At 47.5% G+C, this 576,716-nt stretch overlaps 1 protein-coding gene across 1 annotated transcript; it reads left to right on the top strand.

Annotated features, from left to right (window-relative positions):
* The first annotated feature begins 121,282 nt into the window (after positions 1-121,282).
* Positions 121,283-498,479, top strand: C3_1H5orf34 (chromosome 3_1 C5orf34 homolog). The gene is made up of 13 exons (XM_086962940.1): positions 121,283-121,381; positions 121,850-122,067; positions 178,382-178,471; positions 180,344-180,981; positions 244,243-244,344; positions 318,547-318,670; positions 324,274-324,365; positions 400,897-400,966; positions 453,554-453,724; positions 454,678-454,802; positions 488,296-488,382; positions 492,076-492,116; positions 497,854-498,479. Exons 2-13 carry the CDS (start codon positions 121,873-121,875, stop codon positions 498,045-498,047), a joined length of 1,929 nt encoding a protein of 642 aa, XP_086819066.1. The 5' UTR covers positions 121,283-121,381; positions 121,850-121,872; the 3' UTR covers positions 498,048-498,479.
* Positions 498,480-576,716: the final 78,237 nt, after the last annotated feature.

Genomic DNA, 576,716 nt, shown 5'->3' with positions numbered 1-576,716 from the left:
TCGGCATACCCCGCTAGTGGGCAATAAAATCTCGCCGTGTATCGGCCTTACCAAATATCTGGGGCTTTCCCAGGTACTGAGACATAAGATGTTATCATATAATTATAGTAACACACCTCTGTATGTTATCTCTATAAAGCATCAAATTAGAAAAATGGAGCATTAAGCAAAAAGAATCATAACACTCAAATACATAGCATCATTGCAACATAACAATTCCAGTCTAACTGATACAGAAAGAAAGTAATTTGTCAACATTATCCCAGGTGTACTGTCAATTCCTCACTGCTGTTAAGCCCGTTCGGTGTCTTTGTTTGCACATTAACCCCTTCGATGCTGGTGACAAAGCCAGCTCGTCCTGGGCGTTACCTGCGCTGCGCGCATGACGAGCTGGCTTTGTCACGTAACGCAGGTTTTTTGAAATTTCAGCGCACAGCGGGAAAACCCGCTAGCGCGCATGCGGTTAATGATATAGCGAGATTCTAATCTCCTTAAACTTTGTACCCTATTCCCACCTCTAGGATTTATAGGTACGTGGTCAATTCCATAGTACTGGAGAAAATCTCTGTTGCTCTGGTGCTTCAAGGCAAAATGCAGGGTAACAGTGTGATTCACATCCTTGTTTACTATGGCTCGTTGATATTTCAAGATCCTAACCTTCACTTTATGAATGGTGCTCCCTATGTATTTAAGTCTACAGGGACACACCACACAATAAACGACGAATGGAGTAAGGCAGGAGATGAACTTGCTAATCATTTTGGGCTTTCTACAACTGGGGATAGTGTAATTCAGTGTTCTCTTAAAAGTGGCGCAGGCCTTACATTTCCCACACGGGAAAAAGCCCCTCATGTCCTTTAAAGTTCCTGTTTTCTGCGATAGAGATGGTAAATGACTCTGTATTAGGATGTCCTTTAATGACTTTGATTTCCGAAAAGTCATCAGAGGTGATCCCGGAATATCCTTTCCTATCACAGAGTCAGATTGTAGAATATGCCAATTACGCTTGAAGATGCCTCTAAGACGAACCGCATCCTCTGAGTAGTTGGTAATCATGCAAAATTGGGCCTGGTGTTCCTTCTTCTGATTGCTTCCTCCTGTCACAATAATCAATCAATCAATTAATCATAGCATTTATATAGCGCGCTACTCACCCGGGCGGGTCTCAAGGCGCTGGGGGAGGGGGGTCCATTTATTGCTCGAAAAGCCAGGTCTTGAGCAGCTTCCTGAAGGCGAGGTGGTCCTGGGTTTGCTGAAGGTGGGTGATGAGGGAGTTCCATGACTTGGCTGCCAGGTAGGCGAAGGATCTTCCTCCGGCGGTGGCTCTGCAGATGCGTGGAACGGTGGCGAGGGCGATGTTGGTTGATCGCAGCTGGTGGTTGGGCGTGTAGAAGGTCAGTCGGTTGTTGAGGTACTTGGGGCCCAGGTTGTGGAGGGCTTTGTGTGCGTGGGTGAGGAGTCTGAACGTGATCCTCTTGCTGGCGGGGAGCCAGTGTAGGTCTTTCAGGTGGCCGGAGATGCGGCTGTGTTGGGGGATGTCCAGGACGAGTTGTGCGGAGGTGTTCTGGATGCGCTGGAGTCTTTTCTGGAGTGTGGCTGTGGTACCAGCGTAGAGGGCGTTCCCGTAGTCCAGACGGCTGGTGACGAGTGCCTGGGTGACCGTCTTCCTGGTTTCAGTGGGGATCCATTGGAAGGTCTTGCGGAGCATGCGCAGGGTGTTGAAGCATAATGAGGACACGGCGTTGACTTGTCTGGTCATCAAGCGGGAGGAGTCCAGGATGAAGCCCAGGTTGCGTGTGTGATCCGTTGGCTTGGGAGTGGTGCCCAGGGCAGGGGGCCACCAGGAGTCATCCCAGGCGGAGGGCGATGATCCTAGGATGAGGACTTCCGTCTTGTCTGAATTCAGTTTCAGGCGGCTGTTCTTCATCCATTCGGCAACATCTTTCATCCCTTCGTGTAGGTTGGTTCTGGCGGTGGCCGGGTCGTTGGTGAGGGAGAGGATCAGCTGGGTGTCGTCGGCGTAGGAGATGATGTTGAGGTTGTGTTGGCGTGCGATGGCTGCGAGGGTGCTCATGTAGATATTGAAGAGGGTGGGGCTGAGTGATGATCCTTGTGGTACACCGCAGATGACTTCGGTGGCCTCTGATCTAAACGGGGGGAGGCGGACTCTCTGGGTTCTTCCGGTGAGGAACGAGATGATCCATTCCAGTGCCTTCCCTTGGATTCCGATGTTGCGTAGGCGCTGCACAAGGGGGCGGTGGCAGACATTGTCGAATGCTGCGGAGAGGTCCAGGAGGATGAGGGCCGCTGTTTCCCCGTTGTCGAGCAGGGATCTGATGTCATCTGTGGCTGCGATGAGGGAGGTCTCGGTGCTGTGGTTGGCTCGGAAACCGGACTGTGAGTGGTTGAGGGATTCATTCGTCTCGAGGAAGGCGGCGAGCTGTCTGTTGACAGTCTTCTCGATGACCTTGGCCGGGAACGGGAGGAGCGAGATGGGGCGGAAGTTCTTGAGGTCGGTGGGGTCAGCTGTTGGTTTCTTCAGGAGGGCGCTGATTTCGGCGTGCTTCCAGCTCTCCGGGAAGGTGGCGGTGCCGAGGGAGGTGTTGATGATGTCCTTGAGTTTGGGTGCGATGGTGGAGTCGGCCTTGTTAAAAACGTGGTGGGGGCAGGGGTCGGTCGGGGATCCGGAGTTGATGGTGTTCATCGTGCTGATGGTGTCTTCGGTGCTGACCGGGATCCAGGCGCGGAGGGTGATGGTGGGGGGGCGTTGGTTCGGTAGTGGGGTGCGTGGTTGGTGCGCCAAAGCTGTTGTGTATTTTGGCGATCTTGCGGTGGAAGAATGAGGCGAGTGAGTCGCAGAGGTCTTGTTACCTCTTTGTTCTTTAATAGATCTGCTCGTGGTTTGGCCTGCACTTTTATATAGGCAGATGTTAACAGCCCTTGCTCATAGCCCCTGACCCTAAATCTAGCTAGGCAGTCAGCCGCTGCTTTCTCAAAATCTGAATCATATGTACAATTCCGTTTGACGCGGAGAAGTTCTCCGTACGGAATACTTTTTATCAGATTAGGGGGGTGACTGCTCTTTGCATTAAGGGTCGAATTCCCGGCGGTGGGTTTTCTGTACAGTTCCGTTGCCAGAGCTCCTTCTCTCACACATACTCCTAGATCTAGATAATGAACCGAAGTGGTGCTCAGCTCATATGTAAATCTCAAATTAAGGACATTGTCATTCAATTCATTTATGAAATCCTCTGCCTGGCTGGAAGAGCCCTTCCATACCACGAAAAGGTCGTCATCGTACGGCATGCACGTAGAGATATGTTCTGCAGAATTCCTGATTGTAGGATTTCACGGCTGCCTTCCTTGAGAGGATGATAGTATTTTTACGGGCAGTTTTCACTCCGACTATGTGGACAAATGCCGATACACGGCTAGATTATTTTACTGTCTGAGACAGGTTCCTAATGTATCTGATAGATGAATTGAATGTAATTATGTTTTACGATAATGTTTTCTCATCGAATTAGTCCTAGAGCATGCATCTGTATATTTGTATATATTTACCACGCCAAGATGGCGAATGCTTTCCTTTGGCCGCAATGCTGACTCAGTAGGAAGGTTGTCACTGTTGCCACCTGGGTGACACAGGTGGGTTTTAAAAATGGCGCTTTTATTACAACAAGTTGTAACACTGATGAAGGATTGAATCCGAAACGCGTTTGTTTACCGTACTATCTGCTGAATAAACAATGTTGACGGTAGCCTCCGGTGTGCCCGAATTTCTGTTTTGCACGATAGGGAATTGGTAGTATGTATATATGCTACTTTGTCTCGAAAAAAGGTGAAATGAGCATTGCAGCCCCCTTCCGAGGGAGAACTGTGAGCTGAGACAACGGTCCATCAAAGACAGAGATTTGACAATAGCGAAAATTTCTTCCGAAGAATTCTGGGCGGCTTTGGTTTTATTAGTGTAGAATTCACGCCTAACTTGTCTAATGCGATTATGATAGGTTTTTAATGTAGAGCGATAATTGGCCTTGCTAGCCTCATCAAAATTCTTACGCCATGTACGCTCACAGCTCTTGAATTGCTTTTTTGAGAAGAGCTAGTTCCTCATTGAACCAGTTGTCTGTGGGCTTTGTTCTGCGAGCTGCCCTATCGACCATTGGTGCGGGAAGGTCCGAAGCCCCATATATTTAATCATTTGCCTGTTTGTTCACTGTGGTAATGAAGTTATCAAGTGTATGGCGGCTAATAGTCGGGGCTTTAGTGAAGCTATAGGAGGTACCCTTAGCCCGTTTTCTTGACCCGATCCGAAGTCCAGAGACAGATTTAGAAGGATTGCACACATGAACCTGAAAAGTTACCACAGTATTCAGACCATAGAAGAGGTAATGAAGGATCCACAATTATAATACACAGAGTGGAAAAAACAAGATCAAGCATACGGCTAACACAGGACACTCAATGTCTTCAAAGTGGAGATTCAAATCTCCCACAACAGTGAAGTTGGCATACTGCAGACCAAAGGGGGGTAGAGCTTCCGCAAGAGATTGAATAAAACTGGAGCCAGGGCCCGGTGTGCGATAGATAAGAATCCTAAATAAGGTAAATATACTAGAGCAGACAACGGAGAAAAATACTGCTTCACAACCAGTTATGGAAAGGTCAGTAAATGAGCAAGAAAGAGACTGTTTAAAACAATGGCAAGCCCCACACTGCGTTGGGCTTGCCTATCCAGTCTTGTTATCGCACAACCCGGTAGAATGGCTAGAAGGATGTCTGGCTCAGAGTTCTCTGCGAGCCATGTTTTTGTTACAAAGATCATGCTCTGGGTGTAATCTGAGATTAAATCAAACATTTCAAAATTATGCTTAGCCAAAAAGTGTCAGTTCAGGGAGTGGAACAGGGCCATAGATGGGACCTGCAAAGTACCACCTGGAGAGTAAAGACTGAATTCGTCAAAGGCATGTACCCACAGGCATTACATGCTAAGGTAGCATCAGACAGATCCAGCGTGTGAGAAGGTGGCCTGATATGCAGTGCTCACTACTCTAGTGAACACTATGTATCAGTCCAGCAACCCTTATTGATGATTGGTTGTAAGTCAACCTTATAGACCAGCTATCCTAGTAGCGTGGATACGAGCAGTCTAAGGCTAAAGACTCGAGAGGGCGTGTTAAGCCAGCTGTTTACCACACATATACCCCTTGAATACCAAGTGAAAGGACACCACACAAGTGTTATGAAAATAAACAGATATTTATTAAGAATCACAACAGCCCTGTACTCTTTATGAGGACAGGGTACTAAGCACAAACCAAAACTCTTACATAAATACTTAAGTTAGCACAGTATATACAAATGCCCGAGGGGCACGGAAAACCATATACTCTGAAAGTGGAATACGAAATTACTAGCAGGTAAGTACAGTACTAATAGGCTTTGGAATCGCTAGGACTTGACTATAGAATCGTTAGATTACTTCTAGGAGACCCAGGGGACTCGGGTGCAGTGTGTGCACTCTCACGCGAGATGCGGGACAAAGTCTATGGTAGCTAGAAATTGCAAAGTTAGTGTTCTCGGGCGAACCCGACCTGGTAGGGAGAAAACGAAAGTGGATCCTGACCCTTGGATAGTGAGGCTATGCTGGGGCACCGAAATGCCGAAGTTACCTAGCCCAGGGGCTGCAGCTGCATAGGACTCAAAAGACGTCGGGAATCCTCGTTGCCGGACCAGGAGCCTGGAAGAAAGAAGTTGCTGGCAGGTGACCAGTGAAGAAAGTTCGGTGGATCCAAGCCTGGATCGATGGAAGATGACACCTGAAAGCAGAGGGGACCAAGTTCGAGACTACTAGCCAGTAGTCAGTGGGCACCAGGAGGGCACCGGATGGTAGCCACCTCGACTAGGTGCGTGGGTGACGCTGTGCTCGAAGATCTCACGGACCAGGAGGCGTTGTCGGCGACCAGGAAGGAGGAACGAGCTGTCCCACGAAGATTGAAGCTGTCGGCGTCGCTGGACCCAGGATTGGGCAACAAAGCCTTGGCAAATTCAAGCCCACGCGGTGGACCTAAAATGGCGTCTGGGGTGGACCAGGAGGGTCCGGGGTGCCTCTCTTGAAGAAGGAAGCAAGGGCCAGTCTGGAGCAACCAGACCAGCAGCAGTGATGTCGTCGGGCGTCGTGAAGAAGGCCACAAGCCAGCCGGCTAGTAGCCACACAGCGCGGTGAGCACGCAAAAGCAGAAGGGCCCCACGCAGATCGTGGAGATGCTGGAGGGCTGATCTTCGGTGCTGGAGCTGCTCAGGGTTGGGGCTTCTCGGACCCCAAAGCACTCACCAGTGGAAGACTCGGTGGGCTTGTTACAAAGAAGTCGTGCAGTCTTGGCGATCGTCGGTCCCTCGAGGTCTCGTCGCACTCACGGTTCTCAGCTTTGCTGTAGAGGTGAGTAGAGGTCAGAGGTGCCAGGGAAGCCGGGTCTCGTCGAGCTGGGTCGTCGGGTTCGTGAAGAAGGACTTGCAGCAGACCGCAGTGTTCTTAGGATGGTGCCTGCGGATGCAGGGTGACTACTCCTTAGCCACAAGGGAGAATCTTGAAGAAGAAATCTTGATGTCCTTTCGTAGAAAGTCGTGTCTTGATTCCAAAGATGATCTAATTTGAACAGGGGGCCCGCTCCTATCTTTATACTAAAAAAGGGGGCTGACCCGGTGACTAGGTCCTGCCTATGGGTGGGACTAGGAGGGGGGTGGTTACACCCCTCTGCCATGCCGGACTTTCCCCAGGCCAGGGGCTGGTGTGCCCCTGGAACTGGTTCTGACCGGCCTATGCGTAGTGAGCACCGGGGTGCCACTCAGCAGTCACCTTCCTGAAAAGCCCTGCCTACCCAGGATACACAAAACCATGTCTGGGACGGTGCTAGCACCGCCCCTGACAGGAAACCCTTTGTCCAGGCCTCCCTCGCTGGAAGGACTCCCAGCAGCAGGAGGTCAGACTCGTGTCTGTGGTGGCAGCATCCATTTTGTGGAGCTGAGGCTTTAGTTAACTTTAACCGGGGTTCACAGTTACATACATGTCGTGTCCCTCTAGAAGGGTGGAATGCTAACCCCGTCGCCAGAATTGGCAAGGGGTTAGTATTCCAATTCGTATGACACCTTACTCGACATGTTTTGATAAAGCAATACCAAAGTTAGTATTTAACCGCGAGGATTATAATGCACTTAAGAGTATATGGTATGCGATATCATGGAACAGCTATTAGGACTTGATTCCGCAAGCTGCAGACAGGCTCAGCTCATGCCAGAGCACCATCTCACACGATTCCAAGCACTCTGCCTTCAGGATTGTCAAGGCCTGCCATAGGAGTGACTGATAGGAATCTGTGTGTCCATTTTAGGGTTAGGTATAGGTATACTACACCTACAGCAAAGGGTGATTACACGACTTTGCCCCAGCTGTCATGCAGCCAGTTGTGTCAAATTTAGGAGGCCAGCCAGGGGTGGCATAATACATGCTGCAGCCCCTGGCAGCCCTGGGTACACCTATGCCCTGAGTTACAGGGTCTGATAAGTTGGCCCAGTACCAATTGGTAAATGCACCTAGGGTACATGTGGTAATTTAGAAAGAGAACAGCCAGGCTGTGGGTCTGATTGGCAGGCCCACAGCCAGAGAAAGTCGTAAAACAGTGAAACAAAAGCAAAAAATCTGGGTGATCATAGGATTGCAGACCCTACTCTCCTACATGACCCCCCCCCCCCAAACTTTGGGACAATAAGCTAACCTTGACCAGGTGAGTCTTCTTGTTCTAAGTGGAAATATCTGGAGAGCCCATCGGCATTGCCATGATCAGTACCAGGTCTATGTTCCACTGTAAAGTCCATCCCCTGTAGGGAAATGGACCACCTAAGCAGTTTGGGGTTTTCACCCTTCATCTGATTTAGCCACAAGAGGGGCTTATGGTCGGTCTGAATCTTGAAGTGAGTGCCAAACAAGTATGGCCTCAGCTTCTTCAGGGCCCAAACCACAGCAAAGGCCTCCCTCTCAATAGCTGACCAATTCTTCTCTCTGGGGGTCAGCCTCCTGCTTATAAAAGCAATGGGCTGGTCTTGACCATCAAAATTCAGTTGAGAAAGAACAGCTCCCACACCCAACTCAGAAGCATCTGTTTGGACAATGAATGGTTTGGAGTAGTCTGGACTCTTAAGGATAGGTGCTGTGCACATGGCCTGCTTTAGGTCATCGAATGCTTTTTGACAGCCTGCTGTCCACTGAACCTTTTTTGGCATTTTCTTACTTGTCAGTTCATTTAATGGTGTCACAATGGAACCATAGTTCATGACAAACTGTCTGTAGTATCCAGTCAGGCCCAAGAAAGCTCGAACCTGAGTCTGGGTGGTTGGAGGAGCCCAGTCCCTGATTGACTGTATCTTGCTCTCCAGTGGCTGAACCTGGCCTCCACCTACAAGGTGGCCCAGGTATACAACCTGTGTCTGCCCTATCTGGCACTTGGTGGCCTTGATAGTGAGGCCTGCTGCTTGCAGAGCCTCTAACACTTTCCTCAGGTGGACCAGGTGATCCTCCCAGGTGGAGCTAAAGACAGCAATATCATCTAGATATGCTGCACAGAAGTCATCCAGCCCAGTAAGGACTTGATTCACCAACCTTTGGAAGGTGGCAGGTGCATTTTTCAGACCAAAGGGCATTACCACAAATTGATAATGCCCACCAGGGGTTGAAAATGCTGTCTTGGGCTTGGCATCCTCAGCTAACCTGATTTGCCAATACCCAGCTGTTAAGTCAAATGTGCTTAAGTAGTTGGCAGAAGCCAATCTATCTATCAGCTCATCTGCCCTTGGTATTGGGTGGGCATCAGTCTTAGTGACTGCATTGAGACCCCTGTAGTCTACACAAAACCTCATCTCTCTCTTACCATCCTGGGTGTGAGGCTTTGGCACTAGAACTACTGGACTAGCTCAAGGGCTATCTGAGGGTTCAATGACTCCCAACTCCAACATTTTCTGCACTTCAGTTTTTATGCAGTCTCTAACATGATCAGGCTGCCTGTAGATTTTACTCTTAACTGGCAGACTGTCACCAGTGTCAACCTCATGGGTACACCAATTGGTCTGACTGGGTGTCAGAGAAAACATATGTCTGAAAGACTGAAGAACCTGTTTACAGTCTTTCTGTTGATGCTCAGAGAGGCTGCCACAAAAGACAACACCATCTACTGACCCATCATCAGGATTCTGAGTGAGCAGGTCTGGGAGAGGGTCACTCTCTTCCTCCTGTCCCTCATCTATGGCCATGAGCAAGCTCATGTCCTTCCTGTCGACATATGCTTTGAGCCTGTTGACATGGAGTACCCTGTGGGGACTCCTGGGAGTTCCAAGGTCCACCAGGTAGGTGACCTCTCCCTTTTGCTCAAGAATTGTGTGGGGCCCAGACCATTTGTCTTTGAGTGCTGCTGGGGCCACTGGCTCCACCACCCACACCTTCTGTCCAGGCTGATACACAGTCAGGACAGCCTTTTGGTCATGCCAAGCTTTTTGAAGTTCTTGACTGGCCTTAAGGTTTTCAGATGCCTTCTCCATATACTCAGCCATCCTGGAGCGGAGACCAAGTACATAGTCCACTATGCTGGTTGCAGGCTTTTTGAGAGGTCTCTCCCATCCTTCCTTCACCAAACACAGGGGGCCTCTCACAGGATGCCCATACAAAAGTTCAAAAGGGCTGTAGCCAACCCCCTTTTGTGGGACCTCTCTGTAAGCAAACAGAAGGCAGGGAATCAGGACATCCCATCTACGCCTGAGCTTTTCAGGTAGTCCATGAATCATCTCTTTTAGGGTCCTGTTGAACCTTTCAACAAGCCCATTGCATTGTGGATGATAGGGTGTAGTGAATTTGTAATTGACACCAAATTCCTTCCACATAGCAGTTAAATAGCTTGACATGAAGTTTGCACCTCTGTCAGAGACAACCTCCTTAGGGAAGCCCACTCTGGAGAACACTCCAACTAGGGCCCTTGCCACCACAGGGGCTGTGGTGGTCCTAAGTGGAATAGATTCAGGATACCTGGTGGCATGATCCACTACCACCAGTATAAACTTGTGCCCTGATGCTGTCTGGGGTTCCATTGGACCAACAATGTCAATCCCCACTCTTTCAAAGGGCACCCCCACCACAGGCATTGGTATAAGGGGGGCCTTTGTTGTGCCACCTGACTTACCACTGGCTTGGCAAGTGACACAGGAGCGACAAAACTCCTTGGTATCCTCATTCATGTGAGGCCAGTGAAAGTGTGAGACAAGCCTGTCCCAAGTCTTTGTCTGGCCTAAGTGACCTGCTAAGGGAATCTCATGGGCCAAGGTAAGTAGGAAACCTCTCTGAGACAAGGGTACAACCAGCCTCCTGGTCATGCCAGGCTTGGGGTCTCTTGACTCAGTGTACAGGAGTCCATCTTCCCAGTATACCTTGTGGGTACCTGTGGCGTTCCCAGCAGCCTCAGCAGCAGCCTGCTGTCTGAGGGGTTCAAGAGAAGGGCAGCTTAACTGGTCCTTCCCCAGGTCTTCCCTTGAGGGTCCCCCTGAACCCAATAATTCAACTTGATCAAGTTCAAACTCTCTGGGCTCAGTTTCCCTCAATTCCTGTAGGTCAGCCTCCTCTGAGACTTGATCCTCAACCTGGGGCAAGGGGGAAGGCACAGCCTTAACCCTGCTGCTCTTTTTCTTGGAAGGTGTCTGGTCCATTGTTCCAGGATCCAGCACCTGTTCAGTGGGGCATTTCCTGACCTGTGACCTGGTCACAGCAAACACATGTGCTGGCAAGCCTAACATTTCCATGTGAGTCCTCTGCTCCACTTCTGACCATTGTGATGACTCCAAATCATTGCCCAACAAACAATCCACTGGGAGGTCTGAACTAACTACAACCTTCTTTTGGCCAGTTACCCCTCCCCAGGAGAAAGCTACAATTGCCATACTGTGATTGGTAGTGACATTGCTTGCATTGGTCACCAGGAATTCTGTACCTGGCATGATCTGTCCAGGGTCCACAAAGTTAGGTGTCACCATTGTGACACTGGCACAAGTGTCCCTATAGGCCTGAGCCATTTTTCCATTAATGAAAGGTGTCTGTCTGTATTTGCCCAAAGTATTGGGACTTATATCAGGGGACATATCCACATCCCCTGTACAAACAAGGACAGCCTGAGTGAGTGTACCAACTAAGTTGTCACACCCCTCAGAACCCAGGGTTAACCCTACTAAACCCTTGGGAGGGGCACTACCACTGCTGACTGTACTAGGGGGCATAGGTGCCTTAGGGGCTGCAGTGGCAGGAGTCTGCCCTCCTCCTTTCTTGGTGCACTCACTAAACCAGTGAGTTTTACTTTTGCAGTATTGGCACCACCTTTTAGATTGGCCTTCTTGGTTTTTCTTCTTCTGGGGAGCCTGACCCCCACCCTCTTTGGGTTGTTGGGGACCTGTCGAAGACTTCTGGTCATTTTGTTCCCCCTTAGAATCTTTACCCTTCTGGTCTGCTTTCTTCTGACCACCTTGATTCTGGCCCTGGTTCTGTTTAACTCTTGTTCTAACCCATCTGTCTGCCTTCTTTCCCAATTCTTGGGGAGAGGTCAGATCTGAGTCAACAAGATGCTGATGCAACAACTGGTTCTGACAATTGTTTAAAATTTGTTCTCTCATCATCAAATTATACAATCCTTTATAATCAGTAACCTTACTGCCCAGCAACCAGCCCTCAAAAGCCTTAGTGGCACAATCTACAAAGTCAGACCAATCTTGAGACTGAGTTTTCTGGGTATCCCTGAACAGTACTCTGTACTGCTCAGTGGTTAGGCCAAACCCTTCAACCAGTGTGCTTTTCAAGACTTGGTAATTGTTAGCATCCTCCACCCTTGTAGTGAGGAGCTTATCTCTACCTTTGCCTTCAAAGGAGAGCCACAAGATAGCTGCCCACTGACTCTGGGGAACACCCTGCACAGTGCAGGCCCTCTCCAGAGCAGTAATCCATTTGTGGATGTCATCCCCTTGTTTAAAGGGGGGCACTATCTTACCTAGGTGTTTTGTATCAAAACTCCTTTCCCTATTGCTAGGTACAATGCTGCCACCAGTGGGGACTACCCCACTTAACTGTTGCTCTCTAGCAAAGGCAAGCCTCTCTTTGGCCAGGGCAAGTTCTTCCCTTTCAATCCTCAGATTGGCTGCCCTTTCCTTAGCTTCATACACTCTCCTCTGAGGGGAAGTCATCCCTCTTTGAGAAGAGTTGTGAGAGCCATTGGTTTGAAGGGATCTGCCAGAGCCTCTTGACAGAGATCTGGCTCGTCCATTCCCAATGTTAAGCTGACCTGATAGTGGCCCCAGGGGTCCCCCAGTACCACTGTCATGTTTGCTTAAGTTGGACCTGGTTAGTCTGCTGACTTCTACCTGTCCCTTGTCTGCCTCATCCCCAGAGGGATCCTCATCCTCATCCTCCTCCCCATTTTCATTCTCAATGGAGAGGTGGATTAGGTCAGGGTCTCCTCTGGTTCCCTCAAGGGGAGGCATGCCTCCTTCTGGATTAGAAGGGCTAAGAAGTCTCTCAGCCTTTCTGGCATCATAAGTCTCCAGGAGACCAATCAGAAAGGAGGTGGTGGGGTTAGCCCCTTGCTTAATCTTCCTAGAGGTACACACTTGTCGTAACTCATGGAAGCTAAGCACAGTATATCTGGAAGGAATGACCTGTGGAGGGTCAACTGACACAAGGGGAGACTCAGAGTTTCCACCTTTGTCCGACATACTGTTTCTAGTGTGGTGTAAGTGATGCACCTACATACACTATGTGTTTACCTACTGATCCCTTGCTAAGAGTTGCAGCCAAGGTGTGCTAAGCCTTGAGGAGCTGCAACAGCTGGTTCAGTAGAACTCAGAGTATTCTAAGCTTAGTTATATGTACCTAACAGTACTTATGTGATCTTTCAACAAGATATTCTTAGGATACGTGTGGTAAAACAACAGCAAGCTCAAATCCCAACCGCTGCTCACCAATGTGAGAAGGTGGCCTGATATGCAGTGCTCACTATTCTAGTGAACACTATGTATCAGTCCAGCAACCCTTATTGATGATTGGTTGTAAGTCAACCTTATAGACCAGCTATCCTAGTAGCGTGGATACGAGCAGTCTAAGGCTAAAGACTCGAGAGGGCGTGTTAAGCCAGCTGTTTACCACACATATACCCCTTGAATACCAAGTGAAAGGACACCACACAAGTGTTATGAAAATAAACAGATATTTATTAAGAATCACAACAGCCCTGTACTCTTTATGAGGACAGGGTACTAAGCACAAACCAAAACTCTTACAAAAATACTTAAGTTAGCACAGTATATACAAATGCCCGAGGGGCACGGAAAACCATATACTCTGAAAGTGGAATGCGAAATTACTAGCAGGTAAGTACAGTACTAATAGGCTTTGGAATCGCTAGGACTGGACTATAGAATCGTTAGATTACTTCTAGGAGACCCAGGGGACTCGGGTGCAGTGTGTGCACTCTCACGCGAGATGCGGGACAAAGTCTATGGTAGCTAGAAATTGCAAAGTTAGTGTTCTCGGGCGAACCCGACCTGGTAGGGAGAAAACGAAAGTTGATCCTGACCCTTGGATAGTGAGGCTATGCTGGGGCACCGAAATGCCGAAGTTACCTAGCCCAGGGGCTGCAGCTGCATAGGACTCAAAAGACGTCGGGAATCCTCGTTGCCGGACCAGGAGCCTGGAAGAAAGAAGTTGCTGGCAGGCGACCAGTGAAGAAAGTTCGGTGGATCCAAGCCTGGATCGATGGAAGATGACACCTGAAAGCAGAGGGGACCAAGTTCGAGACTACTAGCCAGTAGTCAGTGGGCACCAGGAGGGCACCGGATGGTAGCCACCTCGACTAGGTGCGTGGGTGACGCTGTGCTCGAAGATCTCACGGACCAGGAGGCGTTGTCGGCGACCAGGAAGGAGGAACGAGCTGTCCCACGAAGATTGAAGCTGTCGGCGTCGCTGGACCCAGGATTGGGCAACAAAGCCTTGGCAAATTCAAGCCCACGCGGTGGACCTAAAATGGCGTCTGGGGTGGACCAGGAGGGTCCGGGGTGCCTCTCTTGAAGAAGGAAGCAAGGGCCAGTCTGGAGCAACCAGACCAGCAGCAGTGATGTCGTCGGGCGTCGTGAAGAAGGCCACAAGCCAGCCGGCTAGTAGCCACACAGCGCGGTGAGCACGCAAAAGCAGAAGGGCCCCACGCAGATCGTGGAGATGCTGGAGGGCTGATCTTCGGTGCTGGAGCTGCTCAGGGTTGGGGCTTCTCGGACCCCAAAGCACTCACCAGTGGAAGACTCGGTGGGCTTGTTACAAAGAAGTCGTGCAGTCTTGGCGATCGTCGGTCCCTCGAGGTCTCGTCGCACTCACGGTTCTCAGCTTTGCTGTAGAGGTGAGTAGAGGTCAGAGGTGCCAGGGAAGCCGGGTCTCGTCGAGCTGGGTCGTCGGGTTCGTGAAGAAGGACTTGCAGCAGACCGCAGTGTTCTTAGGATGGTGCCTGCGGATGCAGGGTGACTACTCCTTAGCCACAAGGGAGAATCTTGAAGAAGAAATCTTGATGTCCTTTCGTAGAAAGTCGTGTCTTGATTCCAAAGATGATCTAATTTGAACAGGGGGCCCGCTCCTATCATTATACTAAAAAAGGGGGCTGACCCGGTGACTAGGTCCTGCCTATTGGTGGGACTAGGAGGGGGTGGTTACACCCCTCTGCCATGCCGGACTTTCCCCAGGCCAGGGGCTGGTGTGCCCCTGGAACTGGTTCTGACCGGCCTATGCGTAGTGAGCACCGGGGTGCCACTCAGCAGTCACCTTCCTGAAAAGCCCTGCCTACCCAGGATACACAAAACCATGTCTGGGACGGTGCTAGCACCGCCCCTGACAGGAAACCCTTTGTCCAGGCCTCCCTCGCTGGAAGGACTCCCAGCAGCAGGAGGTCAGACTCGTGTCTGTGGTGGCAGCATCCATTTTGTGGAGCTGAGGCTTCGTTTAACTTTAACCGGGGTTCACAGTTACATACATGTCGTGTCCCTCTAGAAGGGTGGAATGCTAACCCCGTCGCCAGAATTGGCGAGGGGTTAGTATTCCAATTCGTATGACACCTTACTCGACATGTTTTGATAAAGCAATACCAAAGTTAGCATTTAACCGCGAGGATTATAATGCACTTAAGAGTATATGGTATGCGATATCATGGAACAGCTATTAGGACTTGATTCCGCAAGCTGCAGACAGGCTCAGCTCATGCCAGAGCACCATCTCACACGATTCCAAGCACTCTGCCTTCAGGATTGTCAAGGCCTGCCATAGGAGTGACTGATAGGAATCTGTGTGTCCATTTTAGGGTTAGGTATAGGTATACTACACCTACAGCAAAGGGTGATTACACGACTTTGCCCCAGCTGTCATGCAGCCAGTTGTGTCAAATTTAGGAGGCCAGCCAGGGGTGGCATAATACATGCTGCAGCCCCTGGCAGCCCTGGGTACACCTATGCCCTGAGTTACAGGGTCTGATAAGGTGGCCCAGTACCAATTGGTAAATGCACCTAGGGTACATGTGGTAATTTAGAAAGAGAACAGCCAGGCTGTGGGTCTGATTGGCAGGCCCACAGCCAGAGAAAGTCGTAAACCAGTGAAACAAAAGCAAAAAATCTGGGTGATCATAGGATTGCAGACCCTACTCTCCTACACAGCGTTTGATAGCAAGTGTGGGGAAGCGTAATAGCTAGCTTCCTACATTGAAGTGAGGAATATTTCCTGGGAGCCAGCATGGCAGAACCTGGGTTCTTGGCCCCTGGCGCTGTCCGGGCGCAGACAGGCTTGTCTTAGGCGTGCCAGTGGTTTGCTCGCTGCGTGGACGCGCAGCTTGCAGCTCTAAGTAGGCCTCCTCTAAAGGGGGTGTGGCTATGGCATGACAACACTGAAGGAAACAGGGTGGGCAAAACCCACACAAACTGAAGCCCAGCAGCTCCCTTCCCACCTGGAAGACTTTCCCACCTGGGAGGAGTACTGGCAAAAGTCAAAGAAACGAAATGGGTGAGAAATCAAAACAAAAATTATTAAAAGCAGGGCATACAGTGGGTAGCCTGACCCAAAGATGGCTCCCAAATGTGACTGGAGCCAAGCAACTCTTGCTATAAGGAAAATATAAAAGTCACTGCCTTAGCAGATGATGAGCAGAAAGCAAAGCGTCAGACTCATCAAGGGCTCCACTCAGCAGCTGAGACCAGGTGCGGAAACGCAGCTTGCATCTCTAAGTAGGCCTCCTCTAAAAGGGGGGGTGGCTATGGCTTGATGACGCCGAAGAAAACAGGGAGGGCAAAACCAACAAAAAATGTAGCCCAGTGACTCCCCTCTCACATGGAAGGCTTCCCCACCAGGGAGGAGTACTGGCAAAAGTCAAATTAACTGAATTAAACAGGTGAGAAATCAAAACACAAAATTATTAAAAGCAGTGCAATACAGTGGGTAGCCTGACCCAAAGACGGCTCCCAAATAACCTAGAATGGTTCTGTCGGCTAAGAAAAAAGTGATTTGGAAATGCTATTAATGCAAACAGAGAAGTACGCTCTCCAACCATCACAGCTCTGAGGCCTAGCACTTAATGAATAGGTCATGAGTTCAAATGATTGTACTGTGTATTTATATCAGAATTACTTCATTCAATGATACATACATTACATGGGTAGACTGTCGGAATCAATGTTGTAGTACAATTGAGTGACATTTGTGCATGGTGCTCAGGTGGTGAAAAATATAGACAGTGAACACAATTCAATACATACACATATATACAGGTGTTTCGAAGGGCAGGATAATGATTTAAATCCAAAGATTTCTATTATTCCTATTGGAATCCTGGTGGTACTGGCCTTATAACAAGCTTCGACGTTTCGACCCTAAGGTGCCCCAACAGGTGGTCATGGCGGGTCTTCCTCAAGACAGAAGTGTGGGTATGTTGATTGGGTTGCGAGACAGTCTGAAATTACTGTGCGTCAGAGAGACTGTGGGGTGCTGGAATTGCACCTGGATAGTTGGGTGGCATAGATACTCCCCCTGATTTGATGGCTGGAAACCTCAGCCTGAACCAGCAGGGCACAATGGCCAAAGTATCTGTGGGAGAGGAGTGACTAAATCAGAACCTCGTCTAATAGTTGCAGACATAGGAATTTGTGCATTAGGTGTGTAAGGCTGCATGCATGCAATGGGAGGGGAGCAGGCGAGACCCTCGAGTTTACTTAGTGCAGTTGCTCATGTTTGAATTGTGGTTAAACACACAGCGATGTGTGGCACAATCAAGTGTACTTGAAGCAAATGCTCATGCTTTATTGTGGTAAAAACAGGACCCCGCGCTGGGTGGTTCGTAGATGTACATTAATACATGTTTGACTAAGACATGTGTGCGATGCCGTCAGGGGTGAATCTGAAAACACTAAGCTCTAAATCGTTTGACACTTAAGAGCGTGAAACTGAATGCGTTAAGCGCTAGCTGCATATGGCACATATTAACGTGTGAGCCCAATGTTTCCAAAATATATGCGTGTCACTGCCGTTAGGTGTTACAGGGCGGCAGCCGTTGGGCGATTTTGTAGGTGGGAACAGGGTGACGATAAACCTACATAGTGCATGCCTCCTGGTGTAGGTTAAGACTGAAGGTGCCCGCCATGGTCCTGGGATAATGTGCGGAACAGTGGTAGCACCAGTGCAGTTAATTGCTAGCGCAAATAAAGTGATGTAGTCACAATGGTCAATAACATTGCGCTTACCCGTACACTGGATCAATCAGGTGGAGGATCTGGATGATGGCGCGGAGTTCCATCGGTCAGCTGCATGGAATCAAATGAAATATCATACACTGTACATGGAATAATGTGAATGTTGCTGAAAGGATTAAAGCATGGGAAAGTAAAATTAAGAGCGGGAACTTCGAAAAATTAAACCAAAGAAGATGACTTCATATTAGTATGGTGTGATGACCTCTCCCGGTCCCACTGACCAAACGAATGAAGGGAATACACAAATTTTGAAACATTGGGGGGTGGTACATACACTGAGAATAGTATAACTAAGGTAGGCTTAGTCAGTTAGATTGTCCGACTTGTCACAGACCTGTCACTGACCTAAAGTTACGGAAAAAGGTGCGGATGCCACAGAGGTCAGAGGGTTGGTCGAGCACCCTGAAAGAAGAATTGGGAGATTTCTGATGAAGAAGAATCGATCCATCTAGAAGGGGAAAGAGAGTAGCACCAGAGAGGGGTGTAATGCTGGCGTTGCACTTAGAAGAGATAACCTGTCCTGTCCTGCACCTGTCCTGAACTGCTGGCTTCTGATTAGTCGGAAGCCCTTTCTTTCTAGCCCTTGGCCAGGGGTTGGTCCTTGCACCATTCTAGGTAAATATACATTTGTGTGGTATGTCCTTATACGGTTTTCCATTCTCACCCTTCCCAGGTACCAATGTCTAGAGATTTTACTAAGTCATTATTTCCCTTCTTGAAAAGATGGTGATTGACATGTATTGGTATTCGACTCACAAAATATTGCATAGATAAAGGTTTTAAAACTCTCCCGAGTCTGTGGTCATTCAATGAAATAAGGTAAATGTTATTTTATGCCTATTATGCTAACAACTTGATCTATCGACCACAGGAAATTAAGTACTAAGGTATTAAGGTTTGGTAAGAAAAAAGGTGTGCAGGTAAATTATAATTTAAGTCAGATAAAATAACTGATCAATCAGCGCAGGATTAAAGCTTATTGTATGAATGTTTATGGGCCCAGGTGAGTATGGTGTTTTAGAAATAATCTAAGCTGGTAAACTCGCGCCATCACACTTCCACCTTACTAGGGGAAGTTTGGGCTGTTTTAAATGAGTGGGATGTGCTACGAAAAATACTGTTGTTGGATCTAGGGCTATTTTTAAGCTGTTTATTGCTATTTTGATGTTACCAGGGATTCCCAACTTGACTACTGGGAATAATTCAAGCATGTAAATTTATGAAACGCTGTAGAATTGGAGTTACAGGTAAGTGAATAATTTTTTCTAACTAGTGTAGAGCTCCCCTCTGTGTGTTAAGGAAATTAGTGGTCCATTGAATTAGGCATTGTCCCTGTTACTTATTTAGTCAAAATCTTGGGTACGTCTTTGACAGTCAGCTATCCTTAGCTCTACAAATGAAGTTTCATACTCCTGTTTTTATTATCACCAGATAGTCTGCATTACCGTCGTTATATTGCCAAAAGCACTTGCCAATCTACTTACTGGCAAGTTGATTGTTGCACAGTTTCATACTTTCCCCCCGCGTACCAATTAAGGTTCACTCGCATTGAGACGTTGTCTATTTGCAACCTTTTGGATATCGATGCAGCAATAACCTCAATTAACATGTCCCATGTGTAGGAGAGTAGGGTCTGCAATCCTATGATCACCCAGATTTTTTGCTTTTGTTTCACTGGTTTACGACTTTCTCTGGCTGTGGGCCTGCCAATCAGACCCACAGCCTGGCTGTTCTCTTTCTAAATTACAACATGTACCCTAGGTGCATCTACCAATTGGTACTGGGCTACCTTATCAGACCCTGTAACTCAGGGCATAGGTGTACCCAGGGCCTACCAGGGGCTGAAGCATGTATTGTGCCACCCCTGGCTGGCCTCCTAAATTTGACACAACTGGCTGCATGACAGCTGGGGCAAAGTCGTGTAATCACCCTTTGCTGTAGGTGTAGTATACCTATACCTAACCCTAAAATGGACACACAGATTCCTATCAGTCACTCCTATGGCAGGCCTTGACAATCCTGAAGGCAGAGTGCTTGGAATCGTGTGAGATGGTGCTCTGGCATGAGCTGAGCCTGTCTGCAGCTTGCGGAATCAAGTCCTAATAGCTGTTCCATGATATCGCATACCATATACTCTTAAGTGCATTATAATCCTCGCGGTTAAATGCTATCTTTGGTATTGCTTTATCAAAACATGTCGAGTAAGGTGTCATACGAATTGGAATACTAACCCCTCGCCAATTCTGGCGACGGGGTTAGCATTCCACCCTTCTAGAGGGACACGACATGTATGTAACTGTGAACCCCGGTTAAAGTTAAACGAAGCCTCAGCTCCACAAAATGGATGCTGCCACCACAGACACGAGTCTGACCCCCTGCAGCTGGGAGTCCTTCCAGCGAGGGGAGCCTGGACAAAGGGTTTCCTGTCAGGGGCGGTGCTAGCACCGTCCCAGACATGGTTTTGTGTATCCTGGGTAGGCAGGGCTTTTCAGGAAGGTGACTGCTGAGTGGCACCCCGGTGCTCACTACGCATAGGCCGGTCAGAACCAGTTCCAGGGGCACACCAGCCCCTGGCCTGGGGGAAGTCCGGCATGGCAGAGGGGTGTAACCACCCCCCTCCTAGTCCCACCCATAGGCAGGACCTAGTCACCGGGTCAGCCCCCTTTTTTAGTATAAAGATAGGAGCGGGCCCCCTGTTCAAATTAGATCATCTTTGGAATCAAGACACGACTTTCTACGAAAGGACATCAAGATTTCTTCTTCAAGATTCTCCCTTGTGGCTAAGGAGTAGTCACCCTGCATCCGCAGGCACCATCCTAAGAACACTGCGGTCTGCTGCAAGTCCTTCTTCACGAATCCGACGACCCAGCTCGACGAGACCCGGCTTCCCTGGCACCTCTGACCTCTACTCACCTCTACAGCAAAGCTGAGAACCGTGAGTGCGACGAGACCTCGAGGGACCGACGATCGCCAAGACTGCACGACTTCTTCGTAACAAGCCCACCGAGTCTTCCACTGGTGAGTGCTTTGGGGTCCGAGAAGCCCCAACCCTGCGCAGCTCCAGCATCCAAGATCAGCCTCCCTGCATCTCCACGATCTGCGTGGGGCCCTTCTGCTGTTTGCTGTGCACCGCGTTGTTTGGCTACTAGCCGGCTGGCTTGTGGCCTTCTGAACGACGCCCGACGACATCACTGCTGCTGGTCTGGTTGCTCCCGACTGGCCCTTGCTTCCTTCTTTAAGAGAGGCACCCCGGACCCTCCTGGTCCACTCCAGACGCCATTTTAGGTCCACCGCGTGGGCTTGAATTTGCCAAGGCTTTGTTGCCCAATCCTGGGTCCAGCGACGCCGACAGCTTCTATCTTCGTGGGACAGCTCGATCCTCCTTCCTGGTCGCCGACAACGCCTCCTGGTCCGTGAGATCACCGAGCACAGCGTCACCCACTCACCTAGTCGAGGTGGCTACCATCCGGTGCCCTCCTGGTGCCCACTGACTACTGGCTAGTAGTCTCGAACTTGGTCCCCTCTGCTTTCAGGTGTCATCTTCCTTCGATCCAGGCTTGGATCCATCGAACTCTCTTCACTGGTCGCCTGCCAGCAACTTCTTTCTTCCAGGCTCCTGGTCCGGCAACGAGGATTCCCGACGTCTTTTGAGTCCTATGCAGCTGCAGCCCCTGGGCTAGGTAACTTCGGCATTTCGGTGCCCCAGCATAGCCTCACTATCCAAGGGTCAGGATCCACTGTCGTTTTCTCCCTACCAGGTCGGGTTCGCCCGAGAACACTAACTTTGCAATTTCTAGCTACCATAGACTTTGTCCCGCATCTCGCGTGAGAGTGCACACACTGCACCCGAGTCCCCTGGGTCTCCTAGAAGTAATCTAACGATTCTATAGTCAAGTCCTAGCGATTCCAAAGCCTATTAGTACTGTACTTACCTGCTAGTAATTTCGCATTCCACTTTTCAAGTATATGGTTTTCCGTGCCCCTCGGGCATTTGTATATACTGTGCTAACTTAAGTATTTTTGTAAGAGTTTTGGTTTGTGCTTAGTACCCTGTCCTCATAAAGAGTACAGGGCTGTTGTGATTCTTAATAAATAACTGTTTATTTTCATAACACTTGTGTGGTGTCCTTTCACTTGGTGTTCAAGGGGTATATGTGGTATAACAGCTGGCTTAACATGCCCTCTCGAGTCTTTAGCCTTAGACTGCTCGTATCCACGCTACTAGGATAGCTGGTCTATAAGGTTGACTTACAACCAATCATCAATAAGGGTTGCTGGACTGATACATAGTGTTCACTAGAATAGTGACCACTGCATATCAGGCCACCTTCTCACATTGGTGAGCAGCGGTTGGGATTTGAGCTTGCTGTTGTTTTACCACACGTATCCTAAGAATAGCTTGTTGAAAGATCACATAAGTACTGTTAGTACATATAACTAAGCTTAGAATACTCTGAGTTCTACTGAACCAGCTGTTGCAGCTCCTCAAGGCCTAGCACACCTTGGCTGCAACTCTTAGCAAAGGTAAACACATAGTGTAGGTAGGTGCATCACTTACACCACACTAGAAACAGTATGTCAGACAAAGGAGGAAACACTGAGTCTCCCCTTGTGTCAGTTGACCCTCCACAGGTCATCCCTTCAAGATATACTGTGCTTAACTTCCATGAGTTACGACAAGTATGTACCTCTAGGAAGATTAAGCAAGGGGCTAACCCCACCACCTCCTTTCTGATTGGTCTCCTAGAGACTTATGATGCCAGAAAAGCTGAGAGACTTCTTAGCACTTCTCATCCAGAAGGAGGCATGCCTCCCCTTGAGGGAACCAGAGGAGACCCTGACCTCATCCACCTCTCCATTGAGAATGAAAATGGGGAGGAGGATGAGGATGAGGATCCCTCTGGGGATGAGGCAGACAAGGGACAGGTAGAAGTCGTTAGACTAACCAGGTCCAACTTAAGCAAACATGACAGTGGTACTGTGGGACCCCTGGGGCCACTATCAGGTCAGCTTAACATTGGGAATGGACGAGCCAGATCTCTATCAAGAGGCTCTGGCAGATCCCTTCAAACCAATGGCTCTCACAACTCTTCTCAAAGAGGGATGACTTCCCCTCAGAGGAGAGTGTATGAAGCTAAGGAAAGGGCAGCCAATCTGAGGATTGAAAGGGAAGAACTTGCCCTGGCCAAAGAGAGGCTTGCCTTTGCTAGAGAGCAACAGTTAAGTGGGGTAGTCCCCACTGGTGGCAGCATTGTACCTAGCAATAGGGAAAGGAGTTTTGATACAAAACACCTGGGTAAGATAGTGCCCCCCTTTAAACAAGGGGATGACATCCACAAATGGATTACTGCTTTCGAGAGGGCCTGCACTGTGCAAGGTGTTCCCCAGAGTCAGTGGGCAGCTATCTTGTGGCTCTCCTTTGAAGGTAAAGGAAGAGACAAGCTCCTCACTACTAGAGTGGAGGATGCTAACAATTACCAAATCTTGAAAAACACACTGATTGATGGGTTTGGCCTAACCACTGAGCAGTACAGGTTGCTGTTCAGGGATACCCAGAAAACTCAGTCTCAAGATTGGTCTGACTTTGTAGATTGTGCCACTAAGGCTTTGGAGGGCTGGTTGCTGGGCAGTAAGGTTACTGATTATACAGGATTGTACAATTTGATCATGAGAGAACAAATTTTAAACAATTGTCAGAACCAGTTGTTGCATCAGCATCTTGTTGACTCAGATCTGACCTCTCCCCAAGAATTGGGAAAGAAGGCATACAGATGGGTTAGAACAAGAGTTAAACAGAACCAGGGCCAGAATCAAGGTGGTCAGAAGAAAGCAGACCAGAAGGGTAAAGATTCTAAGGGGGAACAAAATGACCAGAAGTCTTCGACAGGTCCCCAACAACCCAAAGAGGGTGGGGGTCAGGCTCCCCAGAAGAAGAAAAACCAAGAAGGCCAATCTAAAAGGTGGTGCCAATACTGCAAAAGTAAAACTCGCTGGTTTAGTGAGTGCACCAAGAAAGGAGGAGGGCAGACTCCTGCCACTGCAGCCCCTAAGGCACCTGTGCCCCCTAGTACAGTCAGCAGTGGTAGTGCACCTCCCAAGGGTTTAGTAGGGTTAACCCTGGGTTCTGAGGGGTGTGACAACTTAGTTGGTACACTCACTCAGGCTGTCCTTGTCAGTACAGGGGATATGGACATGTCCCCTGACATAAGCCCCAATACTTTGGGCAAATACAGACAAACACCTTTCATTAATGGAAAAATGGCTCAGGCCTATAGGGACACTTGTGCCAGTGTCACAATGGTAGGTATTGGTATACAAGGGAACCCAAAAGAATTGGCCAAGGACCATGGGTTGGATTACTTATTTTAATTTAACAAAGGTCCTAGGTTTGGAATAATATTCAGAAAAATAATTTACACAGGCTCGAAATAAAGACTGTGTTTTTCCTTTTTCAGTGTCCAGCCGGACCTAGAAGCGTTTATTTTGGAAAATATTTTAAGTATAAGCAGAGTATGGCGAGGCAAGTCGCACATCAATAACTGATTTACAAAAGGGGGTGGTGATGAACAGAGTGTCTGAGTTAAACAGACCACTCTTACCCAGTCCAAAGATCAGGGCTTGATCCATCACCGTTATTTATCTCACTGCCCCATCCCAGCTCAGAACCTGGCTATATGCAAATCAGTCTGTCCTTGGCCCAGTGCATCATGGGAACAGGGCAGACTAAACTACCAAGCCAATTCTTCACCAGAAAGGAGACAAGCTACCGGGGACCGGTTTCTGGCATTTCAGCCTTCTTCGGCCCGGCTTGCTCGAATCCTGATGGAGCAGTGAGAAAGGGACTCATGTCTGAGTATACCCTGCCACACCTATAGTGGCCAAAAACGATTTACAAAAGGGGGTGGTGATGAACAGAGTGTCTGAGTTAAACAGACCACTCTTACCCAGTCCAAAGATCAGGGCTTGCTCCATCACCGTTATTTATCTCACTGCCCCATCCCAGCTCAGAACCTGGCTATATGCAAATCAGTCTGTCCCTGGCCCAGTGCATCATGGGAACAGGGCAGACTAAACTACCAAGCCAATTCTTCACCAGAAAGGAGACAAGCTACCGGGGACCGGTTTCTGGCATTTCAGCCTTCTTCGGCCCGGCTTGCTTGAATCCTGATGGAGCAGTGAGAAAGGGACTCATGTCTGAGTATACCCTGCCACACCTATAGTGGCCAAAAACGATTTACAAAAGGGGGTGGTGATGAACAGAGTGTCTGAGTTAAACAGACCACTCTTACCCAGTCCAAAGATCAGGGCTTGATCCATCACCGTTATTTATCTCACTGCCCCATCCCAGCTCAGAACCTGGCTATATGCAAATCAGTCTGTCCCTGGCCCAGTGCATCATGGGAACAGGGCAGACTAAACTACCAAGCCAATTCTTCACCAGAAAGGAGACAAGCTACCGGGGACCGGTTTCTGGCATTTCAGCCTTCTTCGGCCCGGCTTGCTTGAATCCTGATGGAGCAGTGAGAAAGGGACTCATGTCTGAGTATACCCTGCCACACCTATAGTGGCCAAAAACGATTTACAAAAGGGGGTGGTGATGAACAGAGTGTCTGAGTTAAACAGACCACTCTTACCCAGTCCAAAGATCAGGGCTTGATCCATCACCGTTATTTATCTCACTGCCCCATCCCAGCTCAGAACCTGGCTATATGCAAATCAGTCTGTCCCTGGCCCAGTGCATCATGGGAACAGGGCAGACTAAACTACCAAGCCAATTCTTCACCAGAAAGGAGACAAGCTACCGGGGACCGGTTTCTGGCATTTCAGCTTTCTTCGGCCCGGCTTGCTTGAATCCTGATGGAGCAGTGAGAAAGGGACTCATGTCTGAGTATACCCTGCCACACCTATAGTGGCCAAAAACGATTTACAAAAGGGGTGGTGATGAACAGAGTGTCTGAGTTAAACAGACCACTCTTACCCAGTCCAAAGATCAGGGCTTGATCCATCACCGTTATTTATCTCACTGCCCCATCCCAGCTCAGAACCTGGCTATATGCAAATCAGTCTGTCCCTGGCCCAGTGCATCATGGGAACAGGGCAGACTAAACTACCAAGCCAATTCTTCACCAGAAAGGAGACAAGCTACCGGGGACCGGTTTCTGGCATTTCAGCCTTCTTCGGCCCGGCTTGCTTGAATCCTGATGGAGCAGTGAGAAAGGGACTCATGTCTGAGTATACCCTGCCACACCTATAGTGGCCAAAAACGATTTACAAAAGGGGGTGGTGATGAACAGAGTGTCTGAGTTAAACAGACCACTCTTACCCAGTCCAAAGATCAGGGCTTGATCCATCACTGTTATTTATCTCACTGCCCCATCCCAGCTCAGAACCTGGCTATATGCAAATCAGTCTGTCCCTGGCCCAGTGCATCATGGGAACAGGGCAGACTAAACTACCAAGCCAATTCTTCACCAGAAAGGAGACAAGCTACCGGGGACCGGTTTCTGGCATTTCAGCCTTCTTCGGCCCGGCTTGCTTGAATCCTGATGGAGCAGTGAGAAAGGGACTCATGTCTGAGTATACCCTGCCACACCTATAGTGGCCAAAAACGATTTACAAAAGGGGGTGGTGATGAACAGAGTGTCTGAGTTAAACAGACCACTCTTACCCAGTCCAAAGATCAGGGCTTGATCCATCACCGTTATTTATCTCACTGCCCCATCCCAGCTCAGAACCTGGCTATATGCAAATCAGTCTGTCCCTGGCCCAGTGCATCATGGGAACAGGGCAGACTAAACTACCAAGCCAATTCTTCACCAGAAAGGAGACAAGCTACCGGGGACCGGTTTCTGGCATTTCAGCCTTCTTCGGCCCGGCTTGCTTGAATCCTGATGGAGCAGTGAGAAAGGGACTCATGTCTGAGTATACCCTGCCACACCTATAGTGACCTCCACCAGGCCACCGAGCCTCCGAACGGGAACCCATTGCGGCCCCACTACGAGCGGATCACGGCTCGCACGGAGAAGGCCCACGCCATTGAGCGCCCCACGTGGAATTCATACCAACGATTACGGAATAAAAACCTTCAATTGAAGTTCTACGTCAAGCCTATGCTAGTTGCTAGGCTCTAACGGTCTTAATCTACCTGACCATATTGGGCCGATACTTATTCTCCTTCTACGACACCGCTATATTGCGACCCGGCATCTACTACATCGCAACCTGATTACCCCGGGAAGTGTCTCCACCCACGGCCGGCCCACCCAGCCTCGCTCGTGGCTTACTCGACAAATCAGGCAAAGTCAATTGTAGTCCTGAAGATGATCCCACTATATTATTGGAGATAGGGATCGAAACGTTCGTCGACTGTTTGTGCAGTACTGTTCGTTTTATGATTTGTATTTTTCACGGCAGTTACTGTGGGTTTGTGCTTATTCAAATATTATTTGCATTGTATTATAAGCCACCCTGCTCTCCTTGTTTGCCTGTAAACTCTTTGTCCTTTCCCTTGTATTGTCTTTCTCTGACTAGGTACAGGCTTGTGCCCAGTTATTGATGTGCGACTTGCCTCACCATACTCTGCTTATACTTAAAATATTTTCCAAAATAAACGCTTCTAGGTCCGGCTGGACACTGAAAAAGGAAAAACACAGTCTTTATTTCGAGCCTGTGTAAATTATTTTTCTGAATATTATTCCAAACCTAGGACCTTTGTTAAATTAAAATAAGTGTCACAATGGTGACACCTAACTTTGTGGACCCTGGACAGATCATGCCAGGTACAGAATTCCTGGTGACCAATGCAAGCAATGTCACTACCAATCACAGTATGGCAATTGTAGCTTTCTCCTGGGGAGGGGTAACTGGCCAAAAGAAGGTTGTAGTTAGTTCAGACCTCCCAGTGGATTGTTTGTTGGGCAATGATTTGGAGTCATCACAATGGTCAGAAGTGGAGCAGAGGACTCACATGGAAATGTTAGGCTTGCCAGCACATGTGTTTGCTGTGACCAGGTCACAGGTCAGGAAATGCCCCACTGAACAGGTGCTGGATCCTGGAACAATGGACCAGACACCTCCCAAGAAAAAGAGCAGCAGGGTTAAGGCCGTGCCTTCCCCCTTGCCCCAGGTTGAGGATCAAGTCTCAGAGGAGGCTGACCTACAGGAATTGAGGGAAACTGAGCCCAGAGAGTTTGAACTTGATCAAGTTGAATTCTTGGGTTCAGGGGGACCCTCAAGGGAAGACCTGGGGAAGGACCAGTTAGGCTGCCCTTCTCTTGAACCCCTCAGACAGCAGGCTGCTGCTGAGGCTGCTGGGAACGCCACAGGTACCCACAAGGTATACTGGGAAGATGGACTCCTGTACACTGAGTCAAGAGACCCCAAGCCTGGCATGACCAGGAGGCTGGTTGTACCCTTGTCTCAGAGAGGTTTCCTACTTACCTTGACTCATGAGATTCCCTTAGCAGGTCACTTAGGCCAGACAAAGACTTGGGACAGGCTTGTCTCACACTTTCACTGGCCTCACATGAATGAGGATACCAAGGAGTTTTGTCGCTCCTGTGTCACTTGCCAAGCCAGTGGTAAGTCAGGTGGCACAACAAAGGCCCCCCTTATACCAATGCCTGTGGTGGGGGTGCCCTTTGAAAGAGTGGGGATTGACATTGTTGGTCCAATGGAACCCCAGACAGCATCAGGGCACAAGTTTATACTGGTGGTAGTGGATCATGCCACCAGGTATCCTGAAGCTATTCCACTTAGGACCACTACAGCACCTGTAGTGGCAAGGGCCCTAGTTGGAGTGTTCTCCAGAGTGGGCTTCCCTAAGGAGGTTGTCTCTGACAGAGGTGCAAACTTCATGTCAAGCTACTTAACTGCTATGTGGAAGGAATGTGGTGCCAATTACAAATTCACTACACCCTATCATCCACAATGCAATGGGCTTGTTGAAAGGTTCAACAGGACCCTAAAAGGGATGATTCATGGACTACCTGAAAAGCTCAGGCGTAGATGGGATGTCCTGATTCCCTGCCTTCTGTTTGCTTACAGAGAGGTCCCACAAAAGGGGGTTGGCTACAGCCCTTTTGAACTTTTGTATGGGCATCCTGTGAGAGGCCCCCTCTGTTTGGTGAAGGAAGGATGGGAGAGACCTCTCAAAAAGCCTGCAACCAGCATAGTGGACTATGTACTTGGTCTCCGCTCCAGGATGGCTGAGTATATGGAGAAGGCATCTGAAAACCTTAAGGCCAGTCAAGAACTCCAAAAAGCTTGGCATGACCAAAAGGCTGTCCTGACTGTTTACCAGCCTGGACAGAAGGTGTGGGTGTTGGAGCCAGTGGCCCCAGCAGCACTCAAAGACAAATGGTCTGGGCCCCACACAATTCTTGAGCAAAAGGGAGAGGTCACCTACCTGGTGGACCTTGGAACTCCCAGGAGCCCCCACAGGGTACTCCATGTCAACAGGCTCAAAGCATATGTCGGCAGGAAGGACATGAGCTTGCTCATGGCCATAGATGAGGGACAGGAGGAAGAGAGTGACCCTCTCCCAGACCTGCTCACTCAGAATCCTGATGATGGATCAGTAGATGGTGTTGTCTTTTGTGGCAGCCTCTCTGAACATCAACAGAAAGACTGTAAACAGGTTCTTCAGTCTTTCAGACATATGTTTTCTCTGACACCCAGTCAGACCAATTGGTGTACCCATGAGGTTGACACTGGTGACAGCCTGCCAGTCAAGAGTAAAATCTACAGGCAGCCTGATCATGTTAGAGACTGCATAAAAACGGAAGTGCAGAAAATGTTGGAGTTGGGAGTCATTGAACCCTCAGATAGCCCTTGAGCTAGTCCAGTAGTTCTAGTGCCAAAGCCTCACACCCAGGATGGTAAGAGAGAGATGAGGTTTTGCGTAGACTACAGGGGTCTCAATGCAGTCACTAAGACTGATGCCCACCCAATGCCAAGGGCAGATGAGCTGATAGATAGATTGGCTTCTGCCAACTACTTAAGCACATTTGACTTAACAGCTGGGTATTGGCAAATCAGGTTAGCTGAGGATGCCAAGCCCAAGACAGCATTTTCAACCCCTGGTGGGCATTATCAATTTGTGGTAATGCCCTTTGGTCTGAAAAATGCACCTGCCACCTTCCAAAGGTTGGTGAATCAAGTCCTTACTGGGCTGGATGACTTCTGTGCAGCATATCTAGATGATATTGCTGTCTTTAGCTCCACCTGGGAGGATCACCTGGTCCACCTGAGGAAAGTGTTAGAGGCTCTGCAAGCAGCAGGCCTCACTATCAAGGCCACCAAGTGCCAGATAGGGCAGACACAGGTTGTATACCTGGGCCACCTTGTAGGTGGAGGCCAGGTTCAGCCACTGGAGAGCAAGATACAGTCAATCAGGGACTGGGCTCCTCCAACCACCCAGACTCAGGTTCGAGCTTTCTTGGGCCTGACTGGATACTACAGAAAGTTTGTCAGGAACTATGGTTCCATTGTGACACCATTAAATGAACTGACAAGTAAGAAAATGCCAAAAAAGGTTCAGTGGACAGCAGGCTGTCAAAAAGCATTCGATGACCTAAAGCAGGCCATGTGCACAGCACCTATCCTTAAGAGTCCAGACTATTCCAAACCATTCATTGTCCAAACAGATGCTTCTGAGTTGGGTGTGGGAGCTGTTCTTTCTCAACTGAATTTTGATGGTCAAGACCAGCCCATTGCTTTTATAAGCAGGAGGCTGACCCCCAGAGAGAAGAATTGGTCAGCTATTGAGAGGGAGGCATTTGCTGTGGTTTGGGCCCTGAAGAAGCTGAGGCCATACTTGTTTGGCACTCACTTCAAGATTCAGACCGACCATAAGCCCCTCTTGTGGCTAAATCAGATGAAGGGTGAAAACCCCAAACTGCTTAGGTGGTCCATTTCCCTACAGGGGATGGACTTTACAGTGGAACATAGACCTGGTACTGATCATGGCAATGCCGATGGGCTCTCCAGATATTTCCACTTAGAACAAGAAGACTCACCTGGTCAAGGTTAGCTTATTGTCCCAAAGTTTGGGGGGGGGGGTCATGTAGGAGAGTAGGGTCTGCAATCCTATGATCACCCAGATTTTTTGCTTTTGTTTCACTGGTTTACGACTTTCTCTGGCTGTGGGCCTGCCAATCAGACCCACAGCCTGGCTGTTCTCTTTCTAAATTACAACATGTACCCTAGGTGCATCTACCAATTGGTACTGGGCCACCTTATCAGACCCTGTAACTCAGGGCATAGGTGTACCCAGGGCCTACCAGGGGCTGAAGCATGTATTGTGCCACCCCTGGCTGGCCTCCTAAATTTGACACAACTGGCTGCATGACAGCTGGGGCAAAGTCGTGTAATCACCCTTTGCTGTAGGTGTAGTATACCTATACCTAACCCTAAAATGGACACACAGATTCCTATCAGTCACTCCTATGGCAGGCCTTGACAATCCTGAAGGCAGAGTGCTTGGAATCGTGTGAGATGGTGCTCTGGCATGAGCTGAGCCTGTCTGCAGCTTGCGGAATCAAGTCCTAATAGCTGTTCCATGATATCGCATACCATATACTCTTAAGTGCATTATAATCCTCGCGGTTAAATGCTATCTTTGGTATTGCTTTATCAAAACATGTCGAGTAAGGTGTCATACGAATTGGAATACTAACCCCTCGCCAATTCTGGCGACGGGGTTAGCATTCCACCCTTCTAGAGGGACACGACATGTATGTAACTGTGAACCCTGGTTAAAGTTAAACGAAGCCTCAGCTCCACAAAATGGATGCTGCCACCACAGACACGAGTCTGACCCCCTGCAGCTGGGAGTCCTTCCAGCGAGGGGAGCCTGGACAAAGGGTTTCCTGTCAGGGGCAGTGCTAGCACCGTCCCAGACATGGTTTTGTGTATCCTGGGTAGGCAGGGCTTTTCAGGAAGGTGACTGCTGAGTGGCACCCCGGTGCTCACTACGCATAGGCCGGTCAGAACCAGTTCCAGGGGCACACCAGCCCCTGGCCTGGGGGAAGTCCGGCATGGCAGAGGGGTGTAACCACCCCCCTCATAGTCCCACCCATAGGCAGGACCTAGTCACCGGGTCAGCCCCCTTTTTTAGTATAAAGATAGGAGCGGGCCCCCTGTTCAAATTAGATCATCTTTGGAATCAAGACACGACTTTCTACGAAAGGACATCAAGATTTCTTCTTCAAGATTCTCCCTTGTGGCTAAGGAGTAGTCACCCTGCATCCGCAGGCACCATCCTAAGAACACTGCGGTCTGCTGCAAGTCCTTCTTCACGAATCCGACGACCCAGCTCGACGAGACCCGGCTTCCCTGGCACCTCTGACCTCTACTCACCTCTACAGCAAAGCTGAGAACCGTGAGTGCGACGAGACCTCGAGGGACCGACGATCGCCAAGACTGCACGACTTCTTCGTAACAAGCCCACCGAGTCTTCCACTGGTGAGTGCTTTGGGGTCCGAGAAGCCCCAACCCTGCGCAGCTCCAGCATCCAAGATCAGCCTCCCTGCATCTCCACGATCTGCGTGGGGCCCTTCTGCTGTTTGCTGTGCACCGCGTTGTTTGACTACTAGCCGGCTGGCTTGTGGCCTTCTGAACGACGCCCAACGACATACATGCTGCTGGTCTGGTTGCTCCCGACTGGCCCTTGCTTCCTTCTTTAAGAGAGGCACCCGGGACCCTCCTGGTCCACTCCAGACGCCATTTTAGGTCCACCGCGTGGGCTTGAATTTGCCAAGGCTTTGTTGCCCAATCCTGGGTCCAGCGACGCCGACAGCTTCTATCTTCGTGGGACAGCTCGATCCTCCTTCCTGGTCGCCGACAACGCCTCCTGGTCCGTGAGATCACCGAGCACAGCGTCACCCACTCACCTAGTCGAGGTGGCTACCATCCGGTGCCCTCCTGGTGCCCACTGACTACTGGCTAGTAGTCTCGAACTTGGTCCCCTCTGCTTTCAGGTGTCATCTTCATTCGATCCAGGCTTGGATCCATCGAACTCTCTTCACTGGTCGCCTGCCAGCAACTTCTTTCTTCCAGGCTCCTGGTCCGGCAACGAGGATTCCCGACGTCTTGTGAGTCCTATGCAGCTGCAGCCCCTGGGCTAGGTAACTTCGGCATTTCGGTGCCCCAGCATAGCCTCACTATCCAAGGGTCAGGATCCACTGTCGTTTTCTCCCTACCAGGTCGGGTTCGCCCGAGAACACTAACTTTGCAATTTCTAGCTACCATAGACTTTGTCCCGCATCTCGCGTGAGAGTGCACACACTGCACCCGAGTCCCCTGGGTCTCCTAGAAGTAATCTAACGATTCTATAGTCAAGTCCTAGCGATTCCAAAGCCTATTAGTACTGTACTTACCTGCTAGTAATTTCGCATTCCACTTTTCAAGTATATGGTTTTCCGTGCCCCTCGGGCATTTGTATATACTGTGCTAACTTAAGTATTTTTGTAAGAGTTTTGGTTTGTGCTTAGTACCCTGTCCTCATAAAGAGTACAGGGCTGTTGTGATTCTTAATAAATAACTGTTTATTTTCATAACACTTGTGTGGTGTCCTTTCACTTGGTGTTCAAGGGGTATATGTGGTATAACAGCTGGCTTAACACGCTCTCTCGAGTCTTTAGCCTTAGACTGCTCGTATCCACGCTACTAGGATAGCTGGTCTATAAGGTTGACTTACAACCAATCATCAATAAGGGTTGCTGGACTGATACATAGTGTTCACTAGAATAGTGACCACTGCATATCAGGCCACCTTCTCACACCATGGTTGGCTTGCTTGAGATGATATCCATTGTGTTATGCATGCCGATTATTCTAGTGGGTGATAACCATGTCTACAACTCATCAACAGTGATAAAATGACGTAGGCACATGGTTTGGGAAGAAACTCATGTTTATTAGCACCCACAAGGAGGCACAGCCGGCAGCCACCACAGCACTTCTCCGTCTCCCCGTTGCTAGGTCACTCATCAAGTTCTCATAATGCACCTAACATTCCTATGGATGCACCATACTTAAAGGGACAAGTTACAATATTCTTCTGTTTCTACTAGATTTCAGGAAAACAGTGGTTCAAATCATTCTGCAAACACTTTTACCAACCCGCCAGACACCTACGCTCTGCCTCACTCTCACTCATACACACTCCTGCACCCTGGAGGTTGCTCATTCTCCTACATTGCACGAAGAAGACACGGAACGACCTCCTACAACACATCAGAGCCTCCACCTCACTTCTTGAGTTCCACAAGAAGCTGAAGACCTTGCTCTTCATACCAGCACCTCAAGGACCCGCACACCTTCCCAAGCATCTGGATATCCTCTCAGGTGATTAGTGAGCTGTACAAATCAACATAACAAAGCCAGACCATAACAAGTATTGGTAAAGCCAATAGGTCTCACCTGTGCAAGAGTTATTGGCTAGTGGCATGGAGTGTCATAGAGTGGAATGGCGAAGAGTGGAGTAGAGTGCTGTAGAGTGGAGTGGCATAGAGTGGAATCGCGTAGAGTGGCATACACTAGAGAGGCATGCAGTAAAGTGGACTGGTGTAGAGTGCATTGGCATAAAGTGTTGCACAGTGCAGTGGCATTGAATTCAGTGACATACAATGCAGCGTTGTAGAATGCAGTGGCGTTGATTAGAGTGGTGCTTCGTAGAGTGGAGTGGGGATAGGCAACAGGAGTATAACCCGTAGACCAGATTGAGATCTGGGTGTACATATGTAAAAAAGAACAATATCTCACTTGAGCAACAGACATATTTGCATGTACAGGACATTACAAGAAGATATGGATATAGAAGAAAGAGAGACTCTGAATTTAAGTAGGTTTAGAAGTGCATTTAGCATCATATATTTAAAGACATATTTAAGCAAAAACAATCACCAGAACAGTTTACGATATCAGCACTGGAGGCATATAATGGGTTCAGCAACCCAAGGGGTCTTAGTGTGCTACATGACAGCGAGACAAACGGTGACGGCATGAGTGACATATGGGTGAGAACAGCGAAAGACGCAAATTGACAAAAATAAAAAACACAATATTTATAAAGTTGTTGCTTCCTCTTTAGTGAATGGGTATTGGCAATTAGTTTGAGAACCAAAGAAGGGAATGCGCCATGAGTCGCGCTGTATTGTGGGTCAACGGCGTTTCAATCCTATTGATTTAGGATCTTCATCAGGACCGGGTTGCTGATTGATGACGGTGCTGTAAGTAATAGAAGGGATAGGTAAAGGGTCGGGAGGAATGCGGGGTATGCTTTGCGAGGGTGAGTAAAGCGAGGGAAGGTGGGATGTGGCGAAGGTAGAAGGGGGGCCGCCATTGGGAGGGTGGGGGCCCTCTGTGTGGTGTCTAAAGTGGGGCCAGAGACCGGTGTGGGTATGCAAGAAAAACTCCGTCGGCTAGGGTTATGCGGTGCCTCAATGAACAGTGGATGGGGTAAAGGGAGGAAGGAAGGAAAAGAGGAAAGGAGGGATGGCGTGAGGGAAAAAAAAAGAAAGAAGGGGGAGCAAGGCATTACTAGCTCAGATTCGCTGATCCGGAGATGGGTACCCGGGGCAAAGGAGAAATTGAGGGGGGGGGAGGGAGAAAAAGGGAGAAACTCACTAGAAAAGACTGATGCAGAGACGGGTCCCCGTTCTGGTGTGGAATATTGGAAGTAAGGTCTGATTGTGAAAACGGTGTCCGGAAGCTTTATCCGATGGAAGGTGGCTGAATAAAGGAGAGAGGGAATTAATGCGAAGTCAAGGAGAGGAGGGAGATGGTAGGGAGAAGCAGCGGAGAGAGACACTTACATGGTAGTGAAAGCACAATAACGGAGCCCCATTATGGTTGTGGATGAGAAGTTCAAACGTGGGTTCCGGTTCCTGGGACCAGAAATTACCTGGAGAGGGGGAGAGGCAATGGGTAAACAGTGGTTGGCGCATGGAGAGGAGGGACCGCTAGGAAAGGGAGAGGCGCAGTGGGACACTCACGTGTTGGGTCACAGGAACGGAGCCCCGTTCTGGCCATGAAGGTCAATGTTTGAAATTGAAATGATGAGGCAGGGTCCAGGTATCCGCTGCTTAACTCACGGTGTAGGAACCTGGAGAGCGGGAGTAAGAAAGGTCAGTTGGAGGACCGAGTTGGGTGCTGTGTAACCGAGCATAAAGGAAGAACGGGCGGGCCCCGGGGGAGTGGCGGGCTTACCGTGGGGGAGATGACTGAAAACCATCCGTTTGTGCTGCAATACAAGGGGGCCACGGGAAATCAGTGTAAATGTTTCCGGGTGGGCCGGCCCTGGTGATGTGTACAGCGGAGTCATGGAAGGGGCGAGAACCAAGATGGTCAAGGACTGAGATGTGCAAGTAAAAAGACGGGATGGAGTACGTCTCTATGTCGGGCATGATTGTACAAGACGTGTGAGAACCGTGCATCATGATAATGACCCAGTGCATTAAAATAGCGATCTGTTTGGCATTCCAATAGAAGTAATTCTTTGAAATCCAAACACAGCTCCTCCAATTCTTTCGAGGAATAAGGCTTAGACAATTTTTCAAGGACCAACCAGACTCTGACTACAAGCCAAGATCCAGGTTTCACCCGCCATCCACCTTCAACCCCCCGTCTTCAGCCATGCCCCCGAGATACTCTCATTCGAAAGACTTGTTCTCCATGAGATAGCAGATCTAAAAAAAAACTTTGAATATGTTCCCAACAACCTACCCCTGGTGGAAAAGCAAGCCCTTCTGGGTCTCAAAAAACTAACAGATTTGATTGCTGACAAGGGCGGTGGAATTGTCATCATGGACCACGTCCAATATGATGCTGAAGTTAGGAGACAACTCACAAATCCACTACACTACCAGAAACTACCCAGAGACCCCTTATCAGAACTAAAAACCAACAGCCTGTTTCATCAAAGACCCGTTTTGCGAGTCTATAATAGCGATTCATAAGGAATCGCTATTACAGACTCGCAAAACGGGATTCATGTAGGAATCGCAAAAAGAATTGTGATTCCTACACATTCCTTATTTGCGATTAGCAAATTGCTAATCGCAAATAAGGAATAACTCCCCATTCATTCCTATGGGCCAAAAGGCCCATAGGAATGAATGGGGAGTATTCCTTATTTGCGATTAGCAATTAGCTAATCGCAAATAAGATAGCGATTTAAAGGGTGCCAGGGGTGTCCAAAGGACACCCTGTAGCACCCCTTAAATGCAAATTGAAACAGGTGTTACGCACACACATGTCCAAAGGACATGTGTGTGTGCAACATGCAACTTAGAAAAATGCTTTTAAAAGCATTTTTCTAAGTTTTCGCTATTTACCACGAGGTTTGACCTCGCTGTAAATAGCGGGCCGCAATTGCGAATTCGCAATTTTTAAATGGATGATGAATTGCATTTAAGGAATCTCAAATAGAGATTCCTTAAATGTAATTCCTCGCAAAATAGCGAAATCGCTATTACCGATTTTTGCATTTGGGATGATGAATCCCAAATGCAAAAATAGCGCTCGCAAAGGGCCAGATTCTCAGAATCTGGCCCTTTGCAAGCCGATTTCGGCTTGATGAATCAAGCTGCAAGATACAACTAGTAACTAACCAGGCTAAATTGGATGGTATCATTACACAGAAAGAATACCTATTTCTGAACAATCAACACCCCAGGACACCTGTAATCTGCATCCTCCCAAAGATCCACAAGGACAGTACAAATACCCCTGGACGACCCATCGTGTCCGGCTGTGGTTCTATACTGGAACCGTTAGGAAAATATATTGACGCTGTCATCAAAGAGTTCGTCCACCAAACTGAGACAAGCCCATAGAGACTCCTTTGATTTGAAGGTAGTAGGTTTTGTGGTAAAGAAAATAATTATTTTCCGAAGCAATGCGTAGGAGGCTCATGATGAAGGATGTAGGGACAAGGGTAGGTTGTGGTCTTGTTTCGAGTAGGGTTTGAATCACTGAAAGTCCCTCTTCGTGAGGGATATTGGTATAAAGTGACTCGGTATCAAGTCCCACCATTAGCTCAGTTTCAAGGTTGAAGGGACGGCCCCCTATAGTCTTGATAAAGTCCATGCTGTCTCTAATGTATGTCTCGGTTTTCAATGGAAATGACGATTACATTTGCACACACAGTTTTACTAATAAAACTATACCGTGCACAGACATAAATATGTGGAAATTGCATCACATAGTGTTATTATTCGTCTTGATCATATTTAAGTATTTGTCTGCAGCACACTTCAGAAATAACAAAAAATGTGCTTCATTTGTAATCCTATTTCTGATATAATCTGTAATAGTGACACAGTTCACTTAAATGTTGTTGTGTTCTAGCAAAAAACTCTTTCCTACCCCAAGTATCCAGCAAGATTGTCACATAAATCCTCTCACTTTGAAGTCAAGGAAAGAAGAGTGAACAAGCACCCTCAGAAGACAGCACCTGACATTTGACCTCGGTGTTTGAATGCACAGCAAATGTGACGAGATAAGATCAAGATTTACAAGCCTGTTTGTAGAAAGGGAGTACTCAGAAGGATACTACATTTTAGGCTAGGGAAGGTACAGACTCAAGCTGGACAGCCTAAACCAAATAAAGCCACAGCCCTGCCAAGTACCACTCATCAGGTGTTAGACTAACGCATTTTAATGCTAGTGTCAACATCACTGCACTAGATGCTTTAGACACGCATAGTAGTGCCCCAGGGAATTCCTGCACTTTGCGATCAACAATGCGATTACATATTATCACATGTGTGCAAATTGTAACTACGATTTTATATAGTGGTATGGGAAGGCGGCAGAAAGGCGGGTAAAATATTGAGAGCTACAAAGGAAAAGAAAATGTTCTCACCAGAGAGGAAAGAGTGTATCGTGTGTCTTAGCGAGAACAGGGTGAAGGAGGGTTGGCGCCACACAGGGAGATACTTGCAAAAAGACGGAGTATAAAGACAGTGATAGACATGCGACGTATGCAGATGGACATTTTCAGAAAATGAGCAGAGAGATCATGATGGAAAGTGCCTTAAAGAGTGCGAAATGGTAGAGGACAGTCTGAGTAATAGAACATGACAGATTGAAGGACGAACGGCCACTTCCCTCTGACTGACATTAGTAATGTTTGAATCACAGGTGTGGTGTTGTAATCTAGTAAGTGATTAATGCATCCTCTCTGGTGTAGCTCTTTGCCTTGCTGCTCATTCTATGTGATATCATCAGAATGTTGAGAGTGTTTGAGTGGAAGAAGGAATCAGTTGGTGTGGAACCGCTGAGCGGCTGAGAGGCTGCTCCTGGTGGGGCACAGTATGAGGCATAACTTGGATCCTAGCTGAAGAATAAAACTGTGATCCTAATATACATCACTGGACTACGTAGCATTCTTTCAATTGTAACACTGGTGTCGATTTTAAAGAATCTGCCTGCTACTTCTATGGAGAATGGACTTTTACAATTAAAGGAACTTCAAATAAGTGAAATTACAACCCGTGGATTTGAAGAAACCTGGCACCCCTAATGCACCACCAGTGACCCTGTCATTGGTCGACCACAACTTAAGTGTGCCAGTTTCTGTTGCCTGCCTGCCTGCCTTTAAGACTTCTGCTACATTTTCCCTATATTGGCATGATGCAATCTACTATAAACTGCATTGTGTGCCTGTACTAGAGTGTACTGTACATTTGAACTTATGTTAGTTCCTGCTGCCCATTGAATTTTGGGAATGTATTACCTGTGAACAAAAGTGCCAATTCCTGCTGGATTAGAGGCGTCATTGAACTGTTGCTTTCCGTTATCTGTCTGCTTTACACGTAACTGTGTCTCCCTGCCCATGCGCATCCCGCAGAAATTCGTGAATTGGACTTGGGTGAAAATCGTTAGTGGAGGGGAAGTGCCGGTGCCTTATGCCTGTCACTGTCATGTGAGAGATCCTTCTCTCCCTGTCTGGTCCATTGAGGTGATGTCACTGAGAGTTTTATTAGGCCGTGCGCCACCCGGGCACGGCGTGTCAGAATGTGCTGCCATTTTGAGTTTGGCTGTGTTTCTCCTCAGTTCCTTTCGCCAACCACGTTCCACGCACTTGCACCAATGTGAGTTTGGTAGCGCAGGAGAGCGTTTCGGAACCAGCTTAAGTGTCTGAGTGACAAGGTGTTCTGCCTCCCGGATGTATTCGCAAGAACACCATTGTCTTTGAGCAGAACTTGTTGGGGAATTATCAGTGGCATTCTTTATCAGCGGCGATATTGGAGGAACTGTTTCCAGGGCTCTATCAGTGTAGTGCTGATCTTCTGTCACCTGCATATTTCATGGACATTCTTCTGCTGATTAAGGTATAGTGCACACTAAATTTAGAGCGCTGCATCACGCATGGAAGAATCTATGTCAAGCAAAACTGCAGGTCTCAAGTTATTTGCGACAGTCGTCTCAAGTGAGATTTCGCTCACTGGTGGTAAAATGGGATGTTTGATTATTCTTGCAGCACGTTCTCAATATTTTATATGTTCTTGTTTTTGTGTCACATATTTGCTCCATTGCTCTGTTTTTCTACCATGCCTTTTCATACAAGAGGGGGGTGTGAGAGTGTTGTGTCTTTGTTGTGAATCTGTATGGAATAGAGGGAGTGTTCCTGGTCTTGTTAGTGTACGCCTTTGAGTTTAAGTTGTGCTTGGACTGTGCGTTACGGGTACGCACATGTGAAGACTCCTTCTTATGAGGCTTCTCTGACTTACCTGTTTTGATGATACCCTCTGTTTGGTTGTAACCTTGAGTGAGGTGTTGGACTGTGCGTTACGGGTGTGCACATGAGAGGTCTACCTTTTGTGTAGCTTCTCTGGATTTACCCTTGTTTTGGTAAGATGAGAATGCTCTTTAGCTTCTCTGGATTTACCCTTGTTTTTGATTGAGGTATTTGTATCACCTTGTGTTTAGAGGGTTGCAAAATTACCCTTAGAGTGTTACGTCTTGAAGCTTTGTGTTATTCTTGAAGCTCGTTAATTTTTTGTATGTGTGTATGTCCAACTCCGCACATTGTATTTATAGCTAGTCATATTGCATGTATGTACAATGATCTTGCATGCTTGTATTTTTACAATTTTGATGAGGGGTGATGTGTTGTAATCTAGTAAGTGATTAATGCATCCTCTCTGTTGTTGCCTTTTGCCTTGCTGCTCAGTCTATGTGATGTCATCAGAAAGTTGAGAGTGTTTGAGTGGAAAAGGAATCAGTTGGGGTGGAAGGGCTGAGCGGCAGGGAGGCTGCTCCTGGTGGGGCATAGTATGAGGCATAACTTGGATCCTATCTGAAGAATAAAGCTATGATCCTAATGTACATCCCTGAACTACGTATCATTCTTTGAATTGTAACATGTGGCTTGTATTAGAGGTATATTGTCTATTGTATTATATGTCTGGATACAATAATAGAACACTTACAGGCATGCAGATACTAGACATTGCTCTGATTTACTAACGAGGAAGTGTTACTCTTTCAGCAGTACAATGTCACTCATTCACACACTAAAACCATCGAAATGTCACATGTTAGGAATCCACAAACTGTGCTGCGGTGGGATGGAAACGCTCCAAGTCGGCGAGTCAGCTGAATGTACAGACTCTGAGTAATTATGATAGTTTATTAGCAGACAGTTGAGATCATCCAGGCTGGGGACCTCTCGCATCCTGTTTGGTACAGTCGGGTACTACAGAAAATATTTAAAAAATAACACACATAGTGTTGTGACAGAAGAAAGTCGCTTTTATTATAATAGATGTACAACAGTCACGAACAAGAAAGTTGTCAAAAAGCTTCATTGACAAAAATGTAAGCAAGGGCGAAATTTGAGAATTCGCGATCCGCGAATTCGCGTGAAAGCAAACTCGCAATTCGCGAATGTGTGCGAATTTGCTGTTTTTGCCAGTTCGCGAGGGTTTTGTACAAGTTCGGGAACTCAAACTTACTTGTGTGGTCGCAACGTTCGCAACCATGTTGTTTCTACGTGTCCAGCCTGTTTGCGACCATGTGGTTCATCGCGGCCACCCTCTGGTTCATAACTGCCACCCTCTCGTTCATCACTGCTATCCTCTGGTTCATCACCTTGTGGGTCACCACTTCCACCCTCTGGTTCATCACTGCCACCCTCTGGTTCATTACTCCCACCCTCTGGTTTGCCACTGCCACCCTCTGGTTCATCACTGCCACCCTCTGGTTTGCCACTGCCACCCTCTGGATCATCACTGCCACCCTCTGGTTCATCACTGCCACCCTCTGGTTCCTCACTGCCACCCTCTGGTTGATCACTGCCATCCTCTGGTTCATCACTGCCACCCTCTGGTTTGCCACTGCCACCCTCTGGATCATCACTGTCCCCCTCTGGTTTATCACAGCACCCTCTGGTTCATCACTGCCACCCTCTGGTTGATCACTGCCACCCTCTGGTTCAAGGCTGTGGATTGGGGCAGGGAGGGCTGAATGAAACTAGACACTGCCTGGGGCACACAAGGTGTCCCATGCAAAGTCCAGTTCAAACCGGTGCTGGGGCTCTCCAGCCCCAGCTCTGGTGCGAAACTGGACAAAGGGAAAGGGGTGTAACCATGCCCTTCCTGGGTCCCACCCATAGGAGGGACCTAGCAGGAGATCCAGCCCCTAGATTTGGAATAAAGGTAGGAGCTGTGTAGTGGAGTGGTGTGGTTCACTGGTTAGAGGCGGCAGACCCGGGAGCAGAGGAAGGCCCGGGACAAGGGTTCAATTCCCGACGCAGCAGGGTCGTGAACCAGGGTCAGCGGACTCGATAATTCTCACCTCGGTGCCTATTCTAACCAGGGATCACACTCCGCAACTCTGGGCATTAGCTTGCCTCATCTCCACAACGACCCCCCACATACGCCGGGGATGCCTGGTTTACCTTGGAGATACCCAGTAGGGACCATCTCACAGGGAAAGCCAGGACGGGTTCCCCAGCCGTCTATGGCGCAGCGATACTCCTTCGGGAGTCAATTCTAGCGCGTTAGAAACCCGCAATTAATGCAAACCAGATCATCCTGACTGAAACTTTGAAATGAAACTCTGGACCCTTCGACAACCCACTCGACGTGGAAGACTGAAGAATCTCCTTTGTGGTCCAGGAGTGGCCACCCTGTGCAAGCAGGCACCATCAGCGCATCAAGACTTTCTTTGCTGTTGCTCCTGCCGGAGCTCGAACGACAGAGATCAACAAGACCCAGACTCCCAGACATCCAACAGCCCGATCCACAGTCCTGGCAAAGCTGAGACCCGTGGAGGCGACGAGAGACGTGGGACCGGCCATCTTGAAGAGTCAACGAAGTGCTTCCTGTGCAGCTCCGAGGCACCCTCGACGTTGTGCTTTGGGGTTTGAGAAGCCCCAGTCCCGAGCAGCCTGTGCTCCAAAGATCACCCCTCGCCACTCACCGAGTGCTGCGTGGGGCCCTTTTGCACTTTTACTGCTTGCCGCTTGCCCGTTGGCTAGTGGCCTCTGAGACAACGATCCATCAAAACTACACTGCTGGTCTGGTTGCTCCAGACTGGCCCTAGCTCCCCTGAAAAGGAGCCATCGATCTGACCTTCCCGGTCCGATCCAGAAGACATCTTCGAGTCCTGCTTGGGTTGCATTTGCCATGGTTTGGTGACTCCAATTCAAGAACCGACACCGCGGACAGCAAGAGCCTTTGTGGGACAGCTCGTGTCCACCAGCTGGTCATCTTCGATCCTTCCTGGTCCACGTGGCAGCGGAGACAAACTACTCGACAGCACCTGATTGCAACCCGACACTGCCTGGTTCCGTCTTGGTTCCATCCTGGTCACTGGCTAGTGACCTAGACTCTGTCCCCTCTGCTTTCAGGTACTCTACATCTTCGATCCACCCTTGGATCCAACCGGACTCTTCTCTCCTGGCCGCCTGCAGCATCTTTACCTCCAGGCTCCATAGAACTCCACGAAGAAACCCGACTCACTTTGGCACCTATGCACCCGCTTCCTGTGGGTGAGATAACGAGATTACACCGGTGCTCCTATAGTGGTTTACACCTCTAGTGTCCTAGTTTTTAGTGGCTAAGTTCTAGTCCAGTCGGAAGACTCCTAAACCTATAACTTTCAGATTTGTACGCACCATTGACTTATATGGTAAACGCGGTTGCCTATAGACATTGCACCCGCATCCTGTGGGCCTCCTATGTCCTAACCTTCATTAGTCCAGTGTAGGCCCAGCGATTCCCTAGGCCCTAGGCCTGTTCATTGTTCGTGACGTAGTACTTATACCACTTTCTTAATATATGGTTTGAGTGGCCACCCGGCCTATCCATAATTGTGCAGCTTATTGTATGTTATACTGTGTTCTTTGTTTAACGCTTGTGCTCCTGTGCTCATAAAGAGACAAGGGGATTATTCTAGAAATAAATACATATATTTTATAATATATAACTTGTGTGGTCTCCTTTCATTTGGTATTTAAAGGATTGCATATGGTAAAACAGCTGGCTTCACATGCCCTCTTGAGTTTAGCCTAAGACTGCTTTTGTCCATGCTACCACTAGGATAGCTGGTCTATAAGGTTGACTTACAACCAATCACCATAAGGGTCGTTTGGACTGGTGCAAGGTGCTCACTAGAATAGTGATCATCATATACCAGGCCAACTTCTCACTCACAGCACCCTCTGGTTCGCCACTGCCACCCTCTGGATCATCACTGCCACCCTCTGTTTCATCACAGCCACCCTCTGGTTTGCCACTGCCACCCTCTGGTTCATCACTGCCACCCTCTGGTTTGTCACTGCCACCCTCTGGATCATCACTGTCCCCCTCTGTTTCATCACTGCCACCCTCTGGTTTGCCACTGCCACCCTCTGGTTTGCCACTGCCACCCTCTGGTTTGCCACTGCCACCCTCTGGATCATCACTGTCCCCCTCTGTTTCATCACTGCCACCCTCTGGTTTGCCACTGCCACCCTCTGGTTTGCCACTGCCACCCTCTGGTTCATCACTGCCACCCTCTGGTTTGCCACTGCCACCCTCTGGATCATCACTGCCCCCCTCTGGATCATCACTGCCCCCCTCTGTTTCATCACTGCCACCCTCTGGTTTGCCACTGCCACCCTCTGGATCATCACTGCCACCCTCTGGTTCACCGCTGCCACCCTCTGGTTCACCCCTGTCACCCTCAGGTTCAGCACTCACCACTGCCACCCTCTGTTTTATCCCTGCCACCCTCTGGTTTGCCACTGCCACCCTCTGGTTCATCACTGCCACCCTCTGGTTTGCCACTGCCACCCTCTGGTTTGCCACTGCCACCCTCTGGATCATCACTGTCCCCCTCTGTTTCATCACTGCCACCCTCTGGTTTGCCACTGCCACCCTCTGGTTCATCACTGCCACCCTCTGATTTGCCACTGCCACCCTCTGTATCATCACTGTCCCCCTCTGGTTCATCACTGCCACCCTCCGGTTTGACACTGCCACCCTCTGGTTCACCACTGCCACCCTCTGGTTCACCACTGCCACCCTCTGGTTCATCACTGTCACCCTCTGGTTCATCACTGTCACCCTCTGGTTCATCACTGCCACCCTCTGGTTCAAGGCATCCACCCTCTGGCTGATCACTGCCACCCTCTGGTTCATCCCTGCCACCCTCTGGTTCATCACAGCACCCTCTGGTTCACCAGTGCCCCCCTCTGGATCATCACTGTCCCCCTCTGGTTCATCACTGCCACCCTCTAGTTCATCACTGTCACCCTCTGGTTCATCACAGCCACCCTCTGGTTTGCCACTGCCACCCTCTGGTTCATCACTGCCACCCTCTGGTTTGCCACTGCCACCCTCTGGATCATCACTGTCCCCCTCTGTTTCATCACTGCCACCCTCTGGTTTGCCACTGCCACCCTCTGGTTTGCCACTGCCACCCTCTGGTTTGCCACTGCCACCCTCTGGATCATCACTGTCCCCCTCTGTTTCATCACTGCCACCCTCTGGTTTGCCACTGCCACCCTCTGGTTTGCCACTGCCACCCTCTGGTTCATCACTGCCACCCTCTGGTTTGCCACTGCCACCCTCTGGATCATCACTGCCCCCCTCTGTTTCATCACTGCCACCCTCTGGTTTGCCACTGCCACCCTCTGGATCATCACTGCCACCCTCTGGTTCACCGCTGCCACCCTCTGGTTCACCCCTGTCACCCTCAGGTTCAGCACTCACCACTGCCACCCTCTGTTTTATCCCTGCCACCCTCTGGTTTGCCACTGCCACCCTCTGGTTCATCACTGCCACCCTCTGGTTTGCCACTGCCACCCTCTGGTTTGCCACTGCCACCCTCTGGATCATCACTGTCCCCCTCTGTTTCATCACTGCCACCCTCTGGTTTGCCACTGCCACCCTCTGGTTCATCACTGCCACCCTCTGATTTGCCACTGCCACCCTCTGTATCATCACTGTCCCCCTCTGGTTCATCACTGCCACCCTCCGGTTTGACACTGCCACCCTCTGGATCATCACTGCCACCCTCTGGTTCACCACTGCCACCCTCTGGTTCATCACTGTCACCCTCTGGTTCATCACTGTCACCCTCTGGTTCATCACTGCCACCCTCTGGTTCAAGGCATCCACCCTCTGGCTGATCACTGCCACCCTCTGGTTCATCCCTGCCACCCTCTGGTTCATCACAGCACCCTCTGGTTCACCAGTGCCCCCCTCTGGATCATCACTGTCCCCCTCTGGTTCATCACTGCCACCCTCTAGTTCATCACTGTCACCCTCTGGTTCATCACTGCCACCCTCTGGTTCAAGGCATCCACCCTCTGGTTGATCACTGCCACCCTCTGGTTCATCCCTGCCACCCTCTGGTTCATCACAGCACCCTCTGGTTCACCAGTGCCCCCCTCTGGATCATCACTGTCCCCCTCTGGTTCATCACTGCCACCCTCTGGTTCATCACAGCACCCTCTGGTTCACCAGCGCCACCCTCTGGTTCATCACTGCCACCCTCTGGTTCACCACTGCCACCCTCTGGTTCACCCGTGTCACCCTCAGGTTCAGCACTCACCACTGCCACCCTCTGGTTCATCACGGCACCCTCTGGTTCACCCCTGCTGCCACCCTCTGGTTCAGCACTCACCACGGCCACCCTCTGGTTCTTCCCTGCCACCCTCTGGTTCATCCCTGTCACCCTCTGGTTCAGCACTGCCAACCCTCTGGTTCATCACAGCACCCTCTGGTTCACCACTGTAGATTATGGGGGGAAAGCACACCTGCTCAGCCTCAACTGAGATAAAATAATTTGGGGCTGGTTAATGTGTCACTGAATTTGAGCTTCAAGTCTGGCGCCTGCTTCCTTAGCTGTAAGTGCTTCCTGTTGCAGTTTAATTTTTTTTACAGGAGCATTGTGCCATACTTGTAACTATTCTCTAACCCTGCTTTGAGGGTCAGAGCAGGGTCAGAGAATAGTTGCAAGTAGGCAACTGAACTCTGGAGGGGCCCCTCAGGAAGCACTACAGGGAATGGTTACAAATTAGCTTGAACTTTTGCACCTGCTAAGTGCTTTCAGTTTTCCAAATTTGTTTTTCTGCCATTTTGCGAGATTCGCAGGGCGCAAATTCGTGCGAAATCGAACTTGCAATCCGAGAATTCGTGCGAATTTGCGGATTTCTTTTTTTTGCGTGTTTGCGTGTTTTTTTGCTTATTCGCGGACCACTTGAGGCGCACCGACCCAGAGGTTGCCCATGCGGTCGTGTATGGGCGCGGCCATCTTGTTTGCGTGACGGGTTTCCATTTCCGGCCGCTAGTTGCATGCTTGCGTCGTATGCGGCGCACGATTATGTATTCGCGGGCATTTTCGCGCGCTCGCAAGGGAAATATTGCGCGAACTTACCCACGCGGTCCTCAATGGGCGCGGCCATCTTGTTTTTCATTCATTGCTATGGTTCTGTGCATGCTTTCTAATCCTCCTTTCATCTGTGCAATCCTTTGTTTCTTTGGACTTTTTTTCATCTTTTCTACTCTATATCTATCCCTTCTTTTTCTAGATCTATATTTAGTGTTTTTCTCAACTTTTCGTTACTTTTAAAAAAAAAATCTTTACTTTACTTTTTCCCTATTCTTTCCTATTTTTTTCTTCCTGCTGTACAGGACCATGGCAAAGGGAGCCGGGAAGGGTCCCGCACCCAGTACTCGGCTCCCATGCGGGCGATTGCGGGGGGAGAACGTCACAGTCCGGGAGATCTTTTGCGCGGAGGAGGTGGCCACACTGGTTTTTTATGTCCAGCGCCGCCTCCCCAAGACCATCGTGGCAGGTGGCAGGATCGCTGGCGGGTTCGGGCTCCAGGAGCGTTAGAAGCGGTGGGAGAAGGTGTGCTGGGCCATGTATCAACACTCTCGGGTCTGGCGCACCTACAACCAGGCCACGCACCGGTGGTCCGACATCCTGGACCGTAAACGCGACCTTCTCGACCAGCTAGGCGTCGAGTTCCCCGGGCTTGGTGAGTAGTAGTAGCTATTTAATCACTACTCTGTTTTCTCCTGCTCTATGTGTTATCATATTGCAAATTTATTTTTGTTTCCGAAGAGCAATAATGCTGCCGATTACATTGTAGGTAAATTATGTTTCAAAATGTTCTGTGATTGCATTTCAGGTGCACTGCTCTTCTGCTCCGTGGCGGTGCTACTATGCTTATTTGTTTTTGATTTTTTGTGTTCATTTCATTGGCCTGAGTAATTATGTAGGAGTGTACTTTACAGAACTGCGTAATGCTCGACACCAAGGGGCAGATTTTCAATTACTGGCGCATCCCTGCAAATTAGCAGGGATGTGCCAGTAATTGTGCGCCACGCCTCCACCACCCATGGTACGCCGCATTTACAATGCGGCGCACCATGGGGCAAAAACGACACAGAAGCGTCACGCATCTGTGCCCTAAAGTCAGCGCATTGCTGGAGTTGCGTCGCAACCACGATGCAGCTCCAGCAATGCTCTTGGGTGCCCTATCTCCCCAATGCTGCGTCAAGCCGTACGTCTGCTTCAAGCAGCCGCAGGGTTTAGAGTGACGCAGCATTGGCCTAAAAGTGACTGAGTGAAATCTTGTAGATTTCACTCAGCCACTTTTAGGATGCGTTCCTGCGCAGGAACGCCCTCCCTTACGCCGGAACGCCCCCTGATGGCGCAGGGCTTTACAACGTGATGCCTCTCCCAGATGCGTCACGTTGTTAATATACCCCGCACCATGGCGCTTCTTTTGCGCTGCCGCTGCATCATAAAAGTCACGCAACGACGGAGCAAAAGAGCCGCAAGGGACTTGTAAATCTGCCCCTAGAGACTCAAGTTCAGTCCTTCTTTTGTACACCTGCCACTAATAAGAGTGGTGGTGGATTGATAGTTTGAGTATTTTAATGACTGGTTATGTAGTAGGAAACTTACTTTTTATTGTTCTCACTGGTCTGCAATCACGATGGACTTTGTCTGTCACTTCGCGTGCTGCGGAGTGCTGCCTGCCAGTCCTAGTCGAACCTTTTTGTAGTTGGTTTAGTGAGTTACATAACTTTCCAAGTCGACCGTTCCCGAATCCAGTAATACTAATATCCTAGTAGACCACACCAGATAGGTCAATAAATGTAGTGCAATTGTTGTCTATTTGCTATTTCGCCGAAATAATTTGTTATTGTTCTTTTGAAATGTTTGATTTGGTTATTGTTCTTTTGAAATGTTTGATTTGGTTGACAACAATCATCCATGTTTGGGTCTTTCTTTCATGTTGTACATCAGCTCCCCCCAGGGGCAAGAAGACAGAGGAGGAGGAGGTAGCGGCGCCAGCTTCGGCGGACGAGGACCAAGAAGGCCAGGATCGGTCCGGCGAGTACTCCTCTGCTGGCCCCAGTAAGTTTTCATGTTAATATTAATAATTATACTTCCCTACCTTTTAGAGTACCTATTTTTTACTAACGTTCCTCATTCGACTTTTCCTACATCGACTTTTATCTTCTTGTAGACTGTTTCTAAATTCTTATCCTGCCTCTACTATGACTCCCTGCGGTACTACTAGATTATTATTATTAGTCTGTCTGTGTAGCTAACTAAGCTTGCACAGTTGGCAAAAGGTGTTAAACGAAACTCCCATTCTATTCATCAACAGCTCTATGCACTGAGTGCAGTCCTCTGGGTTGTCCATAATGTCTTTTGAAGTCTTCTAAATGTTTATGCTTTGACAATTCCCAACAAGAAACTGTCAATGACCACCAAGAAAGAATAAAATACTAGTTTACATTTTGATTGGATAGGAGGACAATCCATACTACTATTGTTGCAGGGACAATTCTGCACAAACAGAACTATGGACACTAAATAGTGCATTGTTTATCAATTTATAATAGGCGCAGTTAGACTTTCCACATACCTCAGTCATAACAGAATTTGAAACCCCCATCACCTCACTGACTAGCTAGCGTGACAGAGTCATTTAGCTCCCTAGTTCATCGATGATTTATCCCCAATGATGATTATCCAACCCAGGATATAAGACTACGAAGTCAGAGTCCAGAACTGTCAGAGCCACGGACTCATGCTTGCAAATTGCAAACCCTTTCGCTCACTCACTCATGACTAAAAACCACAGAGTCTAAGTTTTAAATCTTTATTAAAAGTAAAAACATTTATTAAAATCAAGTTCATCATACAACATAAACGGTGGATTGAAAATGGAAAAAGTGCTTTGTGATTTCACACATTAATTGTGGGCGAGCCCTCACCTGGTTGGAACTTCAAATCTTCTTTGTGGTGCTGAATCGTTGCTGACTCCGTCCTAGTGATGATGATCTGATGTTGCTCTTGTTCTTAGAAGGGAAGCTTCTGTTTGTTATGAGAAAAACGATGCATGTTAAAAAGCAAGCATTCATCAGTTGTGCCAAAAACTGTAGCAAGACAAGCAACACCCTTCCCTGAAAAAAGTGCAATTTTTAGTTTTGGCTAGACAGTCACAAATTATTACATTTCTTTGTGTAGTCGTAGTGACATTTTTTCATTCCTAGACAAAATACTAGGGAGTGGTGTATATGGCATCTAAGAATCTGAAATGTATTTTCTAGGCGGAACATTGGCAGAACCATCCACCGGTGCTGGGGCCAGTGCGGAGGTGGGCACTCCTGGGGTGGAGGCGGTGCAACAGCCAGCGGAAGCTGCTGTGGGGGATGCCACGGTAGTGGCTGACAGTGGTAAGCTATTATATTCCTTACTTATTGAGATGGCAGACTGCAGATTGTGCTCTCTGCACGGGTGTATATTGTACAGTACAAGTATACTATACTGTTAAGAAGACTTACAAATTTAGAACTAAGTTTTTATTAACCAGGTAGTAGCCTACTCTAAATTGACTTCAACTCAGCTGTGAAAGTTTTTTCGAGAATCCAAGTCAGATCAGAGATGAACTTAATGGATGGGATGAACGAAAAGGGAAAGAAGGGTGTAAGTAAGTGTGGAAGGATGAGCGAGTTAAAAAGTAATGATGACTGGCAAAGAATGATACGTGTTTTTGAATGCTGCCCGAGGTGGCTGGGAATATGATGCATGGACGGTTGAAGGATGAAGCAAGGATGGGTGGAAGGAGAAAGGAAAGAGGACTGCCTGGGTGGGGGAAACAGAAACTGTATGTGTACGCAATATATCCTTTGGATGATATTCAAATGCAAGTCAAGCACGGATGCATGGCTTGCGGTTTCCAAAATAAAATGAAAAAGTTGTTTTCCCGTGAGAAAAAGTAAGGTTTGTCCACTTGAGACATTAAGAAGAATGATTGACATTTACTTTGAATGGATGGATGCCTGGATCATGGTACTATCTCTGACTCATAGATAGCATATGTGTATGTAGAGAGAGTAAATGGTTACTGGATGAACTAAGTGTTACTTTGAAGAGCATGTAACACCGCACCCGCACGTCCGTTCCAGTGTAAGAAAGGCAAGAAAAAGTTGTCATTTTTCCGAATACTTCCATGAATAGGAGCAGTACTTTGTATTGTTAGCACAGCATATATCCGGCGATTAGAAGGGCCACTCACTACCTCTGTTAATAATTTTAGTACAACTCTGTCATTCATGTGTGGCCTATCAGTGTTCACTCAATAAAAAAGAAATCACCTAAAGTCATCCCGTATGTAATCAAATACATATCCTGTGAAGGGATAGATAATCATAATATTTATCTTCTTCATTTTCCTTTTCTAGTAGTCATTGGCACTGTAGGGTGAAAGTTAAATTAATTAAGCAGTAGCCCTTGTAACAGAGTATTCTCAGTGCCACCCGTAATAGAAAAGTAAGAGCTTCACCACCTGCATGTACTGGACTGGTACAGTAGCGCAAGCCTGTGTCATCATGGCGTGCATCTGTTTTTCTCGGGTGCAAGTTGACTACGCTGGCATTATGCCGGCTTCCAGAAGTTTACGTACCAATTTCGCTAAACAAGAGAGAAGAAGAAGAACAAGACTGGTGTACTGTCATAGTCGACTCTAATGTAGTGAGTCCATAGTGCTCATAGAATTGATTCCTGAAACTCCCACTAATGTTAGAGCAAGGCTGAAGAAGTGGGAGGTTAGATAGATACAGGCCACAAATGTTATGTACTGTGCTTGCAAGTTGCTAGTTCTACCGTGACACAACTTTCTGCAGAATTATTTTGTGTTAATCTTAAAGAGTATCGGTTACAGACTATGTTTTTCTTTCTTCATGTAGATGCTCCTTCCAAACTGTCACGGAAGGAGCTGGCTAGACGGGCCCGGCAAAGGAAACTGGAGGCGACTGTCTCAGAGAATCGGCAGCTGGTGGCCCAGGAGGAGAAGGGAAACGCAGTCGCAGACCACCACAACATCTACAGGGACAGCTGCATCCTCCTCCGTGCCCCCTGGGTCTGCCAGTCAGTGCAGGCCTCCAGCGGTACGGAGCCGTGGTACCGCAGCCACCCGCCACCGCCAAGCAGCCAAAAAATCAGCTGCCCCCCACAGCAGGTGCAAGGCACGTGTGCACCGCCTACCACTCAGGGTGTCCTACCTTAAGCAGGAGCATAAGAAGCTGAGAATCCTGCACAAGAACCTCCGCAAGGAGCATGACCACCTGGCCCAGAAAGTACGCCGGCGGCGGCATTAGAGAAGGAGAGACTGTCCCTTGCCCCTTTTTTAAAGACTTTTGGGGGGTGGGAATTGGGAGTTGGGTTTTTTGGACTTTGGGGACTTTTTATTTCACTGACATTCTTTGGGCTTAGGGAGTGGGGGAGGGTCGGGTCTTGCGTGATAGTTTATTTTTGTTAGGGATATAAATAATTATTACTTTCAACTTAAACATAGCATACGTGTTTTTACTGCAGTTGAGGCTGGAGGGGGAGGTTAACTGTAAGTTTGTTTTCCGGAAACTTAAGTGGATTCAAATTGTGTAAGTAATTGCCCAAATGTTTACCAAAGTAAGTGCCTCTCACAGAGTTAGTGAATTCAGTTGTCCTAGGACTTTACTAGTACTACTGCCAGTCTCTCGTCTCTCATACTACTCCATTATTCTTGCTCCCCCCCAAACGCTTATCTTACCTGTAATTTGTGTTTGAAATTAGGGCTATGCACAGGACTGGCTGCATGGCAAATGGCGATTAAGGTTGGCAATCCTTGGCGGTTAAAATGGCATCATTGCGGTGGTACTAGTGGTGGTACACAGTGGCAGTTGCAGCATATGAAAAAAAGAAATTGAAACCCTGATTGGCCTTAGCGGAGCATTAGAACGGTACGATAGATACTATAGCACGTGACAGTACACTAGAACAGTGCCAAAATGTAGCCTTACAAATGCCAGTATTGAAAGTATAACAACTACCTGCGTGGAATTTGCCATTGGCTACTACTACAAGAAATAGTACTGAAGGTGAAGGACACAGCAGTGTAATCATTTGCCACATGTAGGAAGAGGATGTTCTTCATGATCAATCCATTTCATGGCGCCCATGAAAATCTGCTTTGATTTGCCAATAGTCATGGGTCTGTGTCAAGCTGACTAAGATTATATCCTTCGATTCCTTCACCAGCCTTGAAATGTAATTCATTTTCAGTTGCTATGACCTTATCCTCCCCAGCAAGTGTGTGGAATTATTGCTGTCATTTACTCACACATCAATGAAAACCACACAGCCCGGGGGAAAAGGGTTAGGGTTTGGAAATTGGATGGGAATGGGATTTTTTGGGAAAGTTTTGTTGTGAGAGAGGAAAAAAAAACACAGCATGTACAAACAACAAATGAAGATAAACAAATCTTTGGATACGAAGATATCCATGCAGGGGCATAAAGGAAGTGCTTGCACTTCTGCAGGCATGAAGTTGATTGCTACATGGATGGTTAGGTTACTTTAACTAAGTAGAACTTTCTAATGAATGAAAGAATGCGACAGTACAGGGCTGCAGTAATTATGCGTTTTCACTTGCCTATCTCTGCACTCGGAGAAACACTTTGTTCATTAAATTAGTTTGAAAAATAGCAAAGTAAAAGTATACAATGCCTGGAGGGATGAATTTAGAAGCAGAGAGCAAAGAAATGCCGAGTCACACTCAAAGAAGTTCACAGCAATAACATTACTTAAAAGATAAGTAGAAATGAATGGATACTGTTACTGTATGTTGTTGTACTTGTCCTGTTGAATTTGGGAAGTTGCATGATCAGGCCATTCCTCTTATTTGCGGTACTCCTCCATTCCATCTGATGCTTCGTCGATCAATGTCGGTGACCAGAAGACACCCTGTCCACTGCCTGCTTAGCGGATGCTAAATTGCGGGTCGCTAATGTGAAGCCTGACTTCATCCTTTGTTCCATTGCACAGGGTGAAAGCCGCCCTGTAAATGTTGATGGAAAAACAGGAAGTGATATTAAAACACCACCGAGAAAAAAATATAAGGTACGTACGCTGTGTAGTGCAAAAAGTCACACTTTCAGGGCATACTCCGAGTCTCCTTTTGAAGGATAAATAAGTATGGGCGAATTTTGCGGAGCTTTCCCCTCAAGCTAGGTGCAGTGTAAACTAGGATTTTAGAACAAAATTAGACCTTCTCAGCAGTGCTCCCAGTCTCTTAAACACAGACGCTAAAATGTAGAATACCTCCAATCAGACCCCAAAAACGTGCGATACTGCTACCTATCTGAGGCCTAGTGAAAATGGTGACAAAACGTACTTTGAAAGTAAAGTAGGCCCAAATCAGAAATCCCCCCTTTCCCACCATGGATGTTCTTCAAACCACTTGCAACCAAAATTAGACATTTCTCGACAAGTGCTCCACCAAGAGTAGACCCCAGAACCCAGTTGGCAAAATCTCGAACACCCCCAAACACATGCAATACTGCTAACCCTAACTAGCCCTAAGTTAAAAATAGTGTCAAATGCTTTCTTCAACTAGGCCCTAACTCCCCTTTGCCACCATGGATGTTCTTCAAACCACTTGCAACTAAAATTAGGCATTTCTTGACAAGTGCTCCACCAAGAGTAGACCACAGAACCCAGTTGGCAAAATCTCGAACACCCTCAAACACATGCAATACTGCTAACCCTAACTAGCCCTAAGATAAAAAATAGTGTCAAACGCTTTCTTCAACTAGGCCCTAACTCCCCTTTGCCACCATGGATTTGCTTCAAACCTCTTGCAATCAAAAGTATCCATACCCAGCGTTGCTCCAAGACCCCAAAATCCACCCCCAAACACCAGGAACCCCCCAAACAGCACCCCAAAGACAAGCAAGTGAGCAAGAACGCAAAAACGTTTTCACCTCCGATTTTCTCCAAAACACTTTTATACGGTACTAGACATTTCCAGCAATGGCCCCAGACCCGTCAACCCAGGCGGAAACAAGTAGAAGACCTCCAAAAGCCCAAAAGCAAAAATACAAAAATGGGGACTTGGAACTTTTTAGGCAAATTTCCCAAATCACTCCACGCGCGCTCTGCACCTAGGCCCTAACTTATCTTTGCCAACATGAATTTGCTTCAAACCTCTTGCAATCAAAGGTATCCATACCCAGCGTTGCTCCCAGACCCCAAAACCCACCCCCAAACAGCACCCCAAAGACAAGCAAGTGAGCAAAACCGCAAAAACTTTTTCACCTCCGATTTTCTCCAAAACACTTTTATTCAGTATTAGACATTCCCAGCAATGGCCCCAGACCCGTCAACCCAGGCGGAAACAAGTAGAAGACCCCCAAACAGCCAAAAAGCAAAAATACAAAAATGGGGACTTAGAACTTTTTAGGCAAATTTCCCAAATCACTCCACGCGCGCTCTGCAGCTAGGCCCTAACTCCCCTTTGCCACCATGGATATGCTTCAAACCTCTTGCAATCAAAAGTATCCATACCCAGCGTTGCTCCCAGACCCCAAAACACCCCCCCAAACACCAGGAACCCCCCAAACAGCACCCCAAAGACAAGTAAGTGAGCAAAAACGCAAACACTTTTTCACCTCCGATTTTCTCCAAAACACTTTTATCCGGTATTAGACATTCCCAGCAATGGCCCCAGACCCGTCAACCCAGGCGGAAACAAGTAGAAGACCCCCAAACAGCCAAAAAGCAAAAATACAAAAATGGGGACAGAAATTTTTAGGCAAATTTCCAAAATCACTCCGCGTGCGCTCTGCAGCTAGGCCCTAACTCCCCTTTGCCACCATGGATTTGCTTCAAACCTCTTGCAATCAAAAGTATCCATACCCAGCATTGCTCCAAGACCCCAAAACCCACCCCCAAACACCAGGAACCCCCCCAAACAGGCCCCCAAAAACACGAAAGTGAGCGAAAACTCTAAAATGTGAAAAACCTTTTCGCCATGTATTTTATCCAAAACACTTTTATCCAGTATTAGACCTTCCTAGCAATGCCCCCAGACCCGTCAACCCAGTCGAAAAAAAGTAGAAGACCCCCAAACAGGCAAAAAGCAAAACCGGAAAAACTCACACTTTGAAATATTTAGGCCTCATTCCAAAATCACTCCAACCGCGCTGTGCAGCTAGGCCATAACTCCCCTTTTCCACCATGGATTTCCTGAAAAACAAATGCAATCAACATTAGACTGTGCCAGCAGTGCTCCCAGACCCTAAAACCCACCCACAAAAACCTGGAAGTCCCCCAAACAGCACCCCAAACATAGGCAAGTGAGCAAAATTGCAAACAAAATTTCACCATGGATTTGGTCCAAAACACTTGATTCCGGTATTAGACCTTCCGAGCTATACCCCCAGATCGCTGCAGCCACCCGCAAAAAAGCAGAACACCCCTAAACAGGCAAAAAGCAAAAATGCAATAACTCATACTTAGAACGTTTTCAGCCAACCAGTCAACATCGGTCCAAAGGCGCTCTGCAGCTAGGCCCTAACTCCTCTTTCCCACCATGGATTTGGTTCAAACCTCTTGCAATCAAAAGTATCCATACCCAGCGTTGCTCCAAGACCCTAAAACCCACCCACAAACACCAGGAAACCCCCCAAGCAGGCCCCCGAAAACGCTAAAGTGAGAGAAATGCCTGAAAATGGAAAAACTTTTTCACCACGTATTTTATCCAAAACACTTTTATCCGGTATTAGACCTACCTAGCAATACCCCTAGACCCGTCAACCCAGGCGGAAACAAGTAGAAGACCCACAAACAGCCAAAAGGCAAAACCTTAAAAAAGTGAGACTTAGCAAATTTCGGGCCAACCTGGAATTCAGTCAAAATGCGCTGTGCAGCTAGGTCCTAACTCCCCTTTTCCACCATGGATTTCCTGAGAAAACAAATGCAATCAACATTAAAACATTTGAATTTAAAACATTTGTAGAGCGCAGCGTTCACCGTACGGTTTCTTGGCGCTAGAGTGGAGGATCCAACAACTGAGGGCGGAATGAACCTGTCGCAGCGCATGGAGGGACCGAGTTACACGGGGAAAGCCTGTTTGAATAGGAACGTTTGAAGGTCTTTGCCGAAAGAGGAATATTGAGTGGCAGAACAAAGGTGGTCGGAGAGAGAGTTCCAGAATGTGGGAGCCAGGGTTGAGAAATTGGCTCCACCCCACTTTTTACGTCTAAAACGTGGGATTTGCAGGAGAGACTTAGAAGAGGAGCGGAGCTCTCTGATCGGGACATATTCATTGATCAGAGAGGAAATGAAGGTGGGGGCAGTGCCTTGGCGGGCCTGGAAAACCATACAGCCGGTTTTAAAAAGGGAGCGCTCCTTAACAGGAAGCCAGTGGAGTTCCTTTAGGAGGGGTGTGGAATGGTGAAAACGTGGGAGACCATAGACCAACCGAGCCGCCTGGTTCTGGAGCTTCCGCAGGCTGTATGCCGGGATGCCGTTGTAAAGGGCATTGGCATAGTCCATCCGCGAGATCACCAGGGCGGACATGATCAACTTAAGTGCCAGGGGGGAGAAGAAGCGGGAGACAGTGCGGATGGTTCGAAGAGTGAGGAAACATGAAGAGACTACAGAGCTAATTTGTGAATGAAGGGTGAGTTGGTTATTCATTTTAACACCCAGTGTTTTAACTGTGGAGGAAGGGCCAAGAGAGGGGGGCCAGAAGAGAGAGTTCCAGGGACTGGAAGAACCACCGGTGAGAACCAGCTCGGTTTTATCCGGGTTCAACTTGAGATGGTTGTAGTTCATCCAGTCCCTGATGAAAATCATAGTAGACTGGAAGTTTGAGGCAGAAAGGGGAGAATAGGAAAGGTCAAAGATAAGCTGGAGGTCATCCGCATAATTGTACACGGTGACCTCCAGCTGTTGAAGTGCGAAGATTAGAGGGAAGATGTAGAGGTTGAACAGTAAGGGGGAAAGAGAGGAACCCTGGGGAACACCACAGGTGACTTGAAGTGGGGTGGTCGTGAAGTCTCCCAGTCGAACCGCCTGGGTGCCGTCCCTCAGGAAGGAGGATAGCCAGACCAGGGCTGATCCCTCAATTCCAGCCGCCTTGACACGGGACAGTAAGATGGTGTGGTCCACCGTGTCAAAGGCGGCGGAAAGGTCGAGGAGTACCAGCGCCTGGTGCTTGTTGTGATCCATACCCTTCCTGAGGTTGTCTAGGACCGACACCACAACTGATTCGGTAGAGTGCCTGGGGCGGAAGCCGGCCTGGCGGGAAGCCAGGCCCCCATTTGCTTCTACATGGGTGCCGAGAACATTAGACTGTGCCAGCAGTGGTCCCAGACCCCCGGCCCAGCACCGCAAATCTAGAACACCCCCAAAGAAACCCCCAAAAACCTGCAATACTGGTATATTCAAAACATGGCAAATTGCGCTGTTCACAAAAAACAAACAGCAATTGGTTTCAACAGAGACAGACAGCCATTGCTGTCCACTGCATGCCATCTTCTCATTATTCATTACCTGTTCTACTTTTTGTCCGCATCTTCTCCAGAAAGTGAGGGCCCACAGGGCAGCCTCTCCTTTAAATTTCAGAAGTAGGTCTGTCAACAATCAGCAAGCATGTAGTCAGTCAGTTATTTCAGTCCCACTTGAGGGGACTCGTCTACGAAGACAAAGTTTGTTTTTTCTCCATAATCCATCCATCTGCCTTGAGGGAAATGGATAGGGGGAGTCTGGAGGAGGAGGATAGAGGAGCATGATCGAGTTGTGAACATCTGAATGCAGACTGCGGCACCTTCAAATCAATAAGGGAAATAAGATGAAGACAGTGCTGATGATGGAATTATTGTGATTAGGTGATTAGAGTTTTTTTGTGGTAAAAGTAGCAAAACAAAAAAAGACACACAGGAATAAAAGTGAATAAGTACGGGAAAAAAGGAAGTAATTTTCAGGCCTCGGTGTCAGGGAAGCAGAGCTTGTCCTCCAAGTCTACGAATTGAGACGGGAGTAGGTCTGGTGACCGAGAAGAACTTTTGTCGGCGTCACCTAAGTCAGTGTCCTCTTCTTCCTGCGTGCATTCACGTATTTTGTAATCGGGTGGTATGAAGTGCTGATTCATCTTGATTATTGTTAACCTCTCCACATTTTTGGGCATAAGGCGGGTCCTTTTTGAAGTAACAATGGCACCAGCAGCACTGAAAACACGTTCAGAAGACACGCTTGCGAGTGGGCAAGACAAATAATTTAGATCCAGGTTGGTGATCAGTCGCCATACAGAGCTTTTCGTATACCAATATCCCAATGGGTTCTCATTATGACAGACCTCTGTTGGGTCATCCAGATAGCCTGCACCACCGACTGAAGGTTCTCCAGGGTTGATCCACTTTGCGTACCATCTGCGACCTTTTCATCAGTGGACCGAGCTAACCCTTGCTGAGTTAGCCAATCCCCTTCTGACAATATTTGTTTGCGGCCTGGTGCAGGTGAGGATGATGAAATGGTTGCTGATGTCGTTAACGGCTGTGAGGGAAAGTGACTCCCTTCGGCCACGGATTGAGAAGTGGATCTTGATGCCGGATAGTCTGCTGATTCAGTTGTACTTGTGCTGCCTCCTTGAAGGTTCTGCCTCTCTCTTTCGAACCAAGTGTAAGTAAGTAAGTAAGTAATTTTATTTGCACAGTTAATTAAAACCAATGCAATGCAATACAAAACATAAAAGTTGAAGCACAATGTAAAATCACATATGTTTAAAACCATCATTGTATGAACATTTATGTTCTTTTCTTAGTAATTTTAAAATCATATCAGCCATTCAGTTATCTCTCAGTATTTGATATTAAGTATGATTTGTGTTACAAGACAAGTTGGAACCAAGTCAATTCAATATTCTGGACCTGGCATTTTGTCCCCCACAGCCTTCAAAAATGTTACCAGGCTGCAGCTCAATTGAGGGTCCTGAGGTGAAAAGCATGTTAGTACTGCGCTCCTTCGTGTACGTATCCCAAGCCGAATAAAGTGTTGTTTTAAAAGGGATTTCCTCTCATCCAGCAATTTCTCGCAAGAGCATAGTAAGTGAATCATGTCTTCTTCTCTATGACCGCATAGCTGGCATGACAAACCTGCTTTCTTTTTTAACCAGTGCGGAAAATGCTGGATGCAGGGCAGCAGCCCAAATCTGTATTTTAAGAAGCACATTTTTGTCTTTTTTGCATAGCCCAAGCCCAAATAGTTCTGAGGAGCTTTTGCCGAGTAAGAATTCAAAATCATCCAAGCATGCGTTCTTTTTGCAAAAACTGTTTTGTCTTGTACCCACGACTGGTGTTTGATAGATTTCTTAACCAGTTTGTTGAAGGTTTTATGGTCTAAGGAGGATGCCTAGAGCTGTTCCAGCCCGGTGTTTACAAGACTTTTTGCAAGATATTTGGCTGCAGGCGAGGTCGAAGTCTGCTCTATTTCCCTCCATAGATGATCGTTCAAGGTTCCCTGTGCAGATTTCCTCACTTTGTCCCATACACAGATGTAGGCCCCCTGGCGTCCCAGGAGCTGTTGTTGAATGCCAAACTCCAGCCTAATCTGTGATGGGGAGGTCCACTTAGGAAGACTAAAGATGATTCTATATGCGGCTGTGATTGTATTGTCAAGTATTATTGCATCTCTGCCTCGTAAAACCTCACTTCCATAAGTGATTGTTGGCAGAAGTTTTGCTCGGATAGCTTGTACCAGTGGTGTTAATGATGGACCAGATAGCTTGTTATTCAAGGTTTTTAAAGCAATTGCCAGAGCTATCCCTTTGCCTTTGATGCAAGACCTTTGTGCAATGAATCGGCCGCCGTTGTCAATTTTCACGCCTAGATATTTATATATTGACGTATCTTTAATGCGAGATTTGTTCCAGAGCCACGTGAAGGTTTTTCTTTTTCTTTTACTGATGGTCATAGATTGAGTTTTCCCAAGGTTAACTATTAGATCATTTGCCTCAGAATAGCTCTGAGTGATGTTCAGGAGTCTCTGAAGCCCTACTTTAGTATGGCTTATGAGAACAATGTCGTCCACATATAAGAGGCATGGTATACTAAGCCCTCCTAGTTTGGGGGCGTGTGAGTTGCAGTCAATCAGATTTGGCGCCAGGTCACCCAAGAACAGGTTGAACAATGTTGGGGCCAGGACGCAACCCTGCTTGAGGCCATTGTTTGTCGGTATGCGCCTGGACAGCAATGAGCCGTCCCCCACCTTTATTTGTATCCAGGTCTCCGTGTGCAGGTTTATTAACAGGTCCAGCAGCGGTTTTGAGATCCCCCAATTCTTTAGTTTAGACCACAGGAGATTCCGATTGACGTTATCGAAAGCCGCTTTGTAATCTATGTAGCAGAGATGTAGTGGCTGTTTTTTCGTCTCTGCCTTGTCTATTAGTAGGCCCATGGTTAGGATATTAGTCATCGTGCCCACTGTTTTGACAAAACCTGTCTGATAAACTGGTATCAGCGATTTCTTTGCAGCCCATTCCTGTAGTTCCTCCAGCAGTAATCCTGCGAAGTACTTCGCCTCATTGTCTATTAGGGCCACTAGTCGGTAATTTTGAGGAAGAGCCCTATCCCCTGCTTTGTATATTGGGGTTATAATAGAGCCCTTCCAGGAATCTGGCAGGATGTTCGAGCACCTGATTTCCAGAAAAAGGGGTTCGAGAGCTGCTGCCCAGTAGCCCACATCTTGCTTGAAGAGGATTGGGGGGATTCCGTTAGGTCCCGGAGCTCCTTCCCTTCTACCTTTTTTAATTTGACATTCGATGCTGTTTTGGAGCTTTGAGATGTTGTTAGGTTCGTATATGGCTTTGGTTTCGGCACGCAATTGGGTTTGTTGTGCAATGTTGGCATTGTCGACTATTCTGTTATCTAATGTACATAGGACCTTGTTTTTAGGAGGTTCTTGATTAAAGTGCGTGTCAAGATAGGATGCCCATATTTCCTCTGTGATGTTTGATGCGACCCCCAGGTGTGCTGGACGTATCAGCGAGTTAATGGTTTTCCAAAATCTCGCCCCATCATTCTGTTTAATGTCTGAGTGTAATTTTGCCCACAAGTCCTCCTCTGTTGATTTGGTTGCTTCCCATTTCAACTTTTTTAGATTGGATTTCAGTGTCCGAAGGTGGTTTTGCTTTGCTATTTCTTTTGGGTCTAGTTGTATTTCCCTCATTAAGCGGTATATCATGTTTTTTGCTTCCTTGATTTTTTCTCTGTACTCTCGTGACAGGGTGTCAATTTTGCCGATCTTTGCAGCTGCTTTGGGCTGTGTTGCGTAGTTCGACATCGTGATTGTAAATTGTTCCCATTTTGTAACCTCGTTTAATCCAGTCCGCTCCAAAAAGTGTTGTTGTGCACTTCCTATTAACATCTCGCCCATTACTGCTGAGTACTTGATTTTTTTTAAATTGACAGTATGGATGGACTCTTTTGGAGCGTTGGATCGCTCAAGTGTAGGTTTCACTATATTCAAAGCCATTTCCTGAGGGCAATGGTCACTATCAATTTTTTTCCCTATCTGGAACGAGGTTATGTAGTAAAAAAGGGGTAGTGAAACAAAGGTATAATCTAAAATGCTGTTTGATCTTGTAGAATGATAAGTTGGAGCTGGCGGACTGTCTCCCGCGAATCTACCATTTAGGGCTCTGATGTTAAAATGTTCCAATTCTTCTAGTGTCTTCGCTCCTAATTGTGTTTGCTTGGTTATTTGAAATTTTTCTTGTAGTGGTAGTTCCCAAGATATGTTTTGAACTAGGATTTCCTCTTCTTGTGGCATACCCATCAGGTTAAGATTGAAATCCCCTGTAAGCACAATGTTAGTTGTTGACCTTTCCGCAAGACATTCCTCCAAGAAATTGTATAATTCCTTGACTGCTTTTTTTTTTCCTTTAGGATGGATATAGGCGTTGATGAACAAGCAGTCACAATTGACTTTCTCCTCATCTTGGGGTGCTAGGACTAGCTTAATTGCAAGATTGGCTTCCGAAGAGGAGCCTATTTCTTCTATCCTGACAAAACTAGTAACTGCTACGTAAATCGCTAATCCACCTTTGAGGTGCCCGTACTTGGCTGACCTTTTGGCTTCTGTAAAAAATCGTAAGTATCCTTGGAGATGTGGAGGTTCGGCTAGCCATGTCTCCTGCAGGGCCACTATGTCGAAAGATCTTATGTAAGCTAAAGATTCTAAGTCCAGCATTTTAGTTGATAGCCCATTGATGTTCCAGGAGCATATGCGCAGTTGGTTAGGCGTGTGCTCCCGGGAGTTTTGGTCGGGTTGTCAGTTGCTGTTTTTTATAGTTCTCACAATCCGTCTTAGATCTTTCAACTCAGTTAGAACTGCCCTGTCTACTCCTAACCAGCAGATGCTTTCAGTGTTCTCATTACTACCTGTTCTACATAGCCCTGCCGCGCCACTAAGGACCGAGATTCTATTACTGGAAGCGTTGTCCCTGGGCTCCCGCTTTGCTTCTGGGAACAGAATATCTGGGTATCTTGGTTTTGTATTTGGTTTTATCGTGATTCCCCAGTTCTTAAATACCTCTGCTTCGGATAGAATTCTCTGCGTTGTTTTTCCAGAGGCCCAAGTCGCCTTTGTCGCTTCCCTTCCTGTGCCTTCTAAGTCTTCAAATTCAATGGATAACAGGTCTGTGCTTGATACGTTTGCCAGTGGGGGGATGTGAGATAATAGTCGTAATATATTTGTTCTGTTTAGGATATCATGTCGTCCTTTGGAGATGTATTCTGGGATAAGCCATATGGCCTCTGGGGTATTCCCTTGTTCATTTATGCGCCCCACTCTATTATAGCTGACTGTGGGTGTTTCCAGATCTACATAATCTGTCGATCTTGTTTTTACCATGTAAGTGTCAGTATTAGTTGTTCCGCTTAAGGCTCGGTCAGTTGCGCTTTGGTGGGGCACAAGAATTTCGGGATCTGTGTGACTCCCCCTTCCGCCCAGTAAGTGCACGTTGCTTGTCCAATTTACTGGTGCCGATTCTATTGTTATGTGGTCACCCCGTGTATGTAATGTCGCAGTTGCTTGATTGATATCGTATATTTGGCTTTCCGTCGGTCCTATGCTTGTTCCTTGACTTTCTACTCTTTTGTCAATTCTAACCATGGTGAGACCTTGTTCTGTATTTTGCAGGAGGTTGTAGCTGATCTTTGTGTTGTTTATCAGCTCATTTGACGAGCCGATGTCAGCAGACTTTGGGGGGTTCCTTGTTGGTTGCTCAGGTGCTGGTTTGCCATTTTGAAGGTGTTTGTTTTGTTCGTCTAATCCGAAGTTAGCTGGATTCTCCAGAATTTCAGATGTTTGGCCTGTTGCAATGGATTTTTGGCTTGACGTTTTCTCTTCCCCAGATTGTGATTTGTTTTGCTCCATTGTAATAGATCGACCAAAGAGTTGCCTAAATCCTTCACGTTTTGAGCAGAGCTTATGTTTTCTGCCTTTACGTTTTTTTGCTCGTCTCTGTTTCGCGTTCGATTTTGTGTCACTGACGTCTTCATCTATGGTGTCCGTTGGTGAAGGGCACTTTGGGCCCAAATCTTTATCCACTGGGCAGTTACTTGGTTCGTTTTTTCTAGGTTGTGCCTGAGAGCCTGTGCTAGTCTGTTCGGTCTTTCTAACGACTTCTATATCTTCACCAGATTTTTCTTTAGCGACCACTTCTGTTTGTGTGTGGATAGCAATTTTGATGTCTTTTTTTGATGGGTGATCCCGTATCTCGTTGCGTGGCGTATTGTTTTCCTGGGGAGGTCTTTTGAGTTGTGAGCACAGGTCTGTTAGTAATGTTGGGAGGGTGGATAGCTTGTCAATGATTGGGCCGCATTTGCACCCACCGCTGGTGCTCCTCTTTGTATCTTGTAGATGACCCAATTTGCTCTGGAGAAGCGTATTTAATGCACCCATTTTCCCATCTATGGCAACCACAAACACAGCTAAAGTGTCTAACAGCGTTAGTTGGGCATCCATTTTCTCCGATTGGTAGTGTAATGCGTTCACCAAGAGTTGTACTGTGTTTAGGAGACTGGGCCAGGCGCTTTCCTGCCCGTGATGTTTTGGGATTTTTTCTTGACGTCCAGGTTGTCCCTTAAAATTTACTGCTCCTTCTGGGAAGCTTGATTCCTCTTGTTTTTCCTGTGCACCTTCAATTCTCATGGCCCGTGTATGTGTATTCTTTCCGCTGCTGTTCTGGTCTTGGGGGTATGCAGCTACAAGTTCTTCCCACTCTTCCTTCCCCAAGTAAGAGGATATTTCTATTACCTCTGACCCTGAGTTTGTTTGTCTTTCTTCTTTGCTGGAAGTCCTGTCCGTCATTTTATCACCAAGCTCTTGTTGTTTGTGAGAAGTTTCCAGGACTATCATGGACAAGTCCTTCTCTTCACCGCGTTCAATTCCGCTTCCAGCTTCATTCTTGTTTATAGTTTCCTCCAAGAGGCTTATAACCTCTGACCTTATGTTGTTCCTCATGTTTCCATCCTTAGCGTTGTCGCTGATGTTGAGTATGCTATTGTCAGGTGTTCTTAGTGGCCTGTCCGTTGCGTTATTAGGCCAATGTACTTGAACTAAGTTGGAATCTATAGTTAGTTTTTTTCCGGTACTGGGTCCCACAGACCCGATCTTTCGCTGGGGTGTTGATGTTGTTTGAGGTAAGGAAATAGACATTATGCTGTTTTTTCCTTTGCTCTTGTCCGTGTCCTTATCCTGTTGTAGCTGTGTGCCCCCAAACTGGAAAAGCGGGGGTCTCTGTGATGGCTCCAGGGGCGATTGTAATTCTAATTCCTCGTTGATCTTTGAGAATAAGGTGTCCCCTGCGTTTTTTAGGAAACAGAATTTTGTATAGATTTTGGGTTGGTATGAAGATTGGTTTGTTTTTTTGCTCCTTTTTGCATTAGCCGTAGGGTCGCTTCTTAAGTTGTTAGAAGTTGATTTGTCTGACGTTATGTCTATTAACGAGCTTTGTTTGGCTGGCAGAGACCCTTTAGTTTCCTCGGGTGTCTTGTCCGTTTGCTTGCGTTTTTTTCCTTTGCTTGTTGGGCCTCCTCGTATCCTTCCTGATCTCATTTTAATGGGCACTGCCCCTTGATTGCGAGTTGAGCTGTTTTTTTTTTTTTTTTTTTCTGGTTGCCCCAACTTAACCCCTGTCAACACAACAGGCGCAGGCCAGCCCACCTGGCGCGCCCCGCCAGTAAACTTAGACTAGAGTAGTTGGTGTTGGTGTTGGTAGTCACTGAACCAGAGACTGGTTGATGGAGATGGTTCAATTACAAAACAGGCACTAGAGGCTCACCTCTGGTGTAGTAATAGATGCCCTGACAACCGAGTGGTGCGGGCGGCAAGTCCACTCCTCCTCTCCTCCTCGTTATCAACTGCAGCTTCTGTTGCGGTATTGTACTTTGAAGCCAAGGTTGAGGCGGGGGCCGGAGCTCTCACGCGCTCCGCTGCCTGCAGCTCCCCCCGTCTCTGTCTCCGATTTACCTCTGATTTACCTCCGAATTGCCTGCTTTACCTGCTTCACCTACTTTACTGCTTTACATGCTCAGTAGTAACAGGTATCAGGTATCAGGTAATGAGTCGGGGTCTCAGCAGGGTCTCAGCAGTGTCTCAACAGTGACCCAGCAATGCCCCAACAGTAAAGGACAGTAAGGACCTGCGGCGTGTCAGCAAGCTGGCCTATGCTGACCAACAGCTCCCCACAACAGAGCAGCAGAGCAAAAACACGAGCAGCTGTCTTGACAGAAGTTCAGCCCCCTGATCCAACCTCCTGATCACAGCCTGGCCTCGGCTTTCTCCAACGCCGGCAGCCCCCCCCCCCTCACCTGCTCCAGCAGCTGACAGCCGCAGTCAATGTTTCCTCTGCTCTACTCTGCTCTATGGCTGCCACAGCTCCGCGATGACTCCTCCCGGCGGCGTCCTGCACAGCACAGCTAGTCCCGCTAGTCCCAGCTAGTCCCAGTGCCACAGTTAGTCCGAACGTCCACAATCTGCTCACTCAATCTGCTCTCTCCCAACAAGGGACCAGGTGGGGAAGACATGCGAGGACGTTCGGCAGGCTCCCGTGCAGGCTTCCGTGGGGTTATCGCCGGGGCAGGGCCGGGGGCCGAGGGTACAAGGCGGCTGGAAACGCTGTTCCAGGGCTAGTTCTTTGTTGTTTAGTTGCCTGCTCCCGCTCCGCTCCACGACCTGCACGCTGCCTGATTCTGGCGTTTCTGGCGTTTCCTCAGCGCTTTGCAGCTCTCTAGCTCCCTCCAGTGGGCAATAGCTCACGCTTCTTGCTGCCGGACACAGCTCGCTCACAGCTCACAAGGAGAAAGAAACATTCCACACACAACCAAGTGGCTGACACAGCTAGCCAATGTTTGAAACATCTGCTTCATCAAATGGAATGAATGCTTTGCTAGCCACTGCCTTTTTGTATCGTGGATCAAGAATAGTGGCACAAATGTAATGTTGTTCTGTATGTATCTTTTTAAGCCTTTCATTGTCAAGTAGGCGCCTTAATAACTACTCCGCCAAATCATATGCTTCTGGCTTTTCACCATCATCTCGGAACGTTGAACACACCTCCTTCAGTTGGTGCTCTAGCATGCGCAACAATGGGATAGCTTTGCTCAAAGAACAGTACTCCCTGCTGACTTCACGCGTGAAGAGCTCAAAAGGACGAAGCATGTCTGTCAGGCTTGCAATTAGCTTCCATTCCTCCAACTCTAGCCTCATGTCTTTATGAGTAGTACCCAGTTTAAAGACATACTCATGTATTACCTCCCACTGCTCAGACAGACGCTCAAGCATGTAAAAGGTTGAGTTCCAACATGTTGCCACCTCCTGGATTAGTCCTTTGACTGGCAGTTTACATTCATATTGAGGCTCCTCAGCTGCTTCCCGGCCTTAAAAGAATGGCTGAAATGTGTGCAGATTCTTCGGCAGATGGTCAGTAATTTGATAACTGGCGCTTCTGTTTTCAAGAAGGTTTGCACCACGATGTTAATACTCTGCGCCAAACACGGCTCTCTGAAATAGCCACCGTGCTCCATGGCCTTAACTATATTACTGCCATTATCCGTGGAAACATAACCAACTGTGCGATTTCTTGGATGCAACCATTCATTGACCTTCCTGTTAAACTCCTCCAAAAGGTTAGGTGCAGTGTGAGATTTCTCCATGGCAAACATGCCTACTGTTGCATGTTTGCGAGTAGCTTGAAAAACTTCCTCCATGTTAACATCTTTGTGTTTAAACTGTTTTTCGACTCCTGCAAAAGAGACCCAGTGTGCAGTGATGCACATGTAATCAAGGGCTTGGCAACTGGTCCACATGTCTGTTGTCATGTGGATAGTGTGAACAGCAATCTTCAGAATAGCTGCGCCAATCACCTCCAGCACATCTTGATGTAGTGCTGGAACAGCAGCCCTTGCAAAATAGGACCGGCTAGGAACCTTCCATTTAGGGTAGACTGTTGCCACCAATTCACGAAAACCCACTCCTTCCACGAAAGAGAAAGGGAGAAGGTCCAGTGCTAGCATTTTAGCCAGCTTGGGGTTATACAGACGCACCATTGGGTGGTTGCGTTCAAATGGCGGTTCCGACCAAAACATGCTGGTAATGGTGGGCTGGACCATTTTACGTGATGATGATGATGATGATGATGCAGACTTCAAACCAGTTAGGCTCAGTGATTTAGTTTTTGGCATTGGTGTCTGTCCCAGACTCTTAGTGTGCCTCATACATGTTGAGGGGAAGAGGGCGTGGGCGCTACCACTGCAGTGCTACTGCCAGGGGTACTGGGTGAACCAGAAAAAATGGCTGTCGCTTCTTCACTTCCCCCCTGCATGATCAGCCTCTCATCATCATCAGATGCAATATCAAGGGATACATTTGGATTTGTTTTGGCTTCCTCAATGTCACTTAGGTGCTTATACCACTGGATAGGGTGGTGTTGTTTGAGATGACCTCTCTGGCCTCCGGTACCATAGTTGGTACCAAGCTTACCCCGACTAACTGATACTTTACAAATCGAACAAACGACAATGTTTTCCGCCTTTTTGCTAACAGTAAAGAAGTCCCAAACTGGGTACTGGAGATGTCTGCTGGTGGTGGAGGAGCTACTTTGACTTTCAATGCCAGATGAAGTGGAGGATGGGCGTGGCTGAATTGGTTTCTGTAGTTGACTTACACTACTTGAGGTAATGGAGGTCGAGCTGGATGGAGGTCCCTGCCGGCCCTTTTGACGAGAAAATATGGAAGCTTTAGGTCGTTTTGGTGTTGTAGTTAACTGCGTTGGTGGTGGTACTAGTGCCACGCCGCCCACATGATCATCCCGCTCAGCAGCCATTCGGGATAGGGTGAACATGTTAGTCTGCTGCATGCCCGCTGGGGCTGGAGTGACGTCTGTGATGACTGGGTCATCATCAGACTGTTCATCAGCAGCACAAGACGCCACTTCTTGTTCGTCGTCATCACCCATAAGTCGAAACCTTGCGGGAACCTTCCTTTTAGGCTTAGATACCTTTGTCGGCTCATGGCGTGCCTCACTCTCAGACTGCATTTGTGGGTTCCAATCAGGATCAAGGTCATCAGAATGAAGGGGGCTTGAAGAAAAACTTGTAGTAGTAGTAGTAGCCCTCCTTGACCTTTTTCTTGCTGGGGATCTGGTAGACAATGGTGGATCATCATCAGGAGGAGTGCCTTCCTCGGATGATACCTCTGCTTCAATATCAATTTCCTGATGTGCCCCTACTTCTGGAGAAACAAGCGTTGTAGGCAGTTGTGCCGCTCCATGAACCTCTACTTGCACCTCTCCATGCACCTCTACTTGCGCCTCTCCTTGTGCATGTACTTGCGCCTCTCCTTGCCCATGTACTTGCGCCTCTCCTTGCCCATGTACTTACGCCTCTCCTTGCCCATGTACTTGCCCCTCTCCTTGCCCATGTACTTGCGCCTCTCCTTACCCATGTACTTGCGCCTCTCCTTGCCCATGTACTTGCACCTCTCCTTACCCATGTACTTGCGCCTCTCCTTGCCCATGTACTTGCGCTTGTACTAGTTGAACTTGTGGTTGTCGTTGCGGCTGTGGTTGTTGAACACTTGCCAGCTGAGTTACACCGGGCGTTGATTGGATGGTACTTTCTTGTGATGAGCCAACATCACTGGTCGATGGTGATTGAACAACCAAAGTGGCTGCCTTTGCGGCACTCACGGACTTGGGCCTAACTTTGCATGATGGCACTGAGCCCAATGAAGCGGAGGTGCTGCTTCCAGCTTGGTCCCCGGCGGACACCGCTGCTGCTGCAGGCGTAGTTTTTTTTCTCCCAAAAAAGGTGTCGGTGGGCACACCAGTCTCCTTGGTAGGTGGTGCCACTTGCTCCTTCTGCTCCTTTTTACTGGCAGTGGCACTGGCAACTTTCTTCGCTGAGGAGCTACTGCCACCTTTCTTTGGGCCCATCTTCTTCAGATGTCAGAACAGCAAGCCGCAGTTGCACGAGTTGCAGAGTTGTCTTGTCTGTGGCCACACGTGAAGTCGCGTTACGTTGTGCTGCACTCACCGCTGCAAGACTTCTTCCTAGCACTGGTGGTTCTCTTGTGCACCTAAAAGCAATGGAAGACAGAGGAACATCAGTTATACACCCCAAAAAGTCAAAAAACACATAGAAATCACCACAATCCCATGCCATCAATGCCCTCAATGATGTTTAAATTCAAGACACCCCACAGAAAGACTAGGCCCATGCACCACTGAGTACCCCTGGGCATAATGGATGAAAGCTAGGCAAACTGGGTGCAGGCCTGAGCACACTGCCTGCCTTCAAAATGGCCCCTTGACCCCAGCACATGGCCAGGCCCTGCCTGTACCAGCCCTCAAAATGGTCCCCACCCACATAGCCAGTCCCCAACAACACCCCAAAAAATCGAAAAACACATACAAATCACCACAATCCCATGCCATCCATGCCCTCAATGATGTTTAAATTCAAGACACCCCACAGAAAGACTAGGCCCATGCACCACTGAGTACCCCTGGGCATAATCAGACCCCCCAGGATATAGCGGCATGGATTCGCAAATTTAGCGGCACAAAAATGGAAATTTAGCGGCACAAATATGGAAATTTAGCGGCACTTTTGCTGCATTTTATTTGGCCATTTTTCCTACAACAAACACAGATATCTTAGCTTTTTTAGTTATTTAACAACATGAAGCTATATCGCTATATTGAGGTGTTAAACTGGCACTAATGAGGAGCATCCAATGCCCATAGAGTATTACCAAGTTGAAAAGTACTGAAATAATGACATAATCCAATGACAAATTTGCTACATTATACCGCATAATTTGCCTTTTATCGTCAACAAAATTACTCAACCCTACTGCATAATTTAGCCTTCTACTGCCACATTATTCCAGTAACCCTGATTATAAACTTCCTTTTAAAAGCTTGGTTAGCCTGAAACGTATTGTGATTCTTTCTCTAAGATAAACATGGACCATTCTAAGATGGCAGTCAAATTGACTTCTTGGAAGAAGCAAATTCTGACATCCTACGACCTGGATTGTGGCTTCTAGCTGTCGAGTGTCAATATCCTAATTCATTCATCGAAATGACAGCATCATGTGGCAGCACAAAGGCATCCATTATTACAGTAAATGTACTTTCACCTCCCTTATGCAGTAAGCACATGAATAATTAAAACATTGATAATTCTAGTTTTACAGTGATAGCTCAAATAAAGGAAATATTAAACTATCTTCACTTTTGTTTAGGAGTTTTAATTTAATTTCTGGTGTGACCTACATACTGATGACATTGCAGCTGAGGCCGCCAATGTGTTGTCCTGCCTTGTTGCCTCCAGTACTGAGGGAGTACCACAGGACACATAACCAATTCAAAAATAATAATTTAGGGCTCCCAATAGCTAGATGCTCAGGGTATCTCTACCTTTCCCCAGTACATAATTTTTGTAGAATATTTTTCAGGACATGGAACCGAGTACAGAATATCTCTAGTCACGCTGCAGCCAGCAAATCAGAGCACTCGCTCCCAAAAAATCTTCAGCCAATCAGAAGGCTTGATTTTATATCAATGTTAGCCTCAACAACAAATACATTCAGTCACGTGCAAGGGAGACCCTATGCCTTTTCTAAGTATATACAATTTAGTATAAACAATAGGTGTTCAATAGACAGATACTGCTATCCAGTGCAAGATCTAAAAACTGTTCTTAATTGATCTCATATGTTAGCGTCTTGTTAAAAAATTATGTTACAGACAGTCTATAATTATTTCTAAGTACCCATCACAGGTTCCCGTAGCGTGCTTCCGTTTCCAGTTCTCACGGATTGTTGTTTATTTTATATTAGTGCTAGTGACACAATTTTCTCATGACACTTTTTTTCTTTTCAGATCTTGGCCTACTATATGATTTTGTTCAGGAAGCATGTTTCTCTTTTTCACAGAGAGTAGCTTCATGGCTGACAGGGACGACTACACTGCACATGCCCGGGGGCTCGGGCTGCCCCTTGCAAAAATATATCAAATTGCAAGATACAAAGTGTTGCTTCCACAGGAGCCAGCATGGGCTGCAGCGTGACACACAGATCAAAGGCACAGCCGAGGCCAGAGCTCCGAGCAGGATTAAAAGCCGAGCAGCGCTGGGCCCGCACCTGCATGCTTCCCACCTCCGAGGATCTGGGGGACATCTTCCGAGCCCACTTTTTCAGACCCCCCAGGATATAGTGGCATGCTTTTGTAAAAATACCGCGATTTCTACAAAAGTGCCGATTTCGCGGGCACTTTTGTAAAAATAGTGGCATTTTTACAAAAGTGCCGATTTCGCGGCAAACCACGAAATCGCGATATCCTGGAGGGTCTGCATAATGGTTGAAAGCAAGGCTAACTGGGTGCAGGCCTGAGTACACTGCCTGCCTTCAAAATGGCCCCTGACCCCCAGCACATGGCCAGGCCCTGCCTGTACCAGCCCTCAAAATGGCCCCCACCCACATGGCCAGTCCCCAACAACACCCCAAAAAATGGAAAAACACATAAAAATCACCACAATCCCATGCATCCATTTTTTTTTTTTTTAAACAATTTTTATTGCAGAGTCAATTACAGTGTACTTTGCTGGACATAGGATCTCTGTATGCAGAGTCGTTCTCCTATCTCATCCCAGATGTCACGTACACAGCCAATCAGCCCACATCCCGGAGGTCGGGCGGCGCTACTCATTTACATTTTACACTCGTGACTGGGTCGTCTGCTGCATTCGTCATATGGGGCCCTCCGCCCTCTGCTTTTATTCCCCCCCCCGTTACCACTATCACTGGTCAAAATTCGTACATGTTCCGCTACAGGGTCCCGGGATGCTTCCCCCCCCCTCCCTCCCCGGTGTCTTCGCCTGTGCCTGGCGTTAGGATATGTGCCTATACTGTGGGCCTTCGGAGCTTTGTATTTTTACTATGTGTGTGTGTCCGGTGTAGGTACCGGGGTCGTTACCATCTCTACTGGAGCCACCTGTCCCTCCGCCCCCTCTTCTCCCTCCTCGTCCACTGTACAGCTCCTGTACTAACATTTCCCATGCCATTGCTGCGTCCTGTGCTTTCTCGTCTGAGCTACGGCGGGCCACTTGGTATCTGATCGTACTCTCCGCCGTTGCCCACTTCAAAAATTCATTCAGCCACCTCCGGTGTTGGCCCTACCTTCGACTTCCACCCCTTGGTCAGTTCTCTCTTCGCAATAAGTAGACCCATGTCGATAAATTTGCTAGACAATTTGTTCTTACGTGTGTGTGGGAACCAGTGTAGGATAGTGACCGCGCTGTCGTACTGCAGTTCCCTGTCCGCTACTTCATTCAGGGTGTCACCTATTTCCCTCCAATACTCTTGTAAACGGGGGCAGCCCCTCAGCATGTGTACTAGGTTTGCTCCGAAATGGTTACATCTGGGGCATGCTGCATCCTCTGCACCAAAGTACGCTGCTATTTTATTCGGGTGAGGTAGGCCCTGTGGAGGATATAGAGGTGTATTAGTTGGAAACGCGCATTTCTGGTGCTCTTCCTAGCCCTCCGCACTAGTTGGAACCACGCCGTGTCTGGGATTTCTAACTGTAGGTCTGCTTCCCATTTATTCTTCAGCGGTGTGAATGGTTGTAGGGTGTCTGTGTGCATTCTGGTATAGAGGCATGTAACTGCCTTAAACGTTCCTGTCGCCATCATTGTGTATTGGCAAGCCAGTGTCGTCGTGGGCTCCAGCAGTCCCTCCCCCCAGTGCGCCTGTATGGCTCTCACCACTGCCGCATGCATTAAGTAGTCTCCCCTCGGAAGGTCGTATCTTTCCTGTAATGTCTGGTACGGGGCCAATACTCCGTCATCATAAAGATCCCCCACCCCCTGTAACCCTGCCTCCTCCCACAGTCGCAGTCTCGACCAGTCTCAGCCATCTGGGAGAGCTGTCACCATGCCCAGTGGGATCTCAGGCGCATATGGGTGCCTGGGTCCAGTTCGCTTTTGTGATCGATTCCAACACAATCGGAGCGTCCGTTCTTCTTGAGTCAGCCCTCCGAGCCTCAAGTTTTGCTGCATGGTAATGTATGCCAGTATGTGGCGGGGGGTGCCGTTCTCCCTCTCCTGCTCTGGGCTGCGGTAGACCCTCGCAACCTCCTGTGTAAAGAACTGTAATTGGGCCACCAAGTAGTCGAGCTCGAAATCTGGGGCCGCTAGGCCACCCTCATCCTTCAGGTGGGTCAGCGTCGCCAATGCAATTCTACGTCTGCCCGTTCCCCATAAAAAGGACACAATCATCGATCTCAACCGTCTGAAGATCGCTCCAGGTATCCACACGGGGAGGGTCCAGAAGAAATATAATAATCGCGGTAGGGCTATCATTTTTAGGAGTGAAACCCGGCCCGCCATTGAAAGGGGCGGGTGGCCCAGAAGGTCATACTGCCCTGCAATGCACGATACAGCGACCCACATTACCGTCTAGAAGGTCCGCGGGCTCGTGATATATGTACACTCCCAGGTAGCTCAGGCAGCTAGGCTCCCATCTAAGCTCTGGGTGGGTTAGGGGGCGCTCCTCCTCCTTCAGCGGGAAGAGGCAGGTTTTTTTCCAGTTAACCCGCAGTCCTGATATGTCGCCGAAGCGCGCTAACAGTCTCTTTGCGCCGTCCACAGCTCCCTCAGCATCTTCTAAGAAGAGGAGAAGGTTGTCTGCATATAGGGAGATGAAGTGGTGTGCCCCTCCGACTTCTAACCCGTTGTAATATACCCCCCGCCTAGCCATTGCTGCTAGTGGCTCCACCGCAAGCGCAAACAGCAGGGGAGAAAGCGCACATCCCTGTCTGGTTCCCCGATGCACCTCATATTGGTCCGATACTAAGGGCCCGACTCTCACCCTAGCTTTCGCTGAGGAGTAAAGCACCTTCCTCCACCTTATATATCCCTCACCCAGGCCAAAACCCTGCATTACCCTATATAGGTATTCCCATTCCAGGGTGTCAAAGGCCTTTTCTATGTCAACCGCCAATACCAGGGGTGCTCTTGCTCCCGGCGGTGGGTCATCTACTAGCCTGTGCATCCTACGGATGTTGTGTGTCGTGTTTCTTGTGGGTATAAAACCTGATTGATCCTTATGGATCAGTTCTTGCATATGGGGTAGCAGCCTGGCGGCCAGCACTGTGCTCAAAATTTTGTAGTCTGTTGTTAACATAGACAATGGCCGGTAGGATGCAGGGTCTGTGCTTTCCCTTCGTGGTTTTAATAAAGGGATCATAATGGCTTCGCGCATTGATTGGGGAAGTCTGCCCTTTTCCCTGGCTTCATTATATATCACTTGTAGTCTCGGGGTCAGTTGATCTAGGTATTTCCCGTAAAATTCAATGGGTAACCCATCTATCCCTGGTGTTTTGTTACACGCCATTTGCTTTATTGCCCCTCTTATTTCTGCCAAGTCTATTGGGCCGCCTAGGGAATCAGCCTGTTCTTGCTCCAGCTGTGGCATCTGCAGGTCGATCAGGAAAGCCTCCAATGCCTCACTCTGGTTCCCCAACTCGCTACTATATAATCTTTCATAATATGATCGAAAGCAATCCAGAATTTCTGGCTGTGTTTGAAGTGTGTCGCCTCCACTTCCCTTCAGGGTCAGGATCGGTTGAGTACTCCTATTGGTGTTCGCTAGCCAGGCCAAGAGTGTTCCAGTTTTGTCCCCCTCAGCAAGAGTCTTGGTCAAGTATCTTTTGTAATCGAAGCTACGAGGGCGCTCCACCTCCACGGCCACTGCCTCCCGCGCCTCACTTACTCTCCCCTGTAACTCAGGGCGGTCAGGGCGTTCCTGTTCCGCCTCCCTCAATGTACGCTCAGCCTTATCCAAGTCCTCCACCAACGTCCTGCGTACCCCTGCAACTTTCCCTATGCAGTGCCCCCTTACTACTATTTTAAATGCGTCCCACTCCATGGCTCTGGATGAAGCGGTACCCTCGTTCTCTGTGAAGTAGCTAGTGATCCTATTCTCTAGCTCTTCGCGGAAGGGTGGGTCATCCAGCGTGTCCGGTCATAGCCGCCACGTCGGAATCTTTGAGATGGTATTCATCCAATCTAGCGTCAGGAGTATAGGGTTGTGGTCAGATATTGTGCGTGCTAGGTATTCAGTCCGGGCCACCGCTGGGAGTATTGCTTGAGAACAGAGGAAGGTATCAAGGCGGACATGGAGGTCATGTATGCTAGAGTAGAACAAGTAGTCTCGCTCTGTCGGATGTTGTGTGCGCCAGCTGTCTATCAGATCCCATTTCCCCTGCCATTCCGTTCTGCACCTCGCCAACCTATGTACTGGGGATGTGTGTAGTGGAGGGTGTGATCTGTCTAGTGTTGTATCTTCTATTGAGTTGAAGTCCCCCCCCATCAGCATAGGACCTGTGAAGTAGGTGGCCAGTACCCTGGAGAGCCTCGCAAAATAGGCTGCCTGATCTACATTTGGCGCGTAGATGCTACTAAGTACAATGTGTCGGCCTCTAAGTAGCCCTTCAACCGTTACAAATCTCCCATCCGGGTCTTCCGTATGTCTAGTTACTTGGAAAGGAACTCCCGCTCTCACCCAAATTAACACTCCCCTAGCAAAAGCAGAGTATGTGGTGTAAAACAGGTGGCCCCTCCATCTACGCTGTAGCGCTACTCCCTCTTTCTTCGTTAAATGGGTCTCTTGTAGGAACGCTATATGCACTCCTCTACGGACAAGGTAAGAATGGATTTTATGTCTCCTCTCCATTGTATTTAGTCCCCGCACATTCCAGGACACACATTTTATCGAACCCACATTAGCCATTGTCCCATCTTGTTCAGTTTAAGTCAGCAACATGTTGCATCCAGACTTCAGACACGACACCGTCCCCGCCCATCACCAAATTCCCCCCCCCCCCCCGAACCACACCTCGAGTTACCCCAACTTCTCCAGGTCCCCCCTCCCCAGAACAGGACCCAACTGCAGAAGAGTCGCTCCCATCCAAACTGTTGAGCAAACGTGCTCTCAAATTACCCTAGTCCGTAGTCAATACTACGGAGGCCTTATGGGCCCTGGGGCGCGTGAGCTAGCCTCTGAAACTTTCAAGTGCTGTCCCCATGCCCCCGCCCCACAATACGCATTATGACTCACGATATTCCAGTCTTACAGTGGCCTGCTCAATAGTCCGTAGAGGCTGCACCATTTGTTGTCATCCTCGTCAGTTACTGTGGTCAGGATTCAGCTTTCAATGATTTCTCCTGATGTCTGTGGCGTGACCTTCGGGCCCCTGGCGCCGCCTAGCTCCGATAACTCAGTGTCCGAGCCCGTTCCTTGGCCCTCCGAGCCCGATTCTCTCGCCGATTGGACCAGTGCCGATCCCGACACTTCCTTTACTGCCTGCAGCGCTGCTCTTCGTTCATCTTCCGTTTGGGAGGTCGTCGGTTTTCTGGACCCTTGTCTGCACCCGCGGAGCCTCCGTGACTGCCTGACTGTGTGTTTCTGGCGCTCCTCCTTGGCCCTGTATCGAGCTCCATCCATCCGTGCCCGCTTTGTAGGTGTCCCACCAGGCCCATGCCTCCGCCGATGTTGTGAAGAACAGTGCCTTTTCGTCAACCACCACTCGGAGTTTGGCCGGGAACAGCAGCGAGTACTGTAAGCCCTCTGTGCGCAGTTCCTTTTTGATAGAGAGGAATGAGGCACGCAGTTTTTGGATCTCGAACGTGTAGTCCGGGAATAGTGTAACCTTGCTGTTGTCCACCTGAAAGGGACCTGTGTCCCTTGCCCGCTGCAAGAGCCAATCCCTGTCCTTGTAGTGAAGCAATTTGATGACCACTGGACGAGGTGGTAGGCCCGGTTTCGGGGGCCGGGATGGTACTCGGTGCGCCCGCTCTAGAGTGAAGAAGGGAGAAAGACCCTCCGGGGCCACCACAGTTTTTAGCCAGTCATGCAAGTAGCCCACCATGTCCGTGCCCTCTTTTTTTTCGGGAAGGCCCACCAGGCGCACGTTGTTCCGCCAGCTGCGGTTTTCCGCGTCCTCTGCCCGCCTCTCCAGGGCTTGTATCCGCTCCATCGATTCCGCGAGCTTCCCATCCATCGACTTATGCGCTGGCACAATGTCTTTTAAGGTGTCTTCCCCTTCCTTGACCCTATCTGTTAACTTTGCGTGGTCTGCCCGCAGGAGCCCCAGCCCCGTCGACACCTGCACAATGTCCTGGTGTAAGGCATCCTTCGTGGCAGCGATAGCTTCTAGGATCTGGTCCTGCATCTGTTGCAGTTCCGTTGGAGACTGTGAAGTATCTTCCGGCGTCTCCGTGGCAGGGCTCCTGTCTCCTTTAACTCCTCTGGGCTTTCCCATCCTGCTCCTTCGACGTAGACCTGGGTTCCCAGGGATGTCCAGGTGTTGTCGATGTTCCCCGCAGCAAGCAATCCGTTGATCACAAATCAGGAGGAGTTTAGGTCAGGTTCTCCTTCTGGACACTCCCCTCCAGGGGGTCAGTCAACCCTCCCCATCTCCATAGGCCCCGGCATCAATTAAGCTGGCCACGCGGCGCTGTTGTCCCGTTCTGGTCCCCCAACGGTACTCCGGCTCCACGGTGAGGTGATGGGGGGACCGAGGAGTGCGCTGGGTGTGGGATCTCTGATGGCCCAGCCGGGGGGTCGCGTCAGTTGATATGCTCACTGGGGGTCCGCCGCCCGAGGAGACCGCTGCTCACCACTCGGTTCTCTCCACCTTTTCCTCCGGCGGCTCCCGCCTAAGGAATGCTGTCTGCATTCGGCGCCCGACCCCCGGTGCAAAGCCCGTGCAGTGCTACTTGCTCACTTATCTGGATCCTATATCCTCCTGGACTCAGGGGGTTCGATCAGGGCCCCCCGCTGGAAGTGGACAATGGGTGGGCAGACTGAATTCTCCCCCTAAGCGGGCCTCCTTCTGGGCTGCGAGTCCCAGGGCGCTCGCCCTGCCCGCCCGGTAAGGTCGGTCTCCGGGTATTCACGTGGAGGTTGCCGGTCTTCCTCAGACGCTCTTCTCCCTCAGGCCCCAGTTCCAGCCACCTACTGGTCGCCCCTCGTAGCGGGGCTGGGCCCTCAGGGCTCCGGGATTGCACGAGACCCTTCCACCTCCACAGGGGCCGGTCACCGCCGTTTCTCACCTTCTGGGGCCGTCAGGTGAATTCTCCAATTGCCCCTCGACGCGAGCAGGGATGATGGGCTCCCAAGCCGGGGTGTCAATAATCAGCTCTCTCCCTCCCCGGGTTCGTCTGTGCGCTGGGCCCCCTCGCCGGCCGCTCCGGGCTCGGGGGTTAGTGTCTCACAAGTCGGTCCCCGTCCCCTACTGGGCTCCTCTCCGTCCCACTTCCTCCGTGCAGCTATGTGATTGGGCCGGAGCTGCACCTACCGAGATAACAGGCCCCGGAGCCGGGGCATAAATTTACCGTCCATTGGGTGAGGCGGGGTCTCCCCGCCGTCGCCTGTGCACAGCCTCCCGCACCAGCCTCTCAAGGGTCCAGGCCGGTGGTACGGCAGTCGGGCTCAGAATACCCCCAGGCCCCTCTCTGATCGACCTCCTTCGCCCAACCGGGCCTCGGGGCCAGAGTTGCGCCCACAGGGACAGCAGGCCTCAGAGCCGGGGCGTAAATTATCTTCTTCCCGGGTGGGGCGGAGCCTCGCCGGGACCGCTCCCGTGCCCGAACTCCTCGCCGATCGCTCCGAGGTCGGGCCCGTTGGTGCGGCCAGGCGGTCTCAGCCTCGCCCTCGGCCACTGAATACCTCGCTTCCTCTGCTCCGCCGGGCGTCGGGGATGGATCCGCTGCTACTCTTCGGGAGCCTCCTCCCAGGATGCCGCCATCTTGTGCTCCGGTGTCCCGGGCTCTTCGCGTCAAGGTGTGCCCGCTGCAGCGGACTCCCTGGCTCGCCACACGAACCGAAGCAGGCCCGGGTGTTGCTCCCGGGATCGACCCGATTTTCGCGGGGATCCCGGGTCATTAACAGGATTCTCGGCGGATCTTTGGGCGGAGGGTCGGGAGCCTCGCTAGGCTGCAACCGTCCTCATCGGCTGCTAGCCACGCCACCCCATCCCATCCCATGCCATCCATGCCCTTAATGATGTTTAAATTCAAGACACCCCACAGAAAGACTAGGCCCATGCACCACGGAGTACCCCTGGGCATAATGGATGAAAGCTAGACAACCTGGGTGCAGGCCTGAGCACACTGCCTGCCTTAAAAATGGCCCCTTGCCTTGACCCCCAGCACATGGCCAGGCCCTGCCTGTACCAGTCCTCAAAATGGCCCCCACCCACATGGCCAGTCCCCAACAACACCCCAAAAAATCAAAAAACACATAAAAATCACCACAATCCCAATGCCATCCATGCCCTCAATGATGTTTAAATTCAAGACACCCCACAGAAAGACTAGGCCCATGCACAACTGAGTACCCCTGGGCATAATGGATGAAAGCTAGGCAAACTGGGTGCAGGCCTGAGGACACTGCCTGCCTTCAAAATGGCCCCTTGCCTTGACCCCCAGCACATGACCAGGCCCTGCCTGTACCAGCCCTCAAAATGGCCCCCATCCACATGGACAGTCCCCAACAACACCCCAAAAAATAGAAAAACACATAAAAATCACCACAATCCCATGCCATCCATGCCCTCAATGATGTTTAAATTCAAGACACCCCACAGAAAGACTAGGCCCATGCACCACTGAGTACCCCTGGGCATAATGGTTGAAAGCAAGGAAAACTGGGTGCAGGCCTGAGCACACTGCCTGCCTTCAAAATGGCCCCTTGACCCCCAGCCCATGCCCAGGCCCTGCCTGTACCAACCCTCAAAATGGCCCCCACCCAAATGGCCAGTCCCCAACAACACCCCAAAAAATCGAAAAACACATAAAAATCACCACAATCCCATGCCATCCATGCCCTCAATGATGTTTACATTCAAGACACCCCACAGAAAGACTAGGCCCATGCACCACTGAGTACCCCTGGGCATAATGGTTGAAAGCAAGGAAAACTGGGTGCAGGCCTGAGCACACTGCCTGCCTTCAAAATGGCCCCTTGACCCCCAGCCCATGCCCAGGCCCTGCCTGTACCAACCCTCAAAATGGCCCCCACCCAAATGGCCAGTCCCCAACAACACCCCAAAAAATCGAAAAACACATAAAAATCACCACAATCCCATGCCATCCATGCCCTCAATGATGTTTAAATTCAAGACACCCCACAGAAAGACTAGGCCCATGCACCACTGAGTACCCTGTTGTAAATAAGATGGTGATAGATGACAGGATACTTCTAGTTGATTACATGTAGATTTATTGCAGGACACAGCTGAGTACAAAAACCTCGCCACCTGACCAGACCATCAACTGACACTGGTAGAACACTCTGGTACAGATTAGAACACTCACAGGTATTCTGGGAAGCTAAGGAGGTAAGAACAGTAAGGAAGGGCTAAAGACTACTGTCAGCCATATTACAAGAAGAATCAATATACAACACATCTTCCTTCTTTACAAAAAGAAATGAAACAAACAGAAAATAAAGCCTAAAGTATGGGAGACAGCAACAATAAAATTAAAGACAGAAAGAAGGTCTAATACGACTTGAACAAATTTAAAATCATGAAGGCAAAAGAGCATTTTGGGGCAAAGAGTGTAAAAGTGAAGTGTGAGGTGAAACACAACACTCAAAACATCTAATAGGCATCACCACTACCTACTCCCCTTAGATAGACCAAACAAGAAAGGTAGTCCACTCTCTCCAACCCGCCCTTGACCAGCAAGACAGTAAGAGACAGTCAACTCCCACAAATCTGTTTCCGTCCATCAACACTATACGCTCTGAGTTGAAGATTGACAGTTCAACATATGCCTTTGTGCTTTGTAGATACCACATTCTTAGATAAGCTTTGAAGATTCCCAACATAGGTACTCCTGAAGATTACTGAGTGCAGTATAACAAGCGAAGTTAAAAGATTCATTTTTCTTGATGGATACATAGTCCTAGATGTGACTAACTTAGACGCAATCTGGACCACTGTGCATCCTCGGTGTTGATCATGGAACCTTTGTCCCAATTACAGGCTTTCCAACTTAGCCTCCGTTGTGGACATACTGTCCAAACACTGACCTGGAACCTTTGTCCCCACTGCGGACTTTCTGTCCAGTCTCTCACCTGGGACCTTTGTCCCCATTGTGGACATACTGTCTAGAGTCTCACCTGGGACCTTTGTTCCTGTTGTGGACTTACTGTCCAGACTTTCACCTGGGACCTTTGTCCCCATTGTGGACATACTGTCTAGAGTCTCACCTGGGACCTTTGTCCCCGTTGTGGACTTACTGTCCATGCGCTCAATCTTTGTACTGAGACATTCCGCTCCTTGTTCCGGGACAACCTTGTCTCCTCCAGTATAGTGATAGTCCATTCTAACTTTTCCTTTTACTTTGTCCCCTCTTGAACCAAGCTTGTTCCTGGGACCTTTGTCATCTTCTGTTTCTCTTTGTGATCTTTGAACTGTATTACTTCTAGATAGTGTCCAAGGGCTTTGTCCCCCAAACCCACCCTGAAACCAAAGACATCTTTCTGCTTGTTAGTCACGGTTCAGGCCCTTTGACCAGCTTTAAATTGTGGGACTATTTTCTGTTCTAGGTCCTATGACCCGCCTCTGCTCCTTAAATGATTTGTGCTTCTCTTCTGTACCATTTAATTCAAATCAAGGGACAAGGCTAGATCTGGCATTTTCTGTACTCTGGTAATTTTCTGCACATTGATGTTGGACTAATATTGATTTCCAGTTAATAGTAAACAGCATAGGCATAGGGATCAAAATAATAGTGGCTTCACGAAACACAGCACATTTTCTTATGCTTGCTCACTGACACGTTTCTTGTTTTCTGCCAGAATATTAATAAATACGGAAAATATCCACTAGATAGCACACTTGTCAGGAATAAATATACACTGTGACTAGTATTTTATCACTCGTGAAGATCTACGCTGCATAAACGATAATCCTTAAATACCAGTCACGTCATGCTTACAAATACATGTTTCTTCCTCTGCAGACAGCATGAAACTAACAATGCTGGATATTGTCCAAAGGAAAACTTACGGTACTTCCACACGAAAATGATTACCGGAACAAATCCATGCCAACAAACAACACGGAAATCAAAAGCACACCTTCCATTTCACTCACCAAGCTGAAATATCAGTCTGCGTGTAGCTGTTCTTTTCCGTTGGCGTCACGTTGACACTGATAACCCTATCGCTTGTTGTGAGTCGAAACGGCACAACTCGGCAGGCTCAGAGTCAACGCCGCGCGCCCGAGATTGTATTTTTCAAGCGCGACCAAGCAAAATAATTCGTAGCTTGCGAATTTGCAAATTATTGGGTAAATTCGCGCGATTCGCGGATCGCGAAATCATCGCAAATTCGCTCGCGAAACGGATTTTACACCCACGCTTACAAAAATGCCCGTGAGCAGACAACAGACAAGCGTGGCTCCACAGGCAAAATAAATGGCTCAGAATGATCTCAAAATACTATGACATCATATATGTACACAGTGAAGATTCCAACATGACATAACAATAAGACAGCATGTTAGGAAGTGTTTGAGGGTGTATTCTAACTTCAGGCTAAACTAAGTACTGATGGAGCGAGATGTTGAATGAAATTTCGTTCAAACTCGCAAAGTTAAACTTCCATAATAAATGTAACAGTACTATTAGCATGTGTTGGAATAATTAACCAACTTAGTTTAAAATTGCAGACATTACATAAGGGACTAATGTGCTTCTATTTTGCATTTGCAAGTGCGTGGAAAAATAATAAACTAACCTTGTCTATTGTCTTTGTCAAGTATTAAATGTGGCTGTTTAATTAATACAAGGTATGAGGATGACCGCAGCACTCCGATGTGGTTATGGTGTTCAATAGGTGGAACCAAAGTCTGTATCTTATAGGTACACCGGGTGTTCCCCTCCTGGATCCTGAGGTGCTAGTAACCAATTGATTGCGAAAATCTTACAGAGAGTAAGAATAACCCGGGGCACTCTATATTGGATATATCGCTTGCTGGCTACACAGCCAAAAGGTTTAAATGAAAGACTAGAATTTAGTTGTCACTTGTGAATTTCTGACAATTGTACACTTTATCCAGTTCGTGTTTTTTGATCTCTCTTACTGCTGTGACCAATATGGTTTTTGACTATCTAGTTTTGCCTTTTCTCCTTATTACCTCAGATTGTTCTCACCCCTTTTTTTATCTAATGATAATTTTGTATATTGCCACTTATGTACGTAACGTTCCACCTTTTTCCTATTTTTTGTTATACTCTAGACCTTTGATTTGATCACTTTATGGTCTATGTATTATGTATCTTCTCACTTCTCACTTATTTCCTCATTTTCCATTTTTTTCACTTTTTCTACTTTTTATCTCACACCCACGCAATTACATATTCCAACTTTCTGGTTATATCTTTATCTACAATTTTTGGGGGCATCACATGCTGTTTACTTCTGCAATGCACATAACGGTTCACATACGGAAAGTCTTTTTTCCATGCTCATTTTCCTTTGGGAATATACCTATGCACCACGCATGCGCTGCGTCTTCCGGGTTCACGGACAGCCGGGACCTGGCTTTCTCCGCTACACGGTTTTACCGATACTTCTTCTTCCCACAGTTAACGGGTGAGAATTTGTTCAGTTTGCGTTAAACGCACTCGCTTTGCACTTTTGCCGGCTGGGCACCGAGTTTGGCTAATTCACTGGGACTTTTTGTTTGTATTTTGGCTATTGTCTATATTACGGCTATTGGTTTCTTCGTTATGACCACCTTTTTTCCCTATGAGTATCATTCAACTATGCATCACCCTTCTACTATCACTACCCTTTAGGCTTGCACGCTCTCATTAATCTCGCACTTTATTCATTCTTTACATGTGTACCCGCTCTTTAATCGGCACTAGTATCTTTAGACACTGTTCCATTACTCACTCTTTTCGTGTTATTGGCACTTATGATTCCTGTCCTCATTCTTATCTTGAACCTGCACTTCTGCACTAGTTACGTTCCGACTCTAGGTACGACTATTACTTTCATCTCATTTATTTCTTTGTATTTCTGGCTCCTGTGATCTAGTATCGTTACAAATATGTACCTTTTACCTTTCTAGACCCCCTGAAGAAGCGCTTTTCAGCGCGAAATGCATCGGGGATTTGACAATTTGTGGAATAGTGATTTATATATCTACAATGGACAACTAATGATGGATAAGCTTCTATAATTTCACCATATGATGTTAATATGATGGAATATTGGACAATTATGAAAAAACTTGCTACATGCATTGAGTAAACTATATACTCTACCTTGGATTACTCGTATTTACTTATACACTGCACACATTGTGCCTAAGAGTGCCCCGGGTTATTCTTACTCTCTGTAAGATTTTCGCAATCAGCTGTTTAATTAATGGCATGTGCTATATTATTTGTGTGCAATATGTTTTGTCGTGTCTTTTTTTGTGACAAAAGCTCGTTGAGGATCCTTATGGCCTAAAAGAAGAAGGTTAATATAAATGCTGCTATTTGTGCTTTGGCTAGGTAACATAATTAACCTGGTTAATAATTAGAAGGGGGGCGGGTAACAGTATAAATCACAATTCTTTAATTAATTGATGTCATGTGTTTGTTTAAATACTAGTTTCCGTGAGAGGCTTTAAGGCCTACAAAAGATGGCGTTTTTGAAACCTGTCCAGAGAAGAGCCTTGCACACACGAGAAGTGGAAAGTTTTACCACTTTGACAATTTTGTCAGAAATTACTGTTGAATAAAGTCGTGCATAATGTGCTCATGAAGTTTGTCCAAGGACAGGAAGCGGCAGGATTGCCAAGGCAAGGAAGTCGTGAACTGTAGCTCAAGAGAAATTATACATTCTCTAGGAAGCAAAATGACACGAAAGTAAAAGGACAATGGAGCTAAAGAATTAGCTCGGACATGGTTTGGAAATGGTGATGACGGAAAATGAACTGACATAAGTCAGCCAATGGGAACTCTGATGGCAACGAAAAAGAACATTTTTGAGAATTTTAGCTAGTTAGAAAGGTATAAAAATTGCCCCTACAGGCAGGAGGGGGCTCTTGCTTCCCGATTCCTGAATGACATGCTGATGGACTTTTGGCGCATATAAGGACAGCAGTCTTTATTAAATTCTTTTAGGTGAAGAGAGTTTTAGACAGGGAAATAGAATTTAGGGATGGAAACTTTTATTTTGCTTTAATACATGCAGATTGGTTTACCTTTTAAAATGTCAGACTAATGTGCCTTTCCTTGAATGATGCTTACACTTTGCTAATAAAATAATGATTTTTGAATAAAAATGCTCTTTCTTTGAATAAAATAAAGCTAAATAAATTAGATTTTGAAATGACAAGCTGGTCTTGTTTGTTCATGGTCTAGTTATCATTAGTTGATCCATTCACCTTAGTGACTTAATTAAATGTCATATGATCAAAAACCATGGTAGGAAATGATAAATGATAAACTGCAGTTGTATATAAATTTGTAAATAGTTTTGTGAATAGTACTGATTAATTAGGTCACATGATTCAGTCGCTCAAAAATTGTCTCGTTAGTTTATGGGCCTTGGTAGTGATTCATGATTAATGGTGAGTATTGTGGAGATGGGTAGTGTTTGGGAGACAGTTTTCCATTAGGAGTGCTGGATCAGTACAAACATAGATTTATGATAATTGTAATATACAACACATAGCAATCTGAAACCTTGGCAGCTACGCCTCAATAGAAGTCAATGGGATAAATCCATTCTCCCAAATATTTTTTAGGTGGAGCCTAGCGGCAGGACGCATGCGCTATTCACTCTGTGAGGCATGCTGTAATAGAGTATGCTGTAGAAGTGCTGTTTAAGCCCCGCACACTCTCCTCCCATATTTGTAATTGGCTTGAGTCATTGTCCTTGGTAAACGCTGGCTTCCTATTTATTATGAGCTTTTCTAGTCCCGCTTTGGTATCGCCCTGTCTCCATTTCTTACTGCCCTATCTCCATTTGTTACCACCCATAAGGACTGAACCTTTTACTTCGCTCGTTCCACGGTATTCTTCATCTAGTGGGTGAGCACTATTTAGTTTATTGACAAAGGCGGTTGTATTTTCTTTCTATGTGCATGCTTAACTGGCATCTGTGATTTTACACAGGAACATGTTTTTTAAAATGCTGTGCTTTTCTATTTCGTTTTCCACACAGGGATAAAGATTAAAAAAAGATTTGAACAAAGTATAATTTGTTCGAAATCAAAGGATTTATTTTAACAGCTCGGGTATCAATTTTGACAGGTCATCACACAACTTTTTTATATATGTAGCTGAATCACTGCAAATACAAACAATATCACTCCAATCTTTGTTGAACTTGGAAATAACCTTTTTTGTAGAGCATTGCAAGTGACAATGCGTTCCATGTTTTCCAAAAGTCTGGTGTCATGTTTTCACCACTATCCCAGATGCTTGGTGATATATATACTCCGGTCCGGGACTTCAATTCCCGGCAGCCTACGCGGCGGCGCGCTTCACAGTGACGCGAGGGCGCCAGGAGGCGCACAAAAGCGGCGCTGACACCCGCTTCGCGGGACGCGAGCGGGACGCCCGGACGAAGCCCGGACAAAGGGCGGGCCGTCTGAGGCCGTCCGAGGTTGGCCACGGTTGGGTTGGGCCAGGGACTTTGCTCTATTCACTCCATCCATTAGCGCACAAGGCTGTCCAGGCTCACGAAGCTCCAGGTAATTAGTAACCTTACTATTTATAGTACTTGTTTTAGTCCCAAGTGGAACTTCTGTTGCCAAATGCCTGCAAAAAAGCAACCCACACCTTCTAACACAATGGAGAACTATCTCGTACAGGTTGTGACAAAAATCAACACTGATAGAAGGGCCTCACTGGGTCTGGATTCACCACTACAATCACCACTAGTAGATATAGAGAACGAGGACTCATTTGCCTTGTTAAACAATAGCCTCCTCGGTGGGGCACATGCCTCCCTCCAGGATTCAAATTGTATTCAGCCTAGCGGCATTGTTGCTAATAGAGAAGAAAATAGTGACATAGATGCACCAACTGTGCTTTCCGTAAATAGCGAGTCTGCTATTTCTACCGCTCCCCCCATCCCCGCACCTAGGGTTTCAGGGGGTAAAAGGAAAGCCATACAAAAGAGAGGAGGCTTAAGGTCATCTAAAAACAAAGTTGCGTCGCCACCAAGGAAATCTACCGATGATGAGGAGGAGGACTTGACTGGGGAAACTTATGTGACTCTTTCCGACGATTTATTGCAAAAACTTTGTTGTCTGATGGATACAAAAATTAAAGGGATGGTAAAACCCCTAATCAGTAAAATCGACAAATTAACTGCTGAGGTTAACAAACTGGAAGGTCTATTGGGTAAAACCTTGGGAGAGGTGAGAAAACTACCAGAAGCCATTTCAACATGTGTCCAGCCTCTGTTGTCAGAAATTAAATCTACCCACTCTGATGGTGCGTCTTCTGTTGTTACACAAAATCCCCCGTTGCCCTTATTGACAAACTTATCTGACAGGCCTCCTGGAGATGTTTCATCTGCTTTACCCTATGGGGAATTAAATACCACGAATGGAGCATCAGAGCTCGTCGTTGAAGCCTCACCATTAGTTCTCGTTCTTGCTAATGTACCCAAATTAGCCCCCGGCGACGTTGAGTCGACTGCGTCATTACTCAACAAATCATTGTCATGGCTAACTAATAACATGGCCATAACACCCTGGGGTAAGGAGCAACTTGCGGAAGAACTGGTGAATGCACGAAGGGTCGAGTGGATTGGGAACAGGGCAAAAAAATTCAAGGGGGATTGCGTTGTACTTAACTTTACTGACCCCGAGGTCCTGCCTAACATTTTACCAAACCTCCACCCGCCCCAGAAAAGATTTACCCCTATTGTTCCTCTGACTTTAGATTTCTTTTATCCTAGAAAAGGCAGAGGTCCTAATTGCAGCACTCTTAGAACAAAATGGAACGTTGTAACTAAGAGGGGCAGCAAGAACTCTGATCTTGCTGAGTGGGGTCTAGGTGTGGAAAATAGATTTGCTGCACTCTCCAACCTAGACGCTTGTGATTGACTACCATGCACCCCTACCACCGTGCTGCAAGTTCCTATGGCTGCTAACTATACAGTGGTTTCGAGTTGTCCACAATCTGTACAGGATGTGATAGACACGACTGTATCTAGAGCTGGTGTAGTTATTGTAAATCCTAATGAAACTAGCAATGTTGATCTGTTGTCATCAGGGTTGGATTATCGCACTTGTTCTATAACAGTAAACACATCTGGGAATTTATTGTCTTGGAATATTGCGGGCCTATGTTCCAAAATGGATTGTGGTGAATGGTCTGGTTTTGTCAGCCAATATGATGTCTGCATTTTCCAAGAAACTTGGGCTGTAGATCCTGTATTTGCACTTGGTTATCTGAATTTCTACATCCCAGCTACGAAGGGTCCTAAAGGGCGACCGATGGGGGGACTTACGATATGGGTGCGCCAGGCTCTCATGGTTGATGTGAGAAACATTGAGCTTCATCTAAAAGACATTCAGCTCATTCGATTAAAGGGTAGCTCATCTACTTCCATGGATATCTACAATGTATATGCCAGGGGGGGAAATGCAAGAAAATCTGAGGTCCTTTTGTCTCTGTACAATCTATTAGAAACTCATTCATCAGGGAATAACATATTAATAGCCGGCGACCTAAATCGCACTTTTGAGCCTTTAGACACTGGCGATGTACAATTGGGATTGGAAGAAGACACCCTATGGGATATCCCCGCTCTCAATGCAGTCCCAATAACTCGTTGGACTGAGGACATTCTTGGCCTAAACGCCATGTGTTTTGAACATGGGTTAAGGGCCTTGAATGGCCGAACAAAGTCTGACAGAACACCAGCCATGACCTTTAACAATGGAAGAAACAAGAGCCGTATTGACTACGTAATATGTAGTATGTCCCTATGGCCAAAGGTCATTGATATGGCTGTGTTGGAAAGGTTAGAGAGCGATCACGACCCTTTATGTGTCCTTCATAATTGGTGGAAGCCCGATGCCGTTTTAAATACCTGTGCTGAACCCCTCCCGCCTTCGATTATACCCACTAATGATATGCGCAGGCTGAGGTGGATCAGTGTTAAATCTGACCTGCTGGCTTTGGGAAAAATAAATATGGCAACTGATAGGGCCATTGCGGCCCTTGAGGGTGTGGTCGGGTTACCTTTTACCCAGAACATAGTTACTCAGGTCCACAATGACCTTTTCAAAGAAATACAATGCCATTTTTTAAAACCGACTAATAACAAAAAGCCAGGGAAACTTAGGCCAGCCAAATGGTATAACCAAGACTGCAAGGGGGCCAGGGCCCATTTATGGGCCGCGATTAAAGATAAAAACAAGGAGGCCATTAGGATGGCTAGGGTACAATATAAATCTTCAATAATTAAGGCTAAAAAAGTTTGGGATGAAGCTCATTGGAATATGTTACAGAGTGCCAGCGACCAAAATAACTCTAGGTTATTTTGGCATATAGTTAAAAGGGGCCATGACAGGATTGAAGATGCCTCCACAAATAATGTCCCACAGGATGCTTGGGTAAAATTTTTTAGTGAACAATACGCATCGAGCAACCTGGCTACGGATAGCGTTTGTGTACCCCATGAAACGATGGAAGCTGACACCTTTACGCAGCATGAAATAATGATGGCACTTAAATCTGTCCATCAAGGTCGTGCTCCTGGCATCGACGGTGTACCTGCAGACGTTTTTTTAAACGACACTGCAAGGTGGTCTAAATACATCCATCTGCTAATCAACCACATCGCCAGAGGTGCAGATATCCCTGTGACATGGAGGGGTGCCGTCATCATCCCAATATACAAGAAAGGGGATCGTGCTCTGCCTAGTAATTACCGTCCGATCAGTCTGATCGATACTGTCCAAAAGATAGTCGGTCGAGTAATTGTAAATAGGCTGCTTGATTGGGCTGAGGATAACAACATCTTATCCCCCTTCCAGGCTGGCTTTCGCAGGGCAACCAGCACTGTCGACCAAGTCTTCCGCCTCCAGCTGATTCAGTGGAGGACCGTGGTGCTAGGCGGAGGCAGCCTGTACGCAGCATTTGTTGATCTGCGGGCTGCCTTCGACCTGGTACCAAGGTCAAAACTGTGGGAAGTTCTTGTGACACTTGGGGTCCCCGGGGAATTGTTGTCCCTAATCATGCGGCTGCATGAGGGCAATTATGCCAAAATTCGCTGGGGTGGGTATGGTAATGACACCGTCGAATTTCCAGTTGAGCGTGGGGTTAGGCAGGGTTGTTCAATGGCGCCTACCCTGTTCACTCTTTTTATTAACGGTGTGGTTTCCTCCATGCAGTCCCAGGCAGTTGATGCTCCTTCCCTTGCAGGTCAAAAAGTTCCAATTTTAATGTTCGCCGACGATACTTTAATTTTATCAAAAACACCAGCAGGGTTGCAAAAAGCACTAGCAATATTTGATGATTTCTGTGTAGCTCATGGACTGGAGGTAAATGGGTCCAAGACAAAACTAATGGCCTTCAACCCTCACAGAAATTTTAAATCTAATATTTTGTTGAGTGGTCGTACCCTGGAGGTTGTTAAATCCTTTACCTACCTAGGGATACATATTTCCAACGATAACAGGTGGCAGTCTCACCTTAATATTTCTATATTAAGACACAAGCAAATAGCTGGCACAATCATTAAAGAGCAAAGGAAATCGTTTACTAAGCCCATCAAACCACCTCTGATAATCTATGAGGCAAAAGTAATAGGGTCTGCCCTGTATGGTGCGGAACTATGGGGGTATGAAAACCTTCAGGAGCTCCAAACCTCAGAAAATAAATTTTACAGGAATCTGATAGGCGTCCCCCAGAGCAGCCCGCAATTGCCTCTAAGATATGAATTAGGCAGGAGAGCAATTTCTGACAAGGCCAAACTACGCCCGATTTTATATTGGCGTAGGCTTTGGACCACGCCAGAGCTCTCTCACTATGCAAATGGGTTTAAAGATGTTGTCACTAGAGATTGCTACAACAAAATTAAATGGTTTAAATCATTGAAGACTGCCTTGTTCGATATAGGACTTAATGCTCTTTGGGTTGACCCAGCCGGGGCCCTATTCCCTTCTAAGTCTACTATAAAAAGTATCTACTGGGAACATGTTGTTAATAAAAGTATGCTTAGTTTAAACAGTGGGTCCATGACCACTAGCTACTTAGAGACCAAGCTGTACCCAAATTATGAAATGTATTGGGATTACATATTAAAGCCCATGGACAGGAAACTGCTTTTTCAATTGAGGGTTGGTTCCTTGCCTTTATCCAACTTAACATCTAAATGGAAAGCAGGGGGCGTGACAACCTGTCCTGCCTGTGGGGTAGGCAATGAGACCCTTGGTCACTTTCTGTTCTCATGTTCAAGGTACTCTATTCCTAGGAGAGTTTGGTTGGCCCCAATGTGTAGGAACCTAGGAACAAGAAATAGCATGGTAGCACTGCGGATTTTAAGAACTACATCTGCTAATTGGATTATTACTGCCATTGCGAAGTACCTGGGGTGGGCTTGGGTTTTAAGACAGAGAACGATTAGAGGGCAATAACTCAATCTGTTGTTTACAAGATTATTAGTACACGTCTATTCTCTGTAACAAGTTATGATATACTCAGAGACTGCTAGGCTTTATTCTATTCTCTGGAAAAAATGATTATTTGGTCAGAGACTGCTAGACTTGTATTCATCTTTTACCCTTTATAACATATTCAATTTTAATGTATCGTCGGTTAGAAATTTTATGATATATTGTCTTTTTTAAAAATTGCTTATTTATGATCACTATTTTTGGCACTTTTTCATATTTATCCTGCTTATGATATTCTTTCATGTATTATGTCTTTTTAAATATCAAGTGTGTGCTCAAGTCTAATATGACGTTGTAAATTTAATTGTTTTTTATTATATGTATGTTTGTCTGCTTTTATGAGTAATACTCGAAATAAAGCACTTTGAAATGAAATGAAATGAAATATATACTTGTCACTATACCTTGCATTTAATATTTAAAGCCTGAGGTGTTGGCAATTCACCTACTATCAACACTAACCCGCTAGAAACTATGGTCAGATGTGTTAAGGGTTTTTACCCATTCTCTTTGGGTAAATGTGATGACACATATTAGGAAAGATTTTTAGGAAACCAGCCATTTTACCTATCAGGGAAAGAACCAAATGTAGCCAAAATATCAAATATGAGTTTGATATTTCCTGATTCTCTATAGTTTATAAAATGATTAAACTAGACCTACAACATGAAACTAAACTCTGCATCTTTAGACCAAAGGCCACAAAAACGAAAAAAGTAAAAGGAAGAAGAAACAATATTTTAGTGGCATCCCTAAAGAACAAAGCTCATGCAGAATAATGTTAGCCAGTCTTTCTTACTGCTAGCTTGTATAACAAAGTTACATTGTATTGACCCCTTCAGGAAGAAAAAAATGACACTTTCACTCTTTTTTTTCTTTCTTTGAATGGCTTTTAGTTTGTGGTTGTCCAGGTGTTTTTCAGTGTTTATATGTTTTCACCGGTGAGGGCTATTTTTCTTTCAGCGGGGTTTTATCAGTTATTATAGGTTTAAACCTAAAACCCCACAGCCTATATATAGTGTTCAAAAGTATAGGTCTAGGACCATTGTCTTTTGTACCACATTGAACCCAGGTCAACGACCAGTATTGGGTAACCCCATTTTTGTAATGGATAACTGGTGTCTGATCAGTTGACCTTTATGCACTCAAATTGATGCCTTTCGTAGTTGCTGAAAGTGAAAAAGCAGAACAAGGAATCGGCCTGAACACCGCTGTTCAGTATTGTTAGGTGGTGTCGCCTGGGCTCTGTCAGGGCAGGATTAACACCGCCTGACCCCCAAGGGCGACGGTATAAGCCTCCTATCAGTTTACTGCATCTCCTCCTTCCAACTCCTATAGTTTTATTTACTGCGGGTGCATTCTGGGACATGTAGTCTTGGTTTTCTTCACCAGACTCTTCTCATGGACTATCGCTTCAGAAAAACATGTTCTTTAAAAAGAAAGTTCAGGACAGGAAAGTCGCGCCTTCAGCTGTTAATGCCATATAGCAAATACCTTTTCTCAGGGCACAGGTCATCCAAAAAATTAGTAAAGGGACTAATCAAGTTAAGCAGTAATCAAGTGACATCCTGGCTCAATATCATGGTGCGTGATGTCACAGCACATAACATCACGGTGGGCGCACAAAACTGCATGTGGCATCACTAAGTGACATTACAGGAAGTGGCATCTTAACCCATGATCCCGCAGGAAGTGGCATCACAAGAAGTGATATCAGATCTTAAGACCTCACGCATATGTTTACCAGGTATAACATGAGTATATTTGAGTGCATTACGAGATTTAACAAATTAGATTTTGCGTTGGGGTTGTGCCAAAAATGTGATGGAACTCCGAAGCAACTCATGGCCTCAACTTATACATTTATGTTTGAATAATTCTGCCACAGCAAATTGGTCAACAAGGAGAAACCTGGCAGTAAATATGTTGTGCATAATTGGTTGCAAAGTCTGCATTTTATATAGGGTTAAGGCATCTGCTGCGCAGATTTTTCTGGGACCAATAAATCGCAGGGATGACTAATAATAGCGAGATAACTCTGGTGGTTAACACATTTGCTGGAAAGATTTGTGTTTTGTCTAGTCTCAGTTTTGGATTAAAGTAGCATACAGGATTAATGTGGATACTGAAAAGCATGGCATCTAACATGCAGATTACAGATTTGTAATTTATGTAGATAGGTAAGTGAATTAATGTTTTTAGCACAGATATCCTTTTGTTACTTGCAGTCCATAAATTGCAATCCTTATAATATTACACAGTGAGCTATGCAGGAGATGTGACTCTGACATCTTGTGGCCCTGTCTCTTGCAGGTCCATTGGAATTGTGTGATTCTGTGGCCACTGCATTTTTCAGATAAGGAGGTATTTGCCACATAATCCATCATCTACTGCATAATTTACAGATATTAACAAAAACAATTCTGTTTGTAGCTCAAACGGATCAAAAGGTACTAAACATGTAGTGACACTAGTTGCTGTGCAGCAGAAGTCACTTTGCAAAGGTTGACGGTTGCTTTCAGTTACATATTGCTGTTTTTGGGTCTTAAATTAATACTAATAAAATGAAATTATGCTGCATAATTTGCATTTTCCTGCCACGTAATTTAGTAAACCCTGCTGAATAATTTAATTCTGCATTGCTACCCAATTCCAGTCGCCCTGATCTTCTGGTAATGTCAGATACTATACACCTCATCTGGTAATGTCTGATACTGCACTCCTCCACTGGTAATGTCGGATACTGCACACCTCGTCTGGTAATGTCTGATACTGCACACCTCCTCTGGCAATGTCCAAACTGCATACATCCTCTGGTGATGTCAGATATTGCACACCTCCTCTGGTAATGTCAAATACTGCGCACCTCGTCTGGTAATGCGGGGTACTGCACACCTCCTCTGGCAATGTCCAAAACTGCACACCTCCTTTGGTAATGCCAGATATTACACACCTCCTATGGTAATTCCAGATACTGCAAACCTTGGATGTAAATGCCCTATACTCTATACCTCATTTGGTAATTCCAGATGCTCAACACCTATTCTGGAAATTCTGGATCCTGAAAACTCCTTGTGTGGTAATGCCAAAAACCAAACACCTCCGCTGGTAATGCCAGATACTGCAAGTCTCGTTTAGTAGAGAACCTCCTTTTAGAACATCTCGCCTGGTAATACCAGGCACTACACAACTCTTCTCATAATGCAACATTTTGAACATATTATATGGTAATGCTTGGTCTGCACACCTTCTCTGCACCACGTCAGGGTTAGTAAGCGCTATATAAATAAAATTACAATTACATCTTCAATGGTAATTTCAGATTCTGCACCTCTTCTATGGTGATACCAGATTCTGCACATCTTATATTTTAAAGCCAAATTCTGCCCATCTTCTGCAGTAATAACCAGTTCTGCACATCATCTATGGTAATGCCAGATTCTGCACATCTGCTGTAATAATGCCACATTCTGCACCTCTTCCACAGTAATGCCACATTCGGCATGCCGTCTGTGGTAATGCCAGATCCTGCACATCTTCTGTGGTGATGCCACATTTTGCACATCTATGGTAATGCCAGACTGCACATCTGTAGTAATGCTAGATTCTACACATCTTAACTGGTAATGTCGCACTCTGCACAACTAGTTGTTGATAAACCAAGTGTGGAGTCGCTGGATGATTTTCCTTTTCTTGAACACCTAGCTCGCTTCAGCTTCCTTCTTGGTCCACTTGTGTGCACAGTGTTTTTCTCTGTGTGCACCTGTGGGAGAAGTTGTGTATCAGGTTAGTTTCCAACGCTAGCTGATGCACATGTACATTAAGTGGTGGGGGTGTAGGTTTCGTTATTTCTTTTTATTACATTGCTTTTTACAGTCGGAGATGTACTGGCGCTTTGCACTATGGGAATATACAGACTGGGTTTCCAGGGCAGGAGGAAAGAGGTGCAGGGAAATCCCAACATCTGGGCAGGGCGGCACTGGGACAGGGGCTGAAGAAGAGGTCTTGCCGGTGCAAGAAGTCACCGAGGCAGGAGACGGGGATAGAGCTGAGGAGAAGTACCGGGGCCACACAAAAGGTAATGGGAGGAGGAGTGCAATAAGTCTAACCACTGGAAGTCACTCGGGCCAAACTCCAACCCTTCAGTTCTTTTGTGCACCATGCCACATCAGATTAGACCCCTTCATATGCAAATCAGTCTTGACCCGGCTCCTCATGGGAACAGTCCATCCCAAACTGCCAGTCTAGGTCATCCCTGAACCAGAACACAAGTGACCCAGGACTGGTTTCACCTTTATTGGGGCTTTTCAGTTGGGTCTAGCATGGTTCCAATGGTTCTGTTTTAAGGTCGAGCCTGGGCAGCGCATGCGCTGTTCTGCGAGTATTAGAGTATGCACTTGAAGCTCCCTCCACTCTCTGCCCATATTTTTCGTTGACTTGTGTCTTTGTCCTTTGTAAATGTTCCCCTTTCCCCTTTTAAAAAAGATAGGAGCCAACCCGTCAGACCCACTCAACTATAGGCCCATTTCTCTGTTGCCTTACTGCGCCAAACTTTTGGAATCCCATGTCTGTGACAGTATCTCCACTTTCTTGGAGAAATCTGAGTACCTTGCACCTAACCAGGCCGGCTTCCGCCCTTGCCACTCAACCGAAGCAGTTATTCTTTCGGTGCAGAACTCTTTGAGGCGGAATGCGGACGAGGGGATCCACCAGGCTTTGGTGTTATTAGACCTTTCCGCTGCGTTCGACACGGTCGACTACACCATCTTGGTCGACCGTGTCGAGCAGGCTGGCCTCAGGGGCCCGGCTCTGAGTTGGATCCGCTCGTTCATTTCTGGCCGAACCCAATCGGTTAGATTGGGCACCTTTACGGCCCCCACCATATCCACCAACTGCGGAGTGCCTCAAGGTTCTTCGCTGTCCCCCCTACTTTTTAATCTATACCTGCGTCCTCTTCTGTTCTCCCTCAGAAACGCCAAGGTAACCATTTTCAACTATGCCGATGATTTGCAGCTCATCTTCCCCCTTAACACCAAGGACTCAGTGGTAGAATTTCAAAACACCATGTCCCACATTCTGAGTTGGATGAGCTGCAATCATTTAAAACTTAACCCAGGAAAGACCGAATTGGTCTTGCCTGGACAGAGTGTACATAGTTGGAATCCCAGCTTCTGGCCCTCCTGTATGGGTGCCCCTCCGTCTAAGTCATCTTCGGTTAAAAGTTTGGGCATCCACATCAGTGAAGACCTTTCCTTGAAGAAACAGGTGGGAGCAGTCGTTTCCTCCAGCTTTTTTCAGCTGAAAATTTTTTTAAAAATTGCACGCTTTTTTTCTTTCTCCGCCCTCACTCAGATCGTCATCTCTTTGGTTTTATCCAGACTGGATTTTTCCAATAGTCTCTATCTTGGGCTCCCAAAAGGAGAGCTTAAACGCCTCCAGCTGGTTCAGAATCAAGCAGCCAGACTTCTTCTGAATATCCCTAGAAGGCAATCAGTTAGATCTGGCCTGAAACAATTACACTGGTTGCCGGTGGAACAACGTGTGGCCTTCAAGGCGGGCTGCATTTTATTCAAATCCCTACACGATACTGGCCCCCAATTCATCAGGGACCTATTCCATAAATACAGCCCTTCCCGACATCTCCGGTCCACCCATAAATCTCTGTTGATTGTGCCGCCGTACAAGAGGAAACGTCTCGGAGGCAGCTGCTTTGACCATCTCGCAGCTGCCTTCTGGAACTCCCTCCCCCCTCATCTAAAACTAAGCGACAATCTCCTCAGTTTTAGACATCTTCTGAAGACCTGGCTCTTTTCTCAGGCACACCATTGAGCTGCCTCCTTTTATCAAATGACTGACGCGCCCTGTTCCTTCCTACAGCACCATGAAGCCTCCGGGCGTACGAGCGCTCAATAAATACCAGTTAACATTAACAAATGCTGGCTCCTGATTCGGTAACCGCCTTGTCTTTATTTGTGACCTCCCATGAGGGCTTGCCCTTTTATTCCGGTTGTTACACAGTCAGTGTTATTTACTCTGTAAGCAAATTAGTTTAGATATCTTTACCCGACGTCTGGAATATGTGCCCCCTTTTTGTCCTTATACTTCTCCTCACCACCGCTATCCTAGTGACACCCTTCTCATATCCCCCCCACCCTCCTCCTCCTCTTTCTTCCAACATGGCCACCACTCGAGTTAAGGCTGGAATTAATTGCTACAAAATCGTCTATCCTCCCGGCCAGACTAAAGCCTCAGTAAAACGATTGAAGCATAACACTATTGAATGTTTTCCTGATTCCTTTTTGTTGATCAATTTTACAATGGTCGTTTTGGGAGGCTCAAAAACGATTTAATTTTCTTCACTCACGACACTCCCTCATGGTCTACCAGCTTGTATAATTCCCTTAACGTCAACTCCTCCTCCTATATCCCGCATGGGAAACAACTAAAAATGTCCCCCTCCGCATGTTTCAACTGCTCCCTCACTATCTCACTCTATAATAACGGTACTGTCATGATCCAAGGCAAAGACACCTGTCTCTCTCTCTTTGACCACCTCTTCCCCCCCTACTCCCTTCCTCTGCAACCAGGTTTTCCCCTGACTCTTCACCCAGCTCCCCCCACTACTCCCTTTCTCCTCCCCTGACTCCCCTACACTCCAATAGGCTGCACCCTCGAGAAGCACAGATCTGCCCTCTTCCCTCCCCCCCACATGCCCTCCTCTCCCATTCCTCCCCCTCACAGTATGCCCCCCCTTCATCACGTCAGCCTTACCTATAGCTGATATGCTCCTCGTCCAATCTGCACCGTCCCGGTACTCCAATCTCATCTCCTCCCCCATTTTCCTACCTACCTGCAACCCCCCTTTTTAGTCCACCTCTCCTCCAACCCTCTCCCCCAGTTAACTTTCCCGTGCTCCCCTCATTCTTCCCTCTCCCCCTCTTCTCTACCCCCTTCTGCCCTCACTATTTACCCCGACTTTTCCACAAACCCATTGCACCTCTCTGCTTCCCCCTACTCCTCCAGCATTGCTGTGCTACCCCTTTTCCCCCCTTGGTAACCCTTTCCATTTCCCTCTCTCGGGCCCAGCAGAACCATTTCCTTTCTTCAACTTCCCTTTCTCCCAACCCCTCTCGCTCTGCCAGGTGCCTGTTCCCTCACAGCCACCTATCCAAGCTGACAGGACCTCTCCAATCACCTCCCCTCTTGTCCTCCCAAACCTCCTTCATTCCTATGACTCCACGCAGTCCTCCTCTCTAAGCATGGGCGAATTTTGCGAATCTGGCGTTCGCAAATTTTGCGAATTTGCGAACTCGCAATCCGCAAAATCCGCGAATTCTCGCGAATTTGCAGATTTTTTTTGTGTTCGCAAGGATTTCTGCCAGTTCGCAAGGATTTGTGACAGTTCGCGAGGGTTTTGTAACAGTTCGCAATCGCGAACTTACATGTCGGCTCGCAACGGTCACGATTATGTTGTTTCTACGTCTGGTTCATCATCATAGGTTCCCAGCACCCTCTGTTTCACCCCTGCCACCCTCTGTTTTACCCATGCCACCCTCTGGTACATCAATGCCTTATGCCACCCTCTGGTTCATCATCACTGTAGATTATGGGGGGAAAAAGCAAGCACACCTGCCTGCTTCAACTGACATGAATTAATTTGGGGTTGATTTATTAATGTGTCACTGTTTTAAAATTCCAGTCTGGCACCTGCATCCTTATCTGTAATTTGCTTTCTGTTGCAGTGCAATTTTTTTTTCCAGGACCTTTGTGGCCTACTTGTAGCTATTCTATGAGCCTGCTGTGAGGGTCAGAGCAGGGTCATACAATTGTTGCAACTAGCAACTGAACTCTGGAGGGGCCCTTGTCAGGAAGCACTACAGGGAATGGTTACTAATGATGAGTTTGAACTTTTGAACCTGCTGAATTCTTTTTTTGTGTTTGCAAGGAATTCTGCCAGTTCGCAAGGATTTCTGCCAGTTCGCGAGGGTTTTGTACCAGTTCGCAATTGCGAACTTACATGTCGGCTCGCAACGGTCACGATTATGTTGTTTCTACGTCTGGTTCATCATCACAGGTTCCCAGCACCCTCTGTTTCACCCCTGCCACCCTCTGTTTTACCCATGCCACCCTCTGGTACATCAATGCCTTATGCCACCCTCTGGTTCATCATCACTGTAGATTATGGGGAGAAAAAGCAAGCACACCTGCCTGCTTCAACTGACATGAATTAATTTGGGGTTGATTTATTAATGTGTCACTGTTTTAAAATTCCAGTCTGGCACCTGCATCCTTATCTGTAATTTGCTTTCTGTTGCAGTACAATTTTTTTTTCCAGGACCTTTGTGGCCTACTTGCAGCTATTCTATGAGCCTGCTGTGAGGGTCAGAGCAGGGTCATACAATTGTTGCAACTAGCAACTGAGCTCTGGAGGGGCACTTGTCAGGAAGCACTACAGGGAACGGTTACTAATGATGAGTTTGAACTTTTGAACCTGCTTTCACATTTGCAAAACTCGTTTTTCTGCAGAGCAGCATTACAGCAACTTTAATGCCCCACCAAGCTTATGTGAGAAAGTTGATTTCTAATCCAAAAGTTATCCAAAGAAAATCAAAAGGCCTCAAATCTAAAAAAGTGCAGGCAAATGTCAACCTGAGGAGTTATTCTGATAAAAATAATCATTTTCAGAAGGTCTATGCTGCTTGCTAGTAGATTTCTTGTGCGGAATTGCAATTTTTGTAATTTCGCGAGTGCGAGATTGTTGCTGCCCGCCGCACCTACATGTTCGCAATTGCGAACTTACACCGCAAAGAAAAAAAATCCGCTGCGTGCGAATTTGCGGATTTTGCGGGAAATTCGCGAATCTCGCGGATTGCGAATTTACCGAAAATCCGCTAAATCCGCGAGCGTAACGGATTTTCCGCCCATGCTTACTCCTCTCTCCTTCTGCATCACCGCCTCGATCCGCACCCATCTCCCCCTAATTATGTCCTTAATTCCTTTCCTTCTTCCAACGCCAACAAAGACAACTCCCCCCTCACCTCTGATACACCAACTCCCGCTCTCAACCTCCACCTTTCCCCACCTATGAACCCTATACCAGTGGCGGCTGGTGACATTTGAAAGTGGTGGGGCAAAAACTCGTCAGCATACTGCACCGTAGCGAGCGAGCGTAGCGAGCGAGGCCGAACCCCCTAAGGAGGGTTTGGGGGGATTTCCCCCCGAGAACATTTTGAAAAAATAGTGGAAAAATGGTGCATTTTCAATAAAATTTGAGGAAGCAGGAAGGTTAATAAAGCAATTGTGAAAGTGCAGGTATTACATTATTAAAGAGCTGTCATATAACATAGGTAGCTGCTTATTCAGTATAACCACAGAGCTTTATAACAGACTTCAAGATACAATGCTGAGAACCTCACAGATTGTTTTTATTTAAACTGCAAACAAAAGAACCAACTAAACAGGTCACAAACTATCACCATTCAACATATTTACTTTTTGTATCTAAATTCAGCACGTCTGTCTTTAAGCGCAGCAAATTTTTCAATTACTTGAATGTTAAAGTCAGCAATATTTTGAACAAGCTCGCTCTCTATAGAGAGCATTGCCAATCTACCGGCCTCCAGTGAATACTCCCATCATATGAAATATACCAAAGATTAGAAAGTATTGCATAAATAATGTACACTTAACATACCAGGAGTAATTGAATCAACACAATAAATGGAGGGCAGCCACTGGTAACAGCTAGAGATCTGATATTGGTGGGTTGGTTGTATATGGCATGGCACTCCACTCACAACACACCTACTAATAGAGCATAAAATAATTGTTACAGAAGTTAGGATGGCCTTTTTTTGCCGTTTTACACAGAGCGAACTCTACCAGTAGGTATCATACTCAGAGAACTTTACATGAGCACCAGTTGCATTACAGACGGACAGGTTCATATTTTTTTGTTAGGTAGGGGGGGAGATTAAGTGATTTGCCCAGAATCACAGAAATTGTTTCAGCCAGTTGACAGACTCGAAGATAGTTCGCCAGCTGCCAAGTCGGTCGCTCTAGCCCTTAAACCACATGATTGCAAGTTGATGCAACTAATGTTGTAACCTGGTAGGACGGTCAAGTAGAGCTGTGAGCCTAGCTCTCTGGAACACTCGTTGAATGTGGAAATGAAATTGGAAGCAACCCAGGAGAAGCAGTTGGAGCTTTTCACGGGCAAGGCCAGGGCAGATATTATGCATGTATTGGTCCACTTTCTCCCAGAGGGTGTGCACTGTGTTACAAGTATTTCTAGACAAATATCAGTATACCTATGGCACTTAAGAGCATCTCACTGTAGTAAGCAAAAGGTTATCTGTGGAATGCTTGCATCAATCTCTGCTGACAATTACTATCACCCATATTACAGTCTGCCTTTGCTGCTGACTACCACTACAGACAGGGAATAAACACATACAAATCAGCTTTAGACCTGGTCCATTGGGCACACTCAAAACTGGTGCTAGTAATCACTCTGGGCCACATTCAAGGCCTCAGCTTTTTTTCACTGTGCAATTATAGTCAGGGTGTTAAGCAGAGCTTAATCAACGTTAGCACTGCTTAATTGAAAAAAGCCCAACCCAGATAGCTACGCCACATCCACTCTCAACAGGAAGAAAAGGAACCCCAGACCACTTTCAGACTTGTTAGGCTACATCAGTGAGGAACATCTTGAGTTCTACGGAGCAGTGAAATTGCTTTCTGCCTTGATAGACCTCATTATTAAGATGCTCCTCGAGTCTTATAGTGCAGAGAGGTACAGGGACCAGGATTGGACATACTAAATCACACTTACACCACCTCACTGAGAAAAAAGTAATGGATGGAATACTTAAATGAATCTCAGTCATTGGTAATTTCTTTGGGCAAATTACTCTGCCCCTTTTTCAGTCCATAATTTTTTTGTTCAACGTGCCACTACCGACAGGATCAGATCTTATGCATTTCAGGTTTGGTCTTGCTCCAACAGAAACAGTCTAGCCCAAATTGTTAGGCCAGACCCCCTAAAAAGTCAACACTCACAGCCTTCAGCATTGTTGGGCCTCATCAGTGGCGTGAAGCTTAAGACTTATAGCACAGTGAGCTATCCACAGACCCACAAAGGATGTCTCACTGAGAAAAAAAAGTTATGGAAAGGAAATGCTTCAGTTAATCTAAACCTCTGTGTCACTACAGATATGGATTAGACATATACAACTCAGCTTTGGTCCATCTCCAGCCAGAACGACTGTGCCTTGTCCCATATTAACTGAAACACAAGCAACCCCAGACACTTACAGCATTCTTAGGCTTCATCAGGGAAGAGAAGCTCAATTCTTATGATGCAGTGAGTTAAAAGACCTACTTCTGGACATACCTGTCAAATACATTTTGAGCATCTCGCTGAGAAAAAATGTGCTGGATGGAATTCTAGTATTAATCTCAACCAATGTCAATAATCTGTCCCACATTTCAGCCCAAAATTAATTTTGTTCGCTCTGCCACTACAAACAGGAACCAACCATGCACAAATTAGCGTTGGTCCTGTTCCATTAGGAACTGTCTAGACCAAACTACCAGGCAACATCCTCTCTGATCAAGAACTCAAGCAAACCAAGACTGATTTTAACCTTGTTGGGTCTCATCAGTGAGGCACAGCTCGAGTCCTATAGCACTATTAATTACTCTTGGTCAGATTTCCAACGTTCCTACAATTATTTGTATGCCTAACTTGCCGGTTAATAGCACAAGCAAAAATATTGATGAAACTATGGGGAAATGCACCAAAAAGCTGAAAGAAAAGGAAGCAAGGAAACCACCCTTCAGCTGGGGTTACCAGTAGACAGGTTTAATAGTTCTTCTTAATATTGGTCTTTGAAAGAAACAAAGAAACCAATGCTAATAACACTACAATGAAGAAGATATGGCACAGTTGTGGGGTGTGGGTCGAAGGATGGCAAAGAATATAAAGATAGTTAAAGAAAGAGAAAGGAGCCAAAGAGCACAGAAAAAATAACCAAGAGCCATATGGATTTCCAATGCGGAAAAAGGATTGAAAGAATGCAAAGAATGAAATAAACATGGAAAGAAGCAAAGGGAAGAAAGGACGAATTGGTAGAACAAATGCACTGGATCATTCTTAAAAGGGTCGGGATTGCATATGTCGCTCATTTATGTGGTGCGATTTGGTTCCAAGTGGGGGGCATTTCATTTTAGTTGCTTCTCCCTTGCATACATTTGCAGGCAATATACTGCGCATCTTCACTCATGCACAGTGCAGCAATATTTATAGATACCTCGAACACAAGTGCACTGTGTACTTCAGGTATAGGGTTAGAAGCATACAGCTCCAACCAGCAGGCACAAAGCACAACACCAGAGCACACAGCTCTACTGTAGAGTCAAAAGACAGGCAGTGCCCAGCTCAACCTTTGTATAAAGACACGGGGCCAGCCCTGCATACGTGTAGCCACTTGTACACACTGACAACATATAAGCAGGATTATGCCACATGCAGAGAACTTCAAAACACCTGAGCCAGGAAGCATACCACACTCATACATTCATTCTCCATCCAAACATCACCGTAGAAGCCCAGGCACCGTACCTACTGCGCCGACAAGCCAAGGTGCAGCACTCGAAAGCTGATAACTGGTGCAGCACTCGAAAGCTGATAACTTTAGAAGTCTGGTCCTCAGAACATCACAACACTAGCCACAGGGACCACAACAGACACACACACACACTCGGACGTCAGCTCATGGAGCAGCAGGCCAGTATGAAACAAGAGAGTAATGCGGCGGCTCCCTCGAGGAATACTCTGCCTCAACCAGATGCCGAGGGCCCGGCTGCCTTCTCCCTCCGCTTCAGAGTTACCCTGCTCAGAGCCTTATCCTGAACTGCTCAGGGATTTAGAGGCAACGTAGCAGCAGCTGCAGAGCCCAATGTGGGTCAACTTCACCAGAACAGAAGTACCCACTGAAACTACCTTCTCCGCGCCCTTTGTAAAATGTGAACTTTCCTTTGAATGGGCTTTGAAAGTTTTACATTGCATTGTAGGTATGTTACTACAGCCATGGACTGAACCCGTTTTTATCCATGCCTCCCGATTCACCACATTGCGAACATTCCCAAATATGCATGATTAATTACAAATACACACCTATCCTGTTACTACTGTTCTTTGTAAAAGAAAAATCAAGGAAGCCAACAAACATAAAACAAAGCAGCGTGACCTCACCATGGCAAACTTGCTATTCCACGGACCACGGCCCAAGGCAACGTTATGTTACCCAAACACTCCACTGCCCTAGTGTCGGATTATTATAGCCCACGTCATGTGGCACCACATTAGGTGTTTAAAATATTAAGCAGTTAAATCCATGAACCCTGTCCGGGAGATTAGGAGAATCATCTAGAATGGAAGAGGCTGTGACCGTGGATCCTTGTAAAATGATTTGGACTGTGCCGCCCTGGGCCTGGCATGCGCGCTTGATGCCTTTAAAGCGGAATTTCCATGTTTTATTATGCCAAGTATGATGTAATCAGTGGTTGAACGAGGCGGCGTCTGACAAGGTCGCTGTGGTGGAAATTGTGTCTAAGGTACCTTTTACTCTAAGGCTAGAAGTTGCTGGTAATGATGGCAAAGATTTTTGCACCGAAGAAGTCACTTGAAATGCTGCTGAATTCTGGCCTGACAAAGATATTTTGCTTGAACACCAAAGATATTGATAGCAATCGCCAAAGAGGAAATGAGCATTTGAGTAAATAGTGGGCAGCACAGCTTCAGTTCAGGCAAATGGTATGAGGAGAAATGGGCCTGCACTGCAGTGCGACAGGTCGGACAGGAGGGTGTAAAAAAGAATAAACTCAAAACTGCATTAACATTAACAACAGACTCGTTACTTACATTTACCATACGATATCGACGACGAGTCAGGAGGAGTCAGTCACACGCTTGGATCGACTACTGGACTCTCAGTACTGGTCTGGTCTGGAAATCAGTTCTAGAACCTTCGACTTCACGCGCGGTCACGTCACTGTCTGCAGCTTTCAGAAATGGCCAATCACCTCAACATGGCTTGATATAGCCATATGTGATTGGCCATACTAAAGAGCAGCAAACACCCACGCGCTGCACCATGATCCTGCTGTCTCAGCCAATCCTGGCGCAGGCTTAACAGCGCCACTGCGCCAGGATTGGGCTACGAGCAGGAGAAAATCTGCCCATATTGAGACCGGGGCCCCGGGTCCCTGCCATTGTCTCTCAGTGCTACAGGGGGGGGGCGAGGTCTAATAGGTACTACACATGCGCAGGCCAGTCTCAATTATGAGTAATCCTGGCTGTTGCATGCGTAGTCACCCCGACCCCGCTGCAGCTGCTTACGCTCTCTGGCTGCCTGGCCTGCCTGTGCGCTGTCACTCACAGTGACTCGCTCTCTGCCGCAGCCCCGCCCCCCCGGCCCACTTCCATAGGCAATGCCCGATTCTGTCGGGCTCGCCCCGGCCCTGTAGCGCTGAGTCAGTGCGCTCGGATTTATAAAATGTGTTTGACTTTGAACTTTGTTTTATGCATGTTGGCACCAGCGGCGGTCGTCCATGGCTAGTGGGGCAACGCCCCCAATGGACGCACCGCCACTTCCCTATACCCCAACTCTCCTCCTGTCCCCCCACCTCACCCTGCCTTCCACCACCAATTTCACCCCTCCTGTTTCCATCGAGCCACCCAACCATCCGTGCTCTGCCCTACTCTTGCTGAAAAAGAAGCTAGGCTCTTTTATCACCTCCATCTCCCAGCTTGTAGCTACCATTTCACTGTTAAGCTCCAAGATTTCCACTTTTCACGTCAACTCCTTTGGAAAACTCTCACCTTCCCACAAGATGCAACTCGCACCCCATAATAACCAAGCATAACTTGTCGTCTACATAGCTTGACAACTCACACAAGCCCTTGAACGCCACCCCTCTCCAACCTGCATCTCCTAGTAACCCTACTATCTACACTATTCCAACCACCTCCTCTGTCAGAACCAAGCATCCACCTAAACCCCCCCGAGCACCCCCGTATAAGAACAATATCCCTATCACCCTTCAGAGCCCAAGTACCCCCGTCACCAAACAGTCTTGTCAGAGCTGCGCTGTCTGCTCCACAACTGCAGATCTGTAATCAAACACAAACTTGAAATCTTAGACACCATCACCCTTCACAACATAGACATGCTCTTCCTCACAGAGACCTGGTTCAACGATACCTCTCACTCTATGTTTGATCTCCTACTACCCACAGGCTATTCTTTACATAGGAATGACAGAATTGAAAAAGTTGAGGGAGGTGTTGCAGTCATCTTTAGAAACGCCCTTCAACTTAAGGCTTTTCCTATCAGCTCCTTCTGCACTCTTGAATGCCTATCTCTTGAGCTTCAATTACACCACCGCTCACCCCTCAGATTCCATGCCATTTACCGCCTGCCGTGCAGTGGCCCTTTGTTTATGGAGGAACTTACTGACTTCATTAGCGACCAATACTCGCAAAGTGACAATCAGATCTTCGTGGGGGACTTCAATCTCCACTGGGGCTCGTCTCAAGACTCTTCTGCAAATTTGCTAGCCACCTTCCTCTCTACTAACGATCTTATCCAACACTGCACAGAATCAACACACTCTAAGGGATCAATCCTGGACCTTGTGATTTCTAAAGCAGGCATGCTTCCTATCGCTACCCCTATTCATGTAGACTGGTCTGACCACCTCCTCATCCCATTCTCTATTCACATATCACATTCTATAACTCTTGGACAACCTAAGAGGGCTACCTCCTGGTTTTGTGACACTAGAAATATTGACATTGGTTTCTTCTGTGAATCAGCTTTGCTAACACTTCCAAGGCTAGACCCGAACCTAGATGTTGACGAACTCACCTCTCAATGCCTCACAGTCCTTGCATTCAAAATCAATAACGTCGCTCTTCTCCAAAGCAAAAAGAAAATGCCCACTCCCTCAGCACCTTGGTTCAACAAATCCCTCTATGAAGAAAGGAAGCACCTTAGATTCCTGGAGAAACAATGGAGGCATGCGCCCTCCATTGATAACTTGGCCAGGCTTCGCTCAGTAAGATCCAAGTACCTCAAGCACATCTTCCTGGGAAAGCGTCGCACTTCAAAACTCTCCTTGACTCAGCCAAAAATAGACCCAAAAAGCTATTTGATCTCATCAAGAATCCCAACTGCTCTCCCCCAACCTCCAAGCTGGAGGATTCTACAAAGAAAGCAGCGGATTTGGCTATATTCTTTGACGAAAAAGTGAAATAATTGGTGGACCAGGTCACTCATCCTACCCCTCCAGAGGATCGCAAATCCTTAGCCATTTGGCAGAACATTTGACCCCATCTCTGAAGATGCCCTACTCAACTGCATTCGCGAAACAAAGCCCTCCAACCATTCCCTGGACCCCATCCCTAGTGCCATTGCCTTTGACTTCTAAACCCATTCTCTTTCTTATTGGACCACTCTGGTCAACCTCTCCCTCTGTCAAGGCTCCCTTCCTGTCTCGTTCAAAACTGGGCAGGTCACCCCTTTGCTTAAAAAACCCACTGCAGATGTGAATAACCTCAACAACTACCGCCCCACCATCACTAACCTACCCTTTCTTGTGAAGATCACAGAAAGATGTGTAGCGGAACAACTCTCTCATCATATCAAGGACAATGATCTTCTTGATAATTTTCAGTCTGGCTTCATCCAAAACTGCAGCACTGAAACAGCCCTGCTGCAAGTGATTGATGACGCGCTGCGCATACTCGACTCGGGGGGGTCTTGTCTTCTAATTCTCCTTGACCTTTCTGCAGCCTTTGACACGGTCAATCACAACACCCTCCTCAACACTCTCCAGCAGAGAATGGGCATGGAGGGCACTGTGCTTAAATGGTTTGCTTCCTTCCTCTCCGATAGATCCCAAATGATCAAAATAGCGAACAGTCTTTCATCTCCTTTGGCAGTAGGTCAAGGTGTTCCTCAAGGCTCTATACTTGCACCCATGTTGTTCAATCTCTATTTAGAACCACTGAGAAATCTCCTTAGTAAATACGGGGTCCACTATCATCTCTATCCAGATGACACTCAAATCTACCTCAAGGTTGCCTCCACGCACGATCTCTCCATCCTAAGCTCTACTCTTGACTCCATTCAAAACTGGATGTCAACTCATCAACTGATTCTAAATCCCTTCAAAACTGAATTCCTCCTCTCCTCCTCGCTTTCTCCTCCCCTGGCTCAATCATGGCTGGATCAGATGAATCTACTTAACAGTAAACCCATCATTGTCGACAGCGCAAAATCCCTTGGTGTCATACTCGACAAAAAACTCAATCTAATCTCCCACATCAATTCCATTGCAAAGTCTCCTCGATACCAGCTGCGCCTTCTTTGGGGAATTCGTCGCTTCTTCTCGGAGCAAGACCTTAAAACACTGGTCCAATCGCTGGTCCTCTCCAGACTTGACTACTGCAACTCTCTTCTAACTGGCCTCCCCAAATCTCATCTCTCCCCTGTTAAATCTGCTCTCCATTCAGCAGCTCGTTTCATTTTTGGAGCCAAAAGAAGCGACCACATCACACCCATGTTATCCACCCTCCACTGGCTTCCCATTGAGGCAACATCTATCTATAAGAGTGCCTGTATCACCCACAAAGCCTTGCATTCCTCCTCTCCTCGCTACCTGGCGATTAAACTGAAACTCTCTGGAGGCTCTAGACCAGTGGTCTTCAAACTTTTGATGCCGAGACCCCCCTATCAAAATGTTTTAGGCATAAGGACCCCCTCCCGACAAAAATTTCTAGAACCTGGTTGCACCTCATAAGTACCAGTTTAACACCCAAATATTGCAATTAGCAACAAAAAGGTGACCAGTACAGCTTCACAAAAAGCCTACAGAGCGTCAACACCTGTTGCTCCTTTTAGTAACATTTGAATCTTTTGAGTAAATATATATATATTTTTTTAGGTTTAAATCTTTTTATTATTATTATTGAGAAACAGTACAATGCAGTACAAAAAGCATTTTGGTTACACCAGGTACGAGTAGTAATACTCAACGGAGGCATGATGTTCAATGCAATACTGGTAATAACAGCAGCGTCCGACTTGTCTGGGATGAAATTGCACTGTACCAATAAAACAATAGAACTAGGAAAAACCCGTAAAAACTTCCCCTCTCCCTCTCCCTCTCCCTTAACCCAACCTTCCCTTCCAAACCCCCCCTTATTTCCCCTCCCTCCTCCCAGTCCAGAGCTCCCATCCAACTCCTTACGGCGCAACTGTGTAAGTCTTGAGCGCCTCATGTTGCAAATATCTAGGGGTCAACCGCTACTGGCGCCGTCAAGCGCAACAACCTGAGATATTTAGGGCAAGTTATCTCTGTGAATTCAGTTAGCAGTAGTGCTCTAAATGGCTGCCAGAGCTCCTCAAACAGGTCCCCCTTCCCTGCTGCGGTGAGTGACAGCTTCTCCATACCTAACACATACCACATCCGGTGAAGCCAGCCTGTGGTGTTGGGGACATTGGCGGTACGCCAGTTTGCCAGGATGTTCTGCAGGGCAGACCTGATGGCTATAGCTATGTGACGGCCCCTGCGAGAGCGCAGTGGGTAAGTCAGTGCATTAGGGAGGCCTAGAAGGATATAAGCGGGAAAGCGGGGTATCTCTGTCTGGAAGTGTGTGTCTACTTCATCTAAGATGTGTGTCCAGTATGAGTGGATGAGCGGGCAGTCCCACAAGATGTGCGTCAAAGTCCCAGTGTGTCCACATCCCCTCCAGCAGAGCTTATCTTTGGAAGAATCCATTTCGAACAGCCTCTCAGGGGTGTAGTACCAGTACAGGGATTTTTTTGTGAGTGTCTCGGTGAGACCCATGTGGTATGCTGAGTGCCTAGCCCTATATGCAATGCTCCCCCACTCCTTATGACTCAGGGATCTACCCAGTTCTTTTTACCACCGTACTCTTCCCGGGTTGTAGATGTGCGTATTTGGTGTTTGAATTAGTTTATAAAGGTCTGAAATGAGTTTGGACTTGGGATGAAATTGCACTGTACCAAGAAAACAATAGAACTAAGAAAACCCAGGAAAAACTTCCCCCCTCCCTTAAACCCAACCTTCCCTTCCAAACCCCCTCTTATTCCCCCTCCCTCCTCCCAGTCCAGAGCTCCCATCCAACTCCTTACGACGCAACTGTGTAAGTCTTGAGCGCCTCATGTTGCAAATACCTAGGGGTCAACCGCTACTGGCGCCGTCAAGCGCAACAACCTGAGATATTTAGGGCAGTTATCTCTGTGAATTCAGTTAGAAGTAGTGCTCTAAATGGCTGCCAGAGCTCCTCAAACTGGTCCCCCTTCCCTGCTGCGGTGAGTGACAACTTCTCCATACCTAACACATACCACATCCGGTGAAGCCAGCCTGTGGTGTTGGGGACATTGCGGTACGCCAGTTTGCCAGGATGTTCTGCAGGGCAGACCTGATAGCTATAGCTATGTGACGGCCCCTACGAGAGCGCAGTGGGTAAGTCAGTGCATTGGGGAGGCCTAGCAGGATATAAGCGGGAAAGCGGGGTATCTGTGTCTGGAAGTGTGTGTCTACTTCATCTAAGATGTGTGTCCAGTATGAGTGGATGAGCGGGCAGTCCCACAAGATGTGCGTCAAAGTCCCAGTGTGTCCACATCCCCTCCAGCAGAGCTTATCTTTGGAAGAATCCATTTCGAACAGCCTCTCAGGGGTGTGGTACCAGTACAGGGATTTTTTCGTGAGTGTCTCGGTGAGACCCATGTGGTATGCTGAGTGCCTAGCCCTACATGCAATGCTCCTTATGACTCAGGGATCTACCCAGTTCTTTTTACCACCGTACTCTGCCCGGGTTGTAGATGTGCGCATTTGGTGTTTGAATTAGTTTATAAAGGTCTGAGATGAGTTTGGAGTTGGAAGTGCGTGAGAGTAGCCAACACTCATATGGGGTGAATTTCCTGTCGGCCGATGTTCGGATTTGTGGCTGCAACGCCCAGTGACGCACCTGCAAGTATCTCATGCAGTCGGTTTTGCGGAGGTTATACTCTTGCTTAAAGAGCTGGAAAGGAAGCACCCCCTCCGAGCTGTATATGTGATACAAGAAGCGGCAACCTGCCGGTCTCCAGTGTGCGAAGACCCCTTTAGCCATTCCAGGGGCAAAGTCAGGGTTGTCTACCAGGGGAGTGAGTGGAGAGGGGAATGTAATCAGGCAGTGGAGCGTGTTAGTAGTGTCCCAAACTTCCAGGGGAACCCGGGTGACTGAGGACGCGTAGAGGTTGGGCGGCCTAAAGGCTCAAGGTAGAAACGGTATTTCTTGCAGCGGACGCCCTGCCACCACCTGATCCTGAAAGAGTCAGTGTTTGTCGGACTCCCACTTGCTCCACTCCACCAAATAGCGCAATTGGGTCGCTTGGTAGTATTTTTACAGGTTAGGAATGCCCAAGCCACCCTCTTCAGGAGCCAGAGTGGCGAGCGTTCTCTGCAGCCGGGGTTTCCGACACTGCCAAATAAATTTGGCTAGGTCCGATTGGGTTTGTCGAATCCAGCCCACTGGGGGCCGAAGTGGCAGGGCACGAAAGAGATATAGTATTTGTGGCAGGATGGTCATCTTAACTGCCGCAATGTGACCCAGCGAGGATAGGGGAAGATGTCGCCACCGATCCAACTCTCCTCGGATGCGGGCGCGCAAAGTGTTGTAGTTGGTCGTAACCATTCTATCTAGGGTCGGGGCGAGCTGAATTCCCAAGTATGGAACTGTATCTGTAGCCCATTGAACGGGTAGAAAAGTCTGCAGATAAGCTCGTGTCGAGGCTGTAAGGGACAGGTCCAGTGCTATAGATTTGTCCGTGTTCATCTTGAATCCGGACACCTTGGCGAACTCCTCAAGTTCAGCAACGCACGCCGGCAGCTCCGTCCGCGGACGATCCAGGGTAAGTAGTATGTTGTCTGCATAGAGGCTGATGGCATGAAGATCGGCGCCAAATTTGATGCCAAGAGCTTCCTGACGCTGCCGTATTCGATAAGCGAGGGGTTCCATGAATAGGGCAAAGAGGAGTGGCGACAGTGGGCACCCCTGTCTCGTCCCCCTTTCGATGGAGAATGCGGTCGACGTGTAGCCATTGACTCTCACTACTGCGGAGGGCGCTCTGTAGCAGTTGAAGATTAGGGCTCGAAACTTCTCTCCTATCCCAAACTTGACTAGTACCATTTCTAAGTAGGGCCAATGAACCCGGTGAAACGCCTTCTCAGCGTCGACTGCCAGTATCATGTATTCCCCAGGTATTCGGGAAGCCTTTTCGATCAGGTGGGTTACTCTCTTAGTATTATCAACTGTCTGCCTGTCAGGGACAAAGCCCGCCTGGTCGGGGTCCACTAAGCCTGGCAGATGGGCGGCCAGACGCGTGGCGAGAATGCCAGTATATAGTTTGAGGTCTACGTTAAGGAGGGAAATTGGTCGATACGCCCCACATTTAGCTCTGTCCTTCCCTGGTTTTGGAATGACCGAGATAGAGGCGCGCAGGAGATCCGGCGGGATGGCTTCTGGGTCTGCGAATGAGTTAAATAGGCGAGTGAGCAACGGCGCTAGGGTGGCACAGAGGTTTTGTAAAAGGAGGAGGAGTATCCATCCGGTCCAGGCGCCTTCCCCACTTTGAGCCGCGCTATTGCAGCGACCACCTCTTCAATGCGGATTTCCCTCTCTAACCATTCCGACTGTTCTGGTGCCAGAGATGGGAGTTTGACTGAGTCTAGATATCTAGTTGCGGCAGCGGCATTCGGAGGCGTGCCCTCGTAAAGGTTGGCGTAAAAGTCTCGGAACGTCTCTGCTATTTGTGCATCTTCTGATACAGTGGTCCCGTGCTTTCGCGTGATTCCCTTCACTTTTTGATGTTGCTGTGCCACTCTGAGCCGATTGGCCAGTAGTCGCCCACACCGGTCTCCCCCGGTGTAAGAGGCGTGTTTCAGCCTCAGTGCCGCATATTCTGCCCGGTCAATGTCGAGAGCCGCAATGTGTAACCGCGCCACCTTGAGCTGTTTCCAGACTCTTGGGGCCCCTGTCCGCTGGTGCATGCGCTCGAGTTCCTGCACCTTTAGAGTGAGTTCCTCCCTTTTTTCCCTTCGCATTCGGTTGTCGGCCGAGGAGATTGCAATAAACACTCCCCGCAGGACAGTTTTCAATGAGGCCCACTGGGTTGCTAGCGTGGTGTCAGGGTTCGCGTTGTGTTTCAGGAAGTCTTGTATGGATTCCTGAACCTGTTTCACCATGTCACGTCTGTGCAAGAGCGTGTCTCGGAGTCGCCACACCCTGTGAGACGGTTGAGATGGCGGGATGGTAACTGTCATGGAGACCGGGGCGTGATCCGACAAAGATATGACTCCCATATCGACCGATGAGGTGAGCGTACTCACCGGGCTCGTCACTATAAGATGATCTATGCGTGCGTACGATTTGTGCGCCGCGGAGTAGTGGGAGTATTCTCGTTCCCCAGGGTGCCGCTGCCGCCACAGATTGTGAAGATCAAGGTCCCGTAGCCTGTCTGTGCAAGCGGCTGAAAGGCTTCTAGCGTGGAAGGTGCGTGGGGAAGACCGGTCTAAGGTTGCGTCAAACACAACATTCAAGTCCCCACCTATTATGATATGTCTATCCGGAGTCACAGCTATCTCTGTGAGAGCAGTGTGTAGGAATTTCTCCTGACCTTCATTGGGGCTGTACAAAGAGCCTATTGTGTAAGTCACTCCCCCCAGGACCACTCGGTATACTAGGAGTCTGCCCTTTATCTCTGCTATTTTGTGGAGGACTTCTCCCTGGAAATGTCTCACTATTAGAAGTGCTACTCCGGCAGTTTCAGTGGTCCCGCAGGAGAAGAATTGTCCCGGGAACGCTCGTGAGCGAAGCCTGTGACAATCTCGTGCTAGCAGGTGCGTCTCCTGGAGGAGGCAGATATCTGCCTGTGTGCTTTCCAAAGAGGAGAGGATCACTCGCCTTTTAACCGGGTTGTTGAGACCCCTCACATTAAGCGTCAATACTTTAAAGGTGTGTGGCATCATGACGTGTGAAGTGGTGGGATGAGGCTATGGCATCCGGCAAGCGACCTATAGTGATGAATGAAGTGGTGTCCCCCCGAATGGCCAATTCCGAGTAATGTTGAGATGCAACCAATGTGTGTATACAAGAATTGAGCTCTGGACTCTGCCCCCCCCCCAACCCCTCCCCAACTCTCTCTTGGCTCCTTCCCTAACCCCAACTGGTAAACCCCAAGGAAACAACATTGTCCTGGACCGGTCACAAGTCCGTGAAGGCCCATAGGTCAGGTCAGTATTGGGAAGCGTGGCGCCAACGACCCCACTGCTCCCAGTCTCAGGTCCGTGTTCCAGACCCGTGGAAGTTCAACGTGGAGGAGCGTGGCAATAAATCGCAGATTATGCAGCAGACGATAGAATATGTGGCAAATGCGGCAAATCTATAATTATGCAAAAATTACTGCGGCCGCACAATCACATAATTCCAGTGGCCTTGGTATAACAGCTGTAATGCATGGGCTGATACTTTATTGCATGACATTAGAGGAAAACCATACAATATTTCATGGGATGCTGACAGCTTGGCATTTACAGCTGCATGTAACTGGAGGTAGTTAAACATCATTTCTCATAATTAAAACGTACATATATTTTTTAGGTCTTTCACCGTGAGGTAGCTACATATAAAATAACGCGCAGCTTCAATGAATAATAAATACATTTTAAGAAGTAGTAACTCAGTAGGAAATGCACTATAATAAATTATGAAAACTCTATTAGTTAATGCACAGCAAAAGTCTGTGTGAAACCAGAGAGCCACAGAATTAAATCGTAGTTGGTGGAGTGGAGAATAGTAATCTGTGTTTTTTTAGTGCATTGAGGTCACAACCCGTGACAGAAAGCACTGTGAATATGTAAATCTTTATTTTGTACTTGCATTACACACAGTACGAGATAGACCACTACAAAAAGCGCAAAATGTTTTACTATAAAATGGTGCTTCCAAAATATATGGACAACTTCTAGAATATAGCTTCAGGTGCGTCATTTTTTATGACGCTCTGGTTGCGCAGAGTGCAGACCCATATCTTTTCATGGCCTCCTGGATATGGTGTAAGGCAACGCAGCTCAAGTCGATGCGTTGCCTTACACTGCATCAGGGCACTGCGGTGGATTTTCCCTTGGATTTTGAAAAGTTCCCAGATTTACAAAGATCTGTAAACCTAAGGATGTGTCAAAACTGTAAGCTGCCCCTGGGGATGCATAACGAGGAGAAATATCTTTATTTCGCCTCAATTGTTTCCTCTTTTTATGTGTAGGACACAAAGAAAGAGGAAAAAGCCTCCATGGGTTGTTTTTGCGCTAGAAGACAATCCTGCCAACAATGCAGACGCTCTTGCACCATGGTGCAAAGGTGCCTGCGTTTGCGCGAGGCACCAAATTGTGTGCCGGCAGAAAGGACAGGAGTGCACCTTTTCTTATAAATATAGTCCATTGCTGCTCTTTTGAATTGGCGTGGGGCAGCGCAATCAAAAATATTTGCAGGGCTGCCTTACACCATTTCATTGCAAATAACACCCATAGCTTTTAGTAACATCCAGACCCTATGTAATGCAATTTGTTTTACATATGTGTCCTTTCATCACATTCTCAGGGATAGAAAGCACTATGTAAATGCAAAGACAAACACAAGCACTTCACAGCTCTACCACTCAAAAAGCTTCAAGTGAGTTGATCAATTAACTGCGACAGCACTTTCCTGTCCTAAGAAATCAAGCCAGGCAAACAGCTAAACACACCTTTCTGCCAGTGTGCTGCTGGCCTGAAAGAAATGCAAATGTGCACAACGAGTTAATCTGAAGATTCTTTACAATTGCAGATGAACTCGTTGTGCACATTTGCATTTCTTTCAGGCCAGCAACACAGTGTTAGAAATGCATGATTAGCGGTGTGCCTAGCCACGATTTCCCTGCACAGGAAAGCATTTTAACTAATCGTCTGGGGCGTTTTATTTTTGCAAAAGAAGTGCGCGACCCCCTTTCCATGCCTCCACGGCCCCCTGGGGGTCGTGCCCCACAGATTGAAGACCTTTGCTCTAGACCATCACGTAATGCAGAAAATGTACTGCTCGAACCTCCCACTTTCAAGAAGGAAAGATCGATGGCCCAATCCTTTTCGGGCAACGCGGTAAGAATCTGGAACTCACTTCCGCCTCAGCTCCGGACCACCACCTCCTCCCAGGCCTTCAAAACTGACCTCAAGGTTCTCCTCCTTCAAAGACACTTCCAAATTTAATTTACCCCCTCTCTATTACCTGAAGGAAGACCTTCCATTACAGAAAATGTTATTCTCCATGACTATGGAAGTGCCTTCCCAGGGTGTTCTTTTGGTCTGTCTGCCAAGTATTGCAGCATTATCCTTCTACCTGTATTTGATACTCTTTTGTAACATGCACATGTCACTTATCTCTTGTAACAAACTGTTTGCTACCTCTTACATTTTGTTTGCTTTAGATACTTGCACAAGTGCCACCATTGCCTACGTAAAGTTTGTTCTTGTGTTTGAGTGTCTGCCATTTATTGCAGTATTATCCTTCAACCTGTGTTTGGTACTCTTTTGTAACATGCACACGTCACTTATCTCTTGTAACACACTGTTTGCTACCTCTTACATTTTGTTTGCTTTAGATACCTGCACAAGTGCCACCATTGCCTACGTAACGATTGTTCTTGTTTTTGAGTGTCCCCATTTATTGCAGTATTATACCACTACTTGTACTTTGTATACCTTTGTAACCTGCACACGTCACTTTTTCCTCCTATAATGTACCGTTTGCTACCTCTTGTATGTTGTTTGCTCACATTTGTCACTTTTGCCTCATGTAACCTAATGTTTGCTTTTGTAATTTGTTCACTTGTAAGTTTCTCCTCATGTACCATTACTGTTCCTTTTGTGAAGCGCTCTGACACCTTCGGGTAAAGTCTGCGCTATATAAAAACGCATCAATAAATAAATAAATACATAAATAAATAAATAAATATTCAGTGCGCCATGCGCGCTTTCATTTTACAAGCAGCCAGGACAATTGCGGTCGCTTGTTTGCAATCGCTTGTTTGCAATGCCAATAGGTTAAACTCTCACAATTGCAACACCTATTGCTTTACAATTTATTTTTATTGGTTGTTTCCAAGCGCCGCATGCCACGTTTGCACTTAAAAGAAGCCACGCCCCTTTCTTAAGACGGCTTTGGGGCGCTTTGAAACAAACAATATTTGCAATTTAATAAGTCTCACATTTGCGAGAATTTCAGCTATTGACATTTACAGTGCCAATAGCTCAAAGTCTCGTAAATACGAGACCTATCGCAGTGCAAACATACAATGTTATATTTTATGAAATGTTCATACTTCACTTCCCTTTTTGTTTTGTTTCATTTTCCCCATTTGTTTTCCTTTTCCATGACTTAGATATAGGTGTTTATTGATTCCGTTTTATTATGCCTTCTCAATTTTATTTTTGTATCTCATATACCTTTCCTTGATTGAGTGTATTACATTCTGTATTCTATGCTATGTTTTGGTTTCAATAAACTTGAACTTAAAAAAAAAATAAAAAAAAATCCCGTTTTCCTCTTGTAAAATGTTGGCATGTATGCTTTAGAAAACACGCTCCTTCTACTAAAATGAATTTAGCAGAAGGAGCGAAAGCCCTAGCAGTGAAGAGGTTAAAGTAGTTTTGCTATGGCAACCAGTACGCTAACACACTGAGAGCAGAGAAGACGCTCTAGTTTTTTTATGTCCTCCCTAAATTAAAACGAATCTGACATACTGCATTCAAAGATGGCCCCTTAGGTGTTCAGGTTACAGAGAAGAAAGGGACGCGGCGAAGAGTTCATGTCTTATTCAGTAGTGAATAGAATAAATGAAGCAGTTATGTATGATTTTCTGTTTTTCGAGCAAAAAGTTACGAAAGCTCAATACAATTGTTTTTTTTATTACACCAAAATTGTTGTGCATTGAAATAAGCCTTACAACGTTCTCAGCGTATTGGTTTTGAAACAAAAGATTTTAAAAATCAAGATGGAAAATTTTAAACGTACGAATTGAGTATCTCTTTTAATAATTTTTAGTACAACTTATAGACCCTTACCTCTGTAAGATGGCCGCTTCCGTGCAAGACAGACAGTCTACAGTTTATCGTCTGTCTTTCTGGTTTCTTCCGAGGGCGGGAGGCTTGAACGGCTACTCTGCATTTGGCATCTGCGGGCGCCTGTGGAGCTGTACAATAGGAGGTAAGAAAGGATACCAAGTGACAGGAACCCGAGGTGGCGCATCCTACAAGGAGGCACAGGACAGCTGGCAGGTAATGCTCACCCATGGCATCTTCAGTGATATATGTTTTGGCAGTAACTTGTTTCCATGTTATCAGGTAGCGCCCCTCCCATCACGCTTAATGCTCTGATGAGAAGTGAAGAGGACAGCTCATAAAGTCTGAAGTTGCGTAAATCAGAACAATTAATTATAGCCTTATTGCCTAACCTAGTTACTGCCACACAGTTTACCCTAGCAACATTGCAGCACATATTTATTGTAACACTGATGCGTTGATGTACTGCATATCTCCATTAGGTTGAATACCACAGGGAAACGTATTTTTCAAATGTATTTATTTTGGTATCCAGGTGCAACTTATGAAAATAAAATGTTTGTAAAAAATGGGCTAACCCGAGAAGAAACATTGAGTTCAATGACATATGAACAACTGTAAAAGGGGCCGTAATTGCATTCTTAATAAGGGTTCTTGTGTATTTCTGCTTTGTTCCTTTCTCAGACTGCCGATCTGAATGTTCTGTGATGTATCCTGAAAGTCTGTTTGTCCTCTATGAGGATGATTCGGTAGAAGTGCAGTATTCGGATGGTTCTCACTTGCAGCTGTCGCCGTGTGGTTGTGAATTTTTGTTTGAAAAATCTCTTCCTGCTTCAGCACATCCCTTACAGCAGCCTGAAAGAATTCGTCAAAGGACACAGTTTGCCGTTAGCAGTTACAGGGTATGTGGAAAAAGTAGATTCTAAAGTAATGTGTAGAGTGTGAATAGAGCAAAGTTTCTTCCTGTTTGCGTGTGCGGTAGATCTACATTTTTAGAGCGCATTGCTACTTTTTTTGCACACTGAATGAAGTATGGAAAAATGTGATGAATGGAAAGCTTGAACAAATCTCAGCTACTGGTAATTACTCGGGGCTGCATCCTAGGCCATTGTTATGTCGTATGGTTCATACTTTCTGAGTAAAACTGTTCATTTTTGGAGAACATAAACAAAAAAACTGTGCAAGACTGAGTCCACGCATGCTAGTGCTTAATTTGTAAAATATTAAGTGCAGGTGCTTGCATTTTTTTTTGGGAGGCCACACCCACGTCCTGGCTCCGCCACTTCCTCCAGTGGCTCCACCCACTTCCTTTATTGGCTTTACCCACATCCTCATGCCTCCACACATCAGAGCCACCTCCTCACTTCTTGAGTTCCGCAAGAAGCTGAAGATCTGGCTCTTCACATAAGCACCTCTGGGACCTCACACTAACACACCTGCCTAAGCACCTGGATACCCTCTCAGGTGATTAGTGCGCTATAGAAATCAATATAACAAAACATAATATAACATAAGGGAAGCCTATGACAACAACTTAAAAGTGAACTCGAGTTAGAAAATGTGTGTAAATCTCAAAATGTAGCTGTAGGAAAGGTCATTTGAGGACTTGAGGCAGCTTTGCAAAGTAAAGAGAATGTGCTTGTACTGTGCTGTTTTAAAAGAAAGGGTTGAAGGAAATAATACATTAAATTAGACCGCAACAAATGCAGGAAAGGGAGTATTGTAGTGTGGAAATAAATGAGTAATGGATGAAAGGAGGAAATAAGACAAAAGAAGGGATAGAGGGAGAAAGGAAGTGACCATTGTGTGATGGATGAATCGAAAGAAGAAAGGACAGGAGAAAGAAAGTGAGACGGAAGGTTTGAGGATAAGCAAGGAAGAAATTAAAGAAAGGTGAAAGCAGGAAAAAAGAAAGTAAGGAATGAAAGGAGGAAGAAAGAAGAAACGTACCAAGGGAGGAAGGATGGGGAGTGAATGAGGGTGTAAGGAAGCAGGTATGGAAAAAGGAAAGGTGGCATGGTTGGAGGTGCTGAGTAAAAGAACAAGCATTTGCAATGCAATAGGTCTCGCGTTTACGCGAGTTTGAGCTATTGACATTGCAAATAACAATGCTTTTTATTTTTGTTTTTAAAACATAAACAAAAGGCGTTGTCATTTACAATGCCAATAGCTTAAACTCGCGTAAATGCGAGACCGATTGCATTGCAAATGCTTGTTCTTTTTCCTCTCCTGCTAACTTTGCTTCTAAAAGAAAGGAGGGATGTAGAGGGCCACATGGCCAGTAACCTACACTGTAGCATTTGCACCACCCTTCGTGACCAGGCTTGGTCCGAAGGACTAAATAAACGGGCCCCAGGTCGCACGTGACCTTCGGCCGAGACTGTACTCTGTGCCTGGTGTGTGTCCCTGCTGCGCCTCGTGGGTGTCCCTGATGCAACTCTACACGTAAGGAGCATAATAATAGAATAAAAAAACAATAAAACGCAATATTCTTTAACAAAAATTAATCCATGAATCAAATCTGTCATAGATAAAAACATCTTTAAAATAGATAAAAATTACTCATAAATGGGACGTTGCATACATTCTTAACTACACAGCTCATATTAGCCCTTGTTGCACTTTGGTGAGGTGAAATGTGTCACTTAAATGGTGCCGCCTGTGCACACTGGGAAACGTAGTTCTCCACTGCGATCTCTACGAAGGGCTGTGCTCTTTTCTTGTGGGCTTTGATAAAAAGATTGCCCCTTGATTGACTATGTCCTGGCATCTGACATGCAATGTACAGTGCAATAGGGAAAAACGCAATAATCTTTAATTAAAAAAAAATGACCCCAAGAATGAATTCTGCTGTTGATAAATTATATTTCAGATAGAAAAAGCATCATTCCCAGCTCGAGTAAAAGAAACAAGACCTGATCCCCATTCTTGAAATGATTATCTTGAAATAGTTGTGGTAATACCGCGCCCAATAACCACCCTGTGGCATGTTACCACCACCACAATTCCACTGAGGCCAATAACACTGGTTAATGCCGCGCCCGAATGAACAGTCACGCAATCTGAGGGCCTAAGTGTATTATTACTGCAAAGCATGCAGGTTTCTCCTAAGGAAAACTATGAGAATACTGCTCGAAAAACAGTCACCTGGGCATATAGTAAAGTTCTCATTTTGTCCGGGTCTCAAGTACGCTGCTGAATTGAGTTTTCTTTAGTTGAACAGCAAAGGAATCTTTCCGGAGTGGAACGGCTTTGAGTCCCCCATTGGCTCGGTCTTCACAGACACCGTTAGTAGAGTCTCTGAAGTGACAGTTGGCTCTGCTCTTTTTCCTTCAGCACAGGGTTCGGTCGAAGGTCGCCACGCACATATTTTTCTCATTGTGCAGCTGGTGGTTGATTCAAGGCCGTGGAAAACAAGTCCACGAGAGGTGAGCATGCGCGCCAGAGCGAGACATCTGGTTTCAATTATCGCGCCCGTGTCTGGGCACGATAATTAAAACCACATGGTGGCCGTGCGGGTAACCGCCACCAGTAGGCCATGGGCAGAGCAATGCGCCCGCCTTTGGCCAATTGCGTGCTGTCTTTGTTAAAAAGATGATCGCAAAAGCCAATAGCGTGGGCCAAAACAAAAAGCACACGCACGAGCGTGTGCAATTCTTAGGTTAATTTTCGAAAGCCCTTACATGAAGTCTTCGCCAGAAAAGCGCATGCGTGCTGTTACAGGCTCAACTTAAAAAGGAAAGGCAAACTATTAATACGAGTATGAAAGGTACTTGGTCAAGAAGGGACCACGGGAATAATGACAGTGTAAAATTGCAAAAAATTCGAAAATAAAAGATTAAAATACATTTCTGTGCCCTTAACACACCATGTTTTTTTGTGAAGCACATATTCACCAGTGGGCCCTTGACACTGAATTTAAATGTTGTTATCCAGCTTAATGGCACTCATTTTATCGACCTCAGAAAGATGAAAGACCGAGTGGTCACACCAAGATTTAAAATTATGACCCTGAGATCAAACACAGATTCATGGAGTGGATATAATGATATGCACAAGAAGGGAAAACATAAAAGGGAAAGTGAGGAAAGAGGAGAGGTCTGAAGGAAAAGATAGATACTGAAGACAAAGAATGTGAAGAGAAGTCAGGGAAAGCAGAGATTGGGAGTGCAAGATTGAGTGGAACATGATGAGAATGAAAAGTGGAAAGAGGGGAAAGGGAAGAAAAGCAGACAGTGAGGAGCACAACAGGAGAGTGGAAGGGAAAGATGGGAATGTGAAAAATTAAATGCAGTTAATGAGGGGAGGCAGCAATTAACAGGAAACGTGGACGTAGGGCAGAAAGTGAAGGATGAATGGAGAGAAGGCAAGGAGTGAGGTGCAAAGGGGAGGAAGTAAAGCAGATACAACTGGAGGGCAAGAAAAGAATACACTTCTGCTTTATCAAATATACAGTAATTAATTATGTAAAGTTGAGGGGTTCCTGGGCTGTATCATCAATGCCTGTGCCATCCGAGACCCACAATAGCGATTTATTTTTTTTCTTCTTTTTTTGACTCTGTTAAGGTTTTATGCCATCAAAAGATTTTTTGTGGCATCACAATGGGTAATCCTGATTTTTTTTTTTTTGTCAAATCTGTTTATTGGCATTTATGTTATTTAGACATTACAACAAGTGTGGCGTTGCAAACATTACATCTCTTCGGCTATGTCAAGCTTTCAGCACATGAGCAGAATAACATACCCGTGAGGCGCTGCAACGTTACACATAGACAATACAAAAATCAGGGTAGGCGCCTTGGCACATCCATAACATAGGGGAGCCTGTGCACCCCAGCCCTGTGTACAGAAGTGATTTTTTATAGAGCAACTGCAGAAATTCTTTTGTAACAACTCGGAACCAACAAACTGCGGCATAGTCACAAATATATATTACAGTCCAACCCCTTCCCGGCTCCCCCGTTGACCCCCCCCCCGATCCCTCCTCCCGAGCGCGCATGCCTCCAACCTCCACTGCCCTTGCGCTGCAGCATTGTGTTGTGTACCAACCTAGGTGTCAGGTGTACTGCCTGCTTGGCACCCCCCTGTCACCCAGTATGCCCGTCTAGTCCCCTGCCATCCCCTCGCCTATAGTGTTTCCCATTGTTTGTAGGGCGTTAAGCATGCGTTCACAATGTTCTGCCATAGGCTCCCTGCGAAGCCCTACTGTTTCCTCCCGTCATATGGCAGTCCATTCCGCCCGAGCCCATGCCTGAAGGGACAGAATCCATGCCTGCACGCTAGGCGGGTCGCTTGCCTTCTACCTCCTAGTGAGGAGGCGCGTTGCCACTATCATCCCCAGGTCCAGGAAGCGGGACGATTCCTTGTCTTTGGGTGAGCGCTTAAAATGATGCAAGAGGTATTCAGGCCAGTTACAGGGGATAGTGCGGTCGTTGCACTGCGCAAGTAGCTCGCTAATGTCCCTCCAGTAAGCGCCCAACCCTGGACAATGCCACAGAAGATGGAGAAGATCTGCATTCACCGCACCGCATCTGGGACAGAACGCGTTGGTCCTGTGAAAATATTTATTTATCAAGTCAGGAGTGAGATAGGCCCTGTGTACTATGTAGACTTGAATTTGGCGGAAGTGCATATTTCTGGGGATACGCACCGGACTTTTAAGGATTTTCTCCCACTCCTTATTGGCAAGTGCTCGCCCTAAGTCCCTCTCCCATTTGCCATGCAGTGGGGCCAAGTCCAGCTCCGTGTGCGCCCTCAGGGATGCAGCGAACCATTTAATTAGATGCCTACCCTTACCCATGACATGGAGATATTGCACAATCAGATGTTGTTGAGGCTCCGCTTTAATATCTCCCCACCTAGCCGTCATGCGTGCCATGAGGGAGCGATGCATCAGGAACCCCCAGGGGGAAGTCCATCTTCGGTGACTAGCGTCTCGTACTGTAGCAGTGTTCCATCTCTGTATAAGTCGCCCAATGTCTGGACGTCCGCTTCGTGCCATTGCTCCAACATGTGGCGTGTGAGAACCCCCTCACCTCCTGGTGAGCCTTCCAGCGGCACCGCAGGCGCGTAAGGGAGCACTGTTCTCGTGAGTAACAGTGCCCTGCGGAAGCATTTGAATGTCACAGCCAACAGTAACGGGGTGGGACGCGCCGGTGTGGCCAGTGGATGGAAGAGCGCTCTGACCCGCTCCAAGGAGTGGAGCGGCTCGCACATGGCAGTGTCCTCTCTCCCCCTATCCGCTAACCAGCGGGCGATCCATTTGAGCTGCGCCGCCAGATAGTAATGCTCAAAGCAGGGAACGGCCAATCCACTTCTGTCTGCGGGTAGGAACAGTTTCCCAAGCGCCAGCCGGTGCCGGGACCTGCCCCAAATGAAGTCTCGCAGGATCTTGTTAAGAATGGAAAAAAAGGAGGCAGGTATAAATATGGGCAGATTAGTAAAATGGTACAGAAGGCGGGGGAGCATGACCATTTTGGCAAGGGCCACTCTGCCTGTGGGCGTCAAGGGGAGCGTGGACTAGAAGCCGATCTGGGACTTGAGCGCTGCCACCGCTCGTCCCAAGTTCTCGTCAAAGAGGTCTGCCGGCTGACGGTGATTTGGACCCACAAGTTCTTAAACGTGTCTGCTTTCCGTTGGACTCTCACGCCATGGAGGTGGTATTCTGGATCGTCTACCTCGCTGTTGAATGCATAGAGGCAGGACTTGCCTGCGTTTAGGGAAGAGGTGTGGCGCCGCGGCTAGGGCGACTGACTCCGGAATCTGGGGATTACGGTTCGATCCCTTGCACCGGCAGCAGATTAGCCCAGCTCCATGTGACTCTGGGCAATAGCTTGCTTAATCTTCCTGACGGCCCCCAGCGCCTAGAGACCCTTATGGGTGATTGTGCGCTTCACAAATGTGGATTATTGTTATTGCGTTTACCCGGAACCCTGATAGACCAGCGAAGCGGCTCAATAGTTGGGCCAGCAGCTCCGGTATGCGGCTCACATGCCTGATGAATACCAACAGGTCGTCAGCATATAGCGACACCTGGTGAGTGCCGTCGCCCAGGGGGATGCCATCATCCAGGGTCCGTCTTATGGCCTCTGCCAGGGCTCCATGGCCAGCGCGAAGAGTAATGGGGACAGAGGGCACCCCTGTCAGGTGCCCCTGCCCACCGCCACAGCCTCCGAGACGTATGGCCACAGTCGCACACGAACCACAGGATTCCCGATATAGGAGGTCCACCATCTGCAGGAAGTTTACGTCCAGCCCGTATCTCTCTAGCACCGATAACAGGTAGCCCCACTCTAGACAGTCAAATGCCTTTTCCAGGTCTAACACCAGGCACCCTGCTCTAGGCCAGTCCCTCGTCGCCTCCGCCGCTACCCTGAAATATCTCCTGAGTTTCTGGGATGTGGACCGCATTGGCACAAACCCATTTTGATCCGGGAGAACTAAGTGGGAGACCGTCGGCGCCAGGCGCTCTGCAAGGATTTTGGCAAAGATTTTGTAGTTGGTATAAAGCATTGCCAGCGGGCGGTAGGAGCCCAAGGCCGTGGGGTCTCTGTCAGGCTTGGGTAGGGACACTAGAAATGCCTCCCGCAAAGACGGTGGGAATAGTCCTGCATCTATCCCTGCATTATATAGCTGAAGGAGCCGGGGCGCTAGTATTTCCCTATTTGCCTTGTAGTATTCGGCTGGCAGGCCGTCAGGCCCCGGGGATTTCCCGGTCGCTAGTGCCTGAATCGCATCTCCCACTTCCTCTAGAGTAAGCGGGGCATTGAGCACGGCTTTCTGGTCTTCAGTGGCTGTGGGTAGTTCAACTGAATCCAGGAACTCTGTTAGTATATGTCTAGGGCCAGTATCTCGGGCCTTATAAAGTTCCCGGTAGTGGTCAGTCGGCGCCCGATGTATTTCACGCTGTGTATAAACCACCGCCCCTCCTCCTGTGCGAATGGCACAGATCGGGGCGCCGCGGCCAGTCTTTTGCGCCAGGCCAATAGGCGCCCAGCTCTATCCGCCGTGGCGTGTGTCCTGCCCGTATGCGCTGCGTAATTGTGGCATCTCAGTTTTTCAATAAAAACTGCATGTTCACCGCGAAGGTCATTGAGCCTGGTCGAGTGCCTACCAGTCCCCTCACCTTCCCTCTCGTAGCGTAGGAGCTCTGACTCTAAACGAGTCAGGGAAGCTGTCACTGTAGCACGGATGTTCCACGTGGAATCTATACAATGCCCGCCAATAGTCGCTTTGTGCGCATCCCATTCCACCATGGTGTCTCTTGCCGTCTCCGCATTAACTTCAAAATTGGCTGGGATGGCCATGCCCAGTGAGGACCGGAACTCGGCGTCTTCCAACCCGGCTGGCTGTAGCCGCCATGTGGGCACCGGGGCCCGGTCCGCTTCCAAGTTGGAACCATAAGGGGTTGTGATCTGAGGGTGTCCTACCTAGGTTTTCTGACCTAGCCTGGAGCGGGAGCAGGGACTGGGAGCCTATTATGCGGTCCAAGCGGACATGCAGGACATGGACTGGTGAGTAGTATGAGTACATTTTGTCTGTAGGGTGCTGTACGCGCCATAAATCGTGCATTCTCCAATGTGATAGCCAGTCCAGCAGAGCCTGTGCCATCTATGTTGCTGCCGTAGCACGAAGGGGTGGGAAGGAGCGGTCTAAGTGTGTGTCAAGAACCATGTTAAAGTCCCCGCCGAGCAACCAAGGGAGGCCCATATACGGATGAAGAATCTGATTTAAATTTGCTAGGAAGGAGGGCTGATCCGTATTAGGAGCATATAAAGATCCCAAACTGACCGCCTGTCCGTTTAGCCTCCCTGCGCGAGGGAGTATCTCCCTTCCGGGTCCACCTGAGTGTCTTCGCATATAAAAGGGACCCCAGCCCTCACCCAAATCAACGTGCCGCGTGCATGCGCTGAGTATGTTGTACCATAGATCTGTCTTCTCCAGCGCCTAGGGAGTCTATCCAGTTCTATCTGGGATATGTGTGGCTCCTGCAGGAGCACGATCCCCACCTTGTGGCGCTGCAGATAGGAGAAGACAGAGTAGCGGCGTGAGGGGGTGTGCATGCAGCGGATGTTCCACGTCATGATGTTAGTGCATGCCATATGTGTGGTCGTATGGTAGCCGCCCGGGGACCAGGAGGGGGTTCCATGTGGGGCCAAGGGGTGGCCTCTGAGGGGTGGGGGGAACTGAGTGCCGCTTCCGGAACGCATAAACCAGAACTAACAGTGCAACAGGGTGGGCGAGTTCCCAACTGGGCATACGTCCAAACCAGAAAATGGATCTACCTCTTAATGATACGTTTTCTCAACGCAAAGTGTATGCAGTGAAGCGCGCAGCCAACAGTCCAACCAAGGCGCTCCCTTACCTAGGGCCATTGGACTTCTGAGAAGTGCTTGGGAAGGAGTAATCTGGGTATTGCGCAGAGCCAGTGTGAGCCACCCATAGAGGCCACCGTGTGTGCCCAACACTGAATGTCACCTCATCCTAAGCTGGGAAGCGCGCCTGCATTGTGTGAGCTATGCATAATCTCAAGACTGCGCCGGCTAGGGGAGCCAGTAACATATTCTGGCAGCGCATTGCAGTAGGTACGTAAAGAATACAGCAATCAGGATATTGAACACAGAGTCCTCAGTCTGACCATCATATTTCTGTATCCAGTCACATAAGGAGGTCACCACGGGCATGCCAATGTCTTCCGACATCTCGGTAGATGATGAGGATGAGCCGCTCACGTCCAGTTTGCTTTGCTGCCAGTAGTCTGAACAGCTGGCAGTATTCACCGCCCCCAGTGTCGCAACCGCTTCCAGCGCTTCTTGCCGCTCCTGCCTCATCTTCTCTGGGCTGGGTGTGACCTGGCCCAGGCCTGCTCCTCGCCGGGTCCCCCTCTTCCTCCTCCGTCTCCTGGAGCGCTGCTCTTGCCATCCGCCCTCTTCCGGGCCCGTGGGCCTCGTCCCCGACCATTGCCCGGTCTCTTCCAGCCAGTGCCAGACTTCTGATGGGGCCTCGAAGAAGCGTGTGCCCTCATTAGTGACCACCCGCAGTCGGGAGGGGAACAGCAGGGAATAAGGCAACTCCAGTTCTCCCAACTGCTTCTTTACTGCCAGGTACGAGCCTCTTCTCCTCTGCACTGTTGCTGTGTAGTCCGGGAAGAACATCACGCAGCTGTTACCCACTTTGAGGTCATTCATCTTCCTGGTTTCACGGAGTACCGCATCCCGGTCACGGTAGTTGAGGAGTTTGAAGAGAAACGGACGAGGCAGAGCCCGGGCCGCTGAGCCTGCGCCGGCACTCGATGTGCTCTCTCCACTACAAAGTGCAGGGACAGCGTCCCAGGCGGCACAAGTGTCTGCAGCCATGTCTCCGTGTACTGCTCAGGGTTCGTCCCTTCTTCTCCCTCCGGCAGGCTGACTACCCGGACGTTAATGCGCCGGGAGCGCCCTTCCGAGTCCTCCGCTCGGTCTTCCAGTGCGTAAACCCTGTCGATTAAGTCTTGCAATGCTGAAGTGTGGCTTTGCACTACAGGTTGGAGTTCTTGGACCGACGCTGTGTGGCAACTGAATTTACGATGGTCTGTGTGCAGTAGCGTGAAGCCGGATGTGACTTTGTCTATCCGGGCTTCCAGGGAGGTCTTAGTTTGTGCCAGGGTTGCTCCAATGCGCTCCACCGCTGCCAAAACGGTGTCCATCTTTGCCGCCAGGTTGGCCACGGGCTCCATGTCTTCCCGCCTGCGCTCCTGCGTGAGGCCTGGGTCGCTCATCGCCTGCTGCTTTGTTTGAGACTTGTCCCGAAGCCGGCCCATCACGATCTGCTGCGCTGTGGGCATCCAGGGGTACCCCCACCAATTTAGGTACCTGAGCGCGCAGTGCAGGATGGAACTAACCGGACCGGGTTGTCACCGTCAGGGGTTGTTGCCTAGAAGCTCCAGGGCAGGCCGTCGCCCAGTCCGAACCTAAGGCGCTTGTACATGCGCCCCCCGGAGGGTGTGCAGTCTCCAGCAGTGACCCGTGCTGAGGGACGTATCGGCTCCAGTAGCACAGAAGATCAGGCCCAACTTCACCGGCGCAGCCCCAAATCCCACCAGCAACAGCAGTGGGGCACAGTGTCCCAGATATCCCAGGGGCAGAGACCGCCCGATGCAGAAGTATCCAAAATGGCGCCTGCGTCAACATGGCGCCCAGGCCCAGCTGCACCCAGCCTCCATCTAGTCGTGCGTAGGGACTATGCGCTCCGCCGTGCCTCGTTGCCTCCGCCGCCCAGCCAAATTCAGCTGCCTACGCCGCCTTCTCGTGTCCCCTCCTGCCGGTGTTGGGGTCTTTGGTGAGGGAGAGGATTAGCATGGTGTCGTCGGCGTAAGAGATGATGTTGATGTTGTGTTGACGCGCGATGGAGGCGAGAGGACTCATGTAGACGTTGAAGAGGGTGGGACTGAGTGAGGATCCTTGAGGTACGCCGCAGATGACTTCGGTGGCCTCTGAGTAGAATGGGGGAAGTCTGACTCTTTGAGTTCTCCCGGTGAGGAATGAGATGATCCAGTCCAAGGCTTTTCCTTGTATGCCGATGTTGCTGAGGCGTTGTATAAGGGTGCTGTGGCAGACTGTGTCGAAAGCGGCGGAGAGGTCGAGTAGAATGAGGGCCACTGTTTCTCCGTTGTCAAGTAGTGTTCGGATGTCGTCGGTCGCTGCAATGAGGGCGGTTTCGGTGCTGTGTTTGGCTCGAAATCCAGATTGAGATGGATCAAGGGAGTTGTTAGATTCAAGGAAGGTGGCGAGCTGGCTGTTGACGGCTTTCTCGATGACTTTGGCAGAGAAAGGGAGGAGGGATATGGGACGGTAGTTTTTCAGTTCTGAGGGGTCTGCTGTGGGTTTCTTCAGGAGGGCGCTGAGTTCGGCGTGTTTCCAGCTTTCTGGAAAGGTAGCAGAGTTGAACGAGCAATTGATGACATCGCGGAGTTTGGGTGCGATGATGGAGTCAGCTTTGTTGAAGATGTGGTGGGGCAGGGGTCAGAAGGGGAGCCAGAGTGGATTGAGTTCATGAGGCGAATGGTGTCTTCAGTGGAGATTGTGTTTCAGGCGCTAAGGTTGTTAGTTGGAGGAGTAGGATCTGAAGGGGGTGGGGCGTGTTGATCGCTGGGGGAATTCTCGAAGCTGTTGTGGATGTCGGCAATTTTGTTGTAGAAGAAGGAGGATAGTGCATTGCAGAGGTCTTGGGAGCGAGTGATGTCGTTGGATGCTGCGGTGGGGTTGGTGAATTCTTTGACGATATTGAAGAGTTCCTTGCTGTTGTGAGTGTTGTTGTCGAGACGATCCTTGAAAGCGGATTTCTTGGCGGATCGAATCATTTGGTGATGTTTGCGGGTGGCTGTCTTGAGGGAGGTCATGTTGTCTGAGGTTGGGTTTTTTCTCCAATTCTTCTCCATGGTGCGGCATAGCTTCTTGGATTTTTTGAGTTCATCATTGAACCAGGGAGCCTTTTTGCTGGTTGATTTCATCTGGTGCTTTTTCAGGGGTGCTAATTCGTCTGCGCTGTGTGTAATCCATTGCCTGAGGTTGGTGGCCGCTTGGTTTGGGTCCAAAGAGAGGGTGGGAGGGTTTTGGTTGAGTGATGTGAGGAGTTGGTCGGTTGTGATTTTGTTCCAGTTTCTTCGATGAATAGGTTGTGGGCGGATGTGAGTCAGGGTGGTCTTGTAGCTGAAGTAAACACAGCTGTGGTCCGTCCAATGGAGAGCTGTAGTGCGATCGAAGGAGATGTGCTTGCTGGAGGTGAAAATAGGGTCGAGAGTGTGTCCGGCTGAGTAAGTGGGGGTGTCAACAAGTTGTTTGAGTCCGAGATTGGCCATGTTGTCCAGGAGGGTGATGGTGTTGCTGTTGTGGTTGTTTTCAAGGTGGTAGTTGAGGTCTCCTAGAAGAATGTAGTTATCGGAGGCGAGGGCGTGTGGGCTGACAAAGTCCGTGATGTCATCGCTAAATTGAGTGCGGGTGCCTGGAGGCCTGTAAATGAGGGTGCCTCTAAGTGTGGTCCTGGGGTCAGTGTGGATCTGGTAGTGGAGATGTTCGGCGGTTGCGAGATTGTAGTCGGAGCTGGTAGTGATTTTGATGGTGTTTCTGTGGACGATGGCGAGGCCTCCTCCTGTTTGATTGGTGCGGTCTTTTCGGATAATCTTGTAAGCGTCCGGTATGGCTATGGCGATGTCTGGAGCGGATGATGTGTTCATCCATGTTTCAGTGAGGAAGGCGATGTCAGGTGATGCAGTGTCGATTAGGTCCCAGAGTTCTGTTGCGTGTCTGTGGACCGAGAGGGTGTTGAGCAGGATGCACTTTAGGTGGTTTGAGTCGGAGTTGTGTTTGGAGGATGTGGATTTGGTGAGTGTTCTGAAGCAGTGGAACTTGCAGGGGAGGCAGGCGAAAGGGCCATGAGTGCGTCCTGGAGTAGCTTCGCAGCATTGTGGTGAGCGTCCGGGGTTGAGGGCGAGGAGAGAAGCGGCATCATATGTGATTCTAGAGGGTTGAGAGCGGCGGGGACCAGGGGGTTTGGCGCTGGGCGCGGTCCAGGCGCGGACGGGCGTAGACGGGCTTACCTTTGGCGCACCTTCGGCGCGGCCGCAGCGCGTTGGCTCATCTGCATTAAATGGAGAGTGGAGGGGGGCGGAGCGTGGGAGGGTCAGCTGGGAGGCGGGATCTAGGTGCAGGGAGGGTCTGCAAGGGGTCCCAACAAAATGGCTGCACAATAAACAAATAAACAAATGCTCCGACAACAATCTCGAGGCGCACCACAATGAAAGCGCTAGCAATGACAAATGCGAGGCAAGTAGCGTTATCGAGCGCTGCACAGAATAAGTATTTAGAAGCAGTTGGAGTAGCACTAAGGCATCCAGGGGTACCCCCACCAATTTAGGTACCTGCGCGCGCAGTGCAGGATGGAACTAACCGGACCGGGTTGTCACCATCAGAGGTTGTTGCCTAGAAGCTCCAGGGCAGGCCGTCGCCCAGTCCGAACCTAAGGCGCTTGTACGTGCGCCCCCCGGAGGGTGTGCAGTCTCCAGCAGTGACCCGTGCTGAGGGACGTATCGGCTCCAGTAGCACAGAAGATCAGGCCCAACTTGACCGGCGCAGCCCCAAATCCCACCAGCAACAGCAGTGGGGCACAGTGTCCCAGATATCCCAGGGGCAGAGACCGCCCGATGCAGAAGTATCCAAAATGGCGCCTGCGTCAACATGGCGCCCAGGCCCAGCCGCACCCAGCCTCCGTCTAGTCGTGCGCAGGGACAATGCGCTCTGCCGTGCCTCGTTGCCTCCGCCGCCCAGCCAAATTCAGCTGCCTCCGCCGCCTTCTCGTGTCCCCTCCTGGCGCACCCAACTTGGTGCGGCGACCCACCACTTCAGTGGCCAGTGTCCTTTCAGGTTTGATGCGGCCCTAGTGTAGGACGACCCCCAGCCTTGTCCCCGCGGTCCTCCTTCAGGGGTCTAGTAGCGCCTGCAGCGTCACCCGGCAGCTCCCCATGCCGAAAGTAAAGTGCCCGATGTCTGGCGCCTGAGCTGCCTCCCGCCTGGTCTACTCCGGGAGCAAGGCACCTCCTCCCAACTTGCAGCCTCTGTGGCGGGCCTCCCGCCGTGCCCCGTGGGCCTTCAGCGAGTCTCCCGGTCGCGCACCAGTATTGGCGTGTGGGCGCCGCTGGCTAGGCCCCAACCCCACTCACTGCTGTCCTTGTTAGCGCCGGCAGATGTCTAGGTCCCTGCCCCGCCGCCTCCCTTGCGGGGCAGCAGTCCAATGTGCGCACGGGGCCGCAGCCCTACCGCAGCTCAAAGGGGCACACGCAGAGCCGCTGGGGGGTCTCAGCAGTCCTCCGCCCTCAGCCTTCGGCACTCCAGGGTCCGTCGCCTCAGTTTCCGCCGTACCCTTGATCGCAGGGGTGGGGCACTGTCCAACCCCTCCGGGCGCCGCCTTCCACTTGCTGGTGTCCTCCGGGCCCGCCTCGGCCCACCGCACGCCACCTCAGAGGCCCGGAGCCCAAGGCAGGGTCTGTCGTTCCTGGACTTGCCTTTCGCTATGCCTTGGGGGGGTTCCTGAGGGCGCCGAGACTACGGGCGAGTTTCGCGCGCTTACCGGCCGCTTAGCACCGCCGCGGCCTGGTCAATATGCCGCCACTGCTTCCGCAGCAATCCGAGCTTTGCCAAGTCCCGGCGGCTCCCTGGCATGTCCTCATACAGGCTCTGCTTAGTGTGAGCAGAAAGAAGCACTTCAGCAGGATAAATAAAGGAAATTAGGGGCCCTGTGGACGGAGCTCTAGCAAGTTGTGTCCGCCATGTTTGGCTGGCTGGCCACGCCCCCACAATGGGTAATCCTGATAAAAGATAATAAAGTGTCAGTTATACCATTGGGATTATTGTTTTTCTTTTTTTTTTTATAGGTTTTATATAGCACTAGCTAGACCCGGGGGTATCGGAGCGCTTTACATACATAGGTGCATTATATAGCATGACATAGAGATGTATAAAGATATAAGCTAAACATTATAATTAGCCATACATTACATAGCAGGACATAAGGGTGCATGGGGATATAAGCAACACCTCTTGCTTGTGTAGCTCCTTTGAATGCCTCTCAGTCAACATCAAAAAAATGCGCTAACAGGCCATTACTCTGTCATCTCCTATACCACCCTCCAGGCAACTCCAACGAATTCGGGGAACACCTTTCCGACCTGATTGCCCACTGCGCACTCAGCAACTCTAACAACATAATTCTTGGCAACCTCAAACTTAGATGGAATGAAACTCAAAACCCGCTCACTCAATCTTTAAATAGCCTCCTGCTGGAAAATAATCTGACCCAACATTGCTCAGAAGAAACGCACTGTAGAGGAGCAATCCTGGACGCAATCATTACCGAAAACAACGCAATCTCCATTGACCACATCATTCCCGTAGACTGGTCAGACCACCACATCATTCTCTTCCACATCAACCAAAAGGTCTAAACGCAACCCCCCAAGCAGGACCCCCCCCCGCAAATGGGTCAGGAACACAGCTTAGATCCCTCGGTCTGACCTAGAAGAAAGAATAAGCTCGCTCCTCCCCAGCGCGACTGATCACCTCTCAACTACTGAACGTCAATCTGACGCTCTCCCTGGACCACCTTGCTCCCCTGAAAAAAACAAAAAAACAAGATCATCCCTTCCAGATCATGGTTCTCCACTGACATCAATGAAGAAAGAAGGCAGCTCAGAGCCTCAGAAAGAATCTGGAGGAACAATCCCTTCACCCTCCATCGTGATCAACGTACTAAAGCCCGCAGGAACTACAAAAAGCACATTAAGAATAAAAAGACAGCTTTCTTCTGTTCTGCTCTAAACACCTCAACAAACTGTCCCAAAGAACTCTTCAATATTATCAGAAATCAAACATCCAAGCCTACGACTTCTTCAATATTAGCATCCAAAGAACAATGCGACAACTTCGCCGTCCTTTTTTAACGACAAAATCGCCGTCTTTTTCAACGACAAAATCGCCAAGATCGACCTCTCACTTGGCTCATATCTCTCCCCCGCCGCCGAGATCAAGCCGTACGAAACTAAGGGTGGTGCCTCCGTAAACCCCCCAAAACACTGGCACTCCTTCATCCCTATTCAGGAAGCAGAGATAGTTAATCTAATCTCCACTGCTAATCCCTCATCCCATGCTCAAGACCAGATGCCCCCGCGTTTGGCCAAGGACCTGAAGCTCACCCTAGCCCCGATATGGTGCAAGATGATTAACAGCTCTCTGAGCTCCGGAATTGTACCAGACTGCCTCAAAGTAGGCCAAGTCACGCCACTACTGAAAAAACCAGGACTGGACACAGAGGATATGAACAACTTTAGACCTGTATCGAACTTACCCCTTCTGTCCAAAATCCTGGAAAGATGTGTACTCCCTCAGCGGACTCAACACATGGATAGTTCAAGTTCGGGCATTTGTATAGCGCACTACTCACCCAGAGGGTCTCAAGGCGCTAGGGGAAGGGGTGTATTATTTGTCGAATAGCCAGGTTTTCAGTTCTTTTCTGAAGGAGATATGGTTCTGAGTAAGGCGGAGGTGGGTGGGGAGTGAGTTCCAGGTCTTGGCAGCCAGGAAGGAGAGGGATTTGCCACCCAAGGTGGATTTCCGGATGCGCGGGACTGCGGCGAGGGCTTGATTGGACGATCTTAGTTGGCGGGTGGGTTTGTAGAAGGACAGTCGAGTGTTGAGGCATTCGGGTCCTAGATTGTAGAGGGCCTTGTGAGCGTGGGTGAGAAGGCAGAAAGTAATTCTTTTGTTGACGGGAAGCCAGTGGAGGTCTTTCAGATGTCCGGTGATGTGGTCTTGGCGCGGGATGTCTAATATGAGTCTCGCTGATGCGTTTTGGATGCGCTGGAGTTTTTTCTGTAGTTTTGTTGTGATTCCGGCGTAAAGTGTGTTACCATAGTCCAGTCGACTCGTGACCAGTGCGTGGGTAATGGTTTTTCTTGTCTTGAGGGGGATCCAGCGGAAGATCTTTTTGAGAATGCGAAGTACGTTGAAGCAGGAGGACGAGACGGCGTTGACTTGTCTGGACATCGAGAGAGAGGAGTCTAGGATGAAGCCGAGGTTACGAGCATGGTCTGTGGGTGTGGGTGCTGTGCCCAGAGCGGAAGGCCACCAAGAGTCGTCCCAGGTTGAGGGGGAAGATCCTAGGATGAGCACATCCGTTTTGTCTGAGTTGAGTTTTAGACGGCTTAGTTTCATCCATTCGGCAACTTCTTTCATGCCTTCGTGAAGGTTAGTTTTGGCGGTGTTGGGGTCTTTGGTGAGGGAGAGGATTAGCTGGGTGTCGTCGGCGTAAGAGATGATGTTGATGTTGTGTTGACGCGCGATGGAGGCGAGAGGACTCATGTAGACGTTGAAGAGGGTGGGACTGAGTGAGGATCCTTGAGGTACGCCGCAGATGACTTCGGTGGCCTCTGAGTAGAATGGGGGAAGTCTGACGCTTTGAGTTCTCCCGGTGAGGAATGAGATGATCCAGTCCAAGGCTTTTCCTTGTATGCCGATGTTGCTGAGGCGTTGTATAAGGGTGCTGTGGCAGACTGTGTCGAAAGCGGCGGAGAGATCGAGTAGAATGAGGGCCACTGTTTCTCCGTTGTCAAGTAGTGTTCGGATGTCGTCGGTCGCTGCAATGAGGGCGGTTTCGGTGCTGTTTTTGGCTCGAAATCCAGATTGAGATGGATCAAGGGAGTTGTTAGATTCAAGGAAGGTGGCGAGCTGGCTGTTGATGGCTTTCTCGATGACTTTGGCAGAGAAAGGGAGGAGGGATATGGGACGGTAGTTTTTCAGTTCTGAGGGGTCTGCTGTGGGTTTCTTCAGGAGGGCGCCGAGTTCGGCGTGTTTCCAGCTTTCTGGAAAGGTAGCAGAGTTGAACGAGCAATTGATGACATCGCGGAGTTTGGGTGCGATGATGGGTCAGCTTTGTTGAAGATGTGGTGGGGCAGGGGTCAGAAGGTGAGCCAGAGGGGATTGAGTTCATGAGGCGAATGGTGTCTTCAGTGGAGATTGGGTTTCAGGCGCTAAGGTTGTTAGTTGGAGGAGTAGGATCTGAAGGGGGTGGGGCGAGTTGATCGCTGGGGGAATTCTCGAAGCTGTTGTGGATGTCGGCAATTTTGTTGTAGAAGAAGGAGGATAGTGCATTGCAGAGGTCTTGGGAGCGAGTGATGTCGTTGGATGCTGCGGTGGGGTTGGTGAATTCTTTGACGATATTGAAGAGTTCCTTGCTGTTGTGAGTGTTGTTGTCGAGACGATCCTTGAAAGCGGATTTCTTGGCGGATCGAATCATTTGGTGATGTTTGCGGGTGGCTGTCTTGAGGGAGGTCATGTTGTCTGAGGTTGGGTTTTTTCTCCAATTCTTCTCCATGGTGCGGCATAGCTTCTTGGCTTTTTTGAGTTCATCATTGAACCAGGAAGCCTTTTTGCTGGTTGATTTCATCTGGTGCTTTTTCAGGGGTGCTAATTCGTCTGCGCTGTGTGTAATCCATTGCCTGAGGTTGGTGGCCGCTTGGTTTGGGTCCAAAGAGAGGGTGGGAGGGTTTTGGTGGAGTGATGTGAGGAGTTGGTCGGTGGTGATTTTGTTCCAGTTTCTTCGATGAATAGGTTGTGGGCGGATGTGAGTCAGGGTGGTCTTGTAGCTGAAGTAAACACAGCTGTGGTCCGTCCAATGGAGAGCTGTAGTGCGATCGAAGGAGATGTGCTTGCTGGAGGTGAAAATAGGGTCGAGAGTGTGTCCGGCTGAGTAAGTGGGGGTGTCAACAAGTTGTTTGAGTCCGAGATTGGCCATGTTGTCCAGGAGGGTGATGGTGTTGCTGTTGTGGTTGTTTTCAAGGTGGTAGTTGACGTCTCCTAGAAGAATGTAGTTATCGGAGGCGAGGGCGTGTGGGCTGACAAAGTCTGTGATGTCATCGCTAAATTGAGTGCGGGTGCCTGGAGGCCTGTAAATGAGGGTGCCTCTAAGTGTGGTCCTGGGGTCGGTGTGGATCTGGTAGTGGAGATGTTCGGCGGTTGCGAGATTGTCGTCGGAGCTGGTAGTGATTTTGATGGTGTTTCTGTGGACGATGGCGAGGCCTCCTCCTGTTTGATTGGTGCGGTCTTTTCGGATAATCTTGTAAGCGTCCGGTATGGCTATGGCGATGTCTGGAGCGGATGATGTGTTCATCCATGTTTCAGTGAGGAAGGCGATGTCAGGTGATGCAGTGTCGATTAGGTCCCAGAGTTCTGTTGCGTGTCTGTGGACCGAGAGGGTGTTGAGCAGGATGCACTTTAGGTGGTTTGAGTCGGAGTTGTGTTTGGAGGATGTGGATTTGGTGAGTGTTCTGAAGCAGTGGAACTTGCAGGGGAGGCAGGCGAAAGGGCCATGAGTGCGTCCTGGAGTAGCTTCGCAGCATTGTGGTGAGCGTCCGGGGTTGAGGGCGAGGAGAGAAGTGGCATCATATGTGATTCTAGAGGGTTGAGAGCGGCGGGGACCAGGGGGTTTGGCGCTGGGCGCGGTCCAGGCGCGGACGGGCGTAGACGGGCTTACCTTTGGCGCACCTTCGGCGCGGCCGCAGCGCGTTGGCTCATCTGCATTAAATGGAGAGTGGAGGGGGGCGGAGCGTGGGAGGGTCAGCTGGGAGGCGGGATCTAGGTGCAGGGAGGGTCTGCAAGGGGTCCCAACAAAATGGCTGCACAATAAACAAATAAGCAAATGCTCCGACAACAATCTCGAGGCGCACCACAATGAAAGCGCTAGCAATGACAAATGCGAGGCAAGTAGCGTTATCGAGCGCTGCACAGAATAAGTATTTAGAAGCAGTTGCAGTAGCACTAAAGCGAACAGGTCACGAGCGCTGCACAGAATCAATGTCAATTATAGTGCCAATAGTACAAATGAGCACCGTTCTCGAGCGCTGCACAGATAGCTTTAAATGAGAATACCAGACACGCATACGATACCACCAAGAGGGGGAGGTGAGGGGAGCGACCGCTTCTGCGTGGAGCAGGACGGTCACAGCTCTCCACGAGGGCAAGCACAGGCTCTACCTCTGTGGGTGGGAGGGTCAGCTGGGAGGCGGGATCTAGGTGCAGGGAGGGTCTGCAAGGGGTCCCAACAAAATGGCTGCACAATAAACAAATAAACAAATGCTCCGACAACAATCTCGAGGCGCACCACAATGAAAGCGCTAGCAATGGATAACATCAATCTCCTAGATCCCCATCAATCGAGCTTCAGAAAAGGCTGCAGCACCGAAACTGCAATCATCAATGTCCTAGACGATCTTCACAAGTCGCTGTATCCGGATCAATGCTGCCTTCTCATCCTCCTAGAATTATCGGCTGAGTTCGATACAGTCGATCACTCTCTGCTCCTCAAGGTCCTCCAAGAAAGAGCTGGTCTTGAAGAGACATTCCTTCTCTGGTTCTCCTCTTTTCTTCACAACCGCTCCCAAAGAATAAAAATCAAAAACTTTGAGTCCGATCTCCAACCAGTCAATAGAGGTGTCCCCCAAGGGTCAGTGCTCTCCATTCAGCTTTTCAACATCTACAGGGGAACCCCTTACCACACTGCTCAGGAACTCTAACATCCCTTTCCACCTATATGCGGCCGATACGCAGCTTTATCTGGCATGCACTTCCATCGACGACATTCGGAGATTAAATGCCACGCTCAAAGAGGTTTAACTCTGGCTCACAATCAACCACCTGAAACTCAATCAAGAGAAAACTGAATTACTCATCATCTCCAACAGAGACAAAAATCCCCAAGTTGAAGAAAGACTGAAAGCCATTGACGCCCTCAATGGTACCCTCACCCCAGCAGACTCAGTAAAATCTCTAGGTTTTACCCTAGACCCGAAACTGAACTTGAAAAAACATATTACTAGATCCGCCAAAAGTGCTTTTCTCAACATGAAATTACTATATAAAATAAAACCCTTCCTTCCCCCTAAAGATCTCCAACAAGCCACGCAAGCACTGGTGCTCTCCAGAATCGACTATGGGTTCGCAGCCCTCACCGGAACAGCAAAATCTCACCAGCACCCCTTAAAACAACCTTCAATGCTGCAGCGAGAATGGTCACAGGAACTATGAAACTCAACCACATCTCTCCTGCACTCAGGGAACTTAAATGGCTCCCAATTTAACTTCGAGCTAGGTTTAGAACAGCTTGCCTCACGCATAAAGCCCTACAAACAATCAAACCGGAATACTTAGCCGCCAAACTCAAAAGAGCCGGTCAGTCCAGGAACCTCAGGAGCTCCAACACTCTATTGCTCATCCCGCAGAAAACTCGCAAGCAAAATACCGCAGCTAAATCTTTCGTTGGAAACGCCCCAAAAATCTGGAACTCCATCCCCCCACATCAGAACGATCCCCTCATTCCCTAAATTCAAGAACCTGCTCAAAGTCCTCTTCCTAGACCGTTCTCGAGCGAAACGATAAGATCCAAGGAAGCTCCTTCCACGGTTCTCCATCTTTCTGTATTCTATTGACTGTGGATTTGGACATGGACCCAGAAAACCTCTTGGTCCTGGTTAAACATAGAATCCGATTAGACGCTCATTCTGAAGGATCGACACACTACCCGCTCCATGCTCGCTCGCTCCCGTATCTGAGCTATGCTCTGAGCCATACTCTGCTCGATCCTCTATGGTCTATCATAATATCTGTATTGTATATCTGCACATAACTGTACATGTTGTAAAGCACTCTGATACCCTCGGGTCCAGCTAGCGCTATATAAAACTCCTAAAATGAAAATAAATAAATTATAATTAGGCATACAGTGAAGGTTAGGTGGGGAGCTCCTGAGGTTAAAGCAGTCGAAACTCCACTTAGCCCAGATTAACAAATGAGCAGGGAGACAACTAGGTTATTGGAGTCGTGATTAGTTGACTTGAACCGTGAGGTATTTCTTGAGGAGAAGGAGTTTCAGGTCCCTTTTGAAGCACGGGAAGGAGGGGTTGCATCCGAGGTCAATCGGGAGTGAGTTCCATATCATGGGTACCTTACCAGAAAAGGATTGGACTGAGTGGTTGACTTTTTTGAATTCTGGATACATCTGCCTTCAATGGGTAGCCAGTTGAGGGAGTGGAGGGATGGTGTGATGTGATCAAACTTTCTAACCCCCGTTATGAGTCAAGCAGCCATGTTAAGGGCTGACTTAATGGGGCTAGGTGAGCTTTTGGCGTCCCTGTAAGGATAGCATTCCCGTAGTCCAGTTTGGATAGGACTAGGGATTGAACAACAATCTTGAAATCATCTTGGGGAATGAAAGGTCTCATTTTCTTCAGGTGTTTTAGTGAATACAGCACACTATTTGCAGAGTTTTTGATGTGGTCCTTCATCGATAAGTACTTGTCCAAGGTAATGCCTAGTGACTTAACCGAGTCGGTTAAGGCACTAGGCAGTTTAGGGCATCCAGGTTCTTGAGCCAGTCACGGATAGGAAGGTGATTACTTTTTGTAGCTAACAGTATTAATTCCGTTTTGTCCGGGTTCAACTTTAACTGGTTTGTGTTAAACCAGGATTGGATCTTGGTTAGTGTGACATGGAGGTGTTGGATGTCGCTAGGTGATTTGATTTTGTAGTAGAGTTGAGTGTCTGCATATAGATGATATTTAACTCCTGCTTCTTTCAGAATGATTGTCAGGGGTTCCATGAAGACATTCAAGAGAGCAGGAGAGAGGATCAAGCCTTGAGGGACCCCAAGTGTGACTCGTGTTGGCTTAGAGAGACAGGAGTTGGTTTTAATTTGTTGCGACTGATGCTGGAGGTAGGAAGCAAACCATTTTAGTACCATGCCATCAATGCCAGAACGGCCCTTCAGAGTTTCAAGTAAAGCTCAGTGATTAATTGTGTCGAAAGCCGTAGATAGGTCAATGAGGATGAGAAGACAGGCTTCACCTTCATCTAAGGCTCTGTAGATATTGTCTCAAATATTGAGCATGGCTGTTTCAGTGCTACACCCTTTCCTGAATCCCGATTGAAAGGTGTCAAGGAGGCTGAAATCCTCAATATGTTTGTTCAGTTTTTGGAGTATGCACTTTTCCAAGGTTTTGGCTAGGAACAGGAGGTTGAAGATAGGTCTGAGATTGTTGAAATCATTAGGGTCGGTTCCTGGTTTTTTGAGTATGGGTGTGATTTGTCATAATTGAAGGGAGTCTGGGACACAGCCCGATGTGAGAGAGGAGTTGATGATTTTAGTTCAGAAAGGGGTAATGATGTGTTTGAGTTTTTGTACAATAGTGGCTGGGAGAGGGTCCATAGTGTGGGAGGTAGGCTTTAAGGTTGCGATTATATTGAAGACCTCATTTTCTAATACAAGTTTGAAGTCCGACCAATTTGCATAATTTTTCAGTATGCAGCAGACCTGATTGTCCTTGGTAGGATTGAGATCTGCTTGGTCTAGGGCGAGTATTGGGGGGCAGGTTGGGATTGAAGGTGTTATGGAGGTTTGGATGAAGGATTGGTCAATTTTTGTGACCTTGTCTGTGAAGAAGCTGCCAATTTCTTCGCATCGATCCTTGGTCGCTTTAATTTCATGGGGGGATTCGCGGTTCGTTTGCCTATTGACAATATTGAAGAGTTCTCTAGGTCTATTCTTTGCCTGGTCTAGTTGGCGGTGGAAGAATGAGGCCTTTTCTCTAAAGATGTGCTTTTTATATTCTGACCGAACTTACCTAAGTAGCGCTAGGTGCCTTGTTGATGAGTTTTGTCTCCAAGTCCTTTCAGCAAGTCTGAGTTGTCGTCTTTCGGTATTGAGATCCACATTGAACCATGATTTAGAGTTGATAGATCTCAATTGTTTAAGTTTGAATGGCGCTACTTGATCTAGCACCTCCGTCATTGCTGAGTTAAAGGGAGCTGTAAGGTCATCGGCCAACATAGTGGCAGGCTGGGACTGTAGATGGGCATATATCTTGGATTCAAGTTCAGGGATAGGGGCTTTATTGATGTTCCTGATCCAGTGTTTGGGTTTGTCAGATTGTATTGGTTGGTGTCTGACAGATGAGTTGATATTAAACAAAATGAGTTGGTGGTCAGACCAGTCAATGGGCAAGATTAATCTCCGAGCGACGACTAGTTAATTTCTGGTGATGATCGCGTCCAGAGTTGCTCCTTTGATGTGTGTTGTTTCATTGCACAGTTGTTTTAGGTTGGTTATTTCAAGCAGGTTGGAGAGATTCTGGGCAATGGTGTCTTCTGTGTTGCTCCAGTGGATATTGAAGTCACCCAGGAACACGTATTTCATGTCTGTTAGGGAGAAGTGTGTTATTATGTCGGTTAGTTCTTCAGCGAAGAGGGAGTGCTTCTCAGGGGGATGGTAGTTGGTGTGAAATTTGATGGGCGTGGTGCCTTTGCCTGCAAGTTCGACACAAAGGTACTCCAGGGTCCGGTATTCCGCAGGTTTTAAAGTGGGGATCTGAATACCTTCTTTGTGGACGATTGCTAGTTCTCCACCTGTTTTGAGCGGTCTGTCCTGTCTAATGACGTTGTAACCTGGAGGGGAGAGTAGGTCAAGAATGGGGTTAGAGTGGTCGTTGAGCCAGGTTTCTGTGAGAAATGCTGCAGTTGAGGAGTATGCAATCTAAAGGGCAGGACGTTATACTGTTGGGGTGTGCTGTAAGGATAGAAGTGTATTGCACCAGGGGTCTGGCCGAGTGGACTGGTCTAGGCGTTCTGTTTGTGCCAAGAATGACTGGGATTGCGACAGGAGCTGTATTCTGGTTTGTTGCGAGGTGAGAGTTGTTATTTCCTCTGTATCCATTATTGAAAGAGTCCAGAGAGCTTGATTAGGTCGATGAGCCTGCCTCCCCAATGGAATGGAGGGCCATTGGAGGGTCAGGTGGGGCCATGGAAATGGCTGTGTGGGGAGAAGGTGTGCAACTACCCCAAGAGCATGAAGAAGGTGGCTTACACCGGTTGGGCCGATCTAGTTGTAGATGTAGGATGTCGGCCGCCAATCTTTTGTTCCAGTCTGGTCAGTTGTTGGGAAAGGGCGTTAAAAGAGTTACTAGTTTTCGGAGGGGGCAGTGTATGACTAGAGTCTGTAGAAGGAGAGAGTAATTGGATCTGGGACAGAACGGTATCATTGGGGTGGGCGGAGGGATAGGGTGAGCGTGTTGAGTTGGGTCATTGATGTTTCCAGTCTTGAGGTAAGGTGGAGGTGTTGTGGGACTAGGCTCGAAGGGAGGGTGAGCAATGGTCTGGAGGGTGCCAGAGTCCAGGGGATTGGCAATGGTGTTGGGGGTGGGTTGGGCATGTGGTCTTGGGTCAGAGGAAGGAGAGTGAGCAATGCTTTGAGGCAGGCCAGTGTCCGAGGGATTGTCAGTGACGTTGGGCCTAGGGATGTATATGGCAGATGGAATAGGGCCAGTGTTGGAGATAGGTCGTTAGGATAGAGTCTGGTCTACTGAGGTTAAGAGGGGTGTGGCTATAGTGAGTACCATAGTGGGGAGACTGCAGTTTGTGTCCCATCTGTCTGGTTCGAGATCAGCCTTTCGGTGTTTGTTAGCTGTGCTAGTCCTGGTGGGATTAGTGGATGTCATGATAGTGGGTGTTTGTCGGCGGAGTGTGATAATGGGGGTAGTGAGGTTGTAATGAGAGAAGAAGGATGTCCATGAGTCATAGAATGAGTCAGTAGGACAGGGCGATTGGCTGTGTTCTGGGGCATTTGTCAGGATGGAGGTTAGTGCGTTGTAGAGTGGATTGGCAGGGCAGGATGGCTGGCATTGTTCTGGGACGTTTGTCAGGGTGGAGGGTGATAGGGGAGGATGGGTTTGATGGTTCTGTTGAGTAAAAGAGGAGAGTAGTGTCGGGAAGTGAGGATCAAAGGTGGTGAGGTGCGGGTCCGTGGCCTGTATGAGAATGTTTCCTGTTCTGAAGATGGAAATGGTGAGTTCCCCTTTAAAGGTAGGGGAGATGATTGTGGGGATTTTTTCACCATAGGGAATATTGACAGACTTGGTGACTAGGAGGTGAAGATGGAAGGTGTTTTTCCACTTTGTCTGACGTTTGGTGTAGAAGACAAAGTCAGTTTTCGTGTTGCCGTTAGTCGTGGTGTGGTAGTTGTCTACTATGAGTATTTCTGGCTGCTGTTTTAAGGTTCTGTGTTTGAAGTTCTTCTTTTGCATAGCTGGACAGATTTTGTGGGTAGGCTATGGACCAAGAGTTGGGTCCGTAACACCTGAGTGTCGAGTTAAGGAGGAGCGGGGGTTAGTGAGGTGGAGGTTTGACAGGCACATGGTTAGCGGTTGCGAGGTCCAGTTCTATGTGACTCCGAGATAGGAGTTGATCTTGATCTGGCCAATAACGAGAGTGTTTAGTTAAAACAAGATACATACTCCCTATCACATTTGACTTCATGTAGCTTCTTTGAGAATATTGTTTATGGCAGATGTGTGAGTAGGAGGCAAGAAGGTGTCTTTATCCCATTTAACTTTGTGTAACTTAGTTAAGAATTATTTATCTGGCAGATGAATAAAAAGGAGGCAAGAAGGTGGCTTTATTCCATTTAACGTTGTGTAACTTAGTTGAGATTTATTTATCTGGCAGATGTATAAAAAAGGGCCAGGAGATTGCGCTAAAACCTTATTTCAATTTTTTATGGATAAACTACGCACAATTCAGGCTACCTTCATCTCCGGCTCAGGACCCCTGCCTGTCGCTGCGCCTATTGCCATCTCGCCTGTTGCCCCTAGGCTCTCCCTGCTGGCCTTTTCATCTGTTGATTTGTCTACCTCTCTTAAAATCCTGAAGGGCTTGAAATCTGGCTTGCCCACGGATCCCTGTACGACGAGACTACTCGCCACAGTCGCAGAGATCATCAACCCCGAAGTCAATTTGATTATAAACGCCTCCCTCCGTGAGGCACGGGTACCGGAGGCCAGGAAACAGGCTGAAACCATTCCCCTCTTGTAGAAGCCTACTCTTGATCCATCATCCCTGGGATTTATCGCCCTATCTCCCTCCTTCCCAGTTTAGCAAACGTCTGTGAGAAGGTGGTGACCAAACAACTTACAGAATTTGTTGAGGGGTCTGATGTTCTGCATCCAGCACAGTCCGGGTTCTGCTCCTCTTACAGCACAGAGTCAGCGCTGGTGGAAATACCCGAAGCCATCCGCGAGTACTTAGGCGCCGGGGGGAGAGCAGCACTGGTGATGTATGACCTATCGGCGGCATTAGACACAGTACCACACTCCCTGCTGCTCACCCGTCTCTCTGAGATAGGTGTCTCAGGCACTGCCTGTGACTGGCTGAGGTCCTTTCTTGAGGGGTGGGCCCAGCAGGTCTGGTTGCCACCGGCCGCCTCAACACCGATGCCGGTCACCACTGGGGTCCCACAGGGGTCTTCCATTAGCCCCCTTCTTTTTAACATCTACATCACTCCTCTGGTCTATCTAGCTGAGGGGTTGGGGGCTAAAGTGATCGCCTATGCCAATGAAACCCAGCTTCTCTTTACCTGGGGAATAGATGAGGACTCTGTATCCTTTGTTCAGCATTGCTTGTCTTCGGTCTTCGAGTGGCTTGCGTCGGCCCAACTCAAATGTAATGAAGACAAGTCAGAGATTCTTCTCTACGGCAAATTCCCCCTGGCTTCAGAGACTCGATCTGGCCTCTTGGGTTTGCCCTACCTACCTCTAAGGGCATATCCACGAAAAACCTAGGAGTGTGGTTTGAGGATAACCTCTCCTTTTCCGTTCAGGTAAAAAAGCTGTCAGGCAGCTGCTTAGGCCTTCTTAAAACATTATGGAGCTTTTTATCTCTCCTCCCTAGGCCGGCCAAAGAGACGGTCATCCGCGTCTTGATCCTCTCCCGATTGGACTAGGCTAACGCGTTGTACCTAGGCATCTCTGGATATTCTTTGAATAGACTCCAGCACATTCAGAATGCGGACGCCAGGCTTCTCTTTGGAATCGCTAAGATGTGCAGTGTGAGGGAACATCTCCGCGCTCTCCACTGGCTTCCCGTGGCAGACCGGATTACATTCAAATCCCTGGTTATTGCGCATCAGCCCTCTATGGTCTCAGGGCGGCCTACTTACAGAAGCAGTTCTCATTCTATGTCCCGCTGAGACAATCGCGCTCTTCAGCCCAGGGTGCCCCGCTTTATCCGGCATAAGATTGGGCAGTTGCTCCATGGCTGTTAAGGCTGCCCAGGCTTGGAATGCCCTACCGTTCTCTCTGCGCAATACACATGATCCGTTAGCCTTCAAGAAACTTTTAAAAACCGATCTGTTTTCGTAATTGAGGGCTGTGTAGTTCAGGGACTCCTCTTGGATTCGTCCTGGGACACTCCTTGGAGTAGCTGTTGCGCGTTATAAGAGCACTTAACATAACATAACATTTGTCTTCTATTCTGGCCTTCCTGTTTTGACAGTGTGCACCGTTTTTAGAGCAATGGGAGCTTGAGCTTATTTGATTTTCGGATTAACAAATGAAATTACCACGGATGACACTCACAATTGGCAGACCAGTTGATTTAGAAATTGCTTGGCGTATTAGTTTCTTTGAAGCACGTTAGACAATTCATGTTACACTGTGCAGCTTTCACGTAATGTATCCATTTGATAAGGTGTGCCACTATTAATTTTTATAGAGTTGCCTTGACATGGTCCAGGAGCTCGAAATGATGGCAGCGCTAGTAGTTAAGGTTGTGGTGCGGGGCTGGTCAGACGTCCTCACGTATTTAATCTAAGATGGCGGGCTCCCGTAGATAATTGAGTGAGTAGAGGGGTAAAATGCTGGTGGTACTGACTGCCCTGCTATCAGCCTCCAGGAAGCGGAACTCGGAGACAGACCCCAATCTCGATCAAGAAGCAGGTGGCGGAGTGTGGGGGGGAACAAAGTGGGAGCCCTCTGTCGCACTCAAAGCCCGGGGCGCGCTGCGGGGGAATCAGACTCACCCAGCTGCTGCAGGGTCGGGATTCCAAGGATGCAGCACAAATTAGAGGGGATCCTCAAGGGAGCGATTTCGCCAAGGGTCAGTTGTCAGTGGTCCGGGTTGATGCAGCGGGTCGAACACAAAACCCTCTATCTATATCACCAATCCAGGAGCAGCCTCTTTATTTTTACTCATTGGTGGGGCCCATAGCACCGCGAGTCACACACACACACACACACACCCTGAATCATTGACAAGTAGATGAGCTGCAAGACATGCGGGGTACCTTATTAACCTATACAGTAACTTTATACATTATGATTTTAAATGCTGAACAGTCATTAAAACATCATCAAGGTACTCGGCTACTTGTTCGATGGACCAACTAGTAGGAATCAGTTGATGTCAATTAAGTCCAGCTCAATCACAATATTCTTATAACTTTTAACATCCAATTGTCATGACTTTTTCCTTTGATAAACACAGACTCTAGTTTATATTGTATAGAATTTGATCAAGATTCATTAAGAGAGAATTTTATATTGCGAAGAATTTATTAAACAAGCACGTTCTAGACACTGTTCAATACATTTCAAGCAAAGAAAATGAAAAGTAATCATTACCCCTTGGACATAGGGCGATGATAGAAACCGCAGAACATAGAATAGGTTCCCAAGCTGACTGTCTTTCTTACGTCCTCAAAGTCTTCCTCCCGACATAGAATCTCAGCGACCAATCTCGTTTCTTTTCCCCATCAAAGTTCAAAGTCCAAAAAATGTCAGTCTCTTGCACCATAGAAAAATTGTCCCAACCGACAGCATGTCGTGGTGCGAAAATAACGGCCACACCGAGATCATTTACACAAGCTATTTTATACCCTTTCTCTAACTATCTAAACCCAAAATTTAAACTTTTAGGGGCTACACTCCTTTCTCATTGGTCCATTGGAGGGGTGGCGATGATCACCTCAAGTCCTCCTTGCTCAAACCAGTTCGTAAAAGTGCAAATTCATACCACAGTTTCTCATTACTTCATCAAACGTTCACATTCGTACTTGTCTAGCATCTTGTTACAGTTCCTCGCATTCAGGTTTCAATGTCCAGTCTTTCCCAGGGTTTTAATGCAGGTAACTTTGGCATAACTCCCGTTTGCAGGCCAGGCTGGCTTTGACATCTCTTGCTCCGGGCATAGGCCATACTCTCGTAACTGAAGATCCTCTCTTTCTACGCATGCGTGGGGGGCATCTTTTTTTTAATTGATTTTCAGAATATCTTCTACATCATACAATGACAAAACAGAATAGTCAAAGAAAACAAAATGTACAGAGTATCAAAAGTACATCTTCATACATTACATCCTCTTCTAGATAGTCTATAATCAGATAAAACTGTCTAACCAAAATTGCACGTGACTACTTCTGAAATATACATAAGGGAAAAAAGAATAAGCTTACATAAATTGGCATTACTACACACAGCATGTGACATATTTGTTTATTTAGTAACCGCCTCAGGTGAGTTGGGTTGATCTACAGTGCGCAAATACAATAATAGGGGCTCCCAAATATCGCTAGCCCTGGACGTTGAAGGTAGCTCCTCCGCGTACAGTACTAAATTTTCTCTACAGAGGGACAGATCTTGTAGACACTGTTCCACCTTGGGGATTAGTTTGCTGTCACACACCATCGCCACTCCTTACTTGGCTACTAGCGATGCTACTCTTACTAGCCTCCCCACTGCACCTTTCAGAAATGGAACGAAACCCAATAAGCATATCTGTGGAGAGCACTGCAATGGAGTCCCAGTAATCTGTGTTAGAGTATTAATCACAGCTGCCCAATATGACAACACTTGTCCACACGTCCAAGCCAAGTGCCAGAAATCTCCTACAGGCATCTGTGTTTCGAAGCCCATATTTAAAATGTTTATTTGGAGTATAATACACTTGGTGCAGATATTTAAAATGCATAATTAGTAAGTTCCCATTAGATGTTGGGTTGCTAGTGAGTTGGCAGCAGATCTCCCATTCACGCTGTGTAAGTGGTGGGTCAAGGTATTCATTCCAGGCACCAAGGCTCTTGTCACTTGTGAGAGGTCTGTCTTCCTGCGCAGCGCGATATAGCTTGGTAATTAGCTTGTGACGAGTGGGGGCTAAAGTAAGTGTGCGCAGCACCAATGTGAGTTTTCCAGCTCACCTGCGCTTGTTGGCCATCCTATATTAGGCAAAGCAGCAGAGTGCATAGAGTTTTAAAAAATTGTTGTGTAAGTTAAACAGGTATGTTACTGAAGTAATATAACATTTTTGGCATTACCACCATTTTTATTAATGCAATGCGATCTACGAGTGAGAGCTGAAGTTTTACCCAAATATCTACCTGTTGTTCCAACTTCACTATGGCAGTGCCGAAGTTCATGCGAACCACAACCTCAGTGTTACGGTGGATCCATATCCCTAAATATTTTACCAAGTCCGTGGCCCATATGAGTGGAAATTCAAGTTTGTGCGGGATAGTGCTCTCCGTCAGTGACATAACCACAGACTTAGATCAATTAATATGTAGACCCGAGAAACAGGCGAAACTGATATTTTCCAGTAGGACTGGGGCTAAATAAGTGTGAGGCTCCTGTATCAACAGCAGCCTATCATCTGCGTAAAGAGAGATGATGACAGGCCTGTGAAAAAAATTGAGAGCTGCGCGCTTGTGAGATTGTCTAATTAGACAGGCTAGAGGCTCAATTGTCAGAGCAAACAACAGCGGTGACAGCTGGCACCCCTGTCGCGTCCCCCTGGTGATTGGTATCGGATCTGATGTGTAACCTTCCACCCATACCTGCGCCATTGGCCCAGTGTATAATAGGCGTGTCCAGTTAATAAAGAGTGGGGCAAATCCAATCCGCTGTAGCACATAAAACAAATATCCCCATTCTATCGAATCAAATGCCTTTGCAGCATCGAGCATGAACGCCGCCGCCAGTAATTCTGGGTTAAGAGTGTGAAGTGTGGCAAATAGCGTCCATAGATTGTGGGATGTAGAGCGCTCCGGAATGAAGCCAGACTGGTCAGGTAAGACCAGATTTTGCATGAGCCGCTGAAGTCGATTAGTCAAAATCTTTGCCAACATTTTTACATCTATATTGATAAGGGACAGAAGCCTGTAAGAGTCACAGCTAGTGGGGGATTTATCTTTCTTAAGTATTGTGATAATGAGTGCTTCGCGGGGTGATGGCGGTAGCTTACCTTTGTCATACGCTTCAGCAAATACTTCTAATAAATAAGGGGCAATGTCCTCCGCATAAGCCTTGTAAAATTCACAAGAGACGCCGTCAGGGCCCGGTGCCTTTCTATTAGGTAATGTTTTAATTGCCATGAGAATGTCTTCTTCCGTAATTGGTTGATTTAGGTAGTCCCTATACCCATTAGATAGCCATGCAATGGCAATCTGCGAAAGGTACTCAAGGTCCGTAACTTCAGTCTCCCACTGCTAGGTGTACAAACTCATAGAAGTGCATAATTTGATTTACTATATCTGGAATACTATAATAGTCTTGGCCCGCCTCATCTGTAATTTTAGTACTAATCTCCCTCTCCAGAAGGTGTTTGATTTTATTTGCTAAATGATGTCCCGGCCTGCCGCCCTTGCCGTATATGCGTGCTCTATGCTGCTTAGATATATATCTCATTTCTTCCTCTGCTAGGGTCGCATGTTCAAGGACAGCCTCCTAAATCAAAGCTAAGGTCGGCTCGCAAGGTACCGTTTCGTAATCAGTTTCGAGTTTTTTTAGGGTAGATGAAGGTAGCCTGAATTGTGCGTAGTTTATCCATAAAAAAATTGAAATAAGGTTTTAGCGCAATCTCCTGGCCCTTTTTTATACATCTGCCAGATAAATAAATCTCAACTAAGTTACACAACGTTAAATGGGATAAAGCCACCTTCTTGCCTCCTTTTTATCTTTTTATTCATCTGCCAGATAAATAATTCTCAACTAAGTTACACAAAGTTAAATGGGATAAAGACACCTTCTTGCCTCCTACTCGTACATCTGCCATAAAAAATATTCTCAAAGAAGCTACATGAAGTCAAATGTGATAGGGAGTATGTATCTTGTTTTAACTATACACTCTCGTTATTGGCCAGATCAAGATCAACTCCTATCTCTGAGTCACATAGAACTGGACCTCGCAATCGCTAACCATGTGCCTGTCAAACCTCCACCTCACTAACCCCCGCTCCCCCTTAACTCAACACTCAGGTGTTACGGACCCAACTCTTGGTCCATAACCTACCCAGAAAATCTGTCCAGCTATGCAAAAGAAGAACTTCAAACACAGAACCTTAAAACAGCAGCCAGAAATACTCATAGTAGACAACTACCACACCACGACTAACGGCAACACGAAAACTGACTTTGTCTTCTACACCAAACGTCAGACAAAGTGGAAAACCACCTTCCATCTTCACCTCCTAGTCACCAAGTCTGTCAATATTCCCTATGGTGAAAAAATCCCCACAATCATCTGCCCTACCTTTAAAGGGGAACTCACCATTTACATCTTCAGAACAGGAAACATTCTCATACAGGCCACGGACCCGCACCTCACCACCTTTGATCCTCACTTCCCGACACTACTCTCCTCTTTTACTCAACAGAACCATCAAACCCATCCTCCCCTATCACCCTCCACCCTGACAAACGTCCCAGAACAGTGCCAGCCATCCGGCCTGCCAATCCACTCTACAACGCACTAACCTCCATCCTGACAAATGCCCCAGAACACAGCCAGTCAATAATTTCCCAACAGCAGTTAGCAGAGACTTTTCCATTCAGCAACGATAGACCCATGATAACAATACATTTCAATTAGTAACCCACTAACATTAAAGGCTTGTGTGGACATTGTACTTCAACCCTCGTCTGTCAATTCACTAACCTCTCCATTATCAGGCCCGCTCCAATCGTTGGGGAGCGACTACGTCGGGTACGGTTCTTAACATAAGTCATTACTGATTTTGGGCAGGTGAAAATGTTGTGCTTCCCATTTTCTTCTATTCGCAACCGTGCAGGAAAAAGCATGGTATACTGTATTTTTGCTGCAATGAGAAGCTTTTTTACAGGCTGATAGTCTCTCCGAGCCTCTTAAACCGCTACTGTGAAGTCAGGGTAGAATGCCAGATTGTTCCCTTGATGAATGATAGAGCCCTTCTCGCGCACAGTGTTGTGGTCTCTATAGTTCAGAAGGCGGGCGATGATTGGGCGGGGGGGACACTCGGAGGCGGGCGGGCAGCCAGCGATCGATGAGCTTGCTCTACTATCAGCACCTGCGACAGTTGCTGCACACCAAAGATCTCACCAAAAGATTTTCTACGTACGTTTCTAACCGCCTGTATTCGTGGACTCCGGCAGGCCCGTAATGCGCACATTATTGCAACATGATCTGGCTTCCAAGTCCTCATTACGGGCCTGTATGACTGCCATCACCTTCTCCATAGACGCCGCTTTGGTGGTAACTGGGTGCAGTCCATCCTCCTCGTCCGATATGCGGGTCTCTGCCTCTCACAGACGCTGCACATGTTTATCCAGTTTCGTGGACATGTGGTCCATTCGCAAATTAAGATGCTCTATCTTATCATCAATGGACTGGAGACAAGCCTGGACCGCCAAGAGAGTTTTATTAATATTCGTGAGATGATCAGCAGGAGCGTTCGCCTCCGAGTCAGAGGTCGCATGCTGAGAGGCCCGGCTGTTTTTTCATGGCTCAAAGGTTAGTCTCGGCTGGCTGCGCTCAGATTTGCTAATGATGTTGGCTCAGTGTAAAGAAATGGTCGGAGCAAGGCCCGGACAAAAAATACCAAAGGTGAGGCTCTCTACATCAGGCAGTGTGATACAAATGTCCAATGTAATGCTGATAGGGTATGGTTGCCAATCTTACAACACCAGAGCGTGCATGCCAAAGGGTCTCCAGTGCACCCTCAATATCCCTTTCCCAAGCCACTTCCAATTTAAGGTGTCGGCTCAGTAGAGCTCGCCACAACAAAACCAGCGAAACTTAAAACCTTGTAATTCCTGTGTTAGATTCAGAAGTCTCAGCTGCACAACGTTGGAGAGACTGCAGCAATCAACCAGGCGGCGTCAAACAAGCATGTCTGCCTTTCGTGCGGCAGTGTCAACAGTGGGAGACAGCAGATGAGCACACCAGATCACAATGAAGACCGCACTTTCCAGTACCTCCAGTCTCAGTGTTTAGATGGAGAGAAGAGGAGCAATGGAACCCCGCAGCGGTGCGCCTCACAAGCCCCCACCTCAAAGATATTTTGCAGATGACCCTCAGCAGTTCAAAAGCACCAGCGCTCTGCAGCACATGACATCCGTAATATTAGCAGGTAGAGTAGTTGAAGTCAGCACAGCAGACAGCCTGATCTCCTCAGCAAATGGTGCCGCCTCCCGTACACAGACACCGCTAGGTAGTCTCCCCAGGCAGCGATTCCAGGCTCTCCGTGAGATTCAGGGCCGCAGCACACCTACCGGACAGCAGTCAGCTCGCCCCTCATCAAGAATCATCAACAGCCTCGCAGGGACCCGAGCCCCGCCCACAAGCGGTGAGAAGTCACACAGCTCCCAGCACTCCTGCGTGATCAGAGGGCCGGGCCGGACTACTCCCGCAGGGCAGTGTTACACTGCACCGGGAGCCTACCCGCCTACAGCTCACGCTCCGCACCCTCCGGGGCACAGTATCAGCAGCGCCGTGTCCCTCGCACCCCTCCCAGCACCAAGCCGGTGTCCCCGCGATCTATCCTGCTACTCACCACACAGGTCGGACGCGGTTTACCAGGCTGCTGCCGCAGGCCCGAATCTTCTAGGCCACAGGATCGACCCTGCCGTCTGTAATTCCTTGAAGTCTGTGCTGCCGCTATTCCTGTTGTGATGCCGTCGAGGGAATTGTGGTATGAGGCGGATGATTCAGGAAAATTGCAGGATTGTGGGCTTGGCCGGCGGAGCTGCTCTACAGAGCGGCCAGCTTGCCTTGCGCCCTCTAGCGCCCCCCATGCGTGGGGGCCATCTTAAATTTCATTTCCACCATCGCGTATAAACAGTCACTTTTCAGACTAGGCCGATCAGGCCATAATGGGAACTAATATGAAAACAAACAGAAATTAGATATAGTAAATAAGCCCTTCTGTTTACCTCCTGCCATTCTAATTACCCATGTTAGGTGTTACCTAGCAAAGCAACATGTACGCAATTTTACTTACCATCTGTATTTTTTTGCCACAATACAATTTTATTTAATTTAAGCACAAATACATGCGTTCACTCTTTTATATCCTTGTTATCACAGTTCTATATTCGTTTGACCCTTTGTCAAGATATTACATTTTGCAAATAGCAGTTAGTTTTCCCATGTGTTATGTCTAAATAAAGGTGCATTTTGTTCATTAGTTTACATGCTTCACACAATTAATTCTATTAAAGTTATGAGGGAACAATATTGTAGGGGGTACACATTTTTTTTGGGGGGGGGGTTTCTCCCCTGCTCCATCAGGGTGCAATCAGTCTCGGGAGCCAAGGCTGCCTCAATGCACCTGCTGGACTCATGGGTATCAGCGATCATCCTGGTCTTTTTCGATCATCCCGATCCGTTGCAGCACACACGTCTATAAGCTTGGAAGGAGAATCAGGCTGACCTGTTTCAAACAGTTCTATTACATGATCAGGCTTTAAGTCTCAATCCCACTGCCACTTATTTCAAAATTAAATCACACATTCAACTCCATTCAAAGAAGCTTCCACACGCACGTGTGAACTAATAAAGCACAAAATTGAGTCTACCCGCTCTGCTATATTAGGATTGCAATTTATGAACAGCGATTAACAAAATGATCTCGGATATAAACAGAAGTCCACTGGTGAGTCAACTGTATCTAATTAGATAGCCGTTTCTTGGCATTAGACAGAGCAAGATAATTGGCTGATGAATGGTGAATCCGCATATTTAATGACAAGAAAGCTAGGCATGGGCGGATTTTGCGGATTGGCAATCCGTGAATTTGCGGATTGCGAAAATCCGCAAAATCCGCGAATTCTCGCAGATTGTTTTTTTTTGTGTTCGCACAGGTTTCTGCAAGTTCGCGAGGGTTTTGTACAATTTCGCAAATTGCCGGCTGTGTGTGCGCCCTGGAAAGCCCACGGGTGGGGGGTGCACAGCACTTGCATCACCCTCTCTCTGCCTGCCATTGCGCGCATTGAAGCCCGTACATGCCAGTAACCCGATTCAAGGCCCCATTCTCCCGATTTTTTTTTTTTTTTTTTTTTTTTTTTTTTTTTTTTTTAAATCTCCCACTTTGCTCTTCTGAAATGTTGGCATGTATGATGTAACTATTTTACAATGGCGCCAGCAAGCTGCCAGCGCAGTTGTAAAATAGTTACAAAGTTAGCTTGCACAGGAAGCACTTAGATAAAATAAAGCAGCACCTGCTTCGTTTTATCTAGTGGTTCCTGTGCAAGCTAACTTTGTAACTATTTTACAACGGCCCTGGCAGCTTGCTGGCGCCATTGTAAAATAGTTACATGAGTGGGGGTTCAACTTTTGAACCCGTTACGTTTGCAGATTTTTTTTTGGCGGATTTTGCGGGAAATCCGCAAAATTCGCGGGCGTAACGGATTTCCCGCTCATGCCTAAAGAAAGCTCGGGGAAAGAAAGCCTAACAACCGTAGGGCTAACAGTGAGAGATGAAACTAGAAGAAAAACAAGAATACAAAGATTTTTTAAGGCACCTAAGATGTTTATATTTTCTAAAATGGTAAAATACAAACACAGGCATTCAGTGCCAAAGTCATTTTAACCGAAATGTTGTGACTGATAATGCCCAATGCACATTAATCTCTTGTGTAATGATTGAATAAAAGAATAAAAGATCTCAGTTTTCCTAGAGACAAGTTGTACTATCGAGATATATATATATATATATATATATATATATAATGATTTGTATAACCCCATGCCATGGCCAGTGAGCCTGCGTTGCTAGAACAGGTGCCTCTCGCAGGGACATGCTAAAAGCGAGAATATTCGCAAGTACCTCAAGTCTGGCGATCCTGTGCAAGACACAGGTATGTTAAATGTTAAATGTCGTATACTTGTAAAGCGCACAGCTGCCCCAGCAAAGGGATGTCCCAGCGCTGTATACCGCTGGGAAACCCATCCTGGCTTTCCCTGTGAGATGGTCCCTCCTGGGCATCTCCAAGGTGAAGACGAGCATCCCCAGCGCTGATGGGGCCGTTAGTAGAGATTAAGCAGGCTATTGCCCAGAGTTGCTGAGTGGGACCCATTGTTGGAGAAGGTACCGAGGCGAGAATTATCGAGTCCGCTGACCATGGCCCAAGACCCTGCCACGTCCGGAATCGAACCCTGGTCCCGGGCCGACCTCTCACCAGTGAGCCACACCACTCCACCTATGTTCTTATGTTACATTAATAATATCCATCCCAAGAACATTCCAGTGACAGGAATGTCTGTCCATTCCTTCGGAGTGCCCCGCAAACTTCCATTCACAACACCAGCCTGTTCCTCCCAAGAGGACTTGTTTCTTTCATTAAACATGCTCTTTCAGGCACAGTCCTCTCCTCGCCCTATTTTGAGGATAAATTACATTCATTCAGAGCAGATTCTCGCATAATAGTGTCCATGACCATGCTAGCTACCCAATGGCTGACTCACTGTATAAAAACAACAGCAAACTGCTACTGCTACTACTACCAGCAATTATTAAGATGCTTGCACTGCCTACACTACCTCAAATTTCAAGCTACAACACCAGTAATATCAGTGGGTTAGTGCCCAGCAGCAAAGATTTGAATACGACATGAGGCTTCTTATCTTCCACGTTTTAAGTTTGAAGACAATAAAATGAGCACCACTGAGTTAGCTTGTTAAAGTACTATGAAGTCCTACGAATAAGTCACTAATGACTATACTAAAAAAATAGGGTGTTCCTTGTTGCAGAAAGCATTACTGCCCCTGGTGCGCATCTTACCGTCATGGCCAGGGCCGGCTTGGGAACCAAAACCGGCCCTGGCAAAGTGCTCGCCACCCCCCACGCCCCGCCAGGGTTGTGGGTGCCGCCGAGCTCTTTGCCAGGGCTGGTTTTCGGCCGTTTTTGTTACAGGGCCGATTTTGCAGCTATGCTGCAAAAACAGCCCTGTAACAAAAACGGTCATCAGGGGCCCCAAACCAGCCCCCCACCCATGCGGTGCACCGGGGGATTGCCCGGTGCCCACTACGGCCAGTCCGGCCCTGATCATGGCTTCTGCCTGCCTGCCTGCATTAGGGAGCGGGCTGCCCCATATTAGCAGACTGAACCGAATAAACTAGTGAGATGAGTCACCAGAACACATTACTGGGTGCTGGCTTTTAGTTTTAAATCTGTGGCCTGTTGGTAAAACGCTACTTATTTATTCTGCCATTGGCTTCTTAGATCTGAGGCTGCGCAGTATGCTGGAGCAGTCTATGCGGGCGAAAACACTGATGAAGTCGGGACACACACTTGAGGATTAGCCAAGGAAGGACGGAGCCAGGCTAATAATATATTTTGCAAGCGGTCATTGGTAGCGCACTGGGGCTACTATGATTGATTGGAGTGACCTGTACCCTGAGGCAGGGACCCAGGCAGTTACTGGTGGTGTGTGTCACATAGGGCAGGCGTCCAATTTGAAATATTTTACACACACAGTGGTGTGTGATATCAGCTCTTCACCGGGTATACTCATGTGAACTCCATGAGCTGGCAGCAGCCAATATCACTTGTAGACCCGGCCCTGACTAATAAGTGCCAGTGCTAAGCACCGGAAACCACTGGCACAAATTAAGCATTGACGCGCATCATCAGGATATGTTAGCCTTTAGTCCTAGCTACCTCACAGTGCACCATCTATACCCCTAACCTAGCAATGTAACAGGAGGTATGTTGAACCTCAGAACATGACAACCCTGACTCCCCAAGAAAATCATAGAAACAGATCTAAAGCCCTTTCTGTTAGAAATGTGGTTTTTAGTTGGCTAGGGTATGCACCTAAGTCAGGCAGAACCCACCACTCTAGTGAGGGCAAGTAAATAACATACCGAAGATTACCTGTGCTCACCCTCTGGTAGTTTAGCGCAGAGCAGGCAGGCTTATCATCAGAGGCAATGTGTAAAGTGTTTGCGCAACACACATTAGTAGCACAAGGAACACACCTCAAAAGAGACTCCACACAGGATTATATAGTGTATTGTACACAGAACATAGACCAAAATGACATGAATCACAAATATTGTGGTCTTTATGCAATTGGTGAAATAGTACTCTTTACCCTGCTATTGCAAGAATAAATACAGCATACATACCATCAGCACATGAAATGTAATAGTTTGGTTAGAGGAAAAAGTACACAGGTCACCCAACATCACCAATGGTACAGAAATCACAAGAAGTGCTAAGGCTGTGAGTTGCACAGCTCCGTATCCAGGGGCTGCCCGGAGCCGGTCCAGCAAAGTAGCAGCGTGTGTCTATACTTTACTGCAAGGAGTGCAGCACCGCAACTCAGGCCGCCCAGGGTTTAGCCTTCCTCAATGCGGGTGCCGTCTTTGCGTTAGACTGCGGTGCCTCCCTCCACCCCCCGCTCCACGGAGTAAGTGGGGCCCAGCGTTAGACTAATCAATACCTTGATGGGCTTCCCTGCTTAGGGCTATAGAACATGGACCCTGGCCTGCTACTGCAGGGAAAGTTCCAGTTCTAAGACTCTCTGAACCCAGCTGGATCCCTCTGTCCTCTCGGTGCCTACTATGCTAACCCATGGGTAATCCTTCTCCTCACCTGCGGACCACATCAGGGAAGCACCTAACTTTAAGTTGTTCACTGATGCATTCCAGTAGGCAGACCCTACCACCATGGCTAACAAAGTGATGTGACCCATTCCACACCTTGGGTCTGACTTCTGTCCCCAACCGAAGAAAAACTCTGTCCATAAGGACAACAACCAGCAGAGGCCACTGACAGCTGTAACCTTCCAGAGCCAGGCCCCATGCCTCTCTGTGGTTTCTCAGGGTGGGGGATGGTAGCCTCAGATGGATAGATCCTTTCTCCACTTCACCTCCCACCAGTTCAGAGGTGGTCTCCTAATACTTGTCCTCTAACCCAGGGTATGCACCCTTAGGCTGGATAGGAGGCAGGGAGAGTCCTTCCTTCCCCTGCCCCTCCTTCTGGGGTTCCGTACCCTCCTTTTGGGAGTGGTACCGCCAGAATCCAGAACTGTCAGGGAGCTTGTGGCATCTGCCCTGCACAATTCTCCCACCAGTTTGCATCTGCTATCCTGCAACTAGCTTTTCAACCTAGGGTCTGTACCCTAGGGTAGAAGCGGGCTCAAGAGTAAGTCCTTCCTACCCCTCTGACCTTCCTTCTGTAGTTCTGCACCCTCCTCCCAGGTATCCCCAGAAGAAAAAAACTGTAGGGATGTTTGTTGTAGCCGCCCCTTCCCCCAGATCTGGGGTAATCCACTGAACCGGACTCTCCAACCCAGAGTCTGTACCCTTGGGCTGAACAGGAGTTAGCGGAAGAGTCCTTCCTCTCCCTCAAACCACTCTATGTGTGCTTCTGCACCTTCCTCTGTGGAATGGCACTGCCAGACACCAGAACTGGTTGGATGTTTGTGTCAGCCGCTCCCTAAGTTCTCCTGACACAATGAGGTTTCCCTCAGTGGATGGTGTACCAGTGCAGACTAATCTCCCTTCCTGGGGCCCTCTCAGAGTACTCTCTAGGATCTGGGGCTGGGCATAGGGCACTCTGGGACTTCGTCCACCGCACCTCGCCTACTGGAACCTTTACCCATCTCACTACAATAGAAACTGGGCTACTATAACCTCCACCGCCCTCGGTTGGGGTGAACGAGACACTGCCTTTAGGATCACTCCCAAATGCCTTTCCAGACCCTCTGGTACTCATCCAGAGGTCTGCCTCGTTTGCAAGTTCCTTGGGGGTCAGAGAACTTACACTCCAACAGGTGTTGGCGTAGCCCTGGAAAACAAGAACGGAACATGTGCTCTCTGACCATCAGATTGTACAGCCCTTCAAAATTATTTACTGTGCTAGCCTTCACCAGCCATCCAGTTCTTTGCAAAAATCCTCCAGAAATTCCTCCCTTAAGACTGGCGAGAAAGCTTTCTGCTGCCCCTGAACCTCAACCTTTACTCTTCAGGGGTGAAGCCATACCTTATCAGGATTTCCTTCATGGGGGTGCACTTTTGTCTGTCACTCCCTTGTAGGGACGGTGGGGTAGCCCTCCCATGCTCATGAATATACCTCCCAGGCCAGTTCACCAATCCTCCTCCGGGATCCTGCGCACTAACAGAGCTCTTATACTCCTGCAACCACTGACGTATGTCATCCCCCCTCCTTGAAGCTAGGTACCAAGTCTGTGGGTATGAGAGTGGATTTTTTCACACTGAACTCAATATTGCTGCCACCACTGGACTCTACTTGCAGCGCTGGTGAGTCTACATCTCAAACTACGCTCATAGACAAACTCCTCCAAGAGCTAGTTTCTCCTGGCGATGGTCCTTTCAGTTTCCGCCATCCTCTCCTCCACTAAGGCTCTTTCAATCTCAGCCCTTCTCTCTTCTACAGCCAGCTGCACCCTCAGATCCCTCTCAGCCTACCTCTGAGCTCCTCAGGGGACAGGGTGTGGGAATTGACACTGCTCCTGGCACTAGACCCAGTAAGGGACTCCTTATCTATGGGGTACTCTCTCTCTCTCTCTACTGACGTCCCGGCTCAGTATTTGTCTACCTCCTCCTCAAACTATTCAGGGTCACCGCCCCCTAGGGGTACAGATTGGAAACCCTCCCTCACTAAATCACGGGGTCCTCCTCAAAACCACCACACTCTTGGTTCTCTGTTGACACTTTATTTGGTCTGTTTCAAAATAGTACAGGGTTTTGTGAAGCTCCCCACTCAGATAGTTCCTTCTCGCTGCAGAATCCATTCAACTCATTCGCACTGCACAACAACAGGTAGTCTGGATCAAAGGCTAACCCCAGTTTGACAAGGTACAAAAACACAAGTGTAACATCAAGCTTCCCAGGCTTAAGAGCTGAACCAGAAATAAACCGAAATATGACCAATGAGAGAACAGGAGAAAAACACGTAATGGTCTACGTGCAGAGTTGTAGTGCGGCAATTAGTCACTGTGGTATCACCCAAATGCAAGTCCTTTACTCACCGCTGATCACCAATGATAGAAATGGGGGTTCTGGGTGGTTAGGGTATGCACGTAAGCCAGAGAGAACCCACCACTCTAGTCAGGGCAAGTACATTACATACCAAAGGTTACCTATGCTCATCCTCTGGTAGCTTGGCGCAGAGCAGGCAGGTTTATCATCAGAGACAATGTGTAAAGTGTTTGCGTAACACACTCGCACCAGTAGCACAATGAGTACAGCAGAAAAGAGACTCCACACAGGATTATATAAAAATATATTGTGTATCGTACACAAAACATAGACTAAAACGACATGAATCACAAATACTGTGCACATCATGCAATTGTTGAGATACTACTCTTTACCTTGACAGTGCAACAATCAACATGACCTACATAATATCAGTATTTAGAAATCAACAAGGGCACCCTTACGAGTCAGCAAAGGGCCTCTGGGAACATATTTTCGAAAACAACAGTGGTCCCATGCATTATTAAAATACAAACAGTAATCAATATAGACACAATGGATACTATGTTGGTTTTGGACATGTCCAGCCGGACAGAGGTCTCAATCTTTTTACTTATTCACAAAAAATACACAGGAATTTCCTTCAACAATTCTTCGTAGCGGGGCACAAGCCTGTACCCTACCACATACAAATTGGCATGGTGAAGAGTGTCACAAACAGAAAACACAAGGCTTTTAGGCAAAAGAACTTCAGGTTCCTGTGGATGAAAATGCAACAGAAATTCCAGTCACACCATTACACACATATAACACATGGTGTACATTATAGGTTTATGGTGTACATAGAGGTCGACGGCGTTTCGATCCCACTGTCTAATCATGGGGATCATCATCAGGACATTGATAATGCCTAAACAATATATACCTTTGTAGCCAATAACATCCACCCTAAGGATGTCGGGCAGGACAATAACGGATAATGAAAGAGTCGAATAGACTCGGCAACCAAGAATCGGACAGTCTGATAAAACCGCGTCAGCAGTGTGCTCGATCGCGTTTATGGGAGGATAGTCCGGATCAGTCGGACCGTGTATCATACACCGTCCGACTGATCTGGACTTTCCTCCCATCTAGTGTATCATACACCGTCCGACTGATCCGGACTATCCTCCCATAAACGCGATCGAGCACACTGCAGACTAGACAGTAGAGGGGGACAACAGTTCATCTCCTTGTACGCAGACGACCTATTGTTATTCCTAGAGGACGCGACAGAAGCGTTGAAGGGTGCGGAGAGACTGCTCACGCAGTTTGGAGAGCTTTCGGGCTTGGTTGTTAAAAGAAAGAAGGGGTGTGTGTTAATGAAACTGAAAACGGCACAGTAAGGAAAAAAAGGATAATTTGCATAAAGATTTTTAAAGAGATTGTTTTAAATAAAGGAAAGAATTAAGTTTAAATTTATGCAATGTCTTTTTAAAAAAACAGAGATGGCTTAAATATATTTTTTGCTTTTTGTGTGTTAGGTACAAGCTAAATATAAGCCATTTTCGATTGCTACCAGATGCACGTCCCTGTCATGGGAAAGGGAAAACAAACCCCGACGATAAGTTCTCGCCTTTGATTAAGTTAAAGCCATTTGCTTTGCTATACAATACCATACAAAGATGGGGATCAAAGCATTATTGCCTGCACCAGTCCTAACATCCCAAAAAGTGATATTCAACGGAAAAAAAGGTGCAAAGGGCTTGGGACACAATTCCGTATGTCCCAAAAAGAGAAACAAGAAAACAAGTCCCTTGATAACTCAAGAACAATATAAACAGAATAGCCCTGCACTTTTCAAGAAGGTTCAAGTGTAAACATTTAAAGCTCATTTAGCCATATCCATATTACAAATGGTCTGAAGTAAACAGTTGTTGTCCTAAATGAAAGAAGTCGATCAGATCTTTTGATGTTCAGAATTATTCTTTATTCATGTTCTTTGAAATTGAAACAGCCAACGCGTTTTGTCCTCTATCGGACTTCTTCAGGGTTGAGAGTTGTATGTATTCAAACGGCTGTATAATATCAGCTTTATAACTCAGGAGTCAAGGAAAGTATGTCCGCGAATATTCACGCCCGTCTTCATGTGGTCATATTTAAATGTGTTTAGTATTCAACAACGAACTGTAGAGCTAATGGCAAAATACCTCACACATGTGGTACTTTCTAGTGCCTCATTATTATTTTTACACAAAGCTTGTGAAAAAGTTTGTTCATACTGACAATATCTTAATGTCTTTAGTATTCAACAGCTAAACGTAGAGCTAATGACACTATATTTCGAACACGTGGCACCTTGCAGGGCCTCATTAGCTGTTTTAATTTCTTTTTGGTATACCAGATGGCATGCAACCACTGCACCACTATTAGCAGATCAACACATGTCCACAGAGCACAGAATACCTGAACACTATGCACTTACCACCAACCATCAGGTTGGCACCATTGATCGACTCACGCCTGTGCCACATCACCATAGTCACAAAAGAGATAAAGAAGGTGGCATAATAATACTATTAATAAGATTGCATTTTATGTAACTTGTTTTTTTCTTCCGCTTCTTTTTTCTCTTACAGGTTTTTCCAGTGGGTCCGTAAGTACACAGACACCACAAAATTCACAACACACCTTGGCGTGTGTGTTGATAAAATTAAACACGTGGTTTGTTTTTGCCACCCCCTCACTTAATTCACCTGGTCCTGAATACAGCTTCTTAATTTATATGAGGCTGAAACATGTAGACCAACCATAGTGACAACTAAGATCAATGTATCTCAGTTGTCCTCCTATTTTTTAACTGTCCTGGGCCGCTGGGAATAAAGCTCTATTCAGTAAGGATTCCCAGAGAAAATTTTAATTTGCACCACCTTTTCATCACACTACCACACAAATCCAGCTAGGCTGTAATCAGGTGTTGTAGCACAACTGGGTGGCATTCTGCTACCCAGTTGGGAGCCCGATGATGAAGCATGCCACCAACTAGGTTGGTGGGTGAGGGGTATTTTAATAAACCTAATGGGTTTCTGGCACTCATAAAAATATCAATGAGTCGCATTTGCTAGTGGGTACGTCCACTGTGTTTGTTGTACATTATCTTTGGGAATAGGGACGTACCCCATTACTATCCTCGCTGTCTCCATTTGTTTACAAATAAGTCGTTTTAAATTCAAGTCAATGTGGCAATAAACTGCGTACACAGGCACTGCAGTGGCAGGCCTGAGAGGCTACGCCAGTGAGTGGCATAAGCAGTGCTGCAGGCACACTTGTAGCATTTAATTTACAGACCCTGGGGAAATCGGATATCACTTTACAAGGGACTTGCAAGTAACTTAAATTGGCAAAATAGGTGTAAAATAGTCCCACCATGTTTTAGAGGGGACAGCACATGTGTGTTAGCACTGATTAGCAGTGGTAAAGGGCCCAGAGTCCTAAAACCAACAAAAAAAGGGTCATAGAAAAAGGAGGAAGAAGGCAAAAAGTGTGGAGATAACCCTGCAAAAAGAGCCAGGTCCATCACTTTTGTTTGGTAACTCATGTATGCCCAACTAGAGACACAAGAATTACTTGAATTAACATTTCAAACATTTTTTGAAGCAATACGATTCTTGTGTGAAATGTTCCTTGCAATTATTAATAGAAGGAAACAAAAGCATAAAAACAAAAGACAGATGAATCCGCATCACAAGAATGGTAAAAAAAAAAATAGCTCAACCATTGTGCTGATACACAGAATATATGTTTAGATATGAGAATAGTTGTAGTTCTGCTCCTACCTAGCACCCCCTATCCTAGTGTGCATAGGGTGAGTGAACCTGCCAGAATCCCTGAGAGTGATCTAACTCCCCAGTTACCTGTGGGTATATTTAATCTAGGAACTCGTCTTGGTGTAGTGTAGAGCTGGGCACCATCCTTCTCAGAAGGTAAGTAGGATTCAGTTGAGCTGGAATTCCAGCATGGGTTGGCCTCAACAGTGTCAGCAAAATGCTCCTCTCACTAGAAAAGGGAGTGATGTTGTTTATATAACAAACTTCACTCATGTTGCCATGCCGAAGTCCCAGTCAAACCGCCATTATTGATTCTATCCTTACAGAGCTGTCGCAGAGCGGACAATAACAAACAACAATATTTTGTGCAGTGAACTTTAGCTCTCGTACAGAATGTTCAAGGTTTTGATAAATAATATGCCTAGGAAAAAGTGGAAATGTAAACAATGTAATTTCAGAGAATATTATCTCATACAGGCAACCAAGCAAATTAATGCCAAGTGTCAACGTTCAAGAAAGATGTTAACTTCAAATGTGAGCATGTAAAATGGTGATGTTCATTCCCGGGCCAAATGTGACCAAATAATACCCACTCCTTGGACGTAAGGTGACTAAAAGCTTCCTAAAAATAATGCGAAAAAGATATATGTAATAAGACCTAAAATCTTAAAGCATAAAACTCTTACATAATAAAAGCATAAGGAAAGCCAAATTGTATTAAAAATCCATATAAAAAGTGAATAAAATGTCTGCATCTAAAAGCAATTGAGCACGTAAAAATATGGCAAAATAAAAAAGAATTCCCTGCTTGAAACTGCCAGATTGTTTCAATGTTACGATGAGTAGACAAAACATTGCCCGTTTCCAGCCACCACAGACGATGTTTCTGTTAGTACCATTCTCACCAGTTCCAATGAACAAACATGTTAAATCCATCCCCCCTCAGCAGCCGCTGAAGGTATGACAACCAGTAATGCATCCGCAGAGGATGAGCCAGGATTCAAAACACAAGGAGCTAAGGCATCCCTGGAAGGCTTACAATATGCCTTTGCAGCAACAGCAACTGCACAGGGCATCTGTGCAAGTGAGTTTTTAAGGGGCCACCCAGCAGTTCTTTGTCCATAAGATGGACCTTTGCATTCCCAAGCATATATTGAGAGTGGATTTTTTTAGCCCTGACTCCTGAGTGTTATCTGTCTGTAAAGTGGGTCTGACCTACTTATCGCAAACCCTTTTGTGTTGTAGAGAAAACGTTTCGACATCCGTTAGTGTCTAACAGCCACACTAACTATCACTCTGAACTAGAACTTGAAGAATTGTGTCCCATTTCTAAGCATGATGTTGAATGTGCCCTAAGTGTAATTTGTGAATTGCTGGCAATTCTCAAAATGTGCAAAAGTGGGAATTTTTGGTGTACATAGATCCTTTATCTTGGACAGACTGAGACAGGACATCTGCTGCACAGTTTTATTGAGGAAAATTAGTTGTTTTGGTATGAGACATTCTCTAAATAAAGCCTAGTTTCCCTGACCTGCCAATCTCTAGTTCCCCATATAGATTTAAAAACGATATTCTGTCTCCAAAAGTCTTACCATACCCTTGTGTTGACAACTGGGAAATGAAAGATGCAAACTCGGTGTCAGTGAGCTTTTTTTGTTTTTACTTGGGAAGGTGTAAGTTTATAATAATAGGACTCTGGGTTGTCTAGATTGAGACCAGAAAAATATGCAAACTTCTGTTCAAATGTCTTCAAGCTAACCTGTAGTGGTGTAGGCCAGTGTTCCCATTAGGTGTAATTAAATACTGCACTTGGAGCACTTGCTTTATGTAAATAATGATGATCATAATGGTCATAATAATTAGATGTACCATCAGACAATGTTTTACTATTAAATACAGTGTAATGCTCTAAGGACCAGATGTACAACCAGTGTAAATTGTGACTTGCAATTTGTGCTCGATGCGACTCACAATTTACAATGTATAACAGTGTCGGAGACACTGATTGCGATTCCCAAAGGGGTCTCAAAATGCAAGGCTCATGAATATTAATGAGGCACTCGCAATTTGTGACCCCATTGAGAATGGCATGCCCTCCCAGTTATGGTGGCCTGCTGGGCTCAGCAGACCTCCATGTCAGGGACTGCATTTAAATAAAGCAGTTTTTTTTTTAAAATGCAGCCAATTTTCCGTAAAGGATAACTGGATGCATTTTTTTTTTAAAAATGAAATGTTTTGGTTTAATTTTTTAAGGGCAGATAGTGGTCCCTGGGCCCATTGCCTGCCCCTAAAAAATATTTTCTCCTGCATTTGCAAAGGGTACCCCTTCCCATTTGCGACTGCATTACCACCCTCTTGAAGAGGGTAGTAAACTGCGAGTGTTTTGCGACCGCAATTGCAGTTGCAAAACATTCTTACATGGCTTGTGGGCTTGCTATTAGGAAGCGAATGCCCCTTCCTAATAGCAAGTCGCAAAACACTATTTTGCGAGTCGCAAATTATTTGCGAGTCCCAAAATAGTGTTAGTACATGGCCAAGAGGAATTCTGCATGTGTAAATCGCAAATCTGTTTGCGCATGCAAAATTCTGTCGTATATCTGGCCCAAGATCATCAAGCATTTCATGTACTGTGTAAATGTCCCAATCATCAGAGATAGTACCAGAAGTCATGACGTCATGTAAGGAAATACAGAAAGCATGTGGGACGTCTCTGTAGGTTCAAATATATTGTAAGGTATCTTATCCCAACAATGAACAAGAATGGGATTTTAAAACCTTGTTTAGGAGTTCATCAGCATAGCGTTCTGGGAGATAGTGTCCATTCAGAAGCAGGAAAAAGACAGTCACAAAACCAATCCAAATTAAGAGGAAAAGTAGCAAAATTGTAATCCAAATGTATATCCATTGTCGGACAAAGTATGTCTTCTTGAGCCAAATGAAAATTTCATGTGTCCCCTCTGTGGAGGTTGGTCTGGCAAATCTGAAGAGAAGTCATCAATGTTGACACAATAGCCAGTGGCTGTTTGTACAAACGTGGGAGGCTCGTGGAGCTGTATAAACCTGGCAGATGACTCTAATGGTGGGATTTCGTAAACACCATCATTGCCTGCTTGTAGAGGTGAACTCTGTGTAGTCATACATGACTATTGTATGGTGTTTGCAGACGTAACTGGAGGTAGTGACACTTGTTAGGTGTCCCCAGCCAGGGAGAAGAAACCTCATTGTGGGTTAAGGCTTGTAACAGGATTTACTGGAGGGTAGTGAGATAATCTGATAGTGAGGTAGTCTGATAAGATACCTATGAAGAAGTGTAAATGTAAGCAAAGTAATTTCAGAGAATATTATCCCATACAGGCATGCAGCAAATGTTTGTCTAGTGTCAACGTTTAAGAAAGATATCAACTTTAAACGTGAGCATTTAAAATGGTAGTGTTCCAGCCCCGTCTTTATGTGACCACATAATAATTATTTTGCACTCTTTCTCACCTCAGTTAGGACCCAGCCACATTCAAATCAGTCTTAACCTTCTCTAAATGGAACTGCCAGACCATGTCCTTCCTGAACCAGAACACAAGCAACCTGTTAAATACAACTTCCACATCAAATATATTAATTTCAACTTTATTTGTAGAATAAAACTCCAGCCATTAGAAAGAGTCCTCCACACTGTCTTCTAGTCTTCGAGCAAAATGACAGTTTGCCTTCAACATTGTTTAACAATGCCATAACATTCCATAACCACTTTCTACTGACCTTGTCTGCACTAGAGCATAGGTAACTACACAAATGAAGGTTAACCTTTGCTATCATGATCTCTTCAACCTGAGAGATCAGATGCAGGGTCCTTGCATACCTCAAAATAGTGAAAGATCCACACCCAGGTAAATGAGTGCGATCCTGGCATTTCTTGGATTTTTAGTGGGATCCTCACCCACAGGTAACACCTGTGGCATGCTTCATCATCGGATCCTCACCCACTACACCTAGCGTGAGTAGGTGGGTGGACTTGTCCCAGTTTGTAAGTGGAGCACTTTTGCTATGAATGAGGGATTATAAATGTATTAGAATTGCCTTCCAGATCCGGACTCCGGTATAATGACCCAAAACATCAGTGGGTCAACATGCTCCAGACTTTTGTATGCCATTAGGGGTCAGCAGGCTGTCATCAGGACCAAATACTATGTTGCATCCCTACGATTCATGGTTGGTATTTCCAACTCTCGACTGGTTAAATCAGGCAAACAACATGAAGCATGCAACATACTGACCATAATGGACCTTTTCCTCTTTATTGTCTCGGGATTGGAAACAGAAAATACGTTTTTGTTTCTGTTAGAGGGCTGCCTTTTGCCACCTTAAAGTATATTGTCTCATGCTGTGGCACAACATGCTTAACATGTGCAGCAAGACATGTAAGCATATGAGGTCACGCTAACAGGGTTCACTGTACATGGATATACATTTAAAAGCACACATAGTAAGGCAAATAAAATGACAAGAAGTGTTCGGCATGCACGCACAAGTGTAGATAAAAAGGTCTCTCCTATGACCTACATGTCCTATATTTTAGTTAGGCCTCATAAGGTCCTATATTTTAGTTAGGCCTCATAAGGAAGTGGGGTAGGTCGATCCCTATAGTCGCTCACTGAGGAGATAAAGAGATAGTTGGCTATTGATCCCCCTTTTTTTCGGTGTGCGGTTTGTCTCCGGTTACCAGATATTCTAGAAAAAAAACTGCACTTCTTCAGGGGACATTATCCTCACTTTACACCTACTCCCTGCACGCCTTGGATGTTGGCCACCCTCGCGCGTGACCGCTTTTAAATGGAGTGCGGATACTGTCATCGGGCATCTTATGACTCTCGTGTCTCATGACAGAGGGTAGCTGGGAAATGTAGTCTCGCCTCCCACAATCGTCAGTCAGTGTGCCTTGGGTTTGAGGTGCTCTGAAGGGTGCTGCCTCTCTGTGTTTGGCTGTCATAGCGTCACATGTGGTGGCGAGGTTGGGAAATGTAGTTCTGTCTCCCGCGAGAAATGTTCATGAATGCCTACAATATTCCAGACACTCAAATGGCAACAAATTAGCGCTTAGAATGTGTTATTACAGGCACCTATCTGTGCCTAATGGGTAACAAGAGCTCTGAAGTGTGGGGTGTCATCTCCACTAGTAATGGTGCATATTGTGTCATGTGGGGCGGACAGTGTCGATAAATGTAGTCCTGCCTCCCGCTGTTATGATTTACTGCTTCTTGTGAGCGCTCTATGTCTACAAATGGTGCTCAAATGATAGAATACATGAGTTGGCACTCGATGTCCAGTGTCTGGTGGCACAGACATTACGAGGGGTATTATAAAACTTTGTTAAACTCGAGTCATTGCCAGATGACCAATGTTGTGTGCCATGTATAGTGCATGGCTAATAAAACCATAGGGGTCAAGTGGCATTATGACGCAGTGAAGATATTCTGAAAGAGTGTATTAGGTCCCCCTACGATGCAGTCCGTAATGTCAAAAAGTGTGATAAGTACTAGTCAGTCTCAGTAATTTACAAAATATTCTACCATGGGGTGTCATCGTTCAGTACTTTGTGCGACGACAATTTATAAATCCATTATTGCTCTTTCTCAAATAGAATTTTCTCCCAGATGTCTGCTTTCCGGGATAACCTCTTCTAGGATGACCCATTTGAGACCTTTTATGGAGTGCCTAGTCAGTGTCATTATGTTAGTCCAAACTGCAGCCAATCAGGCTCAAGCACCCTCTAGAACCTTCTCCTCAGAAGCTCAAGCCCTCAGATTTTCTACCGCACGTCGTGTGAAGGGAGTCTCCCTGAGCTCTGCTCAGTTTTCTTCATCTTGTCTTCTACTTCTGTAGTCCTAAGGATGTCAAGTAAGAAGTCTTTGTTTAGGCCTTGCTCTTCCTGTGGGAAACTGCATCTGTTTGAGAAGGACCCCCACCAAAAATGTATTTACTGCCTTTATCCTGAACATAAGGTGGCTGACTGCAAGTTCTGTAGAACTTTTCCTGCTAAGACTCTCAGGGACAGGGAAGGTCGTCTTCTGTTATGGTTGAAGCGCCTTCAGGACAAGGAAGGAGTCTTGTCTGATGCAGAGAGTTTCCAGTCAGGTCCTTCAACTGCCCCTTCAAAGCGTGGCAGTGTTCAGGAGTTACCATCTCCTTTCCTGAAGAGGAAAAAGCTGGCTTTAACAGTAGCCCCAGTGAAACCTACTGCTACTGTCACCTCTGTGACTACGCCCACGAGACCTGGCTCTCAGGCGTCTTTTCCAGCATCTACAAGTGTTTTTACACTTCAGGCAGCGCGGTCGTCGACGGGCTCGTCGACGACCATTCCATCTACGAGATTGGCTGCTGTTGCTTCGTCGACGACTACTTTGACGACGACAACGTCGACGTCGGCTTCGTCGACGAGGGTTTCGTCGACGGCTTTCACGACTACGAAAGCCTCTACCTCCTCAGTCTCGTCGACGATTCCGATTATATCATTGACGAAAAAGCTTCCGTCGACGAAGAAGTCATCGTCGACGATGCATGTCCTGTCGACGTCCAAGATCCCGTCGACGGTGAAGATCCCGTCGACCAGCTCGTCAACGACTTTTATCCTATCGGCGAAGGCTTCGTCGACGGCGAAGATAGCATCCAAGGATTCGACGACGAAGTTCCCGTCGACGAAGACTCCGTCGACGGCTGTGTCAAAGCTCTCGTCGTCGATGAATACATCCAAGACATCACCGTCTACGACAGCTGTCTCTAAATCATCGTCGTCGATGGCTGTTCCGGTTCAAACATCTACGTTCATTTTCTCTACTCTCCTGCTTCAGATTCGAACTAGAATCAATTCCTAAATGGTTTGTGAAACTGTTGTCCAAATTAAAATTACTCATCAAATTTGTAGACTCACTATTTCTCCTATGAATTAGTGACCCGAGACAGCTTTGGCGTAGGCAGGCTAGGAAGTGGTGCATTAATTTAGAGGATAAGGAGAGGGACAAGGATAAAACCATACTTGCCACTTATAAGGCGGCGATTTCAAGGATAAATCCACTTACTATACATCACAAATTTGATTAGCCAAGAACTCTAGGAAAACGCTTTTTAAAGTGGTCAAACACTTCTCCAATCCCTCAAATAAACATCAGAACCAATGCTTCTTAAGCATTTTGTGACAACTTGGCAAAGTTTTTTTTGACATTTACTCTGAGTTCTATTCTGTTGAGACATACGAGGATGAATATCTTGTTCAAGATATCTACGTTGGTGCACCGCGGGTGTTGTCTTTTCCACCTTGTCTGCATCTCAGGTGAAAGAGATACTGCTGAGTATTAGGTCTGGTTCTCCCACGGACTTGTGCGCTCCTAAAATCTTACAGATGGTCTCGGATGTTGTGGCTGAATTCCTGGAAAACATTTGAGATCTGGTGTCTTTCCAGAGTGCTGGAAAGAAGCTATTTTCTTCCCAATTCCTAACAAGCCAAATGTAGATCCAGATGAGTTGAAAAATTACCAGCCGATCTCTCTTCTTCCCACTCCTGTGAAAATACTTGAAAAACATCTCAACAACGAGTTAAGTTAATTACTGACCATTATCTTCTGGACCCTTCTCAAAATGGTTTCAGACAGGGTCATAGTACGGAGTCGGCTCTCGTAACTGTCACTGACATGATGGGAATGCAGGCTGGTCGACCAGGGAGGGACAGCCATCCTTGTCCTATTGGACTTGTTGGCAGCATTTGACACTGTTTCTCCCTCAAACATGGTCAAAAGCCTTCACCAAGTAGGGGTGGGTGCCAAGGCGCCGGCATTGCTTCATTCCTTTCTGGTTTTTGAGACGTCCGATTGTATGCTGCGGTCAGTTCAGCGCCAAGGCTTCTAGTCTCCTATGCGGAGGGCCACAGGGCTCCACGCTTATTCACACACTTTTTAATTTGTTCATTCTGCCTTTGGCAACCTTGGTGAGATGTTTTGGTTTCTAGGTGTTGTCATATTCCGACGATACACAAATTATTGTGTATTTCACTGATACTCTACCTGAAACGGTAGAGAGATGTAAACTATGCATGAGTGATGTGAGCCGCTGGATGACTAGTAATTTCCTTAAGTTAAACGCTGACAAGACAGAAGTTATGATCTCTGGAGCCAAGCAGTCAGTCTGGTCAGAGCTATGGTGGCTGGAATCATGGGGGCCCTCCCTACCCCTGTGGAATCAATATGAATCTTGGAGTACTAATGGACATCTCTCTTAATTGTAATCTGCAAGTAAATCGCACAACAAGCAGTTGTTTTTTTATCATCAGCACCCTCAAGAAGATTTTCCCTTTTATTCCTGAGGAAGTTCACAAATTAGTGGTAATTGTGTTGGCGACCTTGTGTTTAGATTACTGTAATCGTATGTACCTTAATATCTACAGTTACTCTCTGAACAAGAACCAGATGGTGCAAAGTGCTCCTGCATGCCTTATTCTTAACACCCCAAAATATCTTCGGTGAAAGAAGGACTTCGAAGCTTGCAACTGCTGGCAATTCGGAAGCGTATGATCTTTACGGCGCTTAGTGTAGTGTATACCTAGCTCTTCATGGCGAAGGATCAGTGGCTATCAGGTCTGCCTTTCATTTCTATAGGCTGACCAGGCTACTTCTCTGTGGCAGCTGCCAAGTTATTGAATAATACCCTGCCAAGTTATATTGCGGACACTGAGTCTTTCGTTTCTATTCGACAATATTTAAAAACTTGCCTCTTTATGTCCTAGGTTTTATTCTCCTGAGTCTCATTGTCTATTTGTACTCTTTCATTCTTTTTAGTTTTTGCAGGTTCTGTATCATCTTTCCTTTTCTCACTGGGGTAAGCTCTCTTCGATAGAGCTCTGGAATTCTTTAATGCAGCGCCTTGATACCCTCTGGTTAAGAGTGCTTTATAAATCTCTTTCATTTCATCTCATTTAATTTCAGTCACTATTTCTCAAGCCTGTACTAACATTCCCAAACTCATTCAAACCATTATTAGTTGCATTCTCGCTGACCTTTACAGCATTCCTCTTATCCACCAGGTTCCATTCTCAACCTGTACATACCCTTTGCTTAAATTCATGACATGAGTGTCATTGAAAAATTAGAGAGAGATTATCCTACCAACACTGGTTTCTGGATTCTAGCCAAATCACCAATATGAAAATTCTGAGCTTTAACACAATATGTGCATAACGAAGCTTACTTTTCTCCTAATATCTCTTTACTTTGTTATACACATCCTCAGTCCTGACACTATTCTCCTCGTTTATCATGGCTATACACAGGACAGAACTTTGATATAAAATCCTTTAGTTGAAGAAGCTTATATGGACTAAATTCAGGAGTGGAATGTGGCTTTCTGTTGAAATTCCAAAATCGGTCCCTCAACGCAATTCTGAAATCGATTTTATCACTGACCGCTTATTGTGTGGTATTCTTACCAATTCTGTTAACTCTCTCCAACAATACATTACTTTGTGGACTACATAAAGCCACAGTGATCTGTTGAATACCTGTAACTGCAAGATACTCTTTTATTTCTCTTGAAACAAACAGCACCCCATTATCTGATACCAAAAACTTGGGATATCCTTGAATTACAAACACACTTTCAAGAAAGTCTGTAACAGATTTATTGTTAGACGTCCTGATCCATGAATGATGTTCTAATTTTGAATGATAATCCACCAAAATAATGATGCCCACGTTTATGGGGGAAAACTGCCACTATGTAGTAAATGTTTATCAGATGGCTTCGAGTGATCTCATAATGATTTTCTATTGTTTCAGGACCAAGTTCTTCAAGCTTTAGAATTTCGGAACCGATTTTCTCTGTATCCATATCTACCCTTAAGTACTATACCTCCAGACAAAATCACAGTAAGTAAAAATCTTACCAGCATGTGATTTTATTTTTTGAAATTTATTTTTTGAAATATAATTTTAGGAAGCAATAGAGCAGGCTATGAAGTTCAGTTGTTTTCTTGCTGTTGAGGATTGTTTTCCTTTTATGGTGGAATCAGTTGGAATGTGTTAATAGAAACAGACTTTAGAAAACTGGATAACCGTGAAGTGACCCAATAGAGCCATTTAAACAATCAATCAATTAATCAGTTAGTTGTTAAGCACGACTACTCACCCGTAAGGGTCTCAAGGCGCTGGGGGTCTCAGGTTCCAGTCCATCAAGGAGGGGTCTGTTTAAGAGCCAGGTTTTGAGGTATCTTGCAAAGATGGGGAGCGGTGTTATCTGTCTGAGGTGGAGCAGAAGGTCGTTCCAGGCTCTGGCTGCGCGGAAGGTGGAGGAGCGGCCTCCTGATCTGGTCTTTCTGGTGCGGGGGACTGTGGCGTAGGAGAGCTGGGCTGATGGTAGGGTTCTTTGGGGTGCGTTGAATTTGAGTCGGCTTTTCAGGTATGCTGGTCCGTTGTCGTGGAAGGCCTTGTGAGCGTTGTACGACATATGGAAACAGATCAAACTTGGTAATAATGTGTTCTTATTTAGGAAAATGCACACGAATAGGAGTTTGAAAACGGGTACATCCTCACTTATATGTTTGCAAGATTGGCAAGGCTCTGTCCAACTGGAGGGCCTGCCACCAAAACAGGAATCTGTGTAAGATCAGAAAATGATTTGTGAAGGGAGACTAAGTTAAAACCATATCTAATAAGTGTTTGGAGGTGTGGTTTCATGAAGGAGTAAGCTGGTTAGTACATTTAGCTACACTGAAACGTATGGCAAGCGTTTGAGTATTTGATGTGACACTCCTTGGAAGGAAATTTAACCTGGCGAGTTGGAAAGCCGCTTTTGGATGTTATCAGAGGCAATGTATGCCCTCAATGTACGGGTAGTATGGTTCGCCCTGCTAATAAAAAGGTGGTTGGACCTAGCCCCATGCATTTTGTTTAGGTGACTGTTTGATCTTCCTTTCTGTTCATCCAAGGCTCAGATCCACCTGGACTATTTTCTAATTAAGGAGGCAGTAGTGCAGTCTTCTTGCATACTAAACGGCTGCCATTGTTTAAACAAGCATTTGCAATGCAATCGGTCTCTTATTTGTGAAATTTAGAGCTATTTGCATTGTAAAAGATATTGTTTTTTACAAATGTTTTTTGTTTGTAGTGGATGTATGCTGGTAGTTATGGAATTATGTGGTTTTAATTGGAATTGTTAGTCGTGGAATTAATGGTGTATTTTGTAGTGTATTTGTGATTTGGAAATATGTGGCATAGTGTTTAGGTAGGGATGAGAGTTGTGAAAGAAATATAGAAAGTAAACTTGGGAGTGATAGGAAGTTTGTGTAAGTAGTGGTAAATGAACTCTAGATCTAGTAGCAGAAAGAGTGTGAGAAAGAGATAATGAAGGGAAGAGAAGGTTATAGACACATAAGTTGTTTACGCAGAAAACTCCGAAAGAAGAGGTGAAGTGTGTTTTTGCAATTTGTATTTGTTTGAAATTTTCTGGTAAAGAAACTGTGTCTAAAGACCTGAAGTGAACTAATATGAGAAATGCTGGATCAGTCTCTGCTTGTGCATTGAAATGATGTGGATAGTAACTCCTGCAGCATGGAAGGCTAATTGGGCCTGCGAGGCAACCCCATTTATTTACTTCCTCACATGTATAGTATCAAAGCAGGCTATGAGCTATATTATGGGAAGACCACTTTCCTTCTCTGTATTTGATGAGGAATAGAATGCCTTTTTAATGATATTGACTCGCATTATATAATTTTCTTTCATTGTTTTTGCTTTTTACAGAACGTTATCCCGAACATCTCAGAAGCTAAATGGCCTAACAGTGTTGATGAACACGTGGAACCTCAGCATGAAGGGATTGTAAAGGTTTCCTCCTTAGATGGCCTTGCTTGTCTTTATCTTACAAAACTTCAGCAATCATTTACAGTTGAATTTTTGTGTAGAGTCAGTCAAAAATCCAAGTCACCTACTTTGAAACTGGACAACCATAGCAGGAGTTCAAACCGCAAGAGTAATGAAGTTTGCAATGGGCACAGTAGCATTATGGAAACAATCTCAAAAGAATTTACTCCTAAGGATAATGAACCTGAGATTACCCACAGTACAGTTGGAACCAAAAAAGACAGTGCATATTTTGCTGAAGTTGAGGATATGTCTTCAAAACCATTCACAAAAGATGCGTTACAGTGTACCCGGGTTGTACAGCAATTCTCAGTGTCTTCCTACCCAGAAGAATGGAAATATCCACTATCTTTGGCATTCAATTATTACAATACGCATATTGTCAATAAAACTGAATTAAGCTATAATAATGACAGAAACATCGAATCTGCTAGTTTGAAAGAATATGGACAAGAAAGGACAATTTCTGTTCTGCCAAAAGCATTACCCATCGTTTGTGATGCTCTACACCTTCACAGGTAAAATATAAATTGATATTATAGTTGCAGTGATTATTGTCATTCATATGATTTTTCTGTTAGGTAAAATATATTTTTCTTCTAATCACTTATATTTTCTGCTTTTATAGAGAACACAAAATATGTATTTATTCTAGTCCTGCATATGGGGCACATTAATGGGTACAGCTAAATGAAGTAAGATTGTAGTGCTAACCTTAGTAATAGGTTGCCACCTTAGATTGTTTCAAGCAGAATGTTTAGAGATCAGAGGCAGCAAGGTGAGGTTTAGAATGTCGTGAGGAGAGCAGCAAATAGGAGAGATTTGGTACAAAATGGGAGTTAATTCAATATAACTTTATTCGGTCTAAATACAAATGGACCATAAAAGTACATAGAAATATTGCACATGCATATATTCACATAGATTTTAAAATAAACACATTAAAAACAGGTAAACAAGATATGAGTGCATAAACAACTTTAACATTCCTCAATTCATCAAATGACCATGTTTAAGATAAGCAAAGGGGTGGCAGATGTAATCAAATTTCAGAGCTTCATTACACTCATATAGGGAGGGGCTGAGGTTTAACAGGCGAGAAAAGGGAATGAAAGAGAACAAAAAACCTAAAATAGGGTCCTCTATGCGCTCCTACCAATATGCGCTCCTACCATCCCCAGAATTGGGCCAGAACATCTCGTCCAAACTCCATATACCAAGCCACATTGGATATAAAATACTAACGAGCCAACCCATCATGGTTTATCTGGCCCTTATAACCACATCCAAGAAGGCACAGCACTGAAAACAATTTCAGGTGAACTTGGAGAATCGTTGGTGGATGAGAGATGGTCTACAACATCGGAGACCTATCCTCTGTAACAAGGGTATCAGAAATAGCTTTCGTGCTAGATTATGCAATTTTTCAAAAAAGATAAAGTGCAATATTGACTGCGCAGATTGATTATCACTGGGGCAGGAGGAAACTATGTTCCCCTTTAGGTCTAAAAAGTGTTTAAAAAAAGGGGACCAGTAAATTGACCCTGTTCTGAAATGGAGAAGAAGTGACCGCTCCCATCTTGAAAAATCCATAGATCGATCCAAGGGGGAATCATCTATGTATAAAACACTACAATAATGCAAAACTGAGTGTTTGGATAACTTGTTTTTCAGCCTGGTGTTTGAGCAGTAGTCCTTGAATAGTGTTTTCACCTCCTTCTTGGCATTTTTGGAAATAAGGCTGGGGTCGCTAAACCAAGAGGATATATGCCAAGGGATTCAAAAGTGTCCTGTATATAACTCAACCAAAGTATAAAACAGGCCTTGTCCAATGTCAGACAGTCAGATATAATGTCCTTACAAAGCTTTGCAGCTGGGTTCGACCAAGTGCTGATCCATAATAAAAGTGGTGCCAGATGAATCTTATCTTATATGGATTCCTTACTTAACTCGATGTAGGTAATGAAACTAGAGGTGGACGGCGGTGAACTCCGCAACCATCACAAAAAGCTTTTTTCCTCAGCCTGTAAGGAACAGCAGTTACTAAAACCCCAAACTCCTGCACCATAGATGGCTACAGTAATGCATTATGAATTATATATCTTCAATGGTGGGAACATAGTCCTGATATCCGGTCTAATGAGGTCACAGACTGTACCGGTGGATTTATTTAATTTTGCGCCAGCCTGGGCACCGTGGGGGTTCCACAAACCTGATGAGCTAAAAGTTAGCCCTAGATAACAGAAGTTATCAACAGTCATCAAGACATGGCTGTTAGAACTGATTTTATTTAGCCTTAGTTTGCCCGGGCCACAGGAGATGATGTGAGACTTAGTTTTTAAGTTCAGGTTGCACATAAGAGGCAAAACAGTCCACCTGATGTCTCGATGCATTTGGAGTGAGGGCCAGCAATATCGCACCATCAGTGTACAGTTAAAGCAGGAATTGGGGAGCCTGTGATTCGGGGTATGTCTGGGTGGGTGATAGATAAGTGGGCTGTTAAACCATTAATACATAAAATAAATAATAAAGGTGTCAATATGCACTCCTGCCTCACGTCACTCTTCAAAGGAATGTGGAAGCAGATTATTTAAAACCCACTGGTGCAGGGTCACCCTTCGTCCACGGGTTCTTTAACAAGTAAGGAGGAATCGACACTGGAGGGAAGTACAAACCAAAGGTCATGTACTTGCATTCATGAATGGGGCCTCATCCGGTATGCACCATAGAGATACTCAAGGAGGAAGCGCACTGAATGATGGTTACATAGGTTTTTATAGCAAAAGATCACAAACAAGTGACGCCCAGAGGTAAATAGGTCTTTGGGAAAAACACACACATGAGGTAACAGTAAGAATCAACAGCCTTGGTGCCTTGTGCAATCGTCGCATCCTAAGGCTGCACAACAAGATATGCTAAATGGGTAAACTTTACTTGAGGATTTACCATTGTCTGAAAAACCCCGAGCAGACACCAGCTGTTCTTTTGCGCTGACTCCGCATGTATACATAGCCTGCAATACCCTAATCTAGATTTTTTACCAATGTTTATGCAGGTGCGGTGTCCAGGATAAAGCCGGGGCTGAAAGTAGGGCAGGGGTGAAAATGGATGATCCATAGCTCAATCAAAAAACAAGAGAATCAGATTTTAAATTTCAACAAGGAAATCAGAAGAAAACTCCCCATAAGAGTTCAAATGGACCCGAGCTGAGAGGTCTGAGTGTATGTGGACAAGAAAGTCCCCGGGGTGCGGGCATTCCTTGATCCAGCAACATTAGCCATGGTGGATAAACATGGTGGTGGATAAATCTATGAAAGCTAGGTAAATGGGGGATCACCTGGCCTTAGTATATTTCAAAATAGTCAGAGCCAGGTTCGAACATTGTTCGATTAACATGTTGCTCGCTCCTAGAATTTCGAGTAGGTCAACCAGGCCCTGAGCAGTAAGATACTTAAGACGCTCTGCCCCCTTGTCTCTTGCATAATGCAGTTCCCCATCATAGAAGTGTCTTGTATCGGCGTGACTTGCAGGGAAAACATGGCGGATGCGCTTTAACTTCGCTCCGCCATGCACTCACCATAATCTGGTAAATGTATCCGCTACGCAACCTTTTCCCTGCAACAGAATCCCAACCGCGGGATTGTAGAAGCCCCAGGGGACAGAGAAAACATTAAATGAGCTGGGTTGTTGCTTTAACGATGCGGTGGCCGAGTGATGCATTGAGACCCTAATGGCGCTGCCTGCTTCGGACCTGCGCCACACATACTCCAGGGGGGAGGAGGAGGCGAGTGCCGGGGACAGGGATTGGTGAGCCCGAGCAGCTGCGGAGGCAGACTGCATTGGGTGGGGTGTAATCAGCAGGGGCCCCAGCGGCTGCAGTATGCGTCCGTAGGAGCACCAGTCGAGAAGCAAGCAGCATACGCGAGCGAGCACAGGTGGCAGGATTTGCAAGGCCCTTACTGCTTGGAGAGTGATCTCGTGGGCAACCAGAGGTGATGCCAGACAAGATGGAGGGAGTCTGGATGCGGCCCAATAGGTAGTTCAGTTCAGTGCACTACCCTGAGAGGAAGGTAAGAGCGTGTGCACCAGAGGCCTGACGGTGATTGTCAGTGGCTATTCCTGGAGTTGGTTGGCACTGGTAGCAGCGAGATCAGTCAGTAGGTGTGGTGGTTGACTGCTGTGCGGCCCTGGTCAATAAGGGAGGACCTTCGGCCTACGGCAATGGCGCAGGCAGCCTACTGGGCTTCACAGGAGAAGAAATCCAGCTAAGGAGCAGACCAGAGGCATTGTATTGAGGCAGTATTTATAGCAGTGGACCCACGCAGATAGCTTCTCAGGTGGTCGGGAGGCTGCATTGTGGCTCGGGATCAGGCCCTCTTGCTGTCCTCGCGGAGTTGAGGCCGCTGCCTGACTGTGCGGAGAGTGTGTCTGTCAGGCTGTGCTTCACAGAATCCAGTTGTCGCAAATAATGGTCCACCTCCCAATGTCACCAACACTCTGAATGTAATACACAGAGTGTTCGAGTCATTTGGCGAGGGAAAGGAAAGGGAAGGGACAGCAAGGAAGGGAGCCTGAAATGACAAAAGACATAAATATAAACAGTGCATATAACACCAAACTACTCTCAAACAGAAATATAATATCCACTTGATGTACTCAAGGTATTTCACCTGCAGCATAGCTAACCTGGAAAACATAGAACATAATCAGAAATTAGATAACCCCCATCTTCTATATCATATGTCGGATTACCACCACAGGCATACCAAGAATCAAGCAGGCTCAATCCGAGAAATGGGTTTCTATTGGTCTAGTCCATGAAAAAAAACCTCTTCTCTCTGATCTCCAAAGTAGTAAAGAAAAAACAATGATAAAAATCCCTTCTTCGGGATGAGCTACGACGGCAACCAATATGGCTGCTTAGGTTCCCGGCTCCGCCGACCTCCGTATCCCGTCACGAGATCCTGTATGATATCCTGATTCTACACCCAGCCTCTACCTGGATGAAGTGTTCCTCGCTCCGGTGGTGAAATCCCCAAGCTTTTATCATTTGATTTTACGGACTTACACCGAGTTAAAGATCGTGGCCTGTTCCAGCGGTGAAGCCGGGGCCTCGAGTAACTGTAAGGCCGGGTTGCAGTTCAACAACATCGGCTGAGAGACCCTGGCAGGGTCCGGTCTACCGCCATGGAGACTGTCTACGCCCAAATTTGGTGGCTATTGTTTTCCGTGCCCAGCGTTGAGAGAAGTGACCTGCTGCTGCTGATTGAGTGTGGGGATCCCTGTACCGCGGACCCGGTATAGATTCCAGCCGGGGTTCGGCAGGTTGGGACCCCGGACTGCGGTGCTGCGCCAGGCTCTCCCGGCTGTGGATAACTACGGGTTGCTGTCCACGCTTGCCCCCTCAGTATCCTGCTCGTTCCCCCGAAAATGGCTGATTTACCCAGGGAGTCGATTGCGCCTGCCACTGAACGTGGTATAGTGGATCGACCGGCGTCTGGGCCAACGCTGGAAACAATATTAGCAGAACTTTGGGCGTTTCACTCGCAAGTGACTGTGCTAATGGCTAAAATGGATGTCAGTCTGACTGGGATCCTGTTCAAGGTACCGGACCCTGCCCTACGGTCGGACCAGCAAACAACAACCCCTCAAGCCGCGGCCATTTTGACTTCGGGCGAGGACCCCGTGCGAGATCGAGTGTGGAGGTTAATATCGGATTCAACGGATGGCGCCCAGGAAGACGCTGTCCTCGGGACCACAAGTGTATCACAGTGCCTTTCATTATCATTGACTTCGGAGGTCTCGAAGGGCGTTCCCCCCCCGGATAACTGTGCTGTAAACTCTTCCCCCATCTTGTGGTTGTATCCCCCTTTTCTGGATGTTCTAGGATTCCGGGGCAAGAACTATCGGGACAGTCCAACTTGGAGAGAGGAATTTTCCGTGCGTGAAGACCTCTTGGAGTCACTAGCCACCGGGGGTAATGGATTGACTTTCGATGCTTTCCCTCTCCTCTATGACTTGTTTGTGTCCTCTGGGGTTTCGCTGGGGAGGGTTCGTGTGATGATTCGAAAGGGTCAAGGTTGAATAAACTAGCCTGGGCTGGCTTGGAACACTGGTAATGGAAGTTCGAATTGGAAATGTTTAATAATGGAAGCTGGGCGGTGTATCACGATGCCCCCTCTTGATTTTTGTACCAGTTGCTTCACATCCGTCTTTGGCTGTAGGGGGTGTCTGTGTTTTGGCGGGGGAGCCAAGGGGTCGGGAACACCGTATGATTAGGCCCTCCTCCATTCTTCTTCTTTCACCTTCTTTTAGGGTTTAGGTTAGTAGGGCGACCGGCATGCTGCTAGTGGGTCAGGCTATAGCCATCGGCAGGGGTGCAGGGTGGGGGGTTGGAGGGGGGGGGGTTATTTTTCCTTTTTTGTTTCTATGGTCTTTTTCTCCCTTCCCATATTTCCTTAGGATCGGTATGCTCTGTGTTTTATTCTGATTTCATTGTGTTCTGAAATTAGTGTCCAAGTTCTTCTGTTACTCGTATCACTGGGCGGGCGGCCCCTGAGGACTGGCGGTCACAAAAATGTATACTGTTTTATTGTTTACAATGATATATAGGTATTAACGCCAGAGACCCACAAATGGCTGTTTCCACACACATATCCTGTTTCCCTGGCCTGCCCCCCGTATCCTGTTGTTAGAAAGTATGGCACCTGATCCGATCATTTCAATATTATAAAAAGAAGACCTTTATTATATCCTGTGCTTTATCAATGCGTCCTGATACAATATCCATCCTGAATCGCTGCCGGACCTCAGGGTTGTCGGCTGAAGAGCTGTTTTGTGTTATGAAACGTCGAGGTTTACTACTGTTTAGCGGCCGGCCCTGGAGGTTGTAGGTTGTATTTCATGAATGCTGCAATAAAGGTTTAAAAAAAAAGAAAAAAAAAAAGAATCCCTTCTTCTTAGTAAAGGTATTTAACCCCTATCACAATATCACCGAAGCAATCCACAGACACGGTGGTGCGTGGGAGGCAATAACCACAACACTCCGCCCTGCTATGTGGCATGTGATGCAAATGTAGAATAAAGATAGTGGCCCAGCGTAGCAGAAAACACCTGCACAATAATTCTGAATACAGTTTACAACAATCAACACCTTGGAACACGGAAACGTGTGGTTAACCCCACCACTGTGCTCCGCTTCCAATGAATACGTTTTTATGACAGTTGGTAATCAGGAACACGGTAACGCGTGGTTGCGTCCACCACAGCGATCCGCGTCAGTAATGAAGAAAATCAAGAATAAGGCGGCGCGTGGACTCCATTGCCATAGCACTCCTATTTTTGTCAGGAAGACTTTAATCCAATAACATAGAAAACGGCAACTCGTGGTCCTTAACCACCACGCTCCGCTTTAACAAGAAAACCTGTTGAGCAAAATGAAAATGAGAAAACGGCAGCACGTGCTTCCAGTAACCACCGCGCTCCGCTTCTGGAAAGTTAGTAGTCCTTAAAAACAAAGAAAACACAGTAGCGTGGAGTATTCACCACAGCACTCCGCGAGGCAGCTCACTTCAAGAATCCTACCTTAGAATGCCCCTCTCAGGCTCTGATACGGGGAAACCCTGGTGGGAACCGGGATCCCTCACAGCGCGCAGCAACACTCCAGCTCAGGACGAAACGCCAAACAGGAAACCGACAGAATTACGCGCAACAGTGGGCAGGCCTCGTTGGCTAAAATACCTCCTCCCCTCCTCCCACCCCAGAGGATCCTGGGGGATGTACTTTTTTAACACGCAATGCAGGCGCAGCTCCGTGAAAACCAGACAGTGTCCCTCGGCCTTTGGTTTTTCAGAGACTGGAGCACCGCCCGGCCCTGGCGAACGCACCAAGACTTTTTGGTGGGTGGGTTTGGCTAAGCTGATGGGGCGCACCAAGTGAAGCGGTTCGAGGGCCTGCAGGAAGGATTCTTGCATCAAAGCCATAAGTATCACAAAATGGAGACACACCCCCACACGCTGTGCCAGGCGTTGTTATATGCCACATCCGCCATCCACAACAGAGATACCCATGACTCCTGGGCTTCCTTAGCGTAGCAACGGAGATACTTTTTCAAGGTTTGATTTAGTCTTTCCGTTTGACCATCAGTCTGAGGGTGGTAGCTCGTGCAAAGCTTGGCTTGAATTGGATGTGGAGTGCCTGACACCATATCTTCCAGAATCTGGCAACGAACTGCGGCCCTCTGTCCGACACAATGACTTCTGGCACTCCATGTAATCGAATGACATTATTCAACAACAACTTTGCAGGTTGTCCTGCAGTGGGAAGGTTTACACAGTGGATAAAATGCCCCAATTTTGTGAGGCTATTGATAACCACAAATATGGCTGTTTATCCCTGATCTGATGGCAATCCGGTAACAAAGTCTAAGCTGATGTTCTGCCAAGGTCTTTTAGGAGTGGGCATGGGCATAAGCTTGCCTTTTTAGGTTTTGCCTCGCGAAAAGATGCGCTCTGCGCATCTTTTTTGCGCAGGCAAAAACCTAATGAGAACTGTAGTGTGGGTTTGGGTCGGCCCTCGTCATTCATTGGCTGGCTCCATAAATGGAGCCTAGCCATTGGACGAGGGGCCTGTCCGTCCATGCCGGAGGAGACACGGGGGCGTTCCCGAGATTCTTTGGCTTTTGGCTACGTCAGCCGAAAGCCTCTTCTCGGGAACGCCCCCGAATCTGGTCCGGGATTGAGGGCACCCGCCGGGAAAGGGCATGAAGGTCAAACCAAGCTGCAGGGAGGTATCGCCGGCAGCCCGTCATCCGAGGAGATGGTTGGCTGCAGGGAAAGTAGGAGGCATGAAGATTATACCGTGCTTACTTTGAGCAGCTGAGCTGGTTGCAGGGGTCCACCAGCGCTCGTATTTGAAAACCCGCACTTATTATTGTTTTAACACCAGCCTCCATCCAAAATAAGAGAGAGAAACGGGGTGAAGACTGATAAAGAAAATGACGGTAAAACGCTGACAAAGGGAGAAAGCAGGGATTAAAAAAACCCATGCATGAGTGAAATAAATGGGCAGGACATGTATGGTGGTTCATGAAAGAGATATGAGGTGGAATCCAGGTTAGACAGCCTTGGTGTTTTACCTGTCGCCCACCCAAAATTGCGTGTGCAGAGTGCAGAGTGGAGCTTCAGAGTGGAGCTTCAGAGTGGAGCTTCAGAGTGGAGCTTCTGAGTGGAGCTTCCGAGTGGAGCTTCCGAGTGGAGCTTCCGAGTGGAGCTTCAGAGTGGAGCTTCAGAGTGGAGCTTCAGAGTGGAGCTTCAGAGTGCAGAGTGGAGCTTCAGAGTGGAGCTTCAGAGTGCAGAGTGGAGCTTCAGAGTGGAGCTTCAGAGTGCAGAGTGGAGCTTCAGAGTGGAGCTTCAGAGTGCAGAGTGGAGCTTCAGAGTGGAGCTTCAGAGTGCAGAGTGGAGCTTCAGAGTGGAGCTTCAGAGTGCAGAGTGGAGCTTCAGAGTGGAGCTTCAGAGTGCAGAGTGGAGCTTCAGAGTGGAGCTTCAGAGTGCAGAGTGGAGCTTCAGAGTGGAGCTTCAGAGTGCAGAGTGGAGCTTCAGAGTGGAGCTTCAGAGTGGAGCTTCAGAGTGCAGAGTGGAGCTTCAGAGTGGAGCTTCAGAGTGGAGCTTCAGAGTGGAGCTTCAGAGTGGAGCTTCAGAGTGGAGCTTCAGAGTGGAGCTTCAGAGTGGAGCTTCAGAGTGGAGCTTCAGAGTGCAGAGTGGAGCTTCAGAGTGGAGCTTCAGAGTGGAGCTTCAGAGTGGAGCTTCCGAGTGGAGCTTCAGAGTGGAGCTTCAGAGTGGAGCTTCAGAGTGGAGATTCAGAGTGGAGCTTCAGAGTGCAGAGTGGAGCTTCAGAGTGGAGCTTCAGAGTGGAGCTTCAGAGTGGAGCTTCAGAGTGGAGCTTCAGAGTGGAGCTTCAGAGTGGAGCTTCAGAGTGGAGCTTCAGAGTGCAGAGTGGAGCTTCAGAGTGGAGCTTCAGAGTGGAGCTTCAGAGTGCAGAGTGGAGCTTCAGAGTGGAGCTTCAGAGTGGAGCTTCAGAGTGCAGAGTGGAGCTTCAGAGTGGAGCTTCAGAGTGGAGCTTCAGAGTGCAGAGTGGAGCTTCAGAGTGCAGATTCAGAGTGGAGCTTCAGAGTGGAGCTTCAGAGTGCAGAGTGGAGCTTCAGAGTGGAGCTTCAGAGTGCAGAGTGGAGCTTCAGAGTGGAGCTTCAGAGTGGAGCTTCAAAGTGGAGCTTCAGAGTGGAGCTTCAGAGTGGAGCTTCAGAGTGGAGCTTCAGAGTGGAGAGTAGAGCTTCAGAGTGGAGCTTCAGAGTGGAGCTTCAGAGTGGAGCTTCAGAGTGGAGAGTGGAGCTTCAGAGTGGAGCTTCAGAGTGGAGCTTCAGAGTGGAGCTTCAGAGTGGAGCTTCAGAGTGGAGCTTCGGAGTGCAGAGTGGAGCTTCAGAGTGCAGAGTGGAGCTTCAGAGTGCAGAGTGGAGCTTCAGAGTGCAGAGTGGAGCTTCAGAGTGCAGAGTGGAGCTTCAGAGTGCAGAGTGGAGCTTCAGAGTGCAGAGTGGAGCTTCAGAGTGGAGCTTCAGAGTGGAGCTTCAGAGTTGAGCTTCAGAGTGGAGCTTCAGAGTGGAGCTTCAGAGTGGAGCTTCAGAGTGGAGCTTCAGAGTGGAGCTTCAGAGTGGAGCTTCAGAGTGGAGCTTCAGAGTGCAGAGCGGAGCTTCAGAGTGCAGAGCGGAGCTTCAGAGCGGAGCTTCAGAGTGGAGCTTCAGAGTGGAGCTTCAGAGTGGAGCTTCAGAGTGCAGAGTGGAGCTTCAGAGTGCAGAGTGGAGCTTCAGAGTGGAGCTTCAAAGTGGAGCTTCAGAGTGGAGCTTCAGAGTGGAGCTTCAGAGTGCAGAGTGGAGCTTCAGAGTGGAGCTTCAGAGTGGAGCTTCAGAGTGGAGCTTCAGAGTGCAGAGTGGAGCTTCAGAGTGGAGCTTCAGAGTGGAGCTTCAGAGTGGAGCTTCAGAGTGGAGCTTCAGAGTGGAGCTTCAGAGTGGAGCTTCAGAGTGGAGCTTCAGAGTGGAGCTTCAGAGTGCAGAGTGGAGCTTCAGAGTGGAGCTTCAAAGTGGAGCTTCAGAGTGGAGCTTCAGAGTGCAGAGTGGAGCTTCAGAGTGGAGCTTCAGAGTGCAGAGTGGAGCTTCAGAGTGGAGCTTCAGAGTGCAGAGTGGAGCTTCAGAGTGGAGCTTCAGAGTGCAGAGTGGAGCTTCAGAGTGCAGAGTGGAGCTTCAGAGTGCAGATTCAGAGTGGAGCTTCCGAGTGGAGCTTCCGAGTGGAGCTTCCGAGTGGAGCTTCCGAGTGGAGCTTCCGAGTGGAGCTTCAGAGTGGAGCTTCAGAGTGGAGCTTCCGAGTGGAGCTTCCGAGTGGAGCTTCAGAGTGGAGCTTCAGAGTGGAGCTTCAGAGTGGAGCTTCCGAGTGGAGCTTCCGAGTGGAGCTTCCGAGTGGAGCTTCCGAGTGGAGCTTCAGAGTGCAGAGTGGAGCTTCAGAGTGCAGATTCAGAGTGGAGCTTCAGAGTGGAGCTTCAGAGTGCAGAGTGGAGCTTCAGAGTGGAGCTTCAGAGTGGAGCTTCAGAGTGGAGCTTCAGAGTGGAGCTTCAGAGTGGAGCTTCAGAGTGGAGCTTCAGAGTGGAGCTTCAGAGTGGAGAGTAGAGCTTCAGAGTGGAGCTTCAGAGTGGAGCTTCAGAGTGGAGCTTCAGAGTGGAGCTTCAGAGTGGAGCTTCAGAGTGGAGCTTCAGAGTGGAGCTTCAGAGTGGAGCTTCAGAGTAGAGCTTCAGAGTGGAGCTTCAGAGTAGAGCTTCAGAGTGGAGCTTCAGAGTGGAGCTTCAGAGTGGAGCTTCAGAGTGGAGCTTCAGAGTGCAGAGTGGAGCTTCAGAGTAGAGCTTCAGAGTGGAGCTTCAGAGTGGAGCTTCAGAGTGGAGCTTCAGAGTGGAGCTTCAGAGTGGAGCTTCAGAGTGGAGAGTAGAGCTTCAGAGTGGAGCTTCAGAGTGGAGCTTCAGAGTGGAGCTTCAGAGTGGAGCTTCAGAGTGGAGCTTCAGAGTGGAGCTTCAGAGTGGAGCTTCAGAGTGCAGAGTGGAGCTTCCGAGTGGAGCTTCCGAGTGGAGCTTCCGAGTGGAGCTTCCGAGTGGAGCTTCCGAGTGGAGCTTCCGAGTGGAGCTTCCGAGTGGAGCTTCAGAGTGCAGAGTGGAGCTTCAGAGTGCAGATTCAGAGTGGAGCTTCAGAGTGGAGCTTCAGAGTGCAGAGTGGAGCTTCAGAGTGGAGCTTCAGAGTGGAGCTTCAGAGTGGAGCTTCAGAGTGGAGCTTCAGAGTGGAGCTTCAGAGTGGAGAGTAGAGCTTCAGAGTGGAGCTTCAGAGTGGAGCTTCAGAGTGGAGCTTCAGAGTGGAGCTTCAGAGTGGAGCTTCAGAGTGCAGAGTGGAGCTTCAGAGTGGAGCTTTAGAGTGCAGAGTGGAGCTTCAGAGTGGAGCTTTAGAGTGGAGCTTCAGAGTGGAGCTTCAGAGTGCAGAGTGGAGCTTCAGAGTGGAGCTTCAGAGTGGAGCTTCAGAGTGGAGCTTCAGAGTGGAGCTTCAGAGTGGAGCTTCAGAGTGGAGCTTCAGAGTGGAGCTTCAGAGTGGAGCTTCAGAGTGGAGCTTCAGAGTGGAGCTTCAGAGTGGAATTCAGAGCTTCAGAGTGGAGCTTCAGAGTGGAGCTTCAGAGTGGAGCTTCAGAGTGGAGCTTCAGAGTGGAGCTTCAGAGTGGAGCTTCAGAGTGGAGCTTCAGAGTGGAGCTTCAGAGTGGAATTCAGAGCTTCAGAGTGGAGCTTCAGAGTGGAGCTTCAGAGTGGAGCTTCAGAGTGGAGCTTCAGAGTGGAGCTTCAGAGTGGAGCTTCAGAGTGGAGCTTCAGAGTAGAGCTTCAGAGTGGAGCTTCAGAGTGCAGAGTGGAGCTTCAGAGTGGAGCTTCAGAGTGGAGCTTCAGAGTGGAGCTTCAGAGTGGAGCTTCAGAGTGGAGCTTCAGAGTGGAGCTTCAGAGTGGAGCTTCCGAGTGGAGCTTCCGAGTGGAGCTTCCGAGTGGAGCTTCAGAGTGGAGCTTCAGAGTGCAGAGTGGAGCTTCAGAGTGGAGCTTCAGAGTGGAGCTTCAGAGTGGAGCTTCAGAGTGCAGAGTGGAGCTTCCGAGTGGAGCTTCCGAGTGGAGCTTCAGAGTGGAGCTTCAGAGTGCAGAGTGGAGCTTCAGAGTGGAGCTTCAGAGTGGAGCTTCAGAGTGCAGAGTGGAGCTTCAGAGTGGAGCTTCAGAGTGGAGCTTCAGAGTGGAGCTTCAGAGTGGAGCTTCAGAGTGGAGCTTCGGAGTGGAGCTTCAGAGTGGAGCTTCAGAGTGCAGAGTGGAGCTTCAGAGTGGAGCTTCAGAGTGGAGCTTCAGAGTGGAGCTTCAGAGTGGAGCTTCAGAGTGGAGCTTCAGAGTGCAGAGTGGAGCTTCAGAGTGGAGCTTCAGAGTGGAGCTTCAGAGTGGAGCTTCAGAGTGGAGCTTCAGAGTGGAGCTTCAGAGTGGAGCTTCAGAGTGGAGCTTCAGAGTGGAGCTTCAGAGTGGAATTCAGAGCTTCAGAGTGGAGCTTCAGAGTGGAGCTTCAGAGTGGAGCTTCAGAGTGGAGCTTCAGAGTGGAGCTTCAGAGCTTCAGAGTGGAGCTTCAGAGTGGAGCTTCAGAGTGGAGCTTCAGAGTAGAGCTTCAGAGTGGAGCTTCAGAGTGCAGAGTGGAGCTTCAGAGTGGAGCTTCAGAGTGGAGCTTCAGAGTGGAGCTTCCGAGTGGAGCTTCAGAGTGGAGCTTCCGAGTGGAGCTTCCGAGTGGAGCTTCCGAGTGGAGCTTCAGAGTGGAGCTTCAGAGTGCAGAGTGGAGCTTCAGAGTGGAGCTTCAGAGTGGAGCTTCAGAGTGCAGAGTGGAGCTTCAGAGTGGAGCTTCAGAGTGGAGCTTCAGAGTGGAGCTTCAGAGTGGAGCTTCAGAGTGGAGCTTCAGAGTGGAGCTTCAGAGTGGAGCTTCGGAGTGGAGCTTCGGAGTGGAGCTTCAGAGTGGAGCTTCAGAGTGCAGAGTGGAGCTTCAGAGTGGAGCTTCAGAGTGCAGAGTGGAGCTTCAGAGTGGAGCTTCAGAGTGGAGCTTCAGAGTGCAGAGTGGAGCTTCAGAGTGGAGCTTCAGAGTGGAGCTTCAGAGTGGAGCTTCAGAGTGGAGCTTCCGAGTGGAGCTTCAGAGTGGAGCTTCCGAGTGGAGCTTCCGAGTGGAGCTTCCGAGTGGAGCTTCCGAGTGGAGCTTCAGAGTGCAGAGTGGAGCTTCAGAGTGGAGCTTCAGAGTGGAGCTTCAGAGTGGAGCTTCAGAGTGCAGAGTAGAGCTTCAGAGTGGAGCTTCAGAGTGGAGCTTCAGAGTGGAGCTTCAGAGTGGAGCTTCAGAGTGGAGCTTCAGAGTGGAGCTTCGGAGTGGAGCTTCGGAGTGGAGCTTCAGAGTGGAGCTTCAGAGTGCAGAGTGGAGCTTCAGAGTGGAGCTTCAGAGTGGAGCTTCAGAGTGGAGCTTCAGAGTGGAGCTTCAGAGTGGAGCTTCAGAGTGGAGCTTCAGAGTGGAGCTTCAGAGTGGAGCTTCCGAGTGGAGCTTCCGAGTGGAGCTTCCGAGTGGAGCTTCAGAGTGGAGCTTCAGAGTGCAGAGTGGAGCTTCAGAGTGGAGCTTCAGAGTGGAGCTTCAGAGTGGAGCTTCAGAGTGGAGCTTCAGAGTGCAGAGTGGAGCTTCAGAGTGGAGCTTCAGAGTGGAGCTTCAGAGTGGAGCTTCAGAGTGGAGCTTCAGAGTGGAGCTTCAGAGTGCAGAGTGGAGCTTCAGAGTGGAGCTTCAGAGTGGAGCTTCAGAGTGGAGCTTCAGAGTGGAGCTTCAGAGTGGAGCTTCAGAGTGGAGCTTCCGAGTGGAGCTTCCGAGTGGAGCTTCCGAGTGGAGCTTCAGAGTGCAGAGTGGAGCTTCAGAGTGGAGCTTCAGAGTGGAGCTTCAGAGTGGAGCTTCAGAGTGGAGCTTCCGAGTGGAGCTTCCGAGTGGAGCTTCCGAGTGGAGCTTCCGAGTGGAGCTTCAGAGTGGAGCTTCAGAGTGCAGAGTGGAGCTTCAGAGTGGAGCTTCAGAGTGGAGCTTTAGAGTGGAGCTTCAGAGTGGAGCTTCAGAGTGCAGAGTGGAGCTTCAGAGTGGAGCTTCAGAGTGGACCTTCAGAGTGGACCTTCAGAGTGGAGCTTCAGAGTGGAGCTTCAAAGTGGAGCTTCAAAGTGGAGCTTCAGAGTGGAGCTTCAGAGTGGAGCTTCAGAGTGGAGCTTCAGAGTGGAGCTTCAGAGTGGAGCTTCAGAGTGCAGAGTAGAGCTTCAGAGTGGAGCTTCAGAGTGCAGAGTGGAGCTTCAGAGCGGAGCTTCAGAGCGGAGCTTCAGAGCGGAGCTTCAGAGTGGAGCTTCAGAGCGGAGCTTCAGAGTGGAGCTTCAGAGTGGAGCTTCAGAGTGCAGAGTGGAGCTTCAGAGTGCAGAGTGGAGCTTCAGAGTGGAGCTTCAAAGTGGAGCTTCAGAGTGGAGCTTCAGAGTGCAGAGTGGAGCTTCAGAGTGGAGCTTCAGAGTGCAGAGTGGAGCTTCAGAGTGGAGCTTCAGAGTGCAGAGTGGAGCTTCAGAGTGCAGAGTGGAGCTTCAGAGTGGAGCTTCAGAGTGGAGCTTCAGAGTGGAGCTTCAGAGTGGAGCTTCAGAGTGGAGCTTCAGAGTGGAGCTTCAGAGTGGAGCTTCAGAGTGGAGCTTCAGAGTGGAGCTTCAGAGCTTCAGAGTGGAGCTTCAGAGTGGAGCTTCAGAGTGGAGCTTCAGAGTGGAGCTTCAGAGTGGAGCTTCAGAGTGGAGCTTCAGAGTGGAGCTTCAGAGTGGAGCTTCAGAGTGGAGCTTCAGAGTGGAGCTTCAGAGTGGAGCTTCAGAGTGCAGAGTGGAGCTTCAGAGTGGAGCTTCAGAGTGGAGCTTCAGAGTGGAGCTTCAGAGTGGAGCTTCAGAGTGGAGCTTCAGAGTGGAGCTTCAGAGTGGAGCTTCAGAGTGCAGAGTGGAGCTTCCGAGTGGAGCTTCCGAGTGGAGCTTCCGAGTGGAGCTTCCGAGTGGAGCTTCAGAGTGGAGCTTCAGAGTGCAGAGTGGAGCTTCAGAGTGGAGCTTCAGAGTGGAGCTTTAGAGTGGAGCTTTAGAGTGGAGCTTTAGAGTGGAGCTTTAGAGTGGAGCTTTAGAGTGGAGCTTCAGAGTGGAGCTTCAGAGTGCAGAGTGGAGCTTCAGAGTGGAGCTTCAGAGTGGAGCTTCAGAGTGGAGCTTCAGAGTGGAGCTTCAGAGTGGAGCTTCAGAGTGCAGAGTGGAGCTTCAGAGTGGAGCTTCAGAGTGGAGCTTCAGAGTGCAGAGTGGAGCTTCAGAGTGGAGCTTCAGAGTGGAGCTTCAGAGTGGAGCTTCAGAGTGGAGCTTCAGAGTGGAGCTTCAGAGTGGAGCTTCAGAGTGGAGCTTCAGAGTGGAGCTTCGGAGTGGAGCTTCGGAGTGGAGCTTCAGAGTGGAGCTTCAGAGTGCAGAGTGGAGCTTCAGAGTGGAGCTTCAGAGTGGAGCTTCAGAGTGGAGCTTCAGAGTGGAGCTTCAGAGTGGAGCTTCAGAGTGGAGCTTCAGAGTGGAGCTTCAGAGCTTCAGAGTGGAGCTTCAGAGTGGAGCTTCAGAGTGGAGCTTCAGAGTGGAGCTTCAGAGTGGAGCTTCAGAGTGGAGCTTCAGAGTGGAGCTTCAGAGTGGAGCTTCCGAGTGGAGCTTCAGAGTGGAGCTTCAGAGTGCAGAGTGGAGCTTCAGAGTGGAGCTTCAGAGTGGAGCTTCAGAGTGGAGCTTCAGAGTGGAGCTTCAGAGTGGAGCTTCAGAGTGGAGCTTCGGAGTGGAGCTTCGGAGTGGAGCTTCGGAGTGGAGCTTCAGAGTGGAGCTTCAGAGTGCAGAGTGGAGCTTCAGAGTGGAGCTTCAGAGTGGAGCTTCAGAGTGGAGCTTCAGAGTGGAGCTTCAGAGTGGAGCTTCAGAGTGGAGCTTCAGAGTGGAGCTTCAGAGCTTCAGAGTGGAGCTTCAGAGTGGAGCTTCAGAGTGGAGCTTCAGAGTGGAGCTTCAGAGTGGACCTTCAGAGTGGAGCTTCAGAGTGGAGCTTCAGAGTGGAGCTTCAGAGTGGAGCTTCAGAGTGGAGCTTCGGAGTGGAGCTTCAGAGTGGAGCTTCAGAGTGCAGAGTGGAGCTTCAGAGTGGAGCTTCAGAGTGGAGCTTCAGAGTGGAGCTTCAGAGTGGAGCTTCAGAGTGGAGCTTCAGAGTGGAGCTTCAGAGTGGAGCTTCAGAGTGGAATTCAGAGCTTCAGAGTGGAGCTTCAGAGTGGAGCTTCAGAGTGGAGCTTCAGAGTGGAGCTTCAGAGTGGAGCTTCAGAGTGGAGCTTCAGAGTGGAGCTTCAGAGTGGAGCTTCAGAGTGGAGCTTCAGAGTGGAGCTTCAGAGTGGAGCTTCAGAGTGGAGCTTCAGAGTGCAGCTTCAGAGTGGAGCTTCAGAGTGGAGCTTCAGAGTGGAGCTTCAGAGTGGAGCTTCAGAGTGGAGCTTCAGAGTGGAGCTTCCGAGTGGAGCTTCCGAGTGGAGCTTCAGAGTGCAGAGTGGAGCTTCAGAGTGCAGATTCAGAGTGGAGCTTCAGAGTGGAGCTTCCGAGTGGAGCTTCCGAGTGGAGCTTCAGAGTGGAGCTTCAAAGTGGAGCTTCAAAGTGGAGCTTCAGAGTGGAGCTTCAGAGTGGAGCTTCAGAGTGGAGCTTCAGAGTGGAGCTTCAGAGTGGAGCTTCAGAGTGCAGAGTAGAGCTTCAGAGTGGAGCTTCAGAGTGCAGAGTGGAGCTTCAGAGCGGAGCTTCAGAGCGGAGCTTCAGAGCGGAGCTTCAGAGTGGAGCTTCAGAGCGGAGCTTCAGAGTGGAGCTTCAGAGTGGAGCTTCAGAGTGCAGAGTGGAGCTTCAGAGTGCAGAGTGGAGCTTCAGAGTGGAGCTTCAAAGTGGAGCTTCAGAGTGGAGCTTCAGAGTGCAGAGTGGAGCTTCAGAGTGGAGCTTCAGAGTGCAGAGTGGAGCTTCAGAGTGGAGCTTCAGAGTGCAGAGTGGAGCTTCAGAGTGCAGAGTGGAGCTTCAGAGTGGAGCTTCAGAGTGGAGCTTCAGAGTGGAGCTTCAGAGTGGAGCTTCAGAGTGGAGCTTCAGAGTGGAGCTTCCGAGTGGAGCTTCAGAGTGGAGCTTCAGAGTGCAGAGTGGAGCTTCCGAGTGGAGCTTCCGAGTGGAGCTTCCGAGTGGAGCTTCAGAGTGGAGCTTCAGAGTGGAGCTTCAGAGTGGAGCTTCCGAGTGGAGCTTCCGAGTGGAGCTTCAGAGTGGAGCTTCCGAGTGGAGCTTCCGAGTGGAGCTTCAGAGTGCAGAGTGGAGCTTCAGAGTGCAGCTTCAGAGTGGAGCTTCAGAGTGGAGCTTCAGAGTGGAGCTTCAGAGTGGAGCTTCAGAGTGGAGCTTCAGAGTGGAGCTTCAGAGTGCAGAGTGGAGCTTCAGAGTGGAGCTTCAGAGGGGAGCTTCAGAGTGGAGCTTCAGAGTGGAGCTTCAGAGTGGAGCTTCAGAGTGGAGCTTCAAAGTGGAGCTTCAAAGTGGAGCTTCAGAGTGGAGCTTCAGAGTGGAGCTTCAGAGTGGAGCTTCAAAGTGGAGCTTCAGAGTGGAGCTTCAGAGTGGAGCTTCAGAGTGGAGCTTCAGAGTGGAGCTTCAGAGTGGAGCTTCAGAGTGGAGCTTCAGAGTGGAGCTTCAAAGTGGAGCTTCAAAGTGGAGCTTCAGAGTGGAGCTTCAGAGTGGAGCTTCAGAGTGGAGCTTCAGAGTGGAGCTTCAGAGTGGAGCTTCAGAGTGGAGCTTCAGAGTGGAGCTTCAGAGTGGAGCTTCAGAGTGCAGAGTGGAGCTTCAGAGTGGAGCTTCAGAGTGGAGCTTCAGAGTGGAGCTTCAGAGTGGAGCTTCCGAGTGGAGCTTCCGAGTGGAGCTTCCGAGTGGAGCTTCCGAGTGGAGCTTCCGAGTGCAGAGTGGAGCTTCAGAGTGGAGCTTCAGAGTGCAGAGTGGAGCTTCAGAGTGCAGATTCAGAGTGGAGCTTCAGAGTGGAGCTTCAGAGTGCAGAGTGGAGCTTCAGAGTGGAGCTTCAGAGAGGAGCTTCAAAGTGGAGCTTCAGAGTGGAGCTTCAGAGTGGGGCTTCAGAGTGGAGCTTCAGAGTGGAGCTTCAGAGTGGAGAGTAGAGCTTCAGAGTAGAGCTTCAGAGTGGAGAGTAGAGCTTCAGAGTAGAGCTTCAGAGTGGAGCTTCAGAGTGGAGCTTCAGAGTGGAGCTTCAGAGTGGAGCTTCAGAGTGGAGCTTCAGAGTGGAGCTTCAGAGTGGAGCTTCAGAGTGGAGCTTCAAAGTGGAGCTTCAGAGTGGAGCTTCAGAGTGCAGAGTGGAGCTTCAGAGTGCAGAGTGGAGCTTCAGAGTGGAGCTTCAGAGTGGAGCTTCAGAGTGGAGCTTCAGAGTGGAGCTTCAGAGTGCAGAGTGGAGCTTCAGAGTGCAGAGTGGAGCTTCCGAGTGGAGCTTCCGAGTGGAGCTTCCGAGTGGAGCTTCAGAGTGCAGAGTGGAGCTTCAGAGTGCAGATTCAGAGTGGAGCTTCAGAGTGGAGCTTCAGAGTGCAGAGTGGAGCTTCAGAGTGGAGCTTCAGAGTGGACCTTCAGAGTGGACCTTCAGAGTGGAGCTTCAGAGTGGAGCTTCAGAGTGGACCTTCAGAGTGGACCTTCAGAGTGGAGCTTCAGAGTGGAGCTGGAGCTTCAGAGTGGAGCTTCAGAGTGGACCTTCAGAGTGGACCTTCAGAGTGGAGCTTCAGAGTGGAGCTTCAGAGTGGAGCTTCAGAGTGGAGCTTCAGAGTGGAGCTTCAGAGTGGAGCTTCAGAGTGGAGCTTTAGAGTGGAGCTTCAGAGTGGAGCTTCAGAGTGGAGAGTAGAGCTTCAGAGTAGAGCTTCAGAGTAGAGCTTCAGAGTGGAGCTTCAGAGTGGAGCTTCAGAGTGCAGAGTGGAGCTTCAGAGTGGAGCTTCAGAGTGGAGCTTCAGAGTGGAGCTTCAGAGTGGAGCTTCAGAGTGGAGCTTCAGAGTGGAGCTTCAGAGTGGAGCTTCAGAGTGGAGCTTCAGAGTGCAGAGTAGAGCTTCAGAGTGGAGCTTCAGAGTGGAGCTTCAGAGTGGAGCTTCAGAGTGGAGCTTCAGAGTGGAGCTTCAGAGTGGAGCTTCAGAGTGGAGCTTCCGAGTGGAGCTTCCGAGTGGAGCTTCCGAGTGGAGCTTCAGAGTGGAGCTTCAGAGTGCAGCTTCAGAGTGGAGCTTCAGAGTGGAGCTTCAGAGTGGAGCTTCAGAGTGGAGCTTCAGAGTGGAGCTTCAGAGTGGAGCTTCAGAGTGGAGCTTCAGAGTGGAGCTTCAGAGTGGAGCTTCAGAGTGGAGCTTCAGAGTGGAGCTTCCGAGTGGAGCTTCAGAGTGGAGCTTCAGAGTGCAGAGTGGAGCTTCAGAGTGGAGCTTCAGAGTGCAGAGTGGAGCTTCAGAGTGGAGCTTCAGAGTGGAGCTTCAGAGTGCAGAGTAGAGCTTCAGAGTAGAGCTTCAGAGTGGAGCTTCAGAGTGGAGCTTCAGAGTGGAGCTTCAGAGTGGAGCTTCAGAGTGGAGCTTCAGAGTGGAGCTTCAGAGTGCAGAGTGGAGCTTCAGAGTGGAGCTTCAGAGTGGAGCTTCAGAGTGGAGCTTCAGAGTGGAGCTTCAGAGTGCAGAGTAGAGCTTCAGAGTAGAGCTTCAGAGTGGAGCTTCAGAGTGGAGCTTCAGAGTGGAGCTTCAGAGTGGAGCTTCAGAGTGGAGCTTCAGAGTGCAGAGTGGAGCTTCAGAGTGGAGCTTCAGAGTGCAGAGTGGAGCTTCAGAGTGGAGCTTCAGAGTGCAGAGTGGAGCTTCAGAGTGGAGCTTCAGAGTGCAGAGTGGAGCTTCAGAGTGGAGCTTCAGAGTGGAGCTTCAGAGTGGAGCTTCAGAGTGGAGCTTCAGAGTGCAGAGTGGAGCTTCCGAGTGCAGAGTGGAGCTTCCGAGTGGAGCTTCCGAGTGGAGCTTCCGAGTGGAGCTTCCGAGTGGAGCTTCCGAGTGGAGCTTCAGAGTGCAGAGTGGAGCTTCCGAGTGGAGCTTCAGAGTGCAGAGTGGAGCTTCAGAGTGGAGCTTCAGAGTGGAGCTTCAGAGTGGAGCTTCAGAGTGGAGCTTCAGAGTGGAGCTTCCGAGTGGAGCTTCCGAGTGGAGCTTCCGAGTGGAGCTTCAGAGTGGAGCTTCAGAGTGCAGAGTGGAGCTTCCGAGTGGAGCTTCCGAGTGGAGCTTCAGAGTGCAGAGTGGAGCTTCAGAGTGCAGAGTGGAGCTTCAGAGTGGAGCTTCAGAGTGGAGCTTCAGAGTGCAGAGTGGAGCTTCCGAGTGGAGCTTCCGAGTGGAGCTTCAGAGTGGAGCTTCAGAGTGCAGAGTGGAGCTTCAGAGTGCAGAGTGGAGCTTCAGAGTGGAGCTTCAGAGTGGAGCTTCAGAGTGGAGCTTCAGAGTGGAGCTTCAGAGTGGAGCTTCAGAGTGGAGCTTCAGAGTGGAGCTTCAGAGTGGAGCTTCAGAGTGGAGCTTCAGAGTGGAGCTTCAGAGTGGAGCTTCAGAGTGGAGCTTCCGAGTGCAGAGTGGAGCTTCAGAGTGGAGCTTCAGAGTGGAGCTTCAGAGTGGAGCTTCAGAGTGGAGCTTCAGAGTGCAGAGTGGAGCTTCAGAGTGCAGAGTGGAGCTTCAGAGTGGAGCTTCAGAGTGGAGCTTCAGAGTGGAGCTTCAGAGTGGAGCTTCAGAGTGGAGCTTCAGAGTGGAGCTTCAAAGTGGAGCTTCAGAGTGGAGCTTCAGAGTGGAGCTTCAGAGTGGAGCTTCAGAGTGCAGAGTGGAGCTTCAGAGTGGAGCTTCAGAGTGGAGCTTCAGAGTGGAGCTTCAGAGTGGAGCTTCAGAGTGGAGCTTCAGAGTGGAGCTTCAGAGTGGAGCTTCAGAGTGCAGAGTAGAGCTTCAGAGTAGAGCTTCAGAGTGGAGCTTCAGAGTGGAGCTTCAGAGTGGAGCTTCAGAGTGGAGCTTCAGAGTGGAGCTTCAGAGTGGAGCTTCAGAGTGGAGCTTCAGAGTAGAGCTTCAGAGTGGAGCTTCAGAGTGGAGCTTCAGAGTGGAGCTTCAGAGTGGAGCTTCAGAGTGCAGAGTGGAGCTTCAGAGTGGAGCTTCAGAGTGGAGCTTCAGAGTGGAGCTTCAGAGTGGAGCTTCAGAGTGGAGCTTCAGAGTGGAGCTTCAGAGTGGAGCTTCAGAGTGGAGCTTCAGAGTGGAGCTTCAGAGTGCAGAGTGGAGCTTCAGAGTGGAGCTTCAGAGTGCAGAGTGGAGCTTCAGAGTGGAGCTTCAGAGTGGAGCTTCAGAGTGGAGCTTCAGAGTGGAGCTTCAGAGTGGAGCTTCAGAGTGGAGCTTCAGAGTGGAGCTTCAGAGTGGAGCTTCAGAGTGGAGCTTCAGAGTGCAGAGTGGAGCTTCAGAGTGCAGAGTGGAGCTTCAGAGTGCAGAGTGGAGCTTCAGAGTGCAGAGTGGAGCTTCAGAGTGCAGAGTGGAGCTTCAGAGTGCAGAGTGGAGCTTCAGAGTGCAGAGTGGAGCTTCAGAGTGCAGAGTGGAGCTTCAGAGTGGAGCTTCAGAGTGCAGATTCAGAGTGGAGCTTCAGAGTGGAGCTTCAGAGTGCAGATTCAGAGTGGAGCTTCAGAGTGGAGCTTCAGAGTGGAGCTTCAGAGTGGAGCTTCAGAGTGGAGCTTCAGAGTGCAGAGTGGAGCTTCAGAGTGGAGCTTCAGAGTGCAGAGTGGAGCTTCAGAGTGGAGCTTCAGAGTGGAGCTTCAGAGTGGAGCTTCAGAGTGGAGCTTCAGAGTGGAGCTTCAGAGTGGAGCTTCAGAGTGGAGCTTCAGAGTGGAGCTTCAGAGTGGATCTTCAGAGCGGAGCTTCAGAGTGCAGAGTGGAGCTTCAGAGTGGAGCTTCAGAGTGCAGAGTGGAGCTTCAGAGTGCAGAGTGGAGCTTCAGAGTGGAGCTTCAGAGTGCAGAGTGGAGCTTCAGAGTGCAGAGTGGAGCTTCAGACTGCAGATTCAGAGTGGAGCTTCAGAGTGCAGAGTGGAGCTTCAGAGTGCAGAGTGGAGCTTCAGAGTGGAGCTTCAGAGTGCAGAGTGGAGCTTCAGAGTGGAGCTTCAGAGTGCAGAGTGGAGCTTCAGAGTGGAGCTTCAGAGTGCAGAGTGGAGCTTGAGTGGAGCTTCAGAGTGCAGAGCGGAGCTTCAGAGCGGAGCTTCAGAGTGCAGAGCGGAGCTTCAGAGTGGAGCTTCAGAGTGGAGCTTCAGAGCGGAGCTTCAGAGTGGAGCTTCAGAGCGGAGCTTCAGAGCGGAGCTTCAGAGCGGAGCTTCAGAGCGGAGCTTCAGAGTGGAGCTTCAGAGTGGAGCTTCAGAGTGGAGCTTCAGAGTGGAGCTTCAGAGTGGAGCTTCAGAGTGCAGAGTGGAGCTTCAGAGTGGAGCTTCAGAGTGGAGCTTCAGAGTGGAGCTTCAGAGTGGAGCTTCAGAGTGGAGCTTCAGAGTGGAGATTCAGAGTGGAGAGTGGAGCTTCAGAGTTGAGATTCAGAGTGCAGAGTGGAGCTTCAGAGTGGAGCTTCAGAGTGCAGAGTGGAGCTTCAGAGTGGAGCTTCAGAGTGCAGAGTGGAGCTTCAGAGTAGAGCTTCAGAGTGGAGCTTCAGAGTGCAGAGTGGAGCTTCAGAGTGGAGCTTCAGAGTGGAGCTTCAGAGTGGAGCTTCAGAGTGGAGCTTCAGAGTGGAGCTTCAGAGTGGAGCTTCAGAGTGGAGCTTCAGAGCGGAGCTTCAGAGTGCAGAGTGGAGCTTCAGAGTGGAGCTTCAGAGTGCAGAGTGGAGCTTCAGAGTGCAGAGTGGAGCTTCAGAGTGCAGAGTGGAGCTTCAGAGTGGAGCTTCAGAGTGGAGCTTCAGAGTGCAGAGTGGAGCTTCAGAGTGGAGCTTCAGAGTGCAGAGTGGAGCTTCAGAGTGCAGAGTGGAGATTCAGAGTGCAGAGTGGAGATTCAGGGTGCAGAGTGGAGATTCAGGGTGCAGAGTGGAGATTCAGAGTGGAGCTTCAGAGTGCAGATTCAGAGTGCAGGGTGGAGCTTCAGAGTGCAGAGTGGAGCTTCAGAGTGCAGAGTGGAGATTCAGAGTGCAGAGTGCAGATTCAGAGTGCAGAGTGCAGATTCAGAGTGTAGCTTCAGAGTGGAGCTTCAGAGTGCAGAGTGGAGCTTCAGAGTGCAGAGTGGAGCTTCAGAGTGGAGCTTCAGAGTGGAGCTTCAGAGTGGAGCTTCAGAGTGGAGCTTCAGAGTGGAGCTTCAGAGTGCAGAGTGGAGCTTCAGAGTGGAGCTTCAGAGTGGAGCTTCAGAGTGGAGCTTCAGAGTGGAGCTTCAGAGTGGAGCTTCAGAGTGGAGCTTCAGAGTGGAGCTTCAGAGTGGAGCTTCAGAGTGCAGAGTGGAGCTTCAGAGTGGAGCTTCAGAGTGGAGCTTCAGAGTGGAGCTTCAGAGTGGAGCTTCAGAGTGGAGCTTCAGAGTGGAGCTTCAGAGTGGAGCTTCAGAGTGGAGCTTCAGAGTGGAGCTTCAGAGTGGAGCTTCAGAAGGGAGCTTCAGAGTGCAGAGTGGAGCTTCAGAGTGGAGCTTCAGAGTGCAGAGTGGAGCTTCAGAGTGGAGCTTCAGAGTGCAGAGTGGAGCTTCAGAGTGGAGCTTCAGAGTGCAGATTCAGAGTGGAGCTTCAGAGTGCAGAGTGGAGCTTCAGAGTGCAGAGTGGAGCTTCAGAGTGCAGAGTGGAGCTTCAGAGTGCAGAGTGGAGCTTCAGAGTGCAGAGTGGAGCTTCAGAGTGCAGAGTGGAGCTTCAGAGTGGAGCTTCAGAGTGGAGCTTCAGAGTGGAGCTTCAGAGTGGAGCTTCAGAGTGGAGCTTCAGAGTGGAGCTTCAGAGTGCAGAGTGGAGCTTCAGAGTGGAGCTTCAGAGTGCAGAGTGGAGCTTCAGAGTGCAGATTCAGAGTGGAGCTTCAGAGTGCAGATTCAGAGTGGAGCTTCAGAGTGCAGAGTGGAGCTTCAGAGTGCAGAGTGGAGCTTCAGAGTGCAGAGTGGAGCTTCAGAGTGGAGCTTCAGAGTGCAGAGTGGAGCTTCAGAGTGGAGCTTCAGAGTGCAGAGTGGAGCTTCAGAGTGGAGCTTCAGAGTGCAGAGTGGAGCTTCAGAGTGGAGCTTCAGAGTGCAGAGTGGAGCTTCAGAGTGGAGCTTCAGAGTGCAGAGTGGAGCTTCAGAGTGGAGCTTCAGAGTGGAGCTTCAGAGTGGAGCTTCAGAGCGGAGCTTCAGAGCGGAGCTTCAGAGTGCAGAGTGGAGCTTCAGAGTGCAGAGTGGAGCTTCAGAGTGCAGAGTGGAGCTTCAGAGTGCAGAGTGGAGCTTCAGAGTGGAGCTTCAGAGTGCAGAGTGGAGCTTCAGAGTGCAGAGTGGAGCTTCAGAGTGCAGAGTGGAGCTTCAGAGTGGAGCTTCAGAGTGGAGCTTCAGAGTGCAGAGTGGAGCTTCAGAGTGGAGCTTCAGAGTGCAGAGTGGAGCTTCAGAGTGGAGCTTCAGAGTGCAGAGTGGAGCTTCAGAGTGCAGATTCAGAGTGGAGCTTCAGAGTGCAGAGTGGAGCTTCAGAGTGGAGCTTCAGAGTGCAGAGTGGAGCTTCAGAGTGGAGCTTCAGAGTGGAGCTTCAGAGTGGAGCTTCAGAGTGGAGCTTCAGAGTGGAGCTTCAGAGTGCAGAGTGGAGCTTCAGAGTGGAGCTTCAGAGTGCAGAGTGGAGCTTCAGAGTGCAGAGCGGAGCTTCAGAGCGGAGCTTCAGAGCGGAGCTTCAGAGCGGAGCTTCAGAGTGGAGCTTCAGAGTGGAGCTTCAGAGTGGAGCTTCAGAGTGGAGCTTCAGAGCGGAGCTTCAGAGTGGAGCTTCAGAGTGCAGAGTGGAGCTTCAGAGTGGAGCTTCAGAGTGGAGCTTCAGAGTGGAGCTTCAGAGTGGAGCTTCAGAGTGGAGCTTCAGAGTGGAGAGTGGAGCTTCAGAGTGGAGATTCAGAGTGGAGAGTGGAGCTTCAGAGTTGAGATTCAGAGTGCAGAGTGGAGCTTCAGAGTGCAGAGTGGAGCTTCAGAGTGGAGCTTCAGAGTGCAGAGTGGAGCTTCAGAGTGCAGAGTGGAGATTCAGAGTGCAGAGTGGAGATTCAGAGTGGAGCTTCAGAGTGGAGCTTCAGAGTGCAGAGTGGAGCTTCAGAGTGCAGAGTGGAGATTCAGAGTGCAGAGTGGAGATTCAGAGTGCAGATTCAGAGTGCAGAGTGCAGATTCAGAGTGCAGATTCAGAGTGCAGAGTGCAGATTCAGAGTGGAGCTTCAGAGTTCAGATTCAGAGTGGAGCTTCAGAGTGCAGAGTGGAGCTTCAGAGTGCAGATTCAGAGTGGAGCTTCAGAGTGCAGAGTGGAGCTTCAGAGTGCAGATTCAGAGTGGAGCTTCAGAGTGCAGATTCAGAGTGGAGCAGTGCAGAGTGGAGCAGTGCAGAGTGGAGCAGTGCAGAGTGGAGCAGTGCAGAGTGGAGCTTCAGAGTGGAGCTTCAGAGTGGAGCTTCAGAGTGGAGCTTCAGAGTGGAGCTTCAGAGTGCAGAGTGGAGCTTCAGAGTGCAGAGTGGAGCTTCAGAGTGCAGAGTGGAGCTTCAGCGTGTCAAGAGCAATGCCAATAGCTCTAACTTTAACAAAGGCAAAACCATTGCATTGTAAATGCTTGTTTCTTATATGTCTCATTCTTGGCTCGAACACAATCTTCACACTGACCCACCCAAGTGGAAACAACTTGTTTCTCAGTTTTCCACCAGAAACGACGTTGCATCAGCTGGAAGGTTTTAAGCACTCCCTGATGACCGGCTATTGGGGAATTATGACACCAATCAAATGCTCTCTTCTGCAGAGCGGTAGTGGGCAAATACAATTTGTTGTTCACGAATGGCAGACCCTGTTTCAAAGTGCGTCCACCTTCCTTTGTAACCCAGGACACCCAGTCATCCTGACTTTTTTGACGGTCTGATTTTTTTTTTCACAACTGCGTTTGACTGATTAGGCATAGCATAGATACAGTTCTCCACAATCAGGAGGACACTGTCAAATGGCAAACATATATCTAGGTGTATACAAAACCTAATCGCTCAACACGCCCCCCACCCGCTCCCCCTCACCCCTCCTACCACCCAGCGCCCGACCACCCACCCCTTATCCCACCCTAACCCAATTCACGTGATCACCTTCAACCGCAACACACAAATAGAGTACAGCAATTATCGAGTGCCCTCCTAGGCCCGGAGGTCCCCATTCGCAGGCAGTCCATCATCCAAGTCAATTGGGGGCTCCAAGGTTAACCCCCTATAGTCTGCCCACTGCTTCCAGATCTTGAAATGTTTCCGGGGGCATCCACTGGCTTCAAACACTGGTAACTCTAACCCCATGAGATAATCCAGGCCCGCTTTCCAGGCGCTCAGTGGAGGAGCACGTTCACTCTTCCACGCCCTCGCCAGATCCCGTTTGGCCACTACCAGACCCAACAACAGGAGATGACGCTTGTAGATGTTCCCACCCACATACTACAGGATATGCAGCAGACCCAGCCTGGGCGTACGGGGAAGGTCCCACCCCAGCACTTCCGACAGACAATTCCACACACCATTCCAGAATCGGGTCAGACCCACACAGGACCACACTGTATGTAATAGTGTACCTTTCTCAGTCCCACAGCGCAGACACTCCGGAGTCGCAATAAGGCCAGCCTTCCACAGTCTCTCCCTGGTGTAATAGGCCCTATGTAGGTATTTGAATTGTATGAACCGGAGTCATACGGCTATGGCAGCCCCACGGGGGGGATTCCAGGGCCTCCCTCCAGTCATCCTCGTCCAATGGACCAATGTCTGTTTCCCAGGAGTCTTTCAGCGGTAGTAGGGAAGAGGAGCAGTGGGTGACTAGTGTTTGGTATATTTTGGATACTTTTTTATCCCCCAGATCTCCCATAAAGAGCTTGGCTTCCACTGGGCTAACTTCGGGAAGCTGATCCAATCCAAGCAGACTAGGTGCAAGCGCTTGACGGAATTGTAGATATTTAAAGAATTGGGTCTTGGGCATACTAAATTCAGTGCTAAGGTCTTGGAAGGACTTGAGTGTAACCCCGGTAAGAACCTGACCGAGTGATGAAATTCTGATAGTCCCAGCCACCAAACCCCGTCAGCGAAGCCAGTGCGGGGAGCTGTCCATTATTCCATAGTGGGGTTTCCGCCGTCAGTCTACCCCACCAGCCCATACGGCGCAGTACTTGTCTCCAAATCATGAAGACCAACTGTGTGACCTGCGGCAGTCTCCTCCGTTGCCCAGCCGAGTACAACAGCGTATGTAACGTGGCGTCTCCCATCAACACGCGTTCTAGTGCGTATGCAGGGTCACTTCTATCGCCGTACCACCACTCATTCAGAACCAATAGGTGGGAGGCCTGATAGTAGGACAGGAGGTCTGATGTGGCCAGACCTCCACAATACGTGGATAAGAAGCAAGTCTGCAGCGCCACCCTGGAGGCACCCCCCGCCCACAGAAAGCGGCCCAGTACCGAATTCACCCGACGGAACCACTGTGGTTCGATCTTATGTGGATGGTTCTGCAGTTGATACAAGAGGTGCGGGAGGGCGACCATCTTGAAAATCGCAGACCTACCATAGATATTGAGAGGCATGCGAGACCATGTTTTGATGTCCGATTGGACTCTACCCCACACAGGCAGCACGTTGCGCTCCCATGCGATAACGGCGGACTCTGACAGGAAGACTCCTAGGTATTTCAGACCCCCGACCGCCACCCACAAGGCCGATGCCCAGGGGTATACACCTGTCCCCGCCCAGCACCCATAGGGTCGACTTGCGCGGGTTGAGAAAGAGTCCTGATACCTCTCCGAATATGCGCATTATTTCCAGTATTCGAGGGCCAGATCGGTTAAGATCAGTCAAAAAGAACAGGACATCGTCCGCATACAGCGCGATTCTATCCGAGAGTCCTGCCCCCCACACAAAGCCACGAAGTTGTGCGTCAATGCGCACCCAAGCGGCTAATGGTTCCATGGCCAGCGCAAAGAGGTAGGGGGACAGGGGGCATCCCTGTCGGGTCCCCCTAGCAACCGAGAATTTCTCTGAAATCGCCCCAGACACACGTACCAATGCGGTGATGTCCGTGTACAACAGCTTGATATAGGAAATAAACACTGGGCCCAAGTTGAGGCGCGGCAAAAGGGCGAACAGGTACGTCCAGCTGACCGAGTCGAATGCCCTGTCGATGTCTGCTAGTAGTAATGCCGCCCATTCCCCGGTGGCCCCCATAGCGTCTACCGCCGCCTGTGCACGTCTGATGTTATGTCGTGTCGCCCTATGCGGCATGAAGCCCGCCTGATCCAGATGGACCAAGTCTGCGACATATGGGAGAAGGCGGTTTGCCAACGCTTTGGCCAGTAGCTTAGCTTCAAAGTTGAGCAGTGATATGGGGCGATAAGACTCATGTCGATCAGGAGGCCTACCCGGCTTCTGAAAAACTACAATTTCAGCATGGCGCCAGTCCGCCGGCAAGCTACCCTGTTCCCGCGCCGCCTCCAATGCCCGCCTGTAGTGCGGTCCCAACTGCAGGTGGAACTTCTTATAAAATTCACAGGGGAATCCACTCGGCCCGGGCGCCTTACCCGTGTTGAGTTGCCCTAGCGCATCCCCCAGCTCCTCCGCCGTCAAGGGGAGGTCCAGGGATTTCCTGGCATCGTCTGAGACTGCACGGGGGGGCAGGACAGCAATGAACTTGTCTATCGCGTCCGGCGGGAGACTGTCTCGGTGAGCATATTGCTCCGCATAGTAGTGGGCGAAGCTCGCCGCCAGCGTTGCCGGGTCCGTTATGGCAATTCCATCACCGTCGTTGAGGCCCGGCAGTGTGATTGGCTGTAAAGTGTGTTGACATAGCCTATGCAGCATGGTGCAGGACTTATCGCCCCACTGGTATACCCTGCTCCGCGTGGCTACCAACACCTGCCTTGCCTCGTCCATTAAGACCGAGGCGTAGGATTGCTGTGCTTGCAGGAGCAGTCGTACCGTCACTTCGTCCCCCCCCTGACACCGTCGTTCTAGCACCTCCACCTCCACCTGCGCCGCAGCCGCGACGATGGCCTCTCGACGGCGGCGACGGGCAGCAGTACACCATGCTATGTCTACGCCTCTCAATGTGGGCTTCATGGCTTCCCAGACCGTCACCCCGTCCGCCCCTTCGATCAGATTCTCCTGCCAGTAGTGGGCAACTGCGCTGCGCATATATTGTGTATAGTCCACCTGTTGGAGATGCCACGAGGACATCCGCCACCGGAATGGCTGACGTTTCTTGTGCAATTCAATCCGCACCACAACAGGGGAGTGGTCGGACAGTCCCCTAGGCGGAATCGTGGCCTGTCTTACCCTATCAAGGAAAGCTCCCGGTACGAACACGCAGTCCAGCCGTGAGAAGGAACCATGCACAGCCGACACATACGTATATTCACGCGCCGTGGCATGCAAGTGTCTCCAGGCATCCACCCAGCCCAATCCGTCCACCATCGCTCTCAGCCGTGTAGGGGAGGCAGCTGCTACAGTCCCCTGTAGCCTCCTACGGTCTAGGCTCACATCTACAACATCATTCCAGTCACCACCTATCACGGCCAAGGATTCCGGGATCTCAGCCCACAGTTCAAACAGTCTTTCCGCCAGGGACCATTGTAGAGGGGGGGGGGGGGCATACACACTCCCAAACACCACCGGTTCAGTACCAATTATGCCCTTAACAAACACATAATGACCCTGCGGGTCAATCCAGTGACGCTCGTGAGTGTAGGACAACCTCCGATGAATCAGAACAGCCACTCCCCTCGAACCCCTGGAGAACCCAGCATGAAATACTTGTTGGTAACCAAATCTCTGCAGGCTAAGCACCTTTGTCCCCATCATGTGCGTCTCTTGCAATAGCATCACATCAGCTGAGTCCCTTTTACCCCATCGCAGGACTGCCCCACGCTTAATTTTGTCCAACATCCCCCTGACATTCCAGCTTAAGACACGCATAGAGTCCCCAGCGAGTTCCTGCCTTGACAAATCAGCAATAGTCCCGAGGGAAAAACCTTCGAGGACCCCAGCACCCAGCCCAGGCACTCAACACTATAGACGTCAATGCAGTAGAGATCACGTGCACCCCCCCCTCAAAGCACCCCCGTCACTCCCTTCCAACACTGCCCCCCCAACTCCCCAACACCCGTCCCCCCCCTCCCCTATACCTCATGGAACACTGAAGTACCTGTCGCGGCATGGGGAGCTCCGGGCCCAAAACAGAGCGCCCAAAGCCAACCATGCCAATGGATCCCAACTATACCCACCATCCAAAAAGACCCTCCCTCAGGGCCACCACCTTCCGTGGGGGGACTAGGCAGCCCTACAAGTCAGTACCCCGAACCGCATTTCACCACCGCTTTCTGAGCTCAAGTAGAGTGAGGCAGCCAGACACCACCAATACTGTTCCCCATGATCCAAGCCAAGTTCCATGTCGCACAGCACCAGATTCTTGCTGTTCGGTTGATGAAGCAGTCACGTAGGGCCCTCTAAGGAATCCATCAATGGACGAGCGCTAATTGAGGAGAGCTGGACTCCTACAGGGCTCAGTTCTCTTTCCCCGATTGATCGGTGTCGAGCTGCGTCTCATCTGGAAGGCCACCGTGGGAAAGGGAGCGTTTCCGTGACCGAGATTTCCTGTGTCGTTTACCCCTGGCAGCGGAGTCACCCTTCTCCTGCGACGATCCACGCGACGGTCCAGAGCCCAGGCCCGGTTGGGCGTTCGGCCGGAGTCTGACCGTCTCATCCGTCCACCTGAACACAGCCTCCGGGGTATCAAAGAAGTGGGTTTTCGACTGAAAATTTACTCGAAGGCGGGCTGGATACAGCAATGAATATTAAATCTTCAGTCCATGCAGTTTGGCCTTCGCCACCAGGAAGGAATGACGTTGCTGCTGTACCTGTTTGGTATAGTCTGGGAAAATCATATTCTTGTGATTATCAAACAGCAGAGTCTCCTTGGCCCTCGCCTCCCGCAGTATTGCGTCTCTGTCGTGGAAGTTCAGTATTTTGGCTATGAGCGGCCGAGGCCGTTCTCCCACGTGAGGCTTCTGCGTCAGGGCCCTGTGCGCTCGCTCCACCACAAAGCAACGCGACAGAGCGTCTCGGGGAAGCCAGCTCTCCAGCCACCGTGTCAAGAATCTATCCATGGGCCCCTTCTCACAATCCTCCGGAAAACCCACGAAGCGGAGGTTATTTCTGCGCGCTCGCCCTTCGGCATCCTCAACTCGGAGCGCCAGCCCCTTCTGAATCCTGTCCATCTCAGCCATTTTCTGTTTCAATGTGCTCACATCACCCTCCACCCCCGTGATCCTGGTCTCGGCCTCCGTGATGCGAGCAACTGCGTTGCGGAGATCCTGCCGCAGCAATGACACATCAGCCCCCATCGCACCTATTTTGGCGTCTAACATGTCTCTTGATTGGGTGATGGCCGCCATCAAAGCCGCGTTGTCAGGCCCCGTGCCCTGGCCACCTCCGGAGGCACCGGGTCCCCCACTGGGTCCAGTAAATTTGTCGATGGGCCCCTGCTTGGCGGAGCCACTTCCACCCCCGTCTCTGGTCATGTCTGGGATGTTTAGGTGGGCTGCTCCGTGCCAGTGGCAGACCCTCAGCTCACCACAGTCCAAATCCGATGCCCACTAGAATGGTCTTGGCCTACTGAATCGAGGCCGGGGGGACCCACAGGGCGCGCCGCCGCGCCACGACCGCCACCACAAAGCTCCTCCAGGATCCAGGCACCCAACCAGCAGAGGCCACAGTCTTCACCCGGGCCGGGACCACGGCAAGGCGCCCGAGACAAGTCCCGAGGCCGCAGGAAGGTCGCCCTAGCCCCTACGAGGACAGTAGCTCTAGATCCGGTCCCCCGCCCCCGGGGATCGAGAAACTCCTGGCCCCGGTTACCAGGCCCCACACCAGTCACCACCGTCCTCACTGCCCCGGCCGCCTGCACACAGATCTGGAGTTCGCAGGGGGCACAGCAGAGCATCCAAATGTTATGCGCCCAGTTGACACTATTTCACTGGGCAACTCCGGGGGACAGCCCCAGGGACGTCCGCTCCGGCTTCACAGAAATTTAGGTCCCGGCTCAGTATGGCCGGAGCAGGCCCCGGGGTCCGCCAGTCGTCCCACCAGCACAGCCAACACCGGAGCACCACTCGGTGGGTCGGAGGCACCGCTCCTCGCCTCAGGACTCAGATCGCCTTTCGCTGGGGGCTGCACTGCAGGGGGGCCACTCACCCAGGCGATCGGGAAGATCACGTCTCACCCAAGGCAGTATGTGTGCCAATGGTCACACCGGTAGGGCTCTCACCTCCGTCCGCCCAGCCGCCGTCCGCTCCCAGCCTCGATGTGTCTATTCTCCTGGCAACATGGGGGATCCCACTTGAATCCCCAGCCGGCAGGGCCCGCTGCTGGCCCCCGACTCACCGCAGTTCCCTCCGGCGCCGGCACTCTCACTGCCGCCGCGAGGCTCCGCCACTCTCCCTCCGGCCACGCTGCCTGCCACACAGCTACCGGAGCACAGGCCCCAACGGCGAGCCAGCCGGCTGATGTTCGGAGCTTCCGGCCGGGGTCTGCCAAAATCGAGGCCCCGCTCACCACGTTGCATGGAAGCCCGGAGGCGCCGCCGCCGTCAACCCCACCAGCCCGGGACCAGGGAGCCAGATTTTAACTCCGGAGGGTGCACCCAGTCGTCCGTACCGCAGCTGTCGTTGTGTGGCGAATTTCAGGTCCCGGGGTCAGGATAAATGTGCGGATGAATGTCGGGCCGGCGGGAGCTCTAGTAAGCCACGTCCGCCATTGTCGCCCTCGTAGCCACGCCCCCGCGCTATCTTGACGGTCTGATTTTTATCCAGGAAATTCTCTGCATGGATCACACAAATCAATTTTGTAGGATCCAAAATAGCCTCCAAACCATGTTTATTGCTAGATACATCTGACACATCCTGTCTGGACAAAGAGTCAGCCTTTCGATTGTCCACCCCAGGTCTAAAGGTGATCACAAAATCATACTCTGCAAAAAAGAGCATCTACCTAATTTGCCGCTGAGTGAGATGTCGGGCTGTCTTCTTATATTGGAGCTTTCTATGGTCTGAATACACTGTGATCAGAAAGCAGCCCCCCACCAGTACTGTCTCCATTCCTGAAAAGCCTTTTTGATCGCTAACAACTCCTTCTCAGCGATAGTGTAATTCCTTTCTGCTAAACTCTTTGAAAGATAGTCCACAGGATGGAGTTGGCCGGTGTTCTGGTCTCTCTGAGACAGAATAGCCCTGATTGCTTCATCTGAAGCATCAGCTTCAACCACAAAAGGAAACTCAGGTTTTGGGTGAGCAAGCACTGGAGCAGAAGTAAAAGCACGTTTGAGAAACTCGAAGGCTTCTGCAGCCTCACTGGACCAATAAGAGGTAACTCCCTTCCTGAGCAAACGTGTTGGAGGAACAGCCACCTGGGAAAAATGGAGAATGAATCTACGGTAGTAATTTGCAAATCCCAGGAAGCATTGGACCTCCTTCACGCTTTTGGGAGTAGGGCTAGACTGCACAGCCTTTCTGACATATGTAGACCTTCTGGACAAAGCATGACACCCAAAAATTCCACTTCAGACACACCGAGTTTGCATTTACTCAGTTTACAAAAAAGCCTGGGATCCCTCAATTTCTGTAATACCTTGAGAACGTGCAGTGTGTGGACCTCTTTTTCCTCAGAATAAATAAGAATTTCATCGATGTAGACCACTTAACACGTATCAACAAACTCCTTCAAGACATCGTTCAGGAAATACTGAAATGCCGCCGGGGCGTTACAAAGGCCGAACGGCATCACTGTATATTCGTATAACCCGTAACGTGTCTTGAAGGCAGTCTTCCATTCATCCCCCTCGTGAACTCGTACCAAATGGTACGTCCCCCTCAGATCCAGCCCCTCAGATCCATCCAGCTTGGCATCTCTCACCTGATCCAGCAACACTGATATAAGGGGCAAAGGGTATCTATTGCGTACTGTGTGTTTATTCGGCATTCGATAGTCCACACACGCTCTCAAATCTCCATTAGCTTTGGCTATAAAAAACAAAGGAGATGCCGCAGGGGATCGAAAAGGCCTAATGAACCCTATTTCCAAATAATGCTCCAAATATTCTTTCAGATGCTTTGTCTCTGGTACAGATAGGACATACACTCGACAGGAAGGAATGGTAGCACTATCCACCAGATCTATTCGGCAGTCATACACTCTGTGTGGTGGTAACTGTTCTGCCTTGGCTTCACTAAAAACATCTCTGTAAGAAATATATTTTCTGGGTATCATTACCTCTTTTTCAACTGCAGTGGCTACTACTAACTGAAACAACGTGGCTGCCTTTGTGCATTTGTGAGGAACCACATGCTTTTGACATTCTTCCGACAAAAACTGAACTGTCTTTGTTTTCCAATTTATCGAAGGGTTATGATGTCTTAACCTTGGCATCCCTAAGATGACTTCGTACTCAGGGGCTTCTATGATATTCAAGGACAATTCCTCTCTATGTCTACCTTCGTTGACCGGAACAGTCAACACCACAATCTCCGTTTGTTCGGTTATAAGACCAGATTTCAAGGGTTTCCCATCAACTGTCAATACTTGATTAATTTTAATACTTGTATAGCGCATGCTGTCACCCTACGGGTATCCTGCCGCTTCAGACTAGGGAGAATTGACCAGAGTGGAGTAAGTCAAGCCGGACAAATAGGAGACAAGAGGTTAAACCTTAGGAAAGAGCCAGGTTTTTAGACTCCTACGAAACACTATCAGGGAGTCAGTTTGTCTGAGTTTCAAGGGTAATTCGTTCCAAAGGCGGGCACCAACCACATTAAATGCCCTCCCTCCCGACCTGGAACGTTTGAACCTAGAGACCATAAGTAGACTAGCACTAGAGGAGTGAAGTTGTCTCTTAGGCTGGTACCACGTAAACTTTTCCTGCAATGGGACTGGACCCAGCTCATGCACTGCTCTGAATACCAGGCAGAGAGACTTGAAGTGGACCCTTCCCTTAATAGGCAGCCAGTGTAGATCTCTCAAAGCCAAGGTGGTAGATGAGCGCCACTGCCTATTAAGTGCTAGTATTGCTGCTGCAGACTGGACTCTCTGCAATCCCTGAGTAATATATTGTGGGGCCCCCAAATACAGAGAATTTCAGTAGTCCAGTCTGCTTATCACTGTGCTTCGTACCACCAACGAGCGTGACTCTTTTGGTAGTAGCGGGAGTATTTTTTGTAACATACGCATTAAGGAGAAGCATACATTGGTCGTCTTGTTTGCCTGTGACTCCATCTGAAGGTTGTCATCAATCATAACCCCCAGATTGCGTACCTTACTGACCGGCACTAGTGGTTCCTCCTCAGGAGTAAGTTTGAACTCAAATGGTAGGGGGTTGGGCATCCTGGCAGAGGAGCAGTACACCACCTCAGTCTTCCCGCTGTTAAATTGTAGGGAATTTCTTCTGAGCCAGTCAGCCGTCCGACGCATACACTGCTGGAATATGTCCTGGGAGATTGCATGTTCACCTTCTAGAGAAAAAGCCAGCTGTTTGTCGTTGGCATAATTAACTAGACTAACTCCAAAGGACTTGATAATGATATGTTAAAAAGAATAGGACTAATCACAGAGCCCTGTGGCACCCCATGTACTACTGAAGATTTACTAGAGGAAAATGGAGCTAGGGTCACTACCTGCTGCCTTCCTTCAAGATAGGACTGAAGCTATTGCAGTGCCCGTCCCTTCACTCCTAACTTCTTAAGTCTCTCCACTAAGATGGAATGGTTCACTGCGTCGAATGCCGCCGACATATCGAAAAGCACCAGAACAGTAGCATTCCCGTTGTCGGCTCGCATGCGCAGATTATCCAACATGGTGACAAGAGCCGTTTCAGTCCCATGGCCTGGGCAAAACCCAAATTGGTCTCTATCAAGCAGGTGGTTATCCTCAAGAAAGCACAAGAGTGTCCTACTGACTGCTTTCTCCAGGATTTTGACTGGATATGGCAGGAGAGAGATGGGCCTGAAGCTTGCCTAAATTGACTGGTCTAGGGAGGGCTTTTTTTTTAATCAATGGAGTCACCACCGCCTGCTTCCAGCATTCCGGGACAATACCTCCTTCTAGAGATTGGTTACAGATCTGCCTCAACCAGGGGAAGGTTTCTCGGCCAAATGACTTCCAAATTTTATGAAGTAGATGGTCAAGAGCAGAGCCCGAGGTCACATTGTGCGCCAGACCATTAAAAGCAGCATCAGTAAGGGTCAGAAAGTTATTCAAGATCGCTGACTGAGAAGGATATTCATCCATCAGTTGTTCTAAATCGTCTTGACCATCATTATTATTGAGATGGAGAGTACCAACAATTTTGGCAATCTTGTCCTGAAAATAAAAAGCTATTTCATCACATAGTTTTTGTGATGCTGCTACCTTATTATTCAGACAAGTAGGCGAGGAAAGAGCCTTAACTATTTTAAAGAGAGCTTTTGACCCATTCTTCGCTTAATAATAGAGGTGGCGTAGAAGTCTGCCTTAGCCTTAAGAATGAGCTCTTTATATTTCAGTTGTACTAATCTCAGATCTTTTTATCTTCCTCGATATAGCCCTTTCTACACTTCCTTTCCGCCTTCTTGCAGAGCATGCGCAACTGTTTCAGATCTTCATTATACCAGGGAGCCAGAATTTTGTTCCTATTTTTTAACTTCTTTATTGGGATTGCCTGGTCCTGAATGTCGGTTATATAGCTGGTGTAGATTTTATAGTTTTCCTCAACCGTCACCGCGGGTATGAAGTAGTTGTCCTCTGGGACGGACATATGGGTTCCAATCCTATCTAGTTTTGCCCATTCCCTGCCTCTCCTATAGATATTTAGCTGACTGTCTCCATCCTTTGAGCATGGCAGCCTACCATCGAAATGGATTAAATAATGGTCAGTCCAGTTCTGGGGTATTATATTTAATATATAAACAACGAGATTCTGTCCTTGATCTGTTTTTTAGAGTTTTTATTAAATATACATATTTGTGCTTGTGATGTGTTGTTTTGGCTAACCACCATCACTGAATGTGGGGAAAGCACTGTGTGTTTTTAAAATACCACTCACACACTATGAATCCCATAGTGTCATGCTTCATCATAGGGGTCTTCCCGTCCCTCTACAGGGCAGGGCGTGCTTCAACCTAAGACTATGCGGGAGCGCTTGAATTTGTCAGGAAGACTTTAATCCAATAACATAGAAACGGCAACGCGTGGTCCTTCACCACCATGCTCCGCTTTAACAAGGAAATCCGTTGAGCCAAATGAAAATGAGAAAACTGCAGCGCGTGGTTCCAGTAACCACTGCGCTCCGCTTCTGGAAAGTTAGTAGTCCTTAAAACAAAGAAAACACGGTTGCACGAAGTATCCACCTCAGCGCTCCGCGAGGCAGATCACTTCAAGAATCCTACCTTCCCGAATGCCCCTCTCGCAGAGGACTCTGATACGGGGAAACACTGGCGGGAACCAGGATCCTTCACAGCGTGCAGCAACACTCCAGCTCGGGATGAAACGACAAACAGGAAACAGACAGAATTACGCGCAACAGTGGCCGCGCCTCGTTGGCTGAAATACCTCCTCCCCTCCTCCCCAGAGGATCATGGGGGATGTACTTTTTTAACACGCAAAGCAGGCGCAGCTCCGTGAAAACCTGACTGTGTCCCTCGGCCTTTGGTTTTTCAGAGACTGGAGCACCGCCCGGCCTTGGCGAACGCACCAAGACTTTTGCAACAAATTGGTGGGTGGGTTTGGCTAAGCTGATGGGGCGCACCAAGTGAAGCGGTTCGAGGGCCTCCTCCAGGCTGCCGACCTGAGCGAGTTGGATCAAATGCAACCATTGGAGGCGCTGAGACCATCTGATGATAGACTTGAAGCTATTTTGAATGCAATTGAGAGATCTAGATAGTCGATGGAAGCAAAAATGGAAAAAGTTGCATTGGATCTCACGCTGCTGCATGCCGATCACGGGAAGTTGAGGGATCGGGTTACAGCGGTGGAGCAAGATATATCAGAATTGAAACCTGCTACATAATTTCAAGAGAAGCAACAAAACGTACACGAAGCCTGAATTAGATACCTTGACGAGTGAGTGGAGGACGCGTAGGACTTCTCCAGAAGGAACAACATACGTTTGATTGGGCTGCCGAAGGGAGCAGAAGGCCAGGACGCAGTCGCCTTCATGGAACAATGGCTCAAGACCATCCTACCATCTACCGTGTTCTCCCCGTTTTTCACTATTGAAAGGGTGCATCGCGTCCCGGGCAGGAAATCTGCTCCACGTGCCTGAGTACGACCTCTCATCTTTAAACTGCTTCATTTTCAAGACCGGGATGTGATCCTGAAGCAAACAAGGAAACTAGACTAGGTTAAATTTGAGAGTACAAGAATCCTGTTTTGATGAAGATCCAGAAGCAAAGAGGATCCTTCTTGCCAACTGAACATATCGTACTCGTTGTTATACCGCGCAAGACTTTGTGTAGTGTTCGATGGAAAGTCTAGGTTCTATGATACACCCCAAGATGCCTGGGATGGCTGGAGACCTCGGGTGCCAGGAATGGGGCCGCTAAAGGAGGGGAAAGATCTTGTCGACGACCTAGGAAGCGACTCCTTGGCTCATCGGTGCACCTAGTCCAGATCAGATTCGCTAGGAGCGTCTGGATGCGGTTCGCATCGCTGAGCAGTTGCAGAAAAAGCTGACATGAATGATCAAGCTGACGCCTCACTACACTCCTCGAATGATGGGAGGCCGTCCGTTGCGGAATTATCATACTCGATCTCACTAAGAATGCCGGACATCACGCCACAGACCGCGGATGGTTTTGTATGACATAGACTGTAAACGGTGATGTTATCATGTCGCTGGAATTATAGTCATTTTGTGATACCTGCTCATATGGCTGCACTCTGTGAAATGTACTCTGTCCCTATGGTTTATTCTGTTTGACATATATTTCTTACACTTAATTAGTGGTCACTAGGGGAGTCACAATGGCAAACCCTGTGTGGTTTCACATCCCCCCGCTCTTCCTGACTATTGGGACCCAGTAGGACACGTAGCCTGTTTTTGCTGTTTGTTAAGTTTGGGCAGCTTCCTATGGTTAAGGGAGTTGCTGTTATAATGTTATTCTTTTACCCTGTTGTTTTCTTTCCTTACCTGTCAAGCTCAGGGATTACCTTGGGGAGTACAGGAGGTGATGCTACTCCTATCCAATCCATACCCTTTGGTATGGACACTGGCCAAGGCACCTCTCATTTTCTACACAACACCTTGCTATGATGGATCACAAGATTATCACATGGAATGTGATAGGTCTACACACGCCATCCAGTAGGTATCCTGTAAATTCATGCCTTAAGACACAATGTGCATATAGCATTATTACAGGAGACACATTTAAATGCGGTGGAAAAAGCTACATTACAACGTAAATGGATGGCTAAATTATTTGCTGCAGATTATTTTTTGTATGCACGGGATCCTCCTCTGGATCTACCCAGGTACGCCCTTTGCTATAAAGGAGGTTCTTACAGGCAAAGACGGCAGATATGTGCTCCTGAAGGGTTCCTTGATCTACTTGAAGTTTTCCTTGCCCCCCCCCCTGTAGGAGTACGAGGTTTCAGCGCTGGGATACTCGAGGGTGACTACGCGCTCTATAAAAACCTAAAATAAATAAATAAATAAAAATGTCACATTCTGATAGGAAACGTGTATGCACCTAATACAGACCTGGGCCCGTTTTTTAGCCTGTTGTCCTGGTAATTGAAGAAAGGGTGTGGGGTTCCATTGGATACGACTTCAATAGTGTGCTTGATAAGGGCATGGACAGATCCTTCCCACCACTCAGAAGCACGGCTGCCACAGCCAACTCCACGGTCTTAAATGGGTGGGCGAATGGGTGAGACTTGGTTAATATCTGGAGGCATCGCAATCCTGGCATGAGGGTATACTCCTGTTTCTCAGTTCCTCACAAACTACATGTATGTTTAGACCGGTTCTTTGGCTCCCCATCTCTACTTCCCTATGTAACAGACACTGAGTATTGGGGATGCACACACTCCGATCTCAATCCGCACTCCATCACACTGGCCTGGGACCACGGGATCCCTGGAGTTCCAACGTGGAGGCTACAACAGATGATGCTTGAAGATCAAGTCTTCCGGGAATCGATAGTGGAAGCTATAGACTAGTACTTTAAGCTTAACTCTGGGACTGCTTCGTCTTCCATGATGGAGTGGGCGGCCATGAAGGTCGTTGCGGGGGAAATGTCTGGGGCTGGGATGTGGACTGCGGGGACAGATAAAATCCGACCTGCTCGCTGTAGAAAGAGAGCTGCAGACATTAGAATCTTTAGGGGTTACAAACGAAATAGACTCTGCCCCCTTGTCAGAAGCACGCAAGAAGGATGCTGAATTATTAGAGCGGCAGCGATGCCTCCATTTTGTGGCACACTCCACGTCTGTACAAGCTAAGGCGAATCGATCAGGACCTATCCTTGCTTAGTTGATCAAACAAGAACACACGTCGGGTCCCATCACCGCTCTTCGTTCTCGGGGAGGGGGGTCTAAATATACTCAGCATGAAATACATAGGGAGATGACTGCACATTTTATGCAACTATACAAGTCTGGCCTGAATGTCCCCGTGGCCGCGATACTGGGGTTTATGGATGGCCTTTCCCTTCCAGCTCTTACACAGGAGCTGTTCCTTGAAGTGGATGCCCCGCTCACTTTAAAAGAGATTAGAGGTACAATGCGGGCAATGCCGTCTGGCAAGGTTCCGGGTCCAGGCTTTTTCCCTCACGAATTTCTATAAACTTATGCTGATCTTCTAAGCCTGCAAATATTTAAGGTATATTTGGAAGGGTTGGATGGCCTTTCCTTCCCAGCCTCTATTACTGATGCATCCCTGATCATGCTCCCTAAGCCTGATAGAGATTCTATAAGCACAAGTGCTCACCGGCCCCTGACTTTACTGAACGGGGGCTATAAAATATTATCTGGAGTTCTAGCGAGCAGAATGGCGACCGTCATCTCTCTTTTGGTGCATCAAGACCAGAACAGTATTGTGCCAGCTCGCAGCACATCTCTAAACATTTGCAGGCTATTTTGGGTGATGCGCTGCGTCGCAGTAAGCTGGCCAACAGCTGGTTGTGTTGTCCTAAATTTAGAGAAAGCTTTCGACACAGTTGAGTGGCCATATATGTTTGAGGTCCTTCAGCGCTTTGGTTTTGGGCTATACATGATAAGCTTAATTAAGCTATTATATGGAACACCCGCAGTTAGGCTATCTATGGGTATGTTGTTTTCAAAACCCAATCCAAGACACTTACGCAGCACGCTCTGAAAAGCGCAGTTGTCCTCCCGCGGCGCAGGAAGTAGATTGAAGACACTGTTGTCTCTTTGAGCTGCTTTTGGGGCCATTCTGTGGAGAGACTCGTTGTTCCAGAAGGCAGAGCAGAGCGAGGAGGCGAATCCTCCCGCACCGGGAGCTTAAAAGCGCAGTTGTCATCCCATGGCACGGGAAGTAGAGTGAAGACACTGTTGCCCTGATCTTTGTGCTGCTGTTGGGGCCATTGTGTGGAAGGACTCGTTTGCCATCTTTACTGCATAGACTCCAGTTCTTAACAACCAGTGAATGAATCAGTTGTCATTTATGCAGAGGTTTTGAAGGGTACATAGTTCATTTGGTTTGTTTATCCTCAGATGTTATGCAGGACAGAAGAGAACTTATGTGGGCGGCATTCATTGAACGTGGAATTCATTCATGAAGTCAAGCAATCATTGCATGTTTTAATCCAACTAATTCAATGTTAAACTGTTGTTTTACAAAATATGTATTACCCTTTGACTGCAAAATTAATACTTTTTAACTGTATACTTTCATGTACTGTTTGCTTGCTTAGTCCTTAGTTTGTGTGTAATTTTAATTAATCGTGCATAACAAGAAAACTTAAACTGAGGTTGGGGGGCGTCATTGATTGTGTTTTGTTTTTTACAAATAGGCAGAGGCGACTTCCTGCTGGGGGCTTCAGGGTAATTACCCGGGAGAGGGGTGAAAAGTGTGCACTCCTGCTTGCTGCAGCATGTTAGCTCACCTTGTTTACTGGAGAGCAGAATCTCCTACCGAAGGTGGACTTTCTTATAAACATCTAAAGCAGCAGACCTCGGAGAGTTGCTGCGTTTACAAGTAGATGGAAAAAGTTGGGCCCAGAGTTGCTGCTGCCGGAATGGGCTTAAGCAGCAGGTCTCATAGCTGTTTTACTTTATAATGAGCTCTGTTTACAATTAAGTGTGGTAAGGAAAGTGAAAAGGCTATGGATATGATAGCCTATGGTAAGGAAAAGCAGCACTGACATCTGCTGTTTCTATTCCATCCATGGAATTATTCCGGTTGGGTGCTACATCTTCACCCTCCAAACAAAGGACGTTTCACATTGCCTTTAGCGGGCTCACATACCGTGGAAAGCTTCTTGTCACCTCCAAAAAGAGGAATATTCCCATTGATTTCAGTAGAATCACCATATAGACCCGCTTTGGAAACTCAAACTTTTGAGAGGTGTTCATTGTGCCTCAGCTTTGAAATGCTGTATTTTTTTGTACCAGCACTGCCCGATTTGCTTTTATAAACATTTTAGCGATAGCTAGACAGCACGTAAATACAAGAAGATATCACTTCAGAGGTATCAAGTGTTTTGAGGTTTTATTTCAAAAGATAAAAATTATGGGTTTTCCGAAAGTGTGCGCCTTTTTCACTAGCCATAACACAATTTAATAAGCCCCGTTCTCTCCTTCCCCACTTATCCATCAGTAAAGTTTGGAAGGGGGTAGGGCTTGAAAATATTTCTCTCATGGAACTCAGCACTAAAAATTTAAGACCTTTTTCATTAGGTCTCGCTGGTGTTAGCAGCGCGAAGCGCCGCGTCCAGCGAAAGGCCTATTTGTTGTTGGCTTGCCGGGAATGTAGGACAGGGGATGTGCGCGCGCAAGCCCTCGGCGATTTCACCTCGTGGGCGCGCACGCCCAGCCTTGCACCGTGCACATCTCCTATCCCACATTCTCAGCAAGTGAATAACACATACACAACACAGCCACACTTATGCATGCACACACACACACGCACGCAACAGCCACACTCACACACACGCACACAAACACGCGCAGGCAAACACGCACCCACACGCTCCTCACCTGCGGTGTGCTGCGGGAACTGCGGCTGTGGTGCACGGGCGGGGCAGGACGGCAGCTGCGCAGGATTCGTAGCCCTTGCCCTTCGGCCGCCTCCGGGACTCCGCCCTGCTAGCGCGCCATTGGCTGAGTGCCCCTCAGCGCTGGCTCGTTTGTGAATGTATGAGCCCCCGTTGTCGCCTGCCTGGCGCAGCCTGTTCTCCCCCCCCCCCCCCCCCCCTCCCCTCACGGTGCGTACAAGGGGCAGTATATTCAGGGGGTATTAAACGCAGGTTCGCCTTCCCTGATAGCTTGTTTTTTACTGTAGTCTGTGGCCATGTAAATAGAACGCGGACATTAACCTCGTTCACCTACATAATCCTTTCATTCCAGATCTGAGTGGAACTGGAGCTTGCAGTGATGTAGACACCCACATGTGGTTTAAGACAGAAAAAGACCTTTAAAGAAATGCACCGCAATATAGGTTTTAGGTTACCATTATTTTCTGTAGAATAGTTATGCCGCAGACCATGGACTCCATAGCTTGTGAAATCTCTGTTGAGCTGTGATAGTTCTACAGTGACGGATGTCTCCGGGAATGTACGTGTACGGAGGGAATTTAGTGGGAGCAAAAGAGTCTGCATTATGTGGCACATTCTGGTAGTGCATACAGCGAGGGTTTGAACGCTCAAATTAATCAGCCACTGGTACTTACTATGAGCTGCATTGCATCCATTCTTCTTAAATTTTGCCTACGGACAGCTTTTAGCTGCCTGTTGACGTAGAACTATTGTGGTTAGGCCATTGCTTACCATTGCTTGTCTCTCTTGTTCTCACTATCTCTTTCTCCATGCTTCTCGTTCTATCTCCCTTTCTCATACTCGTACCCATTTCTCTCTTTCTCTTTTCCTCTCACTCACTCTCTTTCTTTCACTCTCTTCCGCGCTATTTTTCTCTTTACTTCTCGCTTTATCTCTCTCTTTCACCCTTCTTCCCTCTCTTTCTCATTCTATCTTTTTCCACATTTCTGGCACATTCCAATGGTCGCGGACTATGGAAAGGGATATCCTGCTGCACCGGCCTCTTCCTTCACAATATTAATCTTTTTTTTAAACTTCCGACACGAAGTCACTCCGGGCCGCGTCCACAGCGGCGCTTCCTGTTCTCACACTCGCGCAGAGCAGAGGCACTTGAACTCCTCAAAACCGTGGCCTTCTATTGGCTGTCGTCTCGGGGTGTCTGACTTCCGCAGCTCCAGGTTGTCCTAGTCTCTCAGGGTGTCTGACTCTTCCGTAGCTCCAGACTGTCCTCGTCTCTCAGGGTGTCTGACTTCCGTAGCTCCAGGCTGTCCTCGTCTTTTTCGGTGTCTGACTGTTCCGTAGCTCCAGACTGTCCTCGTCCCTCGGGGTGTCTGACCTCCAAAGCTCATGGCTGTCCTTGTCCCTCGGGGTGTCTGACCTCCAAAGCTCATGGCTGTCCTTGTCCCTCGGGGTGTCTAACTTCCGTGGCTCCAGGCTGTCCTCGTCCCTCGAGGTGTCTGACTTCTGAAGCTCTAGACTGTCCTCGTCCCTCGGGGTGTGTGACTGCTGTAGCTTTAGGCTGTGTTCATCTCTCAGGGTGTCTGACTTCCGTAACTCCAGGCTGTCCTTGGTTCTCAGGGTGTCTGACTTCCGTAGCTCCAAGCTGTCCTCATCCCTCAGGGTGTCTGGCTTCTGTAGATCCTGGCTGTTTTTATCTCTAGGGGTGTTTGACGCTTCCGTAGCTCCAGGCTGTTCTCGTCTCTCGGGGTGTGTGACTTCCGTAGCAGGCTGTCCTTGTCTCTGGGGGTGTCTGACTTCCGTAGCTCTTCTCCCATTAAAAGTATTGTACAAATACTGAGAAGTGCTGGTTCTCTCCCATTAAACGTATTCCACTAGTATTGAAAAACTCGGGTACTTGCATTGTGCCAGTACTTTGAAGTGCTGCCACTCTCCCATTAAAAGTGTTATTCCAGTACTGGGAACCGCTAGTACACATATTGCACTGGTACTGAGAAGTGCTGATACATGTATTGCACCAGTAACTGGAAGGTTTAGAACCATCCCATTAAAAGTATAGCACTCATGCTGTTGTACTCTCCCATTAAAAGCGTTGCACCCCTGCTAGGAAGCGCTGGTACTCTCCCATTAAAAATGTTGCACCACTGCTGAGAAGCGCTGGTACTCTCCCATTAAAAGTATTACACCCCTGCTGAGAAGCACAGGTACACTCCCATTAAAAGTATTACACCCATGCTGAGAAGCGCTGGTACTCTCCCATTAAAAGTATTGCACCCCTGCTGAGAAGCACAGGTACACTCCCATTAAAAGTATTACACCCATGCTGAGAAGCGCTGGTTCTCTTCCATTAAAATTTAAGTATTAATTATTAAAAAAAAATAAAAGCCATTGTTATTTGTAATATCAATATATCTAATTCGAGTAAATACAACACATATTGCATTAAAAATGTTATAGGTGTCACATTTCCGAAAGTTAGAACTATTGGCATTGTAAATGACAAAGCTATTAATTTTGCTATTTTCAAAACCAACACATAAATAAAAAAATTGTCATTTACAATACCAATAGCTCAAACTTTCCTAATGCGAGACCTATTGCATTGCAAATGCTTGTTACAAGATGACTGCCACATATGGCCACACACAAGCTGCTCTACTTGCGTCATGTGTACCAGTCTAGTGTTTCATTTCCAAGCAACCCTCTTGTTAAGGATCACCATCCCAAGCCATACACAAGGTCATGTTTTGCTGGCCCCTTTCGGCAGGCCCTTGTACCACGGGATGTCCCTTTTGTTTGCCTTTATTAGTCATGGCCATCTCAAAGCGTCTGCTTCCAACGCTATAGCTGACCCACTTGCCTCACAGGGGCCTCAAATTCCTCTTCACATGATTGTGTGCCTCGCCTCCTCTCTCAGGTCTCCCATATTGCTTTTAGCCGTGCTTCACCTAACAATGATGTGTACCTACATCGGTTTTCTAGAGTGAACAACACTTTCTCACCCAAAGGTACCTTATTGGTGAGCGCTGCACCTCAGACCAAAGCTGCAGAATGTAGAGCCAAGCCTTCTTGTTCTTCGCCTCTACATCAGATCTGGTTTCCACTGGCACCATTTATACTCCCAGATCTATTACCTTATAATGTTGGGGAATCTTGTTGTTTGATATGGGCATGATGAAGAATGGTTATGGAGCATGTGGGAGCTTTTGTAGTCTACATTCACCATTATAGTAAGTACATTTGTTAATTGTCTAAGAAAAATCATTACAATGTACTTAAGGCATAAAATATTCTATGAAGTTCAATTGGAGTTTAATATCCCGGGGCAATACCGAACATTGTGCATAAATAGATGTAAAAATTACTAAGTCATTTCAAGTCAATCAAAATTCATAAAAGCATTGATATCTGAGAGCGTGGCCTGGTGTCAACCAAGATGGCCGCACTTTGGAAGAGCCCCGGGATGCTAGCTGAATTACACCCGTCCATCCGTACCATTATTGCCCACATCTGCAACTGAATGGCACTCCTTGACTCTCCCGCGCTCCAGCCACCACTGGGGACATTTTAGAATTGAATTTCGCTCGGAGAAATAAGATTTGGGCGATCCGTGAGTCGGCTGCCCACACCCGGCCAGGCTGCAGAAATCCAGGTTGCTTGTTCAAGGGAGAGCTCTACGATACAGTGGCAATGTGAGGGGCTGGTGATGTGCGAAACGGCCATAGTGGGACCCCCTTGAGGTCGTAGCCTGCAGTATTGATCCTGCCTGGGCTGAAGCATTCCACTGCTTGAAAGGAGCCCGTAACCCGGGCCGAGAATTTGGCTGACCTGGGCCTGGTGGCGACTGACGGATTGCGCCTGAGGCGCTCTGTGGGAGAGCAGCTAAATGGTGTCGAGAATCGCCGATCGAGAGCAGACCTCCGGAGTGGCAGAGTAGGAGAGGCGGCGGTGGGGAACATCAACCCTGTTGTTGGCGATCAATCTGGCGACGGTTGCATCTGGCCCCCGGGTGAGGAGACTGTGATGAGGACAGGGCGCCGGGGGAACAAGTTCGACATCTTACAGAACAGCAGGAGATTAAGGCGGCTACACGTGAGGGTCAGGAGAGCAGGGTCCGACACAACATCATCAGGGTGGCCGCTCTAATGGGGATTTCAGATATGGGAATGCCACAGTGCAGTTCTTCCCGGACCTTACCCTGCAGGTGCAGCACCAGAACTGTATCTTTGATGAAGTAAAGAGAGCACTCCACGCTCAATAACTCAAGTACATGATGCTTTTTGCTGCCAAGCTGCATGTGGTGGCAGGGGGTTAATCCTAGTATTTTGTCATGTCAGTCAAAGACTGGGATTGGCTGGAGGGTTGGTGCACCCTGGGACAGTGGGGCTGCAGTGAGGAGATGAGGAGACACCCCCGACTCCACCCCTCCTCCCCCCAACCCCCCGGCTCGACAGGGAGATGACTTGGCAGACCATCAAGATAGAGAATCTTTACAGGGTGCACAGGTGGAGGTTTTCTAATTAACACAGCTGGCTGAAGGATAAGTACACTTTTCTTAGCGCTGCTGGCCCCTCTGGGTTAGAGCTAGACCTTAGGTCGTAGAGGATGTAAATATGAGGACTTTTCGGGAGCCAATGACACTGTTTGGACCATTGTACTGTACCCTTGGATGGCTCTTGGGAGAGAGTGGTGGCACTAATGTAGCTTGTTTTTGGGGACTCTGCAGTGTGGGGAAAAGTTATGGTTGTCACACGGCTACACACCTTGGTGGCTCTTTGGAATTCAGGAGGGAGACGCCACAACATGTTCTATGAGCCAACAGTGCGGGGGACAAGTTATAGTAGTTACAAAGGGTTTACCAATGGCTTACGAGCAGCCCTTGGCATCTTGGTTAGACCGGCTAACCCTTGACATGTTATTTGTTAGGTTTAGGGCGACAGGCGCTCTCTGAAAATTGGCGTGGTGGGTGTTACAAAGCCTACAGTGCAGGGTAACAGGGAGGGGTGGGGAGTTTCAAGGGGACTCATAGTTATGTTCTGTTTTCAAAGTTCTGCACAGTATGATATGTATTTACTTAGTCACATGGTAAGGCAAGGGGACAGGCTCAGATCAAGCAGGGGGAGTATGGCAGATCAAAGGCACGGTTCCGCGATGGGCCGGGAAACCTTGCATCCTGACACAACATGGGTTCCCAAGACCGCTCAGATGTGAAGGTAATTAAACAAACCCTAGTATTGCAATATATCTGCAGACCCAACCCGGACCTCGTCCTATCACTGGAAGCCCACTTGAAAGGTAATTGTTATAAAGCCCTGGATCGCTGTCGTTACTCCCCGGTGGCACACAGGTTTCACCTTCAGCTCCAGATGCACAGGTCTCCTTAAATCATCTGCACTGTAAACACCAGGCCAGACCTGTATGGATTTGTCCTGCAGACAGGAACTTGGGAGGAAGATGCCCTCAATCTTTGTTCGGTTTCCCTAGATTGCAGGTGGAAACTCTCTGTTGGAAATCTCGATGGGTGCCCTGTTATTCGGGGGCTGGGGGGCCGGACATAAGTGACGTATTGAATCCGGCAAAGGACAGGCTGACCAGTAGGGAGAGAGACATATACAATAGCCCGCTTAAATGCTTCACAGTGGCCATGGGTTGCTTGACTTCTGGCATGAGCACAATCAAACCATAAACCAGTTCACATGGCCGGTTCTCCCACCTGGATTATATAATTATCCATCTCCTTAGCGCGAGACACTATCATGATATAGGCCACCTAGTGCAAGGCATTTCTAACCACTCCAAGGTAGTGGTGTCGTTTTGGGGCCCTATTAGAGATTCTTGGCTGACCTACAGGATAGGCCCCTGGCATTTGAAAGACAGAAAATTCCAAGATAAAACACTAGAACATACGGAATACTATTTCCAAGAGAATGTGGCATGGTTGGCTGATTTTCCTGTATCCTCTATGAATGCCCAGTAATCCAACGATACTGGGAGGGGGTGGTACAAGTCATGACCAAAGTTACAGGTCTTGCGGTCCCGCTAGAGGCCTGCCAGATGGCAGCTGCTGTGTATATTGTGGGCAGACAATTGGCCCAGGTTCTCGAAAATGTGGTTACAGTTGGCAGGAGGGGTGGCAAAAAGAAATACTGCGAAGGCGTGGGTAGTGAGTAGATTTCGAAGTGTCCAGGACTGGGAAGATGACTTAGACTGGTGCTGATCTGCATAACAGGTGATTTGTCACAGTCGGGGCTGCCCTAGGAAATTTGATGAAGGACAAATGGAGCCTGTGGAGGGACAGATAAAAGTCCGATTAGGGCAAGCTAGGAAGGGGGTTCTCGGTTCACCGGGTAGTTGATTACGATAATACCTGCATGTAATCACAATTCTACATCTGTAATCTGTATCATGCCTATCAATATTTGTAATGATAATGACTTTATGCCTCACTGTCTTAGTCCATTTCATGTAAACGATTGTACCATTTGATGTGCACTGAGCAACTGTTTAATAAAAAGATTCTTAAAAAAAAAACATTGATATTTAGCATTTTTGAAACAGTATGAAATATCGCTAAAGTGCATCAATGGTAACATCCCTATTTAAATCTGTCATTGGGCCAGTAGTATAAAATATCAGTAAAGTACATCAATAATCGTATCGCTATTAAAACAAACATTCATGGTCTATAAAAGCATAGATAGTGTTCAAAATGTACGAAGTATTGCAAAAGTGCATCAGAACTGTCATTTGACCAGTCGTATATACTGTCACTAAACAAAAGACCCAGTACACGGGCGTCCAAGCATATCAGTGACTAAATCAAGAACAGTCAATATGTACTGATACCTATTACTGTCCTCTACAATTTATAAGGGGACACTGCACTGTACTCCGCCCAAATTAACATAAAAAGGAAAGCCTATTCTCCTTGACAGCGACACAGAACAGCTAGTACTATGACCTATATAGGTCAATGACAGGTGTCCACACCACCAGTGTTGGACTGAATTCTGCTTAGAAAAAATGTGTGAGAAACAAATGACACCTCACGGAAACACCACCAACGGGGTAACTGGTATGTAATTTCCAGACAAGCCCCTGTCTCATCATCGGTAGTCACTTGATTCTCAAAGAAAGTAGAAAGAAAGAAAAGAAGTGTCCAAAACAAACAACCAAAGATATGTGACAAACAGTGGAAAGCAGAAGCATCTCCTAGTGACAAACATATAACATAAACAAGTGCTTAAAACACAGCATAAAGTTCCCTTAACCAACTTTATTTATAGGGAAGTGATTATATGCTGCAGTGTTAAAAAGGCTGGTAGCTATTCATGCATATCATTACCTATTACCAGTGCCGACATGTTTCACTGCCATAACACTTTAAGCAGTTTCATCAGGGCTGCACTCATATGCCGCCACTCCACTTTTGGACACTCGTTCTGTGTGAACCAGAGTCAGCCTAGTTGTTCATACCAGCCGCCCCGGGGTTGAGAAGGATACAGGGGTACTCCAAATGTGAGTTCTCGCCTTCACTTAACATTAAGCTTTCTGTGTGCTACCGCCGTATAGACGCTTCTACTCCTCCACCAAGCGTCTATACGGCTGTTCTGTGACGCTGTCAAGGAGAATAGGCTTTCCTTTTTATGTTAATTTGGGCGGAGTACAGTGCAGTGTCCCCTTATAAATTGTAGAGGACAGTAAAGGGTATCAGTACATATTGACTGTTCTTGATTTAGTCACTGATATGCTTTGACGCCCGTGGACTGGGTCTTTTGTTGCATTACTAAGTTTGAGTGGAGGGCGACCCTTTCCTTTTTCCCTCTGAGCTCCCATTGAGAATTTGATACAGAGAGATGTCTGCAGTGGGTGAAATGGCGACTAATCAACTCTACTGACTTGAAGGAATCTCTCTTATGTCCGTGCTCATACCATTCTACATCGGCGCACCCAATTTATACATGCAAACAATGTTGAATGCCTTGAAAAATAATTTTATATAGAACAGTAATGAAAATGAAAAGAATCCCTGTTTTTTCTTCCAGTGATCTCCCCCACCTCCAAAAACAATATCACAAAAATGGTATCCGTAATATTTGTAACTGTTTCGCCAAAAACAGACATGTCCCAACAAGATTCATCAACCACGGACATTGTGTAGCTGGGGCTCATCAATGTGATGTTAAAAAGTATTAAGATTTAAGACTCATGGTGTCGAAGGTTGAGTGAAATGCAACCATGTCACTGAAATGGGAAAAAAAAGAATCTATGACTTGACCGAACCTGGTGCTCTTTTTTTAGTTCTCACCTAGCGAAATCAGCGTATGCGCGCTCTCGCTATTGCGAGTACCTTTTGGAATCTATTCTGCAAAGGGCTTGGGTGCATGTGTCTGCATGGACAAACATGGCTGCTCTTGCCATTTGCCCATAGCAGACAGCATGCCGGTGTCCGTCGGACTGTCCACAGTCTGACTCCATCTTGCGAAGCTTGCGTTTCATTTTCATAGCAACGAAAATGCCGCTTCTGCAGCGCAGCATATTCACCCAAAGTTACCCCATTCAAAGTTGATCAAAGTAGCACCGTTTTATTCAGGCTGCGCTGGTACTGACCAACCCCGCCATGCCATCCTTTGTCGCTTTGGTGCATAAAATATGTGCAGATCTGCAACTTTAAACTTCGAAGCAGAATTGTGATGATATGGGAAAGGGTTTTTGCAGAAATCTGACGCAGATCGCAGACTAGGAGCTGAAGCGTCATCAGACTGAAAAGCAAGCAGCACAGTTAAAGGTTTTCGACCTTTCATAACAAATCACTATTCCGGCACAATTCATACTCCTGAATGCGAAAGACATCCCAGAAGCAGAGCAAATGACGGACTGGGATGTGAGAGTGAGGCGTGCAAGCAACGAGCAGCCACATTGTGTAAAGGAAACACATGGTGGTGCAATGCCGAAGCAGATAAAGCAGGGGATGGAGAGAACTCTGAGGGACTGGCTTGCAAATCAAAGGCTGCAGACCTGACCTAGGGCTGATTAGAGTCTCTGCCACTGCTTTGGCTGAGGAAGCCCTAATTAGACCCTCCAGAGGTTAGTTTGCCAAGGAAATGCAGAACAACAGCGATTTCCGCGCAGGTCTGCTGTGCCTCCGTGTAAAAGGTGAGAGACATGCCACTAGCTTTTCTTCTGAAAACAAAACAGAATGTGGTAACTTAAAGTCCAGTCAATATAGCCAGAACACGTCATTTTTAATGGATAAATGTAACAGAAAGAGGCTAAACTCTAGAGTTAAGTAGAAAGTTGATTTTAGTATTAAATCTTTTTATTGAGAGAAAAAGCATCACAAAGAGTGCAGCGGCTCGTACTAGAAGTGGCACAGGCCCACCAATGGTAATACAGGCATGTAGGTAGGTCTGCAATGAGCTCCGTTCATTTTGCGTGATACACAGCAAGTCCCCTACAACCCAACTGGGCCGGCCACGTTGTAAAGGTTCAGGAGCCACTTTTGAATGCATTATGCCATATAGTAAAGAACAACAACCCCAACAATTCCCCCCTCCAATCCCACCCATCCCACCCTCCTCCTTGTCCATCGAGTAAGATAACAGGAGACTGACATTGCTTTAAAGGGTTTCTCGCCTCCGGACTTTCGGCCTACGTGGTTGTGTTTTAGGATCTGCGAGTGGGGTATCTGCAAAGCGCAGCAGTTGCAGGTAGCGAGGGCAGCTCAGCTCCCTGTATTCCCCGGTGAGTAGGGTCAGGCACGGACGCCATAGTTCCGCAAAGTCCTCTCCCTTCCCGGCTTTCGCCAACGACAACTTCTCCATACCTAGTACCATCCAAAGCCTATGTAACCACCCAAGTTGCTGAGGAGGTTGAACGTCTCTCCAGTGTGCCACAATGTTCTGTACCGCTGCCCCCAGTGCAATCGCTATGAGTCTCCCCTCAAGGACTTCAGGGGGTACATCAAGGAGTTAGGGAGGCCAAGCAGCACATAGGCGGGGAATCTGGGAAGTTGTGTCTCTTGGTGCGTGTCTATTAAATCGAGGATTGCGGTCCAGTAAGGTTGTAAACGTTCACAGCTCCATAGTTAGTGTTCTAGTGTGCCGAGCTCCTCGCATCCCCTCCAACAGCGATCGCTAACTCTGGAGTCCCAGCGGTGTAGACGTTCAGGTGTATGATACCAATAAGTGACCACTTTGGTCAGGGTTTCAGTAAGGCCCATGTGGTAGGCAGAATGTCGGGCCCTATGGTATATGCCTTCCCACTCCTTGTGTGTGAGTTCTCTCCCCAAGTCTCTCTCCCATCTGACCCTCTCCGCATTGTATGAGTGGATGTTGGTGAGAAGTAAGTGTTGATACAAGTCAGAAAGCAGCTTTTTGTCGGAGGTACGTGTCAACAGCCATTTTTCATACGGCGTGAGATGTCGCCGTGCGCCGGGTTTAATTGACGGGTGTAGGACCCAGTGACAAACCTGTAGGTAGGGCAGGTGGTCAGTTTCCGGAACTCCATAATCCTCCTTCACCTTCTGAAAGGGAAGAATTCCGTTAAGGTCAAACATGTGTCCCACATCTCTGCAGTGTGTCGTCCTCCAAATCACATATGCCTGCGGGTCGAGGCCAGGCGAAAAGTCCGGGTTACCGAAAATCGGTGTCACCAGGGAGGGGAATGAAGTGAGACCCCGCCGCACTGCCACATTATCCCAAGTGCTCAGGACCGTGCTCGTGATTTGCGACGCGTAAAGATTGGGCGGCCTATGGCGGCGCGGTAAAAACGAGACACCCTGTAGCGGCCGGCCTGTCACTGCCTGGTCTTGGAAGAACCAGTGTTTACTGGATTCCAGTTAGTGCCATTCTACAAGTGTGCGTAGCTGGGCGGCCTGAAAGTATAGAGTGAGGTCGGGTATGCCTACTCCGCCCTGTGCTGGAGGGAGTGTAGCAATCGAATGTTTAAAGCGCGGGCGATGGCCATTCCAGATGTAACGCGCCAGATCTGATTGCGTTTTGTGGAGCCATCCCGCCGGAGGGCGCAGGGGTAGCGTTTGAAAGACATAAAGAATCCGTGCAGCAAGGTATTTTAGTAGCCGCAATGCGACCCAGCCAGGAGAGTGTGAGGTGTTTCCATCGCCTGAGTTCTCCATTCAGGCGCGAGCTAAGCCTCGCGTAATTGGCGTCCGCCGTTTCTCGCACAGTCGGTGCCAACAGGACCCCCAGATAGGAAATGGGAGAGGTAGACCACTGTAAGTCGAACTCGGCCTTTGCCAACACGTCTGGTGACCAGGAGATGTTTAGGGCCCCCGACTTCCCCACGTTGACCTTGAAGCCCGAGGCTAGAGCAAAGGTGTGAAACTCCACAAAGAGCGCCCGAAGGGATTGCATCGGTTTCATCAGAGAGAGCAGAACGTCGTCCGCATACAGACTGACTTTGTGTGTCGCCACCGAACGGAATTCCCTCAATGAGGCTGTGTTGTCGTATGCGTTGTACTAACGGCTCCATAAATAGCGCGAACAGTAGGGGGGAGAGCGGGCAGCCCTGTCTGGTCCCCTGACTAATTGGGAACCGTGGAGATGTATGGCCATTGACTCTGACCGTCGCAGTCGGCTGTCGGCAACAGTTAAAAATACGGTTGCGGAGGGTCTCACCCATACCGAACCTTTGGAGTACCAGGTCTAGGTACGGCCAGTGCACTCGATCGAATGCCTTCTCGGCATCAATGGTAAGGAGCATGCAGCCCAGTCTTGTTCAAGACCCCGCTTCTATCAAGTGAAGGACACGTCTAGTGTTGTCACTGGTTTGCCGCTGCGGGATGAACCCGGCCTGGTCGGGTTCCACCAGTTGCTGCTTATACGGGGCGAGCCTGCTCGCTATGATCCCTGTGTATAGCTTGAGATCTATATTTAACAAGGATATCGGCCGGTATGATCCGCACTGGGTGGGATCCTGGCCTGCTTTGAGTATTACTGATATCGCGGCTTCTAGCAGATCCGGAGGCACGGCGCCGGGTTGATCGAAGGTGTTAAATAGATCGTGCAATAGAGGGGCTATTTGTGGGCAGAACGTCTTATAAAAGGCCGCCGAATAGCTGTCCGGTCCCAGCGATTTACCCAGTTTGAGGCGTGATATCGCCGATATCACTTCCTCTATTCCTATGGGGCGATCGAGGAATTCCGCCTGTGCCTCAGTTAAGGAAGGGAGGGTTGCACCCTGAAGATAGTCCCGGCTCGCCTGCAGCTCTAAGTGGTCCGCTTCATAGAGCTCCGCATAGAAGTCCCCAAAGGCAGCGGCAATCTCCCCATCCTCCACTATCGGGGCCCCACCTCCAACCTGAATGGTCCGGATGTGTTGCTTCTGCTGCTGCTCCCGCAGCCTGCTGGCCAGTAGTCTCCCACAGTGGTCCCCCCGTGTAGTACGCATGTCGTAGCCGCAGTGCGGCGTATTCAGCTACGTCCTGATCTAGGGCTGCAAGCATCTTTCTTTCCGTGCATAATTGGCGCCATGCCCGGGCCGCTCCTGTATGCTGGTGCATTTGTTCCAGCTCAGCCACGCGTTGGGTGATCTCGGCCCTCTTTTGCACGCGTTCCCTGTTATTGGCCGTGGCCAGGGAGATGAATTCGCCCCGGAGGATCGCCTTGAGCGTTGCCCATTGGGTGGCTTTAGAGGTGTCCTCGTTTGCGTTGTGAACCAGGAATTGGCTGAAGGCAGTCTTGATGCGCTCAACCACGACCGGGTTTTGTAGTAAGCTATCGCGCAAGCGCCAGTGCCACTGGGGTCCCGGTGTGGTTGGCATCAGGCAAAGACGCCACCACCGGAGAGTGGTCTGACAGGGAGGCCGGTTGAATCTCGACATCTCGTGCGCAGGACGCCAATTGGGAGGAGCACAGAAGGTAATCGAGCCTTGCGTACGTTTTGTGGGCCGCTGAGTAGTGAGTGTATGCTGTGGCTCGTGGATGTACCTGCCTCCACAAGTCAATTAGGCCGAGATCTGCGAGACGAGCCTGACCCGTCGCCGATAGCGCCCCTACCTGACCCGAGCGTTGACCCGACCTGTCTCCGGTGTTGTGAAACACCAAGTTGAGGTCACCTCCCAGCAGCAAGTGTGAGTGTGTGTTGGCTGTGACCGTCTCTAAGGCCCTGTGTAAGAATGCCTCCTGCCCATCATTGGGTGCGTAAATGGAGCCTATCAGTAGTGTCTACCCTGCTATGAGGAAGCGGTGTGCCAGTAACCTGCCTTTGATCTCTGCCTCCTTGTGTAGGACCCGTCCCCCAAATGATTTGGCCACTAGTATCGCTACCCCAGCTACTTTCTTGTTCGCAGAGGAAAAACATTGCCATGGAAAGGAGCGTGATTTAAGTCTATGTTGATCTTTAGGGAGCAGGTGTGTCTCCTGTAGGAGGCAGATGTCCGCCCCTGAGTGCTCCAGGAGAGAGAGAATCGCCTTGCGTTTGATTGGGTTATTAAGCCCTCTCACATTGAGTGAGAATAGTCAATGGGCGTGTCATGTCAAGCCTGCAGGTGGAGAAGCTGTGTGGTGCGCTTGATTCGCGAAGGTGAACAGGGAAAAAAGGCCTTGCTCAGTACTCGTGGACAAGGAGGACCCCCCACCCACATCCCTTTCCCCCTCCCTCTTCCCCCCTCCCCCCACCAACACCCACCAACACCCCTCCCGACCCCACCTGGATCCCCCCCAAACCCCAACAAGAGGAACCATCCCAAAAACAAAAACCCCAAACCACTTGACAGAACCCCCCTGTATAACAGACAAGAGGAGGGAACAATAGTCCGTCACTAAAGTCCAAAGGGCTGGGGGCAGGAACTTAACCCCACCAGCCACCCAAGTCCTGATACAGGACAGTATTCTTGGCGAACGTGGCACTACGTTACCCATCAAAGTCCATACTTCAGGTTCCTCCGACGCCAGCGATCATCCTGCAGAGGTCAAGCGTTCCAGGACAGCGATCAGGAACCCTCCGGAGTCTCCGTCACCCTAGCTACAGAGGCCACTGCCGCCCCTCTCTCCTTCAGGCTAATGGACAAATCCGGACCCGAGGATTTCGCTGGCTTGTCCTCTGTTTGCCACTCCGTGGAACGACGACGCCTCGATGGGGAGGACGAGGCCTCCGCCTGGACCTCCGCTCCCTCCAGTCCCAACAATTCACGAGCTACCTCCAAGGATCGCACCTGGATCAACTTGCCCTTCCACTTGAAGATCAGTCTGAAGGGATGCCCCCAGGAGTAGGGGACCCCCTGTTCACGGAGGAAGGTGGTGATCGGTCGAAAGTCTCTCCGCTTGGCCAGGGTGGAGGCCGCCAGGTCCTGGTATAGTACTGGGCGATGGTCACGAAACATGAGGGGAGCCTGCTCGCGCGCCTTCTACAGAATCCGCTCTTTGAGCTGAAAATCGTGGCCACATACCAGGATATCAGGGGGAGGTGCATTGGATCCATGTGAGAGGCCGACCCTGTGGACTCTGTCCATCTGAATCTCACGGAGGTCTTCCTCTTGCATGACGTGGCGAAAGAGGCTGTCGACATATTCCCGTAGGTCTGTTCCTTCTCCTTTCCACGGGACTGCTCTAATCCTAACGTTGTTGTGCAGAGATCTATTCTCTAGATCCTCTGTATGCGCCTGAAGGTCTAGGTTCTGCTCCGTAAGGCGCAAGACGTCCTGCTGGAGCTGATGTATGTCCCTGGCCGTCCCCAGGTCATGCTCCTCCAGAGTTGCGACTCTGTCACCAATGGCGTCAACGTCCCTCCTCACCTCCTTTAAATCTGAGGCTGTTGGGTCCGCAGTTCCTGAATAGCCGTGGCCGTGAAGAGCTCTCGCATAAAGGCTTTGGTGGCAGGGGCCTCACTGTCATCTGGACTGTGGGGTTTATCGGCCACTGGCGCAGGCCTTATCGGCGAGCTTTACTGAACCCCATCCTTTGGGAGTTTTTCCTTTTTGGGCCTGGTCGACGTCCTGTTTCCTCACCTCCGGAGTCTCTAATCAGTGGTCGGTGTGCAGTCACCTCCTCCTTTTTAGCGCGCCAAGGCCGCGGTTTCGTCGCGGCCCCGGGAGCTGCTCCGCGCGGCGGTCCGCACGGCTCGAACACCTCGGCCACAGGACCAAACTCGGCTGGGGTCTCTCTCCAACGGCTCCGGCCCGTTCCCTCGGGCCCGCCTCTTCCTTGTCCTTGCCGCTAGGCCGAGGCGTGTCGGTGCCAGTCCGGGCCGGAGGGGCACGAATGCAGACCCAAGGTCTTTTGCGCAACAAGGGCCCGAGGCAGCACGCTGTTCAGAAGTCCACTAAGTTTATGGCGCACTGTGGCCGCAGAAGTTGCTCACCGCGGGGCCGCTCACCAAGGCTGCCCCGCCGGCACCCCCTGGCGCCCAGCGCTCTCTCCTCGCAGGTCTCCGGGGCAGGCCCCTCCGGCGTGGGTGAGACTTCTTGTAAGGCTCAGCCCTGACCCCTAAAATCACGGGGCTGCGGGTGTGTGACGCAGGGCCCCCGGTGCTCGTCACTGCTCTCCACGTGGCGATCTGCTTACCGGGCCTCTCGGGGTCCGCTTGTCGTCCTCAGGTGGTAGGCCGGGCAGCGCCGCCTAGCCGCACCACCCGCGAGCCGCGAGGACGTGAATGCACCGTCTGAAGCCCTGGTAGCGGCCCGCTAGCTTTCGGTGCGGTGCCGCGATGCCTGCCAGTTCTCGTCGCGGGCCTCTTCGGTCCTGGCCCTCCGCGCCGGGGACTCCAGTAGTCGCACGCCGGAAGCGGGCTCCGGCAGCACAGGGCGCAACTCCCGGTCGCGCGCCGGCGGAAGGCCGCGCCCAGTAATTCGGTCCCGCTGCCTCCGAACAGCCGCTCGCTCCGCGGAGACCCTCCAGGCGGTGTCCGGATGTCCGGCTGCAGCCGCGGACTTCGGACTGGGACCTCTGCAGGGCTTAAACAGTGCTATAAATCAAGCGGCGACGGAGGGACTGAGTAAGACGTCTTACTCCGCCGCCATCTTGGCCACCAGAAAGTTGATTTTAGCACACAACATGGGTGCATGCCCAACAATTTAGTAATAGAAACCTGACTGCTGAGAACTCAAACAAACCCTTCTTTATTTGGAACCTGTAGAATTATAGATGAATAACTGAATTTCGGGGATATTTTTCACCGAGGTTATCTGAGTGACTTCAAACAGATAGCAAGTGCTAACTTCAAGCTATGATGTCACTCTGAACCTATAGCTGAAAAACATCCCTGTAATATCACTTTTTACCCATCTATACTTGTATGTTATGTATGCCTCTCCAAAAATTATCTGCCCCTACTTTCACATTCTACACAAGTCAAAGGAGTAATGGGTGTGCCATGCATAACATGGCCTCTACTTCCTGTCTAAAATGTAACTAGCATTTGCAATGCAGTAGCTCTCGTATTACTGAGTGTTCGAGCTACTGGCGTTGTATTATTATTTGCAACGCCAATAGGTCAAACTTAGTCATGCGAAATCTATTTCATTGCAGGTTTTTGTTTAATCTTATGCTACCCCGGGATCCAATGAAGTTCTTCAGCAGGCCAGAGGCCTGTAGAATAGGGCCTAAATGTTCCACCTCCAAATAACGACATGGATGGACGCTGCATTTGTGTGTCACGGGAGGAGGGAGGGAGTGCGAGTGAGGAGTCAAGAGTTGGCCAGAGGTGACCAACCAAAACCATCATTAAAAATGCAATAGGTCTCGCCTTTGATTAAGTTAAAGCTATTTGTTTTGCTAGTGGTATTGTATAGCAAAGCAAATGGCTTTAACTTAATAAAAGGCGAGACCTATTGCATTTTTAATGCTTGTTTATTGCTGGCGGGAACGAACGTCCCTAGGCGGGACAAGAACAATCTTTAAAATGGGGCAACACGGAGGAGGGAGAAGTACATGAAGGGTGGCAGCTGAAGAACATGCATTCTTGTAGAATTCCTTAACTCAAAGAAAAAAATAGCATCTAAGAGGAAGGAAACTTCAAAGCAGCAAATGAGAGCGATAAGGAAGTCAACAAATGATAAGCAGTGGGCTGCTTCTAAGTCCCCTGTTAGAAAGCAAAGGATCTTGCATAAGACAGTGCATGTGCTTTCTCAGGCAAGATCTAAACAAGAACACAAGCACAGGGGAGCGTTGTGAATACAGAGGAAGGGGAGGAAAAAGAGTGAGAGGTAGCAAAGAAAAGTAAGAGAGAGGGTAAGTTGATTAAGACGATATAGAAACAAAAGAGATGAGATTAAATAAAGTGTGTGTGAAAGGGGCGAATATTAAGATGTGCCTGAAAAACAAGGACGGAGATGAGGAGAGGAAAATGACGAAGTAAATGTGAAAGAGAAAGTTATTACATGTATAAAGAGAACGGAGATTTAAGGGAGATTGAGAATTGTAGGATGTAGAAAAGAGAGGGCAGGTTGAGGGAGAAGTAGGGGTGAGAGGAATGGGGGAAGAAAGCATCGGTGGTAAATGGGGACGAGTAGAAAAAAATGCAGAAGGAGATAAGGAATGTTATGTTATGTTATGTTATGTTAAACAAATTTATAAGGCGCAACTAACACCATTAGGTTTCTTGGCGCCATAATGAAGAGAACAGATGAAGAAGCAACAGAGGACGTTTATTGGTAGGATTCAGTAAAAAGAAAAGTTTTAAGAGAGGATCTGAATTTGGGGTACGGAGTGGACAGTCTGAGAGGCAGAGGGAGGGAGTTCCAAAAAGTGGGGGCCAGGAAGGAGAACTTAAGCCCGCCGTGTTTCTTCCTCTTGTATCTGGGAGTGGATAACAGGGCCAGTTGGGAAGACCGGAGAGTGCGAGGGGGAACATAGGGTTGAAGGAGGGAAGAAATGAAGAGGGGGCCCTGACCGGCAAGGGATTTGAAAATGATGCAGCCCAGCTTGAACTTGCAACGGGCGGCTACCGGGAGCCAATGAAGGCTTTTTAGGAGGGGGCGGACGTGTTGATCTCTTGGGAGAGAGTGAATCAGGCGGGCAGCCTGATTCTGGATCAGCTGAAGCCGCCTGAGTTGGTAGGCTGGGATGCCAACATAGAGCGCGTTGGCGTAGTCGAGCCTCGATATTACTAGCGCAAGCAAGGCCAGGGTAAGGGCCTCGGAAGTAAGTAGCCGGGAGATTTTCCTAATTTTCCTTAATTGAAAATGGCTGGAGGAGACTACCGCGCTAATCTGGGGCGTCATAGAGAGGTCACTGCTGATGACGACTCTCAGACTTTTGGCACAGTTGGCAGGGCGGGGTGGACTGCCGAGGCTGACCGGCCAGAAGGAGGAGTCCCATGGGTTGGAAGAGCCCCCGACAAGAACCAGCTCGGTCTTGTCGGGGTTGAGCTTCAGATGGTTTGAGCTCATCCAATTGCTGATAAAGCAGAGGGTGTTTTGGAAAGAAGAGATGGAATCAGCAGAGGAATCAATGTTGAAAATTAGTTGTATGTCATCAGCGTAGTTGAACGCTGTGACATTGAACTGTCGGAGGGCACGGATAAGTGGGGAAAGATACAAGTTAAAGAGGAGGGGGGATAGGGAAGAACCCTGTGGGACACCACAGGTAAGTTTGACCTGGGAAGCAGAGAACTGGGATAGTCTGACAGCTTGATGGCGTTGGGTCAGAAAGGAGCGGACCCAGGCCAGGGCGGTACCCTGGATGCCGGCCTCCCCGACACGGTCTACCAGAATATCATGGTCGACCGTGTCAAAGGCGGCCGACAGGTCCAGGAGGACCAAAGCCTGGCAGATGTTAGCGTCCGCTCCCCTGCGCAATTCCTCCATGACAGAAAGAATGACGGCTTCTGTTGAATGCGCGGGTCTAAATCCAGCCTGCTGGGGGTCCAGTACACTAGAGTCTTCCACAAAAGAACTGAAAATCTGAGTGACGTGCGACTCTAAAACTTTGCTGAGAAAAGGGAGAAGGGAAAGGAAAGTGAGAAAGGTGAGAAAGAGAGAGATAGTTGAAGCGTATAGAGAAACAAAAGAGGAAGTAAATTATAGTAGATAGGAATGGCCGTAAAGAGGAGACATAAGAAACATGGCTAGAGTTTGGATCTCGGAGACCCCTAAAAAAAGTGGAATAGATATTATAAATGCAGCTGGTGTAGTGCCTACAAGGGACCAATTGCACCACAATGATGACTTGCTCTTAATGTTGCCCCGAGGTCAAAGAGGCCCCCATTTTTCTTGTTCATATTAGGGCCCAAGACACCTTCTGTAAACATCGTTGTGCCTAACTATTTTATAGACCAAGATTACTCTCTATGAATTTCTCTTGCATAGGTGGAGTTTCTTTGATTTAATTTCACAAAGAGCACACGGTGTTGAACAATATACCAGAACTGGACTGATAAAGGTTGTCTTGTGTGCGGGAATACTGTATAGGTAAGAAACTATGTAATATTTTTTACCCTTTCAAGATGTTTGGCCAAAACATATATTGTCTGTTATATTGATATGTGTATTTCACACTGCCTGACACTGAGCAAAATTACCTCCAGTAACTAACATTTTTTTTATGGGCACTGGTCAGGTTTACTGAATTATGTAAAATATATTTAATGCCTTTTCTGACATTAATATATTGAAGTAATGAAAAGTTAAAAATAGCTTTCATTTATGTTTATTCTCTACCCGTAAGCCTTAGCCATGAATTCCCGACCTTTGACCAATTGAATCTCTTTATTCCCATTATCAACACAAATGTGTGGTTGATTGTAGGGGGATTTCAATTGTCAATTTGAGACTCTTGCCGAGCCCAGTGATACAACCTCCAGCGAGGAGGATTTGCAATGGCTAATCCTAGACCTACAAATCCAACCGATTAAGGCATGGATCCCACTGGCACTCAAGATCAACTCAGTCACATTGACTCACTCCCTGAGAGCGTGCAATGGGCGCACTAAATCGGATATACTGGGGAAGTTAACATTTAATAGAATAGGCCAATCCTCCCTTTTGGATTATATCCTAGTGGAAACTAGAACATGCCAACAGCGTATTGTATGGCCTGAGGCCTGCTTTACGTGCATGTTATGTTAGCATGGCTTATTAGAAGTTTAAACGTCATTTTACCTTTTTCTGCTTTTGCACACAACACTGCTTAGCTGTTTTTGTAAGTTAGCATTCACGAAGGTCTACACATGAGAAAAGGTTTGTATTCGACATCTCTAGACTTACATCGTGCCACTAGTCTGCACAGTGAGTTCTGCAGCCGTCAAGGTTATCAAAATAAGTTAGCTGTTTTTCGACATGGTCGGTTAACTCTTTCTAGACACAACAGTTTGGCAGCTGTGAGCCAAGTAAGATTCTGGCGTCCTTATTATCACACACTTGCCATGATTTCCCACACTTGGAAGATTTCCGTTTCCAGGGATGCAGAGAGCCTATGCTGATCCAGATGTAATTTACTCTTACTGAGCGGAAAGGTAATGTGTGCCCCCACACAAGCCTAAGAGACCTTCTATAGTTTATAATACATAGTTCCTATTTAGGTAGGGTGTTAAAACTAGGCACTATAGGACCTGTTTTCACCATCATTGTAATATGATTTCTCCTTTTGTATTTTATGGAATTGTAACCATGCTGACCATAATATTTTTTTATCATATGTCTGCTTATGTTGGCTAAGATACTGCACATGAGATCACGTCGTTAAAATAAATATTTTAACATTACTGTGTCTCTTTATTACTCCTGTTGTGGACTGGTATGAGAGTATAATAAAAGAGTGTTCTCACTTCCCACCAATCATGAGATGGTCCTAAGTTGCATGTTCTAGGTTGTCTAATCATTGATTACTTTGCTATAGGACGAAGAGCTAATGTGACACTGATGCTAGCTGGTTGGTGTTTTTCTAGGTACGGAGGTGAGTTTCTGGTACACCACAATTCACTGACGTCATAGGTCTCTGTGTACAGTTCTGTGTATGAGCAGGATCCTTACAACATGGCGCCGCCAACGAGTGTGTTCTTATTGTGAGACACTTGAGTTGTGCTTATATCAGTCTACGACCCCCTCACTATTGTTTCCGGTTGACAGTAGTGACGGATAAAACCTACCTATAGTTGCATATGTCTTTTCAAGTTTGATATTTTAAAAACGGTTTTCTGTTTGAATTACTACCCAGTTGTGCCTTTTTCTATTACAGTGTACTTTTTTATCACTGTGTACTTATGGCTGCGGTTGAAATCACGGTACACAGCCGCTTGGCTGTGCGGAATCATTTGCAGGATTTCCTAGTCTCTACGGAAGGACAGGCAGTGTTTTTTGTTGTATCTGCTGACGCTGCTTATCCGTTTGAGCTGTTTTACTCATGGGTCACTATTCCTTCGGTTGATGCTGGTACTGTAGTTTTTCACTCTTACATTCCGTCTGCCGTGCCTCCGCCTGCAGTTTACGCCCCATATAGGACACAGGAAGTTTCGATTTCTGCTTGGCAGCATGCCGTCTGGTTTAATGGCGCCCTCCCACATGTAATAACGCCGGTCAGAGAAGGAACGTTGTTGATTGCAGGAGCTTCCTGGCCTGTTTAAGCTGCTTATACCCCGCTTTCTAATGTGCCACGGTTGACAGCTCCTGAATTAAGACCCCTTTATGCCTCTGCAGTGTCAGTAATAAGGGGTCTGGTTCATTACATTTCCCGCAACCTCCCGGAGTGTGATTTTTGCGGAAGTCTATACTAGGTGCTTCGGCACCCCGTCAATGGCTGTCCTGCCCCCCGTCATTAAGCGTGTTCAGGATGAACACTGGCCGGAGGCGGCTGTGGAGTTGGGAATACGACTCATGAGAGCCTTTGACATGGTCTGCGATCTCGTCCTTGCAAATGTTAAGGGGCATGCGGTGAGTTTCCAAGTTTCTAATGCTTTGCGCGAAGTCCCCGACGCCGACAAACCCCATCAGTTACCGAGAATTATTAAAGAGGCTTATCAGACCGTTGGCCGTAATAGTTTGGGTGTTAAGCCTTTTGCTAAAAAACAAACACAGCAGCAAAGCTTCCTATCGCACTAGGTAGATGACAGGAGGTTTATGAGGTGCCGTACTCTGCAACTTTAAAGAATACTACGTGAATAGCAAAGGATATTTGATCTAGACCTATAATCTGGAATAACGCGACACAACTTGGAACCCCAATGTGGGTTGGAAATATCACCACATTTCAAATCTCAACACTTTGAAAGATATAGCCTTGATGAAGTCCCGGGATCATGTCCAATTGCGACGAAACACGTGTTGACTGTGGCTGAAACCAAGAGAATAAAAGCCTGAAAAGAAAGGACCGAAAGAAATTGTTTATATTTTGTTATTTAAAAATGAATGTGTCTTTACTTTAACGGGAAAACCATTTACAACACGTAACGTGTGCTAGGGAGTGAAGTAGATTTTGTATAGAGCTTAGGCTTTGTGTTTGTGCAGTTTAGTGGTGCTCCACACCTTTGAGCACCGTTAATATACTTTTTCCAACGTCACACTTGGTGCAATTCCACCAAGAGGCGCCAAAATTCCTATACTAAATACCACGCATCTTAGGATTTACTGATAATGATGAGCTCCCAAAAGTTCAGAAACAAAAATGGAGTAAGAACAAAAAACAGGGGAAATAGCAACAGAAACAGGGGTCCCGTCCTGTTTCACCTATACGTGCCTCTACTGAGCGTATATATGAGTTGCACGACTGCACTACTATTAAGTCTCCTGATAGATTTCAAGCTCCTAAACAACGTTCTCCTCGCTCTTTGCAGGAAATATCGCTCTCACCCACCGGTGGAGGAGGCGGCGGCAGAGGTCGAGGTGCCCAACAGAGCTGTGAGCAGCCTCGAAAGGCTGACGGAAAAGGCAAGCAAAACGAGTCACAGCGACAAAGACCTCGGTTTCAAAAGAAGAAAGTTGCTGCAGTAACAGCGAGATATGCCACAGACAGTGAGAACGCAGCTTCGGAATCTGACATGGGTGCTGACACAGTTGGACAGCGTGGCAGAGATTACCATAGTGCGAAAGGCCCTGCGTCCACTACTGAAGGTGACAGCGACTGACACCTCTGTTGTAGTTGAGACAGCTGACACTAGAGTGGCTCCCCCTGACAGGCTTTATGAAATTGTTCTTGTAATTGAAGGTGACATAGAACGTACCATAAAAGAGGTATTTTGGGAAAATCTATCTACTACCTATGATATATTGATGGCGGAGGTCGACTGGCCCCCTCCTTTTGTCTTAGCTGCTCCCCAAGGGGAGGAGGTAATCCTTCTTAGTTTTGCGCACACAGTGCCGAAAGAGCAGGCGCTGCATTTTGCAGAAAATTGGGCAAAGGCGCTTGTGTCGGCTTTGTATCCTTCTCACTGTGGATGGGACACATTTTCCCCTCAACATGAGATTCCTTTGCGGTCAATGCCACAGCCTCAACCCCAATACCCCATGCGGCATGAAGCAAAGGCTTCCGTTGCAGAAATCCTTTAACAGTTGGAATATCAAGGTGAAATTGAAAGTTCTGTGTCTCCGATGAATAACCCCCTTTTTACTGGGACCAAACCAGATGGTTCGTACCATTTGGTGTTAGATTACCGCCACTTAAACTCACATTGTCGTACGTGCGCGGTGCAGAATACTTACAGTTCTGCCCTTGTGGATAGTCTCGTGCGTAAACGGTTCAAAATCACACTTGATATATCCAATGGGTTTTTTGCCCACAATCTGTCCCCACTTAGTAGTCATTGGACAGCTTTTACCAGTGGTGGCAAACAGAGCCAATTTCGCCGTTTGGCTATGGGCTATAAGAATAGTCCTGGCGTCTTTGCCGCTCCCGTTGTCTCTCTCTTGGAGGGTATCGACACAGATGCATGTTCGTTTGTGGAGGACATTTATCTCACAGACGACGAATTATGGCCGCATCTGTGCCGAGTGGACTGCATAATTTGCAATTTTGCGGATTTTGGCTACAAATTTAACTTTACTAAATCTCATATTGCAGAGTATACAGTGTTGTTCCTGGGCTACAAGCTCAACAGTGAAGGTAGAGGTTTAGCTCCTCACTTCCTGGAGAAATGCACACTTTTGTGCGCTCCCACAACACTGAAGAAACTACAATCTTAACCGTTTTTTTTTTAAATTTTGGGCGTACCTGCATTACTGAATACGCCCAGCGTATCAAGCCTCTTTATGCTTTGATACAACCTTCTTTTTCCAAATCGTGCTGGCTGCCTGAACATTCAGCCATCTTGCAATCCTTGCAGGCTGATCTACTTGAATCTAAATTCTTGTTGACCCGGGATAACCACACCAACCTGGTGATTAGAATCGTGCCAGGGGCGGTGGGTTTCAAGCATCTCACTTTTAATGAGGGTGACACAGTCCCTATCGCTTACAAGTCACACTTGTACACTTCGGCTGAGTTACGTTTTTCCACTATGGAAAAAGTTTTGACAGCAGTGCAAATGGTTCTTCTTAAGGAGCGTGCACTGTCGCAGGGAAAACACATTTTGGTTGTTTCTCCGTATCCTGCCTTAGAGGCAGTGACGAATGCCAGTGTACCAAATTCCAAAGCTTTGCACCCTCGGTGGATACAATGGGCCACGTCCTTGACATCTGCGGATGTCACGTTCATTTTTGATTCTTCACTGCAGACTCAGGAGTTCTTGCAGTATGAATTTGTTCATTCTGCTCCTTTGACTATGTGCCCAGTAGAGGATTTCCGTTGTATCATTTACACTGACTAAAGCGCGCAAGCAGCTACAGGTTCAAAGCACGCATATTGTTTGGCCTGCGCAGTTATGGTTGGTACTATGGTGGATGGTGAATTAAAGTCCAATCTCGTACATACTCAGACATTAGGGGACTGTACCGCCCAGTTGGCAGAGCTCCGTGCTCTGATGCTTGCATTAGAGTACACGGACCCCAGTTTGACTACTCTTTTTGTAAGTGACTCTTACTACTCTGTTCAATCATACAATGACAATCTACCCTTTTGGACTCAAAATTATTATCGTAACTCCAAGGGACGCACAATAAACATAAAATGATCTGGGTTCGAGTGGCTGAGCTTGAAGAGAGGCTGCCACTTGTCTTTGTAATTCGTACTCTGGGTCACCAGCGTGTTGGAGTTCACGCTGTTGGCAACTGTCTCGCGGACGAAGCTGCGAAGACAGCATTGCAACATATGCAGTAGCAGCGGTTACACGTTCCAAAAGTGATATTGATGATGACATCTTGGCAGCCATTGCCGCTACAGAGAAGGGAGGTAATTATCCTAGAGGTTTCCCTTCTAAATACTCTTATCATTTAAGCCCTGATAGTTCCTTATGTGAGAATTAACGACGTTGGTGACAGGTTGATACCCAACGCGGACCGCAGACAGACTTTAATTACAGCAGCCCATGCTAGGATGGTTTCATCGCATGCCGGCATGTCAGCTACTGTTTCTCTTCTCCAACAACGATATTGGTGGCGGGGTTTATACAAACAAACGCGTAATTATGTACTTCAATGTGGCATTTGTCAGCAAATTAAACCTTCTACTGCTGCATGCCCGCCCCAAACTCAGTTGTACATATCTAATAAACCACTTGCTTGTGTTTATTTAGATCACTGCGGTCCTTTCTCATCAGATACTGCGTATAAGTACATCTTAGAAGCAGTTGACTCTTGCACGCGCTTTGTGTGGCTATGGTCTCAAAGGAGTGCTGATTCCAGAACTGTCGTAAGGGATTTGCTTGTCTTTGTGGGAATTTTTGCGTGTGGTACCTTCCACTCGGACCAGGTTCCAGCGTTCGCCTCTAAGGCGTACACGGATGCCATGGCTTCATTGGGGGTCCAGGTCAAATTTTCATCTCCATACCTGCCTGAGGGTAATTGTGTTGTGGGGCGGATGAACCGTGACTTAAAGCAATCCTTGACAGCTAAGGTATTAGGTACTGGCTGAACCACCTCAATAGCGTATAGCGTGCACTAAATAATCTCCCTAGAAGATCTCTGGTTGGGCGGACCCCATACGAAATGCTCTTTGGCATCCAAATGTTTGTCCTCGACCTTGATGGTCTAGACATGGCGGCGGCAGCCGCATCCTTTGCCATAGATGAACATTTTAATGTTTTACAGAACCTACAAAAGACCATAGACAGTCTTGCAAAGGAACACTTGCCCTCCACATCTGATGCTGCGTTGCAGATTCCGGTAGTCGGCTGGCGACCCCAAGTTGGAGAACTGGTCCGAGAGAAGATCGACAACAAGAAAGAATTCGGTCCTTCCTATCGAGCTCCAGTTGCCGTGCTTGGTGTGCAGGGTACAAGAACAGTAATTTTACCTCCTCTTCCTGGACGAAAGGGGAACAGGTACATCTCCATTGACAATGTCAAACTACACAGGGTGGCCAATTCTTCATAGTATGACGCCTGCGGTTTCGTGTCCAGCAATGATGCGAAACTCTGTTTTAGCTCCGGATCCTGCCATCAGGCCTTATGTTGCCATTGAGATGAATACAGTTACGAATCCTTTATTGAATCCACCTGCTGGTGATTCTCTTAATGATACTGAATATACTTACCTAACTGACTTGTCTATGCCTGATTTGGAGATCTGTGTGGCTAATCAATCCCATTTTTTCGTTTGACTCTGGCTCGTCCACATCTAGGTCCCCTTCAAAAGTTTAGATTTTTGCTACCTGGTTTGAAAAACATTTTTTGATTCCCCCTTGGAGTTACATTTGACTGGTACTATTTGCATTTTTTTGATTCATGTCCATTGGATTTGTGGTGTATTTTTTTTGTTTTATAAATGGACACTACGTACAAGAAAGAACTTAAATTAGACTCATTGATGGAACTTTGGCTCCCCACTCCTCTTCTCACATCAGGAAGAGGGACCAGACTTTTGTGAATATAACTGCTTGACCCGTTTTAGATGGGAATGTATGGGATGCTGTTAAGTTCCAGATTCATGGGCCCACAGAGGTTTTAAATGTTCTCAATGTACTCCGTGCTTCTATGGGGATGTGGTTAAACAAAATATTCACTCTGATGATTGGGACGTCCAAGCCGTAGAGGCTTTGTTTTCTGATTTGAAATATTATGCAGCTTTTGATGCTGAAGATTTATATTTATAGTTTGCAAACTATGGTGATTTGCACTGTTACCAGCATTTTGGCAATCACTTTCTGCAAAAGACAAATTCATTTAGGAATGTGGTTAACTACACACAGTGGGAACACTGTCCTGCAGCAGTGGAAGGCAGCTCAAAAACACTTTTGAAAAAGTTTTCTTATTTTACTGTTTTTTATCAATCAAACCCTAGCATTTTATTTTAAGATGACTGAGAAGTTCTGGTTAGACTTACCCACACAGAATTACTGTATTCATAGTCCTTTATTGACCAGTTGGCTGTTGGGGGCTATGAACTGTGGAAAGATACCATTGATCTTAAATCTGTTTGGGGTTCTAAAAGTTGACAAGTGCACGGCACTGAGGCTTTGCATCGTGCATGTCTCATCCCGAACCATATGTTGTTTCTGAATGCTACTATTTCACAAACCACTAGCTTTGGATTGGCTACTTCTAAAAAAACTAAACGCTCCTTCATTCCCTGATTTGGGTGAATTTCCCCATTGGAATAATTACACCAGTACTTCCCTAATTGAATTACAAGCCCCGTTGAAAAATTCCTCTTTTAATGTCTCCAGCATTAATCCAAAAGGCTGGTTGCTTTGACAAAAAGGTGCAGATTCCTGCCAGCACCGTTTTTTGTGTCTGACCCCTGGCTATACAGAGGTTAGAGTAGATCCCCGTTTTCAGACTCAGTCACCACCTATTCTGTAGGCATGAGGTGCCGGGTTTTTAGAGACCCGGTGGTGCCAGGGGATCACACCCGAAGACCTCTGAGTTCTCCCTGTTCTGGACTTACAGAAACACAGAGTCTTCTAGTTGAAGTCAGTGATCGAGTTTTATTGGCTGCAACCAAGTAACATGCGTCCTAGAAGTACGACAACACGGGCCGTAAGTTCTCAGGAGACTGTTCGTTTTTACAGAACCAGCCTTCACCTTATATACAGAAATAATAGCTGTAGGCAAGAATTCTTGAGTTTATGATATGGCTATACAAATATTTCCACAATAATACAAAGAGCGAAGTCATGCTGGTCAGCACATATTTTAGATGTCCAGTTGGTGATGGATTACCCCGCCAGATCCAGAACTCCCATCGGATATCGATGAAACACCAATAAAGTCGGGCACCCTCCCATCATAAAACGGGTTGTAAACAAGAATCATGGACAGGTGTATGTGTATGGGAAACAGGGTCTGTATGTAGTGGATGGTTTATGACATGTTGTGCCTTGATGATATCTTGCTCGGCCACTGGGCGAGGAGCTGCCCAAACAGGCTTGGCTGGAGGCAGTGGAGGCAGCTTCGGCCAGGTCATGGGGAAGTCAGCTACAAAGGACGTGTCCTTTTAGATCAAGCTCGGCTTTAATCAATTGACTTATATGAGGGCAAGCCATAAGATGGATGCCGTTTACAAAATGGAGTCCGAGGGTTCGGGACGGAAACTACGATTTGAGGGTGTTAGCATCACTCAATCGTGACGCAAATACATGGGGATAATGTCCTGATCATTATCGGTTCGTAGATACCAAATTTGTCATGGTACGACGATATTTTATGACACGAGTGTTGGACCTCGATATCTGCAAAACAGCGGGGTCCGGATTTGCAATACCACAGTCCCTCCTTTTGCCCTCATATTAGGCAATAACTCACACTAATCTGAGTCCAAATCGGTATTGATGAATTCACGGAGATGCTGCTGTAGCATCATTCTGTCGCTCAATTCGTCCCTTGACACAGGCTTCCTCACACATGAAGTGGCGCAGAGGCCACATATTGCAGGAGCGCACTGCACAAACAGACAGAACATAAACAGAACGGCTAAGATCATCCCGATGAAGATCAGAGTTTTCCATCCCCAGGCAGAGATCAGTTCCCAGAACCACCCTAGCAGAGACCAGTCTCTTTTCTCCATGTGAAGGGAGTCGGAGATTTTGTGTAATTTGGAGATGGCCTGGTATACCGTCGGAGCATTATCGGGGATGAAAATGCAGCAACTAGATTGGATCACTCTACATACACCACCACGGTCTGCAAGTATGACATCTAGGGCAACCCGGTTCTGAAGGGTCATAAGTCGATCCGACTGAAGCTCAGCTGTCAGGTTGCTAAGGGCACCGGCCGTTTCAGTCACGGCGGATTCAACTATTCTCGTCAGTTGTCGAATGTTCCTGCTGTTCACCATGGGTCCCCAAAATGGCAGAAAACCCTTTGCGAAGTCTCCAAACTCCTGACCCGCGGTGTCGTCTTGACTCACGACACCCCTAACTATCCTTGTCCGATGGTAATCTGCCCCGGCCGTGTAGGTGGGTGGCAGCAGAAACGAGATGAAACATGTGCCCGAGAAGTCAGGGGGCAACCATGTGTAGGCTTTGTCATGGCAGACGAAATAGGTGCCATTAGCCGCCAAGAATGGAGGGGAAGTTCGGGAGGCAAACACATACGTCTCCGTACATATGCTCTTCCCCAACTGCGCTTTGGGATCCCTGCCAATACTTTGCAGACATAAGTGACCTCGGTGGAGTACTATCCAGACTGGGGAGGATTTCTTTGATTACTGGCTCTCACTTAGGGAAATCCCATACTTGGTGATGTTCCACCTGCTGTATGGGGTAAACTCATCTTTGGGAGTTGCTCTAACCGTGTCAATATCTCTACTCATATTTCGGATCCCTGCCCCTAGTGCCTTATTGTTTGAGTTCTCCCCTCGAACGTAGGGTTCAAGGGAATACAGGAACATAGTCTGGAAAGCCCACAGGGAACCGAAATAACTGAATGGCAGGACAAAGTAAGGGATGCCCTTATCTGCAGTGTGTGGCATGAGTCCGCATATCCAACAATTCGATGTGTTCATAATAGACTGGTGCTGGTGTAGGAGCTGGACGAAGGAGTTATTTTCGAATTCCAGTCTTCTGGCAGACTCGTGTTCAGGTAGAGGGTGAAAGGAGTGTGTGGGATCAGTGGGAGAAGGTGTGAGTTGTGTGTTGTGTATGAATGGAACTCGAAAAATGGACAGAGCAAAGCCAATCAAAAACATTATTATACTACACAACATTAAGATGCTTAACACTAGAGTTCGTCTTCTTGCCATTATAGTACATATTTTCTTTTCAAAGGTCATGTGTCTAGCAGGTCTCTCAACCCCTGGAAACTCCATCCTCTGGTTGCTGCCCGCGGTGGGAGGTTGCTTCTGCCAAGATGTGCGCTCTGTCCAGTCCGGGGGGATTCCCTCAGACTGACCAGAACCGTTGACCTAGGCGTCCCCGGCTGCACTCCTCAGACTTCAACCACGGCCTTAGCAGCAGAACCGGATGGCGGTTCGAAAATCAAAAATGAGCTAGTTCCCTGGGTGAGAGAGCTGTGGAATCAAAAATAGTGCATGGGAAGAGGGGGGAAAATCGCACAAATTCGGTTAAGTCAGTTCCTCGGTTTTGGCCTCAGATTATATCGTTCCTTTCCAGGCACGGCGTGATCTTCAAACAATGTCTCAGGTTCTGTAGTGTCCAACTGCATCGACGGGGGCACAGCGCCAAGACACCCCAGGGTATATGCTGCGCTTTAAAAATGCCAATAAATAAATAAAGATCCTTGTAAAATACAATCACTCTCTTTGTCGGTACCAGTTCCTTTTAATCGTGCATCGCTGAAGGGGACAAAACGTGGCATAAACTCAGTCTCGGAGTCAGCGACTCCTTGCTGGACCCATCGGTCGTATGGAAGGGGCAACGGGACCCTTTTGCAATGGGCGCCGTGCACCCAATGTTTCTTTCCGTGGACACGTACTGCAGAGCGGGTGGACAGTAAAACCTGGAAAGGTCCGGTCCAGCGAGGCTCCTCGTTCTTGGTACGTCTGAAATTCCGAATCAGGATCCAGGAGCCGGGCTCGATGGCGTGGCCTGGATCGTCAGACGCCGGTGGAGAGGAGCTGTGGACCTGTTGATGTAAAGCATGCAGTTTAGTTGTCAATTCGTGCAAATAGTCAAACAGTGCAGGGTACTCGATCTCACTGAGCCTTCTTGGCCTCGGTACTCCCCATATATTCGCTGGGCGCCCAAACACGATCTCGTGTGGGCTAAGTCCCAGTCTAGAATGGACAATCATCCTGGTAGACAGGAGTGCTAAAGGCAGGGCATCTGGCCACTTGAGGCCTGTGCTGGCTTGGATCTTGGCCAATTTCAATTTTAACGTGCCATTATAGCACTCTACTAATCCTGCCGATTGGGGATGATTTGCAGCATGGAACTTTTGGCGGATGCCTAGACACTCACACACTCTCTTCATCACTCGTCCCACAAATTCACTTCCGTTATCACTCCAGACAATCCTAGGCATGCCGAATCTAGGGAAGAATTCCTTGACAAGGGCTTTGGCAGTTGACAATGCAGTGTTGTTCTTAAGGGGGTACGCTTCCACCCACCTGGAGAAGGCGCAAACGACAACAAGGACATATTTCAGGTTATTGCACCTCTCCATGTGAATGAAATCGAGTTGCAAGACCTCGAACGGGTATGTTGGAGGGGCAAAATGACCAGCTGGGGTTGGGGTTCCCCTACCGGGATTGTGTTTCAAACACACCATACAGTTTCTGACCAGATTCTCTGCACATTTTGGGATACCACTATTCTGCCATTCTGGGGCCAACAGCTTACATATTCCTTTCACACTGATGTGTGCCATTCCATGGGCCATCGTTACCACTGCGAGTACATAGGCGTTAGGTAACAACCATCGCTGATGTTCTGACAGTTCAACCCAACAACCATTCGCGTCTAACCTACCCTTGCTTTCTCTCCATTCATTCACTTCTTTCTCGGTAGCATCGGCTTGTATAGACTTTACACTTTCAATGGTGTCCTCACACATACCCACATCAGGGGTCCATCTAGCAGGACCTACTACATACATCCGACTCATTGTGTTCCTTGCAGTCTCTTTCGCGACCTCATCGGCAAATGCATTCCCTCGACCAACATCATCTCGGATTTTCTTATGCACGCTACATTTCACAATCGCAACCTGTAGGGGCAAGGTCAGTGACTCGAGAAGATCGTGTACTAGCTGGCCATGTTGTATTCTTGCACCATGTGACGTCAGGAACCCACGTTCACGCCACAATCTTCCGAAACTGTGGGCGACGCCAAAGGCGTACTGACTATCAGTGTACACATTCACTCGTTTGCCTTTCGCCAACACGCACGCTCTTGTGATTGTGACTAGTTCTGCTGCTTGTGCAGAATTCTGGGGGATGCGAGCTGTCTCTACAAACGTGTGTAATGTTGTCACGGCATATGCTGCAGTCGTATCACCATTTGGCAACTTGAAACATGAACCATCAACCCATAAATTATCATTACATTCAGGGAAGGGAGTGTCCTGCAAGTCTACTCTCCCTTTGGTCTCTTCCTCTGTCCTAAAGCAGCAATCATGTTTGTCGACCTTATCCGTCTCTGCTGGTGGAATGGGTAGTAACGTAGCGGGGTTGAGTGTATCACACCTCTTTATGTGAATGTGGCTTGCTAACAGGGTCAATTCATAGCTGGACAGTCGAGCACTAGTTAGGTGCCGTGTTTTCGTCCTGTTCAGTAGGATATCTACTGCATGTGGGACCATAACGGTCAGAGTATTATTCATGACTAACCCAGCCGACTGTCGAATACAGACAGCCGCTGCGGCAGTGGCCCTCAAGTAACTCGGTAATGCCTTTGCTACGGGATCTAGAGTCGCGGAGAAGTATGCACATGGGCGTTGTTTGTCCCCAAAGTGCTGTGTCAAGACCGATAATGCGCACCCTTCCTTCTCATGGACGTATAATGTAAACGGCTTGCTGTAGTTGGGATTGCCTAACACAGGAGCCGAACATAATGCTCCACGCAACTCATGGAAACTCGCCTGACAATCTTCAGACCAAGGCAAAGGATTGGGTGTGTCTTTACGCATTAATGCCAGCAAGGGCTTGGCCAACAGTGAGAAATTCGGTATCCATTGTCTACAGTATGATGTAATGCCCAAGAAGGCACGCACTTCTCTTTGTGTCCTTGGGACACTTAGTTCTGCAATTGCCTGTATTCTTTCTGGGGTCAGTCTCCTACCCTCCTTCGATAAGATGTGACCTAAGTAGGTTACTTCTTGTCGGCAAAATTGTAATTTGGAAAGCGAGACCTTGTGCTTCATGTCACATAAATGACGCAACAAGGACAACGTGGCTTGCTTGCAAATCTCTTCGGTATCTGCAGCGATCAGTAAATCGTATACATACTGAATCAGAGTCGCGCCACCAGGTAGAACAATCGTATCTAGTTGCGTTTTCAGAGCCTGACTGAATATTGATGGACTCTCGCAGTAGCCCCGAGGAGCGCGTCTGAAGCGGAAGCTTCGACCTCCTAAATTGAAGCCGAAGATGTCTCTGCTCTCTTCGGCAATCGGTATGCTGAAGAAGGCATTCTTCAGGTCGATCACTGAAAACCAATTGGCTGAGGCTGGAACCATTGTTAATAAGGCAGTAATGTCGGGACAACTGGAAACTGTGGTACAACGATCCTATTCACTTCCCTTAGGTCTATCACAAATCGGTACACAGGAGGCTGTGAAGGATCGGTACGCTTTAAGACAGGCAAAACAGGACTGTTACAGATGTTGCCTGTAGTCTCTTCAATGACATCTTTCGCAATTAGATTGTGGTCTATTTCTAGCAAAGCCTTTTCACATTCTTTTGACATTCTGTATTGGGGAATACGTGGCAACCTGACATTAGTTTTCAATGTTATGACATACGGTGCTATCTCCAAACGACCTACATCATTTGAACCATTCGCCCAAAGTACATCTGGAAGAGATGACAACTCAGTCGGAATGCTTTCCTTTGCCAAATACATCGGGGAAATCACTTTCTTACCAAGGGTGGGTTGTACTCCCGAAGGAGAACAGTATAAAGTCGCATATAATCTCTTCAGCAAATCCAAACCTAACAAATTTTCGCCACAACCGGTTGTAAGAATGAGGGGTGCTTCTAATTCGCATGGGCCAACAGAAAGGGGCATGGGATTGGAGATCGGGTTTCTAACAGGGGCGCCAGAAAAACCTACTGAAACATTCATTTCGCCGGACAAAGGTGCGCCAGGAAGTTTTGAGTGCATAATAGAACTTTTTGTAGCACCAGTATCCAGCAGAAATGGCTCCGACACTCCGGATGGAATCACCTCGACATAAGGTCCATTCTGATCTACTGGAACTGAAACAACTCCCTCTCTTTGTCCATGGCTGTCCTAGCAACTATTACCCTCATTCTCGTTTTCTGCGTAATAGTCATCTGCATAGTACTGAGCTGACCTGGAGGACGCATTATTCTGTTGGTCAAAGCTATTCATAGAATTCTGAGGCGGAAAAGAATTGGTGTTCTGGGGGAAATTTCCACGGCCCCTACCTCTAGGACCCTGTTAAACACCTCTACCTCTTGCGCCGGAGGCACCGTTTAAACGTCGTGCAAGAGCTTGGCAATTACTTTTGAAATGACCCTCTTCTTTGCAATATGCACATTGATTCGGGCCATATGGAGAACGCTGGTGGGAAAACTCGTTCCCTTGCGCGTTTCTCGAATACTGCTGCGGTTGCTGATAATTGGGCTGACTAGGAGTGCGAGGCGGATATGCTTGCTGGAGAAGAACTTTAGTCTTTAGTTCTTTAGTCTTCTTGTCTGACTTATCTAGCTCGTCTTTGCGTCTATTTTCATAGTACTGGGCTGTGGCTAAAATCTGTGCTGACGTGGAGACAGCCCAAGCACTCTCCGAATCTTTCAATTTATTGCACAATTCAGGAAGCAGATTATGTACAAATTTGTCTACGAACAATCTTTGGCCACCCTCGGTAGCCATGTCCTGACCACTGTGATCAGTGAAAGTCTCCTCAAACCGCGTGAAAAAGTCAGACACATTCTCATCTTTCTTTTGCTTGCACGCAGATAGCTTGTCCCAATTTACGCGTAATTCAGGCATCAACGTTTTCATGTACGCAATAATCCTACCGGGAAGATCTGCTATTAAAGGCTCGGGTTTAGAACCACCAACTTGTCTGGCATCAGTAGCAGTAATATTAGCCCATGAGTCACCTAGTTCTTGATCGTGACCCGCATGACAAATTTTACTCCATAAAGGATGCGGAACAACATTCCCAAACAACATGTCTATATCTGCTAAATTCATTATACATGAGCTGGCAGTCTGTGACAACTCCTTGTAATATCCTGCTGGGTTTTTACGGGGATCGTGTAGTGTCTGTTTGAGTGCTAAAACTTCGGATCTTTTCCAGGGGACATGTACCCATACACGCTGGAAATGCGGTGGAACAGGCGGTTGCGCGTTCGCATCGCCTTCCCTCCATACCGGGGGAACCTCTCTCATGGGGTACTGTCGTGCCCTTTTCCTACCAGACACATCATCCTCATCAAACGATCTAGAGCTGTTTCCCGTGCTCCTATAAGATAACAACAAATCCATTGCTTTCTCAACATCTGCGCCTATAATCATGCCTTCATAAAATTTGAATCGCATGCGGGCTAGTTCCTGCATTCTGTGTTTTGGGTCATTGTCTCGTAAATCTTCCCAGAGGTACACACACATTTCCTCAAATACGTATCTTTGAGTGGATGGATCCCACTGACGGAAAACTTCCATAACAGACTGAAGATCATACCTTACAGTATCAGCAACCCATTTGCGTGCTAACTCATTCAGTACTTCTCTTTCCTCGTAGTCGGGTAGTTGACTACGCAACTGTCTACGTTCTGGTTTAGGGGTCGTTTTAGGCGACCCAAAGAAGGGCGAGAATAGACCAGTGACAGTACTTGCCACTCTCTGTCTGACAGAAGGAGAAGCTTGCGGCGAAGCAGATGCGCCAGAAAAGACAGGCTGATGTAAAGAGGAAGTCGAGGCAACAGCAGAGGAAGTATCGTAGTGAATAGTTGGAGCAGTAGGCAAAGTTGTAGAAGTAGAAGGAGTATGTAGCAAAGGCGGCGGCCCTTGAGAAGGCTGCGCCGGAGAAGTCGGAACCAGCGGAAGAGGAGCTGGTGCTTGTGCAAGAGCTGCTTTTCGTGCGCTAGGGCGCGGTATAACAATACGTCTCGGGGGTCCAACAATACTCGATGTATATGGGGGTGGTGAGTTCAATAAATGGGACATTAATGGATCTTTCTCAGGTGTTCCCTTTGAGTCTTGTCCCCCATGTGGTAACATCGGGTAGCATTTATCTATTGCTAGTTTCTTGCTTCTGAGCATTTGCTCACTTTCCTGCTCTTCCTCATTATGCCTGTAAATGATGGCAGCTTGTACCATCGACATACCTCTTTTGTTTTTCTTTGCTAATTTCATTTCTTTCTGTTTGGCTTCTTTGCGCCATAAGCGAAAAGAGTCAAACATCGCCGGCCGGGCTTTCTTCTTGAACAATTTGACCTCGAGGTTGTCTAATATTTCTGAGTCAAAACTACCATGTTGGGGCCATTTTAAAACACCATCCTTGCGGGTGTATTTCATCCATACCTCGTTATACGTGATAGGACCTACTCCATACTTTATATATAACTCATATGTTGGAGTTCCAATCGGAGGAACCGGACACGAATCCTCTAATCGGGAGTCCTTACTACAACCAAGGCAAAACAAGTTTCCAAGTCTGCTGAGACCAGGCATCTTCGCTCACTAGTCTAGCTTCAAACTTCAAGGGATTATCTAATTATGATATTGTCGTGAATACACAAACCCCTCGGTTTTGGTGCTTGCAAGTACCAATACAAACCGTATCTCTGGGATACCAAAACTAAGAACCAAACTAAGAACTGGGAGACGCTCCACTTATACTTAACTGAATATTGAAGATCGGTGACGTCACTAGAAGACTCGTCTATCGTTTCGCTCTACCAAGGATCACTGGGTCCAAAACAGGGCGATAGTCAGGGCAGCAGTCCTTCGTAGCCGTCGGGACGCGGGGAACCTCGCAGCAAAGACCTTCGGAACCACGTCGACATGCAGGGGTCGCTGAAGTGGCTGGCCGTCCTCCGGAATTTTCACACGAAGCTCCTCACGAACATCTGGCTTGGACCGTCACTGCTTGATATCGCCTCGAGTTGGGCGCCAACTGAGGTGCCGGGTTTTTAGAGACCCGGTGGTGCCAGGGGATCACACCCGAAGACCTCTGAGTTCTCCCTGTTCTGGACTTACAGAAACACAGAGTCTTCTAGTTGAAGTCAGTGATCGAGTTTTATTGGCTGCAACCAAGTAACATGCGTCCTAGAAGTACGACAACACGGGCCGTAAGTTCTCAGGAGACTGTTCGTTTTTACAGAACCAGCCTTCACCTTATATACAGAAATAATAGCTGTAGGCAAGAATTATTGAGTTTATGATATGGCTATACAAATATTTCCACAATAATACAAAGAGCGAAGTCATGCTGGTCAGCACATATTTTAGATGTCCAGTTGGTGATGGATTACCCCGCCAGATCCAGAACTCCCATCAGATATCGATGAAACACCAATAAAGTCGGGCACCCTCCCATCATAAAACGGGTTGTAAACAAGAATCATGGACAGGTGTATGTGTATGGGAAACAGGGTCTGTATGTAGTGGATGGTTTATGACATGTTGTGCCTTGATGATATCTTGCTCGGCCACTGGGCGAGGAGCTGCCCAAACAGGCTTGGCTGGAGGCAGTGGAGGCAGCTTCGGCCAGGTCATGGGGAAGTCAGCTACAAAGGACGTGTCCTTTTAGATCAAGCTCGGCTTTAATCAATTGACTTATATGAGGGCAAGCCATAAGATGGATGCCGTTTACAAAATGGAGTCCGAGGGTTCGGGACGGAAACTACGATTTAAGGGTGTTAGCATCACTCAATCGTGACGCAAATACATGGGGATAATGTCCTGATCATTACCGGTTCGTAGATACCAAATTCGTCATGGTACGACGATATTTTTTGACACGAGTGTTGGACCTCGATATCTGCAAAACAGCGGGGTCCTGATTTGCAGTACCACAGGCAAATTATGCCAGAGTTGGCTCAGACATTCCACTTTGGCGTCAGTTAAGTTAAACTTGTCCAAACTCACTAACTCCGTTGACCTAAATGATTTCGTTAAAGATCCTGCAGCAGGCAGATCGAAAAGATGGATATATGCTGCTTACAATGAGGTTTGGAAACTGTCCCAAATGGAAGCTGCTTCTAGGCTCAGAGCTATAGATCAGGCCAATTTAGAAAAAGTGCTTGCCGTTGTAGATAATAGCATTAACACCCTTTCTTCCCGCATTTACACATTAGACAATATTGTTTCATCTGTGGTTGATATCGTGCAAGAAGACCTTGCAGTACTGTACCATGGGCAAAATCAACTGCGTTCTGTTATGCAGTTTGCTTGGACTCTTCAAACATTGAAAAATGGAAAGGTGCCTTGGGATTACATGAACACGAGTTTGTTATTTTTGCCTTTTAATTTAACTGTTAAACAGCAATTTATGTCAATATAGGATGCCACGTTTTCACTGTTGCATATTGAAAAACTGAAACCGTTACCATTTTCAGTGGTCGAGTCGAACTCTGCAGTTAGGCTCATACATGGGTTGATAACTCTACCGTTCCCCCTGTTTAAATTTGAGTCCTACATGAAACACTATGCAATAGGTAGATTTGAACCTTTAGGTAGTGCTTATCTTCATGAAGTTTGGATTTTCCCATTCACATTTAGGTGCTTGAGGGAAGGGAAGGAAGTTTATTTGAAAGGTGAAGATTGCACTTCCACACCAGATCATTAATTAGTCTGTAGAAATTAGCAATTGCACAGTTCTTGCAATGTATAGGCACCAAATCTTGCGTATGTTTTGAAAGGCACCCCACCCCGGCTTTTACACCAACTTTCACATTGCTTGCAAACGGTAGTTATTTGTTATTAAATATTGAAGATTACTGTGGTAAGCTTGCTGGTATTCCTTATATCGTTACAGTTTCCCAGCGTGTAGTTTGCTGTAAGAATGTCTTGTTTCGGCCTCCACATGGGAGACTCGATGTTTCCATCTGGCCTTCTATTCCGACCTTGAAAGCAGAGTTCAACAAGATGAGTGGAATAAGAGCTCTTTTGTCCCAGAAGGAAGTCCCCCTTACATCTACGAGTGAGACATTCGTCCTTCACGTTGCAAATACTCGTACTGAGGTGAATGCCTTATTAAATACAGACCTACCCCTGCATTTCGGGGATTTGATTCACACAATCTTTAATGCCTCATCGACCACTGGCCTGGCACACTTTTTTAAAGTAGCATGTTCTGGCCTTGTGACCTCATTTCAAACTATATTTGGTGTGATCCCTGCCTTTTTTCATTCGATTTTGTTCGAGTGTCTATGGCGTTTTACCCTTAATTCTCGCTTTGAGAGCGGGCATACTGCTGTTAATTTGTTTACTCCAGAATGGATGCACAATCTGTGCCACACGACGATCTGCCCCGGCTTCTCCAGCTTCGTAACCGGATGCTAGAATACTATGGATCGCTGCCTCTGGTGACTGAGTGTGGTGTATGGTTTATCTTTCCGGTTCTCGTTTTTCACTTTCGTGCAGCCTGTTTTCCATTGCCTGGATTGTGGATTTGAATGGGCCTTGGATTTGTGGCTCTGCAACACGGTGTCTCCTGACCTGGATTTTAATTTACTAATGAGTCCCTTAGTTGCTCATGGAATAGATTGTTCTAGTTTTGGGATTATGGACTGCGCAGCGGCTCATGGGGTTCTAGGAGATTGGAACATTTGGACTGTGGCCAATGACTCTGGTGCACAGTTATCTTGAAGTAAGCCAGAGTTGTCCTCTGTTGGTACTGGAGGCTCCGGCAAGTGAGGAACATGTATGTTCATTTCCATTAATTAATTGGATGGCTGAAATGTTCATGGATGATGACAACGACTTCCTAATGGAGGCAGTTGCAACGTACGGTGCATATACGCTGTTGGATTGAAGTGTGACCTTTTTGCTTTATAGACACGTATTGGACTGGTGAAAATATTTTTTTTATAATGTCTTAATGTTTTTCTGAAATTTTTAAAGACTTTTTCACACCATGGTCACCCGTGATTGTTTTCACTGACTTGGTTTCCTTTTTAATTCGGATTTTTACTCCCAATTATCAAGTTTGGCAAAATTCCTGAACTTGGTTCTGCCTCATTCGAACTTGAACTCTTTGTTCTATGAATCTTGCCCCCTTTATTGTGCCTTACCCGATCAAGGGAGGGTGTAGTATGGCCTGAGGCCTGCTTAACGTGCATGTTATTTTAGCATGGCTTATTAGAAGTTTAAACGCCATTTTACCTTTTGCTGCTTTTGCACACGACACTGCATAGCTGTTTTTGTAAGTTATCCTTCACAAAGGTCTATACAGGAGAAGGTTTGTTTTCGACATCTCTAGACTTACATCGTGCCACTAGTCTGCACAGTGAGTTCTGCAGCCCTCAAGGTTAACAAAACATGTTAGCTGTTTTTCAACATGTTCGGTTAACGCTTTCTAGACACAACGGTTTGGCAACTGTGAGCCAAGTAAGATTCTGGCGTCCTTATTATAACACACTTGCCATGATTTCCCACACTTGGAAGATTTCCGTTTTCAGGGATGCAGGGAGCCTATGCTGATCGAGATGTAATTTACTGTTACTGAGCGGAAAGGTAATGTGGTCCCCATAACAAACCTAAGAGACCTTCTATAGTTTATAATACATAGTTCCTTCTTAGGTAGGGTGTTAAATCTAGGCGCTATAGGACCTGTTTTCACCATTATTGTAATATGATTTCTCCTTTTGTATTTTATGGAATTGTAACCGTGCTGAGCATATTATTTTAAATCATATGTCTGCTTATGTTGGCTAAGATACTGCACATGAGATCACGTTGTTAAAATAAATATTTTAACATTACTGTGTCTCTTTATTACTCCTGTTGTGGACTGGTATTAGAGTATAACAAAAGAGTGTTCTCACTTCCCACCATTCCTGAGATGGTCCTAAGTTGCATGTTCTAGGTTGTCTAATCATCGGTTATTTTGCTATAGGACGAAGAGCTAATGTGACACTGATGCTAGCTGGTTGGGGTTTTTCTAGGTACGGAGGTGAGTTTCTGGTACACCACAATTCACTGACGTCCTAGGTCTCTGTGCACAGTTCTGTGTATGAGCAAAACACTCTAACCTTTGAACTGGAGATGCAGGATTTGGGAAATGCCACATTTAGCGGTACCTCCCTAGATACTAGATTAATACTCTCTAACAACAGAAGAAGAATAAGGTGGGGGGTGGTAATCCAGCAGTCACCTGATAAGATGGCCTCACTATATTTATCAATCATTCCGATCTTACTAGAAATTGGCGAGACTACTACTACAGAAGGCATTTTACTAACCACCAACAGAGTTGCAGAATTGCATGTAGAATTGACATCTAAACTAGTAGATATATTTTATCCAAAGGTATCTTCTAGGGTGAAAAAAAGGGGTAAACAATCTTGGTTTAATGACAACTGATGAGAGGATAAGGGGCTCTGTTAAATGCCACCGAAGCAAAGGATAGGTCCCTAACTAAACAAATGCGGGTGCTGTGTAGAGATAGCATCCAACACGCAAAGAAGACCTGGGAACTGGACAGATGGGATGCTTTAAAATCTGCCCTATCCAATAAATAAATGAAGGCATTTTGGACAATAGTCAGAATTGGCTGCAGTAAAGAGAAGTCAGCCATAGAGCCTAACATACCAGCAGATGTATGGAAGACACATTTTCAGGACCTATATTCTACAAAGGAAGCAGTTGGCCCAAGTGATAAAACATCCATAATCTCCTTCGGGATTATTCATTAAGAGGCCCCTTGGATCACTTGGACTGAAGTACTAAATACAATAAGCAAGCTTCCCGTCGGCAAAGCACCGGCATTGGATAAGTCACCGGTGGATCTCTTTCGGGCAGAACCAAAAATATGGGAACTCTACCTATGGGCATTATTTAACGCTATCATGAAAGGTATGGGGATCCCTGAAACCTGGGTTGGGGAGAAAATTGTCCCAGTTTTTAAAAAGGGTTCACCCCCTTTTGCCTACAAATTATATTCCGATCAGTGTGATCGATGTCACCCAGAAACTGTTTGCAGGGGTACTCCTTGATTGCCTTCAGGTGTGGATGAAAGAGTGATCAAGCCGGATTCAGAAAAAAACATTTCCACCGTCGACCAAAAGTTTAGACTCCAACTTTTATTTTGTAAAACTGTAACGATAGAGGGTGGCAACCTAGATCTAATATTTGTAGACCTGAAGACAGCCTTTGATATGGTGCCCAGAGTTAAATTATGGGGTGTACTTGGAGATCTGGGGATCCCCCACTACCTTCTGAGCATGCTTATGAGATTGCATGAAGACAACTTTTCCCAAGTGAGGTATGGGAAATGTGGCGAACTAACCTCCTGACTCCCAGTTAATAGAGGAGTAAGGCAGGGATGCTTGCTTGCACCTACCCTGTTTTACCTATTTATTAATGCATTGGTCACCCAACTCATTGAGGTAAAGGATAACGATACCCCGGAGATAGCACGTAGAAAGGTACCAGCAATGATGTTTACGGACTACTCTCTTTAACTATCAAACTCACCTACGGGTATCCAGAGGTTTCTCGATAGCTTTGTTACCTTCTGCTAAAACAGGGGGCTGGAGATTAATATGCAAAAGACTAAATATATGGACTTCAACCTAGCTAACACTTCCCGTTCCAACCCTTGTTTAAATGGCACTATGTTTGAGAGGGTGTCTGTATTTGATTACCTAGGTGTCACCTTGACAGAAAATCTGGAGTAAGTCTTAAGCTAGCCCAGACTGTGGGGGAATTGCAAAATTGTATCGAAACTCCTCCTACAAACCAGCTGGGCCAATAGTTGAGATTTATTAAGTGCAAGCAAGGGGCACTACAATGTACGGGGCTGAATTATGGGGTCATTGCTCATCTTGTAGTTTGAGCAAAATAGAGAATAGTTTTATGAGGCAGATATTAGGTCTCCCCCTTAGTACTCCCCTCATCCCCCTATGTCTGGATCTAGGAATCAGACCAATTGGGGATAAGATTGGACTTAGACCTGGACTTAGACCCCCTAACTTTTTGGCGCAGATTGTGGGTGACCCCGGTACTGGCTGTTTACCGGTCAGAGCTAAAGGAGCTACTGAGATTCCCGGGTGTAGGTAAATACCAGTGTTTGTACATGTAAAGGAAGTATGTTGTAGGCTGGGTAAATCACCTTATGGAGTAACCCTGAGGAAATGTGCCCTGTAATTTCACGCTCAGAACTGGTAAGATCTTATAGGATGTACAAACTCGCAAGTATCCAGGAGATTTCGGCCTTAGGATACTTGACAGCCGAATTCTTGAGAACCAAAGACGAGTCTAAAATAGAGTCCTTCCTGGATGACATCCAGCCAACTTTGGCAAGGAAATTATATGTGCAGTTTAGATTTGGGACCTTGCCGCTCCGTGCTTTCTCTAACAAATGGTCTAAAATTACACCTCAGAGTGCCCTGCCTGTGACTGTGAGGAAGAGTCAGTGCTCTATGTTTTTTTCTTCTGCCCTGGCTACAAATAACCTAGACAGAGCTGGCGTATCCAACTGTGCAGGAACTTAGGGTTTGTGCATTGTAAGGAGGCATTTAGAGTCCTAAAGTATGACACTAACATGCACATTGTGTTTGCTGTATCTCGATTCCTAGGCCTTGATGCCGTGTACTCGCTGGATGTTTCTAAACCCGCCTCCACGGCCTTAAAAGTCTGTATTGTTTGCAATTATTACATTTTTTTACTCACATTTCTTCTCCTTTTAATTGTTTTAACATCAAGTCCGCCGATGAAATATGTTTTAACTATTGATAAAAGTACAGCTGCTTATGTTCCATGTGGCCCCAACATAGGGGGAATACACATGGTAGCTGGATTAGGACAGATTATAGAAATCAGCAGCGCGAGGATTTAGCTACTTTATTTGTGTAGAAAGTTGATATCATTTACAAATCCTTTCCACAAATGACCACTCCTTTTACTACTCCATCTTCTAGAATTGGGTCACCGCCGACTCTGGCAGCAATTCCCTGTATTTCACAGGATGAGCTCACTCGGCTGAGTGGGAAAAATAAAAATAAATCTGCCTCTCCATCTGACCCTTTGAAGCCGATGCAGTTCAGGGAGTCACTCTCCCTATGTCTGGCCCCGCTATACCAAATAGTTAACGCCTCCTTTTCTACAGCAATTGTTCCAACGCTGTGGAAACAGGCATGGGTTTCCCGATTCTCAAGAAACCATCTCTTGACCTGGCCAAGCCTGAAAATTTCTGTCCTATATCTCTTCTCCCCTGGGTGGCCAAGATAGCAGAGGTGCATGTTAACAACGCACTAACACTGTTCTTGAACTCCAACAACATCTTGGATCCATTGTAGAACGGTTTCGGCCTGGGCCATAGTACTGAGACGGCTCTCTTGGCTACGACTGAATATCTGCGGACCATTCTCGATTCTGGTCAGATGGCAGCACTGATCCTGTTGGAACTTAGTGCCGCCTTTGACACGGTGTCGCATGGCATCCTGCTACAGCGGCTGGAGGAGGCGGGGTGACTAGTTTGGCGCTGGAATGGTTCAGATCTTTTCTGACCGGAAGATCTTTCAGAGTGTCCGCCCCCCTGTTTCTTTCTCGGGCCCATTCTATCGACCAGGGAGTGCCTCAGGGCTCGGCGCTGAGTCCTTAATTTATATGTTCAGCCTCTGGCAGCGGTCGCCAGGCAGTGGGACTTTACTATGGTCTCGTATGCGGACGACAGGCAGATTGTGGTGACCTTGGCTGAAGGCCCTCTCTGAATGCCTCCAGGTTTAGAGATGGACTGGTGGCCATAGCTAAATGGATGGTTACCAACTGCTTGCAATTGAATGCCAACAAAACCGAGGTTTTGCTGGTCGGGAAGAACGCAGGCGTGTGGAGTGAACACTGGTGGCCAAGCGCACTGGGTAAGACTCCTAATTCAAAGGAAGCGATAAAATATCTGGGGGTATGGATGGATTCCTCCCTCAGTTTTCAGGCTCATACCAGAAAAGTTGCTGGTACGTGCTTCTTCATTCTACTGGGGTTGAAGCCCCTTTTGAAGTTCTTTGAACCTCCGATACGCCATTTGATTGTTCAGTCGACTATTCTATCTCGTCTGGACTATGCCAGTTCCCTCCTGTTGGGGGCAAATAGAGCAGAGATAGTCCGGCTGCTGTGTGTGCAAAATGCTGCTGCTAGAACCTTGGTGGGGCTCCCGCGGTTCTGCCCTGTTGCTGGCGTGATTCGGAGACTTCACTGGCAGTGAAAAAGCGCATCCAATTTAAGACGCTGTGTCTTTCTTTTAACCCCTTCTGTGCTCATGACGAGCTCAGCTCGTCATGAGGCACAGTGCTTGTGTGCTCATGACGAGCTGAGCTCGTCATGACCACACCCATTTTCATTATGGTCCAGCACTGCAGAAGAATTTCCCAAGCAGCCAAGGTGTTAAGATTCTGAAGCTCGCTAGGCCTAGCCTGTTGGGTAATTTGCTGACTCCCTATGTTCCCCCTCGCCAGTTGCGCTCCAAGGGACAGCACTTGGTCAGTGTTCTTCAGATGAAGCGCTGTTGCGCCGGGGGGGGGGGGGGGGGGTCGTTCCTTTCGCTGCTTGGCGGCTAAGTTATGGAACTCATTGCCTGTGCAGATACCCAGTATGGAGTGTCTGCTTGTTTTTAGGAAAGCTATTAAAACCTTTCTCTTTCCTTTAATTTACCCGTGTTGGCCTTCTTCCGGGGTTGTTCTGTTGTGGTGTTTGGCCCGCCTTCTGATGCTTAAAATCGCCGGGACGCCCCTTTGCTGGAGCAGCTGTGCGCTATACAAGAACTGGTAACATAACATAACATAGAAATTAATTGCCCAGATCTACCACCTTGTGAACCCTGTGATGCACTTTAAAGCTGTTAAACTATTAATTTGCATAGCTATTAAAGGGGACTGTTATATAGCACATGTTTTTAGGTGTGTACATTTTATGTGTCTGCACTTTTATGGTCCACGATGACCGAAATAAAGTATTTTGGAATGGAATGCATATTGAAGTATAAGCGACATGGTACCACCGTTTTGGTGCACATACCGCTAACCTTCTGTCCCATCTGCCTATGAACCAAACTGGTGTGGGAGAGGAGGGAAAAATGCAGATCACAGCACATGACTGGGCACATTAAGTATTAAATTTAGTCTTGTTATGGCGAGGGTTTTGTGAAGAAACCTATAAAACAACAAAGCAGATTTCGAAATATTGAAGGTGCTGAAGCCCACCACCACTAGTCAATGTTAAGAAGTGATTAAAAGTAACATTCTGACTAGGGGCGATGCATAGAAAAGGTTCCTGGGACAACATCAGCAGTTTGAGCATGCCTGAATCATGACGAAACCACCACCAGAATCTTAGAATACTGAATTCTGCTCATTATGGACCTAGGGAGCCAGTCATGAAAAAGTGGAATGTAATGCATGCTGAGATTCTAGCAAGAACATGTAGTGTCCAAAAACTCCAAGAGTCGCATAGATCTTTACCACAGTTTAATGTTGCATGAAGAGATCATCAACTGAAGCCCCTTTCAGTAACAAACCCATACATACCAATAATTAATTTTACATTATCCAATGTGCTGATGATGTGAGAAAGCATCATCAGTTCTGGGTAAGAAACGGAAAGTAAAGATGCCACAGAGCACTTTGTGTTTTTCACCATTTCACTTTGGCCGAGTGGGCCCAATGAAACCTATCCCTCTCCCGACATTTCAAAATTCTGGTGAAAGTTCAGGATCAATAGTGGCTGAAAACAGGGAACGAACACTAGAATCAGATGCAGTAACACCATTTCCCTTGGTAAGCACCAGTGTCTGCAATTACAGATTTGTGTGGTGTGTGATGACTGAGTCAGGAAATTATACTTAAGTATTCCTGGTCCACTCAGGATTGCCTCTAACCTCTACAACTAGCACAGGATCCCTGAAGTTGGAAGCCCCTATTCAAAGCAATAAGGAAACCCTGATACAAACCTAATCCCCTACACAAACTATTGACTTGACTTTCCTTTTATGACTTTTCTCAATTCCTGCACACTGCCCTTGACAGTTTTTCGCTAAAGCGTTTTACCAACTTGCTCACTGAAGTAACATCACTCTCTCGGTCTAAAAGCTTTACTACCCAAGATGGATTCATGAACTCAACAGAGACACCACCTTTCTTTCCCTCATTACTTCCAAAAGAATCTTCCCAGTCACAGAATGCGTATTGGTTTGGTAGGGCCAAATTAAATGTCTTATAGCATTTTCACAATTCACACCTGATCTTAATGCACTTTATATACTGACCTCTAAACTTTGCTATTGACTTGAGAGTGGTACAACGGTGTGCATAAATACTTATCCTAAAAACTCTTCATAGCAAGAGAGGTGAATGGGCCACTGTTATCAATCAAAGGTTCACATGGAGTACCTTCTCTTTTAAAACAGTCTCAAAAAAACTGCTCATTGTAGCAGTGTCAGTCACACACTTGACCTCTGGCCATCTAGATAGTCACCTAACACTATCAAATATCTCATTTTGTTAAGTAATGCATGAAATTGGCCCCAAAAATAAACACTCGATCTCTGTCAAACATTTCCAGGACATTACACCGGTTGTGCCACAAGTGCAGACGTAACTGGGTTTTTATTCACCCACACATCTACGCACCACATCCTCAACTTCTCTATCTGCACCAGGCCACAAAAATATATTTCTTACCCTGCACTTACTGGCACTCATGCCTGAATGTTCTGCCTGAGATGCTTCTAGAATTTTCCATATTCACTAATAAGGAGGGATCACGTTATATCCTCTCACCAAAATACCACTTTACACATGAGTTTCATTAGATACTTTGCAATATAGTTGAAGATCTCAGATCAAAGTCTTTTATTTGGCCAACGCGAAGAAACAGAATTTAACACATCCTTTAATGTCAGATCAGATTTTATCCTGATGATCCAATCACTCATGTCACCACAAATGGTCCCATCATGCACTGGGACAGGAACAGACTAATTTGCATGTAGCCAGGTTCTGAGCTGGGATGGTGCAGTGAGCTAAAAAACGGTGATGGATCAAACCCTGATCTCTTGACTGGGTAAGAGTATTCTGCGTCATTCAGAAACTCTGTCCATCACCACCCCCTTTTCCAAAATCGATTTTGTCCACACTAAGGGGGTCATTACGATGGAGGATTTTCCGCATCCTCCGGGCCGGCGGAAGCCACCGCCGGCCCGGAGGATGTGGAAAATCCTCTGCGGACCCACCAGGACCCACCGCCACATTAGGATGGCTGGTGGGTCATGGTTTAGGTCCGCAGCTTTTCCGCCGCGGCTGGCTTACAACCGCGGCGGAAAAGCACTAAAATGGTGACGGTGTCTCTCAGACACCGTCAGCCAGATTAGGATGTGCTTGGGAACATGTTTTTCCACAGCGGCTTTTCCGCCGTGGATAAGCATGTGTAACTGCACTGCGGGCCCCGTTGCGGGCCCCCTAGATGTAGTGGGGGGTGGGGGGTGCACATGGGGGGTACCATAGGTACCCCCTGCATTTGCGTGCACAATGCAGCAGGCACCGCGCGGTGCCTGCCGCTTTGTGCACGCAAATGCTGTGCATGCTATTTTAACATTGCTGCGGGTGCAGCTTGAAGCTGCAACCGCCGCAATGTTAAAATAGAGGATGTGACCGCCACCCTTGCGGTCACATCCTAATCTGCACAGAGGGAACGCCGCAGCCCCTGCGGACGTTCCCTCATGCTCTGGGGTTGCGGACGGACTCAAGTCCGTCCGCGATCGTAATGACCTCCTAAGTGTGGGAGGGTATACTCAGACGTGAGTCCCTTGCTCATTGCACCATCAGGATTCAAGCAAGCCGGGCTGACGACGGCTGAAATGCCAGAAACCGGTCCCCGGAAGCTTGTTTCCTTCCCAGTATAAGAATTGGCTTGGTAGTTTGGTTTGCCCTGTTCCCATCATGCACTGGGACAGGAACAGACTAATTTGCATGTAGCCAGGTTCTGAGCTGGGATGGTGCAGTGAGCTAAAAAACGGTGATGGATCAAACCCTGATCTCTTGACTGGGTAAGAGTATTCTGCATCATTCAGAAACTCTGTCCATCACCACCCCCTTTTCCAAAATCGATTTTGTCCACACTAAGTGTGGGAGGGTATACTCAGACGTGAGTCCCTTGCTCATTGCACCATCAGGATTCAAGCAAGCCGGGCCGACGACGGCTGAAATGCCAGAAACTGGTCCCCGAAGCTTGTTTCCTTCCCAGTATAAGAATTGGCTTGGTAGTTTGGTTTGCCCTGTTCCCATCATGCACTGGGACAGGAACAGACTAATTTGCATGTAGCCAGGTTCTGAGCTGGGATGGTGCAGTGAGCTAAAAAACGGTGATGGATCAAACCCTGATCTCTGTCCATCACCACCCCCTTTTCCAAAACCACAAATGGTTTTGCCATCCGGCATAGAAATAATGCATTCTTCAGTGTCATTCTCAACCGGATCCTGTTGAGTTTCATCAATTACCTGTAGACTTAATAAGAAATCTGCCTTTAACTTCTTACCGCCTTCATTGTAATGTATCCTCTTCAATACTTTAAGTTCTCTCGACAATGTCAAACAGTTTAATCAAGGGTGAGTTTTGCACATTAGTAATCTCATTAGAACCTTTTTAGAATGACATCTAGAAACCAACTGATCCATTTGAGAAGTGAAGATTTCATGATCACAACATGTTGCCAATACTTTCAAAGTGGTTGTGTGTGAATCAGTTGATTCATTTAGAGTTTATAATCTTGTGAAAAACGTATGTTGATGCATGCAATTAGCCTTACCTTCAGAATGACTCTCAAGTTGTTTCACTGCAACCTGATACTCATCCACTTCCTTATCTTGTGCCATAGTATATTCTGGTAAGTGATCAATAACATTTTGGCCAACTACACTAATAAAGTAATACATTTTGTTTTTCTGACTGGGTTGAATTTCTGACTATCATTGGGCCAGAAATAAGCATTAAAAGAACAAAACGAGAAGCACTATTTTAGAAGAGGTTCACCTTCTTGAAAGAATGGGGCAGGAGGGATTACTGATTTAATAATGTCAGGAAAATAAAATGAGCAGTGAACATATATGTAAAGGAAGAGGGTAAGCAGATAATTTAGAATATTACACTGGTTAGGATATTGGCACCTAAAAAATACCCAAAAAACTGTTCAAGCACCAAATCAATAAATCTTTGTGTTGCTGTTAGCATAGACATGTGTTGCTCGAATATGAATTGAGCTTGAAAAACAAAAGACAAAGGTCGTTTGGCAAAAAAGGAACAGCTGGTTTAATTAAACAGTTCGACTAGGAGCACACTTACAGAGGTGGGTCTGAGGGCTGTCTCAAAATACAATCGATCTGAACAAGGTTTTACACATTTCTTTGGATATCATAAAGTGCTTCAGTCGATCCTTTTTTTGTAACAGAATATAGGCTTTGTCTTTTGAGTTATAAATAAGGCCCCTGATAACAAATGCAGGTGGGCCTCGACCATACATGGACACAATGGGGGCCAGTGAGTAACCTGTCCAGATGCCTGACATGAGCGGTGTGTGATCACTGCGTGTACTGTGTGTGCTGTGTCCTGATTGGCTGTGTGTTCCTAACTTCATGTGGCATCTGACTTTATGGTGTTTTTGGGAAAGCGCGCTCCCCTTTGGGCATATTTGCTTTATTGGGGCTAATCTCCCTAGACCATTGTCGTGTCGTTGCTCTTATCTGATGGATTGAACTGAGTTTCATGTTTACACGTTTTCCGGCTACGTGCCACCCCACTTGTGCCCTGTCAGTCAGTAACCTCAGGCCTAGGACTCAGCCCCTGCCGTACCACATATTTCTGAGTCAGAGTTGATGGAAAGTTCACGACGGGTAAATTCAAATAATAGAGATGCTGTTTCATTCTTACGTAGAATGTATCATTATAATCATTTTATTGATATTAATATTCCCCCCTCTAGTTGAATCTTCAACTATGTTATCTAACCCATACTTTATGACAGTCACATTATTGGAGACTTGTTGTTCTTCAGTTTTGACTATTACTGTTTTCCTAGTTACTTGCATTCTACCCAATTTGAGGACTGGGTTTTTTACAGCAGGCAGCCCCCAATTGCAGCAAACCACAAGAAAACAGGCAGCAGTGACGTGCACAGTCCAGACAGCCACTGGGGTTTCCAGGAAAGCCAACTCAAATATCATTACTGCTCAGGGGCACCTCCCTCCTCAAGCATGTCTCTGTAGCAGTGCAGTGCTTGGATGGTAAGAGTCAGAGTCCCTTTGTTCATGCCTTTCCCTGGAATAAACATGCAGCAGGACGCACCGATCTTTGCACACACCCCTCCCTCCATTGCAGTCATTGAGTCCAACACATATCGATGTTGCATCATCATGAGGCGGATGGCTCAGTTCATCCTTGATCGAATTAAGGTCGAGTTCAGTGCTGTTTATTATCTTGAGCATTTTCCACCTGGTTATCCGCAACCAGTGGGCATTTGTTTTTGTTTGTAAGGTGGAGGAGAATATGGACCCTCCCACGGATACTTGTGTATCAGAGAATTCTTCTGGAATATCCTTGTATTGAGCCCAGCAGAATAATTGTATAAACAACAATGGTCTCAAAGGGGATATCTTATTCTCTACTACCCAATGATTGACAACCACACAAAAATGCAAAACAGATATTTCATTTATAGCTTCACTTAAACAATTAATGCATTAATTTCATCTTCAGTGTGGTTGCTCAGATGGTAAATGAAAAGAAAGTGATTGGAAGAAGTGCTCGTGAAAAGGGTCAAAGAAAAGACAAAGATTTAAGTGTTACTAACATCGAACATCATACACAAAAGTCTATATTATGAGAAAAAGTTTAACGAGGATATTATATCCGGTACATGTAAGTATGTATGTTGACATTTCGACCCCAAATGGACAACAGGCCACTTATTCCTTAAACAGGGTCTTCAGAAGGACAGTGAAAAGAGCAACCAAAATGTCCACCGGTAGAGTGGAGGGCCTCTCATGCAGGGCCCGAAGGGCTCCTGGCAGCCGGTTAATCCTATAATGTGTAACCATGTCCAAAATTGTCCAACCGGATCGACACAAAAGATGTGCTAGATGTACTTCATACAACACACCTGGCGTACACTGTAGTGGCTGATACGTTCCGCATAAAACTGAAAGAAGGAATCAGTCCCAAAATGATCCCAACCAAAGGTATGCCTCTTAAATTTACTAGATTCCAAAGATTAATCTTTTTCATATGTAAATTCCAGAGAATAAGATATTCCCTTTGGGACCATTGTTGTTTATACTATTATATACCCAGGTCCTCCGGTCATTTGGGTTAACCCACTGTTTAGTAATGGTTCAGCTAAAATAATCAGCAGTTCTTTTTTCACGTGCCTGATGCAACAGAGAAGTCTTCTTCCTTAGCAGGAGGTGGTACAAATGCTACAGTTTTTCTTCAGGAATGACCAGGGTCGGGGTGTGTATGGTGGCGAAGGTGCAAATGCCACGCCATCCATGGATGAGCTGAGTGTAGGCAAACTCCCCGCACTACCAAAAGGTATCTATCAGATTGAGGTGCCTAATTGCATGTCCGAAATGTGCAGGACTGTGCCACAGTTCATTTGTAAATAATAATAATAAATATTAAGGAAGTTTATATAGCTCTGGTTACGCCTTCCCGGAGTGTCCCCGCGCTGTGGAGAAGAGGCCAGTCCAATAGAAAAGGAAAAAGCCACAGGCCCAAGGCTAATCTCAGAACTAGTTAGCGAACAGGTGAGTTTTAAGAAGACTCCTAAACCTGGTCTCTGATTGTTCCATCCTCAGACATAACAGGAGTTTATTCCAGTTTTGCGCAGCTAAGAGGCGAAATGAGCGGCCGCCCATTCTTGCTTTCTTAATCCTAGGGATTTCAAGCTGCCCTGTCCCGCCTGACCTCAACGTTCTGCCTAGTGATCAGGTTTCCCAGGTACATTGGAGCCTTATGCCAGGGGATGCGATGACAAATGAGAAGGGATTTAAACAGCACCCTTTTCTTGACTGGAAGCCAATGAAGAGCTTCAAGGGCTGATTTAGACGCTGCCCTTCTGGGTAGTCTCAAAATCAGTCGTGCTGCCGCATTCTGCAGGACTTGTAGCCGTCTGAGATTCTTTTCTGGAGCACCCAGATATAGAACATTCCCGTAATCCAGGCGGGAAGTAATAAGAGGGTGCGTCATGGTCTGCCTGGCCTCTAGCGGGAGCAGATCAAGTGTTTTGTTAAGGGTTTTTAAAACACCAAAACATTTCCCTACTAGCCGGCGGATGTGGCCTTCATAAGAGAGGGCCGAATCCACCCAGACTCCTAGATTCTTAGCCTCTAGACAGGGTATAGGGGTGGGGCCTAAACATTGTGGCCACCAATCTGCGGTCCAGCAAGATTTGTCTCTACCAACCACTATCACCTCAGTTTTGCCTCCATTCAACTTTAAGCAGTTTTTATTCATCCAGGAGGCAAGCTTCTGCATGCATGCCTTAAAGTTGGAAGCCTCTGCCGAAGGTGCCTGGGATAGGGAGATCAGCAGCTGAGTGTCATCAGCATACAATACTAATTCCACTCCAAACGCCTGCACCACCTCAGCCAGGGGGGACAAGTACAAGTTGAACAGAGTGGGGCTCAGGACAGAGCCCTGAGGGACCCCCTGCTCAAGTACAACCTCTTTGGACTGGAAAGACCCACGTTGGATCTGGAAACTGCGCCCTGTCAGAAAGGATTTCAGCCAGCCCAGCGCAGGACCCGAAACTCCCTCTCTGTTCAGACACTGCAGCAAGGTGAAGTGTGCCACAGTGTCGAACGCCACACTGAGGTCTAGCATTATCAGTGCCATGGTGTGTCCTGCGTCTACTCCTTGCCTGATGGTTTCCGTGGCTCTTAACAGAGCGGTTTCAGTAGAGTGTCCTGCCCGGAACCCTGATTGTGAGGGGTGCTGAAGATTAGCCCCCTCCATGTGTGCTATTAGCTGGATGTTGACCACTTTCTCCGCTACCTTCGCTACATAAGGCAGCAAGGAGATGGGTCTTAGATTTTCAAGAATATCATGGCTGAGAGTGGATTTTTTCCAAATAGGTAGGATCATCGCTCTTTCCCAGGATACTGGCAACGTGTGAGATACAAAAGAGATCTCCAGGATGTGCCTAATATACGGCTCAAGAGTCTCCAGACTCTCTCCTAGCACCTTGGGAGGGGCTGGGTCACTGGGGGATCCAGACTTAATGCTGAGACAGATGCTTCTTAAGGTCTCTGTAGGGGAGACTGTGAAACGTTCCAGTTTCTGTCCCACTACACTGTCTCCAGGCACTTCCTCAAAAGCCAGTCCGCTCCCAGGATTGCTAGTGTAAGAAGCATAGATATTCCTAACCTTCAGAGAGAAGTAGTCCGCTACTCTGTTGTATTCCTCTACTGAGTCGTTGCCAGGGGCATTCGAGCCAGCCACCGTGGAAATCTCCCTATAAATTCTAAAGAGTTCCTTAGGGGAGTTCTCAGCCTCTCCTATTCTGGTTTTATAATGGGCGGCCTTAGCCCCTCTGAGTAGGACTTTATATTTCCTCTGTCCTTCTCTATAGAGCCTCCGCTCCTGCGCTCTAAAATCCCTTCTCCAGCTCCTCTGCAGTCTCTTGCATTCTGCCTTGGCCTTCTGCAAGGCGGGAGTAAACCAGGGAACAGATCTTCTAGCTCTCCGGTCAGATTTCTTCAGGAATAGAGGTGCCACTTTGTTAAGGGCCTGTAGAATGCGCACATTCAAGTTTTCACTGACACTTTCACTGTCCGACCCTCCCGGGGGACCTCCTTCCCTAAGCATCTTATTGAAGGTGTCTTGCGAGAAGTTTTTCCACTTTCTACAGGGAAAGTTATTAGTCCCTCCCTTCAGTGGGTCTTCCATAGTTATGTCAATGCTAAAAGGCACCAGGAAATGGTCAGACCAGGGGACTGGAAGTGGCGTCCCTACCTCCACACCCTCCCACCTGGCAAACACTGGATCTAGCAAGTGACCTAGTTGGTGGGTGGGGACAACGAATTTAAGATCCAGCTGCATGGTCTGCAAGTCCTGACGTAGCCTCCTTATGCAGAGAGTCTTCAAAATGCACGTTCAGATCACACAGCACATGAACTTTGTTCCGCCTGATCGCCAAGTGAGCAATGCCATCTAGAAGTCTGAGCTTAAAGTTCCCAAGTGTTCCGGGAGGTCTATAGAAGAGGATCCCAGTAACAGAGGACTTGGGGCCTAGTTTTAATACAAAGCGTCGGCCTCAATGCTATCCACCAGTAAGGGTTCCAGGGTGTACTCATAGGGTGCCTTTATGATGACTGCGATTCCACCTCCCCTGTCCTCTGTTCTATTAACTCTGGCTATAGTATATCCATGGGGTAGGGCCTCTACTATATCCGGGTCCGAATTAGATCCTAGCCAGGTTTCAGTCAGAAACAACACGTCGAGATTTACATCCGTGAGAAGCTCCGAAATTTCGACGCAATGCTTACTGAGGGATCTACAATTTAGTAATCCACCCATAAGCAATTTCAGGCATGTCTGCCTGCCCTGCTCCCCTCTTCCCGTGTAAGAGCAATGTTAGCACTTTCTAAGTCGCATTGCAGCCATATAGTGTCGGCAAGCCGTCACCATGGGAGAGCAAAGCTATACAAGTTCCTCTCTCCCATACTGAATAGGCAGGCACTCTATTTGGGCATGGGTACTGGCCCCGGTCGCCGTCCGGCCGCCACGGCGTGCCCGCTGCATGGCCGCTGTCCTACCCGCATTGAGTAGGGCGAGGGGCGGGGGAACTAGAGCGCTGACCTGGTTGCTGTGTGCCCGGAAGTGCTGGGCTCCTCCTCACCCTCCGCAACAAACGCCCACAAGGACGCGGCGGACCGGGGCGGGAGTGCAAACACAGGTTAGTCACCAATCAGCCCTTTACTGTTTCCCACCACCGATTCCCCACAGATTGTGCCGCAAACTTTAAAAGATTAAAAAGTATTTATCAGAACATTAGCAATTTATCGCCCACGCTCTTACTCAGCGCAAGCGAGTGCAAATAGTTGTGGTCAAAGCGGATGGAGCTTGCCTCTGCCACCAACAAGCTCTTCTCCACAAAGTGGCCGTTATCTCCCCTGCATTAAGTAGGGATCGTGTCAGCGAAACTAGAGTGCTGACCTGGTTGCTGTGTGCCCGGAAGTGCTGGGCTCCTCCTCACCCTCCGCAACAAACGCCCACAAGGACTCGGCGGTCCGGGCGGGAGTGCAAACACAGGTTAGTCACCAATCAGCCCTTTACTGTTTCCCACTACCGATTCCCCACAGATTGTGCCGCAAACTTTAAAAGATTAAAAAGTATTTATCAGAACATTAGCAATTCATCGCCCACGCTCTTACTCAGCGCAAGCGAGTGCCAATAGCTGTGGTCAAAGCGGATGGAGCCTGACTCTGCCACCGACAAGTTCTTCTCCAAGTGTAATTGTTACTTTTCCCCTGAAACATAAGGAAATACAGAGTAAGTTTCCGTTCAATTAAGGGTTGTCCCTTTCCAGATGTATATCCACCCACCTCAGTATCCCAGATTTCCGGACATGCGGTATCTAAGCTCTGTTACGAGACTCATTTTCCTTCGTGTCATTGAGATGGATGGCCCTACACTGGAATTCCATGTCTAGGGTCCATTTGTTATTAAAGAAGACTGCCCCAGATATGCTAAGGGCCACCCTGTGACTGCAGATGGAAGCAGAGGTAACGGTGTCCGTGCACTGATTTGGTAGTTTTGCTACCTCTCAGAAACTTTTCTCTTGTAAGTCTAGTGCCAAACAGTATCCTTCCATATGGTACCCCTTCTGTGCATCCTATCTAGCTCAATTTGAATGTTAGGCTCGGTGAAAAGATAGTGTTGTTGGATTAGTCTTGTATTGGTTCAGATTTACTACTTCTCTGTGGGGTTCTACCTTGTTGGGTTGTATTCTGGCCCTCATGCTACATAGGTATAGGTGGGGATGATATTTTGCTTTATCAGGGCCGTCTCTTGGGACACATAAGGAATGGCTGTGCCTACTTCACTATTGGGTAGTAGTGAGCAGTAGTGAGTAATAGTGAGTAGTAGTGAGTGAGTAGTAGTGAGTAATAGTGAGTAGTAGAGATTGAGAAGTAGTGAGTAGTGGAGAGTAATAGAGAGTGAGTAGTATTGAGTAGTAGGGAGTGAGAAGTAGTGAGTAGTAGTGAGTGAGTAGTGGATAGTAGAGAGTGAGTAGTAGTGAGTGAGTAGTGGAAAGTAGTAGTGAGTCGTGGAGAGCAGTAGAGAGTGAGTAGTAGAGAGTAGTAGGGAGTGAGAAGTAGTGAGTTGTACTGAGTAGTAGTGAGTAGTGGAGAGTGGTAGAGTGAGTAGTAGAGAGTAATAGGGAGTGAGAAGTAGTGAGTAGTAGTGTGAGTAGTGGAGAGTAGTAGAGAATGAGTAGTAGTGAGTAGTAGTGAGTACTAGTGAGTGAGTAGTGGATTGTAGTAGAGAATGAGTAGTAGTGAGTGAGTAGTGGAGAGAGTAGTAGGGAGTGATAAGTAGTGAGTTGTACTGAGTAGTAGTGAGTGAGTAGTGGAGTAGTAGAGAGTGAGTAGTAGAGAGTAGTAGGGAGCGAGAAGTAGTTGGTAGTAGTGAGTAGTAGTGAAGAGTAGTAGAGAGTGAGTAGTAGATAGTAGAGTGAGGAGTGAGTAGTAGAGAGTGAGTAGTAGTCTGTAGTAGAGAAGTAGTGAGTAGTAGTGAGTGAGTAGTGGAGCATAGTAGAGAGTGAGCAGTAGTGAGTAGTAGTGGGCAGTAGTGAGTAGTAGTGAGTAGTAGAGAGTGAGAAGTAGTGAGTACCGCCTCTGGGCAAAACTAGCAGAACGGGGCCTTCCAGGAAATTGTTAAATGCAACTATGGCACTTTAGGGCAATACATGGGCTCAGGTCAAATTTGGAAATGGCAGCAGAGTAACGTCTAAAATGTATACAAATAATTGCTTGCAAAAGGTGTGTCTGAGCCTGTAGTCTATTCAGTCTCTACCTGGCAGACTTATAGACAGTTATCTGACACAAGTGGAAAGTTTCCCACCATGGTTGGCAAAAGAGAAAATCGTGTACTTGCACTACGCTGTCGACATTGTCATCCTGAGGCAAACACCCATTGGCCTTTAAAGGTAAATCAATGCATTAGTGGGAAACAGAGCAACACGGCTTAGAGCTGAGCTTCAGTAAAACAAAAGTGGACTGCTATGTTGACTCAAAGAACAAGTTATTTACTTGGTCCTGGAATGGCAAGCAAGTCAGATGACCCTTAAACCTCACTACAGGCGAAAGCACTACATTAACTTACGCATTTAAACTGTTGCAAAAGAAACTCGATTTCCCTTCGTAGGAACACTGTTAACAATAATGGCAGCCCACCTTGTCCCTTCAGTAGCATACGAGCAGGAGACCTGGGACTGCTTGCTGCAAAGCCATCTGGAACACTGGACCCTGTGCCTGCAAAGCGATGGGGAGGGCAAGGCTGGGGTGCAGAGCCTCTGTAATAAAAACTAAAAGTGCTGCACAGAAACACCAAAATGATGTTTGCTGCCTCATACACTGAGCCTCGAAAATGTAATTAGCTGCAAAACAAACGTACACCATACAATCACGTGCCTATTCGGAGGGAAAGGTCGCGTACGCTGGGATTCCAAAAGCTAGCAAGTGTACAATTTCAAAGCACTATGCATCTGAATGCCACGTCCTGGAGGAGAGAAAAACGAAATAAGTTTATGGACAACAACTGCAACAAGCGCGCTTGACCTGCAGCAATTGCTTCATTCAACTTACTGGAAATGCCGGGGGTCTGTACGCAGGGACGTTGGACTCACGTCTGCCCAGCTGGGCAATACACTCCAAAATGGCTGTAGGCAGGGTGTGCGACTCCTATTTTACCCCCCCCCCCCCCCCCCCCTGCCCTCCACCCCCCGCCAATACTTGTTGAAAATATGGCAAGGTAAGCATTTAAAAAATACAGGCATTTCTATTAATAAATGTACAGAATAAATTTACACACACAAAAAACATTACACGCAATAAACATAGAAGAATTAACATGTCCACCCGCCAGCTACGGTCCACTAGCCTCGCCCTCGCCGCAGTACCACGCATCCGAAAAGCCACCGCCGGAGGCAGATCCTTCTCCTACCTGGCGGCCAAGACATGGAACTCCCTCTCCATCCACCTTCGGCTGACCCAGGACCACCTCGCCTTCAGGAGACAACTCAAGACCTGGCTGTTCGAGCAGTAGTGGCTCCCTTCCCCCAAGCGCCTTGAGACCCTTCCGGGTGAGTAGCACGCTATACAAGTGTTATGATTGATTGATTGATTGAACATCGGGGGACGGGGGTGGCAGTGGGGGCCAAGGGTGAGAGGCGGGTTCACGCTACTGATCATAGAAAACGCATTGTTATGGCATGCGAGGTCATGTACTGCGAAGTTAGGTCGGGCCCAATAGAAAGCAACACATTCACGTTGCAACAGCTATCGATGTAACTACGCAATGTAAGGCTCGGTGCGAAGTAAAAGACGCGCGGTAAAGGCACGTGATTAAAAGGTGCGCGATGTATCGTTATACATCCCACTTCATCAATGTGCCACCGCCACACGATGACCCAACTATTCACTGAGGACTGCATTTAGATCTTGGTTGTCTGCCTGTCATTATCTGTGTCATATTGTTTACTGTGGTTCTATGTAAATCCATTCTGTTCTAAATACATGTACTTACCAATCATCATTGTTCCTCAAAGCCAACTGAATGGCTGCTTTCAAAACCCTGGTAAATCTCTGGATCATACCATTTCCACTTGGATTATATATGGATGTGGGATGATGTTTTACAACAGTACTACTAAATTAAACCTTGGCCTTGCCAGATACAAATTGTACCCTATTGTCAGTAATGGCTTAAATAGGTACTTCTATAGTATGATACACCTTGTTCAATCAATCAATCAGTCAGGGGTTTATAAAGGGCGCTACTCACCCCTGAGTCAACATCAGTATCCACCACTTTGACTGGCCATCTAAACAATGCATCAATCAAAGCAATCACACATTTATGTTGCATGCCAATGGGAACCATAATGCCTACTGCTACTGTTTTTTCATGTTTTGTTTGGGAACTAAAGGGTCACACATTTTAAGCCTCACATTTTTGTCAGCGTTGGCACAACTTGCAACCATTCATTCAACTAGTCATTTCTTAACTGTAACAACCCATAGGTTTAATAATCGCAGTGAGTTACTGACTATCATAACACAAGGAAATCTGATGATCTGCATCCGATAAATCTATTGTAGAAAACCACTTTGCATTCTTGGTTAAAGCTAACATTTCTGAGATTTTGGACAACAGAAACGTATAAGTATATTGTTATTTAAGTGACGCAAGACTACATTCTAATCTTGCCATATTTACATTTTGTAACTACAATGGGAGAGATCTATTTAGATGATTCCACTGTTTCTATGATTGTTGATTCTGTCAATTTCTACCATTTTTTCTCTACATTGTGGGAATATTTCTTACTTTATGTATTTTTAGACATGCATCCTATTTAAGTTCAATCTGATGTTCAAAATCCTTCAAGTTACCAATCTTTCCGCTGAATACATTGTGAAACTTGTCTAACATACGCTTCCCCACACGTTCTCTCTCATCAATTATCATAACCGGTTCTGGACTGTTAGCTTTCAAGTTCATATGCCAATTTACTTGGTCATAGCACCCCAATACTTTCTTTGTCACATATAATTTTCAGCAGTCTTGTGGTTTTTGAAGCTAAATACTGATGTTTTAAATTCCAGTAAGTCATTTTTTTACCTCAGTATCCTTATGGTTTAATATCAGGTGTGTCTAACTTGGCACCTAATTTGCTCACAAGTTTTTTGTTTTCCAAGTATCTTAATTTAGAATGGTATAAGAAGACCATGAATTCGCTTAACTTTGCAAACTCACAATTCCCAGTCATAGTAAAAATCAGTTCTCTCCATAATGTTTGGTCATCAATATTTAACACTAACAACCCAAACCCTCACTCACAATGTTGATTTGCCCATGTTAACTATTGTAGGCTCCTCCTCACCTAAATTGTTATTATCGACACACTTGACTTTCAAATTTCTCTTTTTCTTACAAACTTTTGAAAAATTACCCACAATACTACATGTTGAGCATTGCTGCCGTAACGCAGGACACATTTTACTATAAGCTAAATGAGAAATTCTACCACAGAGAACACCTCAATCCATCTCTATTCTTCCCAATAGGCTTCAAACTTTCTCCCTGGTCATTGGTACTCTTTGAAATCGCTTTACTTTTTACTCTGCCAACCATTTCTCCACGTTTGTCAATATATATATATTTTTTTGGGAAAACCTTGATTGAAAAATCAAGGCACACAGCTATTTAGCCTTACATCCCGGAGGCTAGGCAGCATTCTTGAAAGAAGGATATGTAGTGTACACAGTACATGTTTTAAAATCGTATCAGGTTTAGTTTTATGTTATGATAACGATAAACCTATGAGGTAACGAGTCTAAAGAAACACCAAGACCAGTGTGAAAAGGCAAGGAAAAAGTACATAAATGCGACAATACCCAATGCAGGAGAGGGCAGGGCCGTACGCCCACAAGGTATAACTAAGCAGTACAAGTTGAACGACAATGGGGGGGAAAGAAAACCAGGATGGCCATAAAATCACTAGTAGGTTGGAGATAAGGGCTAGGAGGAAAGTCGTATGTCCAATGGGGCAGTGTCGGGAGGTAGACAGATATCACCCCTATATTCATTCCAGGCCCCCCAGATCATACTCCACTTCTTGGGCTTGCCCCTGGCCACGTACACCGTTTTCTCACGAACCATACACTAATCAATGTTGGTCTTCCACAGTTCCACAGAGGGGGGCGACGGGGCGCCCCACTTCTGAGCGATGTCACGCTTCGCCACCATATTACCCAGGGTGACCCATTGGGTTTGTGCGTTATTGTAATCCGTGGGGCCCCACACATTCAGCAGACAACGCCGGGCCTCTGCCGGCAAATCCACACCAGTCACTTCCCTCATCACCGCATGGACACGCCTCCAGTAAGAGGCTATGGCGTGGCATTCCCAGAGAATGTGCATGAATGTGGCCAGTCCTCCACATCCGCGCCTACAAAGACCATCCACTGAGAGTCCCATATGAATCAACCGAGGGCCAGTTACATACACTCTATGAAGAATTTTCAATTGGACCAGGCGTAATCTAGCTGGGATTGCCACTTCCTTGGGAGAAGACACCGCACACTGCCAATCCTCATCATCCAATTTGACTCCTTTCCGCACCCACTGGTCCCTCACACTCAGCAGAAGATCCGTTCGGACATTGATCAATTTTTTGTAGACCAATGAAATGGCACTGTCCGGCATGTGACCATCCAAGACCCTGTCTTCCAACGGGGACGACACAGGGACTTTCTCACCTTCCGGCAACACCGCCATAAGGGCGTGTCGTAGTTGGGCATATCTAAAGAATTCCGTCGCTCCCAGCTGAAACTCCACTTGTAAAGCGGCGAAAGACTTTATCTCGCCCTTAGCCATCATGTCATCCACTCTAGAAATACCGATAAGGTCCCACCGATCAAACCCCTTTGTGTGCCACAGTTTGCCCAGTAGGTCTGAGTCGTAAAGCGGGGTGGCCAACGTAAGCCTCCCCTGCCACCCCTGTGCCTTTGTGATAGCCCTCCATATATTCACAGCTGTCTTAGTGGGACCTGTCATTCCTCCATCCAGAGATCTCGAATATAGCGCTCTGTAGTATTTCCCACCGTCGAGGAGCCACCGATCCATGGCGTACCCCGGACTATCAGCCGGTCCATAGAAACCATGGTTAAGGGCGGCCAAATGGGAGGCCCAGTAGTACCGTCGGATGTCCGGCAGAGCGATGCCGCCATCGTACCACGGGAGCGTCAATTTGGTTATAGCAATCCGTGGCCTACCTTCACAGAGGAGGGTCCGCTGCAAACCTTCGACCTCTCTAAAATACCCAGAGGGGCCTGGATCCTGAGTGTTCTGGAGCGCGTACAAGAATCTGGGCAGAGACATCATTTTGAACAATGCCGCACGTCCGAGCAGGGAAAGAGGTAGCTTGCGCCACCCCTCCACGTCGCGCCGAAGGCGTGCAAGAGGGGGAGGCAAGTTATTTGCATATCGTGTCCGGGCATCGGTTGAAATATAAATGCCCAGGTATTTAAACCCCTGCCTTGCGATCTGTATGGCGCAGCCCCTGGGAAGACGCGGAGTCTCACCATTTAATACATAAAGGTGGGATTTGGACCAGTTAATACCCAGGCCCGAGTATCTGCCGAAGGTATGCAGCACGTCACAAGCCACAATCAGGGATTTACAAGGAGAGGTGAGGTAGAGCAAAATGTCGTCCGCGTATAAAGACACGCGGTCTTCAAAGCCAGACGACCACCTTATCCCATTAATATCAGGGTGGGTCCGTAACCAAGCGGCAAGGGGTTCAAGCGCCAATGCAAATAACAGAGGCGACAGGGGGCAACCCTGCCTGGTGCCTCTTCGAAGGGCAAAAGATGCGGACACTCGGCCATTGACCGTGACGTTGGCCAATGGGTTGGCGTACAGGAGCCTGACCATCTGATAAATTCAGGGCCAAACCCAAACTTTGTCAGTAACGCCCACAGGTAATTCCATTCAAGGGAATCAAAAGCCATCGTCGTGTCCAGAGAAGCCAAGATGGACGGCTCCCGGAGCGTACTGACCGTTGCCATGACCGCATGGAGTCTCCTAAGGTTGAGGGCCGTGTTGCGATGAGGAATAAAGCCCGATTGGTCCGGGTGGACCAAATCGCTAATCACACCCACCAGCCGATTGGCCAATAATTTAGCCAGGATCTTAGGCTCGGCGTTCAACAAGGAGATCGGGCGATACGACCGGCAGAGGTCTCTGGGTTTCCCGTCCTTGTGGATGACCACTATGGTGGCCAATCTTTGGTCCGGGGGGAGCTCACCCATCTTGCCCGCCTCAAGGTACATGTTCCGCAGAGGCAAAGCGATGGTGTCAGCCTTTATTTTATAAAGCTCCACCGGGAGGCCATTAGGACCGGGAGTCTTGCCGGACCTTAAAGAGCGTATCGCAAGCGCGACCTCGTCCGCCGTTATACCTCTATCCATGTCGTCGTGTTCGGTGTCCGACAGACACGGAAGTTCAATCTCTTCATGTCAGAAGCCGAGGTATATACGGACTCAAAATAATCGGCGAAGACCGTGACGATAGCGCTGGGGTCGGTGACCGCCAGTCCGTCCTCCCCCAGTACCTCGGGAACCACCCAGGAGGCCATTTCCTTCTTGTCAAGCCACGCAATGAGCTTGCCTGCCTTGTCCCCGACATCGTAGATCCTCCCTTGATGTTCTCTGCCCATTGCCTTGGCAGCGTCAGTAGCAGTGGCCCGGTACTCCGACTGCTTAAGTGAGAGAGCGTGGAGCAGGGCAGGCGTCGGACCAGTCTCCAATTGAGAATCAAGGTCCCCAATCTCTGATTCCAGCTGCACCACTTCCTCGTCTCTACGTCTGCGCACCTCGGCTATTAAGAAGAAGGCTTCTCCTCTCAGGACAGTTTTAAAGGCCTCCCATAGGGACATGGCCGACGCTACCGAGCCCGTATTTTCGGAAAAATAAAGCTCAATGGCCTTAGCCAGGAGGTCACGAGTCTTAGGATTACGGAAGTACCACGGATTGACTGGCGCTACTCTCGAGGCCACTACTATGTCAAAGTCAAAAGACACCCAGACCGGGGAATGGTCCGAGATGCCTCTGGCCATCAAACGGGCCTCAGAAACGGCCGACGCGTGGGCAGCCAATGTCAGAACATAGTCAATCCAAGAGAAGCTACCGTGCGCTCCCGAATGGAAGGAGTACGGTCGCTGAACGGGGTGAAGTAGTCTCCAGCAATCAATAAGCCCCATGGTATCCAGGAAATCAGGAAGCCATGACTGCGCATTTCGAAGATCTCTGGATGGACAACGGTCTAAAGTCCCAGATCCAACTGCATTAAAGTCCCCACCAACTATAAGCAAACCTGCGGGCAAGCCCAAAATGGCGCCCCCAAGATCTTGGAAAGTAGTCGTTTGCAAACCAGGGGGGACGTAAACAGAAACCAAGACCAGGGTACGCCCCTCCCACCTACCCGTGACAGCGACGTAACGTCCCCTCTCATCGATCACGCTAGATTCCACCTCAAAAAGGAGAGACATGCGCACCATGATCCCCGCCCCACGGGACCCCGAAGAGAACCCCGAGTGTGCCACCATTTTGAAGCCTTTTCTGTTGAGTGCGTGGCACGTATTCCCAATCAGATGTGTTTCTTGTAACAGGATGACATCAGGCATGCCTCTTTTAAACATTTGCAGCACCACCCCTCGCTTAATGCGATCACCCAGCCCATTAACATTCCAACTCAATACATTTAACTTCCTACCCCCAATCATCAATGTAGAGGCCCATGCCGCCCCTGCAGGGAGGAGTCGCTACAACATAATCAACAGCAGAATAGCCACCTTGCCATGAAATAGGTAAAGGAAAGAGAGAGAGAACACACAAAAAACAAACAACCCAACCACCCCCCACCCTGCACCCCTGCATTAGACTATAGAGCCCCCCCAACTAGCAGTGTGCCTGTCGCCCCAAAAACTACTCTACGAAAAGCCCCTAGAGGAGAAGGGAGGCAACCTATTCCCCCCCCCCCCGTTTCCCCGGTTCATAGAGAAAGGATAGCAGCAAAAGTACAATAGTCTGTGACTGACTGCCTGAGCAGACTCATCATCCGAAAATGGCTCAATCAATCAATCAGTGACACTTATAAAGCGCGCTACATACCCGTAGGGTCTCAAGGCGCTGGGGGGGGGGGGGGGACCGCTACTGCTCGAACAGCCAGGTCTTCAGCTTCTTCCTGAAGGAGAGGTGGTCTTGGGTCAGGCGCAGGTCGGTCGGGAGGGAGTTCCAGGTCTTGGCGGCCAGGTAGGAGAAGGACCTTCCTCCTGTAGTCGCTCTTCGGATGCGGGGGACGGCGGCGAGGGCGTGGTTGGCTGATCGGAGGTGGCGTTTGGGAGCGTAGAAGTTGACTCGGCTGTTGAGGTAGCTCGGGCCTTGGTCGTGTAGGGCTTTGTGTGCGTGGGTGAGGAGGCGGAAGGTGATTCTTTTGTTGACGGGGAGCCAGTGAAGGTCTCTCAGATGTCCGGAGATGTGGCTGGTTCGTGGGATGTCGAGGATGAGTCTGGCTGAGGCGTTCTGGATCCGCTGGAGTCTCTTCTGGAGCTTGGCGGTGGTACCGGCGTAGAGGGCGTTGCCGTAGTCCAGTCGGCTGGTGACGAGGGCCTGGGTGACGGTCTTCCTGGTCTCGGTGGGGATCCACCAGAAGATCTTCCGTAGCATGCGTAGGATGTTGAAGCATGCCGAGGAGACGTTGTTGACTTGCCTGGTCATGGAGAGGGAGGAGTCCAGGATGAAGCCCAGGTTGCGTGCATGGTCTGTCGGTTTGGGCGCGGTGCCCAGGGCGGGAGGCCACCAGGAGTCGTCCCAGGCGGAGGGAGAGGAGCCCAGGATGAGGACCTCCGTCTTGTCCGAGTTCAGTTTCAGGCGGCTGGTCGTCATCCACTCGGCTACCTCTTTCATCCCTTCGTGCAGGTTGGCTCTGGCGGCGGCGGGGTCATTGGTCAGGGAGAGGATCAGCTGGGTGTCATCGGCGTAGGAGATTATGCTGAGGTTGTGTTTGCGTACGATGGCCGCGAGGGGGCTCATGTAGACGTTGAAGAGGGTGGGGCTCAGAGATGATCCTTGAGGGACGCCGCAGATGACTTCGGTGGCCTCTGACTTGTACGGTGGTAGGCGGACTCTCTGTGTTCTCCCGTCGAGGAAGGAGATGATCCATTCCAGCGCCTTGTCCTGGATTCCGACGTTGCTGAGGCGCCGTACTAGGGTGCGGTGGCAGACCGTGTCGAATGCCGCGGAGAGGTCTAGGAGGATGAGGGCCGCTGTTTCTCCGTTGTCCATCAGGGCTCGGATGTCATCGGTGGCGGCGATGAGGGCGGTCTCGGTGCTGTGGTTGGCTCGGAAGCCGGACTGTGAGGGGTCGAGGGATCCGTTCGTCTCGAGGAAAGCGGCCATCTGCTTGTTGACGGTCTTATCGATGACTTTGGCTGGAAACGGGAGGAGCGAGATGGGGCGGTAATTCTTGAGGTCGGTGGGGTCCGCTGTTGGTTTCTTGAGTAGAGCGCTGAGTTCGGCGGGGTCAAAGGGTCCTTTTACTCCTGAAGATCGGGGCCACCAGCCGCCCCCTCCGACTGTTCCTCGGGTGCGCCCGGGCGCTGGGGCAAAGTGTCCAGCCAGTCTCCGGCCGCTTCTGGCATGTCGAAAAACAATGCACGGCCATCATGTTCGATGCGTAATTTCGCCGGGAACAGCATGGAGTACTTCATCCCCAGCTCCCGCAGTCTACGTTTCACGCCTGTGAAACTTTGCCTTCGCTTCTGCACCGCTTGAGTGAAGTCCGGGAAGAAGTTAATGTCAGCATTTTGGAACTTCAGTGGCCCACCTCTCCTCGATGCCTGCAGGATAGCTTCCCTATCCCTGAAGTTGAACACCCTGGCGATGATAGGGCGCGGAGCGGCCCCCAGCTTCGGGCGGCCTACGGGCAGTCTATGAGCTCGCTCCACCGTGAAGGACTGGGTTCTTTAAGACCCAGCGGTGCCAGGGCACAACACCTGAAACCTTCGTGGGTAACCTGCTCCGGCGTACGAATCACAGAGACACGGGACACTTCCTTCGACGTCAAAGATTCAAGGTTTTATTTGCTGCAGGGAACACAGAGATCACGACAAGTACACCACGTGCAACTTGGGGAGACTGCTTCAAATTGGTTCTGTGGATCGCTCCTTTTATACAGTTTTTACCCATAGGATAACATTGAACACAAAAGTTTACAACCCGGTTCCCATCATTATCCCCCAGAGGGGTCGCTTTGGTCACTTTGAAACACATGAGTTCCGGAACATAAGTGCGGAAACATTTGGCGGTTCCCAACTGTAAAAACCATCTTCCCACTATTAGTGAATTCCAATCAGCAGTAAAACAGATCGAAATAGGAACAAAGACAGGTGCAGAGGAAGACGGAGACAGTGGGGAGATCGGAAAGGGTGTAAAAGGGGAGGTATCGGGAAACACGAGATACAGGCATCAAAGGGACGTGCCTAATGAGATGCACGGCTGAGACAATAAGTCCGTGCGGCAAGATGAGCCTCGAGCGGCGCCATCTGCCTTACAGTAGCAACCCCCTCGTAATAAAGACACTCACAAAGAACATGTGTCTTCCGCAAATATCTTGGGAGTCCCAGGGTCGTGAAGCGGACATCGTCCGTTCGCTGGCTACTTGAGGGCAAGAGACAAAATGGATGCCGTATCTAAGATGGAACCAGTGGGTACAGATGAAAAACTCACATAACAAACGAACGGTTTAAGCTAGCACAGCGAAACTGCGCACACTTACTAAACTAGTCATTTGCGGTTCATAGATACCCGACTCGACCATATTCGTGCGAGTCGAAAACACCACTTACAATTGTCACGGAACCTCAGACGCTCCTTTTGCCCTCATGTAGGCAAGCACTAGTCTGAATCATATTCGATATTCATCAGACCATCCAGATGTTGCTGTAGCATAGCTCTGTCCAACCGAGTCCCCTTGGTAACAGATGGTTGTCTCATACACGTTGTAGCACAGAGGCCACATAAGGCAGGACCACACTGCACACAAAGGCAACACGTGAACAGGAACACTACAACGACTCCGATGATCATCAGAATCTTCCAACCCCAAGTCGACATCAGGCCCCAAAACCATCCAAGTAGCGTCCAATCCCCTACATCCACGTGTATGGATTCGGAGATCTTATGCAACCTCGAGATGGCTTGATAGACAGTAGGAGCATTATCTGGAATGAAAATGCAGCAGCTCGAATGGATCACCTTACATACCCCACCTCGATCTGCTAAGATGACATCTAAAACCATACGGTTTTGTAACGTCATAAGTCTCTCCGCCTGAAGTTCAGTGGTGATATTACCAAGGGCACTGGCAGTAATGTTAGCTGTCGATTCTACCACTCGAGACAACTGTCTCAGGTTCCTACTATTGACCATAGGTCCCCAAAACGGGAGGAAACCCTTGAAAAAGTCTCCTGCCTCTTGACCGGCAGTATCCTCTCCGCTAATTACGCCTCGTACAACTCTAGTCTTGTGATAATCGGCATCTACAGTGAACGTCGGAGGCAACAGATTTGCAATGAAACATGAGCCCATGAAGTCAGCGGGCAACCATGTGTATGCACGATCATAACAGATAAAGTATGTACCCTTGGCAGCCAGAAACACAGGGGACGAGAACATCGGCAGAATGTAATTCTCAGTGCAAGCACTTGCTCCAAGTCGGGCTTGCGATCTTCGGCCACGACCCATAAGACAAAAATTACCAGTGTGGGGTACGACCCATATCGGAGGCGAGCTTTTAAGCTGCTTTTCGCTAGTGAACGCACTATATTCACCTCTACTTAGGACCCTATAGGCTTGTATCTCTTCTTCAGGGATAAGTGAAGGATCATAGATGTCACTATCTAAATCCTCTATTGCTAGCGACAAAGGTTTTTGATACGAAGTAGGACCAGAGTAGGGGGAACGTGGTTCTCGAATGGGGTGGAAACCCAGTGCGCTTCGAAACATTGTTTGAAATGCTCGAGCTGACCCTTGGGAACTATACGGTAACACCAGATATGGAATTCCCTTATCCGTAGTATGTGGCATCAACCCACACACCCAACAATTAGTAGTGTTAACCACTAACTGATGCTGATGGAGGAGCTGAATAAAGGAATTGTTGCGGAATTCTACACGTCTAGCCTGTTCGTGTTCCGGTAACATGTGAAAGGAATGGGGAGAAACCGTAGAGGTAAGATTAGGGTAAGAAGTAGGAATAGGTGAAGCAGGTAAGAAGTAAGACATCGTGTAATACACCCCACCCGCCAATAATGCAGAAGCAGTCAAGAACAATACAAACAGTTGGAATATAAAACATTTGGTACGACTGAGTTGCTGCAGCTTGAATCTGTGGACTTGAGCTCCCTCCAAATCATTCAGCTTCGAGAATGTCATTCCCTACGAGCGTCCGCAACGTTTCTTGACGCACTTCGTTCTGTGCAGCAATAGTCAATCCCTGGGAGTTCCCAGGAACCGACGGCCTTTAACCTAGCGTCAAGACCTACTGTCCAGAAGGAAGTACGCGCGCGGCCCTACGGCCTTCAATGCACAATATGTATATGCAAAAACAAAGTCTCTCAGCTGTAAAGGCAAAAATACAAGGAATGAAGCTCAATATATATACAAAATAATTACAGTAACATGAGGGTTCAAAACTGATCACGGAAAACGGGGTAATGCAGTTGTCAATACAACAAGGCAAGATCTTTTTATTTGTCCTTAGTGCGAGATCGCAAAAAGTATCGAGTTTTCCCAGGACGTGTCTGCTCGTCAAACAAAGGATCCGTTGAAGAGACAGCGTCCTGCTGATCGGTTGAGTGTTCTGGTCTTGAGTCTTTTGATGCTAATTGTTCAACAATGTCTTTCTGCTGCGCTGAGGGTTCTTCAACAAGCTGTGCGTCGCTAAAAGGCACAAACGCCGACAATGTTTCTGTTTCAGATGACGCAATGCCTCTCCTTACCCACGGGTCTGCTGGCAAAGGGATGGGGACTCTTTTGGTGTGCGTGGCATGCACCCAATTCTTACGTCCCTCAAGACGAACGGCAGTCCTCGTGGCCAGGAGTACTTGGTAGGGTCCGGTGAACCTCGGGTCCAGATTATTTTTGCGTGAAAAGTTCCTTGTCACCACCCAGTCTCCGGGCTGGAGCTGGTGGCCTGGACCCTCCGTCTGCGTCGGCAGTGCGTCGTAAACCTGTTGGTGAATTAACCTCAGTTTAGCAGTCAAGTCATGTAGATAATCGATCAACATTGGGTACTCAAGATCAGAAAACATTCCTGGCCTAGGAACCCCCCACACATTCGCAGGACGGCCGAACACTATTTCATAGGGACTAAGCCCTACTCGGGAGTGTACAGTCGCCCTAGTTGACAGTAATGCTAGAGGTAAAGCGTCAGGCCACGAAAGACCAGTCGTAGCCTGAATCTTTGCTAACTTTAGTTTAAGGGTGCCGTTGTACCCTTCAACCAATCCAGCTGACTGGGGATGATTGGCGCTGTGGAATTTCTGATTAATTCCAAGGCCCTTACACACACTCTTCATCACACTACCCACAAACTCACTTCCGTTATCTGACCACACGACTCTAGGCATTCCATACCGAGGAAAATATTCCTTCAGTAGGATTTTCGCAGTAGACAAAGCAGTATTGTCTTTGAGGGGATAGGCCTCGATCCATCGGGAGAATGCGCAAACCACAACTAAAACGTATTTCAGGTTGTTGCATCTCTCCATATGGATGAAGTCCAATTGAATCACCTCAAAGGGCTACGAAGGAGGAGCAAAACTGCCAGGAGGAGTTGGGGTTCCCTTGCCAGGATTGTACATCATACATACCATACAATTCTTCACCAGACGTTCAGCACATTTCGTAATACCATCATTCTTCCACACAGGAGATAGCAACTTGCAAATACCTTTCGCGCTAATATGTGCTAACCCATGCGCCATTGTCACAACGGCCAGCACATACGCATCCGGCAACATCCATCTTTTCTGATCCGACAAATCAATCCAACAACCATTCGCATCCAACTTTCCCGTACTTTCTTTCGTCTTTTCAGTCTCGGTGGCCTCATTCTGAATTGCTTTCACACTCTCGATAGTGTCTTCACACATACTCGATTCTGTAGGCCACCTAACCGAACTCGTCACATACATTTGAGTGCTAAGGTTCCGGGCAGTCTCCTTAGCAATATCATCAGCAAACGCGTTACCACGACCAACATCATCCGTCACCTTACGATGCGCACTACACTTAACAATCGCAACTTGCGTAGGCAAGGTCAACGCATCCAAAAGATCATTCACAAGCTGGCCATGCTGTATCTTCGTACCGTGCGACGTCAAGAAACCTCTCTCTCTCCACAATCGTCCAAAACTATGTGCAACACCGAACGCATATTGACTATCAGTAAACACATTCACACGTTTCCCTTTTGCTAACACACACGCTCTAGTAAGAGCAATCAGCTCTGCAGCTTGGGCAGAATTCTGATTCAACCTTGCAGTCTCAACAACAGTATTCAATGTTACAACAGCATAAGCAGTAGTCACATCGCCATTCGGCAATTTAAAACATGACCCATCCACATACAAAGTACCATCCGGATCCTCCAATGGGGTGTTTTTAAGGTCCACTTGACCTTTCGTTTCCTCTTCAGTCCTCAAGTAGCAGTCATGTTCTGCTACTTCATCTGACTCTGTGCTAATTGGTAACAAAGTTGCCGGGTTCAGAACGTTACAACGTTTTATCTGAATGTGGCTTGCCAAGAGCGTCAATTCGTACCCAGACAACCTCGCACTCGTCAAGTGCTGAGTTTTCGTTCGATTCAAAAGAGTATCGACTGCATGCGGAACCATCACCGTAAGCATATTATCCATGACCAATCCTGCTGATTGTCGGATGGAGACCGCAGCTGCCGCTGTTGCTCGTAAACAACTCGGCAATGCTCTAGCTACCGGGTCCAAGGTCGAGGAAAAATATGCACATGGACGTTGCTTACCACCAAAAGGTTGCGTTAAGACACTCAAAGCACAACCTTCCCTTTCGTGAACATATAATGTAAACGGCTTACTGTAGTCAGGAGTACCTAACACAGGAGCCGAACACAATGAATCACGCAGTTCAGAAAAACTTTTCTGACATTCTTCCGTCCATGGTAAAGGAGTTGAAACATCCTTGCACGTAAGAGCCACCAATGGTTTCGCTAGCAATGAAAAATTAGGAATCCATTGCCTGCAGTACGACGTGATACCTAGAAAGGCACGCACATCTCTTTGGGTTTTTGGCACAGCCATTCGCGCAATCGCTGCAATTCTCTCTGGGGTCAATCTCCTTCCCTCCTTTGACAATAAGTGACCTAGATAGGTAACTTCTTGACAACAATATTGGAGTTTAGAAGGTGACACCTTGTGATTTAACTCACAGAGATGTTGCAGCAACGACACCGTAGCAATTTTGCAAATGTCCTGAGTATCGGCAGCCACCAATAAGTCGTCGACGTATTGGATTAAGGCCGCACCGACCGGCAACCTAAATGCATCCAATTGACCCTTCAAGGCTTGGCTGTAAATAGATGGACTTTCACAGTAGCCCTGAGGAGCGCGTTTGAACCGGAAGCTGCGTCCACCGAGAGAGAAACCGAAAAGGTCCCTGCTCTCTTCGGCAATCGGGATGCTGAAAAACGCATTTTTCAAGTCAATCACCGAAAACCATGAAGCAGAAGCTGGAATCAGAGTCAGTAGCGCCGTGATGTCAGGCACAACAGGAAATTGAGGAACCACAATTTTATTCACCTCCCGTAAATCGATAACAAAACGATAAACAGGCGGCTTTGAAGGATCTGTACGTTTAAGAATGGGCAGCACAGGGCTGTTGCACACGTTTCCCCGAGTCTCTTCAATAACATCTTTCTCGATCAAATCATAGATGATCGCTAACAGTGCTCGTTCACCATCAAGGGAGATACGATATTGGGGAATACGTGGCAATCGCACATTAGATTTCAGCTGTACGACATAAGGGGAGATATCAAGTAGGCCCACGTCATTTGGACCAGTTGCCCACAAAGACGCAGGAAGAGAACTCAATTCCGGTGGGAGCTTATTGAGGGACAAGTACATAGGAGAGACAACCCTCTCTCCTAACGTAAGCTTTACACCCGCAGGAGAACAATACAAAGTTGCGTACAAACGTTTAAGCAAATCCAGACCCAAAAGATTTTCACCACAACCCGTAGTCAAAATCAACGGAGCTTCTAGCTCTCGTGGCCCAATTTTAAGGGGCAAAGGGCGCGAAACTGGATTGCTAACGGGGGCGCCAGAGAATCCAACGGAAACATTTGTTAAGCCAGACAAAGGTGCGCCAGGGAGTTTCGAATGCATGATAGAACTTTTCGCTGCACCAGTGTCCAACAGAAAAGGCTCAACGACGCCCGATGTAGCAACTGCGACGTAAGGCCCTCTCTGATCAACCGGAACTGATACCACTCCCTCTCCTTGTCTATGGCTGTCCTAGTAATTACTGTCGTCAGTTCCCTGATCGACGTAATAATCGTCTACATTGTACTGCGCAGATCGTCCTTGCGATGATCCACGTTGATCGAAACAATTATTAGAATTAGATGAGTTATCTGGGCGATCAGTCTGAGAACCACGACCTCTACCACGTGATGCCTGCTGCGAACCACCACGACCTCCTCTAGATGAGTTACCACTATTACGTTCATTTAGAACAGGGCAATTGAATTTAATGTGTCCCTCCTGTCTACAATAAGCACATTGATTGTACCCTAACGAAGATCTTTGGGAGGAGGAATCATTACGAGTTTGGGATCTGTTCGATTGTGGCTGTGACCTATTCTGTTGTGAATTATTCTGATTTGACCGCGGAGGATACGCTTGTTGCAACAACACTTTAGTTTTGAGCTCTTTCGTCTTTTTATCAGCACGGTCATTCTCTTCTTTCTCCCTATTCTCATAATATTGTGCCGTAGCCAATATCTGAGCCGAAGTAGAAACGGCCCATGCACTTTCCGAATTCCTCAATTTATTGCTCAAATCGGGCAATAAATTCGAAACAAATTTGTCCACAAACAATCTCTGACCACCCTCAGTGCCCATATCCTGACCACTATGGTCGATGAATGCCTCCTCAAACCTCGTAAAGAAGTCGGAAGCACTCTCATCTTTCTTTTGCTTACAAGCTGACAATTTGTCCCAGTTCACCTTCATAGCTGGCATAAGAGTTTTCATTAGCGTAATAATCCTTTGAGGAAGGTCAAGAATCAACTGGTCGGGTTTAGTAGCAGCTACTTGTCCGGCGTCTGCCGCTACAATGGCAGCCCAAGCACCACCTAATTCAGCCGGATGATTTTCCTGTCGAATCTTTGCCCATACCGGTTGCGGCACGACATTGCCGAACAACATGTCGATATCGGCAAGATTCATTACCGTAGCATCTACAAGCTGTGATAGTTCTTTGTAATACCCTGTAGGATTCTTGCGTGGATCAGGCAAAGATTGCTTCACCTGTAACACTTCCGAGCGTTTCCATGGGAGATGTATCCATACTTTCTGGAAGTGCGCCAATGTCGGAGGTTGAGCATTAGGATTAGCTGGTATCCAGACCGGCGGAACTTCACGCATAGGATATTGGCCAGACTCGTCTGGTTGTTTTTCAATATCCTCAACAAACAATGCATGAGGGATTGGAGCGGGACGAAGAGATAGCAATCGTTCAACAGCACGTCGAACGTTAGTATCCACTATCAGTCCATTTGCGAACTGAAGCTGGAGATCAGACAGAGCGGTGAGCACCTCGTCAGGTGCATCAACCGCTATTTGATCATAAAGGTACTTACACATTTCGTTAAACACATATCTCTGGGTTGGTACATTGAATTGACAAAATGTTTCGAGAACAACACGGGGTGGACATCTAACAGGATTTACCATCCAACCCATCGCCATATTATATAGCACAACGCGTTCTCTGTTTCCAGGGAGCTGACTACGTCTTTGAGGACCATCAGAACCAGCGGACCCATGAACAGGTCCGAGCGAATGAAAGAAACTAGCCGCAAGAGGAGAATTGCGACTACGAGTAGAGGGAGAAGTATAAGACACAGGGCTAACAAGAGAAGGAGTAGAAACAGTAGCAACAACAGGAGTTAACAAAACAGGAGCAGTAGCAGTAGCGGGAGCAGGGGTATGTGGAAGCGGAGGAGCAGTAGGTATAGAAACAGACAAAGGAGCAGGAACAGTCGGAAGAACGGGTGCAGGTTGAGGAACAGGCAAAGGAGGAATAGGCGGAAGAATAGGTACGGCAGGGACCACAGGAGCTGCGGTACCCTGTACGTACGGAGGTGGCGACTTCATAAGATAAGACATTAAGGGATCCTCAACTGGCTCTTCCTTCTTTTCCGACTCCGTAGGCAAAGCGGGGTAACATTTATCTACAGTCATACGCTGTAATCGGTCAAACACTTCCTTATCCTTAACCTCCTTATCTCGCTGAAATTGCTCTGCTTTCTTCACTATGGTAGCAACATTATCTCGCTGAGTACGTTTAGTCTGTCTGATTTCTTTCTGTCGGGCTTCTTTGCGCCACAACCGAAAGGCATCAAACATGGCCGGCCTTGACTTTCTTTCGAACAATTTAATCTCTAGGTTATCTAAGATCGGAGCTTCGAGGCTACCATGAGGTGGCCAACGAAGGTCGCCGTCCTTTTTTGTGTATTTAATCCAGTAATCGTTAAAGGTAATTGGGCCTAGCCCATGCTTACTATAGAGCTCATACGTGGGAGTTCCAACCGGAGGTATCGGACACGAGTCCTCCAATCGGGAATCCGTACCACAAGGTCTGAAACAACTAAACAAAGTACTACGACCAGGCATCTTGCACACTAGCCGAGTTTCACAAACTTCAAGGGTTACGGGATTTACCAAGTCCCAGCAAAGAACAAAACCCTCGGTTTTTGGCGGCTGCAGTCGTCAAACAACACAACAAAGTACGCTAGCAAAGTGTCACCGACAAAAACACTCACACAGCGCTAACAACAAGAACACTCGCTAAAGTGTCAACAACCAAGAACTATGGGAGCGACCCACAAATACTTAACTCAAAAATCGATGGCGTCACCAGGAAGGCCCGTCAATCGTCTCGCTATACCAAGGTCTACGCCAGGCGCCAAAACAGGTCTACAGTCAGGGCAGCAGTCCGTCGCAGCCGTCCGGAGGCGGGAATCTTCGCGGGAAAAGTCTTCGGGCCACTTATTTCGACAACAGGATCGATGAAGCGGAGTGCACCTTCCCTCGGAGATTTCACACGAAGTTCCTCACGATCGTCAGGCTTGGACCGGTACCACTGATGCAGCCCCACGTTGGGCGCCAACTGAAGGACTGGGTTCGTTAAGACCCAGCGGTGCCAGGGCACAACACCTGAAACCTTCGTGGGTAACCTGCTCCGGCGTACGAATCACAGAGACACGGGACACTTCCTTCGACGTCAAAGATTCAAGGTTTTATTTGCTGCAGGGAACACAGAGATCACGACAAGTACACCACGTGCAACTTGGGGAGACTGCTTCAAATTGGTTCTGTGGATCGCTCCTTTTATACAGTTTTTACCCATAGGATAACATTGAACACAAAAGTTTACAACCCGGTTCCCATCATTATCCCCCAGAGGGGTCGCTTTGGTCACTTTGAAACACATGAGTTCCGGAACATAAGTGCGGAAACATTTGGCGGTTCCCAACTGTAAAAACCATCTTCCCACTATTAGTGAATTCCAATCAGCAGTAAAACAGATCGAAATAGGAACAAAGACAGGTGCAGAGGAAGACGGAGACAGTGGGGAGATCGGAAAGGGTGTAAAAGGGGAGGTATCGGGAAACACGAGATACAGGCATCAAAGGGACGTGCCTAATGAGATGCACGGCTGAGACAATAAGTCCGTGCGGCAAGATGAGCCTCGAGCGGCGCCATCTGCCTTACAGTAGCAACCCCCTCGTAATAAAGACACTCACAAAGAACATGTGTCTTCCGCAAATATCTTGGGAGTCCCAGGGTCGCGAAGCGGACATCGTCCGTTCGCTGGCTACTTGAGGGCAAGAGACAAAATGGATGCCGTATCTAAGATGGAACCAGTGGGTACAGATGAAAAACTCACATAACAAACGAACGGTTTAAGCTAGCACAGCGAAACTGCGCACACTTACTAAACTCGTCATTTGCGGTTCATAGATACCCGACTCGACCATATTCGTGCGAGTCGAAAACACCACTTACAATTGTCACGGAACCTCAACCGAGAAGAACTTGCTGAGGCGGCCGGGGGTCAGATGGTTCTGGATTAAGTCCTCATCAAAGAGATTGGTGGCATCCTCCTCGGCCCCCTCCGGGACACCAACGATGCGTACGTTCTGGCGCCTGGCCCGTCCTTCAAAATCATCAAGCCTGCGGGCAAACAGCGAGTTTGCAGCTTTCAGGTCGCGGATCTCCGATTGCAGGTCCGTTACGTCCGAGGTCAGGCTCGACGATTTTATGTCGAGTGACTTGACCCGGTCATTAGTCTTGCCGAGATCGGCTCTGATCAAGTTGATCTCGATGGCCAGCGTGTCGACCTTGTGCAATAGCACCTCATGTTGCTTATGCATCTCTGCCTTGATGCCCGCAATGGCGCCCATGACGTCCCGGAGGGTTGGGGCCGAGTCATCCGGCGACACATCCCGCTGCATGTCCTTAGGCCTCACGGTGACTCCGGGCGATCCCTTTGGGTGGGCGTGCGATCCCTTTGGGTGGGCGTAGCGATTGGAGTTGGTGGACTGAGAAAGAGACGTTTTTCTGCTGACCCCGGGTTTCCCTCTGTCTGAATCGCCTTTGCCAGCCATGTCGGGCAAAAAGCCCACTCAATCGCGAAGACACCCTGGTCCTCGTCGGGGCCCCAAGTCAGCCTGCGGTAGCAGCTGCATCCACCGCTCGATCAGTACATCAGTCTCCAGAGTAGCCCGGGTGACACCTTGAGGTGGGGCAATCGTTAACTCCCAGGACCCCACCGTGCAGCAGCGCCGCAGTCGCCCATGTAAGCCCGGGCACTGATGGCGTCGTCGTCCCCAATCTTCAACACGGTGCAACTCCACCTAGGGGTCTCGGATCTTCAATCGGAAAACGAGTCCCGCATCAGCAGCAGTTCAACAACATGTTCCCACTTACGTGGGACAGGATAGACGACAGGATTAATTCGGAGGATCGGAGGGTCTTCGGAGCTCCGAGCTCACGCGGCCATCTTGGTTGCCTGCGAAGCTCCTCCTCCACGTTTGTCAATATTATCAGTATTAATTGCTTTCACGCTCCTGCATGCTAATTCTGCTTTCCTAACTATGGCCAACCTGTCCTTCAACTCTGCACACTAATCTCTCTTTGTATAGCATGATCTCAAATATGCATAACTGCTTGGTCTGTAAATATTTCTTCCTGTAAATTTGCAATCCAAGGATAACCTTTTAAGGTCTGCTCCTCAAATTCATTGATACCTTGTTTCCTTTGGAAAAACGCATGTCTTACTATCCTAATGCAAAATAACTGTCAAAATCTCCAATTGCTTTGTCAAATACATATCCATCACTACTTCCCCCAGTATCCCTAGCCAATGGTTCAGAAGCTTTTAAACCTTCTGGACCCACATATTGTAAAAATATGTATTTTTCTGTTTAGCATACGTTTTCCGCTCTTCATCAAAGATAGAAAAATAGTTTAAAAATATGCTTTCCACTCTGGCCATTTCATGCATGAATTTCCCCTATAGGCTAAAATGCTCGAGGAGGTGCTAAAAAAAAATTAAGCACTCATTTTGACAATTAACAAAAGCAATATGTGCTAAAAGTAAAAAAACAGCAATTTAAGTCCTGCCTCCTTCCCCATCTGCAGGGGGACCAGGCAGGGTTGCCCCCTCTCTCCGCTCCTTTTCACCTTCGCAATAGAGCCATTGGCTGCGTGGGTACGCTTGGATGCAGTTTATCGGGAACTGGTCTGGTCACCTGAGTGCTCAGACAGAATAGTACTCTATGCTGACGACGCGTTATTCTTCTTATCCGACCCTTGGGTCACCGGACCGAGAATACTTCAGATCTTGTGGGTGTTCGGTGAAACAACTGGACTACATGCCAACCCGTCCAAGTCGATCCTTGTCCCCATATGCGGCAAACAGGGGAGTCAAACTTGGGCCTCACAGCTGGTCATTGCGAACGAGGGGTTTAAATACCTCGGTGTCCATATCACTAGATGCCCCACCGTGGCGTGGTCGCACAACATAGCCCCCTTGCTCCCGGCGGTACATGAGGAGACAACTGTATGGTCCCACTTTCCCTTATCAATATACGGCCGGTTCGCTATTTTCAATACGGTGTCCCTGCTGCGCTTGCTTTATAGGCTGCAGAATTTCCCATATCCTCTCCCTCCGTTGTGGTTTCTTCAAATCAATGCGCTCCTAAACAGATTCCTCTGGGGGGGGGGGGGGGGGGGGGGGGGAGGGGCGATCCTGGTGGCTCTAGCTACCTGTATCCAATCCACCTATTGTGGGGGCATTGCAGCAGTGGATGTATGGGTGTATTATTGGGCGTCTCAGCTCTTATTCATCAATGAATGGTGGTACAACCCTCAAGCTGATCCGGCTAATGCGGTGGAGCAGCACTTCCTGGCGGAATACACGCTATTGGATCTCTTATACAGTAACTTGTCCTTGGACTCTCTCTCTTCCGGCCTTCCGTACGGTAATTCAGGTCTGGAGACATGTGTCCCGGTCCATGGGCTGTTGGGGCATGCCTACAGGCATGACTCCCCTTTGGCGGGGCACTCACCTCCGGCCACTCTAACCGAATTTCATAGATGGGATACTATAGGCATAACATCATTAGGGGATTTGATGCATGGGCCCACACTTGAATCATTTCAGAGGCTGCAGGAGGAGTTTGACCTACACTAGTCTCAGTTCCATAAGTATCTTCAGCTCCGCTATGCCCTGTCCCCCCTGATAAAACACCTTAAGTCCTTACCCGAATTCCACCCACTAGAAAGGATCTCGGAGGACACAAAATCCGCCAACTATCAAACTCTGACCACGCACTCCAAGACGAACATACACCGGACTAGGGCAGGGTGGGAGGTGAATTTACCGTCCCTAACTGATGATGATTGGACTGAGGTCCTTGCCAGTCCCAGGTATGCTGTCGTCTCCTCTAGGTACAGATTGATTCAGTTCAAGTATCTTCACAGAGTATATTACCTTCACCTTTGGAAGATGGTGGCTATTCAGTCCCCTACTTGCCTCCGTTGTAATTCCGACGATGGGTCCTTCCTCCACACGGTCTGGAGCTGCACTGCACTGCACTACAACACTTTTGGTCGGGTGTGTTTTCCTGTCTGGGGCTGGTGTTGGGCTGGGACATCCCGGCGGATCCTCGACTGATACTTCTTCATGGCAAAGAAGACATCGGGGGAAACAGATATGAGGTACCTCCTATTCCTAGTCCTCACCTTAGCCAAATGCGACATTGCGCAGCATTGGAAGTTCTCCTCTCCCCACGGGATGGCGGCATGGCAGACTGCCCTAGATAACTGTATGTCAGCTGAAGTAGCGGTGTTTTTGGGACTGGGTTGCCCACAGAAACATGGGAAGATTTGGACCAAGTGGGCTAAATACCGGGGTATCAACCTATCCTTCCTTTCACAGCCAGCGAATCCAGACCCTATTGAACGACTAATCATCAATGACTCCCCAATCTAATGTGCTCATTGACTGTGGCTGTGGACCTATTTCTGTGATCGCGCATTTATTTATTTTTCCATGTGGGACGTGTTGTGCAGGGTTGGGGGGGGGGGGTAGTGGATCGAAGCAGATCTTCTGGTGAGGTCCTCTCCGGTATCCCTTGTTTTTACATCGTCATTTGTTTGTATGCCGCTTACTGTGGTTCGCCCACTGGGTGTTATAAACTCAATAAAATTTGTTGTTAAAAAAAACTGCAATTTAAAATACAAAGCATGTTAGATGGCAATCGCTAACTATACTATAAGGCTCACTGCGACACTCTTTCAATACAGAAGGTAATGGTCCCCTCTAATGTTTTTCCTCCATTCCAACCAGAGGTTTTATAATTGGCAGAGTTTCTGTAAAACCTTCACAGAAACAAAGAAGTGCAGATACGATCGTTGATATTTTAAAAGTAAAAACACAGAACATTTGAAGCATCAGTACAATAGCTATTCAATTCACTTGAAATGGCGATTCTATAAGCATAGCCAAATGAGAATCAAGATTTCATTAAAGACACGGAGAAGCTAATATTATGGAAAACATCTTTTATTTGCCACTCCTGCAGCAGCTTCAGAGACTTCACAACAGACCAAATCACTAGAACTGGAACACAAAGTCTATAAGTATTCCTTCCAACCAACATTCTTACTCTGTTAATGCTGAAAACTGAAAATTTCCAATAACTTATTTTCGTTAACCACGTCCTCTTGAAAAACTCCATCCATTATTCTGCATAAGAAAAAGCATAAATACAATTTTCCTTTACTTAGCACCTCTCACCATTTATAACAGTGTACCATATTAACAAGTTCAAAAACTGCAACCTTATCCCCCACTCTTAACCAAAGGGTCGTGGAGGGAGGGATAATGTTAGCCTCTAAATACAAAATTTTAAACATGCCTAATTGGCCTAAAATATTGTTTCACAAAAGTGGCAACATTTGCCCAATCTGCCACTTTTAAAATTTCCTCTAAAGAAGCACCTGACCAATACATCTGCATGGTAGTGAAAAGGTTTGTGGTCATTTCAATATGCTGTCTATAAATGACAGTGCAATACCACATCATGCTTTAGTAATATATTAATTAAAATTGAGTTTTTAAATATGGACTGAGAAATATTCTTGCCCCCTCCCTGAGGACAATTCTATTAATAAAGGCAAGTCAGGAGTCATGGGAACCCTATATGGGGTTCAGGTTTGTATAATACATGAAGCAAACGTTTGGTCTAATAAAAAAAATGTGTTTTTTTGTCCAGCATAAATGCTGAACGTGCATATTCAATAATGAAGAAAATGAACCCCATAAAATAAAATATTTGTCTAGGATCACACAATTTGAAACCGCTTTACTGGTCAAGTACATTACAGTTAGGTTGAATAGATTATTCAATTTATTAGACCTGTGTTCTAAACATTTTTAGGATTTTCGAGGCCCACTATGGATTGCAATATGGAATTTCTCATGTTAATATCAATGTGTAATTGGTTACGTGCCTCTCATGAACTCCTTTGGGTATTTATTATTTGCCTTGTAATTTTTATAATACCCCCATATTTTTCTACTTTTATATGGCAATTTTCTTTATTACCATGTGTACACCACACAACTTTCTTAGCTTTATTAAATTCACCAGCCTTGAGAAAGCCCCATGCCTGTGAGTTGGGAAGGGACGAAACGTGTTGGCTGATGTGCTTTCTTTGAAATCTGGTTCAACGTTCGATCTAGCAACCTTTATTTGCAAATTAAAGCTGTGTGTTTGAAATACAACTATGTCGTCTGGACTCTTGACTCTCTATTTGGAGAATGACCAAGGCTAACTCTAACCCCATAGTGTTACTTTAGGGAAAAGGACGCTTGCAGCTTGTTTGCCACACAGAAGTTCCGGCAACTGACTGTTGGAGTCCACTTCCTTGTCCTTGGTACAAGGAGGTGCTGTTCCAGTCATTTAGGGCTCCTCTCAGATCACAGAAAGGTGAGGCAGGTTCAGAAAGACTTATCAGGAGGGTGCCCTGGGGTGCTAGATTTTTGGTTGCAATAGCTAATAGGTGTGATTCAAGGACACCCCTTTAGGCAATGGGGTTAAAGTTCCTGGGACAACTCTGACTTATTCAGCAGTTCCTGTTTACCTGACAGCAGACAATCACACAGTGCCACTCACTCTCAAAATTCAATATGGAGACACCCTTCGTCCCTTGTGCAGAACCTACGTGTCCTCCTAGAGGTGTGGCAATAAATTCAAAAGTGACATATGTAAATCACCGCATGTTTAGGGATTCTATCCCAAAAAAATCCGTAATTACTATAGACATAAGTTGTTGGAGTATAGGTTCAGTTTTGATGAAAATTTTAGAGGTTGTCATCACCTTTTCTTCTTGATCATTAACGCCAACTTAAAAAAATACTTTGTCATAGAAAGAGAAACATTGGCATGTGTTTGGGGTTTTGAAAATTTTCGTCAGTTCATATGGGGTTACATATGTGTGCTAGGGGAACACGTCAAGGTGAAATCTTAAGTTTAGTGGTTCCTCGAATTTGACTCAGGGTAGATTCTGGACATGGCATGAGGGTCATTTAGGCATTATAAAGGTGACGAGAAGACCACAGAGTGTTAATTGGCAGCTAGCTATAGATATGGAAATCTAAAGGAACGGATGAAATTGTGTGGAGTGTGAAAATTCCTACAAGGGTCAGGTTACATTCAGGCCACCATTATACCTGTTGAGTTTTTGAGGTGTTCCATAGGAAAGAATAGGTAGTGACACCATGTGACCTTTACTGGAAGAAAAAGAAGTATGTGATTATAATAGTAAAGTGTGTTTTGAGAGAAGGGGTTCCAAAATGTTTAGTCTGTGACAATGGGCCACAGTTTAAATCAAGTAAAATGGCTGAATATTACAAGGGATGGAATGGTATCATACAGAAGGAAATGGCTCAGTTGAAAGGCTTAACAGAGTGATAAAAGGGTTAAATTAATTGGCTACAAATAATCATTGAACTGGGAGAATGAAGTATTGAAGATGGTGTGGGTGCACAGAAAACAGCTTAATGAAGTGCCAAGCCATAATCTGTTCACCGTCATGTATGGGAGAATTCCTTATGGTAAGTATAATCTAGGATGGATGAGTGAGTCAAGACAAGTAGAATGGTCACCTCAAAGGTGTAAAGAAGAACACCCAGGAAGCTCAGATCAAGTATAAGGATTGATACGATGAAAAATGGAGTTTATAAAGAATTGATTTGGAAGTTTTACAACTGGTCAGAATCAAGGTAGAGAGGAGAGTGAAGAAGGGTGATAGTTTTTTGAACCAGTATACATAAAAAAAATATTGTGCAACTTTGTTGAATGATAATAGAGTGTGGTATTTGAGCACAGTATCAAGGAGTAGAATTGAGAAAAGTGAAGAAGGAAAGAAAAATAATTTTCATTGATAGAATGGAGGTTTGAAAGAGGAGCAAGAAGAAAATGAGAGGGTTGAAGCGAAAGAGAGTGAACTTTAGGAAAGAGATGGATGAGTCAGGAGGAATTAGAAGGCTTGGTATGAGAGTGGTGAGACCTAGGGAATTGAGTAATCACATTTGCACTTATATTGGTTAATAACATGATCTTATTTGGCATGGTGTTAATTATTTAAGTAATGTTGTAAATTTCTATTTATGCTCATATATATTTGTTGTAAAGGAAGAAAATGGGCTTTATTTGTATTGTACCAGAGCGGATAAGCACAGCTAATCCAGGGCTGTAATAAAGATAAAACTTCTTCAAATTATCACAGCGTTCGTGTGGTATATAGACAACAGACCTTTCTTAGTTAACGTTAATGCTAAATGAACTCATTTGATGTTCTGTTAACCAAATAAGTCTCTTTAAGAGTAACATGAGTGAGGCTTGATCAATATGTTGATCTGTACTCTCGAAGGCACTTAAGAAAAATCACATAAAGTGACATATTCCAAATCGAAGGAAGCAGAGAATTCCAGTGGTCAACTGCCTGAACAGAGAACCACTCCAAATCGATCTACGTTTCCAAAATCAAGGGACTTTTAAATTCAAATAATCTTTATTCGGATGCAAGATGTATCCATAAAAGCACAGGTCAAACAGATCAGTATTAAAATACATATGATGTTTAAAACGAGAAAGTATAAAAACAACAGCATCATAAAAAACAATATCCATTGGATAACGTATTGGTGCAAAATAGCAGCCTGGCAATACAATATAACTATAAAGTGCATTCAGTTTCAAATATTCACCATAAAGTGCCTCAGTTTCGCTGGTATTCAATGTGTGCATAAACATCCGCGACAATTACGTGTATGAATAAATGTAAATGTCCAAGTATTTTACGACTCATCCTAACTGTGATTTAAATACAGTGAGAGACCCACTAAAAAGATCAGCCATCATTGGGTGCTCATGGAGGTGCGTGAGCGAACTGTCACTTTCAAACATGAACCTACACGGAAGACAAGAGCCTCCTCCTCCAACTTAATAATCTCTGTGTATGCTGCTCTATAATCAATAATGGCAGTTTCCTTAAAGAAAGGAATCAAAAACAGTTTTGTATACATTTGATAAAAATTACAGAAAAATAGAAAATGAAGCATTGTTTGTTTGCTATAGTTATCACATTGGCATAGCATTTGGTCAAGCATAGCATTAAACCCCAAGGGAAAACAAAGCATATATTTCATAGTACCTGCCCTCAAGCGGAACAACAAGTCTCTTTCCCAACGGCCAATATTCTATTGAAGGTACCTGGATGGCAAATAAGATGGCGGCCTTCGTACGTCCTCTAAGGAAATATACTTTGCTACTGAGGATTTCAGGAGCTCCTCTTCGTGTCGTATACCCTGCCCCACCTATAGTGGCCAAAAACGATTCAGAAAAGGGGGTGGTGATGAACAGAGTGTCTGAATTAAGCAGACCACTCTTACCCAGTCCAAAGATCAGGGTATACTCAGACATGAGTCCCTTGCTCACTGCACCATCAGGATTCAAGCAAGCCGGGCCGACGACGGCTGAAATGCCAGAAACCGGTCCCCGGTAGCTTGTCTCCTTTCTGGTGAAGAATTGGCTTGGTAGTTTAGTCTGCCCTGTTCCCATGATGCACTGGGCCAGGGACAGACTGATTTGCATATAGCCAGGTTCTGAGCTGGGATGGTGCAGTGAGCTAAATAACGGTGATGGATCAAGCCCTGAGCTTTGGACTGGGTAAGAGTGGTCTGCTTAATTCAGACACTCTTGTTCATCACCACCCCCTTTTCTGAATCATTTTGTCCACCACATGCGTGGAAGGGTATACTCAGATGTGAGTCCCTTGCTCATTGCACCATCAGGATTCAAGCAAGCCGGGCCGACGACGGCTGAAATGCCAGAAACCGGTCCCCGGTAGCTTGTTTCCTTCCCAGTATAAGAATTGGCTTGGTAGTTTGGTTTGCCCTGTTCCCATCCTGCACTGGGACAGGAACAGACTAATTTGCATGTAGCCAGGTTCTGAGCTGGGATGGTGCAGTGAGCTAAAAAACGGTGATGGATCAAGCCCTGATCTTTGGACTGGGTAAGAGTGGTCTGCTTAATTCAGACACTCTTGTTCATCACCACCCCCTTTTCTGAATCATTTTGTCCACCATAAGCGTGGAAGGGTATACTCAGATGTGAGTCCCTTGCTCATTGCACCATCAGGATTCAAGCAATCCGGGCCGACGACGGCTGAAATGCCAGAAACCGGTCCCCGGTAGCTTGTTTCCTTCCCAGTATAAGAATTGGCTTGGTAGTTTGGTTTGCCCTGTTCCCATCATGCACTGGGACAGGAACAGACTAATTTGCATGTAGCCAGGTTCTGAGCTGGGATGGTGCAGTGAGCTAAAAAACGGTGATGGATCAAGCCCTGATCTTTGGACTGGGTAAGAGTGGTCTGCTTAATTCAGACACTCTTGTTCATCACCACCCCCTTTTCTGAATCATTTTGTCCACCATAAGCGTGGAAGGGTATACTCAGATGTGAGTCCCTTGCTCATTGCACCATCAGGATTCAAGCAATCCGGGCCGACGACGGCTGAAATGCCAGAAACCGGTCCCCGGTAGCTTGTTTCCTTCCCAGTATAAGAATTGGCTTGGTAGTTTGGTTTGCCCTGTTCCCATCATGCACTGGGACAGGAACAGACTAATTTGCATGTAGCCAGGTTCTGAGCTGGGATGGTGCAGTGAGCTAAATAACGGTGATGGATCAAGCCCTGAGCTTTGGACTGGGTAAGAGTGGTCTGCTTAATTCAGACACTCTTGTTCATCACCACCCCCTTTTCTGAATCATTTTGTCCACCACATGCGTGGAAGGGTATACTCAGATGTGAGTCCCTTGCTCATTGCACCATCAGGATTCAAGCAAGCCGGGCCGACGACGGCTGAAATGCCAGAAACCGGTCCCCGGTAGCTTGTTTCCTTCCCAGTATAAGAATTGGCTTGGTAGTTTGGTTTGCCCTGTTCCCATCCTGCACTGGGACAGGAACAGACTAATTTGCATGTAGCCAGGTTCTGAGCTGGGATGGTGCAGTGAGCTAAAAAACGGTGATGGATCAAGCCCTGATCTTTGGACTGGGTAAGAGTGGTCTGCTTAATTCAGACACTCTTGTTCATCACCACCCCCTTTTCTGAATCATTTTGTCCACCATAAGCGTGGAAGGGTATACTCAGATGTGAGTCCCTTGCTCATTGCACCATCAGGATTCAAGCAATCCGGGCCGACGACGGCTGAAATGCCAGAAACCGGTCCCCGGTAGCTTGTTTCCTTCCCAGTATAAGAATTGGCTTGGTAGTTTGGTTTGCCCTGTTCCCATCATGCACTGGGACAGGAACAGACTAATTTGCATGTAGCCAGGTTCTGAGCTGGGATGGTGCAGTGAGCTAAAAAACGGTGATGGATCAAGCCCTGATCTTTGGACTGGGTAAGAGTGGTCTGCTTAATTCATACACTCTTGTTCATCACCACCCCCTTTTCTGAATCTTATCACATGAAAGGCAGTCGGTAATTATGTTTCTAGTGAGGACTGCTGCAGGGTTTCGCCACATTTAAGCCAGAATATAGCTGGCCGAGCTGATGTAATCCTCAATATATGACCGTTTTAATTCCACATTTCCTCGCCTAGTATGCTGCTGCAACCCGTGAAGCCCCACCCTTCAGCACCATAAGTTGCAGCAGGAATGCATTGTAATTTGAAATTTTTTATAATAGGTAGTACCACCTCAACTCTCTTCAGTTGGGGAAGTGAGAGGACGGAATTAATTGCTTATACAAACTTGTCCCTACTATGTACCAAGTGATCAGTCCGGGAACTGTTAAATATTTGATGGATTTGTTAGCATGAGCTGAAAGCCATTTTGTATTTCTGCCAGCCATCTTGTTTGCCATGTGCTGCCACATGCTCGCCATGTGCTCTGTCCTCCCTCAGTGTTGACTGCTCTTGTAATCTGCCTAGGAACGAACTATATTCAGCATCTTCCACCTTCGCACATGCTCAGGTGAGCTTGCAACTGTTTCTAGTCTGTAAATGTCAGGATGTGTTTGCCAAAAACAGCCACTGTTAGCTCCTCCAACTTTGTTGAGCAAGCAGACCTTGTATGCCCATATTAGTCATTTTGCATGCTTACATGAGCCAGGACTGCCCCTTGGTCTTATGCTGACTATGTAACCCTAAGCATATATAAGGCCCCAGTTTTCTGTACTCCTTAGACTGCCTCATTCATTTGCTAAGGCTTCTGTGTGACGTAGTCTCCCTCATCTGAGGTTTAATAAATATGTATTTTATATTACAGCTTCTGTGCCAATTTCTTCTTTGTTGGTTTAAAAGGACCAAGTATCAGTGGGACCCCTGAGATGGTTTCTTGTTTTCTCCAGAACCATTGGCTGCAAATACCAGCCCCAAATGAGGAAAAGTGTAAGTGCGATGTAAACGTTCATTGCCTATGGAAATTTAATTTATAAGGTGCTTTTTTGGGCTGCATGCCATTAAAAAAGATTTGTTAAAATTTGTGCGGAGATCTAGAGCGGCCAAAAAATCTATAAAGCCCTGAACTAAAGTGTGGAGTGGGTTTGGTGTGCGGACTATTAGGATGGCATCATCCGCGTATAATAAGGCGGGAAGGATGTTACCATTAATAATAGGAACATCCTTGGTGAGCTTGGTCAAGGGGTCATGTAAATCATTGATGTACAGGATAAATAGGAGTGGGGCCAATACACACCCCTGCCTGACCCCTCTGCCGATGGTGATGTCCTGTGAAACCTCTTTGCCTTTACCAATCCGCATCCGGGCCTTCAATTCCCTATGTAAGTATTTCAAGAAGTGAACTACAACTTCGTCCAACCCATATTTTAAAAGAATCCACCAAAGTTGTGACCTGTTAAAAAAATCAAAAGCTGAAGTAAGGTCCATGAAGGTCAGGTAAATGGGGGATTTCCGTGCTACTGTTTATTTACCAATAATCAAGTTAAGGTTTAGGCACTGTTCAACTGTGCCTATTTTACTTCTGAAACCCAACTGTCAAAGATTTAAAATATGTTCAGCCTCGGTCCAGGACGTGATCTTGTTAAACAGAATCCTCCCGAGGATTTTTAGTGTGTAATCAATCAGGGAGATCCGTCTATAACAATTGGGGTTAAAACTGTCGCCCTTTTTAAAAATAGGGGCAATAATACTAGTAGACCATGTGCTAGGAAATGAAGCAACAGTTAATGTTATTAAAAACATTAAGTAAAATGGCTGCCCAGAATTCAGGTTTGTGTTTGATAAGATCTATCGGTAGGCCGTCAGGGCCAAAAGCTTTACTGCCCAAAGTTTGATGTAAGGCGTCCTCAAGGTACTTTAGTAAGTTGTAGGTGAATAGTAAATTGAAGTGTGGCTACATGTTGGCTTCACCAGGATATAGCTTGAGCCTTCAATGAACACCTAGCCCTTATAGTGCTTCAAGCACAGGGTAACGGTACAGTACAGTGAAACAGTACATCTTCAGTATGGCTGGTGTCTGTTCATGTTGTGTTCTTCCGTGTGTGCTCCAACAAGCCATTAAAAAACCACATACGACCAGTGGTCCAAGTAAGGAAAAGGTGTTTTAAGTGACTTTTTCTATCTGCTCAGTTATGGTGAGGTCATAATCCGCCTGTGTATAATGCCAGCAAAACACAGATCATTAATCACCAAGTAGCCGTATTTCTGCTTTGGTTGTATACAACTTAGAAAAGTTTGAATGTATGTATTGCTTAATAACCCGCTGGCGCAAAATTAATTTTAATGGATTCAGCTTTAGCCTTTTTATTCTTTGTATGGTGTCTACGTAGTGAAAGAAAACAGACCGAAGGAGACATAAGTACTTATTTAATAAGGGTAGAGTGAGATTGTAATACCGTGGCACCTCACAATTTAGGCTCACTGCAGACGTGGAAATTCTGAATGGTAGTTACATGGTGTTAATTAATTAAGAAAGATTTGATTCAGTAAAGAGCAGATCCCCAGATACCAGCTTATTGTAGATGCTGCTGCATAATGTCTAAAAAGATAGTATTAAATGCCTTTTTTAATAGGCTGCATTCTCAATCCTTCCCACATGAAATGCTTTCATGATTGACTGATATAACAATTAATACAGATTATATGTCCTATCCTGGCATGAAAGAAGCTTGTTATGTAGTGTATCATGGACCCCCTGGTGTGGATAAAGATCCTGGGTCAGGGAAATAGTTCAATGCAAAGGTATAAACCCAGGCCGAAAAATACAAACACTGGCTATTCAAAGGACAGGGTATACATAAATCAACACACAAAATACTATACTGATATATAAAAATGTAATTATATTGATAAGATAATTATATTGCTGTCAGACAACAGCCCTTCTAACACAATCTGGGATTATTATATTGTTAATCCAGCATTTCTATCAGAACAAATGTCCCTTTTAAGAAATGAATCAGAATGTTTTATTGTATTGAATGTATCAAACGCATTATGTGTATATGATTATATGTATTTAATCCTTTTTATCAATATAATTAAATTTTTATATATCAGTATAGTATTTTGTGTGTTGGTTTATGTATACCCTGTCCTTTGAATAGCCAGTGTTTGTTTTTGTATTTTTCGGCCTGGGTTTATACCTTTGCAATGAAAGAAGCTTGTACTGTGTAAATAGACTGTCTGATTTGATATTATTCTGAAGTCAAGTGCTTGTCACCGACAGACGACCTACTGCGGTTGCCTGCTGATTGTAGAATTTGCCCAGACCTAGTCATATCGTCCCATGCTAGCTTTTGAACCTCTTGGTATTTACATCCATCTGTCTAGGAAGGAAGAGGTGAGGCCTAGAGAAGTGAAACTGCTTTGTGATTGAGCAAGGGGCAGACCTTCAACCACACCCCATTATTAGCACCGTCTGTGGCAGATGCCATTCTTCATCCTTGTATTTGAGAAAACATGCAGGAACTGGGAGGAAACATTTGGTGATTCATGGGAAGGGAGGTTAGACTTAGTACAAAGAAGGGCAGTTGTGATGAAGTCTCTCTGGAAATTCTTAAACGGACTGCTTTCATGGGGAGAACATTTTTCTAGTCATGGATGTGACTCCAAGCTATTCCAAACTAATTCTAAAAGAGAGAACAAGGACCATACAAAGATTTTCCTTTAAGCTCCCTTTTGCCCATGATGTAGATCACATGCGTAGCTCACCTATAATCCTGCATTGCATTCTAAGGAATGGGCCAAGTACATGTTGGATTTGAAAAACTAAACAACTGGGTTACGATGCACATACTGTTTCCGTGGCACAAAGAACAGAGTCAGCACAACCGGGGACTACACATCACAAAGGGCGAATCCCCCTTCCATCCCCGAAGGACCAACATTTGTCTCCTTGAAAACTTATAGACAAAAGATGTACCTATACCACCCATAAGAAGTTGAGCGATTTGAGCTCTCTGATGAAGAGGGGTAAGTGCTTCATTTACTCATCACAAGCGACCTAATAGGTAGCCAGCTTCACTTTGGTCCTGAAGAAGGCCCACAGACCTGTCAGGACGACATGTCGACCTACCACTACCACCATCATTAACAGTTCCACCATAGCACCACCCACCCGTTTTTAATATTGCCCCTTCCTTGATAAATAAAAGAGTGAACAAAGGAATGAAGGTAATTTTAATTTCATTGTTTTTTTCTTACCTCTCTTTGGCGCTTTTCACTGTCTAATCACAACTAACCGTCTAAAAACCAGATGGTCTCCCTCCAGGTGGTAAAACGCAGATCACTTGGAGAACTGAACACTCAAATGATAAAAGATCCATTGATGATGCTTTTCACCTAAACAATATAGAGAAGAGAATCGACATATACTGCACCCTGAGTTAAATAGGAATGAGGGTCTCCATAACACGAGATCGTTAGACCCTGAAAATACAGGACATGTGATACCTTCTCCTCTGATTCTGATTATGATGTACATGGACATCAGCTGCAATGCTTATTTGGGGTACTGCACACAGTAGTCCAGCACACATCTATGTCTATCATTCTTTTGTAGCAGTGATCTTGTGTTGTGACATTTTGTTAATGTTGAACTTTAATTTGAATTTTTTTCAACCTTATTTCTAGATTCATACTTGGGTTTCTCCGCTCTGTGGAAATTGATCCAGGGGATGGGACAGTGTTTATCTCTCAGGGAGCTATGTTTGGAAAATATTTCACACACTGTTCACTACATGAAGCATCTGGAAAGGTAGGGCTATGATTTCTCGAAATGCTTATATTTTATTGGAATTGATACTTCATCAACAGATAGGTTGGAAAATATTTAGCAGCTCAGTTTCTAGGGTGCTCTGTATCATTCAAAATTAGACATTTGATACATCTATGCTTGGAATGAATGAGGTCATGAGTAAGTGTATCAGGTAAAAATGTGCGACTAGAACACTAGCATATGACTCCTTCGATTTGTTGGCTGCTGAGCTTTTAAGAGCTTTGATCCTTCGCCTGCAGGGATATCACCATTGCTGCCAGTGCCACCCTAGCTAACATGGCCTGCAAACTACTTTTTACAGAAGTGACGGAGGCCTCTGTGCTGTCCGCCTTCTTGTGAAGCTATCAAGCAGAGCAAAGAGTGCCCTTAGTAATGCAATAAGATTACAAATTCCTCTAGTGGCGCGGTTGAACCAAGTGTCTGTTATTATCATCTTGACTTGTGCAAAATGATCCTACCTTAATGTTGATGAGCTCTTAGCAGGACTACTAGGTATTAGGTATGGCCTGAACCAGACCTGGTTCAGGCCATACCACAGGGGTACCAAGTGACCCATGAAAATCGCAAGACAGGAAAGTGAGGGGGGCTAGCCATTACCTTTAAAGATACCTTTCAGTGTCGGACTTCCCATCCCCCCTTCCAGTGCTGTGAAAGCTTATCATTCGTATTAGACCTCTCCCCTACCAATACATTTCCGGGATCCTTGTATACCGCCCACCGGGAACAGCAACAACTTTCATAGATAACATCCCCTCATTAGTAGCTGGTCTAGCGACTATGCCCTCTAATTTTACCCTGTTGGGTGATCTCAGTATCCATCTGGATGATGTCTCCAGCCCATCTGCCCCCCACTTCATCGATAGCCTAGCGGCGCTGCAACTCATCCAGAGAGTGGACAGCCCCACCCATATAAAGGGCCACCTTCTAGACCCGATATTTAGCAACTGCTCGTGCCTAGAAGTACGTACGCCTACGCCCATCCTGTGGTCTGACCACCATTTTATCTCCTTTACCTGGACCATCCCTAACCCTCGACCCCTGCACCAAACGATCTTACCTCTCCGGAGAAACTGGTCCAAACTCCCCATACATGAATGGCAGTCCGCGCTTGATAAAACCAGGCCTCCCATTAACTCTGACCCCACTTTAGCAAACGAGGACTTTAATGGGTCGGACTTCTAAAATCGCCCCCTGGTTCTCTCCCGAATTGCGTGAACTTAAAAGGAGGTGCAGATATCTCAAAAGGAAGTGGAGACTGGATGTCTCTCCTGCCAGTAAAGCCATTTATAGAGACTCGATTAGGGCCTACAAAATAGAGATCAAAGCTGCTCAATCAATTTTCTTTTGCCGAGGAAATCAATCTAGCTGCCTCCAAACCTAAAGAAATTTACAGGATTGCTAAAACTCTCTTAAAATGTAGCGAACCGCCGCCTAACCCTCAGAATGCACAAACTCGCTGTAATGACCTAGCTGACTATTTCTTGGATAAAATCCAACGGATATACTCTTCTTTCCCAACCAACCTTACTTCGCCCCAGACAGAGATTTTTCCCACTCCTGAGATTCATCCCTCCCACTCTTTGCAGTCCTTCCCCCCGATCACTTTGGCTACACTCAAACTCCTTGTTTCTCAGGTAAAATCAGGCTCCCCCAATGACCCGGTCCCGCCATGGACCTTAGAGATGGTAAATGATAATATCCTCCCAACTCTATTGAATCTACTCAATGCCTCCATAACTGCAGGCTTGGTTCCATCTCTCTGGAAACGGGTGATGGTCAAGGCCCTTTTAAAAAAAAAACAACTTGGACCAAGTTGATACTAAAAACTATCGGCCAATCTCACTCCTCCCTTGGGTTAGCAAAGTACTTGAAAAACATGTTAACTCCACACTAATGGAGTACATTGAAGCCAGCCATCTGCTTGACGACTCACAAACGGGCTTTCGGCCCAAACATGGGACCGAAACCGCTTTATTGGCAGTGACGCAGGAGGCACGGATGATCATGGACATGGGGGCTCAGCAGCCATAATCCTCCTGAACCTAAGTGCCGCCTTAAACACGGTCAACGATTCAGAAAAGGGGGTGGTGATGAACAGAGTGTCTGAATTAAGCAGACCACTCTTACCCAGTCCAAAGATGAGGGCTCGATCCATCACCGTTATTTATCTCACTGCACCATCCCAGCTCAGAACCTGGCTATAAGCAAATCAGTCTGTCCCTGGCCCAGTGCATCATGGGAACAGGGCAGACTAAACTACCAAGCCAGTGAATTTCCTACACTAAAATGGGTGTTTTTTCTCACCAGGGATTATAAAACATCTTTTATTGGGATGCTGCTTATAGTGATTTGACCCCCCCCCCCCCCGCAGAACATCTAGGGGAGACCTTGAGGGACCCACGATGTAAAATGTGAGTGGGATGAATCTGCAATTCAATCAGACGCTTTCGCACTACCGTTTAGATATATTTTCCAGCAAGTCCTGCTAATGCCCAGGAGCTGTGAAAGAAAGGTTTTCAAAAGTTTTCAAACTTTCTTCTGGTGCCCTAATAACCACTATAGTGCACTTTAATGTCTTCAGGACTCCAGGGGAAGGCACTTGGAGATTCTGTATGTCAGGTAGAGGCCAACAGCAAAGTACAGTACACTTCCGGTGGCACTGATCAGCAGAGCACTTAAACAGAAAGGCCTCTTGCAGCTTGTTGTTTCCCTTTAGCGACAGAAGAAGTCAGCTACTGGAGTCTGCTTCTGTCCTTGGTACATAAGGGAGCAAGGGCTCCTTCTAGGTCACAGCAGCAGGTCCAGTCCTCTTCTTATCTTCCGCCAGTCCCGAAAGTGTTCTAGGCAGGGTGACCCATTTATGCCTATCACCAGCCTGTAGAAGATCCTGTTTGCCCTGCTGCCAACAATTAGACAGTGTGCCTCATTCCTAAAATCCAAGATGGGGGTACATCTTCTCACCTGTACAGAACCTGTGTTCCCACCTCGCCTCTGTGATCACTCAAAACAAGGTCTGGGGTAGTTAATCTCTCACACAGTTTGATGTCAGCCTGACTGTCGGAGCAAAGATGTCACCTAACATTTACTGGTGAACGGGCAGGCCCCTTTGAAATTAAGTTCATGGGCCCATCCCAGCTGGTTTTCCTGCCAGGGTAAGAAACAATTCCCAGGTCATTGTTCTTGTTCTGGGAGCAGCTTTCTCACCTAATTTACACCTCATTCAGGCTTAGTAATGGCTGAGCAGTGGCTGGAGAGCCAATGCAAATTTTCATCCAGCAGCTTCAGGCAAGGTAAAGGTAACTTTTTGAAAGTCATATTTTCAATATTTTTATTAAATATTCAACTTTACCACTATACTGCATATTTATTAAATATAAAAATACGTTTTGAATGGAGTCTGTAGCTGGCACAGGTAAAACATAGATTAAAGTGTTTGATCTATACTTTGACTTGTCGTTTGTGTCAGTTACAGCCTGACCAGTAACAAATGTACTTTTGGGCCAAGTCGCTGGGCGAACATGCCATTTCTAATGTCACACATGACCCGCTCTTAAATAATATGCACCCTTCCTTTTGAGCTGCAAGGTGAGCTCAGGGGGTGATTCATTTAATATTTAAAATCAGGTTGTCCTACCTTTCCAAACTCTGACTATGACTGGTCTGTACAGCAGGTTTCAAGCTGCTGCTGTCATGCTACGCATGTTTTTCATGTCCACACTGTAGATGGTACAATAGGTGCTACAGTAAACAGGCGCCATTTAGCTTCCAGGCCTTGAGTGAATTTTCAACGAGAGACAATGTAACCATTTTAAAAGGAGAAGCATTGGCACTTCACTTCTGTTTAGCAGTGGTAACAGGGCAGAGAGTTCCAAGTCCAGCAAAAATAAGGTCTGCAAAGAAGACGAAAATCAGGGGTGATCATGCATAAAAAGGATTTTTTCCTACAGTTATGTTGTACTGTAAAAGGTGAATGTATTTGTCAAACTTTTTTTTTGTGGTCATTTGCCCCTAACTATTCTACTCTTGTATTCTAATGTGTTATACTTTTTTTTAATTTTAGTATATTATTACACATTGCATTTTACGTCTTACCGCTCTTTCCACGGGATGTAGGAAACTGATCCTATGGTCAACACTTTAATACCAATTGGACTGTATCCACACTAACTGCTTAGAAATCAGGAGTTAGATTTTTACACTATGCTGAATATTCATTTGAACTTTTAAGGCACTACATGCTGGTATATGGCATTTAGTACTTCAGTTGTGATCTTGGTTGTTTAGTGCATGTCAGCCGACATTATGCGTACTATAAACCGGAAATCAGGGAAGTCTAAAAGTGCCCAGAAGACTTTGGTTGAGACTAGAATGAAAGCGCAAGCAGGAGCTTCATGGGTTTGCAGTCACAACCTTGAAACAGGGCATGCTGAGAGAGAGGCACGACTCCATTGACCTAGTCTGCCCCCTGCTCTTTTTATTTATTTCCTTTCTGCTTACCATATCTCTCTACTGCAAACCTATGGTCTCTTCTCTCCTTCTGCTTGGGAGGAAGAATTAGTTGGGGGGCTCCCAGGACCTATCATAAGAACCATTTGTGGAATAAATACTCTTTATATTTTCTTCCACCTTCCATGCTGCATGGACACTGGAAGGACAAGAGGGGGGATGCCTAGATGGACTCCAGCAACCACCTCCGCGTACATCCTGTCTTGGCCCTTGTAGGCAGCAGCGTAGTTAAACATGGCATAGTCATTTCCATGCCAACCCCACATGATGGCCATTCAATTCCACTGCATTCTTAAAAGTTTTCACATTTTGTTAACACAGGTGCTGAATGATTGCATGAATAGTCAATAAGCACCCATGCTGTGGAACTCAATCTGTAGGCGCACCGATACCACCTTCACCCACCCTGGTATGCCTTCCAGCTTCAGTTCTGAGACACATTTGTCTGTAGATTTTGACAGAAATGTAGGATGAGGCATGAAGGAGTTGCCTCGGACAAAGGAGGGGGCCACATATTCGATTTTATAGTTCTGTAACTTGTATTACACTAACTGAGAATATGCGAAGAAGGTACGATGCTGAAGCTTTTAACATCCATAGATTTGTTATCTAATGAGTATAGCAGTACTGTGAACTGCAGGAGTACATGGTGGCCCCAACCTACTCCCCTTGGAACTCTGTGTGCTAAAAGACCTTGTAGCTTCCTGTCCAACTTTCACACAAAACATCATCAGTGACGTGCAGCTAGATAAAAGGGCGCCTTACCGACAACTGCCTATGTAAACATATGTTTGATAGCATCTTGGGACGTTATTTCTAAATTTTCCAATAAAAGACTTCACAACAGGGAGTATGTGGATTTTTAGATTCAGCTAACCTTGTGGCGCCCTTTCCAAAAGTTGGTTATATAAAGGAACCTAAAGTCTGACAGTTTTACAACAGCAATTGCATTTCATTACTTGTCCACTAGTCTATTGTCTTTCTAATCTAACCAGCTTTATATTTGTGTCCATTCGAGATTTTGTACTTGCTGTAGCAGTCCTCTTTCACAATTGTTTTCCTTCTCTGTTTTTCAGAGGGAAGAAATGATGTATGCAGTGAGTAACCTTCCCCCAGATACACCAGAGAGCCGGTATTCTGTGCGCGCCATGATTACGAAAGCCATGAGGTTAGGATCTACTTAAAATGTGATTGATGAAAACGTCATTTGTTTCAGTTGAGAAGCACTTCAGATGTTTTTGGAGTTCGTACGTCGTCCTAATTTTGGTGCATTAGGAAACCCGGGCCAAGGCGGAGAAGGTGATTTGATATACGATGGGGAAGCTCAGGTTAAAACACTGGGTCTTGTTTTAATAATTGACAAATGAGCCATTGGGCAGCATCTGTAGATCCCAGTGAGATTCTGGATTTAGTTAGACAGAGCTGTCTAACGCACTGTGCCGAGGAAAAGCGTTTGCCGTTTTCAGTCTCAGCCACAGGCTGCCATGCCTTACCTTTCCTGTTCAAAGGTCAGAATGCATTGACGTACCCGTGGCTGTTTCCTTGACCATGGTAAATCAGATGTTTTCCTTTTGGCATACCCTTGTGTTGGACCGGCCCATTTTGCAGGGTTATCCCCAAACATTTTGCCGTCCTCCGCCTATTTTTCTGACCTTTTTGTTAGCTTTAGCAGTCTGGGCATTTTACCACTGCTAATCAGTACTAAAGTGTATGTTCTTCCTCCCTATATATGGTATGATTGGTTTACACGTGTTTAGCATATTTAATTTACATTTGAGTCCCTTGTAATGTGGTACTCCATATACCCAGGACCTGTAAAGTAAATGTTGCTAGTGGGCCTGCAGCACTACTTGTGCCTCCCACTGTGCCTCCCACTGACGTAGCCTTTCAAACCTGTCTGCGGCCTGCTACTGCAGGGCCTGCCTACGCAGTTTGCTGCCACTTTGATGTGGCATTTAAAGCGACATGCCAAGCTTTAAATTTTAAGGTAGGACCTAGTTAGCCCTATGGGCAGGGTAATGAATACATAAAAGGTAGGACATATGCCTTTAAGTATGGTATGTTCTGGTAGTGACAAACAGCCAATTTTCTTCTGACTGCTAAGAGGCCTACTTCTCTTAGGGTAGCATTGGGAATTCACATGTATATTTTTAGGTGGTAATTCCTGATCAGAAAGGAGTACCGTTGCCATGTTTGGTATGTTTAGAATAGTGGTGAAACATCCTGCTTACTGGTGTAGTTGGATTTTACATTTCTATTTTAGAAATGCCACTTTTAGAAATTGGGTATTTCTCTGTGCACTTTGTGTATACTTCCAGCGCCATCACACAGGAAGGGTTGGGTGTGACAGGGTCACATCTGCATTCATCTGCTTACTGAGGGTCTTCCTGGGCTGGGCTTTACAGTTGCGTAGGTGGTGTCCTCTCCTCACACAAAGGGCTGATTTGCCCCACACTGATGTCTAGAACCAGGGCTGGGTTGAAAGGGAGTGTTGCACACTTCTACAGGTTCTTTCCGAAGTTCCCCTCCCCCTTCATCAAAGACATTGTTGAATATAAGTACAGGGGCTCTGACCCCATGATATTATACACTGCATGGACTTTTAACCTGACACTGAAGACTCCACATACTGCATATTGCCTGTGAACAGCTGTGCTGCCAGGCGAAACTGCCATTCATGTGGACTGCTTTGCTGTTTTGGCCTACTGATTGTTGAGCGGAAGGAGGAACTGCTCTCCAGGGGCTGGATTTTGCCCCCTTTCCCTTGTTCTATAAGAATCTCAGGCCCAGACGAAACTCTGCTTCATCACTGCCATGCCGTGGAACCCTGAGTTATGCAACTATGAGTGGGAAGTCCACACGTGTTGAGCCATTCTCCTTGGCAAACGGCATGTGGTTGACTCCAGGGTGAAAGAGGAAGCCACAACACTTACCAATTGTGGGCTACAACCTAATTTTGGCAGAATACAGCACTGCCCGAGTTCCAGCTCGCTGACAGAAAGTGGTATGTGTTGGTCTCCCGTGAACCCCCCAGTGAGGGGGACTGCGGCGTATGACACTGGGGAGAGGTGATGTCCTGTGGTACCATCTCCGTCTCTGCAAACCTTGCTAACCAGTCGTTGAGGTCCCCTCCCGTCCCCCCCTCCCCCCCCCCCCCCCCCTTGGCAAGGCAGCCCAGCAGCGAGAGACGCGGAGAACCGGGCTCTCATGTCAGCCAGGCTGTGGAGAGCAGAGCCATGCTGGAGGCACCCCCCAGCATTATCATTTTACACAGGTTGTACCCAAGCGCTGCACCAAGGTACGGAGAGGGCGTGCGGGGCAGCCTGAATTCCCGAAGCTGTCCTTTGTGTTCACAGGATGCTCCTTGTTTGCATTATCTACATCGGTCTTAAAGTCCTCAGACATGCTGCAACCTCAGGGCGGCTTTGTTGCTGTAAAAGGTTGCTTTGGTCAACAGTTACACCACGCGTTTCCGGGCAGCTGCTTTGCTCATTTTCATGCAGGGGACCCAGCAAGGTCTCCCCACTGGATTCCACAATGTGTGCCCCTCCTCACCCCCTTTTCGGACCTACCTTGGGAACTTGTCCTTTGTGGCATTTCGGGATGAGTCCTCGTTAGAGGTCCCCCTATCAGTAACTTGTGGGGAGCGACCCGTGACCCTGTTCCAGGCAGGTCGCTCCCAACACCGCAACAGCACCACATGCTCTGCCCGTGTATCTTAGCTCGCAACTGCTGCCACTGCCGCGAGTTCGAAGCCCTCCTCCACCCGCAGGCTACCACCTGCGCCTCATCCCTGGTGGCCAGTGGTAGGCCATAGATTTGCTTGTAATTGTATTGCTTCTGTTTAATCGTTTTTTGTTTAATTTTTTCATTTCCCCTTTCCCCTTTTGCATTTCTGTGCCCTTTTGAATTGCTTCTGTTTATTCGTTTTTTGCCTAGTTTTTTTTTCCATTCCTCCTTTTTTACATTTGTGCACTGTGCCCTTTTGTATTTCTTCTTTTTAATCTTTTTATTGTCTTGTTTTTTCATTCCTACTTTTCCCCTTTTGCACTTCTGTGCCCTGTGTCCTTTTGTATTGCTTCTGTTTAATCGTTTTTTGTCTTTTCTCCTTTCCCCTTTTGCATTTCTGTGCCCTTTTCTGCCTTCTGTTCCTTCGCAGTTCCTGCCTCCGCTTTTCCCGCCCCTGCGTCCCCGCCCCCACGCTCGCCCATTCGCCCACTCCCTCCTCCCAGCTGCTCCTCCCTCCCATCTCCGCTTCTTATGGCAAGCCTGTCCGTGCTGGAACGCGCCCAGCGACAGAACCCCTTGCCCCCGCGAACGCCACGGCATCTGACACCGCTACGATGCCAGCACCCTCCACGCACTCAACACCGGACGATCGCACACCTGTTTCCTGGCTGCCCAGAAGCGCAGCTTCTCCTTCCGGAACTGTAGCTTCACCAGCATCCGTTCCACCAAGCCATCCACCGTGAAAGAACGCAAACACCTCAGATGCATTTTTCCCAACACCACTCTGCCTGCAAACACGCCATTTAAGTCTGGGACCTACTCGACTCAACCTCCCCAGATGTCGCCTTCTTGGCGGAGACCTGGATGAACGCCTCCTCAGCACCTGACATCGCCATAGCCATCCCGGACGGCTACAAGATCACCCGCAGGGACCGCACCAACGGAACAGGTGAAGGAATCGCCATCGTCCACAGGAACACGCTCAGAGTCTTGACCAACACCGACAACACCCTCTGCACCGCTGAAACCCTGCCCTTCCAGATCCACACCGACCCCAACACCACCCTCAGAAGAACCCTCGTCTACAGCCCCCCGAACCCTGGCCACAGTTCAGTGACTCCATTGCCGACTTCGTCAGTACACACGCCCTCGCCTCCACAGACTACATCCTCCTCGGGGACCTTAATTTCCACCTCGAGAACAACGACACCAACTTCATCACCCTGATCGACAACCTCGGACTCCGACAACTCGTCACAACAACCACCCACTCTGCCGGCCACATGCTTGACCCTGTCTTCTCCGCTAGCTCCCACGTCTCCTTCAGCCACTCCACCGAACTCCATTGGACCGACCATCGCGGCATCCACTTCACCTTCCGGAAACGCACCATGCACCACCGCACCCAACAGATCCCTCGCCGCTGCTGGAGCAAAGTCACCGAAGACCAGCTAACTACCACCCTCGCCCGAAACCCACCGTCCGACCGCGACACCGCTGCCTGCAACCTCAGACAATGGGTCGACGACTGCGCCAGTACCCTCGCCCCGATCAAGAAACCCTCCAACAGACACACCAGCAAGAAAGCAAGCTGGTTTACCAAGGACCTCCAGGCCTCCAAGCAAACTTGATATAAACTAGAGAAGAAATGACACCATGAACCAACACTGGACAACTACCCAGCCCACAAGAACGCCACGCGCCATGCGCCAACACCATTACCTCATCAGATCCGCCAAAAGGGCCTCCGTCAAAGACCGCCTAGACGACAACGCACACAACAGCAAAGAGTTCTTCAACATCGTAAAGAAACTCTCCAACCCCAGTTGCAACACCGACGACATCCCACCTTCGCAAGACCTGTGCGACTCACTTGCCACCTTTTTCCATCGCAGGATCGCAGCCATCCACGACAGCTTCAATGTCACAACTACGCCGACAGCCACTGAGGCCCCCGTCCCCACGGCCACTATCCGCACCGATCCCTTGTTCTCCTGGACCAACATAAGCGACGACGACACCATCAAAATCATGAACACCATCCACTCTGGATCTCCGTCAGACCCATGCCCACACCACATCTACAACAAAGCTAGCACAACCATCGCACCCCATCTCCGGAAAGCCATCAACATCTCCTTCAAGTCAGCGACCTTCCCAGAGAGCTGGAAACACGCAAAGATCAACGCCTTACTCAAAAAAACCAAGGCTGACCCTAAGGACCTCAAGAACTTCCGGCCCATCTCCCTGCTCCCGTTCCCGGCGAAGGTCATCGAGAAGACAGTCAACAGACAACTGACCCGCTACCTCCAGGAGAACCGCATCCTGGACCCATCCCAGTCCGGGTTCCGCAACAACCACAGCACTGAAACTGCTCTCATCGCCGCCACCGACGACATCAGGGCCCTGCTGGACAATGGCGATACCGCGGCCCTCATCCTCCTGGACCTGTCGGCTTCCTTCGACACTGTCTGCCACCGCACCCTACGCACACGCCTCCACGATGCAGAGATCCGAGACAAGGCTCTGGACTGGACCACCTCCTTCCTCTCCGGCAGAACCCAGAGCGTCCGCCTCCCCCCTTTCCGCTCCACAGCCACCAAAACAATTTGCGGCGTACCCCAGGACTCATCCCTCAGCCCGACATTGTTCAACAATTACATGGCACCGCTCTCCCACTTCGCCCGTCTACATGACTCAACATCATCTCCTACGCCGACGACCCCCAGCTGATCCTACCCCTCACCAAGTACCCCCTCACCGTCAAAACCAACTTCCACGAAGGAATGAAAGCCGTCACCGAGTGGATGAAGAACAGCCACCTGAAGCTAAACTCGGACAAGACAGAAGTCCTCCTCCTTGGCTTCACCCTCTTGGCCTGGGACGACTCCTGGTGGCCGACCGCACAGGGAACAGCATCAACACCCACTGACCACGCACGCAACCTGGGGTTCATCCTCGACTCTACCCTCTTCATGACAAAGCAGGTCATCGCCGTCTCGTCCTCCTGCTTCAATACCCTCTGCATTCTCCGCAAGATCTACAGGTGGATCCCCACCGAAACCAGAAGAACGGTCACCCAGGCCCTCGTCAGCAGCAGGTTGGACAACGGAAATGCCCTCTACGCAGGAGCCATGGACAAACTCCTGCAACAACTACAACGCATTCAGAACGCCTCTGCATGCCTGATCCTCGACATCCCTCGCCACATTCACATCCCACCCCACCTGAGAGACCTGCACTGCCTCCCCGTTAACAAGAGGATCACCTTCAAGCTCCTCACCCACGCTCACAAGGCACTCCACGACACCGGACCAGCATACCTCAACAGACAACTCACCTTCTACACCCCCAACTGCCAGCTCCGCTCCGCCGATCTCTCCCTCGCCACCGTCTCCTGGATCCAAAGATCGACCTCCGGCGTCCCACCTCGCCGCCAAGACCTGGAACACCCTCTCTATCCTCCTATGGCAGACCCAGGACCTGCTTAACTGCAGAAGACTACTCAAGACCTGCTATTCAAGCAGTAGCAGCATACACCCTCTCCCCCAGCACCTTGAGACCCCCACGGGTGAGTAGTGCGCTTTACAAGTGTTCTGATTGATTGATTAACTTGTCACATTTAGAGACACTGTACTTCCCATATTGAAGGTGATAGGCACGCAAGTGCTGCTATACCCTATATTTGGTGCCTGATTACCAAATAAAGTTTAATAACAGGGATTATGATGATATATGGTAATTCATCTGTTATGCCTATAACCGAACTGCTGCATTTCATGACCTGATGTGGTTTAGTAGTATATGCACAGTATTTCTGATTCAGGTCTTTTTGGTCTTTGATGCTATGAACAATATACTATATTTTTATATAATATTGTGTGGAGTCTCTTTTGTGGTGTAGTCATTGTGTTTCTGTGTGTGTGTTGCTCAAGCTCTTTACACATTACCTCTGATGATAAGCCTGCCTGTTCTGCTCCAAGCTACCGGAGGGTGAGCACAGGTTATGTTTGGTGTTTCACCAGTCTTTATATTTGTAAGTGCCTCTTTGGAGCAAGTTTTAAACCTTCCAAAACACAATCATGCTGACAATGTTAGTGTCATGAGGTCCTGTTTTAGGAGTGGTTGGTTATTGAGATGAGCCTTGTATCCATTACACTGCCACATGACTTAAAGAACACTATCTAACAAGTGGACAGATGTTTTCAAGTGCTTGTAGAATGGGGTGGGACTGTAGTATGGTGGGTAATCCTATATTGTCAATGATTGAATATTTTGGGATCCTGTGGCAACCCTGCCTTAGATCCAACCTGGCAAAACCTGTCAATTGCACAACATAGTACTCTAAGCATCATGTGATGGGTTCGTCGCTCCGCTTAGAAGGGACAGAGAAAGACCATGCACTGCGAGCATTCTGTGATGTCCTTTGTTCCATGTGAAAATGCATAAAAATGTGACCGTTTAAAAATGCCCACAACAAGCGTTAGCCTTTATATTAATGTAAAGATAAGCATGGCATACATTTCCAACCAGGTTCTTCATTATAATTGCGTGGTCTCTAGGTAAAGTATTAATCTGGTGATGACATACACTGTCTAGCTTTAAAAAACACACTGTTTAGGTTTGTATTTTCAGTGATAGCATTTTACTCTAAAAGGCCCTGAAAACAAGCACATCTACCTGTGCTTGGTGACATGGAAACATCGTTGCTTATATAAAACTCTGTTGTGACCTCCTATTTTGCCTGGGATTGAGAGCTCATTCTCTAAGCTTTTGCTCATGGCTATTCCTGGTGGGTAATTACTTGTTGGCTGCAGTGTAGTTGGTAAGATGAAGAGAGCAAAGGCTTCTAATGGGTGAAGAGGGAGATGAATGTTCTGATCTAAAGTTTTTGTGTCCACTGAAAATGTGTGCCATTTGGAGAGATTGCACAGCTATTGATGGGTTTGTTTCAACTTCCCATGCAAAGTGATGCCTGTTGCGGTATATAAAATGTACCTGGTACATGATTCATTATATTCTTATATTTGTTCTACATCACATTGCTATAGCAGCATGGCTTACTTTTGCAGTTAACAAACACAGTATGGTACTCCACTGTGTGAGGTGTTTACTTTATGGTATAGTCTCTTAAATCACCAATCTGGGCTTCATATTCTGCTCCCACACCTTAATCAATGCATATATGATCCCTATGGCTTGCTCCATTCGATCCCACAATGGTGAAGTCGTCCCCTACGTTGATGACACTCAACTCATACTCTCCATCTTTGACAAAACTTACAACTCACGAAACAAGTTCACCACCTGCATGACCGAAGTCGCTAGCTGGATGAAGATCATCTGCCTCAAACGCAATATACACAAGATGTGGTCTTTGGCAAGGACACCTTGCCGTGGGACTCCAACTGGTGGCCAGCTGAACTAGGACCCATATGCAAAAGAATCTGAGGATCATCATCAACGACAAACCGCACATGATCTCGCAAGTCAACTCTGTCACAGCAACCATCTTCGACACTTTTTAGATTCTGAGAAAAATCTTCAAATTGCTCTAGAGTGACACCCACAAACCAGTCACACGTCCGCTTCGCTAGGATTCTGGACTATGAGAACACCCTCTACGGAAAGAGCAAGCAGCTCACCAGAAGACTGCGGCAATTCAGAATGCAGCAGCCATAATTACCCTCAACCTCTCACGCATCAACTACATCACGCCGCCCCTCAAGGAGTTCCACTGGCTACCAGTACACAAGTGCACGTAGTTCAAACCCCTCACTCTTACCTCAGAGCACTTCTGAACATTGGCCCTGCCTACCTCAACTGCCACATTTCCTTTCAAAGAGCTTCCGAACACCTCTGCTCACCCAGACTCCGAATAGCACACATCCCACATGTACGCAGAATTTGAACCGGAGTTTAGGCCTTCTACCTTACTCCTAAAGGGTGGAACAACCTACCACTACTCATCAGTCTCCTCCTCACTCCTTCAGCTGCACAAGAAGCTGAAGACCTGGCTTTTCGAATAGCCCCCGCCTGCCCTTGGCAAGACTAGACTCACACCTGTTCTGTGCCAGGATACCCTCCTAGGTGATGGAAACCCACTGTGGGTAGCTGTGCGCTATATAAGCTCAAATACATGGTGTGCTCCACTAATGAACAGAACTTACCACCTAAGTGTGTCCATGGGTACTGTTCACCTAAGCCAGTTTTGTTTCACAGATACAAAGTGACAAGTTAGAGGAGGTGGTGTGGAGGCGACTATTTTGATGTACCCATAGAAGCACCTTGAAGTAGCTTAAGTTAGTTTAACTGCCACAATCTCAATGTGCCAGGAGAGAGTGGATGAATGCGTTACCAGCTGTTAGAAATGAAGGTCTCTAGTTGGCAAGGATTTGCACCTTTGTCCAAATAGGGACCCTTCTATCTAGTCAGGATAAGGGAGTTAAACTCCTAAAATAACCCTTGCCCATCCCCTTGGTGGCTTGGCATGAGAAGTCAGGCTTATTTAAAGGCAGTGTGTAAAACATTTGCTCATAACCAACAGTAATACAGTGTAAGCACTACAAAAGGACACCACACCAGTTTTGAAAAATATCCAATATTTTTATGTACAGAAGACAAGAATAATAAAAATCCACAATACAGTACTTAGAAATCTTCAGTTATCAAAATATGCTTGAAAAACAGTTCCTTGATGTCGATAGCTCTGTCCATCCTATCACAGCATCATGAACAAACAAATCCAAACAGTTCTGACTGACCGCGGCATTGCGGGTCTGTTACGGTGTCGGTAAGACCGGTAAACAGTACCTTTACAGATGCATGGCGTCCGTGACCTCTTGTTGAGCTTCCGAAAGCACGGCATTCGCAGTAGTCTGTTCCGGAGGTTGGTGCAGGAGTCATCAGGACCTCGAAGTCGCACAAGTTGCAGATCGAACTCTGTTGAAGTCAGGAGCGCTGGGGTCGGCAGACGTCAGGTGCTGGGGTGTGAAGTGCAGCAGTGCGGCGTGTGGTGCCCTCGGGTCGTGGTGCGAGCAGCAGCTTGGTGGCAGCGTCAGATGGTGGAGTCAGTGAGACCAGGGTTCGGTGCGAGCTGAATGCGGTGCTAGTCGCAGTGCTGGCAGGTCGCGGTGCAAGCAGCGGCGTCATTGCAGAAGCACTGTTGTCGGCTGACAAACTGGAGTCGATGGCGTTGGTAGGCCAAGGCTGCGGTGCGGGATGAGGGTGGTGCGTCGTGTAACTTTACCAGCGGTGCCCTCGAACCACGGTGCAAGCAGCAGCGTAGATTTCTGCAGGCATCCAACAGGGGAGGCTTTTGACCATTTGTTTGTAAATGCATGGACCGGCAGGCAACCCCATCTAAACTGGGCATAGAGTTTCCTTGCCAAGGATGGATGAACAGCATCAGGGAAGGCCTCAGATAAATACTGATCTTTAAAATTAAGGAAGTCAGAGGTTAGACTGCCTGGTTTTGTGCTCCCTTGAATTTCAGCCAGTTAAACAGTCTGTAAGTTTTAACTAGTTCAAGCCGCAATATTGTCTGGGACACTTCCTCAGAGTGGGTCCATAGGTTCGGCCGGCCTAATCTGAGGCACAGGTCTTTTAGGTATGCAAACCAAGATAGTTTTCCCTCCCCTGGGAGCCCCAAAATCACCTTGAGTTCTGACTGGTAGGCTGTTAGTTCGGGAATTGCCCATAGTCTACGCCAAAAAGTCAAGGGTCGCAGCCCGATCTACTCATCTATGGGTCTAATCCCAAGATCCATACTTAGGGGAATAAGAGGAGTGCTTGGCGGTAGGCCCAAGAAGTGTCTCATAAACTTTTTCTCAGATTTGACCAGTCCACCTACTGGGAGATGTCCCCAAAGTTCTGCCCCATACATAATAGCGCTCCTGATTTGGACTTTGTAAATCTCGGTCAACGGACCTGGTTGTCTACATGTTGAGTTCCTGTATAGTTTTGCTAGCCCCCCCGTCCATCTGTGCTAGCCTCAAGCCTGCCTTTTCTTGTTGTGGGCCCCACCTCAGGTTTCCGTCAGCGTAACACCCAGGTAGTCACAAACAGCTACCCTCTCTAGCTGGATACCATTTAGGGTGGGGTTAGGGCGAGATTTTTTACTAGGATTAAATACAATGTACTTGGTTTTTAATGTATTAATCTCTAGGCCCCTGTTCTTGCAAAATAAAGAGAAGGTGTCATGGGTCCTTTGGATGCCCAAGGGGGGATTTAGAAAGTAACAAGGTGTCGTCTGCAAACATCATTGCTGGCACCTTGTCACAAGTGAGCTTTGGGGCATTGATGTAGGCTACCTTATTTAGTTGGTCCACCAGAGCATTAATGAAGAGACAGAAGAGTGTGGGGGCCAGAACACACCCCTGCCTTACACACCTGTTCACTGGGAAGCGTGGGGTAAATTCCCCATATTTCCTTTATCTCACCTGGGCAACATTTCCAGTGTGCAGTCGCTTGATCAAAGAGAGCAAATAGGGCGGAATGCCCAATTGCTCTAGAACTGCCTAAAGTTTGTCACGAGGTACCAAATCGAAGGCTGATTTAAGTTAACGAAGATCAAATAGAGGCTCCCACCTTCTATTGTCACCGTTTTCCAATATAATAATTGGAGCCTGAAGATTTGGTCGATGGTAGAAATATTTTTATAGAAGCCAGCCTGATACGCACTCAGAATCTCGCGCTCATCCACCCAGGAGTGGAGGCGCTCCAGGACAGTCCTGGAAAACAGCTTCTGAGTTACGTCAATCAGGCTTATTGGCCTGTAATTTGTGGGCAGGAGGGGAGAGCCCTTCTTGTAACTGGTAATGGCAGAGTGGGAGGAGATATCAACTGCAAATGCAAGGGCAGTAAAAAGAGAAAAGAGATTCACAGTACCTCTCAGCTGACTCTAATGGGAACAGAGACCTGGGTCCTTAAATATGAGAGGGGTGGTCCTGCCCAGCCTCTTCCTGGCAAGGACGGGCAGGCCCTTGGCCCGGGCGTGGCCCGTGCGTGCCCCGCGCTGCGGGAGGCGGGGGGGGGCGAAGATATGGGGCCTCCTGGCGCTCTGCACCGTGCCAGTGCCAGGCGACGAGGCAAGGGATGCTGCGAGCTGTAGTTCCAGTAAGCCGTTTCCCTCATGGCTGCTGGAACCGGATTCCTGCGATGCGGGTCATTACCCTCACGGCGGTAGTGCGGTGATGGAAAGAAAGACTAGCTCCTTCACTGGAATGCTCCCCAAGGTAAGAATAGCTGTGGAGGGCGTCCCCAGTGCCAATGCCAGTGTACAGTTCGACAGGAAACCTGCTCAACGCAAATCCACAAACCACGTATGTATTATATGAGGGTGCGTTCTGGGCCACAATTGGTCCTGTTTGATTGTGTTTTTTAGTTCTGAACCTCTTTCCCCATGGAAAGACTCACATATGAACCCACACAATTGATATATTTTAAGTCTCTATCAAGATCAACGCCCTGATCCAGTACAGATAATGTGAATAGATAGAACTATAAAAATAAAATTCTGGCAATGAAAGCGATGCACCTTTTACTGTATTTCATAAGTTCATTTGATTAAATTATGGAATCAGTCTTTGTTTCACTGGCTTCTTCCTTCTAGTCCCTAGCTAAGCTGCTTTGTCTGTTTGTGTCTGATATCTTGCGATTGAAGAAGAAGGTGGTGAGGAAGTTGCACAGGGCTTGCGATGGTGGGGTGTAGGTGTTGGCGCTGGGGTTGGAGAGTTCCTTCACGATGTTGAAGAGATCCTTGCTATTGTGTGCGTTGTTGTCGAGGCGGTCTTTGAAAGAGGTCCTCTTGGCCGCCCTGATGAGGTGTAAATGTAAATGTAAATGTATAGGCATTTATATAGCGCACTACTTACCCGGAGGGTCCCAAGGCGCTTCGACCGCTGCGAAACCCTTTCTGGCTTCCCTGAGAGATGGTCCCTTAATGGGTATCTCCAGGGTGAGACCAGGCATCCCCGGCGGTCTGGTGGGGCCGTTAGTGAAGATGAGGCAAGCTAATGCCCAGAGTTGCCGAGTGTGATCGGCTGATCAGAGTGGGCACCGAGGCGAGGGAATTATCGAGTCCGCTGACCCTGGTCCAGAAACCTGCCGCGCCGGAAATCGAACCCTGGTCCCGGGCCGTCCTCTGCTCTCGGGTCTGCCGCCTCTAACCAGTGAGCCACACTACTTTACTTGGTGGTGCTTGCGGATGGCGTCCTTGTGTGCTGCTTGGCTGTCCGGAGTTTGTGCACTGTGCCATTTCTTTGGTTTCCAACAGGCTTGCTTGGAGGCTAGGAGTTCTGGGGTCAACCAGCTGGTCCTCTTGCTGGTGTCTCTTTGGGGGGGTTTCTTCAGCGGGGCGAGGGTGTTGGCGCAGTCCTCGATACAACGTCCGAGGCTGTGGGCAATGTCGTCGGTGTTGGAGGTTTCAAGTGGGTGGGCTGAGAGCGAGGTTTGCGTGTAGTTGGTCATCGGTGATTTTGCTCCAGCAGCGGCTTGGGATCTGTTGGGTGTGGTGGTGTGTGGTAGGCTTCTGGAAGGTGAAGTGGATGCAGCGGTGGTCAGTCCAGGGGAGTTCGGTGGTGTGGCTGACAGAGACATGCGGGCTTGAGGAGAAGACTGGGTCGAGCGTGTGGCCGGTGGAGTGGGTGGGCGTTGTGATGAGTTGCTTGAGTCCGAGGTTGGCGAGGTTATCGATCAGGGTTGTGGAGTTGTTGTCGTTGATCTCAAGGTGAAAGTTCAGGTCTCTGAGCAGGATGTAGTCGGCGGAGGTCAGGGCGTGTGTGCTGATCAAGTCGGTGATGGAGTCGCTGAACTGGGGACAGAGTCCGGGGGGTCGGTAGACGAGGCTGCCTCTGAGGGTGGAGTTAGGGTCTGTGTGGATCTGGAAATGCATGTATCTGAAAGAAACAGGTTAGTATTAATTCCTTACCTTAGAATATCCCCAGGCGTCAGATTGGATCCGGAAACTTTTGCGTAGCAGTACCGTTGTGCGTCGGTGGGCGTCATCTGCGGCTCCGCGTCTGGCGTCGTTGGCGCCGGGATGACGTCGCCGGAGTACTTAGACACCGCCCTAGCGCGCTGACTTCGGTTCTTCTTTTTTCCGCGCCAGCAAGCGCCGAACCGGAAAAAGTAGTACCCATAGTCAATTTTTGACTAACTTTTTCGATCCTTTTTCATCATCTTTCGAAGTCACTCCACTCCGACGGGGCCGGTAGGGATGCCCGGGTTCAAACCCTGCGTCGATTGTATCCGACTGATGTCGGTTACCGCCCCCCATCGCCGGTGCCTTCACTGTCTGGGCCCCGACCACGACGACAAGTCCTGCTCTCCGACTACCGGGCCCTGATGTCCAAAGCTAGACGGGAGCGGTCCCGCAAGCGACTCGAGCTCCGGCAGTCAGCCCCCTGGCGCTCGAGGTCCCGGTCCGGAAGGAGGTCGAGGGACCGGTCGCGGGGCCGGAGTCACCACAGTTCCGGGAGTCGTCCTCAGTCTTCGGGCTCGAAGACCTCAGGTAAGAGGCACAAGAAGTCGAAGAGGCGACATCGCTCTTCTGACTCCTCCCCCCAACGCCCGCGCTACGCAGCCGGGGGTTCAGGCGACACCGCCCATGCGGCTCCGCCGTAGCCGCAGGCATCGCGGCCTGCTCCATACCCGCCGGTTCCTGGGCAGAACGCGACGCCGGAGGAGATCGAGACCTTCCTCATGGCCATGAGGTTGCTCACTCCTCCGTCAGGTTCCGCGGTGCCTTCGGGCCAAGCAGCCCCGACTGGGTCCCCAAGCAGGCCGGGTGCTTTGGCACCTGGCGCCGTCTGGTGCTTCGGCCAGGTGCCGTCGGCGACTTCGGTCCAACACCGCAGGGCCCTGTTGGTCGCCGGTCGACCCTACGACCCCACCAACGCCTGCCCCCAGGGTGTCGCCTCCGGCGCCGTCCCAGGACGACGTCGTCCCCGGTCCTACCCTCGATACGGGGCCGGAGCAGTGCCGCTCATCGCCATATTTAACGCCGCTAGGAGATTTTTACTTCTACGACCCGGTTCCATCCTTTAACCCTGAGTATCAGGAGATAGGTGGCGAGGAGGATTGGGAGGTGGCCGAGGACCCTCTGGCACATGAGTGCCAGTCTTCTCAGGACTGGGCAGGTGAGCTAGGGGGGCCAGTGGTCTGGACACTTCGCCAGACACTGGTTTTGTCTCCCCTCCTACTGTGGCTACGGAGGAGGGGGCTGCCTATAGTGTGGTGCTGACGCGGGCTGCCAAGGCCTTGGGCTTTGTGCTCCCTGTCGCGGCCGTGAGGACTAACCTCCTTAAACCGCAGGCAAGCTCGGCTGAGCCTCTGCTGCTGTTTAATGTGGCCTTGTCAGATGTTCTTCTGGGCACTTGATCCATGCTCGCGACAGGTCGGCCTGAAGATAGGAACGTGGCCAGGCGCCACCGCCCAGCTCCTGGCGACCCTTGCTTCCTGTCCACCCACCCCACCCCAGAGAGCCTGGTCATCCAGGCCTCTAACTCCCAGACCGCATTCCCGACGGCTCCCCCCGATCGGGAATCCAAGAGGTACAAACAGTATGGCAAAAAGATGTTCTCCTCACTTAGTTTCGGGTTGCGGTCAGTCAACACCGCGTGCCTCTTGGGCCGTTACACCCACTCTCTGTGGGAAACGGTCGCGGACGTGCTGCCACAATGTCTGGAGGGGGTCCAGACTAAACTCACCCAAGCCCTTGTGGAGGGTCGAGATGCGGCACGGTATTCCATTCGGTGTGGGCTGGATACCATAGACTCGCTGGGCAGAGCGAAGGCAATGACTGTGGCGATTCGTCGCCAACTTTTCGGCTGATGTCCAAAACACCCTTATGGACATGCCGTTTGATGGCTGTCGCCTCTTTGGCGACAAGGCAGACAGTGCGCTTGAGCTCTTTAAGGACTCCAGGGCTAAGGCCAAGTCCTTTGGCCTCTCGGCCCGCGCCAGCAAACTGTTGCCTTTCGCTCCTTTCGTGGCCCAGGAAGGGGCGCACCCACACGTCCTGCCAGCCACGGCCCGCAGACTAACGTGGCGGCGGTCGGGGACAACGGCGAGTTCAGTCCACACCTACCCCTGCAGCATCCGCCTCAAAACCCTCCTAGTCTGAGCTTTCAGGCCCATGTGACGCCAGTGGGGGGCAGGGTTCGCCATCACCTCCTCCACTGGCGCACTGTCACATCGGACAGGTGAGTGCTGCAAATCGTCCAAAGGGGCTACTCGCTCCCCTTCGAGGCGACCCCTCCAGCCATGCCACAGCAGTACCACTGCGTGTCGGGGGATCACTTGAGTCTTCTGCAAGAGGAAGTTGCGGCCCTCTTGGCCAAGGGGGCCATCGAGCGCGTTCCTGGGCCAGAAGTAGGGTGTGGTTGTTACTCCCACTACTTTCTGGTTCCCAAGAAGGGCAAAGGGGGCCTACGCCCTATCTTGGACCTGCGGAACGTCAACGGCCTCCTCCGGAAGGAGAAGTTCAAGATGCTGACTTTGGCTCAGGTCTTAGCTGCCAGGGACCCGGGAGACTGGATGGTAGCGTTGGACTTGCAGGACGCTTATTTTCACATCCCTGTCCTGCCGGCCCATCAGCGTAACCTGCGGTTCACGGTAGGCCACGAGCACTTTCAGTTTACTGTGCTCCCCTTCGGCCTTACCAGCTCCCCACAGGTGTTCACGAAAGTGATGACGGTGGTCGCAGCTCATCTGCGCAGGTTAGGGGTGTCAGTCTTCCCCTACCTCGACGACTGGTTGTTGAACACGGGCTTGCCCCAGACAGTCGTCAGCCACCTCCAGACTACGGCTGACCTCCTGCACCTGCTGGGGTTCTCCATCAATGTGCCAAAGTCACACCTGTGTCCCTCTCGGAAGCTCCCCCTCATCGGAGCGGTTCTAGACTCAGCGCAGTTTCGGGATTATCCTCCTGAACAGCGGGTTCAGGATATTCAGGCTCTGATTCCGATCTTTCAGCCTTTATCCTGAGTCTCGGTCAGGTTGACGCTGCGGCTTCTGGGGCTGATGGCCTCCTGCATCCTTCTGGTGCATCACGCCAGGTGGCAGGTACGGGCTCTGCAGTGGGACCTGAAGTTTCAGTGGGCCCAGCATCAGGGCAACTTGCTAGACCATGTCTTGATCTCGGAGGGCACTGCAAGACAGTTTCAGTGGTGGCTCACGGACCGCCATTGGGTCAGAGGCAGATCCCTCTCCCTACCCCAACCGGAGCACGTAGTTGTGACGGATGCGTCCCTCCAGGGCTGGGGGGGCCACATGGGAGAGGCGGAGATCAGAGGCCTTTGGTCTCCGGCAAAATCCCGGCTCCACATCAACCTTCTGGAGCTGCGGGCGATCCGGCTTGCACTGAAGGATTCCTCCCCTCTGTCCGGCGGAGTGTAGTGCAGGTGTTCACGGACAACACCACCGCCATGTGGTACTCCAACAAACAGGGCGGGGTGGGGTCGTGGACCCTATGCCAGGATGCTCTGCGCCTCTGGCAGCGGCTGGAACACCAGGGCGTGACCCTGGTGGTTCAACACCAGGCAGGTTCCCTGAACACCAGGGCGGACGAACTCAGCCGTCGGTGCATGATCGATCACGAATGGCGTCTGAACTCGGACGTGGCGCAAGGCCTCTTTCAGCAGTGGGGAGAGCCTTGGTTAGATCTATTTGCCACAGAAGAGAACGCGCAGTGTCATCAGTTCTGCGCGTTGGAATTTCCAAGGCGGCACTCGCTCGAAGCCGCTTTTCGTCGCGGGTGGAGCTGCGGTCTGTTGTACGCCTTTCCATCTATACCACGTCTGTGCAGAGTGCTGAAGAAGATCAGACGCAACCGGGTCCAAGTTATCCTTGTGGCTCCAGACTGGGCGCAAAGATACTGGTATCCCGAGCTACTCAGCATGTCTGTCAATCCCCCGATGTGTCTACCTCTTCAGGAGGACCTTCTGTCGCAGCAGCAGGGGACGGTCCTCCACCCAAACCTGTTCAGTCTCCACTTACATGCGTGGAGATTGAGCAGCGGCAGTTGAGGCATGTGACTTGCCTCCTGAAGTCTGTAATGTGATTCTGGCAGCCAGGCGTCCCTCCACGAAATCGGTATATGCCTGCAGGTGGAACAAATTTGTGGCATGGTGCACAGCAAAGGCCGTGGATCCCCTTTCTGCCCCTCTTTCGGAGGTTCTCCTTTTCCTTCTCTCTCTTGCCCAGCAGGGCTCTGCTCTAGGCACTATCCAGGGCTACCTCTCTGCTTTTTCTGCCTTTCTTAAGGCTCCCTGATCAGCCCTCTTTGTTCAAGTCCCCAGTTGTAAATAGGTTTTTGAAGGGCATCACTCGTATGTTTCCTCCTGTTCCTTTCGTGATGCCTCAGTGGGACTTGAACCTTGTTCTGACCTATCTGATGTGCGCTCCTTTCGAGCCAATTCATAACTGTCCTCTTCGTCTCCTTACTCTGAAGACTGCATTCCTGGTTGCCATCACCTCTGCCAGGAGGGTGAGTGAGCTCCAGGCTCTTTCCTCTAAACCTCCCTTTCTTTCTGTCCATCCGGACAAAGTTGTGTTGCGGACGCGACCCTCCTTCCTGCCCAAAGTAGTCGCAGCCTTCCACATCGGGCAGTCCATCACCTTACCCACCTTCTTTCCGCCTCCGCATCCCTCGAAAGAGGAAGAGCGACTCCACCGTCTGGACCCAAAACGTGCGCTCTCATTTTATTTGGAGCGCACACACCAGTTCCGGGTGGATGACCAACTCTTTGTTGGTTACGTGGGCGCTACGAAAGGTCAGGCGGTGCACAAGCGGACCATCTGTCGGTGGGTCGTGTTGTGCATCAAGGTATGCTACTCTTTGGATAAAAAGGAGCCTCCTGTTGGGCTGAGGGTTCATTCCACTCGAGACACGGCGGCTACTACTGCCCTGGGTCGGGGAGTCCCCTTGCAGGACATCTGTCAGGCAGCTACGTGGGCCTCGCTGCACACGTTTGCAAGACACTACTGCCTGGACAGCCAAGTCTGGAGAGATGGCTTTTTCGGTCGTTCCGTTCTCCAGGACTTTCTGGTGTGATCATTAGTTTGCAGACTCACCACCGGGGTTGGTATTTCTGGGGTATCTATTCTAAGGTAAGGAATCTAATACTAACCTGTTTCTTTCAGATGCACAAGTTACTTTCCTTCGGTAACGATATATCTGTAAGAAACAGTAGTTCGTATTAGATTCCTTACCGCCCCACCCATCCTCCCTGTTCTGCGAACCGATATCTAGGGTTAAGGTCATCCCCTTTCAGGACCCTAGTTTCAGGGCACCAGTGTTGGTTTTTATCATGGCTCTGCATTTCTGGCGCCGAAAAGCTATGTTTAAGAACAGATGTCAGCGCGCGAGGGCGGCGTCTAAGTACTCCGGCAACGTCATCCCGGTGCCGCCGCCGACGGACGCGGAGCCGCAGACTACGCCTACAGACGCGCAAGGGTACTGCTACGCAAAAGTTTCCGGATCCAGTTTGACGCCTGTGGATATTCTAAGGTAAGGAATCTAATACTAACTACTATTTCTTACAGATATATTGTTACTGAAGGTAAGTAACTTGTGCGTTAGGCGGTGCTGAGCACGTCGTCAGTGCTAGTCGATCCCCTAATGCTGTTCTTGTGGATGATGGCGATTCCTCCTCCGACTCCGTTGGTGCAGTCTCTGTGGGTGATCTTGTATCCGTCTGGGATGGCTATGGCGATGTCTGGTGTGGAGGAGTCGTTAAACCAGGTCTCTGTCAGGAAGGCGAGGTCCGGGGATGTTGTGTCGAGCAGGTCCCAGAGCTCGACGGCATGCATGCGTGCGGAGTGGATGTTCAGTAGTATGCATCGGAGGTGGTTGTGGTCTTTCTTGGCGGGTGGTTCATCGGCTCTGAGGCTGGTGTAGCTGCAGTTCCGGCAGGTGAAGGGGCCGTGTGTGCGTTTCGGGCCGTCTTGAGGCAGGTGTTGCTCCATCCGGAGTTGAGAGCGTGCAGAGTGCTGTCGTCATAGTGGCGGCGGTCGTCGTGGCGGGTGTGGGGACCAGGGGGTCAGGCACTGCTCGCGGTCCAGGCGTGGACGGGCATATATGGGGAGGTGGGAGGGAAAAGCAGCTCGGAGGCAGGGGCAGCAAATGGGCAGTGGTCCGTCAGGGGGGGCGGGCCGAAGGGGAAGCAGCGGCAAGGGCAGTGAGGGACAACGAAGGTAACAGAATTAACAAGGGGCACAAAATCGAGGGAATAACAAGTGGAACAGAAGGCAAAAGGGGGCAGAAAAACGAGGGGGAAACGAGTCGCGCTGAAGGGCACCAAAAACGAGTGGAACAGAGGGCAGAAGGGCACAAAAAACGAGTGGAAGAGAAGGCCAAAGGGGTACAAAAACAAGGGAAAAACAAGTGGCACAGAGGGCAGAAGGGCACAAAAACGAGTGGAACAGAGGGTAGAAGGGCACAAATAACTAGTGGAACAGAAGGCAAAAGGGGCACAAAAACAAGGGAAAAACGAGTAGCACAGACGGCAGAAGGGCACAAAAAACGAGTGGAACAGAAGACAAAAGGGGCACAAAAACCACGGAAAAACGATTGGCACAGAGGGCAGAAGGGCACAAAAAATGAGTGGAACAGAAGGCAAAAGGGGCACAAAAACGACTGGCACAGAAGGCAGACGGGCACAAAAAACGAGTGGAACAGAAGGCAAAAGGGCACAGAAATACCGGAAAAACGAGTGGCACAGAGGAAAAATACAGAACACAGAAATACAGGGGCAGCTAAGAACAGAAGGCAGAACGGGCAGAGAGGCACGGGGGCAGCAAGGGGAGCAGAAGGGAAAACCTGGCAGAGACACGGGGGCAGCAAGGGGAACAGAAGGGAAAACCTGGCAGAGACATGGGGACAGCAAGGGGTACAGAAGGAAAGATCGGGCAGAGAGAGCACGGGCACAGCGAGGGGAACAGATGGAAGAAAAAATGGGCACAGACCACGTAAAGGCAGCAGGGGAAGACGACAACATCAGTCACAGACGCAACGAAAACACAGGCAATACAATAAAAGCAATAAAACGGAGGATGAACAAACCTACCTATGGCCTACCACTGGCCACCAGGGATGAGGTGCAGGTGGTAGCCTGCGGGTGGTGGAGGGCCTCGAACTTCCTCAGCATCAGCAGCTGGGGCAGGGAGACACAGATGGTGCTGTGTGGAGGGGGAGCGACCTACCTGATGAGGTCAAGGGTCACAAGCGCAAAGGGGAAACAAGTACCTTATTTGTAAATTACTCTGATGTTGATGTTGGTGGGGGAGAGGTAGACATGCCCACTCAAAATGTATATGTCCTAAGAGTAGCTTCATGGAACATCGCGGGCATTAGAACCAAAATTTTAGATGAGGCTTGGCTGTCATATGTCAAGAAGTTCGACATTATTTGTCTCCAAGAAACCTGGAGCATTGATGAATTGCTTATAGATGGTTTGTGTTCATCCAGTACCCAGGCAATTCCATCAGCGGCAGTGAGGGCAAAGGGTGGCCAGCGACCTTAATCTCTGTAAAATATGGGACAATAAAGATTGAGAAAATTAACGACTCCCCATGGTTTCAGATTTTTTTTATCTCAAACCTAACTGATGTCTCAATTTTGTTAATTGGTATTATAACATCTTTAATGAATGTGGTGCCATTACTAACTTAAAAGAGGAGATAAATAAGGCCGTAGTGAAATGCTTTCCTGTTTGTATAATTTTGTTGGGGGGTTTTAACCATACCATATGTCAGCATAGTTCAAACTTGGTTTGCAAGGTGTTGGAAACTGAAAACCAATCCCTTTCACATTTTAGACATACGGTGCAGGGTGAAGCTTTAAATGACGACATTGTGACTGATTCATGTTTTGTAGACACTCTGGTCTGTTACCCAGCTAATCAGTATCCTACATTTCAGGGTGGGGGCAGGGTAAGTACTATAGATTTTATATTGATCTCTAGGAAATTCTGCCACTGGTGAATAACTTTGCGCTGTAACCCAACCCCGCTAGTGATCATAACCCCCTGGTCCTTAGCTTGCAAACAAAGGTGTTAAAGGGTAATACTGATGATCTTCCCTTAAATTATAATTCCAACCAGGGGGTGAGATTAAAATGGAGTAACATAAACCCTGTTGAATTTGAAGAGAATATTATACAATCTAATTTTAACAAGGTCATGATATGTTTGTATGATTTTTCTATGTCAGAAGAGGTCATACAGAGCTTTGAAGATATCTGTAAAGATGTGGCTAGTAATTTGACTAGGACCATGAAGAGGAGAGAACAACAGGACGAAAATGGTTCAATGCCGCCTGCTCGAAGGCCCAAAAAGATCTCTAAAAAGCCCTGCATTTGGTCCCCTGTGCCTGTGATTTAATTAGGAAAGCTAGACAAACCTATAAATTAGCAATTGGGAAGAGAAAAGACGAGTTAAGAAGCTTTGCATGGGATGACCTGGAGAGAGCTAGTGTTCTCAAGGATTCTAGAGGCTTCTGGGCAGTTGTAAAACGTCCCTTTTTTACAAATGAGGCTAGGAATATGGAATCTCTAATAACTGAAGACGCATGGGTAGTTAATTTTACAAAAAATTTTAATCCAAAGGATGTATCATTGCATGACCAAAAAGAAGATATAGCCGTCCACCACACCACTGCGAATAAACGGAGTCTGTCCATTTCGATTGGTGAGGTTGAAGATGCATTACTGAAGGGTATTGCTCCAAAAGCCCCAGGGCCCGACGGCATCTCGTTAGACATGTTCAAAGGTAATCGTCTAAAATGGGCGCTGCTGTTGGCAAATGTTTTTAAATCCGTGATAGTGGGCCGCATACCTGACTCATGGCAAGAAGCAGTGGTGGTTCCAATATACAAGAAGGGCAGTAGGAATTGTCCAATTTGCTATAGGCCTATTTCCCTTATCGACGCCTCATGCAAAGTCATGGGAGGGTGAATCTTGCCCGCCTTGAGCTCTGGGCTAATCAGTATCCTACATTTCAGGGTGGGGCCAGCCTGGTATCCCACTCGCAATACGGCTTTAGAAAGGGTATTGGTAACCACGAACAATGCCTCAGTCTGTCTCTAGTTATGGAGTACATGAAGGCCAAGAGAGGATCGATCCACTTGGCCTTCATGGACTTATCCAGTGCATTCGACACAGTTAATAGGGGGAAGCTGTGGTTACTCATGGAAAAGATGGGTTTTGAGGAGGCACTTATTACCGTTTTGCGTAGGATGCATTCATCTACTTCAGTTTCTATACGCTATGGATCGGGTGGAGAATAAATCCAGATCCATTGCATCCACAAAGGGTGTAAGACAGGGATGCATTTTTTGGCCCCCTTTTTATTCCTTTTATATACGAACGGGGTGGAGCAATTTTTAATAGAGTATCACTTGGATTATCCTACTGTAGGAGGTAACGTGGTTCGATTGTTATCTTATGCTGATGACACCGTACTGCTGACGTTAACGGCTAATAGCCTCCAAAAAGCCTGGATTGCATTTACTGATTTTATGACTGATTTGGATCTCAAGGTAAATTTTAACAAGTCTTTTAATATGGTCTGTGGTCCTAAAAACACAAAAACAAGAACATTTGTGGTAAATGGTAGAACAATTGAAAAGGTCCCTTCTTTTACATATTTAGTGAACGTTTTTAATAATAAATTAAATTGGGACAATACGATTGCGACTAGGGCCCAACAGACAAGTAGAACTATAAAGGGTCTGTTTCGCTTTGCGCGCAAATTTAGTCATAAGCCAGTGGCAGAAATACTTATCTTATATAAATCAAAAGGCCGGTCAATTACAACTTATGAGGCGGGAGTTTGGGGAAGTCAATAAACCAGCCAATTACAAATTTTGGAAAACAAATTTACAAAAAGATTGCTGATGGGTCCCATTAGCTCTCCCTCCAAATTTTGTCATTCTGAGCTGGGATTGGATTTGCTTAAAGAGAGAATTAAACCCTTGATTCTATTGGGGAAAGTGTGGTCATCGAAGAACTATCATTAGCCAGAGCAATCATAAGGGATTGTTTAAGTTTAGGAAATGCATCGTCTATTCCATGGCTTTAATATGTTAAAAATACCCTAAGGAAGTCCTTATGGCATACCAACTAACATTAAAATAATGATTAAAAATGCCTATTATATCAAGTTAGTTTCATCTAACCTGGTCGATGAAACCCCATCCCATGGTTCACCAGATAGCCAATAATTCTACTTATCCTTTAGTACCCATTTACATTCCCGCTTCCTTGTGACGAGGTTCCGTCTCTGCTCATTGCACTTTTTTTGTGGCTTTTCCCAATCAGGTGAGATGGTGTGAGAGACTGACTCCCTGTCCCTGTGATAACTTAGCCGAACAAAGCACAATGCACCTTATGCTGTTTTGCACTATATATAAAGATATAAGGGCTCGTTTTATTAGGCCAATCCTGAGGGAAATTGCCCCTTGTTCATATCAGGAAGGTTTTAATTATTTACGTTCTTTGTCCAATACCATCACATGTTGCGCTGTGCTAAATTTGAATAGAACTGTTTTGCGAATCAGGAAAAGATATGAAATATGATAAGCAAACTGGGAAATAGGGCCTTATGCAATTTTTATGAACTATTTATTATTACACCCTTGGATTGATATAAAGAAAATGGTAGCTCAATGAAAACCCTGTGATGAAATTTTATATGTTGTTTTGAACATATTTAGTATGTGTAAAATATAATATGGATTAACTTTAAGTACGGTTTTATTATTGCAACTATGTACTTTTATGATTCACAAGAATCGAAAAAAGTTTTTCAAACGAGTGTCTTGAAGTGGTCTCCAGTCCACAAACCTTAGCTGAGGATAGGCCTGCTGTTCTATACTGTGAGAAGGCCATTCTCTGCCTCTGTGACATTTCCAAGCAAGTCGATTGGTCCAGGCTGGCGCCAAGAACCTATGGCCTTGGCTGGGGATGTTTACAACTACAGCTTGCTAGCAACTAAGTTTCCTCTTTGCCTAATACAAGTATGTACCAAGCTTGGATGCACTTGTCTGGTTATCAGCACTAAATGCAAAATCATGCTTTTGTAATTAAATTGAACACTCCGGTACATGAATATATCAAATGCAATGAGGGACATATACAGAAAGATGCAAGGTTTATGTTCTCTCAGAGTTATCTGTTAAATGTGAAGAAGTGTCTAGTAATTGGACACCCTTGGATACTTGGGGCTTTTTTCTCACCCGGGACCTCAGCTTTGTTGGTGTGGACCAGGGGCCTTCAAGCTATCCTTGTACTTTACTTCTTCATCCTTCTTTGCCAGTAGAATCCTTCATGATGTCCACAGGGGTCGTACACGTTTCCTCTAATACTCGGATGTATTGGTAGGGTGCCATAATTGTGTAGGGCACATATTTCACTCTCTACTGTCTTACCTACACCAGAGGTACTGAGGAAGCGTGTGGAGCGGAGGGATGAAGCCTGTTAATTTGAGCTCAACCTCTAACTGTATTCAAATATTACGGAAATTGTGCAGGGCATTTAAGACATACACACACCCACACGCTTCACACACACCCACACGCCTCACACACACACACACACACACACACACACACCTAACTAGAAAACATCAGGTGATTTAAATCACCACTGGACCCGCGCATCGCGGGAAACCTTGCAGCAGCGCAGATTCTGTTCTGGCAAAGACCGCAGGAGCAAACACCAGGGCCAGAACGTGTGGGAAGGACTACGGGTCCCAGGAGGCTCAGCGGAGCAGGGACAAACACCCGCCACGCCCACCATTGATCACCAGGTGATTTAAATCACCACTGGACCCGCGCATCGCGGGAAACCTTGCAGCAGCGCGGATTCTGTTCTGGCAAAGACCGAGGAAACGGACAGGGGTTAAAACGCTACCCGACCGGAGGATTTCTGCACTTGTGACTGTGCCTTCACTTCTCGCGTTTCCCGCTTCGCGGGAAACGCTCGCAGGAGCAAACACCAGGGCCAGAACGTGTGGGAAGGACTACGGGTCCCAGGAGGCTCAGCGGAGCAGGGACAAACACCCGCCACGCCCACCATTGATCACCAGGTGATTTAAATCACCACTGGACCCGCGCATCGCGGGACGCGCGCGGGCGGCCGCCGGGCTAAGCCCGGGCTAAGCCCGGGCAAAGGGCGGGCCCTCTTAGGCCCGAGGAGGCCCGAGGAGCCTGGCCTGTGCCAGGCACCCTGCCCGGTTGCGACCAGCCAAAGGACACCGAGACTGCATAACTGTAAGTTGGCTGCCACACATAATCGCACTCCAGTGGCACAGGGTTTGGTCCTGGTAATTGATAATAAGTTTTATACACCCGCTTAGTGTGTGCCATTTATTGGACCTGTCATGAATCACCCAGAGACTAGAAGTATGGCTGCAGCTGGGGCAAAGAAACTAACTGGCACCCTAGATGATTTTATAGTGCGCACGCACGCCCTTATTGATGAAGGGATCATATTGATGGATAGAAGGGTGTCCCAAGACCTAGCCATGGCAAAGCGCTCCTCTCTGGGTCATATTGCACAAGCTTGTACACCTAATAATGTTTCTGTCCCAAAGTCACTCGTAACGGTACACAAAGACCAGGGTAGCGATTTACCTGCCTTACCTGCCTCACAGGAAGGCCTGGAGGCAACCCCAAATCTTTCCTTGTTACTGGAAAATGACCCTGTGGCAACAGAAAATGAAACCACAGCTAGTACCCTAATTGAAAGGGGGAGGAAGGAGGGGGCAATCCCTAAACTAAAGAGTATTAAACAAAAGTCGATTAAAACTACTACTCGCAAAGGGAAAAAAGCCCAGACTGGTAAGACTCATGACCCTATCCAGCCGGATCCCACCCTATTAAATGTATGTACAAATCCAGACGCTCATATTAATGGTGCCGCGGGTGGCCCCCGGGTAAGTGTGGGCATAACACTAAGTTTGCCAGATGAAACTGTCCTGGATAGCAGCTTGGAGGGGATTTTGGAACTAAGTGGGGTAGTTGATAATCAAGCTGGAGGGAACGAGGACAGCAGTAGCCTAAGCATGGTTAATAATAACATCTTTGCAATGCTAAAAATTCTCTTAGAACCTATTGAGGTTAGGCTACGATGTCTGGAAACAATATTGACTAATATCCATAAAGATATCAGTGCCCCTAGCTTTAATTTGAACAATAAAGTTCCTGAAAAAAAACTAACTACGAATAGACTACCCACAGCCGCTAAAAGCGATGGTAAGACCAATCTATCTTTAAAAACTACCTCCAATCCACCTCCAAAACCCACCACCAACCCACCCCCAAAATCTATACCAACACCTAAAAATCCTACCGTAACCGACAAAACAGCGCCACCCACGCAAATTCCTAAGGATAAAGTTAATGAAGAAAAGAGGGAGACACGTAGAAACATACATTTACCACCAGAAGCCTCAACATATGTTGTGGTTCTTACTGGAGTCCCCCAACCTGCGGATAAATCATATGAAAATAATGGGGGTCTAGTAAATAAAACAATACATTGGCTAAATGATAACTACCCTCTCCCCCCGGCCTTCAAAAGCAATATCCTTATGGTTGAAAGGGCCCCTTGGGTGGGGTATAATAACAATAAAAAAAGTACACAAGGTGACTGCGTGGTAATAACATTCGAGAATCCCCGCACCGCAGAATTTATTACATCAAGGCCCCCAAGAAATCACGGTTTGTCTGTTGTGGCTAGGCCATTATCCTATTTTTACCCGGAGGGTGAACAACCGGATAATAGGTGGAGTTGGATCAGGGAAAATCGACGCCATGGTGGTAATACTGGTCAGTTCTCTGATAATAACTACCACAATACACTGTGGAATGGGAGGCATGATGATGGCTGGAACACTGTGAAACACAAAGGTAGGCCTCCTTACTTTCATCCACAGGGTTATGATCTAGGATGGATAGGCAATGTACAATTTCCCCCGTTTTTCCCATGTTATAATCGGTTTGACTGCTTGGAAGCAGTGGACTGACTCCCCAAGATCAAGGAAGGTGACCGGTTACCTATTAATCCCGTAGACCTGGATTTTACAAGTTGTCTGAGGTATGAGGAAACCCCAGAAATACAGGGGGGGAATGAGCACATACAAGGGAGCCAGGTCAACAGATTAGGGGACACTGTAGATATGTCTTCTGTAGATAACGACTCCTGTACGGTATTATTTTGGAACGTGGCTGGGTTAAAACAAAAGATTACAAATCCAAGCTGGGATGAGGCCATTACCGACGTGGGAATACTAGCCCTTCAAGAAACTTGGGCCACCACGCCGATACACCTTAATGGCTACAAGACTTACTTTACCCCTGCGGTGGGCGGAGTATACGGAAGACCCAAGGGGGGGTTGACTGTATACATATCTAATCTTTTAGTATATGATAAAATTGCTTTTTCTCCTGGATCCAGTTATTACCAAAAAATTGTGATATATACAAGGAAGGGTCCGAAGATGGTTCTTTTTAATTTCTATAATAACTGTTCAGATAGCATGGTTAAGGATGTACTTGATGCACTAGCCCTAGAAATGCAAGATGAATTTGACAAGAGTAAGAGGGCAGAAGTTATGTTGTTATGGGGGGGTGATTTTAATTGTACTCTCTGCAAAAAGGGTCAAAAGGGTATTTGTGGTTTAATGTTGGAACAAGACGTCAATTTGACGCATTTTGAACATACCCTATTAGGCGACTCATTGAATGAAATGATTTTTAACTCTAATCTTGGCTTTGTAAATGAATTAGCACACCACACAACGACGTTTGTCCCAACCTTTGTCGGGCGGGGTGCTTCAACCATTATTGATTTTAGCTTATGCACACTTAGCTCTGCGAACAGATTGATTAGAGCAGACATCATGGATTTACCATTGAGTGATCATCTGCCACAGGTATTAAAAATGGAAAACCTATTTGCCGTAGCTGACATTAGAGAATGTCAGAACCAAATGGTCCAGGACGTGAGGTTGGGTGCTCAAAATGGTTACAACCTTAAATGGAGCAGATTGGTTCCAGATGATTTCCTGTATAAAATATTGACTAACTGCATGAGTAGCTTTTCCATCTGTTTAGATGAATACGCAGAGAAATGTGAAATAATAACCCATTTTAGCATTATTTCTAGTAAAATTAAGGAAGCATTGTGGGTTAATAGGAAAAATTCCCTAAAGTCCAATAGGAAATGGTTTGATAGGAAGTGCACTAGAGCTTTAACAAAGCTTAGATATGCAATCCATAATAGACCAAAGGACGTAAACCAAATTAGAATTGCAAGGAAGGACTATAACCTAGCATTGAGGGACAGGAAGACCTCGATAAAAAGGGAGGCTTGGGATAACCTATGCGATGCATCAAAATCGAAGGATCCGGCTGCTTTTTGGAGGGTTATTAACACCCCCCTCTTATATGAGCAAAAAGCACGCTTGGAAATTGCCATCTCAGAAGATGAGTGGGTGGCTCATTTTTCCTCCCTTTATATGGCCGTGGAATTAACCTCTGAAACAGGCCAGGAGATGGGGTTGCTAAATTTAGACACATCTAGAACCTTGACTGTAACCCTTCCTGAAGTTACAGCAAGCCTAAAGGCGACTAAGGGGGGCAAAGCAGCAGGACCAGACGGTATACCAGCTGACCTCTATAAGGCTAACATCGAATTATGGGGGCCACTGTTAGTTCAGCTCTTTAATGCCGTTCTGGCAAATAGCCCAATACCTACCTGGTTTACATCAGTAATAGTCCCAATATTCAAGAAAGGGGACAGGCTAAGTTGTGCATGCTATAGGCCAATTTCCTTATTGGACTCTTCTATAAAAATTCTGGGAAGAGTGATTCTAGCTAAACTGCAAAGCTGGGCCGATGAAAATGGGGTGTTAAGTGACTTTCATTTTGGGTTCCAAAAGGGTCTAGGGACCATAGAGCAAGGTTTGAATCTCTTCACCTTGCAACAGAAGTATATAAAGGTCAAAAAACAACGTCTATACCTCACATTTGTTGATCTATCATCAGCCTTTGACTGTGTGTCACACATCAAGTTATGGTCAATTATGGCTGACTTGGGGGTAGACAATGCCATTATATGTTTTCTGAGAGAGCTGTATTCTGGGGCCACTGCTAGTGTCAGATATGGGAATAATGGTGAATGCAGCAGACAATTCGGGATCGGTCGGGGTGTGCGCCAAGGGTGCGTCCTAGCCCCCTTTCTATTTCTGTTGTACATAAATGGAATGGAGAAGCATCTCGTGCAGGAGGGCAGGGACATGCCCATGGTGGGAGGTAGGCCTGTCCCTGCACTGATGTACGCTGACGATGCTGTCCTAATGGCGCGCACCCCAAGGGCTTTACAAAGTTTGGTTACAGCCTTCAACACCTTTATGCTTGACTTAGATTTGAAAATCAATTGTTCTAAAACTTTATCTATGTACTGCGGGTCCAGAACAAACAAGCATGCGAAGCAAATCTTTGTAAACTCCAATCCCTTAGAAAGGGCCCCCACCTTCCCTTATCTGGGGATATTGTTCCATGAAAGTGGCTCATGGACCACAGCAATTCATGCTAGATCTCTGTTATTCTCTAAGACCATTATGGCCCTAAAATGTTTTATGAAAAAATTAGGTAAAAAACCCATAAAAGAGATTTTAACTATTTATAATGCGACCTGTATATCTGTAGCCATCTACGGGGCAGGATTATGGGGTTACTCAAACATCACTTCAATCCAAATCCTGGAAAATAAGTTTTTATGTCACATTCTGTCTGTACCCCAAAGTACTGCAACAATGATATGCCATGCTGAATTGGGAATATCTTATGTCACTGACACTATCAGAATTCAGCCAGTCCTTCTTTGGCATAGGGTTTGGACAAACGAAGAATGTGTTGTCAATCGGGCTATTTTAAAGGACATCATGGTATTGGACAATATCAGGGATTACAAATGGACAGGCTATGTCAGAGACTTTCTTGAAAAAATAAGTTGCCCCCAATACTTTGAGGATCCACAATCAATGGAATACATATCCAGAAGAGATTTGAAAAATTTGTGTATGACCCACCTCAAGGAAAAGAGAAATATAGAGGAGGCGAGAAAAAAGACTGTTTCTGCCCACCAGGATATCATACGTGGAGAGAATTTGCAGCCATATCTTTCATTGTATATGTCCAATCATGAACGGTACCTTCTGACCCGATTTAGATTGAATATAGTCTTTAGGACATTATCATTCCCCGTGATGAATTGTTGGTTGAAGGATTTATGTTTTTGTCCATGTGATGATGTTTCCCAACAATCGGATATACATATTTTATTTTTTTGTAAATTTTATACCTTTCCCCGAAAGAAACTTATCATCCCTATCCTTAAAGATTTAAATGTTTACAGATGTCGCCTAGCGTTCACAGAATGCCAGAAAATGGATACTGTTTTTATGGTCGCCTCAATTGCAGAATTTTTAAAATTAGTTTTTAAGTGTCGTAAATCAATTCAAATGGATTGACTACTTTTATTGTACATATGAACACAATACTGCTGATATGGATTTAATTTCGTTGTTTTTCTCTTTTGTGATTTTAAATGAAAAATACTTACTCTACCTCTTGTAAATTGCACCTTACATGCTACTTTTATGGTTATCTTGATTTTTAACCGAATAAAGTACTTTTGAAACTTGAAACATCATGGTGGGGGCTTAGGGCCATATGTATGAACACATTTTCCCATAGACAGAGAATGGGTAAAACCCTTTGATACATCTGGCCCTTAGTCTTTATGGCATCTTTTCACTTTTCAGATATTTTACTTTGGTCTCTGAACAACCGAGGCAAACTTCGCTCTACTCCAGGCTATTGACTCTTTATTGGAGCTATCGGATTGTTAAACTAGAACCAAACACCGCTTTCTATGTAGATTTTTGAGCTTACTCTTGGGAAGCTTGACATAAACAGCAAGACCCTTCTCGGAAAACACATGTGGTACATGAACACCAGAAGAAAAACCATCTTGCATATAAGAAATACGTAGACATGTCCAAACCACTATAGTAAAAAAAATAATGTAATTATTGCAGTGACACTGAAGTCAAGAAGATCCGAGGTAGGGACCAGGCAGTAATGAAAAAACAATTACAATGTTTTTGTTTTTAAATTATCACAATTTTAGAAATAAAAATGCTTTTTAAAAAGTGGCCACTAGAAGGCAGAAGTGCATTGATTTTTTGGCTCGGTAAATGGGCTTCCCCGAGAGAATAGTTTTAAAAGAGGAGTTATTATGAAAATGGTTTCCTTCAAAAACATTTCTACACAATTGCAGCAGTAGGCGTACAAGACTGATGAAAATAGACATTATATTTTCAGAGCTTGTAGCTAAAGTTCTATAACTTCTTGTCAGGCTCAATAAATGAACCCAAATCTTCCGGAGCAGTTCCTTTGACTGAAGCACACAGGTTCAAAAGGGAAACAAGCATTGGCATAGCCAATAGGTCTCGCCTTTGGGACCTTATAAGTGTTTAGACATGCAGCACACAAGCTGCGAGTTTACAAACATGAGAAAGTAGATAGTGCAGCCGAAAATGCAGAGACAAATACTGTAAATATTCTAATAATGCGACTGCTGTTTGGATTGTTAAATGTCATGTTGGCGCTTTGGCAACATTCATATGTAGGGAAACTGAGAGGGATAAGGTGGTCGGTTGAGAGGATAGAAAGCTAGGGAGAAAGATAATGTATGAGAGAAGGGAAGAGAGAAGTGCTTAATGTGCAAGCGAATGAGTGCTGGTGCTGAAAGATTTGCTCAGAAGCAGCGTCCAAACCAGCCGAAAGTACATGAATAGAGCGGCCGCATTCCCAAACTGATACCGGTTTGTTTAGTTTCCTCTGTAGTGTTGAGTCTGCAGAAGTGGCGGTGGGGGGCGGGAAGAGGGAGGGGATTGGTTCACGTGGAGTAAAGCTGCCATGGATGCAGTCAGCCAGGGGGGCACCTCAAGCTAGCGCTGCAAAATACAAGGTGTGTGGAGTGAATAGGAGGGTGGGTGTTTTAAACTAGTGGTTTTTCCTGCTCATGATTGTATCCATTTAGCGTGTTGAATTGTGGGATTTGCAGTCAAACCTCTGTAGTTTGTTCCTCTCATTCCTTGGTGACAATTGTGTTTTCCCTCCAAATTTCTCCTTTGCTCTGTGCTAAGACCTTTATGTTAAAAGAGTGCACTCCCAACCACCATTTTGTGTTCACAAGCCATTGAAACCAGCCCCCCTGCCTGAACCCCCACCCCCAGCAACAGGGATTTTCTACATCAGAGGGTGCTTCTGTGAGCTGTTGAAACTGTATTTACCAGGGCCTGTGCACTTCGTTTTTTGGCCAGCAGAGGTTGTAACGTTTTATTCAAACAGTATTGTTAGATTTCAAGTTAGTGAGGCCCTTACCTGCTGAAGTCCAAAGGGTGGATTAAAGGTGTCTGTCTAGGAGATTCTGAACAGGAGAAGCAGCTTCCAACTCCTAGCCAGCAAACCTAGTCTGAGTTCGCTCGGACCTTATATGGTCTGCTAGTGGTTGGTAAATGTCTACACTGATTGGTTGTTGTATCTGGTGTTTCAATTGGATTAGGGTTAATGTCTTCATTGGTTGGGTATTTGAGGGTTCTGATTGGTTTCGGGGTCTGTGATTCAATCATTGTAGGGTTGAGACTAGGGCTAGGGTTAGGATTTCTATTGGAAGTAGGGACTAGGGTTTCCTATGTTATTGGTTGTTGGGAGTAGGGTGGGACTAGGGCTAGGGTTAGACCTTTAATTGGAAGCAGCGATTAGGGCTTCTGGTGTGATTGGTTGCTGGACTAGGTGTGGGACTTAGAGTAGGCTTAGGCTTTCTATTGGAAGTAGGGACTAGGGTTACCTGTGTCGTTGGTTGCATGGAATTATTTGGGGACTACTGGTAGGGCTAGGGCCTTTATTGGACATAGAGGGTGTTTGAACTGATTGGGTGCTTGGACTAGGGCTAAGATTGGCTGTAAGGTTCTGGTGTCCTATTGGTTCTAGATTTTAGGGCTAGTGTTGTGATTGGATAGTGTTAGGGCTAGGGTTCGCATTGGCTGAAGGGGTCACATGAATACTATGGCTATAAAAGGCCAGACTTAGGGCGCCTCAGCCCGGACGTCGAGGCTAAGGGCAGAGAGGACAAAGGCAGTTGCCTGTTTGAGCCAGTTTGAGCCAGTTTGAGCCAGTTTGAGCCAGTTTGAGCCAGTTTGAGCCAGTTTGAGCCTGTTTGAGCCTGTTTGAGCCTGTTTGAGCCTGTTTGAGCCTGTTTGAGCCTGTTTGAGCCTGTTCGAGCTTGGTCGGGACTAGGGCCAGAAATGCTGCACTTTTTCTCATTTAGCAGTACCCCGCCCACACCATCCACATCCACAAACAGAGCAACACACTCACACCATGCACAACACTATGCACAGATTAATGTACCAGCATGCACGACAAACCCAACCAAACCACATCTACCCACCCTACTATCCCAACTACCACACATATCCACCATCACCTACAAACAGTACACAACTCTATTCTGTACCACTAACCAATACACTCATCACTAACACAACGCCATTCAACACCATACATAACTACAACCCATTCAGACACACTCTCCCTGCTGTAATTACACCTAACAGACCACCTTTTTATCACTAACAAACATATAATCATCCTTTCCAAGAGTTGTCCAACAAACACCCTCCTCTCCTTTCTACCACAATAACACTAACGCACAACACACACACTGCACACCACCACAGTTTGTAACTCTTGCAACAAACCAGTCTAAGATAAACACTCTCACCTCTACTTCATTCACTCCTACACACAACATACACTCTACTCATAAACACATCACCACCCCCTCTGTCACAAACTCCTCTCACAAACAATACTACACAAACAAATCCATTGCATGTAACATACATCAGCACCCTTTTTCACTACTCCTCAAAAGCAAAACATATCACACACACACACCAGTACAACAAGATCTTCAAAGCGCAACACCTCATAATACTTACCATCACAAAATACAAACATACACCCACCTTTCAAACCACACAACGGACCAAACTCCAATGCCAAGCTTTCACTCTTCCACCACACCTAACACAGATACAGCAATACAGCACCTCTCTTCTAACCGCCTCTCATCCATTGGACAATTTAGAACATTACTACATGACCCACATGCTGCACCACCTCCCGACTCATACACCTACCGACTTAACACCTTGGCTGCTAAGGGGTTTTCCCGCTGTGTGCTGGAAAGTGAGATATACCATTGTTCATGACAAGGTCAACTTGTCATAAGCACAGCTCCACTGTGTCTCATGACGAGCTGACCTTGTCATGAGCATGGAAGAGGTTAAATACACGCACAAAATATAAGCAACATGCCACACCTCGCAACTTTGCTTCCCCATGTCTACTTCACAACAATGTTACATCACAAAAGCAATACAGCACCTCAACTCACTCTCAAACACCATCTCCAACACATACACATGCAGACCCATCAAAATGCCTTCTTAGCATGCTGGATGAGGAACACGATATAGAACAACTACACGATTACTATCCTAATACAGCTAATACCAGCACTAAAAACACACCTGCTACGAACCCACACAATACTGATCACTCTTCTACCAAACAAACTCTCACTATCACCAAAGGCCACTCACTAAACTGTCTACTAATAAATGCTCAATCCCTCTCTAAAAACGAGCATCACATCTACGACCTTCTCACTGATGCAAAACCAGACATACTATTCATAACCAAATCATGGTTGGGAGAAGATATGGCTCCAGTCCTGCATGAAGCCATTCCTCTAGGCCATGGGTACTCACAAACTTTCTCTCGGGGGCCAAATTTACAGTTTGGTTTGTGTCCATGGGCCGCACCGGTGGGGGTGAAGTCAGTGGGGGAGGGGGTGGGGCTAGAACAACAAAAAAAACTGTGACCAAGGGGTTGATCACCGGTCCCTGCAGCGGACGCCTTGGTCCACTGAGCCACCAGACCCGGCATACACACATCTCTCTCTCTCTCTCTCTCTCAATCTTTTTCTCTCTCTCTCTATCTATCTCCCTCCCTCTCTCTCTCTCTACCTCTCTCTCCCTTTGTCTCTCTGTCTCACTCACTCTGACTGTCTCACTCCCTCTCTCCCTCTGTCTCACTCACTCACTCTGTCTCACTCCCTCTGTCTCACTCACTCTGACTGTCTCACTTTCTCTCTGTCTCCCTCTCTCTCTCTCTGTGTGAATGGGGTAGTAAAGGTCCAAGGATTTCAAGGCTTGAACAACGCTTGAATAAGTTGTGTTGGTGAGTGGGTGGAGACACACTCGAAGCTCTGGACCTCTTGGGCTTCAAGTAAAGAAACAGTTTTGAAAAGTGGTAAGTGTGTTCTCCACAGAAATTCACATCAATTTTTCAGGATTAATATCCATTCTTTCCAGGTCGTGGTATGAAGGACAGAGACATTTTAGTTGCAGTGAAGTGTCTTTATTTTTGTTCATAGGACAAGGACAGCCGACACGTGTTTCGCCCCCTCTTGGCGATTTGCGCCAGGGCTTTCTCAAGGCTAGTTTAGCTTTATGACGTAAATCGTTGTGGTTTCCATATAATTACAGTGTCCCAAATACAAAAATATAATTCTTCAGAAATAAAACATGTTTTTATTAGGCTGATGCCCCTGCTCCTAATATCCTTCCGACATGGTGGTTCTTGGGTTGAATCCCGATTTACGTCATAAAGCTAAACTAGCCACTTCACTGCAACTAAAATGTCTCTGTCCTTCATACCACGACCTGGAAAGAATGGATATTAATCCTGAAAAATTGATGTGAATTTCTGTGGAGAACACACTTACCACTTTTCAAAACTCTCTCTCTCTCTCTGTGTTTCCCTCTCCCTCTCTCTGTTTCCCTCTCCCTCTCTCTGTTTCCCTCTCCCACTCTCGGTTTCTCTCTCACTCACTGTTTCCCTCTGCCTCTCTCGCCTTCCCTCTCCCTCCTTCCCTCTGTCTCCCTCTCTCTCCTTCCCTCCCTCTCCTTCCCTCTCTCTCCTTCCCCCCTCCCTCTCTCCTTCCCCCTCCATCACTCCGAGGTCTCCCTCACTCTGAGGTCTCCGCCCTTGCTCTGTCTCCCTCCCTCGCTCTCCGTCTCCCTCCCTCGCTCTCTCTCGCTCTCCCTCTGTCTGCCTCTGTCTCCCTCCTCGCTCTCCCTCTGTCTCCCTCCCTCACTCTCCCTGTCTGTCTCGCTCTCCCTCTCTCCCCCTCCCTCGCATTCCCTCGCTCTCCCTTGCTCTGCCTGTCTCCCACACTCACTCTCCCTCGCTCTCCCTCCCTCGCTCTCCCTCTCTCTGCCTGTCTCCCTCGCTCTGTCTCTGTCTCCCTCACTCGCTCTCCCTCTGTCTGCCTCCCTCGCTCTCCCTCTGTCTGCCTCACTCGCTCTCCCTCGCTCTGCCTGTCTCCCTCTCTCTCCCTCCCTCGCTCTCCCTCGCTCTCCCTCGCTCTGCCTCGCTCTGCCTCGCTCTGCCTCGCTCTCCCTCGCTCTGCCTCGCTCTCCCTCGCTCTGCCTCGCTCTCCCTCGCTCTCCCTCGCTCTCCCTCGCTCTCCCTCGCTCTGCCTCGCTCTGCCTCGCTCTCCCTCTGTCTGCCTCAGTCTCTCTCCCTCGCTCTGCCTGTCTCCCTCTCTCCCCCTCTCTCCCCCTCTGTCTGCCTCTGTCTCTGTCTCCCTTCCTCGCTCTGCCTCGCTCTCCCTCGCTCTGCCTCGCTCTCCCTCTGTCTGCCTCTGTCTCTCTCCCTCGCTCTCCCTCACTCTGCCTGCCACCCTCGCTCTCCCTCCCTCACTCTGCCTTGCTCTCCCTCACTCTGCCTTGCTCTCCCTCGCTCTGTCTCTGTCTCCCTCCCTCGCTCTGCCTCTGTCTCCCTCCCTCGCTCTCCCTTGCTCTGCCTGCATCCCTCGCTCTCCCTTGCTCTGCCGGCATCCCTCGCTCTCCCTCGGCCTGCCTCCCTCGCTCTCCCTCTATCGCTCTCCCTCTGTCTGCCTCCCTCGCTCTGCCTCGCTCTCCCTCTGTCTGACTTTGTCTCCCTCCCTTTCCTTCCCTCTACCTCCCTCCCTTTTCCTCTTTCACCCTATTCATTTTACCCTGCCTGTGTGTGCCCGGGCTGAGACAGCTTCCGGGCACAAACACTTACACAGCCACAACCCAGCACTTCAAAGGTCTTTAAAAGACCATTCATATGTTAATGAGGCTTTGTTCACCTCTTAGCGCCCCTGCAGCCCCACTCTGACTATGGCAGGAATCGCCCGGCCCCCACAGAGCAGAAGAGTCTCTGAGTCATGCTGCCGAGGTGTTTGCTGACACTCTTAAAAAAAAAAAAAATTTAAAAACGGGTACAATGTCTGCACGGTCCGCGGGCCGCCAGGAAAGGCTTGCCGGGCCGCTGGCCGTACTTGATGGGAGTACTTTTACTACACAACAGGATGTGGGAGTACACCGCTGACCTCTCAGGCAATGTTCGCCCCTGGCATTCTGGTAAATACAGTCTCTTGTAGCTCGCTCCGATGTTTTCGAGTATTTCGCCAAGGTTGGCGCAGATAGTGCTGATCTTTAGACACGTGTTTCTGGTTTATTAACCGTCATCAGTAGAGAATACAGTCTTTATTTTGGGGTTTGCTGAGTAGGCTGCCAAACATTATATCGGGTCCGGTACCTCTCACTGACACGCAGGTGCTTCATCCACGAGCTCGTCAGCTCAGTGACTCACGGGAGTACTTTTAATACACAACAAGATGTGGGAGCACACTGCTGACCTCTCAGGCATGGTTCACCCCTGGCATTCTGGTAAATGCAGTCTCTTGTAGCTCGTTCCGATATTTTCGAGTATTTCGCCAAGGTTGGCGCAGATAGTGCTGATCTCTAGACACGTGTTTCTGGTTTATTAACCGTCATCAGTAGAGAATACAGTCTTTATTTTGGGGTTTTTAAAAGGCTCCCTTGAGCCAGCAAGCTGACGAGCTTTGGAGATGCACCTGTGTGCCTGTGAGTGGTACTGTGACCCGAGAGAAACTTGGCAGCATTTCCAGCATCCCCAGATGAATTTTCTTTGCTCTCCAATACTGCTGCTCTCTACTGATGACTGGCTCAACCCAGAAACGCGTGTCTAGAGATATACAGCAATGTCTGCATCAACTTTGGTGAAAAACTCCAGCAAATTTTGAAGTAAGTTTGAACTGTGTACTGCATTTACCAGGATGTAAAGGGGCGAACTGTGCTGGGACTGTGAGGCAGTGTGCTCCCAACCCCCATAATTCCATTGTGCATCTATGTGCCTTCCATGTACTTGGATCTGTGTGTCTGTTACTTTTCTCCTGAAAAAGCATATCCAATGCTCTACCCTATTTCTCATCCTGTGCCTCTATCGATATCTTTAATCTACATATACTTACCTCCTTTATGTGTCTATATACTTTCAATGTAATTATGGATCTATATATTTATCACTTTCTTCTAATTTAGAATTTCCAATGCACTACCCTATTTCTCAGCCTATACTTGGCTCAATATATATCTTGTAGCCCAACCTTCTGACTCATCTCAAACTTCTTCTACTACTCCTTCCAATGCACTACCCTATCTCTCATCATATACATCTATCAATATATCCTTTACATCCATTCTCTTATTTATCCCAAACCCCATACCACTACTATGATTGGCAAAATAACCCTTTTCTAGACTCTCTCCTACTCTACCCCTCCTTGCATCATCTGACACCTCTTTTAGTATACCGATTCCCTAAAACAAACCTTTCTAAACTCTTCCCTCTGAGTCCTCCCCTCCAAAACTCCTTTTTACTCATCCAAAAGCCTCCTCCTACTGCTAAGACCTAAACCTTATCCACTATCCTTTTCAATCGAAATTAACAGACTAACATGTTCACTTCTCAAATTCCGTATTAAACTATACTAATATACTACCCAAATAACTAAATAACATATCCACTACTCAAATTGCTTCATATTTTTTTACTATACTAATTTTCAACAGTAATCCTTTATGGGTTCCGGAGTGGTGTGCTACTCGCCAGAAAAGCGCTTCAACACCCATCAGGGGTAACAAGTGCTATAGGAATGCAAATCTTTCTTTCCCTTTTATCCTTCCGCTATCCTTCTCACTCCAAGTAACTGACTAATATCCACCACTGAAATTACTTCATATTTCACCATATTAATTCACCACTAATCCTTTGTAGGCTTCCTGAATAGCGTGCGTCAACAAGCGCTATATAAATCCAAACCTTTGTTCTCCTCTATCCTTCTGCTATCATTCCAAATCCAATTAACTGACTAACCTATCCACCACTTAAAATGTACTTGCATGTTTCACTAGACTAATTCAACACTAATCCTCTATGGGTCACGGAGTAGCGTGCTACTCGCCCGAAAAAGCGCTTCGACGCCTCGTCAGGGGTAGTAAGCACTATATAAATGCAATTACAATACAATACAATACAATTCATGCTTTAACCAAATAAACTACGGTCTCATTGGGACTGGGGTCACACAATCCTCCTTGGAACAGCAGTTACACACTTGGCTGGTTCACCGACTCAGTTTGCGTGCTGTGTTGGGAACTATGCAGCAGGCACATGAACAGCTGAGCTACTATCTTTACGCATTTCGGGTGTAACGTGTGTGAACCAGCTGGGATCGGGCTGTTGTCAGGTGCGCACCTCTGCAGCAGGCGCCCGGCCCACTGACTGCCCTGGTAAGTTACGGTTTATTTTAATCCTACCCAGCCCGGGCTCTGCTGCCTGCATCTCCAGGGATCCTTGCTGCGGTTTCCTAAGGTGGAGGCACCATAGTGGGTATAGTTGGCGTGCAGCTCGAGGCTTGTGCACGCGGGTTGGGAGTTCTGCTTGGATTGAAATTGCCACGCATGGCCCGGGGCCACCTGGCAGCCGTGACTCACTCCTTTGGGAAGCTTCTCGCGCGGATAGAGCAGTCCGTGCGAGTGAGGGCGGGAGGGGCTTGTGAAGTGGGAGAACAAAGAAAAAGTAGGGAAGGTGAAAAGGAAGCAAGGAGAGGGAGAAAGGGGTAAAGAGGGGGCAAAAGGAGGGGGCAAGGGAGGTAAATGGGGAGCAAACAGGATGCATGGAGAGGGCGGAAAGACTGGGTGGGCTTACAGCTTATAGAGTAAGACCTAAAAAGCCAGCGAGTGGTGAGAGCGAGAAATAAATAAATGAAAGAAGTGAGCGCGGTGTCCCTAGCGGGTGCCGTGCTGGAAATGATTAAATAAAGCACCGCAGAGTGGGAGAGCGAGCCCTCTACCTCCTCCTGACAGCTACTCCCGAGGCGGATTAACCACAACAATAATAGCCCGCGGGTTAACAAGTGGGAGGGATGGGGAGAGTGTGGAAGAGGTCACACACAGCGTTTCCCTTGTGGGAGCGAGCCTTGTGCACCATCTGTTTGGAAGTTAATTACAAGTTAATTACAAATAGATGCTTTCAAAGCTCGCTCCCGGGAATCTCCAAAAGCGTGCACGCTTTGCCATTGAAAGCAATGCAAAGCGTGCACGTTTTTTGACCAAAAAGTGAATCAATTTCTAAAGGTCTCCTAAGCAGTGCATGCGCGGTGCGTAGATGAGACCGAAAAAGGCTTTCCGCTGCCATTAGTCAGGATTGTACCTGCTCGTCAGTAGCGTAAAAAAAGCCCTGCAGCCTGTGTGGTGCGAGGGGGGTATCTGGAGGTCCCTCCAAACCTGGGTCCCATAAAAAAATAATTTTAAAATTCCAGCACAGTTCCCTCCCTTCTGTCCCTTCGTGATTGATGTGAGGCGTACCCTGCTAAGGACACTTGTCATCCCTCTCTGGGAGCCTATGTGTGAGGTGCCGGGTTTTTAGGAACCCGGTGGTGCCAGGTGATAACACCCGAAGACCTCTGAGTTCTCCCTGTTCCGGACCACAGAAACCAAGAGTCTTCTAGATGAAGTCAGATATCGAGTTTTATTGGCTGCAACCAAGTAACATGCGTCCTAGAAGTACGACAGCACGGGCCGTAAGTTCTCAGGAGACTGTTCGTTTTTACAGAACCAGCCTTCTCCTTTTATACAAAATATTGCACTTCAGGCAAGAATTCTTGAGTTTACGATATGGTCATAGACATATTTACACAATAAAGCAAAAAGCGAAGTCATGACGGCCAACCCATATTTTAGATGTCCAGTTTGTGATAGATGGCCCAGGCCGGAATTACAATCAGATATCGATGAAAACCCAATAAAACAGGGCACCTCCTTGTCATAAAACTGGCCATAAACAAGGAACATGGACAGGTGTATGTGTGTAGAAAACATGGTCTGTATGTGGTGAATGGTTTATGGCATGTTGTGCTTTGATGATATCTTACTCGGCCACTGGGCGAGGAGCTGCCCAAACAGGTTTGGCTGGAGGCGGTGGAGTCAGTTCGGCCAGGTCATGGGGAAGTCAGCTAAGGTGGACGTGTCCTTTCAGATCAAGCTCGACCTTAATCAATTGACTTATATGAGGGCAAGGCATAAGATGGAAGCCGTTCACAAAATGGAGTCCGAGGGTTCAGAACGGAAGCCACGATTTGAGGGTGTTGGCATCGCTCAATCATGACGCAAATGCACAGGGATAATGTCCTAATCATTACCGGTCTGCCGATACCAAATTCGTCATGGTACGACGATATTTTGTGACACGGGTGTTGGACCTCGGTACCATATCACAGCAGGGTCCAGAATTTCGGAACCACATGTGTACTCAAAGACGTGCGCTGAAGTTGTGCTCCTTTAACACGCAGTTGTGACACAAAAGGTGGGTGGGATCCTCTTTGTGGGTGACCTGTCAGATGTCCACTGCCAGTAGGTTTCCAAAACCGAACCAACTGTTTTGTCCACACAGATGTTTCATTGTTGACTTTCGGCTCTGTACATATGGCCTTCAACGCAGTAAGGGGCTGAGGTGAGGAATGGTACTGTATAGCACGCAAACCTCAGATTTGTGGCCCTTTCACACATTTTCACACCTGTTCATGGTAAAGGGAAGGTATGAAAGAAACTCACTGGCATCGTTCCAGTAAGTACTCCAATTGATTAACATAAGCCTGCACACCTGGTAAGGTGCTTAATCCTGATTACTCAAATGTTCAAAAGAAACAGTGTGTGCAGCTTTGTTTATGGTATCAGCCTGTCTTCCTTGAAAAATTCTCACTGAAAATAGGTGCGGAGATGACTTTGTAACTTGTCGAAGCGCACAGCGAATAGCCCCTAAGGTTTTAACACACTGATTTAAAACCTAAAACTTTTTTTCAACAAAATCTCGGAAACAAGAATCAAAATAATTTAATTTTTCAATTATATTCTCAATTCAATCTGTGCGAATTTAATGATGTCGCATTTAGTCTGTTTTCTTTGTGTTCTGGCAGGAGGCCCTGGAAGATTTGTTTGCACTAACGTCATCCCCCTGAAGAAGGGTGTAACTCCAAATGCATTGGGGTTGTTGAAAATTATATGCAATTGAAAACACCAATTGTTTTATTTTTTCATGAACTGATAACATTGTTCAAACCTCTTTGATTTGTTAATTATGTAACTTTTTTCCAATGCTAAGATTGAATTGAGAATGTAATTGAAAAATTAATATTTTGATTCTTGTTTCAGAGTTTTTGTTGAAAGTAAGTTTTAGCAATTAAATCATTGTGATGAAACCTATTTTCAGTGTCCATTCCAGGAAGCCCAGCCAGGCAGCAGACACCAGCCATCCGGTTTCAACTGGTTTCAGAAAGGCAGTACTATATCAACTTAACTTATTCATTCTTCCGCTATAGAAAATAAATAAAAATCTGTGAAACAATTATTTTCGTTTCCGCCAATTAGTCATGTGTCAGAAAAATGGTGTTCCTACCTAATTCTAGGACAAAGTCGGAAACAACTATGCTTCTAAACACCATACAAGTTTACCACAGTGGACTGCTACAAGCTTCCTTTTGACATGGCCTTTTTGCACTTTACCAAGTGGGTTTGCTCCTGTATGTAAAATCTGAATATTGTGCTCATGAGCCTATATAAGGCACGCCAACAGCATTCCGTCGGCGAAAACATCATCACTTGGAATTTGAACACAGATGGCAAAGCCACTGTGAGACACGGCTCCTTGGCGGCCACTCCACCTACATTTTCGTATAATTTTATATTTCTACACAGGATCGGACTGGGACAAAAACTAGACCCGGGCACCAAGCTAAAAGTAGCCCACATTAGAGAAGCATTTAGTTAAACAAGAAAAAGTGGTGCTACCAGTGAAATCACTGGTAGAAACTGGCCCACCCGGCCTTAAACCGGCCCATACTGATCTGTCAACCAAGCCCATCAGACACTGCCCGACGGCCCTATAGGCCCGTCCGAACCGGTTTCTAAAGTGCGCAGCACCCGAATGAGCACCTTGACCCTGGATGAGAGTCTAAAGAGTACACAGACTCAGAAAATCATGAACCAGAGGTAGTCGTTAGGGAGATGGAAAGAGGCAGGTTTTTGTAGATTTCCTAAACGTCAGAAGGGAAGACGCTTCTCTGATCTGTAGTGGCAGCTCACTGTAGAGCTTTGCTGCTGCCGCCCCCCCCCCCCCTACCCCCGTCCAGGGTTGAATGTCTGAACCTATGCACGCCTAACAGTGATAGAGAGGCAGATCTAAAAAAATTGTTCCAGGGCATGTAGTGGCTAAATCTACCATAAATAATATTTGGACATGGATCACGGAGAGATTTATGGGTCAGCTCAAGGGTTTAAATTTGTTTGTCCTTTTGTGATGCAGGGAGCCAGCACAGAGCACCACAATTCAAACAGGGGACAGTGAGCTACTCGGCCATGGAGTTGAGGGAGTTGTATGAAAAGTATGAAATAGCTGATAAAACTCGTCTCAACTTAAACCAGTCTGGTATTTTTAAGCAGAGACTTACTCACCCTGAAATCCTGCACAAATTTGCTCCCTCCCCCAAAATATTGCGCGCCCTTGATACTCCCCAGAGCAAGGAAATAAAGGGTCTCCTGGTTATGTATCTGAACACTTGGTCCATGGTGAAACACCAACTCGAAATGTTTCAACTCCTACAGCCTGAAAAGCCAGATCTACTTCTTCCTACTGAAACATGGCTTACTGGAGAGTCTGTCCCTGACATCTTAGCGGCAGTACCAGATAACTACTACATCTTGCAATCTAACCGTCCCCCAGGAAAAGTGGGGGTGGGGTTGCAGCTATCATCGATAAGGATCACCAGTTTAAGTCACTAGGGGTTATGGGTTTTCCCTCTGTTGATAGTTTAGTTCCTAAATTTGAATCCCCCCAGTCATCTTTCACTTACGCTCTTTTTTTATAGACCATTGTATAATATGCCTACTTTCCCCCAGGCTTTGGGCGAAATGATTTTTCACTTAGCCATTAACCACGCCCAAGTTCATATTATAGGTGATTTTAATTATTGGCCCTACGACGAACAGGAGAGTGCCAGCTCAATAGAACCGACAGATCTTCTGTCCGGAATGAATTGCACCCAAAATGTGTGCGAAGCTACTCACATAAAGGGGCACACGCTGGACCAAGTCTTGACAGCTAACCTGATGATCTCAACCCCCTGATTTCCCCTTGTACGTGGTCGGATCATCATTTTATTTTTTTTACTCTTTCTGATGTATGCCCCATTAAAACCCCACTGGCAAAGTGCCAGTGCTCAGCATCGACCGCTCTAAAAAGCAGGTGCTGAGACTGTGAGACATTTCCCTCTCGGGCTCTCCATTGTTGCCCTCACCCTCAGGGTTCTTAATATAACAAGCATTGGCATAGCCAATAGGTCTTGCCTTTGGGACCCTATAAGTATTTAGTTATGCAGCGGGTCCCAAAAGCTAGACCTATTGGCTATGCCAATGCTCGTTGGCCTTTTAGCAGTCTTCAGAATTGGACTGCTACTCACAATTATGTATTATCTCATCAGAATCAAGCTATGGAACCGTCCCAAACTTGTTCCAGTCATTCCTCTCCTGGAGTATTGTGAAACTGGACTCCTTCCCCGGCATCTTTGGTCCTGCACGCCAGGCCTCCTGCTTTATTTATCATCACTGGAAACCCCAGTCTAACACCAAACGAACAAAAGCTGCCTGGTACCAGCTCCATTAACTCAGACACTTCCAACCTTCCATCCCTCACATGGACTTCAAATGGGCAGTACAGGTGTTTGGGTTCATCTGCATTCATGGAGTTAGTGAAGTCCTCTTGGGACTGGTGTGTTGGACTTCACAGATCTATTATGGCTCTACAAGTAATTTTACGTGCTACAACCTGCTTGGCTGCAGCCAGGAATCTAGAAATTGGACCATATCTCTTAAGGCATCTTCTCTTTTTTCCTGTAGAAGTTAGGATTTAATTCAAGATAACATATATAACATATGAAGCAATTCGCACTGTCCTACTGTCTCACCTGAAGAATGAAATCACATGCAGTCACAACACTAGAAACAGAGGCCGTCTAATTTTTGAAAAGCTTAATGTGATAAGATGCAAATTATCAGAATAAACCTTCTCCTGCTTAGCTCCCATGTGGTATAAGTGGAGCTCAAGTGCTGAATGCATTAGACTGAAAACAAATAGGTTTAAATTACCCAAAAATCTAAAAATTCACCTATTCAGGCTACGCGTCTCTCTTGTTTTCTCCTTTTCTTTATTCTCAATTTTCTTTCAATATTTTTAAGTTCCTTATGTTATCTGTAAGTGCTTTGCTGCTCATTTAGTTGGTTTGCTGCTCATTTAGTTAGCTTGTCCTCGTCGTTAGGTGTGTGCTATATAAAATACATAAATATACAAATAATGCAGAAAGTGCTGTTTAGCAATCTCTTGCTGTCCCGGGAGATTGCACTCTGTTCACCTCTTGTTTGGAACTGCGGCAGTTTGTATAATTTAGGCCTTCACTCCAGTTACATTGATTTCCCAGCTGAGTCACGTATTTCAAAGATTTCAAATAAACCACGCATTCTGGTGACTTTTACAAGGGAGGCAGGCAGTTTTATTTCTCCTGAACCTCCTCGAACTTGAGCAAGAACTGCCATTTCTCTTACCTCAAAGGAGGAACGCTTATTTCAGCAATTGGGTATAGTGCATAACTTTGGCTCTCAGTAACCGGGTCTTGGTGCGAATTTGCACCACTTTTGAAATGATAATTGCACTGAACTCCTGGTCTTGCAGGATAGACGTCATTTTTTCAGTGATCTTCTGTGCAAGTTCTTGGCGCAGAAAAGTCCTCTGCTGGTAAAGGATGCGTACTCCTGCCCCGAGTGGGTATCTGTACTGTTGTCTGTATCCCTAATGCTGATGTCTCAAGAATTGCGGTATTGTTGTGCCGTCGGGGTGGCCAGAGCGTTACCCTCATAGTAGTGAAGGCTACCGCCTTCACCAAGAGCTAAGCAGCATGAGTGCATTCGGTGTAGTGATCAGTAGGAGTGAACAGGTCCGTTTTACCCTATGTTACCAGAGTGAGGCCAACAGGCTCACACTCACCGTCTTTAAAGTTCCTCTGCTGTGTACTTAACTCGCACTTGGCCTACATAGGTAGATGTAGACTGCTGTGCAGTGCAGGAGTGGTGACTTTGCGCTGAACGGTTGTGTGCCTGGGAAAGTTACTGTACAGGGGCATAATTTAAAGCACATGAGTGGTTAGTGCATTTGCTGAGTGTATGTATGCCTGCAAGGAATACATTACATTAGAGATGTAGTGTTGTGCAGTGCATGCGCAGTGAAAAACATGTGCTGGGTGTATGTGTGCTTGCGAGAAATATAATACTTGAAAGTTAAGTGTTGTGCAGCGCACAAACGGTGAGTGTGTATTCTGGCAGTTTGCCAATATAAACACCCTGGTACATTATAGAAAGGCTAAAGTACTGCAAAGTGTGCACGGATGGGATATGTGTGCTTGAATGTATGTATGTGTCTGTGGTGGCACAATACATGGGGATAACAGTGCTGGACAATATCTGAAAGAAACACCTATGATAGATTCCTTACCTTAGAATCGCCCCCAGGCGTCAGACTGGATCCGTAAAGTTTTTTCGTCAGCAGTACACCTGCGCGTCAGTAGGGGGCGTCGTGCGGCTACGCATGCGTTGTTGGCACCGGGATGACTTAGTCAGAGCTGACGTCAGTTCTTTATTTTTCCGCGCCAGCAAGCGCAAATCCGGGAAGAGCAAGTACCCCTAGTCACTTTTTGACAGAATTTTTCAAGGCCTTTTACCTCATCTTTTCGAGTCAATCGACTCCTGGTGCCGTAGAGATGCCCGTGTTCAAGAACTGTGGAGACTGTCACTACACGATGTCAGAGACGGATCCACACTGTGTGTGTCTCTACTGCATGGAGCGTGACCACGACCCCAAGTCGTGCCCCGACTGCTGGGCCATGGCGCCGTAGACTTTGCGGGAGCGGTCCCGAAAGTTGCTTGAAGTCCGGCAGTCTGCTCCGCGCCTCTCGAGGTCCCGGTCCCGTGGGAGGTCGAGGGACCGGTCGCGGAGTCGTCACCATCATTCTTCTGGATCTAAGTCTTCGCACTCTGGGTCAGGTAAGTCGAAGCATTCCAAGAAGAAGTCAAAGAAGCATTGTCGCTCTTCTACTTCCCCGCGTGCGACGCGGCTGAGGATGCGGGCGGTGCCACCTCACGGCTCCGGCGGAGCCTACGATAACGCCCCCAGTCTAGCCCCCCCTTCCCAGGTGCGGGGTCAATGCCGGCCCAGGTGCAAGAGTTTCTTGGTTCCATGGCCCGACTCTTTGGGCTGTCTGGCCCCGCCGGCGTGCCTCCCGGCCCCACGGGCCCGACTGGGGTCCTGTTTGCCATCTCCGGCGGCTCCGGCCATGGTGTCGCCGGCAGCTCCGGCCCGGTGCCGCAGGCCCCCCAAGGATCCGATATCGGATCCAGATCGAAACCGGTTGGCCTAGTGACACCTCCACCGGCGCCAATCTCCCCGGCACCGCTTCGGACGTCGCCCGCGCCTCAGGATGACGTCGTCTTCAGGTTCAGCCCCAACTCGGACACGGTGCCGGACGCCGATACCAATGCCGACGGGCCCTTTTGTGCCCTATATCCCTCTTCCTTATTTTGAGCCTGTTCCACAGACTTCGGAGGAAGGGGAGGACTGGGAGGGGTCTGAGGACACAGGACTGTGCTTATGATCAGGATTCGGCAGAGGATTTGGGGAAAGCCAGTGGACTTGACACCTCTCCTGACCTTGGCATGCTGTCTCCTCCTACCGTGGCTATGGAGGAGGGAGTCAGTTACGCAGTGGCATTGCGTAGGGCGGCCAAGGCTCTCCACCTCGAACTCCCTACGGTGGACGTCAGTACTAACCTCCTGACAGAAGTGCTCCAACCGGCGGCTACCTCTTCGGAGCCCTTGCTGCCTTTTAACAAAACACTTTCTGACGTTCTATTGGGCACTGTTAGACCTGACATCATTGGCCTGAGTCTCTCCTCCATTTTTTCTGTTTGCCTCCTCTGTTTACGATGTTTTTGCTGGTATATCGCTTTGGGCACTGTGCCACTGCTGATCAGTGCCACAGTGCAAGTGCTCCCTATGTGAAATTGCTGTATTGATTGAATTCCATGTTTGGCTTATTTGGTTTACTGTCAGTCCCTAGTAGAGTGCACCAGGAGTGCCAGGGCTTGTAAATACAAATGCTGCTCGTGGGCTTGCAGCACATGTTGTGCCACCCACAAGAGCGGCCTAGTAAAAGTATGTCTCAAGGTCTGCCATTGCTAGACCTACGTGCAGTCTGGTACTGTCACGCAGACTGCGCAAGTACACCTACTTGCCAGTCCCTAAACCTTCCCTTAACTTCATGTTAGTCACCCCTATGGTAGGCCCAAGGGCAGGGTGCATTGTAAGCATAAGGTAGGACAAGCCTGACTAAGTTGGCATGTCCTAATAGTGAATTACAGCCATTTTCGTTTTTCACTATTGTAAGGTTACCTGCTCCCCATCAGTTAGCATGGGCTGCCAGGATTATTAATGGTATAATCCTAGCTGGCTCGGGGAGTATGGTACAATGTCGAGTTTGGTATCCCTGAACTCGGAGTTTAATAACGCATCCGTTTGGGTGGATGGTTTTTGGACTCTGGGTTTGAAAATAGCACTTTTAGAAAGTGGCTATTTTCTTGTCTAACTATTACCGGTTTCTGCTGGTTTGGTATGTGTGTGAAAGGAGCTGAGTGGCTCCAGAGGTCTGAATGAGTCAGTGTGGGATGAGTGGGACATTTGCATTGAGAGTAGGAGAAGAGTAGCTCCTGATAGCCTGCCCTGCCTGACACAATGCTGGCTCCACCTCCTGCCAGGCGACTGATGGCTCTGTGCCTGCCAGGGACAATCCTGGCCCCACCTCCTACCAGGAGACCGATGGCCCTGCCCCTGCCAGTAACAATGCTGGGTCCACCTCCTGCTGGGCGTCTGAGGACCCAGCCCTGCACAGTGAATAGGCCAGGTGCCTCTGCCTGGCTACACCCACAAAAAACCCAGGATGAGGGGAATTCCCCTGGATGGACAAAGGGATCAAAGCCAAAAAGGGTTATAATAGAAGGACCACAGAACCAAGACTTTAGATCACTTCTGACAAGGAACCCTGAACCAAGGACAAGAAGCCTGCTGATCCAAGGACTTGCCTACCCCTTCTGCCAGTGTGCTGTTTGCTGGGGGGAATCCTGCAGTCACTTCTTTATTTTTGCTAAGGAACCAGGAGAGAGGAACTGAGTGTGTACTCTCAAGCTTTGCTAAATAAAATCTCCAAGGGCTGGAAGAGTGCCAGCCTCCTGTTGAAGTCACAGGGCTAAAAGACTTCATCATTTGCTAAAAGTGCTTGTTGCTGGAACCTGAAAATCCAGCACCTCTGAAGAATCCAGCAATCTCGACGCCGACTGACGACGCCAAATTCAGCTCGACATCGTGAGTAACGGCTCCAGTGTCCCGCTTCCTCACCGCCAGCCGCCGGGCCCAATCGACGCCAGTAGCGACGCCAGTGAGTAGCGAGTTCGGCTCCAGCTCCAAGTGACCCCTTGACTGCACCGCCGCTGATCGCATCTACTCCGAGCCCTCTCGACGCCGTGAGGGCTGCTCACTCTTGCAACATCATCATCGACGACGACGCCGTATCCTGCTTCGCCTCGGGAGTGCTGCTCCTGCCTGACATCTGTCGACACCGCTGCAGGTCGCCCCGACTCCGAGGCCTGATCGACGCCGAAGACGCGACGCCGGACATCTCGACGCCGCTGATCATCGTTTGCTTCGCTTTTCCAAGGTACTGTGTTGTGGGGGTCTGTGCGACTCCGGGCTCGACGTAGCGCTCCTCGCGGTCGACGTCGAACCTTTGGATTAACTTTGCCTCGACTTCGTGTGACTCCCATGTGGGTTACATTGTTGCTAAGAACTGTGATTTAAAAGAAGAAGAGTTGCTTTTGTTACTAAAGACTTTGTGCTAAGAAGAAACTACGCTTGAACTATTATTTTTCCTTCCAAGAGTATTTATAAGATTGGGGTGTATTTTTGTCGTTATTTGGTCTTGTGCTAAGCCTTATATAAACATCCTTATTTTTATAATACTACTGTGTCATGTCCATTTGTAGTGTATTCACTTTATTACTGTATGTGGTCATAAATGCTTAACGCACTGCCTCTGAGATAAGCCTGTCTGCTTTGCCAAGCTACCAAGGGGGTGAGCAGGGGTTATCTAAGTGTGTGATCCCCTTGCCCTGACTAGAGGAGGTGAGTTCCTATTTGTCAGAAGTGTATACCTCTGCCAACTAGAGACAGCCAAGTCTAACATTGGTGGGTCAGCGGTGAGGATTTGAACTTCTGTAGTAGGGGATCTCTGTGTATAGTCATAATCTAGTAATTAGTCCCGCCCATGTGCGTGGACCCCGGCAATCAAAAATAATCTCTTAAGTTGTCAAATAATGCAGAAACTGCAAAGACACTTAAGAGAGAATTTAAAGACAAATAATGCAGCCTATATCCACAGGCTACACTGTCCAGTACTTCAACTAGAAATTCCACCAAATAACACCACACATAATACAGCCAGCCCAGTTTCTACCATAGAGAAACTTGCCTCCACCAGTAAAAGTCTCTGGAATGATAGAGAGGAAGGCATGGACAGACAAGCCCCATAGGCTGCCATTATGTGGCTTAAATAGGATACTGTGCCTTTAAGAGAGCTTTCTAGAACTTTCTCCCAGTATCCCAGAATGCATAGCAGGTCCCTCTACTTTCAGTTCTTTTTTCCGGCTCCTGCTAACAGGACCCTGGCATTGAGCTCTCCCTTGTTTCAAGGGTTTATTGGATATTTTGGCACTTTTGTGTTTTAAAAGTGTTTCAGTTTACTTTCTTGGTGTTCTCCTTCTCTTTTGTGTGTTGGTTCAGGCGTTTTAGGGCTCTAAAATGCCTGGTCTTTTTTGATAAGTGTCCAGCATGTGGGAGGAAGAAGGCCAAAAGTGATCCACACGACGTCTGCATCGTCTGTCTCCCTGAAGATCATGTCCCTGAAGACTGTGTCATCTGCCAGCAGTTTACAGCTCGGACTCTGAGGGACAGGCTGAAGATTAGGCTTTCAGGCTTTGAGGAGAGACGTTTGCAGGCGGGTCTGGGCAGGCTGGGAAGGTTCCCTCTGCCTCTGCTGAGGCCTCTGGGGGGCTCCCCAGAGGCAGGAAGTCCAGCTAACGGTCCCGGTCTCTGTCGATGTCGATTGCATCGACGACGACGTCGAGAGGGATGACGGCGGTGTGTTCCCCTTCTCCCCGGGCCTCCGGGTCGAGACGGCGTGACGGCTCGACGTCGAAGGGCCTGGAGAGGTCGCCGTCGAAGCCACCGTCGACGTCATCGTCATGGTCGACGTCGGAGTCTTCCTTTCGACGGCGGAGACGAAGTGACAAGCATCGGCGCGCGCCGTCGAGGCGGCGCCGCCGATCGCCGCCGCCGATCGACGTCGAAGCACCGGTCGACGTCGACTGGCTCCTCGACGTCGAGGGCAACAAGGAGGAATCGACGCTCGTCGTCGAGGACGTAACGTTTGACGTTGCGGAGGCGACGTACGCCGTCACGGAGGAAGAGGTCGACGTCGCGGGGACGGCGTTCGACGTCGAGGAAGAAGAGGTCGACGTCGCGGAGGCGGCGTTCGACGCCGGAGTCGCGGAGGCGACGTTCGACGCCGGAAAAGCGATGCTCAGCGTCGAGAAGGAAGAGGTCGGCGTCTAGGAGTCGTTCTGCCTCTCCAAAACGGCGCAAGAGAGATTCTGGTCCCAGAAGTCAGACTGCTTCTAGTGGAGGACGCAAGAGGAAGCGATCACCTGCTGAAGGGGCTGGATCTCAGCCCCCTTCGCCTAAGGGGTCACCGGGCTCGGTGTACTCAGAGGTGTACACGCCATCTCGGCCTAGGTCGCCACCTCCGCCTGTACCTAAAGAGGACCCTCCCACCAACCCTCCGCTTCCGTCAGGCGACCCACCGCCACCGGTTCCTCCGCATGGGCCCGCCCCTCGGTCGGTGGTTCCTCCGCAGAGGTCCACGTCGTTGCCTCCTTTGCCTACACCTCCTAAGGGGACGCCGAAACCTAAACCCCGAGAGGAGCCAAGGAAGACCCCAACACGGAAACCGGTGGAGCGGCCACGGGCTGGCAGGTCTCGCTCTCGCTCTGAGAGGAGGGAGAGATCGCGACACAGATCGTCCACATGGTCGAGACACCGCCGTAGGAGGCACGACTCTCGCTCTCACACAAGGTCCTCTGGTACCAGGGACTATTCTCCGACCTTGTCGGGGTCACCAGACACGAGGGTGTCCCCGATTGATGACCTGGTGGCGTTCCATGATGTCCTTTTAAGGGGCGCTGCGAAGTTGGGCATATCCTTGACGGTGCCTACTCCTAAGACTTCAGTCGTTTTTGAGACATTGCATCAGAAACACCTGTCTCGTCCAATCCTGCCTCTGGTGCCGGGCCTGGAGGAACCGGCTATGGCCCTCTTTCTCACCCCTGCGGTGACGAAGGCGGCTCCATCGAGGTTGCTGAAAAAGTACCGGGCTCCCGATTCGGACCCGGCCTTTCTGAGGGCGGAACCACCTCCGGACTCTGTGATTGTGACGGCGGCCCGCAAACAACATGCCACCACCCCGTCATCCACGGTTCCCCCGGATAAGGAGTCCAGATGAATGGATTCGGCAGGGAGGAAAGTGTGTGGAACATCGGCGACCTCCATGAAGGCTGCGAGTGCCACGGCGCTGTTGGGACGCTACGACCGCGCCCTCTGGGACTCCCTCCAGCAGTTTGCGGAGCACTTACCTCGCGAGAAGCGCGAGGACTTCCAGGAAGTGCTGAATGAAGGGATGCTGGTGGCGAACCAGATTATCAGCGCTGCAGCGGACTCTTCCCTGTTGGCAGCTCATGGGTTTTGCCATGGGGTTAACCAATGACGTCACGCCTAGCTCCGTCTTACGTCCCTGAAACCGGACGGACAGCAGAGGGTAGCCAACCTGCCATTCTCCGGCGAGACCCTCTTCGGGAAGCATGCGGATGATGAGATGGCCCGCATGAAGGCGGATGCCGAAACGCTCACGGCTGTGGGCCTGGAGAAGCCTAAAGACACGAAGAAGTCGTACCGCCCGTTCCAACGGCGATTCGGTGGGCAAGGCCGAGGACGTGGCCAAGCTTCGGGAGAGGCGCAACAACAACAACAGTTCCGTAAGCCGTTCCAGAAGCGCCAGAATGGCAGAGGAGGCCAGCAGTCAGCTCCGGTGCCCAAGGGCCAGGCTGGGTCTAGGCCCTAGGAACCTACTTCCCCCGGATCTGTTACCCACTCCGGTAGGGGGAAGCATTCAATTTTTTCTGGCAGAGTGGAGAAAAATTACTCAGGACAAGTTGGTGCTGAATATTGTTTGCAATGTATACAGTCTTCGGTTCATCAGCCCGCCTCCAGCGATCCCTCCGGTCAGCTCACAGTATCAACTGCGCGAGCTCCAGGCGGAGGCCGATATCCTGTTAAGGAAGAGGGCGATAGAAGACGTGCCTCTGTCCCAGAGAGGAAGAGGCCTGTACTCCCGGTTCTTCCTGGTTCGCAAGAAGGACAAGAACGAGTTCAGGCCCATTCTGGACTTGCAACAGGCAAACAAATGGATTCACAGGGAAAAGTTTCGCATGCTGTCGTTGCATCAGATTTATCCTCAGTTGCAACAGGGAGACTGGCTATGTGCTATAGACCTACAGGATGCTTACTTCCATGTGCCCATTGCACACAAACACAGGAAGTTCCTGCGGTTCCAAGTCGGCGCCAATCATTATCAATACACAGTACTCCCATTCAGACTGAAGTCTGCGCCGAGAACATTCTCGAAGTGCATGGCGGTGGTAGCAGCACACCTGAGGAAGAACAAGGTGTTTGTCTACCCGTACCTGGACGATTGGTTGATCAAGGCATCCTCCTTCTCGGAAGCGCAAGCACACTTCCAGAAGACGTGCGTTCTCTTGAACAAGCTGGGGTTGCACATCAACATGGCCAAGTCTGTCCCTAATCCGGTCCAATGCATACAGTACTTGGGTGCCTCAATCAATACGCTGTCAGCAAGCGTGTCTCCTTCGGAAGAGCGACGATTATCTCTCCTTCGAAAGGCTCAGGCTCTTATGACAACTCCATCTACAACAGTGAGGACGGTGTCTTCTCTACTGGGATCGGTGGCCTCTTGTATCTTCTTGACGCCACACGCACGACTGCACATGAGACCGCTGCAGGAGTGCTTGGAAGACCAGTGGGATCAGAGGAAAGGATCTTGGGACGACAAGATACGACTGTCTCTGCATGCTCTTCAGTCTCTGAAGTGGTGGTGTTCGGCGGAGAATCTCCTGAGAGGGGTTCCCTTCCACAAGGACATTCCCTCGCAGACTGTCGTGACGGATGTTTCTCTCTTTAGATGGGGAGCGCATTCCGGGAACCTACAGATTCAAGGAACGTGGTCACCGATGGAGGCCACGTATCACATCAAATTCCTGGAACTCAGAGCTGTTCACTTGGCACTGAAGGCCTTTCTTCCGTCCTTCCAGACCAACTCCCTGCTTGTACAGACGGACAATACCACCACGATGTACTACCTCAACAAGCAGGGGGGCTCGAGATCACGCACTCTGTCACAGGAGGCGCAGGCGATCTGGCACTGGCTCCTAGCCAGAGGACTGACGATAACGGCTACCCATCTGCCAGGTGTGCAGAATGTTCAGGCAGACGCACTGAGCAGGCTGGTTCAGGAAAACCACAAATGGGTCATAAACGACGAAGTACTAGGAAAAGTCTTCGCAAGGTGGGGAACTCCAGACGTAGATTTGTTCGCCACCGCCGAAAACAGCAAGTTCAGAGACTTCGCCTCCAGGTACTACCAGCAGGGGACGCTGGGGAATGCGTTATGGATCAACTGGACGAACAGCTTTCTGTACGCCTTTCCTCCCATTCCCCTGATTCCGGCGGTGCTCATCAAGCTGGCCCGGTCGAGGGCTCGGATGATACTCATTGCCCAGGAGTGGCCCAGGCAGTGGTGGTTCACGGGCCTGCTTCACCGGTCTCTCCTTCCTCACATTCGGCTGCCGTGCAGGCCGGATCTTCTCACGAAGTTCGGGGGACGGATGTTACACCCCAAACTCTCGTCTTTGAGTTTGGCGGCATGGCTCCTGAGATAGTGCAATATGGCCATCGGAATCTGCCTGAGGATTGCATGGACATACTGAAGGAGTCTAAGAGGCCTTCCACTCGAACTTCATATGCTTACAAGTGGAAGAGGTTTTGTATCTGGTGCCAGTCTAAGAACCATGACCCTACGACCTGTAAGGAAGATGTCATCCTTCCTTACCTTTTACATTTGGCGCAGTCTGGCCTTAATGTTCATTCCATTAAGGTTCATCTTGCTGCATTGACTGCCTACAGGAAATGCCCTTCACAGACTTCCTTTTCCCAGAACCCTGTGATCAAAGATTTTCTGGAAGGATTGAAGAAAGTATTCCCTCCTGTCATGCTTCCTTCGCCTTCATGGGAATTGAATGTGGTGCTGTCCAGATTGATGAAGGAGCCTTTTGAACCTATTCATAAGGCTTCGTTGCAGCACCTGTCCTGGAAGGCGGCGTTCCTCGTGGCCATTACATCGGCCCGCAGGGTGAGTGAAATTCAGGTGTCGTGTTGTACTGAACCTTATACTGTATTTCATGCTGCTAAGGTTGTTATGCGTACTCACCCTAAATTTCTTCCCAAGGTTATTTCTGATTTTCACGTCAACCAGACCATAACTTTGCCTACGTTTTTTCAGAACCCTTCGTCTCCAGCGGAAAGGTCTCTCCATTCCCTGGATGTTAGGAGGGTGTTGAAATTTTATCTGGATAAAACCAAAGATATTCGTAGGTCTGACCAGTTGTTTATTAATTATGGATCAGTCAGGACGGGTCTTGCTACCTCTAAGCAGTCCATCTCTAGGTGGATTGTGTCCTGCATACAATTATGTTACCAAAAGGCTAATAAGACCTTAGGAGGTAAGCCTAAGGCTCATTTCACCAGGGGCAAAGCTGCCACGACGGCCTTGCTCCGTAACGTGCCGATTGCTGAAATCTGCAAGGCAGCCACTTGGAAGTCGGTCCATACCTTTGCTAAGCATTACTGCCTGGATACTGACGCCAGGGCAGACGCTCAGGTTGGGCAGGCTTCGCTGCGGAACTTGTTCGCTCAGTAGTGGCGTTATTTTCTTTCTCCACCGCCGCTTTGGTGTGGGGATGGGCTTGCCATTCTATTCACTAGATTATGACTATACACAGAGATCCCCTACTACAGAAGGAGTAGTTTCTGTTCTGCAACTCCAGTTCTGTAGTAGGGGTATCTCTGTTATAGTCATAAGCGCCCGCCCTCCTCCCCGGTGGAGATATTTCTTCATGTAAAGAATGCGACAGGTCTGGCGTGCTTCGCCTTCAAAAAGAACTGAAAGTAGAGGGACCTGCTATGCATTCTGGGATACTGGGAGAAAGTTCTAGAAAGCTCTCTTAAAGGCACAGTATCCTATTTAAGCCACATAATGGCAGCCTATGGGGCTTGTCTGTCCATGCCTTCCTCTCTATCATTCCAGAGTCTTTTACTGGTGGAGGCAAGTTTCTCTATGGTAGAAACTGGGCTGGCTGTATTATGTGTGGTGTTATTTGGTGGAATTTCTAGTTGAAGTACTGGACAGTGTAGCCTGTGGATATAGGCTGTATTATTTGTCTTTAAATTCTCTCAAGTGTCTTTGCAGTTTCTACATTATTTGACAACTTAAGAGATTATTTTTGATTGCCGGGGTCCACGCACATGGGCGGGACTATTCACTAGATTATGACTATAACAGAGATACCCCTACTACAGAACTGGAGTTACAGGACAGAAACTACTCCTTTGCATTTATGACCCATGTGCAGTGATTAGTGTGCGCTACATAGTGAAAGCAGACAATAGCGCAGTCACAATCTATTTTGGTAGGATTCTATTTTTGTTCTCCGCTTTTCTGAAGCTTGATTTTTTGAACACTGCCAGTTTTGACCATGAGTGATGCCGGAGTCACTACCCCTGCTGTTGTTGTGGAGGAATTTGATAGGAAAAGGATAAAGAAATACAAGGAAGATCTGCTGAAATCCTTTTGCGAGCAGTTTAAAGTTCCTATCACAGGCCACTCAAGGAAGGAGGAATTTCTCAAAGCATTGCAAGCCTGGTTAGAGGCCAGAGATCCCGCTGATCTGGCGGTGGTACCGCCAGTGGAAGGGGATGAGGAGGTGCCAGTGAATGAGGCCGTGTCCTCTCCCGGTAGCAGTGTGTCCTCTAAAGGTCTTTCTCCCGAAGAAAGGGAGAAGGAGCGTGCATACAACATGGAAATGGCAAGACTTAAGATAAATGGGCAGTTGGAGTTAGAAAATGCAAAAGATAGGAGAGAAGCTGATATGGAGATCAAAAGGTTGGAGTTTGAAAGAGAAAAGTTAGCTTTGGAACGTGAGAAAATGGTGAGTGAGATGGAACTCCAAGCTAAGAGTTTAGAATTGAATCCTTCTGGTGGCAGCATCCCATCTGTTCCTGCAGAAAGTAGGTTTTATTTTCCTAAAGATGTGATCAAAGATTTTCAGAAGAATGAGGATATTGGTCAATGGTTTAAAGCATATGAGTTAGCATTGTTGGCCCACCGGGTCCCTGAGAAGGATTGGGGAGCGGGGTTGTGGGGTCGCTTTGTGAATGAGGGGAGAGTTACCCTGTTGAGCATACCTGTTGAGGATAGGATGTCTTATACTCATATGAAAGATGCTTTAATGTTAAGGTATGGCCTAACCCCAGTAAAGTACAGACAAGCCTTTAGAGAATGTAAGAAGTTGCCTGGTACTACGTGGGTTGAATATGTGTCATTTTTTTGCAGAGCCATGGATGGTTGGATAAAGGGCAGCAAAGTGGAAAGTTATGAAGCTCTTTATGATTTGTTTGCTTGGGAGCACTTGTCTAATAACTGTTTTCCAGAGCTGCGCCAGCACCTTATTGATAGCAAGATATCTAACCCTAGAAAACTTGCTGAGGACGCGCACCGCTGGGTCAGTACCAGGGTCCACAAGGGTCCAGTGGGAGACTCAGCCAAAGGTGGGCAGGGTCCCCAGCAGAAGAGTGGGGGGGGACAAGGGTAAACAGAGGGAGTTCCAGAAAGGGCCCCAAAGTAATCCCCAAGGGAACCAAGGGAAAGGTTCCCATCCTACCCCTGTGAAGAAGCCCGGGCCCCGACAGGTAAACCTGTTCATAGGGGCCCAATGACCTGCTATGTTTGTAAGCAGGTGGGACACCGTTATTATGATCCCCAGTGTCCCATGAGGTACTCTAATGCACCACCACGTGTACCCCCCCCCCGTCAGTTGGCGAGTGTAGCCCTGGGAGGGGAGGAGATGGTTGCCCCTGGTGGGAGGGGTCCCGCAGAGATGTCCCTGGTCTCTTTAGGAGACATGGAAATGGTCCCTCCACCCCCTCTGCCTAGTAACACTAATAAATATAGGCAGTGGGTGAACAGTAATGGCCATAGAGTGGAAGCTCTCAGAGACACCGGAGCAAGTGTGACAGCTGTCAAGCGTCACTTGGTGTCTAGAGAGCAGGTGGTTCCCCACGCATTCTACCCTGTGATAGCTGCTGACAACTCCCAGAAAGAGTGTGAGGTAGCTCAGGTTCCCTTTGAATGGGGGGAGGAGTTTCAGGTACTCTTCAAGTTGCTGTAAGGCCCGCCATGCCTGTTGATTGTCTCTTGGGCAATGATTTGGAAGACTCCCCTTGGGCTAAGGTGGAGCGTGAGACACATTTGAAAATGTTGGGTGTGCCAGAGTGGGTGTGTGCAACCACTCGATCGATGACAGCAAGTAAGGGTGTTGATGGGGTCCCGGAGCCTGAAAGTATGGCCCAGGACCCAGCTGTGAAGAGAAGAGGCAGGAGGGGCGGAAAACCGGCCCCCATAGTTCCTGTGGTCCAGGAGGAGGCAGACCTTGAGGGGAATGCCCTGGAGCCCACAGGGGAACAAGTTGCTTAACTGGGAGACCTGCCCGTGCTGACCCACTGGCAGCAGGATGGTGGTCCCTCCAGGGAAGAATTTTGTGCAGAACAGAAAGTGTGCCTTCTCTTGTGGGTATGAGGCAGCAGGCCTCAGCCCATACCACAGGTGATCAGTCAGGATCACATTTTGTCTACTGGGAGAACGACCTCCTGTATAGCGAGCCTAAGGCGGCTGAGCCTGGGTCAGCCCGTGTGCTGGTGGTACCCCAGCGCTTCAGAGCTTCCCTACTGGGTTTGGCTCATGACGTTCTGTTAGCTAGACATCTGGGGCAGGACAAGACCTATGACAGGCTTGTCACCCATTTTTATTGGCCTCGGATGAGAAGGGATACAGTTATCCATTGCAAAACCTGTCAAACTTGCCAGGCAAGTGGGAAAAGCGGAAGGAAGCAGAAGGCTCCCCTCCAACCTTTTCCCGTCGTCAGTACCCCCTTTGACCGGGTGAGGATTGACATTGTTGGGCCCCTGGACCCCAAAACAGCTCTGGGCAACAGGTTCAACCTGGTCTTGTTGGACCATGCCACACGGTACCCGGAAGCCATCCCTCTCAGGACAGTGACGGCCCCCGTGGTGGGACGGACACTGATGGGTGTTTTTTCTCCCGCATGGGGTTCCCCAGAGAGGTGGTGTCAGACCAGGGCACCAACTTCATTTCCAATTATATGAAGTCTCTGGGGAAGGAGTGTGGGGTAACCTACAAGTTCACCACTCCTTACCACCCTCAAGGTAATGGGCTGGTTGAGAGATTCAACCGGACCCTTAAAGGCATGATCATGGGTCTTGAGGGTGGAGAAGTGTGGCTCAGGGGTTAGAGGCGGCAGACCCGGAAGCTGAGATCGGCCCTGGACCAGGGTTCAATTCCCCGCCTTGGCGGGTCTTGGGCTAAAAATTCCATGGACTCGATAATTCTCGCTCCGGTGCCTTCTCGACTCACGGGTTCACACTCTGCGACTCTGGGCAATAGCTTGCTTAATCTCCACAACGGCCCCTCGCGGCGGGATGCCTGGCTTTCACCTTGTGGATACCCTGCCGGGGTTATCTCACAGGGGAATACCAGGACGGGTTCCCTAAGCAAGCGCCGGGAAACCCACTGCGGGTAGCTGTGCGCTATATAAGCTCAAATACATTTACATTTACATTTACATTTGAAGAACCAATGAGGCGTAAATGGGACGTCCTCTTGCCATGCCTGCTGTTTGCTTACCGTGAGGTGCCACAGAAGTCTCTAGGGTTCAGCCCCTTTGAGCTTTTGTATGGACACCCGGTAAGAGGACCTTTGAGTCTGGTCAAAGAAGGCTGGGAGCAATCTCCCAGGAAACCTCCCCAGGATGTATACAGTTACATGCTGGCCTTTAGGAACCAGACTAGGCGCTTCAGAGATCTTTCTCAGGCAAATCTGGAGGCCAGCCAGGAAGAGATGAAGCGGTGGTACGACCGAAATGCTACTCTGGTGAAGCTTCAACCTGGTCAGAAAGTTTGGGTCATGTCCCCTGTGGAACCTTGTGCGCTCAAGGACAGGTGGACTGGACCATTTGAGGTTGTCGAGAAGAAGAGCGATGTCACCTACTTGGTGGACTTGAAATCTCCCAGGAACCCCTTGAGGGTCCTGCATGTCAACCGGTTAAAGCCCCACTTAGAAAGGTCCGAAGTGGGCATGCTCCTAGCCACAGATGCTGGAATGGAGGAGGAGAGCGAGCCTCTTCCTGACCTCCTGTATGCAAAAGAGCAAGATGGGTCAGTGGATGGTGTTGTCCTCTCTGACACACTGACCCCTGAGCAGCAGCAAGATTGTCGCCAACTGTTGGGACAATTCCCTGATCTGTTCTCCTTGATTCCTGGTGTCACTCAGTTGTGTGTCCATGATGTGGACACCGGGGACAGCACTCCTGTGAAGCACAAGGCTTACAGGGTGACTGACAAGGTCAGAGCATACATCAAGGAGGAAGTCTCCAAAATGTTTGCCTTAGGGGTGGTTGAGTCCTCTAGCAGTCTTTGGGACAGCCCAGTGGTCTTGGTCCCGAAGGCTGCAGCGCCTGGTGCTTTACCAGAACTTCGGTTCTGTGTGGATTACCGAGGACTCAATTCAGTCACCAAGACTGCCTCGCACCCCATCCCCAGAGCTGATGAGCTCATAGATCGGTTAGGGGCTGCTCGGTACCTTATTACGTTTGATCTAACGTCTGGGTACTGGCAGATCGCCTTAACTGATGGGGCAAAAGAGAGGTCAGCATTCTCCACACCAGATGGGCTCTACCAGTTCCGGGTTATGCCCTTTGGAATGAAGAATGCCCCTGCCACCTTCCAGAGGTTGGTCAACCGGGTATTGGCTGGACTGGAGGACTTCAGTGCTGCCTACCTGGACGACATCGCAGTGTTCAGCGCCAGCTGGGAGGACCACTTGCGCCACCTCGAGGAAGTGTTGTTGGCCCTGCGCAGAGCAGGCCTCACAATCAAAGCCAGTAAGTGCCAGATGGGGCAGGGTTCCGTGATGTACTTGGGGCACCAAGTAGGGAGCGGCAAGGTGGCCCCCCTGCAACCCAAGATAGATACTATCCTGGCTTGGGCACCGCCCAAAACCCAAACTCAGGTGAGAGCCTTCTTAGGTCTCACGGGTTACTACAGGAGGTTTGTCAAGGATTATGGTAACATTGTGCACCCCTTGACTTCGCTGACTTCCAGGAAGCAGCCACGAAATGTGATCTGGACTGACGCCTGTCAGACGGCCTTTGACACCCTGAAAACTGCAATGTGCACAGCACCCATACTCCAGGCACCTGACTTTTCTAAAGAATTTGTTGTCCAGACGGACGCTTCAGAGCATGGCGTGGAGGCTGTTCTAGCTCAGGTGAATGAAGAGGGCCGAGACTTACCTGCAGCCTTCATCAGTAGGAGGTTACTTCCCAGGGAACAGAGGTGGAGTGCGATAGAGCGAGAAGCATTTCTGTGGTCTGGGCGCTGAAGAAGCTAAGACCCTACCTGTTTGGGACTCACTTCCGGGTTCAGACAGACCACAGGCCCCTCAGATGGTTGATGCAGATGAGGGGTGAGAATCCAAAACTGTTGAGGTGGTCCATTTCTCTACAGGGGATGGACTTCACGGTGGAACACCGCCCTGGCACAGATCACGCCAATGCTGATGGTCTGTCCAGATTTTTCCGCCTTAGTGATGAGGACTCCCTAGGTCAAGGGTAGTTCTCCCCACATTTCAGCTGGAGGGGACACGTGTTAGACCTGACATCATTGGCCTGAGTCTCTCCTCCATTTTTTCTGTTTGCCTCCTCTGTTTACAATGTTTTACTGGTACATTGCTTAGGGCACTGTGCCACTGCTGATCAGTGCCACAGTGCAAGTGCTCCCTATGTGAAATTGCTGTATTGATTGAATTCCATGTTTGGCTTATTTGGTTTACTGTCAGTCCCTAGTAGAGTGCACCAGGAGCGCCAAGGCTTGTAAATACAAATGCTGCTCGTGGGCTTGCAGCACATGTTGTGCCACCCACAAGAGCGGCCTAGTAAAAGTATGTCTCAAGGTCTGCCATTGCTAGACCTACGTGCAGTCTGGTACTGTCACGCAGACTGCGCAAGTACACCTACTTGCCAGCCCCTAAACTTTCCCTTAACTTCATGTTAGTCACCCCTATGGTTGGCCCAAGGGCAGGGTGCATTGTAAGCATAAGGTAGGACAAGCCTGACTAAGTTGGCATGTCCTAATAGTGAATTACAGCCTTTTTCGTTTTTCACTATTGTAAGGTTACCTGCTCCCCATCAGTTAGCATGGGCTGCCAGGATTATTAATGCTATAATCCTAGCTGGCTCAGGAAGTATGGTACAATGTCGAGTTTGGTATCCCTGAACTCGGAGTTTAATAACGCATCCGTTTGGGTGGATGGTTTTTGGACTCTGGGTTTGAAAATAGCACTTTTAGAAAGTGGCTATTTTCTTGTCTAACTATTACCGGTTTCTGCTGGTTTGGTATGTGTGTGACAGGAGCTGGGTGGCTCCAGAGGTCTGAATGAGTCAGTGTGGGATGAGTGGGACATTTGCATTGAGAATAGGGGAAGAGTAGCTCCTGATAGCCTGCCCTGCCTGACACAATGCTGGCTCCACCTCCTGCCAGGCGACTGATGGCTCTGTGCCTGCCAGGGACGATCCTGGCCCCACCTCCTACCAGGAGACCGATGGCCCTGCCCCTGCCAGTAACAATGCTGGCTCCACCTTTTGCTGGGCGTCTGAGGAACCAGCCCTGCACAGTGAATAGGCCAGGTGCCTCTGCCTGGCTACACCCACAACAAACCCAGGATGAGGGGAATTCCCCTGCATGGACAAAGGGATCAAAGCCAAAAATGGGTATTAGAGAAGGACCCCTGAACCAAGACTTTAGATCACTTCTGACAAGGAACCCTGAACCAAGGACAAGAAGCCTGCTGATGCAAGGACTTGCCTACCCCTTCTGCCAGTGTGCTGTTTGCTGGGGGGAATCCTGCAGTCACTTCTTTATTTTTGCCGAGGAACTGAGTATGTACTCTCAATCTTTGCTAAATAAAATCTCCAGGGCTGGAAGAGTGCCAGCCTCCTGTTGAAGTCACAGGGCTAAAGGACTTCATCATTTGCTAAAAGTGCTTGTTGCTGGAACCTGAAAATCCAGCACCTCTGAAGAATCCAGCAATCTCAACGCCGACGGACGCCGGCAAATTCAGCTCGACATCGTGAGTAACGGCTCCAGTGTCCCGCTTCCTCGACGCCGGCCGCCGGACCCGATCGACGCCAGTAACGACGCCAGTGAGTAGCGAGTTCGGCTCCAGCTCCAAGTGACCCTGTGTCTGCGCCGCCGCTGATCGCATCGACTCCGAGCCCTCTCAACGCCGTGAGCGCTGCTCAACCTTGCAACATCATCATCGACATCAACGACGACGCAGTATCCTGCTTCGCCTCGGGAGCGCTGCTCCTGCCTGACATCTGTCGACACCACTGCAGATCGCCCCGACTCTGAGGCCTGATCGACGCCGAAGACGCGACGCCGGACATCTCGACGCCGCTGATCATCGTGTGCTTCGCTTTTCCAAGGTACTGTGTTGTGGGGGTCTGTGCGACTCTGGGCTCGAAGTAGCGCTCCTTGCGTTTGACGCCGAACCTTTGGATTAACTTTGCCTCGACGTTGTGTGACTCCCATGTGGGTTACATTGTTGCTAAGAACTGTGATTTAAAAGAAGAAGAGTTGCTTTTGTTACTAAAGACTTTGTGCTAAGAAGAAACTACACTTGAACTATTATTTTTCCTTCCAAGAGCATTTATAAGATTGTGGTATATTTTGTAGTTATTTGGTCTTGTGCTAAGCCTTATATAAACATCCTTATTTTTATAATACTACTGTGTCGTGTCCATTTGTAGTGTATTCACTTTATTACTGTATGTGGTCATAAATGGTTAACGCACTGCCTCTGAGATAAGCCTGTCTGCTTTGCCAAGCTACCAAGGGGGTGAGCAGGGGTTATCTAAGTGTGTGATCCCCTTGCCCTGACTAGAGGAGGTGAGTCCCTATTTGTCAGAAGTGTTTACCTCTGCCAACTATAGACAGCCAAGTCTAACAGGCACCTGGACCAGGCCTAACACAGGGGCTCCTGTGGATCGGAACGTGGCCCGACGCCATCGCCTGGCTCTGGGCGACCCCCTCTTCCTCACCCAACACCCTACCCCGGAGAGCTTGGTTGTCCAAGCCTCTACGTCCCCGAGCGCGTTCTCTACCACACCACCGGATAGGGAATCCAAGAAGCTGCATCAGTTTGGTAAAAACTGTTTTCATCTGCCAGCTTAGGGCTGAGGTCGGTGAACACTGCATTCCTCTTGGGCTTCAACTGCCCGGAGAGGAATGCAGGAATGAGGAATTGCGGCCGGGAGAGATGCAGCAAAGTTCACCATACATTGTGGGCTGGACACCGCCGACTCACTGGGTAGGTCGATTTCCACGACGGTGGCGCTTCGGCACCACGCCTGGTTGAGGACAACTGGCTTTTCAGGACACCTTGATGGACATGCCCTTTGATGGCATTCGCCTGTTTGGTCATAAGGCAGATAGCGTGTTGGAGCGCTTCAAGGACTCCCGGGCTACGGCCAAGTCCTTGGGCCTGTCGGCCACGCGGCCACCTCTGCCTTTCGTGCGCCCCACATCGTTCGCAGAGCCACAGACAACATTAACAACCTGAGTGTGGTCGCGGACGTGGGAACTGCCGAGGCGGTTCAGGGGGCCAGCGGGCGTGCCAATCCACTTCTATCCCTGCAGCATCCACTTCGAAGCCCTCCTAGTCGAACCTTTCAGGCCCATCAGTCTCCAGTGGGTGGACGAATGCGCCATCATCTACACCACTGGCGCAACATCACAAGTGGGTGCTGCAAATTGTCCGAACGGACTACTCCCTCCCCTTTGAGGCAACCCCTCCAGCCATGCCGCCTCTGTACCACCGCATGTCAGGAGATCACTTGGCACTTCTCCAGCAGGAAGTTGGGGCCCTCTAGGCCAAGGGGGGCCATTGAGAGCGTTCCGACGCCAGAAGTAGGCTGTCTTAGACCTTCGGAATGTCAATCGCTTCCTCCGGAAGGAGAAGTACAAGATTCTCACTCTTGCTCAGGTCTTGGCTGCCCTAGACCCGCAAGACTGGATGGTGGCGTTGGACTTGCAGGACGCCTATTTTCATATTCCCGTCCTGCCTGCCCACAGACGCTCCCTGCGATTCACGGTAGGCCACGAGCATTTTCAGTTCACTGCGCTCCCCTTTGGCTTTACTATCGCCCCTGGGGTGTTCATGACAGTGATGGCTGTGGTCGCAGCTCATCTGCACAGATCAGGGGTTTCAGTCTTCCCCTATCTCGACTACTTGCTGTGGAAGGCGGACTAGCCCCAGGCAGTTGTCTCCCACCTCCAGACTACGGCCGACCTCCTGCATTCGCTGGGGTTCTCGATCAATGTGCCGAAGTCGCTCCTGATTCCCTTGCAGAACCTCCTTTTCATCAGAGCGGTTCTGGACTCGGCACAGTTTCGGGTTTATCCTCCTGAGCAGCGAGTCCGGGACATTCAGGCTATGATTCCGATCTTTCAGCCTCTGTCCCGAGTTTCGGTCAGGATGACGCTTCAACTACTGGGTCTGATGGCATCCTGCTGGTGGATCATGCCAGATGGCATATGCGGGCTCTGCAGTGGGACCTGAAGTTCCAGTGGGCACAGCACCAAGGCAACATGGATAATTCCAGGCCACATATATCCCAGTGGCGTGAGGCGAAATCCAAAAGTAAAATTCCAAGCTGTCGGGCAAATGTAAGTGCGGGTTTTCCGCTTTAGATTCTCACGAATTTGTGACGGTGTAGAAAGCCGCCGTTCCGCGTACTCGTGCCCCACGCCAGTCCACTCGAGTGGACCAAATTATTGCCGCATTAAAAACTACATTACTGTGAAAACGTTCAGCTGTGAACAAGTTGCATGTACTAACTAACTGAGGCGACGAAACACTTGTTGGCTTGGGAACATTTGAGCTACTGGCAACTTGAAGACTGATTAAAAAGAAGAAAAATCGACCTGTTTGTTTTGTGTGCTAATAACTTCTGAAAAGATCTTTTGAACTTACATGTGCTGGGGTAGAGTGTTGTACCTGGTTAGATCTGTTCGCCACCGAAGAGAACGCGCAATGTCATCACTTCTGCGCGTTGGAATTTCCAAGGCTGCACTCGCTTGGCGACGCTTTTTATCGCAATTGGAGCTGCGTTCTGTTGTACGCCTCTCCGCCCATACCACTTCTGCCCAGAGTCCTGAAGAAGATCAGGCGCGACCAGGCACAAGTCATTCTGGAGGCTCCGGACTGGGCTCGAAGAGTATGGTATCCCGAGCTACTCAGTATGAGCATCGGCCCCCCGATTTGTCTGCCTCTTCGGGAGGATCTTCTGTTGCAGCAGCAGTTGACGGTCTTCCACCCAAACCTGCCCATTCTCCACCTCCTTAGGTGGATATTGAGCGTCGGCAGTTGACGTCTTTCGACCTGCCTCCTGAAGTCTGTAATATTATCTTGGCAGCCAGGCATCCCTCCACTAAGACGGTGTGCTCCTGCAGGTGGAATAAGCTTGTGGCATGGTGCACAGCAAAGGCTGTAGATCCCCATTCCGCCCCTCTTTTAGAGGTTCTTCTTTTTCTTCTCTCTTTGGCCCAGCAGGGCTCTGTTTTGGGCTCTATCAAAGATTATCTCTCAACCATTTCTGCCTTTCTAATGCTTCCAGAACAGCCTTCCCTTTTCAAGTCCCCCATTCTAAATAGGTTCTTGAAAGGCATCATGCACGTGTTTCCTTCTGTCTCTTTTGTGATGCCTCTGTGGGACTTGAACCTTGTTCTTACCTTTCTGATGTGTGCTCCCTTTGAGCCACTTCACAATTGTCCTCTTTGTCTTCTCACTCTAAAGACTGCTTTCTTGGTTGCCATCACCTCTGCCAGAAGGGTGAGTGAGCTCCAGGCTCTCTCTTCTAAGCCTCCTTTTAACTCTGTCCATCCGGACAAAGTTGTTCTAAGGACTCGTCCTTCTTTTCTGCCAAAGGTTGTCACTGCCTTTCACATCGGGCAGACCAACACTTTGCCCACATTCTTTCCGCCTCCACATCCCTCAAAAGAGGAAGAGAGGCTCCACCGCCTGGACCCAAATCGTGCGCTCTCTTTCTTTCTGGACTGCACACAACAGTTCCGGGTGGATGACCAGCTCTTTGTTGGCTACGTGGGCGCCAAGAAAGGTCGGGGTATGCACAAGCGGACCATCTCTCGGTGGGTCATTCTGTGCATAAAGGCTTGTTACTCCTTGGCTAAAAAAGAGCCTCCAGTTTGGTTGCGCACCCACTCTACCAGGGCGATGGCAGCCACTACTGCTCTGGGACTCTGAGTTCCCTTGCATGACATCTGCCCGACAGCTACGTGGGCTTCGTTTACCAAGCACTACTGCCTGGACAGCCGAGTCTGGAGAGACGGCGTATTTGGCTAAACTGTTCTCCAGGACTTTCTGGTGTGATTTTGGTTCGCAGACCCACCACCGGGGTTGGTATTGCTAAGGTATCTATTCAAAGGTAAGGAATCTATCACTACGTGTTTCTTTCAGATGCACAAGTTACTTACCTACTGTAATGATATATCTGTAAGAAGCAGTAGTGATAGATTCCTTACCGCACCACCCATCCTTCCTTTTCTGCAAACTGATTTCCAGGGTAAGGTCATTCCTTTCAGGGCCCTAGTTTCATGGCACCAGTGGTCAGTTTCTTGCATGGCTCTGCGTTCCTGGCATGGAAAGTCTTGTACAGAACTGATACCGGCACGCGTGGGCGCATCTAAGTAGCTCTGACGATGTCATCCCGGCGCCAATGACGCACGCGGAGCCCCACGATGACGCCTACCGACTTGCAGGGGTACTGCAGACGAAAAAACTTTCCGGATCCAGTCTGACGCCTGGGGGTAATTCTAAGGTAAGGAATCTATCACTACTAATGTTTCTTACAGATATATCGTTACCCAAGGTAAGTAACTTGTGCATCTGTGCTGTAAATGTATTCTAAGTTCAAGTGTGCCTGTAGTGGTACGTTACATGAAGGGCCCTGGGTTCCAATTTGGGAATCCCAGACCTGCCTGGTGAAGACATTGGGAGTAGAGGAATCCTCCAGACATATTTGTTTATTACTGCATTCCTGTGACCTGGGTAAAATACACTAGAGGAAGGGGAAAGCGACTTCTGCTTTACACTTCAAAAGGTTGCTCTTTGATTCAGTGAGAGATCACAAGAAAGGGGCCTGGACATATCTCAGGGAGGAGATTGGACTGATAAGGGAACAAGCCCGGAAATGTAGACTCCTGGCCTAGTGCAATGTCCGACGTCATCTGTGACATTGAGCCTCAATGCTGGCACAATCACCAACTCGGAATCTGGTAGTTTAATGGAATTCGGAAGCTCAATAATGCCCTGAACAACGTCACCACAGTTTCTCAAACCCAGACAGCAGTTTTATGATGATAATGACGGCGATTTCATTTATGAAGAACCTAACAATTTAAAAAATCTTCACGATGCCAGTGGGGTGGGCATTCCCCGGTCATTAGCTTGAACTCCCTGAACCCTATGGCCATTAAAAAATCTGCCTCCTGTGTGACACTCATTAGTTCTTGAACTAACACTGCCCAATGCTGGAGGTCAAAACCAACATATTGACAGAAGTCTTCAACCCTGAAGCCTCAACCCAGGACCCTCTATTTCTTTTTAATGAGACTGTCACTGATAGGCATTTGGTCGACCCAGAGCTTGCGCCCCAGTAAACAGGCCGGTTGTAAAGTGGCACAGGCCTGACCCCAGGATTTTCTTAATCCAGAATCCTACCCCGGAGAGTATGATGGTTCAGGCATCATTCAGCTGCCTTAACCTGAACTCCTTCCATACCATTCCACCTAATAGGGAATCCAAAAGGATGTAAAATTTAGCAAAGCACATCTTTTTGAGTGACAGCCTTGCAGTGCAATCCGTCAACACTTCCCACCTCCTTGGACGGTTTTCATGTACCTTATGGGACAGGGTGGCAGATCTCGTGCCAGCTGTCCCGGAAAATGTAAGACAAACCTTCAATGTCTGATACTCAAAACCTATATACTGTGAAGTACACCATCTGATCTGGCCTGAACACAACATACTGCGTGAGTTGGGATGTTGGGACGTTGGGACAAGAGTGGTGCTTAGGCGCCATACTTGGATTTTCTCCACAGGTTTTTTGTCAGATGCCCAGCAATCTCTTATAGACCTGCTGTTCGATGGCTCGGAAGCGGAGTCTCTCAGTCTACTGTAGCCACTTTGGCAGTTCCCCTAATAACTATGCCCCTTTAAGGCTTGGGTGGGGGATACCTGCAGAGGCAACATCAAGACAGGGCTCAGCAGCTACAAGCCTCACAACCCTCTCGAGGGCGAGGCCGGGGAATTGGCCTACAGTGTTAAAGCACTCATGGGCAACGCACTACCCCTACTCCAAACCCTCTCTTTGTGGTCAAAGTAAAACTGCTTTGAAATGTCCTCGCTGGCACACAGTCACCCAGTAGGAGGTCGTGTCACCTTTCACCTCCCCGATGGTGAAGCATCACATCAAACCAATGAAAGCCCCAGATTGTTGAACAAAGATACTCCCTGCCCGTCCTGTCCTATCCACTGGACACTGTCCTGGACATACCACTTGCACTGCAAAACTTCCAATATGGCCACTTGTCCATACTCTGCTCAGAAGTTCAGGCTCTCTTGGCCAAATGAGTCCTAGAGAGGGTGCCCTCATCATCGATAGAGACAGGTTGCTACTTTCTGGTGCCGAAAAAAGATAAAGGATTCATTCTATCCTAGATGTTCGCCTCTGAAGTTCTTCCTCTGGAAGGGGTAGTTCAAAATGGTCAACTTGTACCAAGTCCTGTAGACTGGATGGTAACACCGAACTTGCAGGATGCATGCTTCCACACTACTGCCCTGCAGTCCCACAGGTATCGCCAGTTCTTTCAGATAGGCAACAAGCAATTTCAGTTCTTTGTGCTCCCCTTTGGCCTTACCAGGGCTCCTCGGGTGTTAACAAAAGTGATTGTGGTGGTTGCAGCCCATCTGCGATGATTGAGAATCCCAGTCTTCCTATACCATGATGACTGGTTACTGAAGGCGGGCTTGCCTAGTCGCAATCCACCTCCAGACGCTGGCTAATCTGTTGCCACTGTTCAGTTTCTCAATCAACGTGCAGAGGTCAAACCTTACTCTACAAAGTCTCCAGTTCATCTGAGCCATCTTGAATATGGTGCTTTTCCAAGTCCTTCCTCCGTCTCAATGAGTCCAGGACATGTCAGCAATGATCCCCATGTTTCAACCTTTTACCTGGATCTCAGTAAAGCAGCTCTGAGGATTCTTGGCCTCTTTGCCTCCTGCATAATGTTTTAACCCACGCTAGGTGGCACATGCGGTCTCTGCAGTGGGAGTTGACCTATCAGTGGATTCATCACAAAGACAACCTCTCTGATTCTGTGCAGGTGTTGAAAGAGAGTGCGAAAGACTTGTAGTGGTAGCAGCTCGACTGCAATTGGGGCAGAGGCAGACCCCTCTCCCTACCCCACCCGGAGCTAATGGTTGTGACTAATGCGTTCTTGCCAGGTTGGGGAGGTCATGTCATCTGGAATAAGTAGAGAACTGAGGACATAGACCACACAACTGCCATGTGGTATTGCAACAAGCAAGTCAGTGTAGGTCATGGGTTCTGTGCCAGGGGGCTCTGAGCTTCCGGAAGTGGCTGAACACTCGTGGTATCTCCCTGATCGCCTGTCATCTGGCAGGGTCTTTAAACGCTAGGATGGATGAACTGCCTAGCAGATTCCAAATATCAGTTACGCTCAGAGGTGGCACAGAGCATCTTTGAACAATGGAGAAAAACCCTGGCTCAATCTGTCGTGATCTAAGAGAACGTGCATTGTCAAAGCTTTTTCACATTGGAGTTTTCAACGCTGTCCTCCCTCGATGAGTCCGTTCATCAGCATTGGCGGTTTGGATTCCTGTACACCTTTCCACTGCTCCCTTTCATTTCCAGAGTACTCAAGAAGATCATGAGAGGCCAGGCCAAATCCAACCCCGGACTGGGCAAGGAGACTTTGGTAACTGGAACGTTTGTCAATGAGCATATGTCTTCCAGTCTGGATGGCTTTTCAGGAGGACCTGCTGTCACAACAACAGGGCCCGGTCATGCACCCAAACCTGCACAATCTACACCTCCGTGGGTGGAGACGGAGCTGCAACAGTTGATGGCTTTCGATCTTCCTCCTGCTGTCGTTGGTGTCGATTTGGTAGCCAGGCGTCCATCAACCAAATCAATGTATGCAGGATGCTGTGAAAAGTTGGTTGCTCTTCCAAAGCATACAACCTCTAAATGCACAGGTATTGGAGGTTCAAATTCATTTTACAGTGCAAGCGAGAATTAACAAGTTTACATTAAAAATTCTTATGGGACTTCTATATGCAAATGATCAGTAAATTTCATCTTAAAAAACTAGGTGAGATACAAAGAGTTATAAAGTGTTGCAGTGTCATCTATTTTGTGCTGATTAATAAAATCTTTCTTAAGAGACATAAAATTAATAAGTGTGTTAAAAGTCTATCAGACTTGGCAGTGACCAACAATCTGCTGTTTTACATCACATGTAATAATCACAGACTGACAACATTGCAGCACAATGTAAATTAATGGGCCCCTCCCATTGGAAAGTACTGGTAGTCAAGGCAGTTCATTTCCATAGCAACAATTTTCATATATTTTAAAAAGCAGCCATAACATCGGCCAATGCGAGTGAGCAAACTCCAAGCATTGTCCCTGATACACCCATATACATCTTTTCCCCGGATAAATTAGTCCTTTGGACGAAAGCGGCATTCCTGCCCAAGATTCATGCACTTCCAGCTAGGGAAATCCATCACCTTGTTCGCTTTCTCTGCACTGCTTTATTGCATAACGGGAGAAGAGTGGTTTCCTTGCCTTGACCCTAATTAGGTACTTTGGTTCTATGTGGACCAAACCAGAGACTACTGACTGGCCGACTAACTGTTCATTGGTTTCTTTGGGGGTAAGAATAGAAAAGCTGTGCAAAAGAGGAACATCTCAAGATTGATTGTGCAATGCATTAAGATCTGCTATGGGGTAGTCCATAAGCAGCCTCCAGAAAGCATGCAAGCTTGCAAGCTCATTCCACCGGCTGATAATACTGCACTGGTGTGGTGTGCCAGTCATGGACACTTGCCAGGCTGCTACGTGGGCTTTCCTCCACATGTTGACGAGCCTTACTGTTTGGATAGTCCAGAATAGCAGGATGGTCTGGCCTGGCTTGTAGAATTTCCTTGTCTGAGCCATTCCCCAGAACCACCAACAGAGGAGGTGTACTCTTTGGTACCTGTTCACAAGGTGAGGAATCTGTGGTTAATAGTGTCTATCAGAAGAACAAGGGACATATCTTCAGTAACGCCTTTTCTGATGGAGACTTTACCTAACTGCAGATTCCTCACCGATCCTCCCATTGCCCCTGTTCTGTCAAAAGGACTCGCATAGTCCTTTAAAATGATGCCAAATTTAAAAGATCTGCACTTTTCAGTATCTTCTTTCCTTATGCTTTGTGTTTGACAGCGAGGACGAAGATCAGAAAGAAACTGACGTCAGTGCACAAAGATGGTGTATATATAGAACGATAAGCAATGTTGCATATTGTAGACCCAGGGATTTGCTTTAAAGATTCCAGATCCTGCCTGGCTCCTGGGGAATTACACAAGGTGTGGAACCTGAGGTTAGATAAAGTCTTTATTAGAAAAGGCGTTACCCTAGGTAAGTATCTTGAAAAATTGTCCAAAACCAGTGGGAAAATGCCTCGCACTGATACAACTTATAGGATCCGGCCCCCAGTGCTTTAAATCTGTTTTCTGCAACCTCTTTATTCTCACCTGTCTATACATCTGTACTGATCATATGTGAGTGATGAAATAGAGGATTGACCTTTGGAGGGGATCGCTGATGCATATAGGGAGAAGTAGAAACAGTGATTGTTCCAAACTGTTTTTTATTGATATTGTATAAAAGTGGTCCAGTCCCCTCTGAGACTGGGATTGACGTTCATTAATCTGGAAAAATTGGACTGTAGGTTTAAGACTACATCATCCACTAAAGTAAAGAGCACTGGCAAAGCCAATACATCTGGCATTGGCTGCTAGCATTTTGGTTTTCTCAATGCTTGTTTTGTCATGAGTTTTGTAAACCTTTATTGTTAGGGAACCTGCCAGTAGGCCACCATTAATCAAAAAGAAAAAAATATGACGATAAGCAAAACTATATTTTTGTCTCAAAACACATTGTCATAGTAGTCCTAGTACTGATGGGAACTACTTAAAATGTGGCGCTGTGCTCCACGCGAAGGGACAGATGCTGCCACTCAGTGAAATTACCCAATAGCTGAAGAGGGCTGGCTGAGTAAGTATATATGTAGTACACTGGATTCTGCAATCCTTGTATTTACAGCCAGCCTCTAATGTCTTTATAATCGGGGACTTGTGACACACACACAGTCGCCGATTATAAAGAAATGGCATAGCTGCTCAACTGTAATAACTTATTACAGTTGAGTTCTGACGTCTGACGTCACAATGTCTTCTGCTGGAGTCCACAGCCAAGGGGAACTCCAGGTGCAAGGAGCATATTTGAAGCATTGGTTTAAAGAACAAAAACAAGACCTTGGTATTCTTTCTTCTGCTCTGTTTTTCTAGTTGTACAGTGACGAGCATAAAGGGGGAATTTATGGCAACATGTTTAATTTTTGCACTTCTAAGGTAATTATAGAAAAAGTTAGACTTTCTGCATGTTTCTACACATTCCGAGCTGCTGTGCCTTTTTGTAAAAAAATTACTTAATTAAATCGATTCTAATATCTTTTTTCCACAAATATCTAACAGCTTTATTGATGTGTTTAATTTTGCACTAGAGTTCTATTTTTACTCTTCATGCTTGCAAACATGCTCTCTCTTTCTATTGAAAGAGCTACGAACCAAGGATTTAAGTGGTTTGTGGAAAAGATGAAGGTGTCACCATGTATTATAAGGAATAAAGTACCAGCTGCCGTACAGTATACGGGTATTGCAAGTCACCTCTGAGTTCCATAACCTTATAAAGGAACTCGGCCTTAAGCCTCATCCCTATGTAGGTGAATGAACTCCTCTGTGACATGCAATATCCTTATAATGTATGTCAGGGCATACTTTATCCCATAGATACTTGTAGTAAAATCAAAAGGCATAGGCTAACTGCAGACCTAATAAGTTGAACTAATTTCCCGTCTTCCCCTCATTCGTGTTGCATTTGGCACTCACTGGCAGCTGTACTAGATGGTGAAGAGATACTCCAGCTTCTCAATACCGCCCCAGAATCTTTCCCCCTCCCATATGCATGGCCAGGCCTGGATATCAGACCTTAGTAGGCCCCTTGTCCCTCTCCTGGTGGCTGGTACAAATGGCTGGAGTTATGTGTGCGCAAAATACAAAGCAATGGGTGATTACGAACAGATCCTTTCTGTCACTGTCTTCTATTTCTTTGCTTTCACAGTCCGTGCAGGGATTTTAGACACTGGCGATAAGCATTGCAAGATCAAACAATATTTTAGGCCACACAAATACATTTTTGTTACGTGTGACTGTATTGTGATATTGAATGTGTTCTTCTTTTGTAGAGTCCTTGAACACTGCTACAAAGCTGAACTTTCCTTAAGCCATGGCTATGAAATCTGCTGTTGGAAAATGGTATGTGGATAACATTATACGTTTATGTGTTACTTGTTAACAGTTTCACCTTTGACGGTTGATAACACGTATGCTACCTTGATGCACAGCTTTTAAATAAGAGAGACTGATTTGAAATATTGGCAATAGTAATAAGAAGGGGCCCTTCCGAAATACTCAGAATTATTAATTTACGGCTGTACCCATCAGGGGCATGTTTTAGTGGTACTGCTTAAAGACAATCTGTGTGTCCATTTCATATGTTAGTCTACTTAAGTCTGTCGAGGGCGGTTTTAGCGGTGTCATATTAAATCAGTACATCATGATAGAGAGGCAGTGTCTCAGCCTTCCTCCTCACACACCAACCCCTCTTGTTGCAGGTATCATTTACATTGTAGTTTAGCCCAAGAAAAATATTCATAGTTGTGGAATATGGAGCTGTCCCTCTTGGCATTGGTCACCTATCCCACTACTGTGTGAGGGCGGAGATGGAGACACTGTCTCTGCCCAGCATTTGCAGGCAGTGCCGCAGCTTCAAGCCTCCAGCACACCTGCCCTGCATTGATCTGTGAGGCTGCTGTGTACGGGCCAAGAGGCACCAAGGCTCTGGACATATGACAGCCAATGCACACAGAGGGTGACTGAAGCAGCATCCTTGGCACATTCCAATTCAAAAAGCCACATGGCTCTTCTCCCGTCATCATCCTGTGGAATCCATTATGTCTGCTCCACATGTCACATCTGGCAACACACATATCTATGCTACCTTTTTAAGTCTCACCAAGGCAGCGCTTGCGCTGTCTCTTCGAGCCATGTTGTAATCAGTCTATGGGCTTTTAAACACTCCCAGCACTTTCCATTGGTTCTTTCCTCTGCCTTTACAAATTCCTTTGTTTTCGTTGGTCAGTTTCATAATTTGTCCTGCCTTTAGGCTGTTTTGTTCTGCCCTGCAAACATCTCCTGCTTCATAGATCCTTTCACTATGGCCATATATTTCCTTCAGTGCACTACCTTGTCTTTGGCTCTGTCCTTGCTGCTGCTTCCAGGGTACTTTATCTCCCATGCTTTTCCAGAACAACACATCCCACGGCTCACAGCTTGTTTTAATTCTAAATAGCTGCTCTTTACTCCCTCTCAGGCTGCAGCTACCTCCTCCTCCCTCCAGTTTAGAATGAGCAATTACAGCTTCTAGAGCGCAGGTTTATCTGCTTTAAAAAATAAGAGTGAAAGATCGGCTTCATCTTCTTTAACTTCCTGCCTCTTGTGTCTGGCAGTGTCTCTGTGCCCTCTGCCTTCCTGACAGACCACCCAGCCCTGCTCCCAATGGAAAATGACTCTGTGACTCAGGGGGCATTTCCTTTTACAATGCAGTCCTTTTCCACACATAGCACGAGTAACAGGGAAAGGAAAACATGCTTCAAAACGGCCGGCCTGTCTCGCATGTTCGTTTCCAGATGCATTCATTTTATGGCATGCTCCAAAATATGATTATATAGCTAAGAAGCTTGTTCATTTTTTTCATTACTTTTTTGTTTTTCTTACATTTTTGAGTGTTCATAAAATACACATTCTGACTTCTGGAAGACTGCAAATAAAAAAAGCAGAAGTAAAAATCGTTGTTATTTTTAACACCAACAGCTCTGACTTTAACAAATGTGTTAGACCTGGTACCATAGGTGTGAGTCTCCCTTACATTTTTCGCTTTTGTCTCCTCTGTTTTGTATATGTTTTTGCTGGTTAAATGCTTTGAGCACTGTGTCACTGCTATTCAGTGCCATAGTGCAAGTGCTCTCTATTGTAAATTACGGTAATGGATTAGCGACTCCATGATTGGCTTATTTGATTTACTTGTCAGACCCTAGTACAGTGCACCATGTGTGCCCAGGGCCTGTAGATCAAATGCTGCTAGTGGGCTTGCAGCACTGATTGCCACCCACAGAAGCAGCTTGTAAAGTGTGTCTCAGGCCTGCCATTGCAGAGCCTATGTGCAGTCTAGTATTGCTATGTTGACTTGGTAAGTGCACCCACTTACCAGTCCCTAAACCTTCCCTTTTCTACATGTTAGCCCTAGGGCAGGGTGCAGTTTATGTGAAAGGTAGGACATACCCTGATGTGTGTGGCATGTCCTGATAGTCTGTTGTCGCATCACCGGAGAAGCGCGTCGCTAAAGCAAGGGTCGCCGTCGCATCACAGGAGAAGCGTGTCGCAGGGCCTGTCGTGGCTCCAAAGTTACAGAGTCGTTGCATGGTAGTCTGACGTGCACGCATCACCTTCATGCTGTCGCATCGCATCAAGGGCGCCATCTTCTCGCATCGGATCGTCGCGCCGCATCAAGGCGCCATCTTGTCGCATTGCAACTGGGCCGCACCACAAGATCGTCGCATCACCTCCTCTGCGGTAAGGAACAGACACATCACCTACTTTGCGCAAGCACTGAGGAACAGACGCATCGCAAGCCCCGAAGCAAGGAACTGACCCATCGTTCTCCCTGTGAACCTTTTTGTTTATCTTGCGTGACGCATCCAAAGGTACTTTGTGAGAAACGTGTCGCATTTACCATTAAGTGAACTAATTTATTTCTACAATCTTAGTAATTTTCTTAATTCTGTATTGTGAAGTTTTGTCGTTTGGGTCTTGTGTTAAGTCTATATAAAGAATACTTATTTTTATAAAACCTCTGTTGTGTCCATCTGTAGTGTTTTCACTGTATTACTGTATGTGTTCACAAATGCTTTACACACTGCCTCTGAGATAAGCCTGCCTGTTCCTGCCAAGCTACCACAGGGTTGAGCAGGGGTTATTTAGGAGTGTAGCCCCCTTACTCTAACTAGAAGCAAGGGTCCCTATTTGGACAAAGGTACAAGCCATTTCCAACTAGAGACTCCCAGTTCTAACAAAACGCTAGACCTATTACATTGCAAAGACTTGTTTCTCTGTCTCCTGCTCTTTGAGTGCTTCCTCAGGCCCAGCTTGAGGGCTGTTCCTTACCCCGGACTCCGGACTGACACCTCACTGTAGTCCAACTGAGATCAGGAGGTCTCACTTAAGCGGACTTGGCAAACATCCTCCTAAAGTGTGTGGGTGCACTCTTATCGGTTCTCTCTGTAAAATTTAACAAGCTCAGCCAATGTGGAAACACAGCATTGGAAGAGTTTCTCACACTTGTGACATTATTGTGTTTATGGAAAGATATTCTGTACATTTTATTTTGAGTTTTCTTTATAATAGTATGGCTTTCCATCTTCCCCAGGTAGACCTATTACATTGCAAAGACTTGTTTCTCTGTCTCCTGCTCTTTGAGTGCTTCCTCAGGCCCAGCTTGAGGGCTGTTCCTTACCCCGGACTCCGGACTGACACCTCACTGTAGTCCAACTGAGATCAGGAGGTCTCACTTAAGCGGACTTGGCAAACATCCTCCTAAAGTGTGTGGGTGCACTCTTATCGGTTCTCTCTGTAAAATTTAACAAGCTCAGCCAATGTGGAAACACAGCATTGGAAGAGTTTCTCACACTTGTGACATTATTGTGTTTATGGAAAGATATTCTGTACATTTTATTTTGAGTTTTCTTTATAATAGTATGGCTTTCCATCTTCCCCAGGTACTAATATGTTATCTTTAGCATGCATGCCAGTAAGAGAGTGTGGAACACCCCCGATATCCACTCACAATCTCCTTCACTAGAATGTTACTCCATCTTGCAGTGAGATGCATCATGCAGTGAGGCCCATACAGTGGGGTTCAGATGCTAGAGCTTAAGGGGGGTTTATACCGGGAGATAGCCCGCATAATAAAAATGTCTTCATGTCGCCTGAAGCAGGTTGACTATATATGAGGTGGTATTTATTTTTGCATTCATTATTTGCCTCAGTTTACATTAGCTACCACAACATTGTCGAAGGAGACTTTACGGACAGCAGAGGACAGGCTTGTTGTAATCATTGGTTTTGGATGTACTAAAAGGGAATTGGAAGGGGCTCTTTAGTGTCATGGGTCTGTACTTTTGGGAATAGGAACACAGCACTGGGTGGTGTGCCCCATGTAAGCACTGGGTGATGTGCCCATGTGAGCACTGGGCGGTGTGCCCCATGTGAGCACTGGGCGGTGTGGCCCATGTGAGCACTGGGCGGTGTGGCTCATGTGAGCACTGCGCGGTGTGGCCCATGTGAGCACTGGGCGGTGTGCCCCATGTGAGCACTGGTCGGTGTGCCCCATGTGAGCACTGGGGGGGGTGCCCCATGTGAGCACTGGGCGGTGTGCCCCATGTGAGCACTGGGCGGTGTGCCCCATGTGAGCACTGGGCGGTGTGCCCCAGGTGAGCACTGGTCGATGTGCCCCATGTGAGCACTGGGGGGTGTGCCCCATGTGAGCACTGGGCGGTGTGCCCCATGTGAGCACTGGACGGTGTGCCCCATGTGAGCACTGGGCGGTGTGCCCCATGTGAGCTCTGGGCGGCGTGCCCAATGTGAGCACTGGCCGGCGTGCCCCATGTGAGCACTGGGCGGCGCGCCCCATGTGAGCACTGGGCGGCGTGCCCCATGTGAGCACTGGGCGGCGTGCCCCATGTGAGCACTGGGCGGCGTGCCCTGTGTGAGCACTGGGCGGCATGCTCCATGTGAGCACTGGACGGCGTGCCCCATGTGAGCACTGGGCGGTGTGCCCCATGTGAGCACTGGTCGGTGTGCCGCATGTGAGCACTGGTCGGCGTGCCCCATGTGAGCACTGGGCGGTGTGCTCCATGTACACCCTTGGTGATGTGCCCCATGTACGCCTGGGTGATGTGCCCCATGTACATACTGGGTAATGTGCCCCATGTGCTCCCTGGGTAATGTGCCCCATGTGCGCCCTGGGTAATGTGACCCATGTGACGCTGGGTAATGTCCCCCATGGGAGGACTTGTTAATGTGCCCAAGTAAGACCTGAGTAATGTGAGAAGTGTGAGCACTGGGTGGTGTGCCATAGGTGAGCACTGAGTGAAGCCCTTCAGAGAGCTCACTGGGTGTCAGACATTAGGATATGCTAGAAGACAATTTTAAGTACTTGCTGACAACCATTTTACGGTTTAAATCTTTTTATTGCTTTGACAACAGCTAATAACACACTTGGCAAATGCAACTGTTAAATGCATGAATAATAATAATAAAATGCACAAGCAGATAATAATGAACAGCCTGCAAGAAATCAGAAAGATATATACACTAAATACACCAAATGATTACTTTAGATGTGCACTCTGACTCACTCACACATCACAAAGAAAACACCTCAACTGATTATAGCCACTGGCCACACATCACAATTACACTAACCAAAAATCAAACACTTTACCTGGTAGAATGTTCATCTTGACCCACTCCAGACTAGGGGACTTGCAGCTGAAGCCAGGAGACTCAGCAACCAGATGCCTGCACTGAAGATGCATTCATCGTTCAGGCTCAAACAATCCCGGTTTCTAAGTCAACAATCCTCTGCTTTATAGTCTCTTAACACACTAGAAGGTTTGAGAGTATTTCCTTTCGCGCCAAGGAAACTTACTGGAATTGGCCACCTTCCATGCAAACATTCCAGGGCAAAAGGAGTTCCCACATTCCATCTACATTCTCACATGTTCCAGCCTTTATCTTAACGAAGCTTACGAAAGCTTTCAGTACATTAAAAAAATCTCTTCTCCATAAATACAAAGCAACCTTGAACGTGATTAACCCAAACAACTTGCAACTTGCAAACAACTGTCTGTGCGCGCAAAAGAGCTCAAGCAAGACAGAGTCAGAATTCAGAATGACATGTGGCCATGTCAAAGCCAATAGTAAGAACTTCATAATACTTCCCAATGTATAGACAATGCACATTTGTACACCACTGCCTATAGCATCACACACTTCATCTCTCAATGTACAACACAATTCACATTTGTGCACCACTGCTCATAACACTCCACTTTGAGACCAAAAAGTACATTCCACAGGTCTCTCTTTCTCTCTCATGCTTTCAAATGCACATCCCACCCTTTCTATTCCTGGCAAGGCTGTTCTACTCTGTGACAGCTCCCACTTTAAGACTGCAAGATTACATCTTCAAAAGAAACAAGGCATATGCAGGATGCCGTACATTAAGGCTAGGGTAAAGTAAAACACCAAAGTCAATTAAAAAGATGGTAGTCCAAGGTCATCACGTGGTGTCAAACCATAAGAGTGCCTCTAGCATTATACCTCCTTTGCAACTGTAATTAGGGGGGCAGCTAAAGTTTTATACCTGACTCTTGCCTCAACTGAGGACAAACACTAATATTCTTGCTGAAGTGCGTCTCTCAGGATAAACGACTCCGGAACCTCTACTGCCATTTAACAAGGCATTGACAGATACACTGCTGGACACCTGGTCAAAAATTGGATCTTGCCCGCCAGTTATCAGGCAGATTACAAGGTGTCACAGACCTGGGCTGTGAGACCCTGGCTTCCTCCTACAATACCCCTCTCCCAAGAGCTGAGCAGGCCTTCACTTGCTGATTGAACCCCAACGTGTTCCTGACCATCCCGACAGACAGGAAGTCGAAGCGCATGGAGACCGTTTCTAAAAGGATTTTGTTCCTTGTCCACCCTTGCGTTAGGTTGAGTCAATACTAATTGCCTCCTGAGGAGATAATCCCATGCGTTGCAGGACATTTTCAGGGACATTTTGCACGCTATCCCAGACTACGTTTGACAAAATGTACAACACCGCATTGAGGTTGGCCAAGTTGCTGCAAAATACTCAAGCTGGTCAGGCCTGGACATAACCGACTGTGTATAGCACAGGCTTCTCCAACAAGTAGCTCTCCAGCTACTTGTAAGCAGCTCTCCTGTTTCCAGCCTAGCCTACTAAATTAGAAGCTTTTGCTCCGCTGAATTAGTGTATGTATACCAAAATTGAAAAGTGTACATTCAAGACAACATTTATTTTCTGAACTCATAAGGTGTTTAGAGAAAAATTGTTAAGTTCCTAAAATACATTTAAAGCTTACTAATATGATTACTTTGGTGCAAGGGGCATTCAAGCTATTGGCATTCTGCATTACGTATGTAAAGGCATTCCAAAATGACAAAGCCTTTTCCTCAAATTCTGTTTATTGAATCTTCCAGAAAAATTACAATAGAAATGCAATTGAAAAGAGAACAAGCAGTTACAATGCAACGGTCTCGCCTTTGCAAAAGTTGGAGCTATTGGCATTGTAATTGACAATTTTTTTTATTTATGTGTTGGTTTTGAAAACAGATAAATAAATGTCATTGTCATTTACAATGCCAATAGCTTAATCTCTCGCAAATGCGAGACCTGTTGCATTTGCACCCACACACACACACAGAGCCACACACACACACAGCCACACACACACACAGCAACACACACAAACAGCCACACACACACACAGCCACACACACACACACAACCACACACGCAACCACACACGCACGCACACACACACACACACACACACACACGCACACACACACCACAGGTTTGAGGTTTTGTCTGCCATAAATAACTTAGGCGAACCAGACCTCGACCCCCACAGCAGAACGATGCTGCCTTATGAGACAAAGCCATGGCTGGTCTCTGAAGCGGTGCACACTAAGAGACAGCTGTGGAGTCGGAGGAGCCTCAAAGTGAATGGGACACAAGCTGCTGGAAGCAGAGTTCTAACCTCATCAGTGCACCGATGAACACAGATACAGAGGGAGCGAAATCCTGGCTCAATCCCACAAATTTAAAAGCAACCCCCCCTGCCCCACTCCCACCACCTCTATGACAAGAGAATTCCCAGTGGCTTCATGTCTACATCCTCCCGTCAAGATGCTGCCCTGGCGAAGGATTAAAACCTGGGAATAAACAACAGTTGATGGCCCGGGACACCACAGGACATACAGATCCAGAAGAGTGCAGGGTCTCAAGAGCTCGGTTCAAAGGGTAATTCGACATAAAGATCGAAGCATGGTCCCTTTGCGGCCCCAAACCAATAGGAAAGCGGGGCTATAAGTGGAGCCTAAAAATGGTAAGCGAGACCACAGAACCGGTGATCCATACTGTACGCCACATCCCACACAAATAGATACAATCACACACAACCACATCGGATGTTTTCATCGGATTACCTTTCGTTTGAACTAAAGACGCATTTACAATGAATTCGGACTTCTTTAGCTCGTTTTGAGTCCATATTTTTTATTAAAATCTTTAAATGTATATGTTTCTAAATGTTGACAAACACAAAAATTACGGATGGATGGATCTGTTCATTGCTAGGGTAAACAGCAACATCTCGCTTTTTAATTAATATTTATGTATTAAGCACACCTATAAACCCTTCTAGAATATATTTTACCCGATTCAAATATACACCACGAAACCATAAAAACTTCTATTTGTAACTCATCCCTAAAACTTAAGAAATCTCTTAACCCTGAAACCACTGTACACATTACACTCACAGATACACGTAGTCCCATCAGAATCAGTGACAGATGTAATGCCACCGAACTGTAATCCGCTGTTAACGACCGAAGTCCTGGTATGTGGAACCAACACACCCGTGATCGGCTGCCCTGGAGCCCCGGACCTCACGCCGCCATGACTCCTGCAGGGGTCAGCCGAGGCCCTGGGCTCTGGCCGCCCACCGCCCTGGGCCATCCCGCGCCCTGGCACCCAGGCGCGGTTCGTCCATTGGGGCGTGGGGGCGTAGCCCCCCTGCCCGAAGCCGCCCGCAGCTCCCTCGGCTTCAATCATGTCAAGACTATAATTATGCACCCAGACTGGCGCAGCATATTTGTATTCAACTTTTATTCGATCTAAACTTGGAATACGTTTTAATATTTTTTTATCAGAGGACTGCTGCGCGGTGTTTAAAATGCAACGTTTGTCCTCACTGCTATCACTAAACATGTACACAAGTGCGCATGCGTGGGGACGGAGGGTGAATTTTTACCCGTGCCCACGCATGCGCACTTGTGTTTCTGCGACGTTGCGCATGCCCATTAGGAGCCCTAATGGGCGTGCTGCGGGCGAGAAGCTACCTGTGCCCCTGGCGCCAGGATTGGCCAGGGGCGCTGTGAGCCTGTGACATGTGGGGAGCAGAGCCCAGAGGTGGCGCGGACCGGCAGCAAGGTAAGTGTGTGTGTTTTTCTTTTATTTTAAAGTGTTTGGTGCGAGCGTGCGTGTATGCATGAATGTTTGGTGGAGTGTGTTGCGAATGGATGTGTTTGTGTGTATGCGTGTGTGAATACATTTCTTTGAGTGTTGTGTATGGGGAGGGAGGGAGGGGGGGGGGTCGCCGCCGGCCTGAGTGGCCTGGGACCCGCACTCGCAAATCAGTTTGCGCCCCACCACTTGATAATTTCACCAGCCGCCCCTGCTGGCACCCCCGGGAGTCTGGAGCTCTGTCGGAGGTCATGGCAGGGCAGCCAAAGTTCAAACCAACAAGGAGATATTGTGTCCGTGCCAACGAAGGGCAGCAGCGCCGATCATTCATTTCAAGGTCACTCATTTGAACTGCATTGGGAATGATCACTGCTGTTTTATAACTGAGAAATGTATTTAGAGGAGTTACCCCAACAAAATGGTGAGAGATGCGCTCAAGAGAGCCCGGCCCTGAGAAGACAACCCAGTTAACTGCCCCGCTACGGTAAAGTCCAAGCCCGTCACAAACAATTCTCGCGCTACTGTGCAATCAACTAAATCCCATTCCTCTTACCTAGTGCCGATCCAGAAAGTCGCAGCAACAGAAAACAAGCTATAAACCGTGAATCCTTGCACTATCACCACGGAGTCCTACTCAAGACACTATACTTTAGACAAAAACCCACCATCACGCCTGCGCCCAGGACAGCCCCAGAGCCCTAGAATTGGCACAGCACTGCCTCGCAACGGCTGTCCCCGTGAACGCAAACACCAGCAACACACACTCTGCTAATAAAAATCACCCCCTCGAGTGCACAATTTCCCATGGTTTGTGGTTCGTATACTACAAGCATTGGCAAAGTCAAAAGGTCGGTCTTGGCCAAGGACAAGTTACCCGAAACGAATAATAGGTAAATGGATACAGGTACCATGGAGTCCTGCGGGGAACACAGCCGTGTAAACAAGCAGAAGTGGGAATCAGTTTCCCAGCCTGCTTCGAAGGATTTCCCCAGATCCGGGGAGGGTCAAGCCCGGACCACAGGAGGCCTGGTCTCTAAAGGGACAGGGCAGCCATGTGTGATGTTTGCATATAAAGAGTTCACACTATTAACATGTTTACCAACAAGCCAGAGGGTGAGAGACATGACGGAAGGAGGGGTAACTGGTGAGAACAGCAAACCTAGATAGAGATCACCCCCCACCTTCTCCTCTGAGGGCTCCGCATCAGGCCAAGTCACGGAGCAAGCAAGGCGCTGCACGTTAAGAGCATTAAGCAAACGGTGGGCTTTGGAGGGGTGGGCCTTCAATCTTGGCACGTCACAAACAGGACTCCCTATACAGCTGTTTATTCTCAGGTAACTAAGTCATCAATAGTAACCCATTTACAGGGTCTTCAGAAGGAGCGGGACAATAGCCCACAACCCATTTAAACTGCAGAGGGCGGGGTTTTTTAGGGCCGCTTCGAACCACTCTGGATTTTCTTTTCCCACCTTTAGTGGTAGGATTAAAAGTGCACTGCCAGTGGTAGGCCGTCTGACTTGGCCTCCACTTCTGTCACAAACACTCGACAACCGCAGCGTAAAAACAAACCGCAAATTGGCAGCAGTAATAAAGGGAGGGGGGAGGGGCGCTGGAAAAAAGTGCACTCGAGACCCATTTAATAACACCAAAAAGGGCGGCTTACAGAGAGTCACGGAAACTGAACCACTCGAGCATTTGTTGCACAAGGTGTGTGACCAACAAAATGATGCTCATTCGATCATTCATACTAGAATGAATGGCTGAATTGGCCACGCCGTGAACCACAGCAGGGATGAATCTATTCTTGGACCCTCCGCCTTTCCGGGTTGCTTCTTCTCACCGCCCCGGTCCCCGCTCCACTGCCCGGCAGAAGAGCGCGCTCAGCGGAGCCGTGAATTCCCCAGCTCGGATGACCCCGCTCCCGTCATTAATCACCGGTTCGAAGCTGCAGCGAGGACCGCACCGAGGCCAGAGTTGCACCGAGGCGTGCGCAGCCCCTGGGTAAGGCCTCAGTTTGAACGACTGACCCAGGACACGTCAGAGCCCCTCTCCGTGTGCTCCTTTGAAAACAGGGTGGTCGCCTCATTCCAGGTTATTGCCGATACCGACCCAATTCATCAACGTTTCACCCACAGATCACGAGGATCAGGTCCGACATCCTGGCGAACAAAGGCCTCAATCACGAGCGCCTCCTCCCATAGTAGGTCCTGCTCAATTCCCGCGCTACTGTGCAATCAACTAAATCCCATTCCCCTTACCTAGCGCCGATGCAGCAACAGAAACAAGCTATAAACCGTGTTGTGTGTGCACCCAAGCCGCTCTGACGGACCCGAACGCTCTGCTTTCACATCAAAAATGGCGGCCGCAAACATCCTGGAAAAAAAAAAGTAAACACCCACTATGGCCCACCTCTGCAGGAAGAAACAAAGGGCTTCAAAAAAACACAAACCCCCACGAATCTGCTCCGTGAATGATTGACATTATTCTCTTCCAATGGCTAGCCTCCATTTATGGAGCTAGCCAATGTACAACTGCTACACAAAAAAAGGAAAGTTTTACATACTATCATAGAAATGAAGGGGCATATTATCAACAAAAGGCGATACAATACCTCCACTTTTATCGCCAGTAACTGCCGATAAAGTGGTGATAATGGGCTTCATAAGAGGCCCTTGTAAATTCCTATAGCAGCCCAGGTTCTACTATTAACATGGGCTGCTATGGCAATTCACAACAGCATATTATAAATACCATTATGGCCGCTCTATCGTCAGTCTCCTGCCGATAAAAGCGGCAATAATGTATCGCCTTATATTGTTGATAATATAGCCAGAAATTCGTACAACCATCCAGATTCCGTTCTTTATCACCCCCCACCCTGCCCCTCCCCCGCCCCGCCTGTCCCACCGCAACTCCCTCCAGGGGCGGCGTCTGGGCTTGATAATACGCCCTTGTTAATTCCCATAGAAGCCCATGTTAACACCAGAACATGGGCTTCTATGGGAATTAACAAGGGCGTATTATCAAGACTATTTTCGCCGTTTTATTGGCACTTCCCTGCCCATAAAAGAACAATAATTTTAACACCGGTCCTTGATAATATGCCCATCAGTGCCATATCATTATCGTCGCTTTTATCGGCAGAAAACTGCAGCTAAAGCGCCGATAATGGGCTTTATAATAGGCCCTTGTAAATTCCCATAGCAGCCCAAGTTCTAGTGTGAACATGAGCTTCTATGGCAATTCACAAGGATATATTATGAAGCCCATTATCGCAGCTTTATCGACCGTTTCCTGCCGATAAAAACAGCGATAATGTATCGCCTTTTCTTGATAATATGGCCCATTGCTCTTTTTTTGACCAGTAAACTTACCTGCATATCATCAACCACCGGTGTTAAAATTATCACGATTTTATTCGCAGGAAACTACCGATACAACGACGATAATGAGCTTGATAATACGGCCTTCTTATTTCCCATAGAAGCCCATATTAACACCAGAACATAGCCTTCTATGGGAATTTACAAGGACGTATTTTCAAGCCCACCCTCCCAACATTAATAGAAAACCATAGGCCCTTTGAAATTCCCATAGCATCCCAGGTTCTGATGTTAACCTGGGCTGCTATGGTTATTCACAGGGGCATATTACCAAAGCCCATTATCGCCGCTTTATCGTCAGTTTCCTTCCGATAAAAGCGACGATAATGTATCGCCTTTTTTGTTGATAATATGGCCCATTGCTCTTTTTTTTGACCAGTAAACTTAGGTGCATATTATCAAGGACCGGTGTTAAAATTATCACGTTTTATTGACAGGAAACTGCCGATAAAATGGCGATAATGAGCTTGATAGTACGGCCTTGTTATTTCCCCTAGAAGCCCATGTTAACACCAGAACATAGGCTTCTGTGGCAATTTACAAGGACGTATTATCAAGCCCACCCTCTCAACAGTAATAAAAACTCCAGACAATGCAGGTACCCGGAGCTGGAAGGTCATTTTACATATCACTGCACCAGAAATGTAGCGTTCCCTGCGACATGTACGGGGAGAGAGCGAGAGAGAGAGAGAGCTCGAAACATTTTTTTTTTTTTAAAAGACCCGAGGGGTTGTTGAGAATGCACCCTTATCTTCTGGCTCCCTGTGGGCCCTTGTTACATTCATAATAAGTACATCTTTCATCTATTCTGGTGTCATCGATTACTTCCCACAACAGGGGTGCCGCTCACCGAGACTGCGGGGACTAGGACCGTAACCCCCCCCCCGCATACTTCAAAATAAAACCAGAGGAGTTCCGTTCCCCAGTGCTCGGGCACCTTACAAGCCCCCATTATGCAGAAAAATTGCCCCCCCGGGACCTAATGAATAAAACAAACCTACTTTTTTTCACCTTTTCCACCGCATACAAGTACTGCACGATTACTACGCCATCGATATACGACCCCCTGAGCAAGCCTAGAGGGTCAGAATGTCTATAGCCTACCCCCTTCCCTTATTTCTCAACTTTGTTTTACTGTTTTCTTGTGACTCGGTTCTAGCGAGCCACAAAATGGCCGCCAACACTTCCTGGTTTCGAGTGTTGACAGATAGTTCACAGCCAATCAGCATGCAGCTCGCTCTCGTAATTGAACAGATTTCCGTACGCGTGCTAAACTCCGTCTCTAGATATCGCTAGGATTTTACTTGCAATTTTCTCAGAAACTACTGAACGGATTTACACCATTTAACAAAAAGCACAATCTGCGAACAGAACTCTACCCCTCTGCCAAATTTAGTGTAATTCCGTTCAGCCGTTCGGGCTGTAGCCCTGGCTAAAGGTCCCTATGGAAAATTGCATGGGGAAAACATGTTTTAGGACCCCCCTTTTTTCTCGGCCCCCACTTGACAAATCTCTTTCAGGGAAGGAGCGGAACCGAGCAGGCCATTTCCTTGGAGAAATTCACAAAGATTCGTCCACCGGTGCCAAAGTTATTCCAAATAGAATGTTGTGGATTTCCTATGGAAACTAGGTCCTAACTATAACTACCTACTGGCGACCGCCAGTAGGTTGGTTATATAAGTGCCATAAGCAGAGAGGCCCAATGAGTCACCTTCCTAGGAATGTCAGTGCATCAACACAGTATATGCCAAAAAGAATAGCAAGTTCATCACTAAACGTGTGTCTCTACTTTATAAATGAGGCAGAGAGAATGTGTGAGCCTCCAGCTTTTAACATTAAGTTTAAGCTGGGGGCTTACTTCACAAAGGAAAAATGAGGCCTCCAGTGTTCAGTATTGTACGTAAGCTGAAAGATTTCAAAAGGCCTGACATTTAAATAAGAGTCAGTAAATTAAATGTGTCATCTTACTTCACAAAGGAAAAGGCAACTTACAGAAACTATTAATCTCTATAAATAGTGGGCTTTAGAGGGAGAAAAAATATAAACAGTGTTTTAGCTGCGCTCAAGATTGTGATTTATGGAGCTGCAAGCAGAGCTATGCTGCGTGAGACCAGTTTATAACTTTGGAAACTACTGTGTGGATGTGCACACTAGAGATATGTGTCATCCATGTGGTGACTGATAAAACATGGACTGGAGGGAGCTTCAGTGATATCATTGGCGAGGGGAGCCTGACTGCTCGTGATGCCAATATAGGGGCCAATCCCCTATGCAAGCGGGTCGTGCCCCTCCTTTTCTTATTGCCCTCCCCTCACATTGGTTTAACTTCACATATTAGATGTTATTCCCCCTGCGCAGACATTGTCTGTGACGCAAGACAGCTTGGCAGACTTTCGTCTTACTACAACCAGGACTGCATTTCAGCCTCATCATGAGACAGGGGATCCCCCATCCCGCTCAGGCTCATTCACAAGTTTATGCATCTACAGCCCCCCTCATACCCCTGCATCTAAGCAGGACAGTGTGGATACTCCCCCCATCTCATTGGTGGGTCAGCTCAATACCAAAGACATCTTTCTCACTATCCAAGCCTCCCAGTTGGATTTGGATAGCAGGATTGGAGAGGTCGGTGTGGATGGTGCACTTTAAGACAAGATCTTTACAATGTTACGGACCATGTGGCTGGTACAAAGGTTTGTATCCTTGGAACTGGGGGATTCTGTGTCTACATTGAAGGCAGAGGTGGCCCATCTGACCACAGTGTCCTCTAGTCTGGAGATTTGGGTTGAAGATGCAAAGAACCGGGCCCAGTGGAACAACCTTCTGTTCATGGGATTCCCTGAGGAGGTCAATATGGCGGCTCTTGAGAGTTTCATAGAGAAGTGGATCCTATCATAGGTCCCCATGGGTTACTTGTCCTTGTGTTTGGTGGTGGAATGGGCCCACAGATCGTTGGCAGCAGGGGCCCCTGGTGGTCCTCCACAACCAATGATAGTAAAAATCCTGAACTATAAGGACAGAGATTTGGTTCTCCATTTTGCCCGCAAGCTAGCCCCCAGGAACTTTGTCTATCCGTATCCTGGTTTTCCCAGATTACACTCACCTTTTGAAGTGTTAACGTAAATCCTTCGAAGCTATCAAGCAAAAGCTGTGAATGCTGAACTTGCTATACATTCTCTCCTTTGCAGTCCGCCTCTGAGTGATTCATGCTTCCAAGTCCTTCTTTTTTCATACCGCTGCAGCGGCATGGGAATGGGCAATGGAGACCCGGCCCTTGCACAGTAATTCACTTGAGAGGGACGTTGATGGCGGTACCCAACGCAGCAACCGCAGAAGATGAAGGTGCTCCTGCATACATCGAAAGCGGACTTCTTTGCTCCCCTGCCTCTTCCACCACAGATGCACCTAGTTCTTCATGGGAAGCTGATAGGGGCGTGATGGCCACAGACACCCACGCATGACAGACTTGGTGGCCTTGTCTTCTGCGGGGGGTGGGGGGGTTGGCATTGGTGGAGCCCGGAACTGCGAAGGCTCCCATGACTGGCCATTGGACTCAGCTGCCTTATTGTGCAGTACTATATCCTTTTCAATGAGTATAGGGACATGATTTTTTTACTCCAAAAGTTCATTTTCTTCTGTTTGTGATTGCTACTTTTGGGGCGACAGAAGCTTCTGGGGAGAAAGTGTAGGGTGGGAGGGACGTTGGAAGGTTTGGTCGGGGTGGTTTGGCCCATTACACCATGTGATCATGTTTAAGGCAGGCTACAATCTCTTGGCACCTCCTTTCCACTGGATGCCCGTTTGGGTACTACCAAGACCCCTGTGTCACACTTGAAACCTGATGGCTCTTGAATTAAGGAAATGCAATGTCAATGGCCTCAATCATCTATTAAACGGAGAACAGGATTAGGTTTTGGGAAACGCCATGCACCTTATGTGCTAATACAAGAAATGCACCTTCTTGGTACCCAGTGCCCCTTCCTGGCCCGATATGGATACGACAAGGTATATCACGCCGGCTGCTCCAGGGACTCCCGCGGCATAGCTATACCGATTCACAAACCCCTCCACATGGTAGTCATCCGCAGTATGTCAGACCCGCAGGACAGCTATGTTACTGTTGAGGGGGGTTATTAATGGTGATTCCCATAAATTGCTGATTGTTTATGCCCCTCCCCTACCTCCCCATCCCCCTCAGCTGCCCAGCCCTACGTTAGCTGCGGTGAGGCAGTTATCAGCGGGCTTTACACGCCGGGTCATTATCATGGGTGGTGATTTCAACATGACTATGTCTTCCACCGCTGACCGTTTGAGTGCTTTGGCTGGATTCATGCCCGTGACTTCCTGCCTTGTGGACTGGGTGTCTTTCCTTTGCCTTTGTGATGTCTGGTGCACCTGGAATCCTTACGCATGAGCTTACTCTCACACCTCCGAAGCACACAAGACTAGTTGACGCATGGACTATGTATTCATGTCTGCCACCAACTTGCTTCTCACTACGAGATCGACTATCCTCCCTAAACATATTTCAGACCATGCTCCAGTTACCACTTATCTGGGCAGAGATGCCCAGGAGCAAAGTCTGGTCAGGTGCCTACATGCTTGGAGCCTTGTGGACATTGGCACAACAGAGTTCCTGTTGCGCAAGCTCAACGTCTTCCTGGAGCTGAACGTGGGATTAGTGGATTCCCTGGGGACACTTTAGGCTGCCAGTAAGGCAATTAGGAGGGGACCAGCAGAAATTGTCACAGATTAAAGGACTAGAAGCCCACATAGCACAGGCGGAGACACAGTCCACTGCAGATACTACTGAACCGTGTCAGCTTGCGATGGATAGGCTTTAACTACGGCAGCATTGCCTTGATGAGGCACGACCGTGTTGGGTTGCCTCCCAGAGCAGGGTTGATGGATGTGGCGAGAAGTCGAGAAAGCTCCTGTACTGGCTGGTATTTCGCGGCGTGGCTGACAGTGTGAATTCTAGTATCCGGAGCCGACCTGGACGAACTGTTCATCTTTGCGAGGGTTGATGTAGCTCTTTCCAACATGAGCCCCGGCAAGACACCGGGACCCGAAGGCTTCCCTGTTGAACAGTGATACTCCAAGAACGGCCCAGGGGCTGCTTGCGGCCCTCTTGACCTTTACATGAAGACCCCCGGTGAACAGCAGCAACTGCTGCTGAGCACTTATGTTCAGATTTTTTTTCTCTAATAAACTGACTAGAATTTAGTAACTTGCAAATAAATGCTTGCCCATTTATTTAACATGTTTTTAGGTCTCTTTACCCAATCTCTGAGCCACCCAGTTCAAATAACGCCACACTGCTGGCATCAATGCAGCCCTTGGTCACACCTCAGACCGTACTTTGTGCCCCTTGGGCAAATGTTTGTGAGTGCCCCTGCTGTAGAATATTACAAGAAATTTCAGAAGTCGTTGCTGCCCAACTTACTGTCGCTCTACAACGACAACAAAATCAAAGATCATTTCTCAGCAGAGTTAAACTAGGCGACCATCGTGGTCCAGCACAATGTGGGGCAGTGTCTGGTGAATTGCTTGTCTTAGTGCCCCATCTCATTAATTCTGAGCTTAAAATATATGCCAAAGTGCTGGCTAAGTGTATTCTCAGGGTTGTGGTACACAGCAGTGCATCCGCAGGGTACAGGCTGCAGTAGCTTACCATCATTTGCTGCCTGGGTGTTAGATTTGGGTGTCTCTACTTTGCAGAGGTAGGAACCTTTGACAAATAGGGACCCTTGCGTCTAGTCAGGGTAAGGGGGTACACTCCTAAAATAACCCCTGCTCACCCCCTTGGTAGCTTGGCAAGAGCAGACAGTCTTATCTCAGAGGCAGTGTATAGCATTTCTGAACACATACAGTAACCCAGTGACCACACTACAGATGGACACCACAAAAGTTGTAGTATTAAAAATAAGTATTTTTATATAGACTCAACACAAGACCACAAACGACAAAATCCACAATACTGTACTTAAAATTGTAGAATTAGCTTAGTTCTCTTTAGATGTTAAAATGCGACCCTTTAAGTTCAATGTACCTTTGGATGCTTAACGCTATACAACGAAAGTGTTGCAGGGAAGGTGATTCGTCGGTTCCTTACACATAAGTACTGTGATACGTTAGGTCACTACTGATGCGTAGGGGATGCGTCGGTTCCTCTCTGCGAGGGGAGGTGATTTGTCGGTTTCTTACTGCGCTTCCGTGGCGATGCGACCAGCAGCGCAGTGATGCGATGAAGATCAAGTGCAATGAAACCAAGATGGCGTCTTCTCTTGGTTGCGACACGATGCGCGCACGCTCAACGGCCGTGCGGCGACTCAACAATTCTTCTGAGCAGCGACAGGCCCTGCAACATTCTTCCCGGTGATGCGGCGGCATCTGGTGCGATGTCCATCCTCTTCTCTGGTGATGCAAGGCGCTTCGGCGATGCTGCGAAAGCTGCAACGTTGGCAAAACGCTTCTCCATTAATGCGGCGGCGTCTGATGCGACGTCGATCCTCTTCTCCGGCAATGCATCGACAGCAGCGGCGACACGCTTCTTCTCCGTGAGTGATGCCTCTAGCTCCTTCCGACACGCAGTTCCTCAGAAAGCCCAACACAACTGCAGGCACTTCCAATGAACTCTTGGGGAGCTGGTGGGTGAAGTCTGTTGTCCCTGAGACTTCAGCAGGAGGCAAGCTCCCTCTCAAGCCCTTGAAGATCCTTCACAGGTTGATTAAAGTACACACAAAGTTATTTTTGGCAGTTAGGCAACCACTGCAGGCCAATCCCCCAAGCAGCACTTCAGCTTAGGGATGGTCTCTCCTCAGTCTCTCTGGTTCCTCTCCTCAGCAATGGTTTCTTCTTGTTTCCCAAAAGTGATCTAAAGTTCTGGGTCCCCCTTTTATACACACTTTCTCTTTGTTCTCTGAAGGCAGAGAGGCCTTTGCCTAGTCCAAACTTTGTTGATAAGACTCCTTTTCTTTTACAGTGCAGGCCAGGGACATCAGACGCACTACATTAGGTGGAGCCATCATTGTGGAGGGAACGCACAGCCCTATTCAGGTCCCAGGTGCAACTCCTCCCTCCCATCTGCATGCAGATCTCTCTATTCAGCCCTGTGCTGACTCACCCTGTCCCCCAGCCCCTGTCACTCAAACTCCAGACAAGGAATACACAACGTAGAAGAGGCATTCTTGGATGGTTAGGTAAGAAAATACCTACTTTCTAAAAGTGGTATTTTCAAACACAAAATGGTAAATCCAACTCCACTAAAATATGTATTCTATCATTCTGAGTTCAGGCATACTAAACTCAAATCTCTACCTGGTTCCCTGAGTCAGTTAGGATTATAAGTTGTAATAATCAAACTTCCCATTCTGGCCTATGGGGAGAGGTACCCTTGCAATAGTGAAAAACGAAAATGGCTGTAATTCACTATTAGGACATCCCACCCACACCCGGGTTTGTCCTACCTTTTACCTACAATGTGTGAGAAGTTGGCCTGGTATATGATGATCACTATTCTAGTGAGCACCTTGCACCAGTCCAAACAACCCTTATGGTGATGGTTGTAAAGTCAAGCTTATAGACCAGCTATCCTAGGGGTAGGATGGACAAAGGTGTCTTAGGCTAAACTCAAGAGGGCATGTGAAGCCAGCTGTTTTACCACATGAAATCCCTTTAATACCAAATGATAGGACACCACACAAGATATATATTGAAAATATATATGTATTTGTTTCTAAACAAACCCCTGAACTCTTTATTAGCACAGAAGCACAAGCGCAAAACAAGTAACTTAATAGAATAGACAAAAGTTACACAATTATGGATAGGGCGGGGAGGCCCGTCAAACCATATATCAAGAAAGTGGTATAAGTACCACAACACGAACAATGGTAAGGCCTTGGGAATCGCTGGGGCTACACTGAGCTAACAATAGTTAGGGAGCAGGAGGCCCACGGGAGGAGTGTGCAGAGTCTAAAAGCACACGAGTGCACACATTGAAGTCAAATGGTACGTAAAAGTTATAAAGTTAAGGATTTAGGAGCCTTCCGACTGGAATAGAACTTAACCACTTGAAACTAGGACACTAGGGATGTAAACCTATACAGGAGCACCGTAGTACTCGCGTTACCTAACCCACAGGAAGCGGGTGCATAGGTCCAAAAGTGTGTCGGGTTTCGTCGTGGAGATCTATGGTGCCTTGGAGTAAAGATGCTGCAGGCGGCCAGAAGAGAAGAGTCCGGGTGGATCCAAGGGTGGATCGAAGATGTAGAGGACCTGAAAGCAGAGGTGACAGAGTCTGGGTCACTAGCCAGTGACCAGGATGAAACCAGGACAGAACCAGGCGATGCCGGGATGCGATCAGGTGCTGATGGGAAGCTTATCTCTGCAGCCACGTGGTCTGGGAGTCATCAACGATGACCAGGATGGAGTCACGAGCTGTCCCACAAAGGTTCTCGCTGTCGGCGGTGTCGGCTTCAAAATTGGAGGCAACAAGCCTTGGCAAAGGCAACCCACGCAGGAATCGATGTAGGCTTCTTACTCAGACCAGCAAGGTCTGAGGGCCTGCTTCTTTTCAGGGAAGCAAGGGCCAGTCTGGAGTAACCAGACCAGTGGTGTAGTTTTTCGGGATCGTCGCCAAGATGGCCACTAGTAACTGGGGAAGTGACTGGGCAGAAGCGTAGAGCAGGAAAATGCAAAAGGGCCCCACGCAGAACTCGTGGAGTGTGCAGGGCTGATCTTCGGTGCACATGCTGCTCGGGGCTGGGGCTTCTCAATCCCCAATGCACAGCTTCGAGGGGACCTCGGGGCTGCACAGTTAGCAGGTCGCAGACTTTTCTAGATGGCTGGTCTCACGTCGCCTCTAGGGGTGTCAGCTTTGCCGGGACTGTGGATCGGGCTGTTGAATGGCTGGGAATCCGGCTCTTGCCAGGCTCTGGGCTCAGGCTCAGGCGGGAGGCGGCGGCAAAGCAAGTCGTCGATCGCTGGATGGTGCCTGCTTGTGCAGGGTGGTCACTCCTTGACCACAAGGGAGATTCTTCAGTCGTCTTCTTCCAAAGTAGAGTGATGAAGGTCCAGAGTTTCGTTTCAGAGTTTCAGTCAGGATTAATCTAAAGTCCTAGTGACTCAGCTCCTACCTATATACTGATCTTAGGGGCTGGATTATCTGCTAGGTCCCTCCTATGGGTGGGACCAGGGAAGGGGGCGGTTACACCCCTTTCCCTTTGTCCAGTTTCGCGCCAGAGCTGGGGAGGGAAGCCCCAGCACCGGTTTGAACTGGACTATGCATGGGACACCTTGTGTGCCCCAGGCATGTCTCAATCCTTTGAGCCCTCCCTGTCCCAATACACAAAATCCTGTCTGGGGTGGTGCTAGCACCTCCCAAGGCAGGAACGTATTGTCCAAGCCTCCCTCGCTGGAAGGACTCCCAGCAGCAGGAGGTCAGACTTGTATCTGTGGCAGCAGCATTCATTTTGTGATGCTGAGGCTCTAGTTAACTTTAACCGGGAATATTTAGAACAACAGGTCGTCTTCCTCTAGAAGGGTGGAATGCTACCCCCGTCGCCAGGACTGGCGAGGGGGTAGTATTCCAAATCGTATGAAACCTTACTCGACATGTTTCGATAAAGCCAAACCATAGTAAGCATATAACTGCGAGGATTATAATGCACTTAAGAGTATATGGTATGGCAATATCCCAGTACAGCTAAAGGACATGGTTCCGAAAGCTGCAGACAGGCTCAGCTCATGCTAGAGCACCATCTCACATAAAACCAAGCACTCTGCCTTCAGGATTGTTAAGGCCTGCCATAGGAGGGACTCATAAGGTGTATATGTGTCCAGACATAAGGTTAGATATAGGTATACTATATCTAAGCAAGGGGTGATTACACCACCCTGCCCCAGCTGAGTGATCAGCCAGTTGTGTCGATTTGAATGGCCAGCCAGGGGTGGCAAAAGATATGCTGCAGCCCCTGGTAGGCCTTGGATGCACCTATGCCCTGGGTACCTATGGTACACTGTACAGGGGCTCACAGGGGGATCCAGTATCCAATTGGTAATGCACCTAAAGTGCATTGTAGTGAATTTAGAGAGAGAACAGCTGGGCTGTGGGTCTGATTAGCACGCCCACAGCCACATTAAGTCGAAAACCAGTAAAGCAAAAAGTGGGGTGACCATAGGAAAGCAGACCCTACTCTCCTACACAACCCCCGTTCCCCCCCAAACGCAAGGACATTAGACTAACCTTGACCAGTTGTGTCTTCATGTTCTAAGTGGAAGTACCTGGAGAGACCATCTGCATTACCATGGTCAGTCCCTGGGCGGTGCTCCACTGTAAAGTCCATCCCCTGTAGGGAAATGGACCACCTGAGCAGTTTGGGGTTTTCACCTGATTTAGCCACCAGAGGGGCTTATGATCGGTCTGAATCTTGAAGTGAGTGCCAAACAAGTATGGTCTCAACTTCTTCAGGTGCCATACCACAGCAAAGGCCTCCTTCTCAATGGCTGACCAACGTTTCTCTCTAGGGGTCAGCCTTCCGCTAATAAAAGCAATGGGCTGGTCTTGACCATCTACATTAAGTTGTGAAAGCACAGCTCCCACCCCCAACTCAGAAGCATCTGTTTGGACAATAAACTCTTTGGAGTAGTCAGGATGCTTTAAGATAGGTGCAGAGCACATGGCCTTCTTCAGGTCATCAAATGCCTTTTGACAGCTTACTGTCCACTGAACCTTCTTTGGCATCTTCTTAAAAGTCTTAGAATTCAAGTCATTAAGAGGAGTCTCAATGGAACCATAGTTCTTAACAAACTTTCTGTAGTACCCAGACAGGTCCATGAAATCTCTGACCTGTGTTTGGGTGGTTGGAGGAGCCCCGTCCTTGATGGTCTCTATCTTACTTTCCAATGGTTGAACCTGACCCCCACCTACCAGGTGGCCCAGGTACACAACCTTACTCTGCCCAATCTGGCACTTGGTTGCCTTGATAGTGAGGCCTGCCTTCTGCAGAGCCTCTAAAACCTTCTTCAGGTGGATCAGGTGATCCTCCCAGGTGTAGCTGAAGACAGCAATATCATCTAGATATGCTGCGCAAAAGTCATCCAACCCAGTGGGGACTTGGTTCACCAACCTTTGGAAAGTGGCAGGTGCATTCTTCAAGCCAAAGGGCATTACCACAAATTGATAATGACCTCCTGGGGTTGAGAAAGCAGTTTTGGCTTTAGACTCCTCAGCTAACCTGATTTGCCAATAGCCAGTTGTCAAGTCAAATGTGCTTAAAAACTTGGCAGAAGCCAATCTGTCAATGAGCTACTCTGCCCTTGGAATTGGGTAAGCATCTGTCCTAGTGACAGCATTGAGACCCCTGTAGTCCACACAGAACCTCATCTCTCTCTTACCATCCTGGGTGTGAGGTTTTGGCACAAGGACTACCGGGCTGGCCCAGGGGCTCTCTGATGGCTCAATCACTCCCAGTTCCAGCATTTTCTGCACCTCAATCTTTATACAATCCCTGACATGGTCAGGTTGCCTGTAGATCTTATTCTTCACAGGCAGACTGTCACCAGTGTCAACCTCATGGGTGCACCAGTTAGTTTGACCAGGTGTCAATGAAAACATATGCCTGAAAGACTGTAGAACCTGTCTGCAGTCCTGTTGCTGCTGGTCAGTGAGGCTGCCATCTAAGGCCACACCATCAACTGAACCATCATCAGGTTTCTGAGCTAACAGGTCTGGGAGAGGTTCACTCTCTTCCTCCTGCCCCTCATCTGTAGCCATGAGCAAGCCCATGTCTGCCTTGTCAACATATGCCTTCAGTCTGTTGACATTGAGCAACCTGTGGGGGCTCCTGGGAGTGCCTAGGTCCACCAAGTAGGTGACCTCTCCCTTTTTCTCAACAATGGTGTGGGGTCCAGACCAATTGTCCTGGAGTGCTCCTGGGGCCACCGGCTCCAACCCCTACACCTTCTGTCCTGGCTGGTACTCAGTCAGCACAGCCTTTTGGTCATGCCAAGCTTTTTGAAGTTCTTGGCTAGCCTCAAGGTTTTTGGACGCCTACTTCATGTATTCAGCCATCCTGGTGCGGAGACCAAGTACATGATCCACTACGTCTTGTCTAGGCTTCTTGAGAGGTAACTCCCATCCTTCCTTCACTAGACATAGGGGGTCCCCTTACAGGATATCCAAACAAAAGTTCAAAAGGGCTGTAGCCAACCCCCTTCTGTGGGACCTCTCTGTAAGCAAACAGAAGGCTGGATAGAAGGATGTCCCATCTTCGCCTAAGCTTTTCAGGTAAACCCTTAATCATACCCTTTAAGGTCTTGTTGAATCTTTCAACAAGCCCATTACACTATGGATGGTAGGGGGTGGTGAATTTGTAATTTACACCACACTCGCCACACTCTTTCCACATTGCAGTTAAGTATCCTGACATGAAGTTTGCACCTCTGTCAGATACAACCTCCTTTGGAAAGCCCACTCTTGAGAATACTCCCCGGAGGGCTCTTGCCACAACAGGAGCTGTTGTGGTCCTTAGGGGAATAGCCTCTGGAAACCTGGTGGCATGATCCACTACCACCAGTATAAATCTGTGCCCAGATGCTGTTTGGGGATCCATTGGTCCAACAATGTCTATCCCAACTCTCTCAAAGGGTACCCCCACCACAGGTAGTGGTATCAGGGGGGCATTTGTAGTGCCACCTGCGTTGCCACTGGCTTGGCAGGTTACACAGGAGCGAAAAAACTTCTTTGTATCTTCAGACATATGGGGCCAGTGAAAGTAAGGGACAAGCCTGTCCCAAGTCTTGTTCTGGCCCAAGTGTCCTGCAAGGGGAATATCATGGGCTAAGGTAAGAAGGAAACCCCTAAATTACTGATGTATGACCAACCTCCTGGAAGCACCAGGCTTGGGGTCTGTAGTATTCCCTGCAGCCTCAGAAGCAGCTTGCTGTCTGAGGGGTTCAAAAGATGGACAGTCTAACTGTGCCTGCCTCAAATCTGCCCTGGAGGGTCCCCCTGTCCCAAGAAACTCAACCTGGTCAGGTTCAAGCTCTTCTAGGACAGTTCCCTCTGAGGCCTCAAAATCAGCTTCATGTGAAAGCTGATCTTCACTTGAAGGCAGGGGGAAGGCACTGCCTTGACCCTACTGCTCTTTCTCTTGAAAGGTACTTGGTCCATTGTTCCAGGATCCAAGACCTGTTCAGTGAGGTATTTTTTGGCCTGTGACCTGGTCACAGCAAGGACATGTGATGATATACCTAACATCTCATCATGAGTCCTGTACTCCACTTCTGACCACTGTGAGTTTTCCAGGTCATTGCCCAAAAGACATTCAACTGGGAGGTCTGCACTTACCACAACCCTTTTTTGGCCAGTTAGCCCTCCCCAGGAGAAATTAACAACTGCCACACTATATGTAGTGATGACATTGCTGGCATTGGCCACCCAGTATAACCTGCCCAGGGTCCACAAAGTTAGGTGTCACCATTGTGGCACTGGCACATGTGTCCCTGTATGCTTGAGCCACTTTATCATTTATCAAAGGTTTCTGTCTGTACTTGCCCAGAGTACTGGGACTCACAGTAGAGGACATAGCCATGTCCACATCACAAACTAGAACAGCCTGAGTTGGTATTCTGACTAGGCCAGAATCCATCTCAGTTCCCAGGGTTAACCCTACTATACCCTTGGATTGATTACTACCACTGCTAACTGTACTAGGGGGTGCAGGTGCCTTAGGGGCAGCAGTGGTGGGGGCTGAATCTTTCTTGATGCAATCACTAGTCCAGTGACTAGTGGATTTACATACATTACACCAAGGTTTCCTTTGGCCATCTTCTTTTTCTTGGAAGTTTGGGACCCCCCTTCATTGGTCTTTCGGGGCCATGGAGAAGACTTATGGTCTTTTTGTTTCTGCTCCCCATTCTTCTGGTCTGCCTTTTTCTGATCACCACCTTGGCCCTGGGTTTTCTGCTTAACACTGGTTCTGACCCATTTGTCTGCCTTCTTACCTAATTCTTGGGGGGAGGTAAGATCTGAGTCAATCAGGTGTTGGTGCAACAACTGGTTCTGACAATTATTAAGGATTTGCTCTCTCATGATCAAATTATATAATCCTGTATAGTCCTTAACTTTACTTCCTAATAACCAGCCTTCCAGAGCCTTTGTGGCTCAATCAACAACATCAGTCCAGTCCTGAGTCTGTGTCTTCTGGGTGTCTCTGAACATCAACTTGTACTGTTCAGTGGTTAAGCCAAGCCCATCAATCAAAGCACTCTTCAGGACAGTGTAGTTGTTCGCATCATCATCACTAACTGTTAGGAGCTTATCTCTACCTTTTTCTGAAAAGGAGAGCCACAAGATTGCTGTCCACTGACTTTGGGGTACCTGATTTACTTTGCAGGCCCTCTCCAAAGCAGTTATCCATTTGTGGATGTCATCCCCTATCTTGTAGGGGGGCACAATCTTACTCAGGTGTCTATTGTCATAAGCCCTGTCTTTATCCTTAGTGATACTGCTGCCACCAGTGGGTTCTACCCCACCTAACTTCCTTCAAAGGCAAGTTTCTCTTTGGCTAGGGCAAATTCTTCTCTCTCAATTCTTAGAACGACTTCCCTCATCCTAGCCTGGTGTTCTCTCCTCTGAGGAGATATCATTCCCCTCTGAGAACCCCTAGAAGCATTGGAGTGATGAGAATCTCCTGAGTGAGATCTCCCCCTCCTATACCTCTGGTTCAGCCCACTTGGAGGCCTGAATGAGGTTGTCCCATTCTCAGCTCCAAATTGGCTTAAGTTAGCCTGGCTAAGTCTCCTGATCTGAACCTGGCTACCATCCTCATTAGACTCATTCCCCACCTCATCCTCATCATCCTCCTCATCATCTACAATGGGGGGGATCAGTGGCATCTTCAGTGGAGGGTAGGACCTCATCTGTATTTCCTGCAGGGACTACACCAGAAGCCTTTTGAGCCTCATACTCATCTTTGAGATCTAAGAGGTGTTGAAGTGTAGGGTTAGACCCTTGCTTCAGTTTTCTTGTTCTACACAAGTGCCTCAGTTCCTTGAAACTGAGGATAGCAAATCTGGAGGGTACCTTGTGAGGGTTACCTTCCACAGGTTGGAGTCCACTGGGCTCTCCTGTACCAGACATTGCTCTAGTGAGGTGAAAGTGGTGCACTTACCTACACTGAGTGTTTTCCTACTAAGCTTCTCTAGGAGTTGTAGTCAGGGTGTGCTAGGCCCTTTGCTCTACAACAACTAAGTTCAGTAGAACTTAAGTATGCTAGACTTATTTTATATGTACCTATAGGTACTTGTATGATCTTTCAAATGATATTGCAAAGCTTCCAATTGGTAAAACAACAGCAAGCTCAAATCCCAACCGCTGCACATCAATGTGAGAAGTTGGCCTGGTATATGACGATCACTACTCTAGTGAGCACCTTGCACCAGTCCAAACAACCCTTATGGTGATGGTTGTAAAGTCAACCTTATAGACCAGCTATCCTAGGGGTAGGATGGACAAAGCAGTCTTAGGCTAAACTCAAGAGGGAATGTGAAGCCAGCTGTTTTACCACACGAAATCCCTTTAATACCAAATGATAGGACACCACACAAGATGTATATTGAAAATATATATGTATTTATTTCTAAACAAACGCCTGAACTCTTTATGAGCACAGAAGCACAAGCGCAAAACAAGTAACTTAATAGAATAGACAAAAGTTACACAATTATGGATAGGGCGGGGTGGCCTGTCAAACCATATATCAAAAAAGTGGTATAAGTACCACGACACGAACAATGGTAAGGCCTTGGGAATCGCAGGGGCTACACTGAGCTAACAGTAGTTAAGGAGCAGGAGGCCCACGGGATGAGTGTGCAGAGTCTAAAAGCACACGAGTGTACACATTGAAGTCAATGGGTGCGTAAAAGTTATAAAGTTAAGAATTTAGGAGCCTTCCGACTGGAATATAACTTAACCACTTGAAACTAGGACACTAGTGATGTTAACCTGTACAGGAGCACCGTAGTATTCGCGTTACCTAACCCACAGGAAGCGGGTGCATAGGTCCAAAAGTGTGTCGGGTTTCGTCGTGAGGATCTATGGAGCCTTGGAGTAAAGATGCTGCAGGCGGCCAGAAGAGAAGAGTCCGGGTGGATCCAAGGGTGGACCTGAAAGCAGAGGGGACAGAGTCTGGGTCACTAGCAAGTGACCAGGATAGCACCAGGACGGAACCAGGCGATGTCGGGATGCGATCAGGTGCTGATGGGAAGCTTGTCTCTGCAGCCACGTGGTCTGGGAGTCATCAACGATGACCAGGATGGAGTCACGAGCTGTCCCACGAAGGCTCTCGCTGTCGGCGGTGTCGGCTTCAAGATTGGAGGCAACAAGCCCTGGCAAAGGCAACCCACGCAGGAATCAATGTAGGCTTCATACTCAGACCAGCAAGGTCTGAGGGGCTGATTCTTTTCAGGAAAGCAAGGGCCAGTCTGGAGCAACCAGACCAGCGGTGTAGTTTCTCGGGATCGTCGCCAAGATGGCCACTAGTCAACGGGCAAGTGACCGGGCAGATGCGTCGAGCAGGAAAATGCAAAAGGGCCCCACGCAGAACTCGTGGAGTGTGCAGGGCTGATCTTCGGTGCAGATGCTGCTCGGGCTGTGGCTTCTCAATCTCGGGTACACAGCTTCGAGGGGACCTCGGGGCTGCACAGTTAGCAGGTCGCAGACTTTTCAAGATGGCCGGTCCCACGTCGCCTCCACGGGTCTCAGCTTTGCAGGGACTGTGGATCAGGCTGTTGGATTTCTGGGAATCCGGTTCTTGTCAGGCTCTGGGCTCGGGCTCCGGCGGCGGCAAAGCAAGTCGTCGATCGCTGGATGGTGCCTGCTTGTGCAGGGTGGTCACTCCTTGACCACAAGAGAGATTCTTCAGTCGTCTTCTTCCAAAGTAGAGTGATGAAGGTCCAGAGTTTCGTTTCAGAGTTTCAGTCAGGATTAGTCTAAAGTCCTAGTGACTCAGCTCCTACCTATATACTGATCTTAGGGGCTGGATTACCTGCTAGGTCCCTCCTATGGGTGGGACCAGGGAAGGGGGCGGTTACACCCCTTTCCCTTTGTCCAGTTTCGCGCCAGAGCTGGGGCAGGGAAGCCCCAGCACCGGTTTGAACTGGACTATGCATGGCACACCTTGTGTGCCCCAGGCATGTCTCAATCCTTTGAGCCCTCCCTGTCCCAATACACAAAATCCTGTCTGGGGTGATGCTAGCACCTCCCAAGGCAGGAAACCTATTGTCCAAGCCTCCCTCGCTGGAAGGACTCTCATCAGCAGGAGGTCAGACTTGTGTCTGTGGCAGCAGCATCCATTTTGTGATGCTGAGGCTCTGGTTAACTTTAACCGGGAATAGTTAGAACAACATGTCTTCTCCCTCTAGAAGGGTGGAATGCTACCCCTGTCGCCAGGACTGGCGAGGGGGTAGTATTCCAAATCGTATGACCCCTTACTCGACATGTTTCGATAAAGCCAAACCATAGTTAGCATTTAACCGCGAGGATTATAATGCACTTAAGAGTATATGGTATGGCAATATCCCAGAACAGCTAAAGGACATGGTTCTGAAAGCTGCAGACAGTCTCAGCTCATGCTAGAGCACCATCTCACATAAAACCAATCACTCTGCCTTTAGGATTGTTAAGGCCTGCCATAGGAGTTACTTATAGGTGTATATGTGTCCAGACATAAGGTTAGATATAGGTATACTATATCTAAGCAAGGGGTGATTACACCACCTTGCGCCAGCTGAGTGATCAGCCAGTTGTCTCTATTTGAATGGCCAGCCAGGGGTGGCAAAAGATATGCTGCAGCCCCTGGTAGGCCTTGGATGCACCTATGCCCTGGGTACCTATGGTACACTGTACAGGGGCTCACAGGGTGATACAGTATCCAATTGGTAATGCACCTAAAGTGCATTGTAGTGAATTTAGAGAGAGAACAGCTGGGATGTGGGTCTGATTAACAGTCCCAAAACCACACAAGTCGAAAACCAGCGAAGCAAAAAGCAAAAGGTGGGGTGACCATAGGAAAGCAGACCCTACTCTCCTACACAACCCACCCTGCCCTAGGGTCTACCATAGGGGTGTCTGATATGAAGAAAAGGAAAGATTTAGGGTCTGGCGAGTGGGAGCACTTGCCCAGTCAGCATGGCAGTACCAGACTGCACACAGGCTCTGCAATGGCAAGCCTTAGGCACACTTTTACAGGCTGCTTCTGTGGGTGGCACAACCAGTGCTACAAGCCCACCAGCAGCATTTGGATTTACCAGCCATGGGCACCCCTGGTGCACTGTGTAGGAGAGTAGGGTCTGCAATCCTATGATCACCCAGATTTTTTGCTTTTGTTTCACTGGTTTACGACTTTCTCTGGCTGTGGGCCTGCTAATCAGACCCACAGCCTGGCTGTTCTCTTTCTAAAATTACGATATGTACCCTAGGTGCATTTACCAATTGGTACTGGGCCACCTTATCAGACCCCGTAACGCAGGGCATAGGTGTACCCAGGGCCGCCAGGGGCTGAAGCATGTATTATGCCACCCCTGGCTGGCCTCCTAAATTTGACACAACTGGCTGCACGACAGCTGGGGCGAAGCCGTGTAACCACCCTTCACTTTAGGTATAGTAGCTCTATATCTAACCATACAATGGACACCCGAGTTCCTATCAGTCACTCCTATGGCAGGCCTTAACAATCCTGAAGGCAGAGTGCGTGGGCTCGTGTGAGCTAGGTTCAGGCCCGAGCCGAGCCCGGTTGCAGTTTGCGGAATCAAGACCCAATGGCTGTTCCATGATAACGCGTACCATAACGGTAACTCCGGTGTCGCGTTATCCAGGCATGTCGAGTAAGGTGTCATACGAATCGGGGTGCTGCCCTCTCACCAATTCTGGCGATGAGGTTAGCATCCCACCCCTCTAGAGGGACACGACATGCACGTAACCGTGAACCCCGGTTAAAGTTAACTGAAGCCTCAGCTCCACAAAATGGATGCTGCCACCACAGACACGAGTCTGACCTCCTGCTGCTGGGAGTCCTTCCAGCGAGGAGCGCTTGGACAAAGGGTTTCCCGTCGAGGGCGGTGTTCGCACCGTCCCAGACAGGGTTTGTGTATTCTGGGTAGGTAGGGCTTTTGCGTGAAGGTGACTGCGGAGTGGCACCCCGGTGCTCACTACGCATCTGCCGGTTAGAACCAGTTCCAGGGGCGACAGCCCTGGCCTGGGGAAAGTCCGGCAGGGGAGAGGGGTGTAACTGCCCCCTTCCTGGTCCCACCCTTAGGGCAGGACCTAGTCATGTACCCACCCCTTTCTTTAGAATAAAGACCGGAGCGGGGACCCTTCCAAATTAGATCATCTTTGATTCAAGAACTACTTTCTACGAAAGGACATTCAAGACTCTTCTCAAGATTTCTCCCTTGTGACTAAGGAGTAGTCACCCTGCATCAGCGGGCACCAACTAAGAACTCTGCGGTTTGCTGTAAGTCCTTCCTCAAGGAATCCGACGGCCCAGCTCGACGAGAACCGGCTTCCCTGACACCTCTGACCTCTACCCACATCATCAGCTCAGCTGTGATCTGTGGGTGCGACGAGACCTCGAGGGACCGGCCATCATCAGAACCTGCACGCTCTTAAAACCAGCACGACCATCGAGGTAACTCTCTGGTGAGTGCTCTGGGGTCCGAGAAGACCCGACCCTGAGCCGCTCCAGCACCGAAGTGCAGTCTCCCAGCATCTCCACGATCTGCGTGGGGCCCTTCTGCTCGCTGCTCAGCACGTTGTCTGGTCACTAGCCGCTGGCTTGTGTCCTTCTGTGACGACATCCGAGAATCATCACTGCTGGTCTGGTTGCTCCAGACTGGCCCTTGCTTCCATCTTTCCGAGAAGCACCCCGGACCCTCCTGGTCCACTCAAGACGCCCTCTTAGGCCCACCACGTGGCCCTGAGAACTGCCAAGGCTTGTTGCCCCATCCTGGGCCCAGCGACGCCGACAGCATCATCCTTCGTGGGACAGCTCGCACCTCCGCCGTGGTCGCCGACAACGCCTCCTGGTCCGTGAGACTGCAGAGCCTAGCGTCGCCCACTCACCTGGTCGAGGTGACGGCCAACCGGTGCCTTCCTGGTACCCTCTGACTACTGGCTAGTAGTACGAACTTGGTCCCCTCTGCTTTCAGGTTTCTTCAATCTCCGATCCAGGCTTGGATCTCTACGAACTATTCAGCACTGGTCGCCGGCCAGCAACTCCTTTTCTTCCGGCTCCTGGCTCGTCAGCGAAGACCCCGACGCCTGTAAGACTTGTGCAGCCGCAGCCCTCGTGGCAAGGTAACTCGGCATTTCGGTGCCTGCATAGCCTCCTTACTCTAGGGTCCCGAGTCCCTCGCTTCCGACTTGCCTTATCGGGTCCGCCCGAGACCTTAATCTTTCCGTGTCCTCGGACACTTGTTCCTAATTGTGCACTTGAAGTATTTGCTAAAGAGATTTGGTTTGTGCTTAGTACCCTGTCCTCATAAAGAGTACAGGGCTGTTGTGATTCTTAATAAATATACTGTTTATTTTCATAACACTTGTGTGGTGTCCTTTCACTGGGTGTTCAAGGGGTACATGTGTGGTAAACAGCTGGCTTAACACGCCCTCTCGAGTCTTTAGCCTTAGACTGCTCGTATCCACGCTACTAGGATAGCTGGTCTATAGGTTGACTTACAACCAAACACCATAAGGGTCGTTGGAACGATACATAGCGGTCGCTAGAATAGCGAACGTTGCATATCGGGCCAACTTCTCACACACTGTACTAGGGTCTGACAGGTAAACCAAACCAGCCAATCATGGAGTAACTAATCCATACATCAGTTTATAATAGAGAGAGCATATGCACTTTAGCACTGATCACCAGTGGTAAAGTGCCCAGAGTGATAAAACAAACAGCCAACAACAGGTCAGAAGAAATACAGGAGAAAGCCATAAAGTTCAAGGATGACCCTGCAAAAAGGGCCAAGTCCAACACTGAGTCCAACTGCTTTCTCCTCATAGACTTTGAGAAGGCTTTCGACTCCCTCGACTGAGACTTTCTCTGAGGTGTACCGGCTCGGGTGAGCTTCGGGCCCTGCTTCATGTCCTACGTGCAAACGCTGTACGCCAGTCACACGGCCAGGATTCTGGTAAACAGGTGCCTTTACCTGGTATTCCCGATTCAGAGTGAGACCAGGCAGGGATGTCCCCTGTTCCCCCTTCACTTCGCTCTTGCAATTGAGCCTCTGGAGACATGGGTTTGCTGTGATACACAGCTGCATGAATTCCAGTGGGTTGACAGAGTCGAGGAGGACTGTATCGCCCTGTACGTCGACAAGCCGCTCTTCCTGAGTGACCCTGTAATGACGGACCCTAGAAGGTTATACATGCTTGATCTTAACGGCCAGGCATCCGGTTTACTGGTTAACCACTCCAAGTCCTCAGTGATCTAGCTGACTGGCATCTACCTTTCAGTCGGTTGAGATTTCTCTACCTCTGCATTTACATCTCGCTCCTTCCCACTCTTGCCTGGAACCCGACTCCCCTAGTGGCCCTCATGCCAAAGTGTTCAAAGCTGTGGTATTCCTTACGTCTTAACATCATGGAGAGGACTGCCTTGTTCAAAATGATGGTGCTACCACTTTTCCTGTATGGTTTGAAAAACTTCCCTCCCTCATAACATCCCTGGATCTTGGTTTTGTTCCATTCAGGCCTTGGTGGGTCCTATTTTGTGGCCCTTCGGGTTCCATGCATTGCCTTCTGCAAACGTGTACAGTCCACCTTCGACAGTGGCCTGTCGGGAGAGGGAGCCGCTACGGTGGAGTTCCACGCCTCCACGTAGCACCTGAGTGCCGTGCTGCTGCCCCACCCCCTCACGAGGTGCGCGATGGTGGAAGGTGTCGGCGTCTGCCTCTCGTAGCAGGATCGAAAGCTACGGCAGTTTTGGAACAGCGTTCACGAAGGTTTTCTGGCAGTTTTGGAAGAGCGTTCACGGTGGTTTTCTTTTGGGGTCCTGTGCCGATTTTGGACGGAACGAGCGGAAGATTGACGGCTCAAAGTATCACACCGCAATGCTGAGGAATTCAGGCTGAGGGAGCCATTTCGCTTTTCCGCCGGTTTCATTTTACCAAATACGGCGACTGCATACTGAGGGAGCCTGCATCAGCATCTCTACCCGTAAAAAATCGTGGTAGGTGCAGAGGAGTGTGTTACTTTCAGCGAGTAGAGGCTGGGAGCCCTTTATGAACTTTCGAATTGGTTATTTGACGGTGGCTTTTCTTTCCTTTCAAAAAAAAAAAAAAAACGTATTAACCCGAGTGGTAGAGCAGGACTGAATTAGGTCTTCTAATTGGGGAAAGTAACGGTGGCATCTACTAAATATTCTTACTGCTCGAAAAGACGAAGAAGTATTAAACTCGGTTTAAAAACTCTCAAAAAAAACTGTGAAAACTGTGAGATACTAAAGGAAACAGAGAAACAGATAACTCCTTGCTTGGTATTGGTAATTAACAGTCGCTGATATGAAGCAGTAAGGGAGCCATCGTTTTCTGTTCTTGGGGAAAAAGAAAAAAAACTGTGGATGCCTCTGCAATTTCTCTGCAGTATTTCTCTTTAATACCTTTTAGTCTTTCTGCATAACTTCTTGGAGAGTGCTTGGGGAGAGCTGAGCAGCCGAGTTATTGAGCTACTGAGTTACTGCTGGTATGGGGAAGATCCTAAATGCTCGCAAAGCTAAGCAACGCCGTCAGCAGGCAAAAGAGGCTGAGGCTATGGCTAAATTAACAGAGGGAGGTGTTATAAAAGAGGTAGATTCAGTGCATTCATCGGACTGTTCAGAAACAGAGGAGGGAGTTACAGAAGATCTAATGCATCTGAGTGTGGGGGACAAAGTTGTAGAGGTTCATAATGGTGATAGGTCTGACATCCTTGCCTCACCTCAGCCTCTTGCACAACCGCCCCCTCCGCCCAAACAATTTCCTCTGTTTGTACAGAAAACTCTTCCTCTCGCAACCAATAATGCGATCGCTGAAACATCTGTAAATGGAGCAGTAACTTTGGATTACCAAGTTGGCACTAACGATTCCAGCCTAGCTGGCAGCCCCTCTATGAATTCAGCTCCAGTCATACAACATGCCTCCGCAGCATCTATTTCTAAATCTGTCCTTACATCTGACTTAAAGCAAACAATAGCGGGCTCACTGGAGTCTAAGGCTTTGGAAAATAAGGACTCAATGAATAAAGTATCTCAATCCCCATCTATTTCTGACAGAAATTTGGCGTTGGAGGTGGCGGGCTCCACAGCCCCTGTACTAGAGATGGATACGGAAAGGTAAGGAGAGATGAAGATGTCCGTAAAAGACATGCTAAACTTAATATTAGACGAACTAAGAGAGATTAAGAGATCACAAAACGTGGAGCTGTCAGCAATCCATCAGAGGCTGGACAAAATGGACAAAATTGAAGAGCTAGTGTCTACCTTCCCAGCTCGGCTTACTGAGGCAGAGGAAAGGATTTCCTCTCTCGAGGATCAAATGGTTGCAGTAAAGAAAGAGACTGTAGACGTATCCAAATCATCTAGGGCTCTTGAGAATAAGCTGGATGATCTTGAGAATGATAATAGAAGATCAAACCTACGCATAGTGGGGGTCCCCGAAGGAATTGAGGGGTCAGACATCCTTCAATGGGTCTCTACATTTCTACAACAGGGGGTGATACCAGAACACAAAGGAGATTTAACGATCACCAGAGCCCATCGTGTTCCGGCACACCTCCCCACGAACTCTACGTTACCTCGGACTATTCTCATTAACTTTGCTGATGTAAGGGTAAAGGAGCAGATTCTATCCAGAGCAATCCGACAAAGACAGTTCCCGGTGAATGCCACAGTGAAATGCCGGATTTTCTCAGATATGTCTGCGGTGGCTGCAAGACGTAGAAAAGAATTTGTTGAAATTCTTCATCTCTTTAAAGCACAGGGGGCACAAGCAATGATAGCACAGCAGTCAAAACTTAGAGTGCTCTTCAAAGGTAAATTCTACATGCTATAGGATGTAGAGGCAGCACAAGAGCTTTTGCATGGGATTCAAAATGGCTGAATGGTTAAAAATTCGGTTTTCAGATAGACCATAGCTTGAGATGTGGACTCTTCTTTATATTGTTTTCACTTTTTGTCTACATTGCCTTTTTCCCTTCACACTAGGTGATTTATTTCTCGCATTATGTTGGGGTGGGGGCAGGGCAGGGCAGGTTGAAGAGGTGTATCAACACGACATCTCAAATGGAAGGGAGAGGATTCTGTGGCGTGCGTGGGAGGAGAGAGGAAGAGCAAGGAGGGGCCACAGATGGAAGAAGAGGGAGGGCGGTAGGTCAGGGGGGGAAAAAATATTAAAAAATACACAGTTCTTGGCAAAATTCTATGTTTATGTTTACATTTTTCCGTTTTTTTTTTGGATCTGCCAGCTGAAGTCCAAAAATATTCTTTTTATGGACTCTGAAAAGACTGTATTGTGTTATAAAAAAGGGAGTGTGATAGGTAATGAGAGAGTTATCTTTTTTCTCAACTTTAGTAAATATTACCAGAATGGCTAGAAAAAGTATAAAAATCCTTTCGTTTAATGTGAACGGCCTAAATAATAAAAAAAAAATGCGGGCAATAGAGAATTGGGTCTTAACTGAAAATCCTGCAGTTATTCTTCTTCAAGAAACACACATCCCTCTCTCAAAAGCTGATAACTTTTCTATGTTTAAAGGTTGGGCCACGTATCGGGGGTTCTCTTTTTTTTCTGAGTCACAGAGGGGAGTAGCACTTTTCATCAATAAGAATATGGAGATAGAGATTTTGCAATCTAAGGCTGAGAGCCGGGGTCGATGGTGTTGGGCAACATGTAAATTTAAGAATAGGCCCTCCCCTATCACATTTGTAAGCTTTTATGCGCCAGTCAATGATAATCCGGGAATCTGAGGACATGTTCCACTCTCTCTTGTTGGTCGGTGGTGATATTGTGATTGGGGGGGACTTTAATATGCTCATGGACCTCAAACTAGATTCCAGCACGGGTGGCAAAAAACAACCGAAACCTAAATCATTTATGACAATCTCGAACAATGTTAGGACTTTAGATCTTGTTGACCCGTGGCGATTTATTAATCCTCATAAACGAGAATATACTTGCTGGTCAGGAAGACATAGGTCATTTTCACGTATTGATTTTTTTCTGATCTCCTCAAATTTTAAAAATAGTCATCAAAGATTTCTACATAATGGCTTCTCCGATCATGCCCTGTTAATATTAGAACTGACGTTTGAGGAAAGTGTTAGTGTTGTAAAACGCTGGGTGCTGATTAAATCATACCTGGTGGACGCAACATGGGTGACCCTATTGAAAAATGAAATAAAGATTTTATTGATCGAAATATGGGAACTGCTCCTATTCATGTGGTCTGGGACTCACTTAAGGCATTTATTCGGCGGATTGCTATTGGAAGGGATGCGCGGGAATCTGTTGCGTTTAGGGATACGAAGAATCTTTTACAGAAAAATATCCAGGATTTGGCAGAACAAATATATCAGAATCCATCTGCTCGGCTGAATACGCAATTAAATGCCGCAAAACGTGAACTGAGCTTACATTATTTTGAAAGAAGTGAGGAAAGTTTCTGTAAGCAAGCCCAGAAATCATACGAACATAGTAATTTTACTGGCAAATTTCTGGCTTGGCAGGTAAAAGAACAAGCGGCTGCTAATCTAATTCATTCTCTTAAATCTCCAATCAATAATTCTGATACTTCAGACTCAGCAGAGATAGGACAGATTATGTTGTCTGATTACGAGAAAATCTATACTTCGCACCATATTGCAGATCAAATCAGATTAAATAATTTTTTAAAGAAGTATAATCTTCCCACTCTATCTCAGACAGAGCAAGAAGCTATGGCAACTTCGTTCTCAGAAGATGAACTAGAAGCGGTAATTAAATCTCTGCCACATGGTAAGGCGTGTGGACCAGACGGCTTGCCTGGAGAATTTTTTGTAATATTTTTCACTTCCCTATCTAAACTTTTACTTTCACTATCCAATTCCATGCTGGAAGGTGGCTTAATCCCATCATCATTTTATGATGGGACTGTGGTTAGTTTTTTGAAAAAAGGAAAGGAAGCAAATGACCCTAATTCATACAGACCCATAACTCTGCTAAATTCGGACTATATAATCATTACTAAATTACTCTCACTACGTTTCAATATTATTTCTCGGCATCTTATTCACTCAGATCAAAATGGTTTTATTGCAGGTCGACAACTTATCACTAATACTCACTATTTGGTCGAGGCCTTAGATTATTTTGAAACACGTAAGGTGCCGGTTTTTCTTTTAGATGCAGAAAAGGCTTTTGATTTGGTGGTTTGGGATACACTTTTTTCTATTTTACAATTTTTTGGAATCCCCTCACAAATTATAAACTTAGTTAAAAATCTGTATCAAGGTGCAAAAGCCCATGTGCTTATTAACAAATCCATGGTGGGTTCAATTTCAGTACAATGAGGGACAAGACAGGGATGTACACTGTCCCCTGTTCTTTTTGCCTTCTTTATAGAACCACTGGCACTGGCAATTAGGAATTCTGTAGATATTCTACCACCTATAGCATCTATGGATAAAATCAAATTATATGCAGATGACATAATGCTTCTTCTTAAACCAGAGATCCATTCGCAAACACTGGTTCTTGCTGTCTTTGCAGAATTTGAAGCATTAGGAGGGAATCGTATTAATAGGATGAAGACCGAGATCTTGATCTGCAGTGGTATTATTCCAGAATTACACCCGGATTTTCAAAACTGTATTAGCAATAGACCTAAAAGATATTTGGGGGTATATTTTACGTCTTCTGTAAGTGATTTGTATTTTTTGAATTTTGAACCCTTAATTAAAAAAGTCCGGGATCTGTTGTCACGTTGGAATACCTTACCCTTGTCTATTTTAGGCCGAGTGGCTTTAATCAAGATGTCTGTCCTCCCCCTATTCAACTTTTTGTTTTCCACTATCCCATGTTCATTACCAGGATCCTTTTTTTCCAAAATTGAATCCATGTTATCAGCTTTTGTCTGGGCTAAAAAGACACCTCAAATTGCCATTAATACTTTATATGCAGATAAAGATCAAGGTGGTCTCGCTCTCCCAAACCTTAGAGAATATTACTTTGCGTATTTTGCGCAGTATCTCTCAAGATTCAAACATTTAATGTTAAATCAAGGACTGTTTATTAATTTCTTTTTTGAAACAATTTGTAAAGAAATCAAAATCTCATCTCCATTATCCATACCCAAATCCCCCAAACTAGTCAGATACAAGGTATTAAATTGGTTTTTCAAAAAACGAGACGCCATGTTGAAGAGATACTCTCTTTCTCTCTTTAGCCTTAAAACTCCATTCAGTGATGCTATTACTGGTTTGGGGGTAAAAATGGGGCCAGAAATTATACAAAATTGGGTCAGACTGGGGTTCACTTCACTATTAAATTTTGTGGAAAATGATGCTTGGTTAACTCCTAACGAGATGTTCTCTCTTATAGGGGGAAACTTTCTTCTTAGGGGTTCATATAATCTTTTATATAAAGTTTTGGTTCAAAATGACCTAGTTCAGATTAGTCGAGCCTCCGATTTATCTAATGATATCTTTTGGTCTTCATTATTTATAAAATCAGGAAATGGAGAGGAAAACTAGCACAGAGTAGAGAGGAGGATTTGAGTACTAAAGCAACTAAAAAATGGCAGAAACATGAAAGTCTCAACTTAACAGTGAATATGTGGAAAACGTTAAATAAGTTTAATTTCTCTGTATTGAGAGGCGCCAACTGGAGGCGAATGTTGTTTTTTAGTAAATGGCTGTTATATCACACTCCTGCAGTTCTTGCTAAAATGTTCTGTAATACTTCTTTTATCTGTTTTAGGTGTTCTCGACCAGATTTGGCTAATTGTTCTCATATAGTAGCCTTATGCCCCAGAATAGAGGCCTTCTGGGAGGGCATCTTTTCTTTGCTTTCACTTCATATGCACTTTACGATTATTAATTATGAAAGACTGATCATATTTGGTATTGATCCAGAGCTTAATCTGGTCGAGTCACAGGCAAAACTGATATATATTATAATAGCGGTTGGCAGATCACTGATTCTCAAGTATTGGAAAACAGATGTGGTACCATCTTTGGATGAATGGTATGGGAAAACGAAGAGAGTAAGGAAAAGCGAATATATTTATGCACAAAGGATTGGGGGACTGCGTAAATTTGAAAAAATATGGGGGACATTTTTTGATTAAATTTATATGTTTGTTTCTGGATACGAAATTTCTTTTTTTAGGTCTTATCCCTTTGTTCAGAGAGAATGTAATATTTGTTCTTCAGCAGATCATTGTGTTTTTTTCTTCGACTTTGTGTTTTTTTGAAATTTATGTGACAAATGAATTGTCAAGTCCTGAATAAAAACATGATTAAAAAAAAAAAAGACAGTGGCCTGTCGGTGGCTGACCGGCAACTCTCTTACTGAGCTTCCCAGTTTGTGGTTCTGAACGACTGACTTCATGGTGGACGAGAGGACCCGACATACAGTGTGGGAATGTCGCCACTGTTGTGGGATGCGATCGTAGATCACCTGTACAGGTCATCGATCCCTGCTGGACTTAAGTAAGGTGATTTTCGAAGTGTGTCAGTTGGGGGTAGGGTCACTCTCCAGAACCCCTCTAGGGTGCACTGCTTAATCAAGTGGGTGGCCTGGAGGGGTGTGGGAGGTGCAATCTGATCGGTATCTCACGTCTGGGAGACTTGTGGTATGGCACCCATATGCAAGGCTTCTCCAACTTGCAGACTGACTTCCAACTGCACCACTCCCAGTTTTTCTGTTTCTTGCAGCTCTGCCAAGCCCTGTCATCTCATCAGTCCTCTCTTTAGGGGGCCCTAAAAATCAGTCCCATAGAGGTTAAGGTTCTCATGCCTTCCCTGGGGCAGGGTGGGGTCTCCTAGATTTACCACTCTATGGGGATCAACTCTCCTGATTTGCTTGCCACCCTCTGCCAATGGTGAGAATCCTGGGTGGGTGCCTTAGAGGATGGGGAATGGAGGGAGGTGCTTATGGCCCCTAGACTTCAACTTCAAATGATTACAGTTGATGGAGCAGGGTGAAGAGCAAAATTTTGTTCTAACCTGTGAAGTTAATTTCCCATAGTATATAACTTGACTAATAAGCATGTGGTGAAAAGTATTAATCAACTTAGTTTAAAATTGCAAACATACGCGGGATTAACTTATGTGCTTTATGTTGCATACGCGAAGAAGAAAATAATAAACTAACTTTGTCTATCGTCTTTGTCAGTATTAAATGCGGCTGTTTAACTAATGGCATGTGCTTCTTATATGTGCTTATGTTATGTCTTTTGTGACAAAAGCCTTTGGAGTTCGTGCAGTTCCTGAAGAAAATAGATACTTAATTTGAAGCTTTAGTTGAATGGGAGGAGGAAATGTTTGAATTAGAACGAGAAAGTAGAGGCATACTAAAGCGAACAGGATTAGGTTTTGATAGAGAAACACATGAGGATAGAATACGTCGATGGAGAAAGGCAGACATGTGTGATGGTTTATACCCAGTGAGACTAATTGATGAGACATCTGGTAAAACGGGTTCCCAAAAGAAAAAACATGTTAGAGAGGAAAGTGATTCAGAAGATGCAGTATTAGAAGAAATCTATACCAGAAAGCCACCACCTTATAAACCAGTTTGTACATGGACTTCTCCAAGTGTCCCAAGTGCCCCTCCAAGGGAAATAATTAATGAGACATCTCCCGAAATAAATTTGAATTTTAAAAGAACGCCTGAAAGGGTAGAGACATCTCCAGAGACAAATCAAAGTTTCAGAAAAACACCTGAGAGGGTAGAAACAGGATGTAATTCGAGTATATCAGGAGAAAATAGTAATTTAACTGAAACTTCTGTTCAAAGAAATGAAACCCCAAGAAATGGAAATAGAACAGAAAGATATGAGGGATTGCCAGATACTTCAGAATACATTTGTTCTGCGAATGACATAATACAGCAGTTAACTAAAAGCATGGAAGCAGTAACAGTGCCTGTAACAATTGGACCTGTTCTCCCAGTGTTTGATCAAAAAGAAATTAGACATTCAGCTTTAACTGTCCCATTAAATTCAAAAATACAGAAAGTAACTGAAAATTTTTATTCAGATTTAAGCGAAATACATCGAGAAAAATTGATGCCTGACTTAACTTTTAATCAAAGTTTGTCATGTAAAACCCCAACTGGTGCAGAATCTGATTCTGGATCTCCAGTAAAAAGTTTAATACAAAGCCCAGAATGTAAATCATTTGATGTTGCAAAATTGAAAGCAGACATAGAGGAATTAATAATTGGAACAATTGGAACTGGCAGATTAAAAACATATAAGGCTGATGAATTATTATTCATTTGCAAAAGCATAACATGGAAAACGAAAAACAAATATGACCAATTAGAGGAAATGGCTTTTGAATTAGAAATAGATTTAAGCAAGCAGAAGAGTTTGCAGACAAATTATAGAGTGGATTTTACTGAAAAAGACATTTGAACACAGCAGGAAGAATCACTCATATAAAAGATTTAATTGTGATCCTGTGAAAATGGGGTGAATTAAGTAAATGGAGAGCAAAGTGGGCAAAGAAAAAAGATGCAGACACAATAACCGCAGCTTATTCTATCAGAGAAAAAGAAAAAGAAGCAAAAGAATTTCCAATGAGAGAGATAGCAGGAGGAGGCTATGTGCATGTTCCTTGGACAAGGCAGGACATTTTGATGTTCACCAATGATTTTCCCCGATTGAGAGAAAAACCTATAGAATGGTATCGACAGGTAGACCGATTTGTGAAAGTTTCAAAAGTCCTGTGGGTTGATCTTGATGGATTCTTTGACATAGTTGTCCCATCAGATCTGTGGACGGAATGTAAAATTTCCATAGATTGGCCTAGAGAAGAACTTTCTCGAGATAAGGTAACAGGTCCCCCTTCATCAGATGTAATGAAAATGTATGCTAAAGTAATTGTGTTTTTGAAAAACAAGATTCCCCCAAAAGAAGTGGATTGGGTTAAAATAGACAGAACAACCCAAGAGCCGAAAGAATCAGTGCATTCATGCTATGAAAGATTGCTGCTGGTATTTAAACAATACAGTAGTTATGAGCACCTGAGTGATAAAGATATGAGCCATTTCATATACAGATTTGTATATGGTTTAAGACCTGAAATTGGTGAGATGATAAGATCTGGGATTGTTGGTTGGCAGTCACTCACAGTGGATGATATTTTGAGAAAAGCAAAATACTGTAGTGATGAATTAGATGCGAAACAAAAGAAGCTGAAAGAAAAAGCTATGTGGGAACAGGTAAAAGTGGCTGAACAACAGATAGCAACTTTAAATACAAATGTTGATCAGAATCAAGGGAAATTTAAAGGTAATTATAATAAACCAAAATTGATGGGAAACATAGAAGAAGATCTTCATTTCTTCTGCACCACAATATAGTGATTATATGGGCACAGCGCGTATGTGAAACGAGCTTTTGCTCGAGGTAAGGTACGCGACTTACTTCATGAGATGACTACCACCAAAAATATTGAGAGCTACAGAGTAGTTGTTTATATTACTTGTTTCAACACAGATATTTGTCTGACCGTACTTCAGCAGCACCTAGTGAGTGACAGCCAGGAGTTTCCATCTGTTTCGACTTAGTGCAACGTATTATAGTGACGGTACGTGGGGTCTGTTATATTGCATTACCATCACTTCGACTGGGCAACTCCTTTAATGTAGTATGTATTGTATATACAGAGATTACACAGACTGAAGACCATTATCTCCAATGCCTCATGTTTGGCATTAACATAGCTATCTTCTGTACATCATCTTTCTGATTACATCTTGGCTCATTTAGGTAGATGTGCAGCATGTTATATATACGTAATATTTACGGTTATAACTTCTCCAGTGATAACCTTGCATGGTTAGAGAGACTATAGTTCCAAAGTAGCACCCCATTGTACTTTAATTATGACCACACACCAACCTAAGAGCAACATTATAAGCTACTCATGGTAACCCTTGATTACTAGACACTTGTCTTTTCATTATAGCTATTTTTGGATAAATTTAGGCAAACCAGGGATCGATCAATTCAGCTGTTGATTAAGCATTGCTACATGTATATTTCCAATATTATTTATGGTCTCCTTTAATTCTAGTTTCCTAGCTCATTAGTAGGTTTCCTACATCAATAGTATCCCCCCATGAGTGTCAAATGTTTTTCTTATTAATCTAGTGTATCTATGTATCTTCAATCATGTATTTGTGGTTATAGATTTGTGATTCATGTTTTTCATTGCAGGATTTTTCCCCTGAAGAAGGGTACCGAAGGGTCCCGAAATGCATTGGGCACTGCCAAAGTCTTAAAACAATTTTGTAAATATGGTTATTCAATAATGAACGTTTGGCTAGCAATTTGTTCACATATGTGGTACAGTGAACGTATTTGGTTAGAATACATTTGTATTAGTATCATTTTCAATTGATTGAGACAATGACACATGTTGGTTATGTGTATTTTCGAATTATAAGATACTGATGGATTATCAATATCTAAAACAATTGTATGCATGTAGAATACAATAATTAAATTCTTTCACATACTGATAACGAATTCAGTCAAATTTTGAGTTGGTAGCTTCATTATAGTTTGGAAAACAGCTTTGTTTCCGATAGGAACAGTGCTCACTACCAGTAGTTTCTCAACTACTGTTGCTTTTTGTTCACACATTGTGTAGCCAACACAATACCGTAGTGTAGCACCCTTGGAGTAAATTGTTTAAGGTCTTATTTAATGTCTGAGTGCACCCCTGATCTTTTCTACAGTTCTTCACTTTTGACTTCTGTGTTCCACCAGTTAGGAACTGCAGTACTTTCAAAAGAGAAAGAACAAGCTCATGATCTTTTGCCAGGAGACTGGGTGAGAACAAAGGTACATCGAAGAAGGCATTGCCTAGTACCAAGGTGGCAGAAGGCAAGGCAGGTAATACTAGTCACAGCAAATGCAATAATGTGTAGGGGACTGAAAAGATGGATTCATGCTAGTCGTACCATACGAGTCCCTCCACCTGAAAATACTGACGAAGAAGGTGATACAACAGCTGATTCCGATTCAGAAGAAGAACCTGACAAAAATCCAGATACTGAAGATCGACAAGAAAGTCGAGATCTGGAAGATTCAAATGCGAATGAAGCGTTAAATTATTATTATTACTATTATTATTAATTTAATTTTATACAGCGCAACAGCTACCCGAAGGTTTCCCGGCGCTAAGAACGCTAAAGATATATGAAAGGGAACAGATATAAAGTGGGGCATAGTCTATTGGTTAAAAAGCCATGTTTTTAAGTCCTTACGAAACTTCTGGTATTGTGGTTCGATACGCAACGAGAAGGGAATTGAGTTCCAGAGTACTGGGGCCAAATAGGAAAAAGAACGTCCCCTCATTCTTGAACTTTTGATCCTCGGAATTTGATAGTTGTGTTGATTAGCAGAACGGAGTGATCTCGAGGGGTGATATTGATGCACTAGCGCCTGAAGATAGTGCGGTGCCACTCCTGCATTAATCCAATGCATATAGCAAAGAGTTTTAAACTTAATGCGGTTCTCAATCTTCAACCAATGCAAATCACGTAGTGCAGCTGAGGCAGATGTTCTATCTGGGAGATTACAAAGCAGTCTGGCGGCAGCATTTTGAGTTACCTGTAACCTGTGTAATACTTCCTTTCCCACTCCTAAATATATAACGTTACCGTAATCGAGCCTGGATGTAATGAGGGCTTGGACTACCGTTCTTTGAGTGGGCAAAGGGAGCATCCACAGCATTTTTTTCAGCCACTTCAATATGAAAAAGCAGACAGAGGCTACCCTGCCAGCTTGTTGCCTCATAAATGAAGAGAATAATGAAGTTGTGATACAAGATTCTGAGGAAAATGAAAATGATCTGCTAGATCAAGTAGCAGAAGAGCAAACTGAACAAGAAGTGATTCAAAATCAAGATCAGGAAAGTATTGAAAAGCAGATTAGAATCGTTGGAAGAAGGAACGAAAATTCTGAAACTGGTGGATTGGAAGTAATCGAAGAAGAAGAAGATGAAATTCCAAGTACCAGCTATAAGGATGCTGTTCCTAACAAAGTGAAACTGTTGAGTAAAGAAGTGCCTGAATTTGAAGAAGACTCTGATACAGAAAAACTGATAATCGATGAATCAGCTGATAACACAGAAAGTGAAACAGATGACAGTGGAGATGAATCAAAAGTGAGAAGATCAAGGAAAAGATCTTGGAGAGTGGAATATAACCTGACAGAACCAAAAATGAGGTTAACACGAAAAGGAGACGATTGGCCAAGTGAAAACGAAGTCCTGAAATTCAAATTAGTGAATAGAGCAAAAGAACAGGTAAATGAGATTTCAAGTCAAAAAGAAGAAGACTTGAATAAGAAAAAGCAAACGGAGAAAAGAATAGAAGTGATCAATATAGGTACAAAAGGGGGTGGTGATGGACGGAGCATCTGAGTCAATGAAACACTCACACCCAGTCAAAAGATCTGGTTTTAATCCATCACCAATCTTTAGCCCACTCTGCCACCCCAGTTCAGACATGGCTATGTGCAAATCAGTCTGACCCTGTGCCTCATGGGAACAATCCAGCCCGAACTGCCAAGCCATGTCTTCCGTGGACCGGAAACAAGCTTCCGAGGACCGGTTTCTGGCATTCCAGCCGTCTTCAGCCAGGCTTGCTTGAGTTCAGTGGCAAAGTGAGCAAGGGACTCACGTCTGAGCATACCCTGCCACACTTATTGCGGCCAAAAGTGGTACAAAAGGGGGTGGTGATGGACGGAGCATCTGAGTCAATCAAACACTCACACCCAGTCAAAAGATCTGGTTTTAATCCATCACCGTTCTTTAGCCCACTCTGCCACCCCAGTTCAGACATGGCTATGTGCAAATCACTCTGACCCTGTGCCTCATGGGAACAGTCCAGCCCGAACTGCCAAGCCATGTCTTCCGTGGACCGGAAACAAGCTTCCGAGGACCGGTTTCTGGCATTCCAGCCGTCTTCAGCCAGGCTTGCTTGAGTCCAGTGGCAAAGTGAGCAAGGGACTCACGTCTGAGCATACCCTGCCACACTTATGGCGGCCAAAAGTGGTACAAAAGGGGGTGGTGATGGACGGAGCATCTGAGTCAATCAAACACTCAACCCAGTCAAAAGATCTGGTTTTAATCCATCACCGTTCTTTAGCCCACTCTGCCACCCTAGTTCAGACATGGCTATGTGCAAATCAGTCTGACCCTGTGCCTCATGGGAACAGTCCAGCCCAAACTGCCAAGCCATGTCTTCCGTGGACCGGAAACAAGCTTCCGAGGACCGGTGTCTGGCATTCCAGCCGTCTTCAGCCCGGCTTGCTTGAATCCAGTGGCAAAGTGAGCAAGCGACTCACGTCTGAGCATACCCTGCCACACTTATGGCGGCCAAAATCAATAATAGGACAAAGAGAACAATTAAATCAAATCAGAAATATAAGTCACCTGAGTGGTCCTACATAGTGATTCCACCAGTAATAGAAATTAGTAGTAGTCAGATCAATTTAGATGGAGAAAGTGATAATGACTGATTTTCTGTGAAGTGACACAAGGTCGAAAAAATTGTGTTAGGAGACACAAGGTCGAAGAAATTGTGTTAGCTGGAAAACACATTTAATGTAAGACATAAGGTTGAAGAAAAGTAATAAAATCATCTGATATATATAAAAAAAAGAAAAATAGGGGGGTATATTTAGTGATTTATTTAGTGATTTAGTGATTTTTTGTCAATTTTTTTATTTTTATTTTTTAGTAAAGATGCCTTCTTATAATAATAACTGGAGATGCTCAATTCTTAAAAGATGTTGCAAATTGTCTTCAATATGTGTAGTTCTAATAATTTTAGTTTGGTTAATTTTAGCTGTAATTTTTCCTTTTGGAATAGATAAAGAGATGTATAAAGCTAATATGACTAGTAAAGCTGTGGTCAATCATGACAAGATTGTTGACCCGAATAAGGTCATTGTACATAAACCAGAGATTCATCAAGATAGATCTGTGGGAGATTTTTCTAGAAATACTTTTTCAAGACTTTTATCTGAATACGTTAAGGTGATGAATGCAAAGGACGGTTATGTTTGCGTGAAATTACCAACTTCTGTGTCAGAGGGCGTCACTTATAATATGCTTCCTCTTACTTACGGTGTGACATGTAGTGTAATAGCTAGTTTGTTTTATAAAACTGGACGTCTGGAATACTATTATTCAGACTTTGATGACATTTTTGCAAATTTAAAAATTGTAGAAAGCTTGAATAAAGTAAAATATGCTAAACAGATGAGGGAATTTTTCTTAGTAACTAATTAACTAACATATGAATATGCTTTTAAAAATAATTTAACATGTAAATTGAGAACAGAAGAGAAAACATTTTTAAATATGGTGGAAGAGAGGAGGGCAATTTATAAGCGAAACGAGATGATGAAACAGACTGAGTCTAAATTTTGGCAATTAGAAGATGAAAAGCTTAATGGTGGAAATGTTAATGTCGCAATTCATATAGATAAACCTGTTAGTGGAAAATTCTGTATAAGGAGAGATAATACTCAATTTGATAACTACTTCGTTGGTGCAAGTCAATGTGTAGATACCTATCGTATTGTAGGGGGTTGGGGATTTAAAGGAGGCATAGATCCAATTTTTCCTGGAATTTATTTTATTTGTGGGGATAAAGCTTATTATTGTCTTCCCGACCACTGGTTTTGTGGGTTTAGTTTTTCCAAAAAATGTTCATGTAGATAGAAATGCAAAAGGTTCATTTGAAATTGGTAATCACCTGAGTAGATTTAGAAGAGAAAGCTTTTGGTGCGTTAATACCCATGGTAGGAATAACCCTGAATGCAAAATAAAATTAGAAAATTGTCCACAATTGTTGACAGATTGTCAACAGATACTGCAGGAGGATTCCAATTAGTTGACACAGAACTTGTTGCCATGAGATCCATGGTAATGCAGAACTGTCTTGCGTTAGACATTCTGGTAGCTAAAGAGGGTGGAGTCTGTGGGATATTGCATGTTCAACACTGCTGCACATATATTCCTGATAAGAGTCAGAATATAGAGATGTATATAAGAAACATTACTGAGATACATAGTGAAATAGTGCCTATAGAAGATGAAAGTTTTTCGGAACGCTTGGCTAAAAGATTTGCAACAATTAAACGCTGGTTTCAAGAGATTGGTAGTTCAATTATAGGTAAAATAGTTTTTTCTTTAATAGTCATAGCTATAATAACACTTTTGTTTAAAATTAGTTGCATGATACACAAGAGAAGAAAACACTTAATAGAAAAGAAAAGAATTTACAAACTCAGAAAGGAGAAAGAAAAAGAGATAGAATTGGAAGAGTTTCGAAGAGCACAATATGAAAAATGCAGAAAAACAGATGAGTCTAAAGTTTAGAAATAATAATATTAAGAAAGTCCAAAACATGTTCGTGGGATTAAAATGTATACATTTTTGGGTATTGTTTGGTGATTTTGAAATCACCAGATGAGGGAGTAGATGGAGCAGGGTGAAGAGCAAAATTGTGTTCTAACCTGTGAAGTTAATTTCCCATAATATATAACTTGACTAATAAGCATGTGGTGAAAAGTATTAATCAACTTAGTTTAAAATTGCAAACATTATACGCAGGATTAACTTATGTGCTTTATGTTGCATACGCGAAGAAGAAAATAATAAACTAACTTTGTCTATTGTCTTTGTCAGTATTAAATGCGGCTGTTTAACTAATGGCATGTGCTTATTATATGTGCTTATGTTATGTCTTTTGTGACAAAAGCCTTTGGAGTTCGTGCAGTTCCTGAAGAAAAAAAGTTGATATAATGCTGCATTCATGTGCTTCTGCTAGGTAACATAATTAACCTGGTTAATTATTAGAAGGGGCGGGTAACAGAATGGGTCTCAATTCTTTAATTAATTGATGTCTTGTGTTTGTTTAATAATAGTTTCCAAAGTGAGGCCTAAAAAGTGCCTCGGAAAAATAAGGCTGACAGAGATGCAGACGTGAAAGAAACCTGTCCAGAGTGGAGCCTTGTATTTAGGCAATGGAGATTTTTGCTGCATAAAACATTTTTAATAAAAGGAAAAAGACTTTTGCTTGAATGAAATGTGCTCTCGGAGAGAAGGCCCAAGGACAGGATCTGCGATTGTCTGCCAAGGTTAGGAAGTAAAAAGTACAGTACTCGAAGAGGAAAGTTACATTTTTGAGGAAGCCAAATGTCACGGAAGAAAGAGACAATGGGCTTATGTGAAGCCCGGACTTGGTAAAATTCAATGATGACCTAATGGTGGACTGACATGGCTCAACCAATGAAAGATCTGAACTTTGCTGATAGAATGTAGAGAGTTTTAGATAGGGAAAAGGTATAAAACCTGACATCATGAGCAGGGAAAAAAACTCTTGCTTCCCGATTCCTGAATGACGTGCTGATGGACTTTTGGCACACGTAAGGACAGCAGTCTCTAATTAATCTTCTTCTTTTCAGGTGAAGTGAGACATAGACAGGGAAATAGAATTAGGCTATGGAAACTGTTAATAGTTAATACTTCATGTTTCTGATCTTGCTTTAATAAATGTCAGTTCATTAATTCATTGCCTAATAAAAATGCTGCTTTCTTATTTGCTTTTAAAATAAAGGTATTCTAAACGAAAATACTCTTTCTTTATGAAGAATAAAGTCAATAAAAAATGGATTCGAAAAGACAAGCTGGTCTTGTTTATTCATGGTCTAGTTACTATCACTTGATCCAATCGCCATAAATTATTTGGTTTAATAAATGATATATGTTTAAATCCATGGTAAAAGATGAAAACTGCAGTTGTAAATAATATTGTAGATATAGTGTGAGTAGTTTTATAAATCAAACCATTAGATTCAGTTGCTCAAAAATTGTCTCATTGGTGTTATGGGCCTGTTTGAGTGTTTCATAATTAATGGTGAGTATTGGGGTAATAGATAGCGTTGGTGAGACAGTTTTTATATATGAGCGCTGGATCACAGTGAATGTACTGCACACTATAAACCTAACGTAGTTGCGGTTATGGTAGGCCAGTAAGCTACCAACGTCCACATGCCATAGATGTGGAGCAGACTCAGCAGATTTTAACCTTGTAGTCTGGTCGTGCCCCACATACATGGGTACTGGTTCGCCTGGATTTTCTGTTGGGATGCTTGCCAGACCAGTTGATTGCTCAGCCCAGGTTGCTTTCCTGGGATTGTTGGATGACCTGGGTGGAAAGCCATCTGTGAGATGTCTTGTGGGGCTGGGAACTCTGCTTGGTAAGTGGGATATAGCCCGGAACTATACTTTGACTGCTGCTCCGGGTTTGCAGGTTTGGCAGCGGGCTATGAACTGGTGCTCTAAAATAAAGGAATCAGTGCACACAGCACGTGGCTGCCCACATAAACATCGTAGGATATGTGGTAGTTGGTGGGACTATTTTGGGCTCCATGGATTGTCAAGATCATTCTTTTGTTGATGTGTGGCCAGGGGGTCGTGGACTATTGTTTCACTCTGCCTGTCTTGTTAACTATGTTTGATTTCTGCTTTGAAACCCCAATAAAAAACATCCAGTTTCCGGTTGTGAAACTTGACAGTAAGATGAGCAGGTTTGCTAGACTTTCCCTATGTTTCAAGAGCATGGTCGGGCAGACTGTAAAACCAGGACCCTTAGACTCAACTAACCACTAGCCGTGAACTAGTTTTCTGGAATAGTGATTTCCTCCTCATTGGTTCCAGTGACACATGTAGACCTGGTTGCAACTAACTTAAGCATTACATGTCCCTACAACAGGTGTCTGCTGCTGATCGCCCTGCTGAGCACCCGATAATTTTGCAGAAAGCCACTCTTGAAAGCTTGGGAAGATTTTCAGCTTATTCTGATAACCGAGTGATCGCAGACTTTTTTGATGGCCTCACCCTGCACATGGATTGGAATTTTACCTCGTGCCTTACAGGATCACAGGTATGCATCCGTTCTAAATGGCAAAACAAATGCACACCAATGCTAAGGTTATTAATGATACAGTTTCTGCTGCTATTAAGACTAGAATTGTAAATGTTTTTATTGTTTGTAGCGTTGATGATGTGTTCACTAACTGGCACATGCATCAAGGTAGGATTTTGCGAGTCCTTAATTGTGTTAATTAAGGAATCTCAATTAAGGACTCGCAAAAGCCAATGCATGTAGGAATCGCTGTAAAAATAGCGATTCCTACACGTTCCTTATTTGCGACTCGCAAATTGCGAGTTGCAAATAAGGAATGACTTCCCATTTATTCCAAATTTCATAGGAATGAATGGGAAATTGCATGCGCAATTTGCAAGGGTGTCAAAAGGACACCCTGTTGCACTCCTGAAATTGATCTGTGCACATATGTTGCAGACACACATGCCCTAAGGGCATGTGTGTGCGCAACATGATACTTTGAAAAATGCACAAACGTGCATTTTTCAAAGTTTTTGCAAATTACCATGAAGTTCAACTTCATGGTAATATGCGCTCCCTATTAGCAAAATCGCTAATTTTTTTACTTTAATGCATTGCATTTAAGGAATCTTAATTTGCGATTCCTTAAATGCAATTGCAATTTAAGTTATTGCAATTTAGAGATTACTTAAATTGATGATGCATCCCAAATGCAAAAATACCAGTTGCAAAGGGGAAGATTCTGAGAATCTGCCTGTTTGCAACCGGTTTTTCTTTACATGCATGTGCCCGTTAATCATTTAAGTAAATATTACTTTTTAGCCACTGCGGGCGAGGAGAAATAGTGGATCAAAAAATGCAGTTAACATGTGCTTGTTTGCTTTTAAACAGACCAAATTCACGTTTTTCTTGATATATTTGAAAGTTGCCACGTGTGCGTTTATATCTTTGTTGCTGCTAAGAAAGTATCATGTCTGCTATTTTTGAAGGTGAACACATCTGCCTTACCAACTTCTCAAAACCATCAAGATGCCACAACTGGTTGGTGCCAAATTATTTTTCCAGATGGATGTCACCAACTCGTCCAGCTAGAATTTCCAGGCCCTTTTGAAAGGTATCTAAAGAAAATTCAACAATTCAGTAATAGTCTAATGTATTTAATTTAATCCTATGAGTGTATTTCTTTAGTGCAGTCCTCGCCATGGAGAAGGTGCAAATGTTACCTAGTGATGATAGAGGTACCAAAGGACGAAGTTTGTCCGCGGATGCTAGCCCATGTGCACAGTGCGGGTCAGGCAAGGGGCGGATTAGTAAATTGGGGGGAAGTGCATGGATAAGCGAAGTTTGTTGAGTTCTGTGTTCAAGCACAAATTTGAATTTGTTGTATCTGCTTGTGGAATAAAACTAGTGCAGGAACGTAGTTATGCATGATGTATGATACATTTTTTTTTTAGAAACATTTTATTGCGTCAAGTGTCAAAAACAATGCAGAGCTCTGTAACCCAGAGGCTATCTGCTACAGTGTAAAGTACAAAACATTTGCAATAACATTTAAAATATACATTTCTCAAGAAAAACCATTATACATAACCAGTATAACCCCCCCCCCTCCACCCATTGCACCCTGCCCTGCATCTCCAGCATCGCCTCCACTCCCACCACATCAATAACAGTTTCTGCTTAACCACTGGTCCTTTACACCTCCGTCCTGCGCACTCATCCCAAAACTGTAGCATCTCCAGAAGAAATGGGCTCCAGATAGAGGCCTCTATAGTCCGCCCGTCACTTCCAGATCTTGGAATGCTTTTGCGGGCACACTGTGCTTTAAAGATAGTAACCGCCATTTCCATTTAAAATCAAGACCATTTTTCCATGCTGACAATGAAGGCGGGACCTCTGCCTTCCACTTACGTGCAATGTCTTGTTTAGCTAGTGTGAATTTCTATAGCATTAGGTGGTGTTTATAAATATATTTCCTCCCACACCCTCCATGATATGTAAAAGCACTAATTTTGGCGAGAAGGGAAGCTCCCACCCCAACACCTTTGCAAGACAGGCCAAAAGCCCCGCCCAAACTTGGCAATCGCTGTACACTGCCAGACTGTGTGAAATAAGGTGCCCTCCTCCTGACCGCATCGTAGGCAAGTTGGAGATGCAACCAAGCCTGCCCTTCACAGCCTGATCCTAGTATAATATACCCGGTTTAGGGAATTAAATTGGGGGGAGAATCCACAGAGTGGACTTACAGGAATTTATAAACCCGAAGATTCCCCAAAGATTTGCATGATACGAAGCAGCCTTGGCCCTGTTCTGTTAATGTCCGTCAAGAGAAGAATAGGACATCAACATATAATGCGATGCGATCCGACAGTCCCTGGGCCCACTCAAAACCTGCCACCTGCGCATCCATCCGAACCCAAGCTGCCAAGGACTCCATTGCTAAGGCAAACATAATTGGTGACAATGGGCAACCCTGCTGGACACCCCGTCCAATAGAGAAAATGAAGGAGGCAGAACCTGCGATACGGACCGAGGCTGTGAGGTCCGTATCACAATTTCAAATGGGATAAGAAATGTGTACCCATATTAAGGCGATCTAGAAGTGCAAATAAATACGTCCAGCTAAGGGAATCAAATGCCCGATCGATATCTGCCAACAGGAGTGCTGCTGGCACATCCAGCCCCTGAATAGTGGCAATGGCAATGTGTGCTCAACAAATGTTGTGCCACGTCGCTCTGAGGCATGAAGCCGGCCGGGATGGACCAAGGAAGTGATATGGGATTGGAGGCAGTTGGCCAGAGCCTTAGCCAAGATTTTAGCATCTATATTCAATAATGAGATGAGCGATATGAAGCGTGTTGATCTGGGGGTTGACCCGGTTTATGAAACACAACCACCTCAGCATGCCTCCAGTCCTGCAGGAGGCATCGGTGTTCCGGTGCTTCCTCTCCTACCCCAAGTAGATGGGGTCCCAATTTCGTGGAATATCTCTAAAAAAAACTCACATGGGTACCCATTAGGGCCTGGGGCTTTCCCAGAGTTAAGGTCTCCTAGAGCTGAGCCCAACTCCTCCTCCTCCTCCGTAGTTCTGCCCGAGCCTCATCAGAGAGGGTCCAGGGCAGAAGGTCCCCTATGAAGTGGTGTACCAGATCTACTAGTAGGGATTCCTTCTGGGTGTAAAGTTCTGCATAGTAATGTGCAAAACTCTCTGCAATCGAAGAGGGATCCCCGAGAGTCTTTCCATCGGGTTTTGAGATACCAGGAAGTACAAAGGGGAGCTGGGCCCCATGGCACAGACGATGGAGTAGTTTTCTAGATTTGTCCCCCCACTGGTAAATCCTACTACGGGACGCCAACCATGCCAATTGAGCCTCATCCATCAACTTATCTGCATGAGTTTATCTAGCCATCAGCAACTGACGATGCGCCAGGCCACCCCTTTTCTCCCTACAGTCCCGATCAAGTTCTATAATATGGGCCTCAGGAGTGACTCCTTTCGGGCCCGACGTGGCGCGGAGCAATACGAGATATCAATGCCTCGTACGGTCGACTTCATTGCCTCCCATAGGGGTTCAGCTGCTGCCACTGACCCTACTTTAATCTCCAAATATTGATCGATTACCTGCCCTAAATGTTCTCTATACTTCTCATCTTGCAAATTCCAGGGGGAGAGGCACCATCGAAAGGGTGACTTTGCGGGGCCAAGTTGCATCATAAGCGCAACTGGAGAATGATCCGATATTCACCTCGGGAGAATTCCTGCATCCCTCATTTTACCAGCTGCACCGGATGGCACAAATATATAGTCCAATCTTGAAAAGGATTTGTGTACGGCTGAAAAATATGTGTAGCCCTGTTCCTCCCTATGCAACCTACGCCAAGAATCCACCCAGCCCAACCCTGACACCAGGGAATATATTTTGAGGGGTTTACAAACAGTAGGCTGGCCTCCCTGTCTCCATCTATCCCTAACCATATCCATCACATCATTCCAATACCCCCTATAATTGCCAACCCATCCGGTATGTCTGCCTATAGGGTCGTGAGGGGCTCAACCAACGTCCAGGACAATGGTGGGGGGCATAGACACTACCCAATATCACCTGTTCCTCATAGATAGTACCCTGAATAAAGATGTACCTCCCTTGAGTATCTACCCACGTCTTGGAGTGTTTATATAGGACCCTGTAACATGCGGGGTAGGAAAGGGCAGGAGATGTGTCTTAGTTTTAGCAGGATTTATTCGTGGAAACAACAAATCAGTACATGTCTTGCGAGGGACACCTCGTCTGGGGGATCGGCTTCGCTCTTGACGGGTCTTTCGGAGTAGTCCCTCCTCCCTTCGTAAGATCGGGCTCCTCCTTCGGGTCGGCTCCGTTCTGGCACAAGTTCCACCGGTGAAAGGGGAAACACAAAGAGGCAAGTATCAGTACGTCCTGCACGAACCAATATCAAAGGGGGGGTGTGAGGGAAACCGTAAGTGCGGACAACCGTATTCTATACGTGCAAGTGGTGAAGGGGCGGGTTCCCGGGAAACAGGTTTGGTCTATGTAAGGCTTTTGCCTTTCTTTCTCACCCAGCCCACGATACGGGTATGCACCTCTGATAGCCACACCCCTCCTGGTGTGCGGCTGGGCGACGCGTAGTGTTGGCCTCCTGGCTTTCTCCTTGGCTCGTCCTTCCTCCCGTGCTGTTCTTCACCTCGTCCTGGCGGCTCCTCCGTCTCTGATGTTCCTCGGGGTGCGCACTCCTCGGCTCCGATCTCCACTTTGCTCCACGTCTCTCCACTCTGCCATTCACTGTCCGCTCCTCCGGTGTAGTAACACACCTGTGGATTAGCACCGCTGACGTTTATCGGGACTCGTGACTCCTGCTCCTTTATACGACCGCCCATCCAGTTAAAGGGCCCGATCTCGTCCTCCTTATCGCAGCTGTATTTCTCTTCATGGGTCCATTCCGGGAGACGCTGAGGAGATAAGAGGGGGGGGGTGACAAGTTATAGGGTCGCGCCGGGTATTAGGGGGGCGCGGCTCGTGTTGGTCCACCGTGTTACACACCATCCCCCCTGGACACTTCCGTTCGGGAAGTGGATTCCTCGAGAGGAAATCAGCACCCGTATTGTCAGTTCCCTTCATGTGACATATCGTGAAGGCATAGGGCTGAAGAGCCAAGAACCAACGCATCACTCTGGGATTTTGTGATTTGTTGCGAGCCATCCACAGAAGGGGCGCATGGTCCGCATAAAGAGTAAATGGACGCCCCTCCAAATAGTAAGCCAGCTTGTCCACCACCCAGTTTATCGCTAGACATTCCTTTTCAACTGTAGGGTAACTGAGCTCCCTGGGGAACAACTTCCTGCTGACGTACAGGATAGGATGATCCAGCCCATCCACCCCCACCTGCGATAGCACAGCCCCATCCCATAATCGGATGCATCCATATGAAGGAAGAAGGGACGCGAAAAGTCAGGGGAGGATAGGATGGGGGTCGATGTGATCATACGTTTCAGGGCAGAGAAGGCTTCCAACAACATCGGGGTTGGCGTGGACAATTCAGTTTGTTTTACGCGAGTCTTCAGTGTCTCGGTGAGAGGGGCGGCTAGCTGAGCAAACTGAGGAATGAATTGTCTGTAGTAGCCGATAAGGCCCAAAAACGCACACATTTCTTTTTTTGTGCTGGGGAACGGTGTCTCTGCGATAGCCCGTACTTCTCAATTTGGGGCTCGATAAGGCTGTGTCCAAGTACGTAGCCTAGATATTTTACTTTCTGAAACGCCATTCTAGATTTCTTCGCATTGATTTTCAGGCCTGCCTTCTCAAGGGTGTCTAGGACCCGGTGCAAGTGTTCCAAATGGGTCTCCGAGTCAGGGCTAAAAACAACAATGTCGTCCAGATATGCGGATGTGAATGCTGAGATGTTGGTTAGCATGTTGTTCATTAGCCTTTGAAAGGTGGCAGGAGCACCGTGTAGTCCAAAGGGCAACACCGTGAATTCGAAATGCCCCTCCTCGGTTGTAAAGGCCGTCTTGTGTCGGTCTTCCTCTTTCAGGGGAACCTGCCAATATCCTTTGGTGAGGTCTATAGTGCTCATGAATTTGGCTTCCCCTAACTTCTGTATGAGTTTGTCTATCCTAGGGATAGGATAGGCGTCAAAGGTGGAAATCTCGTTAAGGGCTCGGAAGTCCATGCAGAACCTCTGCGTCCCATCGGGTTTGGGAATCAATACAATGGGACTTGACCAGTTGCTACGGGAGGGCCGGATGACACCTAATCTCAGCATTTCTGCTACTTCTTGTCGGATCCCCTTCCTTCTGGCTTCTGGTATCCGGTAGGGACGGATCTTGACAGTCTTACCAGGTAGGGTCAGGATGTGGTGTTCTGCCAAGGTGGTTTTTCCTGGTATGTGGCGTGTTCTTTCAATGTGTTCATCAGTTCCCGCTTCTTGTTCTCTCTTAGGTCCTCATTGATCACGAGTTTGTCGATGGTGTTGGATCCGTCGGGAGGGTTGGGTACGGTCAGATGTATCCCTGCTGGTGGGGCTCCGAGCCATTTCTTCAGCATGTTAATATGGTACACCAGGGTCTTCCGGGGATGTATCTGCAGCCGGTAACTGGTGTTCCCAATAGTGTCGACCACCTTATAGGGACCTCCCCATTCTGCTTTGATTTTTTGGGTAGACGAGGGTAGGAGGACCAAGGCCTAATCGTCCTTCTGTAAACGACGCCATTTTTTTCCTTTGTCGTATACTGCTTTCTGCTTCCTCTGGTTTTTTTCCACATTGGCGAAGGCCAGGTCTCTTAGCTTTCCCAGCTTGGACCTATGGTTACGGACATACTCCAGGGTCTTTAATGTCTCTTCCGGGGTCTCCTTCTCCCAAGCCTCCTTGGTCATGTCCAGCAGGGAGCGGGGTTGACGTCCGTATAGTAGCTCGAATGACGAGAAACCCATGCTGCTTTGTTTTTGTCCACGTATGACATACAGGGCAGGATCTGGTCCCAGTCGGCTCCGTTTACCTCTAGCATTTTCCTCAGAGTGGTCTTGTCCGTTTGGGGATGGTATACGGCCGTTTGGATATGGTGTATATGTAGAAGCTGGCACACCTCTCTCATCAGGCGAGACACAAAGGGGGTTCCCTGGTCGGTCAGAACTTCCTTAGGGAATCCCTCCCTAGTAAATAGCTCCAACATTTTGTCCGCTACGTTTCTGGTGGTGGTGGAGGTAAGCGGAAAGGCCTCCGGAAACCTTGTTGAGTAGTCCACGATCACAAGGACGTATTGGTGTCCCTTTCTTGTCTTGGGGAGTGGGCCTATGATGTCAAGTCAGGATATTTCTATTGCGCACATATCGCGTCCAAGGGAGTCTCATGGCACATGCAGACGATTCTGACCAGAAGGGTAGGTAGCGAGATTAGCAGAAAAGCCAGGTCTTAAGCTTCTTTCGGAAGCTAGTGTGATCAGAAATTGTGCGAAGGCTAAGAGGCATTTTGTTCCAGAGAGATGGAGCCATATAGGAGAAAGCACGACCTCCATTTCTGGCCGTTTGGATTCTCAAAGGGGTGAGTAATGATTCAGTGCTTGATCTCAGCTGCCTCCTTGGCATGTACCATGTGAGTTTCATGGTCCAATATTTTGGGCCCCTTCCATACATATGTTGATGTACCATACATAATGTTTTAAACGTGATCCGTTTTTTCACAGGAAGCCAGTGTAAAGTTTTTAGGCATGGCACAGAGGGGGATCTACGAGGCAGGTCCAGGACAAGGCGTGCTGCCGTGTTCTGCAGGACCTGCAACTTCCTGATGTGACATTCATTTGTGGCAAGTAACAGTGAATTGCCATAGTCAAGTCTGTTTATAATAAGGCCTTGTACTAAGGGCTTACGGGCTTCAGCTGGAATCCACTTAAAGATCTTTCGTAAGCTACGCATGATGCCAAAGCAGGTGCCAACAATGTGGTTCACCTGGGCTTTCATGGAAAGCTTATTATCCATGTGGAGACCTGGATTGCGGATTGATTTTTTTGGGACTGGGCATTCGCCCAGTTGTGTAGGCTACCAGTCCTGGGTCCAATGTCCAGTGGCCTTACCAAACAACATGACCTCTGATTTGCTGCCTTTCAACTGTAGGTGATTTTGTCCCATCCAGTTTTTCACCTCCATCAGACAGTTTTTTACGGTTTTTAACAGACGGTCTTTAGTTTCATTAATGTCCGGGCCAAAAGTAGCTAGAATCTGAGTATCATCGGCATACGATATAACATCGAAGCCGAATTCTCTGATTACTTTGGCCAGGGGAGCCATATAAATATTAAAAAGCGTGGGGCTCAGGATAGAGCCCTGTGGCACCCCCCTTTTTACAGGCCGAGTACTGGCCAAGATTTTGCCTTTCTGAACTGTGGTCGTCCGGTTTGAGAGGTAGCTCTTGAACCATTCCAATACCTGCCCTCTGACACCAATCTCCCATAGTCTCTGAATCAGAATATGATGGGAGATGGTGTCGAAAGCCGCAGACAGATCCAAAAGGACAAGAATGGAAGATTGGTGTTTGTCCAAGGCAATTCTTATGTTGTCTACGACCTCCACCAGTGCTGTCTCCGTACTGTGAGCAGCGCGGAAACCTGACTGTGATGGGTCAAGTAGGTCATTCGTTTCAAGATATTTGACCAACTGTCTGTTGACAGAAGCTTCCAATATTTTCCCGAAATACGGGAGCAAGGAGATGGGTCGGTAGTTTACATGGCTGTTTACATCAGCTCCTGATTTTTTCAACATTGGTCTTATTCTCGCCGCCTTCCAAATCTCTGGGACCTCTGCTTCAGACAGAGATTTGTTAAGGAGGCTAGTGAGACAGTCTACTAGAGCCGGGGCAAGTAAGGTAAATAGTTTCGGGGGTAGTTGATCACACGGGGAGCCTGATTTAATCTTTTGCCCTATTTTAATGATAGTGTCCTTATCAAACATTTCAAAAGTAGTCCATCTAGAAAGACATTTCTCAATAGTAGGATCATGATCTCGGTACTATGTAGGCAGAGAGTCTGGGCTGAAGGATTCACATATAGTTGTGATTTTGTCCTCTAAAAATTTAGAAAGTTCTTCAGTCCATTCTACAGTGTCGGGAGTAGATGATGGATTTTTTTGGGAAGTAAATTCTTTTAGAATATGGTGAAGCTCTTTCGAGGAGTTTTCAGCTTTAGCTATACGATCTGCTAGATACCTCCTCTTAGCTGTTCTTATTTCCCTCATATAGCTAGTGTGCAGGGTTTCATAGATCTTGCGATCATTAGCATCCTTACTTTTTCGCCATTTTTTCTCAGCAGTTCTTATGATGGACTTGGTTTCTTTGAGCTGTTCCGTAAACCAAAGGGATGGCTTTTCCCTGCATTTGACCATACGCGGGGGGCAGACTTATCCAATGCCTTACCTATCGCTGACTCTAAATGAACTGCTGCTAGATTAACATTTGTTGTTAAATCTATAGGATATTTCAGGAATGTATTCGAAAAGGGGGTAAGAGTGATCTTTTTCATGTTTCTGCATACTTTTAAATTGGCCTTATTGGGCGGTCCCAACATGCAGACATTTATGATGAATTTTACTAAATAATGGTCGGTCCATAATAACGGAATAGGGGAGTTAGTCCAAATATCGGGGGAGTTAGTAAATAAGAGGTCCAATGTGTGTCCAGCACAGTGGGTTGGGCCCTTGATTCTTTGACTAAGACTTAGGGTGCTGCGTCAGACTGGTCATCTGCATGGTAGTTAAAATCGCCTAGTAACAGAAACCTGTCCGCCGTCAGTACATGGGGGCAATGGTTTCTAGTAGGGTTTCAGGAAAATCACCTTTAGTCCCAGGAGGTCGGTAGAGGTCAGTAGAGCAAAGCCCCTTTCCAAACCTCCTTTAGAGGGCCACTCATTTTGAAAACTATGATTTATGTCTGCTCAATAACCACACTTTCTATCATACAAACATTGATAGTCTCTTTTGCTGCAATCAGTAATCCCCCACCTCTAGCGCCCCTTCTATCTGATCTAACTATTTTATATTGTTGAGGGAAGGCTACATGGAGGTCTGGGGTGGCATGCTCATGCAGCCAAGTCTCTGATATGAAGCATAGATCAGGGGTTTCCGCGTCGAGGAGACTCCATATTTCGAGTGAGTGTCTGGGAATTGATTTGGCATTAAAATAAAATGCTGTCAGTTTCCTTGGGGCAGTAATAGTTGAACTAATGTCCGCCCTAATGGTCCGTCTGTCCACAGTCCGATCTATACAGCGGAAACAAGGGGCCGCCAGTATGGCTGCTGATAGTACCTCCGGTACCTGGGCACATGATGTTTTCAAGTCTAAAAGCTCTTCCTTAGTATACCTGAGGTAGTATACTATGTCCATGCCAATCCTCTCGAAGGGTACCCCAATGATGGGTAGGGGTTGCAGAGGCACAGCAGGTGGTCTGGTCATGTTTCGTTTCTGACAAACGTCGCATTCTTGACAGAAGGTCATCGCGTCTCTGTAGATCCCAGGCCAATAGAAGCATCTGAGAATATTCTGAGTAGTTTTTTCTGCCCCTGTAAGGCCGGCTACCAAGTGTGAGTGGGAGTAAAAGAGCACTTGTTCTCTGAAGGGGACGGGGACAAGTAACTGTTCTGGTTCGTCTTTTTGTCCCTGTCGGTACAGTAAGTCGTTCTTGATAAAAAAAAACGGGGGTATCTAACCGGCATTTGTCCATCTGTTTGGTGAGCGGTTTCCCATGCGTTGAACAATGTCGCATCGTTCGTCTGGGCGAAATGAAAGCTTCTGTCCAGGATTCAGGGTTCGGGGGACACCAACGCGGGGAACGTCCGGTTGTCCTCCTTCTTCCTCGGCCCGTCTGGTCCTAGGCTGCGACGAAACATGTCTAGGAAGGCGGGATTGTCGGTTCCGATTATCAGGTCCTCCGGAAGGGAGGAAAGCACCCCCTCTCTAATGTCATGGGGTTTCCCCCTGTGGGGGACTATGGGAAGTACTGCTACAGGGTAAGGTCTCACATCCCCGTGGACACACCTGATGAACACTTTTTCACGAGGGAGGACCTTTTGGAGTCGCACGTGATGGGCTTGTACTACCGATTGGCGGCACCCTGAGTCTAGGAGGGCTTGGACGGGGTTACCATTTACCTCTATACTCACCCGATATGCATGCCCCATTTCTGATGAATACAGTACAGTCCTAGGCAGGTACCCGACCTCCATCGGTTCTTCGGTTGGCTTCTTCCGGGGACACAGTCGGGCTATATGGCCCCAGGTACCACATTCGAAGCATTGTGGTCCGCTATGAGGCAGTGGTTCCGGTCTCCACGGTCGGGGTTTCGGCGGGTCCGGGACTTTCGGTGGTCTTCTCTCTATTTTGAGGGGGGCCTTTTGTTTTTCCAGTTCCCAGGGTGTGAGTGGTCTCTGCTGCACTCTCGAACGTGTTAGCCATTTCTACAGCCTGGCTAATGGTAAGGTTATGGTGCTGTTTCAACTACCTCTGGGTAGCGAATGGTAGCGACTCTAAAAACTGTTCCAAATAGATTCGGTCCATAATCTCCTCTTTCGTGCACGTATTGGGCGACAGCCATTTATCAGCAGCCATCTTTAATCGCACGAATAGCGTTTTAGGAGTTTCTCCTGGTACCCCTCTCTCCTTACGAAACCTGAGGCGGTATGCCTCTTGATCCAGACCGAGATGATCCAATATGATCCTCTTTATATCGGCGTAGGGGGTGTCGCCTCTCGGATTTGCTACTTGGTAGGCCGCTTGGGCATCTCCTACCAACAACGGTGCAAGAAAGAACGGCCACTTCGCGCCGGGCCAACCACAGACTCGGGCATCCCTCTCGAAGTTAAGCAGAAACGCATCCAGATCCTCACCGGGCTGGTATTTTTGTAAGGACACCCCGCTTATACTTTGAGGGGTCCCTCCGACAGTTACTGGGCCGCTGGCCAGTGTAGGGTCAAGTGCTCGGGTCGTCATGGCCGCCTTCATTATCTCTCTGTCGGCATCAGCTGATCGTATCTGTTGCTCCGCGAGCCACTCCAACCTTTCCTGTCCTTTCACGAGTGCCTGTACTACCTCGTCCATCTTCTTTACACAGACGAATGGGCTGCCCGCATTCTCCACCACTGTAACATGCGGGGTAGGAAAGGGCAGGAGACGTGTCTTAGTTTTAGCAGGATTTATTCGTTGGAACAGATCAGTACATGCCTTGCGAGGGACACCTCGTTTGGGGGATCGGCTTCTCTCTTGATGGGTCTTTCGGAGTAGTCCCTCCTCCCTTTGTCGGATCGGGCTCCTCCTTCGGGTCTGCTCCGTCGGCTCCGTTCTGGCCCAAGTTCCACCGGTGAAAGGGGAAACACAAAGAGGCAAGTATCAGTAGGTCCTGCACGAACCAATATCAAAGGGGGGGTGTGAGGGAAACCGTATGTGCTGACAACCCTATTCTATACGTGCAAGTGGTGAAGGGGCGGGTTCCCGGGAAACAGGTTTGGTCTATGTAAGGCTTTTGCCTTTCTTTCTCACCCAGCCCACGATACGGGTACGCACCTCTGATAGCCACACCCCTCCTGGTGTGCGGCTGGGCGACGTGTAGTGTTGGCCTCCTGGCTTTCTCCTTGGCTCGTCCTTCCTCCCGTCCTGTTCTTCACCTCGTCCTGGCGGCTCCTCCGTCTCTGATGTTCCTCGGGGTGCGCACTCCTCGGCCTCTTCCTCCGCCTCCTGCTTCTCCTTTTCGTCCTCCGCTCCGATCTCCACTTTGCTTCACGCCTCTGCACTCTGCCATTCACTGTCCGCTCCTCCGGTGTAGTAACACACCTGTGGATTAGCACCGCTGACGTTTATCGGGACTCGTGACTCCTCCTCCTCCAATAAACCGCCCATCCAGTTAAAGGGCCCGATCTCGTCCTCCTCATCGCAGCTGTATCTCTCTTCACGGGTCCATTCCGGGAGACTCTGAGGCTGCGGAGATAAGAGGGGGGGGGGTCACAAGTTATAGGGTCACGCCGGGTATCAGGGGGGCGCGGCTCCTGTCGGTCCACCGTGTTACAGACCCTTTGTTCGCAATAGGTGCGTCTCCTGCAGCATCCTGCTGGAGGATGACCCCCCTCTTCACCTTGTCCAACGCAGCCCAAACATTTCAGCTCCCAATCCGGAGGTCTCCTACATGGGGTTGCAACCTAGCTGTGGGGACTGCCATCTATAGAGCCAGTAACATTAATGGTCAGGACCGGAAACAACCAGTAAGCAAGCAGTGGTTTAACCCCTTCGCTGCTGATGACTAGCTCAGCTCGTCATCAGCCACGGTGGCCGTGTGCGGATGACGAGCTGAGCTCGTCAGGTAAAGCTGCTTTTTAAAATTTCCCGCACACAGCGGGAAAAGCTGCCGCAGCAAAGGTGTTAAAGTATCAGTGGTGCAGTGCATTTAAGTAATAAACATCCCAGGTCATGGTATGTGAAACAAACATCAACTATAGTGCAAGTAGTCACCCTACATAGCAGTGTTCCAGGGCAAACAAACAAAGTAAACAGCCCTACTACCCCCCCATCTCCCTCCCCAATACCTCTAAACTGCTGTATCTGTCGTAGTGGAGGTGGCATGTGGACACCATCGGGAGCCCCCCGCCAATGGATCCCCTGAAACTCACCCATAGTCAACTGATGTATCATACTTTTATAGACTTTTAAATAGTTGTGTTAGAGCTGGGAAGATTCGTCATAGTGTATTTTAGAAATATGTGCCTTCATTTACACATCAGAGGAAATGAGGAGGTGTGTTCAACTCTATACAGTATTCTTTTTACATCTTATTTTCATTGACATGTGTATTTTCAAACGCTTGTAAGATGTCAAACTAAAGATGACATACAGAACTTGCTCTTCATAACTACTTTTTTTTTAACTCTTTGTTTTTTTTGTTCTGAACAAACATGAGACTTGTGCAATTTGTATGGCAATCATGGTGACACAGTACAATTCAATAACATGCAATATAAATCTGATAAGATCAGGCAGGACATAGTCAGTTGGCATTTCGTTCCTGTACACCCTCCCTCACCACCCTATTTGCAAACAAGCTGGCTCAGCACCTGTTTGCCAATATCTCATGGGCCCTCTAGCCCTCAGAGCTCACACAGCCTAGTCAGAGCCCTCCCATCGTTTTGTGTCAAACATGTCTAGCCCCACTGCACAATTAAGCATAATTTCTCACTTCCAGTTCACAGGCCCCAGTGTGGGTTACTATCTCCTCATTGTCGGCGATCTCCTCATTGTATTCTGGTGGCTCTATACGTATGGTACAATGCCCAGAAATTCAGTTTGTATACAACAATTCAACTTATCGCTTGCCCATTGCTTTGTCATAGTGGTCGGGCCTCACAGCCAACCTATCGCTACAAGCATCAACCCCTTATTGACTAGCCTGTGAGTCCCTTTCCGTAATGTTTTAGAATAACCCAGCAACGCCAGGCCAGATTCCGGTGGGAGCACCTGGTCTGTTATTTGTGCCAGTTCCTTAAAAACTAGGTCCCAGAATTTAGCGATCCCAGGGCAAAGCCAGGCTAAGTGGAAAAAAATCTGCTGTCTGTACGCTGCAGCGTTCACGAGTTGCCTCGTCTCCTAAGCCACATCTATGCAATCTCTCCAGGGTGTAGTAAACCCTATTTTAGGTATTTAAAATGGACCAATCTGTGTCTGCTTTGTACTTTCGCAGCAGTATTTCCATATCCCATCATCTGTCCCTACCCAAGTCCCTCTGCCAAGCCAGGCAAGCTTTAGTGTAGTGGTTTTCCCTAAAGGCCATGGACAGTCGGTAGATCTTAGAAACTATACAAGTCGGCGATTCCGTTTTGATAACATAGGATAAAGAGGATACTTCTGGTGGTTCTGACATATTGCCCCCCAATATGTGTAACAGTGCTTGCCGTGTTCTATGGAATTGAAATTTGGTAAGGGGAGTTACCACAGAATCTTCGGTCTCCAGTTCCTCCCAGCGTTTTACCGAGCCACCCAAAAATAAATCACCAATCGTTCGCACCCCTAGAGAGTTATTAGCTCACATGACCCCTTTTTCTCTGTACGGTGGCTGCCAGTGACACCAAGCTAGCGGCATATGCGGGGAATACAGAATGAGACCCGTTGCAACTTCAAGAGGTGGTGCCAAGTATGTATTGTATCATTCACTGAGTCCAGGATGCCAGTTCTGTGATCGGCCGGAGCAAACATTAGAGTTGGCATCGGCAGCGATGAAGCCACCACCGTCTCTATACGTAGGTGAGGAGTGTCCGGCGGGCCATGCATCCAGTGGAATGCATGCGCACTCTATGCTGCCCTATGATATAGGTCCAGGTCAGGCGCGCCCAGTCCGCCCACATGGTATGGTAGTGTAAGTATGTCCCGCCTGACCCTTTCCTGTTTGCCGGCTCAGGCTAACCTGACCAGTAGAGTTTTAAGCCATCGGAAAAATGAGCTAGGGAGAACTAAAGGGATATTATTGAAAAGGAACAAAAAACGGGGTAGTATCACCATTTTCATTATGGACACTCTGCCCAACAAGGACCGTGGCAATCTAATCCAGCCCTCTACATCATCTTCTAATTTACTTATTGCCCTCCCATAGTTTTCCCGAAACACTTTGTCCGAGTCTGTGTGTATTTGGATCCCAAGATATCTCAACGAATCCATTGAACACTGCAGTGGATAATCCGGTTCGAACTGGGTCGTTGCCCGTGTAAGAGGAAGTATTATAGATTTCAGCCAATTAACCTGAAGTCTAGATACCGCCTCGAATCTAACCATCTCGCGAAGTACTGAGGAGAGATGACGCTCGGGATACCGAACATATAATAGCGTATTGTCCGCGTAGGTGGAAACAATCAACCCGTAACCTGGAAACCTTATACCTTTATATCTGTGATATTCCCAAAGCGCACATGCCAAGGGCTCAGCAGCTAAGGCGTAAAAGGTCCGAGACAGTGGACAGCCTTGTCGTGTGCCCCTAGTAATCTTTATAGCATCTGTCACAAGGTTGCCAATTTTGATTCTAGCAGTGGGCGTCTTATATAATATCCCTATTAGCTGCAAAAACATGTCTCCCAATCCCATCCTCATCAGGACTAGTCTCATGAAGGGCCATTCAACAGAATCGAAGGCTTTCTCCATGTCGAGAAATACCGCTACCGCCTGTATGTCCGGCTTAGTGTGCTGAATCGCACTGAATACCGTTCGTATATTATAAGTTAAATTACTGTTGGACTAATCGCGGGACTAGGGGGCCAACCAATTAGCTAAGATCTTCGAATAAAATGTTCGCGTCTACGTTAATGAATGAGAGTGGGCGATAGGAGGCGCACTCATCAGGAGGCTTGCCCAGCTTCAAAATAGCCACAATAATTGCCTCCCTCATCAAAGGTGGCATATCTCCTGTCACACACATATCATCAAAAAGTGTGGTTAAGTGCGGGATCAGCAGATCTGCAAACGCACTATAAAAAGCAACTGTCAAACCACTTACTCCCGGTGTGCTCCGCGACTTCATGCCCGACAGTGCAAGTGTGAGTTTGTCGCTCTAAAGTGGTTGCATAAGGAATTTGCGATGTGAATCTATCAGACATTTGAATTTTATATGTGTTAAATAGTCCAATATTTCGCATTCGTATTGCCACTCCGCGTGGAGTAAAGCTCTGCGTAGTATTCCTTAAACCTGCTCGCTATGGCGGCATCTTCCGTTAGGATATCCCCTTCCCCAGTCTTGATCTCCGCCACTATAGTTTTCTCGCTCCTTATCGTGAGAAGTTGAGCCAATACAGAACCCGGTCGTTCCCCCAGAAATGACCTGCTAATTCTGCCAATCAACAGCGCATACTTACCTTATCCTTTCTCAGGACCCAAAAGGATACAACACTTCACAATACTTACCTAAGAAAGGAATAATACCAATGAATACCTAAAAATATATGGCATTTACTGGGGAGCTTGCGAAAAACAATGCCAACTGGCGACAACAACGCGAAAACAATACAAGTGACGGCAAAACAACAACCAGGGAAAAACGGCGTCACTCGGTAAAACAACCAAGAAACCAAAGGCCACAAGGTAACAACGTACCCCAGGGTACGAAAACACAACACAACACAATACCAAGGGCCACAGAGTAATAACAATGCGAACAACGCAAAACAAAGGCCACCCTGGTGGTGCTAAAACAATGCGCACTCCTCCTAACAATGCCTCGGGTGGATTACTTGTTGGTTTTGGTTTCTCTGGATGAGAATGGAACCCAACCTTCATCAACTACCTGCAGGAAGGGAAACTTGCCATCCTTCCGATGCTACAGCACTTGGACCAGAAAGGCCCCGACCTCCCATCCCAAGGAATACAGACGAATAATGCAATTAGAATACACATAAGTAGAACTTATATGTAAATTAGCATATAACCTGAGAATAGTAGACGATAGTTAGATAAGAACAGTTAGGAAATAAGAGTTAGTGGAACACCTCACCAAGTTTCTACACATCCCGCTTCCACTACGCCAGAGGGGAGTCCATTTCTCCAACCGAATCAGGATTCTCTGCTCCACTGTCACAGCTGCACGTCTGCAATGTGTTGGACTACCAGTGGTCGAGACCCGAACACCCCCTTTAGTACAGGTGGAAACGTTGGTCGAAGCTTCTAGCAAGCCTTGCCCCCTGTTCCCATCCGATTGCACAGCTTCAGCTAGCTAGGCGTCTGTTATGACTCCGAGGCAGAGCAAACACATTCCTCCGACAAGAACCGGTTCCTACTAGTATACGAAGTGTGAAAAACAAGTGAGAAGTAAAACATGACTCCTCTACCAGAAAGGCTTAGAAGATGGCGACAGCTTAGAAAATGGAGTCGCTCAAGCATAGGCCACTATTCCCGCAAAGAGCCCGAATTAGTATGCAAGATGGCATTGGAGTATGCCAAAGCCAATAGATAAGCCCTGCCTGTAAGCAAGATACAGTCAGACACAGAAAGTACATTATTGAGTCCTATTTTACAGCTAATCTATATTATGCGGACCTGCATAGCACTATATTAGAGCAAAATATACTGAGATGGTAGTGGTCAATGGTTATAATCGAGCCAATTATCCATAAAAAATGGCTCAATCACTACACCCCCTCACCATACACGCGAGCCGTAGCATATTTCCTTATGTGCTTTAATTCCGCATCAGCACCGTTGTGATATTCTCCCAATAGTTTTTTTAATTCCTCCATTACAGTCTCGTCAGGCCTGATCAGGAGCTGCTGCTCTAGCTTCTCCAATAGACCCTCCAAGTCTGCCAACCTTTTGCGTAGCGCTTTGAGGAAACCAGACTGCTTAGACATTGTGATTCAGCGGATATACTTTTTCAATGTTTTCCAGACCACTTGAAAACTATCCACAGACCCAATATTGGTATCAAAAAACGCTTCAATCGATTCCGCCAGTTCCTCCTTAAAAACATCTTCTAACAGGGAGTAAGGCGGGAACCGCCACGTGAAGGGCGAAATTATTTTTTGCAGGGGTCTATTACAAGCAGTATCGGGGAGTGGTCCGAAAGCGTACGGGGAAACACCTCACAGGCTCTGACTTGCTCTAGTAGCGGTCTGGCAGCCAACCAGTAATTAATTTGAGTATTTTATGTAGATCGTGGTACGCTGAATAATGGGTATAGCCCCCCTTCTCCAGATATCTCTGACGCCACACGTTACTCAAGTCAATTTGCTCAAGTATATGCGCTACTATGCATGCTGCCAATGTGACATGTCAATCTGGTCCTCTGATCTATCCCTCTGCGGGTTCATAACCAAATTAAAATCTCCTCCCCGACAAGTGCACAGTGTCAGCCAGTGTAGAGTAAAAGTTGGGATTATCAAAGTTCGGCCGAAATACATTAATTAGGAGTAGTTTCATTCCCTTCCCCTTACATCTGGAGATCACAAATCGCCCATCTCTCTCTGTGTGCAGTGGTTCTAGAGTGAAAGTAGCCCTAGGGTTAACCCAGGTGAGCACTCCGCACGCATGTGTAGTGAACCCGGAAGCGTGTATACTGCCATGCAGCCCCCTACTTCGCAGCATTAGGCTGTCAAGAGGTAAATGTGTCTCCTGCAATAGCGAGATAACAACAATCTTATGTCTAATCAAGTAGGCTAGGACCTTTCAGAGCTTCCTATTGTCGTTAAGGCCACAAATATTCCAAGTAAGCACCCAAATTTGACTAGAGGTGTTGGTAGTGTTAGACTCAGTAAAGGTCATCATGGGGGTGTGTAGAGTCTGCGACGCCCAGCCTGCCACGCAGGTACAGAGTATATGTGTACACCAAACAAAAAACATACTGTCCGCGTGAGGATTGTCATATTTTCTCCGTCTCAAACCTCTCCCTCCCCCCACCAACGTCAGGCAAACCCCAACTGTGCCTTGACGAGTAACCGCAAACCCTTCCCAATGCTTCACCTAAACATCCAACAAGCTCAAAAAGGTGGAATGTGAACAAAGAAACCCGCCCCGTCTCCCCCTCACCCCTTTTGACACACCAGTAGCAGGATGGCGCCATCCCCCTCTAGAGTCAAACACGCTGTATGAGTTCCATGTCACGTCAATTACAATGGTGTCCTTCTCCATAATTGTCCCACATGCAAAAGAGGTCACCTCCTTGCGGCCTCATTACCCCTGTGTACCACCCCAAGCTGCCTCCTCCCAAAAGGATATCCGGGCTCTCTTATCTGCAATACTGGACGTCCAGTGATCATTCCTGGTTGTTCAGACTGCCACCTGTCACTCCCTCCAAGGTACTCCATTCCGGGCTGCAACGCTTCTCCTTAGACCATTACTCGAGGGCTTTCTGTAGCGATTTTGGATCGGTAAAAACTCGGTAATGGCCTTGTCGATTGGCTCAAAGTTTTGCCGGGTATAGATTGGCGTAGTCCAAATTGAGATCTCGTAACTGAAGCTTCAGAGGGGCGAACTGTTTGCGCGCCTCCTGGACCCTGATCGTGAAGTCAAGGTATAAAGATATGTTGGATCCCTCGTATTGGAGCGAATGTTTTTCTCGTGCAACCCTCAGTGCCGAGTCCCGGTCACGGTAGTTCAGGATTCTCGCTATTATAGGTCTGGGTGGAGCATCAGGGACAGGGCGAGGGCCCAATGAGCGATGGGCTCTCTCAACTACAAATATGGGGGAGAATGTCACTACCTAGTAGTGTTACCAGCAGCTGCTCCACAAACTTTTCCATGTTGCCGGTCGGGGTGGACGCCTGTAGGCCCGTGATTCGTAGGTTGTTTCTGCAGGACCACGCCTCAAGGTCCTCTGTCTTGTCCTGCAGGATCTGCATCACTCTCCCTATTTGTTTGTGTTCTGTATCAAGTGGTCTGCGCTTCTTCCACCTCCTTGATCCTGCGTTCCAACATATCAAGACGTTCTGCTTGCTTGTCTAAGCGTTCTGCCATTCTGTCCATGCGGTATGAGAGTGAATTGAGTTTAGTCCCCAGAGTAGAGATACTACCCTGCAGACCTTTTTCCATTGCCACAAGCATGTCGCGGATGTCTGTCTGCGTCATCAGGGGCCTGTTCCTGGGAGTTATCTCCGTTGTCTGCGGCATTCTCGCTCCCTTTAGCTTTCCTTTGGTCAAAAGTTAATTTAGGCTGTGTCTTATCCACTCTCCCCATTGTTGCCAAGCTGCCACCAGTGTCTGTGACCAGCTTACAACAGTTGTTTTGGGCGAGTATCCACCACAAGGTAAGTCCGCTCAGGAGAAGATTGCTTCTACTACTCAAGGTGCTCCAGTATACTGCGCTACCAACTTTAAGCAAGAATTGTGGCCGCCGCTCAGTTGCACCTCATCGCTAATCAACTGCCCACCTGTGCACTGGTTCAGGCACCAGGCTGGGGCCGCCACAGCAAGATCAGGTAGGTTCACCAAGGTGCGCCGCCAGTGACACCCAGGCTGCCAGCCTTGTTTCCTTTAGTCCACCAGTGTCTGCGGCAGTATTCCTTGCCACTACCGTAGTGGATATTTCAAGCTACCGCAGAAGGGGAAGCTGTCTTTCGGAGTTGGCACAGGGCCCGCAGCGTAATTCGCCTTATAACACCTCTGCCACCTTAAATGGATCCTCAGGGCATTGAAGACCACCCCGTCCTACCGGGTGCCTCTTCTCAGAGTCTCACCTCTCCGGGCAGCTGCCTTGCCAGCAGCTATGAAGATGGCCGACCTCACTGGCCTCAAGACAGCGAGCACGCATGTTCCTCTCCCTGCACCCGACCATCTATGTGTCTCTCTTGGCAGCAGGGTTGTACCACCGGTCGCAGCGTGGTTTTTCACTGCATCCGGCGAATTCCCATATCTTCGTGCGAGGAGAGCGAGCGCGTTAGGGAAAGGCGCCGATATCTCCACTGACAGCGGCCCCTCCTCTCAGGACAGCGGAGCCCGCCGCACGCAGTCGCAGCCTCTAAATCGCCCCCTGGCTCCAGCACTCCGACCTCAGGACTCGTCACGGTCACCACCTGTCCCAACCAGGTAGGACGTGCACTCTTTAGCGGCTCAAGCTCCCGTGGGTCACAAAGCCGCCGAACGCCGGCTGCTGCACACCCACTATGCCAGATTGGGGAATACGGCCTAGTGCAGAGGCCTCTCCGCCCGCAGCAAGCAGCTCGCTCTATTGCGGGGGTAAAGGAGTCAGGAGCGGCTCATCTCAGGCCCGAGCCGCCGCAGTGTCAATTGCTGCTTTTATCTGGTCAATGTGACCTAGCAGATGCAGGATTCCTTAAGGATGGCGAGATGGCAACGCAGAGCTGAAGGTTTAAGCGCCCATCTTCGTGACAATCTAGCTCCGCCCTGCCGACCCCACCCTCCCCCGTCATAACTACTTTCACTATATTAATTCAACACTAATCCTTTTTTTTAAAACACATTTTTATTAATTTTTCATTAAACAATTACAGCATTTGAGTACATAAATTGCAATTTCTAAAAGTAATCAGTACAAATGTAACACTAATCCTTTATGGGTTCCGTAGTAGTGTGCTACTTGCCGAAAAAGCGATTTGAAGCCTCGTATGCAATTACAATTACTTCGAAAATATGGAAAAATTACATGCTCTAAAAAAATATGAATGGCAAATGATCTCCTCTCCTCACACACATGTTGTAGTTTCCACTCTGCTGTTTGTTTATTTTACCTTTGCCCTGAAATTCCCACCACCTTGTACCACACTTATGGACCTCTTTCCTTTGGTTTTACCCTTAGAATAGTCATGTCATGTTGAAGGTACTACCTTGTGTAATTTTTAGGCCGAGCTTAGGCAGTGCGCATGCGCTGTCTGCAAGACCTTGTGTAATCAATAGAAAAACTTTTTTCCCACCTCTACTTACCATACGTTGACTCCAGTGTCGCTCTACTGAGCTGCCTAGCAACTGGTGTCCACAGCACATAGGTCACTTCTGTCAAAGTCTGCAGAGTACCAGCCAAGAAGAGTTTCCTTTCGCTTTCTGGGCTTATCCATTCTTTGGAAGAACGTTTTTCTTCAGCTGCCCTTCCCTGCACTATAACCCCAGCTCGTGTCTCCGGTGCCACTAATCTGCCCATGCGGTGATGCCCTCTCCCACCACTACCTCCCGTTGCTTTTTAGGTCGAGCATGCGCTGCAATAGGAAAACGACCTCTTGGAGCTGATCCCAACTTTTCACACGCTCATGCGTGTTATTTTTTTTTAACTGGGGGGGGGGCAGCAACAGGAGCACGTGCTGCCCCGGTACAAAGGAAAGGACTTTCTGACAGGTGGTGTAAGTGCGACACTGCGCCCTAGGAAAGCCACATGTTGCTTTATTTATCCTATCGCTTCTGACAATCTAGGTGCGGTTTTAGTTATTTTACCTCATGGGAGGAGGAGGCGGCTGGGGGTGGTTCTACGTCGTGGACTGGAACCCCGCGAGGGCCCTGATTGTTCTGATATAGAGGTATTTTAATCACACCCATTATTTTTAGTGGAATGTAGCCAATTTCCAGTAAGCGCTCACTTCCGTGCCTGAAACACGGTCTCTATCCTTTCCCCAACTGGCTTCTTTAAACACTGACTTCCTTTAATAAACATATGCAGCAAATCACAAACTAATTTTATTTCACTTTCCAAACGGTGCCACGTTGTTTCATTATGTGACACTATCAACCTTTTCTGTTTTTTCCCGTCAACAGCATGTTGTATTCAGGGGTTTGTAGTTTCGCTTTTAATATTTATGGGCTCCAAATCTGCAACATAGAAAGTGAGCTTTGCTAAACAGGAGTCATGTATGACATGGAGACTCTTGGTAGCTATAGTTCAAAATTGTACAATGTGTTCTAGTTTATGGCAAAAAGATATGCTCGCTTCACACACAAAACTAAAGGTATTTTGTAAGAGTTCGCTCTTTCATTAACATCACCAATGTAAACAAACACTGACAATGCCAAACATTTTTGGCTTTTGGACTGGCCAGTTACAACTGGGCCAACAGCAGTGGAATATTTAATTCCTTAGGGAACATTTAAAGCATGGCTGCAGCAGAAGAAGCTTTCCCTCACAAAAAAGTGTCCACAGTCCAAGGTACCCCGCCTGCAGAACAGCAGGAGTAATAATGCAAACCTCTGCCACTAAGGTATGAGTGGTATGTTGGTTGCACATAGCTCTCTGGAGCAGGTGCTTAATCCACTGATGTGCGTGTATAGATGCTTGAGTGAGTGAATCTGCCACAACTCCAACCTACGTCAAATTCCTTTTTAAAAAAAAAAAAACAACAAAAACTAATTGAGATATGAAACAAAATAATAGATATCAAAAGAAAATGTTGGGTACAGTAAATACATTGATGGCAGGAAAAATAATCACATGGGTTATATATATATACACAATCATTTGGGTGAGTCCACGGTAGGAAACTAGACAATATAGAATGTCGCTGCAGGGAGGTGTAGTGTTCTAAATTGACAGGTAACTGTAGTACTAGCGGCATGTGGAGGCAGCAGCACGGTTCATTGAGGAAGTATCATAGTGAGCCTGCAGCAGCAATTATATTCCATGTGGGTACCAGTAGTCTTTAGGGCAGCTCCTGAGCATATATTTCAACCTGTCCTTTACAATATATCATATCATGCAACCAGTGGTCATGTTTGGAGATTTTGTTTGCATCCAGTGAATAGCCACTCTACTTTTCACCAGTATTAAGGGCATAGCTGCACATTAATGGGTCCCCTTGAGAGCATCTACGTGAGGAACCAACAAGGCAACAAAGGGAGGGTGGGGGATAGGATAGATCCCACCATGTCACTCAGTAGACCAAACATCCTGGACTAGTACTCAGTCATCCTAGGGCAGTACCACGCGACCTGCAAGAAGCCCACATTAATAGAACAACATTTCTTACAGGGAACTGGAGAGGCATCTGCAAATTTTGCCAAATGTACGGTAGTGAAATTGAGACGGTGCAGACATTTAAAGTGTCTGTTTATGAAAATATGTGAGAGGGTCATCTTGTACCTGTGCACAGCAGTGGGTTCAGCATTTGTCAGGGGTCAGTGTCCCCAGATCTCTCCTTCAGTCCAACCTGCTTCAATGGGACTGTCCCAGAGTTTGGAAAATTATTTTTGCGTACAGAAACAAAGTAGATCGGCTCATGTCCTCTCTTTGCATCTAATGCATAAGTGCTTCAAATTCAGGTGATGGACTGGGTAAGCAACTCGCTGTGGAGCGTAGTCGATAGTAGATAAAGTAAGCATGGGACATGGTCCTACATGGCCTAAAAAACCGGCCAGAATATTGAATTCCCCCCTAGGGAAAAAGTCACCCGGAGTGTCAATATCTGCCTGCATTAAAGTGCATAGTGTTAGTCTTTCTAAAGGGGGGAGGAAGCAAGGGATTGTACCCAGCTAAAAGAAGTGGAGAATATGAAATTAGTTGGTTCTCACCAGGCCACACATGCCATTCCAACCGTGTCAACATAGTTCTTTTGTACATAGGGTTTCTTGCAAAGTGCACTCAATGGCGGTTTGGGACACTTGATGGTAGGCTCGATTTGAGCATGCATCGTCAATTAAGTACTCGAGAGTCAATATTTAATAAAGTGCGCCTATACCACAACATAATAGGCCTGCAAGCCCGGTACTGCCAGACTGCCTGCTTTCATAGGCTGGGTCAACACACCCTATTGGGGACACGGCTATTTAGCTCCCCAAAGGCCGCCCGAATTCTGGCCTGGACATTGGTAAAGTGAAAGAAAGCTTTCAGGAACACAACCATCTTAATAATCTAAATACGGCCTAGTAGGGGCAATGGCAGTCATATTCAATGTTCATCCCGTGTTTTGAGTACTTCTAGTACCAAAACAAATTTTCAGCCAAGTAGTTCCTGGAGGTCACAGGTAATGCGCACACCCAGTATCTCAGCCCATTAGTACTCCATGCCAAGGGGTATTCAAGGATGCAGGAGTCGTTCGATCCATCTAGGGAGAAATCTCTGACTTTTTTCCGTTAATATGGAGCTCTTAGTGACCGTTGAACTGAAGACCCTCCATATTGACCAGGGTGAGGTTTTCCCTGGGCCTCTAAATATACAGTTCCAGGTCAACTACATATAGGAAGACTATAAGCGGCCGTCCCCTTATAGTATCCCATGTTATGAATGAAAGTTCTGAAGGAAACATGCAAGTCGCTCTTTCTGCCATGCAAAAATAAGTAGGGCTAGGGGACAGCCCTGACGGGTGCCTCTAGCGATGGTGATAGTTTGTGAGTCCTGCCATTAAACCAAAGCCTAGCTCATGGTGCACTGCACAACAACCGGATGTACTGCAAAAAACAACAAGCATTTGCAATGCTATAGGTTTCGCATTTGCGTGAGTTTAAGCTATTGGCATTGTAAATGACAATGCCTTTTATTTACGTTTTAAACACCAACACATAAATAAAAGGCATTGCCATTTACAGTGCCAATGGCTCAAACTCTAACAACTGCGATACCTATTGCATTGCAAATGCTTGTTTTTCTTGCTCCTATGACATGCCTGCAGCTGCGCGCTGCACTCACTGCTCGGTCAATGAGATGTACAAATATAACGGCAGGAATATAAAACAAATATTTAAATGCGTTTTAAAAAAAATTATTTCCAATGGGCTTTTATAGTTTCCCATTCTCATCTGTTTCCCGGGCTTCTTTATTTGATTGCCAGGTTAGGCTTGTACGTCCCACCAACCCCTTCCCTTTGCTGCTTGAACCGTGCCATGGTTCTTATTTGTATGTCCTTTGTCTATGTGTATTTAGACACACCCTTGAAGAACTCTTCGTGTGCTCCTCTCTCCTTTCGGCTAGAGCGTCTACGGCCTTCCTGCTGTCACTTCGGTGCAACAGCCATTCTATAAGCTTAGATAAGAGTTCGGGGGTCAGAGAGGGTGAGTACCGTAGACATTGGTCGTTGTGTCTGTTGAAGTGTACACAGCCAGCATACAAGCTTGAGAATCGAATTCCAGGGCCAGCTAAAGCTGTTGCATAACTTCGGGCCACTTGCCAGTTACGTCAAATGGTATGATTTATATTTTGTTGATGAATCTGATAGAGTACGGCGGGATTGGCATTTATCTGGCAAAACAGTGGTGCGACATAAAAAAATGCATACAATTTGTCCGCTAAAACCCTTATGAGAACAAAACCCACCGCTGGTGCAAATCAACAAAAGGAAAAGGCTACATTTTCAATTGCACAGATTGTGGCCAGAGCAGTCCCTTCATAAGGACAGCACTTTCCCTGCCCTAAGCTTCCGGTTTACAAACCATTGACAAGAGCAGCGTTATTCGCATTATTTTATGTTAGCAAATAGGTCCTGCAGTGAGTTACCAGAACGAAATGACGTAAAGTTCCTTCTGGTCGCAACACACAGGGACGTCTTATCAACAAGGAAAACTAAATAAATTTAGCAGGGAGTATTTAGGTATGTATTTAAACAAAAACGAACTTTCCAATGATGCGTTACTTGCAAGGTATTATTCACTGTATGTTTAATGGGCATTTGGTGGTTTCACTTGCATTTTTACTAACGCCTCTTAGCTTTTTTGTTTTTGTAGCATCATAATCATAAGGTCTCCAAATCGTGTAACAATGCAGGATAATTTACGCTGCACCGAACTTGTGCAGAAAACTAAACAGTTTCTTTTGAGGGCAAACCTGACTATGAGCTTCCAAGTTTTGACAATTAAATGTTTGTCATTCCTTTACTAATGTTCTTGCAACCAATATTGCCAAAAATGTCCTGTTTTCAAATTCCTAGCCCATTGCTAATCATTTTGACATACCTTCCAGTAACTATCACGTTAGACAAGTATTTGCAATTCAATAGGTCTCGCATTATGTATTTTAAAAACATACTTTGTACTTATAGTCATTGCTTACGACAAACAAGGGTGGCAGTAACTGCAAGCCTTGCTTCTCGTAAGCAAGTACTATAAGTACAAAATGCGTTTTTACGCACCGCTTGCAGGCTTTCAAAACACATAAATAAAAGGCATGGTCATTTACAATGCCAATAGCTCAACCACTGGTAAATGCGAGATCAATTGCATTGCAAATGCTTGTTTTAGAGGTTGGCACTGCTTCACTGAAGTGACACCAAATAAATGCTTTTAAAGCCTCTTATGTTGCGTTGTTACTCTTTGTGTTATATGTTATATATGTTTCTGTAAGTATATTAATTTCAGATGTATCTATTTGGTCTATTGATAATAGTTTTCCAATGTGCACAACCAAGACTTCTTAGCTTGAGTTTACCATGACTGAGGCATGGTCCGAAAGGGACTAAATAATCAAAGGATGTGGCTCATCAAAATGGTATTAGTCAGTGGGTATGCTTTGTGGCAGTGTGAATGGAATAGCCATTCTGATAACTCTGGCAGGCATTTTCTCAATAGATCGAGCAATCTTAGATCCTCAGTTCCATCTTTTTGTTCTTGGACATTACAACCATTTCCACGTCTTACCCTGTAGACGTCAACAGAGGGACATTGACAACAGAGCACTGACATCATCAGACTGAGTCTTGGGCCGTGGGAGATTAACACGGAGACACTGCTGTGTTGACATCCAGACTAAGAAACCAACACCGGACACTCAACTGGGACACTGACATTTAACCTGAGGCACTGACACTTGAACACAAACTGTCATGCAGATACTGACATTGCCAGTTGGACAAAGAATTTGACATAGGAACAATAACTCTTGAATGATGACAGTGAGACAAGGGAAAACAGGCACAGGGACAGTGGTAAAGTCACACACTGACATAGGTGAAGTACATGTGGAAAGACTGGGATGGTATACTGATATGGAAATGCTGATAAGAGGATCTGGACACTGAAATAGATGCAGACACCGGTGGAGCACTGTATTTGGGAGACGCAGACGATCAGAGGTTTATCGTTCAGTCCATGCTTACTTAGTATGTTTGTATCTGTATAGTGCTAACCTAGCTGGGCAGAAACCGAGTGCTGAACAGAAGATGTGTGTCCTATGGAACTATTCAGGATCATTTACAAGAGGCAGTTAGGCAGACTCATTTACAGGGACACTGTTCTTTCAATACTAGGGTCTTCAGTTTTACTGAATTGTAAGAGGGCTGTAGCCATTCTACTGTCGTTCGAGCTCTTGGTAGTATATGTGGAGAAGGCCTTCCTATATTTTTCCGTTGTGGAGTGATTAATTCCAATTTGGTGATGTCTTTACTCCTATGTTGGTGCTGCCAGCCTCAGGTAGATTTTTTTCCACGGGATATGTTGGTGTTCTGTATCTGATGGGTTTCTAGCTAATGTAGCTGGTTTTGAAGGTGATGTGGGTTTGAAGAGGAAGTCAGTGTGGTTCCTTCTAGGGCGCGATAATTTGGTCATACGTCATCAAGCCTTTCATAAGATGTTTAGTATTGTATGGGATGCTTTTCTGTAATGCTAAGGTAATATGGGGAGGCCATTGAGGAGAGCCTTGCATCCATTCAGGTGGGAGAGGGCCAGGATTTGTACTGTTGTCCAAAAGTAAGATTCAGGTAGGAAAGGTGTCACTTTTTCAGGAGCAAAAACTTCTACCAGGCTGTCTTTTTTCTTGAGGATGTTTTCTTTGAAAGAACGGTCTATATATATCCAGGATGTATCCACATGATTTGCAGTGGCAGTTAGCTGTAGTGTGAAGCTATCTAGGTTTTTGGCTGATATAGCCGAACATCAGTCTGAGAATGCTTGGTGCTGTTGGTGATTAGGAGGAATTTTGCCTTTATTTCGTTTAGTTTTAGGCAGGTGCTTGATATCTGATTCTGGATTTCTTTGAGGCGTTTTGAGTCATGAATGCCTTAAGTTAGAGATTGTGAGGTAAAGTTGAATATCATTGTCCTATATAGGGAGTTTTAGGTTTCTGTCCGTGAGAATGGGCCTGTGGGTCCCTGCAGAGTTTGAAGATTATGGGGGAGAGGGCGGTTCCCTGTAGTAAATCTCAAAGTTTTCATCTGGTTTTGGTTGGTGAGGGAAGAGGAGAACCATTGATGGGCTTTTTTAGAAAAAGTCATACATGTTTCCAGGTAAGGAACTGGACTTGGCAGTAAATTGGCTTGAAAGTTGTCAAGATGCCTAACAATGCCTGGAGAAAGGCTTTGTGCTTTTCAGTGATTAAAATGACCTCATCTTCTATTAAAGGGGTCCGTCTCTGTGCTACCGCATACTCTGAGGCTGGATTGTCATTCTTTAGGAATGTTATTATTTTTAATTTAAGCCTATAGTTTAGTGGAGGCTGCTTTCATGATGATCTTTCTGATGAAAGGTGGGTGGATGATGTTCCCAGAGTTGGTGTTATCCGGGTCCAGTGTAGCTTTTTTCAGTAGGGTCAGGAACTATTCGTTTTCAGGTCTTCTACAAGGCTTCCATGGATAAGGGAGGCATTGTTATGCTGAGGAGGTGTTGGAGGGCATTGCTGTGAATATAATTTACTATGTTTGGTAGTAGAATGCTGTTTTTATAGGAGGTGGCCTTGAAAGAATTGAGGATGTTAGTGATCTCAGCCCGGAAGTGGAGGTGAAAGTGGGATTGGCGGTAAGCTGGATTTCATTTTAAAGTTGTCTTGCGGGATCCAATCCTTTTCATCTTCTCTAAGAAGAAATTGTTGATGTTGATCCATTTGTCAATTGACTTAGTGGTGGGAGAGTCTAGAAACTGGTTAGCACATTTAATGGCAGCCTTGAAGTGTGCTGTTTTTCTGTTGGCTGCTTTGTTGATGGTAGTCTTTTAAAAAGGGCCTTTATTGTAGTGATCTACATGCAAACAGTGCTTTGAGGTTTGCATGATCATGGAATGATGGATATTCTGCGTTCTTCATAGGTTTTCAGGGTCGTGTTGTATGCCTTGAGCAGCATGTTGACATCTGGTGTGGGCAGGATGCAGTTGGAGAGGTTGACAAGTTCTTTTTCAAGGGTGTCCGTGGCTAGGTCTTTTAGAAGTGGAACAAATGTTTCATTCTTATCAGTTTTCTGTGATGCATTGGTGTTGAAAGGTGGTTGTAGATTGGGATGGTGACTGGGTCAGTCTAGTTCAGCTGAATTGGAGTCTTGTATTAAAAAAATGTGAAGTAGTCAGAATGAAAAAGAGGGTGTTCTCTTAAGAGTGAAAGTGTTTGGTGAAGCACTGCTTGATGTCTATAGTGCAGAAGAGTGAACAGCGACTTTTACATTGCCTTTGAGCTAGAATCACTTAGAAGTTTGTCTCCAAGGACTGTGTATTGAGTAAATTGAATGAAGGTAGAAGTGATGAGGTGTATGATTTTCTCTGTAAAGTTCTTTTTGGGTCTAGGGGATCTGTAGGTAATACTGTGACGTGGAAAGTGAAGAACTCCAATGATGTGGGCTTCATCAAGATACTACAAATGCAAGGCAATAATGATTTGTGAATGACGATGAATCCTTCTCCTGACTTGTGGGTGCGGTCAATTTGTTGGATGTTGGGATTGAGAATTCCAAAGATGTGTATGGAAGAGGTACCAAGCCATCTTTGTGTGATGATGAGTGCATCTAGGTTGCATTGTGTGATGATATCCGCTGTTCTGGGAGTATGGACAATCGCAGAGATGCATTTTTATTAGCATGAATTAGTGTATTTGTGTGGGCGGAGGGATTTTTGTTCTGGTAAGAATGGTGTTCATTGATGTTTGCTCTGTGGTATGAGTAAATGTGTGGTCTGGTTGTGAATGTTGTTTCATTGTTGGGGATTCTGGCACAAGCCTTCCTTGGCCTAAAGAGGTACAAACAGGTGACAGCCTGGTTATTAAAAGTCCTTATTTGTCACCTAATGGTAAAAGAGAGGGCAGTTTATGTGATGCGGGCGTGCCCCCGCAAATGGAATAAGGTGTGGGTGCCGTGGAACAAATACAGGGGAGAACCATGTGCACCCCTGCCGGAGGGCGAAGAATCGGACTCAGAGGAGGATGAGGACTAGACGACACAGGTCTCCGTGCAAGGTGCGGGCGGATGCCGGGAGGGTGCGGGATTGATACATTACCTCGGACATAGTGTTGAACATGTATAATGGCCGAGGATTGACTGTGGATTGAAACGCTCAATTACCAAGTGATGACCTTAGTTGGGTTTTAAGGTTTTTGCTGTTTATAAAAGTTAATTTTGTTAGCAACAGATAAATGTACCAGGAGTGTGCTGTCAGGGAAAGTCATATATATATGAAGCGAAGATATGCCACAAATTTTGTGTATATTGGTCACTCCTGACTGCTACGCGCAGAGAACAGGGTAGCGAATGATACTTACGGAAGCATGATCTGTTATATTCATTTTTCCTGCTTACACATACTGCTGATATACAAATGCGAGCCACATGTACTACTGTGAATATAACTTTTGCACTCCTGACAATAAAGATTTACAAAAAAAAAAGTCCTTATTTGTGTATACCTGAGATGGAGAACGGCCAGAAAGACTGATTTAAGCAGTAGAGTGTATGGGTGGTACAACTATTGTGTATGGGGTCAGCTATGGTGTGTTTTCAGGCCTGGAGAGCCGTAACATGATTGTGCTATGTCACTTGGTAAAAGGTGGGAAACAGTGAACAATATGTCTTGGCCGACTGGTGCATGGGGATTCATGGGCCCCTAAAGGAAATCTGCATTGTTCCACTCTCAAAGATCCCTGTTATTGTTGATATCAGGATCATGCCCCTAAAACATATTTTCCCGACTGCCTGCCTGCCCAAATCCACCTTCCAAATTTGCTGGAACGTCAATTTGAATAGTAGATTAACCTGGCCCTTCAATAGGTGAGATATGAGATTTGCTGGATTTAGGAATACTAAGTAAATGTTTAATGTGGATGATATGCATGTTTAGTAAATATGTTGCAATAGATATTTTTGAGACTGTTTTTGCTGTTTAATTCATTCACAGGGATCGTTTTGTGCACCCAAAAACCACCAACCCATCAGACTCCAGAATTCCCCTTTTTAAAAAATTTAAAAAACAGGCATTTAAGGGGACACCCCATCTCCTACAACTAGAATAATGAACCACATGCAGTCAAAGCAATCTTACTCTCAACTCTTACTGGCATGACCAATCTTGGAATCTCAGGCCAAACTGAAATGAAAATAAGAACGTATCACTAGAAGAGGGAGTGGGATTTGGCTGTACTGTTGTGGGTTTGCTCACTCTGTCTGTTATGTGGGATGAGTGCCTCAAGTATACATTATTCTGTTTCTATTTACTACTGATGATGTCGCCATCTTGGTCAGATAGCATCTGTCTACTGAAGAGCAATGGGTAAGGTCCCTTGCAGTTTATCTTGCCTGTGATCATTCAATTTTACCTCGAGACAGAAAATGTGGTCCTATCTAAACCAACATTTTCCTTGTGTATAAAGTATGTGGCTGCCTTAAATTCTTTTCTTGGGTGGGTCTGGGCACATTTTTAAAGTATGGTTTGTATGAATTGCCTCCTCTTTAGGTTTTTCATTTGCCCTAATTGTCTCCTGATAGTGTAAAATTGGACTGGCAATATTTTGGCTATCCTAGTCCTCTGAGATTCTTATATAGATATAGGTGTAGTGTTTCTAGCCTGGCCACTAGTTATTTGATTGCAACTGTTTAGTTTTGCATGGAACCCTTATACTGAGTCTTAATCAACTTTTTAATGTTCTGATTTATTTTTCCTCTGTGAAACTAATTTCTAAGAGCAAACCCATGAGTTTTACTGGGTAGTTGGTCCTAGCCAACCTTTCTCAAGCACCTAGGCAGGTGATGGTTGATGTTGTCTTAAAGTGGAATTTGTGACTACCCGCAGAATAGCTCTTGGATAAAGAGTCCTTGGCTGTACCAAGCCTCACAGGTTAGGGCCTCAGTAATGTTTTAAGGTAGTTACTGGTGCGTTTGTAGCCAGTGCATTTGGTGCAGTCTGATATTCCATCCGTTATTTTTCAGATTATGCATGTCCAGGAGACTGAGACCCCTAGCGGTCACAAAGACACAAAGAGGGGTTCCCTAGACTCTTTACACTCTTCATGGGGAAGATTGTGTTTTAGTGTTCTCTTCAGGACTACATCCAGAACACGAAGGCGAGTAAAGTCCACAATACAGCCTTATCTTGGATCCCTACACACTTCAGTCCTCATCTCATTTATAAGCAGAGGAAGGACGGTGACCGAGATTGCGTGACATCTCACCGCTTCTCATGTCAGCCCACTCACACTTTCAGCTTTGCAATGCCTGGTGCGGAATATCATTTTGTGACTTACCCGCAGCAGTGTGCCGGTTGTCTCTGAGGGTCAACCATGCTGTCCCAACACTGGTGGCTCATCGCAGAACCATCACAGCAGGTTCTCAGTGCGCTGTGTGGTCAGCAGTCTTCCCACCTCCCGCTAGCAGCGGGCATGTTCTTTCCAGAAATGGGCGGTCATGGGCACTTATTCAGCTCACAGCTTCTCTCAAACTCTGAAGGGCACCAACTGTGTAATGTACCACAGGGAACGTCTTTGCGTCAGTAAAGGAATTGTGATCTATTATGTCGTATTATATCTCGGGACAGAGTGGGTTCAGACCACATATGGAGCTTGTCCCTCCCTGTCCATACGTAACCACATACCCTCGCATTCATTGTGTTTTAATATGTGTTAACAATCTCCGTCGATCACTTAAAAAGATCCGGATACCAATTTCAGGATATAAACAACGTGTTTTCTTTTCTGTGGCTAAACATTTCAATACAAAAGATGGGTCTACGTAAAGACACAATATAGAAAGCTAGAAATGCAATTGGAATTTCTAATTTTAGGTAACATTTTTGGGAATTTTTGCATTGATAGCCTTTAAAAACCAGGAATACATGTGATCATATTATATCAAATTACTGTATATTAATATAAAGTGAGCATTGACATTTAAAATGCAAATTTAACAAACTCACCAGCAGAGCATGGAAATAACAATGTTTAAAGAGGTTGTTAAAAGATGGACGAGAAACTTACTTCACATTTTGTAAACTTTCATGTTCCCTGAGATACATTCAGAAACTTGTTGCTAAAGTAAAACATCTCTAATGTCTTTTAATACCACAGCTATGTGAAGGCGGTGGTGGCTTGGTGCCAGAGGCTGGATGTCAACTTGAAGAACAAGATTCCAATCTCAGAAATGGAGGAGAACTGGTAATTTTCGTTTTCTTTAAGGTCCTCTTTACTAAAACATGCCTTGCCATAGATCTTCAGCATAGCATAGCATAGGAAGTCAGACGACAAACCACAGCTATGTTCATTTTTGCTTAACTACATACCGCGTTAATCCCCAGAGAAGTCTGCCAAAACAGTGTTCCGGGTGCCATAGCTGGTCTGTTGCAGTGGGTAGTAGGTAGTCTCAGCGTAATGCAACAATAAAGTTCACTAAATTGAATATCCCATTAGTGTACAGTAATTAGGTGACTTTCACTTATCTGCTCTGCAAGAAAGGGTTAAAAGTGTGTTCTCTGCTCCATTTCTAATGCAGCTGGTTCTTTAAAATAATTAGAGTTGAAAGATCTGCCACAGCAAGTGGCCTGCATGGCCCCACAGATCAGTTTATCGGACGATGGAGCGTTGAGGCAGATGTCCTTCCGGATATGTGGTGTAACAATGCGATCAAAATGATTGCTGTATGTTACATCGCAGTTTTTACAACACAGGTTGTTACAACGACTTACACTGGAGGGCGCTGGACATAAGAATAGTAAGATTTATTATTCCAACACCCGTCTACATACGGTAGGGAAGGTGTTGGATAGTGAATCTTACTATTTCTTAGGTTATAGCGCCATCCAGCGCAAGTCGATGTAACAACTTGCGTTGTAACGGCTGCGTTGCAACTGCATCGCGGTGTACTCTCCGCGATGTAAAGGATGTTTCCTGTCCTTACAAAGTCACAACATAAAAGTATGCAAGGTCTTTTGAGCTGAACGCTCAAAAGACCTTGCATACTCTTATGCTTCCCTTCAAGAGTGGCCCCTGAGAGAGCCTCTCTAGACATCTCCTTGGTCCCCTCACACTCTCAGAGACTCAACCAGGGACATCTCCCAGGTCTCCCCAGGCACCACTGGACCTCAGTGACTCCTGAAACAGTGGGGGCTGTCCTCTGTGATAATTCATCAGATAAAAAAATGTAATCCATAAATGGTTTAGGATTACCTTTTCTATGTCCTTGTGTCCCTGTAGATCATGTCTCTCATATGGCCTCAAAACATTATAGCCTAGTCATAAAGCCAGTGTCTTTACCGTCTGTCTTGAATATCAAAGGACTATCACTTTTCAGCATTCCGTCAATGCCTTATTTCCACGCTCTGCCGTCGGCCTGCAGCAAGTTGATCGGCCTGTCGTAGATTTCACAGGGTCCTCTTTCTTGACCCCTCTCAATGACAACCCAACATTGTGCCTCTAGCGATCTCCAGGTGGCCCCTTTCTCTTCATTTCCTCTCCCCTTGCCAGTGCCAGAGCTCTTCTTACTTCCATGGTGCCCAATAGACCTCTGATAAAAGTTCAGGTTCAACAGCCTTGCTCTTTAGTAGTTATCCCAAGTGGTGGCACAGGACCCACAATGTAAACTCTGAAAGGCCTCAACCTGAAATCTAGATATGGTGCTCTTGTGTGGGCAAACCCACAGTTCCTATTGGTGGATTTAAAAAGAAATCTGTGTCTGAATGCTAGCAAGGCTTGTTGTCCTGCTGGTTGGTTAGCCGTTTAGTGTGGGCTAATCTTTCAGGCTGGTAGCTTTGATTAGTATATCTCACAAAGTTGTGGAAAAGGTCAGGGACTATTTATCATATTAAGAAATAGCGACTGAAACAAATTCAGAAGGCCCCATTGTCTCCATTTCAACATGATTAACACTTCAGATTGGTTAGAGAAGTTTGCCAAACTTTTTTAATGAATGCAGTGACACTCTTGGGGCCACAATACAGTAATACCTGACGCTGCTCCAGAAAATACTAAGGAGGATACAGATGGCTCCAAACCATGCCATACTGGCATCATGGGCCTCTGAGAGCAAGATCCCAGGTTAGAGTCTGCACACCAGGTGCTATGCCCTAGCCTTCTGCGCATGGACAGAGGCTGTGTGCTGCTGGTACACTGGGATGAGGTCTGGTTGTAGGCCAGTTCCTGTGCCCAGAACCCACTGTTGATTACCAAGGGCTGGGCCCAGCTGGCTTGGGTGAGGCAGAATCTGGGGGCAGTAAGAGTGTGTTGCACAGATCCAAAAGCAATGCGTAGATTGGTGGATGGGAAAAGGGAGACAGAGGCCCTTGCAGTTCCCCAATTTGGGGGGATGGAGCTAGTTGCAGTATGACATTAACAAAAAAAACTGCTGGAAAAAACTTTGTTAAAGGTACATTACAGTAAACTTTGCTCATATTAGATTAACATTTGTTTATAAAAAACCTCAGACATTCCACGAAAAAAACATGGTTTAATGACCTAATTACAATGCAAAACATAAACCCCCTGAAATTCACCAGTTTTAGAACAGTCTAAACTATAGCACCATGCACTGCCCAAGACCTCATGGATGACATCTTAAATGGTATCAAGAAGCATGAGCGAGGAAATCCTCTCCAGCCGATGGTGAATTATTTGTGGCGTTCGCCTTCCCCCATTATAATGTCTGCCATATGCAAGAGATGGTTGTACAGGGCAGCTGACATCTGCACCTGTGTCCTGAAGGTCTGGTTGTCCTGCCCTCTTGTTTGCAATCCGAACAGGGCGCCGGGCAGCTGGTAGCTGCCCTGCACAGGGATAGGGATAGGGAGATACACAGAGCACGGAAATCCTACCACAGTCCATAGGAAAGGTCTGGGGATGGGAGGAAACCAACCCTCCCAATTCCTAGGCGAGACTGAGGAAGTTCTGTGGGTTGCCCAAAGTGAATTTTTATATCTAAAATGGGGACACACCTTTGTCCGTGTGGTCAAGCCATCCCTATTAGACTTGAAAAATCAAAGAAAATAGAAAACAATTACATTTAGTGTAGGGCATTATTCAAAACGGATCATTTTCCATTTAAACTACACTGATTGTGTCTCGGTATCTGATAGGCTGTTTTTCAACACAAAAACAAAACATGAAATCTCAGGAGGTACATGTATATTACCAAAAACGATTTCATACACAACAGCCTAATGCTGAACTGACAGTTGCTGAGCAGTGGTTTCCAGAGGACAACTTAGTTGGACACGGGTCCAAAGTGGTTGATGTGGCGGTTGTCAATGGTGTAGGGATGTTTATTTTATGCTGCTAGATAGGATGCAAAAGGAGAGCTGCAAATATTTGAGGGGCAGGGGGGGGGGGCTAGGAGGTAGGATGGGCATCAATGGAGTGGGAGGTGCCTGTCGTAGATCAAACCCGTCTACTCTGTTTGGACAGTGTAGTACTTAGCAATGTGGCGAGAGAGTAGTTTTGTTTATGGTAATGAGTACAATCAACAAAGGCTTTGATGTTTGTGCTGATGTAGATTTCCTTGGAGGATATGGAAACTTCTTCCTTCTCCATACTGAAAGTGGCGGTGTATTAGACAGTTTAGGATGGTGAACACATAAGTGAAGGTTGAAGGAGGCCACGATTTTGTGAGAACTGGCATTTGGTTAGGAATATTGGTTATATCTATATTGTCTGAAAGCCACACTATAAACCTTTAATTATTAGAGTACATTTCAGGTCATTCTCTAACCAGACATTATTATAAAATTATAAGTAAATAATGTTTCTTTAAAACTGATACTACCTCATTAGCTAATTAGCACAATTTGGAAGATTTTTATAATCAAATTATATACGTTGACTTCTTTCTAGCATTTATCCATTTTTTTTCTCCCTTAACAGGTATGCTTTTGCTGAACTTGAAAAAATACAAAGATTTAATTGTATCCTTTCAATTCACAATATCCATGCGTTGTAAGTAGTTTGAAATATAATTATATTAGCTAAAACTAATTTGTTATAATGCATGTTTTAATGTGTATTGCATATCATTGAAAGTACTCTCAGATCACTGGAATAAGTGACAACCCGAGATTTATTCTAATATACTAACACTGCAGCCACCACAGGACTCCCTGCCTGATCATCTGTAATATAATTAACAAAAAGACAAAGAGCTCATGCTTGAAATACAGGTTCTCAGCAAGAATAAGATGGCAACTCTTGCAAGCAAAGTAAATGTTGAACCCACAAGAGGAGCTGCTGGTACTTTTTTAAAGGAGAACATATCACTCATTTATCTTTGAAAGGTGATGTCATTGTAGAAGATTGATGAGTGACTGTGGAAGGATGGGCGCAGTTTCAAAGTCATTGAGGGTGAATCATGTGGAAGCTTTCAAAGGTAGTCGTGTTTCTCGTGATGTCTGCTTGTTCCTTCTGAGGTGTCTTCTTGTTACCTTGCTGATATAGTGTTCTCGAAGCTGAAAACTAGGTGAAATAGCTCACATTAAGATAATTAGGATATTAAAAAAGTAAAGAAAATTAATGCACTCTTTCAATGAACTACCACAAGTGAACCTTAGAATCCTTTCTCTGCCCATCAATTATCACAATTCACAGCAATGTAAACAATATACCCGTACAATCCCCCACAAACTGTGGTCAGTATCTGGAAAAAAATAGGTTTATTCGGATGAAAGAGGGTGCTACGACAGACAACACCCCTGCTGGTGCAGAGTGTGAATATAGAAGTTGTTAACAGCAATTCCCAATCGAATGCCTCTTGAATGTCTGGAGCAAGCCATATACATTTGGTCTCACAAAAGATTTACAATAATGTTTAGATTTATTACACTATATAATTTCTCACAGAGTATCTTAATTAGTTTTACATTCAAAACACAATATTGCAAATACAACAGGAGATTTTTCAGTGCATTACACAAGCGGCATTAGACAATGTGCTGGTCTGTTATATGTAACCCAGATGTGAGAAATACAAAGATCTCATAAAATTCCTAAAGTAAATGTAAAGTTATTACAAATGTCAAACATTAATGACAAACAAAAGGGGTTATTTCAAATCTGGTTTGGAAAAACCGCCAACACCTATATCATCTGCTAGACGTCCTCAGTGTAGTAGAAAAATTAATTAATAATGCCAGCAAACAACCATCAATTTTTAAATTTAACAATGCCTTTAAAAATGAAAACGGCAGAAAAAAATGGGAATGCATCCCTTTATCAACATCGGCTATAATGGTGCAAAAAGAAAGGAAGGTTTAAAAAGAATATGCACATTGTGCATGAGATCAGAAAAAACAGATATCCAAGAATAGTTATAACAAAGACGTGAGACACCAACAACAAGCCATTACACTGTGCATAACCAAGAATTTACAACCATGTAAGAGAAACCATTGCCTAAAAAGATGAGTATATTTTGAGGGTAACCAACTGTGACCGTTGAAAGACGCACATAATGTAAGGAAAAGACTTTAGTTCATGGAGGCTCAAAAACTAAGCAACTGACAACAAATCACCTTTTTGAATATCCCGGTCATAAGGTAAAGATACCATCCAGAAGCTGTAACCCAAGCGATCGGAATACGGTTTACAAACTAATCTGTGAAGAGATTTGGTTTTTATCCAATTAGTGGAACAGCGACAAGGCGCAACAGCCAAAGAAGTCACAAACAAGCACGTTCTCAATCAGTGACTTACAGGCACTAAGTATCGATGTTTCCTGTTCTCTATGATAAGCCGACACAAGAAACGACTATTTTCTATAAAGTCATCCAAGCGCACCACTTCTTATTAATCGGCCAATAGCAGTGCTTAATTATGTCAACTTATTATAGTGAACAGGAAACATCAGCGCACTGTGTCTAGAAGTCACTACTTGAGAGCATGCTTAGAGGCAACTTTGTTTGCCTGGTGTGCCTTGTCACTGTTCCACTAATCAAATTAAAAATCTCTTTACTAATTAGTTTGCATACTGTATCCCAGTCGCTTACGATCCAGCTTTTGGACGGTGTCTTCACCTTATGACAGATATTCAAAACAAATCAGTTGCTTAGGTTTTTGGCAGCCTGTGAACTATAGTAATTTTCTTGCATTATGTTAGTTTTTGAATGGACACAGAGTAGGTTGCCCTCAATATATACTAATCTTCTGGTGCATTGATTTCTCTTACATCGTTGTAAATTCTTGATAATGCCCAGTGTTATGGATTGTTGTTGGGGTCTCAATCTTTGTTTGAAACTATTCTTGGATATCCATTTTTTCTTAAATCATGCACAATGTGCATTTTCTTTTTAACACTTCTTTCCTTTTTGCACCACTATGCGTGCTGATGATAAAGGTGAGCATTCCCCGTTTCTTCTCCCTTTCCATTTTTAAACGCATTTTTAAATTTAAATATCGGTGGCTGTTTGCTGGCATTGTTTTTTGTGTTTCTACAGCCCTGAGGAAGTCTAGCAGACAAAACACGTGTTTGTTGTTGTTTCAGACCTGATTCGAAATAACCTCTTTTGCTTGTCAATAATGTCTGACTTTTGGAATACTTCATGTATTGTGGAATTTTAGGAGACTTTTGTATTTCTCACATCTGGGTTACATATAACAGATCGGCATGTTGTCTAATGTCACCCAATTAATGCACTGAAAAATATATCTAGTATTTTAAATATTGTGTTTTGAATATAAAACTAATTACGATACTCTGTGAAATATATTGTAATACATTTGACTATTATTAATATTTTGAGAGACTTCATTTACATGGCTGCTTCAGACATTTATGTTTTACAAAAAGGGGGTGGTGATGAACAGAGTGTCTGAGTTAAACAGACCACTCTTACCCAGTCCAAAGATCAGGGCTTGATCCATCACCGTTATTTATCTCACTGCCCCATCCCAGCTCAGAACCTGGCTATATGCAAATCAGTCTGTCCCTGGCCCAGTGCATCATGGGAACAGGGCAGACTAAACTACCAAGCCAATTCTTCACCAGAAAGGAGACAAGCTACCGGGGACCGGTTTCTGGCATTTCAGCCTTCTTCGGCCCGGCTTGCTTGAATCCTGATGGAGCAGTGAGAAAGGGACTCATGTCTGAGTATACCCTGCCACACCTATAGTGGCCAAAAACGATTTACAAAAAGGGGGTGGTGATGAACAGAGTGTCTGAGTTAAACAGACCACTCTTACCCAGTCCAAAGATCAGGGCTTGATCCATCACCGTTATTTATCTCACTGCCCCATCCCAGCTCAGAACCTGGCTATATGCAAATCAGTCTGTCCCTGGCCCAGTGCATCATGGGAACAGGGCAGACTAAACTACCAAGCCAATTCTTCACCAGAAAGGAGACAAGCTACCGGGGACCGGTTTCTGGCATTTCAGCCTTCTTCGGCCCGGCTTGCTTGAATCCAGATGGAGCAGTGAGAAAGGGACTCATGTCTGAGTATACCCTGCCACACCTATAGTGGCCAAAAACGATTTACAAAAAGGGGGTGGTGATGAACAGAGTGTCTGAGTTAAACAGACCACTCTTACCCAGTCCAAAGATCAGGGCTTGATCCATCACCGTTATTTATCTCACTGCCCCATCCCAGCTCAGAACCTGGCTATATGCAAATCAGTCTGTCCCTGGCCCAGTGCATCATGGGAACAGGGCAGACTAAACTACCAAGCCAATTCTTCACCAGAAAGGAGACAAGCTACCGGGGACCGGTTTCTGGCATTTCAGCCTTCTTCGGCCCGGCTTGCTTGAATCCTGATGGAGCAGTGAGAAAGGGACTCATGTCTGAGTATACCCTGCCACACCTATAGTGGCCAGAAACGATTTACAAAAAGGGGGTGGTGATGAACAGAGTGTCTGAGTTAAACAGACCACTCTTACCCAGTCCAAAGATCAGGGCTTGATCCATCACCGTTATTTATCTCACTGCCCCATCCCAGCTCAGAACCTGGCTATATGCAAATCAGTCTGTCCCTGGCCCAGTGCATCATGGGAACAGGGCAGACTAAACTACCAAGCCAGACATTTATGTGACATTCTCTGTCCATTTTCAATTGAATGTTATTATCTAGTTATCTGTGTCAGAGGAGATGCAGTTGCCTTCCGAAAATGGGTAAGAAGATTGATAAAACAGAGCATGTTAGATGTACTTGGGATTTCGTTGTGAGTAAAGCAAACATCGGAGATTACAGTTATGTCTTGGCCCCCTATATTGCATATATGTGACATTGTAGGTGAAAGATTATACCAATCCCGGTTACAGAAACTGAAAAAACAAAGGACTCGCACTCTGAATAAAATTAACTCACTGAATGTTTGTTGATAATAAATAAAATATTTTCGTTTAGTAGATGTGTGAGTAAGCAAACAAGCTTTACAAAGCACCTAAATACATTTTACAAAATGAACAAAATTGGCACATAGTAAATACTTGGTCCTATCACCCTGAGGAGTGCTGATTGCCTTTCTACGGTGACAGAATTTCGAGGTGACTTGGAACAACCTTTTTAATGTAGGGTAGGGGGTACTTTATTTCATATCATGTGTTTATCTTTACTCTCCTTGTAAAGGAGGCAATATAGCAGCAAAGCATTTGGAGAGAAAACTTCTCTGTCCATTATGTTTTCTGAATCCTGGAACAGCAGAAGCTTGTTGGCTAATGCTCTATGCAGCTTTCCAAAGAATGGCTCACCTTTTACTTTTGTGGAGGTTTTGCCACTCAGCAAATAAACTGTTGACTGTGTAGGCCGCCCCTCATTTTCTGGGGGCGAGGAGCTGAGCATTGGGCTTAGGAATAGCATGGCATGCTATATTTGCCTTCAAACAGCAGGAGGAATGTTTGTCTCCTCTTGTATGCTGGCCTTCTCTGCCAGCAGGACAGTCAGCGGAAGGCAGGGCAGGCATGAATAAGTACCACTAGAAAGGTCTGCTGGGTAAAGTAATGAAGAGTGCAGAAGGGGAGCCCCGGAGTTGACTCATGAAGGTAGTAAACAGGGTATGCAAAGCCCTCCACCGCCTCTGTCAGTGGGAGCTGCTGTCCGCAGGATTTGAACGGACAAGCGCATGAGGGAGCATGAGTCTACTGACCGCATACGAATTATGGGGCTCGCACCTTCATTACAATAGGTGAGATCACAGTGGGTCGAGAAGGGGAGCCTACAACAAGGCGAGATGATTACAAGGAGTCTACTTGATGTCACTACTCACTTGGAATACATTTTTACATAGATAATGTACATAGGGTAATTAAGTAACTCTCTTACTACAAGTGAATACAATGTCATTATGTGCCTATAATGGGAAAATAAATCAGTTTTAATAGGGAATTAACTCTCCCCCACTTATTATAAAGATCTTTGCTACCCTTGTGATTTTTCCACTTAGTGAGACTAAATTATTTTTGACTGTATTAAGCTTAGACATTCTTTTCGTATCTTTGGCCAGTTAAAAATGTCATAATGTTTTTCTGCTAGAGAAATCCGTCTAGTCCAGAGTTTTGATTCCCTTCTTCATCCCCAGAGATCCAGAATGTTCGTGTAATCCGGTGGTGTGACAGTAATAAGGTTATTAGAACACTTAAATATATTGGTGGTTTGAAAATGTTCTTTCATTCTTCGTTTTATGTTGTATTGATCCCTTAACATACTGCTTTAAACTTTAGTTTTGCTAGAAAACAGCAATCTTCCCAGTACTGCGTCTCAGCCAAAAGCAGTGGAGCACAGTGGCACTGACGAAAGCAACTTCCAGGATGATGCATGTTTACCTGACCTGGGAGAGATCTCGTCGGTTTTGGAAAAAACATCAAAAGCCATACAAGACATTGACTTCTTCCTTTCCTCCTCAACTAGGAAATGAACACACAGCAGACGATCAATCCGTGAAATGTATAAACACAGATTCTGTTGGTGTTTATGGAATATTGGTTGTGTTCAAAGAAACGCCTGTTTTCATAAAGCATTCAAATTTAGTACATAGACAAGATGAGATTTTTCACAGATCCTCCTTTGCTTAGTGAAATTATTCTACAGATTAATTTGGATAAAACATCGAAAGTATGCAATAGATTTTATCTCCTCTTCCACCAGTTAGAAAGCACAATACAGCCTCAAATTACTCTGCTAAAACCATGTCGCAATCTCTACGTATTTGAGAAAATTATGCATTTTGCACTAGATGTGATTTTGTCTTCGTGTTCCATTATGTAATACATTATTTACACGATGATGTTGCAGCCGCTATAATTGTGGCTTAAATTGCACAACTAAGATAAATAAGTTGCTGTAACTGAAAAGTGTTGCTTATTGAAAGGTATTACGTCTGGCCACAGACAGCTTCAGTTGTGTTTAGGACCACATGTCGCCATGGCCTGTCCATCAAGAAACTGACATTTTGTGGATGGTTGCAGTGTCCTGTTATTCTTCCATCAAACCGAAAGGGGACACAATCATATCAGGTGGCGCTATCAATTGCAGCTGCACCATAACATGTGAAAGCCAGTGTGTTCTTTCATATATTTATGTTGCTGGCACAATTACTTTTTGCATAGTGATTTCTGCCCATTTCGCTTTGGACGTCCGTGCAGTTTGGATGCATTGGCCTCTCTTAAAGACTTATCTCTATTCACTAATTGCCCTGATGTGTTCATTTGTTTTACTTTGCTGACAGGATAACATGTTGTTGTTAGGTTTTGTATTTGCTTTCAAAGTAAGGACGTGCACGCATAGAGACTTTCTTAAAGAGGTGACAAAATGGCCAACCTTTTATGTTCGTTCCAGTGCTATTGGCATTTGACAAATTACATCTAAACACACAAGCTTCCTTTAAAATACCACCCGAATACTTGCCTATTGTGTTGGAGTAACCCGTCCGCTGAGTTCTAAATCATACCTTTATTCTTTTTTCTGGTGAAAATAATCATTGACGGGTCGAGGTTCCAGGTGGATCAGAAGAGGAACTCCGGAGGAAGGCTGAAGTGCAGTGCTTCGGCGGGAGCCTTGGCTGCGGTGAGAAGTTCAAGGCTCTCAACACAGTTGGCTGGAAAACACTTAAAGGGCAAAGTCTGATGATCAGGCCCAGGTAGGAGTCAGCGTGGTGCTGGTCAGTGCTGATCCCGGTAAAGTCCTGTATGTTCGGACTTAGAAAAGTTTCTGTAAGTCCGGATCCTTTCAGCGGGACAGACCAGCGAGTTGAGTTTGACCGGCAGTTCGGCAGGGTCGAAAGGTAGTTTCTGGTTCTTTTTTGCAGAACGTTTGGAAAAAGTTTCCAAGTGTTCAGTCTTGCAGTTTTTGAGGGAGAATCGGGGCACCCTAACAACACTTATACACACTACACCAGAGTACACTCAATCATTATGTCTATAATCCAATCAGAACACATTTCAAATGATACAGGATTATGGAAAGGATTTCCTCTTGGTAAAGTTTCCAGTAAGTCTTTGATCCAGTTTCCTGAAAGTCCTAACAACACTTGCCACCTTTGGTGCTCATGACGAGCTCAGCTCGTCATGAGGCACAGTGGCGCTGTGCTCATGACGAGCTGAGCTCGTCATGACCGCCGCGACGCTCCCACACGGGGATAATTCCCCTGCTGTGCTGAGCGTTCTAAAGAAACCTCTGTGGTAATGACGCTCGTCATGAACACAGCGCCACCGTGCTGCGTGACTAGCCGAGCCCCCCCCCCCTTGCTGGGGTATGAGTCCCGCGGCGAAAAAGTAATGGGTCCAGGATCTTATGCGCACCACTTGGGGCTAGGACTTAATCTCACCGAAGCCACTAACAGGGTCTAGGGCAAATCTAGTTGGCACTAGTCAAGTGGCCTCAGCCGATTCATGCTTATTGTAGTGTTTGTGTTCCTGGAGCTAAAAAGGAGACTAGCCAACTAGCACTTGAAGCCCACTCTTCTGTTTTGAGTACAAGTGGGCAGAAGGTCCAGCCCTTGAGGTTTCTCTCCGCTAGTTCAAAAGCAGGATCAGTCTTTCTTCTCTTTTCCACAGATCCAAAGGTGTTCTGAAAAGGGTACAGAATATGGTACTTTAATACCCCTTGCCTGCCTGTGGGCGGGAGAACCTCCATGGCCCCTCCTTAACCAATGCAGTAAATGTTCTTATGATTGTCCCTATCCACTTTTGCAGCATTTCCTGTTTTACTGTAAATTATCCCAGAGTGCCCCTGTCTACCTAAAACCCATATTTCAGAACCTTTCTTCTCTTGTACAGAGCTCTGGGCACACCCCTGAGTTATGTCCTAGGGAAATGAGGAACTCCCCCTGCAAAAAAGTTCTGGGACAGGCGTTCCCCCTACTGGGATTGGTGCCACTCTGGCTACTTGAACAGTGGTTGGACTAGGTGTGAGTTATGTCTGACTGCAACAGGTGATACCTCTTTGAAGCTTGTGCATTTGGTGAGCACATCCCCCTGCCATCCTGTCAGGAGGTAAGTGCACTTTCTACTCACACTTCCCAAAAGAAAAAGAAAAAACTTTGGATTCCGATAATTGCATACAAAGTCCACATACCTGCACTACTGTTACAACCAAATTCAGCGAGGCAGTGGGGACCCAGTCTCATTCCAATCTACAGCATCCTTCTCATAACATTTAAAGGCTGCACTATTTCATTTACTGTTTTGGGGGAATCTTATTTTCAGTGTTCCATCAAACATACTTCATTCTGTCCCTTGCTAGTACGGTTTGTCTCCAGTAACAATGCAAACAAATGTATCTACTATTGTATAACTTTTGTGCATGTTTTTTAAGATCACTACTTGCAGTGCACTCTTCATCTGATTACTTTTTCATAACATTCTTCTTTGAGGGTACATCTTACCTCTCCTATTTCAGTCTGTTTAGTCAAGGGGCCATATTCCGAGCTTCCATGTTGGTTTAGGCCTGGATATTGCTTCATGTATGGAACACCACATGAACATTCTCAATGATAATGCCGGAAAGTAACTCCACTACTCCAGAACCCCGATGATGCTTTGCTATCATGTGGTGATTGTCTTGCTTCCATGTAATTGGGCTGAACAAATCTTCCGGCTCTTTCACGTCCTCATTTTCATAAAGCTTCTTCTGACCAGATCTTCAATCACTTGGGCATAGCGCAGATCTTCCTGCTGTCAAGGCTGCTTCTCTCTTTAAACAGTATTTGAGTTTCTTTTCCTCCAAAGGTGGCCTCAACAGTAATCTAAGTTTGTCCCTAGCCTGATCGAATAAGCAGTGGTTCTGTCGCTGGCAAAACCTTGCTCTAGGTTGGTGCATAAATTCTCAATGTTTAGATGATTAAACACGTTACATGCTGAAGGTGAGCTTGTATTAATCAAACTTGGATTTCAACAGTGAGAATCCTGAACCAACCACATGTCAAGGTTTGCAGGTCTTGACTGACAAAGTCTGAAGTTAATCCACTCCACTCCCCAGGATGTAGCTCGGCTTGTGCGCGAGTGAGCACGAATATCTGAATTAAGTCCTCGCGGTGGTGGGAATGAGAGAGACGAAACAGCTGGAATGGTGGGATCTCATCAACCACGTCTTTTATATTTTAGGGGATTCAGATGTAAGTTTTTAAAGGTGAATGTCAAATGTATTCTATAGGTATAAAACACAAACAAAGTTGTATTGTGTTGGAAAAACACTGAAATGGGCTTATGAAAGAAGGTATTAGTGATTATGGTTACCAACTTTGAAATGGCAGTCTGTGGGGAATCTAAGCCACAGTGTAAGGAAGCTGGTAACCGCAACAGCAGAATCCAGGGTCGTAAACAAACCTCGAATTCATGGAGAAATCGAGTGAAGAAGCACAGCAGCCAATATCAAAAAGAAATCCTGAAGCAAGTCAGAATTCAGGCAACCATTCAGCAAACACAACCAACTCCTAATGTAAGGGGCAAATCAGAGGTCAGGTAAGAAGGATATTGAACATAGGAGGGAACCAAAACAACAAAAGTGAGGAACACAATAATGATGAATGAACTGAAGCGAAAGCCAAGAAGTCCGTACAACACAGAAAGATGTCGGGCACCTTCCCAAAGGTACTGTACTGCTTATAAAGCTCTGCTACCACTCATGACATTGAAGTTCCTCTCCTTTACCATCACCAGTGATAACCCTAATGCCTTGGCCATCACAGACTGGCCCTCCATAATCTTCCAGGCTTTCCTATGCATATATTATGTTGACAATCCCAGAGGTGAATCCCTGAGTTCATGTAGTACCCTGATTCCTGGCACCTTAATTCTTTGGTCTGAATTAAAAAAATTATTTCCATCAGGGTGATTGTAATTTTCTTTGGGATCTATTTTCACAAGCTTATCAAGCCAACAGTCTAACCTCGGACCATTTGGACTATTGAAGATGTGAATGTGGATCGGTCCCAGATAGAGCCCAATAACAGTCCATCATTTGTAAATGACTGCCAGCAACACAAGAAGAAGATGAAAATGGCAGGGAAAACTATCACATAACAAATCAAGGAGAGGAACTTTGAATTTAGCCTGCCCTCGCCCCCAAAAGAGGGACACATGATGGACAGAATGCGGACCAAATCAAACATTCATCCCCAGTCAAGAGATCTGGGTTGAGTCCATTGTTCTTTTGCTCACCGTGCCACACCAGTTTAGACTCAGCCATATGCAAATCAGCCTTGATCCTGCTCCCCTTGAGAACACTCCAGCCTGAACTGCCAAGCCAGGTCCTCCCTGACCGGAAACAAGCATCCTGGGACTGGTTTCAGGGTATCACCTCATCAGTCAGGCTAGCTTGAATCCAGTGGCACTGTGAGCCCGGTACCCACGCCTGGGCATACCCGGCACACTTGGGGAGAGAAAGCAAAAGACACACAAATGATGGACAGAATGGGGAACAAATCAAACATTCACCCTCATTCAAGGGAGTGGGGTTAAATCCATTGTTCTTTTGCTCACCGTGTCACCTCGTGGGAATAAGAGGTATGTGGGGTCGAAAGGAGATCACATTGATCTTCACCTATTCCCCTCCCCAGCTATAAGCCCCCACATTGGCTAAGGTGGTTGATATCCTTTTGGAAACTCACAGTTCCCTTCATATTATATGCGGGGATTTCAATAATGTGCTGCAAATACAGTTAGATTGTTTTGTGACGGATAATAAGAGCCCACAAATTACACCCTTAGCCCGATTTGCGGAAACACTGGGGCTGTCCGACGTATGGAGACGCAAGTAACCCACCTGACAGACAATACTTCGATTTTTCTGGGGCGCATAGAGCCTATCCCGACCCGACTATGCGTTTGTACCCGACGGTGAAGTGGGAGAGGTGACCCCAGCAGAATATCTGGTGCAGGGACTGTCTGACCACTCCCCTCTAGTGCAGTTGGGAACAAAACCTAAACCTCTTGCTACAGGGTGGAAACTAAATGAATGGAACCTCTGAGATCAGGGAGTAGATAGGGAACATAGGGCAGACACCGAACTCTTCTTTGTGGAAAGTAAAGACTCTGTTAACTCAAAAATCACGCTATGAGAAGCCTCTACAATTGCCCTAAAAGATTGGGCACAAAACCTGATTTCCCTAAAGAAGAAGCAGGAAGTAGCGAAATTGGAACACCTAGAAGGGCAAATCCTCCACCTAGAGGACTGTCGGTCACCTTATCAGACCCTTTGCCTCTCAGACAGTTAGGGCCCTCTGTACAGAAAGAGTACACTGCACCGGTTGTATGAGGTAGGGGACAAGACCGGGAAACATCTTGCCTGGCTTATCAAAAAAGAAATTGAAGGGCAATGGGCATGTAGAATCGGACAACAAGGGCACAGTCTATGCCACGAACACCCAGGTTGTCCAGGCATCTGCTAACTACTACAAGTCGTTTTCGAGCCCACAAACAGAGGTTAAAATCTTGGCCAAAATACTGCCGACACGCCTGCTGCCAGTCATCACAAGCCTCATTCACAGGGACTAATCTGGTATCATGCCGGGTTCTTCTACCCAGCTGAACCTACATAGAACCACAGCTGGATGTCAGAGGTCAGAACTAAACTGCCCCTCACATTTTCGTATCCCTGGACACATAGAAAGCGTTCATGGTAAACTTGCCATTCCTGGAAAGCACACTGATCAAACTTGGCTTTAGGGCCAAATTTTAGAACTGGATACCAATACTCTACAGAGAGCCAAAAGCTGCTGTCCGAGTCAATGGATTTTTGTCTTCTGAATTTTCTTTTGGCTGAGTGACCCGTCAGGGATGTCCTGTATCCTCCTTTCTTTTTGCCCTAACAGTGCAATCCTTGGCTTGTCAAAACCGAATACACCCTGAGGCTTCCAGACCACGGAAGCTGACGGCGTAGAGAAGATTTCCCTCTACGCAGATGACATCCTTCTATACATTACCAAACGCCTGACAACCATTTCTGTCCTGTTCTGTATATTAGCGGAGTATTGGCGATGTTCTGAATACAAAATTAATTGGGACAAGTCTATGATATATTCTCTTTGACTTGTGCAGGATTGACCCATCCTCCCTGGGAATCTGAAGGTGGCTCCAGAGGGTTTTAAATACCTTGAAATTTTCCTAACACCCAATCGAGATATATGCCATTCCTACAGCCTTGGGAGGGTAGTATCTAATTTGCAGAGGGACGCACAGCGGCCGAAAGTATTGCCCCTCTCGTTACTAGGGCGTGCAGCAATCTTTAAAATGATTGCAATACCACAAATATTATATGCCGTTCAGAACACACATTTCCCACTCCCAAGGTCCACCTTCAATGATATTAATGGAGATGTGCAATCTCTCCGAGGGCTAGGTGGGCATCCCAGGATTGCGCTTAAGACCCTGCAGCAAAACGCCTATAATGCCCTCCCCGGTATAGAGGCCAATTACTGATCCCTATTAATGACTGGGTATATTCACCAAAAGACCACCCAACATACAGTTGTAGAGGGGTTCCTTAGCCCTCCACACTCACATACACTGTTGTCTAAAGTCTACTCCCGGTGACCCAGGTATACCTGGGGTGTGGGAGAGGGCAACGAGAGTCATTGGATGGGCCCTTAAGATCACTAAAGAGTCACCGCTGTAGAAGGGGGCATGGCTGTGCGAGATTGGCAAATTAGAAGGATTTGGGGCATGAGATTTGATTGGAATCTCCACAATTGAGACATTCTGAGATATGGGGAGCTTAAATCCCTGCCAACTTTCCATACAGAATACGACCTACATATAAATCCCAGTTTTTTAAAATATGCGCAGCTAATCACGCACAGCTGGCTGTGGACCTGGCACATACTTATACCAGACTATGCTCCATTAGAGGGGAAATTGTTACAAGAGGAAATTACTAAAGAAGCTATATCGCTCACCTATAAAACACTGAACAACAAAATGACTGATAACTTTGGCACCATAAGGGAGTGCTCGGTATGGGAGAATTAGAAGGTAATTGGCTGTGAGGCAGGGCCTATGCACCCTAGAAAAGTTGCCATTAAGTTCCACTTGCACTTAATCTAGTACAAAATCCTACACAGGGCATACTACCATAGTGATAGACTCCACAAGATGGGCAAAGCAGAATATCTGACATGCCTATGATGTCAAACTGCTAAAGGGGACTTAATGCATACACTATTGGGATTCCTCCTTTTCCGAATGTACTGGACTGTGATTTTGGAGGAACTTGATAAAGTTCTGGAGGTTGCAATTCCAACAGCACCTGCATATGTTATATTAGGTATCCCAAATGATACAGATATCCCTATGCCCCAACTTCTTTTAGCACCCTGGGGTTAGTGGTAACCAAGCAAGATGTGGTGAGAAAGTGGGGGGGGTGGGGCGGTTGAAGTTCCAACTGTTCAGGAATGGAAGAGGGGCATGGACCTTTATGTGGCCACTGCAAAGGTCACATATTCCTGTAGGGCTTGCCTCCCTTCTCCCCCCCCCCAAAAAAGTTCTAAAAATATGGGGCCGTGGGTCCATTATTATGGACTGAATTTTATTGCTGTTGTTACGAGCTCTCAATTGATCCTTTAACAAATACAAGCCATGTCAAACCCCGGAGTCGAGCGGCCCGTACATAAATATGATGCTTAGCTAAGAAAGGGTGATGGCAATATGTTTTTATGCAATGTGGTGTTTCAGGGCTCGAAAATTCCACTCGACCGCTCGCATAGTCGAGCTAAATTTAACAAGGTCGAGGTGTTTTTAGGTCCTACTTGCCCTTCCTTTCTGGCGAGTAGGAAAACAAACTAACTTTTGCCCTCTGTCTGTAAAAACGAAGCAAATTTGACAAGATTACAAAGCATTTTTATTGCTCACAAAGTTAATGAGCAATATAGATGCCTTTAAATCTTGTTATCTTGTCACATTTGCTCCGCTTTCAGAGACGGAGGTCAAGTAGGTTGCAGTTAGGTCGAGGACATATTTTAAGGTACTAGTCCTGCAGGACTAGTACCATTTTTTGGATTTATCGAGCCCTGTGTTTTGCCTTACATGTGCTATGTTACGTATATATATTCAGCGCTGTCTGACTCTCAGCATATCATGTCCTCCATGCCACCACTGCTGTTGTTTGTATTTCAAAGTGCTTACAATAAAAAAAAATGCAAAATAAAATATATTATGAGAAAGAAAATCATTCACAGGTAAGTAAGGTTTCAGCAAAACACACAAGATGATGGACGGAATGTTGCACAATGGCAAAACAATCACCCCCAGTCATAGATCTGGGTTTAGTCCATCATTATTTTGCTCACCAAGCCACCCCAGTTCAGACATGGCCATATGCAAATCAGTCTTCACCCTGTGCCTCATGGGAACAGTCCAGCCCAAACTGCCAAGCCATGTCTTCCCTGGACCGGAATCAAGCATCCTAGGACCGGTTTGTAGCTATCAGCCGTCTTCAACCAGGATAGCTTGACTCCAGTGGCTTAGTGAGCACGGGACCCACGTCTGGGCATACCCTTCCCACATAGGGTGAATAGAAAAACACACAAGATGATGGACGGAATGTTGCACAATAGCAAAACATTCACCCCCAGTCACAGATCTGGGTTTAATCCATCGTTATTTTGCTCACCAAGCCTCTCCAGTTCAGACATGGCCATATTCAAATCAGTCTTGACCCTGTGCCTCATGGGAACAGTCTAGCCCGAACTGCCAAGCCATGTCTTCCCTGAACCAGAATCAAGCATCCTAGGACCGGTTTCTGGCTATCAGCCATCTTCAGCCAGGATAGCTGACTCCAGTGGCTTAGTGAGCAAGGGACCCACGTCTGGGCATACCCTTCCCACATAGGGTGAACAGCAAAACACACAAGATGATGGACGGAATGTTGCACAATGGCAAAACATTCACCCCCATTCACAGATCTGGGTTTAATCCATCATTATTTTGCTCACCAAGCCACCCCAGTTCAGACATGGCCATATGCAAATCAGTCTTGACCCTGTGCCTCATGGGAACAGCCCAGACCGAACTGCCAAGCCATGTCTTCCCTTGACCGGAATCAAGCATCCCAGGACCGGTTTCTGGCTATCAGCCGTCTTCAGCCAGGATAGCTTGACTCCAGTGGCTTAGTGAGCATGAGACCCAATCAATCAATCACAGGAATTTGCATAGCGCGCTACTCACCCGTAAGGGTCTCAAGGCTCTGGGGGGGGGGGGGGGGGGGGGGTCGCTACTGCTTGAACAGCCAGGTCTTGAGTTGTTTCCTGAAGGAGAGGTGATCCAGGGTCAGCCGTAGGTGAATGGGGAGGGAGTTCCATGTCTTGGCTGCCAGGTAGGAGAAGAATCTTCCTCCGACGGTGGATTTCCGAGTTCGTGGGACAGAGGCGAGGCTGGCGGATCGGAGCTGGCGGGTGGGTGTGTGGAAAGTGAGGCAGCTGTTGATGTACTTCGGGCCTGTGTCGTGGAGAGCCTTGTGTGCGTGGGTGAGGAGTCTAAACGTGATTCTCTTGTTGACGGGGAGCCAGTGCAGGTCTTTCAGGTGGGCGGAGATGTGGCTGCGACGAGGGATGTCCGGGATGAGTCGTGCTGAGGCGTTCTGAATGCGCTGGAGTCTTTTCTGGAGTGTGGCTGTGGTACCAGCGTAGAGGGCGTTCCCGTAGTCCAGACGGCTGGTGATGAGGGTCTGGGTGACCGTCTTCCTGGTTTCTGTGGGGATCCGTTGGAAGATCTTCCGGAGCATACCCAGGGTGTTGAAGCAGGATGATGAGACTGCTTTCACTTGCTTGGACATCATGAGGGAGGAGTCCAGGATGAAGCCCAGGTTGCGTGCGTGGTCCGTTGGTTTGGGTGCGCTGCCCAGGGCAGGGGGCCACCAGGAGTCGTCCCACGCGGAGGGAGATGGTCCGAGGATGAAGACTTCTGTCTTGTCCGAGTTCAGTTTCAGACGGCTGATCTTCATCCATTCTGCGACGTCTCTCATTCCTTCCTGGAGGTTGGCTTTGGTGGTGGCGGGGTCGGTGGTGAGGGAGAGGATCAGCTGGGTGTCATCGGCGTAGGAGATTATGTTGAGGTTGTGTTGGTGCGCGATGGCTGCGAGAGGGCTCATGTAGACGTTGAAGAGGGTGGGGCTGAGTGAGAATCCTTGCGGGACGCTGCAGATGACTTCGGTGTTCGGCGGATCAGAACGGGGGGAGCCGGACTCTCTGGGATCTTCCGGCGAGGAAAGAGATGATCCACTCCAGGGCCGATCCTTGGATACCGGTGTTGCTTAGGCGCTGTATCAGGGTGCGGTGGCATACGGTGTTGAATGCTGCTGAGAGGTCTAGGAGGATGAGGGCAGCAGTTTCCCCGTTGTCGAGCAGGGACCTGATGTCGTCGGTGGCTGCGATGAGGCCGGTCTCGGTGCTGTGGTTTGCTCGGAAACCGGACTGTGAGGGGTCGAGGAATCCATTGGTCTCGAGGAAGGCGGAGAGTTGTCTGTTGACGGTCTTCTCGATGACTTTGATTGGAAAGGGGACGAGCGAGATGGGGCGGAAGTTCTTCAGGTCCGTGGGGTCCGCTGTGGGTTTCTTGAGGAGGGCGCTCAGCTCGGCATGTTTCCAGCTCTCCGGGAAGGTGGCGGACGCGAAGGAGCTGTTGATGATGTTCCGGAGTTGGGGTGCGATGATGGAGTCGGCTTTGTTGAAGATGTGGAGTGGGCAGGGGTCAGTGGGGGAGCCGGAGTGGATGGTGTTCATCATGTGGGTGGTGTCTTCGGTGCAGACTGGGGTCCAGGTGCAGAGGGTGGCGGTTGGGGGCGTTGGTTCGGCGGTTGGGTGCGTGGTTTGTGCGCCGAAGCTGTGAACGTCGGCGATCTTGCGGTGGAAGAATGAGGCGAGAGAGTCGCAGAGGCCTTGCGAGGGAGTGATGTTAGTGTTGCAGGTGCTGGGGTTTGAGAGCTCTTTGACGATGCTGAAGAGCTCCTTGCTGTTGTGGGTGTTGTTGTCCAGTCTTTCTTTGAATGCTGTCTTCTTGGTTGTGCGGATCAGCTGGTGGTGTTTGCGGGTGGCGTTCTTGAGGGCGGTCATGTGTTCTGTTGTCTGGACGTGGCGCCAGGCTTTCTCGAGGGTGCGGCAGGTTTTCTTGGAGTTTTTGAGGTCGGTGGTAAACCACAAGGCTTTACTGCTGCCGGGTCTGCTGGGAGGGTTCTTCAGTGGTGCGAGTTTGTCGGTGCAGTCGGTGAGCCACTGTGTGAGGTTGCGGGCTGCTTCGTCGGGGTCCGTCGTGTTGGTGGGTGGGTTCTGGCTGAGGGTGGTGATGAGCTGGTCGGCGGTGATCTTGCTCCAGCTTCTGCGGGGAATCTGTTGCGGGTGGTGGTGGGTCGTGGTTCTCCTGAAGTTGAAGTGGACGCAGCTGTGATCAGTCCAATGAAGTCCGGTGGAGTGGTGAGCAATATAACGATGGATTAAACCCAGATCTGTGACTGGGGGTGAATGTTTTGCCTATGTGCAACATTCCGTCCATCATCTTGTGTGTTTTGCTGTTCACCCTATGTAGGAAGGGTGTGCCCAGACGTGGGTCCCGTGCTCACTAAGCCACTGGAGTCAAGCTATCCTGGCTGAAGACGGCTGATAGCCAGAAACCGGTCCTAGGATGCTTGATTCCGGTCCAGGAAAGACATGGCTTGGCAGTTCGGTGTGGACTGTTCCCATGAGGCACAGGGTCAAGACTGATTTGCATATGGCCATGTCTAAACTGGGGTGGCTTGGTGAGCAAAATAACGATGGATTAAACCCAGATCTGTGACTGGGGGTGAATGTTTTGCCATGGTGCAACATTCCGTCCATCATCTTGAAGTAAACATTTCAGACCTGTGCACTTTTACATACAATGCAATTCTATGGGAGGAAAAGTCAAAGATGCATAAAGTTAAATACAGTCTATTTCAGGGGTTCATCTTCGGGGGTCGGTGTAGTAGTGGGCCATGGTTCAAAGTACTACCAGCAGTTCATCAGGAGCTGCCCAGGTTCTACTGGGAGCTGGGTTCTGGGGAGGCTGCTAGCTGATGCTACGGAAAAGGGAGGCCACCTGGAAAGAGGCTGCACAAGGGGACTTGTGGGTAAGTCCGAGGACTCCCAGGGCCCCGATGGCTTGCGACCTTAGCAGGGGCTGAGGTCGCAAGGGGTCTTGAAGCACATGGCCACAGCTGGTTGGTCGGGACCCAGGCCAGGCAGTTCGGATGCATAGTGGTTACGCCGGCTGGGCTGGGTGCACAAAGATGCACCTCACAGTCAGCAACAGACAGCTGGCAGTGGAAAATCAAAGCAGCTGGGCCACTCTTTAAGTGGGTCTCAGTGATGTTGACGTTCCCCAATGGCTGCTTGGTCCTGGTGCAGTGATGATCTGCATTAGACACTCACAGTCGGTGTTTGGTGCAGCGGGTCCGGTACCCCAGGAGTTGGTACAGCCCAGCTCCGGTTGGTCCTGGTGTCTTCACACTCTGTGGGGAGACAGAACTGACCTTCGAGAGCATGATTACCTTCTCCTGGTTGTCTGCGGTGTCGGTTGGGCCAGAGAGCTGCAAGGCGATGGACCGGACTCTGCTTGTTGGTGCCTCCAGACTGCAGGTGAGTAGCTTCTCTACTCCAAAGGAGACTTTCAGGGGTATTTTTAAATCCTGGCAGTCTACCCAAGGGTTCGGTAGTTCTCCAGCTCACAAGACGAGTCACTCTGCCACGATTGTCGAGAGATGGCTGAGGACGGCAGGGTTTTGCGCAAAAGTCCAAAGTTCTGATGCAGTTCTCGCCAGGCAGTGACTCTTCTTCGTCCTTTTTCTGTTTATCCATCTGGTTCAGGGGTGCCACCTAAATAATCAACTTGAGGCATTATGGGGAGTGACCGGTATTTGCCAATTGTCTACCTACCTGTAGAGTGTCTACACCCTCTATATGACCACTTCCTGTGGGAGGTGGACATAACTCTGACCCGAACATGCTAATTCCTTCCATAACAATATGAAGGATTCTGGATCCACATCAGCTGGCCCATCCTAGGGTCTTGGAAGAGTTCACACTTCCTCCAAGCAGGATGGGCATGGCAGAGCGGGAAGTTTCAAAGGCCTGGTGCCTTTGTAATGTGATCCTGGTCCTCTCCAGATAGTGGAGTTGCACCCCCCTGTCCTGACCCTGCTTTCAGCGGCAAGAACGGTGGTAAAATTAGTTATATCAGGAGGTGTGCCCACATCCAGCCAGCACCACCCTGAGGGCGGGCCAGCTGCAGCAAGACACACAGGCTGCAGTTTGCATGTGCTTGGGGAGGTGCCACTAACGGTGGCACAATTTGTGCTGCAGCCTTAGGGGCTCTTTTTAGGTCCAATGCCTTAGGTACCAGGGGTACCATTTAACAGGGACTTACAAGGGGCCTAAAGATGGTGCCAATTGTGGATCAATCGTATAGTTTAGGGAAAAACACTGGTGAAGAGGATCAGAGTAGCAGGAACCCAGCACACTTTCAGTCAAAGTTGCACCAGATACCAGGCAAAAGATGGGGGTGGTTACTGTAACAAAAACACAGTTTCCTACAATCATGTACCACCTTGTACAATAAAATTAACAAAATCCTAGGAAACTTCTTTTGAGCAAAGAAACATGCAGGAGCCTCAACCAAAATGTGAGTGTAAGAGAGACCAGTTTACTAATCCTCAAAATGCACCACTTTTACTTTAAACCTCTTTTTGGGTTTAATCACAGATAATATGCCACTTTGGTCAATTTTTAAATATAATTTGGCAAAACCCTATCCTTCACCTGTATATGCCACAATGAGCTCAAATGAGTGAGATAAGTTAAAAATCACATTGGCACACACTAAAAAGTATTACTCATTTTTAAAGTGAAATAAAACCTAACCAAGACTGAGTGGCTGCAGTGCTGAATCTGGCTACTGCCTTGGCAAGAGGGGTAGTAGTTCTTCTGTGAAGCTCTGGCATGTTGCACTCCAAGCACGCCATCCTCTCTTTCCTGTACCTTCATAATTCTCTTACTGTAGCCCTGGAACTCACATGCACCAACTTCCATTAGATTTAATCTGCTACCGGCAGACTCCATCTGGCAAACACTACCAAATCACCTGTAAATAAAGTATCTCCTACTGTATTGGAGAGATAAAGAGGCAGCTATGACAAAAGTTCTTAATGTTTCATTTGAGTGTGCTGCATATGCCCACTTCTGGCTTACTTACATGGATTAACAGCAATATCTTAGTCCCTTCGCAAACAGCCCTCTCGATAAATGGTAAACCGTTATTCACTAGCCAAGCATGATTCTACCAATATCATAGGAAGTAAGAGCAGCAAGTTAATCTTAACCAATTGCTTAACCTAGTACATAATAATGGTGGGGGGACAGAGTCCGCTCTGCTTTGCTACTGTCGATCCCAGGAATTGCATACTCCGAATTCGCACACTTTGCCTGGTGGATTCTCACCTAAGGCACCTTCTAGAGACAAAAAGACTACAGATAGCCCTTACTCCTGTCCAGTCTCTTCCATGTCCTGAAAAGTTGCAAGTCATGCTAAGTAAGATCACTCCTCCCCTCTCATTCAGGATACGTATGCCACCATATCAACACAATGTAGAATCATTGGAGGCCAAAAAAACGTAGTTTTTAAGTGCTGGTCTGAAAACGTAATCATCAACCAGCCAACAAAGTAAAGGGCTCAAACGCAAGAATGAAACTAAAGAATGTCTTAGTGTGAGCACTCCCAGAAACCCTTGCTGCTGATTCCTGCACTAGCCCTATCATTAAGATTACCAACGGTCATACTGTAAGGCCATTTTTTTGTGCTGCACCGGCGGTGATGGGGTCTATGTGCATTAACCCTACAATTTGTCAAATTGAGGTATGCGCCGAAGATGCCAAAAATAAGCACCTTTTGCAATGACGCAACGCATAAAACATTTAACAACAAGGGGTGGTGATGGACAGAGTTTCTGAATTAAGCAGAATACTCTCACCCAGTCAAGAGATCAGGGCTAGATCCAACACCGTTTTTTAGCTCACTGCACCATCCCAGCTCAGAACCTGGCTATATGCAAATTAGTCTGTTCCTGTCCCAGTGCATGATGGGAACAGGGCAAACCAAACTACCAAGCCAATTCTTACACTGGGAAGGAAACAAGCTTCCGGGGACCGGTTTCTGGCATTTCAGCCGTCGTCGGCCCGGCTTGCTTGAATCCTGATGGTGCAATGAGCAAGGGACTCGCATCTGAGTATACCCTTCCACGCTTATGGTGGACAAAATATTTAACAACAAGGGGTGGTGATGGACAGAATTTCTGAATTAAGCAGAATACTCTCACCCAGTCAAGAGATCAGGGCTAGATCCAACACCTTGTTTTAGCTCACTGCACCATCCCAGCTCAGAACCTGGCTATATGCAAATTAGTCTGTTCCTGTCCCAGTGCATGATGGGAACAGGGCAAACCAAACTACCAAGCCAATTCTTACACTGGGAAGGAAACAAGCTTCCGGGGACCGGTTTCTGGCATTTCAGCCGTCGTTGGCCCGGCTTACTTGAATCCTGATGGTGCAATGAGCAAGGGACTCACACCTGAGTATACCCTTCCACGCTTATGGTGGACAAAATATTTAACAACAAGGGGTGGTGATGGACAGAGTTTCTGAATTAAGCAGAATACTCTCACCCAGTCAAGAGATCAGGGCTAGATCCAACACCGTTTTTTAGCTCACTGCACCATCCCAGCTCAGAACCTGGCTATATGCAAATTAGTCTGTTCCTGTCCCAGTGCATGATGGGAACAGGGCAAACCAAACTACCAAGCCAATTCTTACACTGGGAAGGAAACAAGCTTCCGGGGACCGGTTTCTGGCATTTCAGCCGTCGGCGGCCCGGCTTGCTTGAATCCTGATGGTGCAATGAGCAAGGGACTCACATCTGAGTATACCCTTCCACGCTTATGGTGGACAAAATATTTAACAACAAGGGGTGATGATGGACAGAGTTTCTGAATTAAGCAGAATACTCTCACCCAGTCAAGAGATCTGGGCTAGATCCAACACCATTTTTTAGCTCACTGCACCATCCCAGCTCAGAACCTGGCTATATGCAAATTAGTCTGTTCCTGTCCCAGTGCATGATGGGAACAGGGCAAACCAAACTACCAAGCCAATTCTTACACTGGGAAGGAAACAAGCTTCCGGGGACCGGTTTCTGGCATTTCAGCCGTCGTCGGCCCGGCTTGCTTGAATCCTGATGGTGCAATGAGCAAGGGACTCACATCTGAGTATACCCTTCCACGCTAATGGTGGACAAAATATTTAACAACAAGGGGTGGTGATGGACAGAGTTTCTGAATTAGGCAGAATACTCTCACCCAGTCAAGAGATCAGGGCTAGATCCAACACCGTTTTTTAGCTCACTGCACCATCCCAGCTCAGAACCTGGCTATATGCAAATTAGTGTGTTCCTGTCCCAGTGCATGATGGGAACATGGCAAACCAAACTACCAAGCCAATTCTCACACTGGGAAGGAAACAAGCTTCCGGAGACCGGTTTCTGGCATTTCAGCCGTCGTCGGCCCGGCTTACTTGAATCCTGATGGTGCAATGAGCAAGGGACTCACATCTGAGTATAGCCTTCCACACTTATGGTGGACAAAATATTTAACAACAAGGGGTGGTGATGGACAGAGTTTCTGAATTAAGCAGAATACTCTCACCCAGTCAAGAGATCAGGGCTAGATCCAACACCGTTTTTTAGCTCACTGCACCATCCCAGCTCAGAACCTGGCTATATGCAAATTAGTCTGTTCCTGTCCCAGTGCATGATGGGAACAGGGCAAACCAAACTACCAAGCCAATTCTTACACTGGGAAGGAAACAAGCTTCCGGGGACCGGTTTCTGGCATTTCAGCCGTCGTCGGCCCGGTTTGCTTGAATCCTGATGGTGCAATGAGCAAGGCACTCACATCTGAGTATACCCTTCCACGCTTATGGTGGACAAAATATTTAACAACAAGGGGTGGTGATGGACAGAGTTTCTGAATTAAGCAGAATACTCTCACCCAGTCAAGAGATCAGGGCTAGATCCAACACCGTTTTTAGCTCACTGCACCATCCCAGCTCAGAACCTGGCTATATGCAAATAAGTCTGTTCCTGTCCCAGTGCATGATGGGAACAGGGCAAACCAAACTACCAAGCCAATTCTTACACTGTGAAGGAAACAAGCTTCCGGGGACCGGTTTCTGGCATTTCAGCCGTCGTCGGCCCGGCTTGCTTGAATCCTGATGGTGCAATGAGCAAGGGACTCGCATCTGAGTATACCCTTCCACGCTTATGGTGGACAAAATATTTAACAACAAGGGGTGGTGATGGACAGAATTTCTGAATTAAGCAGAATACTCTCACCCAGTCAAGAGATCAGGGCTAGATCCAACACCGTTTTTTAGCTCACTGCACCATCCCAGCTCAGAACCTGGCTATATGCAAATTAGTCTGTTCCTGTCCCAGTGCATGATGGGAACAGAGCAAACCAAACTACCAAGCCAATTCTTACACTGGGAAGGAAACAAGCTTCCGGGGACCGGTTTCTGGCATTTCAGCCTTCGTCGGCCCGGCTTGCTTGAATCCTGATGGTGCAATGAGCAAGGGACTCACATCTGAGTATACCCTTCCACGCTTATGGTGGACAAAATATTTAACAAGGGGTGGTGATGGACAGAGTTTCTGAATTAAGCAGAATACTCTCACCCAGTCATGAGATCAGGGCTAGATCCAACACCGTTTTTTAGCTCACTGCACCATCCCAGCTCAGAACCTGGCTATATGCAAATTAGTCTGTTCCTGTCCCAGTGCATGATGGGAACAGGGCAAACCAAACTACCAAGCCAATTCTTACACTGGGAAGGAAACAAGCTTCCGGGGACCAGTTTCTGGCATTTCAGCCGTCGTCGGCCCGGCTTGCTTGAATCCTGATGGTGCAATGAGCAAGGGAATCACATTTGAGTATACCCTTTCACGCTTATGGAATGTCCTATTGTGAGCACTCCCAGAAACCCTTGCTGCTGATTCCTGCACTAGCCCTATCATTAAGATCACCAAGCGCCATATTGTAAGGCCATTTTTTTGTGCTGCACCGGCGGTGATGGGGTCTATGTGCATTAACCTTGCAATTTGTCAAATTGAGGTATGCGCTGAAGATGCCAAAAATAAGCACCTTTTGCAATGACGCAACGCATAAAACGGCACCAAGATACAGGTTCAAGATGTACCGCCTTTAAAAGGTGAAGCATGGCACCAGGCAAGCACCACCATGAGAAAGACCTTGTACGTACAAAGGGGGCACATACTCAATCTTGTCATCCCTTGGCGAGCATTCAGAAAGCTCACCAACAATATCTCCAACTTCTAAATCATCATAGTACAAGCCAATGACTAAAATTCCCTGACATTCAAGGAAATCCTTCACCATCTCAAATGAACAATAACCGAAACCCAAACACCCCCAAGCCACTTACATCCCCTCATTATGGACTGAACCCCCACAAACACCTAATACTGTAATTTCCCACCACTCCACCAATACTGGACCCCCACATATTCAAGAAAAAGTATTGCACTTGAGCTCCATTGCTGATTCCAATCAGCCTGATTTTCCTAGCCCACTTGTAAAGAGCAGTCTCATAAGTACTTACTTTGCCCTAACACTCACATTACACACCCAAAACCTCTTGTGTGGTTCGAACTGTCTTGGAGTGGACCTCAGTGAGACATGGTTTAAAAACTCCCACTACATCTGTTATTGGTCTTCTGCCCCCGGAATATAAAACTGTCCTGTAGAATAGAGAGGGCAGGAGACACAGTAGACTTGACTCATACCTCTTCCTTGTTCAAATGCACAGATTCCCGTTTACCCATCAGCTCCAACTGCTCTCTTATTGTTCTAATAATCTGCTTACCCGAGGCCAAAATCCCAACATAATGGAACAAACCAAGGAAATGACACTCCACTGTAAACCAAAGCCAACAAAATTGTGATTATGGGTTTATAGGTTGATGGACCAGATTTAAAACCTCCAAACATACCTCATACAGAAAATACTGTCGTGGGGGCTGAGCCTTGCATTCACACAGTGTTAGGTTGACATGAGTTTATTAGAAAGTTTAAACGCCATTTTTCCTTTCTGCTGCCTTTTGCACCTGGCACACACTTTATTAATTGTTTAGAGTTTAGCAGAGTGTTTTGTTTCACACGAGAATAACGTGTATTTTTTACATTAGTAGGCTTGCTTGGTAAGCTTAGTCTGAACAGTGAGTGCCAAGGCCTTCAAGGTTATTTCAACACTGTGGTTGTTTTTCGGACTGATCAGCGCACGTTCTAGACATAACACATATGCAGCTGTGGTCACCTCTGATATTGGTGCGTTTAATAATGCACTGCGTAGGCATGATCACACACACTTGGAGAACATTTGTATTCTGAGAGCTTGTGCAGAATTTGATGTGATCCACTTCTGCTAATACCAGAGGTATGGAATGGAATGGAATGGAATGAAGATTTGTAAAGCGCGATGGCTACCCAAAGGCGTCCCAGCGCTGTAGACAAACTGGAGGGTTGAGCTGTAGGGGCGGGTGTGAGGGGAGCAGAGGGACAGGTTAACTGCGGGATTTATTAAAAAGCCACGTTTTTAAGAGTTGGGGCTGCCTATGTAATCCCAAGAGATCTTCTGTAGTTATAAAATAACCGACTAGCAAGTGAGGGTGAAATATAGTTATATTTTAAACCTGTTTCCATTTAGCATTATAACATGCTTTTTCCCTTTGTATTTTATGGAATAGTAACTATGCTGACAATCTTGTTTCTAATACTATGTCTGCTTGTATTAGCTAAGGTGCTGCGCATAAGAACGCGGCGTTAGAAAAAAATATTTCAAACTTGCTCATTTCTCTTTTTACTCCCTGTTTTCGACGAAAGAGTGTTCATGTTTTCCACATTGCCTGAGATAACCTAAGTCGCATGTTCTGGGTTGTCTAATCATTGGTATTTTGGAAGAGCCAATGTTACACTGATGCTAGTCTGGTAGGGGATTTTGGGTACTAAGGTGAGTTTTGGCACACCCTAATTCACGGAGGTCCCAGGTCTCTGTGCACAGTTCTGTGTAGGAGCAGAATCCCTGCAACATGGCACCCAACGAAAGTGGTCTTAATCCATGACGCTTGAGTAGTACTTATATCGGTCCTTAGCCCCTTCACTATTGTTTCCAGTTAACAGTGGTGTCGGATAAACTTACCTATAGTTACATAGGTCTTTTCAAGCTTGAATCTTTCAAAACGGTTTCCTTTTGAATTACTACCCAGTTGTGCTACATTGTTTTACATTGTACCTCTAATTCTCTGTGTTGCTATGGCTAATGTTGACATACTGCAGCATAGTCGCATTGCAGTCCGCAATCATTTGCAGGCTTATAACGTTGGTTTGGAGGGCATGGCAGGTATTTTGGTGGTGAGTGCTGAGGTTGCTTACCCGTTTGAGATTTTCTACTCATTGGTAACGTTTCCTCCAGTAGTTGCGGCTACTCAGGTGTTTCACACCTATACTCACACAGCCGTGCCCTTGGAATATGTTCCTTATAGGAAACAGGAGATTCCAATTTCTGCATGGCAGCACCGTGTTTGGTTTGATGGCGCCCTTCCCCACAGTGTAAGGGCGATTAGATTGGGTCCTTTGTCCATTCCAGGCGCTTCTTGGCCTGTTTTGGCTGGATTTACCCTTCATCCTCTTGCGGGGGTAGTCCCCGTTGCTGAATTACGGCCCCTATATAAATCAGTGTGTTCAGGCCCCTAGTTCAATATGTCACCCGCAATTTCCAGGGCGGGCCCCTGGTGTTGCGGCACTTCCAGCTAGACCGAGCGGAATGAAGCTTAGTCCTGTGATGGTTAATGCGGTTATGGGCAAGCGTCCCCAAGATAAGGATGGTATGCCTTTTTGGCTGCAGAGAAATTTGACCAGCTGGAGGCTGTTTTTCCTAATTCGACTCCCGTAGAAAAACACAGGATTCATACAATTAGTTTGCCCAAGGACTTGGTACCGGAAGCCGATGACTGCGAGTCATGGGGTAGAATTTTTGCGGCAGTGTACACGAGGTGCTTTGGCACACCGTCAATGGCTGTCCTTCCGACGGTCATTAAGCATGTTCAAGATCAACACGGACCTGAGGTTGCGGTTGAATTGGGAATGAGACTTGTTGGCACATTTGACGTAGTTTCCAATCTAGTCCTTTCTAATATAAAGGGAGATGCAGTGAACTTTCAAGTGGCTAATGCCTTGCGCGATGTCCCCGATGCCGACAAACCCCGACAGTTATCAAGAATTATTACGGCGGCTTATAAAATCATTGGCCGTAATAGTTTAGGTGTCAAGCCCTTGTCTGCCAAAGATAAAAAACAACCTCAGGGTTCGAAGTATGAGAAAGACGTTCAGCCCAAGGCTCCAAAGCCAAATTGGAACAAAAATAAAAAACAGGGAAAACCACAACAGAAACAGGAGTCCCGTCCCACTTCAACCGTGCCTAAGTCTACTGAGTGCGCCTATGATTTGCGCGACCGCTCTACGATTAAGTCACCTGATCGATTTCAGGTCAGTGATCAACGCTCTCCTCATTCTTTACAGGACACATCGGCCTCTTCGTCTGGTGGTGGAGGCGGCGGCAGAGGTCGAGGTGGCCAGCAGAGTCGCGACCAGCCCCGCTCGAAAGATGGAAAAGGCAAGCAGGACGATTCTTCGCAGAAAAGACCCCAGTTTCAGAAAAAGAAAGTTGCCGCTTTAACAGCGAGATATGCCACAGATAGTGAGAACGCAGCTTCGGAATCTGCCATGGGCGCTGACGTTGTTGGACAGCGCGGCAGAGATTACCATTGTCCGCGAGGCCCTGCTTCCACTACTGAAGGTAACAGCGACTGACCAATTTATTGTTGTTGAGACAGCTGATACTAGAGTAGCTCCACCTGATAGGCTTTTTGAAATTGACCTTTTGATTGAAATTGACATACAAGTTTGCCATAAAAGGGGTATTTTGGGAAAATCTTACAACTACCTATGACATTTTGTTAGTGGAGGCTGACTGGCCCCCACCTTTTGTTCTCGCAGCTCCGAGAGGGGAGAAGGTAATCCTCCCTAGTCTCGCGCACAATGTGTCTAAGAAGCATGCGCTAAATAGGGGTCTAAGGTCCTTGCGCCGGCTTTGTGCCATACTCACTGTGGTTGGAATAAATTCTCCCCCCTCCACGAGATTCCCCTATGTTCTATGCCACAGCCTCAACCTGAATATCCCATAAGGCGTGAAGCGAAAGCTTCCGTTGCAGAAATCCTTGAACAATTGGAATATCAAGGAGTGATTGAAACTTGTGTGTCTCCGATGAATAACCCACTTTTTACTGTGACCAAGCCTGATGGTTCGTACCGTTTGGTATTGGATTACCGGCATTTAAACTCGCATTGCCATACCTGTGCAGTACAGAATACCCACGGCTCTGCTTTAATGGATGGTCTCGTGCGGAAATGTTTTAAAACCACACTTGACATATCCAATGTTTTTTTTGCCCATATCTTGTCTGGTCTAAGTTCCCAATGGACCAAGTCAAGTCAAGTCAATAAACTTTATTCGGTTGTTCGTGTTGACAACCATAAAAGCATTCACATTACAATTAATAGCACACATGTTCATTAAAAGAAAGAGAGTTCAGTTATAGAAAATTACAATATAAAAAACACTAAACTACATCAAACCTTCAGATCGTTTAAAATAGAGTTCCTTTGAAGAAAAATAAATAACAGTTCATATATTAGTGTTATTATCCTTCCATACTATTTCTGAATTTCACTGCCAATTTTAAAAAGCTACATATATACAGAGTGTATTCACAATTTAACAGCTGTAGAAAATGTTGTGCAGGACGAAATTGTACAAAGTTCAATTTTTTCAGGCAGGGTTTCAAATATAGCTTCCTTGGTATGACATAAAAAGGACAAAAGAACAAGAAGTGTGCCAGGTCTTGCGGAGACTTATCGTCGCAGCCGCAAGCCGGCAACACTTGTCCTCGATGAGCACCCCTAGGAACAGCCAACAAAAAATGAAACAGGTTGAACCTGAACCTTGTCAATAAGAAACGGTCATAACTAGACATTTGCCATGTCAGGTAGGGTTCCATGAACAAAGTGCTTTTAATTAATATATGATTACGTACACTTTCTTTTAATAGTTCACATGATTCCCTATCCTGTTGTCTAGAATCAATAAAAGCGTTCTTGACCGTGATAAGATCCATTTTGGTAATGGAATCCGGAAATAAGAAAAGTTCAGGGCGGCCTAGGTCAGTAAAGCACTTATGTAAGTACTTTAGCCAGGGAACCTCCTTCCTGTTATCCCATGTAAGCGCTTCTCTTAGAATAAGCTTGGTCAGTGGGATATTATCATTTAACCAACAATTCATCCAGCATAACAAGGGATTCGCTGCAATTTTATCACTTACATAGGGAACCCCCAATTCCTCATGCACAGAAAAATTTGCTGTACCCTTGGGAACCCTTAAAATCTGTTTTAAAAAGATGTTTTCGACTATTTGTAGTGCATCCAGAGGAACATATCCCCATATTTCACTGCCATAGCATACTGTGGTAACACTTTTGGCCTTGTAAAGTTGGAGTAGGGCGGCAATTGGGCTATTTCCCATTTTTCTGGAGAAATCCAGTATGGCCGCGTTTACCCTAGTAACATCTCCCTTCTTTTTTTGGATCACGGGTCCCCAGTTTAGTTGACTATCAAAGAGGACCCCAAGGTAGGAGAATGTATGAGTTACAGGGATTTCTACTCCACTTACATTTAAGCGGTTGGGTTTTTTAAAGCCTTGACCAACCTTCATTATGTAGGATTTGGTGTTATTAATACTTAATTCTCTTGACTTCATGAAAGAGTAGAAGGAATCTAATAGGATTTGAAGTCCGTTGGCCGTTCTAGATAGGAGGACTGCGTCATCCGCATATAGTAAAACCGGCAGTCCTCTTCGACCAATATACGGGTAGTCTGTGTTAGTGCTTAAAAGGTGATCTTCCAAATCATTAATGTAGTCTTTAAAAAGGAACGGGGCCAAAATGCACCCTTGTCGGACGCCCCGATGCACTCCAAAATCTTTGGTCACTTTTAGGTCCTGGGTGTATCTGACGTTCGCTTTGGTGTCAGAGTGCATGTCTTCTAAAAAATTAACTAAGTTTTTATCCACGCCCATTTTTTCCATGGCGCCCCAGAGCTTCTCCCGACTCACGCAATCAAAAGCCGAGGAAAGGTCCATGAACGCCATGTGGATCGTTCCTCTTCGGGCCTTGGTGTACTTCCCAATGATAAGGTACAGATTTAAGCATTGAGAAATAGTGGAATGACCAGGCCTAAAACCATACTGGATTGGGGATATTATATTGTTTTCCTCGGACCATCTGACCAATCTGTTTAAAATGACTCCTCCTACAACTTTAGCCACGGAGTTTATTAGTGATATTGGTCTATAGCAGGCAGGGCTGCTACGGTCTCCTTTCTTGAAAATAGGCACAATTGTAGATACCCCCCATGATTGTGGGCATCCGCATAACACAGCCGCATTAAGTACTGCTGTGATGACCGGCGCCCATAGTGCTATACATGATTTGAAGAGGTCAGGCGGAAGACCGTCAGGACCTGGGGCCTTGTTGTTTGATAAACCGTTGATTCCCTTTATTATTTTGTCGGTTGTGAAGCATAATAAAATTTCACTACTTTTATTTGAGCTGTGTTCTGCCTGCGAGTCATTATTTTTAAAAATGGAGCTGAAATGGGTTATCCATTCTTCCTCTGGGATGTTAGTGCCCACATTTAGAATACTAGGACAGTCAAATATAGGCTTATTGATAATCTCCCAGAACTTCGAACTATTTTTTAGTGTCTCAGGATCTAGCAGTGACTCCCATACACTTTTTTTGACTGCTCGCTTGCGGGCGGCAAGTGACTTCTTATATTCAGCCCGCAAGCCCCTAATGATCAATGGATCTCTTGGTTTTATTTTTAGGGCTTTCTTAAGCTCACGGCTAGCCTTCGAACAATTACTGTCAAACCATTTCGGGTTACTATATGAATTGATTTTCCCCTTAATAGGTGTCGTTAAAAATGACTCCACCTTCTTGGCAATCTCATTGAAAGATGTCAAGATTTGTAATGGTGCTGATACAGGAGATGTGCATACCGTCAGTTCGTGATTGCATACAACATTAATAGAGGTATAAAATTGATCGCAATCCACCATTGACCATTTTAGACGACGCTTGCCATTAATGCATTTTATAAGGCCGCGATCCTCTGGAGAATTGCGCTTTTCGAGTAAATTCACGCCCATTGTAATGCATAAGGGGTTGTGGTCGCTATAAATGCTTAGAAGGATCGAGAAATCCTCAGTAATGTTAGCAAAATCAGCTGAAAGAAGAATGTGATCTATGTAAGTTCCTGTGGCATGGCCTTTGAAGGTAGGGGTCAGAAATACAGTTTGGTCAGATACTGTCGACATTGCTGTAAATAAGTTGTTTTCATTCATTAGATCATTTAAACCTGAACCCCTCCGCGAGTGTTCAAAGTGAATTCCTTCCATACTATTGCAACCCATTTGTCCAACAGGTCTCACGCTAGGGTTCCCACATAAATGTGTATTAAAATCACCCACTAGTATCTTAAGGCGTGGCAGAGAACTATCATTTGCCCTTAGGAAATCACGCAAAGGCTCTATATTACAATCTCCAGACTGATTCACTGCATTGTAGAAATTGATCAATACAAAATTAGTTTTTCCCCTCTTGAATTCTAGGATCTGGATGTTATTGTTACCGGAGTAGTGTTCAATTTTATGACATATAAGTGACAAGTTAACAAAGATTGCCAAACCCCCTTTAGCTCTTCCACTAGCAGAAGGAGCTGCCGGAATTATAAAGCTCTGGTATCCTTCCAGATGTACATTTTTCCCCACTACCCAAGTTTCTTGGAGACATATTATGGGATATTTTTTAACAAAGGACAACCAATCTTTGTCTTTCAATTTGTCGTGGAGTCCAGCTATATTCCACGATAATAATAATAGCCCCTCCTTGCATTTTTGAGATTCACATTGTATTATGTCCATTTTCTCACATGCAAGTGAGCTAGTGGGTATTAAACCAGTACTGTAACATTCCTGAACTGTCCCAGAAATGTCCGTATTCTGAGCTGGGAGAAGAGCTAAGTTTATATCAATTTGTAGACCAGGATTATCGTTTAGATGGTTCTCAGCACCCAATACCGCAACTATACTACCTTGCGATTCTGAGACTTGGGTAATATTCCCTAAGCCTATGTCTTCTGGTAGGCGATCATTGGGGGCAGTGTTACATAATGTATCAAGTAGTCATTCTATCCCATCCAACCCGCCCTCAGCAGAAAAGACATCATACCTGTTGGAAATGGGAATGTTAAAGCAGGTATTAAGGTGGTTAGGGTATTGATGATCTATGTGGTGTGATCGTATTGGATGATCCCATCTATCCCGACTATAGCCCCAGTTGTTAGTTGGTGCATCAAAACCCCATCCATTTGTTGTTTCTGGCCATATTGGCCTGGAGTAGGTATGAATAGGCTTAGGATATGTCATGCTCCGTTGTTTTTTGCCAAAGAATTCCAAAGTAAGAGGGATGATGGTGCCTCTCCTACGTTGCGGCGGTAGAATATTTGGAAGGATATTAGGTAGGACCGCAGAGTTTACAAAGTTTATAATTATGCAGTCCCCTTTAAATTTTTGGGGATTTTGACCTATCCATGCGACCCTTCTGGCTGATTTCCATGTGAGATAGCCCCTATAGGGCATCCCCAAGGTGAAAGCCAGGCATCCCGCCGCTGGGGGGCCGTTGTGGAGATTAAGCAAGCTTAATGCCCAGAGTTGCATAGTGTGAACCCATGATTAGGTCAGGCACCGAAGCGAGAATTATCGAGTCCGTGGACATTTTGAGCTCAACACCCTGCCGCGTCGGGAATCGAACCCTGGTCCCGGGTCTGACCTCTGCTTCAGGGTCTGCCTGCTCTAACCAGTGAGCCACACTTCTCCACAATCTTCTCATCGTCTTCTACTTTCCTCCTACCTTTTTCCCTACTTCTCACTGGTGACGCAGCCCTCTTCCTCCCAGGACAAGCTCCACCACGGTGTGGTTGTGTTTTTCTACACTTTCTGATAGCTCGAGGAGCTGGGGCTTGAACAAGAGGGTCAGCATCGTTATTTGTCTGCTCACTCTCTTGTACAGTTTGATCTTGATCTAGATCAACTATCTGAGAGTCCGAATCATTAACCGTGGCTGTGTCTTGTCCCTGTATTATTTGGATACTCATGTTTGAAGTACCATTTTCAAGTGTATCGGGATCTAAGATTGCACTTCCCTCGACCTGAGAAGGGATATCAATCCACGGTGATTCTGGTGAAGGGCTTAAGGGGGATAAATTGGGAGAATGACTGAGACCTAAGGATTGTCTCCTATCGTTATTAATCTTTGACACAACTTGTACCAAATAGTTGTCAATAGTATTACCCCCCACAACTAAATTCTTTTTTGTCATTCTTAATTATACTGATGTTAAGTACCAGACTTTAGCGGTCAAGTAAAAAGACAGGGCACACAATCATACGATGCAAAATGTTCAGAGTGAACGTTAATAACAGGGATTTAAAGTCTTACTGCAACCATGTAGGTCTGGTTCGACAGGGGCAGAGTAGCGTGTCCAGTCCAGTCTCAGCCTGTCTCGGACTGTCTAAGACTGTCCGCCCTTTGTCCGGGCTTCATCCGGCATCCCGCACACGCGTCCCGCTATACGTCAATAACACGTTTATATAGGAGGAGCAGGGGCGGGAAGAGACTCCAGGTGCGCTATGTTGATCCTGCGCGGAACCCTGGGTCTCGCAGTCCCGTCCCCTGTTGTAGCAGCCTTACACACTCCTCGGCGAAGGTAGGAATCACCTCTCCTCACGATACTGCTGGCAAAACGGGAAGAGATAAACAAAGAGTCACGGTCTCAGCACACAGCTGCGAGCGGCGCCCGCGAAGCGGGGGCTGCGAGCTGTTTTAAAGAACAGGCCAAGCAAACGGGGAGGAGCAGGGGCGGGAAGAGACTCCAGGTGCGCTATGTTGATCCTGCGCGGAACCCTGGGTCTCGCAGTCCCGTCCCCTGTTGTAGCAGCCTTACACACTCCTCGGCGAAGGTAGGAATCACCTCTCCTCACGATACTGCTGGCAAAACGGGAAGAGATAAACAAAGAGTCACAGTCTCAATGGACCAGTTTTACCAGTGGTGGCAAACAACGCCAATTTAAACGCTTGGCCATGGGCTTTAAGAATAGTCCAGGTTTGCTTGCTGCACGTATCGTATCTCTGTTAGAGTCCACCCAGATGCGTTTTCGTATGTGTTTGACATTTATCTCACAGACGATGAAATATGGGCGTATCTGTGCCGCGTTGACCGGATAATTTGTAATTTTGCGGACTTCGGTTACAAATTTTACTTTGCGAACTCGCACATTGCAGAGTACACAGTGTTGTTCCTGGGCTATGAGCTCAATAATGAAGGTCGGGGTTTGGCTCGTCACATTTGTCAGCAGATAAAGGTTTCGACTGCTGCACGTCTGCCCCAGACACAGTTGTACATTTCTAATAGACCACTTGGTTGTGTTTATTTAGATCACTGCGGTCCTTCTTCCTCTGATATTGTGTATAAGTACATCTTAGTTGCAGTTGATTCCTGCACACGCTTTGTATGGGTGTGGCCACACCGCAGTGCTGATTCACATACTGTCATAAGAGATTTGCGTGTCTTTGTGGGAATTTTTGCGTGTGGCACCTTCCATTGGGATCAGGGTCCAGCGTTCGCCTCTAAGGCGTACAAGGATGCCATGAGTTCATTGGGGGTCCAAGTCAAATTTTCGTCTCCATACAGACCTTAGGGGAATAGTGTTGTGGAACGAATGAACCGAGACTTAAAGCAGTCATAGACAGCCCGAGTTAGAGGTACAGGCCGGAACTGGCTAGCCCATCTCAATAGTGTCCAGCGTGCACTTAATAATCTCCATAGAAGGTCTCTGGGTGGGCGGACCCCATACGAAATGCTCTTTGGTATCAAAATGTTCATACCGGACCTTGAAGGTCTAGACCAGGTGGCGGCGGCTGTAGCCTTTGACGTAGATGAACATTGTCATGTTTTACAGAATCTACAAGAGACGAGTGACAGTCTTGCAAAGGAACACGTGCCCTCCACATCAGAAGCTACTTTGCAGATTCCGGTAGTTGGCTGGCTACCGGCTGGTTCGAGAGAAGATCGAGAATAAGAAAGAATTTGGTCCCTCATATAGAGCTCCAGTTCCTGTACTTGGCGTGCAGGTACAAGAACAGTCATTTTACCTCAACATCCTGGTCCTAAGGAAAAAAGGTACATCTCCACTGACAATGTCAAATTACACAGAGTGGCCGATTCTTCTTAGTATGACACCTGCGGTCTTGCATTTACACAGTGTTAGGTTGACATGAGTTTATTAGAAAGTTTAAATGCCGTTTTCCCTTTCTGCTGCCTTTTGCACATGGCACACACTTTATTAATTGTTTAACAGAGTGTTTTGCTTCACACGAGAATAATGTGTTTTTCTACATTAGTAGCCTTGCTTGGTAAGCTTAGTCTGAACAGTGAGTGCCGAGGCCTTCAAGGTTATTTCAACACTGTGGTTGTTGTTCGGACTGATCAGCGCACGTTCTAGACATAACACATATGCAGCTGTGGCCACCTCTGATATTGCTGCGTTTAATAATGCACTGCGTAGGCATGATCACACACACTTGGAGAACATTTGTATGCAGAGCGCTTGTGCAGAATTTGATGTGATCCACTTCTGCTAATACCAGAGGTATAGGGCAGTCTATGTAATCCCAAGAGACCTTCTGTAGTTATAAAATAACCTACTAGCAAGGGAGGGTGAAATATAGGTGTATTTTAAACCTGTTTCCATTTAGCATTATAACATGCTTTGTCCCTTTGATTTTTATGAAATAGTAACTATGCTGACAATCTTGTTTCTAATAATATGTCTGCTTGTATTAGCTAAGGTGCTGCGCATGAGAACACGGCGTTAGAAATAAATATTTCAAACTTGCTCGTGTCTTTAAGTCGCATGTTCTGGGTTGTCTAATCATTGGTATTTTAGAAGAGCCAATGTGACACTGATGCTAGTCTGGTAGGGGATTTTGGGTACTAAGGTTAGTTTTTGGCACACCCTAATTCACTGAGGTCCCAAGTCTCTGTGCACACTTTTTTTATTTTTTTTATTTATTTTTCTCAAAGTAGCAAATTACAAAGCGCACATAGCCATATGCCTACATCCCTTCTCGGGCCGGCGTTAGTCCAAAGTATCTTACCAGTGCATCATATTTAGAACGAGAAAACCAAACATCGCATCAAGCATATGTCCATCTAGAGTCGGGACCTCTCCGGCATCTGTGCACACTTCTGTGTAGGAGCAGAATCCCTGCAACAACACAAGCACTTGGTTTCCAACTAATAGTGGCCTGACACCCGTAGCTGGACACCTGCTTGACATATTTTCATGCCTAACTTAATAAACCTTGATTGTAGCTGTACATCCACAAACTTGGTCACACCATTCCTTAATTGCTACTAACATGACCAACCTTACCACACATGCAACGCAAAAAAAAATCCACCTGAGACTTTACAGACACTTTAAAAATATCCATCTAGAAGTCTTACCTTGACCTTGCCAAAATGCATACTAAACAACCAGTACTTCCACATTTCTGCTGCCCTAGATTTTCTTGCACCTGTCAAATCTTTGAATACCCAAACATAGCATTAAAGCTCAAGTCAAAACTTGCTGAACTGAAATAGAACAACTATAACTCATATTACTAATGGCACAAATCTAAGTCAGAAGGGGGCAATACAGGTTTCAAGATGCACATAAAAAAGCCTACCACAGGGTTTTTGGAAGAGCCAAAAAGTCCTACCTCACAAAACATATTACAGAGGCACCAAACACATCAAAGAAGGTCTTTAACAACTACTTCAAGCTGCCCAACTCAATTTTCTGAATTAAAAGCGACTTGCTTATCAACAACTCAGTGAAGACCTACTAGAGTTAATCGAATCCAAAATTTGTTAGTACATCTTTTTACTCTGCTGCCTTTATTAGGATTCACTGTTGGTATGGAATGATGACTCCGAGGGTCAGCTAGCCCTCTAAGCCTATTGATCAGGATCTTGGCGTAAATCTTGATCTATGTATTTTATGAGAGAGATCGGGTGATAGGAAGGCCATTGGTCTGAGGGTAGTGGGGGATGCCCCATTTTGTGAATTACCATAGTGGTGGTCAAATCAAGTTTTGGGGGGGAACTGACCCTTCCTATTGGCTTCCTTATATGCACAGATGGGGAGAGAGGACTGACTAGAATTTGGTATAATATTCAAGCCAGAACTCATCCTGACCCGGTGTCTTCCCTGGTTTCATATCACCAATAGCTGCTTCTATCCTCTAGTGTGAGAGGTTGGTCTAGGGCATATCGATTTAGTGTGCTAAGGGTATCCTGTAGGAGATCCTCAATGAGAGGGCTGGAGCCAATTGCTACTGCCAAGAATATCAACTTCTATAGTAGGAGGCAAAAGTGAAAGCAATCTCGGCCTGTGTATGGATTTATTTTTGGATTGGGTCTTGTAGTTCAGGGGTCACTAAGGAGTCAAAATCTCTACAAGTGCGTAGAGCAGCTTTACATATTTGTATCCCCACTCAAAAAATTGTCAATTTGAGGATATCAAGCACAGCTAAGAGTTTTCTAAGCAGAGTTGGTGTAGGGAGACTATTGATTGACGCTGAATATTCTCATCTCCCCTAGCAAGGTACTTGTACTCGAGCACAAGAGTCCTTACCTCGAGGGTGGACACCTGTTGGTTTTTCTGTTCAAAGTAGGATTTCAGTTCTTGCAAGAAGTACAGCGAGAACTGGGCATCATCTAGGCACTATGCAATTATACTCCACGTTGGCTTACACTCCACTTTGGGGGCCCCCACTCTAATCATAACTGGGGAGTGATCTGCGATTCTGCTGGGAGGATATTTGCCACAGTTGTACATAGCATGTCTGCGGCTGGAAGGAACAGGTAGTCAATTCTAGACATGCGTACATGCATCGCTGAGATATGGGTGTATTCGGCCACATGTAGGTGCCATATTCTCCAGATTTCACATAGACCCAGTGAGTTTGCTCAGTCAGCTAACAAAGGGCTCCTTTGCAGCTTTGCTAACCATGCCCTGGTAGAATCTAATGGAGTGTCCTACACTGCAAGTCTAATGCCATCTATGATGGTTAGACTCTGTGGTAATCTCAGGAACACCTGCCTAACGTTGTGTAGGGAGCTTTTTGCTAGTTGTGGGTGAGCTGCACGCTGTAGTGAGGTTATATTGCTGCCCTTCCAATTGGCCTTTCACCACCACATATCTCCTAGAGGCATAAGCAGTTACCTAGGAGAAGGACAGTGGGAAAGTTTTATGTAAGAGGATTACAGTGCCCCTAGAGCCGTTGGAGTGCTCTGTATGAAAAACCCTGAATCTGGTCATGAAGGGACATTGTGTGAATCATAAGGATCGCACCGCTCTTTAAACGATTATTGAGGCCACTGACTTTCCCCGATATCACCAATAAAGTATTCATATGAGCCATACTGGTTCTGAGGATATGTAGGTCTTGCTGGCAGGCTCCAATGCCAGATATGACACTTGCGGAGCCTCTGCGTAAAGGTTGTGTGGCGGAATTATATATTGTGATGTTACTGCACTATTTTGTAAGTTGTTTTGTTTTGGTCCTTTACAAAGTTTCTCCTGTGCCACCCAACTGCCCTCCACTCCACACTTCCCCTCGGAAGTATCTGTTGCCCTTACATTCCCCATTTAACAAACCAAACTATTGAGTTTAGTTGAGGGCGAAACCTTCCCCAACACCTTGTGTTATGTGAAGATACTATACTGCCGGAAAAAGCTGAAAGGAACAATGTAATGTAAATGTAAATGTAAATGTAAATTGATACTTGTACAGCGCACTACTCACCCGCAAGGGTCTCAAGGCGCTTGTACGAATACCGCTGTGGAACCCATCCTGGCTTTCCCTGTGAGGCGCCACTCCTGGGCACCCCCAAGGTGGAGGCCAGGCATCCTTGGCATTGTGGGGGCCGTTGTGGAGATTAAGCAAGCTATTGCCCAGAGTTGCAGAGTGGGACTCCATGATTGGAATAGGCACCGAGTCGAGAATTATCAGGTCCGTGGAATTTTGAGCCCAAGACCCGCCGAGGCGGGGAACTGAACCCTGGTCCCGGGCTAGACCTCTGCATCAGGGTCTGCCGCTCTAACCATTGAGCCACACTTCTCCACTGTAGCCACACTTCTCCACTGTTGATGGACGGAATGCTGAACAATGCAAACATTCACCCCAGTCACAAAGATCTGTGTTTAATCCATCATTCGTTTGCTCACCACGCCATCCCAGTTTGGACCCGGCCATATGCAAATAAGTCTGGACCCTGTCCCTCATGGGAACAGTCCAGCCCGAACTGCCAAGCCAGATACTCCTTGGACTAGAAAAAGGCATTCTAGGAGCGGTTGTGGGGCATCACCCCTCATCAGCCAGGCTAGCTTGAATCCAGTGGTGCAGTGAGCATGGGACCCGTGTCTGGGCATACCCTTCCCACTTATGAGGACAAAGGCAATAGAAAAAAATTAATGGACAGAATGCTAAACAATGCAAACATTCACCCCAGTCACAAAGATCTGGGTTTGATTCATTGTTCTTTTGCTCACCACGCCATCCCAGTTTGGACCCAGCCACATGCAAATCAGTCTAGACCCTGTTTCTCATGGGAACAGTCCAGCCCGAACTGCCAAGCCAGATCTTTCCTGGACTGGAAACAGGCATTCTAGGACCCGGTTTCAAGGCATCACCCCTCACCAGCTAGGCTAGTTTGAATCCAGTGGCACAGTGAGCAGATGTTACAGACAGAAATGAGATATGCTGGGCAAGAGCTTTATCATGGATCTTTATTTATTTTAGGTGACTAATGGGCAAAAAAATGGGGCACTATCGGATGCTGCAGAGAGATCGCATAAGGACCCGGACAGTCCCAGAACCCTGCTCCGTAATCTCCCTTCAGCTCTTGGGAGACTAACACCATGGACGGCTTCCGTCCCATGCAAGAGTCGGAAGCTGTACTGTACATGGTCCACCATGTTATTATTTTCGATGAAAGGGGAAAAGTTGCTGATTGATCAATTTTATTCAAGAATTCAAAGCCCATTCGAGCTCTGGCAAAAGGGTGATCCAGACGCCCAGGTATTTAAACGATAGCCTCCGTAGGGGAATATTCGTCTGCCAATCAAAGCAGGCCCAAGAGTGATGTAAAGGGACCAAAGTCGATTTTGTCAGGTTGAGCAGGGGTCCGGAGATCCGCTCAAAAGCGGAGAGGACCTCCAGGCATCTGGAACCAGAACTGTCCGGGTCCGCCAGATGAAGCAGGATGTCGTCTGCATAAAGGGCTATCTTGTCAACCTGACTCTAGTCTCAGGCCCAGCCTCTGATGAGTGGGTCTTGAAGGATAAGCGCCGCCAGGGTCTCCATCACCAGCGTGAACAAGAGGGGTGAGAGCGGGCACCCCTGTGGCGTACCACTCCGGATTAGTAAGATCTCAGAAAATTCGCTGTTTATGAGAACACAGGCTCTGGGGTTGGTGTAAAGGACCTTGACCAGGTGGTGGAAGGGAAGGCTGAAGCCCTTCCTCTCCAGCACATCCCCAAGGTACGCCCAGTCCACCGGATCAAAGGCCTTCTCAAAATCAAGGAAGAGAAATGCCAGGTACGGGGTTAGGCGACCACGTTAGGCCATAGCTAAGTGGCGGTGATGGATGCAGTGACGAGTACCCCTGGTGGGCATGAACCCGCACTCTGGTGGGCATGAACCCGCACTGGTCAGTATGGACCAATTCTTGTAGAAGGGGTCTGAGTCTCTGGGCTATAACAGTAGCGAAGATCTTGAGCTCCGTGTTAATCAGCGAGATCGGGTGGTAGTTCGCACAGTCCAGGGAGGGCGGCTGCGTTTTTGGAATGACCACTATAGTGGCCACATCAGATTCAGGCGGGAAGGATCCTGCCTCTGTCACATGGTTGAATAGTTGAATAGGGTCTCGCGAAGGGTTGCATAGTACTCCTGGGAGTAACCGTCCGGACCAGGTGTCTTACTGGGGTGAAATAGTGATATTGCCATGTGAATTTCCTCTGAGGTGAAGGGGTGGTCCAACGCCTCTGCAGTCTCCCGAGGGAGACACGGCAGCCGGGTACCGGTCCTCTCCAGCCAGTCCGCCAGCGGAGCGCTAGAAGGGTGAGCAGCATATAAAGTCGCGTAATAATCAGCAAAAGCTTGCGCTATGGCCGGAGATATCACCTGATGGACCCCGGTAGCCGAGCGGATCTCAGGGATAATGCGGTTGATCTTGCAATAGGACACAACATTGTGTAGGAGCTTGCCATTTGTGTCGCCCCACCCGTGGATCCGTGCCACAGATTAACGCCAGAGCATCTTCGCGGATTACAAGGAGATCCTACGAATCTCCTCGCAGACCACCGCTAATTGCCGAGAGGAGTCCCCGCAACCGTTCGCCAGCTGGAGTCTTCCCAGCTGTGCTGCTTGGGCTTCCAGCCGTACAATTTGGGCTGTCTGTTCCACCTGTTTTCGCGTGAACCAGTCCCCTGGCCACCCCCCGGACAACAGCCTTGTCGGCCTCCCACAGCGTCCCGGGTGAGGGAACTGAACCCGCATTAGTGGAGTAGTAGTGCCGTAGCTCCTGCCCAATTGAGCTCCAAGTTGCTCACAGGTCTGCGGAGAAGAACCCGAGGCGAAGGGAGACAGGAGAATGATCCGAGATGCCCCTGGGCAATATCGTGGCCCCAGAGACCAACTGGCAGTCTGTGGCAAGCAGCAGGAGGAGATCTATACAGGAGTGATTATGATGGGCAGCCGATGTGTGGGTCAATTGTTCCTTGTGAGGGTTCAAAACCCTCCATATATCACAAAGGCCTAGGGCCGATGACCAACTCGAGAGGCTCTCCGATTGGTTCCCCGTCGAATCGCGCAAGGGCTGTAGGACACCGTTAAAGTCTCCCCGACCACCATGAGGCCCTGCGGAAAGGAGGAGAAGACCCGCGTAAGACGCCGAAGGGTGGAGGACAGTAGTGCAGGTGGGATAGAAGTGCATAGGAGGTTCGTGGGGCGTCCCCCAATCGTTCCGGAGATGGCCACATATCGGCCCTGGGTATCGGTCTAGGCTCTAGCTAGGGCAAAGGGAAACCCTTTCTTAGGTAGGGTAGCCGCCCCCCAGGAACCCCGCGCAAAGCCCGAATGCCAGACCTGATCAAATCCATATCGGGCTAAGAAATTACATTGTGTAACCATGAGATGCGTCTCCTGAAGGAATAGGATATCTGACGTGTGACGGTGGGCTGCGCGAAGGACAGCTGCACGCTTGATTCAATCAAGGAGGCCGTTGACGTTCCAAGAAAGGATATGGACAGGTCTATTGAGGGCGCTCGCCATCTACAAGAGTAATGTGTAGAGGGGCCGATAAAGACGTGGGACCATTCCAGCCCTTGGAGGGTATCCACTCGGGTCCAGGACCTAGGGGAAGGGCATGTAAAGTGGTGATCTGCTTTTCAAGTGCGAAGATAACTAGGGAATCATTGCTGCCAGTGAAAACAATAAACAGTGGCCCGTGGGCGGCTAAAAATAACAAACTGTTGGGAGACAACGGCCTTCCCCCCATCCTTCGCCCCCCAACTCCCCCACCCTACACTTCTGAAGTGGAAGCATCTGTTGCCCCATGAAGCTCCCAACCTCTAACTACCTCTCGAAGAGGTGATTCGCTAATCTAAAACGGCTAGCAAGAAACTACTAAACAGGAGCGTGGCTAAAGTGGACCTCCCTCCATGTATACCGATGAATGCCAACAGCTGAAAAAACAAGATGTTATAGCATAGAATTAACATGATGAAGTAGTCCCGGCACTGCATTGGAAAGGTGGACCTCCAATCGACCCACCCAGTTGATCCAGGTAGGACTCAGCTCGTAGGGTCAGGAGCGAACCCATTGTGGAAAGTCGTGACAAGTGTAATACAAATTATCCAGTCTGTAGCGTCGGTCACACCCCTCCTCATCCCCAGAGCCACGAATCACGGGGCTCCCAGACAGGTCCGAGTCCGACCTGGCCTTTCGCAGATTCACATCCGACCCGGGGATACTCCCCATATCGATCAAAGAGGAGGCCAAGGTGGGGGAAGAGGCTTTCTGGTTTGTGGGCTGAGCCGGGGATGGCCGTGACTGCGCCCCTGGCGATTGGGAACCACCTCGGCAACTGCCCCGTCTTCAAGACCCAGTTCAGCGCCTCTGAACCTTGGGCGCCTCGTGTGTGTCGGCTACGTCGACGATCTCCGGGCAGGGGACGGGGCTGCACCAGGAAGGAGGGGACTCTCCTCCGTGAGCCAGGTCCATGCCCCCTGGGGGGTGTCAAAGAAGAATGACTTATCCTTAAAGATCACCTTAAGACGTGCTGGATAGAGGAGGCCATAGCAGAGTCTCATAGCCCTGAGTTTTTGCTTGACCTCGTCGTAAGACGGGTGCTGAGTCTGTACCTCTCTGGAATAGTCCGGGAAGACCATGATTTTGGAGTTTTGGTAGAGCAATGGACCTAGTTCCCTGGCCATCCCCAGAATTGCGTCCCTGTCCTGGAAGTTGAAGATTCGAAGGATGACGGGACGAGCCTGGACTCCGGGAGGGGGTTTAGGAGTGAGAGAGCGGGGAGCCCGTTCGACCACGAACCAGGGGGAGAGTTTCTCTTTGGGCATCCAGGAGCGGACCCAGTCCTCGATGGAGGTGTCGGTGCGGCCCTTCTCCACTCCCTCCGGAAATCATATGAGGCGTAGGTTGTTCCCCGTGCCCTGTTTTTGGCATCCTCGGCCCTGCTGTCTAATTCCAAAGTCTGCGTCTGAAGGCGGGCCACCTGGGACTTGAGGGCGCCCACATCATCCTCCACCACAGAGATACGGGATTCCGTTTCTGCAATACGTGCCGTGGCATTTCGGAGGTCCTGCCGTATTAGGACCACGTCCACCCGCACTTCCCCAATCTTGCTTTCTACCGAGGCCTGGGATGCGCCAATCGCCTGCAGGATGGTGGCGAGATCTCCCTCGGTGGCCCCATGGGCAGGCAGGGGCCCAGCCCCTGAATCTTGGACGGACTTGGTGAATTGGTCCATCTTTGTTTGGATCAGGGGTATGGGGGGTCTGAGTGTTGCGGCTCCTGCCCATGTCCCCCAAGAAAGAGGGGGGGGGGGGGGGACTGGCACGCGTGCACCACCCGACACGGTGGCCGATGCGTCCCCACTCCAACCCCAGCGCAGCCCCTGGCCCATGGGCAACGGAGAGGTGCAGGCCCTCACAACAGTGAGCCCGGGGCAGGTCGGATGGCCCCTGCGGACACGGGAGCCGGCGGACCCCGCAGCTCCGATAACAGTGCAGGCAACGGGGGGTCCACACTACGCCGAGGTTGCCACGGCTCACCCCCAGGAATTGCAAGACAGTCAAGGGCCAGCTGCCCCGCGTAGCCCAATGAAGCCAGTAGCGCCGCACACCCCCGGCCCTGCGTGTTCCTGGTCACTCAGCAGCATGTAAGAGGGTACACAGCGAAGGATCCACACAGGTGCGGGGCAGGGCGCGGAGGATTTATCGCAGTCCGCGCAGGGCCTCCAATCCCAGGGTACAAAAGAACGGCTTAGCCCAATTTAGTCACTGGGACCTGGGTGCTAGAACGATACATATACAAGGGAGTCCCAGTACATCAAACAGTCAAGCAAACATATGAAAAAATGAAAACAATACTCATCTTAAACATCGTCACACCTGTTTTACTTACTGTGTGAGAAAGAAGCAAAAAGTACAAAATTCGAAAAGCAATAGAGTCATTTTGTCACCATCATAGAAAAGTGTGCCCCAAGGAGTGGAAAAAGGAAAGGTAGTGCAACGTGAGGAAAAGTAATAACGGATCTTAGTACAATCTACAGTGCAGTAACAACTTCATATTTTGTTGAACAGTATATATTTCACCCTGGCTTCAAACGTGAGCCAGTTATGCAAGCAGACAACACATGTTCATGAACTTTCTGATGCAACAACGTGCTCAAGGCGCTTCTATATATATCAGATTCATTATTAGCGCAAGCCGTTGTTAAAGAAGGGACAAAGTCGACGTTTCGACCCCAATAGAATGATAGGCGACAGTTTCAGCCTCAAAACGGGGTCTTCATCAGGACATGGGGATGGGGTGTGTGAAGGGGCAGATGAGTCTAAAGGAAAATAAACAATCATAAGTAAACTACTAAGAAAGTGACTGAATCACAAAGAATTATCATAGAAAACCCAAAGGGTATTTACCATGGTGGGGACATCTGGGAGTTTGGGCCGGGAGGCTCCAAATCCAAAAAGCGCAAGGAATCTAAAAAACATAATAATTAAGACACTCATGTGATCTCGAGGTCTCACTAATAAACACCAATGTCAAACAAATCAGCATCAATCATGCGTAATACTCACTGTATTAATTGAATTACGATCACCCAGAACATGAATTAATGAGGTGATGTCATTGTGACAATGATTAAAATCTGTAGGAAACGGAGAGATAAATACAATCCAGAATCCTGATCTGTAATGCAATAATAAGGACTGTATTTCCTGCATGGGTATTACAACAATCACATTATTACTCACATGATTGTCGGAAAAAATCTTTCGAATCGGTGAACACACGCTGCTTGTGAAGTCGACATCCACTGAAACATAAATTAAACAGAGCTACACCCACCACACGGTCAACAACGTTTAAAAACATAGTATTTGCACTGGGGGCCATGCCCTAAGCCAGTCCTTGTCGAAAGACAAACTTGTACCTTGTCAGTCGGCCAGCGAAGCAGCCTGTCTGTAATCGTGTTCTCCTTTGAAGTGCGCTAGCCCCGGCAGAGCGGTTCGGACCGGTATTAGACCAACGCCGCCGGGGGAGCGTGCACGTAATCACGCAAAAGGCGTGAGAGATGCCAGAGAGAAAAGACTATGTCCCTCGCCGGTGACCAAATCAGCAGATATGACTCACTCATGGTATCTAGAAATGAAAAATTACAGTACTAACTACGCTTAGCGCATTGGGGGCAGGTGATACACAAGAATGTCAACAAAGTAAATTCTCCATCAAGTCATTACGTAGGAGCGTCCCGACCATTCTACTTTGCAGATCTACTTAATGCCAGCGAACTATCTGACAGTCGTGCAGCCATGTGATACAAAATACACATGCACCATACTGGATAAGTCATATCTTAGTTAGCATTGATATTTATATGCTGAATAAACAAAGAGCGCATACCTCCCCGACATGGGGGTACAAGCGCCAACATTGGTTACAGTTTACCAACTGTACAAGCCTCACAATTCATCCCGCATCACCCTTTGGTTGTTATTAGTGTGCACAGAAAAACGCACGTACCTCCCAGGCACGGGGGTAAAGGCGCCAATTTTTGTAATGTCTCCATTAACGCATCTATAGGCTTTCCTGTTTTCAGTTTCTATTTTTGGTCAATTCTGGTGGTGTTTTTTCAGTGTTTTCCAGTGATTTCCATACCTCAAAAAAACAGTGCTTTTCAGTGTTTACTCATTTTCGCGCCATAAAAAACAACTGAAACGGTATTTTGCCGGTGTTTATGAAACGCTTTGCTTTTATGATTGCTTTTTCAATTGTTTTTCAGAAATTGTATACTGCTCTACATTTCAGAAGCTTAATAAAGTCATGAAATACTTTCCATTGTTCTTTGATTCTGCAGCTCAGATTTAACAAGCATTTGCAATGCAATAGTTTTCGCATTTATGCGAGCTTAAGCATTGTAAAACGCAAACAAAAATAAAAGGCATTGTTATTTGCAATGTGAATAGCTCAAACTGCTTAAATGCAAGACCTATTGCATTGTAAAGGCTTGTTTTAAATGGAAGCGTGCATTGGTCACTCAGCAAGTGTTTGTCAAATATACGTAGAGAACTTTTTTAAATGCTATTATGACATTGCAATGTGGCTGAAGGGGCATATGCAAGTCAAAAAAATGGGGTTAAAAAAAGACTTCCTCTAGCAAAAAAAAGTTATGAGTATTTGGAGCTTTGTTGTAGCACTTGATTTTTTTTGGTCCAACAGTGACTGCTCTCCAACAGGATTGTGTAGCAAGTGCTGAAATGGAATAAGGTACTGTGGTAGGTGCACCATGTGCTGGGCGGCGTGCGTTGTGAACTCCAGCAACATGTGGACGGCTTGCGAATGGATCAGTATGCTGGGGAGGAAGAGGCAGTGTATTACCATATTTGTTTACAGTTAATGCAGAGATGCATGGAGAACATGTAGATGTTTGTAGAGGGTGAGCACACTGAAATCATGGAGGATGGACTAATTTATGTAATGTGCGGAAGGTTACCAGGTCAGGTGAGGTCAACAAAAGTGATGGGCGGCATTTTGCTCGTTTTGGATGGCGAAGATGAATCCAAGAAGGGGATTCCCACCAAAAGAGGGTGGGAGTTGCATAGTATTGTCTACGGTTCAGCATAGACGCCTGAAACAAAGTGGGTGGCCGACTGCAGCCCCGCCAGTAGGGGACTATAGCGAAGCCGCAAACACTTACACACTGTACAGAACACCTGCATTTCTTGCTTGGATAGCACTGCTTAATAGCCAGCCCATGGCAGTAGTGCAGATAAATGGTGTATACTCCAACCCCTTTTCGATCTCTATAGGAACTACATATTCAGGGTAAGTACAGGGTGAGCCCAAGGGTTTCGGAGCAGGTTCCTTCTGCCTTACCCTCTCAGACAGCCTGTTTCTCTCAGTTTAGTCCGGTTAGTTACTTACTGGTCCTGTGGTTTTCTGTGGTGAATGTCCACGTCCACAACTTCTCTGAAGGAGCATAGTGGGCCCAACAACCCCTTGGCGTGGGGGGAGAGGCATGCCCCTGCAGAGCCTCTAAGTGCAGCTTGGGCCCAGCCTGTTGGAGAACCGGGCAGACGCCAACCCTGTAAAATATTCATGCCCGGCGTCCGTAATGACAGCTTTGTTAGTGATAATACGACCGAGCCGAGGCTCCGTTAACCCGTGGTGCACAGCCAAATATTTTATGGGAAGTTGTTGCCGCAATGCACCGCCTGTTCACTTTAACTCGCGATTATACGGTAACATTATTTTGTTATCGTTCCCTTTCAGGGTATTGGTTATTATAATGGCACTATTTTCTGTCATACTGGGAGCTGGTAATTGAGCGGACAGTCAGTCCCGTCTCCCTACCCATCCCGCTCCGTCACTAGGTCGAGGCTTTAAACTAAACTAAACAAGTTGTGTGCAAGATTCTCTGGCTGGTTTAATAAGGCACTGCCGGCGCCCGACACAACCCACTGAACGGAACAAAAGCAAGTTCAAACAAAGATGGCATTGGCGTGCAGTCTACTATTTGAAAGCATCGCCCACTCGAAGAGTCTGTTTGTTTCCGCCACACACTGTTCCACTCAGTGCTTTCTGTACTTTTATAGACACACATTTTTGTGCGGTGCCATATCCAGTCTTTAAGCCACGCACCCCCCCAACAAGGCCTAAAAGACACTGGGGCTGAGGTGACAACACCTGGCTGCTAGGAAGGCTGCTTCTCTTATCCCCCCTCCCAGCCCACAATAGCCTGAGGTGTGAATGGCACAAAGGCCACAAATCAGCCCTCCCCGCGCGTATTCACACCCTCCTTTGTTGGCCCCATAACCTAAAGACCAAAGCCCAGCAGGGGATGACACTGCTACTTCCCAGGCAGGCCCCGCGAAGCAGAGGGCCGAGGCAAGAATTCCCCAAAGGCCAGAGCAACACCGGGGCCCCAGCCTCAAATTACAGCAAGTCAGGAGAGAACCGTGATGCTGGCGTCTCATTAGAGTGCCATGGCCTGACGGGGATTAGGGAAGACTGTAAGTCTCTTGGGCAGGTTTGCAGAGGCCCAAAAAAAAAAACGGTCCAAAAGTGCCCCTGGAGCCCCGGCCCATGGACGAATGCCCACCTTCCCAATCCGACCCTGGCCAAAACAACGTGTTGCAGTCTTGAGGCCTCCGGGTTCTGGCCTAGCGCAGTATGTGATGGAGCGGCCTGCCTGCAGCACAGCACGGCGCCACACGGAGTGGCCGCTGTGAGACTCAGTGACTAAACTGATTCAGGTGACCTGGATGGACCCTGTGATCTGCAGGCCTTTTAAGATCAACTGAGCAGCATTAAGGAGGGTAAAAGAGACAGCACTCGTATAAGCGTTTAGAAATGGCAGAAGTGCGGTGTTAAAGTACTGTGTTTAAAACAATTTGGAATTATACACAGTAAAGTAATGTAACACACAATATTGAGTGTCCAAAGTCTGCCCGGGCGAGATGCTTTCTAGCACCTGGACTTTCTTTGGCAATGTTCATTGTTGTCCTAGCCAGACACCATCAGGAGCTTCTAAAGCCTGCCAGGGAGCTATATGCAAATGCCGTGTCAGGCAACGACAGCTTTATAGAAAGAGAAACGTTCCCAAAAGCCTCAGCCATTTCCGTATGAGTCTGAAAGAAGTGGCGACCAGAAGGAAGATAGACAGGTGTCCTATTATTTGCTGTGGGCAGCTCAGCTGGTTTCGTTTTCTCTGCTGCTTGTCTCGTTGATATGTTTTCCTTCTGGCTTAATGTTTCTCAGGTCGGTCTGCAAGATTTTCCTCAGTGGCTGGCATCGGGACACAGGGTGCCGAGATCGCCAAAGGCTACCCAGGGCCACGACCTGTCTCACGAACCCCCCACCTCCCATCCCCCCTCCACCTCTTCCAGACGTATGGGTGTGACGGCTGACATGGCAGGTACAGGAGATGAGCTGCCACTCACCATTACACATTATTTATATATTACCGGCCCCGTGCACGGTGGCGCTGAGGCTGAGCAACTCGGTGAAAACGACAAAAGCAGGGTTGGGGAATGGTAGTGTAACCAGATTGGTGTCACCCGGTGCGGTCCGCACCCCCCGCACCACCTAGTGACGCCGCTGTCCCTTTATGAGCTATGAAAGCTCCTTTTGTTGGTGGCACCCCTCGGGCTGTTCTCAGACAGAGGCGCGACAGGAGACACTCTGCTGCCTTTGTCCAGCTAGGCGGGGTGTGGGCTTCTCTCTGCTGTCCCGCGACCCTGCTGGCTTAAATCCGCAGCAGTGGGAGGACATTCCTCAAGGATAGTTCTTTTTTGTGCTCCTTTGGCTTCCTCAAGTGGCCAAGCGGAGCAACAAATATGTAAAAAAAAATCAGTGACACTCGAAATATGTAAAAAAACAGTGACACTCGGTTTAAACCAGGTCACCTTATTTTCAATCGGTAGGGTATTATCGTTTACATTCGGTTTAAACTGAATTCCGAACAGCCTACCCATCTACATGGAAAAACGCGTACCTCTAAAACATGATGGGAAAGGCGTTCATAGGAAGAGTGGATAGCTTCTGAGTGTGTTGAATGTGGGCAGAAATATTAGTGATGGTTTGCCAGTGTGTTTGTAAACCTGAATGTGGGTAGGTTATAGGCACCTCACATGGGGACTAAGGCCAAGGTTGAACTATGTATGAAGGCCAAATCGTGATTCATCGCATTAGAGTAGCTAACTGGGAATGACTGCCCTCCACTACATTGAGACCGTTATCAATGGAGTCCGAAAAGGCCATCCATTTAGACTCACGGACATTCAGAATCGAAGTTATGTCACCGCCCCTTGGACCGAGTGTAACTCTTTCGAGTGCAATCTATTTCATGCTCTCAGGTGCATGTCCACACCTCTTGAAATGTTCAACTAGAGGTGCCCCTGCTACCTTGCAGCGAATCCGGCTGCATGGTTGGAGTATCCTGGACTTTACTTTTTGTTGTGTCTGTCCCACGTATATCAATTCTCATGGGCATTTTATCACGTAAATCACATTAGAACGATTGCAGTTTGTATATGCTTTAAGGACCACTGTTCGTTCTTTGTGTGTGAACTCCTTTGTTTGTATGGTAGTGTTACACGCTTTGCATGAGCCACAACGATGGTGCACCAGGATCGGTGGAAGTTTCCATAAAGACAGTACTGTGGGTGGTTGTTCGACGTCCAAAAATGAGTGGACTACCGTGTCCCTAATGTTCTTAGCTCTCCTAAATGAATGGAGAGAGGGGTTGTTTTGCTGGATATCATCAGATATCAAACCCCAGTACCTGTTTATGATCTTTTTGATGGCATTGCTCTGTGTGGAAAAAGTTGTTTCACAGATCATCTGTTTGGTCAAGGGGTCCGCACGTTCTTTGGGTTGAAGAAGACACTCACGTGGATTGTACCATGCACGCTTGCGTGCTCTTTTAATCAACCTCCCTGGATAACCACGTTCCAGAAGGCGATCTTGTAGCTCTTGTGATTCACGCATATAATCAACCTTTAGAGAACAGTTCCTACGAATACGCAAAAACTGTCCAAAAGGTAGGTTCTCCCGCAATCCCCTTGGGTGATGGCTATTATATTGTAAAAGGGAATTGCGTTCTGCCGGTTTCCTGTAGAGTGTTGTGAGCAACGAGTTGTTCTCCACGAAAATCGTTATATCCAGGAAATCAATACGCTCCTTACTTGACTGGAGGGTGAACTGTATATCTGGACTCCTTTTGTTCAACCATAGATGGAACACAGATAGGTCCTCCGTACTCCCTGTCCAAATTAGCAGGACATCATCAATATAGCGGACCCATAGGTCCACATTTCTTCCGTATGGGTTAGTGTTGTCAAAAATGTACTTCTTTTCAAAATCATCCATATATATTATGGCCAAATCTGGGGCAAAAGTTCCCCCCATGGCAACTCCCTTGGTCTGTAAGAAGAATTCATTCTGAAAAATGAAAAAATTCTTCATCATAGCCAGTTTGAGTAAATCTATGATGAACACAGTAGGAACAGGTAAAGGTGCGGTCCTTTGGTCGAGTATTCTTTCAGTAACCTCTAAAGCCTCCAATTGCGGTATGCTTGTGTACAATGACACTATGTCGCACGTGACCAGTAGTTGTTTGGTGGGATCAAAGTGTTGTTGATCAACTAGATTAATGGTCTGCATGGTTTCTTGTAAATAGGTGCAGGTATTTTCCGCAATTGGTTTCAGGAAGTGGTCGACGTACTTACAAAGTGGCTCAAGCATAGAACCACATCCGGAGACTATTGGCCTCCCGGGAGGGTTAGACATGTTTTTATGCACTTTGGGAAGTGTATAAATGGTAGGCAGGCGTGGATGACTCTGAGAAATTTGAACTCTTGTTCTGTGATGAACCCTTCATCCCTACCCCTTTGTGTCACTTCGAGAATAGCAAGTGCCAGTTCCTTGGACGGGTCCCTGGAAAGTTTGATGTAGCTGACCCCATCATTCAATTGTCTGTATATCTCTTCTTTGTACTTAGACACATCTTGTACTATGATGGCACCACCCTTGTCTGCTGGTTTTATCACCACTTCCTTCTTGTCTTTAAGGGTATTCAGGGCAGTTCTTTCAGCCTTACTGAGATTGAATTTGGTATACTTGTGTCCATTCAGTAATTTCTCAATATCTTGAGATACTACATTTTTGTAAGCCAAGATTTTGCTAGTCATAGCATAGGTGGGAGGAAAGAAGTTAGATGGTGTTCTCAGGCCAGTAATCGATGTGCGTTGCTGAGTGGTGGAATTTCTGAAGTAATAGCGCAGTCTAATTTTGCGGAAAAAACTATACAGTTCCGTTTTTAATGCAAATTTATTGGGGATAGCCATTGGAACGTAAGATAGACCCTTACTTAGCACATTGATTTATTCTTTGTTCAGAGCTAGGGTTGAAATGTTGACCACAGGAGTGGTAGATGTATTCGATTGCACGGCTACCACCGGTACACCTTGCGTCTGGTGGAGATCTCTCCATGGTTCTCTGCCCGGAATGTAACTTGCTTCTGTGCACGGACTCTCTCGACGTCCCAGTCCATGTTGTTGGTCATCTGGCCTCTTGGTTGGCCCCGTAACCAATTGTTGCTGCGGCCTCGTGGTGGCCTCCATTGTCCTTGGCCTCGGCCTAAAAAAAGCTGCTGGGGTGGGTACCAGTAGTCCTGGTAATTGTAGGCTGTGCTTGGGCCTGATTGATCTTGGTCGCTCCCTGGGCTGTAGGATGAGTCCGAGAATGTGGTGTAATTCCGTCGACACCTGAAACCACCTCTGCTCCAATTGGTAAAGCGGCCTTGTGTGTCCTGTTTATAGTAGTCAATCTGCAAATACCGATGCACGTTCTTCTTATCGAAAATACGCAAGTCCCGGGCCAGTTTCTCTAATTTCTTATTCTGTGTAGTGACCTCAAAGTCCTTAAGAGTTGCATCCAGATTCGAGAGGGCGTCCTTGGCGTTGGTGAGAGTCCTATCGCTGGCGATCTCAGCTCGTAGTGCAGTGATTTCGCTGGTCAGTGTCTGTATTTTCTCTGCAGCGGTCTCTACTCCCAGCACCAACCAAAGGGTGATGCGGGATGAATTGTGAGGCTTGTACAGTTGTTAATCTGTAACCAATGTTGGCGCTTGTACCCCTATGTCGGGGAGGTATGCGCTCTTTGTTTATTCAGCATATAAATATCAATGATCAGATAATTAGCTGGCAGTAAGTAGATCTGCAAAGTAGAATGGTCGAGACGCTCCTACGTAATGACTTGATGGAGAATTTACTTTGTTGACATTCTTGTGTATCACCTGCCCCCAATGTGCTAAGCGTAGTTAGTACTCTAATTTTTCATTTCTAGATACCATGAGTGAGTCATATCTGCTGATTTGGCCACCGGTAGGGGACATAGTCTTTTTCTCTCCGGCGCCTCTCACGCATTTTGTGTGATCACGTGCACGCTTCCCGGATGGCGTTTGTCTAATACCGGTCCGAACCGCTCTGCCGGGGCTAGCGGACTTCAAAGTAGAATACGATTACGGACAGGCTGCTTTGCTGGCCGACTTTCGGCAAGGACTGGCTTGTGGCATGGCCCCCAGTGCAAATACTATGTTTTTAAACGTTGTTGACCGTGTGGTGGGTGTAGCATTGTTTAATTTATGTTTCAGTGGATGCCGACTTCACAAGCGGCGCGTGTTCACCGATTCAAAAGATTTTTTCCGACAATCATGTGAGTAATAATGCGATTGTTGTAATAGCCATGCAGGAAATCCAGTCCTTATTACTGCATTACTGATCAGGGTTCTGGATTGAATTTATCTCTCCGTTTACTACATATTTTAATCATTGTCACAATGACATCACCTCATTAATTCATGTTCTGGGTGATCGTAATTCAATTATTACAGTGAGTATTATGCATGATTGATGCCGATTTGTTTGGCATTGGTGTTTATTAGTGAGACCTCTAGAACACATGAGTGTCTTTATTATTATTTTTTTTGATTCCCTGCACTTTTTGGATTTGGAGCCTCCCAGCCCAAACTCCCAGATGTCCCCGCCATGGTAAATACCCTTTGGGTTTTCTATGATATTTCTTTGTGATTCAGTCACTTTCTTAGTAGTTTACTTATGATTGTTTATTTTCCTTTAGACTCATCTGCCCCTAAGCACACCCCACCCCCACGTCCTGATGAAGACCCCGTTTTGAGGCTGAAACTGTCGCCTATCATTCTATTGGGGTCGAAACGTCGACTTTGTCCCTACTTTAACAACGACTTGCGCTAATAATGAATCTGATATATATACAAGCGCCTTGAGCACGTTGTTGCATCAGAAAGTTCATGAACAATTGTTGTCTTGCATAACTGGCTCACGTTTGAAGCCAGGGTGAAATATATACTGTTCTACAAAATATGAAGTTGTTACTGCACTGTGGATTGTACTAAGATCCGTTATTACTTTTCCTCATGTTGCACTACCTTTCCTTTTTCCACTTCTTGGGGCACACTTTTCTATGATGGTGACAAAATGCCTCTGTTGCTTTTCGAATTTTGTACTTTTTGCTTCTTTCTCACACTGTGAGTAAAACAATTGTGACAATGTTTAAGATGAGTATTGTTTTCATTTTTTCATATGTTTGCTTGACTGTTTGATGTACTGGGACCCCTTGTATATGTATTGTCCAATCCCAGGGAGCAGGATATCAGCAGCTTCCCTGACTCTTTCTCACACTGTGAGTAAAACAAGTGTGACAATGTTTAAGATGAGTATTGTTTTAATTTTTTCATATGTTTGCTTGACTGTTAGATGTACTCGGACCCCCTTGTATATGTATCGTCCAATCCCAGGGAGCAGGAAATCAGCAGCTTCCTGGGGAGGGCGCTGGACCAGCTAGGCCGCAGGTCAAGTCGTGGAGCCAGGCCGTCCACCACCCCCCAACCAGAGGGGCAGGGGTCATAAGAACACAAGGGAATGCCCAGCTCCCTGTCACCGAAGTCGTCCTCCCGCGCACCAACAGTCTCCACACAGGCAGGTCGGCAGGGGGGGGTCAACACGGCACAGCCCGTCACCCGATGTGGTGGCCTGAGGTTCCGTGAATTCTGAACCCGTTTCATAAAGGTCATGATTTCGTTACAAATTTGATAGTAGCGAACCGTAACTAGTGAGTGCGGCAAGTACGAGTGATTTCGCCATGCTAGACCGATGGATTCTCTATGTATTCATGGATTTTGTTCCGAACCCTTGGGTTCCATTTTGTGTACGGCAGCCATTTTGTGGTGAGTGAGTGGGTGTGTGTGAAGAGTGGGTTTGTCGTTATGCGATACCTTTTGCAATGTTACTTGTGATTGGACAATTCGTAAATAATGGGTGTTTGTCAGGAATGTGATTTTTAGCATAAAAGACATTGTCTCGCAATACGAAAACTGAGCAGTCTCTAGCGAACCTACCCGTGTCGTACTTCGTAGACTTCTGTTCCTGGTTGCAGCCAATAAATGTGATCTTTGACGTCACCGAGAAGTATCCCGTGTCTCTGTATTCTAAGACAGGTGAACTCGAAGACTTTGGGCGTGCCCCTGGCGCCGCTGGGTTCTAAATCCCGGTTCTTCAGTTGGCGCCCGTCGTGGGGCGACTTCAGTGGTACCGGTCCAAGCCTGAAGATCGTCAGGAGCTTCGTGAGGAAATTCTGGAAGACGGCCCCCACTTCATCGACCCCGGCATGTTGAACGTGGACTGAAGGTTTTTACAGCGAGGCTTTCCGACGGCTACGAAGGACTGCTGCCCTGACTGTCGCCCTGTCTTCGACCCTTCGTGATGATTTGTATGGCGAGACGATAGACGGATCTTCTGGTGACGTAATTGATACTTCAGTTAAGTATAAGTGGGTCGCTCCCAGTCCTTAGTTTCGGTTTCCTTCGGGATCTTTGATTTGGAACTTGCAAGTGCCAAAGCTGAGGGACTCGTATATTTGTGAGACTATCGTGTTTGGTAATCCCTTGCAGTTTGAAGCTAGACTAGTGAGCGAAGATGCCTGGTCTTAGCAGACTTGGAAAGATATTTTGTTGTGATTGTGACAGGGATTCCCGATTGGAGGACTCGTGTCCGATACCTCCAGTTGGAACTCCGACTTATAAGCTCTATTCTAAACACGGCGTGGGCCCTATTACGTTTAATGAAGTATGGGTCCGATACACTAGGAAAGACGGTGTTCTAAAATGGCCCCAACATGGTAGCTATGACACAGAGATTTTAGATAATTTGGAAGTTAAACTATTTAAGAAGAAAGCCCGGCCGGCGATGTTTGACTCTTTCCGCCTCTGGCGTAAGGAAGCCAAACAGAAAGCAATTAAACAAGCCAAAAGAGATAAAAGAGAGAAGGGTATATCGATAATGCAGGCTGCTATACAGTTTAAAGATAATGAAGAAGAACAAGCGAGTGAAGAGTTGCATAGGCAACATAAAATGGCCATCGATAAATGTTATCCAGCTTTGTCACCACTTCTACAAGGTGCAACGAAGGACCCTGAAAAGGATCCTTTGATGTCACATTTTATTTATTTATTTATTTATTTTATATTTATTTATAGAGTTTTTTATAGCGCGAACAAGACCCGTGGGTATCAGAGCGCTTAACATAGATGATTACAGATTGACATTATAATAACAATTATAACAGTTATAGCAGCAAGCAGATATGAAGGTAGAAGGTGATATGCTATCTAGGGTGATTAGATAAATATATTCATAACGCCTGTGCAATTAGCATTTAGAGGTGCATAGAGTTTCGCTTGTGTCATAGTAATACAGTCAGCTCGGTGAGGTAGGGTTCCATATTATTATCAGTACAATTACCTGAGTACGTTAGTAATAAGAGTTGAATAGGTTTAGCTAGTAGCAAGGATCAAAAGATAAACAAAGTAAGGTAGAGGTAATATCTTTTGGGTGTGAGATACAGTGTTGAGATCACATAAATATGAGGTAGCAGTAAAGTGTACAGCCGAGGCTTGAGCTGTACTCAGTTAATTGTCTTATTGATCTTCAGCTTATTCATGATGAGTCAGATTCTCTTTTGGCGTAAATGTTCATACTAATGGTCTGTAGGCATCTCTATGTAGGGTATTTACTCATCATGTGGCTTTTCAGTTCTCGTTTAAATGTTGCAGTATTTTTAATCTTCCTAATGTTAGGAGGGAGTGAGTTCCAGACTCTGGGGGCGGCTCTGGAGAATGCTCGGTCATAGGTCTTTTTCTTCCGGAAGAAGGCCAGCTGCAATAGCAACTCTTTAGTGCTTCTAGTTGGTCTGTTACCTCCTGATAGCTTAATTTTCTTGGCTAGATATCTAGGCGTGTTGTAGTGGACCGCTTTGTGGGTGATACAGGCTATCTTCATTTTAATTCTAGCTTCGTAAGGTAACCAGTTTAGTGCCTTCAGGTGAGGAGATATGTGATCGAATTTCCTCGTTCCCGTGATGAGTCTTGCCGCTGCGTTGAGACAGGCTTTTAATGGTGCAGTGGATGTTTTCGGTAGGCCGGCTAACGTGGTGCAGCCATATTCGATCCTCGAGATAACTAGCGATTGGATGGCAAGTTTTAGATCCGCTTCTGAGATAAAGGTTTTCAGTTTTCTTAGATAGTTCAAGTGGAAACGGGCACTCTTCGCCATAGAGTTAATGTGTTCTTTCATGTCGAGGTTCTCGTCTAATGTAATTCCTAGGGATTTGGCTGAGTTAACTAGGGTCGGAGTGCAGTTAAGCGCGGTCACCAATTTAGCCCATTCCTTTACCTCAGGTTGACTCCTTGTCGGTGAGATTAACAGGAATTCTGTTTTGTTCGCATTAAGTTTCAGATGATTGGCTGTTAGCCATTGCAACACTTTCTTTAGAGTTGTATTCATTAGGTCAATATCATCACTGCAGGCAATCTTCATATATATTTGCGTGTCGTCAGCATACATGTGGTAGGAGATCTGCGATTTTCGAAGAATCTCCGTGAGGGGTTCTACATATAAGTTGAATAGATCTGGGGATAACGTTGAACCTTGAGGTACCCCGATTGTGTTAGGGCATGGGGAGGAGATTGCTTGGTTGACCAGGAATAGTTGAGTCCGGTTCTGCAGGAAGGAATTAAACCATTTCAGTACGTTTCCAGATAAACCCATCCTGTCTTGTAGCCTGATCATCAGGATCTCATGATTTACCGTGTCAAATGCTGATGACAAGTCTAGAAGGATCAGTAGGCACGCATGATTTTGGTCAAGGGCTTGTAAGGCGTCATCAACAATATGTAGGATCGCAGTTTCGGTGCTGTGCCCTGTTCTGAAACCTGATTGGCAGTCATCAAGTAATGAAAACTTAGTGATGTGTTGACTCAGTTGGCCCTGCACGCATTTCTCAATGAGTTTGGCCAGTAAAGGGATGTTGGTCACTGGTCGGTAGTTATTCGGGTCTGTTGCATCCGCTGTTGGTTTTTTGATGATGGGAACAACCTGCCCAGTTTTTAGTAAGTCAGGGAGGGTTCCTTGTACAAGTGAGGCATTTATTATCTCAGTCCAGATCGGAACTAGAGTGTGACTGATTTTTCTAACACATTTTGCCGGTAACGGGTCTTGATAGTGGTTGTTCGGTCTAAGCTCTGCTAGCGTTTTGGCGATCTTTCCCTGGTCATATAGTTCAAATGTGTCCCAATTAGCCTTATTTTTTGTTTGAAGATCCTCCGTTGACGCATTAGCCTCATTTTTAGATGAGGGAAGGGTCGTGAGGTTAGCCGCTGCACTTGTGAGCTCAATTTCTAGCAGTTTCGTTTTTTCCGTAAAAAATGAGGAGAATTCCTCGCAGCTTATGGGGTTTTTTGGGTTCTCTTGAGCCGTTTTCGTTAGTTTATTTGACTGTTGTTTTAGAATCTCGAAGAGTTTTCGTGGTCTGTTTATAGCATTGTCCAGTTCAGCCCTTATAAATTCTTTTTTGGAGTCGATTATCTTTTTGTTATATTGTTTCCTTATTTTTCTGAGGGCTTTCAGCTCGGGGGAGGAGGGATGTTGTCTCCATTTCCTTTCAGCCATTCTCAGTTTTCGCCTGTCCTCGTTCAGTGCCTCATTGAACCAAGGATTTTTTGGCTTTTCCGAGACTCTTTTCAATTTTTGAGGCAAGGTGTCATTAACTATATTACCGATCGAGGTTATGTAGTGATCCGTCAGCTCATTGACATTCTGTCTGTTGTTACGAGGCTTCAGGTCGTTCTCACATCTTTCAACCAGTAGTTCAATATTAGCTTCTTTTGTATCTCGTGTCAGTTTTTTGAACTTACGGGGTTGCACGGTCCTGCCCTTTTTCATTGTAGGTATCGCGAATGTTATGGCGTGATGGTCAGACCAATCACACGGGTCTATGGCGAGGATTACTGTCTCTTTGTTTCTTGAAATAATCCAGTCTAAAGTCGCTCCTTTTGAGTGAGTGGGCTGGGTGCATACTTGTGTAAGGTTTAGCTCCTGGAGGAAGTCTTTAATCGAGTTAACCAGTTTGTCATTGGCGTCGTCCCAGTGGAGGTTAAAGTCACCTAGGAATATGTTGTTGGCATCCGGGTTAGAGTTGGCAGTTATGATCTCTATAAGATGCTCTGTGAACTTTGCGTTATCTCCAGGTGGGTGGTAGAACACATGTAGGTTATAGCTTTGATTATTTAGTAATCTTATGTTAAGACCAAGGTATTCACAGGATTCTAAAGGGTCGGATTGGAATTGGTTGACCTCGATCTCTGAGCGGGGAATGCACGCAATACCTCCTCCCACTCGGTCTGTCTAACCTGACAATGTTATATTGTGGTGGTACTAGAAGATCCATGGTAGGAGAGGATGATTCACTAAGCCATGTTTCCGTGAGGATAGCCAGGTCGATTTCCTTGTTAATGATTAGGGCGGCTATGTCTGATGCATGTTTAGTTGCCGAACGACAGTTAAGTAGTAGGCAGTTCAGGGTTTTCTGTGATTTAATGCTCTTTATATTTTCGGTTTCGGTTGCAGTTATTTGGATATGTTGTAGGTTGTGGTGGATTACTTTCCTATTATTCTTTCTGGACAATCTATTAGAGTCAATAGGTACAATTTCGATATTCTCTTCCTTTCTCGGAGCCGGTTGTTCATAAGATCGAAGTAGGGTAAGGGCTTCATTGTTTGGTAAGGGATTGGTTCTGTTAGGTCTGTTGGGTCGGAGTACAAGATTCTGGATGTGTGAGACCTTAGTGTGCGTGTTTATCGTCATCTCCCAGATTTTCCCAATTGTCTGTGAGATTTTCATCGAGTCTTGAGCCAGGTTGCCTATTAGTTTCTTGAGCTCTTTGACTTCTTTCTGTATTTCGGGTGATTTCTTGTGTGAGATAGATCTGGCTGTTTGCGTTCTGCATTTTGCTCTCCTCAGTGAATGGTCAGATCTCATTGCCACATATCTTACCGTTGTATCTTTAGTTAGGTTGTGATTCCTGGTTCTGTTAAGGGTGTCACCATTGTTTCCTATGTTGTTTGGTGTAGGGGGTGTTTTTGTGGGTAAAGGTCTATGGGACTCTAGCCTCATATTCGAGGGAGGTTGGGGAAGGTAAGTAGCCTCTACTTTGTTCCTTTCGTAGTTCTCTTCATCAGGGGATTCACTCTGAGCTGAGCTACCCTCTTCAAGTGAATTGGCATCTTGTGATGGCGGCACCGGCTCTTCCAATGAGGTCTGGTTCTTCTCTTTGTTTCCAAGGTTATTATACACCGTAATCCTTTCAAACTCAATCTCCGGTATTGCCATCGCAGTTTCAGGTGGATCTCTGGCGTTAGAGATCAGATTATTCCGGCATTCCGTTGGATTGGCATCTCTAGTGACAGGGTCATTGTTGTCAGGTGTGATGTCTGGTGGGGTCATGTTTTGTTGGTGATTTGGTCCTACTATGGATTCCTTTAAGGTTTGGAAAGTTATCTCAAATTTCTCGAGTTCTTTATTATTTGCTTGTATCAGCACTATTCCCATTTTATACATAGTAATGCATACTTCTGTATTACATCTTTTAGTTGTTGTGGTCGTTATTTTTGTGCCATGTGGTATATTTTTTACTGTTTTTATGAACAGCCTTTTTGTAATGGCATTGCGCCATTTAGCTGTTTTGTCTGTGTAGAATATCAGGTCATTCATCATGACACCTTTAACTCTATCAAAATATGGGTCAGCGAACAGAATGTCCGGATTTTTTCTCAGTGTAGTATGTTTAAAGTTTTTGGCAGCATTTTTAGATAGATTGGAAGGATATTCTATATTCTTTGCAAGAGACCCGGTCGGCCCTCGATAAATTCCCTCCATTTCCGTTTCACCTTCACGTTATGGGTCTTCTGAAGTTCCTGCTGGTGTTTTGTACTGTGTAGTTCGTGGTTGATATAGGAATCAAGGCAACTCCAGTACTACTGTTTATAGTTGGTAGATATCATTTCTTTGTAGTTACTTTGTCGTTAGATTAGCTCTTAATATACCTTTGTAATCATGTGAGATACAGAGGTTGGAATGACTTCCGAGCTACAGTTTCGTAGTGGTAAGTATGGTTTCTCTGTAGTGGGTGTCCTCTACTTCGTCCTTTGTAATTATGTTACCACATTCAATCAATCCTTTGTAATTGTGGTGCCATCCACACCCCCTTATGTGCAGAGTGCTACGACACCTCCGCAACTTTTAGTTGCGCAACCTCCAGCTGTTCAGCCTCCTGTTACACATCCGCCAGCTCCTCTTCAGCTGGTTCCTCCGCCTTTGGCGCAGCCTTCTCTAGGGCCGCCGACTTTGCTATCAGTTCCGCCTCAAATTCCTACGACTTTTTCTCCTGTATTTGCTACTCCTTCTGCTACTACTCCTACGTATTGTCTCAGCCTGCTTTGCCTCCTGTCCTTATGACAGCTTCTCCTTCTGTTCGACAGTGAATGACTGATACTGTTACTGGTCTTTTGTCTCCTTTCTTTGGGTCATTGACTGTGACCCCTGTTTCGGCACGTAAGCAATTGCGTAGCCAGTTGCCTGGTCCCGAAGAGTGGGCAGTATTGGATCATTTGGCTCGTAAATGGGTTACTAATTCCTTAAGATATGATTTAGAGTCGGTTATGGATGTCTTCAGACAATGGGAAGCACCGAAGCAGAGGTATGTCTTCGACATCATGTGTACTTTCCTCCGTGAGGAATGGGAAGATAGTGAGTTGGGTCAGACTCCATCGGAGTTGTTTAATGTACAGTCCGAGTTTGCGAAAGGAACGATTGTGGGTTTCGATGTTGAGAAAGCAGTTGCAACGTTGCTTTCGTTTAGGAGTGAGCGTCCTTCTCAGTCGTCGTTTGAGCCTGATCCTTCTGTTAGGAGAAAAGCGAGACAGTACCCTATGAGAGAGGTTCCACCGGTATGGAAAGAGGAAGTTCAGGCTGATGTTAACTATGGTATTGCAGCTGTGGAAGCTCATTTTCAGCGTGTTTGGGTACACGTTCCATGGAAGAGAGCTGAAGTTTTGGCCTTTGAACAGACTCTACCTGATCCCCGAAAGAATCCTGCAGGGTATTATAAAGAGTTGTCACAGACAGCTGATGCATGCATTATGAACTTAGCCGCTATAGACATGTTGTTTGCTAATGTGGTTCCTCAACCTTTGTGGGGAAAGATTCATCATGTGGATCATGCACAAGAGTTAGCTAACATTACTGCTGCAGATGGTCTTCAAGGTGGTGGAGCTAAACCTGAGGTTTTAGTTGCGGAACTCCCTGGTAGGATTATTAATTATATGAAGACTCTAATGCCTGCTATGCGAGTGAATTGGGATAAATTGTCTGCATGCAAGCAGAAGAAAGATGAAAGTGTGTCCGATTTCTTCACTAGGTTTGAAGAGACGTTTATAGTTCATAGTGGTCAAGACATGAGTACGGAGGGTGGCCAAAGGTTGTTCGTAGATAAGTTTGTGCATAACTTGCTTCCCGAGTTGTGTAATAAGTTGAAGGATTCAGAGAGTTCATGGGCTGTTTCTTCTTCGGCACAGATCTTGGCTACTGCACAATATTACGAGAATAGGGATAAGGATGAGAAAGATAAAGCAGAGAAAAAGACTGAAGATTTAAATACGAAGGTTCTTTTGCAACAGGCGTATCCGCCTCGTTATAATCAGCGTGAATTTCAGCAACCTCAGCAGTTTCAGAGAGGTTCGCAAAAGTCCAAGTCTTTTCAGCAACGTGTTCCTGTAGGCCCTAATCAGTGTGCATATCGTAAAGAAGAAGGGCATTTTAAGAATAGTTGTCCGGTTCTGTTGCAGCGTACGAATGGTGTGTCTGGTGAGAGAGGTCGAGGTGTTCAGCAAGTTCCTAGAGGTAGAGGACGTGGTGTGTTCCCCCAGAATACACGTTCCTTTCCGCCATAGAATACGATGAATTGCTTTGATCAGCAGAATGTTGCGTCTAGTCAGTCGACTCAGTACTATGCTGATGATTACTATGTCGAGGGTGAGAATGGTAATGATTGCTAGGACAGCCATAGACAAAGAGAGGGAGTAGTGTTAGTTCCAGTAGATCAGATTGGAACTTATGTTGAAGTGATTACATCAGGTGTGTCAGAGCCTTTTCTGTTGGATACTGGTGCTGCGAAGAGTTCTACCATGCACTCTAAACTCCCTGGCGTACCTTTGTCTGGCTTGATGAATGTTTCCGTAGGTTTTTCTGGCGCCCCAGTTCGTAATCCAGCTTCTAGTCCTTTGTCTCTTTCTGTTGGACCTTGTGAATTGGAAGCACCCCTCATTCTGACGACAGGTTGTGGTGAGAATTTGTTGGGATTGGATTTGTTGAAGAGATTGTATGCGACATTGCGACATTGCATTGTTCTCCTTCAGGAGTACAGCTTACATTGGGTAAGAGAGTGATCTCTCCGATGTATTTGTCCAAAGATCGGCTTCCATTGGAATTGCGTTCTCTCCCTGATGCTCTTTGGGCAACTGGTCCTAATGACGTGGGTCTTTTGGAGATTCCACCATATGTTGTGACGCTGAAAGCAGAAGCTAGATTGCCACGTATTCCCCAATATAGGATTTCTAGTGATGGTGAAAGAGCGCTTTTAGCGATCATCTAGGATCTAATTGAGAAAGGTGTGATTGAAGAGACGAGAGGTAATGTGTGCAATAGTCCGTTTTGCCTGTCTTGAAACGTACTGATTCTTTTCAGCCACCTGTGTATAGGTTTGTGATCGATGTTCGAGAAGTGAACAAGATTGTTGTGCCACAGTTTCCTGTTGTTCCAGACATTACTGCTTTACTGACTATGATTCCTGCTTCAGCTACCTGGTTTTCGGTGATTGATCTGAAGAATGCTTTCTTCAGCATCCCGATTGCCGAGGAGAGTAGAGATATTTTTGGCTTCTCTTTAGGAGGACGAAGCTTCCGGTTTAAGCGCGCTCCTCAAGGGTATTGTGAGAGTCCTTCCATCTATAGTCAAGCTTTGAAAACACAGCTTGATACGATTGTTTTGCCTGATAGTGCTGCTCTTATTCAGTGTGTGGATGATTTGTTAGTTGCTGCTGATGATGAGGAGACTTGTAAAGAAGCTACTCTTTCATTGTTGCGACATTTGTCTGACCTTCATCATAAAGTGTCACTTTCGAAGTTGCAGTATTGTCGACAAGAAGTGACCTACTTAGGTCATCTCTTATCGAAGGAGGCAAGGAGGTTGACCCCAGAACGAATTCAAGCGATTGCAAGAATGAATGTGCCAACTACACAGAGAGAAGTGCGTGCTTTCTTGCGTATTACTTAGTACTATAGGCAATAGATTCCAAACTTTTCGTTGCTCTGTTAGCACTTACTCTTAAGGATACTCCGAATCCTCTTCCTTGGTCTGACGAATGCCAGAAGAGTTTTTCTGAATTGCATGATGCATTGTGTTCGGCTCCGGTGTTGGGTACCCCCGACTACAGTATGCCTTTTACACTCTATGTCCACGAGAGAGAGGGATGTGCATTGTCAGTTTTGACACAGCAGTTAGGCGATAAACAGCGTCCATGTGCGTATTTCTCGTCGACTTTGGACCCGGTAGCTAGAGCGTTGCCGAGTTGTTTGAGAGCTACAGCAGCAGCAGCTGTTTCTATTCGACAGTCTGCTGGTTTGGTAATGGATAACATGTTCATTGTGATGGTTCCACATGCAGTGGATACTTTATTGAACAGGACAAAGACACAGCACTTGACTAGTGCTCGATTGTCAGGTTACGAGTTGACACTTTTGGCGAGTCATGTGCATATAAAGCGATGCAACACGTTGAATCCAGCTATGTTGTTGCCGATTTCTGTAGAGACAGATGTTCAGGAACAGCATGATTGCTTTCTTAGGACAGAGGAAGAAACAAAGGGTAGAATCGATTTGAAAGATACTCCTCTTGCGAAGTGTGATGGTACCTTATGGGTAGATGGTTCATGCTTTAAGCTTCGGAATGGTGATACGACTGCAGCATATGCGGTTATGACTTTGCATACGATTGTTGAAGCTGCACGTATCCCATAAAATTCAGCTCAAGCAGCAGAGTTGATTGCACTGACGAGAGCGTGTGTGTTGTCGAAAGGAAAGAGAGTGACTGTGGATACCGATAGCCAGTATGCGTTTGGTGTGGCCCATAGTTTTGGTCGCTTGTGGAAAGAACGTGGGGTCCTTACGTCTCATGGTACGAAGATTCAACATGGTCAGTTGGTGAATGAACTTCTTAAGGCACTTACGTTACCGATGCAAGTTGCGATCGTGAAATGCAGTGCACATAAGAAGGTTACCAATGACGTTGGTCGTGGTAATGCGTTTGCGGATGAAGTTGCGAAAGATGTGATGAGTCGAATGTATGTTGCGGGTCCAGCAAGATAGGTTCCGGATAGAGGAATGTGTGAAGATACGATAGGGAGTGTGAAGTCAATTCAGGCTGAAGCTACGGAGAAAGAATTGAATGTATGGAGAGAGAGTTTGGAAAATTGGATTCGACTGGTGGTTGGGTTGAGTTGTCAGAACATCCGCGATGGTTGTTACCTGATGCGTATGTGCTTGCAGTGATTACGATGGCGCATGGAATGGCTCACATTAGTGTGAAAGGGATTTGTAAGTTGTTGGCTCCAGTAAGGCAAAATGCTGGAATTCCTAAGAGTGCGGAGAATCTGGTAAAGAATTGTATGGTTTGTCTGATGTATAATCCTGGAAAGGGAACTCCAACTCCAGCTGGTCATTTTGCGTATCCGTTCGAGGTGCTGCAATTGGATTTTATTCACATGGAAAGATGTAACAACTTGAAATACGTCCTTGTAGTTGTTGGTGCCTTTTCGAGATGGGTAGAAGCATACCCCCTGAAAGATAATACTGCCTTGTCCACTGCTAAAGCCCTACTCAAGAAATTTTTCCCTAGGTATGGTTTGCCACGGATGGTGTGGAGTGATAATGGAAGTGAATTTGTGGGTCAAGTCATGAAGAGAGTGTGAAGGTTTAGGCATCAGGCAGAAATTCCATGCTGCAAATCACCCCCAATCAGCTGGTTTAGTCGAATGCTACAATGGCACTTTAGGTTTAAAGTATTTTATTGCATCACTAAAAAAAAACACAAACAGATGAATACAGTCGTCTCTTAATAGTAATGCGAAGCTTCCGCTACAGGAGCGCAACCAGCATGCAGGGCTCTGCTATCATCACATCCAATAGAGCATGGTGCCGGGTGCGTATGCGGTGACGACAACTTTAAGAACCAACAACCCCATTCCCAACTCCCCCCCTCCCTTCCCACCCCCCCCCGGGTCCCCTCCCTCCCTCCCCCCGTACTGTCAAAGACGCCCTCCCGTACCACACCTGCGATAAGTCTGCCCTTCAATCCTCTCAGACACATTAGCTAGATGGGGACGTCGGGGTTGTGAGCCGTAGCAGCCGGAGATATCGGGGACAGGTGATTTCTCTGAATTCCGTCTTCAATAAGGTGTGGAATGGCAGCCATAGTTTGTTAAACTTATCCACCTCCCCCGCCACCATAAGGGACAGCTTCTCCATCCCCAGAACATGCCACAACCTATGCAACCAGCCGGTAGTGGTGGGAAGCGTGGTGGTGCGCCATTGGATAAGTATGTTCTGGACCGCCAAGCCCAGGGCAATCGCTATCTGTCTGCCCCTCCGAGACCTCAGGGGGTACATCAGCCCATTGGGCAAACCCAGCAAGACATAAGCGGGGAAGCGAGGCAGTTCGATATCAAAGCACAGATCAATTTCATCCAAGACCTCCTTCCAGTAGGGACTCAATAGAGGGCATTCCCACACAACATGCGTAAGCGTGCCTACCTGCCCACACTCTCGGCAACAGGTGTTCACAATGTTGTTGTTCATTTCATGTAATCTCTCCGGTGTATAGTACCAGTAGGTGGATATCTTGGTGAACGTTTCGGTGAGCCCGGTGTGGTACGCGGCGTGGCGCGCCCGGTAGGAAATTTGGTCCCAGTCTTTGTGAGCTCTACCCAGTTCCCGTTCCCAGCGCTCCCTTCCAGGATTGTAGATGTGGAAAGGAGAGGGCTGCAGGAGCTTATAAGATCCGAGATAAGTTTGGAATCCGAGGTGCGCGTCACGAGCCACATCTCATAAGGCGTGAGCTTCCGGTCAGCCGAGTCACGTACCTGCGGCTGAAGCGCCCAGTGACGCACTTGCATATACCGCATACGTTCGCTCTCAGGCAGGTGGTATTCTCGCCTGAGATCTTGAAACGAGATGATACCGTCCGGGCCGTACATGTGAAATAGCGCGCTGCATCTAGCCGTCCGCCAGCGCGCGAAGGCCCCGGATTCCATCCCAGGATGGAAATCCGGGTTCCCAACCAACGGCATAAACAGTGACGGGAAGGTAGTGAGCTCATGCTTAGCATTCGCGGCGTCCCAGACCCGCAGCGGAACCCGCGTGATGAAGGACGCATATAGGTTGGGGGGGGTGAGCTCTGCACAGGAAGGGCACCTCCTGCACGGTCCTGCCTGCCACTGCCTGGTCCTGGAAAAGCCAATGTTTATCAGATTCCCACATGCTCCACTCCACCAGATACCATAGCTGCGCCGCCTGAAAGTATTTGTGAAGATCCGGTATGCCAAGTCCCCCGGATTCAGGGGCCAGTGTGGATAAGGCTCTCTTGAGTCTGGGTTTGCGGCCCTGCCAGACGAAGCTCGGAACATCCGATTGAGTCTGCCGGATCCACCCTTTTGGGGGTTGCTGGTAGGGCCCGAAATAGATATAGTACCTGCGGCAAGAGGGTCATCTTCACTGCAGCTATTCTGCCCAGCAAAGACATTGTTCCCTTATTCCAGCGGTTTAACTCCTCTTTGATTTTCCTGCCCAAGGCCGCATAGTTGGCCGCCACCATGGCAGACAAAGAGGAAGCTAACAGAATGCCCAGGTAGGGCACCAAGTCTTTGGACCAACGCATGGGGAAGAGGCCCTGCAATTCGGCTCTCGTGGCAGCGGTTAGCGAGATGTCAAGGGCCGCCGATTTCCCCATATTCATCCTGAAACCCGCCACCGCGGCAAAGTTCTCCAATTCGGCGACACAAGCAGGGAGCGCCCTTCTCGGGTCCTCAAGCGTCAAGATCACGTCATCCACGTAGAGGCTAACGGTGTGAATATACCCCCCCCCATCCGAACGCCGGTCGCGTCCGGGTTCTGGCGAATCCTCTGGGCGAATGGCTCCATATAGAGAGCGAAGAGCAGTGGTGACAAGGGGCACCCTTGTCTGGTGCCCCGTTCTATTGCAAATTTCTGGGAGCTACAACCATTCACCCGCACCACCGCGGACGGAAACCTATAGCAGTTGAACACCAGGGTGCGAAATTTCTCCCCTATGCCTATTTTGGACATAACCTTCTCCAGGAAGGGCCAGTTTACTCGGTCGAAAGCTTTCTCCGCATCAATCGAAAGAAGCATTCGTTCTCCAGGGATTCGGGAGGCCTTCTCCAGGATATGGACCACCCTCTTGGTGTTGTCCACCGTTTGTCTCCCGGGGATGAACCCCGCCTGGTCCGAGTCCACCAGGCCCGGTAGGTGAGGAGCTAGGCGCGCTGCTAGTATCCCGGTGTACAGCTTGAGAACCACATTGAAAAGGGAAATCGGTCGGTAGGAGACGCACTGAGTCCGGTCTTTTCCCGGTTTGGGGATAACCGACACCGTGGCTTGGAGTAAATCCGGGGGGATAGCCCCGGGTTCAGAGAACGAGTTAAAAAGGCGCGTTAAGAGCGGCGCCAATTCAGGGCAAAACGTTTTGTAGAATAGGGGGGTGTACCCGTCGGGACCTGGGGCCTTCCCGTGCTTGAGTCGAGAGATAGCTGTGATTACCTCTTCGATCCGAATGTCCTGCTCCAAGTGTTCTGCCTGTACTGGGGCAAGGGAGGGGAGGTCGACCGAATCTAAGTAGTCAGTCTCGGCTTGCGCTGAAGGGGGTGCACCCATGTATAAGTCGGCGTAGTATTGGCGGAAGCCGTCTGCTATCTGGCTATCCTCTGTGGCCGTCACTCCATCAGAAACCGATAGCTCCTTCACCCGGTGCTGTTGGTGTGTTATCCGAAGCTTATTTGCCAGGACCCGGCCACATCTGTCGCCGCCGGCATAATACGCATGTTTCAGGCGCAACGCCGCGTATTCCGCCCTGTCCATGTCAAGTGCAGACAGGAGTTTTCGGGCCGCTGTAAGTTGCCTCCACACTCTGGGGGCCCCCGTTCTCTGGTGCACCTGTTCCAGCTCCCGCACTTTACAGGTAAGTTCATCCCTCTTGTGCTGCCGTTCTTTATTCTCCGCTGAGGAGACTGCAATAAACTCACCGCGGAGCACCGCCTTCAAGGTGGCCCACTGTGTTGCCCGAGTGGTGTCGTCATTATCGTTGTGTCTCTGATAATCATGAATTGTGTCCCGTATTTGTTTCACCAGTGACTGCTTATGTAATAGGGTGTCTCTGAGGTGCCACACCCCTCGCGAGGGAGGCACCGGAGGCAGCCGGAAAGTGCCCGTAACCGGGGCGTGATCCGACAGGGAAAGAACTCCTATGTCCGAGGCCACGGCCAGGTCATAGACCAGCTCCGTTACCAGAAGATGATCTAGTCTCGCGTAAGTCTTGTGTGCGTGTGAATAGTAGGAATAGGCCCGGGCGGTAGGGTGGAGGCGACGCCACAGATCGTGCAGGTCAAGGTCTCCCATGAGGGAAATGCTCGACACACTCCCCACACCCTGCCCCAGCCCCTCCTCCCATCTCCTTCACTCACTCCGTCCACCCCAAGGCCACCCCAACCACCCTCCTCCCTCACTCCCCCCTCAACCAACTGTGCAACAGGCACCATAGTCCCAGTCTGGTCCCAATGGACAAGTCCGTGGAAAGTCAATTAAGTGGACGTCCAGCCACAACGCTCCCCCCGCCACACCCACTCCCCGGACCCCTCGAACCTGCAAAAATGAAGAGGCTTTGTTGATCTCCCCCCGGAGTATGCTTAGGCCGTCAGGGCCACATCGCCGTTCATCGTGTCCCTGGTCACTGCATGCACTGCACTGTCCATAGCCGCCTGGATAGTGGGTGAGTCCGGTCTCACAGGCGCGGGTGAGGATCGTCGCTCCCGGAGCGTCTGCCAACCATCCCTAGTGCTACGTCGACGGCGGGGCGCCGGTGTGTCCTCCTCCGTTGCGGTGATTCCCATTACTCCGCAGGTGTCCTGGAGGGACCGGAGTTATTGCAAGGTCCCATTCCAACAGAAGATGAGCCGGAAGGGGTGACCCCAGGAGTATTGCGTGTCATGTTCTCGCAGGAAATCCGTAGCTATTTTAAACGCTTGAGGGTCGACAGGTCCTGGAAAAGGGCCACCGCGTGGCCTCGGAAGCGCAGGGACTGCTGCCGTCGTGCTTCTCGGAGAATCCGCTCTTTCAAGGGATAGTCTGGTAGGAAGGCCAAGATGTCGGGAGGCGTTGCCGAGGCTCGACGTGGCAGGCCCACTCTATGTGCTCTGTCTATTCGGATAGGGAAGTCTCCCGGTTCACCCAGAATCTCTCTGAACAAGTCTCTCAGATATGAAGCGACGTCGCCCCCTTCCTCTTTCGATGGGACACCTCGGATCCGAATGTTATTGCGCCTAGACCTGTTCTCGAGGTCCTCAGCATGGGCCTGGAGGTCAAGCTGCCGGTCCTGGAGCCGGAGCACTTCCTCTTGTAGCTGCGCGATCTCCTCGTCCCGGGAGTGTCCGGCCTCCTCCACCGAGGCCACTCGCTCGCCTAGGGAGTCAACCTCCCTCCGTACCTCCCGGACCTCCCCGGCCACCTCCTGCTTCAACATCTGGAAATCTTCCCGGAGGGTGCTGAACAGCGACTCCAGGAAGGATCTATTGACTGGAGGTTCCCCTCCCTCTGCTCCTCTGGAAGTGTTCGAGGGGCTCGGGCCGGCTGAGACCTATCGGACCTGGGGGCACCCCTGCCCAGCATTTCAGGCAGAGTGCGGTCTCCCTTCTTTCCCCCTCTGTTTCCTGCCATCACGTGTGCGTGGAGGCACCTCAGGTGGCACAGCACCCGGGAGGAGTCGTGTAGGTTATCTCCGCATCAGCAATCAAAGCACTAACCGGAGCCTGCTCCCAAGGTCACTCCGCTAGGTAGTACCGCCTAGTTACACTCCTGTTTCCAGCCCCTGAGGGCGCCCCGAGCGTCGGCCCTGGGAATGCAATCGTGGGTCACCCCTGACGCAGTTCAGAATGGCGATGACCGAAGATCCTAGTTTTGGTGAGGGTGGGGCAAATCAAGTTCCATGGGCGGGTCAGTCACCAACACGCTGGCCGGTCGTCGGTCGGTCCCCCAGCAGTGTGCGTGCGCTCCGAGCCAGATTCAGCGGTGCCCTCTGTCCGGCAGTGAAACTCCCCTTGGGACCTCCGGCGAAGTTCAAAATGGCGGCGGTCGAGGACCCAAATGGCGGTGGGAGCAGGGAAAACCAAGGCCTCTGGGCGGGCCGTCACCAGCGCGTTGACCGGCCGTCAGTTATACCCCCGGGCATGCCAGTGCACTCCGCGTCCGGCTAGGGGGCACCTTCTGTCCAGCGGTGATTCACCTCGTGGTATTCGGGCCTTCAGTCACCACACCCGGGGCCCCAGTCGATCCACTCCTCTGCTCGCGGGGTTCCCGTAGGTGCCAACCGCCCCAATCCAAGAAGGCAGTGGAGGCCTACCTCTCGTGGTGGCCCTGACCGCTCCGACCGACGGCTCCGCAACGCCAGTGAGCCCCAAGGGCGCCTCCAATCCCAGCACCGAACGCCCGCCGGTAGCGGGAAGGCCGGCCAGTCAGTGGCGTACATCCGGTGATGTCCCTGAGCTCGTGTAGCGATCCTACGCCGACCCATCGTCGCCGCTCCTGGGTACCGAGCCGCCACAGGTTCCAGCTCGTGCTCTGGCGGTATCGGGCAGCATCCGGCAGAGCCTGGCAGCCGCCCCCAGTCTGCCCGTGCAGTGGTTCGACACTCCAAGGCGGCCGGTCGTTCACCTTCCCCCTCCGCTCCGGTCGCCGGGGAGCGGGCAGGTCACACAACGGCAGATCCGGCGGTAGCACTCCGGCCTCGGGTACGGCTCGTGCCCCCTTGGGTCCATCGGGGGCTGGCAGGTCTGTCCGACGCCTCCAGGCGGATCTCGTGCATCCGCGGCCGCTTCCCCGCAGCAATGCCATTCGCGGCTCCAGCCACCGCAGTCTCTGGTCGGCCCTCCTCTCGGGTCTCCACCGCAGCCCTGCAGCTACTTTCCACGGGATATTCGGTGCGTCGAGTCTAGCCACAGTGAGCCCCTCGCTTCCGACGCCGATCCCCGTGCAGGTGGGGGGAGATCGGCGCAGTTACAGCAGTTCGAGGGCCCTGGATCGCGGGAGCTCACGAACGGCACGTCCTCTCAACCCGCCATCTTGGCCACGCCCCCTACAATGGCACTTTAAAACTGAATCCGAGAGCTCAGTTAGGGAAGAGTGTTTGCACTGAGACGTATGTTTTTGCGTCCCAGACTTCCCCATCGTTTTTAGCAGCTAAGGGTACGTATTTTGTCTGCTATGATAAAGCATATACATGGTTGCCCCCTGATTTTTCGGGAACATGTTATGTTTCGTTTCTGTTGCCCCCGACGCTGGTGCCCTTAGTAATTTGACTGCTGAGCTCCAATCGGATCGTCTTATGACGTTGCAGAATCGAGTTGCGTTAGATGTCATACTTGCAGATAGAGGAGGGGTATGTAAATTGATTAAATCGAGCTGCTGCATTTTTATTCCAGACAATACTCCAACATTGTACCAGGCCATTTCCAAGCTACATAAGATCTCCGAGTCTGTACATGTGGACGAAGGAGATTGGTCGTTGATGGGATGGTTTTGGGAATTGTTAGATATCAACAACAAAAGAGTGTTCCTGTACTGTTTAAGGTGGAAGAAGACACAGAGCACAAGGAACCAACAAAGCCCAATTGGTTTGTTAATAAAGCCCTCACTCACCGACCTGGTCGGTGACTTGCTTCATCATCGGGCCCCACCGGGTGTGACCGAATGTCACCCCGGTGTGCTGCGACGCCAGAATTACTGCGGAGCTGGTCTTGTGAGGGTGGGAGGGCTATGTGAAAATTATGTGAATAGTGTAAAGTGGTGACTTAAAATTGCCTTGTATGTATCAAAAAATTAATTTAATCAAAGATCATCAAGGACAAAGTTAAAAAATGTGATGGCGAGTACGGCCAACTAATTGTATGGTCTACTCCCACTAGCATTAAGTGACAATGTGAGTGGTCAACATGAACATGTTTCAGCCGGTGTGGTATAATTAACCTGGCATTCGTCAGGACCTATGGTGTTAAACCTCGGCGGTATGGGCACTCTAACGCCCACCCAACCAGAGGACTTGAAAGTTAAAAGTCTGTGAAGTGCAAAAAAAGGGGGGCGGGCTTCACCACCCGAAGGTAGGACGCACACACCTCCGGTCTCTACACTGCGAACTCACTGACTTCTTTCGCAAATTAAAACTTAAAGCCTTCTTCGAAGGAAAAGAGGACCCTAATGCGGAAATACGTAAAGGTGACACTGGTTTAAGACCAAAATCAACATTTGTACCCCCACCTCATTCTGTACCAGCTGCCATCACAGCTTTCGAACAAGCAGTGTTTCTGGACTTAGAAACAAGCCCTGAACCACGGAACTACGGTAATTTCAGTGCCGAAGAGTATCGAGCACTGGAGAAACTCAAAAACAATAATACAATCACAATAAAACCTGCCGACAAAGGCGGTGGCATTGTAATTCAAAATACGACGGACTATGAGAAAGTTTGTGAGGACCTACTAAATGACATCAACAATTACCTTCCACTTACCGAGGACCCTTCTCCGGAACTCCAGAACCGCATTACCAACTTGGTCAAGGAAGCCGAATCGAGGGGTCATATATCTAAAAATGAAGCTGATTTCCTCTCTATAAGTAAGAACATTATTCCCTACTTTTATACTCTCCCGAAGACCCATAAAAATAAACTGCCGCCCCCTGGACGACCGATTGTGTCAGGAATTGGGTCCTTACTGGAACCCCTGTCCACCTTCTGTGACCAGTTCCTCAAACCAATTGTTCAAAATACACCGACATACCTTAAGGATACAAAGAGCCTGTTATATCAACTGCAGACTATCACCTTTGAGCCAGATACCATCATCTTGGTCACTTTAGACATTGAGAGCCTGTATACCAGCATCCCGCAAGATGAGACAATCACGGTATTAAAAGCTGCTCTGAACTCTGTCACCTGGGAATACAATACTCCCAGAGAATTTATCACAGAATGCGCAACAATCGCACTCAAAGAAAACTTCTTCGCCTACCAAGGACGGCTCTTCTTACAATGCTCTGGTACCTCGATGGGCAGTACATTTGCTCCCAGCATAGCGGGGTTGTATGTTGCAGATTTTGAGGCTAATAACATACAGTCTATCAACAACCCATTTGGCAGAAACATTTCGTACTGGAAACGGTACATTGATGATGTGCTGCTCATCTGGAAGGGAAGCATGGAACGACTAATGGAATTCCTCTGCTGGATCAACACCCTAAACAGATACTTGAAATTTACCCATACAGTGAGCACCACGGAGGTGGTGTTCCTTGATGTGGTAATCACAAATAGTGGAACTACTCTGACTACGAAGACCCACTATAAAGCCACAGCCAAAAACAACTTGCTACAGTTCTCTAGCTTCCACCCTCGCCCGTTAAGGGAGAATCTCCCTTACGGACAATATTTACGCATTCGCCGGAACTGTAGCAACATAGTTGATTTCAAACAACAATCAACGGACCTAACGACCAAACTGACACAAAGAGGTTACCCAAATCATCTTCTCAACAAAGGTTTCAAACGGGCACGGAACCAACCACGGGAAGCCCTCTTGGAACCCACCATAAAAACAACAACGGAAATTCCCTTGACTTGCGTTACCACATACAGTGCACTATCCAACCAAATGAAAAAGTCAATAAACAAGAATTGGAAAATTATCACAAGCAGCAAGAAGGATTGGCAGAAACCACTGTTTTCTTTCAAGAAAGGTCACAGTCTGAAAGATTCCTTGGTCCACACCAGACCCAAAGAAATACTCGGAACCCCTGTGAGGAGTGTCACTGATACATGGAACCTACCCAAAGTCACAGGCCACTTTCCCTGCTCAAAATGCTCTGTCTGTCACCTGACAGCCCCCACCAAATCCTTGGCCCTTGAACCAGGAAAAACATGGTGGCAGAAAGCACATACTAACTGCAATTCCACAAATGTTGTGTACCTTATCACATGCCCATGCTCACTTCGGTATGTGGGCATGACAACCAGAAAAATTAAACAACGGATATGTGAGCATAGAAGCAACATTAGGTGCAGAAAAACAACGACAAGAATGAGTGATCACTTTCTACAAACTAATCACACCACCAACGATCTAAAATGGGCTGTGATTGAACAAATCCATGGGGGCACCAATATCTCTGAAAGACTATTTGAAAAGGAACAACGGTGGGTATACCGCCTGGGCACCCATATCAATGGCCTCAATGACGATATACCTTGGGGCTCTGTCCTGAAGTAATACCAAAGTAACCTCTGATCCGTAACTGTTCCAGTCATTCTGTTCCAGTAAACTCCTGATGTCTGTGGTGCTTGTGTCCCTCATTTATCTGTCCAATAGAAGTTAGACCCAAAATTAATATTCATCTTTCCTATGGGCCATCTTCTTTTCTCATCGCTATTTTAATTCTATTTCATGGGCGATGTCTGCCTATTTCTTACAATAGAAAGGTTTTTTGGCTTACTATGCACACCATAACAAACCCCGCTTTGTTTACTTCCCCTGACATTGGCCGACAAACTTTCGCGCATGGGCATTAAACCCCATCACTCGAGTCCCTCTGCTTCGACAAGGACCACCGAAGGGGCACGCATGCGCGGTGTACAGCCCTGTCTTTCGCGCATGCGCATTAAACCCCATCACTCGAGTCCCTCTGTTTCGACAAGGACAACCGAAGGGGCACGCATGCGCGTCGTACAGTCCTGCCTTTCCGGAAGTGAGTATTCTCGACCGGACTAGGTTCACGCTCTAGTCTTTCTCCGCTTTCCTCACGCATGCGCAGGACGCACACCTCCCTCCACGGAAGCGCGAGACGCGGGTTTCCGTACCGGAGACTCATAAAACCACCCACACCCTCTCATTCCGGATCGACGAGACCCGGTCCCGAGGGTAGAGTAGGCGTACCTGCAGGAGACGGACGCCGTGGGCGTGAGTACCTTGCTGGATGCAAACGACCATGCAAGCTAAGTACTGTTACTGCTTGTTGACGGTGTTTTGTCCCTCTTTCTTTCCCATTTTATGCTTCTCTTTCAGGATGTGCCAAATGCGCCGTCCCCTCCCTCCCGTGGTCTATGGGGTGGATTTTCCTCCCTGGTGAAGTGAGAACCTACCTTTTCTCACATCTTTCTTCGCGTTTGTGTTGAATGGTCACTGGCCATTTGGCCCATTGATCGCAGAGTGATCTAGTGTTGCCTGAATGTTCTCACTGCCATTCGCCTCCTTTTTCACCTACTTACCCTCCCTGCGCACTCACACTGTTAGATCCTACAATTTGGCAATCTATCATGAGAGTGTCACTGCATAAAACTAGACTACCTACCATTTAGTCTCAGCCACTGGCAGAGCCACGCACCTCTGCTATTTTGTATGAGTTGCGCACCCTGACACCTTGAGCACAAAAAATTGGCCTGAACCTATTGACAAATAATTCTAATTGTTTGTTTGTCTTGTTTTGTTTGTCTGTTTTTAATCCCCACAGGTGCTTTTTAATTTTTGTCTCTAAAAACTTTAGAGACCGGAGGTGTGTGCGTCCTACCTTCGGGTGGTGAAGCCCGCCCCCCTTTTTTTGCACTTCACAGACTTTTAACTTTCAAGTCCTCTGGTTGGGTGGGCGTTAGAGTGCCCATACCGCCGAGGTTTAACACCATAGGTCCTGACGAATGCCAGGTTAATTATACCACACCGGCTGAAACATGTTCATGTTGACCACTCACATTGTCACTTAATGCTAGTGGGAGTAGACCATACAATTAGTTGGCCGTACTCGCCATCACATTTTTTAACTTTGTCCTTGATGATCTTTGATTAAATTAATTTTTTGATACATACAAGGCAATTTTAAGTCACCACTTTACACTATTCACATAATTTTCACATAGCCCTCCCACCCTCACAAGACCAGCTCCGCAGTAATTCTGGCGTCGCAGCACACCGGGGTGACATTCGGTCACACCCGGTGGGGCCCGATGATGAAGCAAGTCACCGACCAGGTCGGTGAGTGAGGGCTTTATTAACAAACCAATTGGGCTTTGTTGGTTCCTTGTGCTCTGTGTCTTCTTCCACCTTAAACAGTACAGGAACACTCTTTTGTTGTTGATATCTAATACAGTTTGGGGACTAAGAGTGTTCATGACTCTCCCTATCTCTCTTGTTGTTGATCAATTTGGGAATTGTTATCCACTTGGGGATGGAAGATTCTGATTATCATTGGGATGGCTTTAGCGATTCTTTTCCTGTTCTGTCTTTGTGCACAGTGTGCTCCTGCTATATGTGGCCGTTGTGCTACTTCGTGTGCAAGGAGACCTGTCTCGAAAGAGTTACTAAGTAATAGGATCATGCTCCAGAAAGATCTTGATGATCTGATGAATATAGACCTGGATTCAGATTGACGTGAGTTTAGGTTATTGCCTATGTAAGGGCAAAAGGAGGGTGTGAGGTTCTGTGAATTCTGAACGCGTTTCATAAAGGTCATGGTTTCGTTACGAATTTGATAGTAGCGAACCGTAACTAGTGAGTGCGGCAAGTACGAGTGATTTCGCCATGCTAGACCGATAGATTCACTATGTATTCATTGATTCTGTTCTGAACCCTTGGGTTCCATTTTGCGTACGGCAGCCATTTTGTGGTTGCCCTCACATAGGCCGATGACTACGGCCGAACGAGTCTTTAGTACACGTACACTTTAGCTGACTCCTAGGTGACCTGAGTGAACTGACCCCGTTGCCTGAAGCTAACCTTTGCTAAGATTGTTTCTTGTCCGGTAGTTGATCGAGATAGAGATCAAAGAACAGGACATTGTTGAGTTTATTACACACGCGCACACCCCTTTATCTTGCTTCTCATCTGTTTCTGTTCCTTCTTTTATGGTCTATTTATGGTATGGGTTGTGGTCTTTTATTATGGGTTTGTCCGGCCTGTCCGAGCAAGAATGTTGGCCTTTCTTGTGTAATTGATGGTGGGCTGGACAACTGAAGAGTGGGTTTGTCGTTATGCAATACCTTTTTCAATGTTACTTGTGATTGGACAATTCGTAAATAATGGGTGTTTGTCAGGAATGTGATTTTTAGCATAAAAGACGATGTCTCGCAATACGAAAATTGTGCAGTCTCTAGGGAACCTACCCGTGTCGAACTTCGTAGACTTCTGTTCCTGGTTGCAGCCAATAAATTTGATCTTTGACGTCACCGAGAAGTATCCCGTGTCTCTGTATTCTAAGACAGGTGAACTCGAAGACTTTGGGCGTGCCCCTGGTGCCGCTGGGTTCTAAAACCCGGTTCTTCAGTCCGACCCCCTTCCTCCCCGCAGCCGGCACGGGTCCCAACAGCCATACCCTGGGTGTTCAGCAGCACCCCCATGCAGGGGGGCAGGCGTCACTTGAGCACGAGGGAATGTCCAGCTCCCTTTCACCGCGGTCTACCCCCTGGGCACACCGACAGTTTCCACATGCTCAGACCGGCAGGGGGGGGTCAGCGCAGCACAGCCCGCCACCTGAGGTGGTGGCCGACCCCCTCCTCGCCCCGCAGCCAGTACGGGTCCCAGCAGGCGCGCCCGGGGCATTCACCAACACCGTGGGTTTTTCAGGGCGGGGGTGTTTACCAATTTTAACGCGGCCAGTGCCAAGGACGGCCAGATGTCATGCACCAGTCCACCAGCCGAGGTCCACAAAGGTGACAGGGGCCAACCTCCAGCCCCAAGTGGGCAGCGTGGAACACCACTCCGAAGCCTCGAGAACCGGGGCCTCGCTCCCCGGGGGGACCGCTGTGACGGTGTCCCAGGCCGGCGCCGATCCCCAGCCTCTCGGGTCGAAGAAGAGACCTGATGAAGGCTGGAGGGAAGCCCAACCCCTCCGGCTGCCGCCAAAACAGTCAGGGGCCGCACTTACCGGGTCGTCGCCAGAGGTCCGGGCCGCCTCTCGCTCCGGGAACCGCTCCCAGTGCCGGCCCCATGCTGTGCACATAGCGCACACAGGCCGTGCCAGGCCTCCGATGTCCTCCAGCTCCGTCCCCAGGAGCTGGGCCGTCCGACACCTCCCCGGGCCACAGACGTCCCCTGTCCGCCGCCGCAGGTCGACACACCAAGCCTCAGGGCCCCCGGGCGGAGTCTGCAGGCCCGAGAGCGAGGGCCGCCATCATGGAAACACCAGGCCTCAGGAATGAGGGCCGCCCGCCGGAGCACAAGGAGACCGGGCAGCCCCTCAGGAGGAAACCGGAGCAGGGCAGGACATCCAGGGAGCTGCAGCTGGTGCGTACGGGGTCTATGACAGCTGTAGTCGGGCAGATTGAAGGCGGATGACAGAGGGATCCAGAGCACTCTTAGAGTGCGACCGCCATCTTGATGCCTCAGGCCACGCCCCCTCCGCTCCATCAAGATTATTAGATTTTTCAAGGTAGATGATTTTGTGACGAGGTGGGTTTTAAAGGCAATGTCCAGTCCAGAATCACTGTACTGTCAGATGTCCCTGAGAATTATATGTCCAGAGGCATAGAGGTTACAACCCACAGAATCTCTACCATCTGCCAAAGTAGTAAACAAGTGTTAAGCAGTAAACATGGAAACTTAGCCAGTAGGAGGCAAGGAGGCTAAAGTAGTCAAAGAATAATCAAGGGGATAAACGGTAATGGTACTGGGGCGAGGAGACTGGCAGGAACACTTACCAACAAAAAATGGCTAAGAGCCATGAGTTGACTATCGGTATAGGCAATACGAGGGGAGGAAGTTTCAGGGTAGCAGGACATGAATGGGCTTAGGTAGATTTTGTCTTCAGCATCCGGTCACAATTGTAGCAGAGTTTCAAAAGTAGCAGGTGAAGCCTATCCTTAGCACAGGGTGTGAATTTCTTCCTTAGCACGAATCTGGAAGATCGACTAACAACAATAAAAGATGAACCAGCTATGACAAATTAACAAAACAAACCACAATTGAACCCAGCTAATTTAGCCGCTCTCAGCTTGGAACTCATAGTGTGGGCACTGGGAAATAAAAACAAGCCAAAATAATATTGGGAATTAAACTAAATTAACTAAGGGAACCTAAAATAAAAAGTGAAATGTATGAAATAAAGTAAGAAAGAAAGGGGGGCGTGACCTGATACTGCTGAAAATGGCTGCAAGTTAACACTGCTGGTTGCCCAAACCCTCTTATATCCTGAATAAAATATCAGAAAGGCCCATCAACAACAAATCTATGGGTGAAGATGAAGGGCTGGTGGCCAGGGGACTGGAATCGTGGCTAGCGAAGCCCTTTGAGATAAGAACTGCCAAGTTAAGCAGCGCCAACTGAGGAGCACTAATAAGGATGAAACCAGTCTTGGGGTGCTTGTGTTTGGTTCAGGGAGGACCATGCCTATCAGTTCGGGCTGGGCTGTTCTCATTGGAGCAGGGTAAAGACTGATTTGCATATGGCTGGGTACAAACTGAGATGGCACGGTGTGCAAAATAACAAAGGACTGGTATGGGGCCATGAGCAATTACAAGTGGTTGAGATTAATTTAAGCATTCCATCTATCAACTTTTGTATACTTCAGTGTGGCGCCCATTGTCCTGTGGCTCACTGAAGCTGGGGACTCACTGACGCATGGTGGATGCTGGAACAAGCACACAGTATGGCCAAACAGGAGCACTGGGAAGGGCCAAACGGTAGAAAAGGGAGGCAGTGGATAATGGACTTCTCCTGCCAAGTAACACCTCTCCTCTCCTCCATTTCGAAGGCAGAAAATGAGTACCCCAATTTTTGTTAAGAATGATATGAGGCTACACAGCCCCATCTGACCACAGCCCCACTGAAATGTCGGTGTGCTGATGTTAGGCCCTGTTCTAGAGTGTGGGCTGTGTGGGCAAGGGACACCCAAGATAACCCCCATGCCCCACCCAAGGTACTGTTGAGCTAATAATAGTCATGTTTCTCTTTGGCTGTGTATCTTGTTAACACCTAAATTGGCAATTTTTATGGAATTGATGCTCAATGCAGTGCACCTCCTTTCAAAGGATGAAATCCATTATGCAGCCTTGACCTAACTGAAAACATGCTGGTCCTGCTTTTCATATTCGTACAGTAGCTAGTGCTTTAGCCTCCATAACGATACAGTGCACTGCATCCTTGCCCCCCCACCGCCCCCATTGGATTGCCAGAGTACCTCTGCCCCCAGCCTGCCCAATAGCAGGGCCACTGGAATTAAAATCAGCAAGAGCGGGCCAAATTATGCAGCAGGGTGGAGTTAATTATGCAGCAAGAAAAGGCAAATTAAGCAGCATAATGCAGCACATTTTTGTTGGACCCGGCCCGTTGGGCAGGTTTACCCCTAGACTTTTTGCTTTTTCCTAGCCTGTTTATGGAACCTGGTGTTGGTGATTTTAGGCCTCTGCGCACTTTTTCACTGTGGTACAGTGTAAAGTACTTGAGCTCTCTGTATGTGTGGTGAGTGACCTGCCCTCCCATAGGAATGAATGGGGAATATGTATGCCCATGGTAGTTCCTGATGTGTGGGGAGTGCAGGGGCGATTTTGGTATGTATGAACTCGTGAGAGTGAATGCTGCAAAATGATGTATGCGGCATGACTGTGTCTAGTCTAGAAGTACTACTTTTGGAAGTTGGAATATTTGTGTAAGTTGGTGCTAGCGTGTGATTGGCTGGTGAGCCTGGCCCAGAGTGCCTGGGCCTGCTTGTGGATTGACTGTCTGGTTTGAGGATGACAGGGGCTAGAGAGCCCAGGAGGTTGTCTGAAGTCAGCCCGTGGATGAAAGGCAGCATCTGCTGCCAAGGAAGTGGGAGGAGATTAGCACCTGATAGTGAAGGGCTGTTCCTGTGTAACTACAAAGCTGGCTCCACCTCCCGCTGGGCGACTGACACCTCTGTCCCTGATACTGAAGGGGACTTCCCTCTAAACCAGTCTAGCTGGTTCTCACACTGCCTGCTTCAAAGGACTTCAAAGGACTTCAAAGGCTTTTCTGTGTATAAGAAGGGGCTGTGTCCCCTTCCAAAATGTTCTTGTTTCTGACTTGAATCTACCAGGGGCGGGCGCTGCCCAGCCCCTGGATGCCTGGAGGACTCTGGGGGACCCCTCTGCCTTGCCTGGGCTGATGGGGGGACTTTGCTTTGCCCTGGATTCCTGATGGACTGGTCCTGGACTCCTGAAGAACTTTGCTGGAGGATTTCCCTTAATAGGAGCTGCTGTGCTGCCTCCTGGATGCCTCGACTTTTGGGACCCTTCTTGATGTAGGGGTCATCTCTGGGGGCTTGTGAGGCTGTCAGTGCCCCCAGCGCGATGGAAGCGCTTTATTTCTGCCTCCTAGCGCTTGAGAGCGCTTTATTTTTCACCCGTAGCGAGCGTGTCGCTATCACGCATTTTGCGTGATATGTTGCAGGTGCCACCCTGCGTTATGCCCGTATTTATTTAATTAATTACGAGTGCCCACCTCGATTGCATGATTGTTCTTAGGCCGGTGCCCACCCGGCATTTGCCCCGCGGCCATGCCGCTAATCTTGATTTTTACTCGAGGGAGCCCACTCCTCGGTAAACTCAGCCCCCGCCTGCCTGCCTAAGGAGAAGGGCCGCTGCGCTGCCCGCAGCGACCCGGAAGTGGTTG

The sequence above is a fragment of the Lissotriton vulgaris genome, chromosome 3_1 (assembly GCF_964263255.1).
Source record: "Lissotriton vulgaris chromosome 3_1, aLisVul1.2, whole genome shotgun sequence".
Classification (NCBI taxonomy): Eukaryota; Metazoa; Chordata; class Amphibia; order Caudata; family Salamandridae; genus Lissotriton; species Lissotriton vulgaris.
The sequence above is the reverse complement of the archived record's forward strand: the minus strand, read 5'-3'. Positions and strand labels throughout refer to the sequence as shown.

Bases quoted from the DNA above. Each gene is read 5' to 3' on its own strand.
- C3_1H5orf34 (XM_086962940.1), top strand. From the start codon at position 121,873: ATGTATCCTGAAAGTCTGTTTGTCCTCTATGAGGATGATTCGGTAGAA. The intron at 324,366-400,896 runs GTTAGGATCTAC...CTTCTTTTGTAG, and splicing joins ATGATTACGAAAGCCATGAG to AGTCCTTGAACACTGCTACA. The intron at 492,117-497,853 runs GTATCCTTTCAA...TTTAAACTTTAG, and splicing joins AAAAATACAAAGATTTAATT to TTTTGCTAGAAAACAGCAAT.